The sequence below is a fragment of the Delphinus delphis genome, chromosome 1, assembly GCF_949987515.2.
Source record: "Delphinus delphis chromosome 1, mDelDel1.2, whole genome shotgun sequence".
Taxonomy (NCBI): Eukaryota; Metazoa; Chordata; class Mammalia; order Artiodactyla; family Delphinidae; genus Delphinus; species Delphinus delphis.
In genome coordinates, this window is record NC_082683.1 from 9,199,887 (window position 1) to 9,773,420 (window position 573,534).

Here is a 573,534-nt window from a genome sequence, read left to right on the forward strand (position 1 = left end):
CATTTTTCACTTAAAAAGTAATGACTCAGACTGGTTCACCCTAGTTTGTCTTCTGAGAAATTGGTTGTGACCTTTTCTTTCTTTTTTTTTTTTTAAAGGGCCCTCAGCAGTGGCTCGGGCGTGACTAGTCAGTTTCGCTGACCCTGCACACCTGTCCCCTGGGCTCTGCACTGCCCACTGCCTGCGCTGCTTATCCATTTCAGAGGCCTCCACACCTCAGCGGATGGCATCCTCGTCCCTCCAGATTCCCAGGTCACAAACTTGGGGCGTGATCTGGACTCCCCTGTCACACGTGCTGCGTCCAACCTGTCAGTTTCTGTCTTAAAAATACACCTCGCCCCTGACCATTTCATCCACTCCATTCGCAGTCACGGCTCTGACCCACGTTACTACCTCTAACTCAGCCCCTCCTCCCACCCTGGCCCTCTCACACTTGTTTCAAAGCAGCAGCCAGAGTGACCTTGACGTAGGCTGGAAGTAGAACCCAGCTCGTGTTACTCCTTTGCTCAAAATACAGCTCTGGCTCCCTGTCCCACCCAGAGTCGAGGCCCAAGTCCTTGTGGTGGCCTTTCAGGATCCACTGCCCCTGATTGCCCCTCCCTCTTCGGCTCCCTCTGTTTCGGCCACACTGGTCCTTGCTCTCCCTTGAAACTGCTGCCCACACTCTACCGTACGGCCTTTGCCTGGCTGACCCTCTGCCCGTGGTCCAGAATGCACCACAGCTGACTAACTCCTTTACCTCCAGGTCTGCTGAGACGTCACCTCATTGAGGTCCGTGCACACCCTTCCCTATTAAGATCCCTCTCTCCCCTCCCCCATGGCACTTCTGAGTACCCTTCTGAGTACCCTCCTACCTAGTCATCTGAGCAATATTGTCTGTGTCTGCACCTGCTAGAGCGTAAGCTCTAAGAACATAAGCAAAACATGAGAATTTTACATGTTTTGTTCATTGGTAAAGCGCCCAGGGTCTAGACCAGTGCCTGGCACAGAATCAGAACTCAGTAAGTACTTGCTGAATTAACAGATCCTGCCCTGATAACACAGTCGCACCATTTATCAACCCTCTAGCGCCGGGGGACAGAAGTAACAAATGCTACTGGAAACTTCCGATAGGTAGGCATGGTGCCTAGGGGCTTTCAAGTGTGTTGTATGTTTAGTAATTAACATTTTCCACTCCACTGTGGAAACTGAGGCTCAGAGAGGTTGGGACTAGTTCAGACATCAGCAGCTGGAGGGTGATGGAGGCTGGATTGGAGCCCAAGTCCAAATTCCCCAAAGCCCAGTGGCTTTTGAACATTTTTTTACCCTGACCCATTATTAGAAATGCATCACGATTGAGTACACACATATATGTGCGAGTGAAACCAAAAAAAAGTCAATCATTACCCCTTTTCTGCAATACACAGGTATTTTCTCATGAAGAAGCTGCTGTTTGCAACCCACTAAATTGCTCACCAGCCACTCCTGGGTCGTGACCAGTCGTTTGAAAAACGGTGTTCTACCCTCTTTGCCTCACTCAACACCTCCTAGTTCTTTATTCCCAGTCAAGGCCAGACTCATTCCTGTGGCTCCTCAGACTACCTCATCTGCCCACTGAGAGTTCTGGGGAATCAAGAGCCTGAGATTTTGGGCCCTTCAGTAACAGTGTCGCAATTTAATCACGGAATATGTAGCCGGGAATGTACCTCCCTGTTCCAAGCGCTGGGTCCTGCTCACAGATGTCAGCTAGGTTCACTCTGACCTCCAGGCCAGGGTTTTCTGTCTCTGAGCCAGACTCAGAGATTAGAACAGGCAACTTTTGTAGAGGGCTTGGCTTGTGTCAGACATGCATACGCGTGACTGCCAATCCTCTCAAAAACCTAGTGATCGATTTTCCCCTTTGTACAAACGATGAAGTTTATTCATCAAAATATTTGAGTGCCTGCTGTATGCCGAGCATGGTTCTGGGCATTGGAGACGCAGCAGTGAATAAGGTGGAAAAAAATCCCTGCCTTTATGGCGCTTACATACTTGTGGGGGAAGGCAGACAGCAGGCAAAACCACTGAGTTAAAGAGTATGTCAGAAGATAAGGGCTATGGGGGAAAATGGGGCAGGGAAGGTCAGGGAGGGGGTAACAAGAGTGTGGCTGGGGTAGGCCTGGCTGAGAAGATGATGTTTGAAGAAAGAGCCGAATGACTTCGGTAGGGAATGAAGCCCTGTGGACATCTGGGGCGGGGCATTCCAGGCAGAGCCGCATGTGTAAAGGCCCTGAGGTACGAGCATGCCAGTATCTTCAAGGAACAAAATGAGACTAGCATGGCTGGAGCAGAGCAAGGGAGGTGGAGAGCAGTTGGACTTCAGTTGCGAAAGGAACCAGGGGAGACTGGGGTCTTGCCGGCCACTGTGAGGACCTTGGCTTCACCGTGAGCGAGGTAGATGCCATGGAGAGTTCCGAGCCAAGGAGTGACGTGAGCTGACTTACTTATGCTCGAGCGGTCCCGGGTCCTGCTATAGGGAGAGTAGACAAGAGAGTAAGGATGGAAGCAGGGGGGACCAGTCAGGAGGCAAGTGCAATATTCCAGGGAGGAGAGGATGGTGCCTTGCACCAGGCGGTTCTGATGGAGGCTGTGAAAAGTGGTCAGTTCTGGAGACCTTTTGAAGACAGAAACAATGCAATGTGCTGATGGACTGGATGAGTCACGGCTGACTCGGGTTTTGTCCTGGGTCGGTGGCAGGATGGGGAAGCTTCCTGGTGGAGCAGGTGTGGAAGAGAAGATCGGGAGTTTTGTTTTGGACGTGTTGAACTTAGGGTCCCTCTTCCATAGTTGGATATGTGAACCTGGAGTTCAGGTGATGTCTGGTGCAGAGACGCACACTGGGGAGTCAGCATGTGACAGTGGCAATCACAGCTTCGGGTTCCTGGAATGCAGAGCCTAAAGCAGAAGGCTTGTGCGCCCTCGTTTTAATCGGCAGAACGACCCCAGAGAAACGCAGTGAGGGCGGGGGGGCGGTCAGAAGGAGGGAGAGCCAGCAGGGGTGTGCGTGGTAGAGTTGGCCGCCACCAAATGTGACCCTGAGAAGGCATGGAATGAGTCTCGGCGCCCCTTCCTGGTGGAGAGGAAGGGGGCAGAATTTATTCACCGTCTCCCTCTTCCAGCTGGTGAAGATTTGCCCCATGGGACATTGACTCTGTGCATTTCTGGGTTGCATATTGAAATGCTTGAGCACCAAGTGGGGCCCGCGGGGGGTGGTGGAGGTGAGAGGGCCAGGACTCAGGCAGGGGGTGTGGCCAGGCGAGTTGCGTTTGCATCAGACCGCTCAGCCGAGGCAGAGCCGGAACAAAAGGCGGGTAAGGCCAAGAGGGTCTGAAGCGTTCACCCCTCCGATCACTCAGATCTGCTCTTGCCTCCCCGCCCTTCTTCCCCGAGAGGGGAGGTCTAAGTCCCATTAAACCGAGTCCCCTTCGAGGTGATACGGTCGGTCCCTCGTCCACCCCCATTCCATGGCCAAAACTGCAGCTAGTCTGATTATTTCCCGGTGGGGTCATCCAGATCTTCATCCCCGAGGGATCTGAGCCCTTGGCTGTTTGCCCTGGGTGGGCTGTGATTGCCACAATTGCCACTTACTATTTTCAGTGGGTGTGGAGACACCGAGAGACACCAGAGGAGGTTCTGGAAAAACCTCTGCCTCATTTTGTACACGCTGTCCTGACTCCTCATGGGGATGGGAATCTATTAGCCCCAGCAGTACAGTAATTCTCTTTGCCTGCTGGTCCACCAGCAGAGAGGCCCGAAGACCAGGTGATGGTCACGTCTTCAAGTTCATTGGGACTGTGGGACCCTATCGTGTCCTCTGGCAGAAGTTTCCTAGCCCCGGGCACTGGCACTTCCAACGGGGCAGAGCCAATGTTTGCAGGGATAGGAAACGCAAGTTCCACAAGTGCTTCACTGCGAGCAGTAGGGAGAGGGTCCACGCTCTGCTTCCCTTCCCCATGTAATCTAGCCTCAGGGGACACAGCTGCATATGTCAACTTCCTGGAGAACACAGCTGTAGCGTATGGTCCCTGAGCTATGTCTTTAGCAGGACATGCCACTCGGGTGTTGGGGTCCCTGGTAAGATCAGTGGATCCTTTAGTCAGATGCCCGTTGTCCCACCTGTTCTGCAAAAAAATGGGTCCCTTGGTGTGAGACAATGTGGTGTGGCATACCACGTCACTACCTCAGGCAGCCTTAAGCCCTCAGGTGGTGGTGCGGGCAATAGCCCTGAAGGCAGGTCAGGCGAACCCTTACATGGAGTAGCATCAATTTCAATAAGTACAAACCGCTCCCTTTAGGGTCAAAGGGGACCTGATGTAATTGATCTGCCACCAGATCAATGGCTGGCTGGTCTCTTGGAGATGTCGTATCAAGGGCTCAGCTTTGGTCCTGCAGACTAGGGGTCCAGCAGCAGCAGGACCGAGCCTTTAGGAAAGGAGCCCAGGCTACTTCACCCCGTCATCTTGGCTGCTCTGTCCCTGGGCCCATCGCACCTGCACTGGGGTGGCTGAGCAGAGAGGGGGGCTGATATTTACCAGCTGCATCGTCCGTTCCAGCTGGTCGTGGGCCGTCTCCCAGGCAGCAGATGTCCTCTGGTGGATTTGAAACATGAGACACCAAGATGTGATCCCGTGCGCCCCCATGTACCGGACAGCATTGGTTCATCTTCCCCCTTTCCCCAGTTCTTGGCGCTAGTCTTCTGATCTCTTTCTCCTGAGCTCTGACCTCCAGTCACACCATTTGCCACCACCCAGGAGATTGTGTATCATCTCTTCCTTAGACTGTTCATCCCTCCTCATGAATGGATGACCAAGTGTACAGCTCACAGCTCTGACCACCAGGAGGATTAACCTTCATCCCTGAGGCGGCATCATGGCATAAGAGTGGAAATGGTCCATTTCCAGTGAGGGCAAACATACTGTGCCCAGCTAGGCCAAGTTCTTTATTGTTTGCTTACTTGCTTCATACCTTTTAATAGCTTTATTGAGATATAGTTAACATACAATAACTGCCCATGTTTTTTTTTTGTTTTTTTTTTTTTGCGGGCTTCTCACTGCCGCAGCCTCTCCCATTGCGGAGCACAGGCTCCGGACGCGCAGGCTCAGCGGCCATGGCTTACGGGCCCAGCCGCTCCGCGGCATGTGGGATCTTCCCGGACCGGGGCACGAACCTGCGTCCCCTGCATTGGCAGGCGGACTCTCAAACACTGCGCCACCAGGGAAGCCCTGCCCATGTTTAAAGTGTACAATTTGATAAGTTTGGGCAGATGTATGCACCTATGAAAGCATCACCACAATCAGGACAGTGAACAAACCCATCATGCCCCACGTTTCCTTGTGCCCCATCATCATCCCTCCCGCCCACCCCATCTCCAAGCAACCCCTCATCTTTCTGTCACTATAGATGAGTTTACATCTTCTCAAGTTTTATATAGACTGAAGATTCAGTGTGTACTCTTTTCCCACTCAGCAAAACTTTGTTTTTTTACTTTTTTTTTTTTTGGCCGCGCAGCTTGCGGGATCCTAGTTCCCTCACCATGGATTCAACCCACGCCCTCAGCAGTAAAAGTGCAGAGTCCTAACCGCTGGACCACCAGGGAATTCCCAGCATAATTATTTTGAGATGCATCCGTATTGTGTGTGGACAAGTAGTTTGTTCATTTTTATTGCTGAGTAGTATCCATTGTATGGATGGATGTACCACAATTTGTTTAGCCATTCCCCCCTTGATGGACACTTGGATTTACAATATGGCTGCTATGAACATTCATATACAAGTCTTCATGTAGATTATATTTTTTCCCTTAGATAAATGCTTAGAAGTAGAACAAATGGGTCACGTATGTTTAACTTTAAAAAAAAAAAAACAGCTTTACTGAGGTACAATATATGTATCATAAAATTCACTCTTTTTGTTTGTGTTTTGTTTTGTTTTGTTTTTGCGGTACGCGGGCCTCTCACTGTTGTGGCCTTTCCCGTTGCAGAGCACAGGCTCCAGACGCGCAGGCTCAGCGGCCATGGCTCACGGGCCCAGACGCTCTGCGGCATGTGGGATCTTCCTGGACCGGGGCACAAACCCGTGTCCCCTGCATCGGCAGGCGGACTCTCAACAACTGCGCCACCAGGGAAGCCCCTAAATTCACTCTTTTTAAATGTACAATTCAATCATTTCAGCAAATTTACAAAGTTCTGCAGCCCTCATCACCACAATCCAATTTTAGGATATTTTCATTACCTCACAATGATCCCTCCTGCCCATTTGCAGTAAATCTCTGTTCCCACCCAGACACATGGAACCACTAATCTTATTTTCTGTCTCCATAGATAAGCCTTTTCTGGACATTTCATATAATTGGAGTCATCAGTATGTGGTCTTTTTTGTATGGCTTCTTTCACTTAACGTTGATGAGGTTCGTCCATGTTGTAGCACGTGTCAGTACTTCATTTCTTTTTATTGCCATTTTCTGTTGTATGGATACCACATTTAGTTTGTCCATTTATGAGTTGATGGACATTTGGATTATTTCCCCTTTTTTGTGGCTATAATGAATAATGCTGCCAGGAACATTCTTGTACAAGTCTTTGTGTGGACGTGTTTTCATTTCTCTTGGGTAGATACCTAGCACTGGAATTTCTGGGTCATATGGTAAATTTATATTTAACTTTTTAAGATACTGTCAAACTGTTTTCTGAAGTGATTGTACAATTTTACATTCCCACCAGCAGAGCACATGGGTTCCAGTTTTTCCCTGTCCTCGCCAATACTGGTATAGTGAGTCTTTGATTTTACATGCCATCATTTTAGACACAGAAATAGTTACGCGGCGGTGTCTCATTCTGGCTTTATTTTACATTTGCCTAGCAAATGGAGCCTAGAGCAAGAGAAGACTCTAGAAAGACAGATTGGGATAAAAGCTGGTGCTAGGTGTATTAATGGTGGGTAAGGATGCTGAGCTGAGTCTCTGACCAGCCTCAATAGGAGAGTTCTGTGACGTGGAGCATCTTTTTGTGCTTATTCACCATCTGTATGTATCTCTTCTTTGGTGTTCGATTCTTTTAATCATTTAAAAAATTGGGTTGCTTGTTAGCCAAGACATGGAAGCAACCTAGGTATCCATCAACAGATGAATGGATGCCAATGAGGAAGGCAAGCATCCTGTCTTACCCCTGTTCTAGCCCCAGAGCCTGTAATGGTGAACCCACTGGAGCTAACTGGGAGAGAGGATGAGAACTTGTTCCATAAGGAACTGTCTAAGATACAGCAAATGTCTGTGGACAGCATTTGCTTGGCTTTTCTTGGCCATTCATAGCGAGAATAGTTTTGGCTATTTTAGATACTTGGCTAATTACATGATGTTCTCATTCTGCAGCAGCTTGTTCCTTGTTCCTGTATCACTCCTGGAAAGCCTCCCGAGTTAAAAGGTACCATTGCCACTTACCTGCTTGTTCACCCAAAGGTCCAGCCCCTTGTCTGGAGCCTGAGAATGATTTCAGGGGAAAGGAATAAGCCATATTTCTGCTCAACTCCAGTCTGAAGTTAAGAGGTCTGAAGAAAGAACAAAGCACACATAATGGAATCCAATTCTTGGAAGACATCAAAAATGGAACATTCTTGGGAATTCCCTGGTGGCCCAGTGGTTAGGACTCTGTGCTTTCACAGCTGAGGCCTGGGTTCAATCCCTGGTCAGGGAACTAGGATCCCACAAGCCGTGAGGTGCAGCCTGAAAAAAAAAAAAAAAGGAACTTTCTTATACAACCTAGCTGTTCAAATTAGCATACAATCATTTCAGCCTTTCTAAATAAAAGTTTTGGTTTTTTAACCTTAAAACAAACAAACAAACAAAAAAACAGATGAATGGATAAAGAATCTGTGATTTATATATATATATATATATACACAATGGAATATTACTCAACCATAAAAAGAATGAAATATTGCCATTTGCAGCAACATGGATGGATCTAGAGGATATCATACTAAGTGAAGTAAGGCAGACAGAGAAAGACAAACATTATATGTGGAATCTAAAAAATAATACAAATGGACTTATTTACAAAACAGAAACAGACTCAGAGACATAGAAAACAAACTTATGATTCAGGGGGAGGGATAAATTAGGAGTATGGGATTAACAGATATACACTACTACATATAAAATAGATAAACAACAAGGATTTACTGTATAGGGAACTATAGTCAATATCTTGTAATAACCTATAATGGAAAATAATATGAAAAATATTTAACTAAATCACTTTGCTATACACCTGAAAATAACACAATATTATAAATAAACTATACTTCAATAAAAAAAATTGGGTTGTTTTCTTGTGAGTTGGGAGAGTTATTTATATAATCTGGATACAAATTCTTTATTAGACATGTGATCTGCAATTATTTTCTCCAATCTTGTGGCTTGTATTTCCACTCTCTTAACAACGTCTTTCAAAGAGCAGAAGTTATTAATTTTGACAAAGTCCAATTTATCCATTCTTCTTTTAGAGATTGTACTTTTGGTGTCGTATCTAAGAAATTTCTGCTTAATGCAAGGTCACAAAGATTTTATTCTCGGTTTTCTTCTAGAAATTTTATAGTTTTAGGTTTTACAATTAGGTCTATGATACATCTTGAGTTAATTTTTACATATGGTACAGATATGGTACAGATAGAGGGTTTTAAAATTTTTGTTTTGTTTTGTGGTGTGTGTGTCTTTAGCATATGAACATCCAATTGTTCTTGTACCATTTGCTGAAAAGGCTGTCCTTCCTCCACTGAGTTGCCTCTGCATCTTTGTCAAAAATTAATTGATCATGTATGTGTGAGACAATTTCTGGACTTTCTATTCTATTCCATTCATTTATTTGTCTACCTTGATGTCAATACTACACTCTCTTGATTACTGTAGCTTTTTTTAAAAATTTATTTATTTATTTATTTATTTTTGGCTGTGTTGGGTCTTCGTGTCTGTGCTAGGGCTTTCTCTAGTTGCGGCAAGTGGGGGCCACTCTTCATCACGGTGCGCGGGCCTCTCACTATCACGGCCTCTCTTGTTGCGGAGCACAGGCTTCAGATGCGCTGGCTCAGTAGTTGTGGCTCACAGGCCTAGTTGCTCCGCGGCATGTGGGATCTTCCCAGACCAGGGCTTGAACCCGTGTCCCCTGCATTGGCAGGCAGGTTCTCAACCACTGTGCCACCAGGGAAGCCCGATTACTATAGCTTTATAATAAATCTTAAAGTAGGTAGCGTAGGTCATCTGAATTTGTTGTTTTCAAAATTGTTTTGGCTCTCTAAGTCCTTTGCACTTCCATATGAATTTTAGAAATTGTCAGTTTATACAAAGAAACTTACTGGGATTTTATTTGGGATTTTATTTGGGTATTGAGTCTATAGGTCAATTTGGGGAGAATTGATATCTTAAAAATTTGAATTTTTCAAGCCATGAACACAGTATATCTCTCCAATTATTTAATCTCCTTTAATTTCTCTCAACACTGTTTTATAACTTTAATATATAGGTCTTGTATTTTGGGGGTCAGATTTATCCTTAAGTATTTAATTTTTATATTTCTTGATGTATTTTAAATGGTTTTTTAAAAATTTCAGTTTCTGATTGTTTATTGCTAATATATAGAAATACGACTGATTTTTGTATATTGATCTTGTATCTTGCAACTGCAAAACCCATTAACGATTCTAGTAGCTTTTTTGTAGAGTGCATGAGATTTTCTGTTATCATGCTGTCTGTGAATAAAGAGTTTTACTTCTTCCTCTCTGTTCCAGATGTCTTTGATTTTTCTTATTGCACTGGCTAGAACTCTAGTGTAATATTGAATTGAACTGGTGATAGCAGACATCCTTACCTTTTCCTAATTGTAGGGAGAAAGCATTCAGTCTTTTATTATGAAATATACTGTTAAATGTAGGTGTTTCATAGATGCCTTTTATCAAGATGAGAAAGTTCCCTTCCAGTCCTAGTTTGCTGCAAGATTTTTTTTTAATTTTTATAAATTTATTTATTTTTGGCTGCGTTGGGTCTTCGTTGCTGTGTGCAGGCTTTCTCTAGTTGTGGTGAGCGGGGGCCACTCTTCGTTGCGGTGCGCGGGCTTCTCATTGCGGTGACTTCTCTTGTTGCAGAGCACGGGCTCTAGGTGCGTGGGCTTCAATAGTTGTGGCACATGGGCTCAGTAGTTGTGGCTCGTGGGCTCTAGAGCGCAGGCTCAGTAGTTGTGGCACATGGACTCAGTTGCTCCAAGGCATGTGGGATCCTCCTGGACCAGGGCTCGAACCTGTGTCCCCTGCATTGGCTGGTGGACTCTTAACCACTGCGCCACCAGGGAAGCCCCAAGATTTTTATTTTTAAAGATTTTTATTAATTTAGTTAAACTAAAAAAAACCCCACTTCACCCATTTCTCCTACTCCCTGCCTCTTGCAGCCACCAATCTCTTTTCTGTATCTATGAGCTTGCTTTTTGTTTTTGTTTTTTTAGATTCCACATATAAGAGAGAAATATTGTATTTGTCTTTCTCTATCTGACTTATTTCACTTAGCATAACGCCTGCAAGTTCCATCCGTGTTATTGAAAATGGCAAGATCTCCCCTTTTTTTTTTTTTTGCGGTACGCGGGCCTCTCACAGTTGTGGCCTCTCCTGTTGCGGAGCACAGGCTCTGGACGCGCAGGCTCAGCGGCCATGGCTCACGGGCCCAGCCGCTCCGCGGCAGGGGGGATCTTCCCGGACCGGGGCACGAATCCATGTCCCCTGCATCGGCAGGCGGACTCTCAACCACTGCACCACCAGGGAAGCCCAGATCTCCCCTTTTTTACGGCTGAATCATAGTCCATTATAGATATATACCACACTTTCTGTATCCACTCATCCATTGCTGGACACTTCGGTTGTTTCCATATCTTGGCTATTATAAATAATGCTGCAATGAACATGGGGGTGCATCTAGCTTTTCAAATCAGTGTTTTTGCTTTCTTCAGATAAATACCCAAAAGTGGAATTGCTGGATAATAAGGTAGTTCTATTTTTAAATTCTGAGGAAATCTCAAACCTCCATACTCTTTTCCATAGTGGTTGCACCGATTTACATTCCCACCAACAGTGCACAAATGTTCCCTTTTCTCCACATCCTTGCCAACACTTGTTATTTCTTGCCTTTTTAGTAATAGTCATTCTAACACATGTGAGGTGATAACTCATTGTGGTTTTGTTTTGCATTTCCCTGATAGTTATTGATATTGAGCATCTTTTCAGGTACCTATTGGCCATCTGTCTTCTTTGGAAAATGTCTATTCAGATCCTCTGCGCATTTTTAAGTTGTATTGTTTGGGGTCTTTTTTGCTATTGAGTTGTATGAAGCTGGAAGATTTTTTTAAAAAATCAGAAATGAGTGTTGGATTTTGTCAAATGCCGGAACATCTCTTTAAAAGATTGTGGCACGCCAATTGCAGCTACTAAGAAAAAGGGACAGTGCTTGGTGGATTTTTCTGTATCTATTGAGATGGCTTTTCTTCCTTTCCTTTCGTCTGTTAATTTGGGAATTATACTGACTGCCTCTAAAATGTTCTGGTCAAGTCACTTCATCTCTCATGACCTCGTTTTTTGCTTTGTCTGTAAAACGGGACAATAATATTCATCTTAAAGCACATTTATGAGGCCGGCATGCATTGGCATATGGAAAATACATGGCGCAAAGTAGGCACTCCATATAAACTTGCCCATATTTTACAGACTGGATCACAGCTACCTGTGTTCATATCTTACCCGCTGCCTCTCCCCCTCCTCCAGGAAAGGACCCTTCTTAATTCTTTCCTGCCTCCCAACGCTTAGTACAGTGCCTCTTGGCACAAAATAGGCCTAAGTACTCGAAAGAAAGTATGAAAGCATGGGTCACTGGCCGCCGCCTACCCACAGCTGCATCTTTTGGCTCTGCGGAAGCATCAGGTCCGGACTCTGACACTGCCGTCACCAAACGTGAAATAGCCGCGGCCTTGTCTTGACCAATCGGAGCCCGTCTTCTGGGGTCCCGCCCCATTCCGACTATCGACCGCTAGACCTGGGAAGTTGACCAATCAGATGTTGAGCACCGTCGTTATCCCCGCCTCAGTGTTGAAAAGGCAGTTTCTGAAGGCGAAGTAAAGCTCGCAAGAGCGTCCCGGCTCCGCCCCATATCTGACCAATCAGGGCTCCCGGATCAGGCCCCGCCCCCCCGGCCGCCGAAGCGTAGGGTGGCCTGGGCGGAACTCCCCGCAGCGCAGGCGGCGGTGGGCTGCGCGGCTCCGGGGCTTCCTAGAGGTGAGTGAGGCAGTGGCGGGGCCGGGTATGGAGAGGAAGGGCTCGACGGGTTGCCTCACGTACGCCCCCACGGAGGGTCCGTGGCCCGCGAAGGGAAAGAAGAGGGAGGCTGAGTCTCCCTTTCCCGGGGGTCCCGCCCTTTTGTTCCGCGGCACCGCAGCTGGTACTCTTGCTGCCCCAGTTTCTCTTTTGAACGTCGCCTTCCCGTTACCTTGGTGCGGCTTTAGCTTTCCAGAGCGCCGCCGGAGCCGGAGGTGTTCTCTTTAACACCGTGCGAAAACGGAGATCCTCCAACTATAGGTCTGCCCCAGAGTCAGATAAGGACGGGAGCCGGGAGTCCCTGTCCTGCGGATGAGGCTTTTTACCCCGCTTGTCTGCACCACCCCCCGCACAGTCTGTACTCGCATCTCCGCTGCCCCCCTTCCCTGCATGGGTATATGTGGGGACGGCTCCAGGGTAGCCTGGCTTCTCTCTGCTTTAGCCACTGCAACCGGGCCCTGAGGAGGGGACCCGGGTGTGGGCGGTCCACACGTGAGGAGTGGTGGTGGGAGGGCTGGGATTCTGAGAGTAGGGTGTCTGTCTGGACGCAGTGTTAGAAAGGGATCGTGTGTACTGGGGGAGACTCAGTTTCTGGTTGGAGGCATCTGGGCTCGGGACTCTGAGGGAAGAGGAAGCCTCTTCCCCTAGTCTGCAGAAATCCCTTCCAGCAGCATCAGTGTGTCCCTGAGTCTGGATCCCTGGGGGGCCAAAGGCTGGGAGAAGGAGGAGGCAGCTTCCCAGGCCCCCCTCCACACTGTTTGGGGAAAGGCTGGCATAACCGTGTACCCCGGAGCCCGGTTTGGGTTCAAATCCTGGCTTTGCCACCTACAAGCTGTGTGACTTGGGGCTAGTAGCTTAACTTCTCTGAACTTTGGTTTCTTCGTTTGTAAAAGGGAAGAAGGAGGGAGGGCAGGAGAGAGGGAGGAGTCCCTTCACAAATCTGATTTGTGTTGAATTTGAAAGTCATCATGCTTTACATCTGTGGACTTGCCCTAGTTGTCTTCTACAAATTAATCTAGTAATTTCATAGTTAAGGTTGTTAAAGAGGAATTTTTTTTAAGATGTTGGGGGTAGGAGTTTATTAATTTATTAATTTATTTTTGCTGTGTTGGGTCTTCGTTTCTGTGCGAGTGCTTTCTCTAGTTGTGGCAAGTGGGGGCCACTCTTCATCGCGGTGCGCGGGCCTCTCACTATCGTGGCCTCTCTTGTTGCGGAACACAGGCTCCAGACGCGCAGGCTTAGTAGTTGTGGCTCGTGGGCCTAGTTGCTCCACGGCATGTGGGATGTTCCCAGACCAGGGCTCGAACCCGTGTCCCCTCCATTAGCAGCAGACTCCCGACCACTGCGCCACCAGGGAAGCTCGTTAAAGAGGGATTGATCTCTTTTGACATGTTAGGAAACACGCTGTGGCCAGTGTAATAATAATAGGCATTTACTGAGTGCTTACTGTGTGTGCCAGGCACTGTACTAACATTTAATATACATGATCTCCTTTAATCCTTACAACAGTCTTATGAGGTCAATGCTGTTATCATCTGTTTGGCAGATGAGGAAACTGAGGCACAGAGAGGTTAAATAACTTGTCTGAGGCTGCACAGTTAGGGAGTATCAAAGTGGGGATTTGAACCCTGGCCTCTGGCTCTGCAGGGCAGCCTCCTCAGCGCTATGTTGTGCTGTCTATCTTGGCTTCAGGTAGGAGAACTTGGCCGTGAGGGTGCTCTGTGGTCCAGGAGTCGGTGACACCTGTCGTGGGAAGCCAGTGGATACGCCTGGGATGGTGGAGACCAGAGATCTGGCACAGCTACGGCAGCTCAACCTGGAGCTCCTGAGGCAGCTGTGGGTCGGACAGGATGCCGTGCGGCGGTCCGTGGCCAAGGCAGCCTCAGAGGTGAGCGCCTTGGCCAAGTCCCGGGAGTGAGGGAGGGGCTGCCTAACCCTCAGGCCAGAATCCAGGGCTTCCGGGTCCTCTCGTGCAGCATGCCCATTTTACTGATGATGAGAAAACTGAGTGAGGCCCAGAGTGGGAAGGGACTGGCCTGGGACATGCAGAGGCTGGAGCAAGGGTGAGGACCAGGCCTTCATGCCCAGTGCAGGCCAGCTGGGTAGATGGCTGGGTGAACTGGCCTCTCTGTTCCAGTCAAGCCTGGACTCCAGCAGCAGCTACAACTCAGAGATGCCGTCATCCCAAGAGACGTCCTCAGTGGCCTCAAGAGCCTCCTGCCCACAGGATGCCCACCGAGGTGACCCCTGTGATAGGGACGGGGCCAGCTCCGGGGTGGTCTCTCTCCCACCTGCCAGGTGCCTCCACCAGGAGCCCCCGGGCCCACTGAGGCCCTGCTCGGCTCCCCTGCTGGCCACCTCAGACTCGAGCGACCCAGAGCCTTCAGCAGAGCTGGACAGTCTAGACACCCAGGAGGCACAGGCCCTGAAGTCCGTCCTGGCTCAACGGAGCAAGCTGTCCGAGGTAATGCGGGTGAGTGGAGCATCCACTGACGGGCACGTCGTTGAGCCTCAGTTTCCCCCCTGACAGATGCACTCATGGGCAGCCTCCCTTCCAGGGTGAGGCTCCTGGGAGGTACCGTGAGTCAAGTCCAGCTCAGCCTAAGTGCTTGATAAGTTGTGGCCATTAGTTTCTCAGACAGCACTTTGGGAAGAAGGTGACCAGCCCCATTATGCAGATGGGAAGACGGGCGTTCAGAGGACAGACTTGTTCAAAGACACACATGGAGGCGGGTGGGGGCCAAACTCTTGTCCTCCAGCCCCCAAGCCCTCGGCTGAGCCCTGGGGCCCCTGGCAGTGTATGAGTTAAGACACAGCCCTTTTCCTCCCTGCAAGGTGGGACCTCCTTTGGGCCAGGCCTGCTGGCCTAGCCCTTGCCCGTCTTTGCCTCCCTCCTCAGCCGCGAGTGACCAACAAGGAGTCTCCAGTGCCTGAGAAGAGCTGGCGCCTCAGACCGTGCCTGGGCTGCGACTGGATTGCAGGTGTGACTAGCCCCCGTGCCCGGGGCGCGGGTGGAGGCCCCCGCTTGCTTCTGCGCCTGCCTGCGCCCCCAGCGGGCGCTGCTGCTCTTTTTCCGACTGTTCCACCCCCCTCGGGGAGCACCTTCAGTACCGCGTCTCCTGTCTCAGCCCTTGGCACAGTGACAGGCACAGAGATGGTGCTCACCGAGTGTTTGTTGAATGAATGAACAAATCAGAGCTGCTGTATTTTCTTGGCATTTATTGTGTGCCAGGCCCCTGTGAAACTCTGTATGCGTGTCATCTCTTTATGTTTTACTGCCCATCCCCCCACTCCCCCAGCACTCAGTGGCTTCCTGGCTGGTCTCCCTCTGGGCTCTTTCACCCCCATTATCATCCATTTTCGGCACAGCAGCCAGAACTAATGTTTAAACACGGGAATCAGATCACGTCACTCAGAGTACTTAGCACTTAGAGTAAAATCTGAAATCCTTATATAGAGTTTTGAGGTGTGACCTGGCTTCTGCTTGGCCCCGTGACATGGCCTCTTAACCATCTACCTTCTGACTCCTCACGCCGGCCTCCTTGCTGGTCCTTGAACTTGCCATGCTCACGGCCACCTCGGGGCCTTTGCACTTGCTGTGCCCTTTGCTTTGAACGCACCTCCCCAGGTTCACACCTGCTGGTTCCTTTTCGTCACTGAGTGTTCAGCTCAAATGGTAGGCCTTCCACGAGCACAACGTTGTAGGGCCACCACACCTGCATCCTTGCCTGTTGCATCAGCCGTTTGTATGTTCCTTGTATCATTCATTCATTCTCAGAAGTCATCTTGTTTGCTTGTTTCTTGTCTGACTTCTCCGGTGGACTATAAGCTCTGTTGGAGCAGGGGCCTGGCCGTCATTTTTGTTGCTGTGCTCCCCGAGTCTGAGCCTAGAACGGTGCCTGGCACGTAGTAGGCCCTCAGCCAACGCTGGCTGAGTGAGTGAGCGGGCGGCCCTAGGAGGTTGGTGCTATCGGACCCCCACTTTCACAAAGGAGGAAACTGGTGTACAGAGAAGTTGAGTTGCTGCCCCAAGGCAGGTGCTCTGTGGGGCTGCTGAGACCCTGCGGTGGTGGGGACACAGGCCCCATCCCAAGGACTTCCCTGACTGCCAGCTCACTGCTTTGCTTCCTGTCTCTAGGAAAGTAGAGGCGGCTGCCCCCTGCCTGCCCTGTGTGTGTGTGCGTACGTGTGTGTGCGCACGTGTGTGTGCGCACGCCTCTCACCCCCCTTTCCGAGCCCCCGTCCTGTCCCTGCATTTGTGTGCTTGGGCCCCATCCCTTCTTGGCTCCCAGAAGTTTTTTTTTTTAATTAATTAATTTATTTATTCTTGGCCGCGTTGGGTCTTCGTTGCTGCACATGCGCTTTCTCTAGTTGCGGCGAGCGGGGGCTACTCTTCGTTGCGGTGCGCAGACTTCTCACTGCAGTGGCTTCTCTTGTTGCGGAGCGTGGGCTGTAGGGGCATGGGCTTCAGTAGTTGTGGCACGCAGGCTCAGTAGTTGTGGCGCATGGCTTAGTTGCTCCGTGGCATGCGCGATGTTCCCGGACCAGGGCTCAAAACCGTGTCCCCTGCATTGACAGGCGGATTCTTAACCACTGCGCCACCAGGGAAGTCCCTCCCAGAGGGTTTTTTCCCTGTAATTCTCTCCTCTCCTTCCTCCACCATCACTCTGCCCCGTCAGTATATGAGCGCCAGGGAATATTAATGACAATTGATTTCAGTGAGTGCTTATTATGTGCCGGGCCCTGTGCCAAGAGCTTTCCTCTGCTTCGCTCCCATTCACTCCTTAACTTCTCACAATGATCTGATTAGGTGGATGCTGTTACTGTCCCCACTGGCAGATGAGAAGGCTGAGGCATCAAGAGACTGAAAAACTTAGCAAAGTCTCACATGTGGTCAGGGGTAAAGCTGCAGTCTGTGATTTCCCATCCTGAGGAAGCATCGCTCCCTTTATATCCTGCCTTTGCTTCTAGTTACTGCCCGTGTTCTCTGCTTTTCTTTATAACAAAACTCCTCAAAAGGGCCATCTAGACTCGCTGTCTCCAGTTTCTCTCCCTGACTTTTTCTTAAACTGGACTTCAGCCCCTGACACCCTCTGACGCTGTCTTCGGCCGGGTCAGCAGTGACCTCTGCATTGCCAGCTCCCAGCTCAGTGCTCAGTTCAGAGCTTTCTTGGCCCCTGGGTAGCGTGGACACAGCGGCCACTCCCTCCCCCCCGAAGCTCTTTCTTCCTCTGACTTCCAGGCCCGGACCCCCGCACTGGCTCTTCCCCACTTCCCTGGCTGCTCTATCCAGTCTCTGCTGGATCCACTTCCTTGTTCCACATTCCAGAGGCCCCCCCTCAGTGCCGAGGCTCTCCATGCTCTCTTCTCCCTGACTTTATCTCTACCCGTGCTGCTCCTCTGAATTCCAGACTTGTATATCTGGCTTTCTTCTCTGCAGAGCTCATTAGGTATGTTAGACTAATCTCAGGTCCAAAATCAAGGTCCTGATTTCTGCCCCACCTGGTCCTCCTGCAGTCTGTTCTATCTCTGTTAGTGGCAACTCCATTTATGGAGCTAATGGCCATAATCTTGAGATCAGCCTTGATATTTTCCTCTCCTTTTCAAACACTGTGCATCCTGGTAGTCCTGCCTTCCATGTATTTCTAGAATTTTACTGTTTGTCTCCACCAGGATGCCTGCAGTAGCCTCCTAACTGGTGCCCCTGCTTCCCCTCACCTTGCAGCAGCCAGAAGGGGGGTCCTATAAAAGTCCATGACTGATCTGATTGCGTCACTCCTTGTCCCCAAACCCACCGCTGGCTTCCCAGCCTCATCTCCTCCACCCTCACCCCTACACCTATTTTTACCTCCTGGGTGTTCCTTAAACATACCAACCACAGCTGCCCCAGGGCCTTTGCATTTGCTCTTCTGTCTGCCTGGGATGTCCCCACGGCTCCCTCCCTCCCTTCGTCAGGTCTCTGCTCAGGTGTCACCTCCTCAGGGAAACTTCCTCTGGCTCCCCTGCCCTACCAAGTTCAGTTTTCTGACTCTCTTTTATTTATTTATTATTTTGGGCTGCGTCGGGTCTTAGTTGTGGCACGTGGGCTCTTCATTGCGGTGCACAGGCTTCTCTCTCTCTAGTTGTGGCATGCAGGCTCAGTAGTTGCAGCACGTGGGCTTAGTTGCCCCGTGGCATGTGGGATCTTAGTTCCCTGACCAGGGATCAAACCCGCGTCCCTTGTGTTGGAAGGCAGATTCTCAACAACTCGACCACCAGAGAAGTCCCTCCTGACTCTCTTTTATTTCCTGGCAGGTGTCACCCCTCAATGTTGTATTACAGGTTTCTTTGGTGACTAGCTCGTCTGTTGCCACATTAGAAAGTAAGCCTCATGAGGGCAGGGGCTTTGTCCAGGTAGCTGTTCTTTCCCCAGCACGTAAAACAGTGTCTGGCCCGTAGTAGGGGCTCTATAAATATTTTTTGCGTGGACGATTGGATATGCATGAGGGTAGACAGACACCAGACAAAACCAACAGTCACATGAGTGGAGGTCCCCTCCAGGTCTGTACGAGGTATGGTGGGGTCAAAGCAGGTGGCCTGGGGTGCTAGTGCCCAGCTTCCCCTGAGTCTTGGCCACACAGCAGCTCCTTTGTGTGTTGCCCGCTCCAGGGTCTCCGGACAACAGCTCTCCTGTCACCAGCAAGCCCGAGGCCTTCTTCTCAAAGCTGCAGAAGTTCCGGGAAGCCAACAAGGAGGAGTGTATTTGCAATGACCCTGAGTGAGCAGCGGCAGGCGCGGGGCGGGCAGGGCGGCGGGCTCAGGGCCTGTGTCACCCTGGCCTGCTCACCCTCTCGCCCTCACAGATCCCAGTTCCTAGGCCTGCAGGAGAGTAGTGCTGCGGAGGGGGACCACGAATGTGAGTGTAAACGCTCGGCGGCTGCCCCGTAGCCCAGCTAAGGCCTGGGGGCCTGGGGAGGCAGCTGGGGACGGGGGGGAGGGAGGCCTGGGGTCCAGGCAGGGGGGCCGCGAGCCTGGGGTGAGCTGAGGCCTGGCCTCAGGGGGAACAGGGCCTGCCCTGTGCTATCCACCTCGCCCCTTGTCCGCGCCTTCCGTTTTCTCCCAGCTGCCTCATTTTCCCATGTGTCCCCACTCCCTCCACCTCCTCTCCACACAGGGGTCGTCTGGGTGGGCAGCGGGGGGGCATGTTCCAGCTCAGTCACGTGGGCACCCAAGTCTTTGCTGTGGGTTTGCCCGAGCAGCATACAGTGTGTACATGTGTGCACATATGTGTGTGAGGCGTGTTCCTATGGATGTACGTGTGTGTGCACCCTGTGTGTGTGATTACAAGTGTAGGCACGTTCATGTGTGTCCACAGATATGACTGTATGAAGCCGTGCTTTGTGTTTGCACGGGTGACATTTGCACATGTGAAGTTGCTGGCATGTGCACGCGAGTGTCACGCTTGAGTAGAAGGCGGTGCTCAGTGTTGTTGCATGTGAGCACGTGTGCGTGTGCATGCTCTGTCTGTGTACACGTGGGTGAGCCTGTGTGGTTGGGGTCCAGGGACCTAGGTTCCCTGGCTGAGGGGGGCTTCTGCTTCTCACGGATCTCACAGGTGTGTATTGTTACTGTGTCAACCGGCGCCTGTTTCTGGTGCCTTCGGATCCCGGCACCCCCTGCTGCCTGTGCCGGACACCACGGGGCCAGCGGGGTCCAGAGACCCTGGCAGAGCCAGTGCAGGTCAGGTGAGTGGCCAGAGTAGGCAGGACACCGGGGGGAGCTGTAGGGGCAGCCGCAGCTGAGGACGAGAGCAGGGCCTGGGGCCTGTGGTTTTGAGGGAGGGCAGGATGGGCCACAGCGGCCTGGAGGCGCCTGCAGCAGTGCCCCCACTATTACCCCCGCCAGGGTGAGGATCCCGCTGTCTGTCCTGGACCCCCCGCACCGGTACCGCAGCCACCGGCGGAAGAGCTTCGACGCCTCCGACACGCTGGCGCTGCCCCGGGTGAGGCTGGCCTTGGGGCTGTCCCCTGTCTGGCTTAGGTCTCTGGACGTGTCCTGAGGCCCAGAGGGCCAGGGACTGTCCCAAGGCCAATAGCAAGGCTGGGCTGAAGGACCGAAGTCTCTGGGGCTAGGGCTGGGCCACTCATGTCATGTGTACCGTGCTTGTTCCCTGAGGGAGGCTGGGCTCCCCACCCAGCCCCTGGCTTCCAGGAGGACTGTCTGCCCGTGCAGTGCATTGGCCTGGTGCACACGGGCCCCGTTTCTTGCGCTCTTGTGGCCACATGCACAGTCCTTAGGGCGATTATCTCGTGGAGCCACAGCAACTGAGAGTGCAGGTACGACTGTTATCCCACTTTACAGATGAGGAGACTGAGGCAGGGGGAGGTGACTTGTCCAAGGTCAGCGGGATGGAAGAGCTGGGATTTCAACCTAGGTCCTTTGTGTCTCCTGGGTAGGACAGGGGTCACTGGGGACCCCACTCATTCCCAGTGGAGTCCGGAGGTGCTGGGGTTGCGGGGAGGAGAAGGGGTACTGAGGAAAGTCAGTTTGCTCATCTGTAAAATGGGTACAACATACTATCCTCAGGCTCATGGGGTGGACAAGGGGCAGGTCAGTGAGTCAATACCTGTCGGGGGCTTGGGGCAGAACTTGGTCCACAGGACGTGCTCCATCAGCGTCCACGGCCTTCCCTCCACCCATCTGTGGTCGGGGCCCAGGGCCTGGGTCAGCAGGGTTAGGAAAGGGAGGCCTGGGGTAACAGTGGTGGATAAGACCCCTGCCCTCGGGGAACCTCAGTCCATGGGGGACACTGATTGGGAGGCCCCTTCACCCTCAAGGGGGACACAGCCCTGTCCTAGAGGATGCTGCCAGTCCAAGGGGAGAGGTACAGCCCCTCCCTGGGGTGTGCCCAGTCAGTGGGGAGCCCCGCTCCAGGCCAGGCACCTTAACCCTTTGCTCTCCACAGCACTGCCTGCTGGGCTGGGACATTCTTCCTCCGAAGTCTGAGAAAAGCTCAGCCCCCAAGAGCCTGGACCTCTGGTCCAGTGTCTCTTCTGAGGCCCAGCGTCGGAAGCTGTCAGCCACCAGCCCTTCTCACCGGGTACGGTCCAGGGAGCCCTGGGAGAGACAGACGCCTTGGAGCGGCCTGGGGACCGCAGAGTCCTGGGGGGCAGGATTGGGGTAGGAGTGCAGAGCCTGGAAACGGCTCTCTGTGGGGTTCCCTGGCCCTAGCCCTGGCCCTGACCCACGGCACCTCTCCAGGCACCACTGCTGCCTGCTGGCTACCCCACCCCACCCTGGAAGGTGACCCCAACTCTGAGATCCAGAAGGGGACGAGGCTGCCCCCAAAGAGGCCCCCCTGACACTCTTCCCTTCACTCTCCAGGCCGTGCCAACGTGGGTCCCAGCCCCACCCTGATCTGGTCAGAACCCTCCATGCCCCAGCCCCGTGCCGCCCGGCCGAAGCCCTGAGGACTGGCCACTGGGAGGTGGACAGTGCCCCTACCGTCGTTTCAGCCTCTCTCCTCCGGCAGGGGCGCCCACGAGAGGGGAGCTTTGCCCAGCCTCAGCTGGAGGTGGACTCTGGCCCCACCTTCCTAGGCTGGGCCGGTGGGTGGCCTCAGGCCTGTCTCCTTCCTGGGGACAGAGGAGACCCTGGGGTTGGGCCGAGGGGCTTCCGTGACACGTTTGTAAATAAAGCTTAGCACTCCCGCAGCTCCAGGTTCCCACATGCGCCGGCTCTGTCCTGCTGACGCCCTCAGAGCCCTAGAGGCGCCCTGGCCTCGGCCTGCCCCCCTCACTTGCAGAAGGACACCTCTGACAACCTGTGCTGGGCAGGGTGGATCCAGTGCCCTGAGTGTGGCTCTTTGTGCAGCTTCTAACTCTGGGTAGGTGGCCTCCCCACCAGATAGGTGGGGGTGAGGCTCCCCAGAGTAAGGCTGAGGCCAAGGTCAGCGTTAAAAATCCATCTCAGCAAGGGGCTTGGGGTCTCAGGCTGTTCCCTGTGGATGAGGCTGGAGCTGTGACAGTGGGGAATGAGTGAGCTCTCCCCTTATTCTTGGCCCCTGACACTGGGGTCCAGTGATGGAGGGACTCTCTTGAAGTCCCTGGGCCAGGTGGCTCCTTCACTCCCATCTCTAGCCCAGCCCTAGAAGCCACGGGTGATCTAGAACCCCGTCAGGGACACATGGGGAAAAGGCCAGGAGGGTTGGAGTCAGAGGCAAGGTTGGCCGAGAGCCCAGATCTGCCCTCCTGGATTAGTAAGCAGCGCCTGTCTTTATACTCCCATAGGTTGAACAATATGAAATTCCTGATTTTTAGGTACAAATGGAATAGCTGGGGAACCTAAGCCCAGCGAAGGCATGTGCTTTTTCTGAGGTTTCTCGCTTAGAGCCGTGGAACTATGGCTGTGGTCCGTGGCTCCCACCTGGAGCTTGTGAAGCTGAGAAAACCTTTCCCCGTCCAGCACAGCACATGTATTAGTCAGGATAAGCGAGGTTATGCCACGGTAACAAATTAACCCCCAAATCCCAGTGGTTTGACATAAAGGCCTATTTCTTGCTGACTTGCTCATACTACCTGTCTGTCATGGGTCACATGGGGCCTCTGTTTTGACATCATCTTTTGGGGACCCAGACCAGTGGAGGCTCCACTGTGGGGGGACATCACCAGTTGCTTGAGCCCAGAAATGACACACAGGTCACTTCTGCTCATGGTTCATTGGCCAGAACTAGTCACAAGGAGTTGGGACATGGAGGGGGCTCATGGGGTATTGGGTGAGTGTTACTGTCCTCCACATCCGGACTTCACCAGCTCTGTTCCCGCAAGGCAGGCCTCCTGCGCAGCAGAGGCCATTCGCAAAAAAACCAGACACTACGAGCTCTCGCCTAAACGTCTTCCCTTGCTCCATCTGGGGTTCCAGCCTCCAACGCCTTCAGTAGCCAGGCATGTAAGGTGACTGGGAGTGGGGGACTCAGGGCCACCCGGCAAGCATGCATCCCCTCCAGACGCTTTCAAGTTCAAATGCCTCTGATCCAAAGCACGTGTCTGGGCAGATTCAGCAGCAGGTCATGGTTTGCCACTTGATTCTAGCACCTGAAGAAACAAAGTCTCTTCCACATGTAATTTTTTAAATTAATTTTTAGAAATTTATTTTCGGTAGTGTAAAACATAACAAAATTTACCACTTTTATATGTGCGGTTCAGTGGCCCTAAGTCCGTTTACATTGCTATGCAACCATCACCACCAACCATCCCCAGAATTTTTTTCTTCTTGCAAAACTGGAACTCAATACAGATTAAACACTGACTCCCTATCTTCCCCTCCCAGCTTCTGGCAACCACCATTCTACTTTCTGAATGTGACTACTCTAGGGACCTCGTACCACTGGAATCATGCACTATGTCTTTTGTTTCTTATTTGGCTTCTTTCATTTAGCATAATGCCCTCAGAGTTTATGTTGTAAAGTGCCAGAATTTCCTTCCTTTTTAAGACTGGAAAGTATTTCAGGGCTTCCCTGGTGGCGCAGTGGTTAAGAATCCGCCTGCCAATGCAGGGGACATGGGTTCGAGTCTTGGTCCGGGAAGATCCCACATGCCACGGAGCAACTAAGCCCGTGTGCCACAACTACTGAGCCTGCGCTCTAGAGCCTGCGTGCCAAAACTACTGAAGCCCGTGCGCCTAGAGCCCATGCTCCCAGCAAGAGAAGCCACCACAGTGAGAAGCCCACACACCACAATGAAGAGTAGCCCCTGCTCGCCGCAACTAGAGAAAGCCCGGGCGCAGCAGCAAAGACCCAACGCAGCCAAAAAAATAAATAATTTATTTTTTAAAAAATTTCCTTGTATGGATCTACTGCATCTTGTTTATCCATTCATCTGCCGATGGACCTTTGGGTCACTTCCACCTTTTGTTATTGTACATAATGTGTACATATATCCCCTCCCTCTTGGACCTCCCTCCATTCCCCCCATCCCCGCAGCTAGGTCATCACAGAGCACTGAGCTGAGCTCCCTGTGCTATACAGCAGGTTCCCACTAGCTATCCATTTTACACATGGTAGTGTATTTATGTCAGTCTAATCTCCCAATTCATCCCACCCTCCCCTAACCCCGCCCTGTGTCCACACGTCCGTTCTCTACATCTGTGTCTCTATTCCTGCCCTGAAAATAGGTTCATCTGTACTATTTTTCTAGATCCCACATATATGTGTTAATATATGATATTTGTTTTTCTCTTTCTGACTTACTTCACTCTGTATGACAGGCTCTAGGTCCATCCACATCTCTACAGATGACCCAATTTCATTCCTTTTTATGACTGAGTAATGTTCCATTGCATATATGTACCACATCTTTTTCCATTCATCTGTCGATGGACATTTAGGTTGTTTCTGTGACCTGGCTATTGTAAGTAGTGCTGCAATGAACATTGGGGTACATCTGTCTTTTTGAATTATGGTTTTCTCAGGGTATCTGCCCAATAGTGGGATTGCTTGGTCATATGGTAGTTCTATTTTTTGCTTTTTAAGGAACCTCCATACTGTTCTCCACAGTGGCTGTATCAGTTTACATTCCCACCAACAGTGCTAGAGGGTTCCCTTTTTTCCACACCCTCTCCAGCATTTATTGTTTGTAGATTTTTTGATGATGGCCATTCTGACTGTTGTGAGGTGATCCCTCATTGCAGTTTTGATTTGCATTTCTCTAATAATTAGTGATGTTGAGCGTCTTTTCATGTGCCACTTGGCCACCTGTATGTCTTTTTTGGAGAAATGTCTATTTAGGTTTTCCACCCATTTTTTGATTGGGTTTGTTTTTTTGACATTGAGCTGCATGAGCTATTTGTATATTTTGGAGATTAATCCTTTGTCCATTGCTTCATTTGCAAGTACTTTCTCCCATTCTGAGGGTTGTCTTTTCATCTTATGGTTTCCTTTGCTGTGCAAAAGCTTTTAAGTTTCATTAGGTCCCATTTGTTTGTTTTTATTTTCATTACTCTACTTGGTGGGTCAAGAAGATCTTGCTGTGATTTATGTCAAAGTGTGTTCTTCTTATGTTTTCCTCTAAGAGTTTTATAGTGTCCAGTCTTACATTTAGGTCTTTAATCCATTTTGAGTTTATTTTTGTGTATGGTGTTTAGGTAGTGTTCTATTTTCATTCTTTTACGTGTAGCTGTCCACTTTTCCCAGCACCATTTATTGAAGAGGCTGTCTTTCCTCCATTGTATATTCTTGCCTCCTTTGTCATAGATTAGGTGACCATAGGTGCGTGGGTTTATCTCTGGGCTTTCTATCCTGTTCCATTGATCTGTATTTCTGTTTTTGTGCCAGTACCATACTGTCTTGATTACTGTAGCTTTATAGTATAGTCTGAAGTCAGGGTCCCTGATGCCTCCAGCTCTGTTTTGGTTTCTCAAGATTGCTTTGGCTATTTGGGGTCTTTTGTGTTTCAATACAAACTGTAAAATTTTTTTCTAATTCTGTGAAAAATGCCATTGGTAATTTGATAGGGATTGCACTGAATCTGTAGATTGCTTTGGGAAGTATAGTCATTTTCACAATATTGATTTTTCTAATCCAAGAACATGGTATATCTCTCCATCAGTTTGTGTCATCTTTGATTTCTTTCATCAGTTTCTTACAGTTTTCTGAGTACAGGTCTTTTACTTCCTTAAGTAGGTTTATTTCTAGGTATTTTATTCTTTTGTTGCAATAGTAAATGGGATTGTTTCCTTAATTTCTCTTTCTGATCTTTCGTTGTTAGTGTATGGGAATGCAAGAGATTTCTGTGCATTAATTTTGTATCCTGAAACTACCAAATTCATTGATTAGCTCTAGTAGTTTTCTGGTGGCATCTTTAGGATTCTTTATGTATAGTGTCATGTCATCTGCAAACAGTGACAGTTTTACTTCTTCTTTTCCAACTTGTGTTCCTTTTATTTCTTTTTCTTCTCTGATTGCTGTGGTCAGGACTTCCAAAACTATGTTGAATAATAGTGGTAAGAGTGGACATCCTTGTCTTGTTCCTGATCTTAGAGGAAATGCCTTCAGTTTTTCACCATTGGGAATGATGTTTGTTGTGGGTTTTGTCACATACGGCCTTTATTATGTTGAGGTAGGTTCCCTCTATGCCCACTTTCTGGAGAGGTTTTATCATAAATGGGTGTTTAATTTTGTCAAAAGCTTTTTCTGCATCTGTTGACATGATCATATTGTTTTTATTCTTCAATTTGTTAATATAGTTTATCACATTGATTGATTTGCCTATATTGAAGAATCCTTGCATCCCTGGGATGAATCCCACTTGATCATGGTGTATGATCCTTTTAATGTGTTGTTGGATTCTGTTTGTTAGTATTTTGTTGAGGATTTTTGCATCTATGTTGGTCAGTAATATTGGTTTGTAATTTTCTTTTCTTGTGTGATTTCTTTGTCTGGTTTTGGTATCAGGGTGATGGTGGCCTCGTAGAATGAGTTTGGGAGTGTTCCTCCCTCAGCAATTTTTTGGAAGAGTTTGAGAAAGATAGGTGTTAGCTCTTCTCTAAATGTTTGATGGAATTCACCTGTGAAGCCATCTGGTCTTGGACTTTTGTTAGAAGATTTTTAATTACAGTTTCAATTTCATTACTTGTGATTGGTCTGTTTATATTTTCTAATTCTTCCTGGTTCAGTCTTGGAAAGTTGCACCTTTCCAAGAATTTGTCCATTTCTTCCAGCTTGTCCATTTTATTGGCATGTAGTTGTTTGTAGTTGTCTCTTAAGATCCTTTGTATTTCTGCAGTGTCAGTTGTAATCTATCCTTTTTCAATTCTAACTTTATTGATTTTGAGTCCTCTCCTTTTTTTTCTTGATGAGTCTGGCTAAAGGTTTATCAATTTTATCTTCTCAAAGAACCAACTTTTAGTTTTATTGATTTTTGCTATTGTTTTCTTTGTTTCTATTAGATTTATTTCTGCTCTGACCTTTATGGTTTATTTCCTTGTACTAACTTTGGGTTTTCTTTGTTCTTTCTCTAGTTGTTTTAGGTATAAGGTTAGATTGTTTATTTGAGATTTTTCTTGAGGTGAGATTGAATTGCTATAAACTTCCCTCTTAGAACTGCTTTTGCTTCCTCCCCATAGGTTTGGGTCATTGTGTTTTTATTGTCATTTGTTTCTATGTATTTTTTAATTTCCTCTTTGATTTCTTCAGTGATCTCTTGGTTATTTAGCAGTGCAACATTTAGCCTTCATGTGTTTGTATTTTTTACAGTTTTTTTTTAAATTAATTAATTTATTTATTTTTGGCTGTGTTGGGTCTTTGTTGCTGCGTGTGGGCTTGCTCTAGTTGTGGCGAGTGGGGGCTTCGTTGCAGTGCGTGGGCTTCTCATTGCGGTGGCTTCTCTCATTGTGGAGCACGGGCTCTAGGCGCACGGGCTTCAGTAGTTGTGGCATGTGGGCTCAGTAGTGGTGGCTCACAGGCTCTAGAGCACAGGCTCAGTAGTTGTGGCACATGGGCTTAGCTGCTTTGTGGCATGTGGGATCTTCCCAGACCAGGGATCAAACCCATGTCCCCTGCATTGGCAGGCGGATTCTCCATGACTGCGCCACCAGGGAAGCCCCCATTTTTTTTCTTGTAATTGAGTTCTAATCTCAAAACGTTTTGGTCAGAAAAGATGCTTGATACGATTTCAGTTTTCTTAAGTTTTCTGAGGGGTGTACAAATATCTGTTTGAACCCCTGCTTTCAGTTCTTTGGGGTATAAACCTAGAAGAGGAATTGCTGGATCATATGGTCATTTTACGTTTAATCTTTTGAAGACCCACCCTCCTGTTTTCCATAGGAGCTGCTGCACCATTTTATGTTCCTACCAGCAATGCACAAAGGTTCCAATTTCTCCACATCCTCACCAACATTTATTTCCTGCTTTTTTTGATAATAGCCATCCTAGTGGGTGTGACGTGGTATCTTATTTATTGTAGTTTTTTTTTTTTTTTTTTTTTTTTTTTTTGCAGTTCGCGGGCCTCTCACTGTTGTGGCCTCTCCCGCTGCGGAGCACAGGCTCCGGACGCGCAGGCTCAGCGGCCATGGCTCACGGGCCCAGGCGCTCCGCGGCATATGAGATCTTCCCGGACCGGGGCACGAACCCGTGTCCCCTGCATCGGCAGGTGGACTCTCAACCACTGTGCCACCAGGGATGCCCTTTATTGTAGTTTTGATTGCATTTCCCTGATGATGGTTAATGATATTACGCATCTTTTCACATGCTTATAGGTCCCATTTGTATATCTTCTTTGGAGAAATGTCTATTCAACTCCTTTGCCCATTTTTGAGTCGGGTTGTTTTGTTTTCTGTTGTTGTTCCACATGTGATTTTAAGTCAGAAAGCCTGTGGGAATCAGCGTTTCGTTAGAAATTCTTTGGCCAGAAGGAGAAGAGAATCTGGAAGGCTTCTGTCAAACAAAATGATGAAATTTACAGCTGAGATCACCTTCTAAGTTTAGCTGACCCAGAAGAGCAGCAGCTTGAATGAGATAGAAATGTCTCTTTCCCACAAAAATGTAGACTGCAGTGCTGGGTCCCTTAAATCATCGGGGCAAGTGGTTTCTCTGGAAGGACCCATTCTTTTGAAAATTTAGAAGGTTTCCAGCTTCTGTCTTGCCCATGCTGCCTCTCCAGGGCCACTCCGAACGAATAGGCTCTTTGGGGAATAGGCTTTTTCAAACCTGAGGGGCCCCGAGAATGAAGGTCATGGGCAGAGAGGCCCCTGCACAGAGCTTCCAGTCTCCAGCCCTGCCTCACTCACCTGTACGCTCCCCACTGTTCCAGGATTGTCACCGCTGTCCTCCAAGGTACCTGCAAGCTGTCCATAATTCTTCCCGGCCTTCCCCCTCTCACTTGGGGCTGCCCAGATCTCTCCTTGTCCCCCACCTTCACCCCTTCCAGATGCACATCTCAGCTGGAGGGTCTCTTCTTCCAAGAGGGCCTTCCCTGAACCCCTGGGCCCCTCAGATGCACCCACCCCCTCGCACACTGCACTTCCCTGCAGTCCTCCATCCCAGCCCTCGTGTGTTATTAAATTACTAACCGTGAGGCTCATTGCTTTAGCGTCTCCCTGTCCCCTGCCAGAATTTAAGCAGAGGCGGCATTTTTCTCTTAGTTGGATTTTTTTTTTTTCCTCCTGTTTTCTCAAAAGTAGTGACCAAACTGTATTTCAGGACCTGGCTTTTCCCTCTAGCCTGATTTCCCACCTGCATCAGGAAGGTGATGGGAAGGATGCTTTAATTTCTCTGAACCCAAGGACCCTTGTGGTTGGATACCTTACATGCTTAATAATAGTGTTGTTTTTTGTTCGTTAGCAGACGTCCCAAAGGAAAAAGAGCAAGATTCGCTTACATCTGACAAAATCGATATGCCCGTCATTTAGAAACAGGAACAGAGGGTCTGACTCTGTCACTTGTTTCACAGCAGAGACACAGACCCACACAGGTCGTTCATTCATTCGTTCTCTCATTCATTCATTCACCGCATATGCATTGGGCTCCTCCTCTGCCAGCCTCTGTGCCAGGCTCTGCGGGCGCAGTGGTAAACCACACAATAGCAACAGGAACAGTCCCCATGAGCCCCTGCTGCCTGCGCTGGGGCTGAGATGAGCCTGCACATGTAAATGCGGCAGGAAGTGCCAGGAAGGACACCGGGGCAGGGCCTGACCTCTGCTTCCGTCTTCCCAGTCTCACCTCCTGCACCCCTCCCAGGTGAAGCTCCAGCCCTGCTGAAGCTTTTCTCTGGCTTTTTGTTTTTTTTACATCTTTATTGGAGTATCATTGCTTTACAATGGTGTGTTGGTTTCTGCTTTATAACAAAGTGAATCAGTTATACATATACATATGTTCCCATATCTCTTCCCTCTTGCGTCTCCTTCCCTCCCACCCTCCCTATCCCACCCCTCTAGGTGGACACAAAGCACCGAGCTGATCTCCCTGTGCTATGCGGCTGCTTCCCACTAGCTCTCTATTTTACGTTTGGTAGTGTATATATGTCCATGCCCCTCTCTCACTTCGTCCCAGTTTACCCTTCCCCCTCCCCGTGTCCTCAAGTCCATTCTCTAGTAGGTCTGTGTCTTTATTCCTGTTGGTTCCCCCTGGGTCTTCATCCACCCTCTGCCCTCTGCCCAAAGCTCTCTCTGTCCCCTTAACTCCTACTCAGTCCTCAGCTTCCATGTCTGCTTCTCAGAGGCCTTCCCTGATCCCACAGGACTGGCTGAGGCACCTGCGTCAGAGATCCCATCTCTGCACCCCCATCCTATCCCATTATGTTCAACTGTAATGTTTCTTGAGGGCAGGAACCAGGCCTGCCTTGTCCTCGGCTCTGTTCTAGCATGGCATGTGGCATTTGACGGGTGCGCAGTAAATAGATGTTGGATGAACAAGTGAATGAGCTCCCAGGTCTTGGGAAGATACAGGCCACACAGCTCAGGGACCTGAAGGGAGTGCGTCCCAGGAATGTGACACCGGGAGTGCACCGTAGCTGCTGCAGCTGTTCCTGGTTTTCAGGACATCATGTTGTCCTACGTCTCGGGCAGATCGTCATGGGCCTTGCTCAGTACCAGCACGCCCTGGGGTGTCTGGCCTTCTGGGATGGGAGGTGGGGAGTGACTGGGGACAGCTGTGACAACTCCCTCACCCAACAGCAGCCGTGGGTTCCAGGCCCTTGCTGAGCAGATTGGGGAGTCTGTGAAGACAAACGAACCCCAGCTGGCTTCCCAAGGGACCCTTCCAGCTTCCCACAGAACAGAATCATCTCCTGATTGCCATCGAGGAGGTGGTTCTCCCTGGAGGCGGTGAGAGACCATTCAACTCCTGCTTCTATGACCTCATGGAGGTGGACCGTGCATGGCCCAGGAAACACAAAGCACAGGATTTTCCAGAATCATTTCCCCAGGTGCCTTTTGAACAGAGCATCCTGATTTCTGAGGATGTACATTTTGTTGCAACAAAAGTTCCTGCTGGGCTTGCCCCAACCTTGCCAGTCCAACTGGTCCAACTGGGGAGCCACACTGAAAGCCTGACCTGGGAGAGGGGCTCAGAACATGGCTTCAAAGAGACTGGAGTTCAGACCCCCTTCCCACCCTCTGCCCCGTTTGGGGCATCTAAACTGGAAGGGAAGAAGTAAAACTCTATTTGCAGGTTATATGATATGTATAGAAAACCCTAAAGCCCTCACAAAAATGCTGTTAGAACGACAAACCAATTCATTAAAGTTGCAGGATAGAAAATCCTGCTTCCTGACTATGTGGCCTTGGGCACGTCACCTCACCCCTCTAGCTCAGTGACATCACCTGTGCAGGGTGATAGTGCCAGGGAGAGAGAGGTACAGGAGATCAGACAGGCGGAGGGCTCCCGTGGGCTGGCGCGAGAAGAGGGCGATAAGACACCATGATTGTCATCAGCTTGTCCTGTCCCCCCACCCCACCCCGTCATGACACCAATGTCACCCTAACAGGCACAGGGGCCTGCCCTCTCTGAATTCACTCGGTTGAGCTCACACCTTCCCTGGGGAGATAAAAGGGAAGCAGAAATAACGTATCGAGTCATTTGCTTTCAAGTCTGGCTCTCCCTGCTCCTCCTTCCTTCTGGGCTAAGAGCAAGTGCAGCAGATGTGCCAGAGGTCAGCTCACCGGGTTTAGGGCTTTGCCCACCAGGAGGCAGAGAGGTTAAGGCAGCCGATGGGGCTGTGGTGACCAGCACCCTGCCTGTGGCCAGCGCCCCATGTGGTTAGGGTGGCCGGCCGGGGCTGTGTAGGTAGTTGGCAGGAGAAACCCGGGCCCTGTGGGACCATGCTGTGGCATGAGGTTGGGCCCCAGTGATGACTAGGTGACTGACGGTGGCTTAGATGGCCTTTGGGGACATCCCCCTGTCGTGGCACCGGGCTGAGCCCTGACCACACGGTGTTCTCCCTCAGGCCCTCTTTGTCTGTGGCCACAAGCCATGAGGCTTCTCCCTCCCTCCCCAGGAGCCCCTCCCAGCAGCCCCTGAAATTCAACAGAGACCCCCAAGCCCCGTGTTGGGCAGGGCGCCAGAAGGACCCAGGCGCGCTAGGCTCCAGCTCCCAAAGTGAAGAGACTGTTCTCAGATGGCCAGGGCTCAGGAGCCGTGGCGTCTCAGCAGAGAGGGAAGGCGAGGCGGGGGCTTTGAGAATTTTCCAGGTCCCAGATCTGGTGCGGGGGACCCTTCCTGCACCAAAAGGATCAGAAGACCCCAGCCCAGACGGAGGCCCAGCTGCCCATCCTTCCCACTCCCCAAAAACTCTGACAAACTTCCCCTGGTTCCTTTCACCCAAGAGCCAGGAGCATGAAAGAACACCCTCCTGGATCTGTCTGGGGCCGGTGCCAGCTGTGTGAACAGAGCACTGGATCTGGAGCTGAGGCCTCGGGTTGAGGGCAAGCCAGTGGACCTCTCTGAACCTCGGTTTCCTCATCTGTAAGATGGAGGTTATAATGCTACCTACAGTATTATATGGGTATTTTGAGGAGTAAATGAGACAATCAGGTAATGAAATGCTTAGAGCAGTAACTGGCACTTAGTAAGTGCTTAATAAATGCTTAATAAATATGAGATGTTATTATTTGAAAACAAGGGCTCATGTGCATATTGCAGGATGGGGATCCTGTTTTGGGGGCAGTCTACCTCATCTGGCCTGAAACACAGGAATGAGAGAGGGTGAAGGGAAAAGTTCTAGGTAGTTTCTCCAGTAAATGATTGATAAAGGACTCTGGCTCCGTGTCCCTGCTGGGCTGGGCCCCCGTAGGCCTGCAGGTCTGGGAGAGTTGGGTGGGTGAGAATAATTCTGTTGGGCTAAGGTGGAAGGGTCAGAGGCCTGGAAACCACTAAGGCCTTTCCAGAAATCCTTGGGTTCAAAGTCTGGGGGCGTGGGACAGTGTGTGACACAGCCTGGAAGATGGCAGCTGTGGCCGTGGAGGTTACATAAGCCTCCATCTGTCCCCTCCTTCGGGGACTATTGCCCAAACTTGTCCTTGGCCTCCCTGTCCAACCCAGACACTCCCCGACACCCATCACCCAGCCCAGGGTGCAGCCTGGATCTCAGACTTCCAGTCCCCAGCACTGTGAGACAACACATTTCTGTGGTCTAAGCTGCTTGGTTTGTAGGGCTTTGTCATGGCAGCCCGAGCAGACCCAGACACCCTTCGTGCTGGGAGATTCCTCGTGGGGCTTAAGGAGGTGGAAGGGAGCTGGGGGAACACGTACAGCCCCTGCCCGTGAGCCCTGCACCCCAGAGCTGCCCTGGCCTGAGCCTTGTTTTCTCTGCCTGGAAATTCAGTCACCTTCCCAGACAAACCAGCGTCTTTCAGACGATGTGTGGAGGAGAGGAGATCTGGGGCAGATGGCGGAGGTTTGGGGGGTGAGCAGCAGACAGGCCTGGGGACAAGGTGCCTCACCACACCTGCCTCTGCCCCAGTCACCACCACGCTGGGACTCAGCCTGGCTGCCCTTGGTGTCCTGCCATTCCAGCGTGTGATGCATTTGGGGATTTTTATAAACCCGGGATTCACCTGTCCCGGGAGCTCATTGCTATGCTATTAACAAGGAAGATTTATACAGCGCTTGTTACATGCCAGGTGCTGCTCTAAGAGCTCTGCATCTCTTAACCCTTCGAGTCCTCAAAACCACCCTACGAGGTAAAGTTATTATCCCCATTTATAGGTGGAGACGTTGAGGCACAGAGAGGTTAAGTGATGTACAGAAGGCCACACAGCTAGCCCATGACCAAGTCGGGATTTGAACTCGGACCACCATGAACTCCAGAGTTCATGTGTCTAACCTGCAGGTACAACCGTCCTGGTATGTCTTGCCTCGGGGGGCTGGCTTGGGGTTGGACTCCAGTTTTCCTTGGGAGGCAGCTCAGCAAGGAGCCGTGGCAAAACCTGGGTCATGAGTGTGGTCCCCAGGCCGGGGAACACTGGCAGGTGACCTTGCTGCCCTGTGCTTCACCTTCCTCTCCAGGTGATGGGGGCGTCTCTGCCTGGGCCGCTGTGCAGCCGGGGAGGGTCCTGGATGCTCTGCTGGCCGCACGGCCTCACACGTGTGCGTGCACACGGGCTCCCTCTCACACACGCACCCTGTGTCTACGCACTTCATGCATCCATGGGCACACATAATCTTTTTCTGGATCATATGATCCTCCTATTTTTAATTTTTTGAAGGGTCTCCATACTGCTTTCCATAGTGGCCACACCAATTCACACTCCCACCAACAGTGCACAAGGGTTTCCTTTCGTCCACATCCTACCCGACACTTGTTACCTCTTGTCTTTTTTTTTAATTAAAAATTTTTTAATTTTTAAAGGTTACTTTCCATTTACAGTCACTACAAAATATTGGCTACATTCCCGGTGTTGTACAGTACAACCCTATAGCCTATCTTAGACCCCCTTGACTGCACCTCTCACTCTCGCCCCCATATCGCCCCTCCACCCCACTGGTAATCACTAGTTTGTTCTCTGTACCTGTGCACACGTAATCTTTAGGGTACACGCCCTCTCACCCTTGTGGACACACAGCCTCACGCACACACCCTCACACTCACCCTTACACACACACGTGCCGCAGGAGGCCCCGTCCCTGTCACTGTGGCCCCAGCACTTAGTCATTTAACAACCCGCTGGGCCGCATCCTTTCATGGAAGCCGACATTTGGCTTTTCTTTTGCTGAGATCTTCTCACTCAGTTTCTCTCAGTCTCACTTTTCACTCTGACTGGGAAGGATTTTTTTCTTTTTCGGTCTCTCTCGTGGGTTTTTTTTTTTTAATTAATTTATTTTATTTTTGGCTGTGTTGGGTCTTCGTTGCTGCGCACGGGCTTCCTCTGCGTGTGGCGAGCAAGGCAACTCTTCGTTGCAGTGCACGGGCTCCAGGCGTGCGGGCTTCAGTAGTTGTGGCACGTGGGCTCTAGAGCGCAGGCTCGGTAGTTGTGGCTCACGGGCAATTGAAATTTTCAGACCCCAAGTCCCATGACTCCCTTTTCCTTTGGAGTTATTTGGAGTTGGGGGGGAGGGGCAGGGAGAAGTGTGCTATTCACTTGAATAGCTGGAAATTGCGCTTGTATCTTTTTTCCTGATGTGTTGTTGGACATTCACCTCTCAACTCAATTTCATATCTATAAATTAACTATTATAATGCCTACCTTGTGGGACACAAGGGAGAATAAATGCGCTCATGCAGGGAAGCATGACTGAGTTATGTTCCCCCAAAATTCACATGTTGAAGCTCTAACTCCCTGTGTGACTGTATTTGGAGCCAGGCCTTTTAAAGAGGTAAATTAAGGTTAAATGAGGTCATAAGGGTGGGGCCCATATTCAGTAGGACAGTAGGTGTCCTTAAAAGAAGAGGAAAGGGGGGAGTTCCCTGGTGGCCTAGTGGTTAGGATTCCCGGCTTTCACTGCCACGGCCTGGGTTCAATCCCTGGTCGGGGAACTAAGATGCTGCAAGCTGCGTGGTGTGGCCAAAAAAAAAAAAAAAAAAAAAAAGAGGAAAGGACCCCCATGGATGTGCACACACAGAGAAAAGGCCATGTGAGGACACGGCAAGAAGGTGGCTGACTGCAAGCTAAGGAGAGAGGCCTCAGGAGAAGCCAAAGCTGCTGACACCTTGGTCTTGGTCTTCCAGCTTTCAGAACTGTTAGCAATAAATTCCTGTTGTTTAAGTTACCCAGTCTGTGGTATTTTGTTGCAGCAGCAGCAGCAAACTAATCCAAGGGCCAGTATGGTAAGCTCTGGCAAGTACATAGTAACTGCTCAGTAAATGGTAGTCAATATTATTGTTGAGAGATAATTCTCCCTGGTGTTTCTACACATCTTATGTCAGCTTTTGGCCTGGACAGTCTTTTCAAGGACGTTTGCACAGAGATAGTGTCTTCCAGCAGAGGTCCTGAGATGCCAGGGGCAGATGCTCCAGTGTTCCGGCCCAGGGCACCCGGGAGGCCTGTGGAGAGAATGGCGGCCCTTTCTGTTCATGTGGTTGGGGCCTGACTAGGTGGCCGCATATTTAGAAGAGATCCTTGTCTTTGTAGTAGTTGGGCAATGAGTATTCGAGAGCTTCCTGTGTGCCCAGCTCTGTGCTAAGATTTATCATCTCCTTTAATCTTTGCACAACCCTGTGAAGTGGGTGAAACAGAGGCCCCTGGAGGTTAACCAACTTGTTCCAAGTTGCTCAGTTGTGGCAGCGACAGAGGTGGGATTTGTCTGACTTTTTCAAATGCTTAAAAACAAACAAACAAACAAACATCTGAGTACGTCCAATTGCATTTTATTTGTACAAGTTTTTCTTTTTCAAAAAAATGTGAAGCACTGACGATCTGAAAAAGGTGTTCTGTGTGCGCTTCATGTAGTCTGAGCCCCGAGGACGGTGATGTGGACCCAACTCCTGCAAGAAGAGCTGCCTTACCGCCTGGGGTTTTGCAGGGGCGAGCTCCCGGCAAGGGGGGCCCTGGGGGCTGAGCTCTGCCTGACCTGGTCATTCTGAAATCAGAGGCCCCACCCGGGAAGGATGCAGGCTGGGGAGAGCTGCAGAGCAGCCTCAAAACGGGGCTTGAGATGACTCACTTGCGGCTATTTATCACCCATTTCCATTTCTCGGTCTGATTGCGCTGCTCAAGGACAAAGCCTCCTTCCTTCTGGGTGCTGAGTAAGCAGCCCGGCCAGTCCTGCCCACCTCTGGCCTCGCCCTCAGCCCTCAGAAGCACTCAGGCCCCTTGGGGCTGCTGGAAGTTCCCCCTAACTGCCCTCATTGAGGTCTTCCCAGCAGCCCTACTCTGCTGGTTCTCGTCCTTTCTCCCCAGCCCGTTCATTCTTCCTTCAGGTCGCAGCTTAAATGTCACCTCCTCTGGGAAGCCCTCTCTGACCACCACCCCCACCACGTCACAGTCTAGTAAGGTGGTCTTGCCACGTGCTTCCTGCAGCACTCGCTCTCCCTCCTAACGGTCACCAGTGGGTGACTGATTAATTATCCCCTTCTCCCATCTCAGCCGAAGGCAACTCCATCCTTCCAGTTTCCCGGGTTCCCTTGAGTCGTCCTCAATGTCTCTGTCAGCCAATCCTGTCCATTCTCCCTTGAGAATCTGGCCCCTTTTCACCTCCCCCATTGCTCCCTCCTGGTCCAGGCCTCTATCACCTCTCCCCTGAAGGCTCTAGTCGGCCTCCTACCTGGCCTTCCTGCTTCAATTCCTCCACCCCACCCCCCAGCCCTATTTCCAACATGGCAGCTGGAGTGACCCCGGAAAAACCCAAGTCAGGTCATGCTTCTCCACTGCTCAAAGCTCCTCAGTGGCCCCCATCTGAGTGAGGGTAAAAGCCAAAGTTCTTACAGTGACCACAGGCCCTGCGCAACCCTGCATCGCTCCTCTGACCTCACCCCCTGCCAGCCCCCCGTGCTGGCTCACGCCCACCTCAGGGCCTTTGCACTGGCTGCTCTGTGCTCCCTCACTCTCAATCTTTCTTCATGTCTTTGCTCAAAAGTCACTTTCTCTGTGAGGCCTTTCTTGGTCACTTTATTTAAATGTGTGCTCCTCCGCCCCAGCATACCTGCTTTTTATCTTTCCCCTTATTTTTCCCTACAGCACTTCTCCCCTGCAAAAATCCCATGTGCTTTACTCATTTATTTTATGTGTTGTCTGTCTTCCCCTCACTAGAATGGAAACTCTTCAAAGGCAGGGCGTTTTGACTGTGTTCACTACTGTATCCTCAGCACCTAGCCCAGGGGCCTGCTACCCACACCCCTGTAGTGTTTGTTGAATGAATAAATGACAATTCCCGCCACTCACCCCCTCAAACAAGTGGCAATGTGTTCCTCTCATCCAAACATTTTTGTTCCTGCAGGCGGTTTAAACCCGCGGCATTGGTCGGTCCCATGGGATGCGGGCCTGGCCGAGTTCCAGGTCTTGGCGGGCACCCAGCTCTCCTTGACATGCCACACAGGCCTGGATGGCCACGCTCTGGCCCCTGTAGCACAACAGGGAAGGGGCCTCAGGGGCTGGGGACACAGTGACGGCCACCACTACCTGTAGGTACTGACAGTTTCTTTATGTGGCTTAGTTCAGTGGCTCTTACAGAGCTTAAAGGCCGTGGCTCAGAAAGGCCCCTGGTCCATCGAGCAGGGTCCCTCCCAGCAAGGGCAGTAGCTGCTGTAACTGCTGTCAAGCACAAGGGTGGGGTGCCGGCGAGTGGCTGTGGCCTTTAGGCCTCGAAGAGCACAGGACAGGCTGCTTCCGCTGGGTTACTGCAGCCAACTGTGGGCGTTTGCAATGCAGTGTCAGCCCACCAGCACACAGATCCCCGGGAGGCAGGCACGGGGCAGACGACACACCCATTTCTTACTCTCGGTGCGGTGCCTATTTCCCCAGTATCTCTCTGGACAGACACCAGGACCACTTCCAGGTGGCGGATGGATCAGCTGTCCCGGGTGTTTGGGATGGCGTGGGTGGGTGCGCGGGGCATTTGTGCCTGCCGCGTTCAAACAGGCCGACCACCCCGCAACCCCTGACATTCCATCGGTCTCTGCAGTCATCCGGCTCCCTGCCTGCCTCCCTCGCCAGGGTCTGAAACCCTGGGGTCACAAGCCTTTGCTCCCCTGACGGCAGGCCTGGAGAAGGCAGACGCTCCAAAGCAGCAAAGAAACACGACGAAGCAGGTGGCGGCGAAGGTGGGAGTGTCGGCGGCCTGGATCTGGGGGCTGTCCCTGCACTAACTTGCTGCATGACCTCGGCCTCAGGGTCAGTGTGAAGAGGTGAGGGAGGGACTCTTACTCTCCAGATCCCCTCGGCTCTCACGCTCTGGACCACCTTCTTATGCAAACCAGAAACTAGTGGCTCACGAGCAGCTGGGGTTGTGGATGACAACTGTTGGTTTTCCATAGCCCAGACCATGTCCCAGGCTCCAGCAGGAGCCCCATGAGTTCCGGACCTAACTGAGGCCACAGTGGGACCATGCCTTAGTTTCCCCAGATCTCCAGGATTTCTCGGCTGGTGAGCTCCAGGCCTCCCCAGACCTCAAGGCCTCATGGCTCCTATCTGGAGAGAGAGAAGGGCCTGGGTGCGGGGCCTACCCTCCCCCAGTGGCGTGGCGGGACTGATGAGGAAAACCCCAGAGGGAACAGGGTCCCTCCTGCCGGGAGTGCGTGTGGCCCGCTGCCCTCCTGCGGTGACCACGTGGATGATGGCTCGGAAGCGCGGGCAGAGGCTCCGTTTGGGTTTCACTCTCAGAGCAGAGGCTGTCCTTCTCAGCCTCCAGGCCGCACAGCTGCAGGGAAGCCAGGGAGGCAGGGCTGATGTCCGCCATCCTCCCAGGGCCCCTGGCCTTGGTCATTCAGTCCTCCAGAAAATATGCATTAAGCTAAGCCCCCATTTGCATCAGATAGTCCCTGAGCCCGTGAGCTCCCATCCCAGGGGGAATATCAGGCTACTGGCAGATACACAGTTTCAGATGGTGGTGTGATGTGTCGTCCCTTGAAGGGAATAAACAGGGCGAGGTGACACAGAGTGGTAATATCAGCTTGGGTGGTCAGGAAAGTCTTCTTTGAAGAGGTTTCATCTAAGCCAGGACCTGAAAGATGAGAAGGGGCTGCCTAAATATATATATATATATATATATATATATATATATATATATATATATATATATATATATATATATATATATATATATAAAACAGCTTTATTAAGGTGTAATTGACATATGATAAACTTCACCTATTTCAAGTGTACAATTTGATACATTTTGGCATCTGTATTCATCCAGCACCAAACCAAGATAATGAACATATCCATCAACTCGAAAGTTTCCTGGGAGGGGCAAAGAGCTGGGAGAAGAGGGTTTTAGGCAGAGGGACAGGCAAGTGCAAAGGCCCAGTGACAGGGGCAAACTTGGTGGCCCCAGGAGCAGAAAGGAGGCCAGTGGGGAATGTGACAGGGGATAAGGTCAGGGGGGCAGGAGCCCTACCTGGGGCCCTTTTTGGCCGAGCTGAGAAGCTGGGGTCTGAATCTGAGCATCCCTCAGATTGGTGAGAGAGCAGCACGTTACACTTGGCCATCAGACCCTCTGGCCCCGTTCTCCTCCCAGGCTCTTCTGAGAAACCAGCCCATGTGGGGCAGTGACACCCGCTAATGACTTACCAAGTGGTTTCCTCCAGAAATGATTTACATTTTAACTGGGGCCTTCAAGACCTCGGCCCAAAGGAGTGAGTAATGGTGGAATTTCAGGCTGAGGGGCAGGCAGTAGATGGAGCCTTGATCGATCCCTCCTTAGGTCTCTAAGTTCTCAGCCTTCAGGAAAGTGAAACTGGCTTCTGGAACATTCTGTGTTGTAAGTCTTGATTTGAGGATGGGGTACTTTTGGCCCCCTCAGATCCTCCAGAGCTGGCCCTTGGGAGTCTTCCTCAGCCTGACTGCCAGAGACCTGGCCCATGTGGGGAAGGAGTGGGGTGACAAGGAACCCAAGGCCAATTTCTGCATAGCAAATTCCTTTACCACAGACACCGCTGGGAGCCACGAGCAGGTTCCAGGGCGACCAGGGCGTGCGGGCTGCCCCTCGGCCTTCAGGACAACAGGAGGCGGGGACACAGTTACAGCAAGGAAAACCACCACCCTAGAGAGGGGAGAGGCCCACCCTCGAGTCACAGACTTGGGCCTGCATCATAGCTCTAGAACTTACTAACTGTGTGGCTTGAGCAACTGACTTCTCCAAGCGTCTCTTTTCGCATGAAATTTTTTTCAATTGTCCCTTTGCAGGGCCATTGTGCCGGGTATCTTGTAAGCACCTCTGCTTCATTCTGCCTTTTGTGCTGATGCCAGGCACTGAACATGATGGGCAAAATCCCTGCCCTGGGTGATGCTTTTCCTCCCAAGATGCCAGCAGACCCTGGCCTCAATTTTTCCTTCTATAGGGTGGGGACAGTGCTTCTGAAGAGAGTAACGGCTCATTGGGATAAGAAGGGCCCTGTGAGGAGTGGCCCTCTCCTCCCTGGGGTGCAACCCCAGGCCTTCCCATCAGGGCACATGGGACCGGGGACCTCCCTGTGGGACACACCCATGAGGACACACTCCTCGGCTGCACCTCCGGCTGAGTTGTCGCTGCCATCCGTTGCTTCTGTTTCCTTTGTGCACCCGATGCCTCTGATTCCGTGATTAATATTGGACTGGGTTTGGTTTCCTGAGAGTCTAAATGACTCACCACCATTCACAACGGCCCTGCTGAGCAGGAAGGTCTGGTGGAGATGGGGACTCCATGACGGAGAGTCTTGGCCCAGGGAGTCATCCCCGCCATGCTGTGGGCCTTGGCCAAGTCTCTTTCCCTCTCTGGTCTTACCTTCCACCTGTGTCTCTCTGGAAGGTGGAAAGAAATGATGGGACACAGCGGTTGTCCCAGGACTGGGACATCCTGGACAGTGGCTGGACTGGTGTCCCCAGCCACCAGTCCCAGGAGTTCATGGATGGGGCGAGAGGTGCCTGAGCCTGGAGGCTAGGCTGTCGCTGAGGACAGATGCCCTTCCTGGGGCTGGGGCTGGGAGAGAGAGCTTCCCCGTGTTGTCATTCGCCTTAACCTGTTTAATCCTCACTGCAACACCTTACGGTAGACATCATCATTCCCATATTATCGATGAAGACATTGAGGCTCGGAGAGGATGAGAAACTTGGCCACATCTACACGGTTAGTAAGTGGCAGAGATGGGATTTGACCAGGCTGTCTCGTTCCAAGGTCTAGGCCAGCCCAGAACAGAGCTGGAAGCATCCTTCAGGAGCCCCCAGGCCCAGATGTGGTTCCAGGCCGCCTATCTCTCTCACTCTCCCTGGAGCCTCAGAGCAGATCATCAAATCCCAGCCCCTCATTTCACAGACCACGGTGCAGAGGCCCCCGGGGGGAGAAGTCACAGGGCTGGAGGCCAAGCCGGCCCTCAGGCTGGGCTCTTCACTCTCTGTGTGGTCTTCCCACACTAGAACTGCTGCCTCTCAAGCTGGAGCCATGGCTGAGGCCAGACCTGGGTGCCCGAGGCCCGAGGAAGAGTCCCCACAGTGGCTGTGTGACCCGCTGGCTCGATGCGCTGAGGCACCCACCTGGCGTCACCTGAGGGGTGGGGAAAGACCTCTGATCCCCAAGGGCCTTGCCTGTGGGCCTCTGCGTGAGTCACCTCTTGGCTGGAATGGTGAATGCATGGTCAACGCACCCGTTGGGAAGGGGAACACCAGGCCATGGGCATTTCAGCTGTGGTCCTGAATGGAGAGGTCTGGTGCCTTAACCGGGGCCTGGGTATCTGGTGGGCTTAGGACAAAGGACAGCGAAGCCCCTTACATTGATTTCTTTCCTCTAATCCAAAGAGATTTATATGTCCATTGTTTTATTCAGGGCTCCTTGCAACCCTCAGAAGGTTGCCGGGTAGCGCTAAAATCCACATCTGGCAGAGAAGGAAACATGCCCAGATGATCCCCACCTGCCTCCTGGTACCCTACACCTGTGCAGTCCCCACTTACCTTGAGGAGAGCCAGCCTGTGCAACCAATGGAACATCGTGGAAATGAGGAATTGTGATCTCTGAGCCCAGATCATAAAAGACAATGTGGCTTCCACCTTGCTCTCTGCGACCACTTGCTCTGGAGGAAGCCCACTGCCATGTTGTGAGGACACTCAAGCAGTCCTGTGCAGCTGAGGCCTCCTGCCCACAGCCATGTGAGTGGTTCATTTTGGAAGCCTCAGTCAAGCCTTTCAGATGACTGCAGCCCCAGCTGACCCTTGACTGTAACGTTACTAGAAAATCACCCTGTCCAGTCTTTCCCAAATTGCTGGCCTACAGAAACAGTGTGCTACAATGTTTGTTATTTTAAGCTGCTAAGGTTGGAGGTACACAGCAATAGATAACTAATACACTCAGAGAAAAGAAATGACTTGCCCACAGTCGCACGGCCAGACTAGGACTCCCATACCAGTGTTGTTTCTCCTGGGGAAAGCAAGGGCATCAGGGGCCTAGAGAGGGAAGAGAAGGCAGCTGAGGCTTGAAATTTAAAGTGGATTGGAGCCAAATCCCAGCCCTGCCACTCTCAAGCTGTGTGACCTCAGGCAAGTTACTTAACTACTCTGAGTTTGTTCATCTATGAAGTGGCGATAGAAATATTGAGTTGAATAAAATCTTGTTGCCAGGCTTAAATGTCTGGCCAAGGGCCTGGGTATCCGGCTTGCCGGTGTGCATTGCTGGGGTCCCCCCAGTCACCTGAGAGCCCCTCATATTTTCTCCCAATGCCGAGGCCCGAACTCCACCATTTCTTACCACCCCTCCAAGGGGCCAGAGCTGAGTGACCAGGGTCTAGCTAGTCCTGGGCCTTGAGGAGGCGAGAGCTCTGGGGGTTTGGGTTCAAGCAAGGCAGCCTGACATGTAGGTCCCACCAGAGAAGCCCCCACATGAAGTCCCACTTCCATCAAGGTTCTCAAGAAAGGGACTCAGAGAAGTACCTGTGCCAACCAGAGAAGAAAGGTCCAGGCTTTCCCCCTCCGGCTCTCAGCCTCCTACCTGCCTGCTGCTGCCTGCGGCAGAAAGAATCCCTTTATCTGCTGAGGGTATTTTGGGGCCATTCGGGGCTGGGGTTCCAGCTGTTGGGGAAGTCCCTGAATTTCCTGAACCAGGTCAGAACCTTGTGTCTTGCTCAGCATCCCTTTGGTGACACAGGTTCCCAGTCCCCTGCAGAGAGCTTCTCGCTGCACCTGCTTTCCGCCCCCTTCCTCCGAGATGAGATGGTCCGGGCAGTGCCGTTCACCTTCCTGCCTCCTGCAGGCCTGGGGGCCTGGCTTCCACAGCTCGCTCTGCTGGGGCCCCCCCGCGGTCCCACAACAGGACCCGCTGCCGTGCCTCGCTCAGGCCCTCGGGACTCCCCCTCTGGCTCTTCAAAGCACTTTCACATGTGTTCAGGGGTGGCGAAGCACCTGAAACCTGCAGAAGACAGGGACTCGGCTCTGGCCAACGCCTGCTCTTCAGAATTCCCCGAGCATCCGTTTTTCTTGGCTGCTGCAATTTCTCCGGTAGAGTCTGACGTCCCCCAACCCCGGCCCCCAACCCCTCGTGGGACCCAGCTTGTTCCCTGGCCACAGAATGTGCCCTTCTCTGGGCTGGGTGGTCACTGGCTCGAAGCCCTGGGCTAGGCTCTGTATCAGGCTCCCCAGGACAGCCTGGTGCTCCAGGAACCCACAGTTTCCTGGGCCAGATGGATACATGAATCAGTCATCACAGTCATGACACAGTGAGATCAGTTCTAGAATTGAGCTACCAAACACACGAGAGAAACCACTTTTCTGACTGGGAGGATGGCTGGGGGAGGGGAGGGAACAGTGCCAGGAAAGCTGCCAAGAGGAGATGGCGCTGGAGCAGTTCTGAGGACAAACGAGAATCGGAGGCGTGTTCTGAGTGGAGGACCAGTGTGCAGAGGCGTGGGGCGGGGGGTGTGTGGCCTGAGAGGCTGGAGCGCTGCGGGGGTGGCAGGGAGGAGGAGAGGCACAGGTAAAGCTGGAGACGTGGGACCAAGCCAGGCGGGGAAGGGCCTTGAGCACCATTGGCTCTGGGGACCCCAGGCTTTGTGGATTCACTGCTCTTGCCTCAGAGGTGCTCACCTGCGGAACGGGCACACGAATTGGATCTCCTTCATGGAGTTTCCCTGAGGACTCAAGGAACCAAGGCCTGAAAACTCTTAGCACAAAATAAGCACTCAAAGGCAGCTACTATTATTACAATAAGTAAAGGATGCAATTTGTCAGGTGATGAGAACCCCGACAGAGCAGGCTGGGCAAAGGGTTCCTTTCTGCCCAAGGAGGGGAAGGACAGGAGGGAGAGACAGATTTCCACTGCATCACTATAATAATCATTTTTGATGGATGTGTAGTATTCCATTAAACGGGTATACCACAGTTTCCTCAACCATTCCTTGCTTTTGTGATTATTAGGGTATTTCCGAAATTTATAAATAATGTTTCAGGAAACGTGACTGTGTTTATAGTTTTCTTTTTTCTTTTTCCAGTTCAACTATATTCTTAGTTTTTCTTTACTAGGGTGAAATTACTGAGCCACACGTTATAAGCTTTTTGTTTTTTTTGGTGGGGGGGCGTGTTTGTTAAGAACCGCTTTCTGAAAAGGGTTGTAACATTTACTAGCAGAGTATGAATGTGTATTCTGGTTTCACCACAACTTTGGGATTGGATTTTACCAAAGTTGTTTTTATAAAGAAAAAAAAACCCTGATGACTTAATAAGTCTAAAAATGTATCAAAATTTGCTTTAATTTGCTTTGATTTGCATCTCTTCGATTGCTAGAAAGGTGGAATTTTCATGCTTGTAATTAATGTTAATTTGTATCTCCCTTTGCATCAGCTGTTTTGATACTGTTATCTGGTTGTGTGCGGATGTGTGTTTAACAAGTATTTATTTATTCAGAGCACCAGCTCTTCTACAGTAGAAAGCTCTGGACTGGGAAGCAGGCATCCTGGGTTGCTCCTGCCCCTGCCTGCTTCTGTGAACGCCGTGGCGGTCACTTCCATAATCTCTTAATTGTTTAACCACAATCCCAGCTCAAACATCCCAGGATGCTGGGCCTGGCGCATCCGGGGAGAGCCCAGAAGTGGGTCTCCAGGGAGGGCGCACAATATGGGCACCTTTCAGGTGGAATCCAAGAGTTCAAGGAGGGTTGTGGAGACTTTGTTGGGAGGGTCCTGATGGGAGACAACTGCTAGCGGCCCAAGGAGATGGAGGTATTTCTGAAAGATGGGGGCCTTACGCCTTGCAAGACAGACTGAAGTGCAGAATCCTGAGGGTCCTTGGGCCAATCTGGATGGTCCTTGGTCCTTGGATGTCCTCTGGCCATCTTTAGTCAGAGCACCTAGGACCAGCTGCCTGTCTCTGAGCCTTGGTTTCCACTTCTGAAAAAAACAAACACGAGACAAGCAAATGAACCCTGGGCCTGCGGCATACTCAGCGGATGTGCAACATGTATGAAATGTAGATAGAATCAAAGGAGCCGAGAACCCATGGGATGGAGAAACACTGGAAGGGAAAATCATCTGCTGCAAGTGAGGACTTAGTTCGAATGAGGCTTGTACGTTTTCTTTCTTTTAGGGAAGAGTGCTAGGCTCCTCCTCTAGGCAGAAAACTCACAGGAGGCAGGAAAACACCTGTGGATTGATAACCAATGTCTATTCTTTTCTCCATCAGCCCCTCCAATAGTCAGTCCATCTGCCTAGCCACCCACCCACCCACCCACCCACCTATCATCCGTCTACTGATTCATTTTACAGCAAATATTTATGAATGGGAGTGAATTGTTGATGGTGCCTCTCTCTGCAGTCTCCTGACTCCAGCGGTCCTTTGCAAAGAATCTCCAGGTCAGGAGAGAAGGTCTGGGTCGATTAGAGTGCCAGGATCAGGAACGTACTCAGGTATCACCATTTTTAGGGTTGGGGTGGGATGGTTGAGACCCACTGGAGCCTCCCAATCTCCTGTGAGTACCCGCCCCCCTTCCCCCATCCAGGGGCGGGAGCTGCTCTCCCCGCCCCTCAACCCAGGGGGGCTGGTCAACACCCCGCCCCCCCTGCCCCCCACCCCAAAGCAGCAGAACCCGGTTCTGTCAAATCCGGGGCAGCCCATTCAAACAGCAAAAGGGGAGTGTAGCTTTCCTGAGTCATCTCTGCACGTGTTTGCTCCCTTTTTGTCTTGAGCGCCAGTAGCTGCGTTCCTGGAAACAGTCTGGGGTACCTAGTGCGCCTCGGGTGGTGGTGGAAGGGAAGGCTTAAGGCTGAACCTTCAGAGAAGGAGCGTCCACTTTGGAAGTGACTTCACAGCGTGCGGTTGGGTGCCTGCGAGGTGCGCCGCGGCAGGTCTGCGGGCCCTTGCGCGGCTCCTGGCAGCTGGCACCGCACGTGGGCGAGCGTGCTCCCCAGGCTGCGCAGGTGGCGTGGGCTACGAGCCCAGTCCTCCCCCGCGACCCCCCGGCCGGGATGCGCGCGCTCCGCGCTGTGTCGGGACTGTTGCTCCTGGGGGTGCTTCGAGCCTTACCGCAGGTAAGGGGGACGACAGGATCCTAGGGACGCGCCAACGAGCCAGAGCCCCCTTCTTGCCGTCATTGCCCTGAGCCCGGGACAGTGCAGGGCCGGTGGGACGAAGGGGAGAACAGGGGTGCTCCACAGCTAGTTCCCTGCCCAGCTGGGGTGAGGGGGCACAGGTGACAAGCAGGGGGACCGGAATCGCAAGTATTCACAGGTGGGCGGTTGGCTGACAGACTAGTAGGGGTGCCTTCTCCCGCCCTCTCAGGGTGTTGGGATGATTCATTCATTCATTCATTTAATATAAATGAGCAGAGGGGACTGCCTGCAGCAGATGGGCTGTTTGTGGCTGGGGGTCCTGGGCAGATCAGGTGAGGCCCATGGGGGTCTGGGCAGGACAGGTGGGGTCTCCCTTGGCCAGAAGAGGTTGGTATTCAGGCTCTCCCAGGGTCTAGGGAGGGAGGGGGAGTGAGGTGTGGGTGAGAAGCAAGGGTGAGCCAGCCAGATCAGACAGATTAGCTTCCCCCACCCCATTCAGCCAACCAACGTGTAGATTTCGTGCCCTAGAGCACGTGGTGGGTGTCCACCCCTGGAAAAAGGTCAGCGGTGGGGCAAACATATGTTGTGGGAAGCCCCAGAACCGAATCTGGGTACTGCTTTAGGAAAACTGAGCACTTACCAGTGGCCCAGAACGAGCTAGGCACGGGGTGCGGGGAGAACTCAGGTTAATCAGATGTGGTCTACTGCCTAAGCACTGAGCGCAGGGTCTGAAGAGGAGACAGAGGTCCTGGTGGACCCCTGCATAGAACACAGTAGGTGTTGGTGAGTGCCTGCTGCCTATGGGTACAGAAGGCAAAGGTGGGAACAATGACATTCTGTTGGGGGAGGGGCAGGGCCCTCCCACCCCACTTTAATCCTACGGGAAGAGGGGGGGCCCCAAAATGGAGTTCAGTCCAATTCATCCAACCTTAGGGCAGTGGGAGGAGGGAAGTGGAGTGGGCATCAGGCTGAAGGAGGGAAAGTGCACAAGCACCTGCTCCCCTTCCATCTTCAACAGGGTGATGTGAGACACCCCCCGCCCCCACCACACACACAACAGAGGGCAAAGGGGGGCAGCTGACAGCGTTGCACGCTACACGACAGAGGCCCTGGCTAGAGAACCCCCTGCTGGCCCTCCAAGCCCTCTGCTGATAACCTGGGGGAGGGGGAGAGTTTGGGGTGCCAAGCCTTGGGGAGATAAAGGGAAGGGAGGACTGTGAGAAGGGCTGTGACAGTTGCTAGCATTTGGTGGCTGGCGCTCATGTGCTTCCTTTCAATAGCGTGAAATCGCTTTCTAAATTAAAAAAATAATAGGTGTTTAATTACACAAGGAAAAAATGAATATATCCCCAATGCAAAAAGAAAAGAAGAAAATTGAAACCCTACGGATAAAACTAAATCGTTGGGTATCTTATCCTTATTCCTACGACGATGTAGCCACCATTATCGCTTTGGTGTTTCCTCTGCAGACCTTTATAAATGCACGTCCATATTTATATCTGTTTTGTAAAAATACATAGGGTTTTCCATATCCTATACTACATGGAACATACAGCTCTTTCTTCATGTGGCTTTTCCAATGTCTGCAGTGTGTCTTGGGGAGCTTTCCACATGGATACGTACAGATGTCCCACTGACCTTTTAAAATGCTATCTAGTATTCTACCAAACGGGGGGTTCCATCGTCTATTAACTCGTGTCCCTGACGGGTGGGCGGTAAGGTTCCTATCATTCTTCTTTGCTTGCTTGCGGGCTCGCAACGTGAGGCTCTTGCAACATACAGCCTCACATGGATGCTTTGGGGAAAGTGTGTGCTTCCTTCTCAGAGAAGAAGCGGAGGAGAGTCTATCGAAGTGAACATGCATTCAAATTAAAAGATGCCACAGAATTGCCTCCCAGGGTGACTAGAGGCTTTTCTCTCCCACCAGCAGGGCGTGAGTATAGAGCAGTGACTTCCCCACATCCCAGCCGGCTTTTGGTCCTATCAAAGTTTTTATTTTTGTCAATGTGACCGGTGAAGAGGGCCATATCCTTGTTGTGTTCATTTGCATTTCCTCCCTACTGGAGAGGCTGGTCCTCCCTTGTCCCCTGTGGGCCCAGACATGGGTCATTTCTGGGCAGGAATTGGGGCGCCGGCGAGGGAGGGGCTGTCTGCCCATCTCGGTACTCCGCTGCCCCCTTCAAGCCTTCTTCCACCTCTATGGTTCCAGTAAGAACTTGGAAGTTTCATTATTAAAAAGAAAAAACAACCCCTCCCCCTGCCCCACCAAATGAGGGCTTGAATTTTAAATCCTTTCTTCTTCGCCATCCGATTTCACATGACGCCATCAGTTTGTGGTGGGCTTTCTGAGGCAAGAATGCTCTCTCACTGTGTGTCACCTTCTGAGAAAGAGATTTAGCCTCTGATGCCTCTTCCTACAGTCTCCCCTCGAACGCTTTTGTAATGTGATCCAGGATTACTCTGGTGCAAATCCTGAGGGAAAAATTCATTGTCCGAGCGCCTCCTTCACTTCTCCATCCTTTTATCCAGGCTCCCTGGGGTGGAGGTGGCCGGACAGGGAGGCCCAAGACCTTTCCAGGAGTTCTGCAGATGCAGAGCTCCCCTATCATCCTCCTCCAGGCCAGCATCCCTCCCTCCCACATCCACAGCCCCATTCCAGCTCCGTTTTCCTCCCGCCAGATGTGGACCTCTGCCCTGAGTTAGCCATCCTGCTGAGGGAGGTTCTCAGGCATGTGGAGCTCCTCCCACCGGGGTTTCCAGAGCTCAGCTCCCAGGACCCCATAGAGTGGAGTGCTGACCTACGGATATGCCCGCAGGAGGGCAGGAAAGACTTTCTGGTTTTGTCTTGGAAAGGGCGGTCCCAATCCTGCCTGCGGGCAGAATCCCACTCTACATGAGAACGAGGGGACCCGGAGAGGGGGCCCCTGATGTGAAGAGGTGGAAGGAGATGTGGGCTGGTCTGAAGCGAGGCCTCGCCTTCCTTAGAGGGAAGCCAGGGCCGCCAGGAGACGATGGGGGAGCATTACTCAGCTTGAGAGCTGTCAGTGCTGGGAGAAGGGCAGCGTTTACTGTAAGTTTCTGCCTCTGCTCCCACTCATATCTGCCCTAGACTTGTTTGTTGAGCTGTGATTCACCCTTAGGCTCGTACACACCTTCCTCAACCCTCCCTTCACCTCAAGGAGCATCATTATAAGGAAAATGAAGCTGAGGGACGTCTGGGTCTGGGGACACTGGAAGGCTTGGGGGGGTGCGGTGTCCTAGGCACAGGTGGTTAGTTTAGTTCAGCCTGGACCGCGCGTGGCCTTGTTGGGCCCGTGGTGCCCTGACACCACGTGGGGATGCCTTATCTGGCATCATGGTCCTCATTTTCCAAACAAGGCTGTGGAGGCTCAGAGGTGGAGGGGGGTCTTGCCCACAGTCCCAGGACTGGTCAGGGGCAGAGCAGGACCAGACCCCCAGACCCGATGGACAGACTGTCCAAAAAGGCAGCTCCGGGCAAAGCTGGTCCTCCAGCTTCGTTCTCTCTTCCCTCTCCTGCCAGAGGCTGTTGGGGTGAGGGTAGGAAGACTCCATGCCGGACTCTTTGCTGCCTAGGGCTGAAAAGCACTGGGCATCCTCGGTGGCCTTGCTGGCGGGGAGTGGTGACTTAAACAAATACACATGCACACATGAGTGTTGCAAGTTAAGTTCTATCTGGGGCAAAACGAGGACCGCAACCCGGGAGACAACGTTTCAGATAACTCTGAGAAACTGCCCGGATATATAGGAGTTTTGCAACGAAGGACAGGTAATCGGAACGTCAAAAGATTATTGTCAAATAAAGAGAACCAGATATCTTAAGTTAGGAATTTAGCGCTTTTCTAGGTATGGGAAGGTGCAAGATTCTGGGCTCACTGAAATCATTCCTCTGATGTGCACCTCAGCTCTCTGGGGCCTGTATTTTCACATCTTGAGTTTCCTCCGGGCTCACCAGCTCCCATTGGAGGGCTACAATCATTGGTGACCGCGACATCCTTTGTTTATTGATATGGCAGGAAATATTCCACTTATAAATAATCCATTCCATTTATAAATACTCAGTTTATCAGGAGGGACTTTTAATACGCCAATCAGTTACTCACTGAGTGCCTAACTCTTCAGGTCCATTCATCCAAGTATTCATTCATTCATTCATAGAAATCTTAAAGGAGCAGCTGCTCTGTGCCGGACATGGCTCCAGGGCTTTCATCCCAGGCTGTTCCTGGCAATTACTCAGCCTCTTGTAGGCCTCTGGGGACAGGCCTCCCTTCCGTCCTGCCCAGGCAGCCCACGCCATCCTGGGTTACTCTGACATCTAGAAGGTCTTTAGGATGTGCTGAAATCTATCTCCTCGCAGCATCTACCCATTGGTCCTGGTTCTGGAAACTGCGGCTATGTAAGCAAGATGTGTCCACCTTCCTCAGAAATGCCTCCCAGTGAGGTGAAGACAGAGACCCCTGAGGGGCCCCCCCGAGGTCTCCCAGTCCGCCTCCCAGACCACCCAGGGCCTCCAACGTTTATTCCTCATGTGCCATGGGCGTCAAGCCTGCTCGCAATGTCACTGGGTGGACGTGCGTTGTAACAAAATAGCTTCAACCGAGGAGGTCAACGGAAGGCCCAGACCAGCAATCTCATCTAACGATAGTCAGCAAAGAATTGCAAACTACCATGTTAAGCTTAAGCACAAAGCAAAGTTTATTTAAGCATAGGTACACTCTCTGAGAGGGAGGGAGAGAGAGAGAGAGAGAGAGCGCTTGGGCTGTTTCTGAGAGCGGGCTGTTTCTGCGAATTGAAAGCAGCATTCCTATACAGGCTTAAGGGCTCTTTTAAGGAGCACTTTGCAGGGAGGTGGGGGTGAGGGACAGGGAATCACTATTTGATTGACAGTCCCAAGCTCTGCAACGAGTTTACTGCTGTGCATGCTCTCACCACTGAATCGCTAAGAAACACCCACTTGGGGGCAAAACCACAGTGTAGATTTTATTATAATTATGATATAATGAGTTTGGGTTTACGATAGGTTATACGTCTGTCTAGTCTGGGCATGCACAGCCTGGGGACCTCCTCTTGTGTTACGGTGCCCCTCTTTATCAGGATAAGCTGCCCACCACACCGCCATAGTTTCACCTGTTCTGGGTTTCTTCTTGTTTTTCTCTCCATTGTCACCTCCTTGCTGCTAATGTCTGACTAACTACCTAACATTACCGGTTCATCCATTCCACAAATGTTTATCAAGCACCTACTGTGTGCCAGGGAGTGTTCTGGAGGCTTCAGGTGACTCCAGGCCAGCACACCAGGTCTCTGCCTCATGGAGCTGACATTCCTCCAGGTTGACAGACAGTGAATGGACAGTGCTCCTTGCAGTGGAGAAGATTCTAACCAGGTAGTGTGAGAGGGCCTCAGCTACGCTAGGTGGGGAAAACAGGACGGCCTCTCCCTGGGAGGTGGGGACAACACAGGAGTGAGAACTGGAGGAACAGGACGGAGGCCAGTGTTGTGAGTGGCGTGAGAGGGTGGCGGGGAAGCAGGGAATAACACGGACTTCTGTCTGTGGTTGGAGGGTTTTGCCGGGGGAGTGGCATCTGTCTGTCTGCTGGGGATGGGGCAGGACGGGGGAGCCGGAGGCCCCCGCTGTTGCTGTGGTCCAGGGGAGGGGTGGGTGGAGACGTGAAAACAGGAGAGTACTTTGGAGCTAGAATCGATAGGACCTGAGTATGGATTGGGTGTGAGTGCAGAGGGCAAGATGGGAATGGGGGATCCTGTCCAGATTTGAGGGCTCCGCACCTGGCTGAATGGTGGTGTCGTTTACGGAGGTGGGAAAACTGGGTATGGGACAGAAAGGTGTTTTGGAGAAAAGCACGAGTTCTGTTTTGCACATGTCCAGTGTCAGTGTGGGGTTGAGTGTTGGAGTGGGGAGCTCTCTGCAGAGCTTGGGCTCCTGATGTGGTGCTGCCTGGCTGGGGTGGGGTGGGGTGGGGATGGGGGAGGGAGCATCAACCCTCCCTCAATGGAGCCACCTTGCTTCTACTGATGTGGGCCAAGACCCCACATCTTTTGGGGGACACTATGTTTTCCTGTTGATTCATTCCAACCCAACGGTAGGATCTTCCATTCATCCTGGTTACATTTTTTTTTTTTTTTGGCTGCACCGCATGGCATGGGGATCTTAGTTCCTCAATCAGGATCGAACCTGTGCACCCACCCCCCACCCCCCCACCCCACCCCCCCACCTCCCCCCGGTGGAAACTCGGAGTCTTAACGGCTGGACCGCCAGGGAATTCCATCTCATCCTGGTTACATTTGATATTCGTTTTCTCTTGCTGATGTAACAATCACAAATTCAGTGGTTTACAACAGCACAAATTTATGACCTTATAGCTCTGAAGGTCAAAAGTCTAAATAAAACAGGTCACAGCAGGGCTGCTTTTCTTCCGGATACATTAGGGGGAAATCTGTTTCCTCGCCTTTTCCAGCTCCCAGAGGCTGCCTGTACTCCTTAGCTCATGGCCCCCAATCACTCTGGCCTCTGCTTTCATGGTTCCAGTTCCTTCTCTGACTCCGCCCCTCCTGCCTCCCTCTTATAAGGACCCCTGTGATTACATAGGGGCCACCAGGATGATCCAGAATGATCTCCGCATCTCAAGACCCTAAACTTAGTCACGTCAGCATAGCCCTTTTTGCTGTATAAGGTAACATATTCACAAATGGCAGGAATTAGGACGTGGACGTTTTTAAAAATAAACATTTGTATTTATTACAGAAAAAGTAGAAAATAAACATACAGAGAAGAAAATTAAAAGCACCTATAAGCTCACTTAGTGTGTATCTTTTTTTTTTAATTTTTATTTTATATTGGAGTATAGTTGATTTACAGTGTTGTGTTAGTTTCAGGTGTAGAGTAAAGTGATTCATTTAAACATATACATATATCTATTCTTTTTCAGATTATTTTCCCATATAGGTTATTACAGAATATTGAGTAGAGTTCCCTGTGCTATACACACAGGGAACTCTTGTTGATTATCTATTTTATATATAGTAGTGTGTGCATGTTAATCCCAAACTCCTAATTTATCCCTCCCTGCCACCTTTCCCCTTTGGTAACAGTAAGTTTGTTTTCTATGTCTATGAATCTCTTTCTGTTTTGTAAATAAGTTCATTTGTATAATTTTTTTAGATTCCACATATAAGTGATATGATATTTGTCTTTGTCTGACTTACTTTACTTAGCATGATAATCTCTAGGTCCATCCATGTTGCTGCAAATGGCATTATTTCATTCTTTTTTATGGCTGAGTATTATTCCATTGTATATATGTACCACATCTTCTTTATCCATTCATCTGGTGATGGATATTTATGTTGTTTCCATAGGTTGTGGACATTTTTTTTTTTTTTTTTTGCAGTACGCGGGCCTCTCACTGCTGTGGCCTCTCCCGTTGCGGAGCACAGGCTCCGGACGCGCAGGCTCAGCGGCCATGGCTCACGGGCCCAGCCGCTCCGCGGCATGTGGGATCCTCCCGGACCGGGGCACGAACCCGTGTCCCCTGCATCGGCAGGCGGACTCTCAACCACTGCGCCACCAGGGAAGCCCATGTCATCTTTTTTAAAAAGTCTTTTTTAAAATTGAAGTATAGTTGACATACAATATTTTATTGGTTTCAGATATACAGCATAGTGATTCGACATTTATTGATATGTACTTTACGAATTGATCATCACAATAAGTCTAGTAACCATCTGTCACCACACATATTACAATGTTAGTGACAATATATTCCCTGTGCTGTACATTACATCCACATGACTTAATTAATTTTATAACTGGAAGTTTATACCTTTTAATCCCCTTCATCTATTTTGCCCCCACTCCACAACCCTGTCAAATCTTTTTTTGGAGACAGTAGAACATCATGGTTAAGGGTCAGCCTGCCAAGTTTACACCCTGCCTCTGACACTTACCATATGGTGCTCTTGGGCAGGTTAAGTCACTTCTCTGGGCCTCAGTTTCCCCATCCATAGAATGGGGATACTCATAGTAGCTAACTTGTAGGGCTGATGGAAGGATTATATGGGATAATAGATGAAAAGTGCTGAGAACAGCTCCTGGCATGTGGTGAGGGCTGTGTGGAGGTAAGCCATTATTAAGTGCCTGTTGTATGCTAGGCATCGTGGATGCAGGATGTAGGTGAACCAGTTACAGTCCCTGCCCTCCAGGGCGGCAGCATGGGAAGTGGAACATGGAAGGCAGTGTAATCAGTACTGTGTGGAGAACTGTCCCAGGCCTGCGGGAGCCCACAAGTGCCTGTCCTCACCTCTGCCTGGGTTGGAGGGGAAAAGCTCTTGGAGGGAAGGAGGAGGTGGCCAGCCTGTATAGTTTGGGATGACAGGCTCTGTGCCGTGGATACTGCCAACGTCCTCACCAACATCCAGGTCGCACGGACCATCAGCAAGGGCGTCTGGGGCGGGCCCGGGGCTTGCTCTGGAAGCTCCGTCAGCAGGTTTCACGTGAGGGGCTCTGCACCTCCAGGGGGCTGAGAACTCCCAGAGGCATCGTCCATGGCCTCATTTCATTGCCTGCCGTGAGCCCCACATTATTCCCGTGCTCGGGGAGGGCATGGTCCCCTGAAATGGTTCCAACCGTCCAGGACCATGAAACTCCTAAACCAAACCTTCACCTTCCCACCCAGGACACATGCTCTCTCTGTCCCGACAGTCCAGGGGTGGGGCTGGGCCCAGCTTCCCCCCCGTGCAGGCTGGGAGGACAGAGATGGTCCCTGCCGACGCCATCTGGGCAGGTGGGCTGACGCTGGGGAAGGCATCCCAGGCACCTGCAAGAGGGCTTGGAAAGCCGAAGTACCACTGGGGAGCTGACTCTCCGCCCATCCTTACTCTTTGACACCATCAAGTTTTCATTGGCGTTGCTAGTGTCCCTTGGTGGCTGGCTCTACAGGGGACTGTTATTCCAGGAAGGGGGTGGACTTTACCACGTCTGAGGTATAGCTGAGTGTGCATTTTGGACACTTGCTGTGGCCCAGGACCTCCAGGAAGGCTATTATCTGAACAACAGGCTCACATGGCTGGCTTGGGGTTTCTCCTGGGCAGGAGGGGCGTCAGTGGGAAGCGAGGAGTAAGAAGTTGCAGAATTTGGGCTCCGAGGCCAGACCTTGGTTTTGTTACTCACCTCCATCCTGTCCAACCCCTCACATATTAGCTGCTCTACAACCCTTAGTGGCTCCCTACTGCCAAAGGCAGTATTTCCCAAAGTCACTTCCAGGGAATCGTAGTTCCACGAGGAAAGGGCTCTACAGCCAGCTAAGTTTGGGAAACAGTTTGTCTCTCTGCTCCCATTTCCCCACCCCGAACCTTTCCTTGGAGAATCAGGCAGCAAATAAGCAGATAAAAGGCTCTGAGAAACCGCTTAAATGGAACCCAGGGATTCTTTGTGTTTCCTTTCTTGTTTTGCTTGTCACCTGCTGACATCCTGCAGCACCAGTGTTTGCTGGAACGCAGGGTGGGAAACGAGAGTTCAGTCAGTGCAGACTGAGGCCCTGAGTCCTGGGCCTCCTGTCCTGCTTTCACTGTCCAGCCCATCAAGACACTGAATGCCCCACAGCTCTATTCTTGCCGACCTCTGTACCTTTGCCTCTGCGGAGCTTTCTGTCTGAGATTCCCTCCCCTCAAGAATCCTTCAACAAAACAAAGCAAAACAAAACAACCCCCAAAACGGAAGTTCTCCTCCAGGAACCATCATGAATCCCCCGTTAGTTCTTTTTCTCTGTTTATCTCATGAGTCTTATGTTATTCCACTTTGTGCTAGTGATTCGTGTATTTTCCTGATCCCATCGGTGAGGGTCCCCTTCATCATTCATTCCGTGGATTCTTATTTAGTGTCTCCCATGTGCCTGTCCTGGGAGCTGTCTTCACGAAACATCACTGTCTGGAGTTGGCCTCTGTGTCGTCCCCAGCACGTTGCACAGGGCCTGGTTCCTGCTGGGCCTTCAGTGAATGAGTGGTAGAGGGGACTCAGGGTTACTCTTTGTCTTCTCAGGAGGGGCCCTGTTTTCTTTTCCTTTTTAAACCCCACATTTGTTTATTTATTTATTTTTGGCTGTGTTGGGTCTTCGTTTCTGCGCGAGGGCTTTCTCTAGTTGTGGCAAGCGGAGGCCACTCTTCATCATAGTGCGCGGGCCTCTCACTATCGTGGCCTCTCTTGTTGCGGAGCATGGGCTCTAGAGCGCAGGCTCAGTAGTTGTGGCTCACGGGCCTAGTTGCTCTGCGGCATGTGGGATCTTCCCAGACCAGGGCTCGAACCCGTGTCCCCTGCATTAGCAGGCAGATTCTCAACCACTGCGCCACCAGGGAAGCCCTTATTTTCTTATTGTGACTGTCATTACTACAAAATCAGTGGCTTGAAACAACACAGATTATTATCTTTCAGGTCTGTAGTTCTTAAGTCCGAAATGGTTGTCCCTGGGCTGGAATCAAGGTGTAGGCGGGGCTGTGCTCCTCTCTGGAGGCTCCAGGGGAGAATCCAGTCCCTTGTCTTTCTGGCTGCCAGAGGCCACCTGCACTCCTTGGCTCGTGGCCCCTTCCTCCGTCTTCACTCCAGCTGCCTAGCATCCGTCTGACGCTGCACCCGTCCTGTCTCCTTCTCTGACACTCTGACTCTGACTCTTCAGCCTCCCTCTTTGCACTTTTAAGGACCCTTGTGGTTACATTGTGCCCCCTATAATCCAGGATCATCACCCCTTCTCAAGGTCACCGATTAGCAATTTTAATTCCATCTGCCACCTTAATTCCCCATTGCCATTTAAGGTGACATAGGGTCTGGGGATTAGGGCATGGACATCTTTGGAGGGGGACTATTCCGCTGACCACAGACCCCTTCCTTTTTTTTTTTTTGAATTGGTACAATTCTTTTTTTAAAAAATTAATTAATTAATGTTTGGCTGCACTGGGTCTTCGTTTCTGCACGCAGGCTTTCTCTAGTTGTGGCGAGCGGAGGCTACTCTTTGTTACCGTGCGTGGGCGTCTCATTGCGGTGGCTCCTCTTGTTGCGGAGCACGGGCTCTAGGCACGTGGGCTTCAACAGTTGTGGCACATGGTCTCAGTAGTTGTGGCGCACGGGCTTAGTTGCTCCGCGGCATGTGGGATCTTCCTGGACCAGGACTCGAACCCGTGTCCCCTGCATCAGCAGGTGGATTCTTAACCACTGCACCTCCAGGGAAGTCCCACACAGACCTCTTCTCATCTTCCTGCATCCCACATGGAAGATACTCAGTGAGGATAAACTCATCAACTCTCATAAACGTCATCTCAGAGGAGGTGCTTACCTGTTTCTCCTGCCAGGGGCTCCAGGCTCCTTCCTCTTCCTTCCAGGCTCTTTCTGTATCTACTGTCTTTGGGTTTTATCTCCAGCTATGAGGCCAGGCTGCATGGAGCCATACACAGTTCCCCTCAGCTTCCTGGAGACCAGAGGTAGGAACTGGATCCCGAACATAGGTGTGATGGCCGTGAGGGATACGGCCAGGACAGGGACACGCTGTGTGTCATGGGTGTGTGTAAAGTCGGGGAGGAGGATGACTTCAGTTTCATGTGGTCTCTTGGTCTGGAGCTCAGGTGAACCCTCAGGGTGGAGGGAGGGTTCAGATCCCCCAGGACTAGGAGATGACAAAGTCCAGCCTGTTGGCAGAATAGCCTAGTGGTTACTTACTAGGTTTCTGTGGCCAGAAACCCGTGAACATGTCACCTTATACGGCAATGAGAATTTTGGAGCTGTGATTAAGGGTACAGACCTTGAGATGGGGAGATTAGCCTGGATTATCCAGGTGGGCCCAATGTCCTCACACGAGTCCTTAAAAGCAGAGAAACTTTCCTGGCTGCATTAAAGAGAGATGACACAAAAGAAGAGGGAGATGTGATAGGAGAAGGACTCTCCCCACTGTTGTGTGCTTTACAGATGGAGGAAGGGGGCCGCAAGCCAAGGAATGCGGCAGCCTCTAGAAGCTGGAACGACTTTAGTTGACAGCAAAGAGACGGGACCTCAGTCTTAACCACAAGGAAATGGATTTTCCCCCAGAGCCTCCAGCAAGGACAGAGCCTTGTCCACATCTTGATTTTCGCCTGCTGAGACCTGACCTGGATGGGGGTGATCAGGGAGTGGGGGGTGTGCCTGGGGAAGAGGAATGCATGAATGAGATCTGAAGGATGAGTTGGGATGTGCTGGACCTGGTGGATGGGATGCTCAGGGGAACAGTGTGTACAAGGCTGCCGGAGGTTGCACGTGGGAATGGCAAGAAGGCTGGTGGGAGAGGGCGCCTGAGTTTGCACAGGCCAGATGGGCCAGGGCTGGCCCGGCAGGGTCTCTTGGGCCACTGTCAGGACTTTGGCCTTTGTCCATAGTTCAGTTGGAAGCCATCTCCTCATCTTCAACAGGGCGGAGGGGAGGAGGCCAGATCTGTGTTTTGAAAAGATCGCTCTGGCGTCTGCACTGTAAGTGGGATGCAGGGGATGGGTGGATGTGAGGAGACCCTGGCTGGCCATTCTCAAGCCCAGAGGCGGGGAGGTGAGGAAGAGCTGGTGGGTTTGAGAGTAGAGCTGGAGGTTAAACAGACGGGACGAGGGAAGCAGAGCCTGCTGGATAAGAGCCTGAGCCACATGGCTAAGGCCAAATCCTGTCTCTAACACTGCCTAGCTGTGGGACTTGAGGCAAGTTTCTTAACACCGCCGTGCCTCAGTTTCCCCATCTGTAAAATGGGATAGATGGTAGGTCTAGGTGAGGCCTGGGATTCTGCATTTCTAGCAAGTTCCCAAGTGGTACCAATGCCACTGGGCTCCGACACCTCACCGTGAGTAATAGAGGTGCGGGTGGGGTGCGCCTCCCAGCTCTGCCCAGCTCCGGCCCTTGTGGGTATTTTGCATCTGACCTGACTCCTCCATCTCCCGCCCCAGCGCCTCGCCCTCAGCTCTAGGCTCTCGGCTTCTACAGGTATGGCCTTGCTCCTGTGTCTCTGCAGCTGTGGCCAGGTGGGGCTTTTTTTTTTTTTTTTTTTTTTTTGCGGTACACGGGCCTCTCACTGTTGTGGCCTCTCCCGTTGCGGAGCACAGGCTCCGGACGCGCAGGCTCAGCGGCCATGGCTCACGGGCCCAGCCGCTCCGCGGCATGTGGGATCTTCCCGGACCGGGGCACGAACCTGGGTCCCCTGCATCGTCAGGCGGACTCTCAACCACTGCGCCACCAGGGAAGCCCCAGGTGGGGCTTTTTGAAAGTGAAATTTACCAGGTTTTGTAGGGAAAACCAAATCAACCTGAAAATAAGTCTAGAAATGGGAAGGTTTCAGGCCACTCCGTCTTTATCTTGATGCCACTAAGCTTGGGCCACAGGCCTCTGGTTACATAGCTCATCACCCTGTGGACAACTTGCTCTGCCTCAAACCTGCTGGGGAACCCCATCCAAAAGCCCCCCCTTCCCAGGCCTCGGACTTCCCCCTCCCACTCTCCCCTTTCTGACCCCCCCTTCCCTCCCAGGCTGGGGTCAGAGGGTGGCCCAGCTGTCTCTCCCCCTTCCCCAGGGGCAGCAAGCGTTGATGGGCCATCCAGGGTCTGGGCCCACGGCCAGCGGAAACTGGCAGGGCCCTCACAATTCAGAGGCTGCTGTAGACGCCGGGGCTGCTGCTTTCTCTGCCAGGAGCTGCTATGGGTGAAGGGCCCATGTGAGTGGGTAGTAGGAGACCAAGGGGGGTGGAGGCAGTGGGGCAGATGGGGAGATGGCAGAAGGAGGGCAATGAATGGGGCCGGGGGTGAGGGCTGAGCCCGGGTGGGGGCCAGCTTTGGAGGACCACGGACAACGCTGCTAAGGCAAAGCTCAGGGCTCCGGTTCCACCCCTCTCTAGTTTCCGGGCTGGGAACACCCTGGGAAGATGGGGTTGCCTCCCCGACTGGAGTGCCGGCCCTGGACGGAGTTCTGGGACCCGTCAGCTCTCCAGCACACAGTAGGTGTTTGGTGTAGCCCTGGAGTGGTCAGGTCAGCTGACTGGACTCAGAGCCTGACCCTCCACAAGGTGTGTGCTCTTGGGCAGACTCTTCACCTCTCCCAGACAGATTTCTGTGCTAATAGGGTCTCACAGGGCCCTTGGGCTCAGTAAGTGCTGTTGTTACTTCTGCAACGTGTGTGCATTGCATTGACCCATTTTCTGGGCGCTTGTAAAGCTATGACATCATAGTCAAAGAAAAGTCCCCAGTGTCTTTTCCAGAGAAGGCCAGTCACAGGGGCCTGGGGATGTCTGGGATGAGTGCTAGGGGATGGGGTGAGCTATGCCCCAGCCTGGACCCCACCTACATCTCTGGGAATGGCTGGGGGGAGCCGGGGTCGGCCCCTCCATGGGGTCGGGGGGGCCAGCCCTTCTCCCATAAGCCCCACCCGGGAACGGAGGCCCCCGAGTTCTCCACTCCCTTCTTGGGGCTCTGGTGGGCTTCAGCTGGACATCCTGGCTGAAATCCCACTGTCCCTGGGGACGGTGAGAAGATCGCGCCCCCTGGTGGCAAACTACGGATTTACACAGATTTATTGTTGAAAAGAGCTGCCCTCTCCTTCCTGAGCACTTAGAATCCTAGGGGGTGCTACTATTTACACACGCGGTTTTGCACAATTGCTTTATTTCGCTCTCTCTCTTTATGTATACACTTTATTCTTATCATCTTTTCCTGAACCTTTGGCTAGTTAGTTGCAGACATTTTGATCCTTCACCCCTGCATATTTTAGCATGTTTCTTCTACAAAAAGGACATCTCTTACATAAACAAGTTTTCAGGCATTCAGCTTGATAGAACATAATCAAACGTAAAGCCCATATTCAAATCTCGCCAGTTATCTCAATATTCTCCTTTACAGCATATCCCCCTTCCCAGCCTGATTCAGGATCCAATCCAGACATTGCGTTCAGTTCTCCAGTCGTTAGCCTCTTTATACTGGAACATTCCACAGCTCTTCCTCATCTTTCATGCAGTGGCATTTTTAGAGTCCAGGCCAGTTGTTTTGTAGAACACCCCTCAGTTTGGGTTTATCTGATGTTTCCTCATGACTTGATTCAGATTGTGGACTTTTGGTAGGAAGACCACCGATGTGATGTGGCGTCCTTCTCAGCACATTGGACCTTTCTCATTTTCATGATGGGCAGCCTGTGGCCCAGAAAGGGAGAGAGAACTGAGGACACAGTGAAGCTCAAAATCTCCTGTCTGCGCTTAGTTGCTGTGTGACCTTGGGTGGCTAACTGCACCTCTCTGAGCTGCAGTTTCCTCATCTGTAATGTGGGGTGGTAATCTGGCCCCAAAGGGCTGAGGGTGGCCTAAAGGAGGTGATGTGTGACTCATGGTTGGTGGCGGGGGAGTGATAGGTAATACCATGGGTTCCCTCTTCTTCTCTGCCCCTCCCAGCCCTCCACTGACCCAGGATGATGTGGCAGGAGATGAAGGATAAGCATTTGGGCTCCCCTCAGCTGTCCCCTCAGGCCCTGGGAGAGTGATCAGGGCCACGTCCCCGTCAGAGCCCACAGCTATCAGTGAGAGGAGCAGGCAGGCCAGGAGGGGAAAACCCAGGCCAAGGGCCCAGAATTTCCCACACAATCAGCAGGCCTAGCAGGGCTGAACCCTCATGCCACCTGCCCCCCAGCCCACCCCAGCCATAGGCTTCCGAGCTCGCATGGTGAGACGCTGTGGGTCAGGGAGAAGCTTGGGTTGTCCTGGCAGGTCTCTGCCCCTAGACAGGCTCTGTTTACTTGAGAAGAATGAGATTCCTCTGGAGGGGATGGCTGGGCGCCATTGGCAAACAGACTGTCCTCAAGGCCCCGGGCTCTGGATTACATGAGACGCATAAGTGCTGTGTGACTGGTGTCTGCAAATGTAGGTTATGTTTATCATTTCGAATTTATGTGGCAACATTTCAGATGTGCAGACAAAGAAAAATGAAGAATGTAGTTGACACTCCACGTGTCCACCTTCCAGCCACGCTGGCCTCCTTGCTGCTCTCTGCCCATAGCAGACGTATTCGTTTATTATTTTCACAGTTCCCTCGGGTGGAGAAAAGACTAGGGAATCCCCTTGGGCCGGCCAGGCCTCTCCCCAGCAGGTAAAGGGCTTCTGCTTTCCTCCCCCAAACCAAGAAAGCCCCTACCTCATTCATCCCATGAGTGGCCGCCTCCTGTCTGCCAGGCATCATCTCGGATGCTGAAGACACAGAGGTGGGACACAGCTCCCTCCTCCCCTGTCTCCCCCACTCCCTCCCACTCTCCCTTCCTGGAGCTCCCTGTTATGGGTCTTCCCAGAAACCTGCTTCATGCTCCCCTCTCATTCAGCAGGAAGGACAAAGTTCCTTCCCCCAAACTCAGCAGAGGCTCTCCTCTCGTGAACCAGCCCCTAACAGAGGGGCTTAGCTTTCAAGGAGCCCTGGGAACACTGGGGAGCTTGTTAAAAATGCCTATTCCTTAAAAAAAATGAGTCTTGACACTATTTCACACCAGACACCAAAATGAAATCTGAATAGGAAAGGTTAAGGAACACCATCTAGAAGACAATGTAGGAGAATATCTAAATGCATTGGGTAGGCAAATATTGGACATTAAATAGAACATTAACTGTAAAAGTAAAGATGGATACATTAATTGCACTTCATTAGAACTAAGAACCCTGTTCATCAAAAGACTCCAGTAAGAAAGTGGAAAGGCAAACCATAAGATGGGAGATGAGGTTTGCAGTGCATATATTCAAAAAGAACTTGTATCCAGAATATATAAAGAATTCCCACGTATCAAGAAGAAAAGTCAGACAATCTAATTTTTTTAAAAAATGGACAAAAGACCTGAATATGCATCTTACAAGAGAGAATATCCAAACAGCTGATAAACATGTGAAAAAGTACCCAACATCATCACTCATCAGAGAAATGCAAATAAAAGACGCAATGAAATTCCACTATATGCTCACCCAAATGGCTAAAATTAAAAAAAACTGACTATACTAAGTGTTAGCAAAGATGTGGAGCAACTGGAACACACACCCAGCAGTGAAATGTCAATTAGTACAATTTAGAAAACTGTATGGAGAATGAATCAAAGCCAAGTGTACACATACTTTGACCCTACAATTCCACTCCTAGGTATACAGCCAATGGAAATGTGTGCATATGTGCACCAAAACACAGGTACAAGAAGGTTCCTAGTGGGATTATTCATAATGATCAAAGAAGTGGAAACAACCCAAAGGTCCATCAAGAGCAGAGTAGAGGGGCTTCCCTGGTGACGCAGTGGTTGAGAATCTGCCTGCTAATGCAGGGGACATGGGTTCAAGCCCTGGTCTGGGAGGATCCCACATGCCGCGGAGCAACTGGGCCCGTGAGCCACAACTACTGAGCCTGCGCATCTGGAGCCTGTGCTCCGCAACAAGAAGGCCTGCGATAGTGAGAGGCCCGTGCACCGCGATGAAGAGTGGCCCCCGCTCGTTGCAACTAGAGAAAGCCCTCGCACAGAAACGAAGACCCAACACGGCAAAAATAAGTGAATAAATTAATAAACTCCAACCCCCAACATCTTCAAAAAAAAAAAAGTGTAGAGTAGATAAATTGTGCATATTCATGGGATGCAATACTGCAAGGCAGTGAACTTGAATGAAGGGTTGCTGTTTGCAACAATGTGTGTGATTCTCACAATAGAATTTTGAGTTAAAAAATCCAGTTGCCAGGGTGTACGTTTCTATCTAGGTAAAGTTCTAAAGTGGACAAAACAAATCTCTGGTGTAGAAGTCAGGTTAGCGGGGGGGACTTTCATGGCGGGAAGGGGCAGGAGGTGGGACTTTCGTGGCGGGAAGGGGCAGGAGGTGGCTGCTGGGTACTAGTATCTTGTTTCTGGATCTGGGTGCTGGTGGCAGGATGTGTTTATGCTGTAAAAATTCAGTGTGTATATACTTGAGATCTGTGTGCTTTTCTGCATGAGTGCTAGACATCAACAGACAAGTTTACCAGAGCTTCTTACTGCTGGGCCCATGCTGGAAGCCAAGTAGGAAGCAACTGAATTATTCCCAGGGAGAGAGGCTGGGGGCTGGGACCAGGTGGAGGAGGTGGGGATGTTGGTCCGAAGGGGCTGAGAGAATTTGCTGATGGGCTGGGTGTGAGTACTGGAGGAGAGCGTCAAGGGAGATTTCAAGGTTTAGGGCCTGAGTTATGGAAGGCTGGGGTTGCCTCCACCTCCGCTGGGAAGACCAAAGGTGGAGCGAGTTCCAGGAAGTTTCTGTCCTGACTTCTATAACGTGAGGCTCCACCTCAGGCCTGGCCTGATAGCAAGTGGAGACCAGGCCTCCTGGGACCTGAGGGGCAGGATGGAGGGTGGGTGTCTGGGACCCTCCTGGTCTCACCAGTGTGTTTCACCCTCCAGGGTCGAGTCTCCGAGGATGCCTGTGGAGGGGACTCCAGCCGCTACTACAGCGAGGCTGCCGGGAAGTGCTGCTACCGCTGCCCCGAGTGTGAGTAGGGGTGTTGGGAATGGGGACGAGAGGGGAGTTTTGTCCTCAGGTTACAACACTCCTGGGAGATTGGTGAGTGGGAAAGACCCGAGCCAACATCGTCATTGCCATTGGCTATAGGTTTTAATGAACAGCTGCTCCTTGTTGAATTCCCCCGGCGTATACACTAGTCTGAGGCCTCCCGCCCATTGCGTCCTCCCATAGGATCTTCACCATCATCCTTGGTCATCGCCATTTTGCAGATGAGACTTTTAGGGGTGCTGCAAGGTTAAGCAAGTTGCCCAAGGTCACAGAGCTGGGAAATGGGGGAGCCAACTGGGGCTGGAGCCCAGGGTTCTATGACCCCAGAGCCTGGGCTATTGACACCCCCTGACCGCCGCTCATTTCCGGGCCTACGAGCAGTTGGCAAGCCTCAGCTTTCCTGCCCTGGGAACTCGTTTGTCCCAGGGCTGCCAGGACTATAGCTCACTTGGGGACCAGTCTCCCTGCCCAGAGCTCACTTCCTGGAAGGCTCACCTGCCCCCAGCACAATGATGGGCCCCATGAGTAGATGAAGGGCACCAACAGGAAATCCTTCCAGAACAGGCATGGGTCTTGTTCTCCCCACTTTGCAGATGAGGCTCAGGGTCACAAGGTCATGAAGCATCCCCATTCCCTGTGGTTGTCATCAAAGTCTCAAGGCACATCCAGTGGCCTTAGCTGCAAGGGGCTCAGCTGTGGTCTCTGACCTCCGGGAACAGGGACTCATGGGGGAGGAAAGACATTAGTTATGCCAGCAGAGGGTGTGAGGGAGGACTGCACCTATGGGCTCATCATAACTGCCTCTCGCTTTGAGGACAACAAGCCACTGGAAGTGGGCAAGGGTCTTCAGGACAGGTAGAGGGCCCAGCACTGCTGTCTGGAGGATGGCGACAGGCCACAATGCACAAGATCGCCAAGGGTATGTGGCCCGAGCTGGGCAGGAACCCTGGTCAGTCTGTTCCTAGACCTGCAGCCTCTTTGCTCCACCATGAGCGCAGACCCAGCCCGTGCTCAGGCCACCAAGGACCAAGAGAAATATTTTGGGAGAGAATTTGATACTTTTTATTTCCAAAAATGATTGTAAGAAGTCATTGTAGGGGAAAAAGTAGAACTTCATTGGACTGTCTCGCTTTTATTTTCTGGTTTAGTGTTGGACTTGAAGTATGTAACAGGTGGGTTCCCCTGCTTTTTTAGTGCTTGGGACTTTAGTGCCTTAAGGGCTGGCCACCCACATACCCACCCACCCACGTAACTGCCTGTCTACCTAGCTGTTCTTTCACTCACTCACTAACCTGTCCATCTCTCCCTCCTCCTGCCTCCCATCCCCCTTCCCTTTCTTTCTGCCACCCATCCCCCATACATCTACCTATCTGTCTCAGTCTGCTCAGGCTGCCATAACAAAATACCGCAATACCGCAGACTGGGGGCTTAAACAACACTGCATCTCCCCAGGAGAGCAGCGGTCAGGGTTCCTGAGTGGTGTGGCCCACAGGGCTCTGTGACTTTCCATAGGACCTGCAATCCCAGCCGCAGGGAGAAAGACAGACACTTCCTTCCCATGCCCCCCAGCCCCCCTTGATGCCTGCCTGGCAGGGCTTGATGGGGAGTGGGTGGGGAGAGAGAGGGTGACATCTCAGTCTCAGGCTCCCTCCACTTAGATGCTGTAACTTGGGAAAAGGGGGCTCCCTTCCCCCACATGTTCCGTCTCCAAGGCCCAGTGACCGGGGGTGGCTGAGCGCCCCATGCTGGTGTGGTGGGCGGGGCATTTTGCTGGAGTTTTATTGACCCTGTGCTTCCGGGCATGCAAGAAAGGAAAAATGAAAAACCCACAAAAACCCCTTCCTTTGTCTCTCGGGGAAATTTCTGACATTTTGCCCGCTGTCTGCAATCAGCACTCAGCTGTGTACCGGGGCCGGTTGGTGGAGGAAGGAAACGGGGAGACCTTTGAGATTGAGAAATTAAGATGTCATCAGATCCCTCCTCCCACCCAGGCCTGTTATGCCCTTTCTAACATCCTCAACAGTTGATCCCCAGCCCTCTGCTTACACACCCCCCAGTGACGGGGAGCTCACTTACTGACTCATAACAACAGCAATGGTTATCATTGATGGAGCATGTGCCACGCCAGCCACAGTGCTGAGCCCTGTAACTCTCTTAGCTCATTGAGCCCTGATAGGAACCCCAAAGAGGAAACTTGCACACGGCGGGGATCAGGGATTTGCCCATGGTCACACGCTAGTAAGTGGCTCAGGCGGGGCTCAAACACGGCTGTCTAACTAGAGTCCTGAGCCCTTCGCTCTTATTTGGTGCTGACCCCGAGGCATTGCATTTGGAGAGGCAGCAGGACATACCAGTGAAGAGCCTGTGTGCGGGCTACCCCCCTTCCTATTCTGCACCCTCCTTCCTGGATCACCCTACCTTTTGTGCCCACACTCACCCCCCATAGGAGGGGTCTCCCCTGCAGGCGTGGGGGGATGATGTGAAGCCAGGCCTGGTGTTAGGCAGAGAGCACAGTTTGTTTGGGGCCAGGCGGGTGTACCCCATCTTGTCCTGGGGGAGCTGAGGGTTTCTCCAAGGAGGAAGCGGAGGCCTCCCCTGCCCTCCCTGCTCTGGCTGAGCTCGGCTGGTCCACAGTTCCCTCCCCATTTGCACTCCTTCTTCAGGGCAACAGGGGGGACACTCGACAAACATCTTTCAGCCCCAATTCCAAAGCACAAGAAGAAAGCATCTGGTTCCCCAAGGCGAGGACTGCCCTGGACCACTGCTAGTGGGGCGGGGGCGGTGGGAATGAGGGCAGTTCTCCAAGAAGGGCAGCCTGTGGGCTGAAAAGTCCTTCCAAAATATGTCTGCTGCAACAGGCAGTTAGCATCTGGGAACCATGAGAACACACTCCTGGGGGACCTAACCTTGTTGGAAAATGCAGGGTGGACTTCCTTGAGGAGGTGGCAGCCAAAGGCATCCTGAGGACAAGCAGGGGTTGGCCAGGCCAAGGTGGGGAGGAGGTGTGCTCTGGTTAGAGGACACAGAATATGCCAAGGCCTGGAGTGGGCAAGGATGGGCATTCAAGACCTGGGAGGGGCTCCATTTGGCGGAAGCAAAAGGGGTGAAGGGGGTTGGGGAAAGGCAGGGCGGAGGGGCTGGCGGCCCAGACTCAACGAAGAGCAGTTCTGCCCGTGGGAGTTTCGGGGGCCAAAGCAGCTGGCGCCGGCCTGCCTAATGCTGAGGCAGAGGTGAGAGGTAGTGACCGGAAAGTGAGGACAAACTGTGAGAACATCTGGAGTCAGAAAGGCGCTGAGCGGAGACTGGGAGGATCAGGACAGAGGGACACTTGGGAACCAGTTCTCAGAACCAGCACAACCCCTGAGCCTTTCTTAACCATTTCGTTTCTGATTCTGAAAGTGGTGCTCAGGGGAGAAGATCTACGTGAAAGATGGGAAAAGAAGAAACTAGCAGTCAATAAACACTCATCATTTTTCTGCTCCCTCTACTCCAGGGCCCATGGCCTTTCTGTCCTCTGCACAAGCCACGCCTTTTCCTCCCCTAGGGCCTTTGCACTGGCCATTACCTCTGCCTGGAATGCTCCCAGCCCACCCCCACCCCGGCCCCTGCCCAGCTGCGTCCTTCAGTCCTTTGGGACTCAGTAGGCCCCCCCATCCCCCGCTGTCTCACTCTGTCACTCCACTCTCCACTGCTTTCCTCTCCCTGAGCTCCTGCTGTATGTTCTTTGGAGTCTGTCTCTGAAGTCTGAACCCACTTGCTAATTTCTTTTTTTTAAATATTTATTTATTTGTCTGCGTTGGATCTTAGTTGCCGCACGCGGGATCTGTTTTTAGTTGCGGCATGCGAACTCTTAGTTGCGGCATGTGGGATCTAGTTCCCTGACCAGGGATCGAACCCCGGGCCGCCTGCATTGGGAGCACGGACTCTTAGTCACTGGACCACCAGGGAAGTCCCGCTAATTTCTTTCTTTACGTGCTGTCTCTTTCCCAGGCTAGAGTGTCAGTTCCATGAGGGCAGGGACCTCCACCTTCAATCTCTTAAATCAGTGCTTGGGGGCTTCCCTGGTGGTCCAGTGGTTAGGACACCGCACTTCCACTGCAGGGGGCATGGGTTCGGTCCTTGGTCGGGGAACTAAGATCCCACATGCTGCAGCATGGCCAAATAAATAAATAAAAATAAATCAGTCCCTGGCGCGAAGTTGGTGGTCAGTAAGTGTGCGTCTAGTGAGTCAGACTGACCCCCAACTCAGTTACTCTGAACCTGTGAGTGTGTATCCTGCAACAGAGGGTTTTCTAAAGTTCACGCCAGAACAGCCCCTGGTGCTGAGAGGCGATTTTAAAGGGACCCAGGAGGGGAATCTGGAAAGGATCAGGTGATCAGGAAAGGTCCATGGTGGGGGGGTGGTTTCAGCCGGACCTGGCTAGATACGAAGGGTTCCCTGGGGTGGCAATGGAGATGGAGGGGGTATCTCTCATATCAGTTTCCTGGGCTGCCATTCACAAAGTACCACAAACTGAGGCTTCAACACCAGCAATTCATTTTCTCACAGTTCTGGAGGCTAGAAGTCCAGGACCAATGTGTTGGCAGGGTTGTGCTTCCTCTGAAGGCTGCAGGCAAGGCTCTGACCTCTCTCCCAGCTTCCGGTGGTTCCCTGGCTTGTGGCAGCCTACCTCCACTCTTCATGTGGGCATCTTCCTGTGTGCATATCTGTCTCTGTATCTAAAATTTCCCCCTTTTTCTAAGGACACCAGTCATACGGAATAAGGGCCCACCCTAACGACTTCATGTTAACTTGATGACCTCTGTAGGGGCCCTGTCTTCAGATCAGATCACATTCTGAGATACTGGAGGGTTAGGACTTCACTTTTTGGGGGGGGGCATAATTCAACCCGTAACAACATTCCAGGACATCTGAGGAGTGCTAGAGAAAAGATGGGAGAGGCCCAGGCTGGCTGGGGTACAGAGTACATGAAGCAAATGAGGTACAATGACGCCAGACCAGGAGTCCGCAGACAAGAGTGAGGCCTGGGTGTGCTGGGCTGAGGAGTCTGTATTGCTTAGGTTGTCAGAACATGTATTGATCGAATACGTGCCAGCCCCTGTGACGGGGGACTCACTGGTGAGCAGACACAGAAAGATCCATCCTTGAGGAGCTGACACTCATGTGGGAAATCCAGACACCAAGTTTATCCTCTAAATAAATATGGGATTACAACAGAGTTAGGTGTAAGAGAGCAAGGTATGTGGGTCTCTGACGGTTTATAACAGGGGTCCTGTCCAAGTTGCTGAGGAAGTGATGCCTTGACTATGATGTGAAGGCTGAGTGGGAGTTTACTAGGGGAAAGAAGGGAAAAGCAGTCCTGGCAGAGGACCAGCTTGTGCAAAGGCCCTGGGGCAGAAGGGAGCATGGCCACCTTGGGGAACAGGGAGACTCCAGTGTGGCTAGAGAATAGAGCCAGGGGTATATGAGTGGGCATTGACCATGGTAAGGACCTAGACCTCTCTCCTGGGAGCCATGAGAAGTCTTTGAAAGTTTTCAGCAAGGAGTGGTGGGTCAGATTTACCTCTCTGAAAGCCCACTGGGGAGCTACTGAAGTTTCCTGAGCTAGAGGGTGTGTACCATCAAGCTAGTACTTTTGAGAGGTTCTTGCATGTTCTTCTAGAGCAGGGACTCTTACCTGTGGTCCATGGACTCCCAAGGGTCCGTGAGTAGATTTCAGGGAAGCCATGAACCTGATTGAGTTCACTTATTTTCATTCGCCTCTAACAAAAATTCCCTTTATGAATTCCTTCCATTATGAACTAAGGCAACAAAGCACAGCCGTACTAGCAGAACCTACAGTTTTTCCATCAGTAGAAACCAGGTGTTCTCATATTATGTTACAACTGCTGCAGATATCATAAGACCTTGTTTACTTTCATCACTACTTTGAAACTATGGTAGTTATTAGATCTTATTTAATGAGTTTACAAAGAATCACATGTATTGCATCTTAAATTACTTTGTTTAACGCTTTGATAACTGTTTGCCAACATAGCTGGTTCCGCCGTCATCCTAAGTATTTTATTTTGTGCACTTGAAAATGAGATTCTGAGCAGGGTCCACAGGCTCTCCCAGAATGACCAGGGAACATGAGAAATGTTGCGATCAGCTGTTCTAGATTCCTTTGGTTGTAACGAACAGCAGCCTAACTCAGGCCTAAACAAGACAAAAGGGAAATAATTGAGTCAATAACAGAGTAGTCCATGGTGCCACAACTCAGGTTTGAACGATGTTCCTCAGGAGCTCATTTCTCTCCACCTCTGTCACCTCTGAGTCACCTCTTTCTGAGGCAGGCCCTGCCCACACCCCAGCAGCAATGACCCTCCAAGGTGGCCTGACCTGGAGCTTCTCTGCTTCTCTTCCCCAGGGCGTTCCCTGAAGGAGCTGTGCCCTCAGGGGCCCGATGACTGCAGGAAGCAGTGTGATCCCGACTACTACTTGGACAGAAATGGCCGCTGCACAGCCTGTGTGAGCTGTTCTGGAGGTAAGGGCTGTGTCTCTCTTCCGGGGGCTCCTTCCAGGGAGGATGGGGAGCCTCGAGGGGGTGGGAAGGCAGCGGAGGCGGAGAATCTGAAAGGTGGGGCGGATCAAGATTTGGTGCCTTGGGGCTTCCCTGCTGGCGCAGTGGTTGAGAGTCCGCCTGCCGATGCAGGGGACGCAGGTTCGTGTCCCGGTCCGGGAGGATCCCGCATGCTGCGGAGCGGCTGGGCCCGTGAGCCATGGCCGCTGGGCCTGCGCGTCTGGAACCTGTGCTCCGCAACGGGAGAGGCCACAACAGTGAGAGGCCTGCGTACCGCAAAAAAAAAAAAAAAAAAAAAAAAGATTTGGTGCCTGTACTCTGAATCGGCCCCCTGGTGCCTCAGTTTACCCCCTCTGGATTTGTGAATTGATATCAACCATGATCTTTTGCATCCATACTTTTTTTTTTTTTTCGTTTTTGGCCACGCCATGCAGCTTGTGGGATCTCAGTTTCCTGACCAGGGATTGAACCCAGGCCCTCGGCAGTGAAAGTGCTGAGTCCTAACCACTGGACCGCCAGGGAATTCCCTGCATCCATACTTTTTAGAGAGACTTAGTTACCAAGTTTCCTCAAGGGAGGGACTCATACTTATGTATTAAGTTTACTTTTTAAAAAATAATTAATTAATTAAAAATTTTCGGCTGTGTTGGGTCTTCGCTGCTGCGCACGGGCTTTCTCTAGTTGCGGCGAGCGGGGGCTACTCTTGGTTGCGGTGCGTGGACTTCTCACTGTGGCGGCCTCTCGTTGCGGAGCACAGGCTCTAGGCGTGCAGGCTCAGTAGTTGCGGCATGCGGTCTCAGTAGTTGTGGCTCGTGGGCTCTAGAGCGCAGGCTCAGTAGTTGTGGTGCACGGGCTTCGTTGCTCCGTGGCATGTGGGGTCTTCCCGGACCAGAGATCTCACCCGTGTTCCCTGCATTGGCAGGCAGATTCTTAACCACTGCGCCCCCAGGGAAGTCCCACGTATTAAGTTTAATCTTTGCTAAACCCCTAGGGGAAGATTCTTTTCTTATCCCAGCTTTACAGTGAGGAAACAGGTTTAGGGAAGTTAAGGGCCTTTCCAAAATTACAATGTTCTGGTAATTTGCAGCACTAGAGTTTTAGCTGCTGGTTTGACACGAAGGGCTGTGTTCTTTCCCTAAGACCACAGTGCCTCCAGGAGAACTTCTTCAATGCGTGCTTTCTTCGTTAATTTCTTATTGTGGGTAGTGAATATGGTTTGTGTGCTGTCTCGCGTTTGTTGGGTTTTTTGGGGGGTGAGGTGGGGAAATTTGTTGAGATTTCTTGTGGCCTAATACATTTTCATGCTTTTTAGTATGTTTAGTGTGTTTGGGGGGGAAATGCATAGTCTGCTTGTTGTGTACAAAATTCCATGTATACGTATCTGATCAAGCTTGTTGATTATGTTATTTTAATAATATGCATCCTTATTTATTTTGTCGCCTTCACAGAGGTTGGTTTCTGAGATAGACATGTTAAAATCTATCTCCCAATATGCTTGTTTTTCATCAGATTTTCATTGTGTTCTAGTTTTGCTTTATCCATGTCAAAGCTATGTTATTAGGTACAATGTTGATGAGTATCATTGCTATCTTGGTGGGCTGGACGTTTTATCAACATGAAAGACACCTCTTTGTTTCTTATAATGTGTTTGCCTTAATTCCATTTTTGTTTGATATTAATATTGCCATTCTTGTTTATGTTAGCATTTCTCTGGTGTGTCTTTAAAAAATTTTAAATGAACGACCACATTTTATTAAACAAAAGTTATATGCGTCCATCATAAAAATTCAAGCAATACACAAGTGTAAGGAAGAAAGTCAACTCTGCCCCTCCCCCACCAGTGGGTGACTGACACCTCTCTGTCCCTCTCTATAGAGAGAAGAATGGGTAGGTTAGTAGCCAGACAGACTATACACACATAGAAAGAAGGAATCTTTAAGAGGATGGGATCGTACTATTTATGGCGTGAAAATGATTATAGTTAACTTTATTCAAATATATCAGAGGAAGAAGGAGCCAAAGTGAAGAAGCTAAACTATCACAAGAGACAGTAGTTCCTAAAAAAAAACCCTCTGAAATTAACAAAAGAGGTGATGAAAATCAATACGCGGCTAGGAATGATTTAAGGAATGACTGTCTCTTCTGGTACAGTCATATTCTACTTGCTTCAATTTTGGGGTAGCAGAGAGTTGCTTGACTCCCTGTAATGAAAAATGAACGGCTCGGGCTTCCCTGGTGGCGCAGTGGTTGAGAGTCCGCCTGCCGATGCAGGGAACAGATGCAGGGAACACGGGTTCGTGCCCCGGTCCGGGAAGATCCCACATGCCGTGGAGCGGCTGAGCCCGTGAGCCATGACCGCTGAGCCTGCGCGTCCTGAGCCTGTGCTCCGCAACGGGAGAGGCCACAACAGTGAGAGGCCCGCGTACCGCAAAGAAAAAAAAAAAGAATGGCTCGCTGGCCTCCCCATCCTCTTCCTGACTTTTATTGCTTACATTATTTTTGCTTCGTCATAGTCTATGATGTTTATCATCTTTTCTGTGGCCCTAAGTCCCTTGGCATGTTAGTTTTATTTTGCTATTTAAATTCATTCATTGTGCCCTATGCGTCCATTTATCACAGCTTCTCATTCCTGAATTTTTCATTTTGATTTGTCACTTGACTGGTTAGGTTTCACTGTCATGTGGACTTTTCAGGGAGGACTCATCTTTGCATCTTCCTTCACTTTTTTCATGTTTGAGAATATCTGTTGCTTTTAAACTGGAATAACAACTTGGGCGGGTATAATATTACGCCTGGGACACATTTTCTCTAGAACTTGGTAGGCATTGGTGCACTGTCTTCTCGTGATGGTTATTGCTGTGGAGGAGTCTGCAGTCAGCTTCTTTCCCCCTCTTTGTAGGTGACTGCAAGAATCATTCTTTCTCTAGTCTTAAGGATCAAAAACTTAACCAGAATATGCCTTGATATTAATTGTTTGGAAACAAATCTTCCTGGTATCTGGTATGTCTTTTCTATCTGCAGATTTAGTTCTTACTTCATTTCAGGGGAACTGACATGGATTTTATCTCTGCTAAACAGATATATCTCAGTGTCAACTTGATGGACACCAATTATTCTCATGTTTGATTGTCTTTGCCTTTCCTCCTTGTCTATCATCTTCATTAATTGCATTAATATCTGTCTTTTTACCTTGCATTCACCGGTATTTTCTCAATCTTTTCTTCATGCTGTTAACTCAATTTTCTGTCTAATCTTTTTTGTTTCTTGCTGCCCAGGGCAAGACAGAGCCCCCAGGACACTGGTAGTTCACTTACTGAATTTCTAATTATGGTGTTGTGCATCTCAATTTGTTTTCTTTTGCTCTGCAGTCTCCCTTCTTATCTCATCCTTTTAAAACATCATCTTTTTTTTGAGTTCTTCCTTTATTGAATTACTATTCTTATTAAGTTCATTTATAGTGTGAAGCACTCCTGGGATTGCTTGTTAGTTGCAGACTGGGTTCTTTGTCCTTGCAAACTATATTCCTATCTTTTTTAGATCTTTCTCTTGTTCTTGTCTTCCCTCCTCCCTCCCTTCCATCTTTCCTGCTATAGCATGTTTGCACTGTCGCCTTCTTATACTTTTCCTTCTTGCTTGAGCTTAGCCGGGGCAGCAACTCTGTCCCTGATACACTGTGAGGGATTTCTCCTTCACACTTGCCCCATCTCACTGGCCTTGAGTTCGTCTTCCCAGCTTAGAGCATCAACTGGGGATTCTCAGGGTTACTTTTTTTTTGGCTGTGCGGCGGGGCTTGCGAGGTCTTAGTTCCTCAACGAGGGATTGAACCTGGGCCATGGCAGTGAAAGCACTGAGTCCTAATCCCTGGACCACCAGGGAATTCCCGAGAATTACTTTAAAAAAAAATTGTGGTAAAATATACGTAACATAAAATTTGTTATTTTAACCATTTAAAAATGTACTGTTCAGCGGCATGAAGTACATTCATATTATTGGGTCACCATCACCATCATCCAGCTCCAGAACTTTTTCATCTTCCCCAATGGAAACTCTCTCCCCATCAAACACTAGTTCCTCCTCGCTCCCCGCACCCTCACCCCAAGCCTTTGGCAACTACCATTCTCTTCTCTGTCTCTATGAATTTGACTACTCTAGGATGTTCATAGAAGTGAAATCATACAATATTTCTCCTTTTGTGACTTGTTTCACTTAGCGTAATATCTTCAAGGTGCGTCTGTGTTGTCGCATGTGTCAGAATTTCCTTCCTTCTTAAGGCTGAATGGTAGTTCATTGGATGGACCTACCACATTTTGTTTATCCGTTGATGTCCATGGACACTTGGGTTGCTTACACCTTTTAGCTATTGTGAATATTGTTGCTATGAACATAGCTGTACAAATAGCTGTTCAAGTCCCTGCTCTCAATTCTTTACCCACTCAGCAGTGGAATTGCTGGATCATGTGGGAAATCTATGTTTAATTTCTTGAGGAATCCTGACTGTTACCTTTGAAACTCGCTTTAGGAGCCTGAGGGCGGCCTGGGTGGGGGTCAGAGAATAGCCAGAGATGGGTGTTGTCATGGTGGTGGGGCTCTGCCTTCTCTTCTGTCAGATGGTCTTTACCAAGCTCCTGCTGCCTAGAAAGGGGTGCCCCCCACTCCTGGAGCTTCTGCTCATTCCCTCAACTAGGGAATTGGCAAGTCCACGCAGTCTTTTTTTTTTTTTTTGCGGTACGCGGGCCTCTCACTGTTGTGGCCTCTCCCGTTGCAGAGCACAGGCTCCGGACGCGCAGGCTCAACAGCCATGGCTCACGGGCCCAGCCGCTCCGCGGCATGTGGGATCTTCCCGGACCAGGGCACGAACCCGTGTCCCCTGAATCGGCAGGCGGACTCTCAACCACTGCGCCACCAGGGAAGCCCCACGCAGTCTTTTCTGCCTCTGCCCAGGCCTTTGATATTACATGCAGGCAGCTACTCAGAGTGTTTTTTTCTTTTGTTTTCCGTGGATGTCTACCCACTGTCTTTAGGTGGAGTCGCCAGATTTTTGAAAATTATCAGGATTTTAGTCTCTCCTCAGTACAGCTTCTAGGCTTTAGGTGAGAGTGAGGGGCTGTACCAGGGTCACTACAACAAGGAAGAGAGAGGAGAGGGTCCCGAGATGGTTTTAGGAGCCAGGCGTAGGAGTGTGTGTGTCTGTGTGTCTTTTAATCATTGCTGCCCACACCCCATTGGCCAGAACCAAGTCACATGACCGCCTATCCATCTGCAAGGGAGGCTGGGAAATGTAGTCTTCCTCTGAGTCCATTTGAAACAGGATTTGGGGAACGCGTCACTGTGCTCCAGGGGATTCCTTCTCATAGCTGCAATTTCCTTTTGCATGTCTGAGGATATTAATTGTACTGATTCCAAAGGCTTGTCCTGTTTTCTCTTTTATCTGTGTTCTTGAGCGTTAGTTCTGTTTGAGTTTGGGGCTCTTTTTTCTTGGTGCTTGTTTCTTCTGGTCTGTGGTTACTTCGAGTTCTGCACGTGGGATCTGATGACTGGGGTAGGGTGGGGGTCTGCGAGTGGGGCTTGTGAAATCCACCTCCGGGGACTGCGAGGATGAGCGGGTGGGGTGGAGGTGCCGGGCAGGATCTGTCAGAGGCTGGTGCTCTGGGTCTGCAGGGTCCCTTCCTTCCCCCACGGCTGACCAGCCCGGGGGCGCCGCCCAGCTCACCTCACCCGAGTATCCTTGGGGAGACGCTTGGCTTCTAGCTCTGTGGTGTGACTGGATGAGGAATGTGGGGCGAGGGACCCACCTGGGTGCTTCTGCTGCACTCCTTGTGGGATTCCCTCCCGCTTGCCCCTACCATTCACCCACTTGGAGACAAGAACCCAGAGCCTCTCCTAGCATAATCAGTCGTATGGGGTACGTTTTGGACTGTGGTCTCCTTCCATCCAATTCCATCTGCCCTCCATATTTAAGAAGTCTTCATCATTTCTGGCTGACCAAAAATGCCCCTTCTTGTTTTCCCAGGGATATTTGCATTCTTTAATTATTATTTTTACCAGTGATTTTTTTTTAAAGATAAAATTCATCATTTAAAGTGTACAGTGCTGTGTGGGACTTCCCTGGTGGCGCAGTGGTTAAGAATCCGCCTGCCAATGCAGAGGACACGGGTTCGAGCCCTGGTCCGGGAAGATCCCACATACCGCGGAGCAGCTAAGCCCGTGCGCCACAACTACTGAGCCTGCGCTCTAGAGCCCGCGAGCCACAACTACTGAGCCCACGTGCCACAACTACTGAAGCCCGCGTACCTAGAGCCTGTGCTCCACAGCAAGAGAAGCCACGACAATGAGAAGCCCGCGCACCGCATAGCCCCTGCTCGCTGCAACTAGAGAAAGCCCACGCGCAGCAACGAAGACCCAACACAGCCCAAAATAAATAAATAAATTTATTAAAAAATAAATAAAGTGTACAGTGCTGTGGTTTTATTATATTCATAATGTGCAACCACCACCACTATCTAATAAAAAGAAACCCCCTTAGCTCCCAATTCTCCCCTCCTTCCAGCCCCTGGCAATCACTAATCTACTTTCTGTCTCTATGGATTTGCCTACACTGGACATTTCATATAAATGGACTCATGCAGTAAGTGGCTTTTAGCGTCTGGCTTCTTTCACTTTATATAGTGCTTTCAAGGTTCATTCATGTTGTAGTGTGTATCAGCACTTCATTCCTTTTTATGGCTGAATAATATTGTGTTATATGGATATAACACATTTTGTTTATCCGTTTATCAGTTGATGGACATTGGTGTCGTTTCTACTTTTTGGCTATTAGGAATCATGCTGGAATGAACATGCATGTACACGTTTTTGTGTGGACATATGTTTTCAGTTGTCTTGGGTATGTACCTAAGAGTGGAATTGCTGGATCATATAGTAAATCTATGTTTAACTTTTTGAGGAACTGCCAGACTGCCTCCCACAGCTCTGTCCTACTTTATATTCCTGCTAGTATTCTATGAGGATTCCAATTTCTCCATATCCTCGCCAACACTTGTCATTGTCTATCTTTTTTATTCCATCCACCCTAGTGGATATGGCGTGGTCTGTCATAATGGTTTTGGTTTGATGACTCATAGATGGATCGGATGACTAATGACATTGAGCATCTTTTCATATGCTTACTGGCCGTTTGTATATCTTCTCTAGAGAAAAGTCTTCTTAAATCCTTTGCCCATTAAAAATACCCCAAAAATTTAATAGACTTCTTTTTAGAGCAGTTTTCAGTTTATAGAAAAACCGAGCAGAAAGTACAGAGATTTCCCATATGCCTCTCTCCTCACACTTTGCCCCAGTATTAACATCTTGCATTAGTGTGGTACATTGTTACAGTTGATGAACCAATATTGGTGCATTATTAACTAAAGTTCGTAGTTTACGTTAAGGATTACTCTTTGTGTTGTATATTCTATGATTTTTGACAAATGTGTAATGTCATTTATCCACTATTGCACTATCATACAGAATAGTTTCACTGCTTTAAAAATCTTCTGTGCTCTGCCCATTCATCTTCCCCTCCCGCACCCCCTACCAAACCCTGGCAACCACTGATCTTTTTACTGTCTCTGTAGTTTTGTCTTTTCCCGAAGGTCATGTAGTTGGAATCACAGTATGTAGCCTTTCCAATTGGCTGCTTTCACTGAGAAGTTTGCACTTAATGCTCATCCATGTCTTTTTTGCCCATTTTAATATTGGGACATTCACTTCTTTTTAATACCATTTTAGTCATCTCCAGGGATGCATGCTGGGAGGTGGAGGCTGCCTCATGGACCCCGCCTGCCCTCTAGTCCTCACATCAGGAACACTCTGGAAGGAAGGGCTGGACATACCAGCTGCCCTGCCCAACAGAATGCCATAGCAGCATCCTCCCTCATGTGCTGGACTGTCCCTGGGACTTTTCTGAGTCCCTTCCCTTGCCCTCCCTCTGTCCCCGGTGACCCTTCTCTGTGTCCCTTAGACGACCTCGTGGAGAAGAAGCCATGCTCATGGAACTCTACCCGCGTCTGCGAGTGCCGGACTGGCATGTTCTGTGGCACATCAGTCGTCAACTCCTGTGCCCGCTGCATCCCTCACTCCGTCTGCCCAACAGGGATGGTTGTCAAGTTCCAGGGTGAGTATCCCCACCCAGGACCACGATCTGTGCCAATGATTCACCTCCGCAGACCTCCCAACGACTCTCCACCTCCCACCTCCTCCTTCCTGTTGGACAGATCACATCTCCTATCCCGATGATGCCAGGGATGCAAACGGAGGCCCCTGCTGCCCCTTCCCTGCACCTCAGGTCCCAGGCTCAGAGAGTCCCAGGCACCGCCCTGGCTGGAAGAGGTCTTAGGTTGGTTTGAGGATCAGGGTAGAAATTCTTTGATGCCTGATAAACAAGAAAGAAACCTGAAGTTTCTGTCCTGGGAGTTTCCTGGAAGATGAGGGCTGGTTTCCCATTTTGGTCCAGGGATGCACCGTGCTTCTCACTCTACCATGCATTCGCACATGCTGTTCGCTCTTTCTGGGACACCCTTCCTTCCCCGTTCACTCAGTCAACTCTGCTTTCAGCTCTCTGTCCAAACATCTCCTCCCGACCTCTCCCAGGTCACTTCTCGACATGGAGGCGAACACTTGTGTCTGTCTCGGCGTGGTCGGTGCTTGTACCCCTCCCTAGGCCATAGCTTCGTGAGGGCCACGGTCATCTCCCCACTGCCTAATTAGACACCCAGCACAGAATCTGCTCTTCAGAGATATGTGTTGAATGATGTGACAGGGAGATCAGAGCTGGGGGTGGTGGGGTTCAGATCTGGCCGGATTCTCTCTGGTCACACAGAACCCTCAGCAGAGGGACCCTCAGAAGCCCGCCACCCACAAGCAGGGGCAGGTGGTGGCGTGGAAAGTGTTCTGGATTGGACATCAGGTGCCTGGGGTTTTGTACAGCTTTGCCTCGTGGGGCGTGTTCCCAGTCCTCTCTGGGCCTCAGTCTTCCCATCTGTAAAATGCAGAGGTGTGACTAGAAGGCCTTGCATGGGGGCTTTTCAGCTCAGAAACTCTTGTGTCTCTAAGAAAAGTAGCCTTGAGTTCTGTTGCTCCAGCCTGTGGACCAGCTCTGGCTGGCGAAGCTCTCTCGACGGTGTTCCTGCACCTGCCACACGGTGGCGCCAGAGGCCTCTCTTTGCTGCCCCCAGACCTGCTGCCCGAGGCGGTGCCACGGGCCACGCTTAAAATGTGGCCAGTTGCACTGACATGTACTGTCAGTATAGAATATGCCCCCGATTTCAAATACTTAGTATAGGAAAAGAATGTAAAACATCTCATTAATTATTTTTTATGTTGATTACCTATTGGCATAGTATTTTAGATATATTGGGTTAAATAAACGTATTGCTTAATTTCACTTCTTTTTTACTTTTTAAAATGTGGCTACTAGAAAATTTAAAACGATGACATGTGATTGACATATTTTATTGGACAGCACTGCTTTTTTTTTTTTTTTTTTTTTTTGTGGCACTGCTTTAGAAGTGCTCCAACCTTTGGCCGCGAAAGCCTGGCTAACTTCTAGATTCCTCTGTGGGACTTCCCACTGAGCAGCTCGCAGGACCTCAGTCTCTTCTGCTGTAGAATGGAAAGTAGTTTCTGTCTCAGATCAAGCTTATGGCTAAGCCTTACACTAAGACCTTGCATAGGCTTTCTCCCCTGAAATTCTCCAGACGTCATAAGACTGTATTAGCCCCATTTTATGTGAGGAAATTGAGGTTCGGAGATGGCAGGTAATTAATTGCTCAAGACCGCAGAGCAGAGAATATCTAATCCAGTGTTTGAACCTTATGCCCAGGTCTTATCACCTCACCACAGTGCAGATAGATAAGTCAGCATTGCTCACACCCTCCTCTACCAAAACTTCCAAACTCCAGTCCACTTGATTGAAAGCACTATGTGTTTTCTTCTCCACTTTTGCTTCCACCCAGTATTCTCCAGTACTCTTTGGCTTGCAAGTTACCATGTTTTTGGCTCATGTAACTGAAGTGTCTGAGGATAGCTTAGTGGAGCTTAAGGCATGGCTGGATCCAGGAGCTCTGTCTTTTCCCGTCTCTCATCTCTACTACCCTATGTGTTCGTTTGTCTGTAAAATACCTACCAGCAGCTCCTGGCTTGCTTCCTACCCAACCCTAGTGGAAAGACAGCTTCTCCTTCCCATATTCTCAACAACCAAAATAAAATCTTGAAATTGCCTCTCATAGACGTGTCTTGGGTCATGTGCCCACCCCTGAACCAGTCCATCATGGCCAGAGGAATGGGATGGATTGATTGGTCCAGCCTGGTCCCATGGCTACTCCTGAAGTGGGGTCCCAGCACCCTACCACAGACATTGAGACTGGGAGGTGTAATTCTCCAGGGAAAATTGTACGGCTTTACCCCAAAAGGGAACGGAGGCTGGGCAGGCACAAACATCAGATGGCCACTGTGTTTTCCTGGGTTGCGGTGGTAAAAGGCGTATTCGGAGCCTCTGGCTCTGTAATACCAAGTCTGAAGGCATCACCATCCTCCCTGCAGGCACAGCGCAGAGGAACACTGTCTGTGAGCTGCCTTCCCCAGGGGCCAGCCCCAACTGCAGCGCCAGCCCGCAGGACTGCAAGGCCCCTGCCAGGTGACTCCCGGCCCCCTCCTATCCTGCTGACCTTAGCGTGGGGCTGTCCCACCCCACAGGAGGTCCAGGGCACTGCTGGCTGGGGGTGAGGATGGGGTTCAGCCCAGGGAGCCTCTCTGCCAACCCACAAGTCATTTGAGGCCTTACTGTGTGCCCAGCCTGCCCTGAGCACACAGGAGACCGAGAAGACCTAGAAAACACAGCCCTTACTCCCGGGAGCTGACGGTGGGCCCGCCAGAGGCTGTGGGCAGAGCGTCTGGGGATCTATTCTCTATGGAAACGGTTATCGCTGAGCACAGACTCCCCTTGTCCCATCAGGAAAATTGCCAGACCCATCCCCCGCTTCCTTCCCAGCAGCACCATCCCCCAGGCCAAGCCCACCCTGACCTCTCCAGCAAGCTCTGATGCCAGGACCACACTTCTCGGAGGGGGCGCCCCCCTCGCCCCAGAAGATGCTTCTGAAATCACTGCCCACTCTAGCTCCTCCGTGGGGAGGCTCAGTCCAGATCCAGGTAAGTTCTCCAGAGAAGCTGTGCGCTGTCTCCAGGGAAACGGTGTCCGATGGCTGGGCGACTGTGTGTGGCAGTCAGGGCAGGCAGGCACCGAGCTGTGGTCTTTCCCAGCGTGGGGAGAAGAGGGTTTCCGGGTCTTCTGGGGCTGAGGGCTTCGAGGGCCAGAGTAGATAATGGAAGGACTCATTCATGTCACCTTTCGGGTGCCCGACACTGAGGCAGGTGCTGGGGCATGTGCAGCAGAGCAGGCCACCCTCTGCAGGTGTCGATGTTCCCCCCCCCCGGTTCCCATGGTGACAGACTGGGGTCCTCAGCTCACTCCTGTTTATTGCCCAATAGCCTTCCATTGTATAGGGATACCACACTTTGTTCATCCAAACAGTTTTTGGATTTTTGAGTGGTTTCCATTTCGGGGCTATAATGAAAAACATTTGTGTGAATGTATGTTTTCATTTCTCTCTTTTTAAAAAATTGATTTGTTGGGGCTTCTTATAATTCTTTGTCCTATAATTGTGTCCAAAACATCTTCTCCCACCCCGTGGCTTGCTTTCTCCTCCTCTTTGCAGTGTCTTTTGAGGAAGCGACGCTCTTCATTTCAGCGTAGTCAGATTGATCCATCTTTTCCGTTATGACGCCAGCGCTTTCCATGTCCTGCTTTGTACGGCTTCTCCTCCGCTGAAGTCTCAGCGACGCCCTACATTTATTTTCTAAGGTCATTGCTGTTTTGCCTTTGTTTAAAGAGCCCCCATGAACATTCAGTTGAACCCACACCATTTATCAAATAAATTGTCTTTTCCCCACCGTTTCACGTGCCATCTTCGTTGTAAATCAAGGGTCCATAGATGTGTGGGCAGGATTCTGGAGTCTCTATTCTATTCATTGGTCTCTGTGTATTCCGTGTGAATACCATTCTCTCTGATTACTACAGTTTTCCAGTAAGTCTGGATGCTTAAGCAACTACTCCAACTTTGGTCTTCAACAGTGTATTGGCTGTTCTTGGTAATTTGCATATCCACATAAATTTTAGAATCAGCTTTTCAAATCTCATAAGATATCCTATTGGGATTTTAATTGGGATTGCATTGAATCTACACATCAGTTTGAAGAGAATCCACCTCTGATGTATTGAGTATATGGTATAGTCTACATTCATTTAGGTCTTCTTTATTTTTATTTTAAAATTTTTTATTTTATATTGGAGTATAGTTGATTTACAATGTTGTGTTAGTTTCAGGTGTACAGCAAAGTGATTCGGTTCTACATATACATATATTTATTCTTTTTCAGATTCTTTCCCCATATAGGTTATAACAGTGTATTGAATAGAGTTCCCTGTGCTATAAGTAGGTCCTTGTTGATTATCTGTTTTATATATAGTAGTGTATATATATAAAATATATGTTATGTGTTAATCCCAAACATATATGTTATATATGTTAATCCCAAACTCCTAATTTATCCCTCCCACCCCTATTTAGGCCTTCTTTAAATTCTCCCAATAATGTTTTATTATTGTCTGTGTAGAAATATTTACATCTTTTGGTTAGATTTCTAAGTATTTGGTATTTCTGATGATGATGTAAATGGTATATTTTTTAATATTTCATGTTCTAACTTTTTATTGTATTATTTTGAACTATGTGCAATGCCAGTATTTGACTGTTTCTGTACTATCAAAATGGCAATTTCATGTGGTTCCATGCAAATACATAGACGTTCAATTGATTTTGATATAATAACATTATATCCAACTACCCTGCGAAACTCACTGATTTCTTCTAATAATGTACCTTCAGACTCTTCAGATTATCTGTGCATTCAATGATATCATCTATCCATAACTGCCTGGTATCTTCCTTTCTAAACCTTACCACTTTTATTTCTTTTTCTTGCCTTATTGCATTGCCTATGATCCCCAGGACCAAACTAAATAGAAGTTGGGATAGTAGGCATCCTTGCCCCATTGCTGAACTCAAAGGGAAAGTGGCTACCAAAGTTTTGAGCAGGGCAGTGACAGAGCAGTGAGACTGGGGAGAGGGCTCTGGCAGAGGGGAGGGACTGGAAGTGGGGGTGGGGGGCAGTTAGCACTCTTCTCCTGTGTGGCCTTAGACACATTCCTTCCGTCTCTGAGCCTCAGGACTCCCTCTGAAGTGCTGATGGACATGTGCAGAGTTTGGGAGCTGGCCATGGAGCTGGGGGGCTTCAGTAATGGGGGTGGTGGTGGGATGTGGGCGAGGCCTCTGTCAAGGTGGCCTGGCCTGAAGCTTCTCTGCTTCTTTTCCCAGGGCTGACCCTGCAACAGCCGTGCCCTCAGGGGTCTGCCGACTGCAGGAAGCAGTGTGACCCTGACTACTACCTGGACAGGGACGGTCGCTGCACAGCCTGTGTGAGCTGTTCAGGAGGTAAGGGCCTTGTTTCTCCTCCAGAGGCTCCTTCCAGGGAGCAGGCGGGGTCTTAGACAAGAGGCCAAGAATCTGGGGGTGGGAGCCTTGAGCTTGGTCTCGGATGCTCAGCCCTTGGGAGCCTGGTTCACCTTTCTGGTGTTTTTTGAGCAGTTGGCTTCTAGTGACGCCTACTCAAGATTGTGGGTTTTGATGGCCGTGACCCCTTTTCAGAGAGCTTCCATTCACTCAGTCTTTCCTGCAAGGAAATATTTGTCGATCACCTACCTGTTTCAAGTTTGTCTCGTTATTTTTGTACGTATCCTATGATGTCTGGATTGCAATTGCCCCCATTTTACAGAAGAGGAAACTGAGGCTCAGGGAAGTCAGAGGGCTTCCAAGGGCCACAAGCCCTCGCCAATGGCAGGGCCAGGATTTGAACCTAGGGGGTCTGCCACTGGGTTCTGAGCTCATCACTCCACTGTGCTGCCTCTTAGAGCACCTCTGCACAAGCACTTAGAGACTGACTGCTATATGCATGGTGGGTTGATGTCCTGCCAGAGTTTCCCCTGCGGCCAGCTCCCCGCAGCCTCACAACATCACCAGCCTCCCTGTGACGTCCAAGCAGCTGCTCAGGCCCCGGGCTGCCATGGATGTAGCCCTGGCCCACTCACAGTGGCCACCACCACCAGGGGGAGGCGTGATTCTGCCTCTGCAGCAACACGGACTGGAGTTCAGGGGGGCCAAGTGGGGGAAAGGACACTCCGTTCGTGGTTGCTGGGGTCACTGTTGCAATTACTAAGGTCACAGAGGAAATTTTCTCAAAACTGAGTGGTGAAAAGCAAACTATTCGCTGTACTCGTGGAGTCTGTGGGACAGAATTCAGACCCAGCACCACGGGGACACCTGGTCTCTGCTCCACGATGTCTGGGATCTCAGCTGGAAAACTTGAAGCCTGGAGCTGGAATCATCTGAAAGCTTTTACATTCTCGGGTCTGGGGTCGATGCGGCTGCGGGCTGGGCCCTCAGATCCTCTCCATGTCGGCCTCTATATGGCCTGCTTCGGGCGTCCTCAAGTGCTGGGTGCTGGACTCAAAGATGAGTTGGGGTGAGGTGGGGTGTGGAAACCATACCCGTTTTTATGACCCAGCCTCGGAAGTCACACGGTGTAACTTCCACTACATTCTGCCTGTGGAGGTGGTCACAGGGCCCCCTTGAGTCATGGAAGGAAAAAAAAAGCCTTCTTTTTTTTTCTCTTCTTTTGGCCGTGCCGCATGGCATGTGGGATCTTAGTTCCCCGACCAGGGACCATGCTTCTTGATGGGTAAGTGGCCGAGCTCTGGAAGAGCAGACAGACCCAGAGCTATTGCTGCGGCCATTCCTGGAAAAATATCATCTGTCACAGCTGCTGTGTCAGATGGGGAAACAAGAGATGGCTCTGGGCCCAAGAATTCCTTCAACGTGAATAACTGAAGCCCTGCAACCCTGTGGAGTGGAGCCCAAGGGGCTGGGGTCAAGTCTTGGCTCTACTGCTCGGGAGCTTATAAGCGCAAGCAAGTTTCTTAACCTCTCTGGGCCTCAGTTTCCTCGTTCGTCAAATGCGCAGAATAATAGACCTCTCTCAGAGACCTGTTCTGGGAGTTACAAAGGTTAAGCCGGGTTGATCTGGATAGAGCGCTAAAATCACTGCCTTGCGCACACTCGGTTATGGTAATACCATATTATAAGGAATAACGAGAGGTTTCAGGAAGACACTGTGCAGTCCCTTATCTTTATCGTGCAAGGCTTCTAAGCCCGTAAGTATCCCGCTGATCGAGAAACGTCCTTATTGAGCGAATCACATTTGTCTAAACTACTGATGCAGTGATTCTATTTTCACCCGTAAACAGAGCACGTAGAATATCCCCAGACATGTATAAATGCATTCTTATACTTCTTCTTTTACAAAACCACTAACAATTTTTTTTTTTTGAAAAAACCCACTTTTCATCATGGAAAATTTCAAACATATTCAGAAGTAGAGAGAATCAGGAATGGTTACGGACTATCGCCCAGTTGTAAAGAATTATCAGTCAGGGCCAGTCTTGGTTCATCTCTACCCATGCCCACTCACGCCTGTTCTCTGAATTCTTTTCTTTATTTAAAAATTTATTTCGGGCTTCCCTGGTGGCGCAGTGGTAGAGAGTCCGCCTGCCGATGCAGGGGACACGGGTTCGTGCCCCGGTCCGGGAGGATCCCACATGCCGCGGAGTGGCTAGGCCCGTGAGCCCTGGCCGCGGAGCCTGCGCGTCCGGAGCCTGTGCTCCTCAACTGGAGAGGCCACAACAGTGAGATGCCCGCGTACCGCAAAAAAAAAAAAAATTTATTTTATTTTAGTTTTTTGGGATATTTTCTTTTAATAGCTTTATTGAGATATAGTTGACATACAATAAAATGCACACGTTTAAAGTGTGCAGTTTGATAGGTTTTGTCATATGTGTGTAGCTGTGAAACCACCACCACAGTCAAGACAGTGAACTGTCCGTCACCCACCAAAACTTTCCTCACGTTCCTTACCATCCCTCCCGTCGCTCCCTGCCTCTGCTCCCATTCCTAGGAAACAGTTATGCTTTCTGTCACTATGGAATAATTTGCATTTTCTGGCTTTTCCTATAAACAGAATCATAGAGTATATACTCCTTTTTTTTTTTTTTTTTGGCCGTGCCATGTGGCAGGCAGGATCTTAGTTCCCCGACTAGGGATCGAACCTGTGTCCCTTGCAGTGGAAGCTCAGAGTCCTAACCACTGGACTGGCAGGGAAGTCCCTATATACACCTTTTCTTGTCCACCTTCTTTCGCTCAGCATAATTATTTTGTGCACCAAAAGATCTGCCCAACGGAATCATCAGATGAGCATGTGCTCCTGGGCAAATATGTCTCTGTCCTCCTGGGGCTTCTCTGGACCCCTGCCCTCTCCATCCCAGTCCTTCCTCAGGACCCTTCTCTGTCCCGCAGACCACCTCGTGGAGAAGACACCTTGCATGTGGAACTCCTCCCGCGTCTGTGAGTGTCGACCTGGTATGTTCTGTGCCACATCGGCCTCCAACTCCTGTGCCCGCTGCGTCATCCGCCCCATCTGCCCACCAGGGATGGTCACCAAGCTCCAGGGTAAGCAGTTCACACCCCCAACCAAGGGGCTGAGTTCTCTGTCCCTAGGGCTGCCCCTCTCCCCACCCCCAACTACAAATGACCTTCAATTCCAGCTGTTAACTAGGTCAGGTTTGGGCTATGTTTTCTCTTTGAATAGTTAGATCCAGGGAGTGGGATAAAATCCAAACTTGGCATTTTGGTAAGAGTTTCTGAGGATTATTTTAAAATTTTTAAATTATTAAAAAAAATTTTTATTCTTCTTCTTGAAATTGTTGGTCTGGTAAAATCTTGACTTGTCTGCAAGGCTGTTTTATTGACTCAAGATAGATCAATATAAAGTTTATGAAGAAGCTTCCAATTCAAATGATGGACATTCACCAGAGTGTAAAAAAGTATAAACCCTTGACAGTGGACAAAAAGACAAACAAAAAAGTTCATCAGCAGATGAGAGATTTCAACAAATTTTTAGAAGGTGGAAAACAGATGGAAGGGTGGTAACAAATGAAGCCAAGTGGAGGAAAGCTTATGTAACTAGAATTCACTCCATGAGGCCTGCAGAAAAGTGAGGGGTAAGTTGCTCCTAAGACCCACCAGAGAGGCTCTGGGCTTAGAGCAGGCGAGCAAAACGAAGGATGGGGGTGAAGTGGAGAATTAGAAAGTTCAGTGAGCTGCAACTTCATCTCGAAAATAAAAATTTGTAACAATGCAAAATCCACCAACCAAAGTACAATCTAAAAATAAAACAAACGAATGAATATAACAACAGCAAAAAAATGTGAACAATGGTATACCATGGGCATTGACCAGTCTGAGAGATGGTGCCTGATTTTTTATCCCCTGATGAAAATGATCAACTTTTTGGCTAATGACACTGAAGGACTATCTAGGGAAAGCTAGATGTTGGCCACTCTGGTGCAAAGCCCCCTTTGCTTGTGTCTTTGGGAGTACATCCTGTCAATGGGCTGTTCCTGCTAAGTCATGCTGAAGTGAAGCCTGCCAGCTCACACTCCCCACCCATGAGCCCAGAGTTCCCAGGCAGACCTCCTGCTGAGGGAAGAGACCCACTGTGAAAATGACATACTAACAACACAGTAGAAGAAACCCCACCTGCCGCTGGAATGGTCAACATCGTTCTTTTTAAATAAATATGAATGAGCAGTAAAGATTTTCAGACTTATAAGGAAAAACAGTAGTATGAAGGAGAATAACAAGATACACAAACAGAAAAACTTACTACAGATGAAGCAATGATGAACCCAGGAATGGAAGAGAAAAAAATTAGTGTCCACAGAAAAACTCCAGAAGTTGTTACAACCACAAAGTGAGAACAGAAGGCAAAGAAGAAGGAACAGCAAGAGAGTAAAGGGCAAGAAATGGCTTTTAGAAAGTGCCCTTGTTACCAATCTGTTGCCTCTCAGGTCCCAATTCACCCTTGAGTACCTGCTGTGCCCTAGAGGATTAGACTCTTGGAAGATTTCTCCTCCTTGAGTGTGATGCTATGCTTTGCCAGTAGGGGGCGCTAGAGGACCACTGCGGGAGAAAGGAGGCTTCTCTTGGCTATATTTGTTTTTTCCTGCTCCTGCTGCAGAGTCTGCCTGCAGGGCCTGTGGGTGGGGACATCTGGTGGTGTCCTGCCCCAGTCATGCTTCCAGAGTAGACAGTCCCTCGGCAACCACAGACCCAAGCTAGGTCTGGCGACCACCTTCCATGCTTCAGGCCTCATGTCAGCAAAAATGCCATAATTTCCTCTGTGGTCCCACCCTCCCACCCCGCCCCGCTCCCAGCCTTGGGTCTTCTGCACACCATTTCTCGACACAGTTACTGTGTGCTCCCACGGTGGTGCCCCAGGCTTCCCTGTGTACCTGACCTGAAAAGTGAGACTTCAGATTGAAGTGACCTACCGGGAGCAAAGCAGGATGAATGAAAATTACCCACGTGTAGACATAATAGATGCACCACCATTTATTTATCCATTCACCAGTTGATGGACATCTGGCTTGTTTCCAGTTTAGGGCTATTATGAGTAATAGTAGCTACCACTGTTCTTGTACAGGTCTTTGTATGGACATATATTTTCATTTCATGGGTAAATACCTAGGAGACGGATGACTGGGTCACTGTGCTGGCCGCACAGAATGTCTTTGAGGGCCAGATCAAAGCTGGCCACCTGTGATCTGATCCAACCACATCATTTTACACGTGGAGAGGACCATACGTAGTGCCAGAGCTAGAGCTGGAACACAGAGCTCCTGAGTCATAGCCAAGTGCTCTCTACTGGACCACACCAGCTCCTTCTTAGTTGAACAGAGAATGTTTTACTTAGCTAAAATACAATTACGTTTGAAAGCAGAATAAAAACATTTTCAGACATAACAGGGGAGAAATTCTGCTTTCCCCCCATGTATCCTTTCTTAGAAAGTTACTTGAAGATGTAATTCTGTTAACTGAGGGGCAAAAAAGAAAAAAGAAAAAGCCATGAACTCTAGAAAACAGTGGTTCTATCCCAGGAGAGCAAAGAAGGGGAGTCCCAGAATGACAGCTGTGCTAAAGACATTACAACATCTGGCTGAGCCCCATCAGAGCAAGAAAATGAAGGGTTCCAGGGAACTGTCTGTAGGAATAAAAGGTAGAATTACAATTTCATGAGTAGTGGAGTTGAAAAACTTGAGGATACGGTAAAGGCACGTTATTCTTTTATCAACAAGGAAAAGAAAGGTGACTGAAAACTCTAGGGAAAATAAAAAGCTGACAAGAAATGTAGAGTTCAAATATGAAGATGAAAATTTCATCTGATTTTAAGCAATTTCTGGTTGTACCAGAAAAGGATTCCATTTGACCTTGATGTTAAGACCCTTCTCCTTCAAATGACCCAAGGATCAGGTGTTTCAATTTAAAGAGAAATATTTAAGTGTGGTGTATCTTTTTTAGTTTCTAAATTGAGACTAAAAGCAGTCAGCTTCTTCCCCCTCTTCCAATGGGCCCTCTCCAGAGAACACAGGCAGACTGAGTATGGGCTAAGCCATGCCTTCTTCTCACCTTCAGATCCAAAGGAGGAAGAAAAGGGAGGGTCAGTAACCCAGGGAGAAAAGAGGGTGAGGTATGGTACATACAGAGAAGGGATGAGAGGCACCCAGGAGCGCTGGGCCCACCTTCTCCGCTTAGAGTAAGGGCAGCAGTTCTGTGGCTGGTTCCTGTCGCAGGTGTTCCAGTGGCAGCTCAGACGGAGGCTGCCTTAGAGAGAGGCCAGAGGGTGCTAACTGGGTGTAGCCACAGTTGGTGTTCTTGAGCCCAAGAGCTCCCCCAATCCTCTGGAAGCCAACTCTCACTGAATCCCCACAACATCTCAAATACAAATAGAAACTAGCATAACAAACTGCATTATCTTCCTCATAGCCCAAGGCCTCCCGGGCTTCAACTAATTTAGGTAGTTGTCTGGTGACCACGTGGAAAGACATAGCATGTATTTGGAGACCCCCAAAATCAGACGGTTCTTCAGGACCCTACCAATGCAAGAAGAAAATTAATCCTAGCCTCACTTTCTCTTCAGAGTGTTTCAGGAAAACTCTGAGAGGTATCATGAGAGCCTTTAGAAGGGAGGCGTGTGTGGGCGGGAGGATCGTTTTGTCCCACGTAAGGGAAGGGGTGCCGCCTCCAGGAACATGGGGGCAGAGAGGGTTAGTAGCTGGGCTGGACCTACTTCAAATGTGGGTCATTTTTTTTTTTCTGTCCTAGAAAAGCAGTTAATCATAAGGTTGTAAGAAAGTGCTCAGGCCCCAGGCAGGAGGCAGTGCGGTCCAATGGAAGGTGCTCTGGGCTGGGACTCAGGAGCCCTGATTTCTGACTCTAGCTCCGGCTCTGTGGTCCTCTCCATTTGTAAAACGAGGTGGCTGGGTCAGATCAGAGATGACCATGCTTGAACTGGTCCTCAAAGACATCCTGTCTGGTCAGCACAGTGACACAGCTTTTCTGCTCCTATAGGTACTCAAGTGAAATGAAATTATATGTTTTCACAAAGACTTGTACAAGAATACTCACAGCTGCCTTGTTTATAATAGCTTCAAACTGGAGACAACCCAAATGTCCATCAACTGGTCACCGGCTAAATACATCTCCACAATGGAACAACTACTCAGCAATAAAAAGGAATGAATTACTGAGACAAGCAACGGGAATGAATCTCAGAAACATTATGCTGAGTGGAAGAAGTCAGACACCAAAGAGTACACACTGCACCATTCTGTCTAATGAAGTTCTGGAGGCAGACTCATCTGTAGTGACATGAAGCAGATCCGTGGCTGCCCGGGTGTGGGGGAGGATCGATTGCAAAAGGACAAGGGAACTTAGTGGGGAGGCGGGGATGTTCTAGATCTTGAGTGGAGTTACAGTTACCTGAAGGTACGGTCATCCCTCAGTGTCCGCGGGGGATACCCGAATCTGAGGATACTCAAATCCCTCATGTAAAATGGCAAGGTACAGCGGGCCCTCCGTCTCTGCGTGTTCTGCATCCGTGCGGTCAATCAGTCTGCAGTTGGTTGAATCCTCGGGTGTGGAATCCTCGGATGTGACCCGCAGATATGGAGGGCTGACTGCTGAATGTATACATTCCTCAAAACTCATCAAACCGTGCGCTTAGGGGACATTTCCTTCTATGTAAATCATGCCTCAATAAAACTGATTTCAGAAGAAAAGAACTTTAAGAATTGAGGCGACATTTACATACCAGAAGATGTTTAAATTTATTTATTTGTTTACATTTATTTAATGAGATTTCTCTTCAATGAAACCAGGAAGTCTGCAGTCACGAGGCCACCTTCCCGCATGGTCACAGCTGGCTGGAGATGAGGAGTAGCTTTCTTTTTTTTTTTTTTTTGAAATATTTATTTATTTAGGCTGCTCCAGGTCTTAGCTGCAAAATGTGGGCTCTTTAGTTGCCGCATGCGAACTCTTAGTTGCGGCATGCAGGATCTAGTTCCCTGACCAGGGATCAAACCTGGGTCCCTGCGCGAGGAGCACAGAGTCTTACCCACTGGACAACCAGGGAAGTCGCCCAAGGAACAGCTTTTGCACTTTGATCTTTTGAAACACAAATCTGATCGTCTCAGCCAATTAGAGCCAGAGGAATAGTGTGTTACAAAAATCTCGACATCGCAGCATTCATCTCTCACTCCTCTGTGAGTCAGCTGGGCCGCTCTGCGGTCTTGCCAGGGCTTGAAGGTTTGGTTTGGGTTTGCTCTGCATGTACTTCTGGGACCAGCGGGGGCTGGCTACCCGCCCCTGGCGTGGTCTACTTATGGCAACGGTGGGAGTGCAGAAAGGGGGCGGTGGAGGTCAGATGCCTCTTGAGGTCCAGCCATCGCTTCTCTCCCGTTCCACTGACCAGACAAGTCACACGGCCAAGTTCAGACACCATAGGGGTGGGGGATGCACAGACACCTGCCTTGACCTGAAGGAGCTGCAGAGTCACCTGGCAAAGGGTGTGGACGTGGGGCAGGATGCAGACGTGGGACCACCATGCAATCTACCACACCTATCCCACCCTGTTGCTAATTAAAACCATCACTTTGGGGAGAAAGACCCAGCGTTTAAAACAGCCTTATTAATTTACATACCATAATATCTACTAGTTTTAAGTGTACAGTTCAGTAATTTTAAGAAATTTACAAAGTTGTGAAACTATCCCCACCTTCTAAGAAACCTTGCAGGTTAGTTAGCTGACTAACCCTAACCCTTGTAGGGCATGGGTCAGTCAATCCCATGCCCACCCCCAGCCTGGATAACCACTAATCTACTTTCTTGTTCCTCTAGATTAGGGTTTTGGGGACATTTCCATCATATGCATCCTCCTGTGTCTGGCTTCTTTCACTGAGCATAACACTTTCGAGGTTCGTCCACGCTGTAGCTGTATCAGTACTTCATTCCTTTTACTGCCAAACAATATTCTAGTGCACACGTCTACTGCATTTTGTTCATCTGTTTCCAGCGGATGGGCGTGTGGGTGGTTTCCACTTCTTTGACTTCTATGAAGAATGCTGCTATGAGCCATCTCCTCCCTCCCCCCACCTTCTATTTCCTCTGCTTAGAAATCTCCACCCCTACTCACATCCCAGCAATCCCTTCCTCAGGGAAGCCTCCCTGGTCAGATGAGGTCAAGTCTCCCATTACAGGGACCCCACCTGCCTTCGTGTGACGCCTGAGTCTGTGAGCCCCGCCAGCCGGTGGGCCCCCAGGGGTGGGGATCTTGTCCGTTTTGCTCACTGCTCTGTCCCAGCTCCCAGCACAGTCCCCAGGACATAGTAGGTGCTGAATAAAGGGCTGTTACAGTGGAGGGAAGCGAGGAGGGAGGGAGAGAGGAAGTGAGGAGACAGAGCCAGGACACAGACCTGGGTCTGCCTGGCTGCAGTGTCCTTCCCGCCCCATGTTGCTACCTCCTTGGACGTCACTAGTCCAGATGGGTAGGGCTCCTTGGCACTGATTCCTTTTTTTTTTTAATTTAATTTTAAAAATGGAAGTCTAGTTCATTTACAAGATATTGAATATAGTTCCATGCTATACAGTAGGTCCTTGCTGTTTATCTATTTTAAATATAGTAGTGTGTATCTGTTAATCCCAAATTCCCAGTTTACCCCTCCCTCCCCCATTTCCCCTTTGTTAACCATCCTTGGTACCAATTCTAACCGGCAGGTACGGCTGAGAGGGACACCACCTATGAGCCACCTCCCCCGGGGACCCACTCTAACTGCAGCACCAACGCAGAAGACAGCGGGGTGCCCGCCAGGTGACTCCTTGGCCGCCTCTCTTCATTTGCCCTTCATACCCAGGGGATGCCCAGGGGGCAGCCGGCTGGGAGTGGAAGTGGGGCTTGGGATAGATCTCTGGGCCAAGCCCACAAGTCATTTTGGAGAATGTGGGCCTAGGTCTGTGTTGCCACCATGGAAGCCCTGAAAGCCTAGAAACCCAGGCCCTGCCCTCAAAGTGCCTGTCAGAGGCTGTAGGCAGGGGACCTGAGGTCTCAGGCCTCCTTTTCCATCTTGACTGTCCTTCTTACTTCTGGTCTCTCTCCCCGCAGCCCCACCCCCTCCCTGATCTCCCTGGCCGACTCCCTGACTGGTAAGGAGCGTGGAGGGGACGTCACCCACGTGCGGGGACGCGCCTCTCTCTCAACCAGCACTCCTATATCCTTCTCCTCCACAGGGAAGCCCACTCTGGTTTCAGGTAATGACCACCCCCATGAAGCAGGGCCTTCCTCCCTGGGGACCACAGGAGGGAGGGTTCTTACTAGGCGACAGCATCCACTTGGTTGGAGGCGGGAGGGACCAAGCCTGACCCCAGGTCTCCGGTTTCCTGATCTGGGGCTGTGACTCTGTCACTCGCTAGAGAGGATTCCTTAATTCTTCTGAGCAGGGATTTTATTCACAGCTTCACCCGCATGGCCCATAATTGCTGCTCAGAAAATATTTGGTGACTGATTCATGACCTTGACTAGTTTCTTACTTCTTCTGAGCTTCATCACCTGTAACGTTGTAACAGCATATACCATGCAGGGTAGTAAGCAGTGTCCAGTACACATGAGCCTTACCCGCTCCCCTTAGACGGTCGCTCTCAGTACCATGCGTTTTAGGACTTGCAGTTCTACTCTTAGACACTAGGTGGCAGTAGTTCTCAGGCCAGCGGCGCTCAAAGAGGTCCTGGACTTGGCACCATCAGCAACTTGTTAGAAAAGCAAATTACCAGCCCGACCCCAGACTACTGAATCAGAATCTGCATTTTAACATGGTCCCCAGGAGATTCATACGCACAGGAATGTTTGAGAAGCACTTATCTGGCACATGCTACTTTTTTAACATCTAAAAATGGACTTTAAAGAATAATAACTATATATTGATATTGAAAAGTAGCAAAGCAAGTTAAGTATTAAGTGGTAAAGAAATATATCCAGATAATGGTTAAGAGCGTGGGCTCTGGAGTCCTCCTGGCCTGGCCTAATGTGCTTCCTAGAGCCAGGTGAGGAAGGACAGGTGGGTAAGCGCTGGACAAGATAGCTATAGACAGGATCTGGGTTTCTGTCCTGACTTGGCAAAGGACCAGGTCCTGTCAGCCACAGTAGAGTCTGTGTCCAGGAGGAAGTAGTCTGGGGCGAGGACTGTCCTGTGTGGTTGCTATAGGGCCCCGGCTCACCGCCATGATTCAGACTTCGGGGGCCACCAGTGCCAGGGCAGGCGAGAGAGCAGGGCGCCTCTGTGTTCCAGGACCTGTGCTCTTCTGGGTGATCTTGACACTGGTGGTGGTCGTCAGCTTTGGCTCCTTTCTCCTGTTCCACCGGAGGGGCTGCAGGAAGTGGATGGGGCAGAGTGAGTGCATGTGTCCTCGGGGCCTTGGGAGGGCAGGGTGCTCTGTCCTAGCCTGGCCTGGGTCCCTCTCCCGCCCTGCCCGCTGAGGCTGTCTGAGGCTGGCCTCCCTAGCCTTCCTCCCGTTGTCGTTTCAGAGCTCCACCTGTGCTACCCAGTCCAGACCTTCCAGCCCAAGCTGGAGCCTGTGGGTGAGTGTCCAGAGGTCCAAAGGGGCTGCGTGCAGCTACACAGCAGCTCTGGACCGTGGGTCTGGATCTCCCTCGGGGTTCCCTCTGTAGGGGTTCCCACAAGCTGTTCCTCCTTTCTGTGCAACCTCATCTGTGATGGGAATATAATGTGGGTGGAAACTCTGACATGCCCTGTTCGGCATCGGATGGAGTGCGGGCATGAAGTTTCAAAAATCCACCTTATCTCCATTCTTGCCTCTATTGTGCCCTCAGAAGAGGCCTTCCCTTCCTCTCTTCTCTCTGTCGCCCCTTCCCAGCCTCCCTATTATTTTCCCCTCCCCATTCCTCCCTTCCTCCTCTCAGTCCCTCCCTCCTGCTGGCAGCTGAGGGCATAGGGGTCGGGGTGGGGGTGGGTGTAGGCTGACAGGGCTAGCATCCTGATTCTGCCCCTTATGAGCTACATGACCTTGGGTGAGTTACTTAATTCCTCTGTGTCTCAGTTTCTCCATCTGTAAAATGGGAACAGTGAGGCCTAATTCAGAGGGCGGGCGTGTGGATCCGTCGCGATGGGCCTGTTAAGTGCTGTGCGGGGCACCTGCACGTAGTCAGAGCTCAGCACAGAGTGGCTGCTGTCTGCTGATGCCCGCCCCTGTGTCTGGGGCCTTTTTCCTCAGCAGGAGTCCCAGGCCTTCCTATGTTCTACGTTTTTCTGAACTCCTCTTTCTGATCCCTGGCCAGCCTCCAAGCCACCTCTTCCAGGCAGCCTTCCATGCTCCACCCATCCAGGCAGCAGACTCTTTCAGCTCTCACCTCGGGGGAGGGGACCCCAGCCATCTTGTGCCAAGTGTCTCCTCTCCTCTGAGCAGCCTCTTTCAAGGCAGGGCAACGTCTTCCTCAGCATGTCACAAGCATTGATTGAGCACCTACTGTGTACAGGCTCTGACCACAGGGGAAGGAGTGGACACAAATGGTCTGAACTTCCCTTTCTGGTTTCAAGGCAGGCTCCCGCAAAGGGACTCACTGACTGAGAGCCCCAGGGGAGGCAGGTGATGCTCTTCATTCCGTAAAGAAGAGACAAGACCCGGGGCCACACCACCTGTAGGGGCCACACCAGACTCAGGCGCTGGTCCTGGAAACGGCCGGTCTTGTTTGTAGAGGGCTCAGTCCTGCCCCCCCTTCCTTCCTCCCCACCAGGTTGTCTACCACCCAGTGCCCACCCTGGAGCCCAGTGGTCAACTCAGACCCTGCCCCCCAGGTCCCCAGGCCCCATGGAGAGCCTTGCTGTAGCACGGTTTCTAACTTGGGCCCCTGAACACAGTGCAGTGAGGCATGTTTTGGATTTGATGAGTTTCACAAGCAGGTGCTTGCGTTCCCTTCGCAAGGGGGGTTTTTGTGTTTTGACAATTTCAAGCCTTTTTCCGTGAGCTGTCAGGCTCAGTGTCTCACTGAAACCCGCGTTTGCTTTCTTGACATTTTCTAGTATTAGAGTTTCCATTGCTGTCAGTTTATTTTTTTTCTTCAAACCTCCGTGATAGCAGTTTTGTCACACACACACACACACACACACACACACACACACACACACACACACAAGACCAAGAGAGAGCAAGAAAGACAGAAAGCACCTTCCCTTAAGAAACCAGACCTACCAGGAACCAAGCCTGGGGCTCAGTGGTGGCCACTCTCCTTGGGGCCGTTTCTGGCCCGCTGGCTTCCGGTGGGTCCCTGGGGGTCTGGTTCCCAGGCCCGAGAGGGAAGGAGGTGCCGCCGGGGGCAGGATGCGTATGGACTGAGCGGGGTGGATGCAGTGGGGGCTGGAAGGGCGCAGGAGCCTTTATTCACTCGTCTGCTCCTTCATGTCTCCGTGGGGCACTTCCTATTGGCCCTGTGCTGGGTACAGAAACTGCCCTCCCGAGCTTTCAGGCCAGCATCAGTTGCTCAAATGACTAAAGACGAGCGGGATGGAAATGGTTGCCCCGGCCCTCCCGGTCCCGGAGCTCCAGGGCTGGGGGAGCCCCTGGTGCGGTAAGCCGTGCGTCAGCAATCTGGGCAGATGCCCCTTTGATGCTCACCCCCATCTCTGAATAGATTTGACTTGGTGACAGGCACGCACGTGTTCTCATTTTACTCCTCCTTGTGAGGCGCCCACTGTTATCCCCATATCACAGATGAGAAAGCTGAGGCACAGGAAGATGAAGGAGCTTGTTTAAGGCCACTTGATTAATGAGCAGTACGAGCAACCAGGATTTTGTCGGTGGTGGTGGTGAGATTTTTGCATAAATGGTCTCACCCTTGGCACTGTTGACATCTGCATGGGATCATTCTTTGCCAAGCGAGTTGTCCTGTGCGTTACAGGATGTCAGACAGTTCCCTGGTCTCATACTAGTAGCTCCTCCCATCTGTGACAGCCAAAACTGTCTCCAGGTATGGCCAAATTTCCCCTGGAGGGGAGTGTCACTCCTGGCTGAGAAACACTGATTGAAATTCTTTTAACCCTTCATTTTAAAGGACACTATAGTCATCACTTTATCTGTTACTTCAGGCAGGTTTAAGTTGGAAAAAGTTTTTGTTTGTTTTGAAACAATTTCAAACATACAGGAAAGTCTCAAGGACGGTGCAGAGAACTTATTTTTTTTGAACCATTTGAGAGTAACTTACTGACATAACGCCGTATCATCCCTGAGTACCTGAGTGTGCATTTCACACGACTGTAGTCAAACCATCAAAATCAGAGAATTCACTTTGATGCACCACCACCAACTAATTCTCAGACCCCACTCAAGTTTCTTCATTGATCCAAATAATGTCGTATCGAACAAAAGAATGCAGTTCAGAGTCTCGTACTGCATTTGACGGTCGGGTCTCGTGTCCCCTCCAGTCTGTATTTCCCTCCCGGTCATGACCTTGCCACTTTGGAAGATTCCACCAGTGATTCTGTGGCTGGCCCTCACCTGGGGTTTGCCTGACGTTTCCTCACGCTTGGACTCAGGTGGTGCGTCTCTGGTGGGAGGATCCCAGGAGTGGGTCATCCACCCCGCCAGATTTCCCTTTGTCCCTTCCCCGCCGTGTTCACCGTGAGCCCTTGATTAGGGTGGTGTCTGCCAGGCTTCTCCACCATGAAGTCCTCTTTCCTCTGCGGTTATTGCTAAGTACTCCGAGGCTCTATGAGTAACTGGTGCCTCATCAACTTTGCTCCATTTCTGTAAGTATATCTGTCTGGACTCATGGATTCCTCTCTTACTGTACTGCCATCGTTACGTAACTTGATGCTCACATTTTCCCAGGTTAGGCCAGTGGGGGCCCCTTCAAGCTGGCTGTTGCGTCCTTTTGTCCCCATCCTTCTGTGTTTGGAGCACTTGTTTTTTCTTTCTTTCTTTCTCTTTCTTTCTTTCTTTCCTTCCTCCCTCCCTCCCTCCCTCCCTTTCTTTCTTCCTTCCTTCCTTTCTTTCTTCCTTCCTTCCTTCCTTCCTTCCTTCCTTCCTTCTTCTTTTTTCCTTTTTTGGCCGAGATGGGAGAGTTGTGGGATCTTAGTTCCCCAACCAGGGGTTGAACCCTGGCCCTCAGCATTGAGAGGGCCGCGTCCTAACCACTGGACCGCCAGGGAATTCACTGGAGCACTGCTTTATTCTACGATATTCCCAGCTTAGCTTGTAATTCCCTGCCCTGTCCTGGATTTGAATCTAGGGGTGCTTGTTGGCAAACGCCTTCCCTGGGTCTGTTCTGCTTTCCACAGAAGCTGGGACCCCAGGCCAGAGAGGGGATGGGACTGAAAGGGAAGAGTGATAGGAATGGAAGGGATGGATAACTTGGGTGTCAGAACCCACGTGCTTGGCTTGAGCAGCCCTCAGAGAAGCCCTGGGAAACCAGGCACTCCTCCCCGAGGGAGGAGGGGCCCACGGACGTCCAGTGCGTGTGTCCCTGGACTTGTGTCCTGGGATGCTGGACATATTTTATGAGAAAATTGTTCTTATTCCAAAGAGCCAGGATACCAATAAGTGAAGACAGTGGACTGAAGCAACATTTTAGGGGAAAAGCACTTATGAAATCTGACCTCTGTACTTGGCACGATTTGCTCTAGGTCTTTATCAAAGTACACATGAGGGTTGTAACACGCCTGTAGGCCGATGTTGGTGCCCTCCGGATTCTGCCTTTTCACCTCGATGTTATTTTATGCTTGTTTCCGAGAGTCAGTATCGAATGCTGGTTTTCTTTTCGGTGTGATGGAGTTGCCAAGCCACTGGAGTATCCTGGGGTCCCTATGTGCTAGGCGGCATCCCGGTCACCTTCTCTTTTAAACGTTTTAATTAAAAAATTCTAAATGGACTTCAGTTTTTAGAGAAGTTTTAGACTTACAGAAAACTTGAGAAGTTAGTACAGAGAGTTTCCGTATAGCCCACACCCAGTTTCCTCTATTATGAGCATCTTACATTAGTGCGGTAAGTTTGTCGCAACAAACGAACCAATACTGATACATTACTATTGTATTAACTAAAGTTCATACTCTGTTCAGATCTACTTAGTTTTGCCTAATGTCCTTTCATTGCTCCAGGATCCCACCCAGTACACCACATTACATTTAGTCATCATGTCTTAGGCCCATCTGGCCTGTGACAGTTTCTGGCTTTCCTTGTTTTTCTGACCTTGGCAGTTTTGAGGAGTTAAGGAGCATCCTACAACTTGCTTGTCGGTTAAGTTGTAGGGTGGCTCTCTGCTTAGAGTTTGTCTAGTGCCTTTCTCCTGATTAGATTGGAGTTGTGGGTGTGGGAGAGGAAGACCGTATGGGTTCAGTGTTATTTTCATCACAACATATCAAGGGTTTTGCTCTCAACGTGATTCATCCCTGGGCACCTTCAGTCTTGAGATCTCATTTAACCTTCATAAAAACCCTCCGAAGTTGGCATGACCTGTCCCCTTTTCCAAATGGGAGAACTGAAGGCTGGGAAAGGTGAAGGATGTCGTGCTGGGGCTTCACTGCTGGGAAGGCCTGCGACGAAGGGCTGCTAAGCTGCTCTATTGTTTGGCATCTGTCTTGTTTTCCACTTTTTGGTTTTTAGAAACTGCACCGCTGTGCACAGGCTGGTCGCTTTCCTTTGGGTTATTTCCTGAGGGTGTGTTCCTGAAGAGGGATTACCGGGTCAAAGTGTGTGAAGTTTTCATTGCCCAATGGCTTTCGAGAAAGAGGAAACCAGTTCACAGGCATCAGCAGCTGTGTTCCTGTTTACCCACGTCCTCTCCAAGACTGCATTTTATCATCTTAATTTCTTTTGTCTTGTTACTTTGTCACACCCTTTCTTCCCCCCAAGACTTGCTGCGAATGACAGTTGGCTGTTTGCAAAAGTCAAAATCACTCTCAAAGGACGAAGATTTGGCTTCACTGACATCCTTTAAAAGAATGTGCCTCAGGCCAGACAGTGTTTCTCAAAGTGCTGGCTCGGCCGATGGACAGTGGCTGCCTCGTGGGAGGGGCCACGGCCTCTCAAGGTGACCACTCTGCTGGCAACAGCAGTTACCAGATTTGTTAAATCGAGAGTCAAGAATTGTGTCATTTTACACATGTGCTTCTTTTGACCATTATTCTGATCCATTTCCCCTTTAGACACTTTACCTGCTGATGGTCATTTAAAAGGGACATGGAAGGGCTTCCCTGGTGGTGCAGTGGTTGAGAGTCCGCCTGCCGATGCAGGGGACACGGGTTTGTGCCCCGGTCCGGGAAGATCCCACATGCCGCGGCGCGGCTGGGCCCGTGAGCCATGGCCGCTGAGCCTGCGCGTCCAGAGCCTGTGCTCCGCAACAGGAGAGGCCACAACAGTGAGAGGCCCGCATAGCGAAAAAAAAAAAGAAAAAAAAAAGGGACATGGAAGAGTGTCCTCCAGACTGACCTGGTGTCCACACAGCAGGTTCAAACTGCCCGTCTTGTATTTTCGCGGTCAGTCGGCCTCCAGTGAGGGTTTCTGCTAGGATTCGGGGATGCTCATTCCCTAGAGGGGCTGAGGTCAGACGGTCTTCCAGAGGTGACTTAGCTGGCATGCTGGCCTCTTCACGAGGTTTCTCTGGTTAGGTGTGCACACCGAATAGCAACAAAAGCCAAGTCTCTGTAGGTGATTTCTTCGGGAGTCGTAAGAGGCCGTGTGCCCCCAGAGGACGGTCAGCTCCTAGGGGTCGACTCGCCCTGGCTTAGACAGACGCCTGGTACCATCTCCAGCTTTCCCAGCTGGCCACTGGGCCGTGATTAAATGTCAGCATCTACTTGACCATGACCCGGAGCCCAGTTTAATACGAGAGGAAAGTTGGAGAGGAGGGTGGGGTTTGGGATGAGAAGAAAAAGGTTGTGCCCTAAGGATCATTGCATACTGAGCCCACCAGAGGGTGGGATGACCGCTGAGACCGGTCACGTGGGCTATTTCAGGCACACGTGATAGAAAACCGAACTCATGCTGGCCTGAGCCAAAAGGGCTCCGGGGTCCACTGGCTTTAGGCATGTCCGATGCAGGTCTAAGAAAAGGTCCTCAGGATCTGTCACCCGCTCTCTATCGCCTAGGGGTCCTCCGTGTGAGTTTCACATGGTGCCTCGGGCCGTTCTGGCCTCTCCAGCCCCTGGAGGCCACCAGGTGGTAGCAGCAGCCACAGACCAACTTCTGACCCAGCAGAAGTGTCTTCGGCTCCAGCTGGGGTGCGCGCTCGTCCTGAACCAGTCCTGTGCGTGTGTGGGAGTGGGAGGGCTGTGCAGGGGTCCGGTGTGCTGAGGGGCTTGGTGGCTGGAAGAGAGGTGACTCCCCCGTTCTCTGGCTGCCGCTGGGAGGTGAGCCCCTGTGCCCTGGGCCTGAAACCCGTCCACTGCTCTCCAGGTCTGACCGAGGCACCAGCTGCCACCCTGGGGGCAATGGAGGGCGCATTTGCCCACAGGTGGGGGGGGAGGTGCAGGGCCAGGCAGCTGCCAGACCCTCCTTGGTGAATTCACTGCTCTTTTGTTCTTTGCAGATTCCAGGCCCGGGAGGAACCTGACAGTAAGTAGCCCCTCCCTTGCCTCCACCCCAGCTTTGTGCCCCTAACTCTGACTCCTTCCCTAGCAGATCTGCTGGTTCTGAGAGCAGCTGCGTGGATCCCAGCCCTCCCAGGGCCCAGGTGCAGGTTCCCCTGCAAGTTCAGGCCGGGTCTGCCCCACGCAGGGAGCGCTGAGCACAGCGGGGCCTGAGCCAGGCCCTGGCGGAGGATGCAGAGCCCCACCCCAGACAGCAGCCTTGGTTCCTGGCTCATCCTGCCGGGGACTTCCAGAAGGGCCTGCCAGACAGTGGGTTTGGTTTTGGCCATGTGGGTGCCAGGTGTGGTGAGAGGGAAGGCTGTGTTCATTCCCCCCTTTCTCCATCACTCCTCCGTGAGTCTCGTCCTCAAAGCTGGGATGTCGAATCAGCAGCACGAACTTCTGAAACTTGAGCTTTTCTCATACGGAGCACAGTCCTTACAAAACACAGAGGTTGGTACTGTTGTCCCACTGTATGGAAGAGGAAACGGGGGCCCAGACAGGAAAGGTGCTTCCACGGTTGGAAAATAGATCAGCTAGGATTTACGGCCTGGTTTGTGTGACTCCGAAGCTGGTGCTCTGAACTGTTACCCTGAGCTGCCTCCTAGCAAGAGCATTTTCACCTGCCTTTTATGAAGCGCTCGCCGTGTGCAGGCGCTGGGCTGGGGGCTTCGCACATGTTACTGCTGGTCCTGCAACCACCCAAGATGCGGCGCATACACCAGGCCCTCGTTGGGCTTGTCCCGGCGCCCTGCTCTGTGCCCAGCCTCCCAGGGGCAGCACGGGGACCAGTGCCGGGGGGGAGCAGGGGCACTGCCCCCGCAGCTGAGGGGGGAGCAGGACAAAGCACACCATATGGGCTGGGTCTCAGGTGTGTATCGTTCGCCCGCTTTTCTTCTTTTCCACTTATCAGTTCTCTGTTACTTTCTTTTTTTTTTTTTTTTTTTTTTTGCGGTACGCGGGCCTCTCACTGTTGTGACCTCTCCCGTTGCGGAGCACAGGCTCCGGATGCGCAGGCTCAGCGGCCATGGCTCACGGGCCCGGCCGCTCCGCGGCATGTGGGATCCTCCCGGACCGGGGCACGAACCCCTGTCCCCTGCATCAGCAGGCGGACTCTCAATCACTGCGCCACCAGGGAAGCCCTGTTACTTTCTTTTAACTCAAATTTTCGTACATGAGAACGGTTTCCATCCTTTATCTTTAAACATAATAGATGGAACCACAATATAAGTTCAGGTTCAAATCATGGGAGATCACATTCAGACATGCTTGGGTCAGACAGGTTGCTGTTATGAGGCCAAGAAATTTCATGAAAAGGTATTTAACGATTTGTAAGATAATCAAATACCTTTTGGCCACGTGGGCCAAAGCATTCATAGTAACATGTTCAAGAATGCCGTCTTTTGGACTTCAAATTATTTTAAAAGAATATTCAGGGGACTTCCCTGGTGGCGCAGTGGTTAAGAATCCACCTGCTAATGCAGGGGACACGGTTTTGAGCCCTGGTCCAGGAAGATCCCGCATGCCATGGAGCAACTAAGCCCGTGCGCCACAACTACTGAGCCTGCGCTCTAGAGCCTGCAAGCCACAACTACTGAGCCCTCGTGCCACAACTACTGAAGCCTGTGTGCCTAGAGCCCGTGCTCCGCAACGAGAGAAGCCACCACAATGAGAAGCCCACGCACTTCAACAAAGAGTAGCCCCCACTCACTGCAACTAGAGAAAGCCCGCATGCAGCAACAAAGACCCAGTGCGGCCAAAAATAAAATGAATAAATAAATTAAAAAAAAAAGAATACTCAGGATTATGTAGCTATACTTTCTGCCTTACTCAAACTCATTCCCTTTTGAAGGCTGAAGGTAAATGGTATTTACATTAGAACATTTTACAAGAGCACTTCTCCTTGGCACTTACAGAAAAGTGAAAAACGAAACCGACATTTTCCTGCGATGTAACTGTTTTTAGAATACATTAGTGTGATCATAAAAGGCTGCTGTCCCAGGAGCAGGGGAATTGAGGTGGGCCTGGAGCTGATACTTGTAGACTTGGGCTAACGTGCATGGATTCCAAAGCGAGATACTGGGTGGGGTTCAAGCACTGGCCGGACACTTACCAACTAACCCTGAGCAAGCTACTTGACTTGTCTTTTTTTTTAGATGTTGGGGGTAGGAGTTTATTAATTTTTATTTATTTTTGCTGCGTTGGGTCTTCGTTTCTGTGTGAGGGCTTTCTCTAGTTGTGGCAAGCAGGGGCCACTCTTCATCGCGGTGCACGGGCCTCTCACTATCGCGGGCCTTCTTGTTGCGGAGCACAGGCTCCAGACGTGCAGGCTCAGTAGTTGTGGCTCACGGGCCCAGTTGCTCCGCGGCATGTGGGATCTTCCCAGACCAGGGCCCAGACCTGTGTCCCCTGCATTAGCAGGCAGATTTTCAACCACTGCGCCACCAGGGAAGCCCCTACTTGACTCTTCTGTGCCTCAGTTTCCTGATCTGTAAAATATCTGCTAATATTAGCCACCTTGTAGAGTGGTTGTTAAGGATTAACACGTGTCAAGGGCCACGCACCTGGTAAGCATTGTATGCAATGCTGACAGTATCATTATTTAGTACAAGTTAAAAACAACGTGACTTCACAGGGTCCCACACTCAGGTATGTCAGGCTATCAAGGCTGAGAAGCCCAGGGTAGTGCATGACGGCTTTAAAGCAGAGAGGGAGACTCACTGGGGTCTATGGAGATGAAGAAACAGGGGTTCCCCAGCTCAGAGACTGGGGGAGGTTGGGGCATCCTGCATCAACACCATTTCCTCTGTGCCCACTGCAGCTGATCGGGAGGGTATCGGTGGCAGAGCCGGGCCTTGAGGAGCAGGGGTTAACGAGCCCCCCAGCTGTGGAGACCTGCCCCAACCTGGAGAGCCTGCAGCTGCTGGAGGCCAGCCCAGCCAGCAGCCCCTCCACCTCCATGGACCTTCCTGAGCCCCGAGGGACCGCGGAGCACACCAACAACCGGATTGGTGAGTCGGCCTGTTTGGGGGGTCCTGGGGTGCTCAGGGGCAGGAGAGATGGGCCCTGAGCCCCCAGCGGGGACTAGAGACCCTGAGGACGGAAGGCCCAGCAAGGAAGAGGCAGGGGTTCCTCCCCCGGCCCTCATGAGTAGGAGACAATTTCTGTGGAGTTAAGCCCTTCTCAGGGGGCGTGGAGCAGCCGCCGCCACCTCTTCATCCCAGTGTACATTTCTGTAAGGTAGGGATAGCAGGACTTCTGCCTTCACGGAGCCCATCGTGAAAATCCGTGAAATGATGTGCATGAAGTCGTCCTGGGGGGTGGGGCTCCCCCTGCCTGGTGCCTGCTCTGATTAGAGGGAAAGTAACCGCCAGCCCAGCCCCCAACGAAGGGCCCCTGAGGGGGATGGAGGGAGACATCAGGGAAGTAAGAGCTGCCGCTTGGCTGACGCATTCGGGCATGGCACGCTCGTCACCTCTTGTCACACAGCCTTCCGAGGATGGGGTCTTTCCCTCCTTTTTCCAATTGGGGAAACAGCGGTTCAGGGGAGAGAAGTGATTTTCCCAGTCGCACAGCTACCAAGTGGCAGCATGGCTGCAGGCTCCGAAACCCCCCGGTCTGTCCGCATCAGTACCCTGCAGTGGAACCCGGAGGCCAGCGCGCCCCGAACTGCAGCCACCCTCCAGCCAGGGCGAAACTTCTGGTCCCGAAGTCCTCCTTGCCTCTCTCCCCCTCCTCTCCACCCTGCTACAACCAGAACGTTTCTACCAAAATGGTTACCTGTCCATATTACACCCCTGCCTGAAGCCCTCCAGGGGGTCCCTGGTACCTGCAGGGTGAATTCCAGGCTTCTTATTCCGGCATTTAAGCTGCCTCCTCCCCACCAGGCTTGCCAGCCTCCCCACCCCACAGGTCTGCTCCTTCCTCCCACTCAATGTCAGTTTCCTAATCACCGGAGCCCTTTCTCACTTCTGAGCTCCGGGGGGGCGCTGCTTTCTCACCTGAAACAGCCAACTCCACCTCCTTGAATCTAGTTAATTCTTGATGTCCTGAGGACCCTGTTTATTTGCCTCCTCCTCCAGGAAGCCCTCCCTGCCCTCTCCACTCTCCCGTCTAGGAGACGCCCCTGTGCTGTGTGGCCCCAGAGCCCAGGCCTCCCCTCCTAGTGTCCTAAGCACCCAGCAGTGTGTGTTTGCAGCCTCCTTCCCCACCCCCACCCCCATCCACTTGGCTGTTAGCTCCCCGGGGGCAGGGCCTTAATTGGCTCCATCTCTGTCTTTGGAGGGTTAACCATCACTGAGATAATTCCAAAGAGGCATTTGTGATCGTCCTACACATTTGTGTGGCAGGGATTGGTGGATAGAACGCTTTAGGGCAGAACCCTAAACAGCACCAAACTGAAACTTTTGGAATTGTAGCTTTCAGCAAGTTTTACTGGAAAAGAATGTATTTTGGGAAATACCACTGAAAGCATCTCCTGCAAATTTCCTAAGAAGTCCTAATTTGAACATTTGAGTCAAAGCTGAGTGCAGTGCCTGGAACCACAGGGCTGGGGCTCTGGGAGTGTTTGGGGGGGGAAGGGGGAGGGAGGCACCAGGCTCCCAGGTGGGCTGGGGCTTGGGCAGCCTGGCCTGTAAGCCTGGCTGGTAAGCAGGTTGGAGATTCTCTTGGGACATTCAAGAGATGGTGAGCCCTTTGTTCTCCTGACACCTCCCTAGAGGAGTACCCCCTTGTACAGTTCCCAAGGGGACCAAACTCTGGTTGCGCTTTACCCCTCTACCCCTGGGCACCGGGCAGGGGGAGCCCCTTCCCCTCATCTTCATCCCCCTCGCGTCCAGGACAACTTCCTTGGATTCTGGAGCCCTGGGTGGGGCAGGAAGTCCAAGCAACTTCTGGAAGACCCTCCTCTCCCAACTTGGGAGTGGGCAGCCCTGTGATGGGGGATAGAGCTAGAGGAATCAGGACCCGAGGAATGTGAGGGGATCACAGCCTGGCCCCCAGCTTTGGCTGCTTCTCCCTGGACAAACTCACCCCTCTTCTTCCACACCCCTACTCCTCTATGTCTGTCTGTCTGTCTGTCTCATCTCCTCTAGCGCTGTGCGACCTCCTCTGTGTTCTCTCTCACCTCCTGGGGTCCCCTGTCCCTCACCGTCACTGGCTCCCATCTTTTGCCAGCCCTTTTGGTCAGGTTCCCAGGGCAAAAGACCTGCAGGTCTTGATGGAGGGTATGTGGCTTGAGGCCACGCTCTCTCTTTTGGGGTGTAGGGGGGGCTCCCAGCCCATAGCTTGTTTCACGCTTGTAGCCTTCCCTCTAGTTCTCACTGCTATTTTGAACACTTCTCTCTATCCTGGAAGTATCAAAGACCAAAACAGAAGAACTGGCATTATGCAATGGGGTTGAGCGTGTGGGGGCCCCCAGAATCTCTGGGGGGTTCCTGAATCGGAGGGGTGTAACTGGGTTCCTCAGAGAGGCAGGGATCCCGAGCTCCCTGCCCCACCGTAGCACTCAAGTTCCCTCTTGAGCTTCCCCATTCGGACTCCAGAGAGAGTTCCAGGGCTGAGCGGCTGGGAGCTCGTACCCTGCCCTGGGCTCAAGGCCATCAGAAGCTGGGCTGCTGGTGTTTGGAGTTAGCTGACCTGGGTGAAGGCCAGGCTCCCCACGTCCCAGCTTCTTGGGCACCTTACTTAGCTCCCCTGAGACTCCAAAGCCCTAGTAGCAGGTGGTCAGCAGACCGCGGGGGATCATGCCTCTAAGAGGCTGGGCTGCTTTTTCATCCACGCGAGCCACACGAGCAGCCCTATGTGCTAGGCAGGCCCATGGCAACAAGCAATAAACATCAAGCTACACCAGCCCCTGCAAAGCTGTCCAGGTCATAGGCTGTTGGAGATTATTAACAGGGTTGAGGTTTCTGCAGGGTGTGACCATCTGTCTGGGTTTGCCCAGACTGAAGAGGTTCCTGGGATGTGGAACTTTCAATACTAAAACCAGTAGGAGCATCCCAGGCAAACCAGGACACGTTGCTGTCCCCTTGCCACCACCCCCCGCCCCCCACCCCAGGTTTCTGCTTCAGGCACGTGGATATGAACTGAAAGGGCAGCTGGGCAGGGTGGAGTTTCTTTGGGGATTTCTACTAACGACCTGGTGACCTTGGGCAGGTCATTTAACATCTCTGGGCTCCAGATTCTTTATCTGTACATGGGGATCACGATAGACTATCTACCTTGTGGAAGTGACGTGAGGATTCGGGAGCTAATGTGTGAAAAGCATCTGGAACGGCATCCAGCTAAACTCCGCGAGTGTTCACTGGTGCTATTGGTGTCCATGTCATTCTCCAATTTCTCCCCATGGCTTCCTTTCTCTCCTAACCCCGTTGTCTTCTCTTCTACCCCATCTTGGCAGAAGTGTCGAGAAAATCACAAGCACTTCCTATACGTGGGCCAGTCCTTAACCCCTCAGCACACAGTTCCTAGCTGTTTTATCTCCTTTGAGCCTCAGGATACCTGTGAAGTCGGCGGGGCCTACTGTGTATCAGAGAGGCTGTGCCATCTGCCTGAGGCCACACAGCAGAAGTGGCAGAGCTGGGACTGGGACCCTCCTCTGCCTCCTTGCTTCCATCCAGCTGGAGCTCTTGTCTCATCTCCCCCACCCTTTTGCCTTGCAGAGAACATCTACATCATGAAGGCCGACACTGTGATTGTGGGGACCGTGAAGGCCAAGGTGCCTGAGGGCCAGGGCCCGGTGGGGCCGGCAGGGTCCGAGTTCGAGGAGGATCTGGAGGTGGACCATGCCCCCCACTACCCAGAGCAGGAGACGGAACCACTGGCGGGCAGCTGTGGGGACGTCATGTTCTCGGTGGAGGAGGAAGGGAAGGAGGACCCCTTGCCCACGACCGCCTCTGGGAAATGAGGCCTGGCCTGGGCTGGGGCTGAGAGGGCAGCTGGGTGCCTCTGGGAGGCCACGGTGACCCTGGTGGCACCAAGCTGGTAGCACCCACCTGGTGGCAGAGGCCCATCTGGCCTGAGGTGAGGTTCCAGCATCCAGCGGTAGACCCAGCCTATCAACGCAGGAGGCTCTGCTCGTCTGTACCTGCCTCCCCACCCAGCTGCCCCCCAACCCAGACCCTGGGGAGCCCGGGCCTGTGCGGCAGAGACGACCAAGGGGCGAGATCTGAACAGCGCTGTGTGTTGGGGCAACAGGCAGCCAGCAGGGCCTGGGCACCCTGCATTCTGCTGCTGCCAGCCCTCCCCTGTTCTGTAGCCCCCACGGTGGGCCCAGGGCCCAGCGCACATCACTGTTCCCACAGCAGGAGGCACCTCGGGACCCAGAGACCTGCAAATTCTTTGCAGCCGTGGTGCCCCTGCCTGGCCGGAGACCCGCCCACCCAACTGCTGCCTGGAGAAGGGCCTGCTCTGCTTCGCCCAGGGGGGCTCCCTCCCTGCGTGGACAAGGGGGACTGTGGACCCTTCTTGGGTCCTTACCCGCTCTGTGGGCACCTGTGCTCTGTCCCGGGCCACCAAAGATGCGTCTTCCCCAGATCTGCCACGTGCACAGATCCTGGTGGTACCAGGCCCTGCCTTTGGCTCTAGCTGCTCAGCACCCATGATGGGGGTGTGGGTGTCAGAAGACTACTTGGTTTCACTGACATTCTGCCGGAAAAGAAAGAGCGTTTCGTAGTTCAGTCTGGACTTTAGGATTTTTACGTTTCACACAAAGGAGTCAAGTGCCCTGACCTGGGGCTTCTTCCTGCTCTCCCCAGGGCTCTCAGACTCATGGCAACAAACAAGTGGTCTTGGGAAGGGAGTGTGGGCAGATGAGGCCCGGGGCACTGAGTCGCAGGCAGCCTGGAGACTGCTGGAATTACCCGTTGGAAGCTGGCCCCGGGAAGGCTGCTGTTTACTCACCAGCCTGCTCGGTCTCTGGAGGAAGTTGAGGCTGGCTCCGGCTTCACCAGGGTAGTTTCTGAAACCGCTCAGATGTTTTGGGGAAAGTTGGAGAGAGGCTGGATGCTGTGAGAGACCGTTTACACCAGAACCTGAAGTTTACGTGGGCCGGACAATGGCCAAAACCCCCCGTGCCCGGACAGTGTGAGGACTCTGCTCCCTCCTGCCACTACCCCCCACCCCCCAAGGGCTCCCTCACCCAATGGCCAAAACTTTGGTCCTTTAAAAATTCATAAGTTCCCTTAAAAACCGATCATAAGGCTCAGGAAATTCTCCCTGAGATTTGAGTACCTCTGAGCAGAAGGGTCCGAGCCATCTCTCTCCCCACAAGACAACGGCTCCCGCTTTACCTCTCTGCCCCAGACACCTAGGTTGCCAGCGTCTGGGGATAGGGAGACCCCTACCTGCTGGGACAGCCCTTCCCACTGCTGGAGGTTCTTCCCTGCGGATGGAGGCAGACCCTGTCCCTGTGGAACTCCCACTCCCTGGTCGGTCCAAGGCCCGGCCTTTGGGGCTACTCAGAATAAAGCACTCTCGTCCTCAGGCTCCCTTGGGTTATTGGCAGGAGGCACCCCTGGTCTCCCCACAGCCTTCTTCCCTCTGGGCTGGGCCCAGCAGCCCCACAGCTGGGGAAAAGGGAGTCACAAAGTAGCAGCGTGAATGCCCCAGCCTTGGGTAGCCCAGAGAGGACCGGGGGTGAATGTGAGTCGTGGGCTTGGAGCCTGAGCTGGGAGGCCCCAGCCTGCCTCCCTGGTGTCAATGAAAACTTAATCCGTCGATCTAAGAAAGAATTGGAAATTTTTAATTTGAGCCAAATTTGAGGCTTATTCCCCGGGAAGAGCATCTCAGAAGGCTCTGAGAATGGTTCTACCCATTGGAAGTCAAGACACAGTTTATAGAAGTTTTTTGAGACAGGGCTGTACATTCAATGACGTATTATTGACAGTTTATGTAATCCAGATCTAAGCCCGGCGCAGTGGGTCATGTGACCCCTTATAGGATCAGGAAGGAATGCTATCTTTTCAGGAGTTGTCTTGCTGATGCTGGGAGAGTGCTGCTCTTTATGGCTGAGCGGGTATTCCTGCAGATGGGGGAGGTTTGGTCAATACGTAATGCAGACACACAATGCACAGTGCGGGGAGAGGGGAGGCCGAAGGGCAGAGAAGAATGCTATGTTTAAATTGTTCTTGCCTTGCCATAAAAGACGGATTCTATTTCACAACTGGTCACAACTCAGGGGCAGTCTGGGGCCTGCATTCCACCACAGGCAGCCAGCCTGAAGCCCCGCTCTATGTCTCCCCTGGTGGCTGGAAGGAGACCTCGCCCATCCCACCCCCAGGACTCCAGTCCACATCCAGACCTCACAACCAGCCTGGCCATCGTACCAGCCACTGCCTGTCACATGGTCGATCTGAGAACCAGAGCGAATTTCCCTGCCCAGTGATGACGGACCCCTCCTTAACCTCTGGTCGTTCTGACATCCAGGTGGGCAGACAGACAAGGCCCCTGCTGCCCAGGGTAGCAGTTCCCAGGCTCTAAGGAACCGGCACACCCCTTTTCCTGAACAGTTGTAGTCAGGGAGTGACAGTAAGTAAGTAATAAGCGTCCTGCAGAAACTATTGCATTCAAAGAAACTCTGTTGTTTCCCAAGACAGTCTTGTAGGTTGTAAACTGCACTAGGTTCCTAGAATCTCTAAGGCCAGGGCCAATCCCTAAGACAATACAAGGGCCTGAATCTGCAGCACATCCCTCCAGCCACGAGAGCCTAAAGAAGGTGTCTCTGGCATCCTCTCTGTCCCACGGTCATTGGGACCTGATTTGTTGAGCTGAACAGAAATGAAAATCTGTGCAGAGATGAGAGGCAGCTCTCTGGCCGCAGTTCCTTGTGTGCCTTCTCTCCTCCAGCCCTTCCTTGACCCTCCCTGTCCTCTACCATGTAACAGTGGGGGAAGTGTGGGGTGGGAGGTGTTGGGGCCAGGATGGGTCGGGGGAGGGATTCACAGGTAGGGCCAGAGAAGAACGCTTTAATGCGTCAGTACCCTTGACTGGAAGCCAAAGTGAGAATATCAAAAGCTTCAAGGGCAGCTCCTTGGGCCTTAGGGAGCAGCCGGCCGAGCCCATCCTGGGCTCCTGCACCCCACCCGTCCGGGACCACATAACCAGATCAGTGAACAAGGTCATTCCTGAGTGGGATCGTGCTCTGTGCTACCAGAGGGCCCCACTCGGGACTGTGGCAGAGAGTCTGGAGGGCAGGGCCAACTCTAGCCAGGTGGTCAGGGAGGGCTTCTTGGAGGAGGTGCCCTTTGCACTCTGCATGAGTGACATGATGGGTGGGCGAGGTGGGGGCCCGCAAGCATGCCGAGAAAGCAGGAGGCAGGGGGACCACAAATGCCAAGGCCTTGAGGTGGGGCGCTCCCGGTCCTGAGGTTCAGGAAGCACACCGCCTTGTAGAAGCATAGTGATCAGGGCAGAGAGGAAAGGGAGGTGAGCGGGACTGCCAGCTGGGCCAGATCCTGGAAGGCCTGATGGGCCGTTGTAAGGCACTTAGATTTTATCATAAATATTGTAAGAACATCAGTCTCTTTATATCTATTTTCCTCCTATTAGAACAATAAACATCCTGGTATTATCTCAGCAATGGGCAGGAAAGGCAAACCAGGGGCCGCGAAGGTCGTTTTAACCTAATTCAGAGGGAAGCTGGGCTAAAGAGGCAGCAGTTGCTGGTAGCCAGGAAGCCGTTGGATGTGTTTTCTCAGAAAGGGCAGAGAGCTGAGACTACATTCCTGGTTAACATTGCAGCCCTGGGCCCTCAGCTGATGTCACCACACGGAGTGAGGAGTCTGTCCAGTTTCCCCTTTCTTTGGGTGTCTTCCAGGAGAGTAAAAACCAAACCAAAAGATCCTGGAGGCTGGAGGCGTTTGTGTTTTGGTGTGGGGTGTGGGTCATTTTAGCATCGAGGCCCGCCCTTCCCTCCTTAGCCCTCCAGCATCTGCCTCTGTCCCATTTCATTACCCCTGCTTCCGATGTAGGGGGAGGAATGGGCCCATTAGAGTTCAACCTCCAGGCCAATGCAGTTCCCAGTACACGGCCTCAGGTGAAGCTCTCAAGCGCTTTTAACTTCAGTTTCCTAATCTTCAAAATGGACGTAATAATTATCTTCCAAGATGGTTGTGAGGTTCAGCAGTAAGACAGGTAAAGAGCTTGGCCTGGTGCCGGGCATATTTCCTGTTCAGTAAATGATATTCATCATATGTAGCATTTTATGAGCTTTAGAGATTACCCAAGGCTTTCTACATTCTTTACATATTTGGGCTTCATGATAATAACTGAAAGGTAAATAGGTTGAGTATCAGTTCCCCCTTTTATGAATTGAGGCTCAGAGAGGTTAAGCAACCAACCCACTGTCACACAGCCTGGAAGTGCCAGAGCTGGAATTCAACACTTCAACTCTGGCTGCCTCTGTGGTTGGGGCTGTGTCTACATCGCAGTTACCAACTGGCACTATGCCTTCTGGACCAGTTTCCTTTAGGAAGGGCAATTTTATTCCTCTTTTATGGGGAGGCAGGGACAGTTGCAAGAGGCTGGGTAAAACCTTCCTGAGATCAAGTGGCTTTCTGATGCCTCTGACCAGGCAGAAAGGACACAGAGCTGACCTAGTCAGAGCCTTGTTTCTTGAAGCTGCTTTCCTTAACAGTGGTCTGATTCTGAGGTCAGGGTTGACACAAGGCTGGGAGGACAGGCAGGACAGAGAACGTGTGCTGGAGAACCTGTCTCCAGGAAGGGAGACATGTCAAGAGCAAGCCTCCCCATTTTACAGATGGGAAAACTGAGCCCCATAGAGGTACCCAGTCTGCCTAAGGCCCAGCTTGGTGCTCTGCGGTGGAGATAGCTCTAGCCATACGCTGAGACCTGATGCGGGGAATCACTCTTTAGTCCAAGGGAACAGTAAAGATTACTTGCCAATTTTTATTCTTCCTTTCTTTCTTTTTTTTTTTAACTGTTGTTAATATAAAGGTAATTGTGGGGCTTCCCTGGTGGCGCAGTGGTTGACAGTCCGCCTGCCGATGCAGGGGACACGGGTTCGTGCCCCGGTCAGGGAAGAACCCACGTGCTGTGGAGCGGCTGGGCCCGTGAGCCACGGCCGCTCAGCCTGCGCATCCGGGGCCCTGTGCTCCGCAACGGGAGAGGCCACAACAGTGAGAGGCCCGTGTACCGCAAAAAAAAAAAAAAAAAAATAGTAACTGTGGTAAGAGACTTGGGTTCTTATTATAAGACAGCTTTGCAAGAGCCAAAGTGGCCCCCATAATCAGACAAGAATATTGTAGGAAAAGGGCTTTGCAGCTTCACGGGCCTGTGGCCTGTACAGTCACAGGGCCCCAAGCTTAGAAGGACCCGTGCTTGGTTTAATGCTCTGCTGTTGCTGTCTGGAAAATCGATAATTTTTGAACAAGGGGCCCTGTGTTTTCATTTTTCTCTGGGTCCCCAAGATTCTGTAGCTGATCCTGCATAAGGGGCAGGGAAATTATCTGTTAGCAATTTACTCAGTGCCAAGACACCTTACATACATCACCGCTTAACATCACAGTGACCATATTTCTAGATGAGCTTGCTGGTCCCCGTTTTTCAAAAGTGTTGACCGGCTAGTAACTGACCTTAACTGTCCTGGTTATCTCCTGCTACGTCATGAGCCACTTCAAAACTTAGTGGCTTAAAATCACCAATGGGTGGTTATTTTGCTCACAAGTCTGCACTTTGACCTGGGCTTGGCAGGGGACAGCTCATCTCTGCTCACACAGTACTAGCTGGCACTGGAGAATGCACTTCTGAGACGGCCGCAAGCTGGGGTTGGCTGTGGGTTTCTCTCATGGGCCTCTCCTGGAGCGGCTTGGACTTCCTTACATCATGGTGGCTGGGTTCCTAGAGCAAACAACCCCGTAACAAGTGGAAACTGCCAGGTTCATAAAATCGGAGCCCAGAAAGGGGCATAGCATCACTTTTGCCACACAGAGCCCAGAGTCAAGGGGAGGGGATGGAGCCCCCACCCCTCAATAGGAGTGTCAGGGAATGAGATCTTACTAGGTGCCAGGCATTGTGCCCCACACTTCACATATTGCCTTATTTCTTCCTCCCAGTAATTCGACTCTTATTGTTCCCTATGTCACCTCAAGGAAGCTGAATCACCAAATCCAAGTCTGTCTCCGGAGTGTGAGCTCTGGACCACGGGCCTGACCTGTGCGTCCAGGGATCCACGCAATCAGAGTGGGACAGGGCCAGAATCTGTCTGATTCGAGAACATTTAAGGCTTTTGAAATAATCAGCTCCAACGCCCTAGTTTCCCAGGTGGGGAAACTGAGGCTGCGAGAGTTCTTGTTGGGCCTCCCCTGAGAAGGGGCGCAGGGTCTGGCACCTTCCAGGGCAGGAAGGGGCCCCCCTGGGGCTGCCCGGTCAGGAAGTCACAGAGAGCTGTGGGCAGATTATGCAACGACAGGCTGTCGCAGGGACACTGTTTTTCACTGAGATGATGCTTCACTCAGGAAATACCCACAGCCTAGGCAGGTGTCAAGGGAGGGCTCCTCGCTTCAGGCGGAAGACCCCCTGTGAACGAACACTGGGGCACTCTCAAGGTGGACCAGGTCCCCTGGGCCAGGCGTGTTTATCAAAAGTCCCCTGAGAGCCACCCTGCGCCCCTGTGAGCTGGGCTCAGACAAAAGAGATGTAGGAGGCTTCATCCCTGCCATCCAGGAAGTCACACACTCGTTAGAGAAATAATAAAGAACTCAATTATTGAGGCTTTGGGGCTATATCATTGAAACCTCACAATGCTCTAGGAAGTGGTGGCTATTATTATCCCTATGTTACAGATGAGGAAACCGAGGCACGGAGTAGTTAAGTCACTTGCCCAAGGGCACACAGCTGCTAAGTGGTGTAACCGGGATACAAACCCAGGCTATCTGGCTAGAGTCTGAGTTTCCAACCATTTGGCCATGCTATTCCATTGTAGCTCAGACTGGGGTCACCAATGTGCTGTGGCCCCAACCCTGAGTCCCAGGCCCTATAGAGCACTGTTTGGGCAAGTACAGGGCTCAGTAAACGTACAGGGCATGGAGTTTGTCCTCTGACTCCTGTCCACCTTTCTTTTCCAAAGCCCAGCTCTGACCAGGCCATTCTCTCACAGAACCTTCGATAATTCCCCAGTGCCTACAGGCCAGAGTCTGCCAATCTGGCCCTCCCAGGCCTGTCCTGCTGCCTGCATAGCTTCTGTATCTGAAACCCCTCTGAAACCCAACTGTGTTCCTCCCAAGTCACCAAATATGAAGGGCACATCCCCACCGTGAAACCTCTGCTCAGTGACCCAACTCCCAAACCTCTATCTTCAACTTTCTCCTCCTTCCCCAGAAAGCCTTCCAGGACCATCCAGGACCAGGACCTCTGTGTCCTCTAAGTTCCCACGGCACTGACTATGAAGAGGGTTGGAGGCCTAGTTTCAGAAGCCGCACAAAAAAAATTTCTGTATGAGAAGATGAATTTATTCATGCATTCATTCACTCAGCCCCTCATTTAGTCACTCAAGCAACAGATCTGTGTAGGGCACCTACTGCATGTCAGGAGCTGTGCTGAGGAACATAGTGGGGCTGGGAAGGGAGGGGGTACATGGTACTGCTCTCAAGGAGTCAAAGCCCAACTGGGGAGACTGGTCTGAAGTCAGGTGATGGCTGAGGGCATGGTCATTGCTGTGACGGAGGTAAGCGTGGGGCTCTAGTGCCCACCGCATGGCATCTAGCCCAGGTGGTGGGTCTCCACTTCCTCCTCTGTAAATTGGATCTAATAAGCCCCTACGCCAAAGAGAAGCTGCAAAGATTAAACTCATTCATTAATTTGTTCAATAAATATTTATTGAACTCAAACTGCTGCTGGGTGCCGGGGACACAGCCCTGCCCTCATTGAGAGGGACAATAAAAAGTGTATGAGACACCTTAGCCAGTGGTAACTGCTACAAAGACAAAAAGCTCAGTGGGGGTCCTAGGTGTGGGTCAGGTGCGCAGCCAGGGCTTGGGGGTTTCACACAAGTCAGACAAAATCTGGAAGTTTGGAGAAATTTGGGGTATGCAGGGGGAAGTGAGCCGTTGTGATTGGGGTGTCAGAAATGAGGGGTTTTGTGAGGCAGGGGTGGAGGCTGCCCCACCCCCGCATGCGGATCTCTAGATCTCTCGGGGAGAAAGGGGTGAAGTGATGGAGGTGGTTTCAGAGGCAGGAATTATTCTGCAGGAGCTGGGAGGGAGAGTGGAAGGGCTGGCCTGGGAGGTTGGTGGGAAGTTGCAACAACCTTGGGAGAGCTTGGGAACTGCTGTGGAATTGGGGCCCCACCGGGATTTCCTTTGGGTGTCAAGGGGAAGAGGGAGGCTGAGAACTTCGGGAATTTCACAGGGAAAGCTTCCCCTGCACCAGGGGGAGACGCAGGACTCCAACATGGGTAAGCAGAGTGTATGGCCACCATTAAGTTCTGAGTCTGCATTTACTGAGCACTTACTATGTGCCAGGTGCGGTGGACTCCCAAACTCTGATCATTACAGCATCCCCGCAGGGAACTTAGAATGGGACCTCCCCCCTCCCCCCAACATTCTATAGGTGAGGAAATGGAGGCTCAGGGAGATGAAGTGATTTGTTCAAGGTCAAGGTCACACGGCAGTAAGTGGTCTGAGCTAGGACTTGAGCCCAGGTCTAGAGGGTGGCAAAGTTGATGCCTTCCTGGTGCTTGAAATGCCACCATTCACTCCTAGGAACTAAATGCTCTGGGATCCTCATTTGAGTGCATGACTGGAGCAGGATCTCCATGAACTGTAGGTGAAGGGGCCGTAGAACTCCACCTAGAACACAGGAGGTGCTCAATACTTACACGTGGAGTCTGCAGGTCAGGCAAGACATGCCTGGGACGGGGGGTGTGGGGCTCTGGTTCCCTGGGAGTGACGTCCTGTAGACAGACTTCACCTGGGAGATGAATTAGAGGGGGCCAAGTCACTGCCACCTACTTCAAGAAGCCCCCGGGCTCCTCAGCCAGGGTCCCTCTGTCCTCCTCCAAGTGCTTGGCCTCCACCCACCAAGTTCCTGCAGCGGTTGTGTCCACAACTGAGTCATCTCTGCCCAGCCCTGCCCGGCTGTGGCTGGTAGACATGTCTTCGTAAACATCCAAATGAGTGAAGATTGGGCAATTGTAGCACAGGAAAAATTACTTATTTCTTCCTCCTTTTGCATTGGGAAAAGGAAAGCTTGCTGGGGAAATGAGGTAGGTGACTTGGGCACTGCTGACGTGCAGGGTCTCCTGTGCGGCATCTCCCAAAGGGAGGGCTGGGTACTGTGTCAGGAAAATGGGCCCAGAGCCACCTCATGTCCAGCCTGGTGGGGAATGGCTCCCCGGCCCTGTCACCCCTCCTGGCTCCTTGGCCGTTCCTGCTCTGAGCCAAGTTTTCGCTAATGAGAAAAAAATGTTCTCGTTAGTGTCACCTGTAGGCCTCTGGGCTGGTAGGCCCAGGCGGGATGTGCAGATGTGGGGCAGGGCTGATGTGCAAGAGGGATTTGCAACCCCCCCCAGGTCGCAGAGCCCCATGCAGCCCCTCCCTCTCAGAGTACAGATGGGGAAACTGAGGCCTGGAGGGGAGAGAGATGTGCCCGAGGTCACATAGGGAATCAGTGGCTGTTAGGACTAGCACCCAGGTTGCTGGTGCTTTAAAACTTAAAACAAAAACTACACACCTTTATAAATATAGAGGTAACTAATTCTGGGGAAAAAGAAAAACTAATAAAAATAGAAAAAAGTGTAGGGAAAATAACAAGAATTATACATGATCCCATCTCCCATTATAAGCACTTCAAACATTTTGGTTTCTTTCCTTCTTCTAAATAATTTTTAAAAATTATCTTCAGTGACTTATTAATAAAATAAAATCTCCCAACTTATGGTTATACTTGTTATGGGTGTTTGTTCATAGCCCGACTCACATTGTTAAAGTCATTTTCCTCCTACAATTACAAATTGTTAGAAATCCATAACTGAGACTGTCAGCATGAACCCCATCGCCACGGAGGCCGCCCTGAGAGGATTTGCTTCTGCTGATCGCGAAGGGAATGCCCAGAGGCCTCCTGCTTTTAGTTCTTGTTCTTTTATTTAACCTACAAGACCTGCTCCTTCTCAGCATCTGTGCTACCTTAGGGAATCACTTTTGCCTACTTCAGATTTTTAATTATTCCCATTATTCTACAGAGTCTGCGATCACGGATCCTGACCGTGGGATTTTAGGGCTCTGGGGAAGTACCTCAGGAGAGAGCCAAGCTAGTGGGGAGAAAACCTTCCCCAGCCCCCTTGAGCTGAAGCAGCAACCCTTGGATCTGTCTTATAATATAAACTGGGTTTCCATCCTAATGGACATCATTATTGAGTGCTTGCTATGAGCCAGGTACTTTCCACGTATCATAGCATTTACTCTTCAACACCTGCATTGGTATCAAGATTTAATGCGGAGAGATCATGTGTCCACATCGTGCTGGCTGTGTGGACTTGGATAAACTCCTTAAAATCATCTATACAAAGGACTATTAGGTCCTGCCATTCAGCTCGCCTGGAGTTACTGCAAACATCAAATGGGAGCCCAGGTGTAGAAGCTGGTGAGTTAGGGAGGAGCGCTGATGACGTTAATCCTGCCACACCCGAATGCCCGGGGCGGGGGCGGGGGGGGGGGAAACTACTAAAAGCCACAGAAGAAGCTCTTCTTCCTTCATTTATTGGTGAAGGGTATACCACGTTGCCGATGCGCTAAATTAATACTGCAATGATGTCAGTTCTTCCCCAAATTTTCTTGTCAATTCAGTGCAATCTCAATTAAAATCTCAGCTGGATGGCTTCCCTGGTGGCACAGTGGTTGAGAGTCCGCCTGCCAATGCAGGGGACACGGGTTCGTGCCCTGGTCCGGGAAGATCCCACATGCCGCGGAGCGGCTGGGCCTGTGAGCCATGGCCGCTGAGCCTGCGCCTCCGGAGCCTGTGCTCCGCAACGGTAGAGGCCACAACAGTGAGAGGCCCGCGTACCGGGGGGTGGGGGGGTGGAATCTCAGCTGGAATTTGAAGAATTTAACAAGTGTATTCAAAAATGTGTGTGGAAGAATAAAGAACCTATAGAATTAAGTGAATTTCAAAAAGGGGCTAAGGAGATTCACTTTACCAGATACTAAACATTCTACAAAGTTCCACCAATAAAAAATATGTGCAAGTAGCCTAGGAACAAGAATGAATGGAACAGAAGGAATTGTTCCCCGACAGACCCATGCAGTTATGATCAGCGATTAAAGGATGGACTATTTTGCCAATGGTATAGGAAAGGCTGACTCACTCTGTGGAGAAAAACGAAGTTGGGTCTCTAGATCTCATATACCACATATAATTCAGTTGTATGAAAAACCTAGATGTGAGATGTAAAATCATAAAGCTAATGAAAGAAAATATAGGAAAGTATTTTTACATCCCACTGTAAGGAAGGACCTTTTGACTAAGAACAAAATGGCAAAAAATTTATGGATTTGAATTACATTAAAATTAAAGTTTTTTTTTCTTTTTTTGAATCAACAAAGAACACTATAAACCAAGATACCAGACAGATGACAGAATGGGGAAGTGTTTGTGATACCTAAAAATGACAAGGAATTAATATGTAGAATATACAAGGAATTATTGCAAAGCTACAAGAAAAAGACAGGAAATAATAGAAATATGGTCAAAGGATATGAATAGGCAGTTCACAGAAGGGGAAACCCAAATGACTAAGTAATGAAGAGGTGCTCAAACCCACGAATATTCAGAGAAATGCAAATGAGACAATGGTGGGCTCCACTCCACACCCATCAAATTGGCCAAAATCAGAATGTTGGCTAATGGTGAGTTTTGGGGAGAGTGTGAAGAAAGGGGAACCCTGTGACCATGCTGATGGGAAGGAGTGTGGCTGGCGTCGCGGTCCTGGAGAAGTTTCTGGCAATGCTGGTGAAATAGATACACAATGACTCCAAGATCTGGCAGTCCCACTTCAGAGAAATGCGAACGCCCACAGACACCACCATGTGCTTTACAAGGACACATGGATTGAGTTTATGGGGGTGGGGGTGGGGAGCAGGGATTGGGGGGAAAATAAAGCAAGAGAGGAGGCTTGTAAGGCAAGATCTGAGGAGTATGATTCACTGAACCCGATGTACCTGAGAGCGAGAGAAGTTATGCAAAAAAAGATTCCGTTCACACCAGTGACCAGGTTATAAAATAGCTAGGAATCACTTACCCAAAGGGGGGAGGGGCTGGAGGAGGGACTAGTCGAGGGGGTTGGGTACCTGCCCAGGCTGGGAGCGGCCCAGTTTGTAATGGGGTGGAGAACTCAAGGCGAGGCAGGGAAACTGAGGCCAGAGTGTGTCTAGCAGGCATTCCTTGTCTTTGAGGCTTTACCTAGAAAGTAAGGACCAGCTGCTTCTTGGCTCTTCCAGGGCCTGAAGGAGAGTCAGTGAGAGCGGGGTTTGGAGGGTGGGGTGGGTAGGTGGGCAGAAGGAATGAACGTAGGGGTGGAGGGGTGAGGGACTGGGGGTTGGGAGTTGGGGGAGGGGAGACTCATCCTTCAGAGGAAAGGAATATGGCAGGACCTTGGTGAGGCTGGAAAGGGGAAGCAGAATTGAAAGCCCTTTGAAAATGTAAAGGGCTATCAAAAGAAACCCGCTGACAAGATCAAATGTCCTTGCAGATGTGGGCACCCGGGAGGGAGACTCCTCACATACTGCTGGGAGTGTGAATGGCACAGCCCCTTGGGAGAGGAATTTGGCAGGACCTAGCGAAAAGGAAAATGTGTGAACCCCACAGCCTGGCAGTGCTACTTTCTAGGTTTACGACCCAGAGAAAATCTCAATCCCCTGCTTCAGGAGACAGGTACCAGAATGTGCATTGGGGCCAGAAGTGCAAACACCTGACAGTCAATTCGCAGGGCAGCAGGTAAACAGAAACGGAGGTGGGGGAGGGGGTGGGGGGAGTGGAGGTCAGGCGTGCAGGGCAGGACCAGGTCTGAACTCAACAACACGGAAAGTTCTCAGAAACACAGCCGAGGGGTGGTGGGGGGAAAAACCAGGGGGCAGGAGAGCGTGCCTGGTATGTTGATATAAACACAGAAGCACGTGTATAATAATACTCCCTGTCGTTCCTTTCCATGTAAAGGCAGAAAACAGATTTGAGAGAAACATGGCAGACTCAGAGGAATAGTTACCTTTGGAGGGAAAGACAAGGGACTAGACCAGGGGCTGGGGGTCAAGAAGGACTTTGATTTTAATTAGAGAAGAATCTGAAGCAAAAAAATAATTCAACAAAAATTTACTGAGAGCCTACTATTAAAAAAAAAAAAATCGAATCAGTGCCGGTACTGCTTTCTAGGTGTTGGGGACACAGCAGAGAACAGAACAGACAAGTTTCCTGCCATCATAGGAGAGAGAGACAATAAACAAATAGAGAACTTATACTAGCTTCTATGAAGAAAAGTAACTTTAGTTAGGAGAGTTCAGAGAAGCATCTCTGAGGAGGCGGCATTTGAGCAGACTGGACCAAAGTGAGGGGGGGAGTCACACAGGTGTCTGGAGGATGGGTGATCCAGGGGCTTTGCCTGTGCAGGACCAGCCAGAACAGAGGTGTCAAGTGATAGGATAGAAAGTCAGAGAGGAAGGAGGGCAGCCCCAGTTGTTAACGTTGGTCAATTCTGGGTAGTGGGAATATGGGTGTTTCTTATATTATGCTTTGGATTTTTTTTTAATTAAAAAAAAAACTGAGACAAAGACAATGTCAGGTTAAAAAACAGATGAGTGTAAAATGCAGCAGCGTGGTTTGTAGTAGGATGAAAGGGAGAACTACCCATCGTGGAAGGCCCTGAGTGGGATCAAAGGTGGTCATTCCTGCAGGACAGATATGTCCCCTCTGTACTGTTATGTTTTTTGGGTTTGTTTTGGCTTAGTTGGGTCTTAGTTGCGGTGCATGGGCTCTTCGTTGCGGCGTGCGGGCTCCAGAGCATGTGGGCTCTGTAGTTGCGGCATGCGGGCTCTCTAGTTGCGGCGCAAGGGCTCAGTAGTTGCGGCACACAGGCTTTAGTTGCCCCGCGGCATGTGGGATCTTAGTTCCCCAACCAGGGATGGAACTTGCGTCTCCTGGATTGGAAGGCGGATTCTTAAACTGGACCACTAGGGAAGTCCGCCCTCTGAACTGTTAAAGGCAGTGGTTTAGAATCAAGCCCAGCCCAGCTCCATCCCCATGCCCCCACATCTCATGGACCTCAGAGTCCTTGAACGTCAGGACAGGAGGGGCACTTGGACCTAGTCCAGAGACCGCAGAGGCCGGGTGATCTGCTGTGGCTGCCTCCTTCCCCACCCAGCACACACCTGGCTACTTGGTTAAGCATCCTTTCTTGCAGAGGCCACACACAGGCTCAGAATCCTTTTCAACATGAAGCCCTAGGCAGCTACCACCAAGCAGAGTTAGCATTTAGGCTGAAAGCAGCCTGCCTCCCCTGATCTAATCCAGCGCCCTCATGTTCTAGATGTTCTAGGCCCTCACACAGGGAGGGGGCTAGGATGGGAACTCCCCTGAGTCTGAGCTGGGCCCACTTGCTGGGCTTAGAAACTAAGGGTCTCCAGAAGCTTTGGGGCAGGTTTGGGGGTTGGTTCCTGGGAAGACACAACCCAGAACAGGGAGGTTTCAGTCAAGTGGAGGGAGGAGGACGCCTGGAGGCTCTCTTGGCAACCTTCCCCAAATTGCCTGGGGTCCTCTTTGAGGGTTGCGGGGAGGGAGAGCTGCCCTCCCCTTCTTTGGAAGGAAATGGGGACAGGAGCTGGGGAGTATTTCCTGGTCCAGCACCCCCTGCCCCAAGCTTGGTATGGCCAGCTCAGCCCAAGACATGGCCCTGGGGTAGGCAGGAGGGCAGGTGGGAGGCCTCGACAGATGAAGGAGATGGGTGCAGAGCTGTGGCTCACCCCAGCGCTACTTCCTTTTCGAGATTTTGGGACATGAGTCATCAAGGGGCTGACCCAGAGCGTCCCGGGCGCTGAGACAAGCAGGACAGCAGGATGAGAGAGAAGGTTGCTTGCCCAGGCTGTGGGCCAGACTGGGTGGGGCTGGGGAGGGGGTCCTGCTGCCCAAGACAGGATCCCACTGGAACTCCTGGAGACCAGGCCACAAGGTTTGATGGCGGGTTCTGAGACCTCCCCCACAGTGTAAACTTCCCCTCCCAGAGCGACCACAGCAATGCCTTCCGAACCACCCTCAACCACGGCACCTGTTGCAGCTAAACCCTGTTTCCCAAAAGGTGTCTGTCAGTCACCAGGGGGCTCATTAAAAAGCCAGATTGTCAGGCCCTCAACAGACGTGGGAGTGGGGCTCAGGAGTCTGCCTGTGGAACAAGACTTGCAGATGGTTCTGATGCTGGCTGATGCTGGAGAGCCATTCCTCCAAACGGTTCACTAGAACACCCAGCACATAGTAGGTGTTCAGTAAATATTGGTGGACAGGCTGGCTGTTCTTGTGCACGACGCCTGCCGTGGCTAAGCTTTCCTCGGCACCAGTTTGTAAAGCATGGGCATCAGCTTGCTGGGGTGGTGTGTGCGAGATGGCTGGGGGCTATGGGCTGCACTGGGAAGTGAGGAAAGCCTCCAGGGAGCCCCAGGGTTCAGATAACTGTACACGCTGCCCCTGAGTTGGGGACCAGAGGGCCATGGTCCTGTGTGCTGGAAGCCTGCCTGCTACCCATTACCGAGGAGCAAGTGGGATTTTTCTGCGTCATGGGACTAGGAGTCTAAGAGATGCACGGCCTGGGAGACCTGGCAGAGTGCATAGGGTCTGGGAGTGATGGAGCTGGACTGGATTCTGGGGCCTTGACCCTGACATTCACTCAGCCTTTCATTCGCTCACTCACTTCCTCTCCCCTTTCTTGCCTCCTGTGTACACTCGTCCTGTATGCAGCCCTTATCCACTTCAAACCTACTGAGCCCCGACTCTGGGTATCACCTTGTCAGCAGGGAAATAGAGGGGACCACGACCAAGTCCCACTGCCCTTGAGGCCCACACAGTCCAGCAGTGAGAGGCAGACAGATGAGCAGAGCTCCTTGACTATGTGCTTGAATCCCCTGGCTTGACATCGCAGGCGTTTAGGGACCAGAAGACTGATGGGAGACTCTCAAGCGCCTGTGCACTACTAAGCACCCAGCACCCCAGGGATGGCACCCAGCAGGTGCTCCAGAAAGGTCGTGATGTGAGTTGGAGCCTGTGGCTGGATGGGCCTGAGTCGGCAGAGCTGGAGCGAGCCAGGGTGCATGGGTGTGAGCTGGGCTGCTCCAGGTGTAGGTTGAAGGGCAACCGTGGGCTCTGGGGAGGAAGCCGGCTTTGGGTCATCTCTGACCCATAGTGCTTCCTATGGGGAGCAGCCCTGGGCAGGAGGAGCCTGGAGGACCACCACTCATGTAGGGTTCAAGGGGGATATGGTAAGCCATGGTCAGCAGGAGGCTCAGGTATCCCTGGTGCTGGGGAGCCATGGTCAGAGGAATAAGCAAGAAGGTCTCCTAGACACCTGCAAAAGTGCCCCGAGAGAGAATGAGCCAGAAACTGCCTCCCAGAGGCCCCAATGTATGTGTGTGGGGTGACAGCTCTAGCTGCTATGAAACACTGTGCCCTTCGCTTCCAAAACCCTCTCCCCAGCCACACTCGGCAGTCAAGAGAGGAGTCGCCGGGTCCTCCCACACCCAGGCAGGATCCAGCCTGGGTTCAGCTGGAGAAGGGGAGAAACTCCACCCTGGAGAAAAGACTGTAGCTCTGTTGAGTTCCCAGGGCAGCACTGGACTCTCATCTGGTAGACCAGAAGGTTCTTCCTGCCTGAGAGTGCCTGGAAAAGTTCCAGGACCTGCGCAGGATTTCATGCAGAGTCTGGGAAAAGATAGGTCCCCCAAGCAAGCGTAACAAGGAGTGAGACTTTCTCCTTAGACCCTCGCCTGTTATCTGCCTGCGCTCAGCTCCAGGCCCTGCCATCTTGTCCCCCCACCCCCCCACCCCCTCCACTGCAGTGGGCTGACCCGAAGAAACTACATTTCCCAGGTTCCTTTGCTAAGTGGCTCCTGTCTTAGGTTTGGTCAATGGGAGTCACTGGTGGGAGATTGTAGGGTGGGAGGAAGAGAGAAGCCGGATATTTTCTTCCTCTCTGCTTCACGCGCGTCTCTAACAGTGGCTCTGTCTCCTCCACGGTTCCAGATGCCCCCAGATGCCCCAGCTCCTGGCTTTGGTAACGCCACTTCCGGCCCCAGAGATGGTGGTGGCTTCTTGCAGTTGTTAATCTCAGACTAGTCTCCCTTTCCTCTAATTGTTCTTTTAATTTCTCTAACATCTTTACAGCCAGTTCCTCTGTATTAAGTACCTTGTACAGAATCACTAGAGAGAGGGTTTGCTTTCCTGTTGGCTTGGCTGTCACCCACCTCTTGGAGTCCAGTTGGTGGAGCTGGGGTGGAAGGTGGGATCCCAGGAGGATCCCCACGTTTGGGTGGTGGTGTTGCCACCCCCTGGGATGGGGAGCCATTGGAGGCAATGAGTCAGTGGGGCCCACTGGGTTTGAGGTGTGTAGGGGGCATCCATGGAGAACGGTTTGCTCCTGTTTTCACCAGGTGACACCCCACTCCTGGCCTTTGGCTCTCTCTTATGGATCAGGGACTCCTCCAAACTGCTCCCAGACAAGACTTGTAAGGGCCAGAAGAAAGCTTCATGCTAGCTTTAGAGTCTGACCCTCTCTGCAGAGTTAAGGTTGTGGGCTGTGCGAGCCCCGCCCTTAGCATGGCCCATGTCTTAGAAACGTGTGGAAACCAGGTAATTTCCCAGCCTCATGATCAGGAGGTGGGATTTTCCATCCGCCAAGTGTCACTTCCCAGTTTCTCACTCAGCACCTAGAAGCATCATCCTTGCTGTCTCCATCACAGGGGTTGGTGGCCCAGAGCAGGGGCCCCCGGACCTCGCTTGGGGCAGCCTGCAGTGAGGGAACAGAATAGCCTCCCCTCCTGCCACCCTGCCCCTCAGAAACGCCCTATGTGCTGGGGGCAAGGACTCCCAGGGCTGGGGGAATATGTTCTGGTCCCTCAGGGCTGGCCCTGGTATGAGGGTTGGCACTCAAAGCACAGGGGGTGCAGCTGGAAGCTGGAGTGGGTGCTCAGATGTCAACTCCAGGGGAACCAGCCCTCACGGCCCTTGGCCTGGGCCAGCCCCACTCTGGGCTCCCACAGCTTTCTGTCCTAGCCTCTGTTTACTGGTCAGCCACCTGGACAGGGGACTCAAGAAGGAGGTCAGGGCAGGCTCCGGCTCACTCTGAGGAGGGCATGAGGAATGCTTAAGGATAAATGAGCAAATGAATAACAGTAATTACAGCTAAGATGTATACAGAACTTATTAAGTTACTTATATACTTACTTCGTAAGTTTACATACATATATAATATATACTATAGTATGTGTGTTATATAACTTTCAATCTTCAGTCTACCTCTGTGAGGTTAATGCAGAGATGCAGACCCAGGTGGTCTGGCTCTAAAGTCAGATAACGTCTAATGAGGGAATAATTTAGAATGCCCGTGAGCTAATGTCAGTTGTGTGAGATGTTTCACCAAATTCGTGCCCCACCGCCAAGGGAGTGGGGAGCCTGCAAGAGGTGGGAGGGGTAGGTGGACGCAGGGCAGGTCGAGAGACAAAACTTCGGGGCAGCCGCAAGCCTGGTGGGAGCCCAACCCCAATGCGGATCTCCTGCCCCCTCTCCCATCCCACCAGCCCCGCTGGGAAGGGTGACTCGAAGGGGAGGGGACGTTAGAAGGAGGCTGGAGGGTCTCAGAGGGCTGGGAGTGGCTGGCGCTGGAGGTATGGACCCAGCGCTAGGCTGGCAGAGCTGGGGTGAGGGCGGGGGGGGTTGGGGGCGGGGCGGCCGGCTGTGTGGGGCGGGGAGGAGGTGTGTCCACGCCCCGCCCCGCCCCCCGGCCTCTCTTCGGCCGCGCGCCGGCTTTCGCTTTCAGTCGGAGGCGCCAGAGGCAGCGGAGCGGGAGCGGAGGCGCGAGGGCGCAAGGGGCCCGCCGAGCCGCCTGCACCCATGGTGCCCACCGCCTTCTGGGCCGCGCTGGCCGTCGGACTGCAGCTCTGGGCCGCAGGGCGCGCCGTGCCCACCCAGGTAGGTGACTCGCGCGACCCTGTCTGGGGCGGGGGGGGGCGCCATGCCATCCACCCCAGGCTGGCGCGCGTCCCCCGCCCCGGGGCGTCCGGGGCGCCGTGACAGGGGTGCGGGGCTCGGAGCGACGGAGGCGCCGCACCCGCCACACCGGATCAGATGCACGCCGCTGGAGACCCTCTGGGGACCCCGGGTTTGGCACACGTGCGCCCGGGGCCGGAACTCTGGCCACCGCGACCCGGAGTCTCACCTTGGTCCCTCCGCCGTCGGTGGCCGGCCAGCGGGCCCTGGGCAGATCCCAGCCAGACTGTGAAACCCAACTCCCGTTATCCCTGCGACCCCTGGCCTCTCCGGGGTGACTTGGGGGTGGGGGTAGGCAGTGATCTGTACTGGGGCTCTGTCCCCACTACAGATGCCCGGCACCTTCTTCAGAAGACTTCCTCCCTTCTGAGCTACGGTTTTCCTCTTTCTTAGAAATACTGGGGCTGCGTGTGTAAAAGAACAGGGCCAGGTGTGCAGTAGCATCTAATAAGGGCACAGTCAGACTGTGGACTGTCTTCCATGCCCTTTGCCCAGACGCCTTCCCCAGGACCCACCTGGAGTGTCCAGTGGCCACTTCAGAGCCTGCCGTCTGTGGACTCTGGGGTGATAGGGAGAGAGACAGTGCCCTCAGGTTCCCCTGGGCTGACCTCCCCAAGGATCTGTGAGCTCTGGGCGACAGGGGTGAGGGAGGACTTCTGGGCTGGTTATCAAGACAAACATGATGTCTAAGGGGCTCCAGGAAAATGGAGAGAGCAGAGACCCCAGAGCTGTTATTCAGCGCTAACTGCACCCACCACAATAGCAAGGGAGAGAGAGTGTACAGAGGATTGTTCCACCTTTGCCTCTTGTGGCTGTCTCCATGGTCTGCTAAGACAGAATAGCCCCATTTTGGACTTACCTGGTGCCGCAGTGGTTAAGAATCCGCCTGCCAATGCAGGGGACACGGGTTCGAGCTCTGGTCCGGGAAGATCCCACATGCAGCGGAGCAACTAAGCCCGTGCGCCACAACTACTAAGCCCGCGCCACAACTACTAAGACTGTGCCTCAGCGAACCTGGGGACATATGAGCCCCTGGGGGGAGGAGGCACAGGGCTTCTCTGCAGGACAGCAGCTCCTAGTCTTGGAGTTGCTTGAGGGGTTCTCCTGAGTCTCTCACTTCCCTCCCGTGTGCCCAGCTCCTGTATCAGCTCAGGTTCCCTCCTCCGGGACTGTCTTCACAGCCTTTTAGCTGGTCCCCTGGCCCCTGCCCCCTCTCCCACTGATCCTCCTTGGTGGCATCGCTGGGGTGGCCCTCGTCAAATTGGAGTGCCTCTCTCCCTGCCTGGGAAGCAAAAGGCTCCCAGTGGCCAAGGCAGAAACTCCCCCAGGTGTCTCAGGCCAGAGCGAGTGAGGTCTCCGGGTGTTTCCTGCCACCCCTCTGCATCGTACCCTATACCCTACGAAACACGGCCATTGTGTATCTTCGTACTCCATGCTGTCTCTCTCCGTGGTGCACCCTTTCCCCCATCCTTAAGGGTCTTTTGCACGTTTCCCCCCACCCCCCACGCCAAAGCCTTTCCTCACTCTCCCAGTTGGATTTTTAAGAAAATTTATTTATTTTCTATTTTATTTATTTTTTTGGCTGCATTGGGTCTTCGTTGCTGTGTGTGGGCTTTCTCTAGTTGCGGCGAGCTGGGACTACTCTTCACTGCAGTGCGTGGGCTTCTCATTGCGGCGGCTTCTCTTGTTGCAGAGCACGAGCTCTAGGCGCGCGGGCTTCAGTAGTTGTGGTTCTCGGGCCCTAAGGCACAGGCTTAGTAGTTGTGGCACACGGGCTTAGTTCCTCCGAGGCATGTGGGATCTTCCCGGGCCAGGGCTCGAACCCGTGTCCCCTGCATTGGCAGGAGGATTCTTAACCACTTGTGCCACCAGGAGAGTCCTTCCCAGTTGGATTTGATCCTCTGCTCTTTGAACTCCCAGCCTTTCATCCCTCTCTAGGACAGACTACATTCTGCTTTTTAATCTGGTTGTGTTTTATCCACCTCAATCGATGGAAAGTTCCTTGAGGGCAGGTACTGGGGGGTCTTCCTCCTTATTATTAGCACCGCAATAGCACCTGTTGTTTGAATGCCTACTAAGTACCAGGCAGCATGCTTAGGATCTAACTACAGAATCTTGCTGAAACCTTCCTTATAGCAACTCTTAAAAGGTGGCGTTCCCATTTAGAGATGTGGAAGCCTGAGGCTCAGAGAGGTTATGGTATTTCCCAGGATTATAGAACTGGAGGGTAGGGGGTGGGGAGGTTCGAATGCAGGTCTGCCTGATTCCAAAGCTCTTCTTACTCTACCCTCCCCATGCCTGTATCCCCCGTCTGCCCCCACCCGGGTCCCTGGCACACAGTGGATACTCAGTTGTGTCAGATGTAATAAATCAAGTTGTAGAAAGAGCCCCAGGGAGACCTGAGCTGCTGCAGGCGTGGCAGAATCACTTTGGCTGCAGGGTGTTTGCCTCCTTTAAAAGCTGTATTTGCTGGCTGGTGTGGAATGCATCATTCATTCATCTCGTCATCCATTCATTCAGCAGACAAACGCCAGTACAGCTGGCAGGATAGGTGAGCATTTGGTGTCATCTAAGGGGGATGGGCAGGGCTCTAGCTGTCTGGCTTTCTGTTGTTGCTGGGAGGGGGCTGAGGGGATCTCTACCTGCTGGGTTGGCCTGAGGCTGAGGGGCCTCAATACCTAGGGGCCTGGGACCAGCTCGAGTTAGGGGAGAGGTTGGGGACTCCTAGCTTGGCCTGGGGACATTAGCCTTTGGTGGAGATGGGTGATCCAGGGTACCTGCAGTCCTGGGATGTCTCTTTGTCCCCTGTCTAATATGCCAGAGGGGAACCTGTTTGCTGACTGAGGATGTGATCCTCACTGTGGTCCTGGGTTTGGCCCAGTGGCTCCTGGAGGAGTAGCCAAGAAGGTTGCAGGGGGAGAGTTTTTTTTTGTTTGTTTTTTTGGGTTTTTTTTGTGGTATGCGGGCCTCTCACTGTTGTGGCCTCTCCCATTGCGGAGCACAGGCTCCGGACGCGCAGGCTCAGCGGCCATGGCTCACGGGCCCAGCCGCTCTGTGGCATGTGGGATCTTCCTGGACCAGGGCATGAACCTGTGTCCTCTGCATCGGCAGGCGGACTCTCAACTACCGCGCCACCAGGGAAGCCCAGGGGGAGAGTTTTGATGCCATCCGTGGGGTGTTTGTGTGTGTGTTTCATTCAGCTCTACACATCAACTTAGTTCTCAGGTTTATGCCATGTGGGCTGCTTTTCCATTGCTCAGACATGCCACACACACCCCTGCCTCAGGGCCTTTGCACTTGCTTCCCCTTTACCTTGAATGCTCCTCCCGCTGATCTCCTCTGATCTCCTTCCTGCACTTTCTTTTGCTGAAATGAATTCTTCTCAGGAATGCCTTCTCTGGCCATCCTACCTATAAAAGCTCCCCACCAGGTACTCTCACTCCCCTGACCTGCTTTGTTTTCCTCTGTAACACTCATGGCCTATTATATTTCTTTCACTCGCATTGTGTCTTTCTACTGGAGTGTTAAGCATGGTGAGGGCAGGGACGTGTTCACTTGTTCATAGCCTAGAAGAGGATTTCTTGTTCTCAGTTCTCTTGGCATTCGGGCCATGTGGTTGCTGTGGGAGTCGTCCTGCGAGTTATAAGATGTTTAGCAGCATCCCTGGCCTCCACCCACTAGATGCCAGCAGCACAGTCCTTCATTTGGGACAGTTAAAAGCGTCTCCAGAGGCTGCAAAATGTCCCCTGGGGGAGTTGCCTCAGTTGAGAACCATTGGCTTAGAACGGTGCCTGGCACGTAGTGGGTGCTAAAAAATATTGAATTAATGTCCAAAAATATTCATCTGACCTTCATAATGACCCTGCTTTATGGATGAGACAGAAGAGTTTGGAAAGCCAGTGGTGGCAGGGCTGGGCTCCAGTTCGTCTCACTCTCTCTGGGATATTTCTCTGGGTTCTTCCTCTGCTGTGTTGAGTCTGCTGAGGCTAGCGGTGCTCTCCCTAAAGTGCTCACCCGCCCACATCCCCCTCCTGGCTCGTGACAGGGCCACCCACTGGCAGTGACTCAAGAGCCCAGGAAGCATGTGACTTGCCCAGAAGCAGGCAGCGAGGGAAGCCAGGGGTTACGGTGGAGAGAAGGGTGCTATGAAGGGAAACAGAAACAAAGTGGAGTTGCTGTGGCTCCCGCTTCTGGACACCCCGCCAGGCCCCAGGGAAGCAATATTGATGACTTAGAAGAAACGCTCTGGCCTCAGAACTGGACAGACCTTGGCTCACTTCTTACTTTGCTGTTTATAGACTGTGTGGCCTTGACAAGTCTTTCCATCTCTGGGAGCCTGCCTCTGTGTTCCCATCTGTAAAATAGAAATGATCCCTCACCTCACTGGCTGGTTGTCAGGATTGAAAGTGCTTTATATGCTGTGCAGCCCATTGGTGGCTATTTGAGCATCTGTGGCTTCGCAGGGCCTGGGAGTCACCGTGGAGGCGGATTCCCTGTCTCTGAGCCATAGGGCTCTGAGGTAGGGGGGGCAGACCTCCACTTGCCCAGAGCTCCTGCCCAGCATCCCTGAGGACAGTTTCCCTCCTGCCCGCCTTCTCCTGGCTATGCTTCCTGATCCAGAGCCCGCGTCCTAGGGCCTCTCACACCACCTACCCAACTGCCTGGCCTTAGGAGCCTGGCATGTGGCACAGGCTGCGGGGTCAGGAAATCCTCCCCTCCCCCTCCCAACTCCTTTCAGTGAGTGACAGGTGCTGGATCTCATTTGAGGGTGAGCAAGGGGCACATGTGGCATAGAATAGAGGAGTCTCATGACCTCTCTGTGAAGGGGATGCAGAAGGCCTCGACTTTCCCACCTGCAAGATGGGCATGGGCTGATTCCAGGCTGTCTTTAAAATCTCTTCCATCTCTGAGCTCCGTGATCCAGAAGGCTGTATTTACCTGTAACCCTGAAAAGGGGAAGCTTTGTGAAGGCTCTTCTGAGGTCATGCTGTCCATCCCCCAGCCTCCAAGTGATTTCCGAGACAGCAGGACCCTGAGGAAGGAGCACTGGCCTGGGGCCCGAGAGACCAGAGTTCCCATCTGTACACTGTGGTCACCGGCTCACTGTGTGACCTCGCTCGGGTTACTTAACCTCTCTGGGCCTAAGCACCCCTATCTATAAAACCCAACAGCACTGATCCTGACACTCCCTTGGAATGTTGGGGAAGTATCAGTGTTGCCTGTGCTTGATGGAGGCCACAGACTGGGGGCGAGGGGGGTCTAAGAGTTTTCCCAGGAAGGAGAGTCCACCACTCCCCACCATTAATATCTTTGATTCCCAGTCTCTCTTCTTGCTGACCTCAGTCCCACTTGTTTTAGCTGGAATGATTTCCTTGACTCAGGCCGCAGTAGCTTCAAGAATTCCTGGCTGCTGGTTAGCTGGCATCCGAGACAAAACACAGAACAGGCTTCACGTGTTTCCCACCTCCCTGCCCCCTACTACCTAATTAGCCCCTCTTAAAGTTCAGAAGCCAGACCCTTTGGGGCACCACGGGAAAGTCCGTGCTGTGGGCATCACTGCGGGGCCCGCCGCCTGGGATCCCACAGGTTCGGGGAAGCCTTGAGTGCGGGGTGGGGGGTGGGCTTCCTTGAAGAAGGCTTTGTCACCTGTGATGGACTCACAGCTGTCCCCCTGGTTCTGAGTCCCAGGGCTTTGGGTGTCTGTGCCCCTCCGCTGAGATGTTGACTGTGGGGCTGGGACTCTGGGGCCCACGGTCATTTTCCATCGTGTCGTGTCATGAGGTCACAGGTGATGGTGACATCACTGTGGTTTGGGGCACTCGAGGTGCGAGCCCAGGAAGAGAAAGTGTCTGTTCACCGATGGGGGTTTGAAGGAGTCGATTTCCATCTGCCCCAGGTGTGAGCAATGCCGGGGGGAGTTGGGGGGCGGGGCAGCTGTGCAGGAGAGTCCAGACTCCGGCTGTGGTCTGTCTCTGCCCTGGTGGCCTGTTGACCGTGACACACCGCCCTAGCTCTCAGCCTCCACTTCCTCTTTGCAGAAGAGGAGAGGTTGGAACAGGCTGCATCTCAGGTGTCACCTGCGGAGGTTGAGGATCGCAAGACTATCCATTTTGTTACCAGAACAAGACCTGTTAGCCGGCTCACACGGCTGCAGAGCCCATCTCCCAGGTCCCGGGCCGGCCAGCCGTCCTCCCGTTCTTGGTAGCAGATACTGAGTGGGCACACGTGGGGACAACTGGCAGTGCGGGGTGACGTCGAGGGACACGGCTGGATCCCTTTGGCCAGCAAACCACTACTCTGCCCCCAGCTTCAGAGCTGGGACCCCGGGTTGATTCAGTGCTTTGGCTGGAGGAAATCCCCAGGGGCTTTTGTTTTCCTCTGCTGTCCAGACAGGGGCCCACCTGTCTGTTTCCACCTGAGCCTGGCCCTGCAGTGGGTGTGGCTGACTTGGCCACATATTCGGGGAACCGAGAGGGCCTGAGGGTGAGAGCAGCACGGGGAGGGATTTGGGGCAGGGGGCCCTGGATGGGCATCTGCCGGACTGTCCGTGGAGAGCCTTCTCCAGTGCCATTCAGGAGAGATGCCGGAGGCTGCGGAAGGGACCGGAGCGTGGGGCTGGGAGTGGGGGTCCAGGGCCCAGCCCTGGCTCAGCCTCCAGCTCCGGAGGGCTTGACCAGTTCCCTTCTCCTCTCTGACCCCCAGCTGGCCCAGCTGGAAGTGGAGATCAGCAGAGACCTGGCCCAGCCTGGGTGTTAGACAAAGGGGAGGGGGAAGGGGATAGAGAGGGTGAGTGACTTTGGGCAGGAGGTGGCCTGCAGCTCCGGCCTCTGTGGGTCTCCAGCTCAAGGCCCAGGTCTGGACTTGACAGTGACTCTTAGGGAAGGGCTCCCAGCACTTGGCTTTAGTTACCGGGATGGCCGCCAGCATCCTGGGCACCCCTCCGTGTCCTCCCTCCTGCTGACCCAGAGCCCCGCTTCTGTCTGCCACGCGCAGAGGTTCAGCTTGTTCCTGGTGAGCCTGTCACCTCCTGCTCCGCGTTCACAAGCCCCCAGTTCTGCTCTTTCCTGTCCTGTCCTCCTAGCTCTCTCAAGCCCCTCCCCCCCCACCCCATGGCTTCACTCGCTTCCTGGCCTGGCCCCTTGGTCACCCCCCTCATCTTTTGACACCTTCCTGACTCTGTCCCCCACATGCCTCTTCCCGCAGTGACCACACAAGGATCTTTTTAAAAGCTGAGCCCTGGAGGGTGGTCAGGATCGGGCTGAGTGGATGCCAGGAGTGGGGATAGCAGGGGATAGCAGCTGGGTGGATGCCAGGAGTGGGGATAGCAGGGGATAGCAGCTGAGTGGATGCCAGGAGTGGGGGTAGCAGGGGATAGCAGCTGGGTGGATGCCAGGAGTGGGGATAGCAGGGGATGGATAGCAGCTGGGCCATGCTGGCTGGAGCAACAGGCCTGTTAGGGGTGGCGATGGCACTTGAGGCTGTAGGCTGTTTAGGACCAGTTTCTGGAAGTAGTAAAAACTTTTAAAATTAAATTAAAACATTGTAGCAACTGTAACTTTTTTTTTTTAAGTAGTTATGTATTCAGTATTTTATTTATTTATTTTTGGCTGTGTTGGGTCTTCGTTTCTGTGCGAGGGCTTTCTCTAGTTGCGGCGAGCGGGGGCCACTCTTCATCACGGTACGCGGGCCTCTCACTGTCGCGGCCTCTCTTGTTGTGGAGCGCAGGCTCCAGACGCGCAGGCTCAGTAGTTGTGGCTCACGGGCCCAGCTGCTCTGCGGCATGTGGGATCTTCCCAGACCAGGGCTCGAACCCATGTCCCCTGCATTGGCAGGCAGATTCTCAACGACTGTGCCACCAGGGAAGCCCACCACTGTAATTTGTGGAGCGTTTACTAAGCACTTTACATGTGTTATCTCATCTAATCCTCACAACAGTCCCATGAGGTATATACTGTTATCAGTTCCATCCTGCAGATGAGAAGACTGAGGTTTTTTAGCCTCATTTATTTAAAAAAAAAAAAAAGCAAAACTCCTTTGATGCTGCCCTCCAATAGAGGGGAGTCTGGATTCAAAGCCAGGCATCTTTTTTCCAGTGACTATGCTTTCGGCTACCACACTCACTTCGTATCAGGAGTTGAGGCAACGGGGAGCCACTGATAGTTTTTGAGTGAGGGAGTGACCAGAGCAGAGGGTGTATTAGGAAGATCACCCAGGCCTCAGTGGGAAGGACAGATGAGGTGGAGAGACTGTTGCAATAGTTTAGGCGAGAGCTCTGGCTGAGAGGTTAGTAGCAGAACGGGAAGGAAGGATCAAAGGCTTCAGGGAGGTGGAGTTGGGCTTTGGGCTGGACCAATGACCTAGGGTGGAGACAGAGACACTCGGGAGAAAGGGGAGCCGTCCCTCTCCACCCCATCCTGCAACATGAGGCGCCTATGGCGTCAGCCCTGTCCCTGCGACCTGACCGTGGACAGTGTCACCCTCGTGTATTCCTGGAGTTCTCGTGCTCAGCCCCAGGGTGAACCCGGCTTCGCTCACCCTGGCCGCTGCTGGGGTGGACATGAGGCTGGGCAGGGCTGGCCTTTGCATCTCAGGCATGAAATGTGATGAGTCCCCCATGGGCAGAGGGTCAGGATTCCTGGGGGCCTGCCTGCCTCTGTTGCCAGTACCTTGGGACCTTCTCCCTGGGCTTTGGTTTTCCTCTCAGTGGTGAGGTGGGGATAAAAGGGCCCCCCTCTGTCACTTCCCTTTGAGGTCTGGGAGAGTGCAGCAAACCCTGAGCGAGGACTGACGTCCGGGGGTGCTTCGTGGGTGCCAGGCATGGGTCTAATGCATTACATGCCCCGAGTGCCTTCTGTCCTCAAGGCCACCTGGGAAGGGTGTACCATTATCATCCCCATTTGATAGGAGGAGCAGTTGAGGCACAGAGGTTAAGCTTTGGGCTCAGGCTGTCAGCTCACCAGAGGCAGAGCCAGGATCCCACCCCAGACAGCGCCTTCCGAGCTCTGTGCTTAACCTGCCCCCAGAAGCCAGGGCGGTTGCGGTGGCCACGAGGGGCTCTACCATCCTGGGGACGCCACCCTCTCTCTATACAAGCCCGTTGCCTGCCCAGTTCTCCTGCTAGCCCCAGCTCATTTCAACTAATTGGAAATGAAACCTTTTGCTTCTGTTAAACAATTCAGCATCTGTTAGGTACCCGCTGTGGGCTGTGCGCTGGGCTGGGTGTAGAGCCATGAGTAATAAAAACCCAACGACTAACGCTCAGCTCTCGCTGCCGCTGGGCATGGCGCACTCCACACGCCTTGGCCCAGTGAATCATAACAGCCCCATGAGGTGGGCACTGCTTTTGTCCCCGTTTCAGAGATGGCAAAACTGAGGCTGGTGAGTGGCAGAGCTGGGACCGAAACCCAGGTGTCTGGTTCAGAGCTCACGCTCGAGGGTGCAGACGGGGAGACACAGGGAAGCAAATGATTAACCGGAAGGTGGTCCATGAATTAGAGAGATATACCTGGGTTGTCGCTGGAGCCCTCAAGGGGGACCTCTGACCCCATCTGCGGGTCCGGAGAAGGTTTCCTTGAGATGATAGTGGAGAGGACTCTTGAAGGAAGCCAAAGAGTTAGCCCTGCAAGAGGGGAGGGCAGGATGTTTGGGCAGAGGTAGCAGCAGGAGGACACGTGAAGGAGGGTACCAGAGCCAGAGGGATGATGCAGGGTGAGGTGAAGACTGAGTGGGAGATGCTGGCAGGGCCCAGGCAGCGGCCCCCGGACCCCAAGCTGAGGACGTTGAGCTCAGGACAGACTTGGTGTAGGAAGGTGGCTTCAGGTCTGTCTGGGAAGCCTGAGGACCAAAAGTGAGGAGGTTGTAGGTGGTGGCTGGGCCTGGGGTGTGTGTGTTGGGAGGGGATGGAAAGGGTTAGGGTGTTTTCTGCAACTAGACCGAGGGTTCCTTGAGGACAAGGACCACACCCCGGTATCTTTGTACCCCGGTGCTTAGCACAAAGCCTGACCCCAAGAACCGGATACCAGCCCGGGCTTCCTGTCCTCCCCCAGCTCACTTCTAAAGCGACATCACAGGCAGCAGGCCGGGAGTGGGATGTGTCACCCTTGGCCGCCGCCTGTGATGTGGTCGGTCCTCCTGACGTAGATGCCGTTCCTCTCCGTGATGACAGACGAGCCTCCACTGCCTGGCTCTCGCGTCATCGCCGTGTCAGCTGCACCTCGAAGTCTGCGGGACTCCCGAGAACCCCCTAAGATTGAAGCCAAAATGGTTCTGCTGTCTCTCAGCATATGCCAGGGCCCCAGGGACCTGCCATGGAAATGATGTGGTTTCTCTATTGGTTGAAGCCAGTTTCCCTCCCTGGGTCCTTGGGCAGACGCCTCTGCTCTGCTCCATGGCTGCAGTGTCTGTCCCTGGCATCCTGGAGACCCTTTTGCCTGGGAGAGTCATTTAACCCGCCCACACCTTGCTCACTGTGTGTTCTCCGGGGAGTCACTCTCCCTCTCTGGGCCTCTCCTCTGTGAAATGAGGGAGCAAGAGAAGACCACGGGGTATGAGCCTGTCTGGGGACACTGAGGGAGATGCGGCTGGGACTAGTTCTGCCGCTTGCTGGCTACGTGGCCCCGGACATGGTATCGTATCTCCGGAAGCCTCTGTTTCTGCATCTCTAAAATGGGGTGATGCTGACCTCGTTGTGTTGGTGCAGAGATAAAACAAGAGAATGCATGTGAGCGTGCTCACTCAGCACTGTCTGCACACCGTAGGTGCTACTCCTGGGTCCGAACAGTCCCTGTCTCTCCCACTTTGTGAAAAGAGAAGTTTTGTGGGGCATGTGTACTCCTCAAGCCTGAAGCTTCCCCCCGTGGCCTTCTTCCCACCATGTCCCCTTCCTGCTCTCACCCTGCCCAGGGGTGCTCCTGGGGAAGGCTGGGAGTGGGACCCCTTCCCAAGGGTACTGGCATCTAAGTGGGGGGCGGTGGGGGGGTCTCCAGAAAATCAAAAAGCCTTGGAGACCCCCGCAGTGCTTCGTCAGTGCTGGCAGGAAGGGCAGAGGGCGCTACGGCTTCAGTGCTTTCAGATGACACTGTCTTGCTGGCGGCCACTTCCTCCTCCCTCCCCAGGCCTGTCTTTCTTTGCCTTCCCCTCTCGCAGTCTATTTATAAATAGGAGAAGGGACTGAGGGCCCCCACCTTGGGGTGCATGCAGGGTCTTGGTCGGGGAGCAGAGAGGCAGGAAGTCAGCTGGCGCGGGGTTGCCCAATTCCCTGAGAAAGTGCGCTGACTCCACAGTCAGAGGGTCTTGCCTGGCGCCATGGCCCTGCTGCTCACTGGGCGGACCCCAGTGCATTGCCCACCTTGCCCTAGTCTCCCTCCTCCAGCCCTGGCTGCTAGCTGTGTGGTTTCTGGTCCTCCAGGGTGAGAATTGGGAGGAGTGGGAGAGAGAGGGAGTAGAGGGCGGGGAAAATTCATGCCACACCCACCAGGTAAGTCTGGTCCTGCTCTGGCTTTGCCCCCTGCCGGCCTCTGAGGCTCACCTTCTTTCAGGGACTCACAGCCACATCCCTGTCCCTTATCCTGGACACTGTGTCCTCTGGCCACTTAATGGACCCCTGGCTGCTGGGTTTCGGTCACTCACCCAGACTCTTTATTTTGGGGTCCCCTCACCCCTCCAGGTGTTCCGCTTGAGTAAAGTCCCTTGCAGACCACCCAAGGCCACTACCCTAGAAAGCCCACATCTGACCTGCAGGCATCCCCTCCTCCCTCTGCCTTAACGAGGCCCACTCCGCTGTCCCTGCAGCTGGCCTACTGCCGTCTCCTGACCTTGGGCTTCTTGAGGACTGGGCCTGGGGTCAGCCTGAGGGTGACTCCATAACTCCAAGGGTCACGGGTCAGCTTTCCCAGACCTGCTCTTGAGGAGGGAGGGAAACGCCCTCCACTGCAAGGCCTGCGGGGGCCACCTGGCGCCTCACCCAAACGGGGCCACCTGCCCCCAGCGACTTGTCCTTGCCGTGCCTGTTCTTAGCTGAAACCAAGGCAGAGAGAGCCCGGTTCTAATATTCCATCCGACACAAGGCCACATGTGTGTCAGGGCCTTTGCGGACCCTTAGAGCGCCGCCCCCGGGTCCCCTGGGAGTCTGGGAGAAGATGACGGACCCAAGTTAACACCCCCTGCCCCCCGCCTTTGCGCCTACAATGACCCGAGGAGGAAGGAGGAGGCCGGGCAAGGTGTTATGTCACTATTTTACGGATGACGGTGTTGAGGCTCAGAGAGTAAGTGATGTTCCCAAGTCCCCTAGGACCAGCACATCTATCCAGATCTTCTGAACTGGGGCCAAAGCTCCTCCTGTGAGGCCAGGTGTCCGTATACCTGGGGGTATGGGCATCTCCAGCCCCCCTCCTCCCAGGGGACACCTGCTCAGGCCGTCCTCACCCTCGGAGAGCATTTGAGGGGCAGAGCTGGGGCAGGGAAGCCCCTCCCCACACCCACCCGCAGCCTCGCCTCACACCCCAGCCCCTACCTCCCAGGTCGTTGAGTTTATCCACCTCTCATGTGGGTGGGCCACCCCCCCACCCCATCCTCCTGAGGTCTTGGGAGGGGGCTGAGCTTTTTGATGCCCATCCTGAAGAAGCCAGAGCTGGAAAGGGCTTAGAACCTCAACCAGGCCACGCCACCATTTTACAGATGAGGAAGCTGAGGCACAGAGAAGCTAGTTACCGCCCACAGTAGACGTGCCTGAGTGCGGGAGGGAGGACCTTTGGGGTGGGCCCAGGGCAGGGAGGGTCGAGATCCAGTCTTCCTGGGGCAGGGAAGGAACACAGAGCTGGAGGTGAGGAGACCTCTGAGGCTCGGTTTTCTCATCTGTGACTTGGGAATACCAAGATTACCAACGTCACAGCACTGGAATGAGGAATCAGAGACGGTAACGCGTGTGAACAGCTCTGCACGATGCAAACTTCCAGGACAAGGTGCTGCCGTTCCTGTCTCCTAGCGCCCTCACCCTCTCCCTCACCTTCGCCCACCCTGGCCTAGCTGCCCTGGCCCCCTGGCTGTGCCTGGAACACGCGGAACACGTCCTCCCTGGGGCTTCTCGCCCCACCTTGCTTTTCCCTTTTCCTTAGCTCCTGCTGCCACCTCCCATTTTCCACTGTGCGTGTCTGTGTCTCCCCAACTAGAGCCCAGCTTCCTGGGCAGGGACTTGCTTATGTTTGATGCCGAGTGCCCGGCACCTTCATGTTTGTTGAATGAATGAACGAACGTTTCCACCTTTGCCCCTGTCTTTCTCCACCACTAAATGAGAGGTCATCTGAGATCATCTCTAAGGTTCCTGCCAGCCCTGAGCTGCTGCGCCTCAGTCCCATCCCCACTTCTGGGCCGTGTTTCCCGGTCATCGGCTCCCACGTGTCCCTCCAGCACTTGACACAGCTGCAGATCAGCTGGGCCAACCCTCCCTGTTCACAGGCTCCTACCTTTGAGCCTTTGCTGACCCTACTCCTGCTTGCTGAGGAGCTGCCAGCTCCTGACAGGTCAAGGATCCCCGTGAAACAAGCAGTTCTGGGAAGGGCAGGGTCTCAGGTGCTGGATGTCCCTGCCCGCTGCAGGAGACGGGCTCTTCTGAGATTCCTGCGTGGTTACCTGGGAAACCAGGTCAGAGCTGAGGTCAGAGGGTGTTGGCCTGAGGCTGAGAGAGGTCCCTTGTGTGTGTGAAAGAGAGTGTGTGTGTGTGTGTGTGAAAGAGAGAGAGAGAGGGAGAGAGGGAGGGAGGGAGGGAGAGGGTGCGTGTGCCCGTGTGAACCAGCTCCCCAGGCTCCGCTCAGCGTGGAGGTGGATGAATGGGTGCTGGTGGCACGGTGGTGACTCAGGGCAGAGGGTGGATCCCAGGGGCTGGCCCCTTTAGCTGTCCTGAGGAGGGGAGCAAAGACTTCTCCAGTGGGACCAGAGCAAGAGTCACATCCCAACTCCACCTCTTCCCTCCCAGACCTCAGACAAATGACTTGATCTCCCTGAGCTGTGAAGTGGGCACGTGCCCGCCTGCTTCTGGGGGTAGGAGTGGGATATTATAAAGTGCTTGCAGCCTGGCCTGGCGGATAGTTGGTGCGAACCTGGAAGAGTGCTGGAGGCCACATGGTGGGAGAGGGTGCTGAGTTTGGCAGGCGCTTGGGGTCCTGGGTCTGTGTCGAGGGCAAGGGAAGCTTGGGCCCACAAGAGAAGGGAGGCAGGATAGCGGTGTCGGGGGTGTGGCTCTTCTGGTGTAGCCTTGGGTGCATCGCTTCACCTCTCAACCATCTGTGAAATGTTGGTGAGGAGTCTATCTGATGGGGGGTCCAACACGTACTGTCACTCCTGGGATGTAGAGGAAATGGAGCTGCAGACTCCGATGTGAAGCAGCTCTGAGGCCTGTGGTGGATGAGCAATGGGCCCTGTTGGCCCCTTGTGCACAGGCATCACTCAGCCTGCCGCCAGCCGGGCCCTGGCATGGCCTTTGGGAAACCCCAGGAGGTGGGTTGGCTTCTTTCCATCTCTATTTCTCCATCTGTGAAATGGGCACAATCAGATGTGCCTCACAAATTGGATGTTAGATGGGTCCTTCATTCTCTCCTTCCTTCCTTCCCTCTCCCTCCCTCCTTCCTTTCATCTATCATCCTCTCTCCCTCTCTTTATCTATCTGTCCATCCATCCGTCATCCATCCATTCGTTCACCCATCCATCCATCGTCTATCTTCTCCAGTCTCCCCCAACACACACACACACACACACACACACACACACACACACACACACACACACACACACACGCTGGGTCACAGATTTCCCACCTGTTAGATGAGTGGTTAGTGCTCACCAGTGGTTTCCAAGTGTTTACTTGGGGATGCTGTATTTTGAAAGATTGGCTCTGCTAAGCATGCTGAGTGAATTCAGTACTACCCAGTTCATTTCCTCATTTTAAAATGTCGGTCAGAGCTCCCCTGTGGGTGGGTGGAGTGTGGCTCTGAGCCTCCCCGACGCCAGACAGAAGAACAGAAGCTTCCATAGCCCCGAGTTTCCCAGAGGCTGCTCACCATGTTCTGGGCACCTCCAAGGACCCTCCGCTCTTATGGCTCCTTTGCTGACCTGAGGCCCAGCTCCTAGGGCTGTGCCCCAGCTTAGCCTCTGCTCTGGTGAGCAGGGCAGTGGAGGGAGTGACCTTTTGTCCCACTCTGCAAGGGGCTTTCTGTTCCTCATTGTTTAGCCATGACAGGGCAGTGGTTTGGTTTTTTTTTTTTTTTTTTTTTTTTTTTTCCTGTCCAAGAGGATAAACAGGCCTCAAGATTGCTTAAAGGAGGGCTGGAGTCAGAGCGGCAGGAGGAAGTGTAGGGAAGGGGATTCAGAGCGGGATTCAGACAGGAAAAGACCCTGGAGGGGAGGCCACCGGGCAGTGGCCTGGGGGCCCTGGGGGTCCAGCTGCCCGCCTTTGTCCCGGAACCCTTGCCCCATGGGTGGAGAGACAACCCAGACTTGGCCAAGGCAGGGCCCTTTCCCGTCAGGTCCTTCGGGCCCTGACAGGAAATCCTCCCCCAGGCAGGGCAGGCGCCCTGGGCTGCACCACAGAGGGCTGCCCCGGCGAGGGGGGGCGGGGGAAGGAGGAGTCCTCTCCCCGCCGGGAGCTGCCAGGCCTGTGGCTCTCAGGGCCCACAGGAGTGAGGGGCTCCCCTAGTTACCCCTAGGGTACTTGGGGGGAGGAAGCCCACCGTGTGCAGGGTCCTTGAGACCTGTGCCCGCCACCCTGGGGGGCAGGGGGCTCGAGGGAAGGAGGTGTGACCCCGCCCTGCCCTCAGGGTGCTGTCTGCGGTGGGGTTGGGGGGAGGCTGCGGCCCGGGCTGCTCAGTCAGAGTGCGAGGCACAGCGGGCTGCAGGGGGGCTGGGGGGGCGCTTAGGCGCTGCGTTGCAGCTAACGTGCAGCGAATGGTGGTGCGAAGGGGGCTGCAGGAAGCACGATCCTCCGGTCGGGGCTCCCCCAGCCTTTGATGGCTGGGTCTCCTGCACGTGCTGCCCCAGCGCATCTTGCTCTGGCCTGCGCGCCGCTCAGCTTTGCTCAGCACTGGAGCATGGGAATCGCTTGGCAGGTTTTCTTTTTTCTTTTCTTTCTTTTCTTTTCTCTTCTCTTCTCTTCTTTTCTCTTTTCTTTTTTTTAACAGTACAGCTTCCTGGGCACCGCCCCCGGGGTTCCTGCCCCTTCTCTGTGGTGGGAGTGGGCATTATAATAGACCCCCGCCAGGGGCTTTGGAAGCAGGCAGTGACCCCCACCCCCAGTAAGTGGGAGGAGCCCCGAGAAGGGGCTTTACTCCAGGAGCAAACAGGGAGGGAGGAAGTATCAGGACTGAGTGAGTGTGTGTGAGTGTGTGGGTGTGTGTGTGTGTGTGAGTGTGAGAGAGAGAGAGAGAGAGAACGTGTGCGTGTGCGCATGCGGGCGCAGCCATGGGCATGTCAGCTTACAGTCCAGATGGGATGGAAGTTACTTTTTAGGCTCTGGGTCATGCAGAATGAATCCCACTTCCCTTGCCAGCCTGCATCTCTCCCAGCCTCCTTAGAGCTGCCTTCCTGGGGTTGGGCACCAGGCCTGGGGTGAGGGTGTGGGGGAGGGATGGGCCTCAGGGGCCGATCAGCATGGAGGGTGCACCCGTGTTAGGGCTTGGTGTCCCTGGTGCCAAGGGTGGACCCCTCCAGGAAATGATACTGTCATGAAGCCCACTGCTGAGATTAGTGCGCCCTGAGCACCTAACTATCAGTACACGCCAGGCTCTGTGGTGACAGCGAAGGTCACCAGGCAGAGGAGGCAGCTCGGCCAAGGCCATGGGGGCCACAAGAGCCACAGATCGCTGCGCAGCCCCTGGGGGTCATCCCCCGATGCTTCCAGCTGTTGGCGCCGGGCTGTGTGCAGCCAGGGTAGGTCTGCCAGGCCGAGTGCGGCAGGCAGCTGGGTTTCCAGGCCCACTCGTCCTGGATGCAGGAACCAGCCAGGGGCCCACCTGCCCCTGGCTCCGGCAGTCATGCCTCCCCGGTGGTGCTGTGGAGGGGGAGGGGAAGGCCAAGTGACAGCCTGCCTCCCTACAGTTCATGCCCTCTGACCCCACGGGTTGGGGCGCGATGCTCTGGAGCATGAACAATGTCACGGCATTGGTCCCACCTGACGGCTGGGAGCCATTATGGGGCAACACCCAAGACAGCTGGAGATGGGTGCCCTGCTGGTATAGGGGATCTGTGTGGGGTGCAACTACATCCACTAAGTAGGGCACCTGGAGCACATTGACCAGCTCCTGGCCACCCCATAAGTGCTCCAGAAATGTAACTATCATCATCAACAAATATTCTTTTCCTGAGCCCAAACTCTGCTGTGGGCCCCATGTTGGAAGCTGAGGGTCTAGAGGTGATGAGTTCGTCGTTTCTGCCCTTTGCATGGCAGACGTGTGCATGTGTGTATGTCTGTGTGTGTTCTGTGTACAGGTATACGCACGTGTGCATGCAAATGTACCCGCGAGGGTGGCAGGACGAGAAGGTACCCCATTTCAGCACAATGAGCTGATCCTCAGGAGGGCATATTCAATGTTTAGAGAGAGCTCAGAGTGGGAGGAACCTGAATCAGCCTGGCGGAGTCCGGGAGGAGGCGGAGTCCGGAGGAGGCGGCACTCAGCTGGAAGGACAAAGGGGTGATTACCAGGTGCAGGAGGGAAGGCGAGGCAACCTAGGCACGGCTTATCTGTGCTGAACTCTGCCGTTCGCTGTGACCGAGGCCACCGCCTTCTGGGAGGCTTCAAGGCCTCGCCTCTGCCCCATGTGGTGTGAGGAGCTGGCCCCCCACTCTGGCCAGCTGGTTCCACGTCTCCGCCTGCAGACATGTGTGTGCTACACTGAGGGGGGGGGGAGGTGAAAGAAGGTAGGGACTACCCTTCTTCTACCTCTACCCACCCCCCACCAAAGGGAGAAGTCCCCATGTCAGTAGAGCCCCAGCAGGGAGAAGGCCAAACACTTGCAGGACGCAAGACGGGGATCTGGGCGTACAGCGTAGCAGGATCCACGGGTGGCCAAGCTAATGGCTGTCCTCCCCTTCCCCATTCCAGGCTGTGTTTATCCCCTATGTCCCAGAGCCCGGAAGCTCGTGCCGGCTGCAAGAATACTACAACACAAAGGTCCAGATGTGCTGCAGCAAGTGTCCACCAGGTGAGGGCAGCCACTGGGGCCCTTGCCCTCAGCCTGGCTGGGTCCCTGTGGGCCGGTGCCTTGAAGGGAGTGGGTGTGCTATGGGGGTTAGGGGGTCAGGGTCATGGCCCTGGACTCTTACTGAGCTCCCGCTGGTTCCATGAATCGACCCCCTGCTCCCTCTTGCTTCTGGGCCTTTGCACATGCTGTTCTCTCTGCTTGGTGCACTTCCCAACTCCTTTCCCCTGGTCTACTCCTGCTTATCGCTTAGGCCTCTGATGTCTCCCTCCTCCAGGAAGCCTGCCAGCACTGCCTGGCCAGATCTGACTCCTCCTTTCCGCTCCCACTGGCCCTTGGCATCCCCCGTGGCAGCAGCTCTTTTGACATTGTGAGATCCTGCCCTGGATCTCTTTTGTTGCCCCCACTGTGTGCTCCTCAGAACAGGGACTGTGGCTTGTTCTCTGCTGAATCCCCAGCACTCGGCACGATGCCTGGCACAGAGCAGGTGCTCAGAGCATATTTGACTGAATCAGTGACTGCTACCCATTTCACAGATGGGGGACCTGAGGCCTGATCCCAGTTGGGAGAGGCAGGTGGCCCGACACCTGGTGCTGTCCATCCATTCATTTGTTTATAATTTATTCCTGTGATGTTTATAAAGCATTTTCTGAGTGTCAGGCACTGTTCTGAGTGCTGGGAATACAACAGAGAGCAGGGCAGACAAAATCCTCGCCCTCGTGGATTTTGCATTCTAACAGAGGCCTAGACAAATAAACCAGTAGAAGAAATAGACGTATGGTCTGTGAAGGAAACAAGGCAGGGGAAGGCAGACAGAGACAGAGTAGGACATGCTGTTCTATATGGGGTGGTCATGGAAGGCCTTTCTAAGGAGCTGACACGTGGGCAGAGACATGCAGGAGGTGAGGGAGTGAGTTATGCAAACATACGGGGTGGGGGGGAACAGCATGTGCAAAGGCCCTGAGGTGTTAGCTTCTTTGGTGAACGTGGAGAACAGCGTGTGTCCTAGAGTGAGTAAGCAGGGACCATGGTAAGTTTAGATTTTCTTCTGCAGGATCCAGAAAGGCATTGAAGAGCTTTGAGCCTGAGATGTGGACAGGCACATATGTACCTGTCACCTCCAATGGCCATTTTAAGAGACCCCAGGGGAAGTGACTCTTCTTTCTCCTGTTAACCGGTAGGGTCTCTGTAAGAAGTTACTAGATTAGCACAGCAGTGGAGGTGGCAGGATAAGAATGGGGACAGGCACTCAGAAGAGAAACTTCTTAAAGGTTTGCCTGGGTGTTCTCCCATCCCCTGGCATGCCTTCTCTGGAGGCCTTCAGGAGTCCCATGGCCTCATCCTTGATGGGATACCAGGGATGACTACTACTGCCTTTTTTACCTTTCCCAGCTGGAGAATTTCAGCCAACTACAAAGAAGAAAGGAACCGGCAAACCAGTTCTAACTAAAGTGTTATTGACTAATAATAGGCAATTCCAATGGTGGAATTCCAGGCACCTGAAAAGAGCAGAGAGGAAGATATTTTATGAGCACTGCGGGGTTCAAAGATGGCATGACAGCTGGTACATGTTAGATGGGAAAGGATGCAGAGTCGAAACTCCATCAAAGAGCCTTCCCAGCCAGGCCTCGCAACTCTGGGGCTCTGGAGGACAAGGGATGAGCCCAGGGTCCCGGCAGAACCCCCCCAGCCCTCCCCTCCTCCGCTGAGACTGCTGGCCTTGCTTTCTCAGGCTACCACGTACAATCCTTATGCAACAAGACCTCAGACACCGTGTGTGACTCCTGCGAGAGCAGCACATACACCCAGCTGTGGAACTTGGTCCCTGCGTGCTTCAGCTGTAACTCCCGCTGCAGCTCTGGTGAGTTGGCCCAGAGTGAGGGTTAGTCCTGGGCATCCTCCCCTGGCCACCGTGCACTCCAGCCCCTTTGCCTGGGAGCTGGCTGGGATTATCCCAGACCTTTGTTTTCATGCCCCAGGGCACAGATACGGCTCTTTACTTTTTATCAGTGGCACTGTCATCCTCTGTCTCACCGAGTCCTCTTTGATAGCCCCTTGGGGCAGACAGGCCAAGGGCAGCAGTGGGAAAACGGTGCCTGGTTTTAGAGTTGAGGACATTATGCTTGGGAAAGCGGTCATGCTCGTTCATGCTGCGACGGAGACTCTGTGTCCAGCAGTCTCTTGGCCCCGTCCTGAGGGCGGTTCAGCGGTCTGCTGGAGATCAGAGCTGTCTGGGGGTGGTGGGGCTGGGTGGGAAGACAGAGTGGGCATGGCAGTGGGTGGGGCTGGTGGAGGCAGGAGTGACCCTCGGCTGTCTTCTCGCTCCTCTAGACCAGTTGGAAACTCAAGCCTGCACAGCAAAACAGAACCGCATCTGCACCTGCAAGCCGGGCTGGTACTGCACCCTGGGAAGGCAGGAGGGGTGCCGGCTGTGCGTGCCACTGCGCAAATGTGGCCCTGGCTTCGGCGTGGCCAAACCGGGTATGGGGCCAGGGCCAGAGGTCCTTGGGGACCCCCTTGGGCCTCTCCTTCCTCGGAGCGTCGTCAGTGGCGGCCAGGTGCCTGGTACCCATCTGTCCAACCATCCCGATTCATTCTTTCCTCCAGCACTCCTGGTCAGGCACCTCCTGTGTGCTAGGCCCTGGGGATCCAGAGGTGGATCAAATTAAGCCCCAGGCTACTGGAAAATCAGGTGGTGTCCCAGGAAGACACAGTCACTAGAATTAGTTAAGGACAAACCGCCCAGTTGTGTGTGTGTTCGTGTTAAAGGGGAGAGGTGCAGACCGAATTCCTCAGGCCCCTCATTCTTCCCCGAGGGCTGCAGTTCCCCTAGGGCCGAGGCGCACCTCTCCATGGAATATCTGAGTTGGTGACAGTTTCTGATTTTTCTTGAAGGAACTGCAACATCAAATGTGGCGTGCGCTCCCTGTGCCCCAGGGACGTTCTCCGACACAACGTCATCCACGGATACTTGCAGGCCCCACCGGATGTGAGTGGCTGAATCCTCTGCTTCTGAAGGAACAAGGAGGGGCTGTCCCTGGGTGATCATGAGGCCTAGAGCACAGGACAGTGTGCCGTGGTGGCCAGAATCCCCTCAGTTACTCCCTCGGGTTGAGGCATTGCCGAGCCCTGTTCAATGCCAGGACTGGTTTATCTGACAGTGGGTGGGTCCCTGAACAGACAGCATGGTGAGCAAGAGTTTTGCTCTGGAAGTCAAGACTGGGTGGGGTCCTAGGGGACATAAGTCTTGAAAGAGGGCGTGGCACACGAACCCACTCCCCTAACCCAGTTGCTGGGCCCCTGACACACTGGTCTAGGTCCCACAAGTGAGCCCAGCTACCCTGAGCCACTCAATCCCCTGTTGTCCCTGACCAAGCCCCCTCCTCCCCCAGCTGTAGCTCGGTGGCCATCCGTGGCACCTCAAAGATGGATGCAGTCTGCACATCTGTGCTCCCCACCCTGAAAGTGACCCCGGGCCCAGCCCTCACAAGATCCCAACACGTGGAGCCGACTCCAGGGTCCAGCACAGCCTCAAGCACCTCCGTGAGGCTCCCGATGGCCCCAGGTCCTCCAAGTTACCCAGTTGAAGGGCGCAACACAGCAAACATGTCTCTTCCCATCGGTAAGTCACAAGGGGGCCCATTCATCCTTCCTCCCTCCCTCCCTCCCTCCCATCTTAGAGTCTTACCAAGAGCTTGTTATGGACTAGACCCTGTACGCCATCCTGGGATGTAGGTAGCGTTGAGACTTGCCTTCTTCCAAGACTTACTAATGCCACTAGGAATTACTGGGTGGGGAGAGGTAGGGTCAGCGTTTTATGTGAAAGTGGAGATGGTCTCCTGGTTGCCGTTTCCGACGAACCTATTAGGCTTTGACAGTGGGCTGGGCCAGGTCACCTCATGGGCTTCCCTTCTGGGGTTAGGACTACATCAGGCCAGAGGGCTCAAACTCGTGGCCCTTGGGCTGAGTGTGGCCTACAGACACGTTTCGTTTGGTGCACGGATTTTGGGTTGTTTTGTAATCAAATTTGAGGGCCTCTGCACTGGGCTTGCCCCTCGCCTGTGATGACCCCACTCATCTTTGGTTGTCAGCTGACCTGCCTGGTCCCTGGTACATTTGAGTTTGCTTTTTGCAGCTGTTTTGAACTTCTCTTTTCCTTCTAGGACTGATTGTGGGTGTGACAGCGTTGGGTCTGCTAATAATAGTCCTGGTGAACTGTGTCATCATGACCCAGAAAAAAAGTAAGATTCCATCCTTCCTTCATTCATCCATCTATTTACACATCCGTTCAGGAAGCTTTTCTGGGGCACCCCTCTGAGTCCAGCACTCGGCACAGCCTTATGGGTCAGACAGAGCTGGGAATGGCAGCCCCTGTTCTTAGGAGCTTAGAGCCTGGGGTGGAAGGCACTTCCACTAACTTATCTACTAAAAGGCAAGATGCCCTCAGGGCTATCCAAGAGGGCAGAAGTCCAGGATTCTTGTCTGGGAATCCTGGGGGTTCAGGCCTTCTGGAGCAGGTGGCATCTGAGCTAGGCAAGATTTTGATGGAGACATGAGTGCAGGAAAGAAAGGGCATGCAAAGCAGGGGGCATGGTATGAGCAAAGGGGGGCAGGCTGAAGAATGGTTTGGGGCGGGTGTTGAGGGCTGGCTGGAGAGTTGGGTATGGGGGCTTCTGTGTACCTTGTCTGATAGGTAATTGCTCCCCCCGGGGCTGGGCCTACTCCGACTGCTTCTGCTTGGGCCCCGTGATCCCTCCTAGTTAGAACAGATGTGACCTGAGGAAGTCAGTGTCTCTGACTTGTCCCCTCTCTCCTCTTTGCAGAGAAGCCCTTCTGCCTGCACGGAGACGCCAAGGTGGTGAGTGCCCCTCTGCCTTCCCCCTCCTCCTTCCCTTGTCTTCTTCCTGCTGGGCTGGGTTGTCCCATGGGAAGCAGTGAATTCTCTAGGTTGGTCTGTCCAGCGTCAGGCAGCGTGCAGAGCCCTGGGAGGCTGAGAAAAGGCCAGCCAGGGTCTGTTGCTGGGACTAGTAAAGGTGTCTTGAGTGTGAAAGGCCATATCAGGGAGCAGAGGGGTCAGTGGTGTCTGTGGCAAGCGTGTAGTCATGGACCCATGGTGTGACCTTGGACTGACATGAAATTGCTCATGGCTGTTTCCTCACCGTTAAATGGGGACACTGTCTCAGCCAGCTTGCAGGGCTGTGCCTTTCACCCAGCTGGCAACAGTTCTCAGCATCTCCATCATGTTTACAAAGCACTTCCTCATGGAGCAGTGGTTCTCAAGCTGTGTGCTAGGGTACTCAAGTGTTCCACAGAGGGTCCTTCCTGGGGGCTCATCTCTGGGGTTGAGGTTAAGACTAGTGGTCTGGGCCTGGGTCCTCCCCCAACTTCACCCTCTGATCATTTTTATGAAGTAGAGTCTGTGCAGGATTTTTGCTAGAAACAGAACACCAACATAGTATTTCATCAGTTCTCCATCAGGAGGGCATTTGGCTGCAAGTAACCAAAACCATTAGGGTGACTTAAAAGGGCTCTATATCCTGTCACACCACAAAGTTGAGGGGTCAATGGCTGCTGGAGCAGTTTGGTTGCCTCCTCTGTGAAGCCAGCAGGACCCCAGGCTCTGCCATCTTTGGTGTGTTGGCTTTTGTTCTCTTGCTTGTGGCCTGTGTCATAAGAAAGATGATAATCACCACTGCGTATGTGACCTTCAGATTTGAGGCAGGAAAAAGAGGGGAACTGGCCAGGACAGCCATGGTGCCTTTTACAGGAAATCAGACACTTTCCTAGAAGCCCTGGGTAGACTTCTCCTTTTGTCTCATTGGCCAGATGGTATCATGTGACCACCCCTAGCTGCAAGGGAGGCTGCAAAAGGGGGTGCTTTGCTTTCCTAGCCTTTATGGTAGAGGAGAACCAGGGAGAGGGCTTGGAAATGGGTGTGGGGTGAGCCAGTACATGGTGTCTGCTGCCGCTCTGCACCAGGTAGGCAGGGCAGGTTTTTATATCCAGTTTTACAGATGAGGAAACAAGAGTCCAAAGAGTTCCCTCCATGTCCCCCGTCCTGCTGGGGCAGGGTTTCTCAACTCTGCCTGCTAATTCTTTGTCATGAGGGGCTGTCCTGTGCGTTGTAGTCTATTCAGCAATATCGCTGGCCTCTCCCCCCTAGATGCCAGTAGCACTGCCTCCCAGGAGTGAGAAGCAAAATGTCTCCAGACATTGCCAAAGGGCCCCTGGAGGGCAGGATCACCCCCGGTTGGGAACCACTGTGCTAGGGTGAAGCTCAGTCCTGGTGGCCCAGTGCCTGAGGTTTACACAGGGTTTTGGCCTTGGTAGGGACCAGACTGATTTCATCCTCTGATTGTCCTGACAAGAAAAGAGGCACAGAGAGGGAAAATGACTTGCCCAAGGTCACACAGCAATATGTCTCTGGACTCCTGGCCCAGTGCTCTTTGACCTGCCCTACGGTATTTCAGCAGACAGAAACACTGGTTTGGGAGTTCAAACTATTTCCCATTTCCCCGGTGTGTGGATGCCACTCCTTCCTTTTTCGGGCTGCAGTTCAGTGACACTGACAGTTGCCGCCTGGTGGTCCATAGAGCAAGTGCGCTCTCTAAGCTCCACCCCGGCACCCGGCTGCCACTTTCTCTTTGCTGACCAAGTGTTTCCCAATACTGGGTGCAGTAAAGCTGTCTCAGGTGTGGCCTGGAGCCCCCGCTTCCCCTTTTCTTTCACTGAGTTTTGTGTTCACTGAATGTGAGCGACTCCACTGCTGTTTGTTGAGTGCTATTGCATGTAGAGCCCAGGGATGTGCTGGTAACTGGCCCTCCAGGTGGGGAAAAAAAAACCCAAAACCCTGATTCGTGGAGTTCGCTCATTTCTGTGTTATAAACGGCTCCCACCATGGCCAATTTCAAGCTACTTACTGAATGTGGAGCTGGGAAGAAACACGCATGAGTCTGAGCTGGTTCTAGCGTCCCACTGGCTGAGCCCCGGGCCAGGGCCTGCATCCTCACACGCCCCCTGTGAGGTACACAGTGTCATCATCCCTATTTCACAGATGAAGAAACTGAGACTCAGGGAGGTTCAGGTACCCGTGTAAGGTTAGGCCACTTGGCGAGGGGCAGAGCCCAGCTTTGAAACTCAGTCTGAATCTGCAGGACTTGTCTTTACCCACCGTCCTGTTCGCCCAGGGCAGATGTTCAGAATTGTTCCAGGCACCCCCCCATCCCCAGCAGGGACTGCCCTCAGAGGTTGGTCCCCTTCCCAGGTACCCTTCCGTCCCCGGGCTCCCAGCCCTGCCGTCACCCCCATGCTCAGCCTGCGCCCCACTCCGTTCCTCAGCCGGCTGGCAGTGGTCCTGCTGACGGCGGCCTAGTCTAATGCTCCTGGCCCAGGCCCCTGGGGTTGGAAGCATGGCGACTCAGCACTTCCCTGTTCCTCCTTGTAACGCCAAGGCATGGCAGGACGGTGGCTTCCCTTTGTTCAGAAAAGGCCAGCGTAACCACACATGCGAGCTCACCCACAATCACTGCCACAGACACACTCACACAGGCTCTCGTTTCATAAAGAGGGAGAATGTTCATGCGGTGCTGAATGTGGGCCGGGCACAGTACTGAGCGTTGTTCAGTCTCACAGCCATGCTGTGACACAGGCCGTATGATTATTGCCCCAGTTTTACAGCCCAGGAATCTTGGGCTCAGAGAAGTTAAGTACCTTTCCCACGGTCACACAGCGAATGGGTGGCCTGAGACACAGACTTAGGAGTGCCTCTCTTCACCACCTCCAGCACACAAGCTAATTGCACCACTCACAGACATGCACACCTGCTCCCTCACACAGAGACACATGTGTGTGCACACTTCAGACACCCTAACACCTATACATACAGGTGTATGAATCTCAGGAACACACGCGCACATATGCAGCCAGACACAGGCTCAGGCAGCGGCTTTGCTGGGGTCTCTGCTTCTGCCCGTGGTGGGGCCAGGCTGGGAGGTGAGGAGGGCCGGCTGGGATCCTGTTTGTTCAGTGAGCCCCCTCAGGGCTTCCCCTTCCTGGGGTCCCAGCCCAAGGAACAGGACTCAGTACATCTGCCCCACTCAGAGCCTGCCTGAACTTTGTGACTCGTGGCTTTTGGGGGAGGGAGGCAAGCTGTGACCTTTGGGGTTTCTGTTCTGCCTGGCCCTAGCCACCAGCAGAAAAGTGGGACGCAGGCTGAAAAGCCCCTTCTCTGGGGAGTGTGAAGAATGACATTTGGATGTGCCTCCTCCCCCTCCCTCTCCCCTGCCTGTCCAGGCTTCCAGCAGGGCTGGGGGTGGGGTCAAATACCAAGGTCAGACCATCTGAGCGAAGGTTCAGCATGAACTTGAAATGCTCTCCATTCCTCCAAAGCCAGGGGCGGGACTGAGTGGGAAGCACGCAGCTCTGGTACACTGAGCCAGAGTGTACACTGAGCCACGGCGCCGCTGTGTGATACTGAGCAGGGGAATCACCCTCTCTGGGCCTCCGTGGCCTCATGGGGACTGCTTACAAAGGATCCTTCCTGGCCTGGAGTGAGAGTCTATGAGCTGACCTCGGGATATGCAGGGCTCAGGCAGGGCTGGGGGCTGCGGGGATTGGCACCTGTGTCCTTCCTGTGTCCTCCACCTCTGACCTTACCTCCCTGGCCCTACTAGACTGCATCCCTCCAGCACTTACTCGCCTCAGTTCTCATTCTACCCTGGACCCTCTCATCCTGGGCAGGCCAGGGCAGTGGGTGAGAATGTGGCCCCTCTGTCTTGTTTCTGGAATCCAGTGATCGCCCAGAACCCCAAGGCAAGGGCTTGTGCACCTGTTCAGTTGGTGCGGACAGGCAGCCGCCTTGGAGTGAAATTTCCAGGGCTTCCCAGCACGGGTGTCTGGAAATGTGGCACCTTGTCTTGAGCCTCTGGGGCTGAAACCCCAAACACCCAGGAAAGGTGTATAGGTTTTAGCCCAGATGCACCACGTCCTAACTCTGTGACCTTGGGCAAGTAACTCAACCTCTCTGGATCTCGGTTTCCGCATCTGCAAAGCGAGGATAACACTTGGCTGTTGGAAGGATCAGTATAGATAGTGTCTGGAGAGGCTTCAGCACAGTGCTTGGCATTGGATGCATTCAAGCGTCAGCTAATATTTTATTATTACTGTTGCTGGTATTTGTGTTTTATGAGGAAAAGATGGAGAGTCACAGAGCAGCTTGGGGAATGGAATCTGGAAAGTGTTGCTGAGACGGCAGGGCTGAGGGTCCTAAATGAGAGGACTGTCCACACTGGATTGACTGATTGAACCCAAGGGCGAGCAGGCGTTTTCTGTAAAGGTCCAGACAGTGAATATTGTAGGCTTTTGGGATCATCTGGTTTCTGTCATATCTCCTCAATCCTGCCACTGCAGTGGGAAGGCAGCCACAGACACAACATAAACAAATGGGCGTGGCTGTGTGCTGATAAAACTGTATTTATGGACACTGACATTTGAACTTCACATAACTTCGTGTCACAAGATATTAGTCTTTAAATATTTTTTTCAAACATTTAAAAATGTGAAAATTATCCTTAGCTCGCAGCCTGTACGGAAACAGTGGCAGGCTGGACTTGGTCCGTGGCAGTAGTTTGCTGAGCCCTGATTTAACAAACCCTCGACCAGCGCTTACGATAGAACAGGCACTGTTCTGAGCGCTTTACAAAAACTCAGCCATTTAATCTTCTCAATAACCCTAGGAGGTAGGTTGTTATTCTTTCCTTTATAGATGGAAAAACAGAGGCACAGAGAGCTTAAGTAACTTGTCCAAGGTTGCAGAGCTCGTGAGTGATGGAGTCATGATTTGCATGCATGTGGTCTGGTTCCAGAGTCCATGCCCTTGGCTGCTAGGCTGAGCCGCATCGCCCCGTGCTGATGGGGTGACCTCAGGAAAGTCACTCTCCTTCTCTGGGCCTCTGCTTCCTTATGCAAAATGAGGGTGAAAATCCTGCCTCACCTCTAAGACTGTTTGGTGAACAGGGCCACGTGGCCCCTGCCCTCTTAGGGCTCACACTCCAGCAGGGCAGCGGTGCTAATCACAGAAGCCACAGAGAATCACACGTCCTAAAAGTGCTGTGTGTGGAGAGCATGTGCAGAAGTGCTGTGTAAACTGTGAAGTGCTGATGGTGGTGAGAGGGAAGAAGGGGCAAGGAGCCGGCTGATGGGCTGACCGTCCTCCCTCCCCCCTCGTCTCCCCATCCAGCCGCATCTGCCAGCTGATAAGGCCCGAAGTGCCCCAGGCCCCGAGCAGCAGCATCTGCTGACCACGGCGCCAAGCTCCAGCAGCAGTTCCCTGGAGAGCTCGGCTGGCGCTGCGGACAGGAGGGCGCCCACCAGGCCCCAGCTGCAGGCGCCGGGCGTGGGGAAGGCCCCGGACAGCTGCGGCAGCTCAGGTAAGAGGCGGGAGCCCCCCTGGCTTCCTCCCCCACCCCCCTCCCCAGTGTGTTTCTTCCTCATTTCTGGCTGAGCTGTCTCTTCCTGGGCCTCCCCTGCAGGATGAGGCCTGAGCTCCTAGCAGGACACTGGAAGCCCTGCACCACCAGTCTGGGCCCCCCTCCAGCCTCCTTCCCTCTGCCTCCTCAGGTGAAACTGAGCCACAAGCTTCTTTCTGTTCTCGGAACCCCCACATCCCTCCCACCTTTGCCCTGCGGGTTCTCGCACCAGGAACACTCTTCCTTCTAGACCATCTCAGCTTATCCTCTGTGTCCCCAGTATCCAGGCAGGGAGTTTTCCTACATATTATAATACATATAATATATAATATGTAAAATAGCATATAACAGTGTTATACTATGTAAATATTATATATCAATATATGAATAATACATTGATATTGATGCTATATATATGTAGTATGTAATATATATTAACATTTTATATATATAAATGTTATATTAATATGTTAACTTATACATTGATGTTATATATAATATAGCATATGACATGCTATATGTTAATATTGTAATACGTCATAATTATGTATTTATTGTATATTATGTATGTTGTTATATATTATATTGTTATATATTGTATTAGATAATATATTATTTTATTATTAATATATTATTAGAGTATATATTATAATTATATTATTTTTACAATATTAATACCTATTATATTTCCTCATCTTACCAGATGAGGAAACTGAGTCTCAGAGAGGTTAAACTGCTTATTCAAAGACACAGCTGGTAAACAGAAGAGCCAGGAATCACCCCTGGGCTCTCAGGGTCCAGGGTCAGCCTGGAAAGCTGAATGAGTAAATGATGTCCCTGGGACTCTACTCACTGTGCCTGTAGTCCGGTCCCTTTGGGCCTGAGGCATCAGGACTGCGGATCCCACGTGGGGTCTGGAGAAGCCCGTGCCCTGTTTACACAGTCTGCATTTAGCCCTGGACCTGGTCTGTGACCAGTGTCACCCCTGGTGGGCATCTGCAGTGCCCACATTGTAGGAGGCCCCTGCGGGGGTCCCCCAGAAAGCCTGGGGCTTCCTCGGGCATGTTTTGTAGTGAGAGGCCAAGCCCGCTGGCCTGCATCTCCCCCCTCACCTGGCAGCGCTGGCTGGCGGGTTGAGGAATGACCGTGGCCTTGGTTCATTCCCAGATGCCCTCCCGGCCGTTCTGGTGCCGTGAGACTCTGAACAGGCTCCTTAACCCTGCCAAGCCTCAGCTTCCTGTCCTAGAGATGAGCATGGCAGCTCCTTGGCAGGGCTGCGACAGCATTCACTACCTGCCTCCTGACTCAGGCGGTGGGCTGCGGCGTCCCACTTCTAGTTTCCCATCATCACCCACCCTCATCAGTGTGATGTCTCGTCAGTGCCCTCACCCCAGCCTGAGAGCTCCCCAAGGAAGGGACTGGGTCAGTGCCTGGAACATAGCAGGTGGCCCTAAATGTTTGTCGAATGAATAAATGAGATCAGAATATAAAGCTCTTGGTCTTCTTCTACCTCTTAGATTCATCTTTCCGCTTTCTTTGCGACACCTCTTCCACACGCATCCTGGTGTGGCTTCCTCCTTGGGGAGCCCTGACCGTGTCTGCTCCGCCCTCCCACCCGCTGTCTCTTTTCTGTTCCTTCTGCGCCTCTCTGGCCTCTGCTCTCCCCTCCTCTCCGTCCCACCCGAGCACCTCTCCCCGCCGTGCGAATGGGTAAACCTCAGGTCTGTGACCCCTCCTGGTCCCCCATCTGCCCCCGCAATGTCTCGTTCACAGTGTGCACGACCTTGGTGACTCTGAGTGACATTTGGTGCTGTGGAGGCCCAGGATGGAAAGTTCCTTCCGGCCCCATGATTTTAGCACCCCACCTCCACCCTGCTTGTTTGGGGCTGTTCTGAGCAGAGCAGCTCGCCAGCTCCATCCTCCTCCCGGAAACAAACTAGACTGGAAAACAAACAGCCGGTCCTCCTGGCAAGCCCTGGACACTCAGGTCGCCATAGTAACAGCAGCAACAACCATCCTTTTTGAGGGGCTATTCTGTGTCCGGCCCTTACATTGATCTCCTCAGCCTATCCACTATTTAGTCCCTCACTGGTTAGGAAACTCAGATGCCCACAGGGCTGGGAGGGGAGGCGGGGGTGAACCTGTGTCCTGAAGCCCTTGCTGCCAGTCGCATTCAGGTCTGTGGGTTCTGCATAGCCCGCTCTCCCCCATCTGGCTCCCAAGGGAAGCTCTAAATCCAGATTCTTAAAATGTAAACTCCTGAATTTTGAATGTTGGCAGCCAATTCACTTAAAAATACTACCACCACCAAGAACAGAACACACCTGTGGGCTGGATTTTATTCATTCACACATGTCCCTGTTATAGGCACTAGGGCCACAACAGGGAACAGTCAGAAAGGCCCCACCCTTCTGGACTCAGGGTCTGGTCGGGGAGAACCCAATGAGAACTCCAGAAATGGATTGCACAGTGGGCGGAGCTAGGGGCTCTGGAGATTATAGCAGAGGGAGGGACACAGGGAGTGATGGATGGGTGGGAGTGAACCTCCTTTAGAGAGGGAAGCCACGGAGGCTTCTTGGAGGAGGTGGCCTCCAGGCTGAGGCCCAAGTAAAGGAAGGAGTGAGCTATGGGAATAGGGAAGAATGTTCCAGGCTGAGGGAGCAGCACGTTGCAAAGGCACTGAGGCTTGGAGGGCTCAGGGAGCTGCAGGGAGGTGAGTATGGCTGGAGGGAACCCAGCCAGGATCTCAGAGCAGCAGGAGATGGGGTGGGGAGAAGGCAGGCACCAGGTCGTGCAGGGCCTCGTAGGCCATGGTGAGAACTGTGTTTGGAGCAGCCAAGGAAATGATCTGGCTCTGGCTGCTGGTGGAGAGCAGACTGCAGAGGGGCCAGGTAGAAGCCAGGAGACAGGAGGAGACTGCACTCGTCCAGGGAGCGGATGGAGGTACAGGCAGTATGCAAGAGGTGGTGAACTTGAAGGTGGACCAGGTAGGAATCGCTGATGCCTTGGATGTGGGGTGTGAGAGAAAGATGGGTCCAAGGCTTTGGGACTGAGCATCTGGGTGGATGGCAGGCGTGTGAACTGAGATGGGGAGAAGCAGGTTGGACGGGATATGGGGGTGGAATCAAGCTGAGGTACAGAAGACGTGGTTGGATATATGGGCCCAGCGTGAACCCCTGCTTCACTGAGCCTGTCACCCCGTCTCTAGGAGCCATGCAGGCTCCAGAGATACGGCAGTGAACAGGGCAGTCATCCTTGCCTCGAGGGGATGGAAAGGGTCATTAGACCCATTTCACAGCTGAGCAAATGGAAGCTCCAAGAGTTTAAGTGACTCGGCCAAGTTTATGGAGGCAGAGCAGGGATCCAAACCCAGCACGGTCAGGCTGCGGAGCTCCGGGCATCCCGGCCTCAGTGATGAGGACAAACTACGTCCCCACCACACCCCATCCTGGAATCCCAGATTTATGAAATCTTAGAGGCAGCTCTATGTGGAAGGAAAAGGTTTGCTGTGAATGAAGACAAGTTCAGGGTCGATGTTTAATTTCCGTAAAGGAGCAATTTCCAAGCCCTTTGATGTTGGTTCCTTGGCATAGAGATGATGGGCCAGTGGCAGGGGTCTCGCCTTTTCATAGCTGGTGTGGCCAGGGCTGCTGATGCCTTGCTGCAGTTTCGGGAAGGTAATTCATCTCTACTGCTTCACCAAGACTCTGGAATGTATCCTTCCTGTCCTGGCGCACTTCTCCGGCTCCTTGTGGGGAGTGTGTTTTGTTCTTGGAGCACCTTCACTTCCTTTATATAGTTGGCTCCTCCCATCTGTGGGGTGACTTGGGCGGGGTATTCTTATTTGACAGGTGAAGAAACTGAGGCACACAAAGGTTTACGGGACTTGCCCAAGATGACACAGCAAAGCTGAGCTAGAACAGGGGCCTCTTGCCTCCTGGCACAGTGCTCTTCCCCCGCATGTCTTAATCTGCCTCTCGGGCAGGAGGCAGGCTGTGAAGACACCCCCCACCCCAAGGCCCCAGCTGACCACTTTCTCCTGTCTTGTGTTTAGCAGAAGCATCATCTGGTGGCCACGGGACCCAGGTCAATGTCACCTGCATTGTCAACGTTTGCAGCGGCTCTGACCACAGCTCTCAATGCCCCTCCCAGGCCAGCTCCACGAGGGACACAGACACCAGCCCCTCTGGCTCCCCGAAAGATGAGCACGTCCCCTTCTCCAAGGAGGAATGCCCTTTCCAGTCCCAGCCGGAGGCTCCAGAGACTCTGCTGCAGAGCCCAGAGGAGAAGCCCCTGCCCCTCGGTGTACCTGATGCCGGGATGAAGCCCAGCTAACCAGTCTGGCGTGGCCTGTGTCACAGCCAAGGTGGGACCAACCCCTGGTCCTTCTAGGCCCCTCCCCCGCAGGACTCTGACTCTTTCTGGGCCAAATTCCTTTAGCGGCTTCCACGGCCTCAGCCTTCCTCTCACCTGCAGGCAGACGAAGCAGGGAGAGTCATGGTGTGTCCTGTCACGGTGTGTGTCTCTCTTGGAAGGCTGGTGGACACGGATGCGCTGGGCAGCCTGGAACAAATCCCCTGCCTCTCTGAGAGCTGCCCCTCCAGCCGGTCCTGCATGCTTGGTTCCTGGAGCCCTTGTCGTTTTTGGTTTTTACTTTTCTTTTAATCCCTGGGCTCTACCCGGCTCTGGCTTCCTGCTGGGGAGGAGGGATGCTGCATGCATCAGCCTTGGAGAAGGGGCAGTGGGGAAAGAGCAGGGCTTTAGCCTGAATGTGAGACTGCAGGATGGTCCCAGTGGGGGTAGTAGGGGTGGGTGTCATCAATCAGATGGTTCTGTGCAGGGAGCGGGTGGCAACCCCTGTAGGGGACGGGAGTCCCCCAGGTTAGCTCAGGACTTCTGGAAGCGCCACCTCCAAATCCACTCCTGCTATAGCTCCATCTCGTGCCATGGGGTGGAAACCGGATGCCCAGGCAGGCAGCCTGAATGAGGGCTGTGACCTGGTTAAGACGGCAAACCTCTAACCGGAAATCTTCCAGTTTTAACATGTGGCAATTAAAAAAAAAAAAAACAAAAAACCCATTAGCTACCATGCGGATAAACAAGCCAAGTGTAAAAAAGCCAAACTCAGCGTTTGTATCCTCTGCCTTTGAGCTTCGCTCCTGTTTACCCCCAGTTTGAGCTTCCCCTCCCCCACGGTCTGGTGTGGAGCTCCAAGGCCACACCTTTTCCTATCAGGGAATTTCAGGACCTGGAGATGACTGAGGCCCCGCAGCCATCTCCTCCTACCTCAGCCTGGACCTTCCTCCTTTGCCTTCCAAGGGGATGCTCCTGTTTCTCCCGACCCCCTCCCACTGTTCTTGGAGTCCCAGGTCCCCATGGAGCCTTGGCGCCACTTTGGTACTGTGCCCACTGAGATCCTGAGTGGTCGTGAGATGCTGAGAGCCAGTCCTGTGTCTGCGTTGAGTGTTGTGGTTCTCTGTAGCCCATGTTGTCAGATCGGATGGCCTGCCGGAAGCAGCCGAAGCTAACACTTTTGCCGAGGGATTCTTCCCCGTTAAGGGGTCAGCCCACTCCCCACAAACGCATGCCCAGGCCCCGTAGACAGTGGACAAGTGTGGCCTTAACCGGATTCTGGAAGGAAGGGGGATGGGGGCCTCCTTGAGAAGACTGTTGGCTCCCTGATATCTGGATCCCTTGTTGAAAAATTCCACTGGACTTGAACTTGGCAGCTGAACTTTTGGAGGGTAGGAGAAGCCCAGCCACTACCATGGAGTGAAGAAAGGCTTCCCACTCCGGAATCAAGATGTCCCTCTGCCTGGACTGGCCAGGGTCTCCAACCACATTGGACCCTTTATGGCCGTGGAGCACCTCTGCCCCCTGGTGGACTGTCCTGGGAGGACCTCAGGCCTCATTGTCATCACTCCAGCAGAACAGGGATGAATTGGAAGGAGACTCTTTCTGGGTGTGGCCTCATTTTGTTACCAGAATTGCCACCAGACCCTTGGTCAAAACCCACCAACCCCTCCCTTGAACAGGAACTAACATACACCTTTAAGTCGCAGGGTCTGGACACAAAGAAAGAAGCTATAGGAAGAGGGAAACAAAAACTGGATGGGACCCGCTGAAACCAAGAGGGTGATGAATCTGACCTCTCGTAGACCCTGAGTCTCATTCTACACTGACTTTACTACATTAGCTACTAAATGACACACCTACAATGGCTGTGACCGGAAGTCACTGACCAAAAAAGGACAGAAAAGGGATAGCACCCCATTTCTAGGAAAACCCTGCCTCTTTCCCAGAAAAGTAATGCATTTGCCTCCCCATCATTCGTCTCACTCTAACCCCCATTGTCCTCACTCCTTAAAAGTAAATCCCTCTCACCATTAAGGCGAGAAGTGCATTTACGAACTAAGTTCCTGCTTCTCCATTCCCTGGCCATTGAATAAATCTCGCGCCGCTCTAATCTCAGCTTCGGTTTTGTTTTTGGCTGTGCGAACCCAAATGGAAAGAGGACCTTCTACTGCCAAGGCAGGGGGCCTCAGCCAGGCTAGGGCCTAAGTGGGGGGTCCATTCGACCTAATTTGGTAACAGTTTTCCAGCTTGTGGGCTTGTGTTGATCCCAAGACGGGAGTTTGCACTGTATGTATCCCAGACGACATCCCTGCTTATAAATAAACCTTTCGTTTGTTTTACACACTGGCTGCTGGCTCTGTCTTCGGGTCTGAGCTGGGGGATGTCCATGGTCCTAGTGCCTGACACCAGTGTGAGGGGGAGAAGGTTATGGCCACTGGAGTCTGACAAGTCCAGGCTGTGGCGGGACCCCAGAAGCACCTGCATTACAGCTGAGAGCCCGGCTGTGCCCTCGGACCTGTGAACAGTGGCAAGGCAGCCCTTTGTCCAGAGCCACCCAGCCGGCCTCCAAATATGCCCTCATCACTTGCCCCGTCCATCACCTTGGTCTCCTGGGCCCTCTCTGAGGGTTGCGGTGGTCTCTGCAGGTCTGCTTGTTCACGTGCTGTCCCTCCTCACTCAGGGAAACAAGACTCTGGCCTCCAGGAGGCCCCAATCTCGGAGACACCTATGAGGCCCATCACTGCGTGCTCAGACTGTAAGCAGGTAAGTTAGGGGGTCCTTGGAGAAAGAGAACCAGGGGTGGCTTTCTTTTTTTTTAAATTAATGAATGAATTAATTTTTGGCTGCGTTGAGTCTTTGTTGCTGCATGGGGGCTTTCTCTAGTTGTGGCGAGCGGGGGCTACTCATTGCGGCGCGCAGGCTTCTCATTGCGGTGGCTTCACTTTGTTGAGGAGCATGGGCTCTAGGCGCGCGGGCTTCAGTAGTTGTGGCACACGGGCTCAGTAGTTGTGGCACGCAGGCTCTAGAGCACAGGCTCAGTAGTTGTGGCGCACGGGCTTAGTTGCTCTGTGGCATGTGGGATCTTCCTGGACCAAGGCTCGAACCCGTGTCCCCTGCATTGGCAAGCGGATTCTTAACCACTGTGCCACCAGGGAAGTCCGGGATGGCTTTCTTGACAGAAGAGAAGCCATTTTTGGCTTAAGCTGTTTTGTGACCTAAACCTGGCCACAATGCTTGCCCTTGAACAGGTCTCAGTAATCAATGATCTTGAGCAAAGGAATGAAGAAACAAACAATAGTCGGGCAAGAGAAGTGACAATAGCAAAGATAATGCATCAGTTGTAAAGACTCCCAGTTCTGTATCAATGGTGAAGATTGGCCTGATGCAGTCGACCGCCAGATCAACTAGGGCCTGAAGGACGAGGATGTGGACCTTTTCTGACCCTCATGACTTCAATCAACTAAAGCTTGGACTCTGCCTGCTGCCCAAGCCCCTTCATGTATACACATGTACACTTAGCTTAAAACTTCCCCAATTTTGCTGTTTGGGAAGACATTGCTTTGGGAGAGACCCCCGGTGTGCTCCTGACTTACTGCAAGTAATCATAAATCCTTCTCTTGATCTTCGGCTTGTTCAACACCCAACAAGAGGCAAACCCAGTTTTGGGGTAACTGGGTGATGAGCACAGGGTCTCTGGGAGCAGAGGAAGACCCCAACCACAGCCAGGGGACCAGGGGAAGGGTTCTGGAGGTGACCTCTAACCTGTTCCTAAGGCATGAACAAGGAGTTTTCCAGAATAAAGGATTGGGAGGAGGTTGCAGGCAAAGGGGTTTCCTCATGTCAAGGCCTGAATAGGAGAGAGACCCTGGCCCCTGAATTCACTCAGACTCCTTCTCTGTTTTCTGTCACTCCCTCACCGGACACACCTTTATTCTTGGTGACTTCCTGGACCTCCTCTTGATGCCAAAAACTCAGCCTCTGTGCACCGGTGCCAAATCGAGTCTCGGAGACAGAGTTTCGGGTGAAGTAGAAAAGAATAGCTTTATCGCTTTGCCAGGCAAAGGGGACATAGTGGGCCTGTGCCCTCAAAAACTGTGTGTCCTAGGGCTTCCCTGGTGGCAAGTGATTGAGGGTCCGCCTGCCGATGCAGGGAACATGGGTTCGTGCCTCGGTCCGGGAAGATCCCACATGCCGCGGAGCGGCTGGGCCCGTGAGCCTTGGCCGCTGAGCCTGTGCGTCCGTAGCCTGTGCTCCGCAACGGGAGAGGCCACAACAGTGAGAGGCCCGCGTACCGCAAAAAATAAACCAAAAACCAAAAAACAAACTGTGTGTCCCTACCTGGCGTGGGGAGGGGGATTTGGTGAGGAGTTTTATAGCAGTGGTTTACGGGTGGGGTTGCCAAACCTTGACCTTCTCTGGAATGAAGAATGCTTCATCCAGCAGTTAACATCTTCCATTTGTTGGGGGGTTTAGTTCTGTAGAAGGGCTCAAAGCTACTGCTATGTGTATCCCTTTAGGTGGAACCAGGACCCTGCCCCGAGGCTGCACCATTGTTTCTTGACTGCTCCTCCCTTTTCTCTGCATCCCCCCCACCCCTTCCCTGATTAGCAACTGTTCGAATCTGCTCTTTGGGACTCAGGGAAGGTCATGAAGGCTGGAGTCTATTCCCTACAATCAAGAAATGGGGGGGCTTCCCTGGTGGCGCAGTGGTTGAGAGTCCGCCTGCTGATGCAGGGGACACGGGTTCATGCCCCGGGTCCGGGAAGATCCCACATGCCGCGGAGCGGCTGGGCCCGTGAGCCGTGGCCACTGAGCCTGCGTGTCCAGAGCCTGTGCTCTGCAACAGGCCACAACAGTGAGAGGCCCGCGTACCACAAAAAAAAAAAAAAAAAAAAAAAGAAATGGGGGACACAGCAAGGCTTCCTTGCCCAGGAGCCCCCACAGGGTCCTGCTTGGGTTCACTATTGCTGCTGTAACAAACGAGACAAACTTAGTGGCTTAAAACAACATAAGTTCATTCTCTGTAGTTCTGGAATCAGAAGTCGGAAATCAAGGGGTCACCAGGGAGGCTAGGCTGTAAAGGGGAGTCTGTTTCTGGAGCCTCTAGGGGAGAATTCGTTTCCTTGCCTTCAGCTTCTAGAGGCACCTTCATTCCTTGGGTTGTGGCTCCTTCCCCCATTTTCAAAGCCAGCAGTGTAATACCTTCCATAGTCAAATCTCCCTCAGCCTCCCACATGTGACTACATTGGCTCCACCTAGGGAATCGAGGAGAATCTCCCCATTTCAAGATCCTGCCAGGTTACATTCACAGATTTCAGGGATTCGGACGTCAATGTCTTTCTGGGAGCCATTATCCAGCCTCCCAACCTCCACCATCCATACACTCTTTTAGAGAGACTATCTCACACCCTGTCTTCTCTCCTCAAACCTCTGACCTCACCCCACCATTACCGTCACCTGGTTACCTGGCTGCCCATTTCACTGAGGGGATAAAATAAACACAAGAGAACACCTCAGGCTCTCCCACCACATCTAGCCTCCCACCGTATCTGTGCCCAGGGCCTCAGCTTTCTCCCCTGTGACTATGGATAAACACCCAGGCTGCTGGCTAAGGGCATCCTCCTCTCTGCTCGGGATCTCAGCATCTCTCCCAACTCTAGGACATTGCTCCAGCACCTCTCCTCTCTCCTTCCTTTAGCATCAAATTCCTGGTCTCCCGGATCTTTCCTGCCTGCATGCAAGCATACGAATGATTCTTCCATGTAAAAAACAACTTACTCCCTCATTCGCATTAGAATGGCAAATATAAAAAGAAAGAAAGAGAGAGAGAGGGAGGGAGGGAGGGGAGGGAGGGAGGGAGGAAGGAAGGAAGGAAGGAAGGGAGGGAGGGAGGGAGGGAGGAAGGAAGGAAAGAGAAAGAAAGAAAGAAAGAAAAAGAAAAAGGAAGGAAGGAAGAAAGAAAGAAAAGAAAGAAAGGAAAAAGACAGGAAGAGGAAAGAAAGAGAGAAAGAAAAAAGGAAGGAAGGAAGCATTGGTGAAGATGTAGAGAAACGGGAACATTTTTGCATTGCTGGTGAGAAAGTAAGCTGGTGCAGATGCTATGGAATACAGTATGGTGGTTTCTCAGAAAAATTAAATAGGGAATTGCTGTATGATCCAGTGATTCTAATTCTGATTAAACCCAAAAGAATTGAAAGCAGAGACGCAAACAGATACTCATATGCCAGTGTTCATTGCAGCATTATTCACAATAGCTAAAGGTGGCAGCAAACCAAGGGTCCATGGGTGGGTAAACAAAAGATGGTATATTTATACAATAGAGTATCATTCAGCCTTAAAAAGGAAAGAAACTCTGACACATTCTGCAACATGGATGGACCTCACAGACATCATGCTAAGTGAAAGAAGCCAGTCACAAAAAGACAAATACCGTATGATTCCACTCATGTGAGGCCCCCAGAGCAGCCAAATTCAAAGAGACAGAAAGTAGAATGGGGGTTGCCAGAGGCTGGGGGGAGACAGGTATTTGGAGTTAATGTTTACTGGGTACAGAATTTTCAATTTTGTAAGATGAAAAGAGTTAGGGACACGGATGGTGGTGATGGTTGCCCAACGTGGTGAATATGCAGGCATACCTTGGAGAGAGTGCAGGTTTGGTTCCAGACCACCACAATAAAGCGAGTCACATAGATTTTTTGGTTTCCCAGTGTATATAAAATTTACGTTTACACCTTACTGTAGTTTATTAAGTGTGCAATAGCATTATGTCTAGAAAAACAATGTACATACCTTAATTAAAAAATACTTTATTGGACTTCCCTGGTGGCACAGTGGTTAAGAATCCACCTGCCAGTGCAGGGGACACGGGTTCGAGCCCTGATCTGGGAAGATCCCACATGCTGCGGAGCAACTAAGCCCGTGTGCCACAACTACTGAGCCTGCGCTCTAGAGCCCGCGAGCCACAACTACTGAGCCCGAGTGCCACAACTACTGAAGCCTGCGCACCTAGAGCCCGTGCTCCGCAGCAAGAGAAGCCACCGCAATGAGAAGCCCGCACACCGCAACGAAGAGCAGCCCCAGCTCGCCGTAACTAGAGAAAAGCCCGCGCGCAGCAACAGAGACCCAAGGCAGCCAAAACAAAAACAAAAACAAAAAACAAAACTTTATTGCTAAAAAATGCCAACCATCATCTGAGCCTTCAGTGAGTCGTAATCTTTTTGCTGGTGGAGGGTCTCACCTTGATGTTGATGCTGCTGACTGATCAGGGCGGTGGTTGCTGAAGGTTCTTATTTTTAAAAATAAGACAACAGGGGCTTCCCTGGTGGTGCAGTGGTTGAGAGTCCGCCTGCCGATGCAGGGGACACGGGTTCGTGCCCCGGTCCGGGAGGATCCCACATGCCGCGGAGGGGCTGGGACCGTGAGCCATGGCCGCTGAGCCTGCGCATCCGGAGCCTGTGCTCCGCAACGGGAGAGGCCACAACAGTGAGAGGCCCGCGTACCGCAAAAAAAAAAAAAAAAAAAAAAAAAAAAATTGGAGTCAATCCTCTCAAACCCTACAGCTGCTTTATCAACTACGTTTATATAAGATTCTAAATTCCCTGCTGTCATTTCAACAATCTTCATATCACCTGTACCAGGAGTACATTCCATCTCAAAAAACCCACTTTTTTTTGCTCATCCATAAGAAGCAATTCCTCATCCATTCAAGTTTTATCGTGAGATTGCAGCAATTCAGTCTCCACTTCTAATTCTACTTCTTTTGTTATTTCTACCACATCTGCCGTTATTCCTCCACGGAAGTCTTAAATCCCTCGAAGTCATCAATGAGCACTGGAATCAACTTTTTCTAAACTCCTATTAAGGTTGATATTTTGACCTCATCTCATGAATCATGAATGGTCTTAATGGCATCTAGAATGGTGACTCCTTTCTAGAAGGGTTTTTTGCTTACTTTGCCCAGATCCAGCAAAGGTCTCACTATCTATGGCAGCTATAGCCACACAAAATGTATTTCTTAAATAATAAGACTTGAAAGTTGAAATTACTCCTTGATCCATGAGCTGCAGAATGGGTATTCTGTTAGCAGGCACGAAGACATTAATCTCCATCAGAGCTCATGAGTGACCAGGTGCATTGTCAATGAGCAGTAATATTTGGAAGGAATCTTTGTTTCTGAGCAGTAGATCTCAACAGTGGGCTTAAAATATTTAGTAAACCATGTTGTAAACAGATGTGCTGTCAATCCAAGCTTTGTTGGATTTATAGAGCGCAGGCAGAGTAGATTTAGCACAATTCTTAAGGGCCCTAGGATTTTCATAATGGTAAAATGAGCATTGACTTTAACCTAAAGTCACCAGCTACATTAACCCCTAACAAGAGAGTCAGTCTGTCCTTTGCATCTTTGAAGCCAGGCACTGACTTTTCCTCTCTAGCTATGAAAGTCCTAGATGCCATCGTCTTCCAATAGAAGGTTGTTTCAGCTACGTTGGAAATCTGTTGTTTAGCGTAGCCACCTTCATTCATTATCTTAGCAAGATCTTCAGGATAACTTGCTGCAGCTTTTATATCAGCACTTGCTGCTTCACGTGGCACTTTTATGTTATGGAGACGGCTTCTCTCCTTCAGCCTCGTGAACCAACCCCTGCTGCCTTCAAACTTTTCTTCTGTCGTTTCCTCACCTCCCTCAGCCTTCCTAGAATTGAAGAAAGTTAGAGCCTTGCTCTGGGTTAGGCTTTGGCTTAAGGCATTGTTGTGGCTGGTTTGATCTTCGATCGAGACCACCAAAACTTTCTCCATATCAGCAATAAGGCTGTTTCGCTTTCTCATCATTCATATATTCACTGGAGTAGCACTTTTAATTTCCTTCAAGAACTTTCCTTTGCATTCACAACTTGGCTAACTGGCACAGGAGGCCTACCTGCCTATCTCAGCTTTCAACCTGCCTTCCTCAGTAAGCTTCATCATTTCTAACTTTTTTTTTTTTTTTGGCTGCATCAGGTCTTAGTTGCGACATGCAAGATCTTCGTTCAGGCATGCGGGATCTTTCACTGCGGCCCACGGGCTTCTCTCTAGCGGGCTTCTTTCTAGTTGTGGCGTGTGGGTTTTTTCTCTCTCTCGTTGAGGCGTGCAGGTTCAGTAGTTGTGGCACGTGGGCTTAGTTACCCCGCTGCTTGTGGGATCTTAGTTCCCCGACCAGGGATCGAACCCACGTCCCTGCATTGGAAGGCAGATTCTTTACCACTGGACCACCAGGGAAGTCCCCCATCATTTCTAACTTTTCATCTAAAGTAAGAGACGTGTGATTCTTCCTTTCACTTGAACACTTAGAGGCCATTGTAAGGTTATTAGCTGGCATGATTTAAATATTGTTGTGTCTCGGGGAACAGGAAGGCCCGAGGAGAGGGAGAGAGATGGGGGAATAGTTGGTCAGTGGAGCAGTCAGAACATACACAACGTTGATTAACTTCACCATCTTATATGGGTGTGGTTTTGGATGCCCCCCAAACAATTGCAATAGTAACATCAAAAATCACTGATCACATTTCACCATTACAAATATAATAATAATGAAAAAGTTTGAAATATTTCAAGAATTTTTAAAGTTTTGGCCGTGCCGCGGGCTTGCAGGATTTTAGTTCTCCAACCAGGGATTGAATCCAGGGCCCTCGGCAGTGAAAGCGTGGAGTCCTAACCACTAGACCACCAGGGAATTCCCGAAATAATTCAAGAATTACCAGAACGTGACACAGAGATACAAAGTGAGCAAATGCTTTTGGAAAAATGGCACCGATAGACTTGCTAGACGCACAGTTGTCACAAATCTTCAGTTTGTAAAAAACGCAACGTCTGCAAAGCACAATAAAGGGAAATGCAATAAAACAAGGTGTGCCTGTGCTTAAAGCCACTGAACTGTTCTCCCAGGAATGATTGAGATTTTGCAGATTTTATGTTATGTGCATTTCGCTACAATTACAAACAGCAAAACCTCCTTGAAAACAATTCTCCCTTCAGTTACTGTCAGATTTCCCAGCTACTGTTTTGTTTTGTTTTGTTTTTTTGGCCACACTGCACAGTTTGTAGGATCTTAGTTTCTGGACCAGGGATTGAACCCAGGGCCATGGAGGTGAAAGTGCTGAGTCCTAACCACTGGACTGCCAAGGAACTCCCAGCTACTCCTAACAGCAAAACACGTAGAAAATGTTGTCTGTTGGCATTCACCGTCTCCAATTTATCTTCTTTCATTTTCTCTTGAGCTCACACCAGTGAGGCTGTGTCCACCTCACCACTAAAACTCTACTGGCCAGGTCGCTGCTGACACTAACCCTGCTGCTTGAGTCACAGAGGCTCTCAGGTCTCCTCTCACTCCCCCTGTGGGCAGCGTTTGACCCAAGTGACCAGCCCCCTCCCTGAAACACGCTGCTCACCTGCTTCCAGGAGCACACACAGCCCTGGCTCTCCTGCCGGCTCGTCTCGGGGGGCTCCTTCTGCCTCCTTTGCTTCTCCCTCCTCATCTCGGCCCTCGGGCATCTTCTCCACCTCCCACACCCTCCCCTGCGAGTCCCATCCAGCATCATGGCTTTAAGTACCACAAATGCATCCTGCCGGCTCCCAGTGTTTGAATGGGTAAGTATTTACTGTGCTCCTACTTCACAGCTGGCACTGCTCTAGGTGTTGGGATACAGCAACGACTAAAACAAATGGGTGGGAAGAGAGACAATAAGAAAACACACAAATGGCTTACAGCAGATGGTACAAGTATTAAATTAGGGGTATTACATGCTTCTTAATAGCATCTAATCTACTTTTTCTTTGCACCAGTCAGCATCCCAGGATAGAGCTCTCATTCCCACTCATGTTTATGGGGTACTGCTCTTAGGTACAGTATACCTAACTCATTAATTATGGCTGGGCCATAATTAATGGGAGTAGTATTTTCTAAAAATGGATTCATGCACACATCCAAGCCACATTAAAATTTCAACTTAGAGTTTCTACAAAGTCTGTCTCCTTTCTATGTGAGGAGAATGAAGCTGGCCACAGAGAACGGAAGGATTGGGGGATCCCCCTCCTGGATCAGGACATCAGGGAAGGGACCAGAGAGGTGACTTGGAGAAGAGGCCTGACGAATGGAGGGAGGGCCGGAGCATGACCTGGGGCTAGGATGGGGCACAGTGAGAGGGAAAGAGAGGGGCCAGGTCTAAAGGGCTTCCCCTGTCCTGCTAAGGTGGGCAGTGGGCAAAGGGACTCACTGAACACTTGTAGCTACCTAGACGTAGCGCTAGATCTCACAGGTTAAGGGCTCACTCCCAGAAGACTGCCTTCATTTCACACACCAATCACAGGTCCAGGTGTTACCTGTGCTTCCAACCGACCTCTTATACGACAACCAACTTTGGTTTCATTACTTTGCTAAAGCAGCTCATAGGACTCAAGAAAACAGTTTACTTATTAGGCTACCAGCTTATTACAAAGGATACAGCTCAGAGTCAGGAAGAGCCAGACAGAAGAGATGCAAAGGGCAACGTTTATGTGAGAAGGGGCCGGGGCTTGCGTGCTCCTTCTGGGTGCACCACCCTCCCAGCACATCCACTTGTTCAGCTGGACGCTTTCTGAACCCCGTCCTTTTGGGGTTTTAGGGAGGCTTCATTAATAGGCATGCTTGATTGAATCACTGGCCATTGGTGATTGACTCAACCTCCAGCCCCTCTTCCCAACCCAGAGGTAAGGGGCTGAGGTGGAAAGTTCCAACCCTCTAATCATTCCCCTGGCAACCAGGGGGTTCATTCCCCTGGCAACCAGCCCTCATCCTTAGGGGCTTTCCAGAAGCCACCTATTAACATAAACTTAGGTGTGACTGAAAGGGGTTTGATATGAATAATAAGACACTGGTTTTGCCTTTATGGCTCTGGAGCTATTTCAGAAATGAGGACCCAAGGACAAATATTTGAACAAAAGATGTTCCATTGCTCTCATCACTTGGGAAATTCCAAAGGTTTTTTAAGAGTTGTGAGCCAGGAATGGAGGATGAAGATCAAATATATACTTCTTATTATAAATCACAATATCACAGTGGGTAAATTTGGAGTAACTGAAGGCAGCCACCTGCCTGATGGGTGAACCAGTCAAAATGGGCCAGTTGAAGACCCTCCTGCTTCTTTCTTTTCTTTAACTGAGACAGAACAAGTGGTTTCAACCAGCACAGATGGGAGCAAGCAACTGTGGATTCCTCTTCATCTAGTCTGCATTCAGGCATCGTTGTTATGGGGCACTGATGGATTAGCACAGAAGTCAAGAGTTGTGGGCCTTCAAGTCCACTTTCCAGGTGTGAATCCTGGCTCCACCACCTTCTGTCTGTGTGACCTCAGGCAAGCTAATGACCTTCTCTGTGCCTCACTCTCCTTATCTCTAAAATGAGGTTAAAATATTACGTCCCTCAGAGTAAGGGATTAATGCATGAACTACTATCTGTGAAATACTTGGAATTGTGCCTGACACATAGTAAGTGTTCAGTAAATATAAGTGGCTATTTTTGTGTGTTGGGGGGGTGGTCCTGGGGATGCAACAGAATGCCAGCTGGAGCTGGCATGCTAGGAGGGACTGTGTGAAAAAATATGTGTAGACTATGCCCGTGGTGAGTGCTAAGAAGAAAAATAAAGCAACGTAAGGGGACAGACGGGAGTGGGGGTATTGCTGGTTTGCAAGGGGAGTTCAGGAAGGCTTCTCTGAGGAGCTGGTATTTGAGCAGAGGCCTTGGTAAAGGGAGGGTGGGACAGCCTTGGAACCCCAGGGACAGGACATGAGGTCAAGAGGGTGTCTTCAGAAGCCAGGGGAAGGATGTTGGGATTTATTTCCCACATCATGGGAGAGATCTGAGCATTGCCTGCTCTAAGAGTTGCGAAACCGAGCTTCGGTTATTTTATCTCCATAATTGCTCCGGGAGATAGGCAAGGTACCCATTATCTCTGCCGTGCAGAGGAAGGCAGGACCGTCTGGGCTTGATACTCATCTAAGGAGTTGAGTTGGGTGGACAGTCTGTTTACTGTGGGAGGCTCCTGATAACCAGCTCTGTAGGATTTTCTCTCTCTCTGGGGACTTCTCTGCTCCACCTGGAGCTCTATATTCAGAAACCAGAAACCAGGGCAGCATCTGGAAAGCTGGACGTTTGCTCAGGGCAAACCTAAAGGTTAAGAGTCCTGCGACTGTACCTTAGCTCCACCCATAACCTGCTGTGTGAACTTGGAGTAGCCACTGTCCCTCTCTGGAGCTCAGAATCCCTCTGTAAGATGATGGGGCTGACCCCTGAGCTATGGTCTGTGCTTTGTCCTTCTTCCCACAGAGTGACAGTACCACCCCTGCCCAGGCTGTCTGCATTTTCTCAAGAGACTCTGGACCTGCACTGTCAAATACAAATACTGAATTTTGAAGACTTAGTACAAAACATATATAAAATAGCTCAGTAATAATTTTTATACTGATTACATGTTGAAATGATACTATTTTGGAGATGTTAGGTTAAATAAAATATTAACACTAATTTCACCTGTTTCTTTGCACTTAGTGTGGATGCTAGAGAATTTAGAATTATGTGTGTGGCTTGCATTTCTATTGGACAGTGCTGCTGTGGAAACTTCTGGATCTGATTCATTCATATTTAAAATTATAGCTCCCTCTCCCCTAAGATGCCTACCTCTCCCATGGGACTCTTACAGTACTTATCACCTTCTCAAATATTGTATAATTTACATGTGTTATATTTATTGCTCACCATCTGCTCCTCTTGCTAGAATACAAACTCCAATAGGGCATTTTTATAGACAAAAATATGTCTGTTTTGCTCAGTGATGTAGCCCCAAGTGCTTAGAAGAGTGCCTAGGGTATAGGAGGTGCTCAATAAATGGTGAAAGAATAAACAAATGAATGTAAGCCTAGGGAGGTTGGGGGTTCCACCATTGCCAATTCTTCCTTTTTTTTGTTTTCTAGAGAAGCTCCAGATATAGATTTTCACAAGTGATCTCCAGCTTTTAAAATGTAACTTAACTTCAATTATTTTAAGGCTTTGTGTGGGCCAAAAGGAACATTTCTCTAGCAGTTTTGGCTGACTGTCTGCAGCCGCTCTGGTCTAGATGATCTGAAGGCCGGGTAGGGAGGGGCCTGATACTGGAGAGTACTGAGCAGGGCCCCTCAAATCTGCCTGCCCCAGAAAACCTGGCCCTTCTGGGCCAACATACATCTCAGAGTCTAGGGTGGATGGTAATTAAGGATATCCCCCATCTCCTGCAGCCCCTCACCCATTATGTGTCAGAAACTTGCAACTTTGGAGACCACAGCATGGGTGGGGGACCATGGGAGGACCTTCCCTGTGGCCAACACAACCCCTTTCCTTCTGCCAGGACAACATTTGACCTCTCTGTTCCCTGTTTTGTCCATAACGAGTATAAATTTTGCTCTAATAATTGAAGCTCAGGGCTGTGGGCTGGTGCAGGAAAGGCTGAGGCCATTATGGACAGGGATTCAGGCTCACAGCAGAGTCCTGCCTTGTCCTATGGTCTCTCTGCATGACTTTAAGTTCCTTCCCCTTCCTAGTCCTCAGTTTCTCCTTCTGTACAATGAGGGCTTTGGACCAGCTCTGCATTTCCAAACCCATCATCTGGGGAGCTGGGTCCCCCTGCAGACTCCCTGAACTTGAACCCTTGGGGGCCAGTTCTTCCCACTGAGGCCTCCATCTAAAACTGTACAGTCCTCCTTCCTACCTTGCTTCCCTGCGTTATTTCTCTCTTTAGTGCCCATCACCATCCTGTTCACTCTATATTTTATGCTGACTTTGTTTGTTCTCCGTCTCTCCTCCCTTGCTGGTATGTAAGTCCCAGGAGGGAGGAGATCTTTTAAATATCAGCTTTATTGAGGAATAATGAACAGAAAACACAATTTCAATTTTAAGTGCACACTTCAATGAACTTTGACAACTGTATACAGACTCATGATCATCACAACCATCAAGATCCAGAACAGCTCCATCATCCTGAAAAGTTCCCTCCTGTCCCTTCCTAGTCAATCCCCTCCCTCCACCCCTGTCCCCTGGCCACTACTGGTCTGCTTGTGCCATTCTAGTTTAGAATAGCATAGAAATGAAATCATTATGGTACATGGCCTTGCGTGGCCTGGCTTTTTTCACAAAGCTAATACTTCTGAGGTTCCTCCAAGATAGTATCTGTATCAGCAGTTTGCTCCTTTTTACTGCTGAGTAGTATCCCACTGTATGGGTCCACTGCAATCTCTTTTCTTCTTTTATAAACATTTAAATTATTTATTTATTTATTTTGGCTGCACTGGGTCTTAGTTGCAGCATGCAGGATCTTTAGTTGTGGCATGCGGACTCTTAGTTGAGGCATGCGGACTTCTTAGTTGCGGCACGCATGCAGGATCTAGTTCCCTGACCAGGGATTGAGCCCAGACTCCCTGCACTGGGGTGTGCAGTCTTACCCAGTGGACCACCAGGGAAGTCCCTGCAATATCTTTATCCATTCTCCTGTTGATGGATATTTTGATTATTTCCTGTTTTGGGCTATGATGAATAAAGCTGCTATGAATATTTGTGTATAAGTTTTTGCATGCACATGTGCTTTCATTTCTCTTGCATAAATACCTGGGAGTGGGATGGCTGTGTGGTAAACGTATGTTAAGATTGATAAGGGACCGAGGCCCAAAGACTCTCAGTGATACTGGTTGAAGGAATGGTGCCCTGGCATCTGCGTTTTAAATAAACTCTCCAGGTACAGTCAGGTGTCTCTGTGTTGGAAGATCTGGACCCTGAGCTCCTTCAGCTCTGATGGCTGCCTTCCCTTCTGCCTTCTGTGGAGTCTAGGGTTTTACACCCAAACCTCAGCTTCTGGGGGGACCCAGTGTTGAGATTCTGATGGGTTGACCCCCACCTCAGAGAAACTCAGGCCTTGCTTGGGAGTGAGTCAGCCCACAAGCACCTTCATTAGCTTAGCATCATGAGGGCTGATAAATGTCATGGTAAATAGATAGTCTTGCAACCTTGCCAGCCTGTGACCTTTGTCTTCTGACTTTTTATGAGCCTGAGATGTTCTTCCTGCCCTTCTGGTGATAATCCAAGATGAGGCGTTCATTTGTTCATTCTTTCATAGCATTGGGCCTTTTCTGTGCTAGGCCATGTCTAGGTACTGAGGAAACATTTGTGAAAAAGACATAATTTCTGCTGTCAGTGAACTTTCAGGGTGATGAAAGATAACATAGGTATAAACAAATAAGATGATCTCATCTCAGGCAGCATTAAGTTCTGTTAAGATAATATAACAGGGTAATGGATGAGGGGAACTTCAGATATGGCAGCAGAGAAATCCTCTCTGAGATGGAATATTTGAAGCAAGGAGTGGCCTGTATGATTATCCAGAGCTGCCCTGTAGTCATACAAGTCTATTGAGCACTTGAAATGTAGCTAGTTTGTATTACGATGTGCAGTAGTGTAAAACACACACCAGGTTTAAAAAACTAATATAAAAAACCCCAAAATACCTTATTAATAATTTTTTTCTGTTGGTTACAGGTTGAGATGATAATATTTAGAACATATTGGATTAAATAAAATACATTATTATTTCACCTTTTTCTTTTTCCTGTAAAAAATGTACCGACTAAATAAATGTACTATGTGGCTTGCATTATATTCCCATTGGACAGCAGTTAGGGTAAAAGCATCCTAAGCAGAGAGATGCAAATGCAAAAGTCCCGGGGCAGGAACTGAAGGATGCTGGGACAGAGCGGGCCCGGGAAAGAGTGGCAGAAATGCGAATGGAACAAATTCAGTAGGAGCTTGGTGTCGGCTCTCTGAGGAGGTGGGTTTTAACTTAAGTATAATGCGGAAGAGGTTTTAACAGGAAAGTGGCATGGTATTAATTATGTTTTAACAGACTCCTGCGGCTGATAAGTGGCGAACAGATTGCGGGCGGGTCGTTGTAGACGGAAGAATTCTGGGTTCTAATACTTCTGAGCCAATGTGTCCTATATATTATCCTTCCCCCGGACTCGGTTTACCCCCGCGCTGTAAAATGGGGGGGCTGTTTGGGCCTTTCTACCGCTTCAGCCCCAGCACCTGCGAGCCCTGGAGGGGCGGGCAGCCCTGCAGGAGCGGCCGCGGGCGCCAGGGGGCGCCTCCTCGATGACTCGGCGCTCGGCTGGCCAGGCGCAGGCGCGTCGCCCGCTCGATTGGTCGGGTCGGGGCGGGTCTGAGCGCAGCGGGCCAGCGCCATTGAGGAGCTGCGAAGAGGAAGCGCCGCGCAGTGCTGGGCTGGGGCGGGCGGCCCGGGACACCTACAGGTACGGGCCGAGGCGGGGCGGCGCCGGGCGGCGAGCAGGGCCGGGGGCCGCAGGGCGGGCGTGGACCTGCGGTCGACCGCTCCGACTTCGTTTCAGACCTGGAAGCCCCGGCCCGCCCGGGCGGAGCGCTGCGCTGGGAGCCCGGGGACCCCGGCGTCCGGCCCTCCGGCGGTCTAAGCTCCTCGGGGGATCCCTGGGGTGTCCGAGCCCCAGACGGCCCCGAGCGCCCCGCCCTCACCGGGACTCTCGAGTCCGAGGCCCTGCGGGCACCCGCGCCATATGCTCGGGCGTCCTGAGTCTCCGAGGACTTTGGCGTCCGTGTTCTGGGGAGTTTGAACCCCCGCCGGACCCGCACGCTTTTCCGGGTCGGGGCAGCCTGGTGCCCTGGGATCGAGGGGGTGTCAGGCCGCGTCTCCCCGCCGGAGCCTCGGTCTCCACGCGGGAGCCCAGGGTATGAGCTCCCTTGCCTTATGCCCAAGAACATGGCTCCAGTCAGGGCTCCAGAGGGTCTTAAACATCCCCTTCTCCAGCCTTCTGGGGTCTCGTTCTGGGATGGGACATCAGGCCTCAAACCTCTCTTTATCCCTCGCCTCCCGGGGTCACATCCTGGCTGAGCCCCTCCTTCCGGGGCTGGGACGCGCGGCTGTGTTCCTTTCAGGCTGTATCTGGGAGGTGGGCTCTCGGTCCCCTGGAGCCGGGCTTAGGGTTCTGAGAGCAGAGGGGCGGCAGGCGGGCTGGAGGAGCCTCGCCTCCTGGGCAGTCTCCTTCCTGCCGGGCCTCCGCCCCTCTCCGGCCTCCGATGTCCGAGCTCGCAGGGCCGGCAGCCCTCAGCCCCGCCGCCTCCGCTCCCGCGTCCAGTTGCCAGCCCTTCCTACTCAGGGCTCCAGGGCTCCAGCCGCTCCTCGAGGGAGGGGCCTGGCTCAAGGTCATGGCCGGCTGTCTGCCCACCGGTAGGCTGAGCACTGATCCCCAGTGTCACCTGCCCCACCGATTAGGGGAGGTCAGGTGGGGTTAGTACCAGGCCTAGAAACCCTGATGGACCAGAGTGTAAAAACACTTTGGGATTCTGGCCAGTCTGGCGGCCTTTCCTGACACCGGATTCCTTAACGGAATCCTTGAAGTGGCCTCAAACCTGCTCTAGATGCTTAGCAGAGCTAATGGCTGCCGTCTAGCTTGGGCCTCAGTGTACTTACTGCACAGGGCGTTTTATAGTGTTTCTTACCCCATCTTCTTTTAATCAGTGCTTTGCATTCGTCCACCTTCAGGGAAGGTAGGGTAGGGCCAGATCTTGTGTGCAAACTGACGGTTGTTTCCCTTTATGAGGAGAGCACTTGTGGACGGCACCAGAGAGAGTTTGTTGGCACTTAGGACCAGAATCAATGGCAGCAACTTCAGAAGTAAAGAGTTTTCCAACTTTGGCTCTTTGCCTAAGTGTGTTTGGACTCTACATAGTAAGACTAGGTTAGTCAGGTTCATGTTTTGTTTTTGTAGGTTTACTCATTTAAAGTTATAGAAAGAAGTGTTTCCTTTACTCAGGCTGTTAAACATTTCTTATTTTAAGAAATTTGTTCTTGTAATCTCTTCTTTAAATAAGTGTATGCAGTAATTTTTAGCAGATTTCCTAATTTTACATAAAAATGTAGCTTTAAAAAAGATCTTTGGAAAGAAATTAGTATTTTTCCAAATGCTGTTTATTTTCTTATGTTTTTACTGTCGTTGTTGACAAAAGTTAATCTTCTGTGGAAATGCAGGACACTATTGACAAATAAAAACAGATTTTTCCTGGAGGTTAACTCTTGTACAGCTTTGTGTTTGGGGGTTTCTGGTGGGTGGAGGCCTCTCAGTTGGGGTAAGAGTATCTCCTGGCACTAAGGTGAATAACTGGAGGTGGGGCAAAGTGCTTGGAAAGGATCCCGAAAGGGCCGGTTCCAAGTGGGATGCCTGCCACAGCAAACCTGGAGTGTCAGGCTTGGTAGGCTGGTGTCCGACATGCTTGGCTCAGAGCAAGATTTGGAGCCCACAGTTCTAACTAGGATCTACTAGCTGAGCAGTCTTGGAACCCATTTAAACTTTGGTGTCTCAAGTTCCCTCATGTTAACTTTACGGAATACTAAAAATAATCTCTGTTTTGTAATGCTAATAAACAGCAGTTATTGTAATGACAGCAGTAAATCAGCACTGACTGTAAATACTGCAGCTGGAACCAGAGGATTTCTGTTGTCTGCAGTTACTGACTAAGGGGGTCCCTTGTATCAGCACTGTCTGGTGTCCAGGTACCAGCAATGCAGCTCCAGGACAGTTAAGAAGAACGATAAACCACTGTTGTCTTCCTTCCATTTATATCATTTTATGAATGAGCCTGATGAAGAGGTTTGCAAAATTGATTTCGGGAAGGCTTAAAGAGGATCGGTGCAGAATATGAAGTTTATTGATGCAATCTCTTAGGCCATTTTTGCCTTAATCTAGGAGAGGGTTTCTCAACCTTGGTACTATTGGCATTTGGGGCTGGAAAATTCATTGCTGCGGGGGGCTACCTCGTGCATTGTAGGAGGTTTAGCAGCCTCCATGGTCTCTTCTCACAAGGTACCAGTAGCAATCCCCCCAGTCGTGATATTCAAAAATGTCTCTAGACATTGCCATATCACATCTGGATGAGAACCTCTGATCAGGACAGTCTAGTCCCCAGGTCAGTCACCAAAAGCAAGCAGTTTAACAATCAGTTACATCGAAAAGATACACAACTTTGAATTGTAGGTAATTTTTGGTAAATTTATAAGTGACTATCCCTTGCAGCTGCATCAAAATGCAGAGGTATTGGTTTGGCCCTCCATTTACTGGTGGGGGCATCGTATAGTGCTTTTCATCCCATCTTTTTTTTTTTTTTTAAATTGAAGTATAGTTGATTTACAATATTGTGGTAGTTTCAGGTATACAGCAAAGTGATTCAGTTATGTATATTTCAGATTATTTTCTATTATAGGTTATTATACAATATTGAATATTCTTCCCTGTGTTATGCAAAACCCTTGTTGCTTATCTATTTTATATATCTTAGTGTGTCTGTTAATCCCATACTCCTAATTTATCCCTCCCCTCTTCCCCCTTTAGTAACCATAAGTTCGTTTTCTATGTCTGTGAGTCTGTTTCTCTTTTGTATATAGATTCATTTATATTATTTTTCAGATTTCACATAGAAACGATATCATATAATATTTGTCTTTCTCTGTCTGACTTCACTTAGTTTGATAGTCTCTAGGTCCATGCATGTTGCTACAAATAATATTTCCTTCTTTTTTATGGCTGAGTAGTATTCCATTATATATATGTGTGTGTGTGTGTGTATATATATATATATATATATATATACACACCACACCTTCTTTATCCATTCATCTGTTGATGGACACTTAGGGTGCTTCCATGTCTTGGCTATTGTAAACAGTGGTGCAGTGAACATTGGTCACCCCATCTTTTCTTAAATCTGTGATTTGCATCCAGCCACCTTCAGGGCAGGTAGAGTAGGATATCAGCTTGGAAAAACTGTCAGGTTTTTCTGTTCATTTCCTTTTTTTTTTTCTTTCATAGATTCTTCTGTGACCATGAGAGAGAGAAATAATGATCCATGAGTTTTAAACACCTTGTCTTGAGGATATAGTCATGTTGGAAGGTCTTGTAGCCTGGGTTCTCAATACCTATCTAGGGAAATATGTCAATAACCTGAACACTGATCAGCTGTCCGTTGCGCTTCTGAAAGGTGAGTGCATGTATCTCTTTTTGGTGAAGTATGCTTTGCAGATTGCATTTCTATTTTTTATGTTCTTTTTGTTGTATTGAGAGTAATAGACCCCGATGGACAGATGGCTTTGTATTAAATATGTGTAAAAGGAAATAGTGTTCTTCCATATGACACTGATTATTATTACAGGGTAACAGGTATATAGCTGGATTGTTGTAGGTTTTAGGGGACTGTTAAATATTAAAAGGAAAATAAAAAAGAAAACCATGCTACTGGTGACTGTGCTTTACCCCAGTTAATTTTTTAGTTTTATGAAGCTTTGTGGAGGCAGCCAGGATGTAGTGACAATGGCATTGGCTTCGGCTTCAAATCCTGCTGTGTTACTTGTTAGCTACATGAACAAGTCACTGAAATTCTGAGCCTCGGTTTCTTTAGAGAAAGAGGGTAATGTACCTTTACAGCATCGCTGAAAGGATCAAGTGGAGTGACCATTGAAGCTCCTATCCTGCTGGTGTGTAATAGACAGCCAGTAGAAGTTTTAAAATACGTTACTGTGGGGTCTTCCAACAGAGTTTCTGAGTTCTTGTCTTGCTGAGTAGTAACGTACCTAAAGCTTGAGACATTTTAGCCTTTACAGGTCTATACTGTGTAAATGCAGCCCAGTGGTTTGATGTGGGGATTGGAAAGCGGCTTTCTTCTCCTTCTCCTTGTTGTAATTTAAGTTCTGTTTGCTCAACTCAAAGTGGAACCCTTTAACAAATCTAGAGAAAGAAGATAAAGTCAGTTTGCAAACATGTAGAATCATAGAAAGAGGAAAGGAGGCCTCAGATATAGTGGAAACCTTCTGGGCTTCCTGGGAGTATGAGTTTTGGCAAGTGGACCAGGGCAGGTTAGTGGGGCTAGCAGTGATACAGATGTGTGTATAGTATGAGCACAGGGTGCAGTGATTTTCTCTTCCCAGAAGCAGCATTCTCCGGGGTTTTCTGACCCACCTAAACCAGTGGAGCGATCACAGCAGCAATAGGCGGTGGCGAGCTAGCACGGTTGCACCTCCCTGCTCCCTTCCTTTCTTTGGAAACAGAAGTGGGTTCTTTCCTGTTCTTCGGCTTTTCCTTCTGCCCTTTCCTAGAAGGCAGCTGCTGAGTGGAAAGTGAAAGTGACCAATTGTCAGGGCGGGGCTGTGTTTAAAGTGCAATAATAGTGTCAGGTTCACCTCTTTGGTCACTTATTGAAGTTCTCAGACACACTGTGAAGCTAACCAGGTTGTACAGGGCAGGTAACAGGGCCTAGAAGGAGCAACATTGTTATTAGCAACAACATTGCTAATAACAGAGCTGGCTTTCTCAAGAGTGGTATGGTAAGAAGAAGGATCCTTGCTAAAGAAATGAATAAATAGAAATTTGTGGTACCTGACAAATCATGGAGTCTATACTAATAATAGATTTCTAATCTCAGCAATTTTAGACAGAACATATCTTGTAAGGACAGCTGTGTGTATCTCTGAAGCTTTCTACTGCTTTTCTGTGCTTATCTTTTCTTAAAAATTCTTCTCTATGGCTTTTAATGAACCTGTGGAATTTGAGGAATGTTTCTCTGCAGAATAGAAAAATGCTTTTTCTTTCAAAACTTGTGTCAGTTAGGTACTCCGTCCTTATGGCTCCAAAGCACACCACGATGCTTGGCCAGAAAAGTTTTAGAGCATTGCAATGCACTGAGAGAATGGCTTGTAAAGGAGTTGACACTTTTTGTTGATCTTGATGACATAGTTAAGCAGTGTTTGGGGGCAGAGGGTACTAGATAGCAATAAGAATATTATTTCAGTCTGTGTGCAAATATTTACAGATGCTTTGGAAGATGCAAAGGCGACTGAAATAGTGGTCAAGGGTATAGATTTTGTAGCCAGACTGGGTTTGAATCCCAGTTCCTCCATTTACCAGTAACTTGGGCAAATTACTCAAATTCTTTTTTTCTTCTTCTGACAGTTTTATTGAGATATAATTGATATAGAGCACTGTGTAAGTTTAAGGTATACAGTATAATGGTTCGACTTACATACATCATGAAATGATTATCACAGTAAGTTTAGTGAACATCCATCATCTCATACAGATACAAAATTAAAGAAATAGAAGAAACATTTTTTCTTGTGATGAGAACTCTTAGGATTTACTCTCAACTTTCATATATAACATATATGTTAACTATATTTATCATGTTGTACATTACACCCTTAGTACTAAATTACTCAAATTCTACTAAGAATTAAATAGAAAATTAAATATTAAAATTGCTTTAGTCTCCCTTTCTGCAAGTTGGAGGTAATATTAACTATCTCATAAGGTTCTAAGAACTAAACACATTAATGTAGGTTCAAAGAGCTTAGAACTGTTCTTGGTCCTCCGTCAGTGTTAGTCATCATCATCATACAACCAGCAACATGTGATTAGCTGGTGGGTTGGACTTCAAGGGTAGATTGTGCACACATGCTAAAAGCAATAGAAATGCAAAGTAGCATATGAGTAGTGGAAGGACAGAGATAGGACTTGTATAACATTTCATTTGTTCAGTCATTCGACAGACTTTCACTGAGCACCTGCTTTGGGTAAGGCTCTGTTATGGAATGATACAAAACGGGGAGACAGAAGAAAATACTTGGAGCTCAGGCATAGGGTCTAACCCTGGTTTCACCACTTAACAGCTGTTTGTGACTGTGAGCAAGTTACGGAAGCCTCCTCTTCATCCTCTGTCCCTCTTGCTGCCAGAGATCACACAGGTCTGGTATGAACTCTAGTACTACCACTGACCAGATCTGTGATTTTTAAGCAGACTGCTTATCCTTTAAGCTCATTTTTCTTATCTTAAAAATGAAGAAAATAATAGTATTTCCTCATATTTTTGTGAGGATCAAATGAAGAAATGCATATGAAATGCTTGGGACATAGTAAGATCTCAGTGAATGATAGCCATCCTCATCTTCCTCCTCCTCCCCCTCCTCCTCCCCTCCCTCCTCCTCCTCCTCCCTCCTCCTCCCCCTCCCTTCCCCTCCTCCTCCCTCCTCCTTCCCTCCTCCTCCTTCCCTCCTCCTCCCCCTTCTCCCCCTCCTCCCCTCCTCTCCCTCCTCCCTCCCCCTCCTCTCCCTCCTCCCTCCTCCTCCCCCTCCCTCCTCCTCCTCCTCATCGTCATCATCATCATGGTCATTGTCATCATCATCATCCCAGCTCCACCTCTATAATCCCTGCCCTCAGAGAGCCATTAACCAGTCCTGGAGACAGAAATAAGTGTACAGTAATACAAGGCAGTATGTATTATGTTGTTATACTAGAGATACAGGCATAATGCAGTGGGAGGGGAGTCATTCTTCTTGTCTGGAGGACCCTGAGAAAGCTATTCTGGGGGTGGCTTTGAGTGGGTCTTAGCAGGATTTTGATAGATGGCCCAGGCTGGGTGACCACATTCCAGGCAGAATGAGGTGTGTGAGCAGAGGCGGAAGGCTGAAACCTGCAGGGTGTCTTTGGGATGGTTTGGGGCCAGAAGATAGCGGCTGCCAGTGCTGGTTCAAGGAGTCTGAACTCTGGGCCATGGGCATACATTTAGATTCCCCCTCCTTTTTTTTTTTTTTTTTTTTAAATAAGCTCTGAACCTCAGGTTGGCCCTTTAAATGAGGTTGGCTTCCCTAGAGCTGAGGAAGGAAGATTGAGTAGTCATTAGGTATTACTCTAAATTCACCCCAACTAGTGACTAGATTTCTTGTTAATCTGAGGTGAGGAATTTTTGGATGAGAGAGCCATCCATAAATAAGTCTGCAAATTATCTGTCTGGAAATCAACAAACATTATTATCTATAAGGTGCTCACCTATGCTGGGTGCTTTGTGGCCTGGTCCCTTGGAGGGACCTTTTCCAGCAGGGCCAGTTGTGGGTACATATGAGTGGGTGGGGAAGTAGGAAGCCTTTGATCTGTGTTTTGCCTGATTACCCTTTTTAAAAAAATATTTATTTTTATTTATTTATTTTTGGCTGTGCTGGGTCTTAGTTGCGGCACATGGGATCTTTTTTTTTTTCAGTTGTGGCATGTGGACTTCTTAGTTGTGGCATGAAGACTCTTAGTTGCAGCATGCATGCGGGATCTAATTCCCCGACCAGAGATCGAACCCGGGCCCCCTGCATTGGGAGTGCGGAGTCTTACCCACTGGGCCACCAGGGAAGTCCCTGATTCCCTTGTTTTTGACTTGCTATAGGCTGCCATTTCTCCTCATTCTTTTCTGTGTGTCCTCTCCTTTCTAGACCACCTCCTTTGCTGTCTGTGCTTCAGCTTCTTTAATTTTTCATTGAATGGATTGCCTGCAGTTCTTTCCACTTCTCCACTCTGTACAGCAGCCATGGAAACCTGGGGCCGTCTGCCTTTGTGACAGATTTGGGTATTGAAAAATAGGGCGAATGATTCAGATTGCAAATGTTGCTCTTCAGAAGTTATATACTTTCCTCCCTTTAAGTCGGTTTCAACTGATAAGGAATGTGTCTCATGTTTTTTCCCCCTTATGCTCATTTTCTCCCCAAGTGTGGATATAGGGTTGTTTCTGGGCTCTCTGGGATTATTAGCTTCTCCTTTCGTTAAGTCTTAAGGTAAGTGGAGCCCCATGTGAATAGATGTTCTTGCAAAAGTCTGAAAAATAAGTTGGGTGCATTTGTTCAGAATCTGCCAAAATGCTAGCTTTGAATACTTTAGATGCCAATGCACAAGTCTTAATCATTCAAAGGGGAAAATAATTAAGTTTCTTGTATTAGTGTGTCTTTGGAGGAAAAGACTTGCTCTCCTTTCTTCTGGGTTCTCTTACCAGTTAATGGTTGCTGGGTGGTGGTTGTCTGTACTCCCTGTTCTTGAGAGTACATTTCAGACAGATTTAAGTGACTCAGAAATTGACTTGTGTTGCACAAATGAACAACTTTATAAAACGGCTGTTTCCCCAGCATTTTGGAGATGGGGACCCTGCCTGCCTTTGTTTTTATTCCCAGTGGCCAGCACAGTGCCTTAGGCGCAGGGGAGGGATCAGTATGTACTGGGTTGGCCAAAAAGTGCATTCGGGTTTTTCCATAAAAACCCGAATGCACTTTTTGGCCAACCCAGTATGTGTAAAGGGTTGATTTCCATAGCTGGGAGAGAGAGAGATCTAGCTGCACCCTTGTGACTAATCCTTCAGTCCGCTTTGGAGTCATCTTGTGCTTTTGGATTTAAGTAATTATAGAAACTGGGTCTGAAAAGGACCTTCAGCGGTGGTCCTGTTCATGCCTTTGCTCTCTGACTGGTTATTACACCTGCGAGTGAGGGTGCAGAGGAGAACCTGCAGAGGGGGCTCTCCAGAGGAGAGAGTATAAATTCCTCTTGATGACCAACTTTACAGGGGCTCTCTGACGTGGTATGGAATACACCCATTTTGGGGGAGGGGGAGGGCGGTGGGTAAGGAGAGCTTGTTAAAAATTGCAAATTTCTGTTTCAGACCCAGGAGCCTGCATTTCATCCTAGGTGATTCAGATGTTAATGGTCCTCTGGTGGAATAGTAGCCTAAACTAGGGGTCTGTAAACCGGCCAACTGGCCAGATCCCCTTGCTAGCTGAGAATGGCTTTTCCATTTTTAAAGGCTTGTAAAGAAACAAAACAAAAGGAGAATATACAGTAGACACGATAAGTCCTGAGATATTTACTATCTGGCTCATTAGAGTTAGATCCCTGCCTAAATCCTTCATCTGCTGGTAAGCTTCAGCTGTTATTTACATGTCAGTGGGCTGGTCGGGAAATTAGTACAGAGAATGCACATTGGTATAGCCTGGGTCTAGATGTGAAACTCTCCCTTTACCCTTCATTGATTTGCACACAACAGGCAACTGCTGCATTTGTTGGATGAACATGTTATGGTATTTTTATTTTTTAGGTGCTGTTGAATTAGAAAACTTGCCTTTAAAGAAAGATGCCTTGAAAGAACTGGAATTACCATTTGAAGTCAAAGCTGGTATGTGGAACAAGGGAGTGGGAGGCAGTTTTGAGTCTTTTATCGATTGGGACATGAAAACTGAGAGCCCTTGAGTTTGGCTCTGTTGGACCAGGAAGAGGCAGGGTTGGAAGGATAGAGTTTAGATCAGTCTTCAAGTGTGGTCTCTAGGCCATTAGTATCAGGATGATCTTGGGGGTGGTGGTGGGGAGGTCAGGTGGCCCCCAGACTTACTGAATCAGAGTCTCTGAGGGAGTGTTGTTGAACCTGCATCTTTAATAAGCACCCCAGGTGATTCTTATGTTTACTAAAGTCTGAGAACTTCCATCCTAGATACAGGGGGTTCTTATTTTCAGAGAATTCATATTACTAAGAGACAGTTTACTCTATTGAATGAAAGGTGGGCTCTGGAACTGTATGCTTGCGTTTCTATTCCATATCTGCCATTTTCTGGCTGTGTGACCTTGGGGAGGTTCCCTAACCACTCTGTGAGTGTATCCTCATCTTAGGATGGGATAATACTAGTAGCTATATCATAGGTTTGTTGAGAGGAATACCTGAGTTAATGCATTAAAATGACTAGAACAGTGCCCGGCACACTCAGTTGATGTTTGCAATTATTATCGGAGTCTTGCAGTTACTAGGTTTGGTAAGGAAACAAGAATTATCACGGAATAAAAATATTCTGTATTAAGTGACCACTTATAAAATTAGTCCCTCTTTAGACACTGCTCGTCATTGAACAAACCTGTTGATATCAGTCAGTCTTTCCCTTATTTTGAGGGTACTTATGTTACAATAAAGTGCAAGTACAATGCAAATCAGTTGCTAGGTGAAATAAAATAGAAATCTTGCAAGAGATTTAGGCTTTCTTGAAGTCAATTCAGGTCATAGGTGAACTGCCAGAATCACAAGCAAAGGCACTGACAAGTTAGAATCTGAAAGAAACTCTCAAGAATGATGAAACAGTGGATACTTCCAAGAGAGTTCTTATTTGACTATCAAAGGATTAAGAGAGGCTTTTAGGGAAAATTGATGTTTTCTAATATTTTGGCAAAAGTGACCCTTTTTATGCTTTTTATGCAAAAATAAAATGTAACAGAAATTATATTTTGCTGTCATGTAAGTGTCCTCCCAATTAATTTAGGTTAGAATTGCAACTGTACACTAATTATTGTTAAAATTCTTTGTTGTGAAAATTGGTGTATGGTTTCAGTTATAATATAAATTTTATTAAATGTAAAAAACTTACTTTCATTTTTCTAAAGTCAAAATTAAAATATTTTTTCATTATTTGTTGTAAGATTTCTTCATCTGTTACTGGATTACACAGTTGATCATTTGGTGTTAATGATACTCTGTTATCTTAAATATAACACATCGATCCTGCTCGAATTCTAGATCTTAGACAATAATGATAACAGTCTGATAACATGTGTTGCTTTCAGAGGTAGACTGTTAGTTGGGCTGTGTGGATCTTTGAGAAATGGTAGAACTTGGGAAATAAGTGTCACAATTCTACCAGGCCATTTATAGCTTTCCCATCAGCCTGAGTTCTCATGAAGAATCAGAATTCTTTCTCGATAGAGTACCACTGCAACGTGACCTACGTTTCGGTTGCTGTGTTCAAGATTGGGCATATTGCTGAGTCTGATAACTCCCAATAAGTACCTATCAACCAGCTAATTAATAATGAACAAGAGATGAGTATGTGCCCACGGTCTAGTACAGGTGCCATGGGAAGAAAAGACACCCCAGGGAAGTTTACGATGTAGTCCTGTTGGGGAAGAGGTATTTTCCAGAGGGAGATGTTGCATTAGATGTGAAAAAGTTACACTGGCCTTTTTCCATCTTCTGCTTTATTATGCCTCGTTCTTACAGATCTCAGCCCACTAATGTTTGTTTCACATGTACGAAAACTTGCTACCTGTTTTCTTAAATTAAAAAGTAAATGGTAATAATACTCCTTAAAGAAAACTAGAATACAGAAAAATAGAATTTAAAAATGTGTGCAAAAAAAAAAAAAATGTGTGCAGACAGTTAACAAGACTTTCCTTTTCGCAGGCTTAATTGGGAAGGTAACCCTTCAGATTCCCTTCTATCGCCCCCATGTGGACCCTTGGGTGATCTCCATCTCCAGCCTTCACTTAATTGGAGCCCCTGAAAAAATACAGGATTTCAATGATGAAAAGGAGAAGCTGTTGGAAAGGGAACGCAAGAAAGCTCTCCTTCAAGCCCTGGAGGAGAAGTGGAAGGCAAGGCAGAAATCCTTTTGGCCATGAGAGCGGTGGTGGTGAGACTTGAAATGAGCGAAGCACTAGATTCTGCTAACACCGGCTCTTTCCTTTGTAGAACGAACGCCAGCAGAAAGGGGAGTCCTACTGGTATTCAGTTACTGCCTCGGTAGTTACGAGAATTGTGGAGAATATTGAAGTAAGTCCTAATGGCTTTTATAAAGTATGAACACAGAAGGGATCGCTCAGGCTTAAGTGCATTTCACGTCCGTGGTTGCTGTTTCCTGTGGGTTTAACTGATAACAGGGTGTCTGCGGAGAGCGCTGATTGCTCATGTGTGCCTTTTCATAGGCGGTGCCAGAGGGAAAACCTGAAAAGCGAGTCCAGCTCTGGGCAGACACAGGTTTTTCTTGCTTCAGTTAGTGTGAGTAGGAGTTTTCATTTCATTGACATTTCACTTCATTTTCTTTACGAATATCGGAACCCTACTTGCTGAAGGATTTACCTCCCAAGAAGCCAGGTCACCTGAGTCTTCATGACTAAATCACTTAATCTCTTAGTCTCAGTTTCTTCATCTGTACAATGAGAGGGGGTGGATGTGGTTTCCAGTTGATTCCGTAGTGCACTGTGAACAGCCCAGTAAGATACTTGCTCTCACTGATGTGTCTGGAGGCAGTTTGTTGAGTTTCAGTGCTAGGGCTGTCGGCCCTCTTTTCTGCTTTAATTATTGTTTTGTTTGTCCTCAAAAACTAGAGCAGGGTTCACACTAATTTTCAGTGTGTCGTAAGTGTTAGCCCATGCTTCTTACCTCCAGGGTTTTCTTGCAGTACCAAAGTGACACAGGCCACATGTTTTTAAGGTGTCCCACTTCCCCCCAAAATACAGCCTGAGGTTGCTGGATTCATAACTTTGATAACATTGGGGGAAAAGATCAGTACGTTTGAGGTGGCTGCTTTGAAATCTTTTCCAGGCAGTTATTTATTTATTTATCTATTTTAGCTGTCATTGATTTTTTAAAAAATTCCTCATTATTTTTATTTTTTAATAATAGCTTTATTGAGGTTTAGTTCACATACTGTAAAGTTCACACTTTTAAAGTGTACAATCTAGTGTTTTTGGTATATATACAAAGTTGGGCATCGATCACCACTGTCTAATTCCAGAACATTTTCATCATACCCAACTAGTAGCCACTTCCAATTCCCCTCTCCCTCCAGCCCCCTACAACCACTAACCCACTTTGTGGATTTGCCTAGTCTGGACACTTCACATCAGTGGGGCTGTACTGGCCTTTTAGCATAATGCTTTCAAGGTTCATCCACGTTGTGGCATGTATCAGGACCTTATTCTTTTTATGACTGAATAATATATTCCATTGGATGGATTGCCAAAGATAAACAAAGCTGGAGTGAAGTTAAAGTGGTGAAAACAGACTTTATTCAGTGACTTCTGACAGTAGGGGAAAGAGCAGAGCTCCATTCCAGTTTGTACAGAGGTGACCAGGCCTTTTAAAGGGAGAATGGGGGCGGAGTGGGGGTGGGGAGAGGGCTCAGATGAAAAATTACAAAGGGTTGGTCAGTGTAGATATGATTAGGTCAGCTGTGTCTGCTAGCTGGGCTTCTGTTCTCCCAGAGAGAGGGGAGACAGAGGCTCCGCCCTTCCTGATGATTCCATTTCCAGGGAGTGGCATTTAGGTCCTTGAGTTGTAGGAGACACATCACATAGGGACAGAGAAAGGGTTTGCAGTTGTAAGCCCTTTTTGGTAAATGCTCTAAGAAGGGGGTCGGGTGTGCTCTTGTCAGGCGTCGGCTAGAACACACAGCCCTGAGCTTTTCTAGATGGGAACTCAGGAAGGGGATGGAATGTCCTGGAGACTCAGCCTTAGGCTGCTAGAAGCCTATGTTAAAATTTGGTCGGGTCTCTTAGGGTAGGCGTTTGAATGGAGTGCTCATACCTAGAGTTTTTGCAGTTCTCCTGATAGACCACATTTTGTTTATCCGTTTGTCAGTTGATGGACATTTGGGTTGTTTCCACTTTTTGGCTATAAGGAATATTGCTGCTATAAACAGTCATGTGTATGGTTTTGTGTGAACGTATGTTTTCAGTTCTCTTGAGTATATGCCCAAGAGTGGAATTGTTGAGTCTTATGGTAACTATATGTTAAATTTTTTGAGGAACTATTTTACAGTTTCACCAGTAATGTGTGAACATTTCAATTTTTCCACATCCTGATCAGGATTTGTTACTGTCTGTCTTTTAATAGTGGCCATATTAGTGGGTGTGAAGTGAAATCTCAGTGTGGTTTTGATTTGCGTTTCCTTAATGGTTAATGTTGTTGAGCATCTTTTCATGTGCTTATTGGCCATTTGTATCTCTTTTGGAGAAATGTCTGTCCAAATCCCATTTCCATTAAAAAAAAAGTATTTATTTATTTTTAACTATTGAGTTGTAAGAGTTCTTTATATATCCTGGATTTTAGTCCCTTATCATCAGATATATGATTTGCAAATATTTTCTCGCATTCTATGGGTTGTCTTTTCACTTTCTGTTATTATTTTTTAATTCATTGAAGCAGAGTGCTTTTTCTGTAGCCCCACTATAGGGGCAAGGGGTAATAAATAAGGTCAAAATGGAAATGCCCTGCTGGTGTTCCTGTGTCCAGGTTTGAGGACACAGAGGCAAGATTAAGATATCATAAGAGAGGGAGGGACAGTTATCTAGATACAATGGTACTACTTTATTTCAGTGTTTAAGGTGTTTTCTGAAACGGTTTGATGAAAGTATTGTAACTCTCTTCTTGAGAAGGCACTGATCACAAGGAAGTGTCATTCATGTCCAGTTTGTGATTATAAATCTCTGAGGAACTTAGATTATCGGGTGTGTGTGTGACATAAGCTATGCGTTTGTGTAAAATGCCTGCTGTGGTTTACTTAAGTAGACTCCTGCCTGTGGTATTCTACCTGCAGCAGTTGTCTAAATGTGTTTTTTTTTTCCCGCTGCAGTTAAAAATTCAAGATGTCCATTTGCGCTTTGAAGATGGTATTACCAATCCTTCCCATCCTTTTGCGTTTGGCGTCTGCATTAAGAATGTGTCCATGCAGAATGCTGTGAACGAGCCTGTGAGTATGAAATAACGACTGCAAACTGGGAAGAAAGCGCTCGGTCTGGAGCATTTAGGGCTCTGCCTTGTGTCCTTCTGTGTTAGCTAAATGAGACCACAATCTTCTCCTCCATGTTCTTTGGAGGGTGTGGATGGATGTCTCTTGTCTCCTTTGCTGAAATAGGGAAACAGTTAATTTCTTCTGACCTGTTCTTATTTAATTCATCCATTAAACGTTGGCACATTTTGTACACGAAGAAACTGAGGTGCAGAAAGGATCTTATCTTTGATTTTCTTCTTACATTACATGCACTCTCGGGGTATGCTCATCCTGCTTCATAGTTTCGGCAGCCTCCTGGGAATATTTGCCGATGGCGCCCGCATCTCGAAGGGCCATTCTCCACCCCTCTTCTGACCTTCAGATTCAAGGTCTCTAACTACCTATGGGACGCCTCTTGGTATTTAGGCTCGTTATAATCAAAATGATCCCATTATATTCCACCTACCCATTTCACTCCCTGAAACCAGCTGTTTTCCTTCATTCTCTAACATGTTACCGAATGTTACAAACACACATATGAAAACTGACATCGTTAGAGCCCTTTTATGTGCCAGGCACTGCTGTTAGTGCTTCACATGACTTCTCTCATTGAATTCCCAGTAACCTCCACCACTGTTATCCTTGCACTACAGCCGAGGACGCTGAGGAGCAGAAGGATGAGTGAGTGGTGGGCTTGGGTCTGGAGCCCAGGTGCACCTGCTGTAGATCAGGGGTTGGCAAACTGTGGCCTGGGGGCCAAATCTGCCCCGCCTGTTTTTGTAAATTAAGACTTAGTGCATCACTGCCACGCCCGTTCATTTACATGTTGTTAAGGCTGCTTTTGTGCTGCCTTGGCAGAGCTGAGTAGCTGCAGCAGAGAACGAGTGGCCCCCAAAGCCTAAATGTTTGCTCTCTGGCCCTTTACAGAACAGGTTTGCCAGCCCTGCTTCAGAGCACGTGTTCTTACCCATGACGCTAGTCCCTAGAAGCCTGTGCTCATCCCTTCACTTCTTATTCCTCAGTTTCCATATGCATTTGGTCACAGTGTCCTGCCAGTTTTTCCCACAAAATGTGTCAAATGTGGCTCTTACGCTTATCCTCACCGCGACTGTCTTGAGTTCAGGATCCTGCCAGCTTCTGCCTTGCTCAGTAAAGTCCTGACTTCCGTGACCTCCTTGCTTCCATCCTAGGCTCTTGATTCGTTCTGTGCCAATGCTTCTCAACCTTTCCCACGTCACGGCACACAGAGAAGGATCATGGTATTTGTACAGGACACTGGGGCAAATGGATGTGGCTGCTTGGGGCTGGAGGTGCTTAGCTCAGAGTAACCGAATACAGTGGACCCTCGAACAACATGGGTTTGAACTGTGCAGGTCCACTTAGATGCAGATTTCTTTCACTAAATACATACCACAGTATTACATGATCCTTGGATGTAGTACCTCGAATACGGAGGGCTGACTATAAAGTTATATGTGGATTTTCCACTTCACGGAGGGTCGGCGCCCTTAACTCCCATGTTGTTCAAGGGTTGCTGTATTCCTAAAATGTAACTCGATCGTATAAACTTGCTCATTATCTTGACACACCCATGACTCCGGCGGGGGAAGCTCCACTTTGCACTGTTGCTAGAGTTCTGTTTCTAAAACCCATACCGGGTCCTGGTGTGCATGCCTGCATCAGAACCCTCAGTGGCTCCAAGTCCCTTCAAGTATGATGTCCAGACTCCTTAATATGACAGACTTCTTATTGTATTTGTTTCCTAGGGCTATAATAGTAAATCACCACAAACTAGATGGCGTAAAACAACAGAGATTTATTTTCCTTAGTTCTGGAGGCCTGAGTCCAAAATCAAGGTGTTGGTAAGGTTGGTTCGCCCTGGAGGCTCTGAGGGAGAGACTGTCCCATGCCTCTCTCCTTGCTTCCGTAGGATGCCTTGGTGTTCCTTGGCTTGTGGATACATCACTCCAGTCTCCGCCTCCATCTTCATATGGCCTTCTTCCCCATGTGTCTGTTTTCTCTTCTTATAAGGACACCAGTGATTAGATTAGAGCCCAACCCAATCCAGTATGACCTCATTTTAATTTGATTACATCTGCAAAGACCCTATTTCCAAGTAAGGTCTCATTCACAGGTTCTGGGACGACATGAATTTTGGGGAGTGCGGGGGGGACTATTCAACCTAGTACACCTAGTAACGTTCCAACCTACATTTCTCAACACTTAACTAGCTCCTCACTTCAAGTGTGTGTCCATACACGTGAGCCGATACTGCCCCATCCCTGAGCACAGTGCTGCAGTTACACAGATGTGCTCGTCGTCGTCTGCAGCTGTCAGGCCTTTTGTGTCGTTGGCCCCACTCCTTGAAATGTGTCCCAGTCCCTCCTTCCCACCCTTTGTCTGAAACGTACACATCTTTTGATATTCATCTGCACAGTGACATTTTCTGTTTGTTTGCTTGTGGCATCTCGTATATTCTTCCTCTGCTTCCCTCTGCTTAATTAAAATTATTTGCATGTTTGTATTTCCAGTTAGTTAGATTCTGAACTCTGTAACCATGTTTTCATTCAGTTTTGTATCCTCAGCACCATGCAAAGCACCCGGTGCATGATTCCTCACAAATGGCCTGTTGAATGAATGGATAAGTTTGTGAATAAAGAATCATCTTATTTTCTTCCCTGTCTTCCCTCAGGTACAGAAGTTAATGCGGAAAAAGCAGTTAGATGTGGCAGAGTTTAGCATCTATTGGGATGTCGATTGCACTTTATTGGGGGATTTGCCTCAGGTGGAGTTACAGGTATGATTGTGGCAGGGCTTTGTTATAACACAGCACGGCAGTAAAGTGGTGTAGTATTGTTGCCACATAAGGTTTTGTTCTCTGTGTCTCTGTTCCCATTCCCACCCCCTCTCCCTGTGTAGGCGTTCGCTCTCGAGTATGTATGCTTGAGGTACTTGCTGTGTCTGTAACTCTGAACAATATATAGGGATTTGTGTATGTTTTACATTTATAGTGTATTATTGATTTCTTTGTTTGCTTTTTTTCACTTAAATCTCTGTTTTTAAGATTGATCAGTATTGCTGCTTATACTTCTGCTTCATTGCTTCTGACTATTACATGGTATTCCATTGCATGTACTTACCATACTAGCATTCTCCACTCTCTTAGCCACCAGTGTACTAAGCATCCAGATTTTTAATGAATGAAGCGCCAGATCTGGTTCTTAAAGAAGAGCTTTCTTACAACATTTTGCGTTGAAATTTCACCTTCGGTGGCATTCCTTTGAGAAATACTTAGAAAGTCATTATAAATCATTGGATATAAAGTATTACTGTTTGTGAAGGATATTTTAAAAAACTCAGTTTAATCTTTTTGTAAAGAAATTGTAGGTGGTTTAAGTGAAATGGAGAAAAAGGACTCATATTTCCCTCAACCACGATTATCTTTGGCTTGCATGCTGTTGTGCAGAATGGTTTTTGTTTTGCTAATTTGATTAAATAAATACTGTGCATCCATACAGTAGAACAGTATGCAGCTATAAAAATAAAGGCAAAGATCTTTATGATGAATACGTGATAGTCTCTAAGATACAGTATTAAGTTTAAAAAACAAGATAAAAGAGCATATGTATGCCATTTGTGTAAGAATGGTTTAAAAAACCAGAAAATTAGCATTTGGCTGACTGTGTACAGAATGTTTCTGGTGGAGTACATAAGAAACTGGTGTCATTGGTTGCCTGTGAGTAGGGTAACTGGGTGGCTGGAGGATGGGAGTCGGAAGGAGAGGTTGCACTTTTTTTGCCTTTTAAATTTTAAACCAGGTGGATGGTTTAAAATACACCTCGTGTATTACCTGTAAGAAATATAAATAAAAATTTTAAAATGCTAGAGAGCTTTAGATTCCCAGTTTTATCCTGCTTTTGGATTCTGATATAACATGCTGTAGATTAGACAGCATTCCAACAGGTGACTTGATCCTGAAAACATTTGCTATGATGACAGCCATTCTTGTGACACTCAGGAGGCCATGGACAAGAGCAAGGAGAGTCGAAATCATCACTACATCTTGGAGCCTGTGTGCGCGTCTGCTCTTCTGAAGAGAAACTGCTCTAAAGAGCCTCTGAGGTCTCGGCACACTCCCCGTATTGAATGTGATATTCATCTGGAGACCATTCCCTTGAAACTCTCTCAGGTTCCCTGTTTCTCCCTGTAACTCTCGGACTGGTAACTGGGGTGGAGGAAGCGTGTTGATAGAAGGGTCTGGATACTTCGAGGTCCCCTCGTGGGAAAGGAAGCATGCATGAGACCAGGCTGTGGTGGGTGGAGAACCCACTGTCTTTATACAGTCGGATTGGGTGGGTCTCAGGTTAGTTTTGATTTGATATTTTAAGTGCTGAACAAAGAGTACAAGAGAGACAGTAAATTTACGTACTTTACTGACTGTTCAGAGCGACGTTGACACTTGGTGCCAGAGTTTAGCCTTGCAGTTTGCACTGGATTTCAGCTCAGTGGGTTGACTAATATGACTTGTTCCTGTGACGTATATGTCTTAACTGAGCAAAAGAAACAAACCAATTCTAACCTAGTGTCTCTTAACCTCTAATAAAAAGTTGCAATACCGGCAAATCATGGAATTCCTCAAGGAGCTGGAACGAAAGGAGAGGCAGTTGAAGTTCCGAAAATGGAAACCCAAAGTGGCCGTATCTGAGAAGTAAGGCTTGTCGATTAAGTGTGGTGTCTGAAATGCATTTTCTGGCATGTTCTTTTTTTGGACCTAGATCAGAAATATGCCTCACTGTCTTTTACACATGGTTGGAGATAAAAGTACAGTCGACTTTTCTGGGCTTTAAAATGCCATTTCTGTTGTTTATCATCATTGACATGCTACTGTATATCTCTTTGGTGTCGCGGGTTTACTCTTAGGTCGAGCGTAGTGGAATTCAGGAGGTCCTCTCAGCCTCATTTAGTAAGGAGACTGGCGTTGCTCTGGTGGCCTCTGATTGTGTGGTAAATACTTTGCAGCACTCTTGAACCTACTTCCCTGTGTCTTTTCTCCTAAGTTGTTTGGTCAGCATTTATATAGTACACTTGATAACATCTATAGCAAAAATAAATCTTTTTTTATGTAGATGTGCCAAACTTGACGAGTCAATATATTAAAACTTTTTTTAGATGCTGTGTATTTCCAGTCTTCCTTGAAATATTCCATTTAAAATCTTTAATAGTCAAATCCTTGCTGATTATCTTACGATGGTATTTACTGTATAGCCACCACTTGATTTTCTGTGGTAGGGGCTGATGTTATGGGTGATTCAGACCAATAGAGTAATGTGTTATAATCGGTGCATAAACTGAGGATCCAGTAGATTAACTTTCCCCATATGTTGAGGTTAGCCTAATATTATTTGAGTTTGAAGCATAAACAGATGGCTGACAAGAGAAGAGATGTCTCAGAAGGGGAGTGGTGTGTTGTGGATTGCTCTGGGTCAATAGCATTTTCATCGCTTTTATTGTAAATAACTAGATGGTTATGAACTGTTTCAGCTGCCGAGAGTGGTGGTATTTTGCTTTGAATGCCAACCTGCATGAGATCCGGGAGCAGAGGACGCGCTGCACGTGGGACTTCCTGTTGCGCCGGGCCCGCGATGCCGTGTCCTACACTGACAAATACTTTACCAAGTTGAAAGGAGGCTTGCTGTCTGCAGACGACAAGGTGAGGAGGCTGTTGTCTCTCATTTCTCGTCTCCAGTCAGAGGGTAAGGATGTCTCTCAAAGGCTGAAGAAAAGGGAACCTGTGAAGAAGTCAAGTCTTTGTTCGGGATCATAGTTTTACAGGATAAAGTCGGTCTTATTAGGGTGAGAGCTTCTTGGAAGACCCAGCTTTGCCTTGGCAGGAAGCACCTTCTGTTGCTTGAGGAGAGCTGGGCCATGGGGTGGGAGGAAGAGAAAGGGGCCGTGGTCCTGCCAGGCCTACCCACTCCCCGCCCCCCCCAGCTCTCCGTGCGGGGCCCAGAGAGACATTCCATCTAGTCACTCAGGTCTCTTCAACACCTGATCCTAATTCTTTTCTTGCAAAGTCTGTAACTAATCTCTGTAGACTTTGGCCCACATTTTCCCTAATCCCAATTGACTTGATTGACCTTGGGGTTTTGGAGGTAGAGGCTAGGCCGAGGGTGTGAAGTAGGGGTGAAGGCAAGCTTCTGTTTTAGCTACCTGCAGGACCAGAGACCCTTAGAACCAGCAGTCCTGGAGCCCTGGTGTGAAGCTCCCTCCCTGCTCTAATGTGCCTCTGTCTCCTGGGGGAAGGCAGTAGGGCGTGTCTCCTCCTTGATTTGTTTTGGTTTCGTGAGAATCAGTTTGTATAATAGCAACTTAGACTGTTGCCGGTATTTTGGCTTGCGTACTATCTCTTAATTCACTCTTTCTTTAGTAAATCCTTCTAAGCTTCCCTTTAGCACCTGTCTTAGCTCGGGCTCCTATAACAACATGCCACAGACTGAGGGGCTTAAACAATAGACATTTATTTCTTAACAATTCTGGAGGCTTGAAAAGTCCATGATTAAGGTGCTGGCAGATTCGGTTCTTGGGGAAGACCAGCCTCCTGGCTTGTGGGTGGCCGCCTTCTCACTGTGTGCTTACTTGGCCTTTCCTGGGTAGAGAGAGATCTGTCTGCCTTCCCCTTCTTGTAAGGCAACTAATCCCATCATGATGGTTCCATGCTCATCACCTCATCTAATAAACCTGTTCACCTCCCATGGGCGCCACCTTCAAATCCCAGGTGTTAGGACTTCAACATATGAATTCTGGGGGGACACATTCAGCCTATGAGAGCACCCCACTGTGGTAACCAGTGGCAGTGCTGAACCCCTGGGTGTTTTCACCTCTTCTGCCAGCACCCCGGGCATGACCCACTCAATTTGCTAGTGCTTTTTTCACCAGTGTCAGGCATGGTTACTGACATAGAAACCTTATGAAAAGGATGGAATAAACCAGACCTTTTGTTTTGGATGGTTTTCTTAAAGGCACAGGCAAAGACATGGAGGGAGAGAAAAATCTAAATTACAACTGAGGTGAGCAAGTAAACACATATAATATCCTTTCTTAATCATAGCGTATAAGAAACAGCTTAGGATAGCTACCTCTGCTTTCTTTTGCATCTTTGCATGTAGCTGGCCACCGCTGTTCTTTCCTAACTAGCATGAAACAAATGAAAATGACCACTTCCTTGGTAATGTCCCATATGAAACATAAAGGAGCTGGAGGAGGGCTTCCCTGGTGGCGCAGTGGTTGAGAGTCCGCCTGCCGATGCAGGGGACACGGGTTCGTGCCCTGGTCCGGGAGGATCCCACATGCCGCGGAGCGGCTGGGCCCGTGAGCCATGGCCGCTGGGCCTGCGCATCTGGAGCCTGTGCTCCACAACAGGGGAGGCCACAACAGTGAGAGGCCGGCGTACCGAAGAAAAAAAAAAAAAAAGGAGCTGGAGGCCTACACACTTACTCTGTAAACTTGGTCCTCAGTTTCCTCATCTGAAGTGGGAAGAATAATAACTGGCCACCAGCTTGAATCAATTGAGGTAACACATGTGAAGGCACTTTGTAAACTGCCATTGCTGTGCAAACATGGGATACTCTGGCAGCACATGTTCTTCATTTCCCATTTTCAACTCAGTACTGTGTCTGCTCCCTCTGTACTTACCATTAGTCTCATCTCAGAGACCAGGTAGAATCTATCAGCCTTATATGGAAAAGCTTTTTAAACCAGAAACATAGCAATTATGGAATTAACTGTTTATCTTCATTGTTTCTTGGCCTTCTAAATGTTGGGAAACGTTGGAGGCCAGTTGGGTTTCTTCACAGTACTGGATTGGTTTGTGAAGGTGTCCCGTTTCTCTGGAGCTATAATACCTGTTTTGTTTGTTTGTTTTCACCCAAACAGGAGGAAGTGTGTCGGATTGAAGAGGAACAGAGCTTTGAGGAATTGAAGATTTTGCGTGAACTGGTTCATGAACGATTTCACAAACAGGAAGAACTGGCAGAGGTAGGAAATCCTCTGTGAAAAGATGTGTTCTGACCCATTAGGCTCTGAGTGCCTCTGTGGGCAGACAGAGAATAAGCAGCGGTGTATCACTTCCTGTTTCTGTCTTCGAGTACTCATATGTGCTCATTTTTGATTGACACAGAGCTTACGAGAGCCTCAGTTGTATTCTCCGGGAGAGTCTCCTGGAGACCCGGAACCCAGCGGAGGCAGCGGGATGCTGCAGTACCTTCAGTCCTGGTTTCCTGGCTGGGGCGGCTGGTATGGGCAGCAGAGCCCTGAAGGGAAACCAGTCGAGGGCCTGACTGCAGAGCAGCACGAACACTGGACTCCTGAGGAGATCCTGGGTAAGGCAGGGCTGGCCTTTACTTGCCCTTCTTGGCTATAGTGAAAGGAGACCCTTGGTTCATAATTCATCTGTTATTTGTGAAATGGCCCATGGTATATTTCAAATAGAAAAAAAGTAGAAGGACTTCCCTAGTCAGTGCAATCGTTAAAAATCCGCCTGCCAGTGCAGGGGATATGGGTTCGATCCCTGGTCCGGGAAGATCCCACATGCTGCTGAGCAGATAAGCCCGTGCACCACAACTACTGAGCCTGCGCTCTAGAGCCCACGTGCCACAACTACTGAAGCCTGCATGCTGCAACTACTGAAGCTCGCATGCCTAGAGCCTGTGCTCTGCAACAAAGAGAAGCCACCTCAGTGTGAAACCTGTGCACTGCAACGAAGAGTAGCCCCCGCTTACTGCAACTAGAGAAAGCCTGTGCACAGCAACAGAGACCCAACACAGCCAAAAAAAAGGCATTGGTAACGGTTTGTCTCATGTTCATAGAGTCAGAGAGAGGAAGTTTCAAGAGATACTTATTTGCAACTCCATTACTGAATTTGTATATTAATATGGTTTCAGATCGATCTGAGTGGCAGTGATTGTAAGAGAATTAAATCTGAACAAGTTCAAAAGTTTTAAACTCTGAGGAGGCTTGAATACCAATCCGGAGCCACCTTTTACACCCAGGCTGTCCAGTATGGTAGCTGTAGTCACAAATGGCTATTTAAATTTATTAAACTAAAATAAAAAATTCACTTCCTCAGTTGACTTGCCACATGAGCCACAGTGCTCAAAGCCACTTGTGGTTAGTGGCCACTGTGTAGGACAGTGCAGTGTAGGACAGTGCACTGCATCGGGCAGTGCTGCCTTATAGTGTACTTTATCATGAATTTGGCATCGTCCCTCATTTGACAGTAAGTTGATCAGGGCCCTTATAAAACAGTTAGGGTCGTTTCACATTGGTGAATAAAACAGTCACCCGTGACTTTGGAGTTCTTCCCTAAAAGGGGAAAATAGTTAAGTAATGTCATAATGACTGTGATCAGTGCTTTTTAAATTTTCCCATGTGTTTTCTTAAAGTCTTTTTTTCCTCACATTTAGGCTCCGAGGAGTTTTTTGACCCCACTGCAGACGCCTCTTGTATGAACACGTACACAAAGCGAGACCATGTCTTTGCCAAACTGAACTTACAGCTACAGCGAGGGACCGTGACTCTGCTGCACCAGGAGCTGGGAGCTGCCCAGATGAATCAGAGTGCTTTCATGCAGCTTGAGTTTTCAGGTATTGCTCCCAGAGAGCCACCTGATGCTCTGTATCTCTCTGGGCACGGGTGTCCACTTGAGTCTCATTATTTGCAGTAGTTATGTTCTAGAAAGTTGCGTGAATACTGACTCCGGGCTCCGAGGGGAAACACAAGGTTAGGTGCCTGCAAGCCTCTGGTCATCACATTCGTCAACGGATCAGTATATAACCTTGTCCTATGAGTGTGTGTGTTTAAAGACACCTTATTTTGTTATTTTTTTGGTACGTGGGCCTCTCACTGTTGTGGCCTCTCCTGTTGTGGAGCACAGGCTCTGGATGCGCAGGCTTAGCGGCCATGGCTCACGGGCCCAGCCGCTCCGCGGCATGTGGGATCTTCCCGGACCGGGGCACAAACCCGTGTCCCCTGCATCGGCAGGCGGACTCTCAACCACTGCGCCACCAGGGAAGCCCCACCTTATTTAATATATGTTGTTGATTCATTAATTGAACTCATGGCCAGCGGCGTGTAACTCATGCCTGAGTGAAGCTTATCTACTACATGTATTTCCTCTGTAAGGCACAGCACTTGAGCACTGTGCTTGGGGACCCTTATAAACAGCGAAATCACCAAGGAACAGCACAAAAATGCAAAAAACTGGCACTAAATAGACCACACAAGGGCACTTGTATGAGCTGAAACAAGAAGGCAGAGCATTGCCATGTTCATCTTCAGCTGGGAGCATGCGCTTCAGGTGACTCGAATTTTTGGCTGCTCTGCATATGTCCGCAGAGCACCGTGAGGAGTATTTTGGGGTTACAAATAAATTTTAGGGAATAGACGAATTTGTAAATATGGAGTCTGCGAATAATGAAGATTGACTGTATTTGACTTCTTTTTCTGAATTTGAATTAAAGGTATGTAAATAAATACCCAGATGTTCGTTTCCTCTTCTCACAAACAGATTTATTGCAGTTCATAAAATAGCCAGTTATCTGTGGCTTGTCAGTAGTTTAAAGGCAAATGACCAAAAAAAAAAATCCAGTTTGTTTTTGACTTTATAATCTTGAGAGCTGAGAAATCATAAACTTAGTGTGAACTAGCAGATTGCTTGAATTTAATTGTAAAGTGCTCTGTTTAAAATTCATTCTGTTGGGAAACTTCTAATACTCCTTATAGATTTATATAGATAGACATATAATATGTAGATAGGGTTATTTTGTTCAAATTTCAAGGAGAAATAGTTCATGATATCTGATAGTCTTCTGTAAAATATTATATCTTATACTTTTAAAATAATTAAGGCTATGATGGCATAGTATAACTCTTAACATTTATTTTCTGTAGGTGTAAAACTTCTAGCAGAATCTCTTCCTCGAAGAAACTCCTCCTTGCTTTCAGTCCGGTTGGGTGGACTGTTTCTTCGAGACCTGGCCACAGAAGGGACTCTATTTCCTCTTCTGGTCTTCCCTAATCCAGTACGTACAGCAGTGGGATGGCTGATTCATCCAGGGTGTTCGTGAATTGTGGTCTGTTTTAGGCAACAAAAGTAGTATTAACTTGATTCATTCTGACATTTGATCATTTTGAGACAGGCTGATCAAAATCAAATTGGAGGTAGATAAGTTTTTTGAATTTGTCAGAGAGCAAGTGTTGGTGAGATTTATGGCAATGCCTTCTTCCCTCCCTGTGTTATAGCCACCTTGGAATAGTTGCTCTGATTTGGAAGAAAATGCTATCAGCACCACTATTTTCTGCATTTCAAGGTCAATGTTGAATGTCCTCTGTATCCGACAGTGATTTTCATTCATTCTGACCCTCAGTCACTGATAGGTCATCTCATGTTTCCAGAGTTACAAAAGAACCACCACAAGTTTTCTCTATAGGTGTAATTTTTTATATATAATATTCTTTTTAGACTAGAAGATCTTTGATCTTACTAAGTTGGCAAAAAGATGGTCAGAAGAGTTGAATCTTTTTTTTAAAAATAAATTTGTTTGTTTATTTATTTTTGGCTGCGTTGGGTCTTCGTTGCTGCATGTGGGCTTTCTCTAGTTGCGGCGAGCGGGGGCTACTCTTTGTTGCGGCGTGCGGGCTTCTCATTGCGGTGGCTTCTCTTTGTTGTGGAGCGTGGGCGCTAGGCGCGCGAGCTTCAGTAGTTGTGACACGCAGGCTCAGTAGTTGTGGCTCACGGGCTCTAGAGCGCAGGCTCAGTCGTTGTGGCGCACGGGCTTAGTTGCTCCATGGCATGTGGAATCTTCCCAGGCCAGGGCTTGAACCCGTGTTCGAGCCCTGCATTGACGGGTGGATTCTCAACCACTGCGCCACCAGGGAAGCCCAGAAGAGTTGAATCTTTAGCCCCTTATTCTTCTCATAATGTTTTGTCATGGGGCACTGGGGAGAGTGTGGGTGGGCAGAGTGAAAGTGTGAAAAGCTGTACACACTCAGTCCTTGTTGAGCAGTCGTTCATTAAGTGTGCTGAGTGCAGAGTAGCGCACTGCCCGTACCAGGCTGGGGAAAGGCACAGACTGGAGGGCTCAGCCTGCAAGTCCACAGTCGCCTGGTGTCAGACGAGTTTTGATTCTGACTGTGCTAAGCAAGAGTGATGCCAAAGCATACGACATGAGAGAGCGTGTGCACAGTGAATTGGTCCCTCTCGCCCTGACCTTTTTGCATTTTGTGTGTGTTTATCAGCAAAAAGAAGTTGGCAGAGTCTCACAGTCTTTTGGACTCCAAACAGCATCTGCAGACAGAAGCGATCATTACCCTGGTAAATTGTCATATGTTCTTAAACTCATTCTTCAAAATGCGATGATTATAGATCAGTAGTCTTGGTCAGCAGAGAGGGAGTGTATCCTGTCTTGTGCCCAGTGGTTTGCTGTGTGGATCCCTGTCTGACTTGAAGACTGCCTCATGCTCTCCCTCCACCCATGTGTGACTGGGGCAACTCTCAGGGCCCCCGGGTCCTGGGTTACTTACGTGTTGGGAATGAGTCCAACAACCTGGTCCTGTTTGAGGAGTCCTATTGACAATTAGTCAATCCTTATTAGGTTTTCTGTTTTATAAAATTTTCATACATGAGAACTAATTGGAAAATAATTGAGAAAATGTCTTTTTTTCCCAGAAGTCCTTATCAGTTATCAAGAATAAGATGATTATTTTGCTGTGTTCCATTTTCTTTCTCTGGTTCTTTCCTTTAGCTGCAGACCCAGATGACCCATTTTTTGAGATGCTGTATGAGAGAAATCCAGTGCACAGCCATTTTGAGAGGCGGCTGAATGTCAACACGAGGCCCTTGAACATCATATATAATCCCCAGGCTATTAAAAAAGTAGCAGACTTTTTCTACAAGGGAAAGGTTCATACCTCAGGTTAACTTTTTTGTTTGTTTGCTCTTATGTGACTTTCTAAAGACATCTTTCTTGTCGTTTCTGGGACAAGGGTTATTACACATTCAGGTGACCTGGTAGTGGTAGAGAAGGCCTGCAGAGTAAGTGGATAGGGTTGTCCTTAGTTACTGAATCAAAGTGGATGTCCTTGGAAAGTTACTCTTCCAAGAGGAATCAATAGCCTTCATATTTTCTCTTTCTTTGCCTTCATTTAGCATGCATTTAAAATGCTTCCCATTCCATGAGGACAGTGATTTCCTTGGCTACCCAGGATATTTTAGGCCAGAGAATTTAGGAGGAATGTTCAGTTTCCTCCTAGATGACAGGATCAGTGGTTTGTTTTACTTGTTTCATGCAGCATTAAGTATTCCAAGGTTCACCATTGCACTCTCCTGTGTCATCATTGATTCACTTAGGCCTTCCTTTGGTCCCAAAAAAGATTTGAGACAGTATGTGCAGAAGAAGCACTTCTGTTTGACAAGGAAGTCAGTAAAACAGTGGTACTTTCCTAAATGTATCCTGCCTCTCCCTCTTCATAACAATTGTTTTAGTTTTTGGTCCAGTTTTTTGAGTCTTTTCATTTAAACAGTGGCCATAAATATCTTGACTTCATTGCTCTGTCACTGATAGAATGTAGAGGGCATATACTACTTCTAAATTCCAATTGCTCTTTCAGTGTAATATGCTTTTAAGAATTTTGAAATATAGTTTGGAATCTTTCAGAAACTGGTTCTAGAAATTCTAGTAACTTAGGTATCCTTCCCTCACATACTGCCTTTCTCCACATGGATGTTTTGAAAGGATGTACCTTTCTCGCCCATCTTCGCCTCATTCCGGTTACCCTGTATGGCACCAGGTCAGGCTGGAGTAAGGAACTGTTGTTGTACAGACTGTGTTCTAGCTTTGCTGGAAATCCCTGGTGAGAATAGAAGTTGCAGTGCTTTCTTTCACCCAGCCATTTGAAAATTCTGACTCCTGTATATTTCCCGTCTCGCAGGTTTTGGTTATCAGTCTGAACTTGAGTTGAGAGTGGCTGAAGCTGCCCGAAGACAATATAACAGACTGAAGATGCAGACCAAGGCGGAAATCCGACAAACTCTTGATCGTTTGCTAGTGGGTGATTTCATTGTAAGTAGGCGTAGTAAATACTCTTTTGGGGGGGCGGGGAAGAGGAAGGTGTTTTTTCTAAGTTCTTTACCTACATAGATGGACATGCTTGTATCAGTTACACTGATTAAGTGAACTGAATCTAGGAAGTACTTAGCAGTTAGCAAAAAATAAAATCCCATGTCTTGTACAGTCAGGGTTTAATAAATAAAAACAAATGACTGAGACGAGACCATATTTCTTCCTTTTACCCATCTTGGAACACTCTCCAGACTCATCTTTGTTCCGTTTTCTAGACCTGACATTTTGTAAATATTTCACTTAAGAACACCCCCTTTCATGTACTGTTAGCAGAAGAAAAACAATTGGAATGATGTCCCAGTTTTAATTCCTGGGAAGGATGGTCACTTTGTGATGCTAAGTGACCAGCTGACATGAGGATGCCGTAAGTAGAAAGGGAGAGCCCAGAGCCATCTCAACAGTCCAGCAAAACTGGGTTTCTGAACACCAGACACACAAATAAACTCAAAGTGGATTAAAGACCTAAATGTAAGACTGGACACTATAAAACTCTTAGAGGAAAACATAGGCAGAACACTCTGACATAAATCACAGCAATATCTTTTTTGATCTACCTTCTAGAGTAATGAAAATAAAAACAAAAATAAACAAATGGGACCTAATTAAACTAAAAAGCTTTTGCACAGCAAAGGAAACCATAAACAAAACGAAAAGACAGTCCACAGAATGGGAGAAAATATTTGCAAATGAAGTGAACAAGGGATTAATCTCCAAAATATACAAACAGCTCATGGAGTTCAATATCAAAAAAAGGAACAACCCAATCAAAAAATGGGTGGGAGATCTAAATAGACATTTCTCCTGAGAAGACATACAGATGGCCAAAAAGCACATGGAAAGATGCTAAACATCACTAATTATTAGAGAAATGCAAATCAAAACTACAGTGAAGGATCACCTCACACCAGTCAGAATGGCCATCATCAAAAAAGTCTACAAACAGTAAATGCTGGAGAGGGTGTGGAGAAAAGGGAACCCTCTGCACTGTTGGTGGGAATGTAAATTGGTACAACCGTTATGGAGAACAGTATGGAGGTTCCTTAATAAACTAAAAATAGAGATGCCATATGATCCAGCAATACCACTCCTGGGCATATATCTGGAGAAAACCGTAATTCGGAAAGATACGTGCACCCCAGTGTTCATTGCAGCACTGTTTACAATAGTCACAGCATGGAAGCAACCTAAATGTCCATCGATAGAGGAGTGGATAAAGAAGATGTGGTACATATATACGATGGAATATTACTCAGCCATAAAAAAGAAGGAAATAGTGCCATTTGCAGCAACGTGGATGGACCTAGAGATTGTCATACTGAGTGAAGACAAAGACAAATATGATATCACTTATATGCGGAATCTAAAAAAATGGTACAAATGAACTTATTTACAAAACAGAAATAGAGTTACAGATGTAGAAAACAAGCATGGTTACCAGGGGGGAAAGATAGGGGAGAGGGATAAATTGGGAGATTGGGATTGACACATACACACTACTATATATAAAATAGATAAATAAGATCTACTGTGTAGCAGAGGGAACTCTACTCAGTACCCTGTAATGACCCATATGGGAAAAGAATCTGAAAAAGAGTGGATATATGTATATGTATAACTGATTCACTTTGCTGTACACCTGAAACTAATACAATATTTTAAATCAACTATACTCCAATAAAAATTTAAAAATAAACCCAAAAAAACCAAAACAAGAAAATAACTGGGTTTCTGACCCTGTGGCCTGGAGGTGTGCTGCCGAGATGCAGCAGTAGGTGGAGCAGTCAGTGTGGCTTCTTTGGAAGGTGCAGAGCCAGCTGGGAGTGTAAGGCATGGCAGCAGTGTTCAGAGGAAAATGTTTAGGGGTAAGTAGTGAGGGGCGGAGAGTTTGTCCTGTTTTCTGTTTTTGCTAGTGTTTTGACACAAATTACAACATTTAGTACCTTCTGATTATCTTAGACCAAGAGTTTTCTTTTTGATCACATTTATATAAATCAGCTTTTACTACATATAATTTACTACATGTAGCTTTTACTATGTATAATTATATAAATTAGCTTTTTACTACATACAACTTTTTTTGATAGCATTTATATAAACTAGCTAATTTTAGTCACAGGGAAGAACTGTTAACAAATTCATGAATTGGTCTCTTTTTTATATTTCAAATGTCAAAGCTTATGTTTTTCACTAAGGTCTTTTGGCCTGAAAGTTCATGGTTAGCAATATCCATGAATAAATAAAAATATTTGGATTTCTACTTCGATTTGAACTGTATAACTTCTACAATACTTTAAAGTATTAAGTCCTGTACATTTAGAAATCAGACCTTTCTTAAACCATTGATCATCAAAGTCAAAGAGCAAACAACCCACCAAACCAGTAATTTGCCAATTTTTTTCTCCCACTTCAGACATTTGCCTGTGGTAATGTCTCAAGTTGTTAAACATTTGGATCCACTTTTGTTTAAACATTTTGCTTTAATATCAGAGACCATTACGTCATCCTGTGACCCTAGTATGGCTTTCTGGAAGGCTTGAGCCCTAGCTGATAAAGCTGCCCACTGTCAGCAGTTGCAGTTCAAGGTTATTTAATCGTCATTTGTTTTATTTTTACAGGAGGAGAGTAAACGGTGGACTGTGCGACTAGACATTTCTGCCCCTCAGGTGATATTTCCTGATGATTTCAAATTCAAGAATCCTGTGTTGGTTGTTGTGGATCTAGGCAGAATGCTCTTGACCAATACCCAAGGTACAGTGTGAGTGTGAAGTAATGAAGACACGTCGTGGTAGATTGATGTGTTTCTGTGCTAAGCCAAGTAAAGCTTAAAAAAAGAGGTATTTAACATTTTGTAACTCCAGAGTTCACTTGTCACTTTTTTTTTTTTTTTTTTTTGCGGTACGCCGGCCTCTCATTGTTGCGGCCTCTCCCGTTGCGGAGCATAGGCTCCAGACGCGCAGGCTCAGCGGCCATGGCTCACGGGCCCAACCGCTCCGCGGCACGTGGAATCTTCCTGAACCGGGGCACGAACCCGTGTCCCCTGCATCGGCAGGCGGACTCTCAACCACTGCGCCACCAGGGAAGCCCCCTTGTTACTTTTTAAATAATAGCTTTATTGAGATACATTTGAAAATGTAGAATTCAGTTGTTTTTTGTATGTTGGTAAAATTGTGCAACTCTCACTGTTATCTAATTCCAGAACATTTTCATCATTCCCAAGAAGATAGTCTAAACCCATAAGCAGTTATTCTCCATTACCAGCTCTCCGAGCCCTTGCTAACCACCAATCTTTCTATCCCTATGGATTTGCCTATTCTGAACAGTTCACGTGAATAGCGTCATATAACACGTGGTCTTTTATGTCTGACTTCTTTCACTTGGCATAGTGTTTTCAAGGTTTATCCATGTTGTAGCCTGTACCAATATTTCATTCCTATTTGTGACTGAATAATGTTCCCTTGTATGAATATACTACATTTTATTTATCCATTTATCAGTTGGTGGACATTTGGGTTGTTTCCACTTTTTGGCTATTATGAGTAGTGCTGGTATGAACATTAATGTATAGGCTTTTGTGTAGACGTATATTTTCAGTCTTCGGGGTTTGTTTCAGTGTAGAATTGCTGGGTCATATGGCAGCTCTGTGTTTAACATTTTGAGGAACTGCCAGATTGTAAAATGGCTGCACCTTTTTACTGTCTCACCAGCATTGTACGAGAGTTCCAGTTTCTCTATATCCTTGTCAACGTTTGTTATTATCTGTCTTTTGGATTATAGCCATTTTCATGACTGTGTAGTAGTATCTCACTGTGGTTTTTCATTGTATTTCTTGTGTAACGTTTTGTATTTTAATAAACATTATTTCTCAGTACATAATTTCTGGAATAGAGATTTAATCTATTTAGGGATATTAGGGACATACATAAAAAGACTCCTGGAAGGTAATTTCATTACTATTATTAGATCCAAAAAATAGTCATTGTTCACCTTGAGATGGGAGGGAGGAAAGAGAGGATTCATTGGATAAAAGAGATTGAGGAAGCTTATCAAACAATCTCAACCTTATCCTATTTTACTGAAAGATTAGAAGAGGAGAAGAGGGTAGAGAATTTGAGCTGGAGTGGAAAAGTTTGGCCGTAAGGGGAATGTGAAAAGGGAATTGTATCTGAAGAAAAGGATCACACAACCACAGAAAGCACCTACTTGAATTTGTAAAACACAAACATGGAATAGAGACATAGCAAACCCAGCGATGTGTTTTTGTTGTCTCGGCACCGCTTGGGTGCAGAAGAGAGGGGGGTTAAGAGTGTGAATTCTGGGGCTAGAACATGACATATTGAGCAGTTGCTGCTTGCCAAGCATTGATCTAGGCACTAGGGGTATTGTGTTGAGGAAGGTAGAGGAGACCTCTTCTTTTAGAACATTCTAGTGGGGGGAGGGGACAAAATGTACACATAGAGGAATACAGGAAAAAGTAAACAAATATGGAGAGTGACGTAAGAGGGGTTGGTGATGGCAGCTCATGCTGTGCAGCTCAGATTGGGGGTGGGGGCAGTTTCGGGCAGCAGGTTGTTGGCTTCTGCACCCTGACATATGTTCTTAACGTTAGCAGGTCTCCATCTTTTCTCATGTTCATACACTTTTACTCTTTGTGTTTTGATTTCCAAATCAGTAGATAAGTTTATGCTGAATAAATGGTAAATACAGAATATAATGCTTGGCGTTTTCATCCATTTATTTTTTAAATTGGGGTGGTTGATTCTCTACTTTTCTTAATTCTTACATTAAAGGGAAGAGGAAGGAAAGAGCAGACATATACTTTGAATCTTCTCTTTTTTCATCTGCAGATGACTCCAAGAGGAAGAGTGGGGACGGGTCAGCATCTGAAGAGAATCAGTTTAGTGATGACGAATATAAGACCCCTCTTGCCACACCTCCTAACACCCCACCTCCCGAGACAAACAGCAGTGATAGGGAGAAAACACCTCCATTTTCTGGAGTTGAATTCAGTGAAGAGCAGCTTCAAGCACATTTAATGAGCACGAAGATGTATGAGAGGTACTCGCTGTCCTTTCTGGACCTCCAGATCATGGTTGGACGAGTGAAGGACAACTGGAAGCATGTCCAGGATATTGATGTGGGACCGACCCATGTGGTCGAGAAATTCAACGTTCACCTACAGTTAGAACGCCGATTGATTTATACTTCAGATCCCAAGTACCCCGGAGCCGTGCTATCAGGCAACCTACCAGACCTAAAGATCCACATCAATGAAGATAAAATATCTGCTCTAAAGAATTGCTTTGCTCTCCTGACCACCCCAGAAATGAAGACTTTTGACACTCAGATTAAAGAGAAGATTTTTCCCCAAGGGGGACAGCGGGGAAGTTTGCAAGACTCGGTGATGAATTTAACCCAGAGCATCGTGGTGTTGGAGCAGCATACCCGGGAGGTTCTGGTGGAGTCACAACTCCTCCTGGCTGAATTTAAAGTGAACTGTATGCAGCTTGGTGTTGAGAGCAACGGCCGGTACATTTCTGTGCTCAAGGTATTTGGTACCAACGCTCACTTTGTGAAGAGGCCTTATGATGCTGAAGTCTCCCTCACTGTTCATGGTTTGCTGCTGGTGGACACCATGCAGACATATGGTGCTGATTTTGATCTTTTGATGGCCTCTCATAAGAACTTGAGCTTTGATATCCCAACAGGAAGCCTCCGGGATAGCAGAGCCCAGTCTCCTGTCTCTGGACCCAACGTGGCCCACCTCACTAATACTGCCACACTGAACGACCGATCAGCCACTGGTGTTTCTCTTGACAGAATTCTCACCAAAGAACAAGAGTCCCTCATAAAACTGGAGTATCAGTTTGTGAGTTCAGAGTGCCCATCGATGAATTTGGACAGCACTCTTCAGGTGGTTTCGTTACAGGTGAATAATTTGGATATCATCCTAAATCCAGAGACAATTGTGGAGCTGATTGGTTTTCTTCAAAAATCCTTTCCCAAGGAAAAAGATGATTTGAGTCCTCAACCTTTAATGACTGATTTTGAAAGAAGCTTTGGGGGACAAGGAACTTACCAATCTACATATGAACAAAACACCGAGGTTGCAGTGGAAATCCACAGACTTAACCTGCTGCTCCTTCGGACAGTGGGAATGGCAAATGGAGAGAAATATGGCAGAAAAATTGCGACAGCAAGTATAGGTGGCACCAAAGTTAACGTCTCCATGGGCAGCACATTTGACGTGAACGGTTCTCTTGGCTGTTTGCAGCTTATGGATTTGACACAGGAGAATGTTAAGAACCAATATGTTGTCAGCATTGGGAATTCCATAGGCTATGAAAATATCATCAGTGATATTGGCTACTTTGAATCTGTATTTGTCAGAATGGAAGATGCAGCCCTCACTGAAGCTCTGAGTTTCACCTTTGTTGAGAAATTTAAACAGGAATGTTTTCTCAACCTCAAGATGGCTTCCTTGCATTACAACCACTCTGCTAAATTTTTGAAGGAGTTGACATTGTCCATGGATGAGCTGGAAGAAAATTTTCGAAATATGCTGAAAAGCGCAGCCACCAAAGTCACCACAGTCCTAGCCACCAAGACGGCCGAGTACACTGAGATGGTATCACTCTTTGAAACTCCAAGGAAGGCCCGGGAATCCTTTATCTTAGAAGAAAATGAAACATATGGGTTTGGCCTAGGTGCCTCTCATTCCGACACTGTAAAGCTAATCTTGAACATAAACATTGAATCACCAGTTGTTTCTATCCCTCGGAAGCCTGGGAGTCCTGAGTTGTTGGTAGGACACTTGGGACAGATATTCATCCAGAATTTTGTGGCAGGAGATGATGAATCCAGAAGTGACCGTCTGCAAGTGGAAATCAAAGACATTAAATTATATTCTTTGAATTGCACCCAGTTGGCAGGCAGAGAGGGCCCTGGGCCTGAAGTGAGCCAGGCGTTTTGCTCTCCTTCTGGGTCTGCCAGTGCCAATAGTCAAGAGGAAGCTCATTTCACCCGACATGATTTCTTTGAATCTTTGCATAGAGGTCAAGGTGAGGAGTGTGTATCTTTTGTCTCATTTTGTTTAAAGATTCCAAACCCAGCTCATGTAGATAGTACTTGGTTTAAAATAACTACAAAAACCTTTCTTTTAGAATTATCCCCGGTTAATATTTAAGAAATCAAAACAGAATTTTAATAGAATGCTTCATATTAGGTTGGAATGTTTGCAACTTTTTCCATTGATAACCATATTTGGCAAAATAAGATTTTTTTTTTAGGTGGACCCGTTGGGTGAGTGTTCATTCACAGGGATTCAGTGGGTGGATTCTGTTAGAGTATTATGTAATTTGGTCAAATGCATCTGTTTTTTTTTCATTCCTAAGCTGTAGATCTTTCCTAGTTAAATATCGTAGTCTAAGGCAGCTGGAGGGATTGACAGAAATAGAATATGAAACTTAGTCTCTGGATGTTATGTTCTCCTTTGAGTATCCTGTCATCTTCTGTAATGGTTTGGTCCAGGGTTCTAGGAATAAAATGCCAGTTTGTGTTCTCGATCTGATCTGCTAAAACCGAACAGTTCAATCTATTAATAGACGTGGCATCCACAGAAATCAGGTAAGCCCTAGACGGCCTTATTCATCGGTGAAGAAATTAATGCCTTTGAGAACTTCTCCTATGGTTCTCAGCTGTGTTCACCGATTGATTTACATACTTAGCAAAAGATTGCTTTTTCTGCTTTGGTTAGAAGTTGTTTACTTAGAACCTTATATTGTCTGTGATTCTGACTTAGGTCCAATAAGAGGGATCAATCTAAAGCTGGACATGGATGAGCAATTTGGTTTGGAAAATGCCAGCTTGGGAGGTTAAGAGAAGCTTAACATGGACCCTGGCCTGGGTTAATGTTCACTGCACCATATTTTGAAGCCACCAAGTGGAGCATGTCATGAAAATAACTGTTACTTTTTGTGTATAAATTTATCTTATACCTCTGCTTGCTATGAGTTTTGGTCTTGGGATAATTACCAAAGTTTGTATTCAGTCATAGACCCCAGGTGCCAGGCTAACCTGCCCTCCTGGTCTAGGAGCAACTCCTGGGCTTTGTTCTAAACACTCTCTACTTAATCAGCAGGAACGCAGTAAATATGAATGTTTCCAGTCTGTCATTTCCTCTCTTTTATGCCAGCTTTTCACATCCTGAACAACACGACCATTCAGTTTAAACTGGAGAAGATCCCTATAGAGAGAGAATCTGAATTGACTTTCTCCCTTAGTCCAGATGACCTGGGAACTTCTAGCATCATGAAGATCGAAGGAAAATTTGTCAATCCAGTGCAGGTAAACACGTTATTGATTTTTATGTCAGGACAGTTGAAATTATGTAATTATTTTACATTTATATTATATACGTATGTTATATTTATATTTTGTATATATAAAATGTTGGAAGGAAAATATATAAATTCAAAGAGATATTCATATTATTGTCAATAACTTCTTCCAATGAACCATGGAATCCTTTTATCATGTCCTTCTATCACTGGGGAATCAGTCTTGTTAGCCTTCTTCATGTGGAGGAGGGGCGAATTATGTAGAGGAAGAGGGCAAATCCTTAATTCCATTGCCATTAAGAAACGAGGAAAATCATTGCTTAAAAAGTCAGTCTCTCTTTCCCAGAAGGTTATAATTCTTGTCACACTTCTGACACATTTGGCCCAGCCTGTAAAACAATGTGATTATCTGAGCTGTTGACAGATCCCTTCAAGGGAGACTTAGTCTTGCCCCTCATTGTGTGTGTGTGTGTGTGTGTGTGTGTGTGTGTGTGTGTGTGTGTGTACACCTGTCATCCTTTTTCCTTCGAAAGTGTCATTTTTCCTGCTTTCACAGGCATGAGAGCAAAAAGCATAACATTATAAAACAGCAAGGACAAGCAGGATCTTAGGACAGTGGACCCTGGCCTTGGGCAGTATTTGGTTACTAGTCTGTCTGGCAGTTGCTCTGGAGTAACCCAGGAGTGCTGTTAACAGAACCTACATACTTTTTGACATCAGTGGTTCCTAGATATGGGTCTCTGGGTGAGAGAACTTTCCCCAAAGCTTTTCCTTTTTGGCTTCTAGGGTATTTCCTTTTTCTCTTTTAAACTTTTGCCTCATCAGTGGTGGTTACTTAGGATGAATATTTCAGCTTAAATATAGCACATAATGTGAATTCTATTGGATTATATTGACTTATTATCTTATGGTTACCATCGACTTACTGTTGTGTTTTTTTTGTTTTTTTTTTTGGTTTTTTTTTTTTTTTTTTTTTTTTTTTTTTTGCGGTGCGCGGGCCTCTCACTGTTGTGGTCTCTCCCATTGCGGAGCACACGCTCCGGATGCGCGGGCCCAGCGGCAATGGCTTACGGGCCCAGCCACTCCACGGCATGTGGGATCTTCCCGGACCGGGGCACGAACCCACGTCCCCTGCATCGGCAGGCGGACTCTCAACCACTGCACCACCAGGGAAGCCCCTTACTGTTGTTTTTGATGAAAATCTTAAAAAATTATTTTAAATAATTCTTTAAAATAATTTAGTAATTTAAATAATGAAAAATATTTTATTATGAAAGATTTTAAAAATAGACAAAAGTAGAATTGTCTAATAAACCTCATATACCCATCACTCAGATTCAGCAGTTACCAAGATTTTGCCACATGTGTCTCGTCCATTCTTATTTTCCTTTGGGGAAATATTTTAAGGCAAATCCCAGACCTCATGCCATTTTTAACCCTATATATTTAGAATGTATCACTACAAACTATGTGCATTTAAAAAAGTAACTATAATGGTATTATCATGCCTTACAAAATTAATGAAGATTCCTTGGTGTCATCTGAATTTTAATCCATTTTCAGATTTCAGAGACAGTTTTGATTGTTTCAAAAACGTCTTTTCACTTTTGGTTTGTTTGTTTGAATCAGGATCCAGACAAGGTACTGTACATTGCATTTGGATGGTACAACTTGTGGGTCTCTATTCATTTAGTTTCCCTCTCATGTTTTTCCCCCCATGACATTATTTTGTTGGGAAAACTAGGTCAGTTGTCCTGCGCAATGTCCTACAGTCCGGATTTGGCTGTTAGTTTGTGGTGTCACTGAACTTGTCCCCCCCATTTTCTGTAAATTGTAAGTTAACTCTGCAGGTTTAACTGGATTCAGGATTTTTTTTTTTGGCCAGAACACTTCAAAGGTGGTGCAGTGTACTTTATGTTATATTATATCAGGAGGCACATAATGTCTAATTGACATTAGTGATGCCAAAATTGTTGATTGTGTTCAGGTGGCAGGAAGCTGATCCCTCCATCGTAAAATTCCCTGTCAGTCACTCGTGTAAGGTCTTATTCACTGATAACTGTGGTGGGATACGTTATTTATTTAGGGGTTACAAAATGATCACCTTCTAATTCTGTTTTTTCTGTATCTGTTTGGAATGCTTCTGTTAAAAAAATTGTCCTTAAGTAAATAAAAAACTTCCCTGAAAACAGTTTTATTAAGAAATTGTAATTAAAAACAAAGTAAGGGAGTAACAAGTAATCATGGATCTGCATCATTATCATTATTATCATTAAAAAGTACTGTTTGATCAGCTGTACTAAACTTAGGTTGTTATACTAATTGGTGATGATCAGTGAGTTTTAGAACCATGAGTCTTGTTTCTCAATCCTAAGGTATAACCACATTAGACTTCTGGCAGTATTCCCTTCAATTTTTGAGGTTGTTTTTTGGGGTTAGAGTGTTTTGCTGATTCAGGCCTACAGTTAATAGCACTTATTGAACATTTATTGTGTGTAGATTATTCTGTGAGGTACTTGGGGAGGGCCTTGTGAATAGATATGGGTCACAGAGAGGTAAGGACAGAAAAGAAACAAAAGATAGTCCTTGCTGTCACCTAAGTTAAAACTTCTCAGGGAAAGCCATAAAAAATTAGTGGGCAGTGCATATGAGTGCAGTTGATGACAGTAGCAGAATAACTGAATTTTTCTCTTCGAATACAGGTGGTGTTAGCAAAGCATGTATATGAGCAGGTTTTACAAACTCTGGACAATCTCGTGTACAGTGAAGACCTGAATAAGCTTCCAGTCAGTGCCACCTCCTCACCTTGCCCTAACTCTCCTCTGCCTTCCCTCGGTACCTGTGGAGAACCTTCCGTTGAAAGGAAGGAGAACGGATTGTTCAGCCACTGCAGCCTTTCTAACTCTTCTCAAAAGTCCTTGTGTTTTAAGGAAGTCAGATCTTTTACCCAGATTCAAGCCAACTTCTGTATATCAGAGCTTCAAGTTCAGCTAAGTGGAGATCTGACTTTGGGGGCGCAAGGTCTTGTGAGCTTAAAATTTCAAGATTTTGAGGTGGAATTCAGTAAAGACCATCCTCATACTTTATCCATTCAGATTGCCCTGCGCTCTCTGCTGATGGAAGACTTATTGGAGAAAAATCCAGATTCCAAATATAAGAACCTGATGGTGTCTCGGGGAGCCCCTAAGCCATCTAGTTTAGCACAAAAAGAGTATCTCTCTCAGTCTTGCCCTTCTGTGTCCAACGTGGAGTATCCAGATATGCCTCGGTCTCTCCCTTCCCACATGGAAGAAGCTCCTAATGTCTTTCAGCTGTATCAGAGACCCATTTCAGCCTCCCGGAAGAAGCAAAAGGAAGTCCAGGACAAGGACTGTCCCTTGACCCCACCTCCTTCTCCAACAGTAGAGGAGCCCAAGATACTTGCTGGAAGGAGTAAATTTGATGATTCCTTGGTCCATATCAATATATTCTTGGTGGATAAGAAGCATCCAGAATTCTCTTCCAGTTATAATCGAGTTAACCGGAGCATTGATGTTGATTTTAACTGCTTGGATGTGCTGATCACACTGCAGACCTGGGTCATGATACTAGATTTTTTTGGAATTGGCTCCACTGCAGACAACCATGCAGTGAAGGTGCCGCCTGAGGACATTCTACAAAACGTGAAGTCAGAGCCAAGCGCTTTAATAGAGTCTGAACTTCAGGATCCAGTTAACACCAAACTGGATCTCAAGGTATCAGTCCTCTTGGGCTCCCATAAGTTCTAAGAATGAATGTGGGCTTTTTTACTTAAATGCTGTCATTGTACATTTACTCTAGAAAATTCTTCTTATTGGCAGGGGAGCTATATGGTTTTCTGGATGTCTATTACAAAAGGGTAGACATTCGTATTTTAGAAAAGGTTTTAGCATTAATCCCATCTGGAGGCAGGGGAAATAAATGGTTTCAGTAACTTCTTGTCTTTCCTTTGGGCTGTGTAGTTCATTGGAATTACTTAGCTTCTCTAAGCCTCTGTTTCCTCATCTTTCATCATCTCACTATGATAACTAAATGAGGGAATTATGTAAAGCACCTGGCAACATGTCCAGTACATAGTAGCTACTTTAAAATGTGCCTATTGTCATCATCTCCCTCTCACTCAGAACATTACTGGCTTTTATTGAGAGCAACAGTACAGGTGTTAAAAATGAAGTCTCGAATGTCAGATTTGCCTAGATTTGAATCCTGGCATTTTTGTTGTAACCATACAGCTGTGTGGCTGGGGACAAATTATTTAGCCTCTTTCTCCTTCAAGTTTTTCATCAATAAACGTAGGGTGTTTAATGGTGCCTATGTCATTGGGTTGTGAGGATTCAATGAGATGATGTAGGTAAGGCCCTCCTCACGTGTGTGGCAGAAATGATCATTCAGTGAATGGTACTTCCCCCCACCTTTTCCTCCCATGCAGTTGTCTTGTAGAAACTGGGTTAGTGTCCCCTAGAGTGTCCTGCACTCTGGATTTGTCTCTTTGTGTCCTTATGGTACCATTTGACTTCTTTTATCCTCTAATTTTAGAAATGGAAGTTAGCTCTAGAGACTTGATCAGGTTCAGGTTCGACTTTTTGGTAAACACCCTTCAGAGGTGGTGCTGAGTGCTTCCTAGTTACACCAGGAGGTCTACAACATCCGGTTGTTCCACTTCTGGTGACTCTAAGATCCATGCTAAGAGTGGGCTCAGGTGGTTATAGCTGGATTCCTCTAAGCAGAGCATTTTTAGGCCCATTACGTACATTATTTTGATGATTAAGTGGCTAGAGGTGTTTTTACTTACCCCTTCATGAAGGTCTCATTCCCTCGAGCTCCTTCTGTCGTCCATGTCCAAAAACTACTGCAAGGGGACCCTCTGTGGTGCTGGAGTGGCCCCCCAGGGTCATTGCTCCATCTGTAATAATTCTCTCCTTTTTTCTCTGCCTTCCCCTACACATGATTTTTCTCCTTCCTTTCCTTCTATTATTTTCTTTCTTTTTCCATTTTTTCCCATTCATCAGACATGTACCGATCACCTACTTTGTGGTAGGCATGAAAGATGAAGGCGTGAGTATCACTGGGCTCTGCCACTCGGGAGCAGAGTGTATGAATGGGGGTTTGATCTGTTCTCCGTCCCCTCTTCTCTCCTTCCTTCTCTTCAATCAGGGCCTCACCCCAGTGATAACACTCAGAGGTACCTGCCTCAATAAATCATAGACATAGAGTCCTTTTTGTGGTTAAAATGACAGTATTGCAATACCGTATTTCTTTGTTTCAGAGAATGCTGTTCCCAAGACAGAGGATTTTGGTTTTCTTCTATTTATAGTTGTCTCTGGGAAAGAAAATCTTGGATTGTAGTTCCTAAGTGAAGTCCCAGTTGGTCACCACGGGCTTCTATTAAATACTTGTCCCAAGACATTAAACATTAAGTGTATTTATCATTTTGCTTTGACAGATTTCTTAGGGTGGACTTTACTTAATGAATCTGTGTGAGTGATTACAAAATAGTGCGATGTTAGAGATGAATGCAAAAAGGGGAAAAATTGTTTTATAATGTAAAACATTTCACTAACAAAGAATAGACGAGGCCAAAAAACCCCACAAAAACCTGAAAACCAAATACCAAGAAACAACAGAGTTCATTTCCTATCAGCTCTCTCCTCTTATTATGGTTTGGCTGACTAAGAAAAGCTGAAATGAAGATGGCATCAGTAAAATAAAAGCTTTATCTTCAGATTTCCTGAGACTTGCAGCATCTTTCTCGATGCTGTTTGTCTGAAAGTTACCTTTTTTCCCCTCAGTGATATTTGCCTTGCTTTACCTCCTGTGTTCTTAGGTTCATTCGCTCTCTCTCGTGCTGAATAAGACCACCAGTGAGCTTGCTAAAGCAAATGTGTCCAAATTAGTGGCACACCTGGAAATGATTGGTAAGTGGGGAAAATCAGACTTGCAAAATCTGGGAAGAGTTTGAACATCCTGTTTACAAAGCTAACTGTCCTTACTGGCTAAGGTGTGGCTCAGTGGCCATGATTTGTGGTGGTGGTGCCCCAATACTGGTCTGTGGATCAGAATCATCTGGGTAGCTCGTTAGAAATGCACACGTCGGCACAACTCCTTCCCCATCCCAGGAATCTGATTCTTTAGGTTGGGATGGGGTCCTGACATCTGTCTGTGTTTTAAACAGACTATCTGGGTGACTATGTAATTTCTTTGTCTAAAATTAGGACATTTTGGGGAGTGAAAGGGGGCATTATTCATAATTACAGCTGGGAAACAGGCATATAACAGGGCCGTCTCTGGGAAACCAGGGCACGTGTTCAGTCTGTTGCCATGCATAGGGGGAGCCACCAATAGGGGGTGGTTTAGGCAGGGGGATATTGTAGCAAAGCTAGCATTCTTTCTAATGGGACTCCATAGGTTGAAATTCCTAGTAGCACACAAGAGAGGAGCTGTATCAAGTTCTAAATCAGAGGGATTTACAGTGTGCATAAAATACCGCTCCTTTTTTAAGCAACTGGTAATGAAATAAGGAAGATTACAAAGCTCCAATGTTGATTCTGTAGTAAAATAAGAATGTCTTTTGGGGACGGGATGAACTAAAATTGAGATTTCATGCCTGGTATAAATTAATTATAAAAGGTTCCTAGAAGAGATGGGTCTTTAGAATTGGGAGAAGCTTGTGTATTTTTGTTAGAGGACATTAGGGGTCAAAAATAAGTATGTGTCTTCAGTTCACTGGGCGCAGAACTAGCCCGACAAATATATACACCTCAGTCATTGTTCTGTAATGCTAATTATGATGATAAAGTTTGTTTCACAGAAGCAGCAGTGCAGAATATTCCTTTTCAATATCCACACCATGTTAAGAATGATTCATATAGGTTTGCGCCCCAGGTGCACATTTCAACATTTCTTCTTCTACCCACTTTCCAGGGGCTTTACTTGTGTAATGTCAGAGTAGTTTCAAATCTGTGTCTCCAGTGTCTGTCTCATTAATTTTGCCTTTTAATTAAATCACACTAAAACCCATTTTTTAATGTTCGAGTAACATATCTGTGACACTTCCTCCTTTATTCTTTTTTTTTTTTTTTTGCGGTACGCGGCCCTCTCACTGTTGTGGCCTCTGCCGTTGCGGAGCACAGGCTCCGGACGCACAGGCTCAGCGGCCATGGCTCATGGGCCCAGCCGCTCTGCGGCATGTGGGATCTTCCCGGACCGGGGCACGAACCCGTGTCCCCTGCATCGGCAGGCGGACTCTCAACCACTGCGCCACCAGGGAAGCTCCTCCTTTATTTTTTTGTCCGTAGTACAAAATAGACCTTATGATATTTCACTAATTCTAATTAGTGGTCTGATCTCAGAAGAGAGCACATTTTTATCTGTATTTGTAAATGTTTTATCCTTTAAATTGTGTATGCATTTAATTTTTTTCCCCTTGTAAGTGTTAAAGTGTGATGCTGCAGTATTATTTCAGCCCCTTTGGACTTTTGCATTGAGACTATTTGCAATAGTGCATAAAATATTTTTCTGGGTGTATAGGAATATGAAAATTTTCTTTTGAATTTTGCTTTATTAAATGGTGTAAAGTCTGAAGCATGTGTGTATCAATTTTTGTTTCAGGCAAATTTAAGGTGTGTGACAGAAAAAAGATACATAAGAATGTGTTCTAATTTTTAACATTCCTAGAAGGAGACCTGGCCTTACAGGGAAGCATTGGGAGCCTGTCTCTGAGTGACCTTACATCCCATGGAGAGTTCTATAGAGAACGGTTCACTACAAGTGGGGAAGAAGCACTCATCTTCCAGACTTTCAAGTAAAAATACCGATCTTTTCTCACTTAACATTTTGTCATAATTGCTTGTTGTTTCAAATTCTTGTCAGCTAAACAATGAAGAAAAGTTTTAAAAAATCGTAACATCTTACGTAAAATTGATTTGATCTAGTTATGGGGAATCTTGATTTATATATATCCAATGCAATGGATCTGCATTGAAGTGGGCGACTCAGGCTTAATAAATAAATGGGGTATGATTGAAATAATTGTGATTATTATTAGTCTGGTTTCACAGCAACTTGTTATGTGACTTTGAGCAAGTCACTTAATCTCCATGCATCAGTTTTTCTATCGAAATATTGAGGGGACTATGTTAGATCAATTTCCATCTAGCTCTGAATGTTCTGGAATGATTTCAGCCTGAGAAAGTTGTTGAAGTTACGGGTTTTAAATTACATTACGCATTTTTCCCAGTACAATCATAATCTATATTCAATTTTAGAACTTAGAAGGCATTTTTAGCCTATGTAGTTATTAAAGAATGGTTTTCTCAGAAAGCAGAAAGTTTAAAAGGCTGGGATTTAAACCTCTCAGGGAACTGTTAGAAAATACAGGTATCCAGCTCTGCTCTCAGATATTCTGGTCTGCGGTAGTATTCTTTTTTTTTTAAACTTGCCGAAGTGATTTTTAAAAATTTTTTGGCTGCGCCGCACAGCATGTGGGATCTTAATTCCCTGACCAGGGATCACACCCGCGCCCCCTGCATTGGAAGCACGGAGTCTTAACCACTGGACCACCAGGGAAGTCCTGCCAGAGTGATTTTAATGTTCAACCAGAGTTGAGAAAAATGGTCCCTAAAGATGTCTGAGAACTTTTTCTTTCCTTTCCAGAGGAAGTATATCATACTGTTCTGAGAATTTAGATTGACTTGTTTGCACTGTTACCTACCACAGTGGCATGGTTCTCTAATAAATGAGATAATTAGTGTCAAGCTCTTAACTCTCTGCCTGACACAAAATAGGTGCTCACCTAATACGAGTTCTTTTCCCCAGTGACTGTATCCTGTATAATAATTTATTATTAGGGCATCATGTTCCATTAAATTTAAAACCATTTGTAAAAGTTTTCTAATTTATCTGTGAATGTAGATGCTAAAACTCTTTAGCTTGCATTTCACTGAAGTAAAAAGAAGACTTCTTTCAGCTTCCAGAAGACAGATTGCCCCAGAAACTTTGGTTCTGTTGCCTAATTTTCTTTACCAATTGTTTTGTGGTCTTATTTTTATTACCTTTCAAGCCCATATTGTCACAGTCTTTGCTAGAAGAGTGAGCAGGAATACTCATTTTTCCTTAAAGGCAGGGAAAAAGAGCCTCAGGGGAAAGGTCTGAACCACAGGTGGCTTCTGAGTGAGTTCTGGAGTCATGAGTGGGTTCAGCACCCAGAGCTATGCCCCTGTTTATAGCCCTGGCCATCACGCCAGACTTTTATTTAACATCCTCAACACATGGCGGGAGCTTAGAAAGGAAGTAACTATTGGAGTTTGCTTTCTAAAACTTGATTGGTGGATTTCCATTTTAATAAAGCTGTTTTCTAGGGAAACCCGTAAGTCCACCCAAGTTTTCTTCAAATACTAATTTGCATCCTGCTGCTGTCTGAGTCACATTTTTTGCCCTTCCTCCTAGATATGGCCGGCCCGACCCGCTGCTCCGGCGGGAGTACGACATTCGAGTGAGCCTCCAGATGGCCTCCGTGCAGTATGTGCACACCCAGCGCTTCCAGGCGGAGGTGGTGGCCTTCATCCAGCACTTCACTCAGCTGCAGGACGTGTTGGGGCGCCAGCGAGCTGCTATTGAGGGGCAGACGGTAGGTAGTGTCATTGATCCAAGATGCTTTTCCAGTTTGAATGATCAGTAGAACTTTTAAATCTCTAGAGGTAAATCTGGAAACTTTCACTGAAAAAGGTGAAGGTAATTAGGTAATCTTAAGCTTACTACTGTCCTCCAGGTAGCTGAGTATCTACAGAAATCTTACTGTAATCGGAGAGCTTATGTTCCTTACTCATCATGTCGTGTTTTAATTTCCTTTGAAGTTTAGCTTTCGCTTGCTCTAAAAAAGATAAACTTTTTATGGATAACACTAAAGACTTCAGGTCCCTTTTAGAACTTCAGTGGGGTTACTTCTCCTGGAAAGTGGTCCCAAAGAACATATCTATTCTATTATAGGAAGAGGATTTTTTTCAGATATAGTTCTCCAACTTCTTAGTTCATGGCTCCCTTTAATGTCTTGGAATTTTTTCCGTGATACATCCTAGACCAAAAGAAGCACCTAATGGTCTTTCCATTTCCTAAGTAATGAAGTCTAAACAGCTTAATAAGTATATATGTCCAACAGCTTAGTAGCTGTTAGAAAAAAAACACGTAAGTGAAAAATGAGATTTTTGTTTCATTTTTAAGTAACCGTAATTCCTTCCTAGTAGGATGTATGTGCCTCTTGGGCACTGAACAGTTTCTCACACTTGGAATCAGGTTGAACATCACAGCCCTCATTTCCTTTTCCACATTTATTTTCTCATGGTACTTGCTTTTTATAGCAGCAACTGCTTAAGACCCAGCTTTGCAAAGATGTGACATCATTGAAAGGAATGTAGCATGATCTAACATTGAGTGTAAACCATCTCAAGTTGGTAGTTTGTGCAGTGTCTAACAGATGATGTGTTTCCCTCAAAGATTTAAAATGTCCTGGCAGTGCACCTGTGAGTGTGAGGCAGCCTCCTGTGGTGTCTTGGCACACAGTTTGGGAACCACAGAAAACAATTACAATGTAGTTCTTTGTAAAACTTGTTATTTATTTATTTTTAAGCTTTATTAGGTAAAAGATTAAAATTTAAGTCTTTATAATGGCAACACTTAAAAATTTTATGTTTTAGTTTAAATTAAAAAATTTTGAATATGTTGTATATTGTTTTAGTACAGAATCAAAGTAAAAAAGGACATTTGGAGAAAAGTCTCTTTCTCAATTACTTTTCCTCAGCCACCCAATTTCTGTCCTTGGCAACAACCAATGTTACTGGTTTCCTGTGTATGTTATAGAGAAGGTATTCGTTTTTAAATATAAAAGTACAATCAAATTATAGGGAATCTGGAAAAGATATCTTATCAGTTTTCTAGCACCATAGGTATGTTTTATGTTCTTTTTTCCCTATACATGTTTCCATGGTTATAATTATGGAGTATGTAACCTTTTTTTCTCTCTTTAGAAACTAAAAAAAAACAATTTAGTATTTGCTACATATAAAGAATATCTGTAGCATGCTTATAAATTACAAAGTGTGATAATAGAAGGAACATCTATGAACCCACCACCAAAATAAAAATTAAAACATTACTAAGACTGTTGCATGTGGTCCTTCCCTATCTCATTCTGTTAATGCCTCAGGTAACCCCTCTCCTGATTTTTGGGTCGACTAGTCCCTTTAAAATTTTTGCTTGTTTGACCTTTATAAAAAGGGCATTAAATTTGCTTGTGTCGGGCTTCCCTGGTGGCGCAGTGGTTGAGAGTCCGCCTGCCGATGCAGGGGACGCGGGTTCGTGCCCCAGTCCGGGAGGATCCCACGTGCCGCGGAGCGGTTGGGTCTGTGAGCCATGGCCGCTGGGCCTGTGTGTCCGGAGCCTGTGCTCTGCAGTGGGAGGGGCCACAGCAGTGAGAGGCCCGCGTACCGCAAAAAAAATAAAAAATAAAAAAATAAAAAAAATTTGCTTGTGTCCACTTGCTAATTGTCTCCCAGTGCTAATCCCTGCATCCTGGTAGCCACTGGCCAACTTGCTATTACAACAGAATACAGCCATGTTCATTCGCTTCCTTATTGTCTGTGGATGCTTCTTTCTTTTTTTTTTTTTTTGCGATACATGGGCCTCTCACTGTTGTGGCCTTTCCTGTTGCGGAGCACAGCCTCCGGACGCGCAGGCTCAGCGGCCATGGCTCACGGGCCCAGCCGCTCCGCGGCATGTGGGATCTTCCCGGACCGGGGCATGAACCCATGTCCCCTGCATCGGCAGGTGGACTCTGAACCACTGCGCCACCAGGGAAGCCCTGTGGATGCTTTTATAGTTTTCTTGATTTGCTCCAATATATTATGGATTTTGTATCTATGCTCCTGAGGGATATTAGTTTGTTGTTTTCTTTTTTTAAAAAGGAAAGAATGCCTGTTTTCTGGTTTTGGTAACTGGTCAGTGCTGTCCTTGTAGTATGAATTGGGAAGTGTTCCCTATTCTACTTTCAGAATAGTTTGTGTAGAATTGACATTATTTCTTCCTTTATATATTCTGGATATAAGACTTTTGATATATGTATTACAGATATTTTATCTTAGTCTATAGGTTTTTTTTCCCATTTAAAAAAATTTTTTTTATTTTTGGCTGCGCTGGGTCTTAGTTGTAGCATGCGGGATCTTCGTTGTGACATGCAGGATCTTTGTTTTAGTTGCAGCATGCGGACTTCTTAGTTGCAGCATGCGAACTCTTAATTACGGCATGCATGCGGGATCTAGTTCCCCGGCCAGGGGTCGAACCCAGGCCCTGTGCATTGGGAGCATGGAGCCTTACCCACTGGACCTTTTCCCATTTTCTTAATACTATTTTTTGAAAAGCAGGAGTCTTTCTTTTTTTTTTTAAATTTCTCTTTTTAAATTTATTTATTTTTTGACTACGTTGGGTCTTTGTTGCTGTGCATGGGCTTTCTCTAGCTACGGTGAATGGGGGCTACTCTTTGTTGCGGTGCACGGGCTTCTCATTGCAGTGGCTTCTCTTGTTGCAGAGCATGGACTCTAGGCACACGGGCTTCAGTAGTTGTGGCTCGCGGGCTCTAGAGCACAGGCTCAGTAGTTGTGGTGCACGGGCTTAGTTGCTCCGCGGCATGTGGGATCTTCCCGGAGCAGGGCTCGAACCCGTGTTCCCTTCATTGGCAGGTGGATTCTTAACCACTGAACCACCAGGGAAGTCCCAGAAGTCTTTCATTTTGATGAAGTCCAATTTTTTTCTTTTAGGTTAGTGCTGTGTGTTTTGTGAAAGAAATCTGCTTACCACTAGGTGGCAAAAAATTTCTCCTATTTCCTCTTTTAGAAGTGTTATAATTTTAGACCTCTTCCATTTTGAGTTAATTTTTGTGTATTTTGTGAAGTAAGGGTTGAGATTTTTTTTCCGTATATGTATTCAGACTATTCTTTTCCCATTGAATTACCTTGACACTTCTGTTGAGAATGTATGCGTGTATTTCCTTATTCTCTATTCTGTTCCATTGATTTATATTTAATTGTATACCACCCTGTCTTGATTGCTCTTGCTTTATGATATGTCTTGAAATCAGATAGTGTAAGTCCTCCAACTTGTTTCAAAGATGTATTGGCTATTATAGGTCCTTTGTTTTTCTCTATAAATTTTAGAATCAGCTTGTCTGTTTCTACAATCAAGTCAGCTAGGATTTGATTGGGATTGCCTTGAATCCATATATCTGGAGAATTGACGTCTTAGCAGTATTGAGTCTTTGGATCCTTGAGTATGGTATATCCCTCCATTTAATTAGATCTTCAGTTTCTCTCAGCAGTGTTTCGTAGTTTTGGGTATACCCTTCTTACACATCTTTTGTTAAATTTATCCCTAGGTGTTTCACAATTTTGATGCTGTTGTAAATTGTATCAATTAAAAATTTCAATGTACACTTGTTTATTGAAAGTTTGAGAAATATAATTGACTCATATACTGACATGTTGACCTCATATCCTACAATCTTGCTAAACTTACTTCTTGTAGTTCCTTTAGATTCTCTAGGGTTTTCTACATAGATTATTATGTTGTCTGTGAATAAGAGAGTTTTCTTTTTTCCTTTCCAACCTGTATACCTTTTTGTGTGGACTAGGACTTCCACTACAATGTTGAATAGAAGTGGTGAGAGTGGGTATCCATGCTTTGTTCCTTATCTTAGAGGGAAAACATTGTCTTTCACGGATGTATGTGATGTTAGCTCGAGATAGTTTGTGTGTGTTTTTAAGTTATCTGTCTACTTTGTCTGAATTGTCAGTTTGTTGGCATGAACTTGTTCATAGGTTCCCACATCTTTTTAATATTAAGTTCTCTAGCAATGTCCCTGACTCTTCCCTGATAGTGGTGATTTTTGTTTCCTTCATTTTTTCTTGATTAATATAGGTAGAGTTTTATACTTTCAATCAACTTATGGAGGCCTGTGTTAGGCCCATGCATACTGTTAACAAGCATGCCGTGTGCACTTGAAAAGAATGTAAAATGGTTGTTGGGTAGAGTGTTCTATAAATGTTGAATTGATTTTTCTCTGTTGTTTATCTGTTTTCTAAATAACTGGTTTCTGCTCTTTATTATTGTCTTCCTTCTCCTTACTTAGGTTTATTTTGCTTTTCTACCTTCTTAAGCTGGAAGCTTTATTGATTTTAAATCTTTAATATAAAATAAGTATTTAATGCTAAACATTTTTCTTTAAGTACCTTTTTAAGTGCATTCCATGAATTTTTTTTTTTTTTTTTGCCGCACGCGGGCCTCTCACTGCTGTGGCCTCTCCCGTTGCGGAGCACGGGCTCCGGATGCGCAGGCTCAGCGGCCATGGCTCACAGGCCCAGCCGCTCCGTGGCATGTGGGATCTTCCCAGACCAGGGCACGAACCCGTGTCCCCTGCATCGGCAGGCGGACTCTCAACCACTGCGCCACCAGGGAAACCCTGAATTTTAATGTGCTGTGTTTTCTTTATCAGTAAGGTCAAAATATTTTTTAAATTTCTCTTGTGATTTCTTCTGTGACCCATGGGTTATTTAGAAGTGTATAGTCTAATTTCTAGATGTTTGGGGGTTTTCCATTATCTTCTTGTTACTGATTTCTAATTTAACTCCTTGGTGTTCATAGAATATATTCTGTGTGATTTTAATTGTTTTAGATTTATAAATTCATGAAACTTTTGGAAATTTGATTATAAAATTAGGGAATTAATTGAACCTCTAACCCAATTTTCCTTCTTCTTTCAGGTGAGAGATCATGCCCAGCGTTGTTCACGGGTTCTCCTGGATATTGAGGCTGGTGCTCCTGTTCTTCTTATCCCAGAAAGTTCCAGATCAAATAATCTGATTGTAGCGAATTTGGGGAAGTTGAAAGTCAAGAACAAGTTTCTCTTTGCTGGTATTCCTGGGACCTTTACCTTACAAGATAAGGTGAGCAGTCAGCACCCATTCCCTTCTCAGTTCACCTGGCATTGGAATGCCAGTCGAAAAATTCAGATGCTGCCATAAGAAGATTCCTAACCACTGTTACTTTTGTAGTATATGTGGCTTGAAGAATATTTTTTTGGACATTTTATTAACATTTCAATTAACCTTTCATAGAGGTAGTGTAAATTACAACTTTTACTAACTGTATGTAGTAACTTATTTTAGCAAACAAATCAACAGAACCATCTTTATAATGCTTTCCTCATAGGCTGAACTCATAGTAATCAACTTTTTATACTATGTGGCTTTTTTCAGAAGACATGATTTGGCCCAAGGCTTATCTGAAGCCATGTAAAAATACCTTAATAATTAAATCGTATAGAGTATACTGCTTTACAGTTTAAAAGTACGTTAGCACTTATTTCTTATAACATGTTTGGAGGTAATTGGGATGAGGATTGCTGCTTTCATTTTACATTTGGAAAAGCTAGGACTCATTGAGAATACATGATGAAAATGGGAAACCCTAGTAAATCACAGGCTTAACACTGATAGGACCTGGGAGGTGGTCCCACCCACTTTTGCAGTTGAGGAGACCAGTAACTTGCTGGAATCAGAGACTGTCTTATGTTCTAGGGGGGTGTGTGTGTGTGTATGTGGTTTTTTTTTTTGTTTGTTTGTTTTTGCGGTATGCGGGCCTCTCACTGTTGTGGCCTCTCCCGTTGCGGAGCACAGGCTCCGGACGTGCAGGCTCAACGGCCATGGCTCACGGGCCCAGCCGCTCCGCGGCATGTGGGATCTTCCCGGACCGGGGCACGAACCCGTGTCCCCTGCATCGGCAGGTGGACTCTCAACCACTGCGCCACCAGGGAAGCCCTGTATGTGTGTTTTAATATTTATTTATTTATTTTGGCTCCACTGGGTTTTAGTTGTGGCACGTGGGATCTTCGTTGCGGCATGTAGGATCTTTAGTTGTGGCATGCGGACTTCTTAGTTGCGGCATGCAAGCAGGATCTAGTTCCCTGACCAGGGATTCAAATCTGGGCCCCCTGCAGTGGGAGTGTGGAGTCTTACCCACTGGACCACCAGGGAAGTCCCTCTAGATGTGTTTTTTTGCGATATGCGGGCCTCTTACTGTTGTGGCCTCTCCCGTTGCGAAGCGCAGGCTCTGGACGCGCAGGCTCAGTGGCCATGGCTCACGGGCCCAGCCGCTCCACAGCATGTGGGATCTTCCTGGACTGGGCCACGAACCTGTGTCCCCTGCATCAGCAGGCAGACTCTCAACCACTGCACCACCAGGGAAGCCCAGAATCCATGCTTTTAACAAACATATTTCATCACCACAGGAACTGAAATATTGGTTTGGCTGATAAAACTTGATTGGAGTATTGGACCAAGATCAAGCTATCATTACTTGCTCACTTCTCAATCCGAGGTGGTATTTTGATGAACTGAGTAGGCACTAGCACGCTTTATGAATAAGCACCTAGTTTTCACCTGCAGGCTACAGAGAGCCACAGGATTAGAGAGAACTACTCAGTAGAAAAAACATGGGCAAGTAGTATTTGCTGTTCACAATCTCCATTAAACAGATGGATCGATATGCATCCCTTGTGAAGGGACCAGTAAGATATGGAGAGATGAGTCAGAAGTGTTTCTTCTAATAATGTTCCCTTCAGGGGAGTAGATGAGTCCCTTCATGGAAACGAGATTAAGCTGCTTTTCTCACATTGATCAGACCCCAAACAGCCAAAATAATAATAATAATAATAATAAAGAAAATAAATAAATTAAAAAAAAGAAATTGAGACTTAGATAGGTTAAGTAATTTCTTTTGGATTAAACATCTAGTGAGGGCTTCCCTGGTGGCGCAGTGGTTGAGAGTCCACCTGCCGATGCAGGCGACACGGGTTCGTGCCCCAGTCCGGGAAGATCCCACATGCCACGGTGTGGCTGGGCCCGTGAGCCATGACCGCTGAGCCTGCGCGTCCGGAGGCTGTGCTCCGCAACGGGAGAGGCCACAACAGTGAGAGGCCCGCGTACCGCAAAAAAAAAAAATCTAGTGAGGAGTACAGTGTGGACCTTAGACTTTGGTGTGTCTGCTTTCAATACTCCATGCTCTTAACCACGGTATGATTATATCTCCCAGTATTAAGATTAGGTTTATGTAGGGGAAAATAAACTGGCAAAGGCTATTGCTGTCTTACTGGCCCTTTGCCAAATAGCTGTAGCTCTTCTGAATTTTCTAAAGGATGTGGCAGTGAGTTCATTAAAATAACTAGGATGGAAGAACTCCAGAGTTTATTACAGAAGAGATACAAAGTTGAACAGAAAAGGTCCTGTTCGCCTCTCTAGGTGTAGGAAGAAAAGAAAACGGAAGAGAGTGACTAGGCTGCTAGTCTTGCCAGGCCTTTGCCAAGGAGCTCAACTTGGGTCAGAAAGTAATAGGAAGACTGTATTTGTTGGTAATACCTAAACTCAGATAATGTTGTTATTTTCAAATTAGTACGTCTATAGTTTTCTTCATTTGTTTCACTTTTCACTTAGCCATTTATTCACTACTTCTAACCTAAACACCCTGAACCAAAAATATTTGATTCCTTGAGTGGGAATGGGTGGAGTGAGGAGGAGAGTGAAGACGAGCCAGTGAGAACCACAGGAACCGTGTTCATGTGTCATAACCTGGAGCTCAGGACCCAGAGTGGGGGTGTTTGAATGATGGTTAGAGGGCAGGTTGTCCTTATATCACCTCACTACAGCCGCTTAGCCGAACCAGATTTAGTGATCAGAGCACATGGTGAAACCAGAACAGCAGTGATTAGCAACGCAGAGGGAAGAGCACCACCAGGTTTGCTCATCGTCACGCCCCATCTTCAGACAGCTGATGGCTGAGAACGTGCTTGTTCACCTTGTGGTCAGAAGCCCTCCTGCTGGAACAGTAGGCTTTCTTGCCAGAGCGAGAAATAGGCTTCCACTTAACGTATTTTTTTTAAGACAGTAAAAATGAAACAAATCACCATTGGCCTTTCACAGTAGGCCTAGTAGAGAACTAGTAACCTTGGTCTTAATGAAAATCTCTTTTCATATTTGAGTAATAAGCATTTTCCTGTTTACTGACTTAAGTCTTAAAGAAAATAAAAGAAAGATCCATTTATAAAAAGAAAGATTTATAACTGCTTCTAAAATTTACTTTTCCTTACTATGAGGTGTTTATAATTAACATGACTAGATATTAAACAAATGTGTCAGAGCTGGTGTTTACACATGAATGTTGTTCCCGCTGACACATCAGGGTACTGCCTCTCTGTTCCAACTCTGCTGCCCTTACTGCCCAAGGGAGAGCTGAATTCTTCTTGGGAACTGTCTTCTCAGCCTTTAGTTAGTTCTTTGGAATATATTTGTTTGTGGTAAATCTTTGTTTTGAAGCCTAAATCTTTAGGAGGAGATCAGTTAGAGCCAGAATGGGTGATCAAGTTCAATAATACCATTTTTGTTTCTCTCCCCTTCCTGAAAAGATAAAGACTTATTTTCTATGTCAGATATATCTATATATGAGCTTAATGAGCTGAGTCTGAATTTAGCTTCTAAAGAAGAATTGCCAAAATATTTCAAGAAATTTTTGCAGAATGGTGTCTGTTTTGTTAAGTATGCCAAATAATAGCACGTAGTTTGAAGCATTTTAATGAAAAAATTTCCCTGTATTTGTTTTTGAGGATTTGATTTTCAGTGGCATTGCATACAAGGATTGCTTTTTCTTCAAGGTATAATATGTTTTTTTGCCTCCTGGTTATTCGAAAAAACCTTATGGGATTCAGCAGTCAATTCACATTCATACGCTTAAAAAAGAAAATTTTAAAAAACAATTCTTTAAAATATTTCATTACTTGGGAAAGCCTGCTTATCACTTTTCCCTCTGCTTTGGCAAATCACTTCCCTCCTGTGTAGAGAAGCCTTTGTTAAGGATCATTAAAAGCAATTTCTTTTTTTTTTCTTTTTAAAGCCCTAGGTAGTACTTTTTTGATGACCTTATTTTATTTCCTTAAATCCTAGAAAAACTTTATCTTGTTACATACCAGTGGTGGTTCTGTAGAATTCCATAAGGGCTGCTTGGAGTGTGTCGCTTGTTAAAGTATTTGTAATCAGATAAACTTATCTGTGAAACTTACCTCTCCACATGTACAGTCAGGTTCCACTGATCTAGGCCTGTGTGAAGTGAGTAGTGACTTTCTTCTCCAAAAATCGCTTTACATTTGCCGTTTAATGCATTTGCACGTGTGAGGTTTGTCTAGCATGCATTCCAGTGGTTAAAGGACAGGAAATAGTCCTGAAATCAAAGCTTGCAGAGGGGTTATTTGCCTTTGAGTTCTCTGACTCCCTTGTGTTTGGAATTGTTTTACATAAATCCATGTCTTAATGAGTGCAGGTTTGAATTTTTTACATATGTTTTTCCTTTCATTTTTCTCAATCATAGATTGTGCTTAAACCATAATTTCTAAGTCTTTCAAAAGCTTTGAGTTAATCTCCTCAAGCCACTGATTTATTTAAACCCACTCAGAGAGGATGGAGAGATGAATCAAATGAAAGAGCAACAAATACTCTCTAGAGTTTAAATAAACTAAGCAAGAGGGAAGGTTTTTAATGTCGAAATGCTTACATAATGGCATTTACCTAGTAATTTGCCTTGCAAAAATGAATTGCAAAAAATAAGAACTTTCACTGTTACATGTAATTACTACTCAAGATAACTGTGAAGGCAAACAGTATTATCTCGTTTTCAAATGCTGACAGGAATACACATATAAAGCAGTACTGGAAGGAAAACAATTCTTCCCCTCCTTCCAGCTTGTTGGTGAGAGGGGAGAGATGAGAACAAACCAACCCTGCAGAAGCCATTTGGATATATAGCTCTGAGGCTTGGGGGAAGGAACCATGGGAAGTTTAAACGTCAATTATTGAACCATTCTGGTGAAAAACATTTACCCCGTTAGCAATTAACTGAAGGTACTAAGTATGTAAGAAAAGCGTATATTATTTTCAGTAGAATTACAGAATTAATTTTACTGTGTATTTGCCCTTAATTTCTATGCCCTTGAACAGAAACATAATACGAATGGCTTACCTATATTTTCCATTTTGTTTTCATTTGCAGTTACTTAGATGAGAAATGTAAACAGAGGAGGGGAGACTTCTGCAAAGTACAAACACATTACAATGGCTTTATTCCCTATTGCTATTAGATGCATTTTCTTAAAACAATAAGCACCTCCCCTCCAGCAAAGCAATAATGTATCATATGGCTGAGAGATTTGCTTTTGTTGTATTTGACCTAGATTAAACCACCAGTGATTAGTATCCTGACATTTGCTCTTAAGCCAAAAGATCAAATATGTTCCTGCAAAATTGCTATAGTTTTCAACAGGTACTGAATTATATGTAATATCTCTGCAGATAATTACATGTGGCAGAAAGTATCATGACCCTGTGGCCCTTTTGTTTATGGGATCTGGGGGGCTTGGGAGGTACCAAGTGGTGTAGAGTCTTTGAAGAGTCCAGGGACTGGGATGGGACTTCCAGGATAGTAGGTACAGTCAGTCCCATTCCTGCCTTCTAGTTTTCTTCTGTTTCTTCCCAGGAGTCTGTGCCTTCAGCTTCTCCAACTGGTACTCCCAAACACAGTGTGAGGAAAATGACAAGCATGGAGGACCCGAAAGGGACCCATTCCGAGGGGCTGTTCATGATGCCTCCTGTTGGAATGAGTCTAGGCACCCTGAAGAGCGAGTTTGTGCCAAGTACTTCAACCAAGCAGCAAGGGCAGCAAGCCACACCCTCTGTTGGTCAGGTTTCCAGGAGTCCAGGTAAAAGAGGAGAGAGGAGCTGCATGATGAAGGTGGGCAAATGCATGAGACCATTGGAGGAACCTAAGGGGGGGGAATGTATCCCGTACAAGCAGATGCCCACAAAGTGGTAGCATGTCTTTAGTGATAATCCGATTTTGATATTGATTTAGAAGGCTTAAGAACATTAGGATGTGGATTTAACATTGGGCGGCTTCTAGAGTAGGGTTAAATTGGTAAGACAGTGTAAATAAAGAGATTAGATTGTCCGTTAGGACTTATATGTCAAAACAGTTGCCACCAGATGGTGAGTATAACTAGAACAGTTCCTGCATCCTTAGACACATCCTTGCCAGTCACTATTTAATTCTAGAAAAATAAAAAAGAACTCTGAAAAAAATATTAGTGTGAATTAGGTAACAGAAGAAATACTATGAGTGAAGTTTTTGAAAGACATGAACTGCCCAGTTATTGGGCTCTTCTCTAGAATTTGACAATTAGCCATTCCAGATGCAAGCCTAATTTTGGCCTTTTGGTTTTCTGGATGGGTGATGGATTGGATAAGTGAAGTGTCGCTCCAAGGAGTGTGGGAAGCAGAATATGATTAGCCCCAAAAATCAGTGGATGAAAATCAGTCCACTATGATTGGACTTGGAGAAATGTGGGACGCTAGCTGAGGGAGGCTGCTGAACGTCTTTTGTTAGATAGATGCAAGGAATGGTTAACTCCTTGTAGTACCTTGTAGTCCCAGAGGTGAGAGCAAAGTGGTTTATGGTTACATTGCTGATTAAAGGAGATTATTGTAGTCATCAGTAAAAGACTGGGTATTGAACACTCACTACGTGCCAGACGTTGTGGCACATTCTTTCATCAATTTTTGCGTTTTATCCTCATGATATAGAGTTTTATTTTTATCCCCATTTTATAGATGAAGAGGCAGAGGCTTAGAGAGATTAAGTAACTTGACCATAGTTTTGTAGATGTAGATGGTAAATGGTAGAGTTGGACTATGAATTTAGGTAGTCTGACTCCAGAACCTGCAGTCTTAACCTACATGATATTGCCTACCAGTCTCCAGTCTACATATGCGTAACAAATGCATACAGCACGGGGTGGGGTGGGGCTGGGTGCACACATAGGGCCACTCAATACACGTCTTCTGTTGCTGTTGTTGTCCTGGTGACGATGATTAGGAATAAGGCCAATTTTACATATATTTAGAAGCCTATAAGAAGTGATTCGGGATGTTTTATAGAAAGATCTCTTTCCTGACAATATTTCTCCTCCTGATTTGCAGTTTGTTTCTGGAATTCTATATGTGATTAAGATTGGGTTAAGGTAGTGGTTTTCAAACTGCTTCTGTATATCCCTGGGATTCCATGACAACCCTAGCAAATCTCTGAAGCCCTTTCTTTGTTCCCATCCCTTTTCCCCTTCTGCCACACCAGCTCCATTTTTGTTTACTTCACATATTTATCCATGCAGTAACAAGGCAAGAACTAATTCAATTAGTGCCTGCCTAATCCAGGTGTTAACAATGTTTTGTTCTCCTATATATTAACACGCTATGTTCTCCTGTATAGTAACATGCTATTAGACATAGTTCCTGCCATGATGTGAATGATATGAGAAAGCCATTAAATAAGCTTTATATTGACAGATTAAGATAATCTTAATCTAGATATTGCCAGATTAAGATAAATGTTATGGGAGAGACAGAATGGTGTAAAGCGAAAGAACAGGACCCAGTTGAGACGAGAGGAGGGTATGCTGTGGGTAAGACTGTTCAGACAGCAAGGAGCCTGGCATGTGGGGGAAACAAAGGCCAGTGAGCCCGAGACTTCATGGGCAAGGTGGAGAATGGCTTGAGATGAGGTTGGAAAAGTAGACAGTGGGCTTAGGCAGGGCTTTACGGGGATTTAGGGGAGTTTCACAGAAAGAACTTTGCATTAAACAAAGCCATCAAAGTATATAAAGGAAGAGAATGTTTTGGTCCCACTTATTTTTTTAAGGATTACTGAGGTATTTTTGTGAGCAGAATGGTTTTGTGAGGGCAGACTGGAATTGTATAGGTATATTGGAGGGGAGTTTATGGTGGTCTAGGCAAGAATGGAGGTGGTTTGGATTAGATCAGTGCTGGTGGAAATGGTTACATGTGATGTTTGTTTGGAAAAAAGAATTTTGCTGCTGGAAAATTTGTAAACCTTTGGGTAACATTATCTCTACATGAGACCCCTGTGGGATCTCCTTGGGAGGGAGCATATTAAGTACTTTTCGTCAGAAGCCCTTTAGCCTCAGTTAGTGTCTCGGGACAGCAATGAGACACTGAGGGGACGTGGCACAGTATGTGCTTGCATGCAGGTGGTGGGCAGGAGATGTCCAACATGCGGAGCATTGTGGACGGAGGTCTTGGTGCCAGAGTGGAGACTTCTGGTCACCCAGCTTTCTGACACAGGCAGTGCTAAACATTTTCCAAAGAGAAAATGAACTTTCTTTTGGCTTTTTAGTTTTATTCTGGTCCAGCCCTTTCTGGGTCCCATTTTCTTCATTGTCTCTCTTTCCTTGGGTCTGTGTAGAAGACCACGTCTGCCTGCTAGATTGCATTGTCGTCGATCTACAAGACATGGACATCTTTGCTGCAGAGAGACACCCACGAGAGTATACTAAGGCCTCGGAAGACAGTAGTGGAGACCTGATCTTCTCCTCCTATTTTGTGCGACAGACAGGAGGAAGCCTCTTGACTGAGCCTTGTAGATTGAAATTGCAGGTGGAAAGGAACTTGGACAAGTGAGTGGTTTATATTCAAATAACTGTCTGTTGTAAGTAGAATCGTAATAACTTGGAAATCAATGCTATTAAGTCTGGAAGGGCATAGGTATTCACTTATTTTTTCATCTATGTAACAAATATCTATTGAGTCCCTACTATCTGCTAGACATGAGGGCTCCTGTGATGAAAGAAAAAACTTCTGCCGTCATGGAGCTTACGTTTTGTTGAGGGATATAGGAAGGTAAGTATATGATTCTAACTTAGTGTTTGATTCAGTGTTATAAACTGTGTTGTAGGATTGTAGTAGGTGCCTTGGAAACAAAGAGGAAGGGACATGAATTTAGCATGGATTTTGATGGGAGTAGGGAGGTAGTGATGGCAGGGAAGGTATTTGGAAGAAGTGACATTGGATTCTATGTTTCAAATACAATAGATTCTGGACCTGCTATTGCTGTTTACCCTGGAGCTCCATTTAATGAGAACAATTGTTTAGATGCTATTTTGCCCATTTCACTCTATTAAGCCTTCTGAAAGTACTACATAAAGACTGATGAACTGACTCTAATTTACCTTTTAATTGGCTTCAAAACACAGGATGCTTAATATCTGTAGTTTAGAGCATGGCTTCAGTTGTCATTAGTTCCACATCTGGCTGGGAAACTTACTGAAAAGAAACATTCCCGACCCCACCTGAGACCAGCAGAACCTGACTCTCAGGGCCTAGCCTCAGGTGTGTATTAAAAAGGTCCTCGGGCTTCCTTGGTGGCGCAGTGGTTGAGAGTCCACCTGCTGATGCAGGGGACACGGATTCGTGCCCCGGTCCGGGAAGATCCCACATGCCGCGGAGCGGCTGGACCCGTGAGCCATGGCCGCTGAGCCTGCGCGTCCGGAGCCTGTTCTCCGCAACGGGAGACGCCACAGCAGTGAGAGGCCCATGTACCGCAAAGAAAAAAAAAAAGAAAAAAAAAAGGTCCTCTGGTGGCGCTTATGCTCGCCTGGCCCCTGTACCTGGACTGGGACTGCTGGTTACAGTGTATGATGCCTTTCAGTTTGGAGCACTAATTTTGGAGAAAGCAGCAACATTTGCATCTTAACTTCAGGGAAAGATGAGGCATGGCTGTAAAGTAATGAAAGAGATTTTCATTTGTAGCATTTTGAAAAGCAGTGTCACTACTTTTCCAGGGTGTCATTTTAATCCCTCTTTGGCTACTCTCTTTGCAGTTCTTGGGCTTGGGCAAGTCATTTAATATCACTGTTTTGTTTCTCTCTGGATTAATGATACAGTTTAGCCGCTCTCACTGAGATTTTTGTGTTTCATTCTTACTTGTTATTCAAGTGCTCCCTGGCTGGCTTTCAGTTATGGTTGGCATGGGCTGTATTTTATTCTACTGGCTTAGAAGTCTTAAGAGGAGCTTCACTATTTAGAAATCAAACACTTTGTTTTCTTTTCAAGTAAAGCTTTCCAAAAAAAAATGTGCTTTACTACTCTGTTTATCTAAACTTTACCCACTTCCATCAGTGTTTATGTGCAGATAATTATACCCTGTTAGCCCAGATAGAAGGTGATGACTGAACACAAGGTATTCTATCAGCTTCTCACAGCACAGACACGGGAACTCAGAGGTTCTTGGTAATCCTTTCCAGCTTTTCTTTGTTGATTGCGTGACTAGTCTTTTTTCACCTTATATGTAGGTTTTTCTCCATAGACAAAGTAGTTTTTTGTATTCCTCTTCCACTTCAAATCCTAACCCTCTACTTTATATACTCAGCATAGTGTCTGCAGGATCTGCGATGCCCACTTCACCTCTAGGAGGGTAGAGAAAAAGCTCTTCAGTGTTGGGATGAGGTATCTTCCCCCCACCCAGGCATTTTCAACTTCACTCCTGCCCATCTCAGCTGAAATGAGTGACTGATTCAGGTTTTATCCTAATGTCCCATCTGGGCTCATTATGAAACACTGGTTCTGCCTTTAGTTATCACTAAATGAATAAAGAGCTTGTCACCTTTTCTTTTTCATCAAAATATAGTTGTACAATATTATGTTAATTTCAGCTATACTACATAGTGATCAGACATTTGCACACATTATGAAATGATCACCACTATGAACATAGTAACAGTCTGTTTCCATACAAAGTTATTATAGTGTTATTGACCGTATTCCTCATGCTGTATAGCAGCGGTCCCCAACCTTTTTGGCACCAGGGACCAGTTTCGTGGAAGACACTTTTTCCACAGACCTGGGTAGGGGGCGGTTTTGGGATGATTCAAGTGTATTACATTTATTGTGCACTTTATTATTATTACATATTAATACATAATGAAATAATTATACAACTCACCATAATGCAGAATCAGCGTGAGCCCTGAGCTTGTTTTCAGTTGCCACTCACTGGTAGGGTTTTGATATGAGTCTGCAAGCAATTGATTTATTATGGTCTCTGTGCAGTCAGACTTCTCTGCTAATGATAATCTGTGCTTGCAGCTGCTCCCCAGTGCTAGCATCACTGCCTCAGCTCTACCTCAGGTCATCAGGCATTAGATTCATATTTTTGAATTTTATTTTATTTATTTTTTTATATAGCAGGTCCTTATTAGTTATCCGTTTTATACATATCAGTGTATACATGTCAATCCCAATCTCCCAGTTCATCACACCTCCCCCCCTGCCACTTTCCCCTGTTGGTGTACATACGTTTGTTCTCTACATCTGTGTCTCAATTTATGCCCTGCAAACAGGTTCGTCTGTACAATTTTTCTAGGTTCCACATATATGCATTAATATACGATATTTGTTTTTCTCTTTCTGACTTACTTCACTCTGTATGACAGTCTCTAGATCCCTCCATGTCTCTACAAATGACCCAATTTCGTTCCTTTTTATGGCTGAGTAATATTCCATTGTATATATGTGCCACATCTTCTTTATCCATTCGTCTGTTGATGGGCATTTAGGTTGCTTCCATGACCTGGCTATTGTAAATAGTGCTGCAGTGAACATTGGGGTACATGTGTCCTTTTGAATTATGGTTTTCTCTGGGTATATGCCCAGTAGTGGGATTGCTGGGTCATATGGTAATTCTATTTTTAGTTTTTTACGGAACCTCCATACTGTTCTCCATAGTGGCTGTATCAATTCACATCCCCACCAACAGTGCAAGAGAGTTCCCTTTTCTCCACACCCTCTCCAGCATTTGTTGTTTGTAGATTTTGATGATGCCCATTCTAACTGGTGTGAGGTGATCCCTCATTGTAGTTTTGATTTGCATTTCTCTAATAATTGGTGATGTTGAGCATCTTTCCATGTGCTTTTTGGCCATCTGTATGTCTTCTTTGGAGAAATGTCTATTTAGGTCTTCTGCCCATTTTTGGATTGGGTTGTTTGTTTTTTTAATATTGAGCTGCATGAACTGTTTATATATTTTGGAGATTAATCCTTTGTTCATTGATTTGTTGGCAGATATTTTCTCCCATTCTGAGGGTTGTCTTTTCTTCTTATTTCTGGTTTCCTTTGCTGTGCAAAAGCTTTTAAGTTTCATTAGGTCCCATTTGTTTATTGTTGTTTTTATTTCCATTACTCTAGGAGGTGGATCAAGAAAGATCTTGCTGTGATTTATGTCAGAGTGTTCTTCCTATGTTTTCCTCTAAGAGTTTTATAGTGTCCAGTCTTACATTTAGGTCTCTATAAACTCCATTTTGAGTTTATTTTTGTGTATGGTGTTAGGGAGTGTTCTAATTTCATTCTTTTACATGTAGCTGTCCAGTTTTCCCAGCACCACTTATTGAAGAGACTGTCTTTTCTCCATTGTATATCCTTGCCTTCTTTGTCATAGATTAGTTGACCATAGGTGCGTGGGTTTATCTCTGGGCTTTCTGTCCTGTTCCATTGATCTATATTTCTGTTTTTGTGCCAGTACCATACTGTCTTGATTACTGTAGCTTTGTAGTATAGTCTGAAGTCAGGGAGTCTGATTCCTCCAGCTCCGTTTTTTCCCCTCAAGACTGCTTTGGCTATTTGGGGTCTTTTGTCTCCATACAAATTTTAAGATTTTTTGGTTCTAGATCTGTAGAAAATGCCATTGGTAATTTGATAGGGATTGCATTGAATCTGTAGATTGCTTTGGGTAGTATAGTCATTTTCATAATATTGATTCTTCCAATCTAAGAACATGGTATATCTCTCCATCTGTTTGTATCATCCTTAATTTCTTTCATTAGTGTCTTACAGTTTTCTGCATACAGGTCTTTTGTCTTGTTAGGTTGGTTTATTCCTAGGTATTTTATTCTTTTTGTTGCAGTGGTAAATGGGAGTGTTTCCTTAATTTCTCTTTCAGATTTTTCATCATTAGTGTATAGGAATGCAAGAGATTTCTGTTCATTAATTTTGTATCCTGCAACTTTACCAAATTCATTGATTAGCTCTGGTAGTTTTCTGGTGGCATCTTTAGGATTCTCTGTGTAAAAGTATCCGGTCATCTGCAAACAGTGACAGTTTTACTTGTTCTTTTCCTATTTCTTTTTCTTCTTTGAAACTATGTTGAACAATAGTGGCAAGAGTGGACATTCTTGTCTTGTTCCTGATCTTAGAGGAAATGCTTCCAGTTTTTCACCATTGAGAATGATGTTTGCTGTGGGTTTGTCGTATATGGCCTTTATTATGTTGAGGTAGGTTCTCTCTGTGCTCACTTTCTGGAGAGTTTTTATCATAAATGGGTGTTGAATTTTGTCAAAAGCTTTTTCTGCATCTATTGAGATGATCATATGGTTTTTCTTCTTCAATTTGTTAATATGGTGTATCACATTGATTGATTTGCGTATATTGAAGAATCCTTGCATCCCTGGGGTAAATCCCACTTGATCATGGTGTATGATCCTTTTAATGTGTTGTTGGATTCTCTTTGCTAGTATTTTGTTGAGGACTTTTGCATCTATATTCATCAGTGATATTGGTCTGTAATTTTCTTTTTTTGTAGTATCTTTGTCTTGTTTTGGTATCAGGGTGATGGTGGCCTCATAGAATGAGTTTGGGAGTGTTCCTTCCTCTGCAATTTTTTGGAAGAGTTTGAGAAGGATGGGTGTTAGCTCTTCTCTAAATGTTTGACAGAATTCACCTGTGAAGCCATCTGGTCCTGGGCTTTGGTTTGTTGGAAGATTTTTTTTTTTTTGGTTGGAAGATTTTTAATCACAGTTTCAATTTCATTCCTTGTGATTGGTCTGTTCATATTTTCTATTTCTTCCTGGTTCAGTCTTGGAAGGTTATGCCTTTCTAAGAATTTGTCCCTTTCTTCCAGGTTGTCCATTTTAGATTCTCACAAGGAGTGCGCAACCTAGATCCCTCGTGTGCACAGTTCACAGTAGGGTTCACGCTCCTGTGAGAATCTAGTGTCGCAGCTGATGTGACAGGAGCTGGAGCTCAGGTGGTAATGCGAGCGATGGGGAGTGGCTGTAAATGCAGATGAAGCTTCACTCGCTCACCCACCGCTCACCTCCTGCTGTGTGGCCCGGTTCCTAACAGGCCGTGGACCGGTACCAGTCTGTGGCCCGGGGGGGTTGGAGACCCCTGCTATATCGTACATCCCCATGACTTGTTTATTTTATAGCTGGAGGTTTGTACCACTTTACCCCCTTCACCTGTGTTTGCCCCAGCCCCCACCCCTCTGTTCTTTGTACCTGTGAGTGTGTTTCCCTTCTGTTTTGTCATCTTTTTTTTTTTTTTATTGCTTTCCCAGCTATAATGTTTAAGCTATTTCTGAGTCTCATGGGATTTTTCTTTATTAATAGATTACTTAGTTAACTCAGATTGGGGACTTTCTAAATGTATATTTTGGGAGAAAAGTGGCCTTTTGTAGCTGACGCATGACACTCACGTTATACTAACTTGCTTCGTGTGGACCCACATGAAATTTTTGTCATTGGAAGTTGTAAATTAATTGGTTGATAATGTAGGTGGGTATATGTTAGCACTTATATTTGGGTGTGAGCTATGTCAACATTAAGTTAGTGATTTGTTTGTGAAAGTGACCTTTTTTCTTTTTCCATAGAGAAATAAGTCATACTGTGCCAGATATATCTGTCCACGGCAATCTCTCCTCAGTCCACTGCTCTCTGGATTTGTACAAATACAGGCTGATCCGGGGTTTACTGGAGAACAACCTTGGAGAGCCCATAGAGGAATTCCTGCGGCCTTATGATTTACAGGACCCAAGCATTCATGTGAGTATGATGTTAGGTTCCTCCGTAACTCTCGTGGTCTCAGCTGATGGTCATCCTGGGTATCTGTTCCTCGAAGTTACCTGGGGAAAGAAGATGGAACCACGAGTGAATTAGGCTTCATGACATCGACCCCATTTTTAGATTGGCATCGACTATGAATTGATCAGCATTTTCCTCTTCCAGACTGTTCTGAGCGGAGAAGTGTACACGTGCATGAGCTTCCTCATTGATATGGTAAATGTAAGTCTGGAGCTGAAAGATCCAAAAGGAAAAGAAGGTGCTGGGTCCTTAGCCAGGTATGGCTTTAATTATAGTGTTTTACTGTTAGTAATGGTAATACAAATAACACACACATTGTCCTCTGACGTAGAACAGAGGTCGCAGAGTGGTGGTTCACAGCTAAATGTGGTCTGCCCGCAAGATGCTTTTTGTTGGTCTGCGCAGTGCTTTTTTTTTTTTTTTTTTGGGGCGGTACACGGGCCTCCCACCGCTGTGGCCTCTCCCGTTGTGGAGCACAGGCTCCAGACGCGCAGGCTCAGCGGCCATGGCTCATGGGCCCAGCCGCTCCGCGGCATGTGGGATCTTCCCGGACCGGGACACGAACCTGTGTCCCCTGCATCGGCAGGCGGACTCTCAACCACTGCGCCACCAGGGAAGCCCCGCAGTGCTTTTTAAAAGTTTAAATTCATCAGTCTCTATCAGTCAAGATAGTTGAGGTTAGGCTGTAGTAAAGGCACTCCAAAATACCAGTGACTTAGAACAGTGACGATGTTTTTTTCTCCTCGTGTTTCATGTCTGTTATGAGTCTTGGGCTGCTCTGCTCACTCTAGTTACTCTGACTGACAGCAGTTTGCTGTGCCAGCAAGAAAAACAATAGCCCTGGAGTGGTCTTGAATGGCAGTGGAATCCCTGGTAAACCCCGTGGGGCTAGAACGTGGTCCCACAGGAGCGCAAAGGAGTCAGGAGGTAGTTTTGCTGTGTGTCTGCATGGGGGAGCCCCAGAGCTATCTGGAGCAGCAGTGATGACTGCCTAACTGGCCAACATTTGAAAACTGGGGAATTGCACATAAAAAGTCTGGATTTCAGCTTTTGAAAAATTAGAAGCTTTGGCAGTACTGGGCCCGTGTTCTCAATTGGAAGCATCTGGAAACTGAGTAACAACTTGGGCAGCCTTTAGATAAGGCATGTGCTTACCCAGCAGTTCACTAATTTATGTCATTTTCTTGGTTAGTGTAGGCCAGGAATTTGCGATTACTGGTATAAAACCCTCAAGAGTGCATTGTATTTTCACACTTGATAATCTTTTCATTTTCATCTCTTGACAGCCATGGAAAGTTGAGCAGATATTACTCCTGTTTTCCAGACAGAGTTTTTGACTAGTGTAAGGTCAATCATATGGCTGGAAAAGTGGTTCAGTATTTGAAAACAGGACTTCAAGTCTAGTAATTTTTCCATGGAAGCACTCTATCTTCTATTTTGTATTTCCCTTAAAAATTCATTCAGGCCCGTATCTAATTCAGCTGATCAGAACATGGTATGGTGGAGCTGGGGTCCCAGATTGATTATCTTGTGAGCCAGCAGTTTTTTCTGATGACTGGTTATGCCCTTAGCTTTTTTTCCAATGTGGAGTAATTCTGTATGGATTGCCCATTGCAGCTTTCTCTGTTATTAAAACAGTGGCAGTTCCAGATGCATTTTCTGTTGTTGCATCAGCTGCATTATTTCTCTGTATGAAAAGTATTTGTTGTGGCAGTTCCCAGTAAACTTTAGTGGTCTTATGTAAAAATTCAGCCGATTCTGGAGAGAGAATCTTCCACGCAGGCTAGGAGTTGACAGATGAAGGACTGAAGGGACCCTTATTATCCCTTGGGGATTATCACAAATATATAGTGTTACTAAACTTAGGTGAGAAATGAGAACGCTAGTGAACCAAGTATATAATCAATACGTGGTATTGTTATTCCTCACGAAGTTCCTACGGACAAGAGCATCTCCTTGGAAATGGAAAGTGAGATACAAGGCAAAGTGACACTAAATCCATTTTGGGGACACTGTTAAAATCTGTGACAGATCTCAGAGTGGAAGTTATTCTTCATAGAACTTAGGCATATTTATGATTTTGTTCTTTTATCTTAAATGTACATAATTTTGTAAAATGGAAGCGTTCAACATCTTGTCTGCTTTCTCCCTTAGATTTGACTTCAAGAAATGTAAACTGCTCTATGAGAGCTTTTCCAACCAAACGAAGTCCGTTAACTTGGTTTCCCATTCCATGATGGCTTTTGACACCCGCTATGCTGGGCAGAAGACCAGTCCTGGCATGACAAACGTATTCACCTGTATCTTTCAGCCCTCTAAGAACAGCAGCACTACCCAAGGATCCATTCAGATCGAACTGCATTTCAGGTAGGGGATCCAGACCCTGACTTTGCCTTTCTTTATCAGGACATTTCCTTCTGTGGACATTGGGCCAAGACCACGTCGGCTTTCGAACATCAAAGGAGCAAGGAATCAGTGGGAAGATAAATAGATAATGGCTTATCAGTGCAGCACACTGTATATTAGTATTCCTGTAACCATGCAGTTTCATTTATTGGCCAAAAGATGTCTCTGTTGCCTTAAAAAAAAGTTGTTTAGAATTAAACCAGATTCTTAAAATTAAGCAGCTGTAGACTGTTTTAATATGTAAAGTGACTTGGGGAAGGAAGAAATTGTGCTTATGTAAGAGGAAAATAAAAGTCTTTTGGTCTATAGAAATAGCAGAAGCGAAAGTGGTTTTGACTTGCATTATTGATTTGTTCATGCAAGTCTTAATGACTGACTTCTCCATGTAAAAAGAGCTTTAGCCTCTTTGAACTAGATTATGTTTTTCTTCCTGGTATTATGGGAGGCAGTGTTGTGTGTAGAAAGAGCCCATGTTTGCGGATCGTATAGCTGGGCTCAAACCTCGCTCTACCACTTTCTAGTAATGCATCCAAGGACAAGTTCCTTCATCTCTTTCAGCTGCATTTTCATCTTCTATGAAATAGGAAAGAATAACTGTGCCCACCTGACCCACCTCATGCATAGGGTGGAGGTAGTGCTTAAGATATTCTGGCATATACCACTTGGCACAGATGGGAGCTGTTGTGATGATTCCTGATGTAGCTTGTGTTATTTGATGACACACTACTGTAAGATTTTATGACTAGGTGGGCTTATACTGGAAAACTGAAAAATTAGGTCTGATCGATAGAGATTCAAAAGGAGACCTTTGGAACTGATGTTGGTTTCATTCTCTTAGTGCTTAATGTTATCAGATAAATTGTAAATATAAACCAGTAAGTAAGAAGGCTGGGAAAAACATCTTGGTTAGGCAAAAAAGGAAAAAAAAATTATCAAGATTGTTCTTATATTTGTATGTTTAAATATGTCTGACATTTCAGCGTGCTGTTCAGTGAATTCCTCGGGGTTGAGGTTTTTTTTAGGGCGGGGTCGCTATCTCCATATGCCTTTAGGAAGTCTAGCAAAGTAGATATTTAAACTTCTGCATGAACTTTAAAAAAGTTCAGTAATAAGAATGCTAGTTGCCTCTTACTGAGCTGCACCATGGGCCAGGCACTTTACCCACCTTTAACTTAATTCTCACAAGTCTGTCCAGTGGGTCACTTCTTCCCTGTTTTACGGATACCGATATAGAAGCTTGGAGGGGGTTAAATAACTCTTCTAAGATCACACAGCCAGTGAATGAAGTAGTCAGAGCTGAGACTTGGGCTTGGGCCTCTGATTTCAAAGCCCGTGTCTTTTCTAACACTTGTCAGGCCTACCACATTTTAGTGATTGGCCTGACTGTAGTCAGATGATAAGCTGGCTGTGATTTGCAGTTCCTTTGTTTGAAGATGATGTTTATTTGAACAGAGGGCTTGCATGTATTGCTCTTTGGCGCATCTGCAGAAACAGTTTCCTTTTGGGTTTGCTTTGCTGTTGATCTGGCTTCCTAAATATCATCTAGTTGTCCCACTTATCATATTTTTAATGTAGAAGGAGCCTTAAAATGTTGATATATTTATATACTGAGGGTGTATAATTTCTTGGAGGCTAGTAATAAAGTCCTACACCTTGGCTCTTGCTAACAGAAATACCATTGTTAGTGATAGGGTTAAAATGTTCTCTTGATTGGAACTTTTGAACGCCTTCTGTGTCTCAAGAAGAATTGCTCTTCTGTTGGGAATTTGTGTGTCAAATATAAATCACTTCACAGTGTTTAAAGCCTTGAAATATTTTCCAGAAAAGGGATCAGACACACTTTGACTTTTCCAGTTAGTTCATAGCTCTGACGATCTGTGTTCAAAATGGGGTGGAAAAATTTTACTGAGGGCAACATTTTTTCTCTATTACAAAAGGGTAAAGTGTTTCTGTGAAAAATGCTGTGTCTGTATGAAGGAGACATGCACCATTGTGCCCTTTTTCTAGAGGCAGTGAGCCAGGTTTAGGAGAAATAAGAGCCTAGAGAGGCCAGCCTTAAAAATATCTCCAAATCAGCTTTTCCTGAATAGAAGCCCCTTTTAGGACTGGGAAGCAGGTATGTGAAGCAGAGCCCCAGAAGTGATTTTGGGCTCATAGAACAAAGTTCAACCCAGAAAACTCTACAGGGGTGTCCCTAGCCCATCCTTCTTCTATCTTACCCCTCTCTGCCTGCTGTTATACTAACAGGGCCTGGACAAGCCCCTGACCGCACCATGGTTTGAGGCCAGGCCTGAGAGTCCTCCTTGGACTATAATTCTATATTTCACCCCAAATATAGAATTTGGGATAATGAGGACAACAAAACTAATACTCTCTCCCCTTCTCCCGCATCTCTACTTCTAGGGCACTTGGGGTTACACCCACAGTTAATGTCATCTTATTTGTCTACCTTCTTTGGCTAAAAGATACGGGCTTTCAGGCCGGTTCCAGCTAGAAAAACCATTTCATACTAGTATGTAAATTGGATGTTTATAAAGAAGTGACCCTAGACATCAAAGGAAGAGTACCTCATTGATCTTCTAGAAACAGCCTGTAGGGAAGGGAACTGACATTTTTCGAACCTGTTATGTGCCCGGTGCTTTATCTCTTACAGTGTTATTATTTCTCAGTTTATAAGTGGCGAAGCAGGCTCAGAGAAGGTAGGTGGCTTACCCAAGATAACACAGCTTATAAGTGACAAGATTTAAGCCTGCGCTCTTCCTACTACACCGGCATTTCTCAGCCTCAGCGCTGGTGACATTGTGGATTAGAACATTCCGTGTTGTGGAGCCTCTCCTGTACGTTGTGGGATGTTTAGCCTCGTCCCTGACTTCTGCCCACCAGATGCCTAGATGCCTGTAGGAACCCCTTCAGTTGTGGCAAAAATGTCTCCAGGGGACAGAATCACCCGGTTGGGAACTGCTGGACATGCACTCTATTGCTTTCTTATAGCGTATTCCTTTTTGTTGAAGAATCTGACTGACTTCTGAAAACATACACTGAATATTTTATTAAACCCGGATTCAGAGTTTATTGATACTCAAAGTTCAGTTTAGAAAATGCTGGAGTACCACCTGCCCCAATTGAGTCACATATTTGCAAGTTAATGAAATATCATATTTCTCTTTTCCTATTTTATTTTTATGATCTTCCTTCTTGCAGGTCTACAAAGGATTCCTCCTGTTTCACAGTAGTTCTCAACAATCTCCGTGTGTTTCTCATATTTGACTGGCTACTGTTAGTGCACGATTTTCTCCACACCCCCAGTGATATTAAGAAGCAAACTAAAGTTACTCCTTCACGCCACCGTAACCCTAGCAGTGAATCTGCTGTAATTCCCAAAACCGTGAAAAGTGGAGTAGTTACCAAGCGGTCTTCCCTTCCTGTGTCTACTGAAAAGCACCTGGAGGTCAAGGTCAATGTAACAGGTAAGTATATGTAGTTGTGAGTCACTGATTCTTAGTTTGGATATTAGGCTCCATATGTGTCTTACAGGATGACTTTTCTGCTGCCTCTGCATTTTGACACGAGCACTCTTACACATTTGCGTCCTTTGCAGACCAACAGGTGTCAAAGTTCCTGACCTCCGTTTTCAGGTGGGATTGCCTGGCCCACACTGAGCTGACCCACACTGGGCTTCAGGATCTAGTCCCTCTCCTCTGCTGCCCTAATGCATATGCCTGGCCTGAATACCCACCTGGGCAGTGGTCTTTTTTCCCAATGTTAAATCTGGCTTCAATTTTCTGTTTGATCTCTAGGGCCTCAGCAGTTGTACCTTACAGAGTTTAAGCAAAGGTGGTATGTGAACATCTCAGTGTAGAAGATAAATAAGTGAGGGGATTGTTACTTTCTTTACAAAAAGAATATTTTCCTTTACAAGCAGATTTACTACAGTTTTTGTTAACTAGTAGACTCTTACAGTACATCTGTACATAAGATGTACTGTACTAAGATATACTATTTATTGTTCTGTCTGTGATATACCCTGTCTACTGCTCAGTGGTTTGGAAGAAGCTGGAGAGCACACTGCACTTGAAGTGGATTTAGTTTCAAAAGTTCCATTTATACATGTTTTTTGATGAAAACGAAAAGTAAATTTGCCATGTACAGATGAATAGAAAACTGTCTGTATCTACTAATTAAAAAAAGTCTACGTTAAATTAGTCCACATTCTTTGTAAACAACTTAAACAGCTACATAGATGACCTAGTGCTTTATGCTGCCTAGCCAACATTAGTATCTGAATCCACTTCCTGGGATTTTTAAAACAAGTCGTCATTTGGCGAGGGAGCTTCTGAATGTCTGTTCTGCCTCCCAGGAGACCTAGCTTAAAACTATATGCTAAAGAGAGAAACTGCATCCCAGTCTTTTCTGCCTGTGCAGTGCTCTGTCAGCTCAGCTGTGGCTGGCCAGATACAGAGAACTTGTTCGGGGTGGGAGTGAAGCGAGTGTCGGCAGGCGTCCTGCAGAACGCACCTTTCTGGCCGATGTGTCAGCCCCCGCCCAGTAAACGTGCTGCCTGGTTTGCGACAGCCTGCTGCTTTCCACCTCACAGCTTTGGCTTAGTTGACAATGCCGTCCTTTCCAGGCACGGAGTTTGTGGTCGTTGAAGATGTGTCCTGCTTCGATACCAACGCCATCATTCTCAAAGGCACCACAGTGCTCACCTATAAGCCCCGGTTTGTCGATCGGCCCTTTTCAGGAAGTTTGTTTGGCATTGAGGTAAGAAGTCTGTGTGTTGATTGAAACACTAAATGTTTGGCTCAAGAGAAAAGCATCTGGAGGAGAATTTTACCTCCTAAACTTTCATTCAGGGAAATAATGAATGGGATTGGAGGGCCCTTGTCCTTGTCTCTTCATTTTCTCCTCAAATCTACCAGGTTATTCTAATGTGTGAATTCAGTCGCCCAGTGTCAGGCTGTGAATGTGTGGAGGGACTTTTACCTCTTTCTCACTCGCCCTCCCTTCCTCAGAAAGTTCGAGGAAACTCTTCTAGTCCCCATTACCCCGCCGGGCTCCTTGTCGTGTCCTCTAGTTCTGCAGGTCTAGGCCCTGGCGAACTGTGAAGGTGAGGAAGGGGTCCTTGTTGCTCCTGTATCCCCTTCCCCCCACGTTCAGTGCTTGTCCCTCCAAAGACCTAGGGCTTTATGGTCATGGAAACTTGTCTATAAAAGTGTTAAGGACTTTTTGTGTTATCCTTCTGGGAATATCTGATGTATAAAAGGGCACGTCTAGAGAGTCAGGCCTGACCTAGAGGACTGAGTCTCTAATAGAGGTGCTTGTGGTTCTGATCTGATCTCATGAAGGGGCTGATTTGCACTGGGATGGCTTTTGTAGCCAGAAAATTACATTATACAATGTCCAGCAGAAACTGCTCTGCCTCTTTTTAAGCCAGGATGTGTGGAGACAGAAGGAGAAACGAGGTAGATTATTATCTCTGTCAAATGTTCTTAAGTCACTGATCTCAACTAACATTCCTCTTGTTAGAATATTAGAATGTTTGGTTAGGGATACTCATCATTTCCTTCCCATTTATGATTAAGCTTTTTCATACCCAGTTCTTTCCAGTGGTATTTCAGAGGTTGAACGAACAAAAATTATTTTCACTGTCAGCAGCATATGGAACTTCTTTTTTTTTTTTTTTCTGGTCAGAAATAGCTGAATAAAACCTGTAGAGATTTTATTTCTCTACCACTTGTTTCTCTCATGTAAAGAAACCTCAGTGTGAGAGGAGAGGGATTTGCATGCTGGTGTGATGTGATGTGAGTTGGTCATGAAATTGCGATTCATCTGCTTTCCAAGCCACCACAATACCAGCTTTGAATGGAAAAGTTTAGTGATTAATTAATGAACTGTCAGGTACAGTTGGGTTTTGTGTAGCAGAAGCCCCTGAAGGAAAAAGGAAAATGAAACTTTCCTGCTCCAAACCCTTAGAAAAACTACATGGCAAAATATTTGAGATTCCTGGAAATTCCTTTCAATCTTGTTCTTTAGGCAGCACAATTGGATCTGAATTTTAAGACCTCCCTAATACGTCATTGGGGGAGAACTTATAAAGAAAGCAAAATGATGAGTTAATCTCGAATACAGCAGAGGACCTTGGTGGCGCATGTTTTTCAGTAGCACTAGAAAATGCCAGAAAGCGGGGAGGGAGCAAGGGAGACCAAAGCAATGCTTTCTTCTGTCTTCTTGAGCGTGCAACATAATTTGATCCTAGGATGGGACCCTTTTCTCCCTTTCCTCCCCCCTTTTCTCCCCCCATAAATATGTTTTTTTTTTTAATTATAGAACATTTCAAACATACACAAAGTAAACAATAATATAATGAACCCCTGTGTACCTTTCACCTAGGTTCAAAAATTAATGTATTTATTTTCAGTTGTGAAAGTAACAACTATATTACATAAAATTAGGGAAGGGGAGGGAAAAAATCACCTATCCCACCTTACATAATCTCTCTTGACATTTTGATGTGTTTCTTTCCTTATAGTTATGGCGCAATATTATTTTGATTGGGCTGCTTTTTCACATAACCTATATTGTAACTGTCTTCTTATGTTTCATATGGTCTTTTAAACTGTTCCTTTTAAATGGCCACAAAATATTCCGAGTAGTTGTGATAAAACTTTGGTTGCTCTTAATTTTTTGATTAACTGTTAAATAATGGTTCAGTGAATTTTTCTATGTTTTGCATTATTTCCTTGGGCTAGTTCCTAGTAAGAAGTAGGATTACTGGATCAAAGGGTGTGATGTTTTTAAGCCTCTTGTTACATATTGCTAAACTGCCTTTCCCACAGGCGAACCACTGCGCTCCTGGCAGTGGGTGAGAGCCTCAGCCTCCCTCTTCACAATGTTCATTTCAGTGGTTGCTCTGGGCTTTTGATATTATAGGGCTGAGTGCTTCTGAGACGGTCTCCTTTTCTCCTGATGGTTAGACTCTTCCTGAATCAGACATTAATTCCTGCCATATTGCATTTCACTCTCTAGGTGTTTTCATGCCGACTAGGAAATGAGCAAGACACAGCTCTTTCAATTGTTGATCCAGTACAAATTCAAGTGGAGCTGGTGGGGAATTCTTCTTACCAGAATAGTTCAGGATTGATGGATGCATTCAATAGTGAAGACTTCCCACCTGTCTTAGAGGTAATGATGACAAATCTGTGTAACACACTGAGACACTCGCAAACACTTTCCTTTGCTTGAACTGCTTACTTAACTCTGCCAAACTCAACAACATTTTCGTTACTTCAGCAAATACAAAATAAATATGAGTGTCTCTGCCCTAGAAGATCTTTCAGTCTTGTGGAGGATAAAAGACCTTTTAATTGTCTGGTGTGATCTTGAAGTTCTATAAAACTTTACAGAAAGCAGAGTTAGGAATATTGACTGTGAGTGAAGCTAAAAGTGAGTCTGATCAGAGGGGTAGGATGTAAATAGGCCGAGAAGGAGAGCATTCCAAATTAGGAAGCAGCAGAGTCAGGGGCAGAAATGGCCCAGCAGACCTGAGACCGAGGGAGGTCTCACTAGAAGAAAGAAGTCTATAGGGCAGTGAGGAGGAGAGGGGAGGAGAAGCAGAGCAGGTGAAGCCAGGCAGGGACGGCTTAAGACTGATGTTATATTTCTTCGGTAGAGGGGGAATCATTAATTAGTAATCCATCTGAACCGTAGGAAGATTGAAAGAGAGAGAAAAGCCATTCTGATTTTCGGGCTTCAAAAATAATGAAAAATAAGTAATAAATAAAGCACTGTACCGAGACTTCAAACAGACATCCCATTTTAAGGTGGTCTTGTGTTGGTGTCTGTACTGCTTTTACCGGTGGTAGCTGAGTTGCTGTTGTCTGAGGAGGACCAGATTTTCAGAAATATTAATGTGGAACATGACTCATTTAAAGTTCTGTTTGAATAAAGGAGAGATAAATTTTGTTGGGTGGTCAGAGATTTTAAAAAATTAAATAGACCAAAGCAAAATGGATGAACAGAGTGTTGCTAATAGGTGATCCTGTCTCCACCAGAGCCATTCTCCGATTCTCTGCTTTGATGATTAATGTGCTTGTATGAAAATCATTCTACTGAAGTATTAAGTGCTCTAGTAATTTTCCTTGCTTAGTATTTTGTATTTGGTACAGTTTTGTGGCATTTGACCTCACAGCTGGGACATTTTACCTCATGGCTATTAATGCTTAATTTCAAGATCTCCCCTGTCTTCACAATGAGAAATGTCTGTTGGATTTCTAGAACTTGAATTAGAGTGATACCTGTAAGAGGTGTGGACACAAAAGCAAGTGCAACTTTAAAAACTGCCACCTTTTAAATTTTGTTAGATTCAGTTACAGGCCCTGGATATCAGACTCTCCTATAATGATGTTCAGCTGTTTCTTGCCATTGCAAAATCCATCCCAGAGCAAGCTAATGCTGCAGTACCAGACACAGTGGCCTTGGACGCCAACTCCTTCAGCACTTACCTTCCTGGTGCATCTCGAAGGGGAGAGGAAATCAGAGAAGGGACAAGACACACCTTAGACCCTGTCTTGGGTAAGTATTAACCATAAAACCCACTCAATCTTCCCAAAACTCCCCTTCTTTTTAACTTTTCAGATTTTCTTTTGCACAGTTAAATTGTTCAGGGTAGAATTGTGTCATTAAGTATAATTGTAGGTCATAAGTATGACTGTCTAATTTTTTTTAATTTAAAAATGAACAGCCCAAACCAACTGTTCTAGCCTACAGTATTTTTCCTTTTACAGTTTCTTCCAGAGATATGGATAATGCTAAGGTTTAGTTTTAAACTTCAAGTTTTCCTCCCAAGTTATATGGATAATAATACTAAGTTTCAGTTGTAAGCATTTAAAAGACAGCCAATATAGGGAAAAGACTTAAAAATTTCAGGGTACAGTTGATAAATTCTAATTAGGAGCTACTTTTGCCTATAGCAGTGCAGTGTTTGAGTCCCCAGTTTCTGAATTTCTTTTCTTGTTTTTTTTGGTTCTTTTTTGCTTCAATTAGTCTGTGGGTTAATTTACATTAAATTACTTACAAAAATATATATACCATTTCCCGCCCCCCCCCCAGAGTTACAACTGGCTAGACTGCAGGAGCTGGGGTTTGGCATGGATGACTGCCGCAAAGCTCTCTTGGTGTGTCAAGGTAATTTGAATAAGGCTTTCCTTTATCAGCTGTTTATCTTGATAATGTTTATCTTTCCATGAGCTGGAGTGTGTTTTGGAGACCCTCCATGATTTTCTGTGGGCTGAAGATAACTTGGGCCAGTAATAATGAGACACAGGATTTTATAGTGGACATGGCTGTGGGCTCTGGAGCTGACTGCCTGACTTCAGGTCCTTACTCGCCACCTGCTGGCTACTTGTTCGTGACTTGGGCAAGTTTCATGTCTCTGTACCCGTGCTTCCTTATCTGTAGAGTGAGGATAAGAGGACATCCCTCAGAGGTTTGAAATAAAGAAGTCACTCTATGCAAAGGACATGAGAAGGTACCTGACACACAGCATGTGCTCTGTAGATGTTAGCACTGTTGCTAGTGGGAGTGGTAATGGCAGTGACGCTGGTAGGCATGGCCATTTATTGAGTTCCTCTGGGCCTAGTCCTGCTTCTTGTTGAATCCTCATACCCTTGGAGGCAGGCATCATTACCCTCACTCCAGTTGGAGAAACCAGCTCAGATAGGGTACATAAACTCGTCTCAGGCCACCTGTTAATGCGGGGTGGGATGGGTTTAAAGCCAGGTGTGCCCGTGTTCTTTCCTCTGCATCACACTACCTCTCCACCTCCCTCTTTGTTCCCCTTTCTCTTCAAATCAGAGATACAGCAAGAGCTGTATTTTTTCCCAGTCTTGATACTTGCATGTATATTCTCTCTTTTTATTTCTCTACGTACTGTATACAGGCAGACCTTGGAGATATTGGGGGTTCAGTTTCAGACCACCGCAGTAAAGAAAATATTGCAATAGAGCGAGTCATACAAATGTTTTGGCTTCCCGGTGCATATAAAAGTTACGTTTACACTATACTGTAGTCTGTTGAGCGTGCAGTAGCGTTATGTCTTAAAAATGTACATGTCTTAATTAAGTAGTGCTGTTGGAAAATGGTGCCGGTATACCTGCTCGACACAGGGTTGCCACAAATCTTCAATCTGTAAAAAGCACAGTATTAGCAAAGTGCAATAAAACGAGGTATGCCCGTGTATCCAACATACGTGTGTGTGTGTGTGTGTTTGTATACACACACACGTAATATTATACATGTTGGTAGATCGTATTGCAAATAACAATTTTATAGAATTATAATTACAATTTTATTAAAATATATACTTAATAGCAGCGTCTTCCCATGTCATTAACATTATTTGTAAACATTGATTTTTTTACATTGATCAGAGGATACAGTATGATTTAACCATTCTTAAGTTGTTTTTCATTCTTTCATTATCATACACAATTCTGTAATAAATATTTTTGTGTATGAACTTTTGTCTACATCTTTTTAACTGTTTCTTTGGTAGTGAGACTTCATATTGTAAAAACTGGATCAGAGAATATAGATATATTTTTCAGCCTCTTTGCTTGAATTGACAAATCTTTTTTGAAAAGGATTGTACCAGGTTAAACTTTGACCACTTAACATGGTTTCATCACAGTTGTTTGCATTACCTGTCTCTTTCCTCTGGAGAAAATGAAGGTAGACCTAGTTATCTTGTGTTCCTTAGTTTTGTTTTTACCTAGTCATCATTGCTTCTTGGTTTAATTAACTTCATACCCCTTAATGTTTACATTTCTTACTTTTGCTCTTTCTTTAACAATTCAAACACGTTAGAAAAATTTCTAAGAGCCTTTTGGGTTTCAATTTTTATTTCTTTAGTAACTAAGGTTTATTTCCATCAATAATGAAGATGATAATACCAACTAATGTTTATAGAGCCTTCGTTATATGCCAGGCTCTGATCTGAGAACCTCCCACGTACTCATTTGTTTCCTCCTCATGTCCGTCCTGTAAGCGGGTGCTGTCGGGCATAGAGAGATCAAGTAACTTGTCCAAGATCCAACAGCTGGTAAGTGCCAAGATCAGAAGCCAGGCCATCTTGCTCCAAAGCCCATGCCCTTAACCACTTACCACCGTTACATGCACTGGCCTCTGGTAATTTATAAGTGTGGGGTTGCATTGCTTTTCTTTTTTCTGTTCTGTTCTTTTTTAGCTTTAGCAATCTGGTTGTGTTCAGGGGGTGTTATTTAATAGTTTTATATTACACACATGGTTGAGAAGACAAAGTATGTACAACGTAAGACATTTGAGAACACTTAACAAAGCAGCACATCAGGATATGCAAGACTACATAGGGAAGATTAAGTATTATAGTACCGAGTGGCACCTGGAATGTTGGATCCTTTCCTTTCCTCTTTTCTCGTCTCCTTCAACAGATGTCACAGTAGAGGAAGGATGGCTTCCTGGAGACATTTTGAGCCAGGTCATGAAAGGTGCGGTAAACTTGAGTGGAGGTGTGCAGCAAAGAGGGCCTTGTTCTGTTTGCTAAAGAGCAGGATTCCTGTTATTGTGCTGTTTTTTCTTTGTTATGTCTGTCTGGCATTAAGGTTCTCTTGGGCCGTCCAGTAGGTCCCTATCAATTGTATTTCTCTGTTTCCTCTCTGATTTGCTTGAGTAGCTGTGGGAACGGATTGAACTGATCACCTTTTAATTTCTTTGCAGGTCAACTGAAAAAGGCAGCAAGTTGGTTGTTCAAGAATGCTGAACCCCTGACGTCTCTTTCCCTGGCCTCTAGCAGCCGAGAGGGCCAGGTGGCTGCACCGGCACGGTTGATCTCGGGCGTGGAGATGAAAGCTGAGAGCGTGTGCATCTGCTTTATCGACGACTGCATGGACTGCGATGTCCCTCTTGCTGAGCTCACCTTCTCCCGTGAGTGCTCGCCCGACCCTCGGGTTCATCGAGAAGATGTGCAGTGAACCACTGTCTTTTCTTCACGTTGTTCATGCTCTCCCGTACTTAATAGAATGGGAGAAATTTAGATGATGGTTTTACATATGTTTTCCATTATTTGTATTTTAAAGAAACGTGTATTTATTTGCCATATGTGGCCTTCAGACCATGGCTTGGGAATAATAGAAATTGTCATTGATGAAATTTCTGTTCTATTAACAGCTCTAGTTAAATAATTCCTGATCTCTCCATTTTGTTTATCTTTTCGTGTATCTAAAGGTTGTAGGGAGTACTGTTATTAAAGGAATTTAAAAGATAAGCTTAGAAAGTAATGTTTCCAAGCTGTATGTCTTTTGAAAATTAAAAACACAGAGGCTCACCAGAGTCTCCTCCGTAGGCCGGGTAGGAGGTGAAACCCTATTCACCTGAGAGCCGTCCTTCAGCAGAGTGGAGACCAGGGCAGGAGGGCTTTATCCTCAATCGCATCTTTGCAAGCTGTGTCAGATGAGGCTTCTGAGGAGAGTAAAGGAGAATCTTACCGATGTGTTTACTTTTAATTTTCTTTTGTTTTGATCTTGCTAGCCTCTTTTCCCTTCAAGGAAAAGTTGGTTCTGGGGATTTAATTTGACCTTTTACACATTGTAGAGATTTTCTTTTTCCCTGTGCTTCTAGCCGCCACAAGGCCCACTTGGTTGAAACTAACAACTGGAATTTTGACTGTTTCCATGAGTATCTTTTCTGCAGAAAATAATTATTTCTTATTTTTCTACGGTAATCTTGAAATTTTGAGCTAATATTTATGAAGGCATGACTGTTCTCATTACTCTACCTTCTTTTCAGATATTCAGGTAGAAATGTTTTTTAATGTTCCCACAGGCTTGAGATACACCTGGATGCTGGGGCTGGTATTGGTCGGGGGGCAAATGAGGCATTTACCTCATTCACAACATTTAAAAGGGTACCACAAAACTCAGTAATTAAGATAAATGATATTTTAATGGAGTATTTTTAAAAATCAGAATTTATTAAAAAAAACCATGATGAACAAAATATCAAATTTTGATACATCTGTGTGTTCTCCTATAAGGTCATCAGTGGCAGCTGTAACTAACATCTCTTTGTTTTATTTTTATTAAGGTAACATCAGTTTATAACATTATATAAGTTTCTCGTGTACAGTATTATATTTCCATTTCTGTATACATTACCGTGTGCTCACTACCAAAAATTTAGTTCCTGTCCATCACCATACAGTTGATCACCCCCGCTCTCGCCCCTGTCCCTTCTCCTCTGGTAACCACTACTGTTCTCTGTATCTATGTGTTTGTTTTTCTAACATCTCTTTTATATGATTTGTCAGCAAAAGAAAGTTTTGGTTGTTCCCGCCCTGCCACTGCAATAAGATTTGCTTTCATTGCAGGTCTGAATTTTCTGCAGCATGTAAGAACTAGCCCTGAAGGCTATGCCCACTTCACCCTTTCTGGAGATTATTATAACCGTGCTCTGTCAGGTCAGTATAATTATCATGGGATTTAAAAAATACACTTCGACATTTGCCTGGGCCTATTTCTACATAAATTCTACATGAGGCAAAGGGGTGGGATAGGACAGGGAAAGGTGAAAAATAAGTGACTGCACAAGCACGAAAGATACAGATTTTTCATATTTCTAAGAATATATTTGGTAAGTCACAACTGAATTCTTTAAAAAGAAGTTTTGGTAGTTAATTCCTTTTCATCCTGGAGTTTGGCTTATTTCAGAACATGAAATTGCTCAATTGTGAAGGATCATTCGTCTGGCCCTGATAGTAGCTAAATTTCAAGGGAGATTTAAGCCCATAAGCATTTTAAACTTCAGGCCTCCTCACTCCCTATTGGACTTGTTTGTCTCATCAGAAGAGTACTGAGTCAGTGACAATGTATAACCTCCCGTACCTACTCCCTAGAGTAGGACACAGTTGATCAGGGCAAGCTGTTCTTCCAGAGACATAAACTTGGATATACTACAAGGCATTTTCAGGTTTCTTTCCTTCCATTGGAAAGACCAAGGTAAGGGCCTATACAGATGGACATTCAGGAACCATCCTGTATCAGGGCTGAATAGTTTGAGCTGCGACGTTCTTTGCTTAAGAGAGTTCTTCGTAGGTGTGGGTGGAGTAAACCAAGTTGTGTCGAAGAGGGGTTGCTCCCTTGATGTCATTGGAAAGTTAAGCTTCCAGTGTGTTGTGCTGCTGCTGATTGTTCTAGAGTACGTGTCACATTCGATTTTATATGTTAGTTAACATTCTCCCCTCTCTGATCTGGATTCACTTAAAGGCAACACTCTTATTTCCTAATTGTTCAAAATGTTTAACTTTAGAATAATGGCCCAAGCCTTGCTAGTTAAGAGAAAGTTTTACAGGGCATATGGTAGCTATTTTTTTGAGAATCATTTATTTTCCCAGAGCAAATATTGCTTACTTTTAAAGTTGCATGAACACATTCAGGTCACTAGTGCTAAATGGTGTGAGGAGGTGAATGTACCGACATTATGCTACATGTTAGATTGGACTTGTATTGGTAAATCACCTCATCTATGGCCAATGGAGTGTATTTAGAAAACTGTTAAAAATTAACTGGCCTTGAAAAGTTGTCTTTAAAACTACAGTGAGATACCATTTTTCTCACCCAGTGGACTGGCAAAAAGGAAGTGTGACACTACTAAGTATAGTGAAGATATGAGCCCTAGAACTCTTACTTCCTGCTGTCAGAATTGTAAATTGGGACAACCACTTTGGAAAACAGTTTGACATGACTTAGAAGCATACTCAGCAATCCTTCAATATACTTCTTCTAGACCTGTACCCTAGAGAATCTCCTGTCTATGAGTACTAGGAAACAAGTACAAGACTGCTTCCAGAGTGGTCTTCCTAATAGCAGCAGAACTGGAATCAAGTGAAATGTCTCCTAGCAGTAGAATAGATAAATAAACTGTGGTATGTTCATAAGTGGATTACAGTTCAGAGGTGAAGATAATGTACCACAGCTACATGGCATCAGTGTGAGTGAATCTCAAAGAATGCTATTGAGCAAAAATAGAAACTTGCAAAAGAATACACACAGGGACTTCCCTGGTGGTCCAGTGGTTAAGAATCCCCCTTCCAATGCAGGGGATGCGGGTTCGATCCCTAGTCGGGGAACTAAGATCCCACATGCTGTGGGGCAACGCAACAAAGATCCCGCGTGCTGCAACTAGGACCCGACGCAGCCAAATAAATAAATAAATGGAAAAAAAAAAAGAAAAAAGAATACACACTGTTGGATTCTGTTTATGTGAAGATCCCTAACAGGACAAACTATATATTCTTAAGAAATGTATACATAGGTGGTAAAAGTATAAAGAGCGAGGAAATGATTAAAATTCAAGCTAATGGTTACTTGGAGTCGGGTAGAAGAGGTTTGGTGGGGAGTGGTACTCAGGGGCTTCAGAGGCACATATAATTTTCTGTTAAGCTGAATAGTGAGTACGTGAGTGTTTGCAGTAATCTTATTCTTTAAACCATACATATATGTTGTTTATATATAACTTTTGTACATATGACACATTTTAAAATAAAAATTTGGAAAAATTTAAGTTAATGAATTTCAAGTATACCTATTTATTCAGCCAATGGGTTCTTGATGTAAGCAGGGTAATCAAATTTAGTAGTTACTTCAGCCGCTGACACTATTTTTCCAACCTGAGTCTGAGACACTTTTTTCTACTTGAATATGTCAAAAACAGGTCCTGCCTGCTCTTAAATAGAAGAGGGCACATACCCCCTGCCTTCCTTCCTCCCACCTCTGGGAGACCATGGTTGGGGTGCATGTATGCTCTTGTACTCATGTCCTTGAGACAGCACAGACATTTGTAAGGTGACCTGCAGCTAAAGATGGTGTTTCCATTGTGAAATCAAGTTGGAAATAGAAAGCTATTAGCTATAGTATGTCCTTGCTGAGCATTTGTGAATGGTGTTCCCCTGTAAACTCTTGATATCTGCTGAGCAGATGTCTTATTTCCTGTGTTCTTTTAGGCTGGGAGCCATTTATTGAGCCCTGGCCGTGCTCTGTATCCTGGCAACAACAGGCAGCTAGTCGTCTCCATCCTCCTCGGCTGAAGCTGGAAGTCAAGGCCAAACACCGTTTGGATATCAATATCACCTCTGTACTAATTGGTGAGTGGAAAGCTGTCTTTAGAACATTGTTACCTTTCTGTGTGTAAGTCCCTTGTCTGGAAGACTGTTATTCCTGGTTTAACAAATACTTGGACCCATACCAGACAGTTTACTTACCATGGCTGCTTTCCTGGTAAACCCTAACCTGGCCTCATAATGCTTCTCAACCCATAGCTCTGGAGGTGGCATCCCATATTAATCCTCTCAGAGATCAAGCAAGAGCTTAGACTACATGGGAAACATTCATGTCCATGACAAACTTTCTCCCCATGATGCTTGGTCACTGGGACTTATTAAATGTCCTAGAAGTGAGTTTAGATTCGTTTCTCTCAGACTATTCACAGAATAATTCTTAAAAGGTATAATTTTGATTGTCTGTAGCAGGGTAGGTTGCTTGTGCTGTTTCCCATCAAGTAGCATGTTGACCTAACTCTGAAAATCACTGAGTTAAAGGGTTGCCAAGCTAATGGTGTGTGTTCTGAAAGTTTCTTTGACAACACTGAAATGTACATTCCTGGATTCGATGTAGTGTGTCAGAATCTTGTCTCTATACTTGCCTTTATATCAAAAGAAGAGTAACATTATCATACAGTCAGGCAGTGCCTACTTACACTATGAAAACTGCACTCGACTCTTTGAGTTACTGATCTACAGGAGCTGATTTTTTGTAACACGGTAGTTACCTCTGAGTGATAGATAACACATACTACCGTTGTGCCTCAGTATCCAAAGGGATTAGTTCCAGTACCACACCCCGTACCCCTCACCCACCCCCACCCAAATCTGTGGATGCTCAAGTCCCTTGTAATAAAATGGCCTAGTACAATGAATGCAGTTGGCCCTCTGTATCCGCTGAAAACCCCACAGATAGGGAGGGCATACTACATTGAAAATCTGTGAGCTTTCTTCAGTGTATGTGTTGGGTTGAGGCTCATAGAATATTCATTGGCTTATTCCATGTCCGACTAGGATGGAGAGAATGTATAGTGAAATGGGACTGTAAGTTTATTGATCCCCAGATTTTAAAACCACTGTTATTTCATTAATTCCACCAACGTAATAGTAAATTGATCTCATGATTCTTCCATATTATTTTGGTCCCCATGTTATTTCTTATATAATCTGTTCATCTGGAAGTTTAGATAAAGTTTGGGACTCTTCTTTGAAAAGCTATAGTAAATGAGAGCTAACCTCACAAGAGTTCTATTGATATTTCTGATGAGTATCTAATTAAAAATATCTTCCAAAAAGCATTCTTGTCAGTGGTAAAACTGTTCTTTTTTTAACCTTTAATTCCTTATTCCTAAAACTGTGCTGAAACCCAGAAACATTGCTGTGACCTCTTAGTGTTTAAATAAATATCATTTCTGTAGCTGAATATTGGAGCTGAAAAACAGAAACTAATCATTCTTGTTTTAAAAAGTGTAGTACTCTATAAATGACCCAATTTCATTCCTTTTTATGGCTGAGTGGGAAGGAAATCCCAAAAAAGAGGAGATGTGTGTATATGTATAGCTGATTCACTTTCCTATACAGAAGAAACTAACACAACATTGTAAAGCAACTATACTCCAATAAAAATTAATTTAAAAAATAAATAAAAAGTGTAGTGCTTTAATTAGTATAAAAGGTCTTTATCCAAGTGTGGTGTGTAATTATTTTGCTCTTCCCGTTATAATTCTCCTCTCAAAGAAGTAAAACCACTCCTGGACAGTTGTCAGCTGGATTTCAGCCTCCTGAGTTTGGTGGTTTTTTAAATAGCCTCCTACTGGTCTTTCTGTCTCCAAACCCTGCCCCTTAGCATGGCATGTCATGCTCTTCACAAAGCAAGTTGTTCTCTTTTCTAGACTTCTTTGCTATGTCTCTGTACCCCAGTATGTTGTACCAAGTCACACCAAAGTATTCAGTGTTCCCTAAATGTGCCATGTACTTTCATGTCTTGAAGTCTGCATATGCTGTTCTCTCTGTCTGGAATGTCCCTGTATCCCTAATCCTATTGGTAACCCTACCTATTCTTCAAGACCCCGAACAAAGGTCCTTACCTCTCTGAAGATTGCCGTGTGCTTTGGTGTGTATTCTTCCACTTCTGCCAGAGCAGAATAAATCTTCCCCTGTTCTGTGCTCCCATAGCATTTTATTTGTATCTTTGTTTTAGCTCCTTTCACATTGTGATATAGTTTTGTGATGATGACTGTTTTGTTAATGTTAATTTCTTCCAGTGGAGTATGAGGTTCTTCAGGGGACCAGCTTTCTCAGAATCCAGTGTGGTGCCTAGCGTTTAGTCAGACATTCGATAAAAGCTTGTTTTGCTGAATTGAAGTCATCTGACTTGAACACGCAATCCTTTCTACTTCTGTTCTTAATTATCTTTGGGGACTTTTTTCTAGACCAATATATAAGTACCAAGGAATCGTGGATGGCAGATTACTGTAAACAGGACAAGGAAATAGATTCAACCACATCGGAAGACTGGATGGGCTCTTCAGTGGATCCTCCATGCTTTGGACAAAGTAAGATTTTTCTCTACAAATGTTTGACTAAATCACCTTTGACCTACAGAGCCATGTTTAATTGAGAAATTCAAATAGAACCATCATTTTCTATGGAAAAACCTACAGGAAATTCTGTCTTCTGTAGTTCTGTTTTAGTCTTTGGAAGGGACATTTTTTCTGGCACAAAACGCTGAACTCTTAATATGAGCTCTAGTTTCACCATTGTGGGAGAGGAAGGACCTGCAGTATGCAATTCCTAAGTTCTGGTCATGTGGCACGTGAACTGGGGCACCTGGAGATGCATCAGGAGTGGCCATTGGTCAGTTTGTGTTTTACTCATCAGAACATTTTAATTGATTGGACTTTAAGAACATCTTTTCAGTTTTGTAAATCTAGAAACAGAGAGGTTGGATATATTCTTGAAGAGAGGGAGGGCCGGCTCCCACGTGGAAGCAAGTGTTTAAAGGGGGGCCCTGTATTATAAGGTAGAAGAGAATTGAATACCCAGCCTCTTGAAGAAAGAGGAGTCAGTGTGTTCTCTGTTAACGATGTTTTCTTTCCTTATTTAATGCTTCGCCATGGAGCTCTGATTTCCTCAGAGCTGGGGAGATTGTGATGGCCAACTGCGTGGTCCTTAGTTGTTCCACAAGCCATTGTCATCCAAATTCAACTCAGCCCCAGTTCTTTCAGTGTGGTTTCTTTGGGGAGTTTTGGCTGGACTTCACATAGTTCATGAATACTTAACTGTTCCATCTGGTCTGCAAACGTGTCATGGGAAGATGGATTTTCTTAGTGTACGAAGTATTTGGTTCGTCTCTCCTCAGGGTGTATAAATGGACTTTCTATCTGCCTTGTACTTCTCGGAGGAGGGACAAGGACACGTCAGCTCTGCTTGCTCTCTGTATTCCCAGGCTGTTGCTTCTGAGTCTCAAGGCCATTGCTTAGGAGCCAGGGCTTTTCAGATATCATCAGCTTCAATTCTGGCTCCTCCTCTAACCTTCCCAATTTGTGTGTCAAGAGAATGTAACGTAGTCTACCCAGAAGACTCTGAATAATCTTTGTAATATGTAATGGGTCCTAGAGAATGTGTTTCTAAAAACATTATTCATGCAGAGGGATCTTAAATCCAGACTCAGTGCAAACACTAGGAAGGCCAAATCTTCAGGATTCTGATGAAGGAGTTTTCTTTTGTCCCTCTCCCACTGCTCCCCTCCCTCTTTATTTTAACATCTCCTCTTTTTTTTATAGTTAATAAGCTACCTTATCTATGTTAAATGCCTGCTAAATTAAATCTGGATTTTTATTTACTTACACATCTTTATGGTTACTTAGGCTTATAAAGGTGTAATGTATCTTTTTTATTAGGCATACACGAACATACCTAAATTTCCAAACCTCTTTACTTATTAAGAATTCTTGGATGGTAGAATAGCAGATGGGATTGTATTCTCTTACTAGGCCTACTAAAATAATTGTTGGGCATTCGTTTTGAAAGTCAGGAGGTTTGAATCTTGTTGAACTGATCACAAACCTTCAGCTCTTATTTAAGAATATTTAGTCACATTCCCCCCAAATTTGTGTATTTTATTCAGGCCAGCTTCAAAATGAGCCCTTGACTTAGAGGTTCTTAATATGAAATTCAGCCTAAGGGAGCTGCTGATTTCTTACTGTTCCTTTAGCAGGGGAAAGAAAATAATGGCCTCATTTTTGACATAATTATTGGCTTTGTTCAGGAAGGGCTGAGATTCTGCAAGTACACCTGGGTGGTATGGCACCTTAATTATTAGTTCATTAGTTTTGTATTCAAGGACATTTTGTGGAAATACCAAAAAAAAAAAAAAAATTCTAAAAGCTTCCATGTTTAATGTATAATATAAGTAATACCGTGAGATAACTTCTCAGAAGAGATTGTTGAAACTTGGAACACAGACTGATTCTTTCCCTTGAGTTTTTGAGACCCGTGGGGGATTAGCATTCTACTGCTACTGCCTTTTCCAATTGGAATGGAGCGACTCCCACTAAAATCTGTACTGATTGCTCTTGGTAACTTTTCTATGCCATGTGAGAACATACATGCTTTAAATTAAAAATCCTCAAAAGGCTTGTCATTCTGTTCAAGTGACTGTGAGTACATTTTCTTTCCCCGATTGAGAAAAAAAAGGAGCATGCTCTGTTAGCACAGCCTCCACATTAACAGCCAGCATAAAAACTGTCTTGCTCACCTTGTCAAGTACCTCTGTAGCTCTCAGTAGTCACTAAAGGAATGAGCCTGTAAGTGCATGATGCTTGCTATTTTTGTACTGTACTCTATTTGTGCTTATGTTCTGGAGATGTCTTCTTTTTCACTATATTGATTCTTATGCTCTAACGTTGTCTCTCCTGTCTACCAGGCCTCCCCCTTGTCTACCTTAGAACTAGGAGTACAGCCAGTCTGACTAACCTAGAGCACCAGATCTATGCTAGAGGTACAGTATAGCCAAGCGAGGGCTTGCTTTATTTTCCTGTTTTAAGAACTGCCTTGTACATCGATTTTCCGTGAATATGGGACCTGAATGGGGGTATACCCAGTTGTGAATACTTTGCTTTAGTAACAGGAGAGATCATTTCCAACTAATGGACAAAGTGGCATCTTATATCAAAAGGAAGTGATGTGCTGATTCTTATTCTGTCTCTTCCATCTGCTTTAACCCTTAGTGGAAATGGAATCAACTTCACAGTGAATGATGCAGAAGCATCCAGTGTCAGTTAGAGGTGATGTCTCACACTGAAAAGCAAATGAATGGAAGAAAACCATCCTCCATCAAGCAGTGCTACCAGTCTTTATTTATAGAATACTCAGTGAATGTTATTCTTATGGTAATGCAAGGGGCTCGTGGAATAGGAGCTATAAAGATCAGGAATAGAGCTAAGAAAAAAAATTTCTGGTAAATAATTGCTTAGACACAAATCTTTTCTTTAGAAATGAATTGAGGTTCTTAGGAGGTAGAAAAGAGAATGTTCTTTGTTTGTATCTCTGATCCTTTAAGGTTCCTTGACTGGTAAGTAAATACGAGGGGAAAACATCGTAAACATCAAGGAATTAGAATCCCAAGGTGTTCAGTTCTTCATTTGTTTGAAGGAGTGCAGTTTAATTTGAATGATTTATGCTCATGCTTGGCTAACACCACCAGGTCCTGGGTCATGGTCTATTTTGTAAAAAGGGCCTTTTGAGCTTCCTCTACTAGGAGTTCAGAACAAGGATTTTAATGTGTGGGGGTAGTATTATGGTTTTTTTCTGAAAGTTTTACCAGGATGGGTGTTCGTGGGGAGGGCTCACGAGGCCCAGGATCCATGGATTTATACTTCTCAGCTTTTCTGTATCTGTTATTTCATCTTTCAGGCTAAGCGAAGCATCATTCCTTTTTAGCACGGGGACAGGAGCTCAGAGAAACTAAGTAACTTGCCTCCATTCACATGACTGGCTAGTAGCAGACCTGGGACTTTAATCTATTTCTCATGATTTACAAGCCAGGTCCTTTCTGATAGGCTGAGCTGCTTACATAGCGTAAGAACCCGCACTGTTTATAATGGCCACATTGCCCTGGGGAGCAAATCCGCAGGGGCAGACATTTCCTCAGGTGGAGCCATTTAAGCTGAACTTGGACATGAGGAGCTTGGGGTTCTTTCAGCCTATGAACCAATTAGGTCTGGTTGCTAGAGGAGGTTTTCTGAGGCCACCAGGGAATACTGTTCTCTTTGGTGGACTTGGGGAGTTCTTTTTTTTTTAAGTTTTTTCTAAAATTATTAATTAATTTATTTTTGACTGTATTGGGTCTTCCTTGTTGTGTGTGGGCTTTTCTCTAGTTGCGGCGAGCAGGGGCTACTCTTCGTTGCAGTGCGCGGGCTTCTCACTGTGGTGGCTTCTCTTGTTGCAGAGCACGGGCTCTAGGCGCAGGGGCTTCAGTAGTTGTGGCACGCGGGCTCAGTAGTTGTGGCTCGCAGGCTCAGCACTCGTGGCACACGGGCTTAGTTGCTCCGTGGCATGTGGGATCTTCCCGGACCAGGGCTCGAACCCACGTCCCCTGCGTTGGCAGGTGGATTCTTAACCACTGCGCCACCAGGGAAGTCCAGACTTGGGGATTTTGTTCTCTGGTGCTGTGCCCAAGGCAAGTACACAGTTGATTTGGACCCTAGTGTGGAAGATGTCAGATCTGTCCTCTGGTGTTGAGTTTGGATTTGTGAGCACTCCGTGTATTTTTATCCTCAGAGAGGCAGGTTGCTGAGGTCTCTGCTGGTATGTGTAATCCACACAAGAAGCTTGGGGACCTTAGCTGTGTGCCTACCCAGGCTGCTTAATTCCAAAGCAATACACTCGTGAATATCTTTCTATGGATTCCTAGCACTTTATTCTGTGTTACGATGTGATCAAAGCCGTGTGCCACCTGTTCTTTTTAAATCTAATTTGCAAATGGAAACTTTGAGTCTGGCTCACAGTGGGATATGAAAGCACATCTGGCTTCTTTTCCTTCTGGGCCCTTTATCTCCTGTAATAAAGCAGAGCAGCTCTCGCTTAGGGAGAGGGAAGTGCCTTTCAAGGTGCCACAGTGAGCACTGTTTACCCTGCTGACAGCTCTTAAATTTTTTACTCCCCCTCTGCTCTTGTCCGCAGCCTCACAGCTACTCCTTAATGTTCAACTTGATGAACACTAATTTTTTTTTTTTTAAAGCAAACCTTGGAAACTAAGTGAGGCCATTGGGGTGAGAAATGGGCATATTCTAGGCAGAAATTATCTTTATATGTATCTGGGGTGTCTCTGAAAGCTAACCACAGAATTGTGGGAACACGCTGGAGACCACTCATTTACTTAGACATCCCTGAGCTGTTGTTCTTACCAAGACAGAACTCGCCTTAACCTGAAGTGGCTTGTTGTGCAGTGTTCAGAGCACTAACTTCTGAAAACTTGAGAAGCTACAAAGGGAAAACAAAAATGTCATTACTTTTTAAAAGACATGACGCTGACTTATGATATGGCCCTGTGGCTGTTCTCGAGAAGTGGGAGAGGCAGGCCCTGGTGCAATTTGCCTTCTTCATTTCACTGGCAGGAAACATGCGGTCCTGGAAGACGAATTGAATTTTGCTATAGTGTTCTCAGTTGGAGATTGCAGTCACCTCTAGATGTCATTTTCTCCACAGCTGCAGACCATTTGGGTCCCGGTGTTTCTCGGGCTGTCTTTGTGCTTTAAAGCCAGACACACAGTAAGACTGGGCCTCGCCCTTTTCTGTTGGTGGGGCATGTGGTGTTGTTGAGCACATCAGCCAGGAGGCTCCCGGCACTGGGTTGCTGCTTCCTTTGTGGTTCCTGCTGCCACTCCCTCTTTCTTTGTGTGGCCAGTAGAGGAAATGCAGACCCTGGAAGGAGCCGGGGGCCTCTGCGGCGGGCGGGTCCCCGGGCAGCCCCCCGGGCAGCCTGGGCACCGGAGCGCCTTCCTCAGCCTCCCCTCTGACTGCTTGCAGTGTTTAGAGTCAGGTCACAGTCTCCCTAGAATTTGATTACTTACAGTCTTGTATTGATCAGTGTTTCTTTCCAGTTTCCCTGGTGAGAAGCTGTTTTGTGAAGGAAATCATATTTTGCGCTCCTCTTGTAGTCTCCGTAGTCCCCGCCTGATAGCAGATGGTGGTGTTACCTGTGTAAAAAAAAATGAGCTCAAAATTTTATTTAAATAGCTTTGGGGTAGTATATTTTTGATCTTCCAGGGAGGAAAACCCACAACTATTCAGATAAGAGAATAGGAAAGAATGTTTTCATTTTGTTAAAATATGCATAATATGACTCAAGTGTAACTCTTATATAAAAGGAGGCTTCCTTAAAGTACCAGTGTTTTGGACAAAGTGATACAAGTACACATGATCTATCTTGCCGCAATTTAGGTTGTCCATTTAGACTGTATTTCTTGGGAGTAGTGGGGATCCATTTCTCTTTCTTTCCTGATGCCAGCCGTATTAGGTCTGATGCCCTTTTCTGAGATAAGGCCCATAAGAGTTGTGGGAGAATTGTGGGGTGAGAGTCGTGACACATCACAGTCAGTTGTCGGGGGGACCGAGTCATCTCGTAGCAGGCGGCAGAATACATGGAGACATCCCACTTGGCCTGTCAGCACACCTGTGGCGGTTCCTTTTTTTCCTCTCCACCTTCAGCTCCTTTGCGCAGAGACAATTTTGGGCACTGTCTCCAGGTATGGGGAGGGTGTCTGCTGCACGGGCCAGGGCACATGCTGACGGCCTTCTGTTTGCTCACAGCAGAGATGAAGGCCCCAAAACGCCGGCAGCCATTCGTCCCTTTTGCTCTGAGGAATCACACGGGCTGCACTTTGTGGTTTGCCACCCTGACTACCACGCCCACCAGGTAAGGAACACTGAATCTGTCACCTAGAGCCATCTCTGCCACCAAAGGCTCCTGTGTACCAGCCCAGCAGAGTAAGGTGGGGCCACCCTGAGGCTCTTGGGATTGATGGTATTTGAATCAATAGCTTGCTGTCTTGCTGAGGTCTACGTTGGAGGTTCTGGTTCTATGTAGAGTCTGTAGTCAGAGAAGCAGGTCTTGAGTCTGAAGTATCCAAATTGTGATCTTGATCCTGGTATCCATTTGTTTTTAAAGTAAAAGTTGAGCAAATTAAGGATGTGAAACAAAAGTCATTCCACCCTTTCTCCTCGGCCCCCATTCTACTCCCCCTTTTAAAACAAGCTGTATATGGTTATTAAGCCAAATGTTTTGCCCATTTTTCTTCCACAAGGGCTTGAAAACACCTCTCATATCCCCTCCCCCCCCACCCCGAATTATCTTCCAAACCTAAAACGCACTGGAGTCCAGATGGAACTGGATGGAGTTAGGAGAACAAATGAGAGTCTACCTAAGCCAAGTGAGAACGTTCTCTTACAACTTTCTGCCTGCTTAGACCTTGGCTCAACTTGCCAAATGCAGGCTGATCTTTCCAGTGTAGGTAATAAAGTGTATGAAATGAGTAACAGAATCAGCTGATTTGAGACCATATTTCTCCCACCTCCACCAAGTATGAGAATGCTCTAGAGGAGACATCTTTGTTTTTTAAAAACAATTCAGGTCTGTTAAATTCTAGATAGTCACTTAAATACTACAGTTAAAAGTCATGACTAGTTTACATCACCCTCGGTGTACCAGACTCTGCTGCTGGTGGCAGGTGACTATGCAGTGATAGCTTTTAGCTCTTTCTAAAGTTTCGGTCATGAAGTTTTGATCGATCATGAAGATAACTTGAGTTACTGACCTTTTAGGTCCTCTTTTACAGCCAGGTTATGCGGCGTTATGTCTGTGAGTTGTGTTCTGGGAGGGTTTCTGCTTCCAGCCCTGAGCTGTGTGAGAGGGAGGTGGAGAGAAAGGGGGACTAGCTGGTATTGTCTGATTTCGTTCCAGGGCTGCACTGTCTCACAGCGGGAGTCCAGGGGTGGTTCCAGAAGGGAATGGAACATTTCTTGACGATGCTCACAATGTTAGCGAGTGGCGGGAAGTCCTCACGGGTGAAGAGATTCCCTTTGAATTTGAAGCAAGAGGAAAGCTAAGGCACAGGTAAAGCATGGTTTACTCTTTGCCTCAAAAAAAAGAAAAAAATAATTGTCTCTAGTGTTTTGCCTTTTCACTTTCCTTTGTTAATGACTTTAATGTTTTATTTTTAAAAGCTATTTAGGAAATCAGTGTTTCCTTTTAAAAAATATAATGACCATCTTGGAAATACACTTCTTTCCATTAATCATCCCTTTATTTGACATGTGAGGTGATAACTGGTGTGTTCCATGTAACTAATTCGGTTGAAGCCTAGACAGATCATAACCCTCCGGTTCATTGCATGATGGAGTGGTGACATGGTATTATTAAAAGGTTATCAGAGCATGTTGATTTCAATTTTAAGATACACATATGCCACAACACTTTTAGCAGGCAGATGGTTTCAGGAAGCAGAGCCAATAATGATAAGATACTCTGATTCTAAGGAGGAGAGAATGACTCACCTAGGGAGACTGCTCACTGATGCACTCAAAATCGCCAGCCAGAGGACGAGAATAAATGTGAAAGAACGTTGTGTCTAGTTACTGAGAGATCATAAAATATGTAGGAGAATGTTCTTTTATATGCACGCATTTTTAAGTGGAAGGGCTGTCCAGTGGATAACGAATAGGTTAAGATTTTAGTGTTTGAGCCTCATTATCTCACATTTCAGAGATTGGCTTCAGCCTTCTGTGGTCACATGCGTTCATGGTGCTTTAATTCTTTGTGTGCAAACCTGCTCCTCAAACACTTCTTCCTTCTGTATAGCTCTGCACCGGCGCACATTACTCCCTAGCGGCACGAGTTCTGAACTTGAGGGCCTCCAGTGATTTTCAGCAAAAAAAATAGTTAAAAAAAAAAGTGACTGTGCTGGGCACATGTACCTGGAAGCCACATTAGAATTTCCAGGGATGAGTGGTGAGAGCATTTTTCTGTTCTACAAGGTTCCTGGAGAAGCTAAATTATAGAACTGTTCACTGTAGTTCTTAATAAGCACTGCCTCTGTTGTATCAGAAGGGGTTTGGCCTTTTTGTCATTTCTGTTTTAGTTTCTATGTTTTGTAACCCATTTCAAGTCCCACCTGCCTGCTTGAATTCATCGAAATAAATGCCTTCTCTGGTGTTTTCCCCTTTGGCATTCTGTCCCCCACACCCTGCCTCCCTCCCCACTTTCCTTCCTGTCAGCCTCAAATCCACTTCCCTATTTCAGGCTTCTGGCTTGAATTAGGCAAAATCTAAAAATAGAATTAAATGTGCAGTTTCCTCCTGTTCCTCCTGTCCTGCCCACTGCCTTCTACTGCAGTTTCAGCTGCGCACTTCAGTCTGGAAACTCTGCGGGCTCCGTCTCTCGTTACCGTGTCTGTAGTCTTGTAGGACCAAAGCCCAACGACTGAGTGTGGTTCTGAGAGAAGCAGGAGATTCCACAAAAGAACCAAGAGAAAATGTCATTTTAGGCATTTCCAAGAGTATGGTTGTGTGATTAAATTGCTAGCAGAGCATTTCTGCTACCCCACTGAACCACTTGTAGCTGATGTCATTTCATAAAGTTTGAGGTAGGGGTCGGTGGGGGACAGACCTGAGCTAGTTCACAGGATTCACGTGGTTTGTATAAAGGGAGGGCAGATGCCACTCTTGCTCAGGCTTTATAGATCTTGCAGCTTTGTTTTAAGTGTGAGACTCAGTTAAAATATCCTCTTGATTTCCCTTGCATTAGGTAATCACCGAAAGGTTTATTTAGACAACTGGGTTTTTATGTCATTATATAGTAAATCCGATTTCAGGCTCTGCTTCTACTTCTCTTCCCTGGATAGGATTGTGCTTAATGTCTTTTTTTGTGTTCTGCCTGACAGACACACCCATGACCTCCGGATCCATCAACTGCAAGTGAGAGTGAATGGCTGGGAGCAAGTGAGCCCAGTGTCAGTGGACAAAGTCGGGACCTTTTTCCGATACGCTGCGCCAGATAAGAATTCCTCTTCCTCTACGGTGCGCGGCTGTGGAAAGCGTGTTCAGTGGCAGGATTGTGCCCTAGCCACACCCCCTTAAAGCCAGGCCGTCAGACAGGCCTGTAGTAGCCTTGCTCTAGTGACATTTTCTTGTTCTTCATTTTTCCTAGCCCAGGAGGAATACCCAAGATTATTTGGGTCAGTCATAGGCATTGGTAATCACTATGTAGATAAGCCAGCCAATGGTTAGCTTTAGTAGAGAAACAAGATCTAAGATTGGCACGAACACATATTATCCAACCTGTGTAGATCCATTTTATACTCACCCGGGCCAACCGGCAATTTGCGAGTTTGCCAAACATATATTGGCTTTATTTCACATATTGTTATGCTTCCTTTATACACTGTCTTCTTTACGCTTTTATAATGCTGCTTCTTGATGCTTCTAGCTCCGTGTCTCCAAATTCTCCTCTCCGGCATAAAGATAGATGTCCACTGTTGTTTATTTTCTGGTCATGCATCCTCTCACACACCCTTGCCCTGATTTTACCCCAGCCTATAGTTCTAGGGGTTGGAGGGCCAGCCTTGGGGAATGTGGCATCCCTGACTAGAATGTGCAGGCAGAGGCTGACATCCTAGCTGATATGACCACCACGGGTGCTCTTGCCAGATACTCATGGGGTAACTGTGCTCAGTTTTGAGTAGCCAGTGATAAATAGGAAAGCACAGATTTGCAGAGATATTGTAGCCTTCCTCATGCTTGCTGCTTCATGAAATATATTCTTGGAGGACACTGTTCTTTTCATTGTTCTTCTCTTGTGCCCCAAGTTTCTTAGAAAAAGAAACTTTCTTTCGAAGTTACTTTTCTGCCTAAGTTCATGTCAGTAATAAAAGGACTAATTCCCCCCCGGAGATACCTTTCTATTTATTGATGCATTCTGGAGAAATTTTGTATATCCTGAATGGTTGTAAAATGAATATTGCTGTTCCCATTTTTTCCAAGATGTTTTCTTTTCATAGTAGAACATACTTTACCTAAGAGTATTTATAAAACCACCTTTTCAAGCAACTTATATTGTCATTGAATTTAACGATGCCTGTTATCTTAGGTCTGTACTGAATCTCTGACTTTTGGAATCTTTCTTAGATTGGTAGCCCAAGCAGTAGGACAAATATTATCCATCCCCAGGTTTATGTGAGTATGATTTTCCTGTGTCACTGTGTTTACACACATAGTTCTTGATGACCACTGGACCTTTTTCCTTTTCTATTAATATTTCCTTCCTTTTACAAGAACTTGCAAGAAAATGTTTTCACCTAACTTAGTATGTGAGACTGAATATTACAGGGAAGGAGAACAAAAGGCAAATGTTTTAGTCCAAGATCTCCTTTTCTCTCCAAGTTAAATATAAATTAACCTTTGTATGGCTATACATATTTTATAGGTTTTGGCCCAAAGGTCATGAAAATAACTAAGAATGAAAAATAGATTTTTTTCTTCCCTCATCTGATTTTTGGAACATCACCACAGGATGACATTAAAATGCTTTTTTGAGGTTTTTGCTTATAATTTCTTTTCCCTGAGGCTAGTAAGTTTTAAAATATGAAATTTCAGATAAGCATAGAGGCAACAAGATCAAGATTTAAAACAACTGTTATTGGGCCTTGGCTCTCCTGGGGCTTTACTGGACTGGGTCACTGGAAGCTTTGGTGATGATTGTGTCCCTCTAATAACACCCTAGAAGACTGTACTTTGCCTTTTCATTAGGACTTTCTAGAAAGTTTGGTTCAAAACATGGAGCTTGTCATTTGATTGTTTATTAGGTTGGTTTTCACATACTGTTTGCTTTAATGAAAACAACTGGCAGTATGGGAAGCCTGGATGTCGTGTCATTTGTTTCTCCCATCAACAAGCACTATCAGTATGTTCTGGATACACAGAATAATAGCTTTAGAAACCTTCTCTTTGGTATGCCTAATGTGGAATTTTATACTTAAAAAAATTGCTAAATTCCTGGCACATGGTAGCAGTACAGAATGTGTTTTGAGTATGTGAATGAACATATGCAAAAAGAAAGTAGTGGCTGCATCCAACCAAGACCATAAATAAATGATTTCTCTCCATTATCTTGAGTTTCTTGGTGTTCAGAAAAAGAGTGATTACTGAACAGAACTTAGAAAATTATTGTGAAGAAGAAGTTTGTTTTTAAAGTTCTTTGATATACAAATGTTGGGTTTTTTTATAGGCATGTCAACAAATAGTGTATGGGCGTATCGAGTAAATTTTATGACATTTAGAAAAAAAAGTTATTTTTCCTGTGAAAGGCGTACTAGTACAAACAACTCTTTAGAATTGGCTGTTACTGTAGTGAGTATTAAGAGGGTATTCACTCCTATTAAAGTGGAGTGGTTTTAGGGCTTAATGACTCATTTCACTGAAGAGCTATAGTAATAATAAGATGCTTTAGATGTAGGCATTCTGGTCGGTATTATTGTATTCTGTATGTTTTTCAAAAGCACAGCTAAACTCTTTATTACTTTTCTCTTTTTCACAGTTCTCTTCACTCCCACCTGTCCGGGTCGTCTTTGCAGTGACCATGGAAGGCAGTGCTCGGAAAGTGATCACTGTCCGATCAGCCCTCATTGTGAAGAACAGACTTGAGACGCCAATGGAACTAAGACTGGACAGCCCATCAGCTCCAGACAGTAAGTTTTGACCTTGTCCTTCTTTTACCCTAGATGGACTTTGGGGTGGGCAACCACTCCTGAAACTGCTAACCCGTGTTTCTGTGGCAGAGCCCGTGGTCCTTCCCGCCATCATGCCAGGTGATTCATTTGCCGTGCCTTTACACCTCACTTCTTGGCGGCTGCAGGCCCGGCCCAAAGGACTGGGTGTGTTTTTCTGTAAGGCTCCTATTCACTGGACCAATGTAGTGAAGACTACAGAGGTTAGTAGCAGCAAACGAGAGTGCCACTCTATGGATGCGGAAAAAAGCCGCTTCTTCAGGTATGTGTGGCACAGCAGTGACATGTATATTTTACCATTTTTTCTTCATTCTTTCTCTAAGGACCCTTAGTGATTCAGTTGTGCTTATTTAAAGCCCTAAGGTTCTTACTCCTTAAGTCCTTTTATTCCCTAAGTGTTAGGTTCGTACGAATTCATGGGTTAACCGTGGGCGGGAGCGTGGCAGTTACTTATCTGATATTTATGGAAGAAACAGTCACAAACCCATTACTCACACATATACGATTAGAAACTGGTGTGTCTGCATCAGCATAAAGAGAAGACATGTAGGGAGGGAAGAAAAAACGATGACCAGTTCCCATTCCTAAATCGGGAAGCAAAATCCTGGGGTTGGGAGTTTTTCAAATGACTCAAAGGAATTTGGGTGAAGGTTCATGCACCTAGTGCTGACTTTTCATGGGGACTCTGACAAAATTATATTGTCATTTAGACTCCTGTCTCCTCTTCTGAAGAGTGCAAGTAATATGTTACTAAATTCACATGTTAGAAAAAATACTGGATTGCTATTGTTAGATCCTTCTAAACTTAGACTTTAAACTTATTTAGATTAGAGATGATCAGCTTTAGTTTCCTTTATAGCAAAAACAGGCATCCACTTAGTTAAACTTACAGAGGAGTAGAAGAAGACTGTAAATAATTCCACTGTACCCTTTATTGAGATTTGCCAGTTGTTGACAGACTAAAGGGAGAAACAGATAAATACACAGACAAAATCGGTGACTTTAACACTTCCCTGTTAGTAATTTATAAAACAAACCAACAAAAACAATAAACACGTAAGCGGATTTGAACAATGCTGTCAACCAGCTTGTCACAGTGGGCATTTATAAAGCACTGTAACCAACAATTCCAGATTGCACATTCATTTCAAGTATGTGTGGAACATTCATCAGGAGAGACCATCTACTGGGCCATAAGATCAATAAATATTAAAGAATTGAAACCCTACACAATGTATTTCACCATTGTAATAGTATTAAACTGGAAACCAAAACAAGAAGATGCTTACAAGACCCCCAAATACTTGAAAATTAAACAATACATTTCTAAACAACCCATGGTCAAAAAGACATCACAAAGGAAATATTTCAAAGTGAATAATAATAAAAACGGGACATATTAAAATGTAGGAGTTGCAGCAAAAGCAGTTCTAAAGGGAAATGCATAGCTTTTAATGCTCGCATTAGAAAATAAGGAAGATGTAAAATCACTGATGTAAACTTCTACCTTAAGGTAGAAGAATAAATTAAACACATAGAAACAGGAAGAGAAAAAGAAAATAAGTATGGAAATCAATGAAGTAGAAAACAAACAGTAGGAAAAATCGACAATGTCAAAACTGGCTTTTTGAAAGGATTCATAAATTTGATAAACCTCTAATAAGACCAATCATGATGAAAAGCGAGAAGACCCAAATTAGCGTATAAGGAATGAAAAATGGAGAATTATTATAGATCCTGCAGATATTAAAAGGATTAAAAGGAGATGTATGACCAATTTTATACAAATAAATTCCACACTGGAATGACAAATTTCTTGAAAAACACAGATTACCAAAAGTAATACAAAGAAGAAACAAAAAATCCAAATGGCCCAATATCTATTAAAGAAATTTATTTTATAATAAAATACCTTTACTCAAAGAACATTCTAGGACCATATAACTTCATTAGTGAATTCTACCAGATGTTTAAGGAGAAAATCATACCAGCTTTTTGCAGACGCTTTCAGAAAGTAGGGGAGGAGGGAATAGTTCTGACTCATTTTATGAGGCCAGCATATCCCTGATACCAAAACTGATACAATTACTATCAAAAAAAGAAAGCTACAAACCAGTATTCCCCCATGAAGAGATGCAAAAATTCTTGACGAAATACTACCAAATAGCTTCCAGCAAGTGTGGTTTATCCCAGTTAAGATTAGCTTAACATTTGAAAATTGATAAATTTTTTTTAAAAAAAGCATGAGACCTAATAAATTTATCAAGATTTTAGGGTTCAAGATCAACCTATAGAAATCAATAATTATATGCTATATTCTAGCCATGAACAATTGAAAAATGTGATTTAAAAACACCGTTTACAATACCACCAAAAAAAATTTAATTATTCAGGAATCAGTCTAAGGAATGATGTACCAGTCTTTTACCCTAAAAATTACAAAACGTTGCTGAGTGATATTAAAGAAAACCTAATAACTAAGTGGAAAGATATAACCACGTTCACAGATTGGAAGACTCACGTATTGTTAGGATTTCCATTCTCGCTAGATTGATCTGCAGATACCACCCAATTGGTTATCAACAGGATAATGAATTTTTAAAAAATGGTATATTCACACATTGCCATATGAAATACTGATGCATACAACAGCATGGCTGAATGTTGTTGAAACTTAATGTTATGCAAAAAAAACACCCAGACAAAAGAGTTGTACATATTGTATCATTCCATTTATATGCAGTTCAAGAACAGCCACAACTAATTTATAATGATAAATCAGAAAGTGGTTGCTCGAATGATGGGAGAGGATATTGATTGGAAAGGGATATGAGGGAACTTTCTGGAGTGAGAGAAATATTCTGTAATTGGTTTTGGGTTATGGTTGTAGAGGTGTCTATAATTGTCAAAATTCATCAGAACATTTAAAATCTGTACGTTTTATTGTCATTTGATTATGCCTTAGTGAATGTGTTTGGATTGAAAACTGCAAATATCTTACTAAATTATTGTGCCATTTTAATGTAATCCTGTCTCATACTTAGCTAAGGAGAAAAAAATTCAAGCTCTTCATTCAAGCTGATGACTTTTACGCCATTTTGTCATCCTAGGTTTTGTGTGGCCATAAAGAAAGAGAATTATCCAGATTACATGCCCTCCAACATATTTTCTGACAGTGCAAAACAGATTTTCAGACAGCCTGGGCATACCATATATCTCCTGCCGACAGTGGTAATCTGCAACTTGCTACCTTGTGAACTTGATTTTTATGTTAAAGGAATGCCCATTAATGGGACACTGAAACCTGGCAAGGAGGTGGCTCTCCACACAGCTGATACCTCCCAGAACATTGAACTGGGTAAGGATGTAGTCAAATAATTATCTGTAATAATTCCGTGAACGTGTCAGTGGATATTTTATGACTATTTGGGAAAGTTTTAGAGAAATTGTAGCACATATAATACCTCAATAAGCCAGCTCAAAGGATTTATGCAGTTAAAAAAAGAAAAGCAAAACTTCTAATGTAGAAAATCATCGAAACAAAAAACCCGAACAAAACTAAAAGATTTACAGAGCAAGCACTCAACACAGCCTTTTTTTTTTTTTTAAATAAATTTATTTATTTATATTTTTGGCTGCATTGGGTCTTCGCTGCTGTGCACACGGGCTTTCTCTAGTTATGGTGATCGGGGGCCACTCCTCGTTGCGGTGCGTGGGCTTCTCATTGCGGTGGCCTCTCCTGCGGCAGAGCACAGGATCTAGGTACGCAGCCTTCAGTAGCTGTGGCATGAGAGCTCAGTAGTTGTGGCTTGTGGGCTCCAGAGCGCAGGCTCAGCAGTTGTGGTGCACAGGCCCAGTTGCTCCATGGCATGTGGGATCCTCTTGGTCCAGGGCTCAAACCCTTGTCCCCTGCATTGGCAGGCGGATTCTTAACCACTGCACCACCAGGGAAGCCCCAACACAGCCTTTTTTCTTAATGTTGCTCACTGGATGTGGGAGTAAAGGAAGTCATTTCATCTTTTCAAACGGTGCTTTTTACCAGCTGCAGAATGAGCAAAATCATACGTCTCTTCTCTTTTCACGAAAGGGAAAAACGTTAGGTAAGCATGTACTGTGTACTTCAGGCAGTATGTCAAATACCTTCATATACTTGATCTTATATAATCCTTACAGCAATAGTTATTTGTCCCATTTTACTGACAAAGACATTGAGGTTTGGAATAGTTAATGTATCAAGTAATTTCATTTGTAGGGATGAATGAAGTCAAGGGAGGGGGGTCATTATCATATTTGTAGCACATGTAGCAACAAGGTACTTCTGGATTTGGGACAGGAAGTAAGTTTTCTTTAAGGCTGTTGTAGACATGTTGAAATAATAAGGACTTAGATATTTACCTTTTCACAGTTTTGTGATTCCATAACATCATCTCATTTGATCTTCACAACAATGGATGTTTCAGGCAGAGGGACAGCTGTTTTCCCCATTTTACTGATGAGGATCCTGAAACTCACTGAACTTCAGCAATGTGTCCCCCAGTGATAAGCTTACATTTTTGAATATGTAAATCCTTGAGCTTAATTTAGAAAAGAAAAACAGTGCAATTCTGGTTGTCTGTTTTAAAGAAAATAGGTCTTTGTCCTGACATTTATTATTTCTTCAACAAATATTTGTTGAGTCCCTGTATGGAATGGGAATGTCCTGCCCCCACCCCCCTCATCACTGCATGCACACCAAGCACTCCTCATCTTCACACTCATGCTCCCTGTGGATCGTCACTTTTAATAAGAAGCCCGAGCAGTAGATACTGTTATTATCCCCATTTGGCAGATGGACACAGTGAGGTTAAATGGCTTGCCACACATCATGCAGCTGTGAGGACAGACTGGGAATTTGAAGCCAGGCAGGGAGGCTGCAGAAAACCTTAACTCTTACTCTCTACTTGCCTTTACTGGGTTTCAGGCACCCAGCTGAAGGCCTGAGGTATAGTAAACTCTTAATACCAGAGCTGTTATTGATAACCTTTGGGTACTTTCATTCTTCGAATTATTATGCAGTTCAGACTCCCTAGTGTGACTTCTAGACCGTATTTATTCTCATCCCAGCTAAAGGAAGATGGCTATTCTAATGAGATTTTTGCCTGTTGAATACGTGGTTATTGATTTTTCCAGAGCAATCCAATTCAGTTTGGCTGTGGACTGTTTTGACAAACTAAAGTGAGAACTCTGAAAGACAATAGCTTGTATCTTCTTTAGGGGTGTCATTGGAAAATTTTCCACTCTGTAAAGAATTGCTTATTCCATCTGGAACCCAAAACTATATGGTAAGAATGAGGCTCTATGACATCAACCGGCGGCAGCTGAACCTCACTATCCGGATCGTGTGTCGAGCAGAAGGATCTTTAAAGATCTTCATTTCGGCTCCGTATTGGTTGATTAACAAAACAGGTATGTACAGAGGATGCTCAAGTAGGCCTTCGGAGTTGGTCGTGGGAATTCAGATTTATCTGCTCAGCTAACTAAATGGAGCCAATGCAAACAGATTACCTCAGCAGTATAAGCTGCTAAACTCGCTTTCCTGTTTCCATAAGAAGTGCTTAATCATGGTCAAGACTGGCCTTTTGGACAACGACTGAGCAAGCCCACCAAATAAATTCAGTTTTCACCATTTTCCCCCTTGGTGATTTTTTTCCTTTTATTATTTGTATGTGTCCTGGGTACACCGGCTGGGACTGATATAAACTTTCCCCCTCCTTCCTAAAGGGCTCCCGCTGATCTTCAGACAGGACAATGCAAGAATGGATGCTGCAGGCCAGTTTGAAGAGCATGAGCTGGCCCGGAGCCTGAGCCCTCTCTTGTTCTGCTACGCTGACAAAGAGCAGCCAAGCCTGTGAGTGCAGTCATCTACGGGAAGGGGAAGTAAGCTCCCAGGGAAGGGAGAAATTAGCAAAGGCTCTAGTAGATCCGTGTAAGTAGAAATATACTCTAGATAACAGTCCTGACTTGGCAGGGGGACAGGACCATGACTTAATGGGATTTTTTCAGATCTAATTTCTGTGTTACTCGATATTGAAAATAAACCATTTGGTTGGTTTATAATGAAAGCCAGTCTTATTTTCCGTGTATTGAAGTAGTTCTATTCATAACTCTGCTGATGGAGAGAGACCCACACGTTCTCTTCTCTGCACGGTCTCTCTCCCCTGGAAGCTCTCAGAGCAGGCAGAGGAGCTGACTTCAGAGGGGAGATGGATGGCCCTTTGGTAGAGCCTCCACCCTATTAATCTAGTCCAGGTCCTTTTTTGTAAGGTTTTGAAATCCATCTCTTTTTCTGTTGAAATAAAATGTGCCATTTCAAGATCTCAAAGCACTCGTTGCATGCAGAGCATTAATTCACGTTTGTTCTTGGTTTTGGCATTCTTCTTTTTACAGGGGTCTTCTGATTTATAGCCTTAATCCAAAAATACTTAAGTGTATCTGATACTGCTAATATTCCATACCCCATTATCTGTAGAAATGTGCTGCAAACTTACAGGAGGGCTTAAGGAGTAGTACTTGCTCCTTAAGTACAGTGGATACAGATGCATCTACCAGGGAGGGCTGGACTCTGGGCTGCTGCTGGAGTCTGGAGAGGATTGACCAGGGTGCTGGCCACAAATAGCCACTTGACGTGGTCAGCATCCAGGACTTGACGTTTGAAACACAGTTTGTTTTGTGTACGGAATTCACAGTCCCCAAAGCATTTCCACATAGACTATCTCATTTGATTCTCCCAACATTTCAGTAGATTAGGCAGCACAGGGAATCTTGTTTTGGTTTTTTTTGTGTGTTTTTTTTGTGTGTGTGTGGTACGTGGGCCTCTCACTGCTGTGGCCTCTCCCGTTGCGGAGCACAGGCCCAGCGGCCATGGCTCACGGGCCCAGCCGGTCCGCGGCATGTGGGATCTTCCCGGACTGAGGCACGAACCCGTGTCCCCTGCATCGGCAGGCGGACTCTCAACCACTGCGCCACCAGGGAAGCCCCTTGTTTCGTTTTTACATGAGGAAACTGAGGCTCAGAAAGAGTTACCCACCCAAGGTTACATTGCCTGTTAGTGGTAGAGCTGGAACACACATTCAGGAATTATGTTTCCAGGATCCGTGACAGGACGCTGACCAACTAAATGGTGCTTTGCTGTTACAATAGTACCAGGCCCTTGAAAGAGTGTACCACTAGCTGCATCTTCTGTATATACTTCTCTCATATGTTCAGGGTATTTCGGAGTCAGGAAAATATCAGTTTGCTTTGAATCTTTGTTTTTCAGATACCGTAGCATTTTCCTCCTGTCTTATGCTCACAGAATCATAATGTTTTCTCCTAAAGCATTTAGTTGTGGAGGTCAGTACATTTTTACACATTATTGAACTGTGGCTACCTCTAAGATAGAGTTTTGACCACTGATTAATTGCCTTTCTGTGTTTGGGAATCACATGAGAATGTGGAAGAGTCAGTATTAGAGTTCTAATTTTGGCTGATAGCCACAGCAGTGCTTCCTGATTAGAACAGGTAGATAAGACTTTCTTATGGACGAATGTATACATCTTTGCTTTTCTGCTCCACAGCTGCACGATGAGAATCGGAAGGGGGATTCATCCTGAAGGCATGCCGGGCTGGTGTCAGGGCTTCTCACTGGATGGTGGTAGTGGTGTCCGAGCTTTGAGAGTCATCCAGCAAGGAAACCGCCCAGGGCTGATCTATAACATTGGTGGGTTATATTTGGGGCAGTGGGAGAATCGGAACCATGGGCCGATGACTGCAGGCTTGGAGGGTTAAGTCGGCCATACATTTTGGCTTCGCTGCAAGTGCTGATTTTCTCATTTGGCATTGGGTCAGGTATCTGTTCTCTGAATTCTAGATTGATATCAACACAGATCTATTCTCCTAGGGATCTAAGGAGCCACCTGAACACTGCCCTTTTGAGGTCTGAGGCTCTGTTTAATTTCAGGCTCACCTGTGTCAGGAGAGTATCAGTTTGGCTTGAATCCTTGTTTTTCATGGGAATAATAGGAACACTTAGAATGCTTTTTATCCTCCAAGCATTTCCCACGCATTCATTAAAACTTGCAAACCCTAAGAGGGTAAGAAGCATTGTTCTACTTGAAACTGAAGCAGAGAGAGGTTAAGTGACTTGTCCAGATAAAGGGGAAGTCTGTTAGAAGTAGGATTACAACTGGGGTGTCCACATTTGAGGCAAAAAATATAATAAAATGCACTTGGTGGTTATGGTAATTAGAAGGCCCTAACTAGCTTAGCTTCTGGACGTGGCGGGGTGGTGAGGGACGGGGAGGATGCTGTACCTGTATGCCTCGTGGCCACCCGGAACACGCAGAAGATTTTCCAAAGGGTTAAGACAAACTTGATTTAAATGTGTCTCAGGTTTAAAATGTTAGCAGTGCATCTTTCCTTTCATATATAATTTCCAAGGATCTCAAAGCACTGTTGAGTATTGAATGTTGGGAAACCATTTAACTCTCTGGGAAGGTGGAAATGTTCTATTTTGTACTGTCCAATCAGGAGGCACTAGCCACGCGTGGCTGCTGAGCACTTGAGAGTACCTTACTAAAAACTGGTGAGCGTGACAAAGAAATTGAATTTCTCATTTCATTTTAGTTAGTGTAAGTGATCTTGTATGACTAGTGGTTACTGTTTTGGACAGTGTCAATGTAAAGAGTCGTGTTATAAAAGGAAAAATTGAGATGGTATCATGTAGCTGTTTACCTTGAATCCCATGGAGTCAGTGATGTGTTCAAGTGTTTGAAGGTTTATTAGTAGAAGACTCTCTTCCAAGTAGAGTTAGCTTTTTGTTTTTTAAAACATGAATTTGCATGTATGCTCCCTTGACATGGAAGCTGTCTACTTTAAAGTTGACATTAAGACTTTTAATAGAAGAAATCAAGTGTATCTGATCCTCCAGCTGAGGATATTTTCTTTACTTTTTCCTCACATTTTTTTGCTCCACCCCTTGAATAGGCAAAGGCTGCTTCATACAGAGTTTCAGTGATTTTGTTTCTGTGATTTGCTCAGTCTTTCAGCTATTTTTGAGACTTAAATTAAAGGAACACCAGTACAAGTGAATTAGGGAGTTAACAGATCAGAATATTTAAAATTGGAATTACGTTGGAACATCCAGGACACCTAGCTGTCATATCCTAAGGTCTCTTCTCTTTTTATGGTCTCTTGATACTTGTTGACTATTGGTAGGGTCCTTGTATATGTCCCATCACGATGTGAGCAAGGACTCCCGAGGCAGGCTGCCTGGGTTTAAATCCATCTATGCCACCCACTGGCTGCGTGACCCAGGGCAAGTTACCCAGCTTTCCCTGCCTTAGTTTCTTCATCTGCAAAAATGAAGGAATGAAAATACCTAACTGATAAGAGGTTGTTATGAGAATTAAATGTTGAGCCTTTGGTGGAGGGTGTAGCATGTATTAAGAATTCAATAACTGTTATTATTTTTATTATTTTTACCATAAACGTTTTTATCATTTTATAACCAGTGCTCAGCCCAGTGCCTTGAATATAGTTGCTTTATTCATTGTCTGAATGAATGAATTAATTCATCCACTGAGTTTTGTATTTTTAAAAGTTGTTAGCAGAGTTTCTAAGAATATAGTGCTATTTCATTTTTCTTTCTTTTTTTGGAACCTGGTGTTTTGAGATTTCCTTTTGATTGACTATGTCTTTTTTCCTTGGTATGTGTTTTGTTTGCCTTTTTTTTTCCCAGTACCTAGTAGGTACTGAAAACATTTATTTTATGAAGGAATAAATTCTATAGCATCTAGCATTATGTTTGAGCTGGCTTCTTGGGCAGTGGGCTTAAAGAAAATACTAGAAGAGTCAGCTGAGTTCAGGGCAGTTGCAGAAGCCAGTTAAGTAATATGAAATTTCTACAGTATGCTGTAAAAGGGGCAAGTTCTCTAGGAGGAAATTTTGTGTCCCATGTGTAAGCAGAAATGTATCACATAAACTGTCTTAGTTGCTTTTTTTTATAAATTTATTTATTTAATTTATTTATTTTTGGCTGTGTTGGGTCTTCATCGCTGCGCACGGGCTTTCTCTAGTTGTGGTGAACAGGGGCTACTCTTCGTTGCGGCAGGCAGGCTTCTCATTGCAGTGGCTTTTCTTGTTGCAGAGCACGGGCTGTAGGCGTGCAGGCTTCAGTAGTTGTGGCATGTGGGCTCAGTAGTTGTAGCTCGCAGGCTCTAGAGCACAGGCTCAGTAGTTGTGGCTCGCAGGCTCTAGAGCACAGGCTCAGTAGTTGTGGCGCCCGGGCTTAGTTGCTCTGCGGCATGTGGGATCTTCGCGGACCAGGGCTTGAACGTGTGTCCCCTGCATTGGCAGGCGGATTCTTAGCCACTGCGCCACCAGGGAAGTCCCTGTCTTAGTTTTATAAATGGAAACCAAACTGAACACCTGTGTGTTTTAGTTGTTGTTATAGTTGTACACACCTTATGAAGAAGCTAGGAATTATGGGAACGTTGATGTTGCCATGGAGACTTTTTAAGGCCTAAATGGGAATAAAGTATAATACTTTGAGTGCTGTTGCTGTTTTCATTCCATTCTTAGGAGCCTTGACAGATTCTCTGGGAGCTACAATTGTTTTTTCAGTGAAATTGTGAAGGCTATTTAATTTTTTTAGACCACAAATTTTTTTCCTTCTGATTAACTCATGGAACTGGTTCTTGTTATTTGTAGGTATTGATGTCAAGAAAGGCCGAGGCCGATATATCGACACCTGTATGGTAATCTTCGCTCCCCGTTACCTGTTAGATAATAAATCATCTCACAAGCTTGCATTTGCACAGAGGGAATTTGCCAGGGGACAGGTAAGCAGCTTGCTTTTGAAGATTAACCAGTATTTATTTAATAGCACAGTGAGTTTTAATGTCAGGGCTTATCTCCCCATCAACACTAAGTTTTTTGATGTGAATAATCATTTTGTGCCTTTGGTATCCTAAATAGCTCCTGGTAGAGGGCAAGGCTCAGAGTAGATAGATACTCAGTAAGCATTTACGTCTTGACTTGGCTTTTGACTAAAGCCAATGATCCTGTGTGTTTTAGGGAACAGCCAATCCTGAAGGTTACATTTCCACCCTTCCTGGTTCCAGTGTGGTGTTCCACTGGCCTCGGAATGACTACGATCAGCTGTTATGTGTCCGATTGATGGATGTTCCCAATTGTATTTGGTCTGGAGGCTTTGAAGTCAACAAGAATAATTCCTTCCATATCAACATGAGGTAAGTTCAGAGACTATATTTAGACAAAAAGTAGCCTCAATTGAGGTGCAGTAATGTAAATAGTAAGCTATAAATACCATATAAATTTCAGATATTTATAAAGCTGTAAATAGTAATAAATAATAAGACTACTCTTCATGAAATGTACACATATGTTTCTGGCTCACAGGTCATAAAACTGCAAAGACCAGGCAAGGAGGAGTGAACATTTTGATGCAGTGAGTTAAAGGGAACATTGACAGTTTTGACCATTGTGCACTTGCTGTCGTCTGAGGTCACATGTTCAGGGGGTAGTACTGATCTCACTGTTACCCACAACTCTGTCAGCATTTAGATGGCAGCTTTGGTTATAAATGTTTTTGTCTATTCTTGCACATTGTACAAACTCTTCTCTCATTTGATGCGGTTTCAGTAAATCACCTGGCCTTCTTTGCCCAACCCAGTGACCCTCAGGTCCTTGTTAAGAAAAATCAACAAAATTCAGCCTCAAGTAGTACAGGATGACTGCTTTCTTTTTCTGCTTTCATCCATTGCTTAAAAAAAAAATGTATTAAACTTTAAAAATTGTGGTAAAATACACATACCATATGCGAAAGATAGCATGAAGACCCAGAGATTATTTTGTGGGCCTCAGGCACATAACATAAAATTTACTATCTTCACCATTTTTAACTTCACTAGTGTTAAGTACATTTATGTTGTGCAAACAATCTCCTAAACTCTTTTCCTCTTGCAAAATGGAAACTCTGTACCCATTAAACAACTGCTCCTCTTTTTCCCTTTCTTAACCCCTGGCAACCGCTGTTTTCCTTTTCGTATGAATTTGACTACTCTAGGTATCTCAGGTAAGTGAAATCATACAATATTTGTCTTTTTATGAGTGGCTTATTTCACTTAGCATAATGTTCTCAAGGTTCGTCCATGTTGAACTTCCTTTTTTTTTTTTTGGTGATAGTTTATTACATTTTATTTCACTCTAGTGCAGTGAAATTATATATATTCAAGTATAGTTGATTTACAATGTTGTGTTAATTTCTGCTGTACAGCATGGTGATTCAGTTACACGTATATATACATTCTCTTTCATATTCTTTTCCATTATGGTTTATCACAGGATATTGAATATAGTTCCCTGTGCTATATAGTAGGACCATTTTTACATTCACCATTTACATTTCACCATTTTACATTCCTGCCAGTAGCACACAAGGGTTCCAATTTCTCCATATCCTCACCAACACTTGTTATTTTTTGCCCTTCTGATAGTAATGGGTGTGAGGTGGTATCTCATGGTTTTGATTCTCATTTCCCTAATGATTAGTGATGTTGAACTTCTTTTCATGTGCTCGTTGGACGTTTGTACATCTTTTTGGGAGACATGTCTATTCAACTCCTTTGTCCATTTTCGAATTATTTTTGTTGTTGTTGAGTTGTAGGAGTCCTTTATATATTCTGAATACTAACCCCTTATGAGATACATAATTTGCATATATTTTCTCCCGTTCCATACGTTGCCTTTTCACTCTGTTGATTGTGTTCTGTGATTTACAGTTTTTAATTTCGATGTAGTCCTACTTACCTATTTTAACTTTTGTCGCCTGTGCTTTTGGTGTCGTATCCAAGAAATCATTGCCAAATCCAGTGTTATGAAGCTTTCCCCGCTGTGTTTTCTTCTGAGAATTTTATAGTTTTAGCTCTTACATGTAGGTCTTTGATCCATTTTGAGTTAATGTTTCTATTTAGTGTAAGGTGAGGGTCCAACTTCATTCTTTTGTTTGTGGATATCCAGTTTTCCCAACACCATTTGTTGCAAAGACTTTCCTTTCCCCATGGTATGGTGTTGACACCCTTGTCAAAACTTGGTTGACCCTATATGTGAGGGTTTATTTCTGGGCTCTCTATTCTATTCATTCATATTCTATCTTTATGCCAATATCACACATTTTTTTAAATTACAGTAGTTTTGTAATAAGTTTTGAAGTTAGGAAGTGTGAGATTTCCATCTTTGTTCTTTTTCAAGACTATTTTGGCTATTTGGAGTCCCTTGAGATTCCATCTGAATTTTACTATTTCTGGGGGAAAAAAAAACACTTGGAATTTTGATGGGGGTTGTATTAGATCTGTAGATCCACTTTGGGTAGCATTGACATCTTGACAATACGAAGTCTTCTAATCCATGAACATGGGACGACTTTCTATTTATTTCTGTCCTCTTTAATTTTTTTCATCAACTGCTTTTTGAAGCTAAAGACACTGAAATCAGTGCTATTTCAACACATTTAGAAGCAATATTTAATCATTTATACCTTATGGTTAGTTCTTTATGGAGAACACTATTGCAAGGGAACAGAAAAATGGCTAATTTAATAATAGATGATCCAAAGTAGTATTTATATTTGACTAAAAAAATGCATTATCTGAGGTTTTTCTTTGTTTCTGTTTTTGTTGATGATGTGCCTTTCTTAATTATCCTTTGCCCTGGCCCCCCCTTATTAGAGTTAATTGCTTCTGGCATAGTGGTTTTCCAGCTATGTTCCTAGGGGCCATTGGGGTTTAAGGAGGTGACTTTACAGGTCAAGGGAGCAAAGTGGGCAGGACTCCAATGCCCTCATCCCTACTTCAACCAGAACTCCTATCTGGTAGTATCATCTGTTCCCCACAACAGCGGTCCCCAACCTTTTTGGCACCAGGGACCAGTTTCGTCAAAGACAGTTTTTCCACAGACGGTGGGGTGGGGGGATGGTTCAGGTGGTAATGCAAGTGATGGGGAGTGGCAGATGAAGCCTTGCTCGCTTGCCCACCGCTCACCTCCTGCCGTGTGGCCCCGTCCACCGAGGACCAGGGGTTGGGGACCCCTGCCCCACAAGATTTCGTGGTGGGGGCGGGCAGGGGAAGGTGAGGAATTCTGCAGCTGAAACCACCATTGGTTTATTTACTGCCTTGGTGGAGGCAGCCCAGATCAGTTGTGTGGTGTGAAGCCAATTCAGAATTAAACAAAAAGTTACTCATCGTTACTTCAAAAAAGAAGAAAAGGAAGTAAAAGGTGTGGAGGGTGGGCAGAAGGATGGCTTGTGTACCTTTGTTAATCCTTTTGAAATAGTTTCAGTGTGTGGCCCTAAACTACTGAGCAGGGACCTGAGCCAGCTGTTTCCTTCCTTTACTTTCCCCACATTTTCATTTTGAAACAGTTTAAACCCACAGAAAACTTATAAGAGTAGTACAAAGGCACCCCTCTTTTACCTAGATTTCCTACATTTCAACATTTGGTCTGTTCTTGTTCTCTCTCCACACTTGCACACATACATTTTTTTTTCCCAAACCATTTGAAAGTAATGTGAAGTCATCATGATACTTCATAAAAACTTTATTACCTATCATTACACACTGAAGAAATTTAATATTGATTATGTTTTTAAATAAATAGTTCTCTAAAATGTCCTTCATAGCAACCTTCCTCCCCAGATCTAGGACCCAGTGAAGGATCATGCATTTTATTTGGCTGGTATATCTCATCTCCTTTAATCTAGAATAGTCATAGTCTCACTTTTCCCTTTTTGTCTTTATTGACGTTGACATTTTTGGAGTCCAAGCCGGTGCCTGGTAGAATGTTTTATTTTCTGGATTTTTCTGATGGTTTTTTATATATAAATTTGGGCCAAAAAAGAAAAATTTGGGCCATCCATTTTTGGTAAGAATACTACTTCTGCGGTGGTACGTGTTTCCCACTGCATCACATCCGGAGGCCTGTGACGTCTGTTGGTCCTGTTATTAATGTTGCTAAATTCGATCATCATTTGGTTTAGCTGGTGTCCACCAGGTCTCTGTATTGTGAAGTTACCTTTTCTTCTTTGTAAACAGGACTAGTCCATTGGGGGGATAATTTGAGACTGTGTGTCTGTTCTGTTTCCCCAAAACCTTTCACTCAATGGCTTGATGGTTCTTACCTGAATCAGTTATTACATTGGTGGTTGCAAAATGGTGATTTTCTGGTTCTCTCATTTCTTCTACATTTATTAACTGATATTCTTCCCTAAGGAAGAGCTTTCTTTCCATTCTCTCCAGTGGTTTATCTGTATTTAAGTACACACACACACACACACACAACACCCACGTAAATTATGATCACATACTGGTACCTCCATTCCACAGGATTCTTCCTCACCTTCCCTCATCCTACAGTGCAAACCCTGTTTATCAATAACATCAATATATTAGTTTGAACCATGTGAAATTCCTCTTTTCTAGGTCAAAAGTAGTCTAATATTAACAGTTTTATGTAGTTCAACCAATATTTACTCATTTGCTGCACTGACGCTAGACCCAAAACAAACCCTAAGTAAAATTTGTAGATCTCATACAGTTACGGCGTGCTGTTCAAAGTTGCTTGAATGAATTCTTTTTTACTGTGTGATTATACTGTCAATTTCTACTTTTTTTAATGTGATCAGAGAACGCACAGTGGTGATCATGAGAAGTATGAGGAGAATGTGAACTGGAGCTTGTTCCCTCCATTTTATGCAGCCTCTTTTGTTTCCTTTTGCTGCAGAGACACTCTGGGAAAATGCTTCTTCCTGCGTGTGGAAATTACTCTTCGAGGAGCTACCTATAGGATCTCCTTTAGTGATACAGATCAGTTACCCCCTCCTTTCCGAATTGACAACTTTTCTAAGGTACCAAGGGGAGTTGAGAGCCAGTTTGGCTGTTTCATACGCGGGAAAGTGGAATATATACTGCCCTTAAGATAATGATGAATGAAGTACATTTTAAACTTGGGTTCAAAAGAAGCCATACAGGATCTTAGAAATCTTACCATTGGGAGGTGGTTTCTGCTGGTTATTTTGATTGCTGGGCAGCCTTGTCCAGAAGGGACTTCTCAGTACCCAGAACTTATTTTGACTAGATAGTTTGGTTGGCATGGTGCCCTCTGTAGACATTTCCATATAAACAGAGAGAGAGGAATCAGAATCAGATTGACAAATGCCCGGTAGAATGGGCGGGCATTCTTCCTGTTGCTTAGTTACAGTGAGCTCTTTTATGAATCTTCCAAGTAAAGCCAAGATGGAAATCATTAGATTCTATTTTAAATTATGCCTTACATCTTAAAATATGTGACTTTCCATAGCTGAATTCCAAAATTTTTGTTCAAAGTGTATCCCAGGGGGTTGAGGGTAGACTAGATGCCATTGAAAGGACAGAGAAGCTTCCTCTAGGTATCTGGCGTGGCAGAGCTTCTCAAAACCCTTTACCCAACAGGCTGTGGCCCATGTCTAATTGGTGGGCTTTTTGCAATTTTGAAGATGATTAGAGAGGCATTTGAAGAGGCCACATGATGAGCCTCACTTGTGGTTATATGCTGCGTAGGTTCATTTGGGAAGGATCTGGGACTTAAACCTAGGAGGCACTGATAACTTTCCAATACCACCGCTCTGACTGAAAGTCCTCTTTATCCTCTCCGCCCTTACTGTAGGTCCCAGTTGTCTTCACTCAGCATGGCGTTGCTGAACCCAGGCTCCGAACTGAAGTGAAGCCCATGACTTCCTTGGATTATGCCTGGGACGAACCCACCCTGCCACCTTTTATCACTCTGACTGTTAAAGGGGCAGGTTCCTCTGAGATCAACTGCAACATGAATGATTTCCAGGATAACCGACAGCTTTATTATGAAAATTTCATTTACATTGCTGCTACATATACGTTCTCTGGGTAATTCTGAGTTAAATTACTGTTCGTAAAGCAGAAAACTCTAATTATTAACCGGTTTTAAATTTTAAGCAGTTCTCAGGAGGCTAAGGGATGAACAAAGATTCCTTCCATTCTTTACCAAATCCTAGGCTCAGGCTCTATCTTGAGAGGTCTTTAGTCTAAACCCTTGTCTTCTTGCTAGAGTAAAGTTTATCCAAAAAGGCAAGACTCTTCTCTTTTTAATAATCTATCCCCAATAATCCATTCTAGTATCTAACAACTCCCCTAAGGCATTGTTATTATAATGTCTTAAATTTCTCTTGCTTTAAACTTTTGTTTTACCTCTTTCCTCTTTCCTTTACCTCTTTCCATTTTTTGTTTTACCTCTTTCCTCATTTGAAACTGACTAATCTTCATCCATAAATATTCAAGTCACCATTCTGACTCTCCTCTTCCATTGAGAATTCTGATTAAGCAGACACTTAAAGGTCTTTTTAATAGTCACCTAAAGGCAAGCAGAGGAGTTTAACTTGACAGTAATTCCAGTTGCCTTAGAATTATAATCTTCACTGTTGTCTGACTAGTTAGTTGTATTTAGAAAGAAAAGACAGGTGAGGAATAGTGAGCTTATTCTAATTCTGTTAGATTGGTACAGAGATAGGTACGTAGAGATTCAAAATGTTAGGCTTTCAAAAGTAGTCATTCCACCAACACATAAATATAGTTTGTTTCTGTGCTGGTTACAGGGCCAATTTTAAAGTTGAAGAAACTGGGAAGATAGCCTCATCTTTAGCATTCCAAATATAAGTCACCTGGTGAACGGGGCATTTAAAGTCATATTTCTTTGCAAAATGTTCTGAATAATTTTGCTCATGAAATATTTTTGTATGTGCCTGAGGCCCACAAAATCATCTCTGAGTCTGTGCAGTGTCTCTCTCAGCTACCTAGACTCCAGATTTCACTAATAATGAATTGAATAGGCATCTTTGCTTAGAATAGCCCTTCTTTTCCTTGTTTATTACAGTTCTCTTTTGATAATGATGGTGCTGAGATGCTTATCTTGTTTTAATTAAGTCAATCATGTGTGTTTCTTTCTTTTTAAAGATTATGGCACTCAATAGTATGACATGCTTAAGGTTTTAGTGCCTGAAAAGCCAGTCCTTAATCTGGTTGCTATTCATGTTTTTCTCTTTACTTTCTTATGTTAAATTCCAGTAGTTACTAAGCTGTTTAACTGAAGAATCCTAATGGAGAATTACGAGTTTAATGGGTTGAACAGATATGGATAGAGAAAAAGAGAAGTTCCTGGGAATCTTAGTGTGCTAAGGCGTTGACCCCTATAAGTGCAGTAGATCCTATTTCTTCGCATTTTTGGTGAGAACTGACGATGAGGAAGGAGACTAGTTTTGTTTTGTTTTGTTTTATTTTAAATTGAGGTGAAGTTCATGTACCATAAAATTAACCATTTTAAAGTGATCAGTTCAATGGCATTTAGTATATTCGTGATATTGTACAGCCACCACCTCTATCTAGTTCCAAAATGTTTTCATCACCCCAAACCCATTAAGTAGTGACTCCCTCATTAAACCTCTTCTCTCAGCCCCTGGAAACCACCAATCTGCTTTCTGTCTCTCAGGATTTACCTATTTCAGATATTTCACATAAATTATCATAAAACATGTGACCTTTTGTGTCTGGCTTCTTTCACTTAGCATAGTGTTTTCAAGGTTCATCCACACTGTAGCATGTATCACTGTTTCATTCCTGTTATGGCTGAGTAATATTCCATTGTGTGTCTGTACCACATTTTGTCCGTTCTTCCTTTGATGGACATTTGTGTTGTCTCTACCTTTTGGCTGTTGTGAACAGTGCTGTCAGCATGCCCATACATGTACTTGTTTAAGTACTTGTTTTTAATTCTTTTGCATATATACCTAGGAGTGGAATTGCTGGGTTCTACGGTAATTCTATGTTTACCTTTTTTTTTTTTTTGCGGTACGCGGGCCTCTCACTGTTGTGGCCTCTCCCGTTGCGGAGCACAGGCTCCAGACGCACAGGCTCAGCGGCCATGGTTCATGGGCCCAGCCGCTCCTCGGCATATGGGATCTTCCCGGACTGGGGCACGAACCCGTGTCCGCTGCATCGGCAGGTGGACTCTCAACCACTGTGCCACCAGGGAAGCCCCTATGTTTACCTTTTTGAGGAACTGCTATGCTATTTTCCACAGGAGCTGAATCATTTTATGTCCCACCAGTAATGTGTAAGGGTTCTGGTTTCTCTACATTCTCAGCAGTGCTTGTTGTTTTCCACTTAAAAAAATTTTTTTTTAATGTTTTTTTAAAATTTATTTTATTTATTTTTGGCTGTGTTGGGTATTCGTTGCTATGCGCGGGCGTTCTCTAGTTGTGGTGAGCGGGGGCTACTCTTTGTTGCGGTGCTCAGGCTTCTCATTGCAGTGGCTTCTCTTGCTGCGGAGCACGGGCTCTAGACACATGGGCTTCAGTAGTTGTGGCACATGGGCTCAGTAGTTGTGGCTCACAGGTTTAGCAGTTGTGACGCACAGGCTCAGTTGCTCTGCGGCATGTGGGATCTTCCTGGACCAGGGCTCGAACCCGTGTCCCCTGCATTGGCAGGCGGGTTCTTAACCACTGCGCCACCAGGGAAGCCCTGTTTTCCACCTTTTTTTGATTGTAGTAATTCTACTGAATAGGTAATGTTATCTCATTGCGGTTTTGATTTGCATTTCCATAATAATTAATGATATTGAAGATCTTATCACGTGCTTATTCCCATTTGTGTATCTTTTTTGTTTGTTTGTTTGTTTGTTTTTTTGACCATGTCGCACAGCTTGCGGGATCTTAGTTCCCCAACCAGGTATTGAACCCGGGCCGCCCTGTCCACGGCGTTGAAAGCGGTGGCTCCTAACCACTGGACTGCCAAGGAATTCCCTATTTGTATATCTTTGGGGAAATGTCTATTCAAATCCTTGGCCCATTTTTAGATTAGATTTTTTTGCCTTTTTGAATTTTAAAGCTCCTTATATAATATGGATACAAATCCCATATCGGATATATGATTTGCAAATATCTTCTCCCATCTGTGGATTGTCTTTTTACTTTCTTGGTAATGTCTTTCGGAAGGACAAAAGTTTTTTAATGTTGTTGAAGTCAAATTTTTTTTGGTCACTTGTGCTTTTGATATCATGAAAACTGGTTTTTAACTCGGAATTTTTCAGTCCATTTTTTGATGATAGAGATTAGTGGAAACAAGAGGATGATCTAAATAAAATCTCATTGAAATACCCTAAAGTGTAGTTAGGCTGCAACATTCCATAAAGCTTAGTATTCTTAAGCCATAGAGAAACACAACAAGGTGGAATTGGAGGAAGGTGATTATGAACCCTTTGTTTTCTTTTCATCCTTAAGGGACTTCTGATTTCTTGCTAAGACATGGGGATGCAATAATTCTGATCATCTTCCTGGCAAACAGTAGAACTAATTCTTAGACCCTTGGAATGTCTGGATTAGTTTTTGTTTTTTGTCTCTAAAGATACATAGTCATCCTTTTATGTCTGAATTTTAAGCCACTGAAATTATCAGGAGAGGGGAAATGTCAGAGTATGTCTTCTGACAAATGAATCTTTGAACTGTGCAGGAAAACAGCACAACCTTGATCTTTCTGCAACTTGAGTCAGGCTTTTTCTTCTATGATTAAAGAAGAATTATCTTCTTTATGGTGGAGGTTTAGCCGTTTGCTTATGAGTACATGAATACGCATGTGAGTCCACGTGTATACGTGTGTGTGTGTATTATGATTGTTACTGTTTTTTCAATTCTAGTTTACAGGAGGGGACAGGACGGCCTGTGGCTTCCAACAGAGCCATTACCTGTGCAGAGCTTGTCTTGGATGTCTCACCGAAGACACAGAGAGTCATTTTAAAGAAGAAGGTAAGAGAGTTTAGAACTTGGAGTTTAGAAGAAAAGATTTTTAGCCCTGGAAGGGACAGGGGCCACCTGGTCCACCCCCTCGTTTTGCAGATGAGCAAGCAGAGACCTAGGCCCGTGCTCAGATGGAACTTGGGCGTCCTGACTGCTCCAGTTGTTCTCCCCACTGTCCCATGACGCCTGCTCTAGGAATTCCAAGCCCTTCTCATCTTTGATACCTTTTCGAAGAATTTAATTCTTGAATTTATTTTTTTTCAAATTTGTGATTTGTCGTTTTCATTACTCTTTCTATTGTAACACTCCCCTAATCTACTTTTCCCTAAACTCAGTGGAAAAATTATCACACTGACAGTTTTTTCCCTTTTTATGCCAACATTCTTTTCAAGTTAGTTTATGAAATGATTATGCTAATAGACCTAGATATTGAGAGAAAGAGTAAAGTTTGACCAGAAATATTGTGACTGACAGAAAGACTGGTAATAAATAGTTCAGACTTCAAAATGAATGTTGTTTGAGAACACAGAGGTGCAGAAATCACTCTAAGAGGAGGAAGATCAGCAGGTATAATTATTTGAAACCATTTACCTGAGGGGTGTGTTCTGGAAAATTTTGCATAATATAAATCATATAATCCAAAAACAACCCTGACAGAGGTTGTGTGTTTCCAACCTAAGTGGCCCTAATGCTGACAGAGGATGCCCTTTAATCATCTAAAGTGCTATCATGTGTGGCAGTAATGTAGGTGGTTTATGACTCATTTGGCTTTGAGGTTGTACAACTCTTACGCATTTTTAATGGGGGATAGATTCAAATTATTTCAGATTTTGCACATCAAATGAAACTTTAATACATGTGTTCCTAATTCAGTTTTATATTTTTAACAGCTTTATTGAGATATAATTCATGTACCATACAAATCACCCATTTAAAATATACAATTCAGTGGGTTTTAATATATCCACAGTAGGTACTACTTTAACCACACTCAATTTTAGAACATTTTCATCACCTCAAGAAAGAACCCTGTATCCTTTAGCTATCACCCCCGCATTCTCCTTACTTCCCAGCCCTAAGCAGTCGTTAATCTACTCTCTGTCACTGTAGACGCCCCTGTTCTGGACTTCGGTCAATATATGAGTGGTCTTTAATGAAGGGCTTCTTTCAGTTATCCTAATATTTTCAAGGTTCTTCATCCATCTGTCAATCAACCAGTACTTCTACATGTGTTTTTATATCATACCAGTTGGAAGTCACATAATTCAAATTTGCTTAAAATGTTATCACATTCTTTTATATAAGACTGTGTCTATGTGTTAGACACATTCTAGAAATAAGATTTGGGAATGGTGATGAGTACAGAGACCATGAGATGTAGTAATTGAAAGTAAACAATTTTCTAGACTTTATTGAACATTTTGAAAAAGCAAATTTTAAAAGACAATAATCTAAAAATAAAAGAGTCTAACAAGTCAAGGAATTGGGAAAAAAATAGAAGAGCCCTTGGAAATGATGCAGATGACCTTCAAAGAAATGTTCAAGTTAATGAGGATGTTAGAGTGAATGGAAACCAACTCAAGAGAAAGATGATTTATCAGTGGAGTATGATCACCAGGTGTGATCAGCAAAACACTAATAATAAATATACATACATGGGATTTCCAAGGGCTGGTGTCTGCTAAGTGGACAGAAACAGACTTTTTTAAATTAAGTAGCAAAAAATACTTTACATAAAATTTTATAATTTACACATTTTCACAGTTGTCATTTCACTTGATGAGGATGAAAACCGGTAAATGGGAGGGAAGGTGATGAGTGAGTTACGTTGACATCTAAAACTGGGCAATGTTCTTTGAATTGGCACTAGGAAATGGACCTATGTGCTTGAATTAGAAACCAAGAGTAGAAGGTTGACCTCTTAGGTTTTTGTTTGTTTGTTTTTGGGGATTTTTTTTTTTACTTTCTGTTTTGAAAGAATCTCAAATTTACAGAAAAGTTGGTAGAAATTCTATAAAGTGGATTTGTCCTGTTGCTGGTGACGTTAACGTTAGCACTTGCTTAAGGTGGTGTCTGCCAGCCTTCTCCACTGTGAAGGAAGTTTTTCTTTTCCCTTGTATTTAGTAAATATTTTGTGGAGAGGTGCTTTGAGACTCTGTAAATATCCTGTTCCTCATCAAGTTTTCTATGTATGTATGTATACATGCATGCATGTGTATTAGCTTGGACTTCCAGAACAAAATAATATAGACTAAACAATGAGAATTTATTTCTCGCAGTTCTGGAAGCTAGGAGGTCCAAGATCAGGGTGCTGGGCAAGTCGGTTCCCGGAGGGGGCCCTTCTTCTAGTTTGTGGACTGCAGCCTTCTTACCGTGTCCTCAGATGGCAGAGGAAGAGTGGGGTCAGAGGTGAGGGGAGAGGAGAAAGCAAGCCCTTTGGTGTCTTAAGGACACTGATCCCATCAGGACACCCCCACCCTCATGACCTCATCTAAGCCTAATTATTACCCAGAGGCCCCATTTTCATCCCAACTGCGGGTTAGGTCTTCACCATAAGCATCTTGCAGGAGCACAGTTCAGTCTGTAGCTTTATGTATGTCCCCATGGCTCCCTGTTTTATTCAGTGTGTTATCTGTTACTGTCAGGGTTTATTTTTATCCTCGGTTCTCATGTTTGGCCGGTAGGAGTGCCTTTAACCTCCTGTGTCCTTTTGACATATGCCCCTCATGCCTTGAGCACTTCCATACTTTCTGACACAGCAAGTTATTTTGGGCTCATTTTGTACTTTCCCTGCAGCATTCCCGGAATTTGCCACTTCTTTGAGGAGCCCTGATTTCTTTTTTCAGAGAATGGAATTTAGAAACTTAAGATATGTACACTAGGTGCCCTTGTTGCTGATGTGGTGTCGCTGTTCCCAGACTCTCTCAAGGGACAGACCTAGCGATTTTATGTATACATGACGTATATATGCACACACATGGCACATATTGTATCTGCGTATATGCATATGTGCATATGCATACATATATCTTACATGTGTATTTATATATTCAACAGATTTCTCTATCTCTGTGTATTAAGAACCAGCAATTCACACTAATAGTTCTAATTCCAGTCTAACATCACAAAGCTCATTGTAATTTTTTCCCTTTTCATATTTGTAACTCCCTTGTCCAGCACTAAGAATGTATTTATTAATTTGATCAGTTCCCGTGAATGTAACCCATGTTCTCTCATCACAGTTGTGCCCCCCGCCCCGAGTGTGGACACACCGTGTTACCTGGCGTGGGCCCTGATCTCCACATGCTGGGCAGCTCCCCGTCCAACCCCACCCCCTGCAGGAATTCCCTCCTCACCTGTCTCTGTCTCTGACAACCCACACTAGGCTCGCCTCCCCAGCCCCTCGATATGGGTCAGCACCCACCTTGGGTTTCAACATCCCACTCTGGGCCGGGCCACCACAATATACCCACCTACCCTCACACAGCCCCCATGGCCTTCTCCCTCCCTCAGTGTCACCTCAAGGTTTTAGGACTAAATTGTGAGGAAAGGGGGCAGGGGAAGGGAACTGGAAAGAGAATGGTGGATCTTGGGTTTTTAAATGGAGGTTTGGGTAGTTTCCAGTGATGATGAGCCTGCACATACGGGCAGGCAATAGAGGAATCCATGTATGAAAACTTGATTTCACCTGGGCATCTGTGCTTTGATTCCCGATCTGGAACACCTCCAGGAAAATTGAGGTGCTTTTCTGTGTGGTTTTGGTGCTAGGGATAGATGTATTCTCTTACTGTGAACAGAGAAGTAAGCATGTGGGGATTGCGGGTGGAGAAGCGCAGCTCAGTTTCATCTCTTTTCACAGGTACGAGAGGCATTAGCACACGGTAGAAAGAGCATCATCACACTGCTATATTTAAAATAGATAATAAATAAATAAATAAAATAGATAACCAACAAGGACCTGCTGTATAGCACAGGGAAGTCTGCTCAATTCTCTGTACACCTGAAACTGACACAACATTGTTAATCAGCTATACTCCAACATAAAATAAAAATTAAAAAAAAAAAAAAAGAGCATCATATCTTCTAGATTTGAGTTCTGGCTTTGCCACTTAAAGATGATGATATCTGGTGTTTCACATTCCTACCGGAGCCTCATTTTCCCATTGATCTCCCAGGTTAGTGAGGGGGATCAACTAGGATGCTGTACATAATGTGCTGTGTAAAGGGATGTGATCATGGTAACATAGCAAACATTTATCGAGGCATTAACCCTGTGCCAAGTATGTGCTGAAAGTGCCTTGTATTTATGACACTTATCACAGGAACCCTCAGAGGCAGCTTAATTTCCCCCTTTGACAGGATCAGGAAACAGGAGCTCTGAGAAATTTAGTAGCTTATCCAAGGTCACTTAGCTAGTAAATGAGGCAGCTGGATTTCAGATCCTGGCATTCGACTCCAGCATTCATATTACTTTGTTAGCTTTTAATGCAGCTTTGACAGCTTTGTTGCAAAAGCTGTCTTTCCAACGCGGGGCAGCATGTGGATGCGTTTATGGTACCTAGAATGTGATCCTGACGGGTCTAGTTGGAGTATACGTTCCCATAGAAAGAGTATTCTCAATGGTTAGGTGTTCCTGAAATGGAATTATAGGGATTGTGTTAGAAAGGTAGTATGGCAAAGTGGATAAGCACGTCGTCCCTGGACTCACACTTTGGGGATTCAGACCTTCACTCTACCACCTACTAGTTAATGTGACCGTGGTGAAGTTTCTTTATCTCACTGGGACTTAACTTCTTCATTTGTAAGTAAGAACAGTAATAGTATATACCTCATTGATTTGTTTTGAGGATTAAATGAATTACTATGTGTAACTCACACTGATCAGTGGCTGACACATAGTAAATATTCAGGAGGTGTTATTACTATTATTATTATTACTTCTTACATATGATGGATTATACAGACTTTCATGGATAGACCTGGAAGTTCAAGTACTGCTTATAAAATACTCCTAAGAGAAAATATATTTAGAATTAATAGCAATAAATCTAGTATAACTTTTGAATACAATCCACTTAATAGTAAACCCAGTAAATTGGAAATTGGAAACCATCAATGTAGTATGCTTACCTTATGAACGTGGGATGGGGGAGAGCTCTGGTAAATTCTGGTTGTCTGCCCGTTATGAGGATAACCAAAGACCAAATACTGAGAATATCATATATACTTTATATAATTGGATCACTCTTTTAGGTAAGGGCACTGGAGGGCTGCCATCTGGAATAGCAGTTAACATAGCAGTGTAGCTAGTGGAGGAGATTAGATTGAACCTCGACTAACTGGTTTGCTCAGAAAGTATTAAGTGTATGAAAAAAATAAATTCAAAAAATTTATATTGTCATTTTTGGTTGTTTGGTTCAAGAGTTTAGCATATTTTATCCGAAGTGCAGCTAGAGATTGACAGCAGTGCAAATTTGAATTAAGCACTGACATAATCGGAAAGTGTCTTTTAGTACAGTCCCTACTTGAGAACTCATTCAGCCCTGTGTGAAGCTCTTGAAGCCCTTGTATGAAGCCGTGGCTGCGCATGATGGCTCTTGCTGTCTCTGCCCAACAGGAACCAGGGAAGCGTTCTCAGCTGTGGAGGATGACTGGCACAGGCATGCTGGCCCACGAGGGCTCTTCCGTGCCTCACAACCCCAGCAAGCCCTTGGCCGCCCGCTCCACCGAGGGCTCTGCCATCTTAGATATTGCTGGTCTTGCTGCGGTCACTGACAACAGGTAACTTTCATGGCAACTTTTGGTTCAAGTTCACTGCTTTCAAATTCAGACTCAGAAGGAATCTACACCAAAAAGCAGAGAGTCTATAAATGAAGTAAGAACTTGTATTTTTCTTCAATGACAGAAACCTGTTGTATTTCCAAACATGAGTATTGGGTTTCTGTTTTATGTTTTAAAGTCATTATGGAAATGTCCATGGAGATGTTAAAAAAAAAAAAAATCAAACTATAAGGTTATGTTATGAAACATGAATGTCTTTTCATCCAAACGTCTACCTACCCCTGCTCCCGAGAAGTGAACAGTTTGTTTTTTTAAATCTAAGAATTTTGTTAAATCCCTTGAAAACAGAAACAAATTATTAAGAGAATAATCAAATTGTTTTTATGACAAAGTGAGAGAGAGGCATGGACATATATACACTACCAAACGTAAGGTAGATAGCTAGTGGGAAGCAGCCGCATAGCACAGGGAGATCAGCTCGGTGCTTTGTGACCACCTAGAGGGGTGGGATAGGGAGGGTGGGAGGGAGGGAGACGCAAGAGGGAAGAGATATGGGAACGTATGTATATGTATAACTGATTCACTTTGTTATAAAGCAGAAACTAACACACCATTGTAAAGAAATTATACTCCAGTAAAGATGTAAAAAAAAAAAATGTTAATTTTCTTTATGAGCAAAGGACTAAAATCAACAGCAAGAAATTATTGGATCACTGCCTAGCTCATTTTCTATTGCTATTTGTCTGCTGCCTCTACTATCTTAATTACTTTTATTTGGTGCTTGTCAGAACCATCACTGTGAGAATTCATTTGGGACCTTAACTTTTAGATCACTGTGGGCAAGTTTCATCTCTTTTTAAAGACTGTGCATAAGGAGATGGCATGGAGGAGTGAGTGGATACACAGGGCTCTTCACAAACATGAGAACCTGCAGAAACCATTTATGACTGTCAACCCTTGTTCATCTAAGAAAATAGACTTTCTTTTATCCTCTAATCTTCCAAATGTGAATTACCCCTCTTTCCCTAAACTTTCTTTCTTTGGAGCTACAAAATAGAGTTGAAGCTCCCATCTCTTCTCCCTGCCAGTATTTCATCAGTGCTGATAAAGCTGTAGAGAAAAAACCTCCTTGAGTCTTCCACCATCTACAGACTTAGAAAACTGCTTGTGTAGCAGTGGAGCATAACCCACAGCTGGGAAAGAGCAGGACCTAGACACCAGGATCTGGAGTGGAAGGCAAAAGACCAGGGCTATTATTGTACTGGGGGCTGGGGATGGAGAGTCGGATTTATAAGTGATTTTTTTTTTCAGTTTGTTTAAAAAAATGTTCCATTATCTTTACAACAAGAATACATGTTTTTAAAGCCAGAAAAAAAAAATGTGTTTTTATGACTGACTACTTGGATTCAAATCAGCTCTTCAACTTTGAATAAGTTATTTTATTAGCCTTGCCTCAGTTTCTCCATGAAATCAGTGTGTTTTCAGTTAATACCTTGTTTACTTCCAAAATGACTTTAGATGACTTACAAGTTAAAACCCATTACAAAATAAAAGTATTTGGAAATAAAACAGAAAAGGATTTTTGAAAATATTTTAAAAAACCTTTCTTGTACTACATGACAGCTTGTCATTGTGAGAAAGCAAGAACGCCTGTTATACGTATTAAATTGTGAATCCTTAAAGTATTCATATTTGTGTCCTCATTGCTTTCCATTTTGTTTTATTCCTCCTTCCTCATTGAGAGATACCTAGCTGCCATAGGATTCAAGCTAACTGCCTGTTAGATTTTAAGGGCAGAGGATATTGGAAGGAAGAAGAGTAAAACCTCGATCCTGATACTCTCTACAGGCCTGAAATATTTGACTCACAGGACTTATTGCATTTTCCTTTCTTCTAGATACGAGCCGCTGATGCTAAGAAAGCCTGATCGTAGGCGAAGCACAACCCAGACGTGGAGTTTCCGAGAAGGGAAACTGACCTGTGGGTTACATGGGTTGGTTGTCCAGGTTAGTAGTTTTTGACATCCCCGGTTGCAGCAAGCAATGGTTGAGCCTTTTTTTTTTTTGAAACAAAGTCTTAATTAGGATATACATGAGATGTTGTTGAATGGGAAAAAAATAATTACAATGCAAATATGTATTATTTCATTTTAGTCAGGAAAACCATGAAACCTTGTGCATCTCTGCATATTTACATGGGAAATGTTATTGAAGGTGATACGTAAGAAATGTGTTAGGAATGGTTGCTTCTGAGTGATGGTTCTTATTTTTTTCCCTTGGCTTATCTGGATTTTTTTTCTTTGATGAGATAAATTACCTATGCAATTTTAAAAAGGAAGAAAGAAAGAAAAATGTCAGCTAAAAGCCCGCCACTAAGTTAGATGGATTAGTTTTAGACCTGTGAGGTTAAAACCATCTTTTATAAAGTGTTCTATGAGATGGTGAGTAATCTTCATGGGCTCTGCATGCCCCAGATTCTGTTTACTTCTGCATTCTCAGTGGTCCCCAAATAGACCTTTCATTGTTGTAGCAAATGTCGAAATGAAGGTTGCTGTTCAGTTTCCCCTGCCTTCAAGTCAGCCAGTCCACCCCATGAAAAACTCCCAGGTACTTTATAAGCAAATGTGTGTTTGGAAAGTTACCAGGAATTTGGATTTTCTCTCCTTCTGGCTTCAGGCCAGGAATGAGACCATGGATCTGAGATGAGTGAGTAGGAAGGTGTCTCAGAGGTTTGGGCATAGAGCAGAACAGCACGTGTGACTGCGTGTGCAGTTCTGCCTCAGCCTGGGACTTTACCCAAAAGGTAAACACTAGAGCATCAGGCCCAGAATCTAGAGAGCTCTTAGTGTGTTTGACCCTGGTGGAAACCAGGCTGTCCTTCCATAATGGGAGCTTGTTCTCCGGGGGAGCGAGCAGAACTGCAAGGAGCCTCTGACTGCTGTTTGGTGAGATTTATTTTCTTTATCTCTAGTGCCCTGAGCTTTTTTCATCAAAGACAAGCTGCTTACTTATATGAAGCACACATCTGGAATGGATTTGTGATTTTCAATTAGCAATGCAATTCAGACTTCTAGAGGCAAAAGAGGGCTTGTTATAATTGTTGGGTTCCGTGTCTGACCCTGACTTCTGGTTTGTTTCTAAAGCCCATGTAATTCCAATTCTCTTAGAGCATCCTGCCCAACCCACTGCCCCCCCCCCCCACCCAACCAAAAAAAAAAATCCCTTTCTGGTGTTTGTTGTTTCTTGAATCTACTTCATCATTTCTCTGAGTGACCCTGTAATAGCAGTATTCAGCAGAGCGGAATGTGTTTTGGTTAGGGAAATAAACTTGTTACAATCTTATCATTCTGAATAAAATAATTGAAGGCATTAAAACATTTTCTGACACTACCCTTATAAGGTTGTGTATGCACTTTCTTTCTAAACTTAAAATAGTTATAAAAGCTTTCTCTATGTTAAAGTCTGTCCTATAAACCCAGCTCAAAATTTCCTTTTCATTACTCACTATTTAAAAACTAACAGAGGGGGATCTAGACACTTTAGTTATTATCTTCTCTAGCCCTGTATTCACTCTCCCAAAGGCATCATCCTGCAGACGTCCGTTTTACTTGGGGCATATAGCAAGAAGGTACTTTTCTCCAAAGGCCCGAATAACTGGCTATCAGATGACATTCACATTTCCCTGTTTCATTTTAGAAGAGGCACCATATTTTGAATATTTGATTGTCCAGCCATATGCCTGTTTGGGGAGATTTTCAACTCCAGAATTTGCTTTTTATTGGAAAGCTCAGTGATAGTGATACTTTTTAAATTTTCAGAATGTTTCAGCTTTTGAAGCAAACCCTAGTGAGAATACTCAGAGAAATAGGGTTTTTGGTACTTTTTTTTTTTTTAAGCTTATCTTAATGACTAGAAGTTACTACTAAACTAATATACTGTATTCATGGAATTATCTTACCTTGAATTCCCTAAATTCATGTAGCATAACTTTCCATCTTGCCCAAGTAATCCTCCTGTTCTTTATCATCTGTAAAGCTGAAAAAACAGTAAATGCTTTGCTATATGTTGACCATGACCCTTCAGAAGAGAGTTTAAATCTGGTAACTTGTTTGAAATGACATATTAAATTGTCAAAGTCAGTGCCTTTGCCTTTTCTTACACATCTTTACTCTGTCCCGTAGGCCAAAGGAGGGCTTTCTGGTTTGTTTGACGGAGCTGAAGTTGTTCTTGGTCCGGACACATCCATGGAGCTTTTGGGGCCAGTTCCACCTGAACAACAATTTATTAACCAAAAAATGAGGCCTGGTTCTGGAATGTTGTCCATCAGGGTCATCCCAGATGGACCAACTAGAGCGCTCCAGGTGATGATTTATCGTAAGAACTGACCTGAGTCTCATTGTGCTCCCCCCGCCCCCACATGGTCGGTCATTCAGCAGATGTTTATTGAAGTATCTGTGCTGGGTGTGAGGATGGCGTGTCCTTATAAAGTGGGGATAAGACCTGCCTCACAAAGTTGTTATAAGAATCAGAGTATAAGTAAAATACAAGATGATTTTTAAAAAGTGTAAGAATTATTTCATAATAACTTATAAGGGAAAAGAATCTGAAAAAAAAGATAAATATGTATGTATCACTGGATCACTTTGCTGCACACTTGAAACTAACAGAACATTGTAAATCAACTATACTTCAATAATAATAAAAAAGAATGAGTAAAAAAAAAAGTGTAAGAATTAAAGAAGATGATGCCAAGAACAGTACATATTATTATCAGTCGTTATATATGTTTATTATATATTTAAATAATTGATATATTAATAACATTGACAACAGGGAGCTATATGAGGTCTCTAATCAGATAATTAACATGTTGTGTTATGAAAGTAGGAGTGGAGGGTGCTATGGGGAGTATCTAGAAAGGATTTGTATGCCCAGATTTGGAGACTGGCAGGGACTTTCTAAGAGAAGTAGCACTTAAGCTGAGATCTAAATGTTAACTGAAGGAAGTTAGCCAGATCAAGAAGGAAAGGTGGAGGGGCTGTGCCTTAAGAATGAGAGTATTCGCTCATGAGTTATTTACTGACCTGTTAGAGCCAGGCACAGTTCTAGGTACTGAACCTAGACTAGTGAACAAACAAAGTTCCCTGCCATCTTGGAGCTTACATTCTAGTGGGGTGGATAAACCATGAGCAATAAACAAAATAAGTAAATTATATGTATATGGGAAGTTACGTATCTCCATTGAAGGCCTGGAGATAAAGGAGAGTGATCCAAGTGGCACATAGAATATGCTAAGAAATAGGCAGGAGACCGAAGCAGGGGCCAGAACATGAAAAGCCTGATACATGCTAAGGATTTTGTGTTTTTTCTATGGCACCAAAGAGTCAGGGAGTGACACGATCAGAAATTTATTTTAACTTGCTCACTCTGGCTGCAGTGTGGAGAATTGGAGTGAAACTGGAGACAGAGAAAGGCCAGTTTGGCGGGATCTGGCTGAGAGGTTATGGTGACCCGAACTAGAATACATGGCAGGGAGGTGGACATGAGGAGGACGTTGGAGAGAAATGAATAGAAATGAAGGCTTGTTAGGGGGTAGAGTCAGTCAGACTTAGTGATTGCTCGAATGTGCGGATGGGAGAGAGGAAGGAGTCAAGAATGGCCTTCAGGATTTTGATTTGGGCAACAAGGAGGATGATAATCTCCATCACTAAGAGATGTACACAGAGCAGACTTCTGGGGGGAAATGAGGAGTTAAGTTTTGGACTCATTAAGTGTATGGTATCTACAGGAAGGTGTCCGGAAGTCAGTGTAAGTATGGGTCTGTAGCTCAGGGAGAGTTCTGTGCTGGAGATAATGGATTTATCAGGCATGGGGAATTAGAGTTAAGGAAAAAGAAAAGATGTTGATGTGTAACAGCAAATTCTCTGAGATAGTACACCGTAATCCACAATATCTCTTTAAAAAGCACCCTTCTCTTAAGGCAAAAAGTGAATGCCTGGATCCTGAGGTTTGCATGTTTTGACTTGAGCTATAATGCTAGATCACCTACAGATGCCTAACTCCCACTGTATGAAGCTCTCAAGGTCTACAGCTTGGTGTTAGTCATAGAGACTCAAGACCAAATTTGCTTCATTATTATATAAATCTTACCTTAGCAGTGCTTTGGAAACCATTAACTTCCATAGGATTATTGAGCATATAGTGACTTTGACTTACACAGTTGGTATGGAGTGGGTTTCGCAGTGGAAGTTTGAGCCCTCTTAGTAAGTACAGTGTTTTATTTGACCGCAGATAACAGATTTCTCCCAACGGAAAAGTGACCGTTCATCATACGAAGTGGATGAACTTCCTGTTACGGATCAAGAGCTGCAGAAATTAAAGAATCCAGACGCAGAGCAGGAATTGGAAGTACGTATTAGCTATTGCAGGGTCATTTCTTCATTACAAATTTGTTTAGAATTTTTCTCTTTGGTTTTCTTAGTTGAGACCTTCTCTTTTCTTTCTGACCTCTGTGACTTCTAAGTATCAGTGTTACTTCATAATATTTAATGTTATCACATCATGAATGTGTGAATATGTTACTTAAATGACAGCTCAGGTCAAATCAGAATGTAACGAATGTTGTTACAGTAAGATGAAAATAAAGAAAGCTAAATTATTTGAATTTAAATAGGAGTGAAGGTTGAGAATAAGCAAACTAGGTTTTATCTTTTTGGCCCCAGTTGACTCTGACATCTTCATTTCCCTGGCCCTGTTTGGGCATTGGAAAGAAGTGAAAAGTGTGGAAAGGAGCATGAGATAAGTGTGAAAAAGCACACTTATTCCATATTTATTCATATAGGTTATTTAAAAAAAACACCTATATGTAAAGCACTGTATTGGATGTTATAGAAGTTTGGTGAATAACTTAATAAGAGCTTGTCTCTCAAATAGGGACAAAGATTCTCAAATGATTATTTTCCTGTAATGAGATGCAGAATGTCATCAGTGCTCCGGTAGAGGTGTTATCATATCACTGTGGAGTTCTGGTTGGGGTGGGGAGTGTGCCTGGAGAGGAAGGCTTGTAGTGAGATGATGGAATTTGAGCCGTCAAGGTGAGTAATACAGCTCCTACGTGGTTTTCATCTGCTTAGAGGCAAAGTAGAGGGATTTAAAGCCATTTATTTCCTTGTCCTCTCCTGGCTACCTTGAGCTGTGTTTTAAACTGTCAGTGTGCCATATTTTGGTTTCCTTTCAGGTGCTTGTGAAGTTAGAAGGTGGAATTGGGTTGTCTTTAATTAATAAAGTCCCAGAAGAACTGGTCTTTGCAAGTCTTACGGGAATCAATGTGCACTACACGCAGCTGGCCGCCAGTCATATGCTAGAACTCAGCATACGGGATGTACAGGTGAGGGGGGGCGCTTAGGACTTGTTGATCTCCTTTTCTTCCTGCTGAACAGCCGACCAGATCAGTGTTTGATGTTCTAAAAACTTCAGTACTTTGGCACAAATTTCTTATGGTCTTCAGAAAATCGTTCTATGAAAAGAATCCTTTTACCTATATTTGTCTTACTAATTTTTCTGTAGAGCAGAATTCTGAATATAGCAGCTAGTCCATCAGTAACTTAGATAACTTGGTCAAGGTGGCATGGAGGAAGGTGACCCATGGTCCCTCATCTTGCCAATAGAGAAAACAGCGGAAATCATCTAACCATAATTTAGAGGAACTGAAGTTCACCATAGGGAGAAAAACAAGGGAAGTGGACTTGTGCTTCTGATCAAGGTGGAGTAACAGACCTGATTTACTTTCCTACCTGAAACACCCCCAAAATCCAGATCAAGTAAGGAGACAACCGATTCAAGACACTGGACATCAGGCAACAAAGGACAGTGATCCCTGAGAGGTGGGAAACAGAAGAGGTGAGCCCTGCAATCACCCCAGCTTGCTGCCGTGAAAAAGTTTCCAGGCCATGTCACCAGGCGGAGAGACTGAGACAGAACCCAGCAGAGTGGATGAGCTGAGCAGGGTTAAGAGTCCTAGGACCAAGGCAGCCAGGGTTCATAGGACAGCAGACCTGGGAGGAGCATGCTGCACAGAAAGAACTCTCAGGAGATCTGCAGAGGGCCCCGCAGATGGTCAGCAAAGGACAGATGAGAGGAACCTACCGTCCGAAAGGGTCATAGCACCGGTCACAGCACCGGCTGCTCACCACCAGCCACACTGGGAAAACTGATAATTATGGGACATTGGGAGGAGCCTTCCAGAAAGTCTTGGGCCTCCGTGGTGAGCTGTGTGCCCTAGGCTGAGCACTGCTCCAGACCTAGCTAACAAATCAGTCACACAGAAGGAAACTCTGAAAGAATCAAATCTGTTTCCAAGTAAATTAACCATGTCCCTGAACAACAAAGCTCAAGATTTAATGGAATACAGAAACATCCAGCACCCAGCAAAGCAAAAATCACAGTATGTGGCATCCTATCAGAAATTACCAGGTGTGCAAAGGGGTAGGAAGACACAGTATATAATGAGGAGCATAATCATTCAGAAGCAACCCAGAGCTGTTTGGATTTTCAGAGAAGGACATTAAAACTCATTGTAACTGTATTCTATTCTGCATGTTCAAAAAGTTTAGCAGAGACATGGACGATATAAAAATCTCAAATCAAACTTCTAGAGATTAAAATGGAATGGAAAAAACACTGGATTTGATCTGTAGCAGATGACACAGTGCAGAAAAAATGATTAGTGAACTTAAAGACATAACAAGAGAAACTGTCCAAATTGAAATACCCAAAGAAAAATAATCCAAGGGGGAAAAAACCCCACAAAAGAGACCAGCATCAGTGACCTATGAGAAAACTTCAGGCAATCTAATATATGGATAATTGGAGTCCCCAGAGGAGAGAGAGAGGAGGAGACAGGAAAAAAAAAAAATTGGAAGGAATTTTGTAATTATTATGTTTGTTAGAGGGTTTTGTTCTTGTTGTTAGGTAAATGTCTGCCTTTTTTCTTTTTTTAAAACATGAATAACTTTTAAAAGTCATGAATTAGGGACTTCCCTGGTGGTCCAGTGGTTAAGAATCCGCCTTCCAACAAAGGGGACGTGGGTTTGATCCCTGGTTGGGGAACTAAGATCCCACATTCCGAGGGGCAGCTAAGCCCGTGCACCCCAACTATTGAGCCGGCGTGCTCTATAGCTCGCGTGCCACAACTAGAGAGAAGCCCGTGCGCCGCAGTGAAGGATCCCGCATGCTGCAATGAAGATCCCATGTGCTGCAATTAAGACCCGATGCAGCCAAATAAATAAATAAATAAACATTAAAAAAAATTTAAAATCATGAATTAAATTCAATTTTATTTTTTTTAAAAAAAGATTTTGACCATAGATTTTCCAAACTTAATGAAAACTATAAACTCACAGAAGCAGCTCAAACACAAATCCACATTCACACCGTCCCCTGTGCCTTTCCCCTGCCCTGCCACACATACGACATGAAGGAAACTGTACCAAGGTACATCGTAATCAATTATTCAAAACCAGTGATAAAGCATCCAGATTAAAAAAGCCACGTTCCTCACAAGGAACAAAGGTGAGAATGACAGCCAGTTTCTTATTGGGAACAATGCAAGTGAGAATATGGTAAGCAACATCTTTAAAGTGTTGAAAGGAAAAAAAAACCTGCCAACCTAGAAGTCTGTGCCCAGCAAATATATCTTTCAAAAACAAGGGTGAATTAAAGGTGTTTTTAGACATTCAAAAGCTAAAAGGACTCATTTCCAGCAGATCCACACTACAAAAAAATGTTAAAGGATTATCATGCCAAAACCCCTTTTCAGAAGAATTTTTTCTTTCATCATATATCACAAATAGCAAAGAGTTCAGGCTAATGACATCCCATTTGTTTGAGGATAAAAAGTTAATATCTTGCCACCTCTATTTCTTTGTCTTTCTTTTTTGATCTTACGGAGAAGATCCAAGGAATCATTTGCTGTTCATTAATTTCATTGACTTTTTACTGTAATTAAAAAGATTTTTTTTTCCTGTAGTACCTCTTGATTTCATGTGTGCTGTAAATTGTAGAAAATAAATAGATTTGAGAGTTTACTATGATTACAGTGCTATGAGGAAGAATTTTTAAGAACAGAAGATACAGTCCCACCCTTAGGGAGTGTCTAAATCTAATTGAGAGACTAAAACAAGAATCAGAAATTCACAGTTAGTACACTTGTGTCAAATGTGTTTGGGGAAAGAACAAAGAAGAGGTCAGAATAAGGTGAGACTTTATTGTCATTTCTATTGGGTGTGACAGGTGATTCACTCACTGGGTGAATTCTAACTGAGTTATCATCTGTGTGCTGGGCATGGCACTGGGCTCTGGAGATACCACCATGACTCAAAAGATGAAGTTTCTGCTCTCTGAACTAACAGACTAGGGGAGAAGTCAGCCAATAAGTGAGCGAGCAAGCAAATAAATAATTCCAACTTGGGGTAACTGCTGTGAGAGAATAAAGAGGGATGCTGCTGCTTTAGGTAAGGTGGCCTAGGAGGGTCTTCCTGAGGAAGTGGGAGCTGAGCCGAACTTGGAAGAATAGAATGAGAAAACCAGAGAAAAGGTATACTATGGGGAAAATGTTCCGGAAAATTCTGAGGGAGGAGAGACTTGCCCATCTTTGAGAAACAATGGGGAGGCTTGTGTGCAGGCATGGTGGTGAGCCTGGAGGAGAGTGGTATGTAGTGAGACTGGATCAGGTGGGCCCTTGGAGGCTGTGCTGAGGAGTGCTGTCCTGTCCTAGGAGATAAGGGAAGCCACTGCAGCGTGTCCAGGAAGGAGGGACATGATTTGTGTTTTTGAAAGATCATTTTGGCTGCTGTATAGAGAGCACATGGTAGGAGGCAAGAATGGAAGTAAGAAGAAGTGCTCTAGGTCCCTTGCCCTTCTCTCTGCACCTTGAAAGCCAACAGAAGGACCATCTGCAGCGACTGTACAAAATGGTTCTGTGGGAACCCATGTGATACAATGGAAAGGTCAAGGGCTTGATGCTCGAAATACCTGCATTTGAATCCCAACTCTCCTACTTACTATTATACCTTGTGAATATAATAGTAGTAATAGTGTGGGCAAGTAGTTTAACTTCTCTAAGCTTCTGTTTTCTTGTTTGTAAAATGGGGAGGAATAACAATTAACCTTTAGGGTTGTAGTGAGGAATGTGTTAGGTGATGTGTAGGAAGTATGCTTAGGGGTACCCGACACATGTTCTCTCCTCTTTCCTCTTCCTAGTGTGGGCCTTTAGGGTAAAGCAAAGTAAAGATGCTTGCTTCCTGCCGTGAGCCTCTGGATGTCCATAAACTTACCTGAGTGTGGAGAGTGTGTTCTCGGTGATGGTGCTGATGTGGGGGATGAATAGAGCAGTCCCTGGTGCCACTGCTTTCGTCGCTCCATTCCTAGAAGGGAGTTGACTTTAGGATGGGCAACTGTGCCCATTTGGTAGCCATCTGCTACTGATTCTCTCGTTTGAGTTCTTCAGGGAATTTGGAGCAAGAGAAGCATTGATAGCCTAGTGGTTGAGAACGTTCGCTTTGGGGACAGAGAGAAGTGGAGTCAAGTTCTCATTCTGTCACTGACTAGGTGTACAACCTTAGGCAGGGGACTCTCTTCTCAGCTTCTTTGTCTGTGACATGAGGACAGTGATGATCCCCAGGAGGTTGTGGTGAGGATGCAGCAGAGCCCTGAGTTTGGTAACTTGGACAGGCTGGCCGTTGTGGGACTTGATGAGACAATGCTTGTGAGGGGACCAGCTCGGTGCGTGGCACACAGCACTCACCAAATAAAGTACAGCTCCTAACTATTGCTATTATTGTTGCTGGTTTTAGTGAGAATATATTTTTCCAAAAGTACTTTCTGAATGACCTGCATATTGTGAGACCTAGTTAAAGGTAAAAATGAAAACTGAGCAATTTGTCTGTCTTTGTTGCTGCTTTTTCATGTCCTAGGTGGACAATCAGCTCCTTGGCACCACGCAGCCCTTCATGCTCTTTGTGACTCCACTGAGCAATGAGAATGAGGTCATTGAGACAGGCCCTGCTGTGCAAGTGAACACGGTGAAGTTCCCCAGTAAGAGTGCGCTGACCAACATCTACAAGGTAGGCTGGTGGGCTTGATTTGTCCTCTCGCAGCCAAGGCTCAGAGCAGCAGTTCAGGCTGTGGATGGAAATAGTCCAGTGGGGGTAAGGCACTAAGCGACTCGATACATTGTGTAGCGGAATTGATGGAAACTCCTCTTAAAACTTCAGATTCTCAGTTGTGTTGTCGATGATTCAGCGGGCAATAGTACTGAATCCAGAGGGGCCAGAGTCTGTATTCGTCAGCGTGAAGTCTCTGCAGGAAAGTATAGCATCTTCTAGATTGGTTGTGACCAGGCATGATCTCGATATGTTATTAAAATAATAATCCAAAAATTAGCACACAACATTGTAAATCAACTATACTTCAATAAAATAAATTTAAAAAATAATAATCCAAGACTACTGGAAAAGGGATAGGAGGAGGGACCTGACCTTGGGACAGGCATCCTCCTCTGTAAGCTGCCACACTATTTACTAAAAGCAGATCATTCAGAAGTGATAAACTTTCTTTCCTGGAGAAGTCTTCATGTACAGGCTAGTGTTACACCACCAAATTCTGGAAAAGTGGGAGCTAAGACGTTGCTTCTCATATTTCTGGTCCTTTGTCACCAGCGCCAGTGGGGTCAAGCCTGCCTGTGGCCCTCAAATTCACAAGCCCAGTTCTGCTCCTTAAACTAGCTGCTGTCCATGTGAGCTCAGTACCATATACCACAGTGCATCGGAAAGTATAATCCTGACTAACCAGACACAGATGCCCTGGGAACCAAGCAATAGGATGGTGAATCGTCTACTAAACATCTTCTGGAATTTTTGATTCATTATAACAATGTAGAGAGAGATGAGCCAGAAAAAATTTGGCAGTATGATTATGAAATCACATAAGTAAAGAGACCACGCCATATCACAGGGGCCTTCTTAGGGCGCGGATGAGAGTTCCTCTGGCATTCGCACTGTAAATCAGAATTTCTTTATCTCTAGCATCTGATGGTCACGGCTCAGAGATTCACGGTACAAATTGAGGAGAAACTGCTCCTCAAGCTGCTGAGTTTCTTTGGCTACGATCAGGCAGAATCAGGTAATGTTGAATGTTCTAGGTGTGTATCTGGGAATTGGCCCAAGGGTGGCATTTTTTAGTCTGCTTGTGAAAATAGGTGGCCTCTGAATGCCTGGCAAGCTCCCTATCCACTTCATAGTCTGAGCTGGGAAGCTAAGGTTTGTGGTTCAGTTCTCTTTCTAAGTATTGCTTGTTGACAGGTATTGAGGTGTATCTGTGTACGAAAGAAGCTGCTCCAAGGGTCTCTGGTGTCCCAGCATACCCAGGGGCAAGCTTTTGGGAAGCAGTATATTGTTCCTCTTTGTTTCATGTTTTTTGACTCATCTGCTTTAAGATGGCAGAAATGATGTTAGTCATTTAGCAAACCACTTTGTTTCCTAACCTTTGTTTATTAAACAGATTCAGGGCCAAGAATCAGAAATCCCTTCGGCAGTTCCTTTGGTTTAGCTGAGGAAAAAAATTGGCTAGCCTCAACTCCTTAACTTTTTTTCACATCCATACCCTTATGCCTTAATGTAATTACAAAGGTTTCTTGTTACTTTTCTCTTCTTTGGAGAGGGGAGTAGGATAAGCTTTTGAAAGACCTAAATTTTCCAGCAGTGCCACAGAAATTATGTAGCTGTCGTCTCTTTATTTTAGATCCCTCATCATGGCCTTTGCTAGACTGTATATACAGCTTAGAAAGAAGTCAGTAATGCTTAGTCTTTTGAAGACTAAACTAAATACTGAGCCTAAAGAAATGATAAGATAGAGACTTTTAATGTTTATCTGCCCATGTAGGCTAAAGGGGGAAAAAAATCCCTGGGGACGTGTGTACATATGAACATACATGCACACAATGCAAGAAAGATATTTTTGCTCTGTTTACCCCAGATTTAGACTTTAAGCTTTAAGTAAGTGTCTTTGGGATCAGGAGCAGATCCTGTCTGTTTAGTGCTGCGTTCTCCACTTTGGGTCAGAACGCCAGTGTTTATTTGTGTTCAGAGAGCCACTTGAGCCTGCCTGCCAGGTATCTGTTCTCTTTTGGGTACCTTCTTGGGAAGTTTTACTTTAAATTTGATTGGACACGCTTTTCTTGTAAGTTGCTCTAAATAAATTTCTCCCCAAGCATTGTCTAGTGGATTTAGACTCTTTTGTAAAATCCTTGCCTGCCTTTCATTGAGGAATCTCCTCTGCCTTCTATAACTATTCCTGTTCCCTGAATACAGATAAGCCTATCTCTGTTGCGGTATCTTTTTTTTTTTTTTTAACCTATTCCCTTCTTTCTATAAATAGAACTGTGTAAAAGCTTACAGTATAAATTTGTTTGATATGTAGATATGTACAGTCTCTTTGGTTTTATTTTTAAAAGCACCTGAATCCAAGTGCAAATAAGCTGCCCACATGGGTGTGGGGACAGCATCAAGTTGAAGAGCACATTGCTGTGTTTTAGCCTGTGTTCATCCCTTTTGCTTCATGAGATAACAAGTGAGAAATCGGCCTCCACTCTGCTATTTAAATGACGTCCACTGTTTGGGAGAGAGAGCCACTTGTTGTGATGTTGGTTCTTTATAGCCTGCAGCCTGTTTCTTTTCAAGGCATTATGTTTCGCTCAGATTCATCATTTAATTGGTCATGTTGTTCATGATGATTCAGTTAATCTACACTCCAAGTACTTATTTAGATACCATTTTCTGAAATAAATTCAGATAATCTGGGTCATTTATAATAATAATGATAACGACATGGTTTCTAGAAAACGCATTGCCATCAAGCACACCCATGACCTTTGGCTTTCCCACCTGGATTATTTTTTCCAGAGATGATATCTGCCAGATGGTAATAGAGTCACAATCAAAAGATTAAGCTATTGTACTTTTTGGATCAGCAACATGAACCAGATCTACTTTTACAAAGAAATGGCATCAGGGTACTGTACATATTACTGAGCCCTAAAAAATTAAATTTAGACAAATAGACGTTTACATTTTTCTGTGAGTTTCTTTTCAATGTGAACGAAAGTATTTGAATCATGAGACTTCAGAGGAAACTTATTTTTCAAGAAAACAATTCTACCTTTGTACCAGAGGTGGAAAAATACGATGAAAACCTCCACGAAAAGACAGCTGAGCAAGGTGGGACGCCAATTCGATACTACTTTGAAAATCTCAAAATCAGCATCCCCCAGATCAAGCTGAGCGTGTTCACCTCCAACAAGCTACCACTGGATCTCAAGGTGAGCTGCTAGCTGGGTAAGTTTTAAAAATGACTTTTCCTTGGAAAAGAATGAGTGTGTTTACCACTTGCTTTTTCCGTCCAGTATCATCATTTGTAGCAGATATTTTTATAGGTTTTCTTTTTTGAGAATTTTTAGCGACTCATATATGTACGTACATATGTACAGTTGACCGTTGAATAGTGTGAGAGTTAGGAGCACCCACCCCTCCTCGCAATTGAAAATCTGCATATAACTTCCATTATGTGCAGTTCTGCATCCGAGTAAACTGTTGAAAAGATCCGCATGTCAGTGGACCATGCAGTTCAAACTAAGTGTGGTGTTCAAGGGTCAACTGTATATTCCTTTTCTTTTCTTTTCTTTTTTTTAATGTTTAAGTATGACTTTGCTAAAGATTAAAGAGTAACAAAAGAGAGTAAACACAGAATTACATAAAACCCCATCTGCCCTCTGCTTAGCTCTTGGCTCATCTCAGTGAGGTAAAAGCCTCCTTTCCTAGGGCCGCTCCCAGACTCGAGAGAAAAGCTGTAGCCAAGACAATATCTTCTTTTTGTGCCCGAGTCCTGCCTGCCCTCCTTCTCGCCTCCTAAGTACTCACCTCTTTTTGAATGGTTGACGGTGGAAATGTCTACCACCTTCAAGGATGACGCGGTCACTTACCCACCAAGGTGTGGCCTCCCCTACCCACCGTATTAGGATGAGACACTCCTACAGAGTATCTGGATATGCACTTGACAGATACAGTCTGAATACCATCTTTATTTTCTGCAGTAAAATCTATTAAAATTAAGGGATGCTTCTAGAATGCAAATCCAAGCCTATCTGACTCTAAAGTTTATATACATTTTACCCCTATGCTGTGCTGTCCCTTAGAACATAAGGAGGCGGAGGATTTTAGAGCTCTGTGAGTCCTTAATGATGCCCTTGCTTGATGAACAAGGATATTGGAGTTCACAGTGTTTTGTCACTGAAGCCTGTGTAGTTGGAGCAGGAGTAGAACCCAGGTGATTGTTGGAAGGTCCTTCCTTAGGCGGAGTCTACGTCTGCCTCCCTGCAGCCTGTACCCCTTACTTCTGGTTCTTTCCTCTGTTGCACTTGAAGATGGGTATCAGGGCATCTACCTCCCCACTAACCACCGGTCGAAGGCTTTCCCACTGCCCCATGCTGCCTCCTTTAAGATGCTGCAGGGTGGTCTTTCTTTCTGAACAGGAGTAGCTAGAGATGTGGACAAATAAGTAATAAACCTGGAGTCATAAATTTCCATGCCTGCAGGAACTGTGCCAGCAGTGAAGTTGGCGAAGCAGCCCCGGGGGCACCGTGGCCCTCAGAGTGTGCACTCTTCATCTGAAGGGGGCAGTGCAGCTCAGCTCCAGCCAGTTGTTATGGGGGAATGTGAACCCAGTGTTGCCAGATCTTTGGAGTTTTTAAAGTGAAGCCGGAAATCTGGATTTTTATGTGGAATCTCCTGGTTTTTAAATGTTGGCAACCGATTTGAATTTTTTTGTTTTTGTTTTTAAGCCTTGTGGACCTAACAAAACACATGTGTGGGCCTCATGTGGGCCCACGATTTGCCAGCTCACAACTTCTAAAATAGACTTACAGGTAACAAGACAGTAGTCTGGTCCAAATCAAGTCGTTTTTGGGTAAGGACAGGGCAAGGGTGACTGCTTCATTAAGGCAGCAAACGGGGTGAGTAGTTGGGAATGCAGGTCGGGACCGGGGAGCTCCTGCAACCATCCTGAGAACAGGGCCTTCTCCATGGACTGTCCTGTCTGCTTAATTAGCTTTAACTTCATGTTTCCCAGGAGACTAAAGATACTTATAATTAGCATGGGAGTGGGGGGGAAACCATGGGAAAACCACTATCTTGCTAATATCCACAAGTATCCACTTGACTTATGTGACCCTTTGGAATGGGTTTGTTTGATAAAGTATATATTCCCCCAGAACACTTGGCACTCACCCAACAAACCAGTGTCAGGCATTTCCTGAGAGTTAAGGACTTCTTGTTTTCTAAATCATCTTACTAAGAAACACAGACACCTAATTGTTCCTTCCAAATTGCTCCTGGTAGAAGATTTCCCCCCAGACTAACAAATGCAGTATGATTTTCTACAGTTGAAGTAGCTTCAGGCCCCCAGTTCCTTGGTATTGATGCTTGCACGCTCACCCTGCATGCAATACACTCTGGGAGTCGTTTAGGTTGAGTGTTTCATTTGGCGCTATATTGAAGGAACATTTTCAAGGCATTTTTCAAATGATTGCTAAACAGATTCAGTGGAGCAGCCACATTATGAGGTGTGGGGCGGGGGACACCCTGAATGTGGTACCTTAATGTTTCAAACAGGGTGCTGGGAATTGGGATGTCAGAGTTAAATTCTCAGCTTACAGAAGTCACCATTTTATTGTGTCTTGCCTTCTCCTCGAGGAGTCTGGGACTCATAAATAATGTCATTTATTCAAATAGTTTTCTAACAGAGTAATATCCCTTTATTAGTAGCTCTTAGGAAGAGCAGTCTGCTCTTTGAGATGAATATGTAACGGCTAAAAGTATGTGCTTAGGAAATGGAGTCCTGTCCCAGAGCAGGAATCATGAGAGTCTGACTAAAAGGTAACCATGTCTTTGGTATTGAAGGCATAATTATCTTGATTCTCTTGACTCCAGGCCAGAAACGAGGCTGTCAGAAGTCTCAGAGGGAAGTCTCTTCAGGTTTACACCGAGGGTACATTATTGCCAGATAGAGTGTCTGTTCAGAAGGACTCAAAGCAGTTTCACATCTGCTATCTCAATTGGATTCCTTACTCTGCGATGGAAGAAGGGGGAGATAATAGTTCCATCTCACAAATGCAGAGACGAAAGCACGGCATTCCCCGCCCCCCCCCCCCCCATTCGCCATTATTCTCCCAAGTTTGCATGTTAGAGAGTAGCAGAATAATATTGAAAGTGCCAGGTAGTTTATATGTTCTTTCGGTTTTCTTAAAGATCAAAAGAGTCCAGGAGCCCTTAAAAGGTTTCATAAGGTGGCCTACAGCAGCCCTTTTCCCATTTAGAGCATTGGGGTATTACAAAAGAAGGGCTTTAATTGAGCAATCTAGTTTGGAAGAAAACCCACATTTTAATGGTCGGAGAGCAAGAGGGTGGGGGTGAGGGGGAATTTCAAACAAAGACACTATTTAAAAAGCCTAAAACTGTCTTCTCAAAGGCTTGAAATAATTTGTTGGGAAACTTCAGACCCTTTACTTTTTCCTCCCCTCCCTAAATAAAAACCAGATTTGTTAAAAGGAAAAAAGATCCAGTATTGTTAATTGTATTTCAGAAAGTGCCAGAGAGGGAAATATCCCTGTAGTTTTAAACACTGTCCCAAGAGGCAAGTGGGCAAATACCCTGCTTCACATAAACAGTCTCTATGTACCATAAATAAACCTTTAAAGAATGAATTCCAGACAGTTTTGTTTAGTGCAGGATAAACTAAGAAGGGAAAGGACATGGCCCAGGGACTAGCTTGTGATCTGAGACCTTATGGCATATGGACAGGTATTTCTTCTTTCAACTCTATAAAGTTTCTGGAAGACTTCAGCGGTTTTTATCTGGCGGAAGTAGGAATAGACATTTTCCTATTTTTATTAGGAACTTATGAGCACAGATTGCTTTCTCCAGAATCCATTTTATAACAGGAAACTGTCTGCTACTTGAGTAAATAAGCATCAACTTTGTATACTACTGTATTTGATTAGTCATTCAGTTACTACAAGAAAAAGCCCTGTTTGGCTCGGAAAGAGGGAAACTCTCATCTCCTGTACTTTGACTCACCAGAACAACCTGAAGGTGGCAGAGTAATTCATACCAGTGTGCCATATCTCAGCTTTTTCAAATGTGGGAGGCCCCAAAGCAGTACCAGGTAAAGATCATTTTTACTGAAAGGCCAGAATACTTCCTTGGTTCAGACAAAGCACGTTAGCCGCTCAGAAAGGGGATAGTGTCTCTCATGAGGGCTTTGACAACTTAGTAGAGGTTTCAAAGTCTTTGTGTTATGTGTGGTTCTTCTTCTTCAGTGTTTGGTTGCAATGAGAAAGTTGGGGTACAAAGCTTTTTGCTGTATGCCTTTGCTTTGATCTCATTTCCTCTTTTCTGAGAAGAAAGTAATGCTCAGAGTTGTATTGACAAGACAAACTGCTGAACTGATGTCAGTACCTGGCTTTACTAACATATCTATTTATTGTGGGTCTGAGCAAAGCAGTTGAGGCTATGGGGCCTCAGTTTCTGTGTCAGTGAAATGGGGAGAATAGTGCCTGCTCACTTCATCATCACTCACCATGTGCATGGGTGAGACATTCAAGAATGAATAGCAGAACATTTTTCAGGAGAAGTAAAATAATCCTCTTTTCTGGTCTTCATGCTTTCTGCCTGTTAGGTAGTTGTGGTTGTGAAAATGAGCATGTTCAAGTCTACGATCTACTAATAACTAGCTACAGGAGTTTAAGCCACCCACTTAACGTTTCTTTGGTTTTATTTATTTAAAGAAATAAGAGTGTTAGGCTGAATTAACTTGAGGATGCTCTTAATCTCCGAAATGTTTTGTCCTGAAATTTAGTAGGAGGTTGCGAGTGACTTCCCAAGGCACCAGATGCAGTGGCCTTTTTTCTGTCCTCATCTTTGTCAGATCCTCTGCCATATTTGATATTGCTGACCTCCCTGTTCTTGGCGTTGTCCTTGCTGGTTCTCCTGTTATTCTTCTGTTTGTTTCTTCTCTTCTCCTAACCCATATGTTTATTAAAAAGGGCCATTTTTCTCCTCTGTGAACTAAACTGTCTGGTCATATCACTTGTCCATTTTAAAAATCACTTTATTGGTCTTTTATCTCCTCTTATTTTAGAAGCTCTTTATAGAAGTTTTGTCTTTGTTATAAGTTGCAAGTATTTTTTCTTTGGCTTTTCATTTGTCGTTTTTACTTTGCTTTTGGTGTGCGTATGTTTTTTAAAATCATACAGAAGCTTTCTATTTTATGTTGTCAAACTTATCAGTCTTTTGCCTTTTGAATCTGAATTTTGAGTCACAAAAAAGTTCTCCCACTCTGGTTTTAGACAGTTTCATCTAGGTTTTCTTCGATTATATAACTTCATTTCAATTAAACATGCTCTTGTTCCAGAAGAATTTAAAGCAGACTCTGAAAATACATGCTGAAGGATTAAAAAATAAGTGAGAAAATAAAATAGAAAGTCCAGTAAATTGCACATTTGTATTAAATTATTTTAATATAAAGGCATTTCAATTCAGTGGAGAATATATAGATGTTTTAATAAATGCTATTGGACTAATTAGCCATATGGAAAAATATAAAATTAAATTTATTATTCACACTCTGTATAAGAATAAATTCCAAGTAGATTAGAGATTTACTGACATTATTAGCATGGAAAAGTGTTTTTACGTTTAAAAAAAGAAGAGTATTTGGCATGCTCTCTAAAATCCCTAAAATGTACATCATGTTAAATAAAAATATAATTGGAAAATAGGCCATATCCAAAAATTGTTAATTGGAAAATAGGCCATATCCAAAAATTGTTAACTGGCTTATAGCAGACCCAAACCAGCTGAGAACTACAAGGCAAGCTGGATTGAAAAAAGCCCAAAAGTCTGTTTGAAGGTATTGGAAAGTTACCAAGACAGCCAGTACTTGAGGGGCCACGATTTATGAGAGGAAGGAGACTGGATAAGGTGAGCCCAGCATTTACTCTGGTTCTATTTTTGAGACAACTCTAATTTGTAAGTGGTGTAGGGAGAAAGGTAAATAAGTCAAGCAGAAAGCAGCTGCCCAAAGTCAGAGAATCCGAGGAAAGCTTTGGGCAGCCTCACAGGGCTGGCCAAGCAAGAGAGAGACTCCATTGCTACTGAGAGAGCTGGTAATTGAGGGGCTCAGATCTTTTTTTTTTTTTTAATTGAAGTATAGTTGACTTACAATGTTGTGCTAGTTTCACATGTACAGCGAAGTGATTCAGTTATACTTATGTTCTTTTCCATTATAGGTTATTACAGGATATTGAATATAATTCCCTGTGCTATACAGTAGAACCTTGTTGTTTATCTGTTTTGTATCTGCTAATCCCAAACCCCTAATTTATCCTCCTCTGACCCCCGCTTTCCCCTTTGGTAACTACAAGTTTGTTTTCTATGTCTTTGAGTCTGTTTCTGTTTTGTAAATAAATTCATTTGTATCATATTTTAGATTCCACGTATAAGTGATATTATATGATATTTGTCTTTTTCTGACTTATTTCACTTAGTATGATAATCTCTAGGTCCATCCATGTTGCTGCAAATGGCATTGTTTCATTTTTTTTTAATAGCTGAGTAGTATTCCATTGTGTGTGTGTGTGTATGTGTTTGTGTACACACCGCATATTCTTTATCCATTCATCTGTCGATGGACATTTAGGTTGCTTCCATGTCTTGGCTATTGTAAATAGTGCAGCTATGAACATTGGGATTCATGTATCCTTTCGAAATAGTCTTCTCTGGATATATGCCCAGGAGTGGGATTGCTGGATCATATGGCAACTCTGTTTTTAGTTATTTAAGGAATCTCCATACTGTTTTCCATAGTGGCTGCATGTATTTACATTGCCACCAACAGTGTAGGAGGGTTCCCTTTTTTCCATACCCTCTGTAGCATTTTTATTATTTGTAGACTTTTTAATGATTGCCATTCTGACTGGTGTGAGGTGGTACCTCATTGTAGTTTCGATTTGCATTTCTCTAGTAATTAGGGATGTTGAGCATCTTTCCATGTGCATTTTGGCCATCTGTATGTCTTCTTTGGAGAAACGTCTATTTAGGCCTTCTGCCCTTTTTCTGATTGGGTTGTTTGTTTTTTTGTTATTGAGTTATATGAGCTGTTTGTATATTTTGGAAATTAAGACCTTGTTGGTCTCATTGTTTGCAAATATTTTCTCCCAGTCCGTAGGCTGTCTTTTCCAGTCCGTAGGCTGTCTTTTCGTTTTGTTGATGGTTTCCTTTGCTGTGTAAAAGCTTATAAGTTTGATTAGGTCCCATTTGTTTATTTTTACTTTGATTTCTTTTGCCTTGGGAGAGTGACTTAAGAAAACATTGCTACGATTTACATCAGAAAATGTTTTGCCTATGTTCTCTTCTAGGAGTTTTATGGTGTCATGTCTTATATTTAAGTTTTTAAGCCATTTTGAGTTTATTTTTATGCATGGTGTGAGGGAATGTTCTCACTTCATTGATTTACATGCAGCTGTCCAGCTTTCCCAACACTACTTGCCAAAGAGACTGTCTTTTTTCCACTGTATATTCTTGCCTCCTTTGTCGAAGATTAATTGACCGTAGGTGTGGAGGGGCTCATATCTTACAGAGAAGGGACAGGCAGAACAGAAACCCCAATAGTCTGAGCTGTTTTGTTTCTTGAAGCAGATGCCAATTTCTAAGTAGTCTGAGAGAAGCCAAGCAAAAAGTAGCAGCCAAGAGGCTAACTAAATAGATCTTTTAGCAGTTTTATGGTGCTGGGGAGATCACAAGGGGAGGAATGGAATTGGTTTTCAGTTGAGACTGCTGAAGGACTATACCAAACCTTATAAAGATGGAAACAGACCAAGATTATCTTTACAAGGACTGAAAGCCAGCCTTGAAAACACTGATTGGATTAATAAGCCTCTTTAACTGCCTGCCAGACACTAAAGACTCATTTAAAATCTGTAAGTTTTTATACAGAGTGTAGCATCCAATCACAGATTACCAGGCCTATCAAGAGAAAAAACAGACGCTAGAAACAGACACTAGAAACAGAGAAACCAGATGTTGACATTATCAGACACAGAATTTAAAATAAGTGTAAATGTGTTCAAGAAGTTTACCAGAAAACTGTAATTTATATTTTTAACATAATCAGATAATAAAGGAATATTACAGACTAGAATTTTTTCACAAACATAGAAGAAAGAAATTTGGACAAAATGTCACCAAATCAAATATAGCAATATATAAGAAGAAAAATACAGTTGACCCTTGAACAACATGGGGTTTGAACTGCATGGGTCCACTTATATACTGATTTTTTTTTTTTCCAGTAAATGCAGCACTGCATGATCATGGTTGGTCGAATCTGTGGATGTGGAACTGTGGATATGGAGGGCTGACTGTAAAGCTACATGAGAATTTTTGACTGTATAGGGGATTGGCACTCCTAACCCTCACGTTGTTCAAGGGCCAACTGTATATCATAACCAAATCAGGTTTATGCCAGGGTTGTAAGTTTACTTTACATTTCCAAATAAATCATGTCGTTCACCACATCAGCAGAATGAAAGAATTTAAAAATATGATTATCTCAATAGTTGCACAGAAGTCTTTTGACAAAATTCAGCATCCATTTATGATAAGAACTCAGGAAACAAAAAAATAGAAAGGAACTGCCTTAATCTGATAAAGTGTCTCCATAAAAAAGCTGCCCCAAATATCGTACACAGTGATGACCTATTGAAAGCAGGGAAGGATGGCCATTTTCACCACTTCTGTTCACTGTTACGTTGGAGATCCTAGCCAGTGCAATAAATAAATAAAAGGTATAAAGACTGGATAGGAAAATGAAAACTTTATTATTTGCAGAGAACATGATTACCTAGAAAATCTAAAAGGATATACATCTAAGTTATTAGAATAAATAAGTAAATTTAACAAGGTCACTGAAGACATTGTACAAAAATCAGTTGTATTTCTATATGTCAGAGAAAAGGAAAATTTGAAGGATGTCTTTACAACACCATTAAGAAAACATCAAATACAATATCATCTATTGCTCTGTAACGAATCATGCCAAAACTTAGTAGTTTAAAACAACCATTTTATTTGTTGACAAATCTGTGGGTCAGCAATTTAGACTGGACTTAGCTGGGTGCTGTTTCCGCTGGACTGACTTGTGGTTATTGATGTGGCTGCAGTCACCTGCCAGTCAGCTGAGACCAAAGGGTATATAAGATGACCTTACAACCGTGTCAGGCGCTTGGTGTTGGCTGTCAATAGACCCCCTTCCACGTGGTCTCTCGTCTTCAAGGAAGCTAGTCTCAGCCTCTTCACATGGTGGAAACATCAAAAAGGGTGGAGCAGAAGCTTGAGGCCAAAGCTCAGAGATTGCACGTTACTTCTGCTGCACTTTATTGTTTGAAGCAAGTTATAAGGTCAGTGCAGATTCAGGCGAAGGGGAAATAGACTCTGCTAATGATAGAAGATGCAAAGAATTTGTGGCCATTTTTACTGTACCACAGATACGTAGGAATAAATCCAACAAAGTGTGTACAAGACCTCTGCACAGAAAGCAATTAAATATTACTGAGAGAAATTTTAAAAGGGCTAAACAAGTAAAGGGGTGCACCATGTTAATACATTGGAAGATTCAATATTATAAAGTTGTCATTTCTTCTCAAATTGATCTATAGATTCAATGGAGTCTTGATAAAAATTCTAGCAATTTTTTTGGTGGCAGATTGACAGGCTGATTCTAAAATTTATTTGGAGATGAAAAGTGCAAAGAGTAACCAAGGTAGTTCTGAAGAAAAAGAACAAAGTTGGCGAGCTTACACTAACATACTTCAAAATTATTATAAAACTATAGTAATTAAGACAGTGTGGTATTGACAGAAGGCAGGGCAAAATGAAACACAAAGGAGAATCCAAAAACAGACACATATAAGTACATTCACTTGACTTATGACAAAGTTACCCTGTACTACAATAAGGGGAAGGATGGCCTTTCAATAAATGTTATTCGGTTGATTAAATACCCATGTGGAAAAAATGCTTCTTGATCTGTGCTTTAGAACATATATAATAATCACGTTCAGGTAGATTGTAGATTTAAATGTGAAGAGTAGAACAATAAAAATTCTGTAAGTAAACATATGGGAATATCTTTATGACCTTAGTGTAGGTAATTTCTTAACTATGACCTAGAAAGTTCTTTCCATAAAGGAAAGATTGTTAAGTTGGATTTCATTAAAACTAAGAATGTCTGCTATCAAAAAACACCGAGTGATAAGACAAGTCCCATAATGGGAGAAGATACTTGCAGTATATTCATGAAACAGAAGACTTGTATACAGAATGTATAAGAAAAACTCCTACAAAACTATAAGGAAAAAACAGACAATCCACTATGAAAATGAGCAAAAGACTCAAGCAGGAACTTAACAAAAAAGTATATCCACGAGGCTGATGTGTGTATTATCAGGTGCGTAATCTCATCCTTCAACAAGAAGATGGAAATTAAAACCACACTGAGTTACCATTACACACCCATTAGAATATTTGTTTTTTAAAAAGCTATCTTTGGGACTTCCATAGTGGCGCAGTGGTTAAGAATCCGCCTGCCAATGCAGGGGACACAGGTTCGATCCCTGGTCCGGGAAGATCCCACATGCTGGGGAGCAACTAAGCCCGTGCGCCACAACTACTGAGCCTGCACTCTGGAGCCCGCGAGCCACAACTACTGAGCCTGTGTGCCACAACTACTGAAGCCCGCGTGCCTAGAGCCCATGCTCTGCAACAAGAGAAGCCACCGTGATGAGAAGCCCGCGCACCGCAACAGAGTAGCCCCCACTCGCTGCAACTAGAGAAAGCCTGCGCGCAGCAACAAAGACCCAACACAGCCAAAAATAAATTAATTAATTAATTAATTAATTTCTAAAAAGCTATCTTTACCACGTGTTGGTGAGGATGTAGCATAACAGGAAATTTCATAGACGGCTGCAGGGAGAGTAAGCCGGTTCAGCTGCCTCGGAAAACTGCTTGGCAGCATAGGCTATAAGGTTGAATGTGTACGTTCTTTATGACCCGGCAGTTCCACTTCCACGTAGATATTCAAGAAAAATGCATACAAATGTGCCCCAAAAGACATGTCCAAGAATGTTCATAGCAGCATTATACATAATAGCAAAAAAATGGAAACAGCACAACTGTTCCATCAACAGCAGTGGTTAAATAGTTTTATTCATATGTTGGAATACTGTGTAGCACTGACAGCTGTGTTTAAACTGCAGCTGTGTGCAGCAACCTAGTGACTCACAGACTTACTGTTGATGTCAGAAGCCACATACAATAAAGTCCATACTGATGATTGCATTTAGATAGAATTCAAAGCGGGAAAAACTCAGCTGTGGTGCTGGAAGTCAAGATACTGGTTACCACGGGCTTCCCTGGTGGCGAAGTGGTTAAGGATCTGCCTGCCAATGCAGGGGACACGGGTTTGAGCCCTGGTCCGGGAAGCTCCCACATGCCGCGGAGCTACTGAGCCTGCACTCTAGAGCCTGCGAGCCACAACTACTGAGCCCACGTGCCACAACTACTGAAGTCTGCATGCCTAGAGCCTGTGCCCCGCAACGAGAGAAGCCACCGTGATGAGAAGCCCGCGCACCACAACGAAGAGTAGCCCCCGCTCACCGCAACTAGAGAAAGCCTGCACGCAGCGCCAAAGACCCAGTACAGCCAAAAAAACCCGATATAAATAAATAAATAAATTTATTTTTTAAAAAAAGCATACTGGTTACCTTAGGGGAAGAGGGGGTCTTGATGGGAGGTCCACAAAGAGGGGATGGTGGTGTGGTGCTTCCAAGTTGGGGATAATAACCGACTTTCTGGTCTGCGTGGTGGTTACATGGTTGTGTTTACTTTGAGAAAAATCACTGAACCGTACATTTGATTAGTACACCTTTCCGTATGTGTGGTATGCTTCAGTCAAAAAGTAGAACGTGACATACAGATCCAAAACAGACCAGAAAGATTGTGCTGTGAAGCTAAGAGTGTTTATTTTTATGTGATATATGTTACTTTGAGTGATATATCTATATATTTTTTTTGTATATTCCTAATATTTTACTTTTGTAATTACAGGGGAAAATCCTTATTTATGAATATCATAACCTTGATTCTCATTGGAAAGTTGACATGACTTGTAGCTTTCATGGAATTCAGAATTACAGTACCCTGGAAGGCCATCACATGGCTAAAGCATATCGTTGCCTTTCTCCCCCTAACTAGGCCCTCAAAAGCACCTTGGGATTTCCATTGATTCGGTTTGAAGATGCCGTGATTAATCTGGATCCATTTACTCGGGTACATCCCTATGAGACCAAGGAATTCATCATCAATGATATCCTCAAACATTTCCAGGAGGTGAGCTTTGGAGCAGTACTTAGTGGCTGGAGCATAAGCAGAATGATTGTTTTAGTTGTTTGGGAATTCTGGTTACTGACATGTCACTATTGACAACCCAGATGAACATTTCAGCTCTGATTGTTGTGTTATGGGTCACATCACAGCCCATGAAGTCCACACACATCATGAAACTCTTGAGACAGTGCATCTGATTTATGAACGGATAATCTTGTCTCTCAGAACTGCTCTCAGGGGCTTCCACTAGATCAGTCACAATGTTAAGGGTTTAATTGAGGCTTTCATGACAATGCAAAAGACTGTGAATGTGAACCCTGTTTGCCAGGCATGGGCCTACTTTCAGGGACCACATCAGTGTTCTTGGAGCCTATGAAATCCTGCCCTAGAGCTGAACTTAAAAAGTTTTTATCAAGTTTGGATATTTTCCATTTTGTATTTATTATCCAGACTGCAAAGACCAAAATCTAAAGCCAAGACGTACTCTTCGATGACTAGAAGGGTCAAGATCATATCAAATTTATTTGCTGTCAGAGTTAAAGTGTATCCTATGCGTGTTCCCTTCTCTCCTTCCTCCCTCCTATCTCCCCCCTTTCTTTCTTTGCTTCCTTCCTTGACCTCCCTCACCGGTGATATTTCCACTGCACTGTGAGGAGAGTGAGATAGCGGATATCCCTGGACTGTGGAGTCAGGCAGCGGGAGCACACAGGAAGTGGGGGGGTTGCTGGGTAGATCTGAACGTGCCCACTCTATGCACCACCCGCTCGGCAGACTCTGAGGGGTCTCTGAGGGGTCTCCAGGTCTGCTTCCTCCCTCACTTTCCTTTTCAAACTCTCCCCGCTGCTGGCTAATTCCCTATTTGTAGAGCGGTGGAAAGGAGGGTGTGCTATATATACTAATAAGTATTTGTAAAGAGTCTTACCTGTTTCATAGCTTTTTTTTTTCTTCTGAATGGCTTCGAAGAGTATAAGAGTACTGAGAGTATTGGGAGAGGTTTAGGGCAGAGCTCACGAAGGGCAGGAGCTCACAGTTGATGAGAATTAAAGTGTGATTGTTGGTGTTGGTGGGAACGGAGGACAAGAGAGATTTCTAACCTTTTTGCTTGGGATGCTTGATCTGCAAATATAAACAGGTGCTGGTTTTCTTCTTTCCCTGCTCTGTTTGACAGGAACTCCTCAGCCAGGCAGCTCGAATCCTGGGATCAGTGGACTTCCTCGGCAATCCCATGGGGCTTTTGAATGATGTTTCTGAAGGGGTGACTGGACTGATAAAGTATGGAAATGTTGGGGGCCTTATCAGAAATGTTACACACGGAGTATCAAACTCTGCTGCCAAGGTAAGGAAACAGAGGTGAAATTCCATTGTAATTAGCCTCAGGAGTCCTCTACATTACTGTAACTTCTTTTAGAGTTAATAGGTTGTGAGAAGTTACATACATGGCCTTGGCTTCATCACCCATGTGCCCTGCCTTTCCCGCACCTCCAGTAACCCGGCCCCAGGCCATCAAGTGCTCCTCTGCACTCTCTCCCCTTCCTCCTCTCCGTTCCCACTGCCTTCATCCAGGCTGTGATTGTCTCTTCCCTCGCCCACTGCCATAGCCTCCTGCCCCCTGACTCCACCGCAGCTCTCACAATGCCGCCAGAATGAACTCACTTTATAAAACATAGAACTTGATCGTGCCATTCTCCCACCTAATATCCACCCGTTATTACCCACAGCTCAGGGGATAAAGTCCAAACTGTGGTACGGCCTTCTAGAGCGAAGCAACCCTTTAAGTCATCTGAGTCCAGCAGCGGAAAGACAGCAGTGTAATTCTGCTGTGTCTTGCTGTGTAGCTGGCTTTTTTGTTCATTGGCTTCCTGTTTGGTGGACATCTTGTTATTCCATAGTTTAATTTTTGGCAGGAGCTGATTTTACGTGTGAAGCTGGAAAAAGGTGAACGTAGTTGAAGGGGGGTTGCTGTTTGATAACATGCAAAAGGCGTCTAAAAACTCTGCTTTCCTTCCCTTCCTGTCAGCTCGACAGAGTTTCCTTCTAGAGATTGACCTTTTCACGAATGAACCGGCATTGGGAGAGCGCCTGTGCTCCCCGCTTGTCTACCATAGAGCGTTGTTGTAGCAAAGTCATAGGTGCACTTGTGCCGTGGCCACTAGGATGGTGGCTTCACCGTAGAGAGCCTTTCAAGTGCCACGTAGGAATTTATCTTGATGAGCAGGTAAGGAGGTAGAGTTGAATGGCAACATTTCTCTGTTGCATAGCATTCTTGGTAATAATGTGTGTAAGTTGGGAATTTATTCCTGTTTTCCAGACTCTTTTCTAGAGCTGCTGGATCTTAAGTCAGATCAGGTTTTTCAATACAGGCAGATCTCGTTTTCTTACGCTGCGCAGATAGTGCGTGTTTTACAACTTGAAGGTCTGTGGCGACCCCACGTGTCCAGCGCGTCTGTAGGCGCTATTTTTCCAGCAGCATCTGCTCACTTCATGTCTCTGTGTCCCATTTTGGTAATTCTTGAAATATTTCAGACTTCTTCATTATGATTATATTTGTTATGGTGATCTGTGATCGGTGATCTTTGATGTTATATTGCAAAAAGATTATGATTCGCTGAAGACTCACATGGTGGTTAGCATTTTTTAGTAATAAAGTATTTTTAAATTAAGACGTATGCATTATTTTTTTAGACATCATGCTGTTGTGCACTTAACGACAGTGTAGTGTAAACTTAACGTTGTCTTCACTGGGAAACCAAAGAATTTGTGTGACTCACTTTATTGCAGCATTCGCTTGATTGTGGTGATCTGAAACGGAACCCACAGTCTCTCAGAGGTATGCCTTTGCTGGACTTACATTAAACCAGAACAAAAGGTACTGTTTGGCTTGTGGTTCAAAATAGGCAACACTCTTTAACTTTTAGAGAAACGGTGAAAGGTAGAGAGGCAAGAGACTTTCTAAATCATGGTTTGGAAATGGACTCCGGGTCATAGTCTGAATGAGTGTGCACATTTCTGCCTGGAATCATTGCGTATGCTGCCCTTGGACCTTCACCCCTGACAGCAACATAAAAGTGGCACAGATTCCTCAATGTTCTTTTGCTACTAAACTTGATATAAACAGATGCAGTTAAAATATTTACTTGTATACACCTGTAATTTATATAATATTGTACATCAGATATACTTCAATTAAAAAATTTTAGTTGTGATGCTCAGTTTAAAGATTTTACTTAATTTTTTAAAACTCTAATTAGGGGCTTCCCTGGTGGCGCAGTGATTGAGAGTCCGCCTGCCGATGCAGGGGACGCTGGTTCGTGCCCCGGTCTGGGAGGATCCCACGTGCCGCAGAGCGGCTGGGCCCGTAAGCCATGGCTGCTGGGCCTGCGCGTCCGGAGCCTGTGCTCCACTGCGGGAGGGGCTGCAGCGGTAAGAGGCCCACGTACCGCCAAAAAAACAAAAACAAAAAAAACCCTCTAATTAACATAGGACAGTCTCTTTGGTTTTATAATTCCTTTCTCTATTTTTGTACCCCTGGGCTTTGTTTTCATTAAAAAAAAAAGAAGGCACTTATGGTTTATTGGAAGGCCTTCCTCAGCCTGGAATATGCCCTGACTTTATAGCTTACTATGAGAATAAAATGAGATATGACCTTATGAAAACTTTGTAAAACATGAACTGAACAAGAGAAATGGGTTTTCACTTTGACTCTTAGGTTTACATCAATGTAAAATGTACAAACTTTAGCCACCAGGATACCATTAATGCCCTTGAAATGAAAGCCAGTATATTATAGTCTACAGAAGAGGAGGGTCTCAGGCTCGGAGAGTGGGAGATTCACACTCCGCTTGGGCCAGTTTGGCTGTTAGGGCCCTCTAGCTACCCTTGTGGATGAGAATGAAGACATCGGGATCTTAACTTGCCTGTGAGCTCTACACAGGTGAGACCTTGTGTGGGTTTCTCCAGAGTTTCTCTGCAACATCCCGGTGAAAAGGGTTGGCGCTTTCTTTATTCTCTCTCATTCGGGGACACCTCATTCATCATCTTCTTCTGTTTCCCCTGGAAAACTGTTTTTGAACCTTGAGGGTCAGTATGAGAATATAACGTAAGCAGAAAGAAAGGGCAGCATACTCCTTACCTCCACCCTCACTCCCAAATCCATATGAAGGCCTGGGTGGCAGTGATCTTGTGTCTTGCTGGATATCATGCTTTATCTTGTTGTTGGATTTGCATAAGGGTACTGTTTTCCAGGACCCAAGGCTTCTTGAGTGGGAACCCTACTCCCCATGTGGTCGGCGTCCTTCTTCATGCTTTTTCTTGCCTTTAATGAGCTAATCAGTATTGGCGTCACAGACTGCTGCTCAGAGGAATTGCTATGTAATTTATTTTGATACCAGGAGCCCTGGGTGTGTGATAACAATTAGTCCATATATCTATCACGAGAAAACAAAGAGACTTAAAATTACCACTTCATTTTGGAAATGGTAGCTTCAAAAGCCAGGTCTGTCAGCTAAATGCCCATTCAGGTCATCTGTGATTCTGCACGTATGCAGTTTGGCCAAAGATCTCCATTTTCTTGTAGTTTTGTGGGTTGAAATCAGACCTTTAATGTTGCTTTGGGGGAATGTTTTGTTTGCTTTTCTGTGTACACAAGAAGAGTTTAAGGAAGTGCAAATGACCACAGTAATCAACTGTTGGCCTGTGGGAAGTATCCCTTTAAAGAGTGCCTGAGTTCCAGTGGTTAAAGAACGGGGTCAGACAAGACAGAACTGCACCTCGCCGAGCCCCAGCCAGCCAGCCCCACTTGGCTGCAAAGACCAAAGGGCTGTAACCTTGTTTTGTTTTGTTTTTTAAATAAATTTATTTATCTAGCTGTCTATCTATCTATTTATTTATTTAATTAATTTTATTTATTTTTGGCTGCACTGGGTCTTCATTGCTGCCTGCGGGCTTTCTCTTGTTGTGGCGAACGGGGGCTACTCTTCGTTGTGGTGCGCGGGCTTCTCATTGCGATGGCTTCTCTTGTTGTGGAGCATGGGCTCTAGGTGTGCGGGCTCGGTAGTTGTGGCTCCTGGGCTGTAGAGCACAGGCTCAGTAGTTGTGGCGCACGGGCTTAGTTGCTCTGCGGCATGTCGGATCTTCCCGGACCAGGGATCAAACCTATGTCCCCTGCATTGGCAGGCGGATTCCCAACCACTGCGCCACCAGGGAAGTCCTGTAACCTTGGTTTAATAGGCTTTGAACGTAGTGGAGAAGCCCCATAAACCTCTTGAAATTAATTATCAATATTGTATATATGTGTATTTTCCTGAAGCAAGGATCTGAAGTTTTTATTGGATTGTCAGAGAGGTTCATGCCCCCCAAGAGATAATAAATCATTATTGTAGACATAGGGTTGAGCATTGAGGGCACTTGGTAGTCAGAATACCTGGGTTCTAATCCCATTCCTACACTTAAATAATCTTTTTCTCTGTTGATCTTGAGGGAATGTTTTTTTTTTTTTCTAATCTATGAGAAGGTGGTGGTAATTTCCCCTGTCCCACTGACCTGAGGAGCAAAAGATTTGAAGATGTAAAAACCCAGCGAGAAGTTAAAAGGGAACTCATTCTGTCACATAAGAAGGTGATAGACCTGCGGGTCTCAGCTGTGTGTGGGTAGATGTTGTGAATTATTCACAGCAAATTTTTAATTTCAGGTCTACCATGTCCACTTCTGGAATTTCTCATTACATTTTAAACTGTTATTTAATTTATTTCATATTAGCATCAAGGAACCAGAACTAGGAGGTAATCTATGCCCTTTATCCCCTTTGTTTCTCTTAGCCTCTTCTGTTCCCCCAAACCCCAGAAATCAGCTTATGGATTCCAGATCTAAGGTGATATGATTTAGGGATTAGCCTCCAAGCTGTGAGCATCTTATCCCATGACTCTCTTGCCTGGATCTTGGTAAAATGACTCTAACCCTTTGAGTAGACCCTCAAAGATCTGATCGTATTCCTAAGGCCATGACAGGATGATTGCCTCTGGAATCCTTTCTAGGAATATGATCTATTTAAGAAAAGCACAGCATTTCAAATTCCAAAACTATGTCAGAGGAGCAGTTTCCCTCTGCTGCACGAATTGAAAAGAGCATGCTTTTCCCTAGTTGAGTGTCATTTGAATATCTACAAGACCCTCTAACCTCTTTGAAAGCCAGAGAATTGGGGAGATATTCATTGAACAGATTTCCTCTCTTAGATAGGCTCTCATTTCCCTTCTGTCTATGATTATTTTGTGGTTATTTTCATATACTTACAGAAAAATTACATAGTTATTCTTAAAATTAAAAAAAGTTCTTTTCAAACCAAGAAAATCTCAGATGTTAACAGTAGAACAAATGATTCCATTCTCTTTTCTGCCCCTGTAGAATCTGAGTGTTTTCCCTCTACAGCTGTCATCTGGTCTTCCTAAGGGAAGAAAGACAATAGCGTACTTAATTTCTTCCAGCAAAGGAGAGGAGCACTTTTGATCATCACTAATGGAACCTCTGCTCTGTTATGTCCTACTTTCCATCCCTCTCTTTGTGTCTTTGTCAAGGCGATATAGGATGCTTTTGATCTTCGGTACTTTTTTGATCTCAGTTATGTTTTGACTCTACGCTTATGAATGCAAATATTTTAATAATTTTCCCTGTTTTCAACTAAATGTTTTTCATCAAAGGCAGTTGTTGTTCATGGAATTAGAATTCATGGTTTATTGTTCACTAAAGGTTAACTTTACTGATAACTTTTACAATTGTATGATAGGTTTCTTTCTTTCTCTTTGGCTCTAGAGCATTTATTTCTACCAAGCCCAGATTTCCCAGCTCAAATTCTACAGATCTAAATTTTTGTCAAGGAGATACGAATTTTCTGTCAGTTTTAGTTAATACATTTTATCCTATATAGCTTTAGCCATTGTTTTATTGTTTTAAATCAGTTTTGTTTGTTATGAATGGGATAAAGACCTAATAGCTTCATATATTTCTTGGTGCAAAGAGCATTAGTAGGAAAAAGGTGCAGGGACAGGGTTGAAACTCCCTGCTTCATTAAGGAAAACATACTCACTTATAAACATTAATTGAGCACCTTCTCTTTGTCAGGCCTTGTGATAGACTCCTTACGTACATTGTCTTGTGTATGTTAATCTCGATTCTTCAAATCAGGAAACCGAGACGTAAAGAAGTTAAACAATTTTTTCAAGGTCATACAACTGGAAATGACAGGGAGAGTATGAAACCAAGTCCAGCTAATTCTAAAGGCCTTGTTTTTTCCCCTCTGTGATGTCTCTCCTTTGTGTGTGTGAGGCTTTCTTCCAGGCACTATAGGGAATATGAAAAGTTACTTACTGTTAGCTTCCCACCAGAAGCTTATTATTTGACATCACTTGGTTAGCTTGTAAGGTGACTGCTGTCACATCACCTATGTCACAAAGCAGGCCCTCAGGAAATTGTGCTGGTTGTGGTCATTCTTGTGTGGGATTAGTTATGACCGTCACCAGCTCCTTTATAGACAGTAAGACCCTTTGTGTTTGCAAATGTGGTTTTACTCATGTGATATCATTTGATCATCAGAATAACCTGGTCAATAGATAGGACAGGCAGTATTAGCCCCAGTACATAAGTGAAGAAACTGAGGCCCAGAGAGGTAAGGTGACTTCCCCAGGGTCAACCAGGAACCTGTGGAGCCAGCACCTGATCTTATGCGATGGCGTCTGAATTTTCATTTTTAGTTGCACTTTGGAGATATTGCTAACTGCTTGATTTGTTCTAGGCATTCCTTTATATGTTAAAAAATAAAAACAACAATGAGAAAAGCAAAGAGCCCTGCCTCGACTCAGAATGAATTTCGATAGCTTTTAGGAAAATCGTCTGAAGATAAACACAAGCAAGTTAAGTGAGGAAGAGAGAGAGGGAAATTGAGACTGTTTGCATAGTTCAGTAGAAAACCTAGCTAGCACTTTAGATGGTATTTTGTTCTTTGGTCTCTGTTTGGGGTACCATATGTGGAGGAGCCACTTCCCTTCCGAGAGAACCTTTCACTGGCCCTTTGTGCCCAGGAAACCAGATTTGGGGCATAGCAGTGATCCAGTGGAAACTGACTTCGTGTCCTTGCACGCAGGGATTCTCAGCCAGCCCCTGCCACTGGCCAGCCTCCTATCATATATACTGTGACCTGGTTGAGGGCAGAGGAGTCCATCTGCCTTTTGTTTAAGATAAACAGCATTTGTTTGTATTTGTTTTGTAGGCAGTCTATTTATAAGGCTCAAATGAGACTAAGCCACTGTTTATTCAAGGCAAAAGTTTTATCTTTGCACAAAAGAATGTACTGGAGTGCCTGCCTGCATGGATTCCGAAGGGGAAAAGGCAATTTATGACTTGTATCTGTTTTTGTCATTATGTATGACTGCTCCATTTTATAGTTAAGCTGATATCCCCATAATAGCTTTTCCATGTACCTATAAGCAACTAAGAGGTGAATGCCTTCTTATAAGCACTGGGGTTTTAGTGTATTTAAGTTGGCATAAAACTTTAAGTTAAATGAAATTCACTTCAGACAGTGATCTATCCCTTAGAAAATGTAGAGTTTTCTATTTTCAGAAAGACTTTGATCCGAAATAAGTCACCCAAGGGATTTCTTTTCCAGCCAAGAGGAGGTGCCTTGAAGTTGTTGTATGTAGAGAAATGACTCAAATTCTTGGCAGCAGAGCTTTTGTTTTATTTTCCTCTGATAACCTTGAATACTAAAATGATTCTCTTAGTCTGAGCTCTTTTTGGTTAGAGGCAAATTTTAGATGCTGAATGACCCAGCAGTGACCTATCCTAACTTGGTCAAACCTCAAATATTTGCGGGAACTGGAAGTGTGTTGGGCGGGGGCGGGCGGGTGAAGTGGAGGCATGAGAATCCCATGAGTGGCCAGAATTCCCAGGCAGTCCCCACCTTGTTCCACTGAGCAGCCTTGCTCATGAAGGAGCCTGGTGAGTGGGGCTTAGCTGTCCTCTTGTCCCACCCTAATTGAGCAGCTCGGCCAGAAGTAGCAGGGAATGACACCACCATTGACTCTCTGTTTTTGAAACAGAAAGATTGGAAAAGTTTAGAACTTGTCTTCATTTCTTAGTAGTAGTTCAGCTAAGAGTCAGGTCTTTAGTTATCTCCTTAGACCAAACATCTCATGTTTCAGAGGAATTCACTCTGTCTTCCTACACTGCAGTCTATGGTGGTGGAAAAGTATGTTCAGTTGCTAAATTGAAAAGACAGGAAATATTTGTGGCCCCCAAAGAGTAGTGGTTTTCTACCCTAGTGTAAACATGGTGAGTAAAAGAATAATATGTTCAGGCTTTTCTTGGGTTGACTGGTTACCCCAGAGATGTGGTAGTTCTCCCTTTTCTGCGTTTCAGTATTGTTCGTATCAGTATTCGGCCTTTCTTGAAAAATTGTGACAAGCTGAAATGAGACAAACTGTAACCCATTTTTATAAACACATGAACAAATCAAATTCTAATTCTTGGCAGTAAAAAGTCAGAACACTCACTCTGTTTGGAAGGTCCTTTTGGTTTTCTGTACCTCTTTCTCCCCTGTAATTGTTGTCCCTCTCCATCTTGAAGAAAAGCTAAATCAAAGTGTTTTCTTAGGAGAAATAGGGGATTCCTTGGAATATCATCCCTAAAAGTCAGAAAAGGATGTGTAGCCACCATTTATTGGGTGGCTCCTGTATGTCAGGTAAGGAGGGCTAGGAGCTTTACAGATGCTATCTCGTTTAATTTTCACGTGTACCCTATAAGGAAGGAAGGATTATCTCCGTTTTACAGATGAGAAAAATGAGACCACAATGGTCAGTTACCTTGACTGAAATTTAATAACGAGTATTGGAGTCCTAAGTTTTAGGAGCAAGTGATTTGGGCATCTGTATATTTTTCCTCCACATAATGCAGCTTCTCAGACATAACCCTCTACCAAACCCAAGCCATTGTAGAAGCTAAAACACAAGCAGTTGAAGCTCCATTCATTCCCAACTTTTTTTTCCCTTCTGTGTTGGACCTTGGGATTTTCCAACTGTAATTTCCAGTCTTGCTGAATTAATCTTTACTATCGGGGAATCCCTAATCTTGTGTAAAAGGATTGAAATGGGACAAAAAGATTGAGTTTCCCTTAACGAAACAGAGATGACTTAAAATCATTTGAGGAAGCTGGCTGTACTTTCTCACACCCCTGATGTGCTTAACCCAAGATTTATTCAGATTTAAATAATTTGATTTGCACACTCAGGCCTTTCCTCCGCTTTGACGGGGGAGCAGACCAGAGCTTCGGGCCACCTCAGTGTGTGCTCCAAGAGCCAGCCTCCTCTAAATGTACATGTCGCATTGTAATTTCCTTAAGCTGTTTACTGAACTTCGCTACTTTAAGTGTTTCTAAGCAAGTAGGATGTCATTTTAAAATTCGGTTTTCAGCACAGAGGTCATGAAAGTAGGGAGACTTGTGCTTTCCCACTCTCAGTTGATGGCAGAATATAAACTCATTCTCTCCAGTAAGTCCTTTTCTTTCCTTGCTCACCTCCCCTTACTCGGAAATACAGCTTTTCACACTTTGTAGAGGTGTCTATGTCTCTGAGTTCTGCTGGCACATTGGCTTTCAGATGCTTAGTGACACCGTTGCTGCAGTTAAGAAGCCGGATGGAGAGCGCTGGGGATGGTGTGTTGTCCTGAGAGTTCTGTGGTTGATTAGTTCTATTGACCTGACCCGGGCTTTGCTTCTTGGAGAAAAGGAGAAGTAAGGTTAACTCACTAGAATTTAATAATCCCTTATTAGGATAATAATAATGCCACTTGATATCTGTCTTGATTTCCAGTTGTTGATGAAGGACTGATATCTCTGATCCCGTCTATAAGCCTGAAAGCAGGGGACGCTTTTATTTACTGCCCCTGCAACAGCCGCCGCCGCCAGGAAGAAGCCGAGGCCCAGCGGAAGTAAACAGCTTGCCCAAGGCGGCCAAACAGAAAGTGGTAGAGCTCTGGGCTCCTTCCTTGGCCTCTGACTTCTAGAATATTGCTGGGCAGTACTTCTTGAATCTTACCAGATACTATGGAAACCAACATCTCCACCTGAGACTCGGGTTTCCGGTAATTGGTGTGGTGCGAGCCGTGTTAGCACACCTTTCCTGCAGAGGGGGTGTCAGAGAACATGGGGGGAGAAAAATGTACCTTTCCCTAAGGAGGCTTATTGACTCATTCATTAACCACGTGCTATGTACGTGAAATGTTTGGGGGCTCACAAAGAGAAAGCATGATGAGAATAGTTCTTAGAGCAGCATGTTTTGTGGAGCGGAGGTGGTAGGGAGAAAAATTTCAGCTTATATCAGGACATTCCAATAAGTGATTTCTGCATTGCTGGAGGTGAGTGGAAATAAGAGAGACCGTGGAAGAAAGAAGGATGGCACCTCCAGAAGGGGTGAGAGTCTGGCTTTGCCTTGGCTTTCCTCAGAGCCACACGATGACATGTCCAGGCCTGACTCTTAAGGGGGGCTCAGCATGTCCTGAAGTGGTGACTTGGAGGCCCAACTGGTCAGTAAATGGTAGCAGAGACGCACCGCACTTAGGTCACATAGGCAAATGGCAGTGACAGCTTCTCGTTTCTTTTTTATTAAATACCAGCAGGGAAGCCTTCCTGTGCCATTTGTAAGAACAAGGAAATTTCCTAGTTAGGCACATGAGGAGGGTGGAGATGAGCCCCAAAACTAGGAGCCAAATTGGGGAAGTCAAGTGAAGTGAAGAGAGAGAGAGAGCGGCAGAAAGCTGGCCATCGGGTCCTTTCTGTTTCCCTGGTCACGCTTGTTCTCCCCTCATCTTTGCACTGTTGCTCATACCCTTTCCTCTCTCTGGAATGCCCTTCTCCCCATCTCTGGCCAAATGGCTCTGAGTGTGTAAGGTCCCGTCCAGATCCCTATAAGATCCTCCCCGCTGTGAATTCCCAGAGCACTTTGTGCTTCCGTTAGGGCAGTGACCGTGTTTTTCCTTGGAAAATACTAACCATTTTGTGCATGTCCCAAACATCCATTTAACAAGCACTTATCATTGTCAATTAGGTGCTCAGTTCTGTGGCAAATACTAAGAAAAGTAAAACTTAAAAAAAAATTTTTTTTGAGGTATGTGGAACAGGTAAGCCAGATCAGAAGTAAGTCAGCATAATACAGAGGGAATAAGTATTGTAGCTGGGATCTGTGCAAAATCTTTGCAGTTTCACGAGATAAGTGCAGTGGGGGCCAAGGGGAAATAACACTTTATTCTGTTCCTCAAGGATGAGATCGGCTTGAGACGAACTGTTTGATGCAATTGCCTGCTTATTCGTTTGCATCCCGGAGTAGATGTAAAGCTCCTGGAAGGCGAAGATCTTACTGTCATCAGCTGTTGCCAGTGTCCCTATGACTAGTCATAAATGTTTATTGTAAGAGAGCTGAGGGGATCCCGGGGGTTCCCACGTGGGCTCCCATTTATCTGGTATGACATTTTCACGTGGTGTAGATTCAACAAATAGTTACGAAATACGTGAAACACCTGCTGGATTTTTAAATTAACTATTTTATGGTTTTTATGTGGAATAAACAGAAACTTTGAAAACGTTTCTGTATGACTTTCCTCCCAAGCATGTCTGTAAGCTGACTGAGATGCACAGAGATGGTCTGTGTGTTGAAATACAGACAGGAAAAGGCTGCTGACTTCCAGGATCCTGTTTCATCTCCTCCGCTCTCCATCACCCAGGTCTAGGATACGGACCTGGATGGAATGAGGCCAGGTGTGCATTACTGGGTCAGGGCCAGGCTCCGCAAGGTAGCAGGAAACCTTGGGAAGCTATTATAGGGGGAAGAAGGGAAACCCCAATCCCTCTTAATCTAATGAAATAAAATAATATTTATGGGAAATATCTGTTTGCTTTATTAGAGGAAAATGTTCAAGTAAACATTATGTAACAACACACTGAATTTATGTAACAACACGTTGGTTTGGAAGCAGCGACTTTCAGTGTTTTCACTGAAATGAAAATTAAGCAGAGCATGCTTCCAAAAATAGCCCATTGTTTCAGTTTTGCTGCCTTTGTCATGTTTCAAAGCAGGGTGTTTTGGCCAGTTGGATTATTTTCTCTTTATTGGTAACTTGGAAATTGGCAAGGATGATGTCAAAGTTAGTTATAAAAGAAGAGCTAGTTTTCTGGAAATTTAACCTTTGTAGCATACTCCTGTTACTGTTTGATCTTTACAGACATGCAGGAAAGAGTACAAGTATTATTATTGCCACTTGAGTCACAGCAAAGGTAATGGCTCCTGGAGGCTTAGCAGGGAGCTTGTAGAAGGGGACCAGCACGCAGGCCTCCTCTGTGGCCCCAGGCTCTTTCCATAGACCACACTGCTGCTCTAGAAAGCCCCCTTTCCCCCTCAGGCACTAAAGCGCTTTCATGCCTGTGAGATGATTTAACCTTGAAACATCCCTAGGGGGCCAGCAGGGCAGGTGATGGGAAATGCAGCCACACAGGTTGAATGGTTTTGCCAAAACCATGCAGTCAGCGTTGGCACCAGTGGCTGTTGCCCAGACCTCATGACTCCAAGCCCACTGCTTTTCCCGCCAGAATAAATCTCCTCGGCGGAGGGACAGAGGAGCTTTCTGACATGGGGAGACAGCTGTGGAAAAGTGTTACTTCCGAGAGAGGGCCTTACTTTGCTGGCACCCATGCTGGGTTGTGTGAATGGTTGGTTCTAAAATCTCAGATGCGCACGAAAATCTCTAGTCACCGGATCACTGAGAAAAGCAAAAGGGGCAAAACCAGGTAGATTTTATCAGCCTGTTTCTGGGAATGCTTCCTACCTGTTTGGATTTTGTGTCCAGTAGTGTCAGCACGGAAGGTTTGCAGGATTGCTGCAGTATGGTTGTTTAAAAATCAGTTGGCAAGACGAGTTGAGGTGCCTCAATGAATGTTATATATAGAGAGAAAAATTCTTAGGACTAAATACAATGAAGAATTTGCCACTTGTTTCTCTTTAAAAGTTAAAACACAACCGTGAACAATGTCTAACCTCAGTTTTATTTTTTTTAAAAATTGAGTTCTATGAGAAGCCTCTTTTGAGTAATATTTCATGTGGTAACTTAGCTCTCTTAACTGCTCCCTTTCCATTGAAGCCCATCTTGTATTCCTCCCAAGATAAATCTTGAGCCTAAAACTCTTCTCACTCTTTCCAGATGAACATGGCAAAAAGGCAGCTCTTCCCAGGTTTGGACCCTCAACACAACCTCTGATACCCTCGTAGAAATTCTTAGGACATAGATCTGGGAAAGAATTCGAACACCAGCTTTTCACCCTCTAAAATTACAGATGGAGAAACTGAGACCCAGTGAGGTTCTCACAGCTAATTAGCTGTGGGGCCAGCTCTGAAACTCAGGCCTTCTGGCTACAAATCTGGCATTGTCTTTGAAATGGGGTCAGCAGCTGTGGGTACCTGCTTCTTGTCCTTTTAGAAATGAGGGAGAGAAAGTAGTGGGGGCAGAGCCCTGATGTGGTGTTCATTTTCTCAGCATCCTGTCTGTGGATTTTATTTGTTTATACATCTGTCTCCACACTGGACCGAGCTCCTTGAGGACAGGGGACTAAGTCATAGTCACCTTGGTATCTTTCACCCCAAGCACTGCATGGTATGAAGAAAGCCCCCGAGGGCTTGTTGGGCTGAGGGATCTGTTTTGTGTAAAGATCAGCTCACCCGAACAGGAGGGAAGTATAGCTCCTTTGAAGCAGCTCACATCACTAGTCCTTCACCCGTGTCTCATCCAGTGAGTAAACTCCTGCAAAACTGTACCTCATCTAAAAACAAAACAAGACCACCCCCCGCAAAAAAACAACCAAATAGGGGATCCCTCTGTAATTAGATTTAGAAGGCAACTGATGAAGTGAGATAGAAAACTTTGATAGACACATAGTCTTTGGTTAATGCCAAAATTAACATGACTTTGTTGGTTAAAATGAATTTTAAAAGTTTCTCCTTATGTTATTTATTATGCACGTTATTTATTATGATTGTTGTCATTGGGTTCCCTCTAAAGTTCTGTGTGAGTTAAGAGAGAAAGAAGAAAGGGGGGGAAAAAAAGGGACCCTCCAGGACGGGGTCTAACCTAGGGAAGGAACAGCCACTTGGCATCCCCCTGGGTGAGCCCTGCAGATGCCTGGTTCCATGGTCCACTTGGCCAGGCAGCCCAGAAGAACATGCTTATTAGAACACTTTGGTTTGAGCTTGTGCCTCTTCTGAATCCTCCTCCAGAAAGGCACTAACTGTGCAGCAGCCTCTGGCTGCTGTGGGCAGAGTGACTTGCATGCCGGCCCGGGTGGGTGACCGAGTTTGCCGGGCCGGCCCCCCTTCCCTCTCCCGCGTGTCTGAGTGGAGTGTGGGCCAGGGGACAGGCCGGCCTGGGTGAGGGCTGGCACTGTCCTCGCCAGAGTAGGTGCCTGGAACCTTTGCTTTGTGCCTTTTTGCTTTAATCTGGAACACTTTAACAAGACAGCTGACCAAAAGGTGGTGCCTGAGTCCTGACCCTTTGCCGGACCGGATGAAATCACCATCTTTCTGTCTCCAAATCATCACTCGGGTCCAAGCCCTCGGTCACCCAGTGGAGCCCCTCCACTTGCTTGTCGGAACGAGATTGCAAAGAGTTAACACTTGTGCTTTTTCGGAAAGTTATCTGTGAAGAGTATTAGTTGTTTAATAAAGCGTGCCTGCCCTCCCAGTGAACCCGCCAGTGACTCTGCAGCTGGGGTCATTCCAAGTTCACGCGGTGGACTTTTGACTGCCTTCTGTGTCTGTGAAAACAGTCGGCAGCTCCTGCGGGGATCATTCATTCAGGCCTGTAACACAAAACTATTGCCAATGGGCACCTGCTGGGGTGGCTTCCCAGGAGGGCTGGGAGGGAAGATACCAGACTCTTCAGGCATCTGCGGAGATAAGAGCAGCAGGGGCTCCACTGGGAGCCTGCTAATCTGGCTGCGCTTAGACCCCACTGCCCCGGCCGCAGGCTGGTGTCAGGATGTATTAGGGATCCCCAGTTGGGATGGGATGTGAGCTAATTAAAGGCCTTTTACAAAGAGGAGGAGTGAGGAGGAGGAGGAAGAGGAGGCGGAGGAAGGAGGTTTGGAGCACATTCCCCAGATTTCTAGCACATTCTTTATTCCTCTCTTTTGTCCCTCAAAACAAGAAAACAAACTGAAGAGTCTGAACATTTGCTTATTTCTGACCTTAAATCGTCATTCATTCTGCCTGGTACTATATTGGTTTTAGCTGCTGTTTTTATGGAATTACATATATTGGTACCATTAGAGATATTTTGCCACATTCTCCCTGGAGACATCCTGCTCTTGAAATACTCTAGGTGGACTGCTTGAATTCTGCTCCTTTCCCCCCATTGATTCATCTGGGTAATAAGTACCTGTTGTGGCGTGTCCTGGTTTTTTCCCCTTTTCCTTGGAAAATCCATTTGCCAGCTGTAGGGGGTACTGCGGGGAGGATACCATACATCAATCCACGGTAAGTGCTCTTATTAAATTTTGAGATGGTGGTGGTGTGGTGCTATGGTTTCAAATGTCAGAGCAAACGCCATCTTGAAAATGTTGTCAAGTACGAGCATAACAATTCATTTTACGGTCACATGCACTTCCGGAAAAGTCACCTAAAAGTGTTTGATTACCTGTTCTTTTGTTTATTTAGCCTGTATATCCCTCCTCCGCCAACAAGCGGTAAACTAACTTATTATTTTTTTTTAAATTTTATTGAAGTATAATTGATTTACAACGTGGTGTTAGTTTCAGGTATACAGCAAAGTGAATCAGTTATGTGTGTGTGTGTATATATATATTCTTTTTCATATCCTTTTCCATTATAACCTAATTTATTTACAGAGCAAGGGTACTTTTAAGTCCGTGGTATTTTCTTAATCTGCCTGGTAATGATACATTTCTTGAAAGCAGTTTTGTTCACACACAAACCCAAGCCTTTATTCTATCACTTCTGATACATTTCACATAAGCTTGACTGTGTGCAAAGAAACATTTAGATTAAGTTCGTACTACATGGTAACAATCTGAGGAAATTCCAATCAAAAGCCAGCAACCTGTTTCCTTCATTCTGGACTGTTGGTGTATCTGGCTTTGTCTGTGTTCTGATAAACGGTAACCACAATGTTAATTTTGTATTTCCTTGCGTTTTGTCTCACGTAATCTGTCCTCAGAGCTGACCGGGAGGCTTGTTCACTGCCATGCGATTCGTGAAATAGTGGGGTAATGAGCTTGATTGTGTGGAATCTGTTAGTGTGTTATGTGTAAGTGTTTAATTGATCTTGATTCCTGGGTATTGCTATATAGGAAACATGGGATAGTTGCTATGTGCTGGCACAGTTGAGGGAAGTTTTCAGTTTAGGCTAGTAGCTGAATGGGTATCTTTAGAAATGCTGCTAGCTCATATTCACTGACTGCTTCACTGAGTACCAGGTACTGTTCTGAGTCTCCACATGAATGGACTTGTTTCATCTTCACAGTGGCCCTTTGAAGTGCTGGTCCCTGTTGATACAACAGGACACTGAGGCTCAGAGAAGTTAAGTAACTTGCCCAAGGCTCTGAAGAGAGCCGGCCGGGACCCAGGTTCTCTGACTCAGAGCCTGTACTCCTGGCCCCACCTGGTGCAAAAAGTTGCACCTGTCTAGTGGGCTTCATTCATGGACACGTCTTCAGTGTCAGATTTGCAGGGACTAACCATGTAAGGCTGCATTCTCAAGGGGGTGCCGAGAATCTGAGTCACCGTTTAAAGCCCCTCCCTGTAGTCCCCTCTGTCATATGATTAGCCCTTTTGTAGGTGCTGCACCGTCCAAGCCAAAGTGTGTGGCTGAGAATGAGGAAATGCTCTAACCCTGTCCGAGGCACTTAGTGAAGGCATTTTAACTTCGTTCTAGCTCCACGCTCTGGGCTGACTAAATATAGACTTACGTGCAAAAAGCATAACCTCATATTAACAAATCTGTTACTTATTGTGCCTGCACAGTAAGTTCACAACTGCCTGTGAGCAACTAAGAACACCAGGATGTGTGCGAGGCACAGAGGAAACAAGCAAGAACAAAACAAAGGTCTTCCCCCCTCCCCCCGCACCCTGGGTCACAGTCCAGCATGGGAGAAGGTCCCGTAAGTAATTGTGCGCGTTAACGCGTTCAGGTGCCAGGACAGAAGTCTGTGCAGACAGACAAACCTCAGCGTCCTTGTTAAAGGAAAAGGGGGTATTTAGACCTCATTGAAAACAACTGGGCTAGGAAGGGAGGGGGAGGGAGGAGGGAGGTGGTAGGCTCACTTTTTAACTGTGTTTTGGGAAATTAACTTCTCTGACCCCATTTGATCAGTCCATTAAACTGTTTCACCATTTTCTTTAGACAAAGCCAAATAGACATGACCTAAATTTGTGAGGGAAGAGCGCATTATATATAGGAATGTGTTCCCCCAAACTTACCCTGCCCCTGTCCACTCCAGTCACTAGATCTTTCTCTGAAAATCCCTCCTTTCCTGTTTCCACTCAAGGCAAATGACAGTGTCCACATGTTGATTTGGAATTTTAGTTTTTCATGTAGGATTCAAAGGGGACATTTATCTTGAGGTAGGAATGGCTACTGTTTCTCCACCAGTGTTCAGACTACGTGCTGCATACGTCCCTCGTTGACTTCTTAGAACTCTGGACCTCAGTGTTTTCCCTACACCCAAAATTGCGGTGCTGGATGGCGTCTGCCTGGCTCTCGGGGTGGGAGACAGATTGGGTCTTTGACTCTCAAGATTGAAGTTAGGTTGGGCGGCTTGGCAAGTATGATAAAGAAAAGGTTCCTTGAGTAAAATCTGATAAAATGTCCATCAGGAATGGACTCTCCTCTCCTTGGAGAGGCTCAGAGTGGCTCACCTTGGTGCCTGTTCTGTGGTGGTTTCACTGCCCTCATCACTCAGAGCGTGAGCATTTGTGAGTTGCCACTTGTGTCCTGGACTCGGTGAACTGAGTCACTTTCATAGGAGTTGGAGAAAATTACACATAAAACAGAATGCTGCTGCTTTACAGTTTTCCTGTGTTCTCACCACGTCATGGTTTATTGCTCTTTTCCATGGAAACTTTCTGTTTGGTGGGGAAACATGGTGCTACGTCCAGCATTCATTGACAGCATGAAGGTCGGCATCTCAGCCCCTCATCTCTGACAGATGGATAGTTAGAGAATGAGACACGTTCCATCTTTTGGTGGAAGTTAACCAGTTGGGGAGTTAGTACCGTAGAGCCAGCTGCTGAGTATATTCTCATTTGACTTTTCTCTCTACAAGCACTTCCCTGGCTTTAGGATGGCCTGCTAACCCCATTTTGGATGCCTGGGCTCTGAATCAGCGCCGAAAGTTTTACATGTCAAGAATTAACATTTGGTCATTTCCCATGAGCCCGATAACAGTGCTAGGCCCTTTATACCATTTTAACCTTTCTTCTCCATTCTCCTTTCTTCCAGTTGCTCACATACCTTGGGGTCATCCTTGACTCAGCACATCCGTCAGCTGTGCCGCCTGTGGACCTTCCCCTCCCACCCGCTGCTTCCACGCCATCCATCCCAGCACTCAGCCCCGCCCTGTCTATTGTAGCAGGTTCTGTGTCCACCCTTCCTTCTCCCCTTCTCACTGCGGCTCTCAGTACAGCAGATGGAACTCAGATCGGGTCCTTCCTCCATTCAGCCCCCTCCTGTGGCTTCCCCTTTCACTCTGCAGAGAAGATTAAAGTCTGTGCAGTGATTTATAACGGGCACGTGGTCTGCCTCCCCCTGTACTTTTCTAACCTTGCCTTTTACCCACTTGTCACTCCCCACCCCACTTGGCTCCATCGAGCTGACCTGCTTGCTGTTGCTCAGCTGTCCCTCAGAACTTCTGCCTCAGGGTCTCTGTACCAGCAATTCTCTCTGCCTAGAATGTTCTATAACCCCATGGTTTTCACCTGCATCTTTATCCAAATGTCACTTTGTCAGTGAGACTTCCTAGCGCCCCTCCCTCATCTAAAATTGCAACCCCCTCTATCACTACCTCTTATCCTCCCTCCCTGCTTAATTTTTTACTTAACATTTATTACTGCTTTCATTTTGTATATTTATATCATTTATTGTCTATGCAACTAGAATATAAACCCCAAGAGGGCCATAAGCTTTGTCTGTTTTCTTCACTGCTGCATCCCCAGCGCTTAGAACAGTGCCTGGCACATAGTTGATGCAAAGTACGTTTTTTGTTGATAGGAGGGAAGAAATGAAAGGAGGAAGGAACGGGCGGACCCTTGGAGTTCAGCATTATCTCAGTTTACAGAAGGGACACTGAGAAGTCGCCGAAGATCACACAGCCAATAAGTGAAGCCAAAATTTACCCAAATGTGTGACTCCAGAACTTCTCTGGTTTCCTTTACATGTTTCAGCCTCACTTGTGACTGCTGTAAACATAGACTCTGTGAATTGTGCGCACAGATATAGCAATGTGAACGCGCTACAGTGCCTTAAAAGAAAATACTTGGCCAGAATCTCCCAGTCTCCTCAGTATCCTCTGGCACTCAATAGATAGAACAGATGAAAACTTCTCAGCAAAGTTTTAAACCAGATACCCCTCAACATAAGGAAAGTGATTAGCACACGGAGCTGAAGAGATGAAAAAGAACACGTTTTTAAAAATACGGACTTTCAAGTCAAACCAGTGAGCAGTCTTTTTGGTCATTTATTCCCAAAGCTCCTGTGAGTTCATTCCAGGTTCACTAGGGAGACCAGCACCTGTCCATTCCCTAGTTGCACTGTCGTGTACGCATCCATACCCTGTGCCTGGCCCTGTCCCTCGCCCCGGGGAAGCAGAGGTGGGCCAGACAGTTAGGACTTGAGCAGCGTGCTTTCAGCAAGCGTCTCTCCCCTTTGAGCTTAAAGGGCTCGTTTCAGTGGATTCCTAGAGTGAGGTTTTTGTTTTGTTTTGTTTTTTTGGGGTGGGGGGGAAACAATCTCCCAATTTTATTTTCTCATCTTGTTCCATGAAGTTCTGAGGTTCATTTTAAGTCCATTTGGCATTCTTCTTTTGGTAGCATAGGAAGTTGAGGCACTTATCTAAAGATTAAGAAACATCCAAGGCAATGATGTCCTGCTTTCCTGCATCTCTGACCCTTATAGACTTTCCAGCAGTTGTTAAGGGTTAGGATTAGAGGTTCAAGATCCTCTGAGAGGCCCCATTCCTATCCATCAGCAAAGCCACAGGCACCCTCTGAAAAGACATGGTAGGAGTTCCATACATTTCAGGGAGTTCTTTCTGCCTTGTTTCCCGCCTTTTGCCTTGGACTGTAGATGGTTTTTCTTTTCTTCCCTGGATGCTGCCTCTTGGATACAGCCTTAAGCTCGTGTTATACCTGCAGCCCAGGAACATGCCTGGGCTCCCGCTTGTCTGGGAGAGGTGCTAAGAAATCAGGCATTAACTGCTACTAAACATGCTCCCCTTTGTTTCCAGTTATGCCCAGCCTCATGGGTATTGAGGGGACACCATTATATGTTTTGATCCCTGGTTTGTGTTATTTGCTATAGGAACGTGCCTTCAGAGCCTTCATTTAATAGAAAAAGAGACAGTGATGCCGTATCTTTTAAGAGATATGGGCACAGAGGGAAGAAAATGGATGAATAATAACTTGAGTGGAAGGGAAAGTTAACGGAAGGCATTTCTAAGATTGAGCAGATTCAATTGTATCTGTCATTCTGAGAAGAAGAAGCCAGAAAGACTGAAGGTACAAGAGAAAAAAGGATTGATTGAGTGATAGCCAAGACAGGGTCTTACAAGAGCACAGAGGAAGGGGTCTAGGTTTAAGAAATAGCTCACTTATTCAATTTAAGGTGGGTGGGGGGTAAGGAAAGAGGTGTTTTTTTTTTCCCTTAGTGAAGTAGAATCTATCATTTCTGTGAAGTGGGACTGGGGTTAAGTGCTAGTGAGTTGAAAAAGAATGGAAAGCAAATCTTTATTTTGCTCTAACAGTGTTCCAGACACTGTCTGGTGGTATGGTACGAAGATGACCAAACCTCCCTGGCTCCCTGTCATTGGAGCATGCACTCCAAGCCTTTCAGCATGCTGCAGCCCATGTAGCCTTGTGAGCAAAACAGATACAGCATGTTTACATGACAGTCGGACACCCATACTAATAAAGCTACACTCAGAAGGAGTACAGCAGTGGTAACCCTGCAGGCTTGTATGCAGGGAGAGGCCATTCAAAGGCTGCGGAGGCATCTGTGACGGCTGACCTGAAGTTGAAAAGTCGTAGACCTGGAGCCATTCCTGCTGGGCAGGGGAACGATAAGAGTAGTACCTGATGGGGGTACGTCCCCGTAGTTAACTTTCTACCCACCTTTCTACTAGATATTTCCATCTTGGGTAACAAAGGCCTTTCTTCCTAAATCCAGACCAATGCCTTTCATCTGTTATTTTCTGCCCATGTGAATAGTAGCTATTTGCAATATATTATTGATTATCTAGGAAATAATTGAAATTTAAGATTTGGGTATCTTTTGAGTTTAATTTTAATTTCATAAGCTGTGTCTGTAAACATCTTCTTTTAGAGTCAGACCTCTAAACCAGCACTCTCCAATTGAAATATAATGTGAGCCACACTTGTAATTGAAACTGTTCTAGAAGTCCCATTAAAAAAGTAAAAAGAAACAGATGCAATTATTTTTAATATTTTTATTTAGCCCATTATATCCAAAATATTATCATTTCAACTTGTAATCAATATGTAAAAATAATTGAGATGTTTTACATTCTTTTTTTCATCTTAACTCTTTGAATTCCAGTATGTATTTCACACATACACCATATCATAACTCGTACTGACCACATTTTAAGTGTTCAGTGGGCTCCTGTGGCATGTGGTCGCCTTATTGGACAGTTCAGCTCTAAACTAAGAAATGAAACTAAAGTCATATGATGTTAACTTGTAGCACGTGTTTGAAGAGAAGAGTTTCAAGTCCGTGTGGTGGACTCGATTATGTTAATATGCAAGCCCTCATTTCTCTCCACCTCTTTTTAGTCAGCTTCTTGTCCTTTTACTGAGGGGTTCATTTCTAAGATTTTCCTTGCTTTTAGTGGAGGAAGGAAGGTGCTGAATGGAGAAAGGACCTTTATACAGTCTGCTTTTGTCTCCATCATTGCAATGAGAAGTTTTCTACAAGATTCTAATAAATAGCTGTCCAAATTACCTTTATTTTTTTCCGTAGGTGGTTTCTTTCTGTTTTTTCACTTTTCCTGCCTGAGTGGCAAAATTTAGCAAACAGTCTGGTTTTGCTGTCTCTGAGTGTGGTGATATTTCAAATATGGGCATGATTTTAAAGAAGTTAATTTTTATTTTAAAAAGTGAATTCTGCCTTTGGTGGCATGTTTAGAAAACAAGTTCCGTAAATTTTTTTTTTAATTATGGAAGAGTCATACATAGAGTATCATACAGTATATGTATACTTTAAAGAACTATCAAATGAATACCAGGACCTACTGTTCAGCTTAAACTAGAATATTATATTGATAGACTAGAACATATTAGTAGTTTTGAAACCTCCCTGATCACGTTTCCTTCCTTCACTTCACACCCTGAGGTAATTACCTCTGTCCCAAATTTTGTGTTAATCACGTCTTTTCTGTATGTAGTTTTTACCATATTTGTATGTGTCACTAAACAACTTTGCCTGTTTTGAACTTACATACAAAATCAAACTAAATATATCCTCTTGTGACCTTTCTTTTTTAGCTTGACGTTACGTTTAGCTTGACGTTATATCCATGCTGACGTGTGTCTGTAGTGCATTCATTTTCATGGCTATAAAGTACTCCATTGTATGGATGTGTCACAATTTATTGACTTTACTGTTAAGACATTTGGACTGTTCCAGTGTTTTGCTGTTATGAACAAGGTTGCTGTTCACATTCTTGTTCATGTTTCCTGGAGCACATGTGCAGAGTCTCTCCATTATATACTGAGGAGCAGAGTTACTGAGTCGTAGAATATTTATTTGTCCCATCTTTGTGTCTTTTTTATTTTCCTTCTCAGATAATACAAGGTCCTTATAACACTTTACCTCCATTAATGCTTTCCCCCCGCCCCAGAAACATCTTTATTTCACCTATCTCTTTGAAAGACATTTTTACTGAATTTAGAATTCAGGATTGGCAAATTTCTTTCAGCCCCTGAATAATACCGTTCTGTGATGCTCCATTATTCCTGTTGGAACTGCTGCCAGTATTATTGGTGCTCTTCTGAAGGTGATATGTCTTTCATCCTGTGACTCTTTGTCTTTAGTTTCTAATGATGACGTGCTTAGATATGGTTCTCCTGTTTAGGATTTGTCGAATGTCTTTAATTTGTAGAGATTTGGGGAAATTTTTGGCTTGTGTCACTTCAGATAGCACTTGTGCCGCTTTCTCACTCTTTCCTCCTGTGACTCCAATTAAATGGAAGTTGGACTTTTAAAACCATGTCCCCTGACTCTCCTATGCTCTTGTTTCTCTTCGTGCTTTGATCCGGATATTTTCTGCTGACTCACTCTCTAGCTCACTAATCCTTTTTGGTGCTCTGTCTACTCTCCTGGTTTCATCCATCTGTTAACATTTGAGTTCTCTGCTAAAATTCTCCATCTTTCTATAAATTTTTTTGAACATTACTATCATTCTATTTTAAACTCTGTGTCTAATAACTCTAATGCCTGGATCCCTAGTAAGTGATCTTGTCTGGGGTTTTTTTCTTAGTTTTCAGTCCTTTTGTTTGACTTCCATGTCTGGTAGTTTTTATTGAATGTTGGGTGCTGTGTAAGAAGTGTTTTAGAGCCTCTGCCTGATATGATTTTTCTCTGGAGAGGATTTATACTTCTTCATCCTTCTACTTTCAAGTGCCCAGTGCTTTGATTTCCCCTCATGTGCATTCCCCTGCAGAACTTACGTTCTGAGCTTTTCATTTGCAGTGAGGGGTATATAACAGCAAGAATTTTACAGAGGGACTTAATTTCAGTACAGACCAGAGCCTGATGCTTAAAGAGAAGAATCGTGGGGAAGGATGGTCAGTGGACGGGAATGTGTGTCGGGGGGTAGAGACTATATCAGCCTTAACTCCTGAAATTATAAGAGATCCTTAAGGAAACTTCATCCTAAAGAGTCAGTTCTGTTTCGGCAAGAAAATGGGTGAATCTTTTTTACAAACAAGGGTTAATTAGCTTTCTTCTAGGTTGAAAGTACAGTGAACCAGAGCCCCTATTTTTCTATCTTCCTAGTAATTGAAGGTTTTCTTTTAAAAGCAACACAAGACATCAGAATAGGTCCATTAAGTCACCTTTGAAAGGGCACCTTTTGAGTTAAGTGGATTGTGTTTTCTTCCTCATTCCAGGACTTGTTTTTTAGACCTGAAATCTGTTAACCTGGGAATGCCTAATTCAGCAGGATTGTAAAACACCAGATCTGCAGGAAGTAGATGGGTGTGAATTCTGAATGTTCTCTCCCAGGTCATCTTTTGCGGGGTTGAAGGATATTAAAGTTAGGAACACCTACTAAAAGGCCACTAAGGAATCCAGGGGACATCCCAGGCAAATACCAGAGGCTTCTGAGGAGCCCAACTGCAGTTTTTAAATTTTAGTCCTTCTGAAGGGTGGGAACCTTTGAGTCTGTTTTTAAAAGAACCTTCCTGTGGCCTTCTTTGAGCCTGGGATCAAGCCAGGTCTCAGGAGAAATGACCTAGGACTCAAGTACCTTGGCGCTGAACTGCCTCCATTCACACCCCCACCCCCCAGGAGAGGCTCACCTTCCCTTGTTCTCCCAGGTGCTGAAGCCCAGTTCCCCGCCTGCCGTCTTCTCCCTCGCATCCATCACACTTGCTGCTGAACAACCTCCCTGACACGTGAAAAGTTGGCCCTTGTATCTCTAGCTCCATCCCATCTACCCCCATGCAGTGCAGTTAGTAGGAAGAAACAGCACCTTGGTGTCCACTGAACGTTGTGTTCCTCTCAGACTGGGGGAGGTGGGCTTGGGGAGGAGCAGCGCAGCAGAGGTAGAGAGGAGGGGAGTGAAGCCCGAGCTGCAGGAGCCCTTCTCACCGCCCTAGGAGCATGGTTGGGCTTTGCTGATTCTCTCCCCGCAGCCCTCTTAGCTTTCCCTCCCCCATCGCCCACCCCCTTGTATGTGTGTCTCCACATGTCAGTTACTGTTACACATAGCAGCCCATGCCAGAGCGACAGCCTCTCAGCAGCTAGATTTGCTTGACCACATCAGCTCTGACGGAGTAAATCTCTCCGCTTTGGCACTCCACCTGCTTCAGCAGATCCTTCTGTGAGAAGCGGGGAGGAAGAGCAGGCCTCTTCACAGGCAGGGACTCTTGCAGTCACTGGTCCCAGTCCCCGCCCAGCGTGGCTTCCGTATTTCTCCCCAACTGCAAATGGTGCACGGGCACGGTGGCCTGGCGTGGTGTAATGTGGTCCACGCGGTGGGCATCCACAGAACCTCCTCTCTGTCTGGGGCCTGTTTCAGATGTGAGGGTGAGAGCTTTGGGGAGAGGGGGAGATGGATTTTAGGCCGCATGGCCTAGGGCAAAGTGTGGGTGATGGAAAGGGGTGGGGTGTCTGAATTGGGGTACTCGTCAGGAAGGGGGACTGGAGCCTGACCCTCTTTCTTATCCAGGAATTTGCATGTCATGTTTTGGAAACTTTTACACTTCTGTCAGCTTCCTTCCTTTGTCGCCACCACTGCTTGGGAAAGGAAGGATGTCTACCTGGCGTCTCTATAAGATTTTCACTGGCATTCAGGAGGAAATTTTCCTTGGAGACAATAACAGAAATCACAGTTGGGTTCTCTCCATAGATTATCCAGTATCAAATATATATGTGGATACTTAGCGGCTTAGCAGGCTATTGCTGGAGATGATCATGGTCTTTCCAGTTTCTTTTTTTTTTTTTCCTTCTAGTTTTATTGAGATATAATTGTCATACAGCACTGTAAACATTTAAGGTGTACAGGATAATGATTTGACTTACATATTACGTGCATCATGAAATAGTTACCAAGTACATTTAGTGAACATCCATCATCTCATAGAGATACAGAAGAAAAGAAAGGAAAGATGTTTTTTCCTTGTGATGAGAACTCTTAGGATTTACTCTCAACTTTCATATATAACACAGAACCGTGCTAAATATATTAATCATGTACATTACATCGCTCGTACGTAACGTGTTTTATAACTGCAACTTGTACCTTTTTACCACCTTTGTCCACTTCCTCTTCTCCCCACCTCTGCCTCTGCTAACCACAAGTCCGATCTCTTTTCCTATAAGTTTGTTTGTTGATGTGCAACTGACTTACAGTTCCTGGTACACAACATAGGGATTTGATATTCCTGTGTATTTCAAAATGCTCACATTCAAGTCTAGTTATCATCTGTCACCACACAAAGATATTACATTATCATTGACTATATTCCCCAAGCTGTACATTTTATTCCCGTGACTCATTTATTTTGTAACTGGAAGCCTGTACCTCTTAATTTCCCTATCCTATTTCACTCATCCCCCACCCATGGCCTTTCCAGTTTCCTCCGTACAACTGGATAATAATAGAGTTCACTTCGTAGGGTTGTTGTGAGGATTAAACTAATAAATGATTTCATAGATGCCACATCCTCAGGACAATGCAGTAAACATTGTTGGCCTGTGTTTACTCTTCTAAAAGTTACGCTGTGGTCTTCAGCAATTGGAAGCTCTCCTTTACCCATTCTGCTCATACGCACTTAAAACTTCACTTATTTGAAGAAACCGGTTGGGTACAGATTTCTTTCTAAAAAAAATCTCATCATGGCATTTCAAACCCTTGAAACACACCTGACTTTTTCAGTAAGAAGCTCAGCTTATACTGGTGCCTAGCATCTGTGATTGTCCTCTATGATGTCACCCTTCTCCTTTCTTCCCAAGCTTTTGGTATTAAAGAGAATATATCTATTCATTTGAAATACAAAGTACATTACAAGAATGAAGTCCTTGTGACTGGGAATGAGATAAGCTCGAGCTTCTTTTCTATTGTGAAATGTTCTGTTTCTGAATTTCTGCATTTTGAGAGTCTAGTCTATTTATAATTGACTTCTTTATGCTTTCCTTTGTTCCAGAATGGGTATAAGGTGACTCCTATATTACAGGATGAGACATGCAGGGTTCAGTTGGGGAGGAACGGGGAGTGGAGCATGCATTAGAAGAAAGAATAAGATTTGCAGTAATAACCCTTGGCATTTACACGTTGCTTTGTGTTTTTTCCCCGAGTACTTTTAAAACTAAGGTCTCTTTGGATTAACCCAGCAGCTCCGTGGATAGCATCCTCCCTGTTTTACAGATGAAGACACTGTTCCCTAAGGAGAGTGTGTGTTTTGCTCATGTTCATCCGCTGACACTAGTGACAGAGTTGGGATCAGTGACAGAGTTCGGATCCTTGCTACCCAAAGCGTGTGTGCTTTCCTAGTGTTGAAATAATTTATCTGCCCAATCAGGCATTATGGTGTGACCACCTTGGAGAGATTTTTCCCGCATCTCAGTCTGTCTCTCGGTTCAGTACTGAGGTGCGGGCCATTTATGCGTATTGAAAACCTTGTTGGCATGGCAGATGGAGGCCTCAAGGAGTGGGAAGGTTATTCCCCTTGACTAGCACTAACTGTAGGGAAACCCACCTCTGGCTTCCCTCCGTGTGCTTGAAGGGGTTTTCAGTGGTAGATAAGTGGGTGCCTGGCTCCTCAGCACGATCCCCTACCCCTTCTTGGGGGAAGCCTACGACGAGGCCTGGCTGATACAGAGCTAAAGCTGGGACACCATCCTGTCCACAGCTGGGTTTAGAAATGCGTCCTGCCCACATGATCCTTTATAATTGATGTAGAAAAGAAAAGGGAAAATTGGACTTGACAGACATGATACTTGTCTGTTGTCGAAAATCAGTCTTCCTGGTGCTACCCGTGTGTATTCTGTTTATTTCTGTGCTTTAGCCTTCTAGCAAACTCTACCAATCCTTTTTAAAGGAAAAGCAAAATCCTATTATGAGAGTGCTTCAATCCACTCTGAGCTTCTAGATTAATCTGAAACAACATCTGAGTTCACAACTGGGTCAGGAAGATCAAGAGAGACTTGCCAGTTCAGCAGGCGTGTGTCTTGGGCTAGTTAAGAACCAGGCCAGTCTTGAGGTCTGACTTTGTTGCTTTTATGTTCAGACCTTGTGTGCTGAGATAATTCTGGGTGGTTTTGGATAACTTTGTTTCTTAACTGAAAAGGAGTGTCTGTTGCCTGATAAGTGTTTACCCATGAAATAGCAACATGGTGTATGTCTTAGGGTAGGAGGGCTTTTAGATCTCCAAGAGCTCTCTGCACCCCCCCCCCCAAAAAAAACCCAAGGTCATTGGTTTAGGCATGTTAGCTGGAATAGAATGCCAATCCTAGCTTTAAAATGTCTTTATTATTCTTATTCAGGGTCTCTTTTCTGGATTCCTTCCCCTTTCTCTTTTTGCCTTAAGGGCTATGCATAATCATAACCAAGTAGAACTGAAAAAAAGACAAACCTGCCCCACTTCTAGTGGATAGAGATCTGGGGTCCAGAAATGCCTCTTTCTTGCCAAACCTCAACTTGTTCCATGCCTTTTTGTTTGTTTGTTTTAAATGCCGGTCCCCAGTCCCAGCCTGCCCCCTCCACCATTTGGCCGAGTGAGGACTAGCTGTTTGGTTTGCCTTGTGTTGGTGACAGATACCCACTACTTGTTGGATCACATTCTCCTTTAACTCTGCTCTGTTCACAAGTATCACAAAAGGGCTTTTCAATGTTAAGGCAAAACTCAGACTCCGAGAATCATTTTTAACGGTGGCTGTTTTAGCAACACGAGTGAAGTGGTGAAGACCTTAGTTTTGAAGCGACTTAGGTCTTACATGACTTAAAGGAGGTTTTCCTACTAGTATTCTGGCAGAGTCAGAAACAACTCTGCAGTTTAAGCCTCCAGACTGCTTGTAAGAAACTTGTAAAAACTGATGACCTCCTGTGTGCCAGGCATTTCGCATTATCTCCTTAACCCTTCAAAGCAGCCCTTTAGACTGTTTTTTTCAGAACCAAACTGAGGTTCCAGGAAGCTAAGCAGCTCTCACCAGCTTGCACAGCGCGCGCGGTAAGGACTTGACTCCTTTGCCGCTGCCTTTTGACTGCGTCATGGCAGCACCCCCAGAGTTCACGGCGCCCTTCCTTCTGGCACCGTATAGCTGGGGTTCTGGGTTTCCACTTTCTAGCATAGCTTGTTGCAGGCCATGGCGGCTCTGAGACCTGCAGCCGTACAGCCTTACGCTGGAAGAAGGACTCTCCCTCACACACGAACTCCTAATACTTCTCTACCTTTTCCTGTGCTGCGTGGGTCACATCGGCCCTGGTGACAAGGAAGATGCTGTCATCAGCAATAACTCAGTGGAGCAAGGATACTAAAGAGAAAATTTCCATTAGGTAAATAACTGTGAAAGAAGAACCCCAGAGCAGGGGGAGAAATTCAAGCCCAGGCTTCTGTTACACTGGCCAAATATCTTTGGCATCCCATGCTTGCTGAATCTCCTAAAAGGGTCAGGAAAACTGATAGGACGAAACAGAGGGACACAGTGTAAATTTTTTCTCTTGCATCATTCCAGCATCTACTTGAATTTCAGTTTTATAAAATCAGCTGTTCTGAGCCCGGCTCTAAACCCAGGCTAATTTGTAGTGGCTCCATTTCTGTAGACAGTGGGGTTATTTTTGGAAGGTGGGGTATTGACACGTAGTGTGTGTCAGCTACGCAGTAGAATGGGCATCTTGAAGTACTTCTGGGATTTTTACCCCCTTGCTGAAAATACGGCTTTATAGAAATTAATGACTTCTGGCTGGGGCCAGAATTCACAAGTGTGGCATGTGCTAGAGCGTCCTTCAGTGAAAGAAGGGGGGAAGTCACTGTTGTTTTTGCAAGGGTAATAGCAGGTTTTCTGAAGGACATCCTGTTCCTTCAGAACCTTTCATTTTAGCTAGGACGGTATTCACTTGCAGCCTTAAGTTTTTTGTGGACTTGAAATGGCTACCAAGTGAGCGATATTGACCTAAGTCCCTGTAAATGCTCCTTCTGGTGTTGAGGTGTAGCTTACACTGAGTGGAGTTACGAGTTAGCTACAGATCACCCTCCAATTGCTAGCTCATGCTGTCTGCTCTGGTGCTTCCCTCCCCGACAGCTTCCGCTGTACCGGGGACACACCTGCCAGATGCTTTATGCGCTCACTGCCTCATTTAATCCTCACAACAACCCTGCAGAATCCGATTGTACCCATTTTGCATGTGAAGAAATTGAAGTTTGGATAACTCAATACTGTTTTTCTTGAGTGCTTCGTGTATTAGGCTCTGTGCTAAGTGCTTTGCACGTTTTATCTAATCCTTATGGCATCCTTGTAGATGGCTATTCTTATTCCCATTTGAAGATGGGGAAACAGAGGCTCACAGAGGCGAAGTTACTTGTCCATGATCTCGCAGCTATTAAATGTCACAGTCAGAATTCGAGCTCACGTGTAAATGTCTCTCCCTTATGCCACTTACCTATCTTCTTGGAGGAGAGAGGCAGACACAACTTGTGATTTATGCTTCTCCTTCACAAGCCTGGGGCGCAGGAGGGTTCCCTACATGTTTGACTGATTAGTTGTTTGACTGGGTGCAGAGCTGGATTGGACTTGCTTGTATCCTGATGATTTTCAGCTTTCCCTCCAGTGCCTCTGGGATTGGTTTTCCTTTGTTTGAGTATCTGCCCCCAGGCTTCATTTCCCATTTGGAGCATCTGCTATGAAAAAGTTTCAGCCTGAGCTCGATTTTCAATGCATATGGCTTTTCTTTTTAAAATGCAGAGGCAGAGCTGGGGTGGGTGGTGAAGCCTGTCCTGCACCAGCGACTCCCACATGATGTTGTAGCTCTCATGGGAATCTCTGCTCTGTTTGGATGATCATTTTCAAAGTCGAGGACATGTGTGAAACAACGCTTCCAGCCTCAGGGAAGACCAGTTCCAGAGGGCACCCATAAAGAGTGCTTACTGGAATCACCTCCCCCTACAGCCCATGTGTTCTCACCCTTTGAGGGAGAAATAAGATATGGGGTGTGATTTACTTTCCCACTGAGGTGGGGAATGAGAGATGGAATTAAGGATGACTCAGTGCTCCCACAGTGAGAGAAGGCCACAAGCTTTGTGGTGCCCTGGATTCAATACTCAGAAGCCCAGTGGACTGGCCTGAAGCCCAGCCTCTGACCCTTCATCTGGCTGGCTTCGGTTTAGTTCCTATAAAATATCTCTCCCTGTAAAATCTTATTAACCTCTCATCAGTGCGGGTTTGGTTGGATCATGGATTTTCTACGTCATTGCAAGTTTTCTGAGTTCTCAACGTCACGTTTCTAGGGGTGAAGACTTTTGTAGTCATTTCCTATTAATACAATATCTTTGTACCCTTTACTTCCACCCACAAGTGACAAAGGACAAGCCCAGTTGGCTTACACAGTAATATTTTAATAGATAGAGAGGTGGTAATTCAAATGGAATCCCTAGAGTAGGTGGAATAGGTGTGGGCACCTTTCCAGGGCAGTGGTGAGGCCCCTGAGAAGCACATGGAAGAATCCAGCATTTAGAGGGACGAGTGATCTCTTAGGTCATCTTATCCCATCCTCCTGAGGTCAATATGGTGTTTTCGTGCAGAAAACACCCAAGACCGGTTGGTGCTGGGGTGCCGGGGCTGCTGCAACAGAATCAGCTGGCAGTTAGGCTCCCTCGTAGACCTTGGATATTGAACTTGTTTTCTTGATGGACGGGGTCAGTTACAGGAAAGGGGTTGGTACTGGGCAGTTTGCCTGGATTATTCCCCCATATTCTCTTGGGGGGAAAGGTATTATGAGGTTTTTAACTTCTTCCTAGTTGGCTGCCAGGTAAACAGGACGTTAATTTAATATCCCTTCCAGGGAGATCTCTCTTCTCCAGGAAGGTAAGAGTTGAACCGCCCTCTCACCTTTTCTGTAATATCAGGGGGAGGCATTTTTGTCCACACCCTAAATGAGGGCCACTGGCAGCCTACATAATTCCAGAACATAGCAGGAACTCTTTCCAAAACAAGGGTCACATTTCTCTCTCTTCACTTGATTCCCAAGTGCGTGTGCACTTTGTGTTCCAGGTTCTTGTAGCTGTTTCATGTATGGAATTGTTATCTTCCTAACGAGACTGTCATTTTTGAGAATAGGTCCAAGGCTGCTATTCATTTGTATCCTCAGCAGTACCTAAATCTGTGCTGGGCCCAGAGTAAGTGCTTAATAAAGACATTCTAACTTGGATCATAGATCACAAACTGTCAGAGCTGGAAAGGACTTTGGAAACCACCAAGTCCAACACTCTAATTTTATAAATGGTACCACTCCAAAAATTCACTTTGGAGGCTGGTGTTTATCTGCTGGAAAGAGAGGGTTTTTTGTTTTGTTTTGTTTTGTTTTGTTTATGTTAAAGCCTAGTGCAAATGACCATAAATCTAAACCTGTGAAAGGCTTTCTTCAAATGGTGCACGATGTTCCTCCTTGGACTAGTAGCTGACTAATAATAACAGTAAGAACGCTAACTAGATTCCTACCCTGAGCCGCTGTCACTGATTCTTTTAGCCACATGACAGTGTCAGGACTATCTCCATTCTCCAGATGCCGAGAGGGAGGTGCTGCGGTCAGGCACCTGGCCCAGGGTCACGTGGCCACTGGAATGGTCGAGACTAGTATCTGCTTTGGCCAGACCCCTGAGCTCGTGGCCCGCAGGGGCTCTCAAGTGGGATCCCCCACTTAGTACAGAATCCCATGGTGTCTCCATCCTAAAGGAAAGTGTAAAATCACTTTTCATTAACCAGTTCTCTAATTAAACAGGGAGTGACAGGGAAGGTTAGGCAAAAAAGCAAGTAATGATAAGGATTGCATCTCCAGAAAGGTCCGTGATCACTGCCTGAGATCATAAAAGCTTTTGGTCAGAGGGAAAGGAATGAGAGCTCCCAAGTCTTGCTCCAGGAACCGTTGCTTTACATGGAACTGCTGTTCCTTCCCCTAGTCTCTCTTCTGTGCCCAGAACTCTCACCTTCCCTCGTCTCTCGTGTCAGAAGCCTCAGGACTGATGGCTTTCAGGGCAGATCTGTGTGCCCCTCCTTGCCAAAGCAGAATGAAATAGCCTTGTGATGGCCAGGCTGCCAGTGTACCGGGTCCTCACCGCAGGCTGTTTGCCTCGAGTCGTTCCTCTGAGCTTTGTATCTAAATAACATTCCTGTGAGTTTTCTAAAAGGTTAGTCCTGGGTCATTGGCACTTAAACCACTTGTTTTGGTAGATCCTTCTCGAGAAGGTTAATTACATATTTGATATCCTTCCCTTTTTATGTCTGAATGATGAGGGTAAGTATCCTGTGGTTTATTAACTGTCACTTTAAACCTTTTCAAATTGTCTTGTGACAAAACAGAGTTTTATGTCCTTTTTATCCAGCTTTGATGGATGAGACAGCTTCTCTGGTTAAAGTATGCCAGGATAAATAAAATCTCTCTCTGATTGGTGGGGGAGGATTTTGCATTTGAAGTCATGGGTTCAAGTCTGCCACTTTGTGTGGAAGGTAACCTAACCTGTTAACCTTTCCATAGACTTCGTGTTTCTTTTGACAAATGGAACTGGGCACCTAGGCACTTGGTAACTGTTGAATAAGTGAAAGAAAAGGCATCTCAAAATGTGGATGCCAAATCCTGAAGCAACAGTTGGCCACATTTCTATTTTGAATCCACTAATTCTTAAGGCAAAGAGCCTCTGTCCTTACCGTTATAGAATCCCAAAGCTCGCCTCTCCTCCCTGAGGCCATTTTGTTATACCTTTAATTTTTCAGTAAGTTTGCAATAGGACTGTGAAAGGTAAATGTCATTGTGGACTTTTAGTAGTTGTTTGCAAGCCTTGTGTCCACCTGTGTAAATGTCCCACAATTGGTTTTGTGTCCAGTGCTTGAAAACCACTCTTCCGGGACACACAGTATATGTAATTCAGCAATTAATCTCTCTCTCATTCAGTATTTACTGACTCGCGGCTAAGAGCAAGGGAAGGTATTTATTTAAAATAATTAGAACAGTAAAAAGTCTTTTCCTTCTGTTTTGTATTCATTCCAGTTTGCGGGGACGTTGTCAGATGGCTTAGGGAAGACGATGGACAATCGCCATCAGTCGGAGCGGGAGTACATCAGATACCACGCAGCCACGAGTGGTGAACACCTTGTAGCTGGCATCCACGGCCTGGCTCACGGTGAGTCGTGTGATATCAGGCCGCAGAAGAGTGGCTCTTCTGCCCCAGTTCCTCGGAGGTGCCTTTTGCCCATGCAATTGCAAGAGGAAACCCTAGCTTGGTATCTGGGTGTGCCTGAAAGCCCTCCAAGCTCTCTTGTTCTGTCCTCCCTGGGTTGAAATGCTACAGCCTGTGAGAACTCTTCATTCATTTTCAAAATGTTGTGCACATTGCAGTTCCTTCCTGTTCTCTGGCTTCTGTCCCCGAAGTGTCCTAAGGTATAAAGATCGGAACTCCTTTTTAGAATATAGGACTGCTGCTTCCAGACTTCCCTTCTGCTTACGGATTATTCCTTCCAGAGAAAGCAAAATGTGAAACTGGCTGCCAGGTTTGTGGCCCCGACGTTCTTGAGTCTTGTATAAATGCACATTCACAGGGATTATACATCCTTGTGCCCAGGAGATGGCATGAGCCTGTTAAGTCTCTGAATTTGTTTGAATTCTGATTTTTAATGTTTCAGTCTGACTCATTTGCCTTTTGTTGCATCAGCAACTTCTCAGCATGGCGTTGAAGGCCCCTAGGAAAGTAAACCCAGCCAGCTCTTCCCTCCACTGTCCCCCAGCCACACTATATTTCAGCCACCCAGAGCCATGTCCTGCTCCGCAGACGTGCCTCCAAGTCATTGATCACTCATGTTTCTTCTGCCCCCCCTTCTGTGCCTCACTTCCTTGCCTTTCGTAATCCTGCTCCACCTACAAGTCTCAACTCAGATGACGTTTGCCCAGCTCCACTGTCCGCAGTTAGAATCGATGATGATTTGAGCACACGAGGCAGTCTGGGTTGTGTATGTAGCTAGCTCTGTGTGTCTTGCTTTCCTGATGGGCTGCGAGGGCCAGGAGAGCATAAAGACCACCTCTAGTCACGTTTGTACTTGGGCAGAGCCTCACGTGATGCCTGGCGTATAGCTCATGCTTAGTAATGGTTGTAAACTAAACTGTTGGTACCAGATTCTTAGGACTAGTCTGAAGCTATCAGAAGTTATATCAAGGTTAATCAAGTCTTGATTGTCTGCATTTGGAGGAAAAAAGAAGGAATAGACATAATAAAAAAATCATGTTTTTCTTAGTTTTTGTTTATCAAGTTTCCTAATGGTGAGGATTGGATCAAAATACCTCTGCTTTTCCTCAGCCTGCCCAACTGGAAGGCGAGCAGCCCCCAAGGAGACGTCCAGCTAGAAGTAAAATTTGGCTGAAATTGATCTGTTTATGGACTTGAAAAGTAGATTGTTGGGCAGTCATTTGGGTTTAAAGATTTAATCATTCTTTCTAGTAACTGTAATTCAGAGGACTGGTTTTTTTGTTGTTTTAATGAGTATAAAGTGCTCTGCTATGTGTACTTGTCTTTATCTGTCCAGCATCCTTGTGATGCAGAGAGAAAGCATGGCTGTCCTCACTTCTTAGATGGACATAACAGTGTGCCAAGAAAATGAGTGATTGTCTCAAGGTTGTAAAATCCCTTCCAACCAAGGATCCTTCAGATAATATGGACAACACCTCCAGGAGCCAGTTAGGCCATTCTAAGACCAAGAACCAGTGGCCTCATCCAAGGAGGACCCATTAAGCCCTGGGATATATGAAAGCAGTAGCCTAGAGTGAGATCCTTCCTTCAGGATGAAAAAAAAACCCTTAAAAGATAACAAGAACCAGAAGCAATTGAATCTCCTTGGTTTAAAAACTGGGAGGCATGCTCCGTTCTCCCTGTAGGCCCTGCTTGACCCAGGTTTAGTAATGTTCTGTCTCTGTCATGAGCTTTGTTCAAAAGTTTGGGAAAGGCATGTTGCCTCACTGGAGCAAATGGACCCAGGATGCAAAAGAAATGTTGTGAATTGTTAGTACATTCTCACCCAAGGAATTTCCTTTACCAATTTGTCTCACTGGAGCTGAAGCGTCTAGAGAGTCCTCATACCCCCACTGTCAAAGGGTAAACACCCTGTGAGTGTCCCTGGCACAAATCCTGGAAATGCTTTTTCCCTGCAATGCCTGTGTCCTCTCCAGCCTTTGCCAACTTCTGGCCACTTTTGAGGCTCTTTAAGGTCACTGTTGTCAACTTTCAAAATGTTTGGAATGTCCTTTTGACTTAGGTTGGTCTTTTGAACTGGCTGCATTGAGGGTCCCTGCTGGCTTTGGCAGCTTTGGGGTGCCCTTCATCAAGGCTTCCCCCTTTGCTCTGATCGCCTACAGCTGTCTCAGCAAAGTGTGCAGTAGCTTTGCCCCGTTTCAGGCACTCGCTGGTGTTCGCCAGTCACACAGTGTTCTTTGAAAACTGAGGATTTATGTTTAGTCATCCCTCCACCTTATGCTTTATGGGACCCCGCTTTCCCCAAGGGCCCTGTTTGCTAGTCTGTCAATTAATCCTGCGTCTACGCCCTCTCCTGATTGCGCATATGCTATTCATGCTCTAAAATTAAAAAGTAGTCACTGTTAACCTCTTCGCTTTACTTTGATTCTTTTTTTGTGTGTGTGCGGTACGCGGGCCTCTCACAGCTGTGGCGTCTCCCGTTGCGGAGCACAGGCTCCGCACGCGCAGGCTCAGCGGCCATGGCTCACGGGCCCAGCCGCTCCGCGGCATGCGGGATCCTCCCGGACCGGGACACGAACCCGTGTCCCCTGCATCGGCAGGCGGACTCTAAACCACTGCGCCACCAGGGAACCCCTCTTTGATTCTTTTAAAAGTGAAACGCGCTTTACTTCTGACCAATGTGTAACGTATATTCTCTGACTCTAAACTCAGTGGGCAAGTCTGCTGCCTCCCCATCTTGAGTTGGCCTGCCTGTGACCTATCAAGAGATGGACATTATGCCCCTAAGTTTACCTTGCCAGGTGCATGGAATTGAGGGGTTTGTCTTTAAATGCTTTTGCTTTTGTCCTTGGCCAGCTTACAATAGCCCTTGTCTTTTCTGCTAGGTATCATTGGTGGACTGACCAGTGTTATAACCTCAACGGTGGAAGGTGTGAAAACAGAAGGGGGTGTCAGCGGTTTCATATCTGGCCTTGGGAAGGGGCTTGTTGGCACTGTAACCAAGCCAGTGGCAGGCGCCCTGGACTTTGCATCAGAAACAGCCCAGGCGGTGAGAGACACAGCCACACTTAGTGGCCCCAGGTCAGTGGTTGTCGGAGGAGTGGCTTGTGCAGTTTCCAGCCCGGGTCTGCTGCCTCTCCTGAGCCATATTGATATGTTGAATCCTATACTTTTTCTGCCTTAATGATGTGATTTTTAAAAATTTGAATACATGTAACTAAAATTTCTGACCTGCCTAATATAGAGGCATGAAAATGAGGCACAAAAATCTGGCATGAATTTTTCCAGATCTATTTTTATATCTGTATCTATCTATCTATATCTATATCTGCATGTACTGGATATGTGTGTGTGTGTGTGTGTGTGTGTGTGTGTGTGTGTGTGTGTGTGATGTAGTTTTTCATTAGAGGAGTCAGAAATACGATTGGATCCTTACACACGTTCCCTGTTCACCAAACTAACTAGACCCCTACATGCCCATTAAGAATACTCTCAGGGCGTAGGCTGTGTCTTGCTCCGAGACCCCATGGGGTGGTTTGAGAATCCCTGCAACTGCGGTTCACCACATGGGTCTGTCCCTTCTTAGCTCTCCTTCCACTTGAAAGTGCCAGCCAGTTCCCTAACCTCATAAAGAAACTCCCCAAGGAAGTTGGCAGTTCTTCTGTGGGATGCTGTCTTGCCTTGATACCAGCTGAGACAGGAAATCAGTGACAGCCCATATGGCTCCAAATCTCATAGAATCCAACAACTTTAACTTCGCTCTTTGTGTTAGTGGCCTATTTTAGCCTCCCTTTTTCAGAGTGACTAATTGGGGATCTTATCAACAAAGGGTATAATGAATGTTACGGTTCCCAGCCAAGCTGGACTCCACTTAAGCCCAGGAGGATTTCGCTGCTGCCTGGTTAATGGATATTCCCTGAGTGAATCAGTGTCCCCTTTTAGAACGCCTAGGGCCTGGGCCACGTCCACACCCTATCGCTCCCTCAAATAGGATTTGAAGTGAAACCGTCCGCAGTTAAAATGAATCCATTTTCTGTCACAAGGAAACCTTACTGATGACACATTACTGCACTAGGGGAAATACTTAAGATTGTAGACTGGGACCACGTAATATGTTCTGCCAGAAAGTCTTCCATCTGGAAGCAGCTGCTTTTTTACAAAAGGATCTGTAGGGTTTACTTAGTTAATTTTACATTCTCTTCTCAGACGCAGAGCTGAAATAATCCTTGAGCATATTTTGGAGCATTTATGGAGTTGGGAAGAGGGGCAGGAGGGAGCCTTCAAAAGTGTTTCCAGTTAGTTTTTCCGTGTCTGCTCAAAGCCCAGGAAGTCCGCCACAGGTATTTTGTTAGGACAGTAAGACCTAATGAAGCACGAGTAAAGCGGAAGGCCCCTAAGAATTCCAGAAGATCCATCCTCATCCTTAAAATCCGAGAGTGGTCAAGGGACTACGTGAGTTGTTTCCAAAAGGGTCTGAGATGTATGTGTTAAATTGAGAAATACTATATTTTGTGCTGTAAACTCGAATGATGTTGACCAGAAAGAAATCACTTGCATTTTATACACTGTCAGTTTGGAAATCTTGATGAAGTTTTGCATATTTTTTAGGGCACAAAATGGTTGCTGCAGAAAGGTGGTGGTGTCATTTTTACCAGTTGTCTGGCTTTGCTGTAGAAGGTTCTGTTTAGTGTCAGTCAGTGTATATCTGTCACTCATTCATTTTTCAGTTAGTAAATATTGATTGAAAATTGCCTAAGAACTCAGGGTTGGGAACATAGCAGAAAGCAAGGCTGTCCCTAGTCTCAAAGGACTTACAGTCAAGCGGGGCAGCAAACATAAAACAAATAATCATATAAATAATAATTTGCTAAAATTGTGATAAATAACACAGGAGATTTACAGAGTGCTGTGAGACTGTATAATTAGAGAAGGCGAGGAGTAGAAGGTTTGCTAACGTGGGGTCAGTGGGGTCAAGGGAAGTGACTTTCCTAGGGAAGTGATATTTGAGATGAAGCCTGAAGTAGAAGTATGACTTGGCCAGGTGAAGAGAAGAAAGAATCACCTTCTAGGTAGAGGGGTGCAGGGAAGCTACGCAGCTTGTCTCAAAGCGACCAGCAGTTGGGCAGTCTAATTCAAGTGCCCAGAACGGCTGTCTTCTAGTCACTCACTCCTCCTAGAAACAAAAGCTCTAGTGATGAGTGAGGGGCAGCCAGCTAGCCGTGGGCCTACAGACACGGAAGCTCAAAGCGGGGGGCATTAAGCTGCTGCCTCTCCTCTCTGTCCCTGGAGGAGCCAGTAGTGGGAGAGCCAAGGCTGCAGTTACCACGTGCTAGACCTGTGAACTGAGGGCCTCAGAGAAGCTTGGCCCTTTACCCTTCATTGCACTGAAAAGGCACTACAGATTCTTCGGAAACTCTTTAACCAATTTCCCTTAGTCCATTCGTCTAGATCCAAAAGTAGGGTTATTAACAAGGAGCCAAGCACTAGAGAGAAAAGAGCACTTGACCCCGAAAACAATAGCACTCGGCCCCCACCCCCTTACCTATGAGCTTTGGGCCCTTGGTCAAGCCTCCTAGCCTCTCCAAGCCTCAGTTTCTTCCTCTATGAACTGGGATAAATATACCTGTTTGTTTATTCTCTCTCTCAGAGGTTTGAAGCCCAACCAGAGTTATTTTAATGTGGATGCTGTAAAGAACTATAAAATGCTGGGTGATATTACTTTTGAAGTCACATTAAAGGAGCAGAGAGATTTTTGCAGGTGGAGAAATGTTGCAGTGCCTTAAGGGTTTGTTCTGATGACACTGTGATCTCTTAGGAACGTACTAGCTCTACCAAGGGATAAATCACCCTGATTTCTTGGAAGTGAGTTATAACTGTCTCCAGCCATCCCTGTTGATTGAACAGGATCCAGGGGTGTTACTCAGGGTTTTTCCCCACTGTTTAGACAACAGGGACTAACTAATGATTTGAAGGGATTAGAAGTGAGATTCTGACCGAGGGCTGACCTGAGTCCAGGGACTGAGCCAGCGATAGAACCCAGGAGTCCAAGGGCTCTGCCTCTGAGTCCGCTCTTGGAATGAGACTTTCTGCTTCCTTTGTAATATTTCATCCAAGTGAGGGCTTAGATCTTAGCATCTATGTTTTAACTGACCCAAATTTTAAGCAGATGATAGCAAAGTAAGCCATAAAACTGTGGAAGGCTATTCCTTCCAGTAATCCATCTGAAAAGTGGCCTTACAGGAAATATTGGCTCCTTTTTGTGTTTATTTGAACATGATTTTATTTATAGGGAACCCCCCCACACTTGAGTTCTTTTAGATTAAAATACTTCCAAGTTCCTCTCCTTATTGGAGTGTGCAGGCATTCCAAGAAGACAGCCACCTAACTTTTCCCTGAAATTTCCATGCAATCTAACAGTTCTTGGGAAGGCAGGTGGGGGTGGGGGAGAGGAGAGGGTGGAGGACAGCAGAGCCTTTGGCCTCAACATGAATGCTGTGGACCCGTATCCCCTGCTGCATTTGTTAACCGTACAAGTATGTGTGGTTTGGAACTGAAGGAAGAAGCCTTTTCCAAGGCAACGTTCTGCTGGCTCAGGTTGCATCTTCTCGTCTCTGTGTGTTGAGCCACATTTGTCTGTTCCCAAGTAAAGTTTATGAAAATGGCACCGATGCAGCCACACTTGTGGTGCCACTGAAGTCATGTAGACAAGCCCACCACCCTTCAGGAGACCGGGCCAAAGCAGGGCGCCCGCTGGGCTGCACGTCCAGTTCTCTGCGTGTGTGGTGGTATTTGCTGGTAGCGTTTAAAAAGATACTTGGGTAGAAAGCCTCAGAGACCCAGGAGCAGCAAAAACACCATGGAAAAGAAAGAAGGGTCTGACCCTGAGCTATTTATTTGCTTGTTTATTTCTCTGAGTACCATATGTCGTACACTTGGGGTCGCATGACGTTTCAAGAAAGTAGCAGATGAAGATTTATGAAGCTGGGCCCCTGGGGTTTCCTCCAAAATATTTCTTCACCTTTTTCGTCAAGACCCAGAACAGGGGGGAGAAGAGGGAGCTGGCAGAACTTGAAATATTTAAACTAATTTAGCAAAGCTCAGGAGTGTTGGGGCTTATCTCATTATTTAAGTTAGATAAGGAGGAAGGGGGAACCTGAGGGATAATGATAGATCATTGTTTAAGAACATAGCATCAGGACTCTGATAATGTTCTGGAATCCCGGGACCCTTGTATTGTGCACGTAGATGTAAATTCCAGTTGCTCTGAGAGCTTTTGAGTAACCGTTTGGTTGGTTTCACAGAAAAGATTTACGGTGGGCATATTTGACTTCTTCAGTGCACATACTCCCAAGACACCATCCAAAATCTGTTAGAGACTTTCCACTAATGGCCTCTTAGATGTGAAATTGAAATGGATTTTTTTCAGGAAAAACCCTTTTTGTTAGTGTTTGCATCTTACCCATGACTCTCCGGGATAAAAGGTCATCAGAGCCTGAATGCTGTCAGGTTGGACAGGTGAGAAGAAAATCAGCAAAGGGCGTTTAGGGAAGGCTTCTCCTGCTCTTCCATTCTAGTCTGGCAACACTGCTCTGAGAGCAGCTGTTTGCCCTTCTTGGTATCATACATAACACATCAAGCAGAATTGGCTTGAATTAAGCCTTTAGGGAACTTCCAAAGGTAAAAATCGAATAAAAATTTAAATGTTTGTTAGGATATATACCAGAGCTCTCGGTTTTTTCCACCAGTGTTTCCTTCTGAGGCAGAGCACGGTGGACCGATGCCCCATGGATCTGGAGGCAGAGCCAGTCCACCATTTCCTGGAAAGTTTCTGTTTCATCTTAAACCTGTAAATGAACTTTACAGTTTACCCCATGTTTGTTTTAATAGCGTAATGTTTTTAATTGCTACCCAGTAAAATTAGCCATTCAGAAAGATACACCGTGTCATCCTGTAGCTCCTGCCTCCTGCTCGTCTGAGAAGTACAAGATACCCGTTCCAGAAGATTCTGTAGACCCTCATGGCATCGATACAAAGCCGTGGTTACTGGTCTGGGTGAAAAGCAAGAGCCTAGTACAGGTTTGACCCTGAGGCTCTGTTTCTCATCTTCGGGCATATCTGTCTGCTGGCTTGGTAACCATCTGCTGGGGCCATGTTGACATGTCAGTTTTGTCATGGGAAGGAACTCGATTTCAGTGAAACTCAAAAAGTACTGTTGCGTCCGGCTGAAGGGAAGGGACTGTTCATATCTCTCCCGTTATCCAAAAGTGGCCCCGTGGCTCTAGGGACAGCCCCTTTGTCTGTCTTCTTCTCACCCTTGGGTGTGAGGTGAGAGCCCTGTGTTCTCACTTCCGGATCTTGCCACACCAGCCCTTTCCCAAGAATGCTTGAAGGTAGATGGATCCTTCTCTCACTCCTCCTGAGCAAACCCAGAAGAAGAAACAACACTCAGAGCTGTGCTAATGACATACGATGTCTCACTCGGGTCTGAAATTAAGCTGATGAGGTTACAGGATAAGACATTTTTAAGAAACATCTTAACAGTCCTTCATGCCTTATAAGTTAAAATTTCTCTCACAGGAACACAAGCAGAGAAATCTTATTTTCTAAGACAGACTTCTTCCCTCTTGCTGAACTCTAAATACTGTATTCCCCTTTCACTCAAAGGCTCCAGACGATGCCATTCTCATTATAACTTATGGAAAGCTCAAATCTGTTGATGGAAAAAAAAAAAGTGTGTGTGTTCCTGCACACACATATTTGAGAAAAGCCTTTCCATTTCTGAAATCCCATGACTCATTTTTATGCAAGATTATCTGTTAGGGAAAAAAACCACTTTTTTGGTCATGGTACATTATTATCGTTTCTAGAAAGGAGAGCATCTATTTTTTGCCATTTTTGGCTTGCAGAGATGACTGACTTCATGGAAACGGCACTATCCTGCTTCCAAAAGTAAAAATAAATTGAATTCAGGCATGTACATCTTTGATGTACAGTCCTGCTATCTCAACTAGCAGGTCTTTGCTCAAAGAAAATAGAATGGAAAGTGTGATTGCTTTCTGATTTGGATTTCTTCCATTTCAAAATTAAATAGTCGGTCTAGCCCTTGCACATGTAGTCCTTTCCTTGTTCAGTGACTTGATTTTTAAAACTCTGGAATGACACCCAATCTTACATACATAAGATATGCATTTGAGATTTTTGCTTTGAACTTCAAGAGAAACAGAAGTGTATTTCTTCCTGAGAAAAATTTATATTCCCTGTATTAGAGAAGAATGAAAAGCCATTTAACTGTTGGTGGAATTCCTCTGGAAAGGCATTAGGTTTACTTATTATTAGATTTTGATGGCAGTCCTATGTCTTTCATGGTTTTCCCTTACAGAATCATCCCTCTTTGCCCAGGATGAAATTGGAATCTCCCTTAAAGAAAGGATTCAGGTTTGAGTTCATATCCCGTGCTCCCAGAGAGCTTTAGCCAGTAAGAGAATTCTGAGATAGATAGAGGACGTATGGGCTAGCAGAGAATTGAAGACTGTAGTATTGTTTTACACGTGAAGGCTTGTAATCTTTGGTGGAAGAAGAGGTAGGTTTGGGTGTTATTAACCGTGACTTTCCTTGCCCCGATACCTTTATCTAGCACTCTTTTGCCAGACTGCCTCTCAGAGACAGACCTTTGCTAAGTTTCTCACTAATTTGTCAAATGCTGGGGTGGGGGGGGAATGAGATTGAACTAGTAAAACATTTTAATCACAGTATACCCTAAAAGAAAGTTTTATTATATTGGGCTTATGTAACTCAAATCAGGTTAACAGTGTTACTTTACTAACCTATATCCTTAGTGGATTTACTTTAATACGTAGAGGAAACTGATTTCCAATTAGCACAAAATTTATACATATGGGACCTTTTAGGACAAAGGTTCTCAAAATATGGTCTAAGGACCCCTGGGGAACCCCCAAACCTTCCAGGGATCTATAAGGTCAAACCTATCTTTCTATATTTATACATTCATTCATATGTCGATACATAGATGGATAAACAACTATTTTTATCCTAATATTCTCTAATGAATGTACGGCAGAGTTTTCCAGGAACTACATACAATGTGTGATATTACAACAGGTTGGCTGTAGAAGCAGATAAGAGAATGCAGCTGTTTTCGATTAAGTAAGACTTAAAGAGATTTGCAGAAATGTAAAACACTGCCATTCTTTGCACCCTTCTGTGACTCCATGAATATGCCACCAGTTAATATACCACCGGTTAATATACCTCTCTGCCTGGTTAATTTCCTTGACAAGTTGTTCTATTTGAAAATATGGTGATGATCCGTCGTCCTGCTGACAAATAGCACATATTGGCAGTGGTGGATTAATATGGATCGAACTGTAGGAGCCGCTGTAATGGGATGCTTCACTTTGGCTTCCTGCCAACAATTGTCAGCCCTCCTGGTTTGCTCCTGACTTTTACTGGGTTTCTTGAAGTAACAGTTGGAAAGATTTTATCACATATCAGAAAGACCTCTCACAATAATTTACCTAATTTAGTCCTTCACCTTAACCTACTATCCCAATAAATTTTAACTTCAGCAGCATGGTAAGTGCACAGCAGATGACTTCAAAGTGCAAGGTCCATCTTGTCAGAAGGCCACTCGGTTGTGTTAGCAGTGCCCTGAGCTTGTTCAGGAAATCGAGAAGGCATATCTCTGTCAGACTTTACTTGGCAAAACCTCAGTTTTCTACCCTAGCAAAGTTGGTGAGCAGGATAAACCTACAATATTTGGATAAGCTCCTTTGAACTCCTTGTGGAAAGCAGTTTTTATGAGGCAGTTTTTCTGTGTTAACACCAGAGACAGCTCCTAGTAGATTTTCCCCAAACATACTTCAAACATAGATAATGGCAGGGGTGACCCAAGCTGTATCATAAAACCCAGGGACTGCTGAAAACTTCAAAGGAGAGTCAGAGCAGAACTTCACCTCTCATTATGAGGAGGATGGGCCACAGGAATCCTGGCTCACCCTGGTGGCTTGGGACTGGTTGAATCCAGTGTAACCTCACTGAATACTTCCAGGATGAACGGAGGACAGGGCTCTTCGTTCCCCTAGACTTTACCGAGCTACTCCAGCAGCACGGTTAGGGTAGCGAGACTGGCACCTGCCCACCTGCCGGGGCATCAGGAGGCCAGATTACCATGTGTGAGTGCCTTCATATCCCTAGTGAAAAGATGCGAACCTCAGAGAGTTTTTATGTTTTCGTTTGAACTAATAGGGGCCCCATTAATTCAGTTAATGAGCTTGTGATATTCAGACCTGATTGCTTAGTGAGCTCTCTGGTTTCACGTGTAGGCGAATTGACAGTAGAAATTCATCAAGTGGTGAAGCATTGACCTCCTACTGTATTCCAGGCATATAATAGGTATTAAGTACCAAGAATAGTTAAATCCTGGAGTACAGACTGCTGTGAGGAATCTTCCAGATTCTTGAGAAATCATCAAGCTGTTTGTGGATTAATATTCTTGCATTATTCTTACACGTCCATTGAAGCAAGTTGCCTGTGGCTTTCTTGAAGTACCCCTTTATTGGTGATTTGACTTGCTGTTTGTTCTTAAAAACACCAAAACTGCATTTGTATGTCAGTGGTGTATATGGGGTGGTGTGTGTTGGTTTCTACTTGGTAGTTACAGGCACTTTTTCCACATCATTAGGTCTGTCACAGCCCTTTCAAAACAAATCATTATCGTTTTACTGATTGTTTACAGTTGGATAATTATCTCTTGATTCTTCAATTATTCTTTCCACCTTATACATATTTACTGAATATTCTTTAGTGCCTACAGTTAATAAGAACAGTGCTTTTTAAAAAATCTTATCATGTTGACCTTAATGATCTCATTATAACTCATTATCTTTTTGTCTTTTCAAATTGAAGTTTATTTTCTCACAGTCCCTGCATGCCCGCACTTTCAGAAGTCCGAGACTCCTACGTGTGTGAACTCAAAACCCAGCAGTCAACTGCCCCACCCCACCTCTTCCCCGCTCCCCTGCAGGCAGCCACCTCCAGCACTTCTGGCTGTTTCTTCAATTGGAGGCATTTTCCTCCGTGTTTCTAAAAGAAAAAAAGTGACCGTAGTGCCGTTTCTTGATGTCATTTGACTTCCTACTGCTGTCCACACATGTCCCCCGCCCCCCTTACGCCCCACTTTTCAGTATACTGTAGTTATACCATCATTTTTGGGTAAGTCAGTAATTCCATTTTTACATTATTACGGCTGTGTAAATAATATTCCCAATGAAGCCATGTAGGTTACTAGGATTATGTTTCCCTTTTGGTTTAACTTTGTAGTTTGTTTTTTCCCCCTGGAGTCAGTAACCACTTTTATTATTGTTTGCTTAGTTTTATATATGCACATTCCCAATTTATCCTCAAACTCTTGTCTGGGTTCAGCTTTTTTTACTCTGAGGTTAGTAACTCCTTTTTAAAAGATTTTTGGTATCTTCCTATTACTAATACATCTATATACTCTCCTGTATATGCTTTAAAATGTATTTAGTAATTAATTTATCAGTTACGTTTTTTTCCTTAGAGTGCCTTCCCCTAACTGCCCCCTGCTCCTATCCGGACGGCCCGCTCTCTAGCTCCTCTGTAGAGCTAGCACCCTCGTTCTCTCCTGAGTTTCCTTCTCCTGTTTGTTTGTTTGTTTATTTTTGGCTCTGTTGGGTCTTCATTGCCGCACGGGGGCTACTGTTTGTTGCGGTGCGTGGGCTTCTCATTGCGTTTCTCTTGTTGCGGGGCGCGGGCTCAGTAGTTGTGGCACGCAGGCTCAGTAGTTGTGGCTCGTGGCTTGCAGGCTCAGTAGTTGTGGCTCGCGGGCCCTAGAGCGCAGGCTCAGTAGTTGTGGCGCCCGGGCTTAGTTGCTCTGCGGCATGTGGGATCTTCCCGGACCAGGGCTCGAACCCGTGTCCCCTGCATTGGCAGGCGGATTCTTAACCACTGCGCCACCAGGGAAGTCCTCTCCTATTTGTTTGTTTTGGTCTTCTTTTTTCACGAATAGAGACAGTTCTCAGATGTTTGGTGATTCTTGACTAGCTGTTCTCCTATTTTAAGATGAGGCACCAGTCAGCAGATTGAGGGGCTCCCTGTGTGGGGCCCGGGGCCTTGCCATGAAGGATCAGGTGGGGAGGACCTGTAGACGTTCGTCTTCTGCGGAGGAGGAGCAGGCTGGGCTGCAGGTGGGAGAGGGCCCTACAGGTCTCACCGCTTCTTATACAGACTTCCACCCAGTCTTCCTGTTTTCACCACCTCACAGACAGGCCTCCCTGTTCCTCCCTGATGCCCCAGGCCCTCAGAGCTCTTCGGTGCCTCCGTCTTTCTGAAATTTAGCAGTTAACCTACTAATTAGCTCACTGCTTTGTGGCTGCTACTCCCTCAGGCTTACATCTCAGCACCACTTGTCCATCTGCTCTTCAGCTTCTAAAACATTGTTGACACCTTCTCTTTATCCTTTTGGATCCGCGCCACCTGTATCCCTTTGCTTTCGCTTTAGAGGGGTCTCTGGACTCAACGTGTCATGTTTAATCAGTAGTTCTATAATTTAGATTTTTCATTAATTCATTCATCTTTTCTCGATGTCGTTTCTCCTCCACATCCAACTAGTAGCTCAGAATTAATGTGGTTTTACTGAAATCCATATACATTGTTTCTGCTAAAACATTCTTTGGAGTTTGGTGGTATTAATAAATAATAATATTGCTAACAATTTTAAACCTTTACTATGAATGTTTACTATGTCCTATGTACTTTACATGTATTATCTCATTTAATCACCCATGACAACTTTTGAACAGCATCTGCTTAGGCGGTCAGCGGCCCTTCTTTCCCAGGAAGATTTAGAACGCATCTGGTGAGAGGTCGTTGCTAGTCCCAACCCCGGCTTTACGTCTGGTATTGGTCTTTAATCTCTCATTCCGTGTGTTGTAAAGAAACAGGTTGTGGAAGGCTCTTGTCAGATCCCGGGAACATGAAAGAAATAGCACACCCCACAGTAGTGACATGGCCCTGTCCCCACCCCTCGCTGAACCATAAAAGCTATTCAGAGGGGCCGGCAGCTGGTGAGCAACTGTACTTAGATCCTGGGTGCTGATGGGTGTTCTGTAGTTTCCAAGGGAAAGTTGCTGAAAGCTTTCTTATCTTGACACGCCAAGGGCAAGAGGTCTTTCTTCAAAGAGAAGCGCTTGTTTCAGAAAGAGACGTGGAAAGAACATAAAGTCACAGGTCTTCCCCAGTTCTGGAGAAGTGGGAAAGAGCGCTGTGGTAGCCAGTGGGAAAAGAAACGCAGCATTTGCGAGGATCAGGAAGGGGCTCCCAGAGCGCTGCTTGGTTCCCACGTCTGTAACATGAGGTCAGAGGGCAGCCCTGGGTGTGAGTCATCTCACTGCTATTTCTTAGCTGTGGCCCAGAGCAAGTTTTTCCCCCTTAATATCTCCAAGGTGAGATTCCTTTGACTCAAGTGGAATAGGAATAATAATGCCTGCCTCAGTGGGTGGTTGTATGGAGTAGGTGACATAATGTATATAAAGCACTTAGCCTGACGTGTGGCGTGTAATTAGGGCTCCAGAAATGGCATCTGTGTCAGTATTCTCTCTGAACATGGGATTGAGCGTAAGTAAAACAGGGATTATATCTTTACCTCTTGCTTATAGCCTGTCCCTGAAAACTTGCCAACCACTTGCTATAGTGCTAAGATGAGAAATTCATATGCCTTGCTGGGTTTTTGTCTTTCCCATTCTCTTTCTTCACACAGAATGGTTAAATTCAGGCCTACAAACCTATGCTTGTTACATGGTTAGAATTCTGGGTGGAGGAACTCACCTGGGCTCTCAGACTTCGTGTATGAGAACCCCACTGGAAAAGGTGTGCAGAGGCCACGAACTTGCTCTGAACCCGCTTGTGAAGAGCAGGTGATCCCAAACTATTGTTAGTGTCTGCTGTAAATGATATGCCTCTGGGTTCGAGCAGAGTTCAGCCAAAAGCCCCACATGACATGGAAATCTGTCCTGGAGCCAGGTTTGTCGGGTAAAAGTTATGTAGCGAATGTCTCCAAACATTGGCATCTGTTGTCTGCCAAGGGTAGGACAGCCGAGAATGATAGAGCGCTTACGGAAATTCGGATGGGGCATGCGACCCTGTGACAGCTGACGCTGTTTCAGGCCACTGTTGCTCACCCAGCTCTTCTGATAAACAGCTCTAAAAGCATTACGTGGTTTGGAAAGCATTCTTCAAAAACGGTTATATTTTCCAGACGCAGGACAGTCCACTGTTTAGTATTGTTGCAGGGTTTTGAATTGTAGAATCAGATCCCCCTTCAGTGGGGCTTTTGGAACTGTGGAGGGTTTATCTGTCTGACTCCTACCAGGACGGTCTCACAACAGTGTTATCGTGTAGGTTGGGGTCCCCTATGTCTGTTCAAAAAAATAAAAGTGTTCTTGGGTTCAGAACTAGAGTTGAAAGGGAAAGACTCTTTCATCTCTGGCTAGACGTGATGGGCTCTTTAAAACACTGCTTTCACCACGCACCCGTTTGTTCATGGTTTCTGCATGATGAAAATAGGAGACAACTTTGGATATTATAAGGAGCCTTTGAAAATGAGCTTTCTCTAGATTATAAATGCTCGTTTCATAATTCATTTCAAAACTCATTTTCCCATTTGTCCTATTTCCAGAAATTTAGCTCCTTTAGGAAATTCTGAGTGTCACTGGGCAAGGAGGTGGCTCATGGGGGAATAGGCAGCGCCACGGCTGGACAGCGCATTTGGGACTTAGACTTACGTCGACCATGTGCTAAATACAGAGTACTCTAGTGACAGATTCTTAAGACACTTTTACTGAAGTCTAATATACAACAGGGTTTTTTTGTTTTGTTTTGTTTCTTAAGTTTGGGGATAGGATTCGTGAGATTTTAATTCTTATTCCCAAAATGCAATGGTGGAGCTGACAGAGTGGCCCGGAACATCATTCTCATTTATTGTGTTGAAGGGATAGCAGCTCACATTCTTTTAATAATGTCAGTGTAGGATCAGTTCCTCCTTGATTCGAGTCTCTGTGATCAAAATAACCTATCTGGATGTTCCCTTTGGGTACTGGAGAGCGTGGCCTCTTGGCAAGAGAACAGGATTGTGAAGTGTGAGACCAGAACCCTGATTCCAGCCCTGACGCTACTTTGCTTTGTGGCCTCTTGCAAACAGCTTTTCATCCCCTCCTCAGGTCAGTCTTCCCATTTCAAAGGGAGTGAGGGTCAACCTTGCCCTGGTCGTGTCTGCGTGGCTGAGGGGTGACTCCCTGGAGGACCGGCACAGAGGCGGCTCCCTTAGGCTGGCGCCGCTACCAGGAGGAAGCTGGGCACTGGGACGAAGAAAGGCCAGGCAGGACATATGAGCGCTTGATATCGTTTTCTAAAAATAAAAAGGCAGTAGGTGAACGTGAGGCAGTGTGTACCTAAACTATCCCTGAGCAGCCCCGGGCCCAGCCTTAGCCCGGCGGGCTTAGCACCGTTCAGGTCTGTTACATCTCATCCCCTGCGGTGTGGACTCTGTGGCCAAGTCTGCGCTGTCACTGCTTCAGCCCTCCCTCTGACTTCCCCTCGGGGAAACTAAAGTGCCCCTAGAGTGACAGGCTAGGTCACACGGGGGAGTATGTGAGGATGGCCTACATAGAACCCCTTATAAACGGGCCACTTCCCACACGCTCAGTCATCACAGAGCTACTTGAATGTTCACAGTTTCTTTTAGCTGATGGCCAAGAAATCAGTGTTTAAAAAAAAAATACACGAAAACCCTTGACAGAAGCCATTTTGCACCAAGAGTGGATGTGTATGGTGTGAAACAGCAAATCTCAAAACATATTTCCTTTTTAGTTCCCAAACTAGTATCAAGTTAGTCCTCCTTAGCCCTGTCCACAATGCTAGAATAAAGAGTCCAGAAAACACAGAGGAGGGAAGTGTGTGGAGCTGGGAGTCCACTGATGGCAGCTCTGGGCACGTGTATTGGCTGTTGCTGCTGCATCCTTTTTGTAAGCAACTTGTGCTCCTGCATTTTCAGAGTCTGGCTTTGTTGTTTACTTACGATTTGTCTGTCCCTGGAATCTGGTCATCAAAGTGACCCCAAGATGGAGAAAGTCCAACAGGAAGTAGGGGGAACCAGGTCACTGCTCATAAGTTCTCAAAGTCTGTCCTGGTTCATAACTGAGTCTCATTCTCAGGCATGGGTCCAGTTTTCCAAATTTTAGTGTATCAGAGAATACTGATGTATCTGGGCTAAAACTAACGCCTCAGGAGCCCTTCTGTCGTGCACTGACACGTGATGGAGACTGGATTCATTTATGAGTATTTGTGTAGCCTGTGATAATGTGTGTGCAAGTGCTTTGTCAGTTGTCCTGGGAGATGTGAGGCATTATTATGACGAAAGACTTAATTGAACCCTACACTTGTATATGAAAAGCTAGAGACACTAAATGGATGACACGTTTTTCTTGAGGATTTCCTAAATTAACCCACCTAGCTTTTTCTTGCCTCTTCTTTCCTGACTTTAGTGGTTCTCTATGACCTATATTTTTAACAAACCAGTACAAATAGTGATTCTCAATAGCAAGAGACAATTTTCTGTGACCCATACATTCCATGGCACCTCCTACCTGCGCAAAAAAAGGTGCTGGAGGCTTTGGAATGACAAATTCACGAGCGCATCTCTAAACATCAACACAGTGGATAAGGAAGCATTGTGAGGAAAATGCACGAATGCAGTTTCCGTTCAGAAACACATGGTTACCTTGAATCAGGAAGCACGACTTCCACCTTCAGGTCGATTCAGGGTCTGATACGAAATAGGCCACTGACTTCAAGAGAGTCTATCAAAGAAGTCTGCCTCTACACAGAACTGGAAAATGCCTTAGTGCCTGTCATAGCTGGTATGGGATTCCTGGGTTAATTTTTAAACAAGCTTGGGCCCTAGAGTAGGGTCGCCTGACAGTGGCTGAAAAGACAAAACTGACAGGAAAGTGCAAAGTCCCCTCAAAGGCTTTCCCACCTGACCCTCTCTCATCATGCCTTTGGTTTGGTTTGGGTTGGGTTTGGGGTTTGTTCTCTCTGTGCCTCTTACTCCTCCTCTCTCTGTTATGCTTGGACCTTGGCTAGAAGAGTTCTAGTGACCATCCCAGACTCCCATAGGTCAGCCCAATAGCCTCGTTTTTTGGGTGGACTGGCTGAGGCACAAGAGACATACACGATGCACCATGGCCTCACAGCTCATCCCTCGGAGAGCCTGGATTCAGCTCCGGGATGACTTACCTTCCAGCCGTCAGATGGCATCCCCTGGAAGGAGCTGCCTTACGAGCTGCTCCAGGACTGCTCTCCTGTCCGGTTACACTCAAAACTAAAGTGAAGTCCCATCTATCTGGCTGCTTGTTTAACACTTGTACACTAGTCAGAGATGCTGAAGATCATGGATGAGAGCAAATGGGCAGACTCTGCAGGTCTAACGCGTGGGACCTTCTCCTTTTTGATTCCAGGAGACCCAGTCCCCGGTGGACACGGCCCCTCCACGGCACATGCGCAGGCGCACGCACGCGCATTCACGGACAGTGCGCACGTATCCTGCCCTTGTAGCCAAGGCCTGAAAAATACGTTTACTTTTTCCTGTCTTAATGTTAAAAGTAAGACCAGCTACTAGTCAGTGTTTACATTGCCATCCCCTGTGGGACCTGGCAAGACCGGAAGACGCTGTAGAACTGTGGCTCCTTTTGATGTCTGGGCTGTACTAGGGGCCAGCGCGCCTCCTGTGGTACCCCAGAGTCCAGGGTTTCCCGGGAGGGGCGCCGCAGGAGGGTTTGGCTGCTGCTTCAGAGAAGGCTTATCAGAGATCAGACCGAAGATTCTGCTTTTGTGAGAACGAAGCCCATTCAGGAGCAGCTCGGGGCCTCTACGTGGGCCCAGGGCCTGCTGGGATGGGGTTTTACACTCGGGCTGTCCTTTTGCCCTTCCACTGAACTCTTTTCATTTCAGTCATGAGCAAACAGTCAGTGCCTGAACTAACAACCCCACAGTCCTCCGAAGCACGGCTGGCTTACAGTACCGAACAAAGGGAGGGAGGGCCGCGTGGGCCGGCCCAGGCCGAGGAATGCGGCTTCAGGGTTCTGCTCCATAAATTTAACCAGCACGACGAAAAGGAGATAATATGAGCCTTCGTGATGATCTGAAGGGGGAGGTTCTGTGTCCCATTGATTGCGGTCTGGCCCAGGGCCAGGCCCAAGCCTGACCGACAGTTGAACCATATCGTTAAGGCGTGTAATACAGCTCGAGTCTTGTACTGCCGCCAATGAGTACATATCCACAGGGCAAAAGTTTATAAAGAGTTGAGGCTGTCCTGTTTAACCCTCTCACACTGCATGTAATAGACCCAGCTGCCATTCAGAACTTGCCCATCTGAGGTCATACAGGAAAGCCAGCACGTTCCTTTTCTTCAAACACAGCTTTCCAGGACTGGGGAGAGGGAAGAGGCGCTGTCTAGAGAGGGTCAGGGCGCAGCGATGCTTCCCTCCGAAACGGAGCTGCCTGCCGCCTCCCCTCCTCCCCGGCCAGAAACGGGACACCTCAGCGCTTTATTCAAAGTAGCTCTCTGTTTGCAGGATAATGTTGCTGAAGGAAACGGGGCTGACACAACAGGAAACCTACCCGTCTCCGAGGAGGCTGCGCTGGTGGCAGAGGTGGTTGGATGCCGACATTGGAGCGTTCCCGTTGAGTTGCTGAGACTCCGGATAGTTCTGTCGCTTCCCTGCCGCCCAGCCTCCTCGAAGGCTGGTGATAGCCTCACTTTCTGGCTTTCCACCGCCGAGCCCAAATGCTAAACCGGAGCAGGTGGGAGGCTGTCCCGTGGAAAGCCTGTTAGCCCAGGGTGCTGACTGTCAGCGGCAGGCCGCCCTGTGAGGCTGCTGCCCCTTTATCAGGGGGCAGGGCCTGGAGAAGCCTGGTCCTCACAGTAATGCTGCACCGAGTAAATGGACAGACAGACAAGGCTGTGGCGTAAGTACAGTCATAAAGAAAGGGCTGTCTGTCTTCAGAGCACCCGAGGAGAAAGGTTGGTTAAGGGAGTAGTTTACTCCTAGCCATCAGCCAGTTGCATCCTTTGGCCAAACTGGGAGCCTGCCTGTCCTTTGTGCCGTCCAGCAAAACATGTATTTCTGTCCTTCCAGATAGCTGCTTGTCTGCAGCGGACAAGACATCTCAGGTGGATGCCGTGCTCTGGGTGGCGATGCTCCAGAGTTTGAATGTGTACTCATGTCACACACTGTTTTAAGCATTTTACGTGTATTACTGTTTAATCCTCCAACGACTCAGTGAGGTGGGTACTGTATTTTCCCCATTTTACAGATGGGAAAGTTGAAGCACAGAGAAATTACATAACTTGTTTAAAATCTCAAAGTTAATGAGAGAGGGAACCAGAATTTGAATGCTGGCAGTCTGAGCGCAGAGCACACACTCCTAACTTCTGGGCTGCTTCTGGATCATCTCTTGGTCTCTTCCATCAAAAGACTCCGTGATTTAAACCTGACGCCTCTTACCCGGTCTCTCAGGTCCACTTCCTTTTGATTCCTTTTTTTTTTTTGACTGTGTTGGGTCTTTGTTGCTGTGCGCGGACTTTCTCTAGTTGCTCTGAGTAGGGGCTACTCTTCATTGTGGTGCGTGGGCTTCTCATTTGCGGTGGCTTCTCGTTACAGAGCACAGGCTCTAGGCGCGCAGGCTTCAGTAGTTGCAGCATGTGGGCTCGGTAGTTGTGGCTTGCGGGCTATAGAGCGCAGGCTCAGTAGTTGTGGCACACGGGCTTAGTTGCTCCACAGCATGTGGGATCTTCCTGGACCAGGGATCAAACCCGTGTCCCCTGCATTGGCTGGCAGATTTTTAACCACTGTGCCACCAGGGGAGCCCCCCTTAATGATTCTTGAATGTGGAGGGTGGGAATTGGATATCTGCCTATGACCCAGAATATTTGGGGAAAGATGCTAAGGCAGTTAGCGGGGGAGGTGCTATAAACCCTAGATCTCGCAGCCTGAAGGGTGCTTATCACAGACTCTCACCCCTACCGGCCTAACCCAGAGGTGGCAGACGGTGTGCGTGTGCCTGGAGAATCAGGCCGCCAAGCGTTGTGTCCAGGAGCTGTGCTGTCCCTGGCCCTCTGTTCTGTATCTCGGCCCCTCCCCAAACGATGATCCTTCCAAATTCAGAATCTCTACTTTCACAAAATAGCGGTCACACATGCGGGTTCCAGCTTGTCTTTGCTCTGCCATCCAGCCAAGGCCATCTTCACCAGCTGGTGGCCTGGGAACTCTGATTGGGACACAGTATAGGAAGTCTTGGAAGGAGAAGAGAATGTCCAAGTATGTGCTCAGCATGCTATAACCTTCTTTTGGTGGCCGAGGATAGCTTCTGTTTATTTTGGTGCTGGGGGGCCTGCAAAAAGAGTTCTAGAGGTGGAAGAGACTAAAGGGCTGGCCACTTCTGAGATTGCTGGAGTCTATCTAGTTAGGCTTCCATAGTCAAGGTGCTTTCAAATCCTAGAAATAGGCTCTGGTAGTCCCTGGATGGAGCTGACTCCATGGTTTGAACTCCATGAAATGATTGCTAAACCCAAAGTTTAGAAGACCTTGGTAGTACTGGGTGTCTTTTAATGGGGCCCCTATTTGGGGGTTCTCTTTGAGCCCATTCGGCATCAAGGAGCTATGCTGTGGCTGGTCTTCGGGGATGTGAAGAGAGAGAAATGCTGGGGGGAGTGAGTGCTTAAATTGTAGGAAGGAATTCGCTGCTCTTTTGAATTATTTTTGTTCCGTTTACCAATGATTAAAGATGCCATGAGGTGGCCAGATGATCCACGAAGCGGGATTTATAGAGATGCTTATCTGCAGAGATCGCAAGACAGAGAGGACTAGAAAGTTCCAGCACTTTATGTAACATGCAGAAGGAAGCCTGGTCTGAGATGCTTGCATCTGAGCCATCCTTCGGAAAGGGAGCAGCACAAAGCAGCAGCTCAAGAGTCACCTCTTGGCTTATGTGTGACTCACCCTCCTTTGTCAGCATCAGGGGTGTCCCAGGCCTACCTCTTTCTCTCACCCCGAGCAACTTGTTCTTTGGAAAGCCACGTGCCCGCCCTCGCTAACTGCCTCTGCCCCCAGGTTCAGAGGGAGAAACAATCTCTCGGCGGACAGGAGCGGCTGGAGGAGGGGGGTCGTGTTTGTTTTTGTGTTAGCGTGGCAGGAAGCAGTGCCGTGGCCTCTGCTGCACTGGACAGGCTCCCGGATGCACCTGCTCTTCCCAGAGGCCCAGCGAGGCCCAGGCAGGAGGGCCAGCGCCCACTGCTGCCTGGTCTGTGGTGCTTGCAGGCTTGTGTCCCAATGCCGGGGGAGGCCAACTGCAAAATGCAGGTGGTGGAGCACGAGCAGTGGCTGGCCCCAGATTGGGGGTGGGGGGCTTTATTCTGCTGCCCCCTCTGTCTGAAAGGGTCTAGCGTCGTTCCCCTCTGCCTCCTTGGCTCTCAGCAAGTTCTCACACATTTTGAACCCACGTTTTTTTCTAGTCCTGTAGAGGAAAGCCCCAGTCCAATGACTCACGTGGACTCAGTCTCATTGACTCCTGTTGCCTAGGAGAACAAGTGCTCTGAAGGTTCGGTGCCGGCTCTGACCCAGGGCATGAGTCTGATTTTTACGAAGGCACAGAAATGCACCTGAGATGACCCCAAGTCCTCTTCTTTCTTTCATTTTTTGATTTCTCACCACCTGGACCATTAAGTCTGCTTTTAAAGGGGGATAGGGAGAGGAGAACATTTCAAAGCAAAGCTGATTTGGTCTCTGAACCAGCTTGTCTTCTAGGTTGTACTTCACCCTGATGAGAATCAGAAAGGACAGTCTGTAAGCCCCTGAAATGCAATTTCCAGTGAAACACGAACTTCACTCTAGGGGCTCTGCAGCTGGAGAGCCTCACAACCAGGTCCAGATGTTCTCTCTCCCTGCGTTAGCAGGAAGGGGATTTCGGGCAAGCTGGGAGGCAGAGTGCTTTTGCTTTTACCCATTCTTGGAGTACCCCTTTTGCAGTTGGTGTCTCGCCTCCCGGGGCTCTTTAGGGTAAGTGCCGTGAGCACCTGGGTCCATTTTGGCCCTGCCTCCCCCTCCTCCCCTCCCACTCATTGCTCCGAGCTGGCCAGTTACCACAAGCAAGGGAAGACCTCTCTCCTGCTCTTCAGGTTCAGAAAGCAAGACAGTGCTGGAAAAGTAAGTTAGATGAGGGCTGGGAAGGAGGCTGCCTGCAGAGGACCCTCAGGTTAACAAAGCAACATCCATTCCCCCCGGCGCCCCCCCCCCCACCCCCACCCCGGCCACCATCCAGTATAGCGTGGAGCCATGCCTCCCGGTCCTGGGAGAGGTAATAGTAATGATCGAGTCATGGCCTTTCCCCTGGGGAAATCTTCACTCAGACCACCTCTTACCCAGAAGAAAGCCATCTGAGACGAAGCCTGGCCATTCTCACTCTTTCTTTCCTAGTCTGCGCCCAGCCCGCGCTTGTCCTGCAGTATGTGATCATAGAAATTTGTACTCATGCTTTGCTTCTTAAGTGCGTTTTAGACATTTTGGTGTTTGTGCCTGACTCTTCCCTGAATCATCTTTTTAAAAAGTAGTTCTATCGTGTGAGTTTGAAGATATGTACAAACGTGAACTGTTCCGAAAATCCAAACAGTATGTGAGCACTCCCAGTGTATACACACTGTTCCCAGAACCTTGCACGAGTTCTCTCTTTAATTCTTACAGCAAGTCAGTGAGATTGGTACTATTATTCCTATTTTTAGAAAGAAAATAAAAGGAACTCAATCCCATTGGCCATTAGTAATCACCAAAAGGCTAATAACGTCAACCCTGCCAGATATCTCGGTGTGTGTGTATATGTGCGTGTGCTCACACACATGCACAAATACATATGTATATAAGACTTCAGGTGAATCATACAGGCACAGCTGTTGATGCCTAAGCAGTAAATTATTTTTAACATTATGTAATATTAGTAAATCATTTTTAGCATTTATGTAATAGTAAATTGCACATATACAGCAATTTCCTTAGCGAGTCCTTTATTGAGGGATGTTTCCAGATTTTTGCTATCATAAGCATCTTTTACATATATCTTTCCACTTGTGTATAATTCTCTCTTTAGGGTAAATTTCTAAAAGTAGAATTCCTGGGTAAAGGGTAAATGCGCTTTCTATTTTGAAAAACATTAGAAATTGCCTTCTAGGAAGTTGAAACCATTTGTACTGCCACCCTGTGCGCTTGAGAAGGCCCTCTGCTCCAACCCTCCACCAGCTCCGGCTATTCATTCGTTCAGAATTCCGTCAAGAGTTTTATGAAGTAGATACTATACTAAGAGCAAGGCATTATTACTCTTTTAAGCCTCTGCCGACCTGAGAGGGAATGTTTCAGTGCTACTACTTGCATTTCTTCCGTAACTCGGAGTGTTGCATCATCTTTTCATATTTCATTTGGCCACTTGGAGTTTTCCTTTGTGAATTATCTTCGCATATTCTTCACCCCAGTCCTTTTTAAACCCTCGACGTCAGAATTTGTCTTCCTTTTTAGTGTGCTTGTTTTTGTTTATTTGCAGCCTGTCTTGGTCCCACCCTTCCAGTAGTTGTCATTGTATCAGCTTCTCGTCCACACTGGTACATATCTTTCTTCCAAATATTTATGTAATTTAGCTTAGTCACTTGGTGAATTCCATTAATGAAGTTAAAGTCTGCGTCATGACTATAAAAGGAGAGCTGACACTGCTTACTGCTCGTCATTTCCTTGCTTTAGCGTTAAGAATGAGGCTTCAATCAGATGTCTTTAGATTGTGTGTGGTGTGGTCTGTTAACTGGCTTTTATCTCATTTGTCTCCTCCTGTTTCTTAGTATTTATTTACTACCCGTTCCTGTGGTAAAATTTGGCAGGTTTAGTACTGATGCTATACATTGTTGTATTAATAACAATCTTGCTCTGCCTTTAGGCAGGGCCCTACTTGAAGCCAGGCCTTCCCAGGAAGCCCGTCCTGCCCTCTTAGTGTGCAGGGCCAGGCCTCCTTAGTTCTCCCATCACTGAGACGTGGTCTAGGTAAGAACACCTTATCTTCCCAACTGGATTGTAAGCTTCATGAGATCATGCTATTGCCTTCTTTGGTATCCCTCCAGGATCTTCAGAATGCTTAACACAGTGATGAACTCAGACAATGTATTAAAGAGAGTTTTATCAACAGTCATGCTGATAAGAAGCTTACTGTGTCCATAAAGACCCAAGATCAAGTTTGATTTTGCCACTTACCAGCTGAGTGGCCTTGGACAAACTTCATAATCTCTCTAAGGCATGGTTTTCTCCTCTGTGAAATGGAATACTAATAAAACACATCCTTATAAGAATGTTGTGAAGCTTAGAGTCAGCACTCAATAAATGCAGCTATGGAGACAAACTGTGGACCCTGGTGACCCAGGACTCTTAGTCCTGGTGTCTTGCCACCTAAGGTTGATGGGAAAATGCAGATGTCAGAGAGCGAGTGGAGGTGGCAGTCTGCTGTTTTTCCAAAGAGTATCCTTAAAGGTTCGTGTGCTCTTCTGCTTGAAGACTCTTTGTTGAGTCTGAATGTGGTTTTTTCCCCGACACGGAGCCTTGTAATCATTCGGGGACTCAGAATGATGCCACAAGTTTAAAACGTGCCGATTTCTTCTTATGCTCTGCCAGTTTTTCTTAATGGTGGCATGAGTGCCTGCACGCATGCATACAGATGTGCACGTATGTACGTGCGTGCATGCGTGTAAAATGCATGGAAGAAATAAAAGACGGGATCAAATTTTGCCTGGCAGAGCAACTAACATCTCTAGTAGCCTCTAAGCATTTTCCCAAATGGGCTTTAATTGGTTTCCTTCTGTTCTATTTTTATTTTGTAGTCATTTTAATGTATAGGAAGCCAACTCCTTCAAGTGAGACATTTTATCTTTAAAACGTGTTATTTAGTTTAACCGCCGTTGGGCCCAGCTTCACCAACATTGACGACTGGGAAGAAGGGTTCTGAGCAGTTGTTCTCCCATGACCTAACCACAGCTGTGACCCACCAGTCTGCGACGCACATGTACCCAAACTGAAGCAGGCTGGCGGCCAAGTGTTGCCTGCACTGTGGGCTTGGCCTCTCCACCTCAGGAGGCCAGCTTCTGTCCCTCCTTGCCTCCCCCCGGTGGCCCGCAGCCCTGCTGTGGCATGTGGCATGTGGCATGAGGGCCCTTCTGGCCCACGTCAGCCTCGTGTGCTGATTAGACAGGAATCAGCAAATCTGTTGAGTGCGTGTTTAATGTGGCACAGATGTGGAACATGCTGCAGATCTTTCTGCTTTACAAATTTTCAGCTTTTTGCATTTCATCAGTGTTGCTTATTATTTACAGAATGTAACTTGAGACAGTAGAACAGATTGTAATTTTTAAAAAAAGGTTTGGGGGGGTGGTGATGGGGCCGCAGGGGATCTGGGAGAAAAAAATTCCAGTAGTGTGGAATGTCGTTTGCTGTCCAGACCAAACAAACCAGTTTGCCAAGGGTCGATGGACTATGGCAATCAGTCCCATTCATGTTCACACCGGCGGCACTTAATTATAAGGCAGCTTGACCTTCTTATCACCAAATAAAGAATAATCTTTTGTCACCAGGTTGAACGTCATGGCACCAGGCAGAAACGTACCCGTTGTCGAGGCACCGAAGGGTATCACTTAGCTGCCAGCTTGTGTTCTGTTTCCTTCCTGTCCAAAGAGAAAGGACACCATTGAACCTAATCCCCATTCGGACACATGGATGTTCCCCTTGCCTTATTCCTGCCCTGGCTTTATACTCAGGCACTGTGGCAAGAGCCGGAACAAAGAGAAGTCTCTTCTTTTGCCTGAGAAATCCAAGATAGTCTTGAGGGCATTGGAACGCTGGGCCAGAGCCAGTTGGACCCAAGTTGAAAGGGAAGGTGTCATCTGTTGTTTGCAGAGGGCAGATTTGCCTAGAGGTGGCCTTGGTTCTGAGAAAGCTCAGCCACAGGTTAAAGTCGAGGACAAACAATAAAAAAGCACCAGCTGGTCAGAAGGGAGATGAGGAGCAGAGGATTTGTTGAGTCCTATATGTTTCTAGGCCAAAAGAACCTAAAACTTGGGACTGAAATAATGAAAACCATACAGTAAAAGTCCTTTGGGGAAGTTCTCCTTGGAATTGGAGCTAGTGCAGGGAATTGATCGCCTTGGCCAGAGGTTCTGAGTTGCTTAAGTGCTGAGTGTCAACACTGGACTGGACCATCCGCAGGGAGCCAGGCCCCTGAGCCGTTTCCAGAGTTCCAGGCCCTGCTGCTCTTTTCCTTCCTGGAAAAGTGCAGATGTTGCACGGTCCCCTGAGGCCAACAGGCAGCTGTCCAGTTGCCCCCTCGGGAGAACATGACCCAGGTCAATAACTTTCTAGAGTCCGTCCACGAGGGAACGATCAGCATTCCTATGCCCCAGGGGTTTCTGGGTTGTTACCAACTCTCAGCCCTTCCCCGATTGGGTCTCGAGGAGGAGTTCCCCGACGGACGGCCCCTTCTCCAGCCTCGGCTTCAGAAGCAGCAGCTCTGGCTCCCCTGCCGCTGGTCCTGCACAGGCTTGTGGCCTTCGGTCTGGTCATTTAGCATCTGTGTATTGAGCTGGGGTACCGTGATGCACGGAAGAGACGGAAAGCTCTGGCTCCACGTGGCTTCCATTCAACTCCCGTCACACTCTCCAGGCCACGGCTTATTCAGAACACGAGGCCCTTCCCTGGAAAAGGTTGGTGCCTGGAGAAAGGGTGTGTGCTGTGTCACCGGCTGGCTCTGCTACCCTTCCAGGGTCACAGTTTCTCCCTCGACCGCCTCAAGTCTAACCTCAGGGCCTGAAACAGACCCTGTTTATCCCTGTGAGTGAGGCAACTGTATGTAAACTTTCATTCTCATGGCAGTTGCTAATCTTCAGTGTCCTCATCCGTTTTTTTTTTGTTTGTTTGTTTGTTTGTTTGACTACACCGGGTCTTCCGTGAGGCGTGCGGGCTTCTTAGTTGTGTCACGCATGCAGGATCTTGTTCCCGGACCAGGGATCGAACCTGGGCCCCCTGTAATGGGAGCGTGGAGTCTTACCCACTGGACCACCAGGGAAGTCCCTCCACATCCGTTTTTGAAGCATCTTCTCCTGTGCCCTCTTTCTCCTTTTCCACCTCACCTCCACCAATACTCTCTGTTAGATAGTAAACGGTTGTATAAAACTTCCGGCCTGAATGAATAGGTGGTCTTGGAAAAGCACACAAATCACAAAGTAGGTCCTCAGAGGGCTGCAGCACCCAGACCTGCTTGGCTTTGGTCACGAGGGAGGGAGGCCCTCACGCAATAGTGTGGAGGCCCAGGGCTGGGGGGATGCTAAGGACACAGCCCACACCGCCCGCCTCCCCCCCACCCCCCCCCCGCCCCGCCACTCAGTCAAGGCCGTTCCATTTTCAGGGGTTGGATGTATTCAGGTGATCTTGCAGACTTCATTTAGAGACAGTGTTCTATCCCCAAAAACCTCTGTTATGATGGCTTTTATTAATGGCAATATTCTAAAACTCTGTTCATTCCAATTCTAAAAATTTGACATTTGGTATAGTTTGTTGAGCTGCTAGATTGATTAGCTCTTAGCTCTTTTAAAAAGTTCTTTAAGCAAATGAGACATGAATGGAGTAAGTCAGGTGAGGAAACACTTAGGCAGTAGTTCCTGTAGAAAACACCTATATAACCAAACATTTGATGTACCCCTCATGAATTATCCTCACATATCCAGTAAACCATGTTCCCCATAGTGTGCTGTCAGGCTAAAAATTTTAAATCTGAGTTTTAAAAGTTATGTGTTTTGGTATTTTAAATTGATTTGACACCCAGTAATTCAGAATAAGGGTAGGGGAGAGGGAGGAAACTTTTATGAGTACCTACTATGTGCCAGGCACTGTGCTGTGCACTTTTCATATATTATCTCAACATTATTAACCAAGTAAGTATTATATTCCCATTTATTGATAAGGAAACTGAGGCTGAGAGAAATCCAGTAACTTCTTCAGGATCACTCAGCTAATAAGTGACTGGACAGGAATTCAAGTTTGTTTGTCCTTTTCCAAAGATTTGTGTTCTTCCCTACACCACCATGCTCCTAAATTTCATCCCTCTCTTAAAAGGGATCAACTTTTGGGAGAAGGTAGATCATATAAAGAAAGAGATTATGTAATTATTGGCTAGAAATCATCTGAAAATAATATGGTTTGTTTAATTTAATCAACTTGTTAGCATTTGCACTTAATAGCTACAAAATAAGTTTACCAGGAACTGTGTATTTTCACCCATGTGAAACATCTTAGGATTGGCATTAGAGGTGACAGGTTAGCAGGGAAACTGACCATGGTTTGAGAGATTCCTACAGAGCACCATACTCTGAATCAGAATGTTGTGCTTAAAACATAAATGAAGTTTGCGTTTTTAAATGCCTTGGTTTTGTAGTGATGTTGAAAGTTGCAAACCACCTTATAAGTTGTCAACTACTTTTTGAAAAAGCAAAGCAAACCCAGAATGCATGCAAAAGTTAGTTGTTTTAGGAAATCCAAGGCTCTCAGACTATAATCTCAGTATGATATTATCCAGTTGATTGGAATTCGTTATGAAGCGAGTCTGCCTTACCCCGCCCCCCAGCTTCATGAGCAGGTAGTCTCACCCCTGAGGCAGTTAGTTGACTAGGAAAAAAAGCTCTGAATTAGTCTTGTTCTTAGAGTTTAAATCCCAATAGGCATATCTGTTGGCATTAGTCCTACGAGCTGTCACAGTTGCAATGTCATGGGGTCCCCCAAACATGTGTTAGGTTATAGGAAGCCTTGACCCCTATAAACAAGTCAGGTGTGAATCCCACTGTGGGGAAAGCCCAGCCCAGGAAATGTCCTCCCCACTGCAGGATGTCAAATCACTAAAAACTTAACAGCAATAATAATATAATTTCTAGCGGTTTCATGGATCAGCATCTTTCCCACATTTTCAGTTGCAACAACACAATATGGGATTTTATGTGTTGTTACACGCACGACTTCAGAACTCTAGGGAGAGGTAAGTAGAATGTTAACAAGGAGGCAGAAGGGAAAGGGGAATATTTCAGTTTGAAGCAGTTTAGGGAAAGATCGGATGTTGGATCCTAGCCCATCTTGGGTTTCAGCCACCGAGGCTAAGCTAAGTGAGGGCCCCTCTCGGGCACCCATGGCATCTTCTGCAGATCTGTCATCATCGTTGTCGTCATGATCAGTAGCATCTTATCGAGCGCTTATTATGTACCAGGCACTCTTATAAGCACTGTACACATACTGACTGACTCGTCACAACAACCCCATTAGAATCCCCATTTTATAGATGAGGAAACCAAGGCTCCAAGAGGTTACACAACTGGCCGTAGGACACAGTTTGTAAATGGTGGAAGTGGGATTCAAACCCAGCCGTCGTATTACACTCCCTCTATCCCAGGGCTCCCCTGCTGCATTATAATTGTGTTTCTGTTTCTCCTCCATTAGACTCCAGGAAGCTCCCTGGAAACTCCATTCACCTCTGTCTTCCTAAAGGCCTAGCGCGGCCTGTGCTCAGGAAGAGTTCATTAAATGGGGTGGGCGTGGGGGCAGAGGCAGGCAGAGGCCAGTCCCAAGGCTCAGTTAGTAATTCATTTACCTCCACTGACAGAGGGTTGCTTTCTGCCCAACCTTTTTTTTTTTTTTTTTTTTTTTTGCGGTACGTGGGCCTCTCACAGTTGTGGCCTCTCTCGTTGCGGAGCACAGGCTCCGGCCACGCAGGCTCAGCGGCCATGGCTCACGGGCTCAGCCACTCCAAGGCATGTGGGATCTTCCCAGACCGGGGCACGAACCTGCGTCCCCTGCATCGGCAGGCGGACTCTCAGCCACTGCGCCACCAGGGAAGCCCCCAACCTTTTTTTTTTTCATGTGGTCAAAATCCAAATTGTCGTTGGATATTTGGTCCAATTTTCTTGGTTCAAGATTTAACGCAGCCAGAGCTCGGAGGTTATCACTAAACCTGTGGGTGGAATACTACCTCTGAGCAGGTTCTAGAAAACGGCTTTCTGTTTGTCACGCAACTGTGGGGAAGAGTTTCTCCTGTGAACTGAGCCTGACTTCAGAGGTTTCCAACCTCTACTAGTCTTCTCTGATTGCAGCTTGCACTGAAAGGAGTAAAATGTGTCAGTGGAGAAGAAGTGCTTTTCCACTTAGTCTTTGGAAGTGGATGCAGTCGTGAGGAGAGGGCTCCAGGTCAGAGGTCAGATGTCACCCATGGCATGGCAGGCCTGGTGATCGTCCAGACACTGCAGTGCAGTGCGTATCAGAGGAAGCTTTAACCAGTTCGTACACTCCAGTGCAGAGAGTGCTGTTTTGAGAGACTGTTGAGTTCCTTTTAGAGAACTGACAAATGTTTGACTGAACCATTCCGTCAAGAATTCCGGTACAGTAAGCCCCCTACATACGAACGAATTCTGCTTTGAGAGCACGCTCGTAAGCCCAATTTGTTCTTAAGTCCAACGAAGTTAGCCTAGGTACCCAACTAACACAACTGGCTATATAGTACTGTACTGTAATAGGTTTATAATACTTTTCACACGATCATACATTAAAAAGAAACACAAAAAATAAAACATTTTTAGTCTTACAGTACAGGACCTTGAAAAGTACAGTAATATGGTACAACAGCTGGCACACAGGGGCTGGCATCGAGTGAACAGGCAAGAAGAGTCACTGACTGGAGGAAGGAGAGGAGGTGGGAGATGGTAGAGCTGCAGGATCGTCAGCAACAGGAGATGGAGGGTGAGCTGCAATTTCACTCATGCCTGATGTTGATGGAGCGCATGTTCGCATCTTTGAAAGTTCGCAACTTGAAGGTTCGTGTGTAGGGGGCTTGCTGTGTCTTGTAGCTGTCATTCATCAACAGGTAGTATTTAAAGAGATAGTCTGGGTTGACCATCTCAGCTTAATTATTTGTGCCCAGTCCAGCACAGTATATACAGGTTAAATATTTAATTAAAACAAAACTCTCGGACACACACGTAACGTAAATGCAAGAACAATCCATCACTTTGTTGGGGTGAGTACACACAGCCCCTAAGGAAGATGGCAGTCATCAGTTGAATAAACGTTCTATTAAGCTAGGAAGTCACGTGTTTGACACACACACTTTCTCCTCATTTACTGATTATTTTTGAACTTCGTTTGGTTGATAGACATTGGCCATGACAGATTCCTCAACCGACTAATATCTTAACTCAAGCTGCACAGGGGTATGTGTATGTGTGTACAACATCTGTCTTCAACTAATAGAACTATGACATAGTTACTCATTATAGAAGCAAAGAACAAATAATAGCTGGCCAACTGTTGACCCTCAGGCTGAAAGGCAGGATCAACCACGAGAATGGAATTGGTTAGATCTCCCTGTGTCACCTTGTTTGGATTTACTGTTGCTTCAAGAAAATGGCAGGGATTGTTTCCATTACTCTGATCTTTGGCTTTGGCTCCAGCGCATGTCAGATAGCCGTGGCCAGATGCAAGCTTGCTCGGTATTGATCTCTCCCACTAGGTGGGTATCTGCAGTGTATCAGCCACTGTATCAGCAGCCCCTTCCCCGGGGGGAGAGTCGTCCATGCTGTACAGCCAACTCCCTGACATTTTCATGGAGTTCAAAGCCCAAGTTCGTTTGGTGCTGACGTTTTGGATTAGCTGGTTGACTGGAAGGCCTGCTTCTTTCTATACACTGTGAAATTTCTAAACCGCAGCAGCTGAGGGCTTAAAATGGCCGACAGACCCCCAGCTGGCAGCAATTAAGTGCACCACAGCCCTTCGGCTAAACAAAGGTTTGTGGAGGCACAGTTGCTGCATACGCACTAAGCAGACGGCTGTAAAGTCTCTTTTGTGTTGAGTGTTAGTGAGAGACGCTGTCAGCTAATGAGAGGTGAGTGGGTGGAGTTTCGCCACCTCTTGTTTAATGATGCGTTATCCCCAGGATGGTGGTCCCGAGGCCCTGCCCAAGAGGCAGCAGGTCTTGACAGTGAAGGTGATCGTGAGAGAAGGAGCAAGGCAACCAGAGGAAGCCAGAGGATAGTCTGAGGACGGTCCAGCAGTGACAGGCAGGAGCAGCATGGAAGCTGATCTTTCTGCTCTGGTGCCTGTGGGCAGGCTCCACATCTGCGCCACTTTTTTAATGGACTCCATTATGCTGTAGGTTGAAAGGGGAAGGTGGGCATGAGAAGACAAAATGCTATTTTAGGGCTTCCCTGGTGGCACAGTGGTTGAGAGTCCGCCTGCCGATGCAGGGGACACGGGTTCGTGCCCCGGTCCGGGAAGATCCCACATGCCGCGGAGCGGCTGAGCCCGTGAGCCATGGCCGCTGAGCCTGCGTGGCTGGAGCCTGTGTCCGCAACGGGAGAGGCCACGACAGTGAGAGGCCCGCGTACTGCAAACAAACAAACAAATGCTATTTTATACGCATTCAAGCAGCAAAAATTTAAGGGGCTAGACCAGTACTATCTAATACACAATTTAAATTTGAGTTAATTTAAATGAAAAATTTTAAATTCAGCTCCTTAGTCACACTGGCCACATTTCAAGTGTTAGTAGCTACACATGGCCAGTGGCTGTGCACTGGACAGTGCTGCCCTGGACAGTACCAAGTGTTGGAAGGTATGTAGTTTACCAGGCTCTCTGAAGTACATTGTTGGTGTGTGTGTAAACTGGTTCAGCCTCTCTGAAAACAACTTGAGTTATCTTGTTAGGTGAACATTCATGTCCTGTGTGTGTGTCCAGCAAACACCTAGATATATACCCAAAGAAACTCTTGCCTAGGGTCACCAGGAGACAGGTAGAGGAGTGTACGTAGCAGCATCGTTTGTAATAGCAAAACCTGGAAATGGTCCGTGAGCCATCAACAGGAAGCTGGGTGAATGGTGGTGTGTCCGCACAGTGGAGTAATCATAAGCCGGCACAATTAATGAATTGTAGCTGCACACAAAGGAATGATTGAATCTTAGCAATATGACTTCAAGGAAGAAGTAAGTCCCAAAACATAAAAAGGCAGTGCCATCCTTTCTCAGAAGCCCAAAACAATGAAAACCAGAGACTGTAACAGGACTACTGTACCAGAACATGCTTTGAAATGTGACAAGACTACGTGCAGAAGAAAAGTAGAGGAACGATAAGTACAAGATTCAGGGTAGTGGCTATCTCAGATAGAAGAGGAAGAAGAAAGGAACCGGGAGTGGGAGGGGGCGGCCGAGGGCCACACAGATAAGATTCGAGTTATGGTCAAACAATGGGGTTTTCGTGCTAGGGATAGTGGTTTCAAAGATGTTTATTATATCATTTAAAATAGATAAAAGCCCAGTGATGATCGTGGGCCCTAAACGGAGGGTAATGATGCATCTAGTCCTAAAGTCCAGTTTACAACAAAAATGAATCGAGTCCTTTCCTTCCAAGTGCTCATAGGCTCACTGGAACATACGTGAAAGTGACTTAAGAACAGTCACTTAACAGCTGTTTTTCAGATACCAACGTTGTATTACTGAATCCCAGAGTGAACAAATTTAGGATTACCACCACGTACAGCCACACTGGTTTCAAAGGGTTACTTGAATTTTCAGTGCCATCGTCAATATATGAAGAAAACAGTCCCATCACACAGTGGCCTACACTGAAGAATATCACTTTAAACTTTCTGCTGGCTTACGTTTGGGACTAAATTTGTTCACATACAAATGGTTTTAACCCACACACTCCCCAGCCTCTCAACTTGGACCTCAGAATTTAACATTTTAGTTGAGTTTTGGAGAAGAAAGAATAGTTTTTCGGATTCCAACAATAAGGAAGTAGGGGTTTATTATGGGAAGAATTCCTTTAACCCAGCTCTCTGTTTCTAGTGATAGTATGTCTAAATCACCCCTTCCAGAAGTATTCCCTATATTTATAAGACCACGAGAGAGACTTCGTTTCCTCCTACGGCAAAGTTGAGCTCGCTCGCTCGCTCTCCTGTATCTGTGTGAACAGTGAGCCTTGAATGCCGCGCTGAGCTCCTCCAAGCAGCAGGATCTGAACACTATATCCAACCTTCCGTTGGTGTGTGGTTGATCACGGATGGAGGACCTTGGAAATGGGAAGATAGTTTGCAGTCAGTTGGGGAGGCAGATAAGCAAGTATTTTATCTAAGTGGGATGTGAAGCAGACGTGTTTTGAGCACGTGACCGAATCTGACTTGTTTTTGAAAGGGTCATTCTCGTTCCTGTGAGGAGAATGGACAGGAGTGGAAACAGAAAGAATAAGTTATAAGACTATAGTAACAATCCGTTACAAATCCAGAGATCATTTGTCAGTTATGAGAGAGATGGAGAAATAGCGAGATTTGGGATGCATGTGGAAGTTGAGCCTCAGAACCTCCCAGTAGATCGGGGAGTCAGGACGGAACATTACATTGAAAAATGAGGAGCAGGCTTGTCACATCTTCCTGGGGCCTTTGGGCTTCTGCCACAGTGCCCGAACCCCTTTCAGGAGCTTCAGGGGTGCCTTGGGGAAAAGATACTTTTTTAGCCTGTCCTGGACAGTGTTTGAAATGACAGTCGATGTTTCACTGGGCAAGGAGATAAGAACAGGACTCAGCTACCTGGAAAAGTACACCACGCTCCTTCCCCTGGGTTTCTCTCACTCAGTGTTTTGCAGCATCCTTACACCAGCAGTTGTCAAGCTTCCCTACGAGGGGTGAACTCTGTGAGCGGCTCCCGACACTGCCCTCCGTATTTTCAACCAGTAGTTGGGATCTAAATAGCCAGCAGTGGGCCTCAGTCCTGAAGAAGGAATTGAGACTGTGCACAGCAGGAATATGTGAATATATTAATATCATAGCAATAAAATTGGGTTGTTTACCCATTCCCTTGGTGCAGATGGTCGGAACTTCTTTTTAGTCTCACTTGGAGAACACAATTAGTAGTACTTGGGGCATCCTTATTACTGAACTTTTAAAACATTATCACTGGATGTCTGGTTTTCCAGCCCATATCAAGCATTACCCAGGTCTGGGACTTGAGGCAGCGTGGCCTGGTAGGCGGAGTGTTGACACGGGCCCAGGAGGGCTTTGCGTCGTCCCAGGTTTGCAGCTAACCCGCTGACTGTTTCTGTCCATAGCTTTACCCTGATTCGCCCACCAGGCACTTCTCTGCCCTTGCAAGTAAGTCTTTCCACTGCTGTTAGCACACGATCCTGGAGTGCTGATTCAGTGTGTAAGCCTAGGCCTCGCTTGTAGATATGTCTAGAGAGGGGTGTTTTGCTTCAATGGAATCCAGGAACAAATAATGAAAAGTACACCAAGTACAAGGCCGAGGACAGACCAGGCACACTCTTATCAGTCATCTGAAATATGCACAGCCTTTCCAAAACAAATATGGACTCCTGTTTCTAGGAAAACACCAAAAAGTACTTATCAATTACCCTGTATATGGTTTGTGGAGAAAGACAACATCAGCCTACCCTGAAAGCCACAGCAAAGCAGATTCCTTTGGGCCACGGACAGCTGAGGGCCATGAGTGAGAGCCGCCGCAGAATCCCAGACTGTGGCCTGGGACCAGTCCACGGAGCCTTTCTTCTCCCTCCTGTGATCACTGTGTCCCTCACCCTACACCCAGGCAGCTGAGCTCATCCTAGAAGAAGCTGAGAAGCTTGGTGTGTTCTGACTCATGCCCAAAGCCTCTCACTCTTCTTCCTGACCCTCTACAAGTCCAGAGGTGCCTCTCCTGAAGAGATTTCCTAGAAAAATAGAGTGTGACCAAGTGGAAGTCCAGTAATAATAACAATAAATAACAAGAGCCACTGTTGGTGGATAGCCTACATCCTGTCAAACATGGGCTCGATGGGCATGATTTTGTTTGATCTTCATGGCAGTCCTGTGAGGTGGGTGTCATCATCCTGTTTTACAGAGAGAACTGGAATTGAGGGTTGAAGAAGTTAACTGACTTGTCCACGATCACATAGCTAGAAAATGGCAACGGTGAGGTTCTTGTTCAAAACTGGAGTCTTTAACCACTTTCTTCTAGTGCATTCACGGGTGGTACTAAATGTAGTTTAATTCCGGTCACCAGATTTAGAGTATGTCCTGTGTTAAGTGGTGTTCTTATCTCAGACGAGGAAGGAAGGGAAATCATTTTGACGTTTCACACTTAACCTCTTTGCTTCTTGTCCATTTCCCCACCTAGGACCCAAGCACAGAGGGTACGGAAACCACGGTGCTGCGCAGGGCCGCAGGGCCTGCTTCCCCGCTATTCTGAGAGCCAGGCCGAAGGGCAGGAGCAGCTCTTCAAACTAACAGACAACATACAAGACGAATTGTAAGTTGGAAACCAGCCCTTTCGGTTCACCAGGTTGTCTTTTCTGGCTTTGACTCTGAGAAGTTTCTGTCCGATCTGAGTATCAGCGTGACTCTTAGGCCTTGGAACTGGTCAACAAGATTCCTTGGCCCAGATGTTTTATAGATTCAGATATAACAATGGTTCTCAAACTGAGTTCCATAGCGGGACCTTAACGTTGGCAGTCTCCTTCTAATTAGTTCAGAAAGAGAAGATAAAATGTTCTCAATCTACAGGTGTTTTGCCCTGTGAGACTTTCCTAAACTTCAGTGTTTTGTTGTTTGCTGCAGAATGCTAGTAAAACAAAACAGATAAACAACCAACTGGGAGCTGAAAAGTTTGGAAACGCAACAATGGTCTCAAGGTTGTTCTGTTATTCTTTGAATGTGGAGCCTTATACACTTAGGATCTTGTTATATTTTCAGTTAGTGAAGCTTTTCCTAGTTGACGTGGTAGAACTCAGTATATCACTATTTTAGGACATTCTGCAGAGACTCTCAGCGTAAAATGCCCTGTAACCTAAATAGGCGTTAGAACCACAGTCCAGAGAAAGCAATTAGTTCTGCCTGAAAAGTAGCAAAATACTAGTTTAATTTCTCTTAATGCTTATTTATCTTTCTTAAGATAAAGCAAGCTAGGGAGGGTTCAGAGGACCATGAATGTTTTTTGGTTGGTGGAGGATATCTGAAGTAGAGGTGATCTCTCAGGAGAGCCTTCAGTGTCGTTGTTAGAAATGCTGTTAAACTAACCTCATCTCATAGTTTTGTAGCAGTATTTGAACGGGGATATCAAAAGTCAAGTCCAGAATTCATTTGTTGCTTGCTGCATGGGATGGCGTCTTCCTAGATGTGTTTTTTGTAACTCAAGCTCCTTGCAGTGTTATTGGAAAGTCTCTCAGTGATGGAGGTGTATTACATTATCGTAGTCAGCTCAGCCTGCCATAACAAGACTGAGTGACTGAAGCAACAAAAAATTATTTCTCATAGTCTGAGGCTGGGAAGTCCAAGATCAAGGTGCTGGCTGAGTTGGTTCCTGGTGCAGGCTCTCTTTCCGGCTTGCAGATGGCCACCTTCTGGCTGTGTCCTCACATGGCAGAGAAAGGGTGAGCAAGATCTCTGGTGTCTCCTATAGAATCAGGGCCCCACCCTTATGACCTCATTTAACCTTCATTACTTCCTTGCTCCAAATAGGTGGGGACATAATTCTGTCCATAGCACACATCTATCAGCTCTTTTAGTCTAGCCTCAGCTCTGGCCATCACTCTAATAACCAGAATCCCCAGTGTTTCACTCCAGGGAGGGCTTTATATTCCTGCCTGCCTTCGGTGAGGATTTGGTGCCGTGGCTGCCCTATATACCACTTTGCTAATGTAACTTTTGGCCTTTGGATCAGAGGCTCAGAGAGTCTTTCCCCAGGTGTAGCGGGACATGGTGCAGAGTCTACTAGAATGGCAGCTCCATGAGGGCCGCAGTTTTTGTCTGTTCCATTCACTGAAGAATCCTCAGTACATGGAACAGTGCCTGGCACATACTAGGCACTCAACAAATATTTGTTGAATGAATGATAGTTGGAAAGTTGTTGTACGTCGCGCTTTTAATTTTCTTTCCCACTCACCCTTATTCAAGTGAAACCTTGTGAAATTCATTTTCAAGTCAAACCTTGGTCCTCGTGAAATTCATTTTCAATAGGATGACATATGCCAAGAACACAGGGAGAAATTGTGTACTACAGCTAACATAGGCTTGCTCCCAGTGAGATACATGCATTGAAAACAGAGCCATGGAAAGCTGAAAACCGAAATCAAAATGAAGTCAGTAAAAGAGATTTCATGAAACTCTTAAAATTCATAAGAACTAGGAAAAGATGTTGGCGTGAATGACTTTTGACTCTTAAGATGAAAACCATGTGTCTCTACCCAAGTTTGTGGGTTAAATCTTGCCAGTGAATGTTGAAGAAGCCACATGACCGTAGCCTTCCTCAGTGTACAGGGAAGAAGTCATCGGGGACCTGGCAAATGTTCCTCTGAAGTATCCTCGGTTGTCAGGCTGGGTCTTCACGGTGACGTGAATGTTGGAGGCATCCCTCTGCAAGAAAGGCGTTTTCAGGAGAAGCACAGGAGTGCCGTAGTATACCTGACTTTTATCCTGGAGTCGTAATTAAAAACATGTTTAAAGACCCAATTATTTGCATATTTTCCTTCAGAGTTAACCCCTTAAAAGGCTCTTTAATACCTTGCCCTACTGTTCTAACTAAATGTTTCCACATTTTTTTCCAGTTAGACTCACTGTTTCACTTCTGGAAAATATTGTGTAATTACTTCCTGATGTAGTGAAAACCCCGCAAAGTCCACAGTGCCATGGTTACTTCAACTTTGTTCTCCCAGATCGAGTTTCACTTAATTTTTTATTTTATTTAATTAATTAGTATTAAAAAGATAGTTGCTGACATATGATTTAAGGTCTGGCCAACTGAAAAGGCTTCAGTTTCGAATGAATCAATATTCCTCTGATATGTTGCAAAAGTGCCAGTACTTTCCATTTTTCCTAAGTTTGGTTCTGGAATCGGATCCTGGGCTCAGATGCTGTTAAAGTGAAATTTGTTCTATTTATTAAATTAATTTTTCTCTGTAACTAGTGTCTAGTCTGTAGCCAGAAACCTCATTCCCATTAAAAAAAAAAACAAAGAAAGTACCTATTTTATTTCCAATACACCATCACAGACCAAGTTACACACTAGCAATGTAAGCACCAGGGTGGCTCTTTACCTTTTCCAAAAAGGTGCTTACAAGCAATGCACATGACCTAAGTGGCTGCCCAAACATACTGTTTTCTGGAGTTTATTTGACAATCAGATTATATTTTTAAAATGTAGTTTTAGGAAATAGTATTTGTGAGATTTTTTTTTATTAGATATTATTTTATGCTTTAAAAAAGCAGCTTTCAGTTCTCTATCCCAATTTTAATATTTCGATAGATATATTTAAATATAATTGACTTCCTTTGTAATCCTAAGCATTTCAGTTTATGCATTTAAAATTAGCATTCTTAGAAGGGGATTATGGGCCTCCCCAGAATGCCGACGTGGGGGTCCATGATCCCTGAATATTAAGAGCTCCTGTTCTGATTGGAAATTAGGAGCCTTTCTAAATGTCTGACATTTTAAATTATTATTATTCATTATTTTTTAGTATTGTGACTGTGCTAACAAAAAGAGTCCTTATCCTTTAGAGAAATACGCTGGTATATTTACAGATGAAAGGAAAAGGAATGAACAGCAGCAGCTAAGAACCCTTCAGGGGCAGCAGGACCTGGGAAGTGGTTCCCATGCAAGACTTTGAAGATGGTGCTTGCCTTCTGGGGACACTTGAAAGTCACCCGTAGGAGGCCACTTGAGTCTAGTCAGTGTCTTGAGGGCTGTCACTGTATCCCTGGGTCACTTGATCTCAGCCGAGCCAGGCAGCTCCCTGGTCCGTTTGGGTTGTGTGCTCATTTCCATCTGTTTGAGTGTGTTCCTCCTCTTCTTTTTTCTCCTTTTTCTTTATTGAGATCTTTTTTTAATACAAAAAAAAGTATAAAAAGTAAGCCAAAATAGCTTATAAACCCACCAGCCAGGTTAGTCTTTTCTCTTTTTGATGAAATAAACTCATGTACATAATTAGCAAATTCAAAGAGTACAGAAAGAAAGAAAATCAAGAGTAAAATTCTCCTTTCTTGGGCTTCCCTGGTGGCGCAGTGGTTGAGAGTCCGCTTGCCGATGCAGGGGACACGGGTTCATGCCCCGGTCCGGGAAGATCCCACATGCCACGGAGCGGCTGGGCCCGTGAGCCATGGCCGCTGAGCCTGTGAGCCATGGCCGCTGAGCCTGTGCTCCACAACGGGAGAGGCCACAACAGTGAGAGGCCTGCGTACCGCAAAAAAAAAAAAAAAAATTCTCCTTTCTTGCCCCCTTTGTAAACATACTGTTTATATATATTTTGTATCCTGTCTATCCTTCTTGAGAAATTGCAGATAGAGATAGAAATCAGAATTTTTTATTTTGAGCACACGTTATAGTGTTGATTCTCATAGCATATAATTGTAAATAAAAACCTTATAGTAATATATGCAGTCTCAAAACAAAAACAAAAGATCAGACCTTTTGAGAAGTGGGATAGAATTCATTGGCTTCCGTTTTCTAGACCAGGAAATAATCTACCAATAACCTTTGACACTTAGAAAATTGGATATTCTTTGATATGCCACTAAATTAAAACTTTCATTTGGTGGATTATCCAGCTACTCTGATAAAAGTTAATGGCTTGTCTTTGCTGTACACCTGAAACTAACACAACATTGTAAATCGACTATACTTCAATAGAAAGAAAGGAACGGAGGGAGGGAGGGAGGAAGGAAGGGAAAGTTAGTGGCTTGCTAATAACAAGTTAAATCAAGACTTCTGAGAGAATTCTTTATCTTTACCACTGGGTAAAATGCATGCAACATCCAAAGTTGTGCACTGGCAAATTCCATTGGACCCTACAACGTAAATTCATTGTTATTTTCTGAGACTACATAACACATGAATTTATTGAATCCTACTATGTCCCAGGACAAGTTCACAGTCTAGCAGGGGAAGCAGACAGTATTACCAACTATTTATAAACATGTGACTGCTTTTTTTTTTTTTTTTTTTTGCGGTACGCGGGCCTCTCACTGTTGTGGCCTCTCCCGTTGCGGAGCACAGGCTCCGGACACGCAGGCTCAGCGGCCATGGCTCACGGGCCCAGCCGCTCCACAGCATGTGGGATCTTCCCGGACCGGGGCACGAACCCGCGTCCCCTGCATCGGCAGGCGGAGTCTCAACTACTGCGCCACCAGGGAAGCCCTGTGATTGCTTTTAAAATAGAAGTATGGGCCATGTGTTATGGGACCACAAGGGCAAGTTATTAATTTGTGCCTAGAAAGCCAGGGAAGGCTGTTGGCAGTTGATCTGGTCCTGCAGCACAAGGAGAAATGGGCCGAGAAGAGAGAAGGGCACGTACGCAGAGAAGAGTGCTGGGCAAAGGCTCAGAGACAGGAGAGTTAGCGGCATTTCTGGGGGGGCTCCAGTTAGCTGGGTGTGGTGGCAGCATATGTGTGGGGGGGAAGGAGCAGAGGTTGGAAAGCTGGAAAGGTGGGTTACAAGGCCAGATTCTGAGAGCTTTTTTTTTTAAAATCCCCCCCCCTTCCCCCCTTGGTGTCCATACAGATTCTGAGAGCCGTAACGGCTTCCTGTAGGCAGTGGTGAGATTTTGAAGAGGATCTCACTCAAAATGACGTTAAAAATGTAACCTTGACAGCAACAGAGAAAGGGATCAGAGTTGGAGAGACTGGGGGCAGGAAAGCACTTAGGAGGCACTGGGAGTGATCCAGGTGAGCACAGGCTGGCAGAGAAGAAGGGGAGAGGGGACAGGGAGGCAGGCGTCGGTACAGTCAGTAGACTGACCAGGTTTAGAAGCTGAGCGAGGGGTGGGGCTGAGAGGGACTCGAGGGCTGCTTGCCTGGTCGGTTGGATGGAGATGCCATCAACGGCGAGGGGCGGTGCTGGAGGAGGAGAGGATTCGAGAGGCCGTGCTGAGTGTGAGGACCCGTGGGACATGTGTGCCGAGACGCTCTGCAAGACCCCAGGCTCAGACACAGGTGTGGGGTCACACCTGGACTTGGGGAGAGACACGTGTGGGGCAGGAGCCTGTTCTGGGAGCACTCCTGGAGTAAGACAGCTCTGAACTCTTCTGATTTTGAAATGCCTACAAAGTGAGGAAAATAAACATATATAAATAGAGTTAATAAAGCCAAAAAAAAAAGAGTGGGAGAAAAAGAAAGAAATCAATTGAAAAGGGTAATTGAAACAATTGGCAGATTTCTCTCTCCCTATGGAGCAATAATTGGTCCTGAGCCTGTTTCCTTGTGGTCTCTTAGAGGGTCACTCATTTTTCCAACCTGCTGAAGCAAGGATCTGTAGTAGACTTCCAAGGGGACCTTCCCTACAGGATTAGGATAACTTAGCATCTGTCCTCAACAAAAGAAATAACAATAGCCACCATTAGTTGGGCATGTAGGTCAGTTCTAAGCATCACAGTGGCCCTAAGAGGAGATATGATGACCCTCGCTCTACACGTGACGGCAAGAAACTCTGAGCCAAGCCATGTGGCTGGTGACAGAGCCAGTTGGCACCTAAGATTGGCTGGTTCCAATGGCACATCAGCCGTGGGGCTTGGAGACAACATTTCTACCTGCCACAGAGCGAGAGGGTTGAAGCTATTGTTGGTCATGTCACTGGTGTTGATGAGAATGCCGTGTGGTATCATGGTCTGAGATATTGTCGTAGTGGGTGCTACTTCTGCGGCATTGGACCTTGCCGGGTTCACCCACTGTTAGAACCTGTCATCTTGGAGAATGGTGTAAGCCACGTGCCACAGCTTTCCTTTCTCTCAGAAGAAACTTTCTGAAGTTGATCCCAAGGTCAGAATGTCCTCTTTCTCTCCTTAAAGGAGAGTTATAAGTGAAACTTCTAACCAATGTCTAAAAATCCTGTTTTTTGTTTTGTGGCTCGTGGGCTCCAGAGCACAGGCTCACCAGTTGTGGCTCACAGGCTTAGTTGCTCCGCGACATGTGGGACCTTCCCGGACCAGGGCTCGAACCCGTGTCCCCTGCATTGGCAGGCGGATTGTCAGCCACTGCACCACCAGGGGAGTCCCCGCCTGTTTTTTTTATAGAATCATTCGCGGTGTCGCGGTGTCTACAGATCACTGGGCAGCTTCTCTGGTTCTTCATATTTGAAGGGTACAGCTTATCCAGAGGCTGTGTGTCTCTGGCCACATTTTTTCATTCTTCCTCCGAATTAATAATAGGTCAGAGGGTAGAAGGACACACTCAAGATCAACCTGAGACCACATGGCTTTCCTTCCTCCCCATGTCATCCCACGAGGGTTTGCAATGGTCACTCATTCATGAGCCAAGAGCAGCCCTGCGTGAAGCGAGGGGGGTACGGGGGATGAAGAGTGGAGAGCCCCGTGTCTAGACTCAGCTCGTGTGAGGCCATAGCTGCTGCCACTCTGGACGAAACCCTGAGCCTCTCAAGTGACGCAAATGAAAGTCTGTGGAGCACAGGCCTTTGCAGGGGACGGCCAGGCAGGGCGGGGGACACCGGGCTTTGACGACAAAGGGACAGAGGCGGGGGCAGATGGGCAGAGAAGTGCTGAGTGCACTCATTGGTTCGACTTCTCTTGTCCCCCTGGGTTTTGGTTCCTCTCTCTCAGTGACAGGTTTGGGGTTGGTCTCCATTACAGGAGGGGACCCATAATCTGGAGCTCAGTTTTAATTATTCTTTGTTGTGGTTTCCAGATTTTGTTTTTTAAAAAATGTATGCTGTAATGATGAAACCCAAAGCCTTGGTCACTGGTTGTGGGAGTTCCAGGGGCGCATCGGGGGAAAATGGAGAGAGAGACGCTATTGGCTAAGTCAGTGTCTGGGTTTTTGCTGAGACCGTGGTCTGGGACCCTGGCACTCCAGCTGAGGCCCCGCTGTCTCCCTTTTCCCTCCTTTCACTTAGACCCTTGGCTGCTTTTGATTTGAAAAGACGAGAACATTTCATGTAAATGTCCAAAAATTACTGTCTGTTTTAGCTTCAGGTACGAATAGGGCCCCTGGGCCCACAGAGGAGAGGCCCGTGCACGTTTACAAACTGCTCCTCACCCCTCACATTTCTGTAATGGGCGCGAATTCCTTTTATTTATTTACTTATTTATTTACTTATTTATTTATTATTTTTGGCTGTGTTGGGTCTTCGTTGCTGTGCGTGGGCTTTCTCTAGTTGCAGTGAGCGGGGGCTCCTCTTCATTGTGGTGCACGGGCCTCTCACCGTGGTGGGCTCTCTCGTTGCGGAGCTTGGGCTCTAGGTGTGAGGGCTTCAGTAGTTGTGGCACGTGGGCTACAGTAGTTGTGGCTCACGGGCTCTAGCGCGCAGGCTCAGTAGTTGTGGCACACGGGCTTCAGTAGTTGTGGCACGTGGGCTTCAGTAGTTGTGGCTCACGGGCTCTAGAGCGCAGGCTCAGTAGTTGTGGCACACGGGCTTCAGTAGTTGTGGCTTGTGGGCTCTAGAGCTCAGGCTCAGTAGTTGTGAGGCACGGGCTTCAGTAGTTGTGGCTCACGGGCTCTAGAGCGCAGGCTCAGTGGTTGTGGCACGTGGGCTTCAGTAGTTGTGGTACGTGGGCTTCAGTAGTTGTGGCGCACGGGCTTAGTTGCTCCGTGGCATGTGGGACCTTCCTGGACCAGGGCTCAAATCCGTGGCCCCTGCATTGGCAGGCGGATTCTTAACCGCTGCGCCACCAGGGAGGCCCGGCCATGAATTTTTTGCCCATGGATTTACTGACTTTGTGACGACAGGTGGTATGATCTCTATCAGATGAAGAACCTGAGCCGCAGAGACAGCAGCTGGCCCAGCCTGGCGGGTCTCCCTGCCCTTCCCTCCCGGCCTGCACGTTCACCACTGTGTGGAGCAGCTTTCACTAGAGCATCCCGGCTCAGAGCCACCCTTCCTCCTTCCTTCCACCCAGAACAGAAGTTGTTCTGGCCTGATGGAGGACTTTGCACTGTCTGTGGCCTCTCGGAAGGGAGTCTGTTTTAAAGAAGTCCAGTTTGGAAAGGGCACTAATAGTGTCAGCCAGTCGGCCCGGGTGTAAGAGCAGCTGCCCAGATGGAAAGGCCTTGGCCCTCTTAGAGGCTGTGCATAAATGTCAGACAGCGGGTACTAAACAGGGTGAGAGTGGAGGCACGGGTGATGGGATAGAAGTACCCCATCTTGTGCTGGACCAGAGGAAAGGTAACAATCCCTACTGGATTTTCAATGCATGTGCTGCTCTCACCCTAATTGCGGTGGCCAACTTCGGGGATCTCCTCTGAGAGCCCATTACAGCCTCGGTCACCATGTGCCCGGCCCACCTGTGCTTAGAAGTCCTAGGCCGTTTTCAGTTTTTAAGCTAGTTTCCCAGCAAGTTCTAGCTGGTCCTGTGATCCTTCCTCTCTTTGTCAGGAAGCTTTTTTCATCTCTCTCTGTCTCTCTGTCTCTTTCTGTCACCCTTTCTTCCCCTGGACCAGCTATTTTAGATTTCAGTTGGTTTCTTTAAATGATACTGCTTGCCCTCTGGATACTGTCAGAGCCCGGGACATGGGAAATTCCGTGCTAAGTGGCCTGAACACCAAAAGCTGCTGGGTATTTCTAATTTTGGCATTGAGACTTTACAAGTCTACATTCTTGGCATTGCCAACCAGTTAGAATAGAACAATAAACCCCAATTTTTGTCATGTGAGGCTGTAATTAAAATGGCAGCTGGAACCAGGCATATTTTCACTGAGTCCTGAGGGGGTGGCCGACTCAGTGGTGGGTGCCCAGGGAGACACGGGGAGCGTAGGGTGTGGACCCCTCTTACATCAGCTTAATCAGAGAGTCAAATACCTGTCTGGGAAACAAAATGAGAACAAGTAGTTGCTTGGCAGTGCTCTTGACAGTAAGCGACGAAGCCTTCAGAAGTGGGCGCAGGGTGGGCGTGTTTCTCGGGAAGCTTCAGAGAGAACTCGTGAACCCTTGGGCTGAGAGACAAGGCGTGTTCAGAATGGGGGGCTCTCTAAGCCCAGAGGTGAGCAGGGACCTGGCGCCAGCTTGGGACTGAGAGAGGACCGGCCTGTCCAGCAGCAGGCAGGCCTGCTCCATCCCAGCAGAGTTTGGCGACTGCTGACCGTGGAACAAAGCCATCCTGGGACCGGGTCCCTGAGCCGTTCCAGGGGAGCCGCGGCTCCAGGCAACTGCGGTGTGGCAATTCCTCTCAGGACATCAAGTCCCAGGGGGCCGGGGCTTGACAGCCAGCCTGTCGTCAGCTCTTAGTATTCTTGCCGTCACCCGCTCCCCTGCGCTGTCCCCCGACGTGGCCGCCCCATTGTGGAAGGCTGTCACAAGATGCGACGGAGGCAGCCAGGCCTGGGAGAGCTGTCACGGCGGTTTCCAAGGGTCACTGCTCTTCATTCAGTAGCCGACCTGAGAGCTTTGACGTGCATAAATTTCCACTTTAAATCTGGGGCTCCAGGGAAGAAGAGATTTTTTTTTTTTTTTTTTCGGTATGTGAGCCTCTCGCTGTTGTGGCCTTTCCCGTTGCAGAGCACAGGCTCCGGACGCGCGGGCTCAGTGGCCGTGGCTCACGGGCCCAGCCGCTCCACGGCATGTGGGATCTTCCCGGACCGGGGCACAAACCCGTGTCCCCTGCATCGGCAGGTGGACTCTCAACCACTGCGCCACCAGGGAAGCCCGAAGAGATTTTTTTCTGAGTGGCCCTGAAGCCCCTAGAAGGGATGACTGACAGTTTATGGAAGTCAAGATTACAGCTTTACCTAAAAAAGCACTCTGTAACAGTTGAGTTCTGAGAACGCAGTGGTGGTCTCTAACAGTTGAGTTCTGAGAACGCGGTGGTCGTCTCACCAGTGAGTCCCCTGTCCCTGGAGGTGCTGAGCTGAGACCAGGTGACCTCTTACTAGAACTGTGACAAAAAGGAAGTGGACATAGGTACGCACCTGGAGAGGGCGTGCCATCCTCTCGCGGCGCCTAGGTTGGTGACCCATCCGCTTCCGCTTTCCTCGCGTCCGTCACCACCCCTGCCCACGACTTCCAGCCCTGTGGCTGCCCCTCCCCCATCCCATCTTCCCTGTGAACCTTCTCAGCTGCTGCTTCAGTCAGCATTTCAAAGCACTGTATTTCCTTCTTCTGCCCAACGAAGCACTGCGACAGCTTTCTCTAAGCCTTAGGCTATCAAAAGGCCATAAGATTGTTTCTCCTATTGATACACTTGGTCATATTATGGAGCCCCGCTGTGGAAGGGCCCTGTGCTTTACACATTGGCCTCACAGCAGCCCTGATACACTTGGTCATATTATGGAGCCCCGCTGTGGAAGGGCCCTGTGCTTTACACATTGGCCTCACAGCAGCCCTGATACACTTGGTCATATTATGGAGCCCCGCTGTGGAAGGGCTCTGTGCTTCACACATTGGCCTCACAGCAGCCCTGATACACTTGGTCATATTATGGAGCCCCGCTGTGGAAGGGCTCTGTGCTTCACACATTGGCCTCACAGCAGCCCTGATACACTTGGTCATATTATGGAGCCCCGCTGTGGAAGGGCTCTGTGCTTCACACATTGGCCTCACAGCAGCCCTGAGAGGCCAGCGTCACTTTTTTTATTCCTGATTTACACACAAGGAGATGGAGGCTCAGAGTGGGTGAGCCACCTGCCCAAGGTGTGGTAAGGGAGGGAGCCTGGCTTCAAGGTCAGAGCCTCGGGCCCCCCTCCTACAGCCTCAGCCTGGAGGAGCAGCTGGCGAAGCTCTGCGTGCCCTTCTCACTCCGCCTCTTTCTCTGCAGCTTCATAGCCGTGGAGAACATCGACAGCTACTGTGTGCTCATCTCCTCCAAGGCCGTCTACTTCCTGAAAAGCGGAGACTACCTAGACCGGGAGGCCATTTTCCTGGAAGTCAAGTACGACGATCTCTACCACTGCCTCGTCTCCAAAGACCACGGGAAGGTGTATGTGCAGGTGACCAAGAAGGCCGTGAACACGAGCAGTGGGGTGTCCATCCCCGGCCCTTCCCACCAGAAGCCTATGGTGAGTGCACCCCTGCCCTATCTCCTCAGCCCGCCGCTGCCCTGCTGATGTGTTTGCCACGTGTGAGGCTTGGGCTGGGCTGTTGTGAGTCCCCAGGGGTCCTGCTTCTTAGTCCCACAGGCAGAAGGCGCTCAGTGTGTGTGGGGTGGGACGATGCCGCTCTCCCAGCTCCACCGGAGGGCGGGTTGCTCAACGCTTGTGCCGCAGTTTCCCACCCATACAGTATGGGCAGGATTACCGCCTCTAACCAGCCGTGAGGACCAGCTGACATGATGCAGGGGGGTGTTTTATTCCTAAAACGGGACTCTTCGGCGCATTGAATCTAAGAAGGCGTTAGAGCACACATTGGCTTCTTCATTGCTTCACCTCTAGAATAATTGGAAATTAACTTTTTTTTCTGCACAAGGAAGCAATATCTAGCATAGGCCCCTATCCACTGTAAAAGCTCAATGAATATCTGTAAATAAACTTTACACTTGACCTCCAAAGGGTACAAGATATTGTTATGGCAGGACTTTTCAACAACACCGCTGCTGTTAATAACCAGCATTCGTTAAGGGTTCACTGTGTGTCAGGCTGGATTCTAGGTACTTCTAGATTATTTAATGTTGTACTGCTGTTGTCCCCACTTGGTGGTCAGGAGGCTTGGTGAGGACAGGTGACTTGCTCGAGGTTATCCGGCCAACACCGGAGGGAGCTGGGGTTCAAACCCACGTGCCTGTGCAGCTCCAGGGCTGGCAGCCTGGACCACTCTGCTGCCTCCGCTCGGAGGGGCTGTTGTTGGCTCGGCAGAAGCACGTGTGAGGGACCCCACCGCCAGCCGTATTCTAACATGGGATTTTTTCATGAAACCAGGTGTTAGCCCTGCTCATTTTTCACCTGGAATGCTAGGATTTTCAAGCCTGCATTCGAGAATGACGTGCCATTCAAAATGGCCCTGCTTATCTCAGTGTTTCCACAGATGAGAAACAGCAACCAGCCTTTTTGGGCCTCTCTCCCTTGACCTTCTCCCTGCCCAGGAATGCGCTTGGGTTTGGTTTGGCTTGTGCAGGCTCCCCTGGGGTCATTGGCTTAGGTTAGGGCCGGTAGATTAATTGAGTTAACACCCAAAAGCCTGAGTATTTCCACAAGTTCCTTTCGGAGGTGGGGAGCTTTGCCCAGCTGCACTTTCGCCCTTTCAAGGCAAGTGAGCTTTCTTGATAAGAAAGGCCTCGAGGGCATTTGTGTGCTTTGACCATCACCAGACTTTAGATTTGAATCCCAAGTCTTTGTGTCTCACCTCAGCTGATCCTCACACCTCGGAGCTGAAACTGGTTCGCAGTTACAGGCAGTCCCAAATGTCAGGTGATTATGGGTCGACTGCACAGTCACCTGGGGAATAAGTTAAAGATACAGATTCCAGAGATCCACCCCAGACCTCGAATCGGCATAACTAGGAGTAGGGCCCTTGGGAATCTGTTTCTTTAAACTACGACCCGTGCTGTTCTGATCCGCAGTCAGGCTGGGAGCTGCTGCCTGGGTGGATTTCAATGGCCCGTGTCCTGTGATTCTGTTTGGCTTCCCACCTTGGGGGCAGGTTACTCATTCTGTCCTTTTCTTCAGGTTCACGTGAAATCAGAGGTCCTTGCTATCAAGTTATCACAAGAAATAAACTATGCAAAGAGCCTTTACTATGAACAGCAACTTATGTTAAGACTCAATGAAAACCAAGAGCAGTTGGAGCTGGACTCCTGAGAAACCCCAGCTGCTGGAGGGACACTCCCAGACGTAGACCCCAAACCAATCAGGAGGAGAGAGGCCCGTGGGCTTGGCTTAAATTAGAGGAAACCAGAATAAGGTTTGGGGGGATGCTATCAAGAGGGAGAGTAAATACTGGTGAGGGAGGTTACAAATGGAACCATATTAATTTGTGGGGCAGGGGGTTACTTTAGATTATGGGGAGGTAATTTTTAAGAGGCATTGGTTGAATAACGTTTAAAACAAAGAAAGTGTAACTGAGATCAATCTAATTTTTAGATTGCCCTGTATTTTGTTAACATGTATATATGTACAACTGTGTGTCTGTAAATACGTAGGAGCATTTCTGAACAGGGCCTGTGATGTGTGTAAAGGTTTGTTAACTGTAAAGTAATATAAAATTATATTGGATCTTCTATTGCACTAATTCTACACGTCTCATTCAGGGTACTGTCCGTGAAGAGGGATTCTTGGAAGCTGCAGAATGTTATGCCTTAGTTTGGGAAACTAGAATATTCACGGTTAGGTGGGCTGAGGTGAGGGGGCAGGTGCGTCAAGAGCGATGCCTTTGAAACCTGTGCTCATCCCGGCTGGAGCTGCGAACCGAAGTGTCTAGACCCAGAGGCAGCCCTTGATGAGGCCTAGGGGAGTGACTCGGACACATCTTTTATTTATTTCTCCCCCAGTTTAAAGATAGTTCTTAAGAGTGTCACAAATTATTTTTTATCTGCCTGTCTCACTGGCTCTCTCCTGACTAGTCTTGCCAGACTTTGAGGTAAAACTGTGAGGTGTGTTCTGTTACCACGCACACACACACGCCAGCATTATAAGGTTTCCTTGGGTTATTATCAGAGAGGCCAGTTTGAAACATTGGTAGACGCTGATAACTTAGAAGGGAAAAAAATCCCGTAGGACTGTTTAACAGATCAGAAATCCACAAATTTATCAAAAACCCACAGCGAGAGTGTTCCCTCTCCTGAGCAGCTGCAGCAGGAGGTCCTGGGACTCTGTTCTCCTTAATAAAGCTCCAGGCAGCCGCCCAGCCCCACAGCCCTGGGGACGGGCGACAGCAGCCCTGGGGTGAGAAGGCAGGGAGAAGGAGAGAGTCTTAGAAAAGGGAATGAAATCTGAGTGCTAAAAAGCTGTTCTTGTAAGTTTGGGGCCAAGATTTGGCCAAAATATCTCTTGCCCTTGGTTTTAAATTCCACCCGGTGGCAAGGCCTAGACCGAGTGTCTTCTCCTTCCTGGGTCTTGTTTCTGTGGTTTCTCTTTTCTGTAAGGAATAACCAAGGTAGGGAGAGGGGAGGCCTAGAATGAATGACTAGCCTTGTGATTTTTTAATTTTTATTTTAATAAATCTAGTCAGTCTCTACAACCATGTCTCATGTAGCTGAGATCTAAAAGGACCCATCGGATCAGTGGATGCGTGGAAGGTATTGGTGTTTATGACTCATGACCCAGATCCTTCCAAAACACAAATGAAGCTAATCTGTCTTTCTCTCCCCACTCGGGGGTGTGTGTGTGTGTGTGCACGCGTGTGTGTGTGTGTTTTCAAAGAGCTTTAACCCAAGTGCTTAGTGCTCTGGCAAAATAGTGTTTTCAGGGCTCGTCTTGAACTCCAGGATTTGTATATAGTCTTCCCTGAACTCTGGGTTCATGGACTGCAGAATTGAAGCCCAGCTTTTGAAGGGTCGGGGTGGGTTTTTGGTCCGTCGGTTGGTTGGTCCTGCTGGGCCACAGCCATGTGCCAGGTGCGGCTCCCTGCAGGCTTCTTGTCTTCCTCACCAGCCCCCCACCCCGCACCCCACAAGTTTGGCTTGTGGTTTTTGTCATCAGTAACGCACTGCCTGAGATCATGACCTCTTAACGATGAGACTCTCAGAGGGTTGATGGTTTGTGTCAGTGAGCCTTCTGTCACTTTCTGGAATGAAGTCACTTGGGAGTTCTGTTGGATTGAGGAGCTTGGTATGACTAAGGAAGCCTGACTTTGGGCCCAGCAGCAACCTGTGTTCTCTGCAGCTCTGCCCATGGGAAGTTGGTTGAGGGCTGCGCTGTGGAATGGTGCTTCCAGGAGACTCCAGAGGGGTGTTGAGATGCCCTCCTCCCGGCTCCTTTCTAAATCTCATCAGCCCTCGAAATACAATAGTTGCTCATCTCCCTACTGCACAGCTCCCCCCTGATGTTTGCGCCTTGGAAGAGGCAGATGTTAAAATGGGATCCAAAGACCAAATGGGGCGGGGTTGGGGGGTGGGTGCCAGCTAAGAGCTTCTCAGGCTCCTCCGCCCTCGCAGCCCTCGTGCCAGGCCTGGTGATGGTAAGGTTTCAGGGGCTTTGGACATAGTTTCCTGGTTTGCCAGGAAAAAAATCCAAAGCTTTGGAGGAAGCAGGCCCTGGCTCTGGCTTTTAAATTGGCATTTAGCCAGCGATGTCTGAGACTTCGTTAGGATAATTTCTGCCGATTTTCTTGGTGCCTCAAGTACCCGGTTCCTCTCCGAGGAAAGTAAAATAAATTGAATTAGGAGAAATTGGGCAAGCAGAAAGCAAAGCCCCCTCGATGCCTTGACCCAGCACAGCTGGCCGCATCACCACCTGGCCACAGCTGCTTTCCTCACCCACCAGAAAGGCTGGCTGTTCTGTGTTTCCCACACCTGGGCCTGCTCACCACTGACTGGGAAACAGAAACATGGCCTCTTAGCGGCCCGAGTACCTCACCGTGGTGGAGACGCACCTCGGGGTTTGGAAGGCTCCTGGGCCACTTTGTTTTTAAGCATCATCTGTGCCTCAAAATACCATAGTAGCTGCTCGATAATACTCTGAAAATAAAGTATCTGGGTCTCCACCGTGTGAACACTCTTACACTCACCAATCTGTTGAGACTCTCGAATCTGTTTCTCATATCAGAGTCGTTATTTTTCTTCCTGTGGAATAAAATGCTCTGTTGACTTCCAAACATGTTGTTTCCTTCTGGTTTCTTGCTGTCCCGTAGATTGTAGAACCATCGCCAATGACAAATGCCAAACGTATTACAACACGTGCAGTCACACGCAGCCTTTCCCTCACTCCGGGCAAGCGCGTTCCCGGGCCAGCCCTGCACCTTGGGCCTTGCTTAACTTCCCAGAGTTGGCAGCTCTTCCCGTCAGCCAGACCCGGCTTCGTGTTGGCTGCGCTCACCTCACCACTCTGAGGTTACTGGTCCAGGCCTGGCAGGATGGAAGTTGTTTCTGAGGAGGAGACTTCAGCAGGAGCAGGATTGGTTACGTTCAAGGTGCCTCCTTGATATTACTGGACAGGTCAAGCAGGCAGCCGGGCGCTGGAGTTCCAGGGATGAGTCCAGGCCAAAGGCATAAGATTGGGAGTCATCATGCAAGTGACAAGTGGAGCCTGGATGAAATATGAAATCCTCAGAGGAGTGGGGCAGTGTGGGGAGGGCAGCAAAGAAAAAAGGTCCAAGATCTGAGTCCTGGGGGTCCCTGAAGTTTAAGAGTTTAGGCAGGTGGAGGGGAGCAGCAAAGGAGACAGAGCAGCGCCTTCCAGAGTCGGGTGTGAAACCAGGAGGACGTGGGGTCCAGAAAGGTCCACAGAGGAGGGAGATGAACTATCGAAGGCTGCTGATTAAGTAGGATGAGGACCAACAGTTAACACTGGATTTACAACATTGAGGTCACTGGAGACCTTCCTAAGAGTGGTTTCAGTGGCGTGGGGAGGGTGAAGCCTGGATACATAGATTCAAGAAAAAAATGAAGAGAGATTTTGGAGAAAATGAATATTGACAACTCCTCTGGAGTAATCCGGCCATAAGTGGAGAGAGATGGCTGGTGCTTCTAGAGACGAGGGGCGATAATAACGGGGAGAAGGGAGCCTGGCTGGCCGGGGACGTGGGCAGATGAGGCCGAAACTACTGGAGATTCTCATTTGCTTTCTTCTGTTTTCCCAGGGAGATCAGCAGAGAGTAAGGACGGGGCAGGAGGGGATGGAAATTTGGAGAGAAGGGAGAGGTAGAAAACGGTCATTTAGGATAAAGGGAAAGTGAACAGACCAGGGAGGTACGGGATGTTTGCCAGGCAACAAACGGGCCCATTTGAGGTTGGTGATCAGGAATTTAAAGTGAGAGCAGGCAGCCTGGTGGTGGTTTTCTCCAGCCACATTCAGCTGCAGGGTTCAGCGTGGAACAGGCAAAGAGCTGGATTTCATCAAGAAACGCTCCCCCTCATTCAAATCCCCCGTCCACTGTCGGGGAGGGGAGGGGAGGCTCACTGCCCCAGACGAGAGCACAACTAGAATATTGCAGGGGCCCCCAGAGCAGGGGGCCGGCATCTGAAGACGAGCTGTCCCAGGACGCCAGGCACGGAAAGGGCGCATGACACTCGGACACCAGGTCACTGTGGAGACCAGGTCCTGAGGAGTAGGTGCTGGTCCAAGCTGCGTCTCTCTGGCTGGGAGGTGCCTGAAGCAATTGTGGACACCAAAGGAAGAAGGGAACTTTGCTTTTTATTCCTGTTTGATTATCCAACAGGAATAATCCTGTTGAAACTTCTAAACGTCAGATTTAAAATTTTTGCATACAAATGGGAAACAAAAATATAATTTCATATCCATGTTACAGCACATGAGGGCAGCCGTTGCTTCCGCCCCATATCCCTCCCAACTCCACCTCAAAACCAGTGAACTCGTGGATGGCCTGTGTTCTCACTATGTTCATGTGATTATATACAGACATAGAACACAGACATAGTCGTATGTCGTTCCCAGCGTTCGTTTTCATAACATTGGAATCGTATACTTTTCTGCACCTTCTCAGTGTTACCTTCAGGTTGGTGTAACTCTGTCCCCTTAAATGCAGCACAACTGATGGTGTGACTGTCCTGTGTGGACTCAGCGATTCCTGTATTGAAGGGCATTCACTTGATTCTCACGCCACCCCCCCGCCCCCTAACACCAGCGCTACAGTAGACACCCTCCTACTTACGTACGTATGCACTAGTTTTATTTCTGTGCAGCAGATTCCCAGCAGCCGATTGTCTCCGAGGATACACGCAAGATCACTTTCCAGAAATGCTGGTGGGGATGTGGAGGGCTGCGGCCCACCTGAGTGCCCTGTCTCTGTGCCCCCGCCAGAAGTGTCAACCAGTCTAATAGGGACAAGTCGCATTTCATTCTTGCTTTAGTGAATTACCAGCAGTGAGTCTGACCATCTTTTCATTTTGTTTGTAGGAATTTAGGTTAGGAATGGCTGTTGAATTACAGCAAAACCCTTCCAGCATCTATTGTTATGACCATATTGTTTCTTCTCCTTTAATTTTTTAAAAATGGAATACATTATATTGACAGATTTCCTGGTACCACACCACCCTTAGTCCCTGGAACAAGCCCCATTTGGTCATAATGTGTTAATCTGTTATTCTTTTGATACATGTCCTGGTTCTTTCGGCGAGTATTTTGAGTCTTTTCATCTTTGTAGTGAGAGGGGGTCTATCTATAATTTTCTCATTTCACAGTCTCTTCAGATTTTAGAATTAAAATTATGCTACTTCCATAAAATGCATAGGAGAACTCCCCACCATTTTCTGTGGCTTGCAAGACTTAAGACTTGGAGTTTCTAGTTCTAGTTTTTAAAAGTTAGATGAAAGTAGGCCTCAAGTCCATCCGGTTCCAGAACGTTTTTCAAAGATTCCTTTTAATCGTCACCCGCCACCCCCCTTTCCCACCCCCACGCCCTCTGCTAATTGGAGTATTCAAGTTTCCCGCTGCTTCATAGGTCAATTTTGGTAGCATATTTGGTTTTTCAAAAATCATCCAGTTCTCTTTAGGTTTTTTAAATTTGTTGCCATACATTTGTATGTATTCTCTAAAGATTATTTTAATACTTCCTATATCTGGTTATTTCTCCTTTCTCTTTCTTAATCTTGCATATTTTTACTTTTTTTTTTTTTCATAACTAAGTTTTTGAGGAAGTTACTGTTCTTTTCAGAGAACCAGTTTGGGATTGGTTTCCCTTTGCTACTTTGTTTTTATTACTCTGTTGATTGTACCTTTAATCTTTTGTTTCTCCTACCTGGCTTGTTTTGATTTATCTTTACTGTTCTTTTCTTGCTTTCTAAGACAGGTGTTTAGTTTAGTTTTGTTTTTTTCACCTATCTTCTTGAATAATGATGACATTTTAGGGTTATACATTTTTTTCTAAATACAGCTTTATCACATAAATTTTGGTATTAAGTGTTCTTTAATTGCTTTCTGTGTCGTTTTTTAAATTTTTTTTTTTTAAGATGTTGGGGGTAGGAGTTTATTAATTTATTTATTTATTTTTGCTGTGTTGGGTCTTCGTTTCTGTGCGAGGGCTTTCTCTAGTTGTGGCAAGCGGGGGCCACTCTTCATCGCGGTGCACGGGCCTCTCACTATCGCGGCCTCTCTTGTGGCGGAGCACAGGCTCCAGACGCACAGGCTCAGTAGTTGTGGCTCACGGGCCCAGTTACTCCGCGGCATGTGGGATCCTCCCAGACCAGGGCTCGAACCCGTGTCCCCTGCCTTAGCAGGCAGATTCTCAACCACTGCGCCACCAGGGAAGCCCTCTGTGTCGTTTTTAATTTACTTTTGATTTCTTCTTTCATCTTAGAGCTACCTAGGAATGTGTTTGTAATTTCTAAATACTAAAAAATAAAAGTATCCTCCTTAAATTAGCTATTTTGAATTTTATTGGATTATAATCAGCAAATGTAACCTGAAGTTTTCTACATTTAAAAAAAATCTGGGCGGGCTTCCCTGGTGGCACAGTGGTTGAGAGTCCGCCTGCCAATGCAGGGGACACGGGTTCGTGCCCCAGTCCGGGAAGATCCCACATGCCGCGGAGCGGCTGGGCCAGTGAGCCATGGCCGCTGAGGCTGCGCATCCGGAGCCTGTGCTCTGCAACGGGAGAGGCCACAGCAGTGAGAGGCCCGCGTACCGCAAAAAAAAAAAAAAAAAATCTGTTGTGTTTTTTTGTCCAATTACTTGATCAATTTTTATAAATGTTCCATGAGCGTATGAAACAAAAGTATATTCTCTGAGGCATGTAAAGAAAGATAGGTAAGTAGGTAGGTAGGTAGGATAGAGGGAGGGAGGGATGGATGGATGGACAGACAAACACATACATACTTTCAGATAGAAGTTTATGGACTACATTAATCAAATCCTGTATGATTTTACTTATTTTTTGGTAAGAGAGCTCTGACCTACATGTTCCGAGTGGCCAGCGAAGCAAGTTCTCTGTATTCCGCTGGAACAGCAGTAAGTACTTAAAGTTAGAAGAAAGGAGAAAGAAGAAAACACAGCAGCCTTAATTAAGCTGCGTCAAGTAATCCAGTTGGGACTTTAGAAGGAATTGATCCTGGAACAATGGCCCTGCCGAGCCTCCGGCCCTGCGCCCACCCACTTCATGCTCTCAGACGAGCCCGGACATTGGCCCCGGACATGGGCCCCCCACGGTCTTTACCAAGCAACACACCTGGTGTAAACAGTTCTCAGGGGGTAATAAACCTTCACACCTCATGCTTATTCTGGTCTAACTCAAAAGCACAAAAAAGTCATGGGTACATTTTGCCTCGGAGGAAGTGTGTGGATCTAGGCCAGTTTGATCCTTGGAAACCCTGGGTGAGTGAGCCCCTCAGGGGGTGGTGTGGGGAGAAGAGGGGAGCGGGGGAGGTGCTGACATGACTCCCAGGGCAGCTTCAGGGGGAAAAGCCCGGCCTTTGGGGCATGTTTTCCTGAGGTGCTTCACTTCAGGGGTACACGGGGACTTCTGGGAAGTTGGGCCAAGCCTGCAGAAAGGCAGTTCTCCATTCTGTTTAATGGTTTGTCCACAGAGACCACCCGTCCCGAGGTGTGTTCCAGACAACACAGGTGATTCTGTTGCCAGTCACTAAGCCTCCGTCCCTCCAACAACAGGGAGACACTGCCAGCCCTTGCTGTGAGCAGCTACCTGGGGGCCAGTCTCAGGACTGGGTGCCAGGGATAGGCGATGAGTAGGGTGACACTCTCACTGCCCTCCCTGGGCTAGTGGATCTCAGGGTGGGGCAGGGAAGGCTTCACTGGGGAGGAGGTGGGTAGTCTGAGCCCAGAAGGGCTGAGAAGAGCGAGCGAGGCAAAGAGGAGAGAGCAGTGCGCATGGGACATCCTGGGAGTTAGGAGCTGCTCGGCCCATGGAGGATGGGGGTCTCCAGACTGGCTGCAGCGCAGTGCGATGAGGCTGGACAGACGGGCCGGGTCACGTCGGGCTCTGTACACCACGTGGGGGAAGGGTTTTAAGCAGAGGATGTCACGCAAGATTGGCATCTCCAAAAATACCTCTCTGGCTGCAAAATGGAGAATGAGTAGGACACGTGAAGGGAGGAAGGCGGCTGCAGTGGTCCGGGTAAGAAACGATCGTGGCTTGGACCAGGAGCGGGTGGTGGAGATGGAAAGAGATACAGAGACTTGGGATGTGTTTTCGAGGAAGAATAGATGAGACAGAGGGATTGATCTAATGCAGAGGATGAGAGGGAAAGAGGTATCAAGGGCCATTCCTGGGTTTCCAGCTTAGGGTAACCTGGTGACCCGTGATGTGGTTACCGAGATGGGAGAATACTGGAGGAAGAGCTGCATGTTTGGACTTCCCTGGTGGCGCAGTGGTTAAGAATCCACCTGCCAATGCCGGGGACACGGGTTCGAGCCCTGGTCTGGGAAGATCCCACATGCCGCAGAACAACTAAGCCCGTGTGCTACAACTACTGAGCCTGTGCTCTAGAGCCTGTGAGCCACAACTACCGAGCCCACATGCCACAACTACTGAAGCCCCCGAGCCTAGAGCCCGTGCTCCACAAGAGAAGCCCCCGCTCCACAACAAGAGAAGCCCCCGCACCACAACGAAGAGTAGCCCCCGCTCACTTCAGCTAGGGAAAGTCCACGCACAGCAACGAAGACCCAACACAGCCAAAAATAAAAATAAATAAACATTTAAAAAAAAAAAGCTGGATGTTTATGGCTGGTGTCCATTTACTGACAGATACATATTTGTGGAAGGTCAAATGGATAAATGAATGTCTTAGGTTATGGGCATATTTGCTTTGTCAGTGACCTGTTGAGCGGAGATGGGAAGTAGGCAGTTTAGCACGTGAGAGTGGCTTGCCTGTGAGCAGTGTTTGGTGTGATGGGAGTCGATTCAATTCTAGTGAGAGTGGAACAGCAGAGGAGAAGAGGGGCTGGATCAGGCCCTGGGGACGCCAACATTTAATGGGTGCGGCTAAGAGTGTGAGCCAGCAAAGGAGACGGAAAGAGCGCGCGGACACGTGGGTGGAGAAGTAGAAGAGAATGTTTCCAGAAAGAGGACACGGTCAACTGCTTGGATGATGTTGAAAAGCCCAGTAAGATGTGTGCTGGATTCAACAGTGTGGAGGACAACGCCTGTAAGAAGAGAGTTGTTGGGATCCAGGAAGCAGAAGCTAAGATGAGAGGGTCAAGTGTGGACGGTGGGTCGAGTAGAGACAGTGAGTGTCGAGTAGAGACAGTGAGTGTCCTTCCCTGTGACAGAGTGGCCATTGAATGGTCGGCCCTTGACTGTGACATACTAAGGGCGGGAGTGGTTACCTGGCTGCATGCAGACAATTAAAAATCAGAAAATTAAGACTAAAAGCCATTCTGCTTTTTATCATCACGCGCTTGGCAATTCTAAACAAGATCTGTGATAAAGTTCTCCTCCACTTAAGCATCTTCAGTGGGTCTAAGTTCTGTCGAGTTTTAATAATATATATGGAAACTTCGAATTAGCACATTTATATTAATTATCCTTTAATAAAAGCTTGTATTCTACATGGAAATTAATTCTGAGAACTCCCAGGTATACAGTGGGCCCACAACACACACAAACTCAGCTTCACACCCTCATCTGGAGATGAAGTTCTACTGTTTTGGAATCGTTCAAGCCTACTTGGGGCACAGTTCACTTTTCCAGCCCCTGTGTTCCTACATATCCCTGCATTTAAATAATTTATTTGAAGTAAATGATAATAGACAGTGATTATAAAGATGAAGCAAAACTTGAATTGCTCCAATTCTGTCATTCTGTGTAACCACTTACAGTTTTTATTGGTGGTTAAAATTTTAAACAGTGCAACAGAGTGCAGACTATGAAGTATAATATTTTTGTTTGGAAAAGTGCAAATTTTAGTTCACGAATGAAACATAAAGAAAATCAAGCATGATATCAATCGTATGATTTATTAGTTGCTCAAATTGTACCTTTTGCAGACGTATTGATTTTGTTAAAATTCACCTACAAGTTACTGGACAATTATTTAAATAAACATTTTTATATAGGCCTATAACCAACATAATCAAAATTTGTATACCAGGTATACCAGGTACACCACTGGCCCAAAGTAAGGATCCTTGGGGATGTCCAGGTCTGCCATCTCTGCAAATAGGATAGGAATTGGGTCTGACCACCAGGAAAACCAGACTGAACCAAGGCCCTTAATGATGCTAATAAGAGGAGTTCGCTGAAGGATTGAAACAAGGAACACATCTTCAGCCCAGCCTGAATTGGGGGAGAGAAAGGCAAATGAGAGGCAAGATCTCGAATGAAAGAACCCTGAACTTGAACTTGGTACTAGTTTAGAATGAACTGTTTCTATCCTTTGCCCCACCATGCCCCACCCCACACTGATCCTGTCCACAGAGGTAACTACTTTCATTTCTTTTCCAGTTTCTTCTTGTATTTACCTCCATTTTTTCTAAATACCATGTTTTTACCACCTATTCTTGATTTCTTCCCATCAGAGGTGTTATCTACTGATTTCCTACTGCAGAAGATTGGAATCTGGCTCTTTTTATGCCCCCTACCTCCTGCCCCCAATAGTCCACAGTGAAAAAAATGGGACATCATTACAGACCCTACAGACATTTAAAGGATAACAAGGAGATATTATGAACAACTTTTTGCTTTTAAATCTGACAACTCAGATAAAATGGGACACATTTTTTGAAAGGCACATATTACCAAAATTGACAGAAAAAATAGAAAATCTGAATAGCCTTATATCTATTAAAGAAACTAAATTTGTAATTAAAAACCTTCCCACAAAGAAAACTCCCGGCCTAGATGGCTTTACTTGTGAATCCCATCAAACATTTAAGGAAAAATTAATATCAATCCTATACAAATCCTTTCAGAAAATAGAGGAGAAAGCACTTTCCAAATCATTTTATGAGGTTAGCATTACTCTGATAGCAAAAACAAACAGAATTTTTATAAGAAAACCAAAGACCAATATCCCTCATGGACATAGATGCAAAATTTCTTAACAATTTTTTAGCAAATTAATTCAATAAGTCATGAGGCCCAATTGAAAATAAGCAAGCATCTCAACAAACACCTCACAAAAGAAATATACAGAAGGCCAAAAAGCACGCGAAAAACGTACAATATCCCACTCCCAAGGAAGTGCAAATTAAAACCACAGTAAAATATCACCGCACACCTGTAGAATAATTAAAATTTAAAAATATGATGATAGCAAGTATTGGCAAGGATGTGGGACACATGGAATTCTCATACAGTGCTGGTGGGAACGTGAAATAGTGAAACTAGTTTGGAAGACAGCTTGGCGGTTTCTCAGAGTTAAACGTACACTCACCATATGACCCATCAGTTCTACTCCTAGGTATCTACTCAAGAGAAATGCAAACACGTCCACACAAAGCCTTGTACACAAATGTTTAATCATAAGAGCCAAATCCTGGAAACAAATGTCCATCAACAGGTGAGTGGATAAAAAAGGATGGACTTCTACTCAGCAAGGACGTGAACAAATTACTGACACACAAAACCACAGGGATGAGTCTTGACGTGGTGCTGAGCAAAAAGGTGGTATCGAATCCAAGCTTTAAAAAGATAACCATGTTGGTGGTGTGGAGGTTGGATGGAACAGAAGTGACCAGAGGGAGAAGTTCTCCTTAGGGAACTATTCAAATTGTCCAGGCAAGAGAAGATAAGAAGGAGTTAAACTAAGGAAATGGAGAGAAAACAAGAAAAAAGAATCCACCTAGTACATTGACTGTGTGTATGTGCTGGGAGGTGGAAGGACCATTATTGCCGGACCAGAATCGGCTCTCTGTGGACTGTATGTAATCCAATTACCAAGCAGTGCAATCCTATCCCTGGATACAGGGATTCGTTCTAGAATGGATACATGGTCCAATCAGAGGGAATCCAGGAACTTGGGTAGAAGTTACCAGGAAGAGATGCTGTCTTTCCACTGGACTTGAACATGGAAGCTATGAGCCTGGAGCTGCCGGGAACCAGTGTGTGCGGAGGGCCTGTGCCAGAGGGAAGCAAAATGGAGAGAGGCCAAGTCCTAATGATATCACTTGAGGCCCTGGGCTTCACTTAAATCTGTTCCAAGGTTCATTTACTTGTTTAAGTCATTTGTAACAGGAAGGGTCTTGACTACACTACTTGAAGATGGAAAACTGGGAAGAGGATGGGCAGGTGATGAGTTTCATTTTGGACACATTGCACTTGGGACTCTTTGGAACCTCCAGTGAGCAGTGTTGGAAAGATAGAGATTTGGGAGTCATTCCTTTAGAAATGATAGTTTAAATATACCTTGGAGTGGGACTTCCCTGGTGGCGCAGTGGTTAAGAATCTGCCTGCCAGTGCAGGGGACATGGGTTCGAGCCCTGGTCCAGGAAGATCCCACATGCCACAGAGCAATCAAGCCTGTGCGCCACAACTACTGAGCCTGCATGCCACAACTGCTGAAGCCCGCGCACCTAGAGCCCCTGCTCTGCAACAAGAGAAGCCACCATAGTGAGAAGCCCACGCACCACAACAAAGAGTAGACCCCGCTTGCCGCAACTAGAGAAAGCCCGTGCGCAGCAACAAAGACCCAATGCAGCCAAAAATAAATTAAAAAATAAATAAATATACCTCAGAGTAAATGACGGTGCTCAGAGAGGGCGTAAAGTGAGGAGAGACGTGGACTAAGGTCTGAACCCTGGGGAGACCTGATGGGACTGGGAGAGAAGGAGCTAGGGAAGGCCAGTTAAGAGGTGAAGATGGCAGGACAAGTGTTCTAGAGGGAGAAACTGGGCCATGGTGTCCAGCTGTGCTCGGAGGTCAGGTTGAGCAAGACTGAAAAGAAGCCAATGGATTTGGAAACTAGGCCATAGGTGACCTGCACCCAGCAGTTCTGGGAGTGGTGGATGTTGACACAGGATCCAAAGGTGAAGCAGTGAACGTAGATCTTGCGTTAAAATTTGTCTGAAGGAGGGAAAGAGTGAGGGTGTTTTTTTCCTTTTAGGTGCTTTAAAAACAGCAGGGAGGGGCTTCCCCGGTGGCGCAGTGGTTGAGAGTCCGCCTGCTGATGCAGGGGACGCAGGTTCGTGACCCGGTCCGGGAAGATCCCACATGCCACGGAGCGTCTGGGCCCGTGAGCCATGGCCACTGAGCCTGCGCGTCCGGAGCCTGTGCTCCGCAGTGGGAGAAGCCACAGCAGTGAGAGGCCCGCGTACCACACACACACACACACACACACACACAAAAAAAAACCAGCAGTGAGGTGGGCCTGCTTGTGGACAGGAAAGGAGTAGCCAGTGGAAAGGGGGACAGCAAAGGGCAGGGGGAGCCTGACCAGGGATGGGTGGAATGGGAGGACACGGGATCTTACAGGCCTGGGCAGAGCAGGCCTCTTGCCTCTGAGACGTGTCCAGTTGCATTTTGATACATTAGCCAAGATGTTTTATGTTCTCAGTTTTGTGTTTGGTTTTTTTTACTCCCACTGCCTCACTGCCTCTGGAGGGATGGGTAGCAATCAGGGAAGCAGAACCTTGAGGGTTATTTGGGAATCAGGTCGGGTGCTGGGAGTCAGACCTGACACAGGGGTGGGAGGAGGCGTAGGACTAAGGAGGGGCCTGGGGTAGATGTCTCTGGAAGGTTCTTGGCTCTTAGGGGCTGCCCTCTGAGGGTTTACAGCCAAGGGCCTGGGGTCAGTGTGCGTCAGCAAGACCAGCCAGCAGGGCTGAGAGCTGCCATAACCCACCAGCTCCCCATGTCTGTCTCTCACGACCTCAACCTAACAATAACCTTAAAAGCACAGGAGCCACTGCTCACCTTTACCTCCCAAATCACATGCACCTTCCCTTTTGGCAACTCTGCCTTGGAACCATACAGGAGAGCAATTCTGAGATCCATAGCTCCTAGTGTTACCAAGTAGACCAGCGCCATCCCATAGAAATACAGGACAAGTCATAGACGTAAACTCTTCTAGGAGTCACATTTTAGAAAAAGGAAAAAGAAATTCAAAACTAATTATATTGAATTAGTGATATATTTAACCCAAGTGTCCAAAATATTATCATTCAATAGACACGATATTTTTAAGAAATACTCAAATGAAAATGTATTTAGCTAGTAAGAAATGAAGAATTCAAAAGAAAATTTCATTTATTAAAATTATTACATCTTTTCCATCCTAACAATGAGTAACATTCTCTTCCTTTCCCTATATTTTAACAAAAACAGTTGTTCCTTGCATTTTCATTAGCAATTAACTCTTAACTATGACATACTGTATATTATGTTGGCTTGCATTTTTTAATACAGTCCTGAAATTGCTAGAATCTACATGACGAAATAATTTAATAAGATTCCATGTGGTATGGAATTTTTAGACACAATTATTAATGTGCTATTTTGCATTCTTACTGTGCACTACATCTTCAGTGGATACAAAATGCAATTTTGATAACTGAAACTTGCCAGTTGTTTCGCAGTACCTTATTATATTGGGTGTCTTGTCTTTCTTGGGCTTTATTTAGCTAATGAATGAGTACATTAGACAATTTGGGGTTTTAGTTGGGATTTTACATAGCTTACATTTCAGTTCTTTGGTTCCTTGTTGTTTCTATTAACCCATAGCATTATTTTAATAAACGTTATATTATCAACCTACCCAAAAGATACGTCCACTGTGTGTTGTATACTCAGCATCTCAGTTCAGACTAGGCACCGTTCAGTAGTCAGGTATAGCTGGCAGCTGCCACGTGGGACAGAGCAGAAGTAGATGGTAGAACAATCCAGTGTTGGCTGTCACACAGAAATGCAAAGAAACTGCTTTGGAAGAGCCCCGATCCTAGGCCCTCGGTGACTGCAGGCCTGGGACTTGATGTAAAGAGCGGGTTCGTGGAGCCCGTGCCTGACCCAGGCTAAGGAGCGGCCGTCATCCTTCTTGGCAAACACATCACCTGCTCCCTGTCTAGTCTGAGACATACCAGCAGGGACCCAAGACTGGGACCCCACCTGACTCTTCACATAGACATCACCCTTTGGAACAGGTCAGGACACTTGCAAGCCCCTCAAGGTGGAGGCTGTGCTGGACTGTGGCGGGGGTGGCCGGAGGTGGTACCAAAGGGCACGGATGCCCTTCCCTGCGCTGGATGGAGCTGAACCAGCTGGTGCAGCGGTGGGTACCAGAGTTTGGACACAGTCACATGGGAAGGCTCCCTGCGCCAGACCCTCCTGTGTCCCCAGCCGTGACCGCAAGGGCTACCATGAAGGTTCACACCTCTGAGTTAAGGCCTTGGTACCTGGGGAGTTTCTTGGTGGACAAAGGGCAGATTGCTATCAGATATTCAACCTCGGTTTGCAGGGGTCCTGAATCCGTTTCATTTGGCGGCTCTGTGGGAACACACATCTGGACGCGAGAGGGTTGAGGAACAGTCGAGAAGGCAAGCAACGCTGTCACAGAAGAACACAAGGCCACGGGCTCCTTGTTGCCAGGGGAGCAGATGGCACTGGGAGGAGGAGGGTGTGAAGGTGACTTGGGCAGCCCGTCCCCAATTTGCCCGGGCCAGCCTGGGCAAGAGTGACCAGTCTTCTCATAGCTGGATGCCCAGTGTGGGTTGGCCTGGCCCTGTAATTTCCCCGCTGAGGACTCCCTGTCAGCCTGAGGGAGGGTTACTTCAAGTCTATTTGGCCGTGAAATTTTGGGAGCACCTCATGGTGTCTCTTGTGACCACTGGGGCTCAGAAGAGGCCAGAGGGCCTCTGTTTCTCCTTTGTTTGGGCTCCAGGAACCTGACTTTGTTTCTAAACACCAATATCTGATTAAGGCAACTCTGCAAACGAAACCAAGGCCCCTGGCCAACTGCCCAGGGTGTATAAAGGCCCAGGCAGAGAGGCCAGAGGTGTGCACGTGCACACACCACGCGCGAATCAGGACAGGGGAAGAGCACGCCGGCCAAAGGCCTCGGTGCCCGGGTGCGACCCAAAGGCTCTCCCGGGCCTGTCTGTCCCAGGGCAGCTCAGCACCCGACTTGGTGGTTACAAACTTCCGCCAGTTTATTTCAGAAGATGACACCTGGGGAAGGAGGCATCCCATCAACTCTCAGTGCACACTGTGGCCCTCGGCTTTGTTCTGTTAATCTAGTTCTCTCCTCAAGACAGGCCTCACAAATGACGAAAGAGAATGGCTGTGAATATTAGTGTTTTAAGTCATTAATTTATAATCTTTCAAATATGTCAGCAGACTGAAAGTGGAAATGGTGAAGCATTGGTCATAAACTGTCTTTTGCTAGTGGGAGAGTATGACATTTCCATCTTAAGCACAAAATAGGTGCTTAGCAGGGGCTTCCCTGGTGGCGCAGTGGTTGAGAGTCCGCCTGCCGATGAAAGGGACACGGGTTCGTGCCCCGGTCTGGGAAGATCCCACATGCCGCGGAGCGGCTGGGCCCGTGAGCCATGGCCGCTGAGCCTGCGCGTTCGGAGCCTGTGCTCCGCAACAGGAGAGCCCACAACAGTGAGAGGCCTGCGTACCGCAAAAAAAAAAAAAAAAGGTGCTTAGCAGAGTGACTGGCAGACTTATCTACAACTCAGCTCCTGTCTACATAGCCTAGTTTATGGTCAAATTGTTGGGTTTCAATGTTTTTCAGGTTTTCTTGATGGGACTCCTGAAACAAATCTGTCTAGAAGATAAAATGTAGTACTATTTAAAAAGGGACAAGTGGAATAGATTGCATTGAGTGTTGTTTGTTCAACTTTGTCTCCTGCCTTCTGTTTGGTTTTTTTTATATTTTCTTTATGTTTTTCCTCCCTTCCACTCTTATCATCCAGCATCCTCTCCCCTCCCACTCCCCAGTTTCTTGTGTATTTTTCCAGGAAGATACACACACACAGACTCCCGCTCTCTCTCTCTCTCTCTCTCTATCTATAAAATCTTTTTATCTATCCAGGCAATTACATATATAGCTATATACTCTTTGCTCTTTTTATTTTGCATTAAAAAAATGTTAGCATACTACTTCTTTGCAGTTTTTTTTTCTTGATGCAAGTGTGTGGACTCTATTGACTTGTTGGTTAACATTCAGAAGATGAAAAGTTTTAAAAGTACACAGCCTAAGACCACAAAAATAAAATGCGTGCAAACAGAAGGCAAATATTAAGCCATTAAACGAATGGACTTTAACGGACTTAATGTGTATTATACACAGATGAATGGAGACAAATGATTTTGAGTCTGGAGGTAAGTATAGCACTTCAATGGAGAAAGAGTGTAGTTATGGAACATAATTTAGAGCAATAGCACTTTCTAAATAGCTTTTCTGAATATTATGAAATGTAAAGTCCTACTCTGGATGTATATTTTCAAGCAATATTTGAAAAAGTACAATTCAGACTGAAAAGCTACTCAAAGATTAATTAAAACCCTGCCACAGTGGTACTTGTTTTTTGCTCTTTTGTGTGTTTTTTTAATTTTAAATTTTATTTTTTATTGGAGAATAGTTGATTTACAATGGTGTATTAGTGTCAGGTGTACAGCAAAGTGATTCAGTTTTACATGTACCTATATCCATTCTTTTTCAGATTCTTTTCCCATATAGGTTATTACAGAATATTGAGTAGAGTTCCCTGTGCTATGTATTAGGACCTGGTTGATTATCTATTTTATATATAGTAGTGTGTATATGTTAATCACAAACTCCTAATTTATCCCTCCCCCCCACCCCCACCTTTCCCCTTTGGTCACCATAAGTTTGTTTTCTATGTCTGTGAGTCTCTTTCTGTTTTGTAAATAAGTTCATTTGTATCATTTTTTTAGATTCCACATATAAGTGATATCATATGATATTTGTCTTTCTCTGTCTGACTTACTTTACTCAGTATGACAATCTCTAGGTCCATCCATGTTGCTGCAAATGGCATTATTTCATTCTTTTTGATGACTGAGTAATATTCCATTGTATATATCTACCACGTCTTCTTTATCCATTCGTCCGTTGATGGGCGTTTAGGTTGTTTCCATGTCCCAGCTATTGTAAATAGTGCTGCAGTGAACACTGAAGTGCATGTATCTTTTCGAATTAAGGTTTTCTCTGGATATATGCCCAGTAGTGGTATTGCTGGATCATATGGTAGCTCTATTTTTAGTTTTTTAGGAACCTCCATACTGTTCTCCATAGTGGTTGTACCAATTTACATTCCCACCAACAGTGTAGGAGGGTTCCCTTTTCTCCACACCCTCTCCAGCATTTATTATGTGTAGACTTTTTGATGCTAGCCATTCTGACTGGTGTGAAGTGATATCTCATTGTAGTTTTGATTTACATTTCTCTAATAATTAGGGATGTTGAGCAACTTTTCATGTACATTTTGGCCATCTGTATGTCTTCTTTGGAGAAATGTCTATTTAGATCTTCTGCCCATTTTTTGATTGGGTTGTTTTTTTGATATTGAGCTGCATGAACTGTTTGTATATTTTGGAAATTAATCCCTTATCAGTCACTTTATTTGCAAATATTTTCTCCCATTCTGAGGGTTGTCTTTTCATCTTGTTCATGGTTTCCTTTGCTGTGTAAAAGCTTTTAAGTTTAATTAGATCCCATTTGTTTATTTTTGTTTTTATTTTCATTACTCTAGGAGGTGGATCCAAAAAGATATTGCTGTAATTAGTGTCAAAGACTGTTCTGCCTATGTTTTCCTCTAAGAGTTTTATAGTATCGCATCTTACATTTAGATCTTTAATCCATATTGAGTTTGTTTTTGTGTACGGTATTAGGGAGTGTTCTAATTTCATTCTTTTACATGTAACTGTCCAGTTTTCTCAACACCAGTTATTGAAGAGACTGTCTTTTCTCCATTTTATATTCTTGCCTCCTTTGTCATAGAGTACATGACCATAGGTGCCTGGGTTTATTTCTGGGCTTTCTATCTTGTTCCGTTGATCTATATTTCTATTTTTGTGCCAGTATCATACTGTTTTGATTACTGTAGCTTTGTAGTATAGTCTGAAGTTGGGGAGCCTGATTTTTCCAGCTCCGTTTTCCTTTCTCAAGATTGCTTTGGCTATTAGGGGTCTTTTGTGTTTCCATACAAATTAAAAAATGTTTTGTTCTAGTTCTGTGAAAAATGCCATTGGTAATTTGATAGGGATTGCACTGAATCTGTAGATTGCCTTGGGTAGTATACTTATTTTGACAATATTGATTCTTCCAATCCACGAACATGGTATGTCTTTGCATCCATTTGTGTTACCTTCGATTTCTTTCCTCAGGGTCTTATAGTTTTCAGAGTATAGGTCCTTTGCCTCCTTAGGTAGGTTTATTCCTAGGTATCTTATTCTTTTTGTTGAGATAGTAAATGGGGTTGTTTCTTTAATTTCTCTTTCTGATCTTTCATTGTTAATGTATAGAAATGCAAGAGATTTATGCATTTTTCTTATTTCCTGAGGTAAGACTGTATTGCTATAAACTTCCCTCTTAGAACTACTTTTGCTGCATCCTATAGGTTTTGGATCATTGTGTTTTCATTTTCATTTGTCTCTGGGTATTTTTTAAATTTCCTCTTTGATTTATTCAGTAATCCATTTGTTTTTTAGTAACAGTGTTTAGCCTCCACGTGTTTATGTTTTTTACAGTTTTTTTTTCTTGTAGTTGCTACTCCATCTTTCGTTTTCCATTTGCATGGAATACTTTTTTTTTTTTTTTTTTTTTTTTTTTTTTTTTGCGGTATGCGGGCATCTCACTGTTGTGGCCTCTCCTGCTGTGGAGCACAGGCTCCGAACGTGCAGGCTCAGCGGCCATGGCTCACGGACCCAGCCACTCCGTGGCACGTGGGATCCTCCCAGACCAGGGCATGAACCAGCACCCCCTGCATCGTCAGGCAGACTCTCAACCACTGCGCCACCAGGGAATCCCTGGAATACATTTTTCCATCCCCTCACTTTTAGTCTGTATGTGCCCCTAGATGTGAAGTGGGTCTCTTGTAGACAGCGTATATATGGGTCTTGCTTTTGTACCCATTCAGCCAGCCTATATCTTTGGGTTGGAGCATTTAATCCACTTACATTTAAGGTAATTCTCAATATATATGTTCTTGTTGCCATTTTGTTAATTGTTCAGGAGTTGGTTTTTTAGGTCTTTTTTCTGTCCTTTTGTTGTCTTCTCTTGTGATTTGATGATTGTCTTTAGTGTTGTGTTTGGATTGCTTTTTCTTTTGTGTGTATCTATTGTATTTTTTTGGTTTGTGGTTACCATGAGGTTTTGATATAGCTATATATATAGTCTATATATATACAAGATTGTTTTAAGTTGCTGGTCACTTAATTTCAAATGCATATCCAATCTCCTGCATTTGTACACTCCTCTTCTCACAACTGCTGGTTTTGATATCATATTTGTGTGTGGATGATTTTCTACCTTTACTGCATGTTTGCCTTTATTGGTGAGCTTTACCATTTATAATTTTCTTGTTTCTGTATGTGGCCTTTTCTTTCCCACCTAGAGAAGTTCCTTTAGCATTGTTGTAAGCTGCTTTAGTGGTACTGAATTCTCTTAGCTTTTGCTTGTCTGTAAAGCTTTTGATTTCTCTGTTGAATCTGAATGAGAACCTTGCTGGGTAGAGTATTCTTGGTTGTAGGTTTTTCCCTTTCATCACTTTAAATATATGGTACCACTCCCTTCTGGCCTTCAGAGTTCCTGCTGAAAAATCAGCTGATAACCTTATGGGGATTCCCTTGTATGTTATTTGTTGCTTTTCTCTTGTTGCTTTTAATATTTTCTCTTTGTCTTTAATTTTTGCAAATATGTGTCTCAGTGCGTTCTTCCTTGGGTTTATCCTGTATGGGAATCTCTGCGCTTCCTGGACTTGAGTGAGTGTTTCCTTTCCCATGTTAGGGAAGTTTTTCATTATTATCTCTTCAAATATTCTCTCAGGCCCTTCCTCTCTTCTGGGATCCTATAATGTGAATGTTGGTGCATTTAATGTTGTCCCAGAGGTCTCTGAGATGGTCCTCATTTCTTTTCATTCTTTTCTCTTTATTCTATTCCACAGCGGTGATTTCCACCATTCTGCCTTTCAGCTCACTTATCTGTTCTTCTGCCTCATTTATTCTGCAATTGATTCCTTCTAGTTTATTTTTCATTTCAGTTATTGTATTGTTCATCTCTATTTGTTTGTTCTTTAAATCTTCTAGGTTTTTGTTAAACATTTCTTGTATCTTCTCAGTCTATGCCTCCATTCTTTTTCCAAGATCTTGGATCATCTTTACTATCATTATTCTGAATTCTTTTTCAGACAGATTGCCTATCTCCACTTCACTTAGTCATTCATCTGGTGTTTTATCTTGTTCCTTCATCTGGAACATATTTCTCTGCCATCTTATTTTGTCTAAATTTCTGTGTTTGTGGGCTGTGTTCCGCAGGCTGCAGGATTGTAGTTCTTCTTGCTTCTGGTGTCTGCCCCCTGGTGGGTGAGGTTGGTCCAGGGGCTTGTGCAGGCTTCCTGATGGGAGGGACTGATGCCGGCCCACTGGTGGTGGAGCTAGATCTTGACCCTCTGGTGTGCATGGTCATGTCAAGTGGCGTGTCTAGAGACAGCTGTGGGCTCACAATGACTTTAGGCAGCCTGTCTGCTGATGGGTGGGGGCTGTGTTCCCACCCTTTTGGTTGTTTGGGCTGAGGCATCCCAACACTGGAGCCTGCAGACTGTTGGGTGGGGCCAGATCTCGATGCCAAGATGGCACCATGCTGAGAGAGCTCACACCAAGGAATATTCCCTAGGGGCCTCCACCACCAGTGTCCTTGCCCCTGCAGTGGGCCACAACCAACCTCCACCACCTCAGGAGACCCTCTAAGACCCGCAGGTAAGTCTGTCCCAGGCTCATGTGGAATCACTGCCCTTCCTTGGGTCCCAGTGCACATGAAGACTTGTGTGTGCCCTCCAAGAGTGGAGTTTCTGTTTCCCCCAGTCCTGTGGAGCTCCTGCACTCAAGCCCTGCTGGCCATCAAAGCCAAATGTTCTGGGGGCTCCTCCTCCCAGTGCCAGACCCCCAGAATGGGGAGCCTGACGTGGGCTGAGAACTCTCACTCTGTCTAGTTGTAGCTTCTTCATTGTCTTTAGATGTAAAATATGGTTTTTTTGTAGGTACCAGTCCTTCTTGGCCAATGGTTCTTCAGCAGTTAGTTGTGATTTTGTTGTTTTTGTGACAGGAGGTGATCTCAAGTCCTTTTACTCCACTATCTGAATCATTGCCGAAACATTCTGGAAATGAAGGATGCTAATCTCCTAAGCCCATTTAAAAATACCTTGGAGAAGAATCATGGAGTTCCTCCGATCTGGTTTTCCTTTCTCCTTCTGTTTTATCGCGCTCCGGCCAGTTTGCCATCTACCTTGCTCTAGGATCCCTGTCTCTTAGCTCACTTCCTTTGGTTTTCTGCTTTGCGGAGAAGCATTCATGTCTTTCAGGTCTTTTCTCAACGGACCAATATCTGCTGGATCAAGGCTTCTCAAAGCCTTAGCTGCATAAGAAGCCTTCCTTGCTTTTTTATAACATGTCTTGGACATCATTCCATATCAGTACATGAAGAACCTTCTTATTTTCTTAGATAGCACATGATTTCTGTGGTACAGATATACCATAATTTATTTAACCAATCTCTCACTGATGGTCATTTAAGTTGTTTCCAGTCTTTTTGCTATTATAAACAAAGCTATAAGGAGTCACCTTGTACAGACCTGATTTTTTGAAATGTAAGTTAAAGTCCAAAAGAGGAATTGCTGGACTTTTGCACAATTATAATTTTGATAAATATTGTCAAATCACATCCTTTAAAAAAATTGAAGTGTATTTGATATACAATACTATATTAGTTTCAACATAGTGATTCAACATTTGTAAACAGGCACACCTCGGACATACTGCGGGTTCAGTTCCAGACCATCGCAATCAAGTGAATATCGCAATAAAGTGGGTCACACACAAATTTTTTTCGTTTCCCAGTGCATATAAAAGTATGTTTACTCTCTACTGTAATCGGTTCAGTGTGCAAAAGCATTATGTCTAAAAAGATAATGTGCATACCTTAATTAAAAAGTACTGTACTGTTAGGCTTCCCTGGTGGTGCAGTGGTTGAGAGTCCGCCTGCTGATGCATGGGACGCGGGTTCGTGCCCCGGTCCAGGAAGATCCCACATGTCGCGGAGCGGCTGGGCCCGTGAGCCACTGAGCCTGCGCATCCGGAGCCTGTGCTTCGCAGTGGGAGAGGCCACAACAGTGAGAGGACCAAAAAAAGTACTGTACTGTTAAAAAATGCTAACTATCATCTGAGCCTTCAGTGAGTCTTAATCTTTTTGCAATAATAACATCAAAGATCACTGATCACAGATCACCATAACAAATATAATAATAATGGGACAGTTTGAAATATTGTGAGAATTACCAAAATGTGACACAGAGACATAAAGTGAGCAAATACTGTTGGAAAAATGGCACCAATAGACTTACTCAATACAGGATTGCCACAAACCTTCAATTTATAAAAAATGCAATATCTGCAAAGGGCAGTACAATGAGGTCTGCCTGTATATTGTAAGATAATCAGCATGATAAGTCTAGTTACCATCTCTTATTGTACAAAGTCAATACAATATTATTGACTTTATTCCCTGTGTTGTACATTACATCCTCGTGACTTATTTATTTTATAACTGGAAGTTTGTACCTCTTAATCCCATTCACTCATTTTGCCCCCCACCCCAACCCTCCTCTTCTCTGGCAACCACTAATCTGTTCTCTGTACTATTTACAATAGCCAAGATATGGAAACAACCTAAGTGTCCAAAGATGGATGAATGGATAAAGAATATGTCACACACACACACACAATGGAGTAGTACTCAGCCGTAAAAAAAGAAACAAATCTTGTCACTTGCAACAACATGAATGGACCTTAAGGGCATTATGCTAGGTGAAATAAGTCAGACAGAGAAAGACAAATACTGCATGATTTCACTTATTTAAGGAATCTAAAAAACAAAAACAAATTACCAGGACTTTCCTGGTGGTGCAGTGGTTGGGACTCAGAGCTCCCAATGCAGGGGGCCCAGGTTCGACCCCTGGTCAAGGAACTAGATCCCACATGCATGCCGCAACTAAGAGTTTGCATGCCACAAATAAGGAGACTGCCTGACACAAATAAGGAGCCCACCTGCCACAACTAAGACCTAGTGCAACCAAATAAATAAATAAAGTATTTAAAAAAAAAAACAAATTACCTTCTGTAGAATTTGTATCAATTTACAAATTGAAATGAATGCAAGTGCATTTCCCTTCCCCCCTCACTAACACAATGCACTGGTAAATTTTTTTAATGTTTGCCAATTTTGAGGACATGAGTGTCTCAGTGTAGTTTTTCTTTTGTTTTGTTTTTTTTGTTTTTTTGCGGTACACGGGCCTCTCACTGTTGTGGCCTCTCCCGTTGTGGAGCACAGGCTCCAGACGTGCACGCTCAGCGGTCATGGCTCACGGGGGCAGCCACTCTGCGGCATGTGGGATCTTCCCGGACCGGGGCACGAACCCATGTCCCCTGCATCGGCAGGCAGACTCTCAACCACTGCGCCACCAGGGAAGCCCTCTCAGTGTAGTTTTAATGCACTTCTCTTATGAGAAATTAGATTTAAGAGTCATTTCCTTTTCTGTGAACCAATTACTTAAAAAAAAATCTTTTCATCTTTGTACGTTATTTTAAAAGACTGAAACAAATCCCTTAAATATATATATTTAAGGGAAAAAATATATATATATTTAATGAACAGCATATAGAAGGTCTTGTTCTTGTATCCAATTGGATACTGTCTTTTACTTGGAGTGTTTCATCCATTTACATTTAATGTAATTATTGGTGCGGTTGACTTTCAGTCTAGCAATTTTCTCTGTGTTCTCTATTTGTTCCATCTGCTCTTTGTTCCTTTATTTTTTCCCTTTCCTTTCTTCTTTTGGATAGAGTATATTTTAGAATTACATTTTATCTCCTCTCAACTTTTTAAACAAATAGACTATTTTAAGAGTAGTTTTAGGGTCACAGAAAAATTGAGGGAAAAGTACAGAGTTCCCATATATCCCCTGTCCCCAACATCCCAACATGTACAACCTCCCTCACTATCAGCATCCCACACCAGAGTGGTAATTTGTCATAATGGATGAGTCTATATTTAGATATCATTATATTCTTGGATTTAAAAAAAATTGAAGTATAACTGACTTAACAGTATATTAGTTTCAGGTATACAACATAGTTACTGTTAATATATTGCAAAACAATCACCATCTTCCTAGCTTTTAAACTTCCTTTTTTTGTGTGTTACTCTAAATACTACAATATTCACTTTTATCACAGTCTACTTTGAATTAATATAATATCCCATGTCCTATTACGTAAAACTTGGAACAGCATAATTTCATTTTCACCTTTCCTTCTCTTTGTGCTTTTGTTGTCCTATATTTTATGTCTACATTTATTATAAACACCACCATACATTGTTATTGTTTTTGCTTTAACTAGTCAATAATCTTTTAAACAAATTTTTGTAAACACCCACATATTTACTATTTCTGATGCTGTTTATTCCTTCCTGCAGATCTATGATTCTATCCGGGGTCAGTCCTTTTTAGCCTGAAGAACATCTTTTAGTATTTGTTGTAGTGAAGTTCTGTGTACAACATATTATCCCAGTTTTTGTTTTCCTGAAAATATAGTTATTTGTCTTGAGTTTTGAAGGATATTTTCACTGGCTAAAGGATTCTAAGGTGTCATTTTTTTCTTTTAGTATTTTACAGATGTCATTCTATTATTTTTTGGCTTCCACTGTTTCTGATGAGAAGTCAACGATAATTCTTATTTTTGTTCTCCTGAATGTGATGTTTCTTTTTTTTCTCTAGCTGATTTTAAATGTTCTCTTTATCTTAGGATTTTGGTAGTTTGACTATGATTGTGTAGGTATGGTATTTTGTATTTAACCTCCTTAAGATGTGCTCAACTTCTTGAATCAGTGGGTTGATGCCTGTCATTTATTTTGGAAAATGTTTGGCCATTATCTCTTCAAATATTTTTCCCAACCATTTTGTCTTTCCTTTCATTCTAGAACTCCAAGTATATTAGACCATTTAACATTGCCCCACAGTTCTTGGATGCTTTGTTCTGTCTTGTTTTAGCATCTTTTTTTTCTCTATGTGCTTTAGTTTGAATGATTTCTGCTGACTTGTCTGAGTTCACAGAACCTTTTAATTCTCATGTCCAATATTTTAATAAGTGATTCCAAAGAATTCTTCATTTCAGATACTGTATTTATTTTTTTATTTTTTTTTGTGTTACACGGGCCTCTCACTGTTGTGGCCTCTCCCGTTGCAGAGCACAGGCTGCAGACACGCAGGCTCAGCGGCCATGGCTCACGGGCGCAGCCGCTCTGCGGCATGTGGGATCTTCCCGGACCGGGACATGAACCCATGTCCCCAGAATCGGCAGACGGACTCTCAACAACTGTGCCACCAGGGAAGCCTCAGATACTGTATTTTTCAGTTCAAGAATTTCCATTTAAAATGTTTTGTTTCTATGCTGAATTTCCTTATTTGGGCAAATGTTTTGTCCACCTTTTCCTTTAAACCCTTTAGTAATTTTATATATATTTTCACCTTTGCCTGCCAGTTCCAACACCTGGATTATATTGAGTTTGCTGGTATTGACTGTTTTTTCTCTTGACAATGGATCACACTTCCTGCTTCTCTCTATGTCTGATAATTTTTAAAAATATGTTGGACATTTTGAATGTTAATTGTGGAGATTCTGGCTTATTCTATCATCCTCTGAAGAGTTTTTTTTTTTTTTTAATTTATAGTAGGCAGTTAAATAACTGGAGGATTATCTCAATCTTATTGGGAATTGATTTTAGACTTTGTGAAGATGAGTCTATTTCAGCTTTACCTATAGTCCTAGGGTAAAGCCCTTACATCTAGGCTGTAGCCTTTCTGGATTTTCAGCTGAATTCTCAGAGTATTCACTAAGGTCACTCCTCTTTGGATGGCTCACAACTCCAATAGCACTCCAGCACTGAGACCTCTGAAATCTCTGCTCAGCCCTCAGCCTCCAAACACATTTTCTGCTAGGCCTTGTGGAGTCTTGCCCTCTGCGTGAACACCTTAGCATTTAGCTATGGACCTTAGGGAATCCCTATGCAAATTTTGGGATTCCATCTCTGCTGCTTTTTCTCTGTGGTTCATTCTTCTTCGGTTATCTCCTCACAAATTCTTGCTGTCTTAGCAACCCTAAACTCTGAACTCTCTTGACCACCCAGTGAGACTCTAGCTCTTTGCTTGGAATCTCCTTCCCTTTGCCATAGTTTAAACATTACCCCTAGCCAGAAGGTCAGGGTGAACGTGGAGGTCAGCTTTGTGTGTTTCCCTTCTCTTAAGGATCGTAACCTTGCATTGCCTGTGGTCCAGTGCCTGATAATGTTTGTCGCATATATTTTGTCCAGTTTGGTTTACATTTGTTTATGTCAGGCAGATAAGTCCAATGCCAGCTACTCTGCCATGGATAGAACCAGAAATTTCTCCTATTCTTCTCTGATCCCTTTCCAGTTAAGCCTTTATCCTCCAGACTCCACCCTTTCCAAGGTAATAATTGACCTCTACTTTGCCAATCTAATCTTCACTACAAGGTCTCATCTAACCCGAACAAGCAGCATCGTTCCCCGTTGTTGATCACGCTCTTCTCCTTGAAACCCTTTCTCCCCCACCAACTTGGCATCCAGGAAACCACTGTTTTTAACTTTTCCTCCTACTTCAGTCTTCGTTGCTGGTTCTTCCTCATCTTCTTGGCCTCCAAATGTCAGAAAGCCTCAGAGCTCACTATCAAATCTCTTCCTGTCTCCATCCACGTTCTCCTCGGCTACTCATTGAGTCCCAAGGCTTTCCATAACCTCGACACATTCATAATTCTTAAATGTATATCTCCAGCCTGAATCTCTGCCCTGAAATGCAGACTTGGAGTTCCAATTCCTTCTTCAACTTCTCCACTTGAAAGTCTGAAAAGCATCCCAAACTTCCCATGTCCAAAACAGAACTCATGATTTCTTCCTTCACAAGCCTGTCTCTCCCTTGGTCTTACCCATCTTAATAAATAACTTCAATCTTCCAGTTGTTCAGGCCAATACTTTTGGAGTCATCCTGGGAACTTCTCTTTTACTCAAATTCCATACCCAATCCACCAGAAAATTTTGTCGGCTCAACATAGAAATCTACCCTCTATTATCTCTCTTCTGGATCATTGAAATAGCTTCCTAAACAGGTTCCTTGCTTCCACTCTTGTCCCCTGTCTCAGTCAGGGGCACAGCAGGTTATAGACGGTATACTCAGAGGATATGATTGCACAGAAGTCATCAAAGGAGCTGATTACAAGTTGTGGGTAGGGTCAAGAGATGGTGAGATATCTCACCGTCTAGGACAGGTGAGAGTTACAGATGCTAAAAAGGGCCACCTGATGGAAGCCATGGCCTTTGGTAGAAAAAGTCAGTTATTGGCAAACTACAGCCCAACAGAGAGAGAGCCAGGGGAGTCTCTCACCTCCTGCTGCTGTCTCCCATTGGCTGAACCTAACTGGAAGCCAGAGTGTTGGGAGTCCTTTGGAATAGTCCATGGAAATTAGCCTCCCAAGGCAGAGAGCAGGGTGGGAAAAGGAGCGGTGGGTTTAGAGGGCAAATGGGGAACAGCCATCAAACCCTATCTCAGCCCCACATACACACACAGCATGGTCCTTTCTCCACATAGCAGTCAGAGTGATCTGTTCACTATAGCAAACCAGAGGGCAGAGCAGAGCAGCAAGATGGATGGAACCTGGGTCTGTGAAACACTAAATGGAGCACATCTGCCTGTCAACAAGGAAACCTCATCTTGGTTACATAAGCGAGAAACAAACCTCTATTATGTTTGAGTTAAAAATATTTGGAGTCTATTTGTTACAACAGTTTAGTCCATGTAACTGATACTTCTGTAAAACAAGGGTCACAGAAGTGTCATCTCCATAGGGTAGTTGGGAGAATTAAATAACATATAATTGCTTAGAGCAATGCTTGGCATATTAAGTTCTCAAGCAATGCTAACAGTTATTATTTAATATTTGAAATGAATACAGAATCATGCTATTAATAATTTTTTTAAATGCCTTGTTATAAGGTTTAGGGGATTTTTCTAGAGAATGGATGAACTGTGGAAGGTCTGTGTATAAATGGGAATGGAGAATTATAGCCTCCCCCCCACCAAGAAGCTCCTGGCTCCCTTGACCTCCAGGCAAAGAACCCAGGAGAAAAAAGAGTTTGTCCCATCCCCTCTCCTGAGCAAAGCACCCACACTGGGATCACACTGTGGTAGCCAGTCTCCAAAGATGGCCCTAAGGGACCATGCCTCCCAACATCTACCCCCCTGGGTGTCCCCTCCCACACTGAATCTGGGCTGGCCCATGACTCAACTTAGGATAAGGTGCGCCCGTTCCAGGTTAATGCCTTAATAAGGACCAGCACCCTCCACTTTTGGGAGCCCTGAGTCGTGATAAGTAGCTTGGTTATCCTGTGGGATAGACCACGTGGAGGGGTCACCTGGACAGGGAGAGACCCTGAGACTCTGGAGGGACGGAGAGAGAGGCCCAGTCGCCCTGGTGACCCAGGTGAGCCCAGCCTTCCCAGTGGCCCCACAAAAATACCGGATTTATGCATGAGCCACGCGGAAGCTCTCCAGCCCAGTGGAGCCCCGGATGGTGGCCACTTCCGCTGACATCACACAAAGCAGAAGATTCACCTCGCTGAGCCCAGTCAACGCTCAGAAGCAAGTGATAATAGCACGGTGGTTGTTTTAAGCCGTTAAGTTCTGGGCGTTTTGCTACGTGGCAGCAGGTAACCAAACAGCCACCCAAACCGTGTGAGCAGCATTTGCTGCCTTGAATTTCCAGCTCCCCCAGCTGCTCTAACTGCAGGGAAAACCAAGGGTGATGTTGCAACCGGAGGCTCGGGCTGGGGTGGAATTCTCCAGGCGCTCTTTGCTGGAGGTGGGGAGAGCCTGGATCCTGCCCCCTCGCCTGCCCGGGAGGCTGAGCTCCTCTGCTTGTCGCCATTCCTCTTCTTGATTGGCACTTTAATGAGGGCAGAAGGGGCTGACCCCCTGCCAGGGGGCCAGTTCATGCCCCGTTTATCTCACAGCTCCGGGCAGACTAGAACAACACTGCAGGCGAGCGGCCGGCCAGGAGCCCCGCCCTCGGTGATGGATTGAGTGACCGCGGCGAGTTGGCAGCTGAAGTGCGTGGTGGCTGCACTGTCCTGTCAGCGTGCCACAAAGGAGCCCGGCCTGGCCAGCCCGCTCTTCCCGGGGCCAGGGAAGAGTGACAGCAGCTCCCAGGGGGCCAGTTCCCTCCGCCCACCCTCCCCCAGCGCCAACGCCAAGTTCCAAAGGATAGGCCTGGAGATGGAGCCCAGTCCTGGGGTCCAGGGGGGGCAGTGCATGGGGGTGGGGTGGGGAATTCTGGGCTTGCAGGATTGTGTAAAACTGGTGGACAAAACTTCTTCCTCTCCGGCTCCTGGCTTCAGCGTCCAAGACTGGGCTGGGTTCTCAGCAAACACCCCTCCTCCTGGCTGTTTCATGGATGGGCTCTGGAGTCCGGCAACCTGTGGGGGATCCCACCTGGGCCTTTTGTCTAGCTGTGCAACCTTGAATGAGTTTGACAGCCTCTCTGAGCCTTAGAGCTCTCATCCGTAAGAGGCTAATACTGCTTCTGTCTCCATCACCACCAGGTTCTTGTGAGGATGACAGGAGATCTGCTGGCAGAGCCTCCCTGCTAGAAGGCAGGGTCCTATGAGAAAGGCCTCAGTTTACCTGGTTATCTCTGACCACTTCCCTGGTACCCAGGCCGGTGCTGAATGACAGGCTGAGAGCAGCCACTGATGGCAAAGCCCCCCGCCCACCAGCTGCTGTCAGGAACCGTCACCAGGGACCATACAATTGGTACCATGCCCTGCGGGTAGGGGTGAACCCATTTTACGCATGGAGAAACTGAGACTCAGTGAGGTAAATCTGCTCAGGGTCCCACAGAGAGTAGAGACAGATCATGGATTCCAACCCAGAGCTGTCTGGCTCCAAAGTCTGTGGCGACGTCCCTAAGGCCCCGAGTTATGGGCTGGAATTTCCCGGCAAGGATGCGTGGGGAGCCAGTGACAGCCCCTGGGCTCTTGCAGAGCGGTTCACAAGACACACTGCAGATGGCGAGGTGTCCAAGGGGGCGGTCATGCTCATCGTCCTGGGACCACAGAATGAACCTGAGGTCTGAGCTGTTCCCTACACCTCAAGGGGAGCAGGGACCACCCAGGGAAACGCAGCCCCTCCAGCTCAGGGGAGTCACAGTGGTCTGGTCTTAGCCAGGGTCCCTGGGTCTGGGGTCCTCCCACCAAGCCCGTGCCCAGGACAGGACAGTCATGGGAGCCCCTGCTGCTTGGTCCTTAGAGCTGGATAGGGGAGAGGACAGAGCTGGACGGAAGGCTCTTCAGATCCCAGCGAGCCCTGGAAGGGGAGGAAGGGGCCTGCCCGGGCCTCCCTGGAGGGGAAAGAACCGGCCTCCATTTGGAACAAACTTCACCTCCCTGTGAACTCCCAAAGGCGGGAGGCCAAGCCGAGGTCAGAGAAAGTAGCAGGGCGACAGTGGGGCCATATGGCCCTCCCTGCTCTCTGCCTCGCATCCCCCCAAAATGGATGTCTGCTCCTCGGCTCTCCTGACACCTCTCCCACCCATCAGATAAGAGATGAGCAGCCCAGGTGGGGCAGGAGCAGATGGGGCCCTGAGGGTGGGCTGAACCAAGAGAGGGGTTCCCTACACACTGACCCAGCAGACTGCGAGGGACCCTGCCTTTCAGCCCAGCTCTGGACCCGGCTGCGTGGGGGCTTGAAACTGCTGTTCCCTTTATCACCCTCCATCTCTGTGGGGTTATCTGGTTAAGGATGACGAGGGGCCATCTCTGCTCACCTGGGTGTCCCCAGTCCCTAGCAGACCGCCTGGCACACGGTAGATGCTCATAAATACTCTTTAACTAGATGCTGTTTGGCCAATGTGCATCTCCCAGTAGACGGTGGGCTCCACTGGGGCAGGGACGTGTCTGTTTCACTCACCATTATATCCCCAAACTCAGAGTCTTGCACATAGAAGGCTTCAGAGTCAGTAAGTAGATAAATGAATTTGCTGCAAAAGAAAAAAGAAAGCGAAAACGGCAGCCACAAGAAAATCAAGAAAACTGACCTAGATTGGGGCAAGAGCCCCTCAGAATGAGGAGATTCTGAGGGCTTTCATTTCAAAGGAATTATGGTACATGCTTCAATGAGTCCAGTCCCCGGGGAACCATGACATCAGGAAAGCTGACTGAGCCCAAGGCAAAATCAGCTGAATTACTCTGACTGGTAAACCTCCAGACCCACTTTGTTTCTGCCCACTTTGTTTCAGACAGTGCTGGGGGGAAAGGGGGCTCAAATGTCACCCAGAACACCTCTGCGGAAGGAACAGATGTCAAAACCCAACAACTTTGCAATAGTCTAAATTTTGTGAACAAAGTCAAATGTCAGGAAACATGAGGTTAAGGAAGAATGGCTGCAATATATAAAGAGTTCATTAACATAAACAAGAAAAACATCGAGTCCAACATGTGTGAGCAAAGCACATGGAAATATCATTCACATACAAAGAAACCGGAGTCAAGTAGTTGGCATTCATTACCCTGTGGTAAGCGCTGCCTTAAGAGCTTTACACTGTAAAAGAATACAGCTAGAGGGCTTCCCTGGTGGCGCAGTGGTTGAGAGTCCGCCTGCCGATGCAGGGGACACGGGTTTGTGCCCCGATCCGGGAAGATCCCACATGCCGCGGAGCGGCTGGGCCCGTGAGCCATGGCCGCTGAGTCTGCGCGTCCGGAGCCTGTGCTCCGCAGCGAGAGAGGCCACAACAGTGAGAGGCCCGCGTACTGCAAAAAAAAAAAAAAAAAAAAAGAATACAGCAAAAAAATCCAACCAACAAATGTGAAGTTTGGTGACTGTGACATGCTCCTAATTTTTTCTGTATTATCTATGAAATTCGGTAATCCTTTTGTTTGTCCCAAGAAGACTCAAGCATTCCTGTTTTAATTAAATCTCTTCAACCAAGCAGGTTTCTGCAGGATATAATTCTTGCATTCAGGTGTGAAAGTCTGGAAACAATCTATATATTCACAACCCTGACATCTGTGTCTGGGATAAAATTAATTTATTTCTGAGTTGTCTGGGTTCTGCAGGTAACGTAATTACAGGCACATCTTGTTTGGTTACGCTTCGCTTTATGCACTTCTGCAGATATTGAGGTTTTTACAAATTGAAGGTTTGTGGCAACCCTGTGTTGTCAGGTGATGGTTAGCATTCTTACCAATAAAATGTTTTTATTTAGTTTTTCTTCTGTTTTGTTTTTCATTGGAATATAGTTGATGTACAATGTTGTGTTACTTTCTGCTCTACAGCAAAGTGAATCAGTCATATATATGTATATCAACTCTTTTAGATTCTCTTCCCATATAGGTCATTACAGAGTACTGAGTAGAGAATAAAATGTTTTTAAATTAAGGTGTGTGCATTGTTTTTTTAGACATAGTGCTATTACACATGGTATAGACTACAGTATAGTATAAACCTAACTTTTATATCCACTGGGGAACCAAAAAATTCATGTGACTCACTTTATTGTGATAGTCACTTTATTTTGGTGGTCTGGAACTGAGCCCAAGGTATCTCTGAGGTGTGCCTGTACTATTGTATATTCAAGTTACCTTTAAAAGACTCATTTAGGGAAGTTCTGAGAAATACTGGAAATATGAAAATGGATTGTAAGCTCTTGGGGCAAAGACCATGCTTTGATTTTGGTACTTTGAAAGTGCTGCCTGTGCTCAAGTTCGCATAAATATGTAAATAAAAATAAAGTGAGTGGCTGAATTAGAAAAAAATAAAGATCACAGTAATGCCATGAGGAGGTGGTATTATCCCGTTTATATCTGACAGTCTGGGGCTCTGAGGTTAGCCAATTAGCTGGCCAAGCTCCCCTGCTCTGAACCACCGTGTTGGAAAGGTTTATCCTCACTGGTAATCCAAGAAGAGCAGATTTAAAAAAAAAAAAAAAAAAAGAAGAAGAGCAGATTAAGGCAGCACCAAGAGACTATATTTACTAAGTTAGCAAAAAAAGTGTTCTTAAGGCCACACCCAGCCTTGGCAAGCATACAGAGAAGTTCATATCTTTCCTCTGCTGCAGGTGGCATTGCAAACTGGTGTCACCCTTTTGAAAAGCAGTGCGATGACACCCAGAAAAAATGCCACAAGACTATTTATGTTCTTGGTCTATGTAACCTCTGTTGGAATTCTTCCCAAGGAAAAGGTTTTGAAGATGCAAACGCCGCAGCTGCTGAAATATTCATGGTTGCATTGTTGACAATGGCGAAAAATTGGACACAACTTATACGTCCATTAGAAAAAGAACTTACCAAAAATATGGGAGAGCCACATGAAGGAATAGTATAAAGCCATTAAAATGAACTGTAAAGTGAGAATTTCGAAGATTATGTGGAAATCCAAAAAACATCTATTAAAGCGCTAAGTAAAAATTGTAAATCGTAAACAGTTTTAAAAACCGTGGCGATATACAAATTTGTCTGTGCTGGGTCCCGAGGACCATTTGTAAGCAAGAAAATAGTACTTGTTAGGCAGTTGGTAAGTGCCCAATACATATACTTTTTCATCTTTTTCTTTCTTGTCACGACACCATCTTTTTAATAATACTAAATAAATATTTAAAACAATGAGCCCTTGGATGGACCATCTGCTCTGGGAAGCCCCTGGCCCAGGAACTGTGGGAAAGGCAGGAAGCAGAAAGGTCATCAGGCCCCAGGGAAATCCCACTGTTTGGCGGGCCTGGCCTGAAAGGGAACCTGTTTCTTTGGGGGGCAGGATGCTGATGGCCACAATGGCCCATCAGCTCTCTTGAAGGATCACATGAGTGTTTGCCCTCATTCATTCATTCATTCATTCACTGACTCATTTACTCATTCAGCATAGCTGAACGGGGCGCATCCCCTGGGACAGATGCAGCTGTCATGGGGCCGTCAAGGGAAGGCAGCCCTGATGTAGGGAGATGTCTACTGAGACCTAAATGCCTTTTAACATTATTTTAGGACTTCCCTGGTGGTGCAGTGGTTAAGAATCCGCCTGCCAATGCAGGAGACACGGGTTTGAGCCCTGGTCCGGGAAGATCCCACGTGCCGCGGAGCCACTAAGCCCACGTGCCACGACTACTGAAGCCTGTGTGCCTAGAGCCCGTGCTCCGCAACAAGAGAAGCCACTGCAATGAGAAGCCTGCGCACCGCAATGAAGAGTAGCCCCCGCTTGCCACAGCAACTAGAGAAAGCCTGTGCGCAGCAACGAAGAGCTAACGCAGCCAAAAATAAATAGATAAACTAATTAATTAATTAATTAAAAACCCCATTATTTTAATTTTTAAAAAGAATGAATATGTATTATTTTATAATTAGGAAACACAGAGCTAATTTCATGTTAGGAGACAAAAGTAGGATTCCCTGAAATGGATGTGTGGGGGGGTCTCTTTGTAGGATAGACACATTTTCATCCTTTTCACCCCGGGTCCAGTTATCTGGCCCAAGTCCCGTGGCCCTGGTCTAGGATTATGGGGTGATGTCCATGGGGTCCACCCCCAGCAGTTCCCTGTCCACAAGCTGCCAGGCTCCCAGTCCATCCCAGAAGGATCAGGTAGGAAAGAATGACTCTATCCATGAGCAGAGCCCCTCTCTTAGGACTGCAACTCAAGGGGACCAGCTTCTCTACATGACTGGGACCGAAACTGGATATATCTGCTTAATGGGAAAGACGGTTCTGGGTCCAACAGTGGAGCAGGCAGCGTCTCAGAGCCCACAGTCACGGAGAGATGCCCTTCCTACAGACGTCTCCGGCCTTCAGCCGCTTGCCCAGTGGGGAGACGAAGCTTACGGGCAGCAGGGACCAAAGCACTCAGGTCTCCACTTCCTCCATGGGGCGTGGGCAGCATTCAACCGTCTGTGGCGGCGAGAAGGAGGGCCAAGTGCTTGAGCTTTCCCGCTGAGCCGCAAGTTCACCTCTTCCCCTCCGCCCGCTCCCGGACGATGCTTCCTTCCCAGGCAGCCGTATGCTTAGACTCTTCCTCAGTCTTTTGGAAGGTCAGTGTTGAGTTCCCATTTTACAGTGACCTAAACTGAGGCTTCGGGGACCGGCCCCTCTGCCGTGGGTAGGACCACACAGTGGGCCTGTCGGCGAGACAGGCCCAGCGAGGGTAATCCACCAGGAGGGCCAAGGGCAAGTGTAAGGTTATGGCCTTGGCCTGGGCTCTGACGCTGCCCCTCGGCCCTGTGCTGCGGGCGCTCAGCTCTCCACCTCACCCCACGCTGCCCCCTTTACGAGGTGGTCCCCTCCTTATATCATTCTGACCTCAGCTCAGATGTCACCTCTTCCTTCAGGCCGTCCTGACCAGCCCAGTCAGTCTGATATTTGCCCAGTGGTTGGTCTGTGTACCTGCCTGTCTGTCCATCCACCTGCGGCCATCTCTCTGTCTGCCTCACCTGCCAGCCCCTCCCACACTAGTTCTGCCCCGCGATGGTGGGCCCCCCGCCTGGCTCACTCTCTCTGTGTCCCCGGCGCCAGGCCCAGTGCCCAGCACTCAGCAGGCATTCAGTCCCGACATGCCACGGACAGAGTGAACAGCAGGCCACTTCCAGAGCCACGTCCCGACTGGGTGGCCTGCCCTTCACCTCCTGGCCCCGCGCCCCCGTGCTGTCGGGCCGTGAATTTCCTCTGGACACCATCTGTGTGTCCAGGCTGGGCAGCCACCGGTGAATGGGACAGTGGGAGGAGATGGCTGGGTGACTGGGCCTTGGGACACCCCCCCCAGCTCTTCTGAAGACCCCTTTCCTGTGACCTTGCCGGGGGTCCGCCCGACCGCCGTGCCCTCCTCTGCACACGCTTGGCAGCCTGATAGCCCGAGGCCGTTTCTCTCCTCAGGCCCGGCTCCAAAAATGCTCCGGTGAATGGCTGTTGCTTGGGGGGGGATCCCTCAAGCCCACTTTGCCGGAGGGAGGGCCTCTCCCTTTGCTCCCTGAAGATGGAGCTGGTCTCCCGAGGGGCGGCTCGGGCTGGAAACGAGCAAAGCGAAGGCGGGCTGGGAAAAGGGTCCCCAAACCTCCAGGTGAGACAGCCGCCCGCTCTCCCAGAACCGCACGCCCCCTGCCTTGGTGAGGACGCTGGGCAAGGGGAGGGAAGGTGGGTGCTCTGTCTTTCCTGCCCAAGTCTGGCCTTCAGGCTGGTCGGAGCCCTGGGGTTTCTAAATGGATCTCGGCAGCGCCTCAAAGGGCCTGCGGCCCGGAGCCTGTCCTGGGCTTTCTCCCTCCTCACCCTCTCACCTGGGGTGGCAGTAGTGGTGGCTGGGGAAGAGGCAGGTGACAACCCCCCCGCCCCCCCGAGAGGTGACAGCCTCAGGGCGGGAGCTGCCGCCACCTGAGAGTGGGCGAGGAGCAGGTTAGCTGGGTGAAAAGTTCACCGTGAGGGGAGCTGTCTGTTTCCCTCGCTTAATTTATCCACTATTTGGCTAACCTTGCGCTGAACCCAGGCCCCGAGACCCCTCTCCTCTCTCCCCCGCCTCTCCACTGGGCTTCCGAGCCCCGCCACCAGACCTCCCGCCCCACGCCCAGAGGCGGGGGCCACGCTGGCCTTGAAGAGGCCTCGGGCCCTTGGGGCGCCCCGGGGGAGAGGCTGGCGGCCCGGCCAGGTGGTTATTTATGACCTGAACCTTCCCATCCTTAGTAACCAAAATAAAGTCCGGTTGCTGGCAAGGTCCAGGCCCCCAAACGCCAGACATGGGTTGAGGGAGGGCTCGGGAGACACCCCAGCCCTCCCGCCTCCTCCAAACACACAACTGCTCCGGAGACAGTGACCTTTCCTTGGGGGGCCATCTGTCATCCTGGCCTGGGGCAGAAGCCGGATGCATGGACCAGCCGGTCGCAGAGGGGAGGCCAGCCTCCTTCTCTGGCCCGGGGATGGCCCCTGGTCCCAGCCTTCCGCCTGTCCTGGCCATCCTGTAGACCCTCCCTCATCCCAGCCTCCTTCTTCTGTGGGGTGGGGATGTGAGGGGGAGGAAATAAAGAGGGAGAAAGGTGCGGCGAGGAAAGGCCAGGAAGGGAGTGGGGCGGGGACAGGGCAGCCATCGCGGCAGTGACAGCCACCCCCGGTGCTGCACAAGAGTGATCTCCTGGAATCCACGTGGCAGCCTCACTCGTGGCTGAGAAGATGGGGCTGGGTTGGGTTCCAAGCGGTTCATGACAGAGCGAGGATTCCAGCCTGGGTCGCTCTGACCCCAAGGCCGGGCTCTCAGCCACCGTACTCTCCCGTTCTTACTTTTCATACTTCCATTAAAATCCCTTTTTAGCAACTATAAAAGTAACACGTGTCACAGCAGCGGGTGGAAACACAAAGATGCATAAAGAATGAATTGTCCCACCGTCCCCCACTCCTCTCTCCCCACATCTCAGGGGTCTGTCCTCTGCTTTCTCCACAGCATGTACGGGTGCACACAGGTGTTCTAGGCACAGGCGCACGTGGACGCGTGGGATGTGAGCGGACGGGGAACCTCTGTTCTGTGCGATGACTGCGGCATCCCACGTCCACACCACTCTGCAGCTATCGTACTAACAGTACAGTGTGCGGGCAGCCCCCAGCCTGTCCGTCCCGTCTCCAGTGATGCCTCAGATGGCCCACTTCTCTACACCTGCCCCCTCCTGCTCTGGTTCACCTCCAGCTCTCAACCCAATTACTGAACTGCTCCTCGCTTCTGCCCACGTCCCCCCCACAGTGAGTTTTCTCTGGGTCCAGAATGATCTTTCTAAAATTCAAGTCTGCTCACGGCAGTGCCCCACTTTAACGCCTTCTCCCTCGGGAGAAGTTCCCAGATCTTTACCGTGGCCCATTGTGTCCTCTCTGATTTGGCTTCCCTGACTCTCCGGAGCCCTCGTGGCCCCTCGCCCGTGCACCCCTCACTCCAGCCGCTGCTCATTCCCCTCAGCTCTTCCTCAGCTGCATCTTCCCTCTCCACTCCTCCTGTGGGAGCCTCGTCTGGGTCTCAGCTTACATGTCAGCTCTCTGGACGCCATCCCCACCCCGTCTAACACATCATGACTCGAGCCAGGCTCCTCTCCCCGATGGGCTGAAAGCTCAGTGAGGACAAGTTGTGTCTGTTAAGTTCACTGCCACCTGCCAGTGGCTGACCCAGGGCGGCCTTTCAGAGCTATTTGTTGGTAGCTGAGTGACAGCAAATGAACAGGGGCAAACCATGCACCCATTCTAACGTTTCCTGAATCCCTTCATTCCAGGACCACCGTACCCCGGCTCCCAGAGAGCACTACTGGCCCCAAATGGCCTCTTGCTGCTGCTGGACAGGGGCTCCTGCCACCACGCGGGGGCAAAACCTTTGTATGCACCTCAGCCTCCCTCTCCCGGGGTGGGGAGTGACCGTGCCAGGCAGAGGCAGGGCGGGACGGCGTCAACCCCAGAGATCTCCCTTCCAGACCTCAGGCGGCCCCACGAAGGACTGCCAGACGGGACTGGTCACATGCCAAGCAACGAGCCAGCCAACGGCCCACCGGGCCACCCGCTGATTGCAAGTCAGAGGGGCCAGCAGTCAGGCGCAGGGCCGCCAACGACCTGTCACCACACGGGCCAACTGTCCATCAGGAGAGGCCCAAGTCCCACCCTGGGAGCTCAGGACTGCCCATCAGAGCATGGCCAGCTGCCACTCCAAAAGGCCCAGGGGCAAGTCAGAGAGTCCACCGATGGTCATTCTGGTGACAGTTGTTTTTGCTACCCAGTATGCTTTCTTGCTTCTCCTGGCCAGGGCTCCCCATTGGACCTTTGGGGAACCACCCGTCTCCAATTCTCAGCCCATGTGTTTCAAAGGGCTAGATTCCCTCACTGGCTGCAAAGATCAATCCCATGACTCAGGACTGGCCAATCAGAGCATTGCATTCCTCTTGCCACTGTGATTGGTTCATGTGGCTCAAATCAAGCCAAGCAGAACCAATCAGAGCTGACTCTGGATGACTAGAAAGACACAGTGTCTCTTTTTTCCTTCTGCCTTTGAACGTGGGATGGTGTGAGCCTGCCGCTGAGGAGCCAGCTTATCCTCACTAGGACAAGATGTCTGAGAATGAAGCCAGCCTAGCGGATGTGGAATTGGAGGACAGAGAAACTGGTTCCTGAACCAGGTCCTGGAAACACTGCTTGCACCCCTGGATCCAGCCATACCTGAAACTGATTATCATTTGGCTTTCCACTTATTTGAACCAATAAATTCTCCCTTTTACCTAAGCAGGGATCATTGTGGGTGGGACCAACAGTCACGCAGGGATTCTGCCGGTGTTCCACGCTGGTCAGGGTACCAGCCCTTGTCTGAAGCTCAGGGCAGTTCTAGGGGAACTCCTGGCGGAAAGCCACAGACAAACGGGCTCCATGTTTGCTCTCCCTGCTCCTGGCTGCTGAGGCGTGCGCATGCGACGTTGACTCCCCCAGTCAGACGTTCCCCCAGCCTTTGACCCAAGCAAGTGATGCGGAGAAGTGGGGTGGGGGTATTTCTCTTCAGCGGCTGCAGCAGCAGGGACTCTCCAGCAGGGTGGCCCAGGGTCCAGACCTTCCTGTGGCAGGATCTGGGGGCTGCGGGCCATTTGTATCCCTTGGTAGCTGCCCAGTTGTCAAGCCCAGTTTTGGGTCTGCCGGGCCGCTCTGAGCTCCCAACAGCCTCTCTAGAGGTAGAGTCTCTCTCTCTGCAGGTAGAGTCTGCGTCCGTTGCTGAAGCCACCAATCCCTTGTGCTCTCAGGGAGGGGCTGGGGACTGGGGTAGACATGGAAGGGAGCGGCTCTGAGCTCGTAGACTCCGGCCCGGTTCACCACTGTTCATGCCCTGAGCTGACACTTCGTGGACAGTTAGTGTCCCTCAAAGCACCTGGCAGAGTGCTGGGAACACTTTACGAGCTCAGAAATTGGTGAAGGGGAGCAGTTTGCTCATGGGCGCCAGTTTTGTGCCTTGGGGGCTAGAGAGCGTGTGTCTGAGGAAGGGCTGGGGCACTGAAGTAGTGGACACTCCCTGCCTCCCAGGCCCATGGTCAAAGAGGGCAGGGCTGGCCCCAGCGAGCTCTGCAAGGAAACCCACCTTGAACACGTCTGGTCACCAGAGGGCCTCAGATGCCCGCCTAGGCTGGTCCGGCTGGGCCCACCTGCAGCCCAGGGGCAAGCAGCTGGGCCAAGAGGTGCTGGAATCTGGCAGTGACACGGACGTGGATCGGCCAGGAGGAGTCCCGGCGGCCTGGCTGCATAGCGATGAATAATGGCAAGTATTGTACTCCACTCTCGTTACACACAGCCATCCCTTGGTATCCACGGGGGGCGGTTCCAGGACCCCCAGTGGATACCAAATTCTTGATGCCCAAGTCCCAGGTATGAAATGCTGTAGTATTTGCATAAAACCTACGCACGTCCTCCGTCCTCCTGTATGCTTTAAATCATCTCTAGATTACTTATAACATCTGATACAATGCAAGTGCTATGTAAATAGTTGTAAATATAATGTAAATGCTATGTAAATAGTTGCGGGGCCAGCAAATTCAAGTTTTGCTTTTTGGAACTTTCTGGAATTTAAAAAAATATATTTTTGATCCATGGTTGGTTGACTCAGCGGATTCGGAACCCATGGGAATGGAGGGCCAACTGTTCTAGGCTTCTTATTCAAGAAGCTGTGAAACCCAGGGGTTAAGCACAAGGGCTTTGCAGCTAGACTCTGGGGTTCAAATCCCAGCTCTGCCACTTACTAGCGTGTCATCAGCCTCAGGTGGTTGGGTGACTGCATCTCTCGCTGCCTCCATTTCCTGTATTGAAAGGTTTTAATTATTAAATATATATGAAGCACTGAGGGTCTATTATGTACCAGGCACAATTAACTTATTACTTTTATTATAAAATATATATAACATAATATAAATGTATTAATTTATAATATGCTTGGTAGTTATTAATTTACTTGGTACTTAATTATAATTTACTTGGTATTTATTAATACCAAGCACACATGCATTAATTATTATGTGTTTTACTTCCTTTATTTTCACAAACAACTCAACAGAGGATAGGGCTATTGGTCCCATCCTACAGACGAGGAAACTGAAGTTCAGGGAGGTTAAGTTACCTGCTCAAGGTCTTGGAATCTCAGCCCGAGGAGCTGAGATCCAAAGTCCAGCCTCTCCCCTTCACTGCATGCTCCATGGCTCTGGCTCCCCCAGGCCGGCAGCTGGCCCTCAGTCAGTGGGGACCCAACAAGGCTGAGAAGGTGAGAGCCAGGCCAGAACCCCCAGCGAGAAGCCCACTGCTATGGGGGATACCTCGTGGCATTTGGGGGATGCTCTGCCTTGTCTCACTCTGCACAGGCCAGGGCTGTGGACATTAATGTGGCCAAGGCCAGCCCCGGGCCCTGGCTGTGCTCAAGGTCCCCAGTGTGACCTCCCCAAGCAGGATCCAGTTACATGGAAACAGCAGCAAGGAACAAACACAGTTTGTGCTTCCTCTGAGTGCTTATTTCCTTTGTCTTGTGAACATTGAAAAATGAAAAGAATGATCGGGATTTGTTTGGGGGGGGCGTGACAGGACGGGTAGGCAGGCCAGAAAATTCTGCAGCATTGGCTCGACTCACCAAGAGGGCGGCATGAGGAAGTTTTCAAACTGAGTCCAAAGAAAGAGAAAGTCAAGGGATGGCCTGGCCGGCCCAAGGGGCCTGAGGCCTCCTGGATCACTGGCTTCTGCTTGAGGGTCAAGGGCCCACCCGTGGGGGCAGAGGCTTCACTCCCAGGTCCTGCTACTGGCCTCTCTGTGGTCAGACCACCAAACTCCTCCGCTCCTGTGTCAGTAATTCCGGCTCCCACTGCTCCGGGCTGTGATGCAAAAGAAACGAAGAAAATGTGTGCAGACCAGAGGTTTTCTGCTGCGGGTGAATTAGCTCCTTGGGGACATTTGCAGAAATGTTTTTGGTTGTCCCAACTAGGAAAGGAAGGTGCTACTGGCATCGAGTGAGTAGAGACCAGGGATGGTCCCAACTTCCACAGTGCACAGGACGGCCCCTGACAGAGTGCCATTGGGAGACATGCTGGGGTGGTGCCTGAACATGTGACCATCAACGTTGGCTTTATTATTCAGGGGCCCGTGTGGGTGTATACATACAGGAAGGTGGTTGTGATGTTGACTGTCTCTGACAAAGGTTCCGCCCCTCTTCACTCAGACAGCAAATATTTACCGAGTGTCGCCTGCACCTTGAGCTCTCCTAGGTCCTGAGAGAAGGTGGACCTGCCGTTGGGCTCCTGGAGTGGCTGTTGAGAGGGGAAGAGACAGCCAGACAGACCAAGAGAGCAAGCGAATAGTAAAGACCCGATATGCCGGGGAAACGACTGTGGTAGACGCGTATGACGGGAGATTTTTTTTAGCCACGCGAAGGAACAAAGTCCTGCCACGTGTTACAGCTTGGAGGATGAACCCTGGAAACATTATGCTAAGTGGGAGAAGCCAGACACAAAAGACCACATCCTGCGTCTATGCTCCAAAATCTGTTTGTGGCGACAGTTGCACAACCCTGTGAGTACACTAAGCGCCATTGAATTGTACGCTTTCAATGGGTGTGTTGTGTGAATTATATCTTAATAAAGCTGTTATATATAAAAATAATAATAATGGCAAATGGTGAGACGGGTGATGAGGGAAACAAGTGAAGGCTGAGATGGGGCAGCCCAGGCCACGGTGGGCCCGTGGGGTGTCTCCCAGAGGTGACATCTGAGGCTTGCAGGTGGGGATGGGGGGCCCGTGCAGAGCCCCGGGCGCTCCTGGAGGCTGGCCTGTGTGTCCTGAACTTGACAGGGGCCCTGGGCCTGATCATGCTGGACTGGACCTGGTAACCTTAGCCCCCTAACACGTGGCCTCAAGGCCCTGTAGAAATACTCCGTCACAGCTGCTTCAGTGCAGAGAATTCGGTGGCCTCCCAGGTCACACTGCCGAGGACCGGCTGCTTTCCCTCCAGCCAGTCTGGGAGGGTGGCTCTTTGAGGGCTCTGACTCCGAGGCCTGCCATCCGCCCGAGGGGATCCGCCTGCCCAGAGCAGCTTCCCAGCGGGGCAATGGCCATCCTGCCACTCCCAGCTGTGCCTGGGGGGACTTCTGTGTTTATTTTCTTCCCGAGCCACTGAGGGATTTGGGGGCAAAGGCCCTGTCCAGAGCCAGCAATGATGGGAGACGCCAGAGCAGTGTGCAGACCCCTGCACCCTGTGGACAGCAGCCCCTGTTCCCCATGGAGAACCTCCCCGACCCCCCCGGGCCCCTTTGCTCTGCCCTCCCCAGGGCGTCCACAGCCCCTGCCCCCACTGCCCAAGTTGGGGTCTTCTGAGCCACAGTTTCCTCCCAGTCTAACCACAAGGGAGCCAGCCAGGCCAAGATGGTGGCCCCAAGAATCCTGCGGGGCAGCAGGGTCCCGGCGGGGAGCCGTGGGAGCTGCCAGCACCACACCATCTCCTTGAGCTTCCCAGCCCAGGAGGCAGGAGGGCGGGAACGTCTGGTCCATGCTGCAGGTAGGAAAGCTGACATCACACACAGGAGGTCACAGAGCCAGTGGGACTCCAGAGTCTGGGTTTCTCCCCCCAGATACTGGTCCTCCCACCTCTTGGGGAGACTTCTGGCCTCCTGGTGGTTTGGGAGAAGCTGGGACCCAGGGGTCTGCTGCTCTGCTGGAAGCTGAGAGCCTCAGGGGACCATGAGGGGTGAGGGGGGCACAGCTGGACCCTACACGGCTGAGGGGCAGGGGCCCCCAGGCCCCGGCTCTGGTCCATAGCAGGTGGCCTTCAGTTTATGAAGAGAAGTGCGTTAAGGAATGTTAATCAATGGAATCTCCGTCTAACAGCCCCAGTCTAAGGTGCAGAGTGACTGGGGTGCCCACGAGCTGTTGCAGGCCCTCCTTCTGTGTCGAGGGACATTGTTACCTCCTGGCTTTGCCTGAGGGGAGGGCTGTCTGTGTATAGATATTCTCTTCACATAGACCTCTGGGCTCTTATTAATGACGCCCACCCGCCCCCTCACCCCGCCCCGTTTGAAAGGCCTTTCCGGAAAGTTGGAGAAGATTCCTCAGAAGCAATCCCAGATGTGCGGGTAGGAGGGCCCCACCCACCCTTCAGTGACCCCCATGCCCATCCCCTCCTGCCACTGTTCTCGTCCCTCCGTGCCGCTCGGCACTTGGACTGCAGAATTTCTATGTTTGTGACCTAGTTCTTTTTTTGTCCGTCATCAAACTGGGCTGTCCCTAGGGGCATGCACTGTTTGCCCCATGAGAAGGGCTCTTGGGGTGGCTGGGCTGAGCCCTGCGGTCAGGTCCCTCCCGACCACCCGTTTGGCTTGAGGAGAAGGGAGTCCACTTTCCAAGCCTTCTGGCCCTGGGAGCAGGACAGTGGCCACAGGACTCCACTCCGGACCACTTGCCGGCCCAGAGAGCCTGGTCCCCTGGAACCACGCCTGGATGCGCTCGGGTCTGGCGCCTCCCCCTGCCCACTTCCAATCTGGTTCCCTTTGGAGATGTGGGGAGGAGCCCCAGGCGGGGCAACTGGGTCACCTCCCAGGGCCCAATTCTTCTTTGTAGGGTTGGCACACGCCATTTTGCACCTCGGGGGATTCAAGGAGCCGGAGTTCATCGCTTGTCACTCTCCTTTGCTTGGCTAAGCTAAGGGACGCCAAGCTAAGGGACAGAATTAGCTCTTTGCTTTAACTCTCAAGGCTCCCCAAGTGGCTGAACCATCGGCGGACGGAGCGGGATGCGGCCTCCTGGGAACCTGCCCAAGGCTTTTTCCCTGGTTCCTCTGGGAAAAGATCCAGAAAAAGACTGAAAGTATCCCAGCGGAGAGGGAGGGGGTAGGGAGGGACCAGGCCCTGCCCGGCTGTCAGGAGAAGCCCTTGGGGCTCTGGGAAGACACGAGGTCCCCCTGAAGCCAAGACAGCGATTCTGTTCTCAGTGCGCCCTGGGGAGGGCTGGCTGGGTCTCATCGCTCCCAGATCCACTCAGACCCCTGGGGTCCTCACTGCATTCCCGGACTGCAGGCCAAGTGCCCAGTTTCACGGAAGCCTCAGAAGTCAAATCGTCTCCAAAAGGCCATGAGCCAGCCCGTGAGCATGGAAATGGGCCGCCTCCCAAGGATGGCCAGAAAAGTCGGGGCTCAGCACGCAGAACCGCCTTCCTTCCTCATCTATCCCTGACCATTGAGATGTGCCACGCCTAACTTATGTCCTGTGACAGCCAGTGACAGGCACCTGGCCTGCGGTGCCGGGACAGCAACGGGGCAGGCCATGCCCAGTGGACCCGCCCACGTTGTGTCCACACGCCAAAGTGGGGTGATGGTGCAGGTGTGGCCCTTCCGGGCCCGACCTCCACAGGCTGGACCCCTTCAGGAGCTTGCCCCCCCACACACACACTTTGGTGACACACACCCTCAAGGGCCAAAATGAAAGTGACGAGTCCTGGCTTGGCATCCCCATCACTTGCCACAGTAAGTGAGGGGGTCAGGGAGAGCGGGCTTCAAATTCGGGCTCCGGTGCCCATAGCCCTACAAACTTGGGCATACAATTTCCCTGCTCTGAGCCTGTTTTCTCACCTCTGAAGTGGTCTTTCTAATACCAACCCTCTGAAAGGTCAATGCCTCTTTGGGGCTCTGCTCAGAACCTGGTGTGTATCACCTGGAAGCCACCCCATCCCAGCACAGTATCTCTCTGCCTCTTCCATCCTCTGCCTACATTTCCATTTTTCCTTCTATTCCTATGGACAGCTCCTTCCACGGCGTGGCAGATTGCATTATAGTTCAAAATTACTGACCACTCCTCCAGGGGGATTGTATGCCCAGTGACATCCTCGGAGTGCTTGACTACAGGACCTGCTCTGGCCAATGGAATGTGAGCAGAAGTGATGCGCGTTGTTTACAGGGAGAAAATTTCAGAGCAGGCGCACAGGTTCCCAGCCGTGCCTATTTCTGCCCCAAGGTGACATCATTCCAGATGGAGGCTCCTCTGTCAGCCGGAGCCCTAGAGTGAAGGGGACACGGAGCAGAGCTGCAGCCACTCTCCAAGGACAGGTGGCAACTGTAACACAAGCTCCGTTGTTGGAAGCCATGGACACCTGGGGGTCATTTTTTTGTTTTGTTTTTTTGGGTTTTTTTTTTTTGCGGTACGCGGGCCTCTCACTGTTGTGGCCTCTCCCGTTGCGGAGCGCAGGCTCCGGACGCGCAGGCTCAGCGGCCACGGCTCACGGGCCCAGCCGCTCCGCGGCATGTGGGATCTTCCCGGACCGGGGCACGAACCCGCGTCCCCTGCATCGGCAGGCGGACTCTCAACCACTGCGCCACCAGGGAAGGGAAGCCCTGGGGGTCGTATTTTGTCTACACATTGTAGCTCTTGGAAGTCTTTAAAGGAGCTCCCGAGAGCTGACTTGTGTCTTCCGCTGCTGCTCGGTGCCGTGGATGAATGACAGTTAAGATGTTAAGCTTCAGGGCTTGGCAGCTACACAGTAGGTGCTCAATAAACAGTGGATGTGGCTGTGACTTGGCATCTCTGCACACAGACCAGACTGACGACCAGCTGAGCTGCAATCCTACTCTTCCTCTCGTGTGAGTTGTGCGAAGGTGCAGGCTTGGTGCCACGCTCCAGCAAGCTTCTCCCCTGAATTCGTGCCTGTGGTCTCCTCCGTCATCTCCTGGAGCCACTGCCTGCTCCCCTCCCCCACCCCGCCACCCACCTGCAAGAGCTGTGTGGATGGAGGCGCCTTAGATGAGATTCCATTGTCCACCTGTCCCCCGGCCCAAGGTCAAGTTTATTAAGCTTGCTGCAGCAGGAGAGGATGCACACCAGAGGGACGCTGGGGCATCTCTCCCCACATCTCCTTGGCTGTCATTTTTCTCCATTGACTGAGCCCACGTTAATCCCCTCTGCCGTTCCAGACCTCCCTCTCCTTTGCTATTTCACTTCTACCCCCTGCAATCAAACCTGGCCCAGGGGCCCACAGCACCCCCTTAGCACTGGCCTTGCTGTGCTGGTGGTCTTCTGAATTTGGGCTGAATTTTGGGCAACATTCCCCTCTCAGCACCCAGCACGTGGTAGGTAGACAGGAGGGGCTCGATAAAGCCTGGTTCTGCTCTGCTGAGTTGGTGGCCTGGTGGCTGGTGGGGCTGTGGAAGGACAGAGAGCTGGTCTCTGCAGACTAGGTCACTATGGTCCTACCAGGGATGCAGGTAGGAAGGCAAAGTGCCCCCCAACCCATGGCTGTTGGGCCGGGCCTGGCAGAGCTGGCAAGGAGCCATGTACCCCCAGGCCTGGGCTCCAGTTTTTCTCCCGATCTCTGCCTCCTTCTTGCCTACTCCACTCCCGGCAGCTGGGGACCCTGAGCAGACCAATTCTCTCTCAAAGGATGGGGTGTTGTGGTTGGGTCTGGTGCCTTCCCCACTGACCACTAAGGACCAGAGGTCAAGGATTTCAACAAAGGAATTCGCAAAAGCCATCTCTCTTTATTTTGTATTCCTGCCGTTCAACCAGTTTGCACAAGCTGAGGATGAGTGGAGTTTGGAGGGGAAGGAGGAGTGCGTGGGCACAGTCCCTCCCGGAAATAGTCTATGCACGTTGCCGAGGCTGGTTAGACTTGAGAAGCGATTTAACAATGAACTCTACAGAATCAGAAATGTACAAAAGTGTCAAGGCAGCTGCTGGCTGGTTTCTTGCCTCCCCACGGGGGTCAGAGTTACACCCGTCAGTCCTGTGCAAAGGTCCTGGGGCTGGCTTGGGGGCACAGCCAGATTCCTCCCCAGGGGAGGAGCAGTCCTGCTCATGCAGCAGAAGTGTGTCAAGGGACAGGCACATGGGCGTGTGCCCAGGTGCCCACGCCCCCTCAGGTTCTGTGGCTTTTAAGCCTGTCTTTGCGTCCTGCCTTTATGTTCGCCCTTTGAAAGTGTTCATGCAGGTGTAGGTTCCTGAGAATTTGTGGATCTCCTCGAGGGCAGCCTGTGGGAGTATGCTGGTGGAGTGGGGAGGGAAAAGAGAAGATGGTTAGTGGGGAGACCAGTGGCTGGGTCACTGGTAGCCATACAAGGGGTGTAGTAAAGTGATGGTTCCCATAAGCTCTCCCCACCCCTCTCTCCAACATACACCGGCTCCCCCGACAAGCCACCACGACCCACCCCTCCATGGAGGAAGGGCTTTCAAGTAAGTAGGTAAATAGCTATTTACAAGGTAAAGGGTGGGTGTTACAAACTTTCAAAGCCACACTTTTAGCATTTTAGGGCCCAAACGTATCTCAGAGATCAATTAACTCCAAATGCCACTTATTCAACAAATATTTACTGTGTGGGGCTGAGGAGTTAGGTACTGGGTGTCACCTCCTCTTTTTTTTCCATGTATTATTTATGAAACAGCCACACTGTGCACATGATACAGTTGATGCCAAAATCTGTCCTCTGCCATCTCAAGATTCTTGGCCAAGTTTGTTCCACTGCATAGTGATGTTTTCCTATAGGTGGGACCTCAGGTGTTACGTCTCATCCTTTATGTCCCTCCAGATAGTAAAACACCTGCATATACCTTCAGGCCTTGTTCTTTAGCATGACACAATTTCTTGCTTCTTGTAGGAAACTTCCCAGACTCACCCCAGGCCTTTCCTGGGTCTCCCCATAGCTCTATGCTTCCCCAACAACCCCCGGAGTTGTGCTAGCTGTTTACTTGTCAAGTCCATGGGTGCCTCTGCGGTAGATATTTCATCTCCGATCCCGGCACTTAGCACAGGGCCCAGTAGAGAGACGCCCTCAGTTCCTCTGTTGAGTGAAATTGAAGGGCCCTGGTCCATTCTAGTTGCAACATGGGAAAGCCTCACTTCCAGCTGGAGCAATCTGGAAGGCTTCCTGGGGGTGGTGGCACTAGAGTTGAGCCTGTGAAGATTTCTCTTGGGGAAGGTGAAAGGAGGCGCGGTGCAGGGAATGGGGAGGGGCTGGCCTCTGCTTCTTGTGGGAAAGTAGTGGGGGATAGAACACAAAATGTAGGCTGGGTGCTTACTGTGGAGAGTGCTGAGGTGTTCTAGACAAACTAGCTTTTTTTCTAGAATGTCCCCAAAAGCTTCTGAGAAGTTCCCTGCGGTGGAAGATCAGCTTGGCTTTGGTGAGGATCCAAGTCCCTGCTCTCCAAGGCTCACAGAGGCGGCCAAGTAGCATCTCAAAGCAACAGTCAGGATGGACTGAGGGAGGCTGAGGTGTGGCCTGAATGCCCGGAGTCCCCTACTCTGTGTCACTGAAAGGGACTGATGTGTCCCCGGGTCCTGAGGTTTCTTGCCTGCAGTTAGAGTAGCTCCTCAGATGCCCACTGTGTCCACAGCAGCCAGAGGGGAACCTGGTTTCCTGGGGGTTGACATCAGATAAAGGCACTTGGGTGCTTCACCTCCTGAAAAGGCCTTTCAGGTCAGAGGGGTTCAGTCATCTGGGGGTTGGGGGCCCAGGGGAGCCAAGAGTCCACGGTCACTCGGGCTCCGGGGTCAAAGCTCTCTGTGCAGCACGAGAGGCCTATGAAAACAGTGTTTAGTGGGGCACCTGCAATGGCCCCTTCAGCGTGGGAGTGGGATGGGAATGGTTTGTTGCCCAGAGTCTGGAAAGTTCTAGGGAATGTGATGCTGGGCACATTTTGGAGGAAGATGGTCTCCTCTGTAAAGCCTACCCCCCAAGGTGGTCTGCCCTGGTAAATCCCACCAGGGATGTTTCTGTGAATCCCGGGCCTTTGGCAATGAAATCCCTGTCTTCCCCATTCACTGATGTTCATTTTAAAATTTGATTCTATTTTATTTTATTTTTGGCCATGCCACACAGCATGCGGGATCCTAGTTCCCCAACCAGGGATTGAACTCGTGCCCCCTGCAGCTGAAGCGCAGAGCCTTAACCACTGGACCGCTAGTCTTCCCTATTAGATTGAACTTCCTGAAGGCTAGGGCCAAGATTTAGTCTCTAGAATAGCAGTTCTCAGAGTGTGGCCCAGGAACCCTTGGGGGTACCTGAGATCTCTTCAGGGGTCTGTCTGCCAGGTCAAACTATTTTTATTATAATACTGAGACAGGTTTTGACTTTTTAAGTCTCATTCTCTCATGAGTGTACAGCTGAGTTTTCCAGAGGCTACGTGACATGTGACATCAGCAGATTAAAATCAGAAGCAGATATGAGCATCCAGTTGTCTTCAATTAATTCAGATAATAAAGAGCTTTGCAAAAATATAAAATAATGCCATTCTTCTTACTACATTTCTTTTTTGGAAAATACATTTACTTTTCACAAAAATATCATTTATGTTAACACTGAATGGATTTTTTCTTGCTATATATAAATGAATAAATGTATAAATCCCATAAAATATTTTCTCAGTTTTAATTTCTAATACAATAGATACAACTCACAGAGATAAAAGCACTTTGGGTTCTTCAATAATTTTTAAGATTGTAAAGGGTTCTTGAGACCAACAAGTTTGAGAACCGCCACTCCTTAGTAAGGATAGTATATCCATGGCACACGTACCACTGCTCTCACTTTCACGGCCACAGCAGGCAGACATGACTAATCAATCACCGGGGTACTTTCTCTTGCCTGAGGCCTCTTCCCCACCAGGGTCCACAGGGAGAAGGGGAAATGGCCAGCATGAGCCTGACCCAGAGCTTCCTCCCCCAGCCCCATACCTTTTCAAGATAATGAGGGCGTGCATCGTCCACGGGAGGAGGAGGAGGGCCTGATTGAGCTGCACGGCTTCCACCGTCCTCCGGGCCACGGTCTCCGGCTTTAGGGGCGGGAAGAGGTTGGGGAACCTGCAGGCAGGAAGAGACAGTGTGGGTTTCCCCTGAGAAGCGAGCGCTTCTGCTGAAAACCCCTGTGGCTAACATGTCAGGGTCATCCCTTTGGCTTCTCCTGTGTGGGAGACTTGATACCTGTTTGGAACACTCTCCCTGCCGCCCAGGATGTGTCAGGAGTTCCTCTTCCTCTCACTCCTCCCAGCGAGTCTCCCCTTGACAATTGAGGGCTTTTAGCCCACCCACCCACCTGGGACCCATTCTTAGAGCACTGCAGAGGGCTCCCCCAAACCTCACTCACATCCCGTCCGGCCCTGCTAAAGCCCTCCTGGGGCCCCTCGTTCTGCTTTCAGTCCTACCCACTCTGGGCCTCACCTTTCCTCCTTCTCACCCTGCCCCAACGATCCTGGCCAACCCTGTCACTTAAGATCTTTCCCATCTCAGCTGTCCCATCAGCCTGGCTCCTTCCTCCCATCCACTCAGAGTGCCCTCTAATCTCGGCCCCCTGATAATTGCCTTGACTGAATCGAGAATGGCCTTGCCTGTCTGCTTGTTTCCTGTGAATGGCCTGTCTCCCCCATCAGCCTGTGAGTTCCCCAAGGGCAGAAGTCTGGTGGGTCTTGCTCCCTGCTGTATGCCCTGTGTGCAGTGTCTGGGATATAGTAGGTGCTCAATAAATGCTTGCTGAGTGGGTAGACACTGAACGATGTGGCATTCCCCTACCACTTGCTGGTTTACTCACTCATTCCCTAATTCATGGATACACTCACCGATTCATTCAAACATCTACAGGGCGTTTCCATGGGGTTGATAAATGAATGAATGGCTGAGTAAGCAAACATCAGGGGGTTCTCATGCCTGTTCAGAGACATCTGACCTGAGACCCGTACAGGGATGATGCTCCCTTAGCGCCAGGCCTGTGCTGAGTGATCAACAGGCATCATTTGCTCCAACTGCCAGAGAAGCAAGCCGAGGCTCTGGGGATGGTGGGGACTGGGGAGTCAAACCAGGCCCGCAGGAGCCCCAGACCCGTGCTCTGTCTCCCCTGTCCCTCACTTGCTGCTTGTCCCACCGCTCCTGGGCCTATAGGTGCAGGACTGATGCTGCTGGCTCTGACCTCAGTCCCACAAAGGGCTGGTGAGCTGCTCCGGCACCAGGAGGACTGAGGGTGATGAGTCACCTGGGGATGATGTCACCCTGAGCAAAAGGCAACTCCTGGGCCCCCAGCGCGGGCTTGGCTGGCCTCAGAGAGTCCACAGAGCTCGCCCCCAACCCTTGGCTTCCTTTGCCATCATGACGGGCTGCCAGGATGCCCACGACCCTGCAGTCTGGAAGGGCCGGCCTCAGGGTCCTGTGGAGATGGACGCGTGAGACGGCTCGTGACGCTGGAGCCCCACAGATACGGTGGACAGTGTGGGTTTCCAGCCCCCACTTGGGCCAGGGCTGCTTCTGGGGGGACTGGAAGACAGGATGGACAGACCAAGCTCCGTGGGCTCAGGGGGCTCTTCCTGGTAGGATCCCTGCGGGAGAACCTGACAGAGGGGATGCCTCACACACGCCCGCTGGTGGGGCTTTCCCTTTTCCCTCCGTGGTGTGTGGGATGGGCACCCGGGGAACCGGCAGAGCTACGAACTCCCACGGAGGCTGCACAAACCCCTTGAAAGAGCACGCTCAGCCAATTTCTATGGGTGTCGTCTTGGGCAAGTAACTTTGCTTCTCGGAGCCTCACTTTCCTCATCTGAGAAATGGGGATAAGAGCTCTCGCAGGGTTGTGGAGGGTCAAACGCAGAAGCGTTTGTAAGGTGTCTGGTGTGGCTGGAACATAAAGAAGATCAGTAAAGAGCAATTTACAAACAACAGCACCCACCTGTATGGCCACTCTTGCCAGAAAACCCATCAGTTTTGCCCTAAACATGTCTCCCACCCTCAACCCTGGGACGCTGCTAAGCATGGAAGCTGCTAAGCATGGTTGGAGAGGAAGCCAATGCTTTTCTTTCTTTCTTTTTTTCCCCTTCCTTCCTTCCTTCCTTCCTTCCTTCCTTCCTGAAATGGCAGTTGGTTAGGTACCAATCAACATTTTACTGCCCTTCTCCCAAGCCCTCGGGGCTCACCTGCAATCCACAGGTAACTAACCTTCACCTAGTGCTCACTACTTGCCAGCTGGCTAGTTGATTCACGCACAGGAGCTCATCTAGCCTGTGAGGCCAGGGTACCATTATCAATCCCTTCTTACAGACAAGGAAACCGAGGCACAGGAAAGCGAAGTAATTTGCCCAAGGTCACAGGGAGCTGGGATTAGGCCCCCACAGCCTGGGTCCACATTCTGAGCCACTGTGGGAAAATGATCTGGGGGAGGCCTTGGGTTTCCTTCTTAGAGTGATGGAGAGGAAACTATGCCAGAAGGCGAAACAGGCACAGGGATGCGAGGTCTGTGAATGTCCTGCCCACTTCAGGGCACCCGATTAGAACCATGGGTCGCCACTGCGGCACTTCCATCCAATATGCATTGTTTGAGCACCTCCTGTATACCCAGATGAAAAGAAACCAAACCAAGACATCATGGGGGGAAAAAACCAACATGGAACATTAATAGTCATTAATCCAGCCTCCTCTAAATTCAGCTTCTATGATAACTGCATATAAGTCAGGTGGAAATACATACATCTGTGATGACTGAAGTCTGCTAGGAAGATTGATAACTTATGCACTTATGAAGATGTTTGTTAGTAAAAATAATAAGAGCAGCAGTTCGTTACTGAGCATCTCACATGCCCTGGGCTTCACACTAGATACGTTACATGTGTTATTTCTAATTCTCTCAATAATCCTATGAGGTATTATTTTCACTTTGACAGATGAGCAAAGTAAAGCTCAGAGTGGTAACAAAACTGGTTCAAGATTTCATCACCATTCAGTAGCTGAGGTGTGATTCCAAACAGGGAGTTGTGTTTTTTCCTTAATTTTATTGAAGTATAGTTGATTTACAATATTGTGTGAATTTCTGCTGTACAGCTAAGTGACTCAGTTATACACACACACACATATATATTCTTTTCCTTTATGGTTTGTCACGGGATACTGAATATAGTTCCCTGTGCTATACAGTAGGACCTTGTTGTTTATCCATCCTGTATATAATAGTTTGCATCTGCTAATCCCAAACTACCATTCCTTCCCTCCCCTGCCCCGCCTCCCCCTTGGCAACCAGAAGTCTGTTCTCCATATCTATGTCTGCAAAACCGGGTGTTTTGATTCTTGACAGCAAAACCAGACTCAGTGATAATCACTAAGGTGTTCTGAGTGATTCCCACCCGGAGGCACTACGCCACATGCCTTCCGCTCTCTCAGGAAACTCTCACAATAACACTTCCACGCTATCCTCATGTTTGGAAGAAGCTGGTGCATATCATTTAGAAAGCAAAATTACCATTATACGGTGCATTGCGAAAAACAAGGAAAATAGTTTTGGGATGATTCCACATTTTCATTTATCTATAATCTTATGCCCATTCACGAGCGCGCATCGTTATAGCACCATTTACTGGGCACTTACTATGTAGCACATACGGTGTTGCATGCTAGACCCCATTTTATCCCTATCACAGAACCCTAAGGGTAGACATTCCCATCATCCCATTCTACAGATTAGCATCAGAGCGGGAACTAATCGGGCTCAAGGTCACAAACACCCCAGGGGCCTGGCTCCAAAGCACAAGCTCTAAACCAGTGGTTCCCATTCCCGTTGATTTAAGTGGCCTGGAGGAGGGGTGGGTGGGCTTCGGTATTTCTTTAAACTGAGCTATAATTTGCATACAATAAAAGGCATAAATCTTGTGTCCAGCATGATCAATTTTTACCTATGTAACCCCCACTCAAATTAAGAAGAGAGAACATTTCTAAAAGCCTAGAAGGTTCCCTGGTGCTCTCTGCCAGGCTATGTCCCCACTCCTCTTGAGGTGGCCACTGTTCTGATTTCTATCACCTCGGTCCAGTTTTGCCTGTTGTAGAACTTCAGACAGATGGAATCATGCAGAATGCACTTTTATGTCTCTGGTTTCTTTCTCTCAACATTTGAGATTCATCCATATTGTTCACTTACCAATACTTGGTTCCCTTTTTATAGTTGGGTAGTATTCCATTGCATGCATTTAGCATGGGAACTCTGTACAAGCCCCCTGACCTGAGAAGCAGGACCCTAAACCACTAGAGAACCCCACTGCCCTGCAGATGGAGAATCAGGTATGAGACCAAAAAGCCAGAGATAAAGGGTTCTGGGTTATTTTAAGATTTTGGGTCTCTGTGTGTAACGAGTCTTTCCCCTGATCCGATCTGCTGGAGGGACTTGGCTCGGAGAGGGGGTCCCCTGCCACTGACCTGACCCTCATGCCCTGGAACATCTCGGTGCTGGTGTGGAAGGGCAGCACGGTGGTGGCACTGACGCCTGGACAGTCCAGCAGCCCCAGCGTCAGGCTCTCCATGAAGGCGAAGGCTGAGGCTTTGGACGTGCAGTAGTCAATGGCGCCGGGGATGGCAGAGAGCGCCAGCACGGAGTTGAGACACACGATGTGGCCGTTCTGCAGCTCCAGCATCCGTGGCAAGAAGGCCTTGGTGGTCTAAGGGTGGGTGGGGAGGTCAGTGTGCAGCAGCCACGGCTTCCAACAGCCCCTCTACCGCCCCCCTCAGGGAGAACAGACCAGCCTGTACACAATACACTACGCCAGAGACCAGGCTTTTCTGGGATGGGAGGCGTGCGGGCCGAGGGCACTGAGCCCCACATTTCAGAAATTCCAGATGCCTCCTGGGGCAGCCGGTCATTCGTCTTGTCCGGTCACCCTATCCTAGGACATCCCCCCTGGCCTGAGCCCAAGCCCTGGCGAGCCTCTCCCCACTCCCCTATAGCTCCCAGGGTCCCTGGAGGGAAGAAGCATGTCACTGACATGCCCAGGGCTGGCTCAGTCTCAGGATAAACTTACCCAGAACTGGCCCAGGGTGTTGATGTGCTGGGACTTGAGAAGGGCATCATCGTCACTGTCCATCAGGCTCTTCCCATGGACCACGGCGGCGTTGTTCACCAGGATGGTGATGTCGCCCACCTGTGGGCAACAGGGGGTCGAGGGGCCGTTAGGGCGGGCAGCCCCAGTGGCTTGCACTTGGAGAGGAGGGACCTGGTCTTGGGAAGTCACATCACCTCTCTGAGCATCAATCTTGATTTGTAAGATGGGGCTAATAACCATACCAGGGTTGTTCTGGGGATCAGAAAGAATTTATGGCTGGGAATTCCCTGGCAGTCCAGTGGTTAGGACTTTGCACTTTCACTGCCGAGGGCCTGGGTTCGATCCCCGATCAGGGAACTAAGATCCTGCAAGCCGTGCAGTGTGGCAAAAAAAAAAAAAAAAAAAAGCAGAAAAAAGAAATAATTTATGGCACATAATGTACCTGGCACAGAGCACATCTATAATAAATGAGGTTATTGTTACATAAAAATAGTTAACATTTACCATGTGTCAGATATCTAATGGTGGTTTCTGCTCTCTTGGAGCTCAGTGATGCATTCAGTCTAAATAGATGGCTGGAGTCGGGGATTTTCCCAGAGGGCAATGGGACATTTGTCCCCCAGGATCTAGGATAGAAACTCACAAGATCTAAACTTCCAAAGGGGACAACAGGTGATCAGTCTGCTTACGTAATCAACCTATGCCCTAGTCCCTGCCCCCTGCAACACACACATGCACACGCACGCACAACTTGGGCCAGCTTCATAGGAAAGCCCTCCAAGATGCCCTGAAAATAGCCATTCTGCCATAGGCAAAGCTCTCTCCCAGGCCACGTGAGAATGTTCTCTTTGGCCAGCATTCCCCCCCAGTGTCTGGCAGAGCTGAGGCCGGCCCCTCGCAGGCTGCCCACCTTCTCCCGGACAGCTTTGGCCGTCTGGTACACCTCCTCCCGGTTGCCCACATCGCAGATGAAGTAGTGGCACTCGGTGCCCATCTGCCGAATCTCCTCCGTCGTCTCCTTCAGGCATTTCTCAGTCCGGCCCCACAGAACGATCTGGAAGGAGAGGATAGCAGTACTGAACACAGGGTCATTAAGGAAGCCATCGTGATTCGATGATTGCCACCAGAAATTCCGTATGTAATTTGCCCCAGGACTGGCCTCCCTGATTCCATTCAAAGAGAGTATGCAAAGTCACAGTATGATTTGCTAAAGGGATATATATAGCCTACTCTGAAGGCAACCAAGAGTTTCTGAGCCTGTTCATGACCCTTTGGTGGACGCGTGATTCACAAGTCTTTCTCACGTATTGCTTCCAGGAGGATGCCTCCTGTCGGCCCAATTCCAATGATCCTACCTAGTTAAAAGTAGTAGCTGAGCTCTTTCTGTACAATGTTCCAGAATGCTCTGAGCTGGAAACAAGCTGGCCTTCTCACCACTGAGGTCTAGAGCCCCGCCGATGAATGGACTGCGAGGTTCTGACCGTGAGGTGCCTGGAGGCTGAGCAAAGCCTTCCCTTCCACCCAGCTGTGGTCCGGCAGGAGGAGGGCCGGGAAGACAGGCAGCTGGGCTCCTCTGGGGAAGGAAACACGACCTCACCCCGCAGGTAATAAACGCGGGACTCATTAGACCAGGAAGTGACCCTGGCAGGACCAAGACATGAATCCTTAAAGGGGATTGGGCAAATTTATGAATGGCTGGCCATAAAAGGCCGGGCTAATTCTCAACCTTGACCCACAGGAGAATGACACTCCTTCCCATGGTACGTCGTTGGGTCCAGAGAGGCCCCTGTTGGTAAAAGAACCAGGGTCGGGCGACGGGGAACGAAGAATCCTGAGACCCAGCTTAATCAGCACAGAGGGAGAAAGGCTGGGGGCTGGAGAGAATCAGAGAAAGGAAGAGATAAAAGTCTCCTGGGGGATTAATCTAATGGGTTTCTATTTTTGTTTCTTCTCTTTCTTTTAAAAATTATTAATGAAATTTCTCCTTAAAAAATAAAACCTAACACGGAACCCCATATGCGAAACCAGTAAAAGGAAAAAATTACACGTCCAACTCCATATTTTCTTACACTAAAAGCAACGAATGAGAGTAGAAGGGCTGAGCTGCGAAGACAAACATTTTCAAGTGGGAGTGATGGACTAACTCCAGTCACGCCAGACCAGCATCTAACTGATTTCTGTACTTTGCTCTGGACTCGGTAAGGAGAAAAGTCACGCAGATAAGTAGTTGTTGGTGATAACCGTTTATCAATTGTTTACCTTGAAATCTCAGAACTTTCACATAACGAAAAAAGGCACAAAATGGGTTAGCTGGCGGGACACACAAATGTGTTGGTGGCTTCCATGGATTTGACTTTTTTATTAGAGTTTTTAAAACTTTCGAAATATTTCTTAAAGGAAAATAAAAGTGTTCTTTCAACTCTTGAAACATCTCTGGGAAAGCCCAGTTTGAAAACCCCACCTTGTCCAACCAGTTTATTTATTTTAATTGGAGTCTTGAAATACAGGAAAGGCTTTACGAGGGAGAATTCCATCAGCCACCCTCCACGACCACAAAAGTCCTTCAAGAGCAAAAGGTCTGCAATTAGACAGGCTCCAAGGGACACTTTCTTGTCTGTTGAACTAAAAACAGACTTAGAATGTGTTCCTCCAGGAGAGGCTGGAGAGATTCCTTCACGGAGAAGAGATAAACATCTGTTCAGGCATCTTCCACCATATCAGACCTCACTCTTGCCTGGTAGTCACTGTCATCCTAGTTTCCTTCCATCCTCCCTTGTCACCCCATCTGTCTGTCCATCCATCCTTCCTCACATCCATCCATCCACTCATCCATCCATCCATCCACCCCACTCCATCATCCATCCATGTAATTTCTGAGTATGTCAGTCTGAGGTGAAGGAAATCCTTGGCCTCATTTCTCATACCCTGGTCCCTGCCTAACCCCATCCCACATCCATCTCATATGGGGAACAGGACCCTGGGGCTTGCAGAGTTTCCTAGGGCCTGGCTGAGGATGAGAGAGGAGCCTCCGGGACTCTGAGAACTTCTGGACAAGAGAAGGCAAGCTTAAAGTGGGGGTAGGGGCTTGTTGGAAGGCGCAGCGGTCCAGGTGCCTGGGAGCACAAGAAAACCAGCAGAAAGGGAACAGGGAAGGCCAGCTCGGTCTGCATGGCTAGAAGGACACCCTGGAGAGGGAAACAGGGGCTAGGGTGAGGGAGGCGAAACGAAGGCTGTGCCCCACTGTCTTCCACGTATATACACCCAGGTGGGACGCTGAGGTCTGGCCATGTCCTTTTGGGGGTCTGTTGAGGATGCCCCTGGTGGGCTGGGGGGCTGGCCTCATGCTCTGTGCTCAGAGGCCCCACCTCTCCCCAGACACTGTGACGGGTTTGCTTTCTGTCCTCCTCACCCCACCCACCCCTCTGAGCAGGGAGCTCCCGGGGGCCCTGATCCTGCCTTGTTCATTTCATATCTCAGGGCCCAGCAATGCAAGTGCTATTTGTTGAGCGAATGAACGAAAGTTCATGGCCGTAGGTGGGACAGGACGGGAGGTGGTTAAATAGCCTCTCTGAGGCTGAGACGAGCCCAGTTTCCTCGACTGAGCCATTTAGGGTCCCAGAACCTTCAACACAGAGGCTGCTTAGCCCAAGAGTCAGCGAGACCCGGACTTTCACCCAGAGCCTCAGAACCACCCAGGACTGAGCTGTGAGGTGAGGCCCAGGCCGGTGTGTGTGTGCCTCACTGTGTGTCTCTCTCTGTGCGTGTCTGAGTGAATGTGCCTCTCTCTGCACGCGTGCACGTGTGTGTGTGTGTGTGTGTGTGTGTGTGTGTGTGTGTGTGCAGCCTCTGCACTGCTGTGCATTTCCTCAGGCAAGTCCCTGGAGAGCCAGGCTGGGCATCTTCCCGTCTTAGGACCCAGGTGCGTCTCCATGGTGACAGGGAGGCCAGGGCTGGTCACCTCGATGGAGCCTTCCAGTAACTGAGCCACTGGGGGTGGGAGGTGAGGGAGAGCGCTGTGTGGGGGGATGGGGGCCCTTCCTGGCTAGGAGCCGCCCAGTTGGAGCTGCTACAGCCACTGTCCCTCCTCTTCCAGTGCCCTGCCCGGACCCCTCTGGGGACCCAGAGTCACCGACCAGGAACCTGGCAGGTACAGCTCAGAGGCTGGTCCGGGTGGCTTCTCACCAGAGTCACCTGGGGGTGACCCCGGACAGCTGACAGGACAGGAGTCCCACCCAGTGCCCAAATGCAGGTAAGGATGGGGTGGGCGGGAGGCAAGGGGCTGAGAGGAGCGTGGGGTAAGCAGCCTGGGGAGGGGGCAGATTTATGAGCCCTTGGAACCCAACATGGCCTCCTCTTAATCAACTCCCAGGACAGGGCGCAGCTGGGGAGGGTCAGCGGCCCCGGGATTTACGCTTAAGCCGAGTTTATAAAATAAGAGCTCAGGGGCACTAGACACCCCTTGGCCTCCCCTCCCCTCGGGGGGCAAATGGCTAGCTTCCGTCCCGGGGAGGAGGAGGGAAGGGGGGGTGAAGACCTCTGGCGTCCCAGGCCTCCCAGCAGAGGCACGGGGTCCCGCCCTCCTCTCCCTCGGAGCTGACCTCGCAGCGAGCCTGAACCCCCGAGCAGCCCCCAAAGCTGAAGGCTATCACGAGCCACTTTTTTTTTTTTTTCCGGTACGCGGGCCTCTCACAGCTGTGGCCTCCCCCATTGCGGAGCACAGGCTCCGGACGCGCAGGCTCAGCGGCCATGGCTCACGGGCCCAGCCGCTCCGCGGCATGTGGGATCTTCCCGGACTGGGGCACGAACCCGCGTCCCCTGCATCGGCAGGCAGACTCTCAACCACTGCGCCACCAGGGAAGCCCACGATCCACGTTTTATGGCTGAGGACACTGGCTCAAAGGCGCTGAGTTAACTCGTCCAAAGTCGCACTCAGTGGGTGGCGGGGGCAGGATTTGAACCCGGAGCCTTTGTCCTCCTCAGATGCACCCCTGAAACCCGAGGGACGGTGGGATTTTTCTGAGCATTGAGAATTCTGCTCCCAAATCCCCTGCGTCCTCACACCAGTGTTTATTCCCACCCAGACCTCAGCTTCATGTCCCTCAACATCCACAACCCCTCGACAGGACCGCGCAGAGGGCGGTTGTGCCTTTGCGGGATTTAACGGAGAGCAAAACAGACATGGTCTCCGCCTCAGGGAGACAGCGAAGGAATGAGAAAACAGTCGGACACAAACCGCTGTGAGTGGGATAAAGAATAAAAAGGGGAACGTTGTTGAAACTGGGACATTTCTGTGGTTGCTGTATTATGCCCGTTGTATATCTAAGGAAACTGCAACTCAGAGAGGCTAAGCAACTTGTCTGAGGTCACACAGCAACCAAGGGGCAGAGGTGGGATTTGAACTGAGGTTTTTCACCATGATTCCCTCTCCCAGGAGGAGAAAAGCCATCTCCTCTCTTCATGGAGTCTTGTGAGGATGAAACATGCAGAAGCTGGCACCCGCCTAGTGTTCAGCATCTGCTCTCTGTTATTAGTTCCCGTGGAGAGGAAGAGCTGAGAAAATCACAGCACAGCCCCTTGATATACCCTCTTCTGCAGCCATTAGAATGATGAGAGTTCACACCATGGACAAATGGTCAGGAGAAAAGGGTGCAGCATTACCCATATAGGATAATCTCAGCTCTAAAAACGTAGTAAGTTGGTGGACGTCACCAGGCTACACAAGAACAGGGCTTGTCTTGGGTGGGATCATAGGTTTGCTTCTTTGTGCTTGTCTATATAGGAAAAATGCCTCTGAAAGACAAGTTCCATCATTTATGATCTTAAAAAAGGAGGACAGAATAAAAGCTTTCCCACACATCATTTCCAAAACAGGCCATTTTTCACACAACTAACTCAGCACAGCCGGTCCAACCCTGGCTTGCTCCCCAGGTCCCTGGCATTGCCTCTTCAGGGCTCCCATCCACTGTGAGGTGACTATCTGCATGTCTCTCCCCACTGCTGAGGAATGCATGAGGGAGCTCACTGGGGCTCCAGAGTTCCCAGCTTACACTCACTCATTACGCACTACTTGGCCCTGTGTGTGATGTCTCACCATTTCACATCTACATACTGTCTCCAGGAGGGCAGGAACTAAATCTCACCCATCCTGGGTTCACTGTGACCCTACCTAGTGCCCAGCACAGACTGTTTTTCTCTGTTTTAAATGCCAAGGCTACTTGTGGACTCTTATTCATCCTGCAGAACCCTGCTTGAATGGCCCCGCAATTCTGAAGCTTCCCTGGCTCCTCCTTCCATCATCCCTACAACAATAACAACACCACTATATACTGGCTAACATTTATTGAACACTTTACATCCAAGTGTTTTCTCCTTTCATACTCACAATCCCACCAGTAGGTATGACTTCTCTCTCCATTCCACAGGTGAGGTGCAGACAGATGAAATGACTTATCCAAGGTTACACCACTTATAAGCAGCGGCATAGTGTGACTCAGGACCCATGTTCCTGAGTGCCAACACTAACCCTTGTTTGTCCCGCCACTAGTGCACAGATGTGAGTGTGCTGGACCTATTTGTGAACAAGCTCCTCCACAGGCTCGGGAGGTCCTCCAGCGAGTCAGTCATCTCCTGACCTCAGCATCCAGCATGGGCCGGGTACAGAGTAAAAGCCAACAAGCTTGTCTCATGGCACTGCTCCCAGGAGACCTCGAGAAAAATCTGCTGATCAAAGAACAGCGAGCGCCTCTCCTCCACCCGGCCTTGCCTCCCTCACCCAGAGGGGCTCACACAAATGCTTGGCCTTGGCGTTCATTGCTGGAGTTCAGCTGTGGCGCATGGTCCCACCAGGGACATGAGCTGGGTGGCCTCCGGGTGGGTCCCAGGAGGAGCATCTGTTTATAATTGGCAGCCCCGGAAAGATCTAAGTCCCTGGGCAGGTCTTTGGCAGGCATGTCCCATGGGCCCCATGTTTTGGAGCAGAGCGGTGTTCCGCTGGCTTCTCAGATGGAAGGAAAATACCCACCAGACCCCAAAGCACGGCAGGGTGGGGAGGGGCGGGAAAGTCACAATGTGGAGGGCACATAGCTCTCCACGCCCAGCACCTCCAGCAGGAGGGTGTGAATAAAAATCTATCCTGTGGCCAGATGAGAACAAGCGAACAGCAAAACCGAGCGTGTGATACACAGCAGGTCGCCAGCAAGGAGAGGCTGAGTGGACACGCCTGTGGGCGGGCAGGTCCTATTTGAAACACTGATATACACACTCTCAGTAGGTATGCCTATAGGATAAGTTACATTTTGAGCTTTCTCCTCTTTCACATGCCTGTCCATTTCCAAAAAGAGACCTCTCTCTCTCGAGTAGAGTAGCCTAGAACATGGGCTCCGGAGCCAGATAGCCTTGGTTCAGTTCTCTGATCTACCACTTACACAAACTTGGAAAACTCACATAACCTCTCTATAGATTAAGGTTATGAAGCATCCACTTGGAAGGGTGGTTGGGAGGATGAGGAAAGGACATGACAAACGCTAGCTATTATTTTTATTATTACTACTACTTCTACTATTATTATTAACCCAGGAACAGAAATAGATCACCACTTGCTCACAGAAGATCCCGCCATCCTCCACAAAACTGGAGTCATGGGGGTGATGGACGCCTGGAAGACCCCAGCTGGGGCTTCTTTGCCTCACCTGTGGACACAGCCTTGACCGGGGTTGAACCCCAGAATCTTAGAGAGCTCCCCATTCCCATCCTTCCACCAGATTTAGAGGACCCTCCTTTGTTCACACCCCCAACCCAGGAAGGAGGAGACCAGCGTCAAAAGCGTCCAGCTGCAAAGCGGGCTGCGGGTCACCCATTAGGAGGATTTCTTAGGAGAGGTTTTCACGCTGAGCTCTGGGGACCCTGGGGGCTCTAGCGAGGAGCTTCAGGGGCTGCCGAGGGGTGGGGGGCTTGGTAGACAGGGTCCCAAGCCGGCTCTCCATCCTCCATCATCCAGGCAGTGGCACTCTCATTGGGCTTCTATAGTAGTCATTTCTACAAAGATTCTGCTGCTAAAAAAAAAAAAAAAAAAGAATGAAGTTTGAATGCTAACACTCTTGATCACAGCCCTTTGCTCTTTAGGACGGAAGTTTTTTTTTTTTTTTCCTACGAATGAACCCGGGTTGGATGCCTCTAGCTCTCACCCATTGGGAGTGCTGGCCTATCACTCCCACATCCCCAACAAGCCATCAGCCTTTCTTCTTCCAAAAGGCAACTGATGACAGAGATCGGGTACCATCTCCAGCTATCTCCTTCCTGGACTTCCTTTCTGCCTTTTCTCCTGGGAGCCCTGTTTCCAGACCCCTGTCTGCACCCTGCCCTTTGAGCAGCCTCAGGTTCATTACCTGTGTCCCGCTGTTGAGCCGTGACCTCAGCGGGTCACCACAGGGCCCCTCTCTTAGGGACGTAGGCCAGAGCCAGCCTTCCTCTCCGGCTCCTGCACCGCTGAGCGGCAGGCAGGGCCTCCCCACGGAGCCGCGTGGTCGGATTGCACAGGCTCGTCCCCTGCCCGGGCCTGCAGAGAATGTTCTGGCTACTGCTGGCTCAGCTGTTGGAGAGGATTGTTTTGAAGCTCCTCAAATTAGATTGCCCAGCGGTGTCCTCTTCCCACAAGTCGCTGACCACAGCCTGGGGCCGGCAGAGACTTCCGGCCACCGTCCAGCTGGTCCCTTAGGAGGCACGGGGATGAGCACGAGGGCTCGCTACCTGCCTGCACTGAGCTCAGCACCTGCTGCGGTCTCTCACCTCGTCCTCTGGCAGCTCTAGGAGGGGGATACTGTACCCTTTTCATACTCGAGAAAACCGAGGCACAGGGGGCTATCCGATATACCCAGTTACTCAGCTGGTAGGTGGCACAGCTGGAACTCCAACCTGCGTGGTCTGATGCCCCATCCTGTGCCCTCCGCCTCTGTCCTTCACCTGCAGGATCAAAGGGACCCTGTAAAAGGATGGATCCATTCATTGCACGGGTGTCCCACATGCCATGGGACGAGGACTGCACAGCGAGGCGTCCACATCCTGCGGAAAGAAGGAAAGACGCCACCCTGTCCTGGTACAGTGCCTGGTCTTGCTGACTGAGTATTTGCTGAATGGGTGACAGTGATGACCCTCGCCCCACTGCCAGGATACCGGTGGCCTTTAGAGCGCAGGTTGGCATGGCGCCCAGGGCTGGTGGTTGGGCGTATGCCAGGAGCACCCTTGGTTCCGTCACCTCCTTCACTGCTACCACTCTGGGCCCAGCCCCCATCATCCCTCACCTGGACCACAGCCATGGCCCAAAGTGGTCTCCCAGCTTTGACCTTTGCCCCAGTGCCCCTGCCTCGGTCTATTCTCAACAAAGTAGCCAGAGAGATCCTTCTAGAACGTAAGTCAGACCTTGTCACTCTGCTTACAACTCCCAGTGGCTCCCGTCTCACCCAGAGCGAAATTGACAGTGTTTACTATGACCACAAGCCTGTCCTGCTCCAACGTGCTCCTGTCTCTCTGCCCCCTCAGCTCTTCCCCTCCCAGGGCTGACTGGTCTCCACCACATTGGTCTCCTTGCCTGCATAACCACCCAGCCGACTTCTACCTCAGGGCCTTCACACCAGCTGTTCTCTGTCCTCTTTGCCCAAGTGGCCCCCTCCCCACACCCTCTCTTCTTACAGGTTCTGCTCAAATGTCTCTTTACCTGAGAGGCCTTTGTGTAAAGTCCTCCCGACCCCCACAGATATTCTCTCCCCAACACTACCCCTGCTTCTTAAAAATAATTTTTTATTAATAGTCTTTGTTTTTTAGAGCAGTTTTAAATTATAGCAATTGTGAGCAGAAGGTACAGAGAGTTTCCACTGAACTCCTACCACTGCCACATGCACAGCCTCCCCACTATCGACAGCCCTCTCCAGAATGGTACATGGGTTACAGCTGATGAACCTACGCTGACACATCATTATCACCCAAAGTCCATGGTTTACATTAGGGTTCACTTTTGCTGCTGTACCTTCTATGGGTTTTGGCAAATGTATAATGACATGCATCCACCACTGTAGTATCGGGGAGAGTAGTTCCACTGCCCTAGAGATCCTCTAGGGTCTCCCTCCTTTCCTCCGGCCCCTGGCAACCACTGATCTTCTTACTGTTTCCATAGTTTGGCCTTTTCCAGAATGGCATATAGTTGGAATCATCCAGGATGTAGCCTTTTCAGACTGGCTTCTTTCACTTAGTAATATGCATTTAAGGTTCTTCTGTGTCTTTTCACGGCTTGATGGTTCATTTCTTTCCAGTGCTGAATAATATCCCATTGTCCGAATGTTCCACAGTTTATTTGTCCATTCCCCTACTGAAGGACTTTTTTTTTTTTTTTTTTGCGGTACGTGGACCTCTCACTGCTGTGGCCTCTCCCGTTGCGGAGCACAGGCTCCGGACGCGCAGGCTCAGCGGCCATGGCTCACGGGCCCAGCCGCTCTGCGGCATGTGGGATCTTCCCGGACCGGGGCACGAACCCATGTCCCCTGCATCGGCAGGTGGACTCTCAACCACTGTGTCACCAGGGAAGCCTCTGAAGGACTTTTTGGTTGCAAGTTTTGGTGATTAGGAATAAAGCTGCTATAAACATCCGTGTGCGTGTCCCTGCTTTTTGAACTTCCCAGATCTCTTCTTTTTCAGTCGCTGAGACATGTCTCCCTCCGTGATGAACGCCTCATGTCCCCGAGGACAGAGGGCACCCCCTCAAAACCTAATACCACTGCCTGCCAAGAGCTACAGCTCACAGAACCAAGTGTGGCGACTCATCCAAGTCCCATCTCATCTTTGAGTGTGATTCTTGGGAACATTTCTGGTTCTAAGACCGCTGGAAAAACCCTCCAAGGAAACCGTCTCGAAGCCTGACTCTATGGGAAGGCAGAACAACGTCTCACTTCCAGCCAGAAACTCAAGGGCTGTGCCTCTCCCTGTCTGTCCTCAGACCGCCCTTGGCAAAACACAGGGGTGGGGAAATTCGGGCCAGAGTCACCAGCTGAAGCGCCCTGACCATTGCCCCAGTTCCTCCCTCCTGACCTCTGATGGAGAGCTCCAGGTGACCTTGAGGTGGGGCTACCGAGGAGGGGAGAGGACAGGCAGCATTTGCAGACCACTCTCCAGCCTGGTGCAGGCCTTCAGTATTACCATCCTGAGAAATGGGACCGTAAGTCCCGTGCTCAGACAGGCTGAGTAGTTGGGCGTATGCCAGGAGCACCCTTGGTTCCGTCACCTCCTCCACTGCTACCACTCTGGGCCCAGCCCCCATCATCCCTCACCTGGACCACAGCCATGGCCCAAAGTGGTCTTGAACCCAGACCCCAAAGCAACACTTGAACCTGGACTCCAAAGCCAAGCTCTCTCACTACTCCCTGTCCTGCCTCATTCACTCATTTGTTCATTCACTCACTCATTCAAGGAGTAATTTATTGGGTGGTGACTGGATTGCCAGACACTGTTGGAGGCCCCGGGATACAACAGGAAATAAATTCATCCCACTCTCCTGGAGTTTGCTTTCATGTGTGTATGGGGAAGATGGGGGCCAACGGACAATAGACGATTGACCATATAATATATAAAGGTGGCCAAAAGTGCATGGAAGGAACACGAAGCTTTGTGGGGAGGCTGGACAGAGTGATTGTGTGGTGGGAGTGATATTTAGATGGGGATGGGGGACAGGGAAAACCTCTCTGATTTGGGTAGAGACTTAAGGGAAGTGAAGGAGGAAGCCATGCAGACATCTGGGGAAGGAGCATTCCAGGCAGAGGGAACAGCCAGTGCAAAGGCCCGGGGGTAGGAATGAGTTTGGTGTGTTCAGGGGACAGCAAGGAGGCCAAGTGGAAGAGCTGAGTAGGAGACGTGAGGTTAGGGGCTGTAGCCATTGGGGTGGTGGTGGGGGTGATGTGCTTTGAATTCTCTTCCCAGTGAGGTGCAAGTCCTTCGGAGGGTTGTGAACAGACGAAGGACAGCTCTACGTGGATTCTGGAACGAGTTCTGATCGCAGCACTGGGGGTTTGGAATGGGGGCGGGAACCAGGGAGGTGGACGAGGGCCCTTGAGGAGCTGCTGCTGCACCCACAGGTGACCGATGTGATAGGTGGAGGTGAATGGGGCTGGGGCACTTGGGGGGAGGTGATGGAGGAGGATGGATTCAGAGGAAGAGGGGTGCCAAGAGGGCCCTAAAGGGTTTGGCCTGAGAAAATGGAAGAACAGTGTTGCCATAACTGAGGCCCTGAGCCTCCTCTCCTGGGAAGGCGGGCTTTGGCAAGTTCCAGGTATGGACGAAGAGAAAGATCCTGACTTAGGTCCCTTCAGCTTCCAGAAAACTCAGCCGAAGCGGAGGGAGGGGCGGGGCGGTGAGGGAGGAAGGAGTTCCAGGTGGAGGGTGCCTGGATGCGGGCCAAGCAGGCCAGCTACCCACCTAGCGTGCCCGGGTAAACACACCAGTTGCCAGTAACAAAGTGGCCGGCCATCGCAGCCCGCTCCGTGCAGGGAGGCGGGTCCCCGCTCACATGATGGGGTGAGGGGGTGGCAGGAGTCGTCGCCGGGGGAAACCAATGGATCTGGCAGGAGGCTCCAGGAAGTCCTTCTGAAAATGGGCCCAGGGACGGGCGGGCGGCGGGTGGGGTCCTGCGGTGGTCCCGAGAGGGGCTGGGGTGGGACTGGGCTGGAGTCCCGTGTGGGGATTGGGCCGGGTTCCCATTGGGCGGACGGGAAAGGGGTGGAAGGGGTAGGGGAAGGGTGGGGGTGGTGGGTGTAGATGGGGAGGGTGTGGGCGGGGCTGTGGCCGGAGGTGCCGGGAGGAGCAGGGGCTTCACAGGTGGGGTCTTCGGAGGGTGAGGAGGGGCGTCGTGTTGGAGGTGGGGCAGGGGATGAAGAAGGGGAAGGGGCAGCGGGGAGGAGAGTGGGGCTGGGGGCGGGCGAGGATGGGGAGGCCGCAGGGGCGGCGGGGCGGGGCCAGGTTGGGGTCGGGCGTGGGAGGGGGCGGAGGGGGGAAAGGGTCCCCTCCCTCTGCGGGGACCGCCCGCGCTTCCTCCCTCCGGCCGAGCGGTAAACAAACGCCGTGATGTCACCCGCGCCGCTGACCTGCGGCTGAACCCGGAGCTGTAAATGAGATGCAAGGTGCCAGCAGCCTCCAGGCCGCGCGGCCTGAGAGCCACACACGCTCCCCCGCGCCGGCCCGAGGTTACCCCAGCTGCACACACGGACAGGATGCTGCAAACGCCACCAGACATTGCAACACGCAGCCAGTCTGCTGGCCGCAGCGTGAACCTTCCCGCCGCCGCCTCCGCCGCCCCCCGGGCAGGCACCGGCCCAGCTGGAGCGCGGCCTCCCTCCTCCAGAGCATCCCTGGAGCCTGGCAGCTTCCACTCATCCGGGGTCAGCCTCTCCACTAGGCACCCCATCCCCTGCCTCCCCAGGGGGCCCCCAAACCCGAGAGTCGGGCCTCTGGGGTCAGCTTTGGGATTTTCTGCCCAACAGACTGGGGAAGTGCTTGCCTTTGCACTCGGCTTTCTGGGAAACTCATTCGTCTTCAGCGAAGCCAGGGCGCTGAAAGGCCCTTTTTTCAGGTGGAAGCAGATGCCAACGTGTCCCGGTGGCTGCCCACTCCCCCACTCCACAGGGCAGGGGGCTACTATTTCTTCCAGAGAGCTCCCAGAGCGGCCCTGGCCTGCCTACCCTTGGCAGCCCCAGGCTCTGAACCGCCCCTTGGGAATGGAAGTCCGCCTGACCGGGGCCAGGCCGACCAGCACTCTGCTCTGGAGTTGATTTGCTGTGTGACTTTTGCATGAGTCACTTGGCATCTCTGGGCTTCACCATCTCCCACCGGGGAAGTGGGGAGGTTTGAAACTGGCTTCCCTCTGCTGGTGTGGGGAAGGTCAAAAGTACAAGAAACCCTCACCAGGCTGCCAGGGCTGGTTAGAAGCCTCAGGTGCAGGGGCCTGGCCTGTGAGAACTTGGAGGCACTCAGAGAAGTCGGGGCCAGCCCTCTCCTTCCCCGCCCAGCCCCCCAAACTCAGCCTTCTGTGTTTACTGTGAGAAGCTGGGGCTATGGGAACATATGGGTAAATTAGTCCCCGGGGCCCCAGGAGCCCCTACATTGGCTCCCCTACTTGGACCCCACTAACTCAAGTCCTTTTAGGAGTTGGGGAACCTAGAATGACCCCAGATCTTTAAAAAGCACCCCAAGAACCCAGCTTATAACACCAGAGCCCATGCCAGCTTCTCTTTCACTGAAGTTAATATTTAAGTCCCTCTCCCTCACATCACCCTGTTTTCTTTTCTTTCCAACATTGTGTCACCATCTGAAATTTTGTTATTTGTTTGCTTGTTTATTGCCTGTCCCCTCCCCCCAGTGCACACACACTCTAGAATGTCGGCTCACCATGTGTTCCCAGCACTTGGCTCGGTCATCAGCTGCCTGGGGAATATGTGAGTGAATGAATGAAATCATTTTGCCTCCCCCGTGAAACGGATGATAACATCCCTGGAGAGGATCTTGGGAGGGATAAAGTTGACAACCCAGGCAGTATGGCTGTCACGAGGACCAGCCACATCCCTCGCTGGGCCCGTGACAAAGGAAAATGTGTGGCCGCTAGTTGAAAAATTATTGAGAATTTCACAGTGGTGACAGCAGGGCACTGACACGTACAGGGCGCTTCTGAGCGAGGGGTCGTGTGTGACAGCTTGGGTCGCACACCCAGGAAGCTGGGCAGGGCGGTCATACACAGAAAGTGCTTAGTAGCAGTACCCAGGGTGGGGGACAACACGTGGGCTCTCGGGCCTTCCACGCCTTCCCTGGGCTGCAGGAAACTCACGCCAACCAAGCCACTCCCTGCTGTAGAATGGACAACACATCCCAGACAGACAGCTGACAACAGCTAGCTAGTTAAGGGCTGTCTGTGCACCCAGGGGACCCATGCAAAAAGCAATACGGAGGCATATTAGATTTAAGGGCAACAGTGGCCGTGTAACGGTCATTGCCACGGTCAGCATTTATTCAGGGGCTTCTCAAAGGTGCTATAGTGAGGCCCGCAACCCCTTAGCCTCACTTCCAACATCCAGAAAGCTCTAAAATCCTTTTTTCCCCCCTTAATTCGACCCATATACATTTAGGCAAGTCCTCAAGGGGCTGTGGACCGAGCTGTGGCCCACTTTAGAGATGAGGCACTGAGGTCCTGGAAATGTCAAGGGCACAGCCGGGAAGCGGCTGAGCTGGGACCCTGGCACCATTTCTGGGAGCTGCTGGCGAAGGTGAGAATATAGCTGTTGTTTTGGGTAAAGAAAGACAGCTGTTTTTATGGGGGTAACTCTTTCAGCATCCCCTTCCCACCCCAACCTGAAGTTCAGAGGCCCTTGAGCTGGTGTGTCCCAGGGAAACCTTCAGCTAATTAAGCATTATTTATGGACCGGCCTCCTGAAGACAAGCTTCAAATTACTTGCAGGCTGTACCAAGGTAACTGTCTATCCTACAGGCTATTAATTAGGAATCAGTTTAATCTCTGCTGGACGAAGGTCAAACGGTATGGGGTTGACCCTTCCGGCTGGCTGGCGTCGTACTATCAGGCTGGGGATCTGGGCCCGGAGGGCTGGGGGATTCAGGGGAAGTGACAGGACATTGCAACGGGAAATGACCTGGTCAGCACATCCTGCAAAGGCCAGGATGCTGAGAGCAAAGCCACATGGGCCTCGGCCCAGGAAGCCAGGCGAGGCGGGGTTTCCCTTTAGCACCAGCCCTGCAGAATAATGGATTTCAGCGGTCCTCAGAGAGTGCCTCAGCCCTCCAACATGAGAGAATTCTGCTGGAAATTCTGGCTTCCCTCACCTGCCGTTAACCCAGTCTGGTCATGCACCCTGTAGAAACCCTTTTGTGGCTCCCTAGCGCTCTTTTTTTTTTTTTTTTTTTGCGGTACGCGGGCCTCTCCCGCTGCGGCCTCTCCCGCTGCGGAGCACAGGCTTCGGACGTGCAGGCTCAGCGGTCATGGCTCACGGGCCCAGCCGCTCCGCGGCACGTGGGATCTTCCCGGACTGGGGCACGAACCCGCGTCCCCTGCATCGGCAGGCGGACTCTCAACCACTGCGCCACCTGGGAATCCTCTCCCTAGCGCTCTTCTAATCAAGTCCCAATTCCACCCGACGGCCACCAGGCTCTATGAGCTCTGCCCTGCCCTGCCCATCTCCCACCATTCTCCGCTCACACTTCTGTTCTGGCCAGGCCAGGATCTCTCATCTCCCATTTTCCAGATGTGCTCTTCCCCTCTGCCTGGAATGTTCTCCTTCTGTGGCCTCCACCTCATTGTTGATGCCTCACCTTAGACCCTGGTCCTAGCCATTGCCAGCCTTCCTTCCGCAGAAGCCGGACTGCCCGGATTCAGATCCCACGACTGTGCGTGCTGTTGGGCAAGTATTTAACCTCTGTGAGCCTTATTTTTCTCATTTTTAAAATGGGGACAGTTATAGTTCCTCCCTCACTGGTTTGCTCCAAGGAGCACATCAGATTGTCCCTGGAAATCACTTAGTGTGTAGGAAGAGCTTTATTAACAGTGGCACAGACTGACTGGAAACCCTGCCCTGTGCTCAGAACTGCATCCCGCTCCATTAGAGTACCCACCACACTGCAGTGTCACTGAGAGCCATGGGTCCTTTTTCCCAGCTAGACCGAAGATGGGACCCGGGACGCTGTGTGTTTTTCTCCTGCAATGCCTACCTTGGCCCTATGACCTAGGAGAGCCCCCTGCACACCTTTCTGTACTGTCAAATCTAGCCCCATAAGAAGCCTTCCGGGATGACCCAGAGTTTTCTCTTCTGTGGAGCAGATGCCAACCCAGTGTGGGGTTAATTCAAGTCCCCTGTTCTGTTTTGCTCTCCAAGGACAAACCCTACAGAAGACACTCTACTGCCCTAGCCACAATGCCAGCCGCTCTGTGGCAGGGACTGTGACATCTTCCATGCCTGGTGACTCTGGGTGGCACCTGGAACACAGTTTTGCATTCAGCAGGTGTTCAGGGCAGATCCAACCAGCATTTTCTGAGCCCCTGGCTGGCATGTTCGACAGTCTTCTGGAATCCTCCCAATGGCCTTGGGAGGTTGGGACTGGCATTGTCACATTATAGATGAGAAAACGGAGGCTGAGAGTGTGGCTAGCAGAATAATGGCCTCCCCCAGGACACCCATGTCCTAATCCCCAGAACCTGTGACTATGTTAACTTACATGGGAAAGAGGATTTAAGGTTGCAGATGGAATTAAATTTGCTAATCAACTGACTTTAAAATAGAAAGACTGTACTGGATTATCTAGGTGAGCCCAGTATAATAACAAGGGGCCTGAGAAGTGGCAGAAGGAGACAGAAGAGAGAGGGAGATGTGACCGTGGAAGCCAGGTCAGGGTGATGCAATGCTCCTGGCTTTGAGGATGGAGGAAGAGGCCACAAGCCAAGGAATGTAGGCGCCTCCAGAAGCTGGGAAGGGCAAGGAAATGGATTCTCCCCTAGAGCCTCCAGAGGGAACATAACCCTGACACCTTGATTTTAGCCCAGTGAGACCGCGTTGGGCATCCGACCTCCAGAACTGTGAGAGAACAAACGTGTGCTGTTTTAACCATTGAGTGTGTGGTGTGTATTAAGGCAGCCACGGAAAGCTTGGGCAGAGAGGTGGAGGGCTGGGACTCAAACCTGAGGCTGTCTCTTCAAAGTCTGGGTTCTCAGTGGCACAGCGCCCCTCCCCACACTAACCTATCGGCATCACGTAAAACAAGCTCTCTGTCATAAAGATATGCCCCAGAGGCTTTTGCAGAGAGTGCACGAGAGGGGTTGCAGTGGACCGTCAAACACGATCCATAGCCTCACCAGCTTGGCCAGGACTTTCCATACAGTGTCTCACTGAGACCTCATTTTACAGATGAGGAATCTGAGGCTCAGAGAGGTCTAGTAACTTGCCTAGGGCCACGCAGCAAGTGAGTGGAAGAGCCAGCATATGAATTTTGGTTTGTTGATTCCTGAGCTCAAAATCTGAATCACAATTGTATACTGGCTCCTTAAGAAAGAAATAAAACTAAACATGGGTGCGCACACACACACACACACACGCACACGTACATACACACACAAACACACACACACCTGCCAACATGAAGGCTCAAGAGGTGGCCCCCAAACCAGGACAACTGGTCAGCCAGCCAAAGAGGTGTGAGCCCTGAGGGCACACAGTGTTCCCAGCCCACACTTCCCCGTGCTCCTGGTGGGCCTGGAGGGCTCCCACCACTTCTGCTGCGGGTTCACAGGGAAGTGGCCTGGAGAGGTGAGGCGAGACTGCCCCCTTTGCCACGTGAGACATGAGGACATGGCATGTGGGAGCCAAGGGTGGCCTGACTGCATGGGGGTGTGTCTGGCAGGACTGCCTGCCTGCAGGAAGGTCACACTACCCTTTGTGGTCACGCTGGTCTCAGCTCCCCATGATGACCTGCTACAGGGCCTGTGAGAGGTCAGAGCATGCTGGGCTGGCCAGCTGGGCTTGACTGTGTCCCCCAGGCCCTCGGAGCTCTAGAGGCACCCAGAGACTCTTCCTCCCACCTTGGAAGGACCCTGCATCAGAGAGCTGGCTTCTCACCCCCAGGGAAGCATCAGTATTAACAGTGAGCTAGCAGAGGGGCTTCCTTTACTCTCCTATCCAGTGGCCTTAAATCTTCTGGAAAAAGTTACAAAGAAAGTCTGTTGACAACCTGCTGGACTACCTTAAGTGGCTGCTCAAGTTGCCTCTTTGAAGTACAAACTCCCTAAGGGCAAACAGCTTCCGGCTCAAGCTGGAAAAGTCTATTCTGTCTTTTTAGTTGGTGTCAGTAAATGACCTGATAAGGTCTGCAGGACTAGACCTGGGAGGACCGGCTAAGAGAGGCCTGGAGCTCCTGGAAATTTGTGCCTGAGATGACAAACTGGATTGGTCCCTCTACAAGGAGTACTATACGTCTGCTCCTGACCCCCTTGCTCCTTGGTAATAGCAGCCCAATTTCCCCCACGGAAGCCCACCTTGCCATTTTCACACACTGGCTTGGCTGGAGCCGGTTCACTCCTGGCTCAGAGTCAGGCCTGAGACCCACAGCCAGCCAGCCGGTGACTGCACCACTGCCAGTGACTGCTTCAGCGCAACCCAGTCACAGCCAGGGAGACTCAATTCCTGGAGCCTCCGGAAATGCTGCGGGGAGGACACGGGTCTGCCCGCTCCCCACTTGACTGGGAGCTTGGGGTTTAAGGCATCATGGGGCAGACGCGAGCAGCCCCACCACAGGGAGTGCCTGCCTAAGGGGACACTGAGTCCTGACGACACCGGGAGCCAGGCCTGGAGTTAGACCTACCCAGGGACCTTCTGGTCACCCGAGTCAATAAACCAAGTGGAAGGACACCTCCGGACTCACCCCTGGGGGTGAGTGCTGTGCTTAATGTTGTTTGACCCATTTCGACTGCCGGCAGCTAAAAGCAGGCGCTGCACTGACGCTGTCAACATGATCTATGCTGTCCTGTAGGATGATTAACTGAGAGGCAACGAAACTCACTGGTTCAAGAGCAGTCGCCCTGGGTTCAAATCCCACTTGGTCATTCACAAGCTGTGTGACCTTGTTATTGACCCTCAGAAGCTTGACCAGTAAAAAGAGGACGATAATAGTACTCACACTGGAGCTCGCTGTGGGAAATAAATGACTTTATTACATGTCAAGCGCTGGTACATAGCATCAAAAGGTGCTCCGTAGGTACGGGCTCTAACCAGCTATGATGGATCAGTCATGCCTTCACTCAGGCAACAAACATTTATTAAGCACCTACTGTGTGCCAGCTACTGTGCCAGGTGCCTAGGACACTTGGTGAGTGAGAGGACACGCCCCTTCCTCCCAAGGATCTCAGTCTTTTGGAGAGGACACACGGCAACAAGCAGCCACAAGCATGGGGAGTTGCCATGGTAACCCATGACTCCGGCCTCACCACAGCCCAACCCTGACCAACTGAGCTACTTGGACACAGAGATGAAAATGACTAATGGGGAAGCTGGGTGGTTGTCTGGGGAGTGGGCAGCCGGGACCACAGCAGAGGCCCTCGTCTTGACCAGCCTCCGTGCCTGGGCTGGAGAAAGGCCTGCATTGGACCAGCCCCTGTCCATGAGGAAAGGGGCCATCGGCCTCCAGTGGGAGGGAAGATGCCAGGCTCTGAGCCCTCCCTGTGCGGAGAGTGATTCCTTCTTACTGATTTCTAGAAAGGGTCAAGAGCTAAAGTTCCCAAGGACTTCTGGGGCCGGGGCAGAATCCTCCTTTTCCTGCAGAATCCCAGAACCAGGGTGACTCTGGCCAGCGGGTTCTTTGCCTTTTGCCCCTGTGCACAGCAGAGCACCTGGCCCAAGAGCAAAAGGTCCAGAGCCAGGGCTGGAGGGTGTCCGCTGTGCTCCCCACCCTGACCCCGACAGGGAGGAGTCATCATTTCTTAAAGATGCTCTGGTGCTGAGCTAAGAGGTTTAGGGAAGTTATCTCACTGAATCCTCATACTTTCGTTTTTCAGACGGGGGAAGCCCAGAGAGACGGTTATTCGTCCAAGGTCACACAGCAGCTTGCTGGGAAGCCTCTTAGGATTTAAGGGACTAGGAACTGGCTCCCAGCAGCCCTGGCTGGCACTATGAATTGCAAGAGTGCTCTAGCCAGTGGGCTGGTCTCTACTACTTGAAAGACTTCAGCGGCTGTGACGCTGCCCACAGGCCAGCCCTGGCTTTGGGGCTGGGATGGCCAAGTCACCTTCTCCCAGGACTGGGAGCTGAGTTGGGGCCGGGTGCCCTTTGGGAGGCTGTCTCAGTCCTGCTTGAGTAATTAGGGCTTCTAGCTCAGGGGTTGCCTAGTGGTGGCGGAGGGGGCCTGGCTGAGGGCTGAGCAGCGCCTGGGCTTCCATAAGCCTGGGGTAGAAGTGGGGAAGCCTCTCCTGAGGGGTGAAGGCACAGTCTAGGAGAAGGACACTTCTGTCCACGAGCTTCTTCACCTTGGAGTAAAGAGCCCAAAGTTGGAGACCCAACGAGTCCCGTGAAGAGCAGCTGAGGAGAGGAGTGTGTCCTAAGTAATTTCCTAGAACATGTTACTTTCAAGCCTTATTGTTTTTCTTCTCCTTGAAGTAATGGCATTCTTTCAAAATGCACACAAAAATCTTACACAGAATTCTAAGCTACGAGACCTAAGTGAAGCTGATCTAGTTAAATGGAGGTGAGGGCCCCTAGGAACCCTATCGGCTCCACCTCCTATGGGGTCCCACCTTCTTGGAATCCCTTGGGTGCTCTGGAACCCAGTTTGAATACTTGGCCCTAGAACCTCAGCTGGTGTTGGGGTCTGCCTTGGGGCTGCTGGGGCTCAGATGGGCCAGAGGTCTGTAGAAGAATGACAGGCAGACGGGAGACAGTTATCTGTAAACACTTTCTAGGAGTATGCTTCGGTGTGGACGGAATAATCTCATGGTTCATTGCTCAAAATGCTTTTCTAGCCACTTCCCTGAAAGGCCACTGAAAAGGGAATTCAAGATCGAATTCCCCAAAGCAGGGTGCGGCCAACAGAATCAGGAAGGCTTGGGCCCAGTGGCCTTTGCCAGGCTGACGCTCGTTGGCCACAAATCTGTACTGTTCACTCTGGCTTGACCCTGGCTTTGGGTCGCAGGACCCCAGAGTCTCCTGCCTCTTACATAAGCTCCAGTCCTGGGCCCTGAATCTGAGTCTAAAGGAGTTGGATGGGTTTTGGTTGGATCTAGTCCAAAGCTTCTTAACCTGACATCTGGGATAGGCATGGGGGGGGGGGGGGGCGGGTCCAAGGACCCCTTAAAAGTATAAAAATCTGCCTCTTTGTGCATTCTTCTTGAGACATCCTCAAATGGCTCCACAACCAGTAAAAGATGAAGACTTACTGCAAACCCTTCAGTTGCCACCTCCTTCAAGAAGCCTTCTAAGATTTCCTTAATTTACAGTGACCTCCCCCTTCTCTGAATTATCAAAGCTGTCGGTCACTTGGGAGGATTCGGCTTGGTGACCTCAGGTTTAGCTGGAAGGAGCGGGAACCCACTCACTCCTCAAAGCTGGCTTCCAGCTAGAGGTACCACCCTGGTTGTAAATGAATGAAATACAACTGTGCTGTTTTCCTGCTTATCAGTTAGTTGTTCAAAGCAAACCCTGATAACCAATGACTACCTTAATCTTTTGGCAAGTATCCCACTCATTGTATGCAAATACTGCTGTTCAGTGCTTAAAAAAATGTTTTGGTGAAGGCAAACTTAACTGCATCCTGTTGACGCTTGGACCGCTCACCAGTCGCCTTTCCAGAACCCTCTGTGTACGAGGTAGTTTCCATTATTAAACAGCTTGTCTCTTGACCTCTCCATAACCCTGAGTGGGGTAGGCCAGGCCAAGCTGTTATTATTTGACCCAGGGGGAAAGGGCCTAGTTTTGAAGCTAAAATCCTTGGTTCAAAATCTGCCTTAGGGCAAGCATCCTGAGCAACTCACTTCACTTGCATCTTAGAGATGGGCTGCTGATCCCCATTGTGGAAAACAGGACGGTGGTTTCTCAAAAAACTACAAATAGAACTACCGCATCACTCCGCAATTCCACTGCTGGGTATATGTCGGAAAAAACCCACAAACACTAATTTGAAAAGGTACGTGCACCCCAATGATCATAGCAGCATTATTTACAATTGCCAAGATATGGAAGCAACCTAAGTGTCCATCAACAGATGAATGGATAAAGAAGATGTAGTGTATACACAGTGGAATACTACTCAGCCATAAAAAAGAATGAAATTTTGCCATTTGCAGCAACATGGATGGACTTGGAGGGCATTACGTTAAGTGAAATAAGTCAGAGAAAGACAAATACTGTATGATATCACTTATGTGTGGAATCTAAAAAAATACAACAAACTAGTGAATATAACAAAAAAGCAGATTCACAGATATAGAGAACAAACTAGTGGTTACCAGTGGGGAGGGAGGGGCAATATAGGGGTAGGGAATACGGAAGGTACAAGCCAGTGGGCAGAAGATAGGCTCAAGGATGTACTGTACAACATGGGGGAGGTAGCCAACATTTTGTAATAACTGTAAATGGAAAGTAACCTATAAAAATTGTACACAAATTAAAAAAACTTTTTTTTAATTGGAAAAAAAAATAAAAGCAACGGGGCTGCTGATCACATCTGCCTCTGGGCCTGGGCAAGACAATGAATGTGAGAAAGTACTGTGCAGTCCTGTAGGCTACCACAGTCATGTAGGGTATGGACCGATGTCACGTGTTGTAGGAGGAGCCCAAGGACGCTGTCAGCATCCAGTTCGGGTCTAAGTCATGAGTGACGGTCAAAATGAAGGATGTGAACATGGGCCTGGCCTGCACCCTCCCTCTTCCTCTTCCTCATCTCCTCTCTCCAGCACCCTGAAAAACCTGGACAAAGGAACGACCCAGTCACTGAAGGACCCCGCTGAGGTCAGGCTGAGCAGAGATGTCTTCTTTTAGTTTTTAAGCATTGGTTGATGGATGCCGGTGGCCTCTCTTCCTCCTGGCCCCTGACTCTGTCCGGGTAACTATCCTCACTGCTATTACGTGGACAATGATGATTCACAAAATCTAAGGGGTGGAAGGGACCCGGGTGGTCGTCCAGAACCCAATCTCTTCTGATGCAAGAATCCACAGCCCCCTCACTGCAGCCTGCTGACTGCAGAAAAGCTCCGGAGAGTGGGAAGCTGCTCCTGGGGCAGGGCCGCAGTCTCACGTGGCCCTCCATCCACCTGGAAGGTGGCCAACACCATCTCCAGCACCTGAAGCGGTCAAGCAAACGCTCATGGATTTGCCGTCCCACATAAGTCGTGGCTTCTCGTCCTTGTCATCCGGAGCCTGCTCCCTGGGCGCCCTCCAGTTGCTCAAGGACCCTCTCAAAATGTTGACCAACACTGACCACAATGCACTCAAGCTCCTTGGACAAAGTGGGACCAAAAAGTGTCTCCCTTGCTCTGGGCACCAATACAGTTGCTTTCATTTGCTTTCTAGAGGAAGTTCATCTCTGTCACCACTAAAGTCATCTTGTTGAAGCTCACTCCTCTTTCCAAAGTGTCAGGGGCTTTATCTGGAGACAGTCATCGCACCAGGATGTAAACGCCATCAGAGAGACCCTTGTTTATGTGGTTCCCTGCGGCAGCTTCAAGCCTAGCTGGCTGAATCGATGAATGAATCTGACATAGTCACAATTCCCCCAGAGCCATGTCACCCTCAAGTTGGTCTACATTTTTCACCCGGGGACCAGATCGCAACATCACAACTGTCAGCAAGAACAGATCGCAACTTGCTGAGCGCAGGTCTCCCCAGCAGACTCCGAGGCCTGGGTCCCGGATGCCTCGCACCCACCTCTCTAGGGGTACACCAGCCTACCCAGACCCCCCTTCAGCCCACACGCTTCCATTTGACTCAAGATGTCAGAGGAGATGGGCAGTGTCTTCTAAAATCCAAGTGCAGGGGAATTCCCTGGCGGTCCAGTGGTTAGGATTGTGCTTCCATTGCAGGGGGCACGGGTTCGATCCCTGGTCGGGAATCAAAGATCCCGTATGCCACGCCACGGCCAAAAGAAACCCAAAAAACAAAAATCCAAGTGCAAAGCTGAGGGCAGGCCCCGAGCTTTGGAACGCTCTCAGAAGGACGCCCAGCGAGTCTGGTACCGTGATCTCAGGGGAGCTGCCCCAATCCCTCTCCTGCCTCTGGCCTGACCCCCCCTGCGTTCCTCCCCACCCCCACCAGGGCGATCTTGCCAAGACTTAGGTTAGATCATGTCACTTCCCTTCTCAGGACCTTCCAACAGCTCCCAGCTTCACTTGGAGCCAAAGCCACAGCCGGTTCTAGAGATTGCTGGGCCCCATCTGCCCTGCTTTGCTCCCCGCTGCCACCCCCTGCCCTGCTCCCGACACTGCCTCCCTCTTCCTCTCGCCCCCTCTGCTCCAGCCACATTGGCCTCCTTGAAGTTCCCCAGGGACATCCTTCCCTCTGAGACCCTCACTCTTCCCTCTGCCTGGCACACTGCTCCCTCCATTCCTGCCAGGTCTTCTTTTGTCTACTTTTTTTTTTTGCGGTACGCGGGCCTCTCACTGCTGTGGCCTCTCCCGTTGCGCAGCACAGGCTCCGGACGCGCAGGCTCAGTGGCCATGGCTCACGGGCCCGGCCGCTCCGCGGCATGTGGGATCTTCCCGGACCGGGGCACGAACCCGTGTCCCCTGCATCGGCAGGCGGACTCTCAACCACTGCGCCACCAGGGAAGCCCCTTTTGTCTACTTTGCCTCATTTGTTTTCTGCTTAGCACTTAGATCCTTACTGCGATCTAACGGGCTATTTTCTGTACCCTGTTTATTATCTGTCTCCCTCACCAAACTGTCAGGCTCCCCGTGGGTGCGGACTGTTGCCTCGCTGCTCGCTGCTGCATCTCTGCGCCTAGAATACAGAGGGTGAGCCATAGATTTGTTGTATAAATGAATGAGTTCCCACCAACCACTCATTTGCTAAACTGTTCTGATATTTGGCACTCTCTTTCTGAGAATCCAGAACTCTTAAGACAGCACTCATTTTAAGGGAGCTCACTCACCCCACAGCAGACGAGCGTGCATTTGGGGATGTTAGCATCTAAACAGATTTGCCTGTCTCTTTTTCATTTGGCTTCAACTCTTTCCTGACCTTCGTGGTTCATACGAATAATACGTTTCAAATGTTTCCCTTTCAGATATCTTATATACTTGGTGTATTTTTTAAATTGTGTCTTCCGAAGGCAGCTAGGAGAAAGTCTTACAACATCCTAGGTGTGGTCGTGCTTCTGCCTGAGGATACAGACAGCAGGTTGGGTCTGGAATTCTTCCTGCACTCGAACCCAGAACTAAGTGGGATTTTGAGGGTAGCAGGTTGGGATAAGGCCTCCAGGGAGAAGTTGTAATGACTGCAACAACTAGATCTCTCTCCTGGTGGGGGTGGGGGGGAAGGATGGCTAACTGCTCCCTTCTCCTCAGTACCACAGAGGTCATTTTCTCAAAGTGATGAGAATCATTTTCTCAACAAATCACCAATTGGAGATGGGACGGAGAAAGTAACTATCTTGATAAAGAAATCGGAAGGGCTCTGTGCAGGGATAAACCCACGGCCCAGGCTCTGAAAAGCAGAAAGTTCAGAAGAGCTTGGGAGTCTACACGAGAAAGAACAGATGGGCAGGTGGACGGACAATGGACTTCCTGACTCAGGGTCAGTATTTCTAGATCTAGGGAGCATTCTCTGATTTTAGGATAAACACTGGAAGTTCCGCTTGACATGCTAATTGGGAAACTTGGGCCCTTTGTTCCCTTGAAAGCTACAAGTTGAAAACACTAACATCTTCTGCAAGAGTTGAAATAAATCCCAGCGGCCGGTTACCTGGTGCCTGTTAAGGGAGTTTAGTAATGGGTGTGGGGCCTCCTACAGACTGAGGGCACATTTTCCAACCCTGAGTTGCTGCTTTGCCATTCAGTGGGATCTGATATGTAGCAAGAAAGGCTGAGATCTGCAGTGATGAGGACAAATATCTTTTGCAGAGACCCTGGCACTCGGTGGCTTTCCTGGGATGCCTGAGCCATAACATGAGAATTTTAGAGCATGCCAGGATCTTAGGGGTCATTGCATCCCCTCTCATCTTATGGGTGTGCTTCTTAGCTGCAGCCTAGGGAAGGGAGCCACTTTTCCAGGGTTTTAGCAAAGTCAGGTCTAGAACCCAGGTGAGCCAGGCCACAGGGGGCGTGGCCCAAGATGTGGGCACCTTTGTTCCCCAGGGGAAGTAGGTGGGGCAGTAAAAGGGAGGTGTTTGTCTATTCAGGTGACGGGTCCAAATTGTAAAGCCCATTGTTTGAAATCCGAGGACCAGATGCTGCAAGCTGAAAGAATTTTCCTAGATGCCTCGGGTAGGACAGGTAGCCTACTTTCCTGCTCCCAGGCTGCATCAAATGAGAGCCTGGGGCTTCCCTGGTGGCGCAGTGGTTAAGAATCCGCCTGCCAATGCAGGGGACATGGGTTTGAGCCCTGGACCGGGAAGATCCCACATGCCGTGGAGCAACTAAGCCTGTGCGCCACAACTACTGAGCCTGCACTCTACAGCCTGCGAGCCACAACTACTGAGCCCGCGCGCCTAGAGCCCATGCTCCACAACAAGAGAAGCCACCGCAAAGAGAAGTCCGTGCACCGCAACGAAGAGTAGCCCTCGCTCACCGCAACTAGAGAAAGCCCGCGCACAGCAACAAAGAACCAAAGTAGCCAAAAATAAATAAATAAATAAATAAATAAATAAATAAATAAATAAATAAATAAATAAATAAAAAGAGAACCTGGTACTTTTCCTAAACGGTCCCAGCAAAGGCTGCATTCAGGGTGAGGATGGGGGAGGTGAGCCACTGCTGTCTCCCACGTCATCCCGGCTTTGTGACTTTCGTGACACATCAATTGTTTAATGCAGCTATTTTGGCCTGATGACTCTGGGGCCCAAGATTACCTGTCTGGACCCTTCTCCCTTCTTTCTCCTTTCTCCTGTTCTCATCAGTACTGGCCTAACTCAGCGTCTGAGATACAAGCTGCTTCCTTCTCCTAACACCTAATCCGCTCTACAACCTTTCCTTTCATTGCCTTCTACCTCCCTTCCCCAGTTTCAGCCAGGTATACAGTCTTCGATCGGGGGTTTCTTGAACCTGGGTTACCCTTCCCCCATCCTTTCTGGTTGAAACTCTTGACCTTCTTTAAGCCTCACTCAAATGCCACCTCCTTCATGAAGCCTTCCATGCACCCTTGTTATAGATTAATAGATCCGGGCTTCTTCTGCTTAGCATTCCCCCCACCCCAAATTCATGTCTACCTGGGACCTCAGAATGTGACCTTATTTGGAAATAGGATCTTTGGAGATGTAATTAGTTAAGGATCTCAAGATGAGGTCATACTGGATTTAGCGTGGGCTCTAAATCCAATGACTGGTGTCCTTATGAGAAGATGAGAGGATGCACAGACACACAGAGACAGAGAAGACAGCCACGTGCAGGTGGAGGCAGAGATAGGAGTGACACTGCCACAAGCCAAGGGACGCCAGCCAGGAGCCACCAGGAGTTGGAAGGGGCATTCTCCCATAGAGTCTTCGGAGGGAGTGGGGCCCTGCCAACACCTTGGTTTCAGATTTCTGGCCTCCAGAACTGTGAGAGAGTACATTTCCATTGCTGCAAGCCACCAAGTTAGTGGTCATGTGTTATGGCGGCCACAGGAAACTAATACACACTATAATTTGTGCCTTGACTGTAAGCACCTGGCCATGTCCCTGCCCCTCTCCAGGCCCAGAGCTGCATCGAACACCTGATAGGCATCTCAGGTAGGTTTGCTGGACTAGGTCTCTCAGAGATGGTTGTCGAGGGGTAGTTGCGCCTCAGCCTGCCCCAGCGCCAGGGTGGGAAGGATATGGGATTTGCTGAATGGATGTGATGGAGAACAGGAGTCACGCATCTACGTGAAGGGCTAATTCCTGGCAAGCTGCTTTAGGAACAGGGCTACAGACCCATGGACTGTAAATTCAATAATAGCAAAGCAGGTGCGACTCAGAGCCAGTTCTTATACTGGCTCCCTGCAATGGGTCCCCGAGTCCCGGCTCTACCCCTTCTCCATGGAGGGATTGGGCCCTGGTGTGTTGCCCCTGCCTCTATGGTCCTACAGTCACGGCTCAGGGCTCTAATCCAGCCACTTGCCTCCTACTGGACCAGAGGCTGGAACAGCCCCTGCAAATACTTCCAAACAAACAGTTCACTCTCTCCTCCAGGGGACTCCTGCTAAAACCACGTCAAGGTCAAGGACTGGAGGCTGGGCCTGCCACTAGCCTGCCAGGAGCCTTGTTGGGGATGGGGTGAACCCAAGCTCTATGAATGCTTTCGTGGAAGGAAATCCAGGAGGACACAGAAAATCTAAAAGGATTGTAGTGGGCAATGAGCATGACTGGCCCTTCCCGGGTTAACCTTGTACATGGTGGCTAAGCAGAGTTATCTCCAGGTAAGGAACTTTCCAACTCCTGGCACCTTTGTGTTCCTTTAAGAAAAACCCTCATTTGGGTCACCTTTGCAGCCTAAGGTGCACTACTGCTCACAAATATTGCCAAATCCTGTTTGACTCAAGGTCGTTATGGGAAACTGGGTTGTCACTCCCCCCCAAGAGTAAACTCTCTTGGACATGCCTGCTACTTGCAAAGACTCTGGTTCTCCTCCCTTCTTTCTCTTTAGGGGGCCTTTCCCCTCAGGTCCATCCCGCACTTCCACCAAGGGGAGGAGAGTCAGCCCCGTCCACCAAGGTCACCTGTCTAACACTGCTGCAGGCTGCAGCTGGCGCCACGCTCCCCAGCTCTCTCCAGCTGCTCCAGGACCACCCTAAGCCCACCATCCACACAACTCTCTCAGCCATCTCCTCCAAAGTCCCCACTCCACAACACACGGCCGGCCCTTTGTCCCCAAGCCCACCAGCCCCCAAACGCTCCCAGCTCTGGGAGTTGTCCCAAGGTCCTCTCACTGGGCCCCAGACGGACTCAGGCAAGAAACCTTGATTTCAAATTCCCCACTGTGACAGCGAGCGCAAAGCTCATTAAAAAGTAGCCCCAGTAATTGGTCAGATGATGATGAGTTATAGGCAGCGCTCTTGGGCATCCTGACTGGTCCGAGCACTGAACCTAGGGTGAATGGCACTGGAAGTTCCAGAGGCCCCATGGTTCCTGTTTCTGGTGACCAGATACCGATTTAAGACATATTTCTCATTGGCCCTGGATTTATTCTTTGGGAGAAGATATCTATTCCAAGTTAGGTGGGGCATGGTTCCCAGTGAAGGGACTCACAGGGTGCCGCTCTACCCCCTCCACCCCCCAATGCCATATACTTCTTTCAATTGAGGCTTGTTTATAGTCAGTCAAGTTTTTCCAGATTGACTGAAAGAGTTCTTCATATGCCTACTGCAGCCAGTTACAAGAGCAGAGAAAGAGACCCAGGACTTGGGCCAGCTGGAAGAGTCAGAAGAAAGTTTCTGTGGGATGCAGACCGCTAAGGAATGACAATCACATGCGATTGTCCCAAACCCTGCATCCTTCTGCAAGGGCACCCTCATCCGCCACGCCTCCACAAAGGGGGCATCACCTCAAGGAAACGAAACTGCTGAGAAGAACTTCTGCTTCTCCTTTTTCCGTGTGTCCAAGGGTTAAAAACACTTCCAAACTCCCCTTCCAACTGCAAGGTCAAGCAGCTGTCCAAACCACCCAAGGAGAAGCAGGAGCCCAGGACAGCCGACCCCAGCTAGCTCGGCCTTGATAGCCGCCAACCTACAGCTGCTCCCCCCGCACCCCCCACCCCTAGACACCGCCTGGGGAAGGAAGAGTTAATCGGCAATCGGCTTTGGCTGATGGTTCACGCTCCAAAGTTCAGTCCCAGTCAGAGCCACCCCGGAGGGATTGTAAATCTCAGGGCAGTATTTAACAAAACAAAAGCAACCTGGAATTACATGCAGGTTTGGTTTTCTACAGTACATATTTACTTAATCCCCTAGGTATGTGGCTCCCTGTCAGATCAGCTGGCTTTGCTGGCCCTTTCACCCCCTCGCTCACAACAGTTTAAATTTCAATCTAATTCCCTGCTTTTGCTCTTCCTCTTCACAGGGCTGGCTGGAGACAGCCAGCCTCAAATCTCTCTCTCTATTGCTCTAGTCACTGGGTGAGTCAGCCCGGCTTGGGTCGGAGCTGGGTGACAGCTGGCTCACCCTCCACACTCTTGGGCACCAGGTCTGGGATAAGTGGGGGAAGAGGTGCTGGGTCTACCAAAAAGTTAAAGGCAGAGCTTGGGTGCTGGGGAGGTGGGGTTGCACCACCTCGCCCCTTAGTGGGGAGGGACCCCCTCTGGGGCTGTATTGGGGGGGTCGGGCGGAGGCAGCATTGAAGTGAGAACAAGGGCTCTTTATCAGCTGCTGGTTACCCTTGTCCCCTCTTTCCAGATTTCCAAACACCTGGGCCTCCGAGCGCCTATCAGGCTAGGCTAGACATCCATCACCGTTTTTTCCTTTTCAAACCCAAACCAAGTATCCCCTCTTTTCTTGCCTCCAGAGCTGCAGCCGCCCAGGTTGGGGCTGGGAAGCGGGTTGCCAAGGAAAACATGAAGCGCCAGCTAACAGGCGGCTCCCAGCTCTACCCAGGAGCGCACACACCCTTCACTCCCCAGGGTGGCGGCAAAAGAGGGAAAGACGAGAGGGAAAACACGACACCTTCCTCTGGGAGGGAAGAATGTCGGAAAGCGGGGGGGTCTGCTAAGTTTCGGGCTGGGGGTGAACAGCCAGCCACAGATCCCAGAGGAGCGGGTCAGTTCCGGACCTGCCAAAAAAGACAGTCGGGTGCCCGGGAAATGTACAAGGTGAAACTGACTAGCTCAGCACTCACGGGTGGCGCAGAGAAGTAGGGTGGCGGGCGACTTTCAGACCCTGGGCTCGGGTTCCGGCAGCGGCAGCAGGTGGGCGCACCCCTGTCCCCGCGGTCCCCCTAGCCTTTGGCACCCATCCCCTGGAGTCGCGGTGTCCCGGTACCTTTCTGGCGCCGCGTTCCGCGAACTCGCGAGCGAGCTGGCGCCCGATGCCTCTCCCGCCGCCGGTGATAAGGACGTTCTCCCGAGACAGGTCCCGCAGCTTGGCGGGCAGCACCAGTCCGACGGCAGCCTTCACCACCAGATAGATCATCTGCAGAGGGAACACCACCAGCGCGCCCAGCCATTTCCACACCATCCTCCGCGCCGCGGAGCCGGGCAGGGGTGGGGGGGCGAAACTCCCCGGACCGCACAAAACAGGACTTAAAAAAGAAAACACCCCCAAACAATAATAAATACACCGAATAAGGGGCAGAGAGGCGTCCCACCTGGCCACTCTTGAAATCACCTCTTCCCAAATGCAAAGCAAGCACCGGGTGAGAAAAAGGGCGGGGGGGGGGGGGAGGTGTGGGTGGGTGGGTGAGATAAATCCTCGGGAGGAGAAAAAGCGTCTCAGAAGGTTGGGACAGTAAGAGGGGTGGAGGGGAAGCCGGAGGTGGAAAGTTCTAACAAGAACTTTCGTGCCCCAGCAGCCGTTTCGGCTGGGGAATTCTCAGGTAATGTTTACAGGCTGACAGAGGAGTTTAGGCAGGGGAAGAAAAAAAAAAAAAAAAAAAAAGGCACCAACCACACGCGCGCACCCTGCTACAGTCCCGCGGTTTCAAAGTGCAAGATTTAAAAAAAAAAAAAAAGCTGTTTCCAAATTGGAGCGCCTCCCCCCTTATCCAGGAAAAAAAAAAAAAAAAGTGGGGGGGAAAAGTGCTTGGAGCTCCCAATTTCAGCCCGCGAAAGTCTCCCGACTCATTGCTATTCTTGGGCTCAGGAAATTGCTTAAACGCGATCTGATTGCCAGCAACGTGCAGGAGAAGTGGGGGGTCCGGGTGTCAGTTTCTTTACGTGCATGGCTCGCCCTCGCGCGCGCCCGCTCTCTTCGGCTCCCTCCCTCCCTCTCTCTTCCAGCAGAGGCTGGGAGTTGCCGCTCGATCCGGCTCCCTCTCTCTCCCTTGTTAGCATTTATTGCCTTCTTTTTGTCCTTTCCAACTTGGAGAGGGCCCGGGTGCGGAGCGCGCGTGGATCGGACGCCCTGGTCTGCGCCGCCCTATCCATTCGCTCCCGGGGCAGCCGCGGCTGGCTGGGAGCGAAAGGGCGGCTCTTTTCCCCCCCATTTTTTTTAATACCCCATTAAGTCTGATTGACAGTTAAAGTTGTTCCGAGGCTTCACTACCGTTCCTCTGAGTGGCTGCCGCGAGCTCCCCTCCCCCTGCGCAGTGGCGGGGTGCGCGCGCGGGCGCGCACACGGGCTCGCTGCGACTCCGCTCTCCTGGGGCCGGCTCCCCTCGCGGCAAGCCGGGGCTTGCCGGCGGTATCCCTGAGGGCTCTCCGCCGTAACTCGCACACGCTAGAACCGACTCCTGCGAACCGGCTCACTCCTCGAGACATTCCTCCTGGCCCGGGACGCGGTCTCCCCGAGCAGGAGAGCCTGCGGGCCAGGTGACCGCCCCTGCATGCGGTGCAGGCCCGGGAGAGCTCGCGCTTGTCTTGATCCATCAGGTCGCCCAGGGTTTATTTCAGGTCATTTGATCATTCCCTGCCTCCATAGGACCGGGGAGCCACTTCTGACCCTTGCCCAGACTCCTCCCGTTTTCACTTAGAGCGCACTTTCTAAGTCTGCCCCGAGTCCCTCACGTTGCTGGGGGGAAACAGCTGGGAGCAGGGTTTTGCTTTGAGGGGTGGGGGTGTGGGGGTAGGGTAAAGGAACCTCTGCCCCCAGAGTGCCAATAAAATCCCCGTACGATTAGCTGGGAGCATATTTATTGCTCATCTGGGCTAGAATTACCTTGACTGACAGCAATTTCCTTAATAACAAACGCCTGTAAACAAAACGTGCTAAGCCCACGCGCCCCCTCCCCCCTTGCTGTATAGGCAGCAGCTCCTCTCTCTGGGTCTCCCTGGGCTGCTCTAGTGGGGCACCCACCTTGTAACCTCCTGCTTTCCCCCAACAAGAATGTCTCCCTTGCTGGAGGGTGGGACCCAGCTATTTAGAGTTGTCTGTTGCAGGAAGTCTGGGAGGTGAGTCACTGCAAAGCAGGCCCAGTTAAAAGTGCTGATGGGACTTGCCTCCTGCTGCCCCTGATGGTCCCAGGCCTGGAGGAGAGAGGGTGAGCCAGGGAGCTGCCCTGTAACCTGGCGCAGCAGTTCTCCAGCGAGAGGCTTGTTCAGACGGGGAGTGCTGGGCCTCACCCCCAGACCTTCTGATTCAGCAGGGCTGGGTGTGCTGGAATCAGTACGTTTAATGCTCTGCTGAGCATCGGGCGAGAAAACCACTTTGAGAAAGGCTGGTTTGGGGATGGGGTGGCTGGAGGTTAAACTCCTCCCTGGGCTGCAAAGACCCTCTAGTTCTGGAGGGAAGTTCTGCAGTCGAGGATCTTCCTTCCAGATGAATTTGGAAAATCGCTATCTGGACGGCTGGAAGAGCAAGAAGGTAGAGTGGGGCTGGATGAGAGACTGTCCTATACTGAGGGCTTAGATTCTGAAATTTAATCCTCCCACTGACCTTGCAGGGGGGTTATTATTATCCCCATCTGCCAGGTAGTACAGAAGGGAGGAATCCAAATCCAGACGTGATTCCTCTTCCCACCCCACCCCACTCTGGCAGGAGAGGAGGAGAGAGGTGGAGACCAGGCTCCCTCCAAAAGTAGGATGGAAAGGCAGGCCATTGCTTTCATAGGCTCCCAGGCCACGGCTAAAGGCAGGACTTCGTCAACGTGACGGCCTCCTCCCACCTAGGAGGTCTGTAAAAAATGGAAAAGAAATCCCAACCCTGGAGAGACAGGCGCTTCCCACCCAGCTGTGGCCGGTGTCTGCCGGGCCAGCCAAGAAGACAACTGGGAAGGTCTGGAACTGGAACCCCTGTGCTCAGCCTGTTCTCATCTGTTATCCTCGACGCCGCCTAGTGGTCTGGATGCAACACTGCACCTCCAAGCTGCCGGAGCCTCCAGCGTCCCGTGTTCCTGCTACCCTACCAGCTAATCCTTTTTCTTCCAGGCTTTTCTCCCCACCTAAGGTTAACACTCCAAGCCTAAAAGGCCTCACAAGGATCATAGCTCCACTTCCCCACACACCTGCTACCGTGTGGAGTAGGAAATTGAAGCTCAGGGATGTGAAGTAACTCATAAACTCAGCCCCATGTTCACCTACGTCCCCTGATCCTCGCCAGCTACCCAGCCCTGTTCAGATGCCAGACCAGCTAGGTGACCACTACGTTCCACTTACATTTGCCATGGATGTGAGTTTGAGTGGGAAGGGGGTTGAGAACCCAAATGAACCTTCAGCGTATCAGGCCCTTTACACATACGCTCCCTTCATCTCCATAACAGCCTTTGCGGGTGGGCGTCCCTGTGCCCATGTAACACCGGGCTCAGCAGTCTAAATGACTCACTCAAGGGCCACACAGGGGCTCCCCTTACCTCTTCCAAACATCAGGTTTAGAGTGAAATCACAGTAAAAAGGAACATGTCAGGCAGCCCTAAAAGGTTTGGGGTTGGACTGTGGTTGGGAAGCGGACACCTTTTTTCTACTTGTTCCACTTTCAGGATGTGGGTTTTGTGGGCCTGGCATACCGTGAGCCTCTGGCCTCTTCCGTCATCAGCTACCCAGAGAGGTTCTGTCTGTTACCTGCTCCATGGCCCCCAAGTTCCCCAGGAAGATGAGGGCGAGGGGGTGCTGGGCTAGGGGATGCACAGTCTAGCAGGCTGGCCCAGAGGGTGCCTGTGACCCGGCTTCAGTGAGAACGGAGTGGGACACGACCCCTCCCCCTTCTCCGCCACTTCCCCTTACCCGTGTTTTTGGCTGTTGGTACCCCCTCCTCCCTTAGCTGGGAGCAACGGGTGTGGAATTTAACTCCAGGGTGAAGTTTGAAATTTCACATCCCAGCCTGGGAGAGGGCCCCACGGTTTTCTCCTCGCTCCTGGAAACGTGAAAGGAGCCTTTGTGGGCTTGATGGAGGAGGGAGGTGAGCTGCAGCCTGAAAACTAACTTTTTCCATGACTCAGCTCTCCCGGTACAGGGTGGGCACGGGAGGTGCGACGACCCAGAAGGGCAGGCTGGAGACACCTTCCAGCCCAGAGCCGCAGCTCATGCTTAGAGGTGGGCCCCCAAGAGAGCCGGCCCTGTGACCCGCAAGGGAACTTGCTGGCCCATGATGGGCCACCGTGCTGTAACCGCCCCTTTCCCCCAGGGCTGAGTCCCATCTTTTTTTTTTTAACCAGGTTACACGTATTTGTTTTTTTTTTTTTTAAAGTATTGTTGATTTACAGTGTTTCAGGTGTACAGCAAAGTGATTCAGTTACTATATATGTATATTCTTTTTCAGATTCTTTTCCATTATAGGTTATTACAAGATATTGACTATAGTTCCCCATGCTCTATAGTAGGTCCTTGTTTTTTTATCTGTTTTATATATAGTCGTGTGTATCTGTTAATCCCAAATTCCCAATTTATCCCTCCCCCCACTCCCACTGCATCCCCAGTGCCAAGCACACGAATGCCCTTTTCTAGTTCTTTTACCAGGAACTTTCCTTATCACCATCTCAACTGAGAGCTGGAGAGACAAACGGGTCTCAAGCCTTGCCTTCTACTTATCTGAGGCTTACGGAGTTAAGTCACTTCAGATCACAGCCCAGAGATGGAGGTGGGACTTGAACCCCGGTCAAATGCTCGGCTCTGTCTGCTTTATCCATGGATGTCTTCCAGAACGTACAGGACGGCCTGGGGACCTTGTCAAAATGCAGATTCTTGGGCTCCCACCAGCATCCTAGGGTGGGACTCCAGGAATGTGCATGTGGGCCAGCGTTCGAGAGCCCTCCAGCGCTGCCTCTTCTTGGCCCCTGGTTACTCACAGCCCCTGCACGAAGCCTCCCTCGCCTCTTCCACCAGCAGGCAAGCTCTTCCCTCCTTTATACTTAGGATGTGTCACGACGCTGAGCCCTCCCCCTCGGGTTGTTCTGGGCTGGTGGCTGCACAGATACCTAAGAGGGAAGAAAACGGAAGCTAGAGGAGCAGGGCGTGCGTTCAGGGGGCCAGTCCGTCAACCAACGGCCATGGCGTCTCTCCCTGGGCCACCGCCACGGGGTTGGGGGGTAAGGCAGGATGGGTCAGAGAGGAGCCGTAGGGTGCTGATTCTGGCTTTGGAATTGGGAAGCTCCGGTCCAGATCCCAGCTTTGCCCCTCCCCCCTCCCATCTCCAGCTTCCTCATTTGCAAAGGGCAGATATTAATGGGGATGGGATTAGCTACTCATCAAATCCCGTACCAAGAGCTCAGTAAATGACAGCTCTCGCTTTTACGGTGGCGATCAGGTGGCGTGATGCCTGCTTGCTGAGGAACCAGTTCAGCCACCGGCAGAGATGCAGGGCTTAAGTTAGCGGTGTTCCTGGACGGCCTCAGAGCAGGGCTTCTGGCCTCAGCTGGGTACCTCCTCATTTCACCCGGTTACCTGCCACCCTCTCACCTGCCAACACACTTTCTCCAGGACCTTTTCTCTGTGGCCGAGGAAACCCCTATTCATTTTGCAAGGTTTCCTTTAGCTCATGTGGTATTCTTTCCAGGAAGCTCTTTCCAGCTGCCCCTCAGTCCCCAATGTCCCCTTCCCCCAGCCAAGGCTGGCCCAGGGGGTTCTGTTCTCGGCCCCTGTATTGCCCTGCCCCTCAGCACCATGACACCGCACCGTATCTGCTGGTTTTCCCCGAATCTCACGGCGCACTGGGAGCTTCTCAAGGGTAGGGACTGGGCCGGCTTGGTGGGCACGTGGCCTGTGCAGGGGAGCATGGGTTGGTGCTCTGCTGTCTCCATCTTGAAATTGGTCATTTCATCTTTACCCTGTGTTTTGTAACAAAACACAAGGTGACCTGCTGTCCCCCAGTGAGGAAATTGAGTGGCTGACACAGAACTTTGGGAGCAAAGGCAGTGAAACATTTCAGATGTGTGCCTTCATTCAGTCATTCATCCACTTATTCATTCACTAGACATTTATTGAGCAGTGACTGTGTGCCTGGCTCTGCGACACTGCCAGGAGGCGAAGGGTGCCAGGAGGAATACAGGAAGGGCGTGGGAGAGAGAGCTGGGGACAGAGATGACAGTGGGTTGGGGACGGAGAGATGGGGCTGGTCGGGCAGCGGTTTATGTAGGGTGGCTGGGGAAGGCCTCTCCAAAGCGACCCTGGGGCAGAGGCCCGATTGGAGTGAGGCGTGAACCCGAAGAAGTCGGGGTGAAGAGCTGGGCGGAGAGACAGGAAGTTCTGGGTGGGAGGGTGCCTGGTGCGCTGGAGCAGCCAGGTGGGAGGAGGAGGTGGGAGGGAAGCGTAGCTCACCTGGGGTCTCCACGCTCAGTGCGGTCCTGGACCAGCAGCTCAGCGTTGCCTGCGAGCTCGTGGGAAATGCAGAGTCCCAGGCTGCACCCCAGACCTCCCGAATCAGACTCTACGTTTTATTTAAGGCAATTCCCAGGTCTGTTTTACGCACACTGTTGTTGGAGGAGCACTGAGGTAACAGCGTCCTGTAGCACAAGAACAACTGCGGCTTCTGTTTCCCGTGTGACAGGAGCAGCGGGAGACACGCTGGGCTTGTGCTTTACAAGCAGCGTCCAGAGCCAAGGGCGGGCGCAGGGCGAGGGGGAGGAGGCTCTGGGATGCTCGGCTGGGCGGGCTCCCGCTGCCAGGTAAAGACAGGTGGACAGTGACACCTGGAGGTGCTGCTGCCGGGAACACCCGGCGCGGGGGCCTTTGGCGAGGTCCCTGCCCTGCAAGGGACACTCCTCTGAGCAGGGTTGTTTTTTTTGTTTTTTTTTTTTGCGGTACGCGGGCCCCTCACTGTTGTGGCCCCTCCCGTTGCGGAGCACAGGCTCCGGACGCGCAGGCTCAGCGGCCATGGCTCACGGGCCCAGCCGCTCCGCGGCATGTGGGATCTTCCCGGACCGAGGCACGAGCCCGTGTCCCCTGCATCGGCAGGCGGACTCTCAACCACTGCGCCACCAGGGAAGCCCCTGAGCAGGGTTTTAAAACCAGTCACTTGGTGCACGGACACACGGACACACAGACATGCATGTACGGAGACACACATACATAGGAACACACACAGACAAACACGCAGACACACACACAGACACACAAAGATAAACACAGACACACAGAGACACACACACTCACACAGAGACATACACAGAAACACACAGACACACACAGACACACAAAGATGAACACAGACACACAGAGACACACATACTCACACAGAGACATACACAGAAACACACAGACACAGACATACAGACACAGACACACACCCAGACACACACATTCACACAGAGACATACACAGAAACATACAGGCACACACACACAGACACACAAAGATGAACACAGACACACAGAGACACACACACACAGAGACATACACAGAAACACACAGACACACATACAGACACACAAGGATAAACAGAGACACACAGAGACACACACACTCACACAGAGACATACACAGAAACACACAGACACAGACATACAGACACACAGACACACACAAAGATAAACACAGACACAGAGACACACAGACTCACACAGAGACATACACAGAAACACACAGAGACATACATAAAAACACACATACACACACACACACAGACACACACACACACAGGCACACACAGACACACACACACGGCTCTATCTGATGATTGGTGACTCTGCCCCAAGCAGAACAGCTGGCAGTGTTGACTGAGGGGCTGGATCTGGAGAACCGTCTGGTTGAACGGAAACCAGTGTTCCATGAAGTTCAGATTGGCTGCCTTGGGCGGTCTTCATGGAGACAGAAGCCCCGGAGGACAGGAGCTGGGTGATGTGGCGCACCGTCTACCTGGCCAGAGGAAACCAAGAGGGGAAAGCAGGCTTCAGACGGTGCAGCATCTCTGTGGGGAGGGGACATACGGTCTCAAAGGCTGGAGACGTTGAAAAACCTCATAAACACCTCCCCTTTCTAATACAGCGCAGTCACCAAGAGGGCCCCTTTTCTCCCAGGCGAGGCCTGGCTAATAGGACAGGATACATTAAAAAACCAAAAATCAACCAGGTAGAGTGGCTCCTTTCAGTCCAGGAACACCTGGAGTCCAGGAACACGGGTGAGTGTTTTGTGTGGACTCCCGTCTCCCGTCCTGCCCAGGGCCGCTGTCTGCACACCCACAGGCTTTCCTTCCCATCACTGTCCCGCATCCCAGGCTGTGGTGCAGGGAGGCAGGTTCTGGGGCTCTGTGTGAGGGGACGCTGCGGCAGGCCGTGTGCATTCTGGCCGCCAGGGATGGGTGGAAATGCACACCAGAGCCAAGGCTGGGAACGTGGCAGGAACACAGGCGAGGTGGGGGGGGGGTGTAACCTGAGAAAGCTTGGGCCGAGGCCAGGGGGGCGCCCAGCCGTTATCACCTGCCTCCTGCCTCCTGGTTGGTCGGTCAAATAATTCTAAATCAGGGTGTGGGTTATTGATGTGAGGATGGCTCTGGGGTTGGCAAGGCTGTGTTCAAACACAAGCTTTGCCACTTATTAGCTATGCAACTATGGGCAGGTGATTCCCCTTTCTGAGCTTCAGTTTTGTCATCCCTAAAATGGGAATTTTGACACCCACTGAGATGATGTCTTTGAATGGGCTGGCATCTGGCGGGGAAAAGATGCTCAGTGGGTGTCTTCTTCCTCCTGTCTTCACGTTCCCAAGGAACACACTATCTGGGGTGGGGTGGGGGCAGGTAAGGAGCTTGAGTGACAGGGGCACTGTCTGAGGGGGAGGTAAAAACGGTGCGGGAAACCTGAGTGGCCTGGGTGTAAAAAGTCTTCCCTGGAACCAGAGCTAGGGCCTTAGGAATGCTAAATCCTTACCCTGGGCCAGGAGTTGATGAACCACTTCTGTAAAGGGCTTTGCAGAACATATAGTATCTATTGTAACAACTCAAATCCGCTGTTGTAGCAATAGACAGTATATAGATATAAACAATATGTAAACAGTATGCAGATAACACGTAAATAGACAACATGTAAGGAGCTATAACACACCTCCTCTAGTGAGCATGGCTGTGCTCCAATAAAACATTATTTATGGACACTGAAACTTGAATTTCATATAATTTTGACCTGTCACAAAATATCATTCTTGTTTCAATTATTTCCCAAACCATTAAAAAATGTAAAAACCATACTTAGACTTGTAGACTACACACAAAAAGGCAGTGGGCCAGACCCTGTCTGTGGACTATAGTTTGCCAATTTCAGTCCTAGACCACCACCATCAAGCAAACATCAGTCTCTCAAGACCTCAGAAATAAATGAAGCATGAGCCTCAGAAATGCAGAAGCTGTTTCTTGCCCTCTTTCTGGAAATGTATTCATAGGGACTGACCCAAGTTTACATCCACTGTAAAGAAGTAGAGGGTCATTGGAGAAACCGAGTTCACTGAAAAATTTTTTTAAAAAGCAATACGACTTGAGGGCTTCCCTGGTAGCACAGTGGTTAAGAATCTGCCTGCCATTGCAGGAGACGCAGGTTCGAGCCCTGACCCGGGAAGATCCCACATGCCATGGAGCAATTAAGCCCTTGTGGCACAACTACTGAGCCTGAGCTCTAGAACCCACGAGCCACAACTACTGAGCCCGCGTGCCGCAACTACTGAAGCCCGTGTGCCTAGAGCCTGTGCTCCGCAACAGGAGAAGCCACCGCAATGAGAAGCCCGCATACCGCCATGAAGAGTAGCCCCCGCTCGCTGCAACTAGAGAAAGCCCGCGTGCAGCAGCGAAGACCCAACACAGCCAAAAATAAATAAATAAATAAATTTATTTTTTAAAAAAAGCAATAAGAATTGAGAGTCTAATGATAGATTGAAGTCATCCCAACTAACTGACATTTACTGAGTGCCCACCACGCCCTGGTGCTGTTTCCAGCGCATTTAGTCCTGTCCGATGGGGCACTGAGATCCCAAGTGTTAAGTCACCTGCCTGAGCCCACAGGCTGGTAAACATTCCAGCAGAAGGCAGAACCTACAGGGTCTAAATCAGGATCCTGGTGCACACCCTTCATTGCCTCTCAACAATGAACCTCCCTTGAGGTTTATTACATCTTTGCCATTTATTATGAGGACCCCCAAAGATGACAAAGAAAGCTCAGATCCCGCCTTCAGGTGGGGAGACAGACGGGAAGCCCCCTGGCTCTGCACATGTGTCCAGACACTCAGGACCCCTGGTTCCTTTGCCACATCTGGTCTGCTGTCTCCCAGGGGGCAGATTCGCACAGAGGGGATGCCTGCCAGCCCTGGCTCTGTTGTTGAAAAGCCCTGCTTGGGCAATTATTTCAATGACTTACTGCGTGTTGCCCTGATCAGTTTATAAAAACAAGTAGGAAACAGACTAATGGAAGTATATATACATATAATATGAGGATTATGTCTCTGAAATGTAAGAAATTTAATATTTGTTATCATTTTATCTTTTACTGAGCACTTACTAGGCGCTGGGTCCAGTGCCTCCCGTGGGTTTTCTCATGTAGCTGTCACAGCCACCTGCTGAGGGGACACCATTGCATCCCCATTTAACGGATGAGGAAACTGAGGCCCAGAGAAGAGGAGTAATGTGTCCAAATCATGCAGTTTTAAGTGTTCCTGGGACACAGACTAAACAATCTGATCTTCGGTCATTGAGAATCTGTGGCCTCAGTCAGATGCTCGTTCAGCGTGTGGTGGGTTGTCAGTTAGAAGGAAAAGATCAACAACAAAACCCCCAAAGCATGTGCACAATATTGACAAGATACTATGTCATTAAAAATTTAGCCTGAAGAGCAGGGTGTAATTGGGAATTTTATATATATAAAATTTCTTTTGGCTTGTGGGAAGTCTGTTTTCCCACAGTTCTAGCAGAAAAACCATTAAAAGTGTTAGGATACAAATTTGTGTCACCAGGATGATTCCACTTTGGGAAAGAAAAAGCCTTAAGTCCACGTTCATACTTATTTAGTTACCATTCAGTCGGGATTTACTGTGTGTCAGGCGGCATACTAAACGCTTCGTATTCATTTAATTTAATCTCATTTAATCAAAACAGCTCCCTTGAGGTAGGATCTGTATTTCCCATGTACATCTGTGGAATTAAAAAGGTCAAGCAGCTTGACCAAGGTCATGGAACCCAAGAGTGGCAGGTATGGAATTCAAGTTTAGCTCGGTTTTACTGTAAAGCCCGTTCTCTCTGCTTCTTTCTCTTTCTGCTCTGGACTTTTGTCCTTCTCTCTCTGTTTCTTTCTCTCCACACACACGCATACGCAGGCACACATGCACACGTGCAGGTGTGCACACACAGAAAGAAGACAGAAAGGGAACACATCAGAATGTTAACAGTAACTGTCTCCGGTGATAGCAACACATGTGATTTTGTCTTCTTTTTATGTCTTTTTACATATTCCCAATGTTCTATAATGATTTTGTATGAAGAAAACGCCACTCGATGATCTTTTTGTACAAATATGCTTGTTTTAGAGTCAACAGGATATGGGACATCTGGTGTAAGGCTGCAGAGCCCCTGACCATGGGCCTCTTTAAAAAAATCTGCTAAAAAATAAGACAGGGGAGCCGGTACCTTTGCTTCTTGGAACTCTGTAATCCGTCCTATAATACCTTGCTTTGTAGGAAAGTTCTGTGCATAAATCCCATAAAATCCCCCAATGTGGAGCTGACAGTGAGCCTACCCAGAGCGAAATCTGCTAATATCACAGCTTGCCCGAAGCCTGCAGAAGGATCAGACACGTCACAACCCCCATGCCTGTCTCCCGCCTAAGCCCTTTCTAATAAGGACTCTTTTCATGAGTTTATAAAAACACTTTGTTTGGGTCACGTTGGGTCTTTATTTCATCTTACTTGAACGTTGACTGTCTGGGGGCTGGAAGGCGCTGAGGCTGGCCCTGAAGTTTTGGGACCCAAAGAAAATCTTAGGTTTGTAAATCCAGCAACGATGACCTACCCCCCCACCCCCCCCCCACCAACCCTCTGCCTCCCTGTGGGACTGGACCTTCTCTGCAGCTGCTCTGGGTGATGAAGGTGGCAAAAGTGGGACGGAGTGGAGTCAATACCAGCTGCCCCCTGGTAGTGGTCCTGAGGAGTGGGTTCTGCCCTGCAAAACCTGAATTTGGGCCAGGCAGTTAAGCGCACTGTGTCTCCATTTCCTCAGATTGAAAAGGAGGGTTATATTAATTACCTTGCAGGGCGGTTGTAAAACGATAGAGGCTGCCTAACACTTGATCCCTCCCTCCCTTACCCCCACCAGAGTGCCCCTGAATGGTTACCTACTGCCTACATTGTCATAGATCCGTGTTTAAAAGTTTTTAAACCGTAGGTCTGAAAAAACTTACAGGAAAGTTGCAAAAATGGAACCAAGAATTCCTGTGTACTCTTCACTTATGTGTTAACGTTTTACATCTGTTTTATCCATAAGTGCATCTGTCTGTCCATCCGTTCATCCATCCATCTATTCATTATCGACACTTTTTTGGGGAGAATACACGTGGACCTAATTGCCTAACAGTCCCAAACATTTCAGCATATACTTCTTGAAAACAAGAACTTTCTATTACATAACTACAGTACTTTTTAATCAAAATCAGGAAGTGGACATTGATACAATACTATTATGTAATCTACAGGCCTCATTCAGATTTTGCCAGTTGTGTCACTAACGTCCTTTACAACAAAAGAACAACAATCTTTTCTGGTCTGGGATCCAGTCCAGGGGCACACGTGGTACTTACTTGTCATGCCTCTTTTGACTCCTTCAGTCTCTGGTCTTCTACCTCTCTTTGTCTTTCATGACCTTGACATTTTTGAAAAGCACAAGTTGTTAATGGGCTGAATTGTGTCTTCCCTAAATACGTATGTTGTATGTTGAAGCCTTAATCCCTAGTACCTCAGGATGTGACAGCATTTAGAGACAGGGCCTTTCAAGAGGTGATTACATTGAAATGAGGCTGTTAGGTGGGTTCTAATCCAATCTGTCTGGTGTCCTTGTAAGAAGAGGAAATTTGTACACAGAACGAGACCCCAGGGATGCGTGTGCACGGGGGAAAGATCATGTGAGGACACAGGGAGAAGGTGGCCGTCTGCAAGCCAGGGAGGGAGGCTTCAGGAGAAACCAAACCTTAGTCTGGGACTTCTAGCTTCCAGAACTTTGAGAAAACACATTTTTGTTGTTTAAGCTGCCCAGTCTGTGGTATTTTGTTATGGCGGCCTGAGCAAAGTAACACACAGGTCAGTTACTTTGTAAACATCCCTCAGCTCGGTCCTGCCTCATTCTTAGTTGTTTCTTCTTGTCATCTGAGATACTCCCTAGATGGTTCCTTCAACTTCAATAAAAAGCTCTTCCTATGTGCCAGGCTGTGCTGAGGGTATTACTTCCACAATCCTCAGAACAACCCATTGAGGTGTGGGTTGTATTGTACCCACTTTACAGATAAGGAAAACTGAGCACGGACAGGTTATGGTCACATAGCTAAGAGGTGGAGGAGCAAGGCAGTTTGGGCCCAGAGTCTGTGGGCCAGAAAAAGTAGGTCCAGGAAAGGTAAAACGAATTGAACTACATGAAGCACAACAAAGAAGGTGAATTCACGAACACACATTCCTGTAAATCAAGGGCAGAAGCCACATAGTTTGTCTCTGTTTGTAAGGAGCACACATCTAGCTGTATCTCAAGGCTCAGTTGACCCAACACCACTTCTAATGAAGTTCTTAGAGCAGCTTCTCCCCAACAACCCCCCCCAACTGGCCCTTCTCCCCTTTTTGAACTTACTGGAACAATAATAGTTGTTATTTATTAAGGATGTATTATATACTGGTTTCTGTTCTAGTAGATTTATCAATATAATTCATCTGTCAAAGAGAAAACCAGAGGCCCCAAGTGGCATCACTTGTGCTAAAACCTATGATGCCAAACCTTGACTTAATATCTGACTTAGTTGCAGTTCTGACCTTCCCCAGAGATGTAACCTTAATCAATCAGTTTGGAATTTTCTGGACAGCACCAATGAGGTAATCTGCCATGTGGGCCTTCTCCACTGCCCCTTCCCAAGAACAGGCAATCTGCATGATAAAGTCTCCCGCTCTCCCCCCCCCCCCAAATATGATGTCTTGGCCCCAAATAACCCTTTCATTCCTTTTGCTAAAGACTTCCTTGCCCCACCCTCCTTTCTATAAAAGCTTTCCACTTTGTATCGCTCTTCAGGGACCCCTGCTAGTTGTTAGATGCCTGAATCACGAATTGTTGAATTAAGTCAATTAGATTCTCAAATTTACTAGGTTGAATTTTGTTTTCATAACAATTTAAGGCTCACAACAACCCATTGTAAGAGGCAGGCACAAACCCGATTTACAGATGAAGAAATGGACAGCAGAGGTGAAGTAAACTGTCTAAGTCTTACATCAAATTGAGAGCTTCTTGAGGGTATGGGTTGGGCCCGCTTCGTGGGCATATGACTTATGCAGTCACACAGGGTCCCACACTTGGTTGGATGCTCTACGGTTACCATCTTGAAATCCTGAATCGTTTTTGAACAAGGAAAATAAATTTTCATTTTGCGATGGGCCCTGCAAATGACGCAGCCAGTCCTGGGCCTGGCTCCCGAGACCTTGCACAATTTGGGCTCTGCAGCCATTGAAGGCAACTATCAGAGTGCCAGAGACATTGTATTGCATGTGTTTGCCTACACGTTGGCCTCCATCCCTAGCCTGGGGACTACCAGAGGTCGTGTGGTGTCCTCAGCACCCAGCACAGAGCCTGGCACCGTAGAGATGTGCAGGAAATGTTTAGTGAGCAAATTGACTGAAAAACGAACAGATTATTGATTCAACTCTATAAAAGGAATATACAGAAACCTCAACTGAATAGAGCTAAGAGACCAGAAGGGGAGGCCCTCATGCCCTGCAATGATAGCAGAGCCCAAAAGGAAGAGGAAAGACTCTTCTTTCCTGGTGCCAAATTAGCCAATGAAAAGCCACAGACTCTTTGTTTATAACAGCCCCTCCCAGCCTCCTTTTCCCCTCCATCAAAGCGGTCTCCTTCCTTTCCAGTCGGGGGACTTGCATGTGGCCCACCATGGTTGCAGACCCTGAGTTGCAACTCTCTGTTGATCCCGAATAAACCATCTTTGCTGGAGGAATATCTGACAGTCTATTTGTTTTAGGTCAACACAACCAAGGCAAAAGAGGGCCGGGTGCCCAAGATGGGCAGCAACTTATCCCATTCTGCCTATTTCCTGCCCCCAGATTCAGACTTTCAAATTAGCCTCTTGTCTTTGGCTGTGGCAGACTGGGGAGAAGGGGGAGGAGAATGAGTTGGAAAGAAAGGCTTCACCCCTGAAGGAAACAAAGACCCCTGATGTGTGCAGGGCAGGGTGTGGGGCAGGGGAGTGCCCGCTGCTTTGCGTGAAGACTCAGCTCACCTAATCCTCAGACACTCCCCAAAGTTTGCTTGGATTCAGAAAGCCTGGTCAGTTTCCTCAAAGACTCACACAGATGGTCCTTTCAGAAGGTGCAGAAGCCACCCAGGGAGTTCCCGATGATCACGGGCTGGAGAGCAGCCAGTGCCTCCTCATTTCCGCCCACCCTTCAAGCTCCAGTCGAATGCCACCTCTTCCCAGAACTGTCCCCCCCAGAGTGTCCCCAGGCAGAGTAGTTCATCCCACACTGTGTGTTCACACCTTGTGCTTCTAAGGAATTTAAAATTATGCTTTTGGGCTCCCTTTACATGAATTGATTCCCAAGTTGGTGAGGACACAAATAATCAACATGGCTGTATCCTCCATCTCTCAAGCCTCAGTCCCTCATCTCCTCTGGGTCTTTGCTCAATGTCACCTCCTCAGTGAGGCCTTCCTGGGAGCCCTTAGCCCTGTGACATCATCTTGCCTCCACTTTGCACCCTCCCATTTCCTCCTCTGCTTTAGTTTTCTCATCTGACTTACTGTATTTAAATTATTGTCTGTTTATTATCTTGGTCTCTCTTTTGGGTGTCAGCTGATCACTGTTGTGTCCCATGTCCTAGAACAGGGTCCCCGCCCACAGTAGGTGTTCAATAACTATTTATTGGGTGGGTCCATTCCCATTTTACAAGTGAGGAAACTAAGGCTTGGGAAGGTCAGGTCACCAGGCCAAGGTCATGTGGCTGTGAGGGGCAGTCAGTCTTTCATTAGAAACCCATAGGGGGCCTCAAAAGGTTAAACATGGAATTTCCATATGACCCAGCAATTCCACTCCTGGGCATATGCCCAAGAGAAATGAAAACATACGTCCACACCAAAACGTTGACATGAACGTATGTAGCGGCACTGTTCACAAGAGCCAAAAAGCAGAAACAAATGTCCATCAATTGATGTTTTATCCATCAACTGATAAATGGATAAAACAAATGTGGTGCGATCCCACAATGCAATATTATTCAGCCATGAAAAGAAATGAAGTACTGATATATAACGCCACAACATAGATGATCTTGAACACGTTAGGCCAAGTGAAAGAAGCCAGACACTAAAGACCACATATTATATGATTTCATTTATGTGAAATGTCCCAAGTAGGCAAACCCATAAAGACAGAAAGTAGGGCTTCCTTGGTGGTGCAGTGGTTGAGAGTCCGTCTGACGATGCAGGGGACGCGGGTTCGTGCCCCGGTCTGGGAGGATCCCACATGCCGCGGAGCGGCTGGGCCCGTGAGCCATGGCCGCTGAGCCTGCGCGTCCGGAGCCTGTGCTCCGCAACGGGAGAGGCCACAGCAGTGAGAGGCCCACGTACCGCAAAAAAAAAAAAAGATAGAAAGTAGATTAGTGGTCGCCTGAGATGGGGAGGAGGTTGGGGAAAGATGGAGGAGTGACTGCTTGTGGGAACAGGGTTTTTTCGGGGAGGGTGACGAAAATGTTCTAAAGTTGATTGTGGTGACGGCTGCACAACTCTGTGAATATGCTAAACACCATTGAATCGTACACTCTAAATAGGTGAATTGTACGGCATGTGAATTATATCTCAATAAAGCTGTTATGGAAAAAAGCCCCACGGGGGTTCCACACTTGGTGTTGGAGGGATAAGATGTCCAGTGAAAGTAGGCATACACCCCGCCCTCCCTCCTCACAGGTAGTGGGAGGCAGAAAGAAGTCACTGGTCACAGAAGCAAATTCACACTAGTGGGATGTCCCAGAGCAGAAGGAAATGCAGTCTGCAGCACGCAGGGCAGGTAAGTGGGGGCTTGCCCAGGGCAGGGCAGGTAGGGTTGAGGAAACTTTGCTGGAGATGAGAAGACCACCTAGGTTCCCTGTCCCCAACTCTTAGAAGGTCCAGGCTGTACTGTCCCCATCTCACCAGGCGTATTGTGGACATGAGCCTTGTGTATTTGAAGCTCCACCTGGGGCAGGCAGGAACCCCTCCATAGGGGCTGGCACCTAGGGTACTTGTGGGGTTGCCTTATACTTTTTAAAAGCCTGGGTGGGAGCCACACTGGCTCAAGTTCTACGGTAGTGAGTTGAAAGGCAGCTGCCCCAAAAGATATGTCCAAGACCTAATCTCCAGAATGAGACCTCATTTGGAGAAAAGGTCTTTGCAGATGTGATTAACCTAAGAATCTAGATCATCCTAGATTATCCAAAAGGACTCCAAATCCAAAGACGTGTCATTATAAGAGCAGAGAGACACACACAGAAGAGGGTAAAGCCCCGTGTAGACAGAAGCAGAATTGGAGTGATGTGGCCACAGCCAAGGGACACCTAGAGCCGCCAGCAGCTGGCCGAGGTGGGGAGGGAGCCTCCTCTAGAGACTTCGGAGGGAGCGTGGCCCTGCGCACGCCTTGCCTTTTGCATTTCTGGCCTCTAGAATCGTGAGAATCAATTTCTGTTGTTTTAACTCACGTTGGTGGGACTTTGTTACAGCAGCCCTAGGAAACAAATGCATCTGCCTTCTGCATTTACCAGCTTACCAGGAACACACTTCTTAATGCTCCTGAGCCTTGGATTCCACAATTGTGCAACGGGGACACCTCTAGTGACTATGCCAGGGAGTGTGTAGGACCTTGATGAGGTCATGTAGGTAAGGCTCTCAGAGAAATGTCTGGCACTCTCCCTTAGTGCCCGCCACTTGATAGCGAGATTTAAGGTTATATTACGAACTAGGCCTGGCCCTGACCACTTCCGTCTCCCTGAAGGGGCACAAAGGAACTTCAGAAGCCTCCATGCCAGCCTCCATGCCAGCCTCCATGCCAGCCTCCACGCATGGCCCGTCACACATAGCACAGGACCTGGGCTCATCAGGGGCTATCAAGGCTGTGAGGTAGGAAATGGTGCTAATGACCCCTGGTGATGTCATTTTTAACCCTATTAAAAGGGATGGCAGGATCTCACAGTGGTCAGAGCATGGAGATTGGTGGTAATGACCCTCCCGATGTCATCTTTAACACCCCATTAAAGGAAAAGCAGGATCTCACAGTGGTCAAATCACAGACTCTGGGTCACGCTCCCTGAGTTTAGATTCCTGCTCTGTGACTCACTTGTTGTGTGACCTTGGGCAAATTTCTTAATCTCTCTGTACCTCAGTTTCCTGACCTGTAAAATGGGCATGATTTTCATAAGGCTACTACCCCTTCGTGTTTGTAAATGCTTAGACTGGGTGCTGGATGATGCCGAGGGGTGGTTAGGGTTAAATAAAGATCAGACTCAATACAGAGGACATTCTTTTGAATTTGAAACCTAACCAAGTTTCCACTTGAGGCAAAACTGCCTCTTCACTGCTCTCCCCCACCCTGCCTCCAAAGGGAAGGTCACCCGCCAGGAGAGTTCTCAGGCTGCACGTTGCTCAGGATTTTCCCAGGCAACACTTCTGAAGGTTGGGAGGGTGGATGAGTGCCTTGACCCTTGGCCCTGTGTGCCTGGGTTTCTCCCTCTGGAAGATGCACCCACCTTCGTGGTGTGAGCCCTCCCAGGCCATGGAAATGCTGCATTGGCCCAGATATCAAGTCGCAGGGCCTGTTTTCTCAAGGGCCCCGCCCTCTGAATTCTTGGAATTCTTGGCTAACAGGAGTGTCTCCCAAGGGGGCTGCGCCAGCTGAGCTGATATACCCAGCAGGGGGCTCGGGCTGCAGCCCCATGGGGTGTGGAGGGGGCTCTGAGGATGAGGCTTCCCACTGTCCCCTGAGGCTGGGGCATCCTGCCGGTGCTCAGGCTCCACCTCGTCTTCCCCAGCAAGCTGGCATCCCAGAGTTTTGCTCTGTGCAGGGCGTGGGGGGCTGGATCTACCTCATAGCACACCCCGGGAAATGCAGCACCCCTCCCAAGGGCCTGGGAAGGGAGGGACCCTGAGCCCTTCAGAGGGGGAGCTAGTGTCTGGACTGCTGCCTGCCTTCCACGTGATCTGGGTACATTTCAGACTCCCTGAACTCCAGTTTTCTCGCTGGTAAAATGGGGTTCATAGAATTCATTACCTACAAGCGTGGAGTAGAATCCTGGGCCACCACCTTGCTGTGTTTGGTGTCCCCAGGAGACGGGGTGAGGTCCGAGCCCGGTCAGGATGCCCCGTCCTACAGCACAATGGGAACCTTGGCTGGCTGTGTACAGGAAGCTCTGATTTGCCACTCAGAAAGCCCATGACTGTTTTTCCCCTCTGGAGCCGTGGTTTGGAAATTTGGTTCAAAACCCTGCTGTGACCGGTGATGCCCCACGTGCCTCCAGATTTCAAATTCCAGAAGGGCACCCGTCTTTCAGTTCAGGTGTGTTGAACAACATCTCTGTGTGGGTGCTGGCCTTGAGAGGCAGGGGGGTCCCTCCGTCCACCTGACTGTCCATCAGTCCATCTGTCTGCCTGTCTGCCTATCCATCAGGGAGTAGATGGCCGAGCCCCTCTACTTCCTGGCTCTGTGAATGTGACGAGTTAGTTAGGCAATCTTGGGCTCAGTGTGTTCATCTGTATGCGGATGACACCAGTATGTATCTCTTAGGTGGTTTCTGGCATTAATCAAATTCACACAGGTAAGGGACTTAACAGCTGTGCTGGCTCACGGCAGGCAGTAAACCAGTGTTGGACCTTAGTTATTATTATTGTTGTTGCTATTGTTATTGTTGGGATGTTATTGGAACTTGCACGAAATTAACACCCAGCCTCATACACTTGGCAGAAACTTCTTCACCTTTGGCAGTGGTCTCGGGAAGCTGATGAAGTCTTGCACCGGAGTCTGTTTCACGTTTGTACCTTCACCTCAATTGGCTCTTGGTAAGAAACGGGCTTGGCAGGTCTCAGTAAATAGCAGCTATTTCGTAGCTGCATTACTGCCTTGAGCACCTAGAGATTCAGCCACAGGCAACCCCACTGGATGTGCCCAACAGCCTGTGCTTTTTAATCTCCTCTGCCTTTCGACATTTCAGGACAACACTGCGTACTCACACTGCTGTCCTCACAGCTCCCTGGGCTCTGAAGCCCCACCTCCGCCAAGCTACATCCATAGTCTCAGTGAAGCCACACGGGGTGAAGGGCATGGGAAGAGAATGGTCTGGGAGTTAAAACCCGAAAGCTCTGTGCTCTCCTTGTCCTGTTTGTCCCCCAGAGACCTCTGTTAGGAAGAAGGAAGGATATGGGTTAAGGTTGTGACTCAGGATGGAACTGCTTAAATCACACCCCTGCTCCAATGCTTGTTAGTCTAGGGCTTCCCCTCTTTGAGTCTCAGTTTCCCGATCTGTGAAATGGGGATAATGATACTACATTACCTACGGGCTTCTACTGAAGAGCAAATGAGATAATATTCCTAAAGCACTTGGCGCCGTGTCTGGCACATAGTAGGTGCTCAGCAAATATGATTATTCTCCAGTAAGTTCAACCCCTCCCCTTTCCTCTCTGGAGTATGACCTGGCAGAGGGTTTGTGCTTTGTCTGCTGGCCCCGCTAGATCTAGCTTCTTGCCTCCTCTATTTCCTGGTTTCTCTTCCCTGGGAGGGAGCCTGCCAGATGGGAACCACAGCGTGTGCCAGTGTCGCCAAGAGTGGGCTCCACTTCCACGCCTCCCCCAGGCCTTTCTTCACCCACAACATGCTAAACCCCTCTGCTTGCAGGCTGGAGGTTATTCGTTCATCTAGTTAATTACATCCAAACTCACGTGGTAGGTAGAGGTGCTCAGAAAAGCAGGCGTATAAGTACCCCATCTCCCATTGCACATTTCCTTATTTGATACAACAAGGTACCTTTATCCCCACTTTACAGATGAGGAAACTGAGGCACAGAGGGGTTCAGTAGCTTGCTCAAGGTCTCAGATATAGTCAGAGGGGGAGCCTGACACAAACCCTGGCGGTCTGTCCCAGAGCTCACGTCCTTAAACCCCAGGTTATGCTGAATGGTCTCTGTTCTCTGACAGCAGCACTGTGGGCTACTGTGAGGATTTGCTGGGAGAACACATGTCCAGTGCTTAATGCATAAGGATGTAGTTCTGGTCACATTAATGTGTGCTCAGTAGAGCACACGTTAACTCTATAATGTGTGCTCTTAACTCTATAATGTGTGCTCTTAACTCTTAACTCTATAATGACAATAATATCAATAACTGCTTTTATTGCTCTTGCCTATTTCCCGACCCGCCAACCTGAGCTAATGTAGGAGCGTCAGTCGCAGGACCTGTATGTTGCAGATGTTCACTCTTCGTTCCTAACCCAGTTGAGTTGACAGTAAAACCCCAGGGAAGCCTGGTTGTAATGCAGAAATGCAGATTCCCATTAAGTATAAGAAAATCATAATTTTTTTCTTGATTATAAAGGTTATAATCATGTGGTTATTGTAGAATGGTGGGAAAAAAATCCAGTGCCAAGAGATGGAGTCAGTTTAGGTCCCAGTGTCCCAGGGGTGGGGCTGGGAGGTCAGGCTAACCTGGCTGTTCAGGTTGGAGTGGGGCTTGGGGGCTGGGCATAGAGTGGGTGAGTATGAGGGGTACAGGGTGTGGGAGGCCATGGGGGGGGGCGGGTCCTGGGGCCCGGGAGCAGCACGACCTTCCCTCTCATCCTCTGCACACCAGTGATGTCACATCACAAGATGCTGATAGTGACTGGCTTTGTACAGCAGAAATCACCAGGGCTGAGGTAGAGCTAAGTCTGGACAACACGATCCAATGCAGGCAGGAGGACAAAGAAGCAGAAGGAAAAGTCAAGATTTTAGGAAGTGGGGCTTCCCTGGTGGTGCAGTGGTTGAGAGTCCACCTGCCGATGCAGGGGACACGGGCTCGTGCTCCGGTCCAGGAAGATCCCACAGGCCGCGGAGCGGCTGGGCCCGGGAGCCATGGCCGCTGAGCCTGTGCGCCCGGAGCCTGTGCTCCGCAACGGGAGAGGCCACAACAGGGAGAGGCCAGCGTACCACCAAAAACAAAAAAAAGAAAGGGGGCTTCTCTGGTGGCGCAGTGGTTGAGAATCTGCCTGCTAATGCAGGGGACACGGGTTCGAGCCCTGGCCTGGGAGGATCCCACATGCCGCGGAGCAACTAGGCCCGTGAGCCACAACTACTGAGCCTGCACGTCTGGAGCCTGTGCTCCGCAACAAGAGAGGCCGCGATAGTGAGAGGCCCGCGCACCGCGATGACGAGTGGCCCCCACCTGCCACAACTAGAGAAAGCCCTCGCACAGAAACGAAGACGCAACACAGCAAAAATAAATTAGTTAATAAACTCCTACCCCCAACATCTTCTTTAAAAAAAAAAAAAAAGATTTTAGGAAGTGGAGGTTTGCTCTGGACTGATGCTGTTAGCAAGCAGGGCATTTTTTTTTTTTTTTTTTTTTTTTTTTTTTTTTTTTTGCGGTACGCGGGCCCCTCACTGTTGTCGCCTCTTCCGTTGCGGAGCACAGGCTCCGGATGCGCAGGCTCAGCAGCCATGGCTCACGGGCCCAGCCGCTCTGCGGCATGTGAGATCTTCCCGGACCGGGACACGAACCCGTGTCCCCTGCATCGGCAGGCGGACTCTCAACCACTGCACCACCAGGGAAGCCCAGCAGGGCATTTCTTAATAAACCTTATTCAGAAGTAGGGAGGCTAGACCGAGGCTAAAGCTGTAATTGCCTAAGAAGCAGAAGCCGCTCATATGAGCCTTTTTTTGGCCATTATTGTGCCTTAGCCAATGTTCATGTTTTGTTTGTGTTCAGATGTGATTATGAAAGGGTCTTTTTTGTTTTTCTTTTTTTTATTAATCCATCATGGTCACCAAGTGGCGTTATCTAATGTTTATGTTCGCCAGGAAAATACCAAGGCGCAGGTGACAGTGCCGGGGGCCAGCTCCCAGAGGTCAGGGTTGGTTTTCTTTCTCAGAAGTGAGATAAAGACACTTACAGAAATCAGAAGGAGACTTTGGCCGTCACATGCACTGGAAGGAGGATGGCAGCCGGTTGAACTAGCTCTCCAAGGGGTGGGCCCAGTTTTTATAACTGGGTGACAAACAGATGTCTATAAGGAAAGAAATAGAAACTGGTCTTAAGCCACGCCGCAGTGATGATATTTTCTGTGATCTTTGGGTCAGCTCCCCTGGATTAAAATCCTAGCTCTTAGTAGCTGTGTGTAATCTTTGACTGAGTTACTTAAACTTCTCTGTGCCTGTTTCTTCATCTGTAAAATGAGGATAGGATTCGTAGGGTTGTGTGAGGATTAGGGAGATAAGGTGTATAAAGTGCCTGGTATATAGTGAGCACTGAAGTGTATGCTCTGTGTAGTTTGGTCTTCTGGTGTTTGGCTAAGCAATACATCAAGAATGTATTGTTGGGCGTCCCTGGTGGCGCAGTGGTTGAGAGTCCGCCTGCCGATGCAGGGGACACGGGTTCGTGCCCCGGTCCGGGAGGATCCCACATGCCGCGGAGCGGCTGGGCCCGTGAGCCATGGCCGCTGAGCCTGCGCGTCCGGAGCCTGTGCTCCGCAACGGGAGAGGCCACAACAGTGAGAGGCCCGCATACTGCAAAAAAAAAAAAAAAAAAAAAGAATGTATTGTTTGCTCACATATCCCCCGATCCCGGAATGATACTTGGCACAGAACAGACACGCAATAAAATTTTGTTGAATAAATAAGTGAGGGCATTTGTTTAACCATTTCTCTATCGTTGGACATTTAGGTTATTTCCTATTTCTGTTGTCATAAATTACACAGTGCTATGAGCGTCCTGTAAGCAGAACATACGCTGTCCAGCTGCCCCGAACCCCACTGCTCCCATTGCCCCCAATGCTGAGGTCATAGGCTGTTGCTGTTTTTCATCACATGTGCGCTAGGGTTTTTCTTCAAGAAATATTGTTCTGCACCTATTCTCTGTCAAAAACAGAAACATAAAAGTAGGACCGAGGGAGTTGCCTGTTCCTAGAAAAATGGGAGTAAGCAAGCTCCTTGGTGAAGCTGATGAGATCTTGTTACAAAGTGTCCTTGTCTTGTACCCACTTGCCTTGCCTGTTGGCATATCGCCCTTCTTTACCTGCAGGATCTGAGCGAGTATCCTTCATCTGCTCGGTGTGGGAACGCACCTGTGTAACCAACGCCCGGTTGAAGAAGAAGAACGTGACCAGCATCCAGAAGCCAGCATTGTGCACGTTCAAGGGTTAACATCATAGACTAGTTTTACCTGTTTGAACTTTGTATAAGTGGAAGCATACGGTATTCATTCTTTTGCAAAAACGTTGTGTTTAGGAGGTTCATCCACGTTGTTGCAGTTTGTCCATTTTCATTTCTGTGTAGTATTCCCCTGTACGGATATACGGTAGTCATCCATCTTACTCTGGATGAGCATTTGGGATTTTGTTTCTAGTTTTGGCCTATTACAAACGATGACTTCAGGGACATTTTTTTTTTTTTTTTTTTTTTTGCGGTACGCGGGCCTCTCACTGCTGTGGCCTCTCCTGTCGCGGAGCACAGGCTCCGGACGTGCAGGCTCCACGGCACGTGGGATCTTCCCGGACCGGGGCACAAACCCGCGTCCCCTGCATCGGCAGGCGGACTCTCAACCACTGCGCTACCAGGGAAGCCCATGGGACATTTTTATGTCTTTTGGTAATCACCTCGATACTTTCTGTTAGCTGTATTTCTAGGAATGGAATCGAGAATGTTCTGCTTTAAAAGATTCTGCCAAATGGTTTTCCAAAGTGCTTAAGTCTGTTAAAGTTTTATTTTTTTTTAATTTTTAAATTTTTTTTATTTTTCTGCACTGCATGGCTTGCAATCTTAGTTTCCTAACCGCGGATTGAACCTGGGCCCTCGGTGGTAAGAGCATGGAGTCCTAACCACTGGACCACCAGGGAATTCCCTATTTGAAGTGTTTTAACATTGGACATTCATTTAGTTTTGAGTATTATTAGTGTCCCTTTTTCACAGATAAGAAAACTGAGGCTCAGAGAGGTGAGTTAATTTATCTTAGGTCACACAGCTGGTCAAGGCTGGAGCTGGCTCCAGAGACCTCACTCTTCAACACCACACTGTATTGTTTCTCATGGAGTTCCAACCAGATTCCTATACAATGTAGTGTCTGGGACATAGTAGGAGCTTAGTAAGTATTTGTTAAATAAATGGGCCAATGAAAGAACGAATCCTTCAAAGAAAGGGCTGAGGGGTCCTATCAGTGTACTCTCTGGACCAGTGGTTGATTTTTAGGGAACATGACAGTTTGGATTTAGAGACCCAGAAGTGCTGCCATTGCTTCTGCTTCAACCTTTTGAAGAACTTTTGTCTCTTAAATAATAAATCATCGCTACTGAAAAATTAGAAAAATTGATAGGTAAAAAAGATAAATGTCACTCCAAGTCCCTCCACCCAGAGGTAGCTACCATGAACACATGACCAGTTACTTGTATGTAAATAAATACTATTATGCCATTGAAGTCATCAGTCTTCTCTTTTGTGATTTCTGTATTTTGAAGCATAGTGGAAATTTCTTTTTCTTTTCCAAAGTTATAAGAAAATTCTTCCATATCTTCTTCTGGTGGTTTTAGAATTTTTGTTTTAAAAGTGTATAAATTTGCTCCATTGGAGCTTACCCTGGTGTACAGCATTCAACATGGGCTCAATTTTATTTTTTTTCACTTAGCTACCCAAATGATCCCAGATCATTTGTTTAAAAGCACATATTTACCTTATTTTAATTATGAAGGTTTCGAAATATGTTTTAATACCTGGCCTGGCCAGTTCCCTCCTATCTTCTTTTTCAGAATTTCCTGGAAAGTTTTGCTTCTTTATTTTCCACTTGAGATTCCATATCAGCTTTTATAAATTTCAGGGGGAAAAGTATATCAGTCTTTTTGTTGGAATTTTATTAAGTTTAAAAATTATACCAGAGGAAATTGGCAACTTTATGATATTGAGTCTTCCTATCCAAGAACATATTTTATAGTCTTCTTTTGTGTTCTTTAGTAGTATTTTGGAGTGCTTATTGTAGATTTTTTTCACACATTTCTTATTAAGTTTACCTCTTGGTTGTCTTTTTCTTGTTGCTGTTATAGAGACTATTTTTCTATTGTATGTTCTGACGAGGTGGGGTTTTTTTTCATATGTAAGTGCTACTAATTTCTGTATATCATTCTGTACTCTGCTACCTTACCATTATTGTTGGTTGTCATTTTCCTGTTGATTCTCTTGGATTTTCTAGATATACATTTATGTCATCTGCAGAGTAATAACTTTATTTCTCCTTCATTCCAATTTTCATGTCTCTAATTTAAAAATTCTTCCAAAGTTGCACAGGCTAACCCTTTGAAAGCAAAATTAAGTAGAGGTGCAATAATGGGCATTCTTATCATGTTCCGAATTTCCTAGATGTGGGAATACTTCTAATATTTCTCCCCACTTAGAAAAATCTTTTTAAAGAAGTATTTGCTGATTTCTCTTTTATTAAATGTTTTTATGAAAAATGGATATTAGTTTCTATTAATGCCTCTTCAATAATTTTCTTTTGAGATCTTTAATATGTAAATTCTGTTAATAAATTGCCTAATATCAAAGCCCCTTGTATTCCTGAAATAAATCCCTCTTGGTCATGATGAATAATTATTTTAATATGCTCTTGGATTCTATCTGCTAATAATTTGTTTGGAATTTTTGAAAAAAAATATTTACAATTAAGCTATCTCTGTAGTCTTCTTTTTGTGTAGTTTGTCAAGTTCTGTTAGAAATGTTATTCTTGCTTCAAAAAATAATTTAGAATGTTAGTGAAGATGTGGAGTAAATGGAATCCTCATGCATTGTTGATGAGAGAGCAAAATGGTAAAACCATGTTGGAAAAAGATTAGTCAGTTTCTTATGAAAACCAAACATAATACCTGCTCCATGATCCAGCAATTCCATTCCTAGGTATTTATCTAATATATATAAAAATATATGTCTAAAAAAATGACTGTGACAAGAATGTTCATGGCAACTTTATTCATAATAGTAAAAAACTGGAAACAGCTGAGGAGTCCTTAAATAGAAGAAAGGATAAACAAACTTACATATTCAAATGATGGAATACTACTTAGCAAGGGAAAGGAATAACCTAATGATACCCAGAACAACAGGAATCAATCTTCAAAATATTACTGTGAGTGAAAGAAAGCTTACACAAAAGAACACATATTGCATGCGTGCTTCCATATATATGAAGTTCTGGAATAGGCAAAACTAATTCATGGTGGAAAAAAATCAGAACCTCTGGGTAGGGTGGGAGAAAGGATTGATTTGGAAGGAACATGAGAAAACTTTCTGGAGTGATAAGCCAAACATAGTAAAATATTAATTGTAGAATCAACGTAGTGAGAATACAGACGTTCATGGTAAAATTCTTTCAATTTTTCTGTCTGCTTGAAACTTTTTATGGAAAATACCTGATTAGAAAAAACAGTTTAGGATTTCTGCTTCCAACCATAACAGGATAACTGGTAATAGAATTACCTTCCCATGGAAAACAAGTCTAGGCAACCCAGGTCTAGGCAGCCACTAATCTACTTTCTGTTTCTATGGGTTTGCCTGTTCTGGGCATTTCATAGAAATGGAATTAGACAACATGTGATCTTTTTGATTGGCTTCTTTCATTTAACCTGATGTTTTCAAGGTTCATCCACATTGTAGCATGTAGCAACACTTGATTCCTTTTTATAGCTGAATAATATTCCATTGACAGATATACATTTTTTTTGCAATTTAAAATAATTAATTAATTAATTTTTGGCTGCGTTTGGTCTTCGTTGCTGCGTGTGGGCTTTCTGTAGCTGTGGCGAGTGGGGGCTACTCTTCCTTGCAGACTGCGGGCTTCTCATTGCGGTGGCTTCTCTTGTTGTGGAGCACAGGCTCTAGGTGCATGGGCTTCAGTAGTTGTGGCACTCAGGCTCAGTAGTTGTGGCTCGTGGGCTCTAGAACGCAGGCTCAGTAGTTGTGGCACACGGGCTTAGTTGCTCTGCTGCATATGGGATCTTCCCGGACCAGGGCTCGAACCCGTGTCCTCTGCATTGGCAGGCGGATTCTTAACCACTGCGCCACCAGGGAAGTCCCTATCTATCTTTTTTATTATAGTCATCCTCTTGGGTGTGAAGTGGTATCTCATTGTAGCTTTGAGTTCAATTTCCCTAATGTCTAATAATGTTGAGGATTTAACATACATTTATTGGCCATTGATATATCTTGTTTGTATCTATTCAGGTCATTTGCTCATTCTTCTTTTTTTGGCCACACTGTGCGGCTTGCGGGATCTTAGTTCCCTGACCATGGATTGAACCTGGGCCCTGGCAGTGAAAGCGCCAAGTCCTAACCATTGGGCAACCAGGGAATTCCCAGCCCATTCTTAAATTTGGTTATTTATATTTTATTATTCAGTTATGAGTTCTTTATATATTCTGGATATAAGCCACTTATCAGATATATGACTTGCAAATATTTTCTCCCATTTTGTAGGTTTTCTTTTAACTTTCTTGATGGTGTCCTTTAAAGCACAAAAATCTAATTTTGATGGAATCTAATACATCCATCTTTTCTTTTGTCTTTTGTGCTTTTGATTTTGTGCCTAAGAAAGCTTTGCCTAGTCCAAGGTCATGAGGATTTATTCCTGTTTTCTTCTTAGAGATTTACAGTTTCAGCTCTTACTTTTAGGTCTATGATCCATTTGGAGTCACTATTTGTGTATAATGTAAGGAGAGGATATAAATTCATTCTTTTGCATGTGGAGATACAGTTGTCCTGCTACCACTTCTGGGACAATTATTATTCTTTACCCATTGAATTACCTTGGCATTCTTGACAAAAATGCATTGACCATAAACGTGACAGTTTGGTTGTGGACTCTCAATTCTATTCCATTGATCCATGGATCTATCCTTATTACGTCAGTACCCCAGAGTCCTGATCGTATTGCTTTGTAGTAACTTTTGAAATAGGGAGTTGTGAGTTCTTTTTTCCAACTGTGTTCTTTTTTTCAAGATTGTTTTTGGTATTCTGGATCCTTTATGTTTCTATATGAATTTTAGGATCAGCTTGTCAATTGCCGTAAAAAAAGACAAGCTGGGGTTTTGATAGGGATTGCACTGAATCTGCAGATCAATTTGACAAGTTTTGTCAAACAACATTGTTGTTGTCAAAACGACATTGTTTTCCTCACCATAAACAAGGGATGTCATTGTATTCACTTAGGTCTTCTTTAATCTCTTCTTAAAATTTAATTTAATTTAATTTATTTTTGTCTGCGTTGGGTCTTCGTTGCTGCGCCTGGGCTTTCTCTAGTTGCGGTGAGCGGGGGCTACTCTTCGTTGCGGTGTGCAGCCTTCTCATTGCAGTGGCTTCTGTTGTGGTGGAGCACGGGCTCTAGGCACGTGGGCTTCAGTAGTTGTGGCACACAGGCTCAGTAGTTGTGGCTCATGGGCTATAGAGCGCAGGCTCAGTAATTGTGGCGCACAGGCTTAGTTGCTCCACGGCATGTGGGATCATCCCGGACCAGGGCTCGAACCCATGTCCCCTGCATTGGCAGGCAGATTCTTAACCACCGCACCACCACGGAAGTCCCTTTAATTTCTTTCAACAGTGTTGAAGTTTTCAGACTACATGTTTTGCAACCTTTTGTCAAATTTATTTCTAAGTATTTTATTTTTTTTGATGCTATTGTAAATGGAATTATTTTCTTAATTTTGTTTTCAGATTGTTCACTGTTTGTTAGAGTATAGAGATACAATTTATTTTTGTATATTGGTCTTGTACCCTGCCACCTTGTTGAATTCATTTATTAGTGCTAAGTCTTTTTAGTGGATCCTTTAGGAATTTTTTTTTCATTGAATTATAATTGATTTACAGTGTTGTGTTAGTTTCAAGTATACAGCAAAGCGATTCAGCTATACATACATATATGTCTTTTTTCAGATTCTTTTCCCTTATAGGTTATTACAAAGTATTGAGTATAGTTCCCTGTGTTATACAGTAGGTCCTGGTAGGTTAGCTATTTTATATATAGTCGTGTTGCAGGAAAGAGAGTGGGGCACGAGAGGATGGTCACGTCCCAGGTCTCAGGCGAGTCCCAGGGATGGCTGCCAAAGGTGGGCTCTTGGGTTTGTGCAGGAAAGAATTCAAGAGTGAGCCATAGTGAAGAGAAAGAAGGTTTATTCAGGGAGATACACACTCTGAAGACAGAGCGTGGGCCATCTCAGAAGGCAAGAGAGGCACCAGGGTATGGGGTTGTCAGTTTTTATAGGGGTGGGTCATTTCATAGGCTAATGAGTAGGAGGAGTATTCCAGTTATTTTGGGGAAGGGGTGGGGGTTTCCAGGAATTTGGTTACCGCCCACTTTTTGACCTTTGTGGTCAGCCTTGAAACTGTCATGGCATCTGCGGTGTGTCATTAGCTTGCTGATGTGATACAATGAGAATATACTGAGGCTCAGGGTCTAGTGGAGCCGTCTTGGACCTAGTTTGTTCTAATTAGTTTATGTTGTGTCCTTGGGCTATGTCATTCTTTTAAAGGTTATGCCCTGCCCCCTTCCCTCCTGTTTCAATAGAACAAGCTGGGAAGTGTTCCTTCCTCTTCTAATTTTAAGAAGATTTTGTGAAGAACTGGAATTAATTCCTCTTTAAGTGTTTGACAGAATTTACCAGTGACACCATCTCTTTCTGTTGATCATACTTAGAGCTTCTTGGATGTGGATAATGTTTTTTTATCAAATTTAGGAAGCTTTCAGCCATTATTTCCTTGAGTATTTTCCTGATGGTTTTTCTCTCTTTTCTCCTCTGGCGTTTCCATTACATGTATGGTAGTGTACCTAATCATGTCCCACTTTTCTTGGAATTCTCTGTTCATTTTTCTTCCTTCATTTTCTCTCTGTTCTTCTGATTGCACCATCTCTATTAGTCTACCTTTAAGTTTGCTTATCATTTCTTCTGTCAGCTCAAATCTACTGGTGAGCCCCTCTAGTGAATATTTCATTTCGGTTATTGTACTTTCCAATCCCATAATTTTAGTTTGGTCTTCTTTTTTAAAAAATATTTTTTATCTCTTTGTTGGTATTCTTTATATGAAATAAGGTCATCGTATGTTCCTTTATTTCTTTGAGGATGATTTTCTTTGGCTCTGAACATATTTATTGTTGCTGCTTTGACATGTTTGTTAAGCCTGACATCTGGGTGCTCTCAAAGGCAGTTTCTCTCGCCTTTTTCTTTTTTTCTTCCTTATGGTCACACTTTCCTGTTTCTTTGCATGTCTCATAATTTTTTTTTTGTTGCTGTTGTTGAAAATTGGCGATTTTAGATATTACATTGTAGCAATGCTGGATATTGATTCCTCCCCCACTCCTCCCTGGGCCTGTTGCTTGTACTGTTTGCTTATTTGTTTAGTGACTTGGATGGATATTCCAGTAAAGTCTGTTTCCCTTAGTGTGCAGCTCTGACTAAGGGGGTGCAGCCTCGGGATGACTGTTTTTCTTTAGGGCCCTCTGACTTTCCCTCATCTCTCTGCTAAGCTATCTGCCTCTGTTGGTGCTACACCCAACTGTTAGCCTAATTGCAAGGTAGGCTCTTTTGTTTTCAGCAATGTCCTGGGGCACAAATTGCTCCACCAGCTCCTCTAGGCGCAGCTCCCGAAGTATGCATGGCTTCCCTAGACCTCGGGTCCTGCAGCGTGTGGGATTTTATCAGCTCCAGCTCCTGCTGTTTGGATGGCATCTCTTGTAGTAGCTTTCCCTTCCAGGCCCCTTGGGTAGTTTCACTGCAGAATGCCTCCAGCCAGATACTTTCCTGTGAATGAAGGGCTTTCAATAGCACCCAGGAGTACAGATTTCCAGCAAATTTCTTTGGGTGAGGGTTGGGGTAGATGCCCTCAAGTCCCACTGGTACAGCAGCAGAGCAACTACTAACCAATTCAGTGAGGCCGTCTCCAACAAGCTCTGGACCTCAAGCCAATGGGGTGAGAGGTGGGGTTTTTCCTTTGGGGGCGCTATCTCAGCCCTATTACCAATAGCTGTTCAGTATATCTGCAATTATTTTGAGCTTTCTTTACTTCTTGCTTCTTCTCTTGTGAATCCCTTTTATGGTTAATAATTCCTCTGTTGCACTTTTCCTCACACGGTGCAGAAGCTGGCTGCTGGCAAAGCCATGTGGTCTGCAGGATCCTGCCGTGTGAGTACCTGGAACCAGGAGGCAGAGCCCTTCTCTCCTGAGATGTCTTTCCAGTACTCTTACTTTTTTTTTTTTTTTGGTACACGGGTCTCTCACTGCTGTGGCCTCTCCCGTTGCGGAGCACAGGCTCCGGACGCGCAGGCTCAGCGGCCATGGCTCACGGGCCCAGCCGCTCCGCGGCATGTGGGATCCTCCCGGACCGGGGCACGAACCCGTGTGCCCTGCATCGGCAGGCGGACTCTCAACCACTGTGCCACCAGGGAAGCCCTCTTTTTTTTAAAAAAATTAATTAATTAGCTTATTTATTTTTGGCTGCGTTGGGTCTTCCTTGCTGCACTTGGGCTTTCTCTAGTTGCGGTGAGCGGGGGCTACTCTTTGTTGCAGTGCACGGGCTTCTCACTGCGGTGGCTTTTCTTGTTGCGGAGCACGGGCTCTAGGCGCGCGGGCTTCAGTAGTCATGGCTCACGGGCTCTAGAGCGCAGGCTCAGTAGTTGTGGAGCTTAGTTGCTCCACGGCATGTGTGATGTTCTCGGACCGGGGATCAAACCCGTGTCCCCTGCATTGGCAGGCGGATTCTCAACCACTGTGCCACCAGGGAAATCCCTCCACTACTCTTTCTTGACAATGCTTTGGTGCCAGTGGACAAAGGAAAGACGTTGAAAGGTTCCAGCCCATTTTCACAGAGCAGGCAAAAATTACGAGTTTGGAGCTAAGAGGCAATGCAGTGATAACTGGCAAAAACTCAAATGTCCTTCAGCAGCAGAAGGACAAATATACCACAAATATACCAAATATACCACAAAAGTTGTGGTATATTCATACAATGGAATGTGATACCAGAATAAGAATGAATGAACCGATACATACACCACGGAAGATACATACGACAGTGTTCAGTGAAAGAAGCCAGACATAAAGGAGCACTCTCTGCATGATTCCATTTGCATAAAGTTCAGAAACCAGCCAAATGAGTCTTGGCTGTTAAAGGAAGGATTGTGGTTACCTCTGGTGGGTGTATCAAATGGGGGAGGGGGCGGTGGTGATGTGGAGAAGATGCTATTTCTCCTGGTTTGGGTGCTGGTCACTTGGGTGTTTTTGTTTTGGGAAAATTCCTCAAGCTTATCCTTATGATTTAAGCACTTTTACATATGCACATGTATGCATGTATTTCTTTATTATAGCTCAGCAAAATTGACTTGAAAAGTGAGAGGATGTTTACACACCCAGGTTCATTGCAGCGCTATTCACCATGCCTCAGTTAGGTTCTCTAACTATCTCCGTCTTACAGGAGAGGAAATGGACATGCAGAGAACAGACATAACTTACCTAAGACCACAGAGCCAGTAAGTGGAAAAGGCAGGATTCAACCCAGGTGGGCTCGCTTCCGAGTGGGTCCTGTTAACCCTGGGCTCCGCTGCCGCTCCCCAGGGGGACTGGAGCATCAGAGGCGGGTCAGGACAGCCGACTGGAATAAGAGGCCCTTTGCCCACCTCGACCAGGTGCACAGGAGGAAGCCTGGCCGTGTGTCTTCTATTTTACACTTGAAAGATCAGGCCGAAGGCTCCCGTGCAGCTCGCATGAGACCTCTCCCTTGGTGCCCAGCTGCGGGTTCTGTTTGAGCCTGATCTCTGCTGAGCCTTTGGGAAGCCTATCTCCCAAGATTCCCCCTGGTCCCTGTATTCCTTAAGGAAGTAGGTCCCTCCGGCTCCCACTGGTCGTGTTGTGTTTATGTTTAAGAAGCCAGGTCAGGTCACAGGTCAAAATTAATCCAAAAAGAGTGGGAGGCTACCAAATGGAAAATAGATAGCTAGTGGGAAGCAGCCGCATAGCACAGGGAGATCAGCTCGGTGCTTTGTGACCACCTAGAGGGGCGGGATAGGGAGGGTGGGAGGGAGACGCAAGAGCGAGGGGGTATGGGGATATATGTATGCTTATAGCTGATTCACTTTGTTATACAGCAGAAATGAACACAACACTGTCAAGCAATTATACTCCAATAAAGATGTTAAAAAAAAAAAAAGAGTGGGAGGGAGGAGACAGCTGGTATAACCAGCTCAAGTCCCGCTGACAGAAGTTCCTAAACTCCTCACGGGCTCGGGAACATGGTTGTCCCGTGGCTGTGCTTCTAGCTGCACTGCGCACCTTTCTCCTGGGGTCTTTGTCTGGGCTGGCTTTGAGCACTTCCTCACCACAGGTGTCCCCTCTACTCGGCACCATCCTGCCAGGTTCCGATTTCTGCACTGCACGTTCCTCTACATGGTCACTTTGGTGAGTTTGCACTCAGGCCCTGGCATGGGTTGGGGCACTCTCTCTCTCTCTCTCTGCCTTGCCCCTCCTTTCCATCTTTCATTTGCCTTCCCCCTCTCTCTTCAGACTCCCCCAAGAAAGACAGACCTTGCTATAAGGTGGGCCCTCCATGTCCGCGGATCCTGCATCCACGGATAGGGGGTCGACTGTACGAGATTGAGCAATGAAAATGTTGGTGTCATGGCGGTCCTGGAGCCAGTCCTTCGTGGACGCTGAGGGACGGATGACAGTCCTCTCTCTTGTGCCTGCGATTCTGTTTCTCTCCTTCTTCTTGTCCTTCATCTCACCTGCCCCCCGCCTCCTTTCCTTTCTTCAACAGCAAATATTTACTGAGTGCCCATCACCAGGCTCATTTCTGAGGATTCCCAAACGATTCCAGACCCAGCCTCTGCCCTGAAAAGGCTTAGAGCCTGACAGAATGAACTTGCTTCCGCCACAGTGTCCTCCCCCTCATGGCACACAGGCGTTTCTCTCCTTAGATTGCAAGCACCTGGAAGGCGGGGACCACCTTATGCATCTCTGCAAGCCTAGCCCCAAGCCCAGGGCCTGGCACCTAGCAGGTGCTTACTTACCATTTGCTGATCAATCCACCAGGGAATTCACCCAGCATTTCAGAGTGGCCACACCAGCCAGGCTCTGAACAGGGGTTTGGGATTTGGGGTAGAACGGTGCATGCCTAGAACAGCAGATTTGGAAACAGTTTGGCACTAAGAGGCAGGCAACTTGATTTAATCCCAATGTCCCAACCCTGGGTGGAGACCTGATGGCAGCCAGATAGTTCACAATGATGACCTGGGGGGAGAACAACTGTTGAAGGAGGTGAGGAGGCCACGCTCAGCTCTGACAGCCGCTCCCTGGCTGTGTGATCTTGGGCAATTTACTTCACCTCTCTGTGTCTTGGTTTCCTCATCTGCAAAGGGGGAACAATTGCATTGTTTCCATCAGGTTGGTAAGAGGATCAAGATGACAGGTGATAAGGGCTCATTTGTTTGGTGATATTTGGTAAATAAGTAAAATATGTTTCTGTGCTGCTGGAATGTTTCACCAGGGAAACGGATGACTTTCCGAGAAATGAACAAGTCTACGTCATAATTATATGAACATCACTGCCCCAAAGAGACAGGCTGAGGATGTGGTACTAGGACCTCTCTTATTAATCCTGGTCATGCACTTTGCTGGAGGTCAGGCTGTCTCAAGCCAGTGGCTGCAATCCTTATGGAATTATAGGCTAGTTTGAGGCCCTAGGGCTGAAAATGAGGGCCTCAGATGTCCAGGTGGCCCAGAAAACCCGAGACCTTTCCAACCTTCAGTGTTTCTCCTCAAGAGTAGCCCGCAAGCCAAGCATCTCTGATGACAGCTGCTCACGGGACCCTCTGAGATGGGCCATGGAGGGTGAATTCAGCTCATGATGTCCCATCCTCGTCCCCCCAGCACTGAACCCTCCTAGGTCAGACGGCTCATCACAAGGTGACTATGATGAGGATGATGATATCCAAGTGGTCACTTGGTTCCAGAAGACAGATAAGTACAGGAAGGATAAGAATTTTAAGGAGAAGGAGACAAAACCTAAAAGCTTCTATGGCCTAGAGATCAGGTGTCTAGTTTTGGTATCAGACAACCTTGGGTCTGAGACCTGAATCTTCACTTGCTAGTTTTGTAGACTAATGTCTTTGAGTCTCTGTTTTCTGCTCTGAAAAATGCGGACAGCAAGAGACGCTTTTTATAGGTGTGAGGTGGAGATTGAATGAGAAATGCATTTAAGGTGCAAGGTACAGTGCTGGGCACTTAGAAAGGACTCCATAAAAATAGATTATTATTAGTACATATATCAAATCTCTGAAGGCAAAGACACAGCATTTCCTAAAATCATTATTGATTTAAAAGCTGTGATGAGTGATTTCAGCCTTACTAAAAGATATAATGACTAATATAACAAATGCTATAGATTTTATTTTATTTTTTGTTTTTGTTTCATTTTTTGACCTCTTCCCAGGGTGTGTAGGATCTTAGTTCCCTGACCAGGGATTGAACTCGCGCCCCCTGAGTTGGAAGCGTGGAGTCTTAACCACTGGACAGCCAGGGAAGTCCCTAGATTTTATTTTAAAGGGCAAACTCTGCTAGAATATTTTGTGAAAGAGTTTCAGTATCCATCTAAAGTTCTGGATCTCAGGCGTTCCTAAACTAGTGATGGTCCTCTTTATACTACTACTAATACATTCTTATAAATAATATCAAAATATTATATTTATAATACTTATATATGCACATTATAACATTTATGCAAATAATCTAGAAATATAATATTTATACATACAATATATTTATAATATTTATATATAGATAATATGTATTTATAATATTATATAATAATATATAATAATCAACCTTCCTTATTTGCCTCTGTCCTAAATTACCAGCTCTGACAAATGTGGACTCACTGTGGGAAAAAACAAACCAAATCTAACTTCCTGGCTATATCTAGTGACCTTTTAGAATGTCGCGCTAAGAGACGTTTATCACCACATTGCATCGTTCAAAATCCCTGAAACATGTGCTCTCCTAGATGCTGGAAATGGATTCCTCAGATGTGGGCTAAGTGGTGGGGAAAGTAGGTCATCTCCACCGCGTTGGTCACCCTGCTCCTACCTCAGGCCGGGAAATAGGGATTTTGTTGGGAGTTCCCTTTTGAGAAGCCTAAGCCTTGGCAATGGGGCAGTGGGGACGGGGGTGGGGTCGTCTCCACGGAATGAATGCACTGGGTCATCCCATAAACCTGGGGCAGGACCCAGTATGAGCTCACACTTACCAGGACCCACCAGTGACACACTCCATATGGGTGGTTGCATCCTCAGGGACTGTAGACTCCATTCTTCTATTTTAGAAAATGAGGAAAACTGAAGCTCAGAGAAGGTAATGCTCAAGATCTTTCAGTGAGTCGGTGGTAGTAGAGCTAAGTCTTGAATCCACATCTGCTGGACTTAAGAACCCAAGCTCTTTCTAGTTTAGTTCTGCATCTTACTTGTTGACAGGCAAGGCACTTGACCTTGGCATGCCTCGCTTTTCCCATCTGTGAAATGGAGCTTATAATTGTGTTTGACTTAAGAGGGTCTCTGAGTAGTTTAAGCCAGTTAATAATCCAAATCGCTTGGACCAGTATTGGCATGTTGTAGGAGACTAATAAGTGTCAGCTGTTCTTACTATGTTCACAATTATCCCGTGCTGTTTTCTTTATGACAAAGACGCATATTCCATGCGAGGTCCACGGAAGAGATGATCCATTATGGCTGAAATGCATTTAGTACATGAGATATGATACCATGTAACTATATTTCATGAAATATTCAGATATTTTGCTTGTTTATAACTAGAGTGACCATATTAATTTAAAAACAATGGACTTCTTTTCACATTCGGCAAATATATAGCCTTTGTGCCATTGCCCCTTCCCCCTGAGCCCATGGCAGACATCCTTAATTGATCCCATGACTCTTTCCTGTTGAACACAAATGAGACCTAAGGGTCTGTCATAACCCAGAGAGGCAATGATGGTGCTGACCCAGGTGATGGACCGTCTTTGCCGTCTTAGGCTGGGAGCCAAAGAGAGCAAGGTTGCCAGCCAGCTGCTTTGGACATTGGCTTTGATCAGTTCAATGCCCAACCGCTCAGCCCAAACGTGGGCTAGCTCTTTGGCAAATTCATACCACTATTCAACCAAGAGCTTTTGGGAGGAGATTCTGAAAGCCCAATGCTTTATCTGGACATACCCTAGAACCTGATGAGCCCTAGGTTCATGGCTTTGAGGCAGATAAGAAACTGCAAAAACATCCCAGCAGTTACAAGGGGCAGGAGTCATCCACCATCCAGGTGGATCCTAACCTCTCCTAATATCTCCCGCTCTTTCTCTTACCTCTAACAGGGGAATATACTTGAGAAATTGAGGATTTGCTCCATGCCCAGATTTATTGTTTTTGCACAACCGCGTGAGAATCAAGAAGGACCCTGGGCTTGTGGTAACCAACCTGCGTTTTGGAACCATACCCATGAGGCTGTTCCAGCCCAAGGTGGCCTCCCCCAGCCCGTGGCGAGGCATCATCTTCTTCCACGGAGGGGGCACCGTATTAGGGAGCCTGGGTAAGATGGTCCTTGGAGGTTTTGTGAAGGAAGAGCCTCATCTTCATGCAAAGCTCTACCCACCCCTCCCATGGGAACCTTGTCGGAGTCCCTCCAAGGAATCAGCAGCTGGAGGTTTTTATAGGGAGCCCTGACTAAGGGCTTTGGGCTCAAGTCAGCAGGTGGTGTGAAAACGTTCTTTTTTATACTATGATACTCTTGGTCAAGGAGAGGGTGGTGAAGTGGCCAGGGCTGGAGTGGGGTGGCGTTTGGTGTTTATGGCCCTGCAGTGTTGACTCTTCTCCGCTCCCTCACTACTCACCAGCCATTGACCGGTCCTGTCTGTTCTCACCCCACAGTATTTCCCAAACCCGTGTGTTTCTCTCCGGCTCTGCAAGACCCCTGTGATCCAAAGCCACCTTCTCTTGCCCGCATCCCTTTATCCCTACATCCCAGTAACTGCTCTCCCCATGTCACCCCTCACAGTCTAATCCTCACCCAGCAGCCAGAAAGAACCCTTAAAAATACGAGTCGGAAATTGTCAGTCTTGCAGTGAACACTTCCTGTGGCTTTACAGGGTCTTCAGGTGAAATTCCAACTCCTCCCCACAGCTGGTGCTGGCCCTGCAGACCTCTCCGGCCTGGTCACCCGGGTCTCCCACCTCCCACAGCGATTCGCTCTGCTGCAGCCATGCTGCCTGTTCCTCTGGGCTTTGGACACACCAGGCTCCTTCTCACCCTGAATCTCCTACACTTGCTGTTCCCGAGTCCTGCAAAGTTGTGTCTCCCCTCACCGCTGCTTTGCAAGACGGGTGCCCCCTTCTTCATTCTTCCAGTCTGATCTCAAATGTCTTTCCGCAGAGTGGGCTCCCTGGACGTCTTATCTAAAGAACTCTCCCTGCCCACTCTAGTGCCCTACCCTGTGCCCGCCCCCCACCTCCATCCCTGACATCATCCTTTAACGTTTTCTTCATGGCACTTGTCACAATCTGAACTTATCTCATTCCTCCGGGTGTTTCCTTATTTACCGTCTGCCTTCCCCAACTAAAAGTGGAAATTCCAAGAGTGCGAGAAAGTCTTCTATTTTGCTTGCTACAGGATCCTCAGGGCCAGGCCTGTGGTTTTAGTTTTTGAATGGATGTATGAGTGCATGAATATATAGATGGATGGATGGGCAAATAACTGGGTGAAAGGATGAACCAACAAACAAATGGATGGATGGAGGGATGGCCACACAGGAGAAAAAATTTTTTAAATTAATTTTTATTGGAGTATAGTTGATTTACGATGTTGTGATAGTTTCTTGCTGTACAGCAAAGTGAATCAGAAATACGTATACATATATCCACTCTTTTAGATTTCCTTCCCATTCAGGTCACCACAGAGCATTGAGTAGAGTTCCCTGTGCTATACAGTAGGTTCTCATTAGTTATCTATTTTATACGTAGTAATGTAATATGTCAATCCTGGTCTCCCAATTTGTTCCACCCTCCCCTTCCCCCTTGGTAACTATAAGTTTGTTCTCTACGTCTGTGTCTCTATTTCCGCACAGGAGAAAATTTGCCCATGTGAAGAGGTGGGCTGTTTGCATTACCTGTTCCCTGAGGTTAGGGTGTACTGCCACCTGGTGGTGAAAATACAACATCTGAATTTGCTGCCCTGAAGCTCTCCCCTTTTCAGAAGTTAATTATGAATCATCTCCCATCTACTGGTCTCACCCTTGTCCAAGATCACTCTTCCCTTTCAGAGACCCCCGGGAGCACCCTCATTCATTGGCTGGATCTGTACCCCTTCCTCTGTGGAGGGATGACGTTATTTCCAAAAGTAAAACTGGGGCTCACTCAGCAAATGTTTACTGAGCACCTACTTTGTGTCAGACCCTCTTGGAGGCACGGGGGACACTGTGGAGAACAAGAAAGGTCCTCATTGGAGCCCACTCAAATGAGGGGGCTGGACAGTGAAACAAATGAGTAGGCTAATTTCACATCGTGGTAGCACAGAGCGATGGAGTAGAGAATGACTCAGGGAGCAGATTTAATTTTTCCTATCAGAGGACGCCTCTCCAAGAAGGCAAAGTTTGAGCCCAGGATCAACTGATGAGAATGAGCCGGCCCTACAGGGGCCGGGAAAGAGAGCTCCAAGCCTTATGGGAATGGGGTGAGGCAGGTGAGGCACCCTCCGTGGCCTCCGTATTTAAAGGGGCACCCAAAACCACAGTGATCCAGATAAATATATTTTTATGCAATATTAAAAATATCAGTATTGATGCAGAAAACTAAGATGAACAACATACCAACGTTTATATAAAAGCAGGATGCAAGAGAGCTGGGTAAGTCGTGCAAAAGCAAAGGAGGATTCTATTTAAAATTTCGATATGTTGTTCATCACGGACGTTTCTGGCATTAATTTTGATTCCTTAACATATTGCACCAAACTATTATTTATCTTGGATAATGAGTGTTTGGATGCTCCCTTAATTTTGCGCCCAAGGCGAGTGCCTTGCTTGCCTCACCCTAGTCCCTGCCCTGTTAAGGGAGAGCAAGTGCAAAACCTTGGGTGCTCAAGAGAAAGAAGAATGTCGGGACCACAGAGTGGGGGGCTGAAGTGGGGAAGGTCGGCAGGACCAGGTCGTGGCTAGCAGTCGTCCCCACTCTAGCTGCGTACACTTTAGAACCCCCCGGGGGCTTGAGAGTCATAGTCACACCCAGCTCCTACCCCAGGCCGACTGTCAGTCTCTGGGGATGGGATCCAGCATCAGTATTTTTAAAAAGCTCCCAGATGACTTAAGCCAGGTCTGAGACCTCCTTAGGAGCTGCCCACTCTGAATCGTTTTGACCCTTCTTCTGTCACCTCCCCAAACCGTGTTAGCAAAGCATGTACCCGCCCCATTGTTGCTTCTCTCTGCCAGATGGTCAATCACCACCTCCCCTGACACTGGAATTGCCTGGTGGGATTTGAGAAATCCTGTCGCCTGTGCTCCCACCCTAGAGATTCTGATTTGGTTGGTCTGGGGCTCAGCCTGGGGCTCAGAGTGTGTAACCCCACCCCCCACCCCCCGCCCTGTACTTCTGTAAACAGCCAGGGTTGAGAACTGCTGAGTCAGACGTGTTTCATTTGGTACAGATTCTGTGTCTGGCACTGTGCCCGTGTGGTCGAAGCATTAATGATCAGGCTGCTCTCTGAGAACCTCAGACATACTGCTTGACTCATAGAAATGGCCCGTGCGACCACTGCTTACTTCTTAATAACATCTGTACATATATATAATTATTGTTCATATTTCAGGGCAGACACGCCCACCTTCCCTCATCTTGGCTTTGTCGGCTTCAAATCACCAAGCCTTCTAGGTCCACAGTTTCCTCTACTGTAAAAGAAAACGTTGCAGCTGGGGAGCCCCAAGGCACATCTGAGCCCCGATATTCAGGAGATTGGGGTGGACTCAGGCGTCTGACTTGGCTTTTTGTGTTGTCCCGGCAGAGGTGGCCAGAGTCACTTCACAGGAGCCAAGAATAGGAAGAAAGGGAAGATGTCACACTCAGTGCCAGCACTGTTGGTAGCTCTTCTTGGGGGCTGGGGAGCAGTGCTGGGCCCCGTGGGGCACCGACCTCCCTACAGGTGGCTGCTGATGTGTCGGTTTTGTCTTGCAGACATGTACCGCGCCCTGTGTGGTTTTCTATCCCAGGAGACCGACTCTGTGCTGCTGTCGGTTGGGTGAATTGTTGGAGAAAGTCGGTGGGTGTTACCTGGGTGACAGAAGGGAGGGGAGAGGCCTTGGATGATTTGCAGAACAGAGGGAGAGGAGGTCCTAGGCCCCGAGAGACACTCTTGCACATGCATCCACGGAGACAGGCGCAGCATCGTTCAAAACAGCCCAGACCCGAAACAACCCAAATGCCCCTTGACGGGGAGTGCATGAATCAACTGTGATAGTCAGTGTTATACTGCACAGGCGTTATGGGATATGACATAGCTGTTCAAGTAAGGCATACCATACTGTGGATGAATATTGACAGTATAAAACTCAGTGAAAAAATTTTCAAAAAATTACATAAAGCCAGATACTTTGTCTACAAAATTAAAAACAATTAAAATCATAGTAATACTTTTAAGGAATATACATAGATACAATGGAACTATGTAAAAAGGAAAGAAAAGGAGCGATGGATACGGGATTCAAGGTAACTGTTCTCTCAGACTGGGAAGGCAGCGAGGTGGGATGGTGGTGGGGGTATTAAGGGCCTGGCTGAAGGTTCCGGTCAAGGTCCTGGCTGTGGTTTGGGGCGATGATGCTGCAGGTGCTTTTTGCATTGTTGAAACTAATACCTTCAAGTCCCAGTCTGGGTTTAGGCTGGGTTCGAGTCCCGGCACGTGGGTTCAAGTCCCAGTCTGAGGTGCACGGTTTCAATTAGGCCTGGGACAAACTTTAAAATATTTGTTTCTAGGCTTTTTTTTTTTTTTTTAGCTTGGGGCCATTTTGACTTAAAAAATAACTTTTCATCTTTCCTTTAATGTTATTTGAAATAACTGAACAAAAAACTCGAATTAATTAATGTTTAAACGTGTCTTTGGGAACTAATAAATATTAATATTATTAATATTAAAAAACCCCTAATACCTAATGGACTTATGAACTAACTAGCTAACAAATTAACTGCTGGCCATGCAGGGACCAGTGTTGGGAGCGTCTCAAGAAAACCATGACTCAGGGCACCTGAGGTTCTTTGAAAAGAGAAGAGGGGGAGCTTTTTAGTGGATGGAGGGGGCCGTGGGTACCACTCACTAGAATTCCGGTTCTTAATCCAACAGATTACAGCAATTCACAGGGAAACAGTTTAGAGAAGGCAAGTGAGAGGAACTAAAAACTGCCCTTTTAGGTTCAACCTCTAGAACAAGCCCCCTCATACAACTTACTTAATGTAACTTCCTTAGCATCTCTGGTTTTCTTGATGAGACTGAGGAAGACAGCATCTTGCCAGTATCCATCAACGTACCTCCCAGCCGGCCGAGCCTTGTGTCTGAAATTCCACCATCAGAGTTTCCGCCAGACTCTACATCTCTGAAGGGTGATAATAAAATTCATAAAGGTGTTAATAAGCACCTCTGTTAATACCCTGTAGGAAATTGTTGAGGATATTGTTATTCTAGATAGTTGAAAAGACCTAGCACGCAGGCCAGACTGGTTTTGATCGACAGGCTGGTGGAGGAAGAAAGGCAGGTAAGGTTCTGCACGCTGCCAGGAGGCTGCAGGTGGATGGTGCCTGTGAGGAAATGCCCCGAGAGCACTGTACAGGGGGAAATGGTCAGGAGCTGGGTGCCCCCTGATTCCTCATCAAGACATAATGGGGTTTCTTAAGTAAGCTCCTGGAGGAGATCAACCTTTCAACTGTTTGGTTCTGCAGAGCCTTCACCCCTGTGGTGGATGGGCAAGAGAGAGTCCAAGGAGGCATGGGCATTTCTGCTTCCTTCCGGCAGGTCTGCGGTGTGATCTGCGGAGACAGTGCTGGGGCAGGGATTGCGACCTTGACCTCTCAGACCTTGGTGGGCAGATCCGGTCTTCCTCGGATCAGGGCCCAGGTCCTGATTTATCTCATTGTCCAACTCATTAATTTTCGGCTGCCATCCTTTCCGCAGAACCAACACGTCCAGTTCCTCACCTGGTTCATGATGCGTGTTTAAATACGTGTTTATCGACTTCTCTGGTGGGATGCCATCTTGAGTGGTGCTTTCATTCCCCCGGAAGTCTGGAAGAAGTACCGGAAGTGGGTCAGCGCGGACAACGTACCCAGGAGTTTCAAGAAGACAGACTACCAACCCATGTTTCCTGCCCCTTTCAATGAGGCTGCCTATCTAGAAAACAATCCCTTGTTGGATGTGGAACATACACCCCTCATAAAGGAGGAAGAGACCATTGCCCAGCTTCCCGAAGCCTTCCTGGTGAGCTGTATGACATCCTCTGTGATGACATCTTGCTCTATAAGAAGTGCTTGGAGGACCAGGGGGTCCCCGTGACATGGTACCACGTGGAGGATGGCTTTCACGGATCTCTGATATTATGTGATTGGAAGCCTTTCTCTTTCCCATGCTCCCTGAAAATTGTGAATGCTATAGTCCGTTGTATAAAGAGCACACTGTAACCCTGGGGCCCTGAGTAGGGCATAGCAAGTATGGTCTCTGCTACGTGCTGAGTCCTTTGATGAATTGTATTTTATTGATTAAGGAGATGCTAAGTCAGGGCTTGCCCTGCAGGGGAAGGATGAGAAGTAAGCTAAGAATAGTCTTGCCTAGTGTTTGAGAAAATCCAAACTGTGTCTGTTTCCTTTCAGTGCCAACAGTGTTCAATTCTGGATCTAGCAACATTCTCTAACGTTCTCTTTCGGGTGAAATAAATAGTCAATGGAGAAAACAATGCCTTTAAAATTTCTCAAGGCTCTAACACACAAGGCCTCTGCAGAATGAATGCCAACAGCTGGCCATACGGTCCGTCGTGGGTATATACCCAAAATGCTGAAGCATTGCTTGGGGTCAGGTGTCTGTTGGAGGAGGGGGCACCCAATTGTTCCTGGGGCCAAAGGTCACCAGCCAAATTCCTGCAGATTGGTAACAGATTGGTTCCAGTTGGCCTGAGAAATGCTGCTGCAGTGGATCTCTGCCCTCAGTATAGCTGCATTTGGGCTGGACTAAGGGGAAGTTTTGGAGGAGATCACTGGAAAGGGAGATGCAAGAAGAAGCAAGAGGAAGGCGGTGAGGAAAAGGGTGGGCTCTGGGGGCTGGGGACTTTTCCTGGGCTTAAGTCTTTAATCTGAATGCCCAAATTAGATCACTGGTTACCAAGAGGCAGGGTCTCAGAGCCAAGGCTGTCTTGGGAATCTCTGGGTGCCATCTGGGATACGGAAACTGCATTCCCTAAAGCAGTAAGGTGTCAGCTTTCCTTGGTGCACTTATATATTGGTCCCACTTTTACAAAGAACCTTGCCTTCACTTAGCCCACACCACTCTCTCTGCTCACAGAGAAAAGGAAGAGAATAATTGTATTGCATGCTGGGGGCAGTCCACATTAGCTTTTGCATTAGGCCTGTGTTTGCTAGGTACATTTGTAGTAACACTGGGCCTCTCTGCTGCCTAGTCCCACCCAAGTGCTAAAGTTGGAGAATCTCTCTTCTCTGCAACCATAGCATCTCTTGGTGCCAAGGACCTCACCTATGACTGATGGAGGAGGGAGTCGTGGATCCTTGCAGAGGGGACAGATATCTACATAAGCAGTTTGGACTGGGATCCTGGGAGCATGGACAGGCATCATGATCCATGTGTTATATGCAAGCAGCTTTGATGGAAAAGTTTGTTAATTATCTATTGCTGTGTAACAACACTACCATGAACTTAGTGGCTTAAAACAACACACATTGATGATCTCACAGTTTCTGTGGATCAGGAGTCTGAGAATAGCTTAGCGGCAATCAAGGTGTTGGGGCTGTGGTTTCATCTGAGGCTCGACTGGGGAGGGCTCTACTTCCAAGCTCAGTCAGGTTGTTTGCAGAATTCAGTTTCTTGAAGTTGTAGATGGAGAGCTTCAGTTCCTTGCTAGCTGTTGGCCAGAGGCCTCTATTGGCTCCTAGAAGCCACTCACAATCTTTTGCACGTGAGTTTTCCCCACATGGCTGCTTTCTTCCTTAAAGTGAGCAAGGGAGAAAGACTTACGCAAGCTAGCCACTAAAATCTAAAGTAATTTAATCACAAATGTAATCACATATATGCCAACACCTTTGCCTTATTCTGTTAGTTAGAAGCAAATCACAGGTCTTGCCCGCACAAGGGGATCACACAAGCATGTGAACACCAGGGAGTGGAGATCTTGGGGGCCACTGTAGAGTCTGTCCACCACATAAGGTGTCTCCAGAAGGGGATGGGAAGAACAGTCAACACAACTTCTCTGCCTAAGAAATACATTGGCTTGACTTTCTGGAGCTAGTGATGATAGTTATGGGCTGTGCATTGAGGCTCTTCCCCATAGGGTCCCCCAGGAGAGGTCCTCTCATCTCTCCCCAGTCCTAACTCCCGTCACATCACCATCATCTGGTTTCCCCAGGGGGCAGTAACCTGGACCTTCCTCTAGTCTCTTCCCAGTCTATTTTTATGATAAACTCTATGCTCTTGCATTAGTCAGGGTCCAATCGGGAGAAGGAAATCACACCACTCGTCTTCTTTTTTCCTTTGCAAGTCTTTATTAGCCTCAAGTACAATAACATCTTCTGAAGACATTTTCTGCCTTCAAGGATCTACCTAAAAATTACATCCAGGAACACTCATAGGAAATTGTGGACACACAAAGTATCTGGACAGCTAAATGTACCACAATAGAAGATTTGTTAAGTAAAAAGTCAAGATTATTGATTTCTTTTAAGGGCTGAGCAAAGACATAGGGCTCTTCTAGTCTAACCGATCATTAAAAAAATTTTTTATTGTAAAATAGTTGATTTACAATGTTGTGTTACTTTCTGCTGTACAGCAAAGTGAATCAGTTATACATATACATATATCCACTCTTTTTCATATTCTTCCCATATAGGTCATTACAGAGTATTGAGTAGAGTTCCCTGTTTTATACAGTTGGTCCTTAATAGTTATCGATTTTATATATAGTTGTGTGTCTATGTCAGTCCCAATCTCCCAATTTATCCCTCCCCTCCTCTCCACCCTGGTAACCATAAGATTGTTTTCTATATCTGTGACTCTATTTCTGTTTTGTAGGTAAGTTCTTTTGTAGCATTTTTTTGGATTCCACATACAATATCATATGATATTTGTTCTTCTCTGTCTGACTTACTTCACTCAGTATGATAATCTCTAGGTCCATCCATGTTGCTGCAAATGGCATTATTTCATTCTTTTTATGGCTGAGTAATATTCCATTGTATATATGTACAACATCTTCTTTATCCATTCCTCTGTTGATGGACATTTAGCTTGCTTCCATGTCCTGGCTATTGTAAACAGGGCTGCAATGAACATTGAGGTGCATGTCTCTTTTCAAATATGGTTTTCTCTGGGTATATGACCAGGAATGGGATGGCTGGATCATATGGTAGCTCTATTTTTAGTTTTTTAAGGAACCTCCATACTGTTCTCTATAGTGGCTGCACCAATTTACATTCCCACCAACAGTGTAGGAGGATTCCCTTTTCCCCACAACCTCTCCAGAATTTATTGTTTGTAGATTTTTTGATGATGGCCATTCTAACTGGTGGGAAGTGACACCTCATTGTAGTTTGATTTGCATTTTTCTAATAATTAGTGATTTTGAGCATCTTTTCTTTTCTTTTTTTTTTTGGCCATCTGTATATCTTCTTTGGAGAAATGTCTATTTAGATCTTCCACCCATTTTCTGATTGGCTTGTTTATTTTTTTGTTATTGAGCTGCATGAGCTATTTGTATATTTTGAAGATTAATCCCTTGTCTAACCCCATCATTTTGCAGTTGGGGAAACAGCTGCTCCAAGAGTGAGATGATTCACCCAGGATCACCCGGGGATACTCGAGGCATGAATGGGGGAGTGGCAAGAGTGTCTGAAAAATCAGGCGAAGTATAGCTTGCACAGGCTTTGTAGGCCATGTAAAGAAGTTTAGAGTTTAGCTTAAAGCCTTTGGGATACTAATGTTTTTAATTGCAGAAGCAACATGATTAGATTTATATTTTAGAAAAAGTGTCCTGGAGGAAGTTGGGAAACATGTTGCAAAGGACTGAATGGTTAGTTAAAATGCTACAACAATCCCCCATCCCCTCCCTGCTCTCCACAGAAGCAAAAACAAACAAACAAAAACATATACACACACACACACACACACAAACCCCCAAACAATCCACTAGAACGGAACAAGGGATGGAGGAATGGAAAGACAATATTGGCTGTAGGGCTAGAGAAGAGAGAACAGAGTTGCATCTTATTAAGGAGGTAGAAGGAGACTCAACAGCAGTTTGTGACCAGAGTAGATGGGGGAAAGTGTCGAGGGGTGAGCATAGTGCGTAGTATGAAATGACTAGGCACATGGACACTGAATCCAGTGAGTTACTTAACCTTAGTGGAGCTGGTAAGCATGTAGTTTAGAATACTTTAGTGAGACGTAAATAAAGTGGGGGGTGGGACATGAACCCCTCAACAATCAGGGAGGCAACCATCCTAGTGAAATTTCCAGGGGTTCAACTCCAAGATAAGAGAGAAGTTGCTGCCCTTGTATCACCTACTATGACAAATGCACAATGCTCATTAGGCATTTCTGGATTTGGGGGAGGCAACATGCTCAGCTACAAAACTCCTCATAGCCTATTGCCTTTTTTGAGTGGAGACCAGAGCAAGAGAAGGCTCTGTAGCAACTTCAGGCTGTAGTAGAAGCTGCTCTGTCACTTGGAAACCCTACCGCATATGACCAGCCAGTTACTGTCAACCTGTACCCTACAACTGTTGTAGGTCCCACCTGGCTGACCCCAAAATCGTAAGCCATATTTTCTTTCCAGGGGCACCGTGTGTTCCCATGGGGCCATAATTCTTGTGTGGAAGGTGCATATTAACTTGTGTCCCTCCCCAAAATACAGTGACTTGTACCTCCCAAGAGGTGAAAAACCTCATATGAGGTCTTCGAGTGTTTAAGGAAACATCACCTTGGCTCTAACATACATTCAGATAAGCTCTGACTCCCTGCCCAGGGTTATTGCAGATGATAAAATTGCTTTTGTTTCCCTCTTGTGGGATGAGGCAGAGTTTGCACAGTTGTTAATACATCCTGCTGTACCTGGATTTATGCTTCAGGTCCAATAGAAAAATCAATACAAAACTTAAGAGAAAGCCACTTGCCTTTCCAAGGTAAATCCTGATGGCTTATCAGAGTTTTTCACCTGGCTGCCTCTGCTGCATGTTAGCCTGATCCTAATTCTTGGGGCCCTGTAGAAAGTACTGCTAATCAAATGCTGTGTAAGATAAACTAAAGACTTCCCCCCTCCTCCCAGCCTCTGTCAGTCAGGTTAATTGGCGTGGCTGAAGGAGAGGCATACTCATGGAAAAATTTGCCAGAAGCCAAGACCATGTGGAAATGAGGCAATATTTTTGGGAGACGATTCTCCATGGGTCTTTCATGTCTCTGTACTTCTTGTGAACAGGCACTGGTAGCTTTTGATCCAGACTGTCTTTTCAAAGACATTTGTAGAGTAAACAATCCTGGAGGACAGAGGTAGTGTTCCGCACCCCCCAACTGTTTCCAGAAGAGGGCAGCTTTGTTCACTATCTGGTATAATATAATAATGGGGAAGTCTTAGGCTGGCATGTAAGGAGCTTAGAAGTTGTCGTTCCATTGTAACAACAAGGCAAAGCTGGACAAGCTGAAAATTAACAACCCTTCTTCTTAGATCCATCAGGGAAGTGAGGACACCGGGAAAACCACTGCCTTCCCCAGGCCTCACCCCCCTCAAAAATGTTGGTGAGACATACAGGCACATGCAGAGGATTACAACTTACTGGAGCAGAAACCAAGGAGCAGAAACTTCCATAGGAACCAGTGCCAAGGTAGGAAAACCTGAACTGTAACTGTTCATTGCTGGAGGACAAGGCTGGGGGTTAAAAACTGCAGGGGCGCCTGTCACTGGGAAGCCCCCACACTTTTGTGAGTTTTGTCTCCAGGAGTTCTATCAGATTCTCACAGTGAATATTGGAGAAAAATTCCCCTCATGCTTCTGGCATGCTTCCGGAGGGGAAAAGGAACCCTTTTGAAATATGCCAGAGCATTCTGTTTTCCTTAACAAGGCCCGCCCTCAGGAGAACCTATTTTGCCAGGTCCGAGTCTGCTAGAGAATCTATGTTATCAGAGCCTAACATACCTGGAGAAGGGAAATACCCAACCCCAGCCCTCTCCAGCCATCTTGTCCTATGTAACATGAAGGGAGGGGAATTTGGGGTTGAGAAGCATTGGTGAAGTTCACAGCCCTGGATGCACAAGCTCACTAAGATACTGAGACCTAATCATAGGACTATACAATGCTTCCTCTCCCCCCACACCTTACTGCTACATTACTAAGAGCATATGTACCATCATTCATTCTGTTCAGTACATCATGTCTACCCTTCAACAAAAAATTACAAGGCATACTAAAAGACAAAAGCTACATGTTGAAGATACTGAATAAACATCAGAACCAGAGTCAGATATGGCAGGAATGTTGGAATTATCAGACTGGGAATTAAAAAAACCCAAACAACTAAGGCTAATATGCTAAGGGTTTCAATGGAAAAAGTAGACAACATGCAAGAACAAACAGATAATGTAAACAGAGGATGAAAATTCTAAGAGAATAAAGAACAAATGCTAAAGACCAAAAACACTTAAACAGAAATGAAAATTGCCTTTGATGGGCTCATTAGGAAACTGAACACAGCTGAGGAAAGAATCGCTGAGCTTGAGGATATGACAGTAGAAATTTCCAAAACTGAAAAGCAAAGAGGAAAAAAAAACAAAAGACAGAATATCTAAAAACTGTGGGACAACTATAAAAGATATAACATATTGGGTTGACCAAAAAGTTGGTTTAGGTTTTCCTTATGGAAAAACCTTTTGGCCAGCCCAACATATGTAACAGGAATACCAGAAGGATAAGAAAGAAAGAAAGGAAAAGAAGCAATATTTGAAGCAAAAATTTCCCCCAAATAATGTCAGACACCAAACCACAGTTCCAAGAAGCTCAGAGAACACCAAGCAGGATAAATGCCCCAAACCTACACCTAGACAGATCATATTCAAACTTCAGAAAATCAAAAATAAAGGAAAAAGTCTTTAAAGAAGGAAGAGGGGAAAAATGCCTTACCTATATATAGAGGAGCAAAGATAAGAATTACATCTGATTTCTCCTCAGAAACCATGTAAGCAAGAGGAGAATGGAGTGAAATATTTAAAGAATTAAGAGAAAAAACCCATCAACCTAGAATTCTGTACCTGTTCAAATTACCCTTCAAAGGTGAAGGAGAAATAAAGACTTTCTCAGACAAAGAAAAAATGAGGAAATTTGTTGCCAGTAGACCTGCCTTGTAAGAAATGTTAAAAGAAGATTTTGTTTGTTTGTTTGTTTGTTTGTTTTTGAGAGAAGGAAAATGATACATGTCAGAAACTCAGATCTACATACAGAAAGGAAGAGATTTGGAGAATGAATAAATGAAGGTAAAATACTTATTTTTCTTTTCTTAGTTGATTTAACAGATAACAGTTTGTTCAAAATAATAAAAGCAATAATATATTTAATTACATGTGCTTATGTGTAAGTGAAATGAATGACAGCAATGATACAAGGGACAATAGAGAGTAATTAGAAACATTTTGTTATTGTAAGGTACTTGCACATGGAACATTCACCAACATGGTCTAGGTCCTGGGCCATAAAACACACCTTAATAAGTTTAAAAGAATAGAAATCATAAACATTTGCTTTCAGAACACAATGGAATTAAACTATAAATCAATGACGGAAAGACAGCTGGAAAGTCCCCAAATACTTGGAGATTAAAGACACACTTCTAAAGAATATCTGAGAATGGTGGGACAACTGTAAAAAGTAATATATGTGTAATGGGAACACCAGAAGGAGAAGAAAGAGAGAGAGGGAAAGAAGCAATATTTGAAGTAATAATGACTAAAAAATTTTCCAAAATCCTTTGACGTGGGTCAAAGAATCAATCTCAAGAGAAAATTTTTTTTAAAAAACCATTGAATTGTACCCTTTGTTTTTATTATTTAATAATTAATTAATTAGGTTACACCCAGGCTTAGTTGTGGCAGGTGGGCTCCTTAGTTGTGGCTCGCTGGCCCTTAGGTGTGGCATGTGAACTCTTAGTTGCGGCATGCATGTGGGATCTAGTTCCCTGACCAGGGATGGAACCCGGGCCCCCTGCATTGGGAGTGCAGAGTCTTAACCACTGTACCACCAGGGAAGTCCCTCAATAGAAATTTTAAAAATATTTTGAGCTAAATGAAAATGACAATACAACTTATCAAATTTGAGGGACGCGGTGAAACCAGTGCTTAGAGGGAAATTTATACCATTGAATATGCATATTAGAAAAGATGAAGGATCTAAAATCAATAATCTAAGATTCCACCTTAGGAAACTAGAAAAGGAAGAGGGAATTATGTCCAAGGTAAGGAGAAGAAAAGAAATAATAAAAATTAGAGCAGAAATAAATGAAATTGAAAATAAGAAATCAACAGCGAAAACAAAAAACTGGTTCTTTGAAAAGATCAACAAAATACATAAGTCCCTAGCCAAGCTAACTAAGAAAAAAAGAGATAGGACACAAGTTCCTAACATCGGAAATGAAAGAGGGGACATTATTACAGATTCCATTGACACTAAAAGGATAATAAAGGGAAACGAACTACTATATAATAATACGAATATATATAATAAAACTACTACTATATAATAAAACGAACTACTATATGCTGACTGATTTGATAACCTTGATGAATGGAATTCCTTAAAGACACAAGCTGCAAAAAACCCACACACAAAAAAATAGGCCATCTGAATAGGCTTATACCTATTAAAGAAATTGAATTAAATTAATAAACTTTCAAAATAGAAAGTACCAAGCTCAGATGGGTTCACTGGTGAATTCTACCCAACATTTAAGGAAGAAATTATACCAGTTCACTTCCAGAATATAGAAGCAGAAAGAATACTTCCTAACTTGTTCTGTGAAGCCAACATTACCCTAATACCAAAACCAGATAAAGACATTACAAAAATCCCCCTAACCCCACCCCAAACAATGGACTACTATCTCTTATGAACGTAGATGAAAAAATTGTCTACAAAATATTATCAAATTGTATCAAAAATATATTAAAAAATTATACACCATAATAGAGCGGGATTTTTCCTAGGTGTAGACGCTGGCTCAACGTCTGAAAGTCAATTAATGCGATCCATCAGGTTAACAGGCTAAATAAGGAAAATCACGTGATCATATCAATAGATGCAGAAAAAGCATTGGACAGAGTCTAACCCTCATTCATGATAAAAACTCAGCAAACTAGGAGTGGAGGGGAACATCTTCAACTTGATAAAGGACATCTACAAAAAACCTACAGCTAACATTACACCTGATGGTGAGAAACTTGAAGCTTTTCTGGTAAGATCAGAAAAAGGCAAGAATATCCCTTCTGACCACTGTTATTTGACATTGTACTGGAAGTCCTAGCAAATGCAGTAAGATGATAAAAGGAAATAAAAGGTAATTTGTGACCGCCTGGAGGGGTGGGATAGGGAGGGTGGGAGGGAGGGAGACGCAAGAGGGAAGAGATATGGGAACATATGTATATGTATAACTGATTCATTTTGTTATAAAGCAGAAACTAACACACCATTGTAAAGCAATTATACCCCAATAAAGATGTTAAAAAAAAAAAGGAAATAAAAGGTATATAGATTAGGAAGGAAGAAACAGAACTGTCTTTGTTCATAGATGCCATGATCATCTATGTAGAAAATCTGAAAAAACTGACCAAAAAACCTCCTGGAACTAATAAGTTATTATGGCAAAAATGCAGGATACAACATTAATATATAGAAGTCAGTTGCTTTCCTATATACCACAATGAACAAAGAGGAATTTGAAATTAAAAACATATACCATTTAAATTACTCCCCATGGGACTTCTCTGGCCATGTAGTGGTTAAGATTCTGCCTTCCAATACAGGGGACACGGGTGCGATTCCTGGTCCGAGAAGATCCCACATGCTGCGGAGCAATTAAGCCTGTGCACCACAACTACTGAGCCTGTGCTGTAGAGCCCGTGAGCCACAACTACTGAGCCCGTGTGCCACAACTACTGAAGCCTGCATGCCTAGAGCCTGTGCTCTGCAACAAGAGAAGCCACTGCAATGAGAAGCCTGCACACCGCAACGAAGAGTAGTCCCTGCTCGCTGCAACTAGAGAAAGCCTGTGCACAGCAATGAAGACCCAATACAGCCAAAAATAAATAAATAAACAAATAAAAAATGTTTAAAACACTAAATAAATTACTCCCCCCATTTTAAACCTTTTTTTTTTTTTTTTTTTTTTTCCGGTACGCGGGCCTTTCACTGTTGTGGCCTCTCCTGTTACGGAGCACAGGCTCCGGACGTGCAGGCTCAGTGACCATGGCTCACGGGCCTAGCCGCTCTGCGGCATGTGGGATCTTCCCGGACCGGGACACGAACCCGTGTCCCCTGCATCGGCAGGCGGACTCTCAACCACTGTGCCACCAGGAAAGCCCAATTTTTCTTTTTTGTAAATATAAGCTTTGACATGAGAATGATACCATTTATTTTTGCCCTCTTTTCAACCATACAAATATTTATGGAGTGTCTGTGGTATGTCAGATACTGTCCTGGCTCTGGGATATAGGACTGAGTAAAATCAGACTGAGTCTATTGATTATCCTTTGTTTTCCAGAGTTTACATGAGCTGTGTGGTTACTAAGGAGCGTGACTCTCTACTTCTGTCAATTGGGTAAGAGAGAGAGTGCACTGGGTGAGATGCTGATGGGCAAGGAATGCATGGCAGCGAGGAGGGGTCTCAAATCTTCTTGTTTGGGTTTCATGCTGGGTTGAACTGACCTCCATACCCTGGAGTCAACCACAGCAGACCAAATCATCAAGAAAAGGAGGAAATTAGGAAGGAATAGTTAGGTCAACTCAGAAAGAAAAGAGTAAAGAAGAGGGATTATTTCCTACCTGGTAGTAACAACATACTACAATGCAAAGACATAGTCATACTAGCAGCATGATGCCAACACAGGAAATGACAATAGGCCCACAGGGCAGAATAAAGGGCTCAGAAACAGACTTGTTCGGTGATTGGTGATACCCCAAATCAGTGAGGAAAAGATGGATTGTTTAGGAGATGGTGTTGTGACATCTCATTCAAGGCAAGGGGAGAAATAAAGATTGGCTAGAACCTTACACTACAGACACTGTATAGAGGTGGAATCCAGATGGCCTCAGAACCAAAGCAGGAGAGGTAAAACTATAAATCTACTAGAAGAAAATGTAGAAAGATATTTCTATGGCATAGAATTGGCAAACAACTTAAATAACATACAAAAAGCATAAATCACGGGGTGAAAAATGGTATGGATTGGATACACAAAACTTAAGAATTTCTGCTCAAAAGAGACACCATAGAAAAGTCATCAGAAAGATGATAGTCCAGAGAAAAATCATATGATGTCTGAAAGTAACAAGAGATGTCCAGAAAACACAAGGGATTCCTGAAACGCAGCAGAAAAGACAGAACACACCTGCTTAAAAATGGGTAAAGGATGTCAAAAGGCAACTCACAGAATGGGAAATATAGCTGCTATGTGGATATGAAAAAGTGTTCCAATCCACTGTAAATAAAAAAATGTAAATTAAAACAACAGTCAGATGTGCCTTTGTAATCTATCAGGTGGGCAAGAGTGAGAGAGGGCAGTTGCTGCTGAGGATGTGGGGAAATGGAAATCTTTGCTTGCTGCTGCCTAGGGAGCTGCAGGCATCTGGGAGATTCTGGCAAGTATTTTTTTTTTAATTAATTTAATTAATTTATTTTTCGCTGCATTGGGTCTTCGTTGCTGCACGTGAGCTTTCTCTAGCTGCGGTGAGCGGGGACTGCTCTTCGTTGCGGTACGCAGGCTTCTTACTGCGGTGGCTTCTTTTGCTGAGGAGCACGGGCTCTAGGCGCGTGGGCTCAGTAGTTGTGGTGCGTGGGCTCAGTAGTTGTGGCTCGCGGGCTCAGTAGTTGTGGTGCACGGGCTTATTTGCTCCATGGCATGTGGGATATTCCTGGACCAGGGCTCAAACCCGTGTCCCCTGCGTTGGCAGGCGGATTCCTAATCACTGTGCCACCAGGGAAGGGAAGCCCTTTGGCAGTATTTAGTCAGTTAAGCATGTGTCAACCACCCCTCTGCGTGGGTATTCCCGATAAACTGTCACCCAGTGCTGTGACATACATGGCATACATCAGAGTGCATACAGAGACAACCTGTTTCCACCACTAGGAAAACAATGAGTAAAACGGCTTGCATTGATATTGTGGAATACTGTTCAGTAACTACAAAGAACACACAAGATGTAGACACAGCAACGTAGATCTTAAAAACTCAGTAAGAATTAAAAAAATATAACAGACAGAATGAAAACAACAACATAAAATTTATGTTAATTAGAAAACACACAAACAATACAATGTGTTTTATAAGACATGTATATTCACAGACATGTATCAAACATACTTGGGCGGGTGCCTATGGGAGAGGAAATAGAAATGGGGAATAGAAATAAAAGGAAGTAAATTAGTAAAACAGGAGTGGGACCGCATAAGGACTGATAATGGTTTGCTGTGAGCATGAGCTCCAATTGAAAACATTCGCTAGATGGAGCAAGCAGGAAGCTGAGCTCGATCAGGGGCACCGGGCTTTGAGCAGGATGGCCAGCCGGGGGTGGGAACCTGGGGCACGTGAATGGGATTGCATCAGACATGGGATTAATCAGGGGTGCTCAGAAACTGCTTGGTCCAACTCCCTTATTTTCCAGGAAGGCGTCTGTGATCTGGCGAGTTATGGGTCCTCAGAGCCATGAGTGGCAAAGGTAGGACCAGAAGCCACAGTTTCTGCTGCCCCCTCAGCGCAGGGATTTTCCTTCTGCACTTCATCTCTTCGGCCACGGGGAGGCGCCTTCACAAGGGCGGAGGCAGCAGGGTGTCTGGAAGCAACTCTTCTGTGTCCAGATCCTTAAGGAGGGTGGATAGATTAGCCACATAGATAAAACCTTACCTGCTGCTCCGCCCCTCCCCGCAGGCGACGCAGCTTCCCCTGCAGCGCTTCCGCTCTCGGGGAGGGAGCCGGAGGGGGCTCTGGAGGCCGCGCACAGACCTGTTCGGCTGCCGCTCTTCTAGTAGAGCGGCAGCAGCAGCCGCGGCGGCCCCACGGGCTCACGCCTCCCGCAACACCTCGGGGGAGCCGAGCGTGCCTCTCCTGCGAGCCCAGCACCCCCAACCTGCTCCCCGCGCGCAGCTGAACCGCCGCGTGGGACTCGCCGCCCAACGTGGATTTCCTCCTGGCGCTGGTGCTCGGGTCCTCGCTCTACCTGCGGGCGGCCGCGGACTTCGACGGGAGGTGGCCCAGGCAAATAATGTCGTCCATTGGCCTGTGTCGTTATGGTGGGAGGATTGACTGCTACTGGGGCTGGGCCCGCCGGTCCTGGGGACAGTGTCAGCTGGCTTCCAGGAATGAATGCAGTAAAAATAGGAAAACAGAATTAACAAAAGCTAGAGGAAGGAAAAAGGATAGAATAAAAGCCCATGTATTTTAACGATCAGTCAGCAGTTGATAGAGTTGGTACCCAGAAGCATTGGGAGTGGAATACAGATAGGCGTCTCCACCAGTATCCAGTACTAGGATCCGGTATTAGGAGGCTCTGCAAAGAAATCAGTGTGAGAATTTTTTGTATCAAATTTGTATATTATTATTTTTGTATTCATTGAATATCAGTATTAAAAGTCATTACCATAAAACCCCACAAAAAAACCCCATATCTGCTCAAAAAAATAACCGGCAATGGTGAGACGGGCTAATAATTCTCCAAGGAATATAAGCAAAGCAATCAATGGTATCCATTGACGTAACAGGCACGCAGAGAACATCTTCGCTGACTAATCCTTACTGAGACGTGGCACAGTGGAAAACATCCTGGCTACACTATCCATGCAGGGCAGGGTTCAAGTCCTGGTTCTGCCGTAAAACGCAGGTGGCTCTGGGCAATGATCCACTGTCACCCGCCAGATACTGTCCTGTCATGTGGAATATACCTGTGAATGAAACAGACAAAAACTCCTTCTTGCTTCTGAGAGGGTTCCCATCCTAGTAGGTTCCTGCACGGTTGGTGCAGCCATCCCAAGTCTGGGATAACTTCTTAAGCTTTGGGCGTGGACCTTGAGTATCCGGAGGTGTCCCCTCCACCAGACTCTTATGTGATATGGGATACATGGCAATGGTTCCGATTGGCGTGGCTGCAAATGACCCTAACCACAAATGCTTTACAAATGTGGTCCCAGGAGTTGACTTTTCTGGTTTTTTTTGGCCATACGTGAAGCTTGTGGGATTTTAGTTACCTGACCAGGGATCGAACCCAGGTCCCCTACAGTGGAAGTTCTGGGTCCTAACCACTGGACCGCCAGGGAATTCCCAGGAGTTGAGTTTTCTTTTCTTACTTGACAACACCTAGTTTCATGAAGACGTTTGCTTCCCCAAACCTGCAACTTCATTAACTTGGACACACTTGTTTCCTCCTAGGTTTTGGCCAGCTTGCCCGAGGCTCACCCAGCCCTTTGGGGTACGTTTTGCAGCCATCCCCAGTCCTCTGACTTGGGGCCAGTCAGTCCTCTTCTTTTGTTCCAGTCAAACAGTTCTTCTTCTGATGTTTCTCCTTGCCTGTTTCCTTTGAAGAAAGACACCTCTGTTAAGTCATTATTTGAGCCAGAAACATGCAATTTGTTGGCCCTGGTCACTAGACTTCCACCATGGGAGGTAGATGGTTGGTTCTGGGAGTCTAGTTTAGGATGAGAAAACAATGCCTAACATTGTACATGTTCAGTTAAGTGTCAGAGTCATCAACTGACATCGTCGTCAAACTTGGACTTGCCCTTGAATTCATTAGGATATTTATTGTGTTTATATTAGCGAAACCAGACAAGTTCCAGGGAGTTTTAGATGTTCCAGGGTCTCTCTCTCTCTCTCTCTGTTTATTCAGATGGAAAGTGCAGGACGTTCTATAGCCCTGGTCCTTACTCCTAGTCCCTCCTTCTAGCACTTTTCTGTTGTTGTTAGGGGTCTTCCATGTCCTCTCCTTCCTTTCCAGCCTCCAAAGTCTTGTCCTTCCCCCCTCCCTGTCCCGCACACCACCCTCCATAGAGTTGGGTCAACAGGGATAAGCTAGTATTTATAATTTTAATAATTGTAATAATAATTCAAGTATGGAAATACACCTTCTGAGAGGGATTTGAAACATAGTAACAGTTCCTTTTAAAATTATAGCATCTTTTAAATAAATGAAAGTGTATGTGGCAACCTGATGTATAAAACAGAGAGAAGCAGAGTTGTCGGGTTGAAGTAGAGAGAGGAGGTCTTCCACTTAGCCTCTCCCTTGAACTCATGGTCTATAGTCACCAAAAACATCTGGACAAGCTGAAGCTAGTGGCACTCAGTTCCATTTCTACTTATGGAAGAGCAAAATTCTTTTCTGTTTAAGTCTTAGGTCCTTGTCTTTGGGTTTTCACTGCAACTACTTTCTCTACAACCATCTAATCACGTACTGGCCAAGAGTCCCTGTGCTCTGCGCTTAGATCCCGGGTCATCTCCCTCTTCACTCCTTCATGGATGGAAAGAACAGACACAGCCGCACTTGAGACTTGACTGCCACTTGGTGGCAGCATACTCAAAACAATAGGTTTACATTTCTAAGAAGCACATGTTTTGAAGGTTAACTCTTTAACCTCAAACTAGTGGTAATAGCGGCAAGATGATAGATGAAATGGGACACAAAGCAGACAAGTTTTGGCAAATGAGACAGTGTATAGAGGAGAGAAAATTTCACCTGAGGAAGGAGCCAATTTTGATGGAGGGAATCCAGGTGACTGTGGGGCAGCATACAAGCGTAACAAAGAAGGCAGAAGGTCATAGATAAGTTTCTGATTCACAGTTTTGTTCAAGATCAGCCATGTGCGCTGTGGGTTATTACACTGATGCAACAGTAGCCCCAAGTACTACCAGGCAAGGTATTCTGAAGGTCACTGAACAGAAAGGCTCACAGACCGAATTAAGATGGTCTAATCACAAGGCTTAAGTCCATTTAAAAAACAGCAAGAAGCAAGGGGAAAAGTGATGAGTAAATTAGCCCATGTAAAGTAAGGTGCCAGGGGGTGGAAGGTTCATACCTGCTCCATATAGGATTAGGCAATATTAACATGTCCCCTCTCCTCTGGTGCATGCACCTTCCCCTCTGTTGGTGTGTTTAAGAGGACTAGAGTGGTTCCAACAGATGGAGCGTGTCTGGAACCAACACACATGCTTACTTCATCAGAGAGGCACTGGAGCAGGTACACCTGGCCACAGCAGCAGTTCACCTATTAGCCTGCTGGGTATCTGTGAATGTTATCTGCATTCTTTGGGAGACGATGCCTAGGGCCAGAATGGGGCCATACTGGGTGTTACCAGTGGTTGGCCAATTTAGGATGACATGGCTATCAATGCGCACGTGGCATGCTCATGACTTCTGACTTAATCTTTCCATTACTTTCTTTCTATAAGTGGTACTCTTGTTTGTTTCACCAAATATTGTTTCATAAATACTCTATTTTTAATATTGTGTGCTGTCACTATCTTACTGTATATCTTAATGCATGATATAATTTCTTTCTTTTATGTTAACATCTTTATTGGAGTATAATTGCTTTACAATGGTGTGTTCGTTTCTGCTGTATAACAAAGTGAATCAGCTATATGCATACGTATATCCCCATATCTCCTCCCTCTTGCATCTCCCTCCTTCCCACCCTCCCTATCCCACCCCTCTAGGTGGTCACAAAGCACCGAGCTGATCTCCCTGTGCTATGAGGCTGCCTCTCACTAGCTATCTATTTTACATTTGGTAGTATGTATAAGTCCATGCCACTCTCTCACTTCGTCCCAGCTTACCCTTCCCCCTCCCCGTGTCCTCAAGTCCATTCTCTACGTCTGTGTCTTTATTCCTGTCCTGCCCCTAGGTTCTTCAGAACCATTTTTTTTTTTTAGATTCCATATATATGTGTTAGCATACGGTATTT

The 573,534-nt window shown here is 47.2% G+C and overlaps 6 protein-coding genes, 1 non-coding gene and 1 pseudogene across 17 annotated transcripts; 7 read left to right on the forward strand and 1 right to left on the reverse strand.

Annotated features, from left to right (window-relative positions):
* The first annotated feature begins 7,147 nt into the window (after positions 1–7,147).
* On the forward strand, positions 7,148–7,274 carry LOC132416341 (small nucleolar RNA SNORD22). Its single transcript, XR_009517566.1, has one exon. It is a non-coding gene; the product is annotated as a small nucleolar RNA SNORD22 (small nucleolar RNA).
* A 4,946-nt stretch (positions 7,275–12,220) lies between these two features.
* Positions 12,221–22,894, forward strand: MIIP (migration and invasion inhibitory protein). 2 transcript variants are annotated; one of them, XM_060014584.1, is made up of 10 exons: positions 12,221–12,315; positions 14,047–14,242; positions 14,492–14,827; positions 15,254–15,335; positions 19,003–19,111; positions 19,197–19,249; positions 19,949–20,078; positions 20,239–20,335; positions 21,299–21,433; positions 21,718–22,894. In XM_060014584.1, the coding sequence occupies exons 2-10, from the start codon at positions 14,129–14,131 to the stop codon at positions 21,748–21,750; spliced, it is 1,089 nt and encodes a 362-aa protein (XP_059870567.1). In that variant the 5' UTR covers positions 12,221–12,315; positions 14,047–14,128; the 3' UTR covers positions 21,751–22,894. The 2 variants fall into 2 exon arrangements, with proteins under 2 accessions (XP_059870567.1, XP_059870576.1); XM_060014593.1 differs by having other exon boundaries at positions 14,492–14,818.
* A 49,507-nt stretch (positions 22,895–72,401) lies between these two features.
* On the forward strand, positions 72,402–111,662 carry TNFRSF8 (TNF receptor superfamily member 8). Its single transcript, XM_060012185.2, has 13 exons — positions 72,402–72,492; positions 80,528–80,680; positions 83,107–83,200; positions 83,555–83,712; positions 85,998–86,114; positions 89,088–89,240; positions 95,904–95,997; positions 96,289–96,434; positions 97,469–97,570; positions 97,705–97,758; positions 104,716–104,741; positions 107,577–107,766; positions 111,418–111,662. The coding sequence occupies exons 2-13, from the start codon at positions 80,593–80,595 to the stop codon at positions 111,660–111,662; spliced, it is 1,467 nt and encodes a 488-aa protein (XP_059868168.1). The 5' UTR covers positions 72,402–72,492; positions 80,528–80,592.
* Positions 111,663–130,786: 19,124 nt separating this feature from the next.
* Positions 130,787–166,348, forward strand: TNFRSF1B (TNF receptor superfamily member 1B). 4 transcript variants are annotated; one of them, XM_060014605.1, is made up of 10 exons: positions 130,787–130,924; positions 149,089–149,188; positions 150,918–151,046; positions 151,517–151,666; positions 152,081–152,174; positions 152,578–152,807; positions 153,349–153,426; positions 154,009–154,043; positions 159,423–159,612; positions 163,706–166,348. In XM_060014605.1, exons 1-10 carry the CDS (start codon positions 130,847–130,849, stop codon positions 163,984–163,986), a joined length of 1,365 nt encoding a protein of 454 aa, XP_059870588.1. In that variant the 5' UTR covers positions 130,787–130,846; the 3' UTR covers positions 163,987–166,348. The 4 variants fall into 4 exon arrangements, with proteins under 4 accessions (XP_059870588.1, XP_059870598.1, XP_059870607.1 ...); XM_060014615.1 differs by having other exon boundaries at positions 163,709–166,348; XM_060014624.1 differs by lacking the exon at positions 163,706–166,348 and adding an exon at positions 160,819–161,117.
* A 14,891-nt stretch (positions 166,349–181,239) lies between these two features.
* Positions 181,240–425,757, forward strand: VPS13D (vacuolar protein sorting 13 homolog D). Of its 5 annotated transcripts, none has more exons than XM_060014644.1 (69): positions 181,240–181,344; positions 184,930–185,098; positions 191,006–191,083; positions 193,127–193,317; positions 193,415–193,495; positions 196,299–196,415; positions 199,129–199,233; positions 200,455–200,625; positions 201,044–201,144; positions 201,978–202,146; positions 204,369–204,470; positions 204,613–204,814; positions 205,898–206,077; positions 207,384–207,514; positions 208,731–208,806; positions 209,237–209,407; positions 210,423–210,553; positions 213,229–213,361; positions 215,458–217,671; positions 218,805–218,956; positions 221,652–222,683; positions 224,792–224,882; positions 226,642–226,768; positions 228,412–228,592; positions 233,769–233,951; positions 239,581–239,803; positions 242,359–242,569; positions 248,593–248,764; positions 248,948–249,060; positions 250,958–251,170; positions 254,411–254,676; positions 255,837–255,970; positions 258,236–258,391; positions 259,570–259,780; positions 260,318–260,392; positions 262,961–263,167; positions 264,609–264,698; positions 267,240–267,380; positions 269,768–269,890; positions 276,150–276,255; positions 277,300–277,452; positions 279,278–279,413; positions 280,521–280,568; positions 281,929–282,079; positions 282,170–282,380; positions 285,229–285,476; positions 287,372–287,563; positions 287,879–288,005; positions 289,714–289,856; positions 292,847–292,977; positions 293,213–293,388; positions 297,935–298,058; positions 298,856–299,091; positions 302,909–303,017; positions 308,626–308,789; positions 310,687–310,795; positions 312,970–313,149; positions 315,080–315,196; positions 316,026–316,175; positions 320,761–320,910; positions 321,871–321,967; positions 324,013–324,161; positions 336,208–336,342; positions 337,508–337,675; positions 371,591–371,723; positions 374,666–374,861; positions 409,138–409,269; positions 420,710–420,950; positions 422,553–425,757. In XM_060014644.1, the coding sequence occupies exons 2-69, from the start codon at positions 185,002–185,004 to the stop codon at positions 422,682–422,684; spliced, it is 13,095 nt and encodes a 4,364-aa protein (XP_059870627.1). In that variant the 5' UTR covers positions 181,240–181,344; positions 184,930–185,001; the 3' UTR covers positions 422,685–425,757. The 5 variants fall into 5 exon arrangements, with proteins under 5 accessions (XP_059870627.1, XP_069396856.1, XP_059870619.1 ...); XM_069540755.1 differs by having other exon boundaries at positions 276,153–276,255; XM_060014636.1 differs by lacking the exon at positions 181,240–181,344 and adding an exon at positions 181,362–181,795.
* A 45,899-nt stretch (positions 425,758–471,656) lies between these two features.
* Positions 471,657–513,619, reverse strand: DHRS3 (dehydrogenase/reductase 3). 3 transcript variants are annotated; one of them, XM_060014714.1, is made up of 7 exons: positions 513,604–513,619; positions 511,633–511,782; positions 480,897–481,040; positions 479,966–480,085; positions 479,367–479,605; positions 474,885–475,010; positions 471,658–472,199 (listed from the first exon to the last, which is right to left on the reverse strand). In XM_060014714.1, exons 2-7 carry the CDS (start codon positions 511,780–511,782, stop codon positions 472,115–472,117), a joined length of 864 nt encoding a protein of 287 aa, XP_059870697.1. In that variant the 5' UTR covers positions 513,604–513,619; the 3' UTR covers positions 471,658–472,114. The 3 variants fall into 3 exon arrangements, with proteins under 3 accessions (XP_059870677.1, XP_059870697.1, XP_059870687.1); XM_060014704.1 differs by lacking the exon at positions 513,604–513,619 and adding an exon at positions 511,958–512,012; XM_060014694.1 differs by lacking the exon at positions 513,604–513,619 and having other exon boundaries at positions 471,657–472,199; positions 511,633–512,199.
* Positions 513,620–526,271: 12,652 nt separating this feature from the next.
* LOC132425840 (arylacetamide deacetylase-like 4) lies at positions 526,272–554,378 on the forward strand (annotated as a pseudogene).
* A 1,730-nt stretch (positions 554,379–556,108) lies between these two features.
* Positions 556,109–556,797, forward strand: LOC138414311 (arylacetamide deacetylase-like 4). Its single transcript, XM_069541548.1, is given in 2 exon segments — positions 556,109–556,604; positions 556,607–556,797. Coding segments are annotated over 2 exon segments (687 nt in total).
* The last annotated feature ends 16,737 nt before the right edge of the window (positions 556,798–573,534 follow it).

Bases quoted from the DNA above. Each gene is read 5' to 3' on its own strand.
- MIIP (XM_060014584.1), top strand. From the start codon at position 14,129: ATGGTGGAGACCAGAGATCTGGCACAGCTACGGCAGCTCAACCTGGAG. The intron at 19,112-19,196 runs GTGAGCAGCGGC...TCGCCCTCACAG, and splicing joins TGTATTTGCAATGACCCTGA to ATCCCAGTTCCTAGGCCTGC. The intron at 19,250-19,948 runs GTGAGTGTAAAC...CGGATCTCACAG, and splicing joins TGCGGAGGGGGACCACGAAT to GTGTGTATTGTTACTGTGTC.
- TNFRSF8 (XM_060012185.2), top strand. From the start codon at position 80,593: ATGTTCTGTGGCACATCAGTCGTCAACTCCTGTGCCCGCTGCATCCCT. The intron at 97,759-104,715 runs GTGAGTGTCCAG...TGTTCTTTGCAG, and splicing joins GCCCAAGCTGGAGCCTGTGG to ATTCCAGGCCCGGGAGGAAC. The intron at 104,742-107,576 runs GTAAGTAGCCCC...TGCCCACTGCAG, and splicing joins GGCCCGGGAGGAACCTGACA to CTGATCGGGAGGGTATCGGT.
- TNFRSF1B (XM_060014605.1), top strand. From the start codon at position 130,847: ATGGTGCCCACCGCCTTCTGGGCCGCGCTGGCCGTCGGACTGCAGCTC. The intron at 149,189-150,917 runs GTGAGGGCAGCC...TTGCTTTCTCAG, and splicing joins CTGCAGCAAGTGTCCACCAG to GCTACCACGTACAATCCTTA. The intron at 152,808-153,348 runs GTAAGTCACAAG...TTTTCCTTCTAG, and splicing joins AAACATGTCTCTTCCCATCG to GACTGATTGTGGGTGTGACA.
- VPS13D (XM_060014644.1), top strand. From the start codon at position 185,002: ATGTTGGAAGGTCTTGTAGCCTGGGTTCTCAATACCTATCTAGGGAAA. The intron at 293,389-297,934 runs GTAAGTTCAGAG...CTTTTGCTGCAG, and splicing joins TCCTTCCATATCAACATGAG to AGACACTCTGGGAAAATGCT. The intron at 337,676-371,590 runs GTAAGGAAACAG...TATTCATTCCAG, and splicing joins TATCAAACTCTGCTGCCAAG to TTTGCGGGGACGTTGTCAGA.
- DHRS3 (XM_060014694.1), bottom strand. From the start codon at position 511,827: ATGGTGTGGAAATGGCTGGGCGCGCTGGTGGTGTTCCCTCTGCAGATG. The intron at 481,041-511,632 runs GTACCGGGACAC...CTCTCCTTCCAG, and splicing joins CGGAACGCGGCGCCAGAAAG to ATCGTTCTGTGGGGCCGGAC. The intron at 480,086-480,896 runs GTGGGCAGCCTG...TGTTGCCCACAG, and splicing joins CCAAAGCTGTCCGGGAGAAG to GTGGGCGACATCACCATCCT.